The sequence below is a fragment of the Sarcophilus harrisii genome, chromosome 6 (genome assembly GCF_902635505.1).
Source record: "Sarcophilus harrisii chromosome 6, mSarHar1.11, whole genome shotgun sequence".
NCBI classification, from domain to species: Eukaryota; Metazoa; Chordata; class Mammalia; order Dasyuromorphia; family Dasyuridae; genus Sarcophilus; species Sarcophilus harrisii.
In genome coordinates this window covers 30,365,559-30,942,274 of record NC_045431.1, presented here as the reverse complement: position 1 = coordinate 30,942,274, position 576,716 = coordinate 30,365,559, and the positions used below count along the sequence as shown (strand labels likewise).

The window sequence follows — 576,716 nt, the reverse complement described above, 5'->3', positions numbered from 1 at the left end:
GGTTTAAATATCCCCTTAGATAGTGACTAGCTGTGCAGCTCTGGGGAAGCTATTCAAACATCCAAAAGCTCTGCCTTCTTAAAATGGAAGTAATAGCACTTGACTCATAATTGCTATAAAGATCAGATGAATTATTTCCATGAAATGCTTTGCAAATGATGGAGTCCCAAATATGTGTCAGCTGAGCAGATAACTTTGTCCTTAATTTTCCCAAAACAAACAAAAAAATGAGACCATCTACAATCAACTCCATCATCTCTTCTCCTTTCCTGTGACTGACTGACTACACAGTCTCACTGATTTTCATGTCCTTCAGTTTCGTGAGAGGACTAGGTTACAAAGCCTACCATACTTAGCCCTACTCTTTCTGTCCCATTGATTGTGCCTTGCCTTATCCCCTACTCCATCCCATTTTTCTCCATCCATCTCCCTCCTCCCTCCTCCCTTCTCCCTCTTATTCTCAACACACAATCAATCTTAGGCTTTATTATCCTTTGAAAATCCTCCTTGATCTTGCCATCTCCTCCAGATCTCATCTTGCTCACTAGTCATTGATAACTAGAGGGAACATGTTGCCCACATAATCCCTTCTGACATGATCCTTCTACTGAACCTGCAGCGAAAGAGATTATCATTATCAATGACTTCTGAATGACTAGCTGCAATGGACTTTTTGGAGCTGTCCCCCTCCTTGAGAATGTACCAGCCCCTTTTCTGGACCCTCTTTCCTCTTGCCTTCCAATGATTGCTCTTCCTCCTCTTGCCTGTAAAACTCCTAACTACTATTATTCGACTTCCTGCACGCTGCCATCTTCCTCCCACTGAACTGTGGGTACAACACAAGGTGCTCTTCGGGTCTTTTCACCTATCTGCTTATTCACTCTCACTGACATCATCCAATCCCAAAGATTCTATACCAGCAGTATTGAATTCAAATAGAAACAAAGGCTACTAAACCATACAAAGGATCCCTGCCAACTCCATGTTGTCTTAGAAAACCACATATTTATGTCATGTTTATTTTATTAATTTTTCCCAATTATAATTTAATTTTGAAACTCCTAATGGATGATATGAAGTGGGTAAGTGGAATGTTTGAGAGCCCTAATCTAGGCAGACCATATACACACATACTGACAGACACATATGTGTAATATATATATATATATATATATATATATATACGTGTTTGTATGTATACATATGTGTATATATATACATATTACACATATGTCTGTGTATACACATATACACTATATATGTATTATATATGTTTGTGTATATGTGCATATATATATTTATTCTTCAATTCATTTCCAATCTATCCTACTTTTCAGTCATCCATTTCATGTTTGCAAGTTCTACAATGCCCCAAATTGGATTAATCGTTTTTCTACCAGCTTCTCCATTTCTATTGATATCACCACCACCCCATACTCTCTGCTGACTAGTTTTAATCCATGAAGTGATGTTCAATTCTTCCCACTTCTTCAGTGCTTCCAACAAATCAATTACTCTTGATTCCAAAGCCCACCTTAGATCTATACCTTCTCTCTAGTTCCAGTGCTATCCCCCTTTTGACCCTCAATACCTTTCTTCTGGTAAGTCTAGAGTAAGAGACTCCTTATTTGACTTTCTATCCCAAATCTTATCTTTATCCTTTACATAAATTATAAATAATTTTCTTTAAGTAGAGACATCACCATACCATTCTCTTGTTCACAAAATCCCACTGCCTCAAGATTTGTCATGGCAAGAAAACCTACTGTTTATTATTTAGAAGACAAGTCAATAAAATGTTCTTTACACTAGCCTAAGGCCAATGGTCTAATGCCAGGGCAAGGAAACACATCATTAGACCTCTCAAGATGGGCATCCCTATGGGATAAATGAACTTCCTGAGACAAGCCATTTCCTACAGCCTTGCAGACGCTCTGTTGTGGTTTAAGGGAAGGAAAATTAGAGATTTTCTAATCTGATCATCTGCCATTGGCCTTAGCTACATGAAACAGGGTAAACTATCTTCTGGTCTTCCTTGCACAAGAATTAGGAGAAGGGGCTAAACATAAAACTAAGGCATGACTACCAATTTCTATTTAAAATATGTTGTGCTCATATATTGTATCTAGGATATGCTGTGACATATTTAACATGTATAGGACTGCCTGCCATCTCGGGGAGAGGGTGGAGGGAGGGAGGGGAAAAATCTGAACAGAAGTGAGTGCAAGGGATAACGTTGTAAAAAATTACCCAGTCATGGGTTCTGTCAATAAAAAAGTTATAATTATTTTTAAAAATATTTGAAATGTCTAATAAGCAGAAGGTGATACAAAAAAATAAAATAAAATATGTTGTGCTAAAATGGCATTATTCATATCAAAAAGAGAAAATGTATCCCCCCCAAAAGATGTAAGTCCCGTCTCCCCTCCCACCCCAATCTGCATATAATTTATCCTTTCAGTCTTGTTTCACATCAGGTTCCCTTCATGTATAACCAATTGTAACCATGTTGGACTATCAAGTTGTCTTTAGCTCCTAGAGATTTGTGCTGACCCTCGCACATTCCTCTAAAGCATTTCCTCAACTATACCCATCAGAGATCTATTTATTTTTCTTTGAGATTCAGCTCAGCTTCCATTATCCCTAAGGAGTCTTTCTTGCCTGTCCTTCACCCCAGCTAAAAGTATCTTCAAATTCCAATAACTTTCCATAAAGTCTGCTGGCCTTTGTGTGTCATCCACAGTTTCCACAAAGCTTCCTCCACCCCAGAATCCCCATTTAACTTCTTATGACAACCTGCCACATGGAAACTGCAATGGAGAAAATGGCAGTGGAGAAGCCATGTCTGCAGAGCTTTCATTCACCTCCACCACTAGTAGCTTGTATTATACTTGTCTATTGACATATCTCAGCCTTTCCAATAGAGTTTGAGCTTGTAGAAAGCAGAAACCATGTAATTAAAAAAATCATATCCTAGCATAATGCACTATGACTTACATAGCATGGGTGCTTATTCAATATTGTAACTGAATTTTATAGCATATCCTTGAAATTTTTTTTAAAATTGCAGAAATAGTTATTATTGGTTTTAAAATATTTGAATAACAGCCGGAATTGTTTGAAACCATGCAATGATTATGTTGGTTATTTTAAATAATGTAAGCGAGGGTTTTGGGGGGGTTTTGTTGGTTTTCATATCTCTATATTTATGATTGATAGACCTTCAATCTCATCATGTGATCTCACATTTATCTTGTAAAGTGGATGATAATTTAGAATGATTTACCCATATGGCCCCTTTCAGTTCATTGGAGAGACTAGATCAAACTTTATTATATGATGTCACACTAATCTGGGAAATGGATGATGATTTAGAATGGTTTATCCATTTCCCATTCTTTTCAACGGTTCCCTGAAGTGCACCAAGTGACTTATTAGCAAAAACAAAACAAAACAAAAGTAAAAAACCCCACATTCTTTCAGAAGGGGGCCACAGAAGCATAGATAGCAACTTTGGAGGCCAGATTTCTAGTCTTTTGGGGAATAAAGAATGTTTATTGATTTACAGCCATCATTGTGACAGTCTTTCCTCCATTTGGTGGAGTAATAATTTTCACAAACCATGAAATACAATTTAGAAATCACTCTATTGCACTTCTACATATGCCCATTTAATTCCTATCTTAACAGCTGCACTCAGTCTATAAAACATTTATGGCAAGTTTTTTCCCCCTTGAAAGATGATCTATTCTAAACACTACTGTCAGTATTTTCAACTCTCTCTTTAAAAAAAAAAAAGCAACATTAAGCTGACCAAAGTCTCTAAAAAGGAGTTCTGTAGAAAAGGGTGTATTTCACCAAAATTTCTCCTACCCATTTTGCCTCCCAAAGATTTGGTCTTAGATGATTTTTGGTGTTCATATTATATTTTAGAGGGGGAATTGTAACTAAGGCTCCTCTCTTCTGGGAGGTTGTATCAATGAATTTGTTATTCTTGTTCCTTAGACACTTTCTAGCTATGTGACTGGACAAGGAATTTGACCCTTATCTGCCTCAGTTTACTCATCTATTAGGATAATAACAGCATCTACCTCCTAAGATTGTTGCAAGGACAAAATGAGATAATATCTATAAAGCATTTTGTATACCTCAAAATGCTATGTAAATACTAGCTATAATATTATTGCAATGATAATAATTATGTGTAGTTTTGTGCATGAGGAAAAGAGAGAGAGAGGGAGGGAAGGAAGAAGAGAGGGAGGAAGGTAATAGATAATAACTATAAACTCCTATATTTGCTTTCAAAAAATCAAATGCAGAAATGTGGGCTGGGGAAGGTGAGCTAGACAATACAAAATCTGTGGCCTTTTGTGGATTCTTATTGGCTGCCACATAAATGCCATATGGATGTTACAAAAGCTGAAGCCATTTCACGTTGCTTTGGGAAACCCAATATCCAGAATTACAAAAATGATGGTCCCACTGCACTTGATAGGGGCTAGCCCAAAAGCAGAAAATTCTATTTCATTCTAGACATCCCCTTTCAATAAGAACATTGAGAAACTGATCAAATCCAGAAGATAATAATAAGAATGTTGAAGACATTAAAAATTATCCTATATGAAGAACTATTGAAGGAACTGGGTAACTTTAATCTCCAGAAGAGAAGAACTGGACAGGGGAAACAGGTTTGTGATCTTAAAATATTTAAAAGATTGTTTTATGAGAGAAGAATTAGATTTCTTCTTCTTACTTTGAGAGGGAAGGAATGGAAGGAATAGGTAGTGGAGGTAGAGAGGAAAATTTAGATTTGCTTTAAGGAAAAGAAAAATATTCTTAGCAAAGGTGAATAATCTACCTTGTCTGTTAGCAGGTATGCTGCTCCCTTGAGATCTTTAAGCAGAAGTGGAGGATGTTACATGCAGGGGATTCTTATTGAAGAACTAGTGAGAGAAGACAAATTCACATGTGTTTTCCACCTCTAAGATCCTATGATATATCATTTCAATGATTCTTATATCATTGTGGATAACAACTTGATCCCATTCAAAGACCATTTTTGCTCATGTTTCTTCTAGGGTGCAATAGGAGGAAAAGGTTAAATTTAGAGGAGGGATAACAAAAAAGAGACACATCTAGACACAGAAGAGGCTAATGTATATGCATGTGTAGTCATGAGAGTTAATATGGGTTTTCTAGATAATGATTAATATGAAGAATGTGCTTTAGTTTTGCCTCACATTAGGAATGCATTTGTGACATTTTATAGTTTCCTATAAAAGCTTTATTGTCTCTTTTCAAAGTGAACTTGTCACAAGCTCACCACATTTTTACTCTTCCAGTATGATCAAAACAAGGTCTAATGAAAGGGGGAAAAACCTAGTATCCAGAGATGACTCAGAATAGAGTTAGAATGAAAATTTCCATCAGCATTGATGTCATTTCTTCTCCTCAGGGAAATATCCTTTGGAAAATTTAATTTTTTTTTATATTTAACAAAAACTGCTGTCTCTGTGGAGGAGAATAATCTCAAAGTACCAGGGATTTCAAAGAGAGGTTATTCTGTAGAATACAGTCACTTTTGTTAGGTCTTCATTATCTTAAAAAAGAAAATAAAAGCCATATGCATTACCTATGCTTTCAATAAAACAGACGACAGACTAGCCTTAAGCACTAAAGAGAGCATCATTTCTGTTTAGCCAAGCACCATACAGATCTAGGCAACCCAGGTGAAAACATTTTGTCTTATAGAGGACAAACACTCATATTCCATGATGTTCCAGTTTCCAATCACATGGATTCCAAATAGAATCCAATTATGCTTGTATCTAGTGAACCCCTAATAAGCATAAAGAAGGGACGGTCAGTAAGTGAGAGTGAACAGCTTATCAATGATCTTGGTTACAAGAGCACATAAGTGTTGCTCATGTACCTTCATCTTCATACCACCAGGTTATTGTGAGAAAAGCACTATATAGAATATCAGAGACCTCAATAGCCATGTAGCCCATCTTCTGCTGATAAAGAAATCCAGTCCAAAAAAACCGCAGAGAGATAGACAGCCATATTTCAGTTGAATATCTTTAGTGAAGGAAGAACCTGTCATTTCTTAAGGTAACTCATTCCATGTTGGGAAAACTGTTAAGAAATTCTACCTTCAGATGTTTAGAAGAATTGCATGTGTTTAACCTTATCAGATTGCTTGCTGTCTAAGGGAAATGGTTGAGAGAAAGAGAGGAAGAAAAAAACAAGATATTGCAAAGGTGAATGTTGAAAACTATCTTTGCATGTATTTGGAGAAATAAAATAGCATTATTTTTAAAAATAGAAATTCTTCCTTACATCAAACCAAAAGTTTTATCTATAATTTTCACACGATGTTCCTAGTTCTATCCTTTGGGGCCAAGAAAGGCAAATCTACTCCTTTTTCTATGTGCCAGCTCTTCAAAGTGCTTTAAAACAGCTCCAATTCCTTGGTAAGGGTTGTGTTCTCTAAGAGGAACATCCTCTTCCACAAATCACCATGTGACATAATCCCCAGAAGCTTTTCCATTCTGGTTTTCTTTCTCTGTATAAATTCTTGCTTGTTAGTATCTTTCCTAAAATGTGACACCCAAAAATAATCCAAAAATTATATAGAATGACCAATTCCCCGTGGAAAAGAAGTTCATCTTTTGTGTTCTGCTCACTTCCTCTCTCTCAGAGCAGCCTAATATTGTGATATTGCTTTTTTAATTAATAAGTTTAGTTAATAAGTGACAAATAAATATTATTTGATTTACTTATTTGATTATTTTATATACTTATAGGACAGAATAAAAGATCAAGTTCCCTTTGCTATAGATAAGAAACTCTGCTAAAACATGAAATTTACAATAGTTACTGAGCAATAATAATAATACTTTGTCTTTGAATGGTTCATTAGGTATTTTCATAGAATGTAGTGATAGAAAACTGGCCTCAGAGATAGGAAGACCTAGATCCAAGTTCTTCTTCTGACATTGGCTAACTTCAAAACCCCTGAAAAGTTATTTACCTTCTCTGCTCTAGACAGTTTTCTGTAACTAGATTATATAATTTATAATTACATTATGTATAATTATATAATAATATAAATTTCTATATTATGGAATACCAGTAATGATTTTCCTCACTAGAACCTTTATATGAAAGAAATAAAATTCAGTGCCTATAATTCTCACCAAAAAAATACCTGATGAGGTAAATTTGACTGATAGTTTTTTAGTTACACAGCTGAGGAAACTGAGACACAGAGAAATGAAGTACCTTGCTAGGGGTCACTCTACTTGGCAGCTAGAGAAGACTCTGCTAATCCTTAGCCTAATCCTATTTTCACTACCCTAGGCTAGAAGTGCTCTAAATTGTCTTTTGGGAAGCTTCATTACTCTTCCACAATTGTTCTTCCTTGAGGACTTAATAGCAAGTGGCAGAAAACACTGCATCTTAAGTCATGCAATAATGCCTCCTAAATGGAAAGAAAGGCAGCTAGGGAAATGTGTGAGAATGATTAAGAGAAAAGGAACCATTTCCTTAAGGGTTAATAGAACACAGTGAACCTAGGAGAGTTGACTTTATTCCTTACGAAACTATTTTTGACATAACTCACTATGAAAATGAGCTATAAGATCTACTCTATTTTTTCCTCAACCAATGTAGAATGTACATAGTGTCTATATCCACAAGTGGCAATATGGTCAGAAATTTTCACAGCACATCCAGAGTCCAAATGGCAAAGGACCCCAAGTACATTTCCTGCTGGTTGACATGACTTTACAAGCTAAACTTGAAACAAATGGTTGGAAGAATGAGGAAAATGATGGATCAAAAAATGGAGCCAGAGGAGAGAATTTATTCACTCCTCTGGCATGTTATTAAATCAGCTTCAAGAGGAGGAGAGGTAGAATAATTAATTGAAAGCCAAAATTGCTTTCTGCTTTGGTTGTTTCTTCACAGAAGTAATTGAATTTGCTTATGAGGAAAGTCAACTGAAAAGCCTTCTATCCAGACAGGAAATTACATAGAATCGCAATGGATTGTTTGTCCAATCTGCTATTGCTTTTTTCAATGGCTAAGAAGAGCTGTGTCGTTCGGGTCACAATTCATTTTTGCATTGCTTCTGGAGAGGCAAGAGAAAATAAACTTCTATTTGTTTTCTACACTAAAAAGTCTCTAGGAGTTCTCTGGTTGCTATAATCTAATGAGATCACTGCTTGTCAATCCCAAGACTATGTCTTTGCTTACAAGGGAATGTTTAAAATTAACGTCATTAAACTTCGGAGGATAATAAATGCAGCTGTGGGTTTGGTATGTCATAGGCACTTAATAAATACTTTCTCATTCATTTATTCAACATTATTTTCTTTCCCATCAATTTGGACTCTCTCCTTTATTTTCCCTAAGAGACTCCTTGTTGGGATGTTACACAGTTAAGAGGCAGCATAAACTCATTCAGATCACCAGGGAAACATAAGGTACACTTAGTTAGAAAATCACAGACCATTATCTGCTAGAAAGGGCAAAAAGGTTTGATTGTCAGTCCTTACTGCTGAATAGGGTTAGACTCTGGTGAGCAGTGCCCCCTGGTGGCTACACATGAGGGCTTGTTCAGGATCATTTCAAATAGGGTTTTTTTTTAATTGCCTAAAAAAGAAATCCACAAATTTCATCAGAATCTTTCCCAATTTTTTATTTTCTGACAACTTTTTTCTTTTTCTTTCTCATTTCCTAATCCCTTTATTTTCTTTCATTTACCCAAATCTTATGTTAATACCATAATTTAAGCCTAAATCTATATAATCTTGCTTATTGATCATTATGGTTATATTCTTAAGTGTTATATCTATTGTATTTCTGTGTACATTGTTATTATAATTTAATCTAAAATAAACATTATTGATGTAAAAATGTGTACCATACAAGAGGGGAAAATTGAAATTGAATACCCACAAAAGAATTCTTATTCTAGGGGAATCTCCTGGACATATTATAAAGTTTTCCCTTCCTGCTGTTATGAATATTAAGACTCAGGATTGTGAAATGCTGATTAAATTTTATAAAGAAGCAATTCTATCGTATCTAAGACAGGACCACATTCTAGAATACTATGAAGAAAAGAGTTGAAGAAAATAGATAGAAACTAGATGCTCAACTCCTCACCAGAGAAGAGAAAGTGGGTGATATACTCACCTGTAACTCACCATAATACTAACTCACCTGTAACTCACCTTAATACTAACTCACCTGTAACTCACCGTAATACTAACTCACTTGTAAAAGGAGCAGTGATCTGAAGATACAGTGAAACTTGCATATAGAATAAAGTCAACAGCTGCCTACATATAGAAAATAATCAGTCAAAGATCAGTACAAGGACTCAAGTTAAAATACTGAGGAGAGTCTTTCTATTCACCTGGAGAGGGATCATTCAAGTTCTGGAGAGGATATGCCATTGAAATATGATAACAATGATAGGTGAATAAAATGAAGAAACCAGCAACTAATGGGGGCTAACTCTCAACCTGATAAGGGGTACAAAGTGAAGGGAGTCTATGTTGTAGGCTGGAATGCTTGCAAAGTTCAAAAGAACATGCAGAAAGTACTTCTGCTCAGCCCAAAGTAGACCGTGTGAAGGGGATAATCAATATTCTTCCAAATCCCATAGGTGAGGCAGGATAAGCAGTTGGTGCTCTGTAAGGTGTCATGATCCATGACCTTGCAAGCAATACCTGAGCAATGACTGGATATCTGACAGATTTTACTGACACCAGAAGGAAAACAATATCTTTAGCAGTACTTCTTAATCTAAAGTCTAAAATTTTTAGAAATACATATTGTGATAGCTGTATTTCAATATAATTGGTTTTCTTTGCATTTTATTTTATGCCATTAAAAACATTATACTGACAAGGGCTCATAGGCTTCCATAGATTGTCAAAATGAAGCATAAGAGTGAGTTCTTTATGCTCAGAATAAGTGTTGATATTTATGCAGCACATTAGGGCATTTTGGGGACCAACAAGCCTTTAAGTCTCGTGCAGAGAGACTTTTTATATCTAGAAGGAGGTAGTAAGCAACGTCCTGGTTCGATCAACTATTTTACCCAGAAAATATACATACAACCAGGAACCAGAAATCTCCTACAATTGCCTAAATATAGTGATATAGATAGATAGATGGATGGATAGATAGATGCACATACATACACATATGCATATGACAGGACATTGAAAGCAAGCATCTCAAGGAGGTATCAGCCTTGACAGGAACCAAGGAGTTTAAAACCATATTTTATTAATGTCATGGAGGACCACAGCCTGTGAAAATCAGTCACTCAGTAGACATTCTAAGGACCCAGGGACATGGAGAGAAGGCACCATGGAACTAACATGTGGCACTTTTAATGTAAGAACATTGATGAAACAAGTTGTAGACTCATTGATATTTGGCTAGGAGTGACATTTGTCTTGTGCTTTGGAGTCTTCAAAGTCATAGAGGTTCATAAACAGTTTGTCTCATGGTGGAGAGAGTAGCTAAAAAAGATCTAGGTATGACATTGCTTCAGAAAAGCTCTTATTGAAAGAAATGATTGTATGATATTTAGAATTTTTTACCAAGATTTCTGAAAATAGAACAGAATTCTGCTGGGGAGTCTTTGTTTCCAAGAATGCAAAAGATGTTAGACCATTGGAAAGTCATCCCATAGTAAGCAAGTAGTTTTAAGACTGGACAAATTTCCAGTCTACAAAGAAGTTTGAATGCACTACAAAGAAAATACATCTCAATCAGAATTACCTAATGTGGAGATATATCTGTATATACATATCCCCTATACCTATGTATCTAATATATATAAACAAATTTTTTGTAGAAATATATATTTATATACATATATAGAATACCCATATATACATCCACTAGATTCACTATATATAAAAGACATTAGGGATATATGTGTGTGTGCATATATATGTGTGTATATGTGTGTATATATGTGTGTGTGTAAAAGTATATATGTACTTTATATATATAATGTGTGTATCATTTATATATTCATATATGTATGTGTTATGTGAGTATTATATATACATATATGTATGTACACATAAAACCTTTATTAAGTGCTTACTACATTCCAAGCTCTGTGCTAAGTACAAGTTATATAAGTAAAAGCTTCTAAGTAATCCCTGCCCTCAAAGAGCTTATATTCTAAGGAGGAGGAGAACTATCACATAGAAGGGAGCTGGGAAGGGAAGACCAGAATCAAAAGCAAGCACTTTTTTTGCCTTCAGTTTTTGAGGCTTCTTGGAAACTAAGGTCATACATAGAGTGTGGACCAAAGAGACCATCCTCAAATTCAGGAGGCCATAGAAAAACTCAATTCAGCCAGTTACCAAACTTACCAATAGTTCATTAAAAGAAATGGAAAATGGTCTTCCCATATAGTCAAAAGGTACCTTTTGGCATAGTCCATGCAGGCATTTAGGCAAGTGTGTATAATGCTATTATTATTTAAGCCCGGATGTTTGTTTTGCAATTTGCTTTCTTAGTGCATTAGCATCCTTTGCTATCTATGTTAGTTTTCCATGGAAAGCAAGTACATGTACATGCTATATGTTTCTGCATATAATCTATATATCTAGTCTCTACAGAAATCTAATGTGATTTTACATAGGGTGAGATTTTTGCACTTTATTTTATAGATGAACTTCCTGTGAATGTGTTTTTGTAAAAAACAATTTCCTTGGAAGTAATTTGGACAGAATGAAGAGTTGAGTTTCACCGAATGAATGGTTCTCACCCAAGCACATAAATTCACATTAAACTCTTAGAGGCAGAAGACAAAACAAATATCACCAAGCACAGAAGGGAGAGAGCTAAAGGGAGGGAGGTAGCCAGGTGTCTGAGAGCTGAAGAGAGTGACTGGTGATGTAATCTTTGACAAGGAGCTCACACTCAGGGAATGGTGTCAGGGGACTGAACAGCATCTTGGTGATTAAATAGAGAATCCAGCCTTGGGCATTTTGTGAATAGCCTGTGTCTCTTTCTTAACATTTAGGAAATAGTTGACTTCAATGACTTCAGTGAAGATTCAATGATTATTACAAATGAAGTTTATTAATTATCCCATAAACATTACCCTTAAAAAAGAATATTACAAACTCTCGAGCGGTGTTAATAAAATGAGGCTCGTATTGGAAGATGTTTCTAGCTTGTGCAACTCCTACAGCGCTGCAGTCCGTTTTCGTTACAAGCTGTGCATTTCAGGGCTTTGAAAGAGTCTGTAAAGCAGTTCCGAAACACTGACATCTTGCTTCCATGGCACACTGAACAAGGAAGGAAGCCAAAGCCCCCACAGGAAGGACATTCATGTGGATGCTGAACTCTCTGCAAGCACATGGAGAGAAGCAAAAAGCGTTAGAATGGCCGGTGTTTCCAGTCCTTTGGGATACCCACACACACACACACACAAACACACAGATATCAACAGGGATTGGAAAACAATCACATCTTAAAATGGTCTTTGCAACCTGTTCTTACAAACTCTCCACAGTATACCAAGAAGGCGAGACTTCAGCTAACTCCCTCCCAAGCATCATATTGTTTTTCCTTCCTCCCTTTCCAACTCATTTTTTAATAAACAACATCTCTCAGAAGATGAGAAAAGAATGTAAATTATTGGCTGATCATTATATCTGGAAGAGGAATAAGACTGCTCAAAATGGGAAGTGTGGAAAACTTCACACCATTTCTGTGAACATCAATTTCTTCATCTAAAAGATACTGGTAAAATTTGCATTAAGTTGATTTCAAATTTTAGGCGTAGGAACGTGTTTTATAAGCTCTAGACTTCAGATAAATTAAGTTAGAGATGGGCCCCACTTGGAAAAACTCAATATACAAAAATGTGGATTTTAAAAATGGCTATGGAAAAAAGTTAATTGTTTACACTAAAAGAGGATTACTCATTTTAGTAAGAGTCTCTTTTTGGTGAGACTCTGCTCTAATTATCAGGCATCCCAAAATTTGCTTTAGATAGAAAAATTAGGAAGCAGTGGGAAGAAGTAGGGGATGAACTTAAAAAGTACAGTGTTAGATGACACTATCTATTGAAGAATCCTAACTGTAATCATATGACATGTTAGTATAAGCCCTCAATACTTTCTAAGCTTTTTCAAATAGATTGCATCCGTGAGTATTTGTCATAGTCAATATAAAGCAGACATTATCAATCTTATTTTATATGTGTGGAAACTGAATAACGGAAAGGTCAAGAGGGCAAACAGATAGTTAATGCCATTCAGTCCTGTCAGTACAACTGAACAGATGTTTTGCTTCAAAATTGAAGAATAGATATCCAAAATGGTCAATTAATTCTTCCTGGAAACTATTTGATTTATAACACATTAAATCTCTGCAAGGGATCTTAAAAACGTAGTGTAGTTTTGGGCTATTAAAATTTTAAATTTCATTGAGACTTTGGGTACATGGACTCTACAACTTTTTAGGAATACATTTATTATGTAATACAACGTTCACCTGCAACGTGTGACAAAACACATTTATCAAACAAGTGAAGCTCTGTAATCCTCAAAATTACTCAGTCTGACTTACTGATTCGTTGTTGATTAAGTGTCTGTGCTATCTAAGTCACCGTATTGAGGTGCTACAAATCTTACAGATCATCATTTTCTCTTTTTTTCTACCCAAGCAGATAGATGAAAAATAATTATCTGTTTATTTACTGGATGAGTTTCAATTTGAATCAAATTATATGAAAGGGAGAATGAAAATTTCCTACTGTGCTCCAGGCACTGGGTTACATGCTCTACCCATATTAGTTTTTGACTCTCCCAACATTCCTGAAAGGGAAATGCTATTATCCTATTTTACAACTGAAAAAACTGAGGGGAGATGTTAAGTGACTCGCCTAGGATCACACATCCAATCATTGTCTGGACTTGAACTGAGATTTTTCTAACTCCAGTCCCAGAGTTCTAACCATCAAGTCACCAAGCTTCCATGAAGTGGTAAGCAAGAGTTAAGTAATAAGGCAAAAGACTCTTATCTACTAGAGGTGAAATAGCATTCAGAGTCAAGATTTCTGGTATTTCCAATAATAAAACCCCTCGATTGGATCTTCTTTTAACCAGAACACAATGTAAAAATAATAAGAACCCAGTCTGTAACCATGGCAATACTAATAAACTGGACCACTAAGAGTGCCTGTGGCTAATATAGCATCACCGTGCAAGGAAGATAATCCCCATCATAATATGACTTTCCACTCCCCTTTCGAGTGTGTCCTCCTTAACTCTGTAGTGATGATTTTAAACCACTGCTTCAGACTCACTTAATATCTCCCTCTTCTCCCGCCTGATGTTATTGCTTGGTCTGAAGTGATTTCTGGGCTTCCCTTCTTTGGGGTCAGGACTAAATCCTTGCTCCTTTTTCCACGAGAGGGTTGTACCATCTGGCCCTTGTTTACCAGCACGTGGCAGTCCCATTCCCTTCTGGAAGGGAATGGGCAATAGGGATTCTACAATTCCAATTAATCTTTTAAAAGCAAGAAATAGTATCAGTTACTGATGAGAACATTCATAATCTACTCCCAGATGTGCTTGCTTTAGACAACATTATTTATGTAATAAATTCTCAGGGTTCCCCTAAGTACCTCCCTTAGATACTTAATCTTCCAGCTTTTGGTCTAAATTCCTGATAACAGAGCTATAATGAGCAATTTGGATGCCTAGAGCAAGCATCACAAAATCACCAGCTGTATGAAAGATATCCTCAAGTAACCTTTGAAAGATAAACTGAATTGAATAAAGGAAGAAAAAGGAGAAGAGAGACCTCAACAACTCAGACCTAAAGACAGAAAGTTCAGTGGGAGACACAAGAATCCTGGGAAACCAGGAGACTGTGAGGTCAATTGCACAATAGGACTGGATGGAAGACGAATGCACCTGGGACAGGATTACTGAAGAGGAAAAAAGCACGTTACTTAGTAATTTCCTATTTTATTAATTATTTTTATAGCCTACATGATCCGATTTTTGCCTCCTGAAAGAAAACAAATGCCCTCAGCAGCCTCTAAATTTTGATGCTTTAGACTGAGCTTCAATCCAGTTATAGCTCTGTCCACTAGAAACCTCCTGAGGAATTTTATAACAATAATTGACCTCTGATTTACAATATATAATAATATATTATGTATATATGATATTTATAATGTATGTTGTACATTATAATATATAATGTATGTTATATAATAATATAATAATAAATTAACCTCTGACTCATAATATATACTAATGCTTCATTGATATGGAAATATCACAAACATTTGATATTTCTATGTAATAAGACAAGTAATAGACTACATACAATTATTTGAAATATTGCCTCTGGCTATTTATCAAATGTACTTTTTACATGGCAATCCTAGTTGATATGAAATTGAAAATGTATGTAATTAGTTCTGCTGATTAAATGCAATCATAATAACCTTGGTACAGTGGAAAGTGTGAAGGATTTATAGTCAAAAGACCAAGGTTTTGATAAGACCATAGTTTGAAAGTAAAAAGGGACCTTCATGTTCATTTGGTCCAACACCAAAATTTTGGATATGAAAAAAACTAAGGGAGAGTAGAGGTGACTTTTCCAAGTTAAGCAGGTAATAGGTAATTGAAATAGGATTTGAATTCATGTCCCATGATTCCAAGTCCACCAGTTGTTGTTCTGTACTCTTTGAATCCTTGATTTTCTACTTGCTACCATGGTGACCATGATAAGCCATTTCGCCTCTATGAACCACAGCTAATTTGTCCATAAAATGGGAGAGTTGGATTAGATGCACACTAAAGTCTTCTTCAGCTCAATAGTCTTCCTCCTGAGAACCTTTATCAAGTACTTCCTCTTTGTAGAACACGATGTACGTTCTGAAGAAGGCAAGAAGTCTAGCTTGGTCTAGACTTAATCCTCATGTATTTTAGAGAAATTCTAAGTAATCCAAAGTAGATCAAAAGTGTAACAAGGAGTAAGTTCCAGCAGCAATGCTGTGCCATGTAAGGAAGACATCTAAGTTTCTAGTGGTGGTCCAATATTTCCCAGAACTCTCCTCAGAATTCTGCTACGAGAACATCATATTTGAATTTGTGGAGCGACCACTCACATCTTCTCGGGGTTTATCCAACAGAAACATCTTTATCTCTGTAATGAATTCTTAGCATTGAGCTACTTTATAAACCTTTCTCTGGCTTTATCATCTCAGCATAAGGGTCAAGTGTTTAACTACATTGAGCAAAAGATTCTGTGCTATGAAAAACACAGATCAGATATTCTGCAGACAGACTCTGACCTGCTTTCAGGAAGCTCAAAGAAATTAAGTCTATAAATTAGGCATGGATGTGCCATGAGGACGGTAAATGTGGAAATGACTAACCCGATTCCCTCAAAGAATCAGGAATAACATGGAAGGTTTGACTTTTATTAACCAACAAAAGGAAACTCCTTTTAGGTTTCTAGGAAGAAGAACGGGCAAAAAGTCCCAGTCTCACAAGAGAACTGATTGTTTTTCTACATAAATACAATGTTTTTCCTCTGAACCAAGGAACCATCTCCCCTGAAGCTGAGATTACTCAATAGAGTTAAAAAGACATTTTTCATAAGAGTAGCCTACATCACTTTTTGCATGTATCTCAGGGGCACAAGCAGAAGTTGGGCCTTTCACAAAGCAATGTATTCTACTGAAAAGAATACTGCTCCAGAAGCTATTCAACAAGCATTTAGGAAGCATCTGCCATGTAGAAGATATTGTCCTAGTGTCTGAACAAACAAAAGTCAAAAGGAAATAGTCTCTTACTATGTATATGTATGTGTAAGTATTAGAGAGAGAGAGATATACTCACATACAGTGATAGATATATACCTAGATATACATAGACTTTGTATTGTATACATAATACATTCAAATATATACAGACATATATACAACTATGTGTATATATACACAGGTATATATGCACACATTTTTTAGATATAAATATTTCTCCCCCCTTCCTATGAATTAAATTGAACAAATATTTATGAAGCACCTCTTATGTATAAGATAATATATTAAGAACTGGGATTACAAACAATAAAGAAAAATAAAATGACAATAATAAGAGACTGAACCTTTCATCAAGTAACTTATATTCTAATAGAGAACACAATGTGAATTAAGAAAGGAGGCAATTAAAATACCTTTAGATTGTTATTTTTTTAAAAATTTGTTAAAATTTACAATTACCTCGATTTTAGTTAAGAGGTCTTGCAGTTCACCTGACTCATTCATTGACAAAATTTTCTCAGCACCCTATAAACATGAAAAAAGAAAACCCTTATTGTTAGTTTTTCGAAAAGTAAAATGCCACATTGTGAAGTTAAATGCTTATTCTGAATAGGTGGAGGTAGTGTATGTGCGCACATTCAACAGACATTGGTAACTAAAAACAAGGGGAGAGAGGGGGACTGAAATTAAATTAATTGATTAATTAAGGTCACCACTTAACATATACAGTAGGAAGAGCAGATCAGCTTTTTATGATGAATCTACTTGTTCATTAAGTGCCCATTAATCAAAAGTCACAGTATAAGGCTAAGGAAGAAAAAAATAAGTATAGTATCAGTCCTCTTGGAACTTATAAACTAGTTGGGATAAGATAAAAGCATAAAATATAATAATACAAAGTGGTGAGCAAAAAAACGAGCTTTGGATTTGTTTGTACATCATGCCCTATTGTGACTTTTCAGTGCAATTTCCCATATATACTAAAATATAATCAACTATTTTATTAATCAAGTGCTTCCAGTAATTTGCCTCAACCACAAAGAAGCTGGGGGTTTAGAAATTGAAAAATGTAAGGTTTCACAAATGTGTTGGGATTTTTTCATAACAAGAAGCTCAAGGCAATCGTGACTCAACTTAGAATTTTTCATCTAAAGCAAACTTCCTAAAACTAAAGAGTAAAAACAAACAAAACAAAACAATGGAACCTGAGAGACCATATATTGTCTTCCAAGTTTAAAATTGAGTTATACGTTGGAACAGGGTGTATTCAAGCAGGGTAGGATTTCCATTAGAAGGCATTTGCTAGAATGATTTATAACTAACTGGTATCTTGATTTCTTTTCACTTCAGTATATCCTAGATGCTTCATGCCTCCTTAATCATCAGAGAGAAATGGTGAGTTAATGTGTCAGAAATGCAATGAATGAATATGCAATGCAGTAGCAAATGTGTATAAGAAGAAGAAGCAAGCTATTAAAAATTGTTGATGGTTTAGCTGAAGTTTGGTCCTAACATACCTAATGTGTAATAAAGTAAGTCTGAAGGTAATGAAAATATCATGACACAACATTACAAGCAAAAACTCACTAATGACTGATAATATTTTAGTTCTGTTACATTCTATTTCTTTTAAGAGTTAGCAAAAAAAAAATGAAATAGGAAAACCTCTGGGGAACTGGGCAGTTTGAACTAAGGCAGTAATGAAAGAATGTGGCTCGTTACTCTCCTGTAGAAGGAAAGATGCTGAAATGACTACAAATAAAATGAATGCACCAAAGTACCCATAAAACTTTTCCCATTCTTTTCCTCAGTGTCACACTGAACCTGAGCTGGATTTATTCATTCAATCAATATTTATTAAACACTTTCTCTGGAGTTTGACCCTTTGCATAGCATAGTATGGGATACACAAAGATAAATAAAACATGTCTCCTGCCCATAGGGAGTTTATAGGCTAACTGGGAAAATAAGATGTGCACGATAAATATAATTCATGTAAAATAGTATTTTAAACTCATTCATCGAGGTACAAAGATGAGAGTTAGGTTATCTCCATAGACTTTCCCTAATCACCACTCCCCATCAGTAAAGATGTCACATGGGATTTTGTTTCATACCTTTTTTGATTCAATTATGCGTTTTTCTGATATATTTTTAATTTTCTTTACTCATATAATTATACATATAAGAGCAAAACACTTTTTCTATTATAGTTTTTCTAATTCTTACTCATCAAACATGAAAATCATTTGAAATCTTATCAAAAGTTGGTCTTTCTACTTATGATCCAGCAAGATGACTTACACAAAACATGTGCTTAATAAATATTTGTTGAGTTAAGTTTAAAAGAGGAAATAAGTTGAAGAGTGATGAGGAAGGTCCCATGAAAGTGGCTAAAGAATGGATAGATTAATAGGCATAAGCAGAAAAAGAGATTCTTGGGATTTGAGAAGAATCACAAAATGAATAGTTGGAATGGAAATCAGCATCATTCTAATCCAACATATCCATGAAAGGTCATCACTGTAAAAGTCCCAAAATGTGGACCTCTTGAGGAAGCTCATTCAACCTTGGAATAATTAGTTTTTGAAAATATTTCTTCACATAAGCCTTAACTTTCTTCTTTATGAATCAACAATTCATGAAGTTTAAATTCTCCTTATCTATAATTTCTGCCAGTTCTCCTGGCTCTGCTTTTTTAGACCAAGTAAATAAATTCTTACCCCTCCTTCAACATAGCAGCCAAACTAATCTAATCCAATGACCATTTATTGTATTTATGGTACTAATATAACAAACAGAAAAAAAAAACCTGTGCCTTCAAGGAGTTTACATATCACTGGTGGGGTGAAGGGGAGGGAAGGAAGGTGAAATAGATAATTTGATAGATAATTTGATGAGGAAGAGAAGAAATACCAAGAGAATCAGAAAGGCTTCCAGTAGGAAATGACATTATGAGCTGAACCTTGAAGAAAAATAGCAACTCAATGAGGAACTGAGAAGTAAGTATTTTCCATGGATGGGAGACAGACTATGCAAAAACCATTTTGCCTTTCATAATGTTCTTGAGTTCTTCTTTGGTCATAAATGCCTCCTTTCTCCAAAGATCTGATAAGTAAATCATCCCTCTCTCCTTTTTGTTAGAAATGGGACCGCTGAATTAAAGGAACTGCAAGTAAGTCAGCTTGGCTAGAACATAGAATACTTAAGTCAAAGATGATTTTCTGTCCCTTTTGAGTTTTCCTTATCTATATTAAGCATCAGTAATTTTTTCGATGGATTCAAAGGACTTCAAAGTTTCCTGGTCACTCCATTCTGCATAAACTGCAGCTTGTCAACTTCCTAACACATGAAACCTAGAACTGAACACAAACTCTATAAATGATCAAAATAGAGCAAAGTACAATGAAACTTCCTTTGTCGTCTCATTCTGGATGTCATGCTTCACTAATTGAAACCTAAAATTTTATCACATTAACTTTTGGGGAGAGGGGAGAAGAAAATGTTATTTAAATTCTGAACATTTTTCACATGAATTCTTTTCCAGTCATATTTCTTCCATCTTTTATTTATTCAGCTAATTTTTGAGCCCAGATGTAGATCATTACACTTGGTTTTATTAAACTTTGTCAATATTTTAATCAGTGGTAATCTTTGGTTGATGGTCTTTTGGTTGCCAGGATAGACCTCCAAGTATCATCTGCAGAGTTGACAAAAAAACTATATGTTCATTTTGGTCTTTAATAAAAATATGCAAGGGGGCTGGAATAGATCTGTGTGTTCTCATAATGGTTAAATTTATTTTTTAAAAAGGTACATGATTTGGGCATAAAGGATAACACTAGGAACAAAAAGGAGAGAGGGATGATTTACTTATCAGATCTTTGGAGAAAGGAGGCATTTATGACCAAAGAAGAACTCAAGAACATTATGAAAGGCAAAATGGACAACTTTGATTACATTAAATTAAAAAGGTTTTGCCCAGACAAAAGCAACAGAAATAAGATTAAAAGGGAAGTACAAAGCTGGGGGGAAATCTTTACCATGATTTCTGATAAAGGCCTCATTTCTAAAATATGTAAAGAACTGTGTCAAATTTATAAAAATACAAATCAATCCCCAACTGATAAATGGTCAAAGAGTGTGAATAGATAATTTTCAGATGATGAAATTAAAACCATCTATAGTGATATGAAAAATGCTCTAAGTCACTATTGATTAGAGAAATGCAAATTAAAACAACTCATTTACCATCTCACACCTCTCAGATTGGCTAAGATGACATAAAAAGATAATGATAAATGTGGGAGGGGATTTGGGAAAACTGGGACACTGATGCATTGTTGGTGGAATTGTGAAATAATGCAACCATTTCGGAGAGCAACCTGGAACTATGCCCAAAGGACTATAAGATTGTGCCTATCCTTTGACCCAGGAGTGCCATTACTGCATCTGTATCCCAAGGAAATCATAAAGGAAATAAAAAGGACTCACATGTGCAAAAATGTTTTAGCAGTTCTTTTTGTAGCAAAGAATTGGAAAATGAGTAGATGCCATCAATTGGGGAACGGATGAACAAGTTGTGGTATATGAAGATAAGGAACTGTTATTGATCTCTAAAAAATGATGAACAAGCTGATTTTAGAAAGGCCTGGAAAGATTTACACAAATAGGCTGAGTAAACAAGCAGAACCAGGAATACATTGTACATGAAAACAGCAAGAATGTGTGATGATCAACTATGAAAGACTCGATTCTTCTCAGTGGTTCAGTGATCCAAGGCAATTCCAATAGACTTTGGATAGAAAATGCCATCTGCATCCAGAAAAAGAACTAAGGAGACTGAATGTAAATCATCAACACATGCTATATTCATTTCTTTTTCTCTCCCATGCTTTTTCCCTTTTGTACTGATTTTTCTCTCCCAAAATGATTATGCTTAAAATAATAAATTTTTTAAAAAATAATAAAAAAGCATAATTCTGTAAAGTCAAATTTTGGTTTTTTTTTCCATTTCCCATTAATTAGTATTACTGTCTTGTTTGAATAGGTCAAGTTTAATTTCTTGTAATTACATGCAATGTCTTCATCTCATCATTATTCTTTCCTCCAATTTGATCTTGATTTTGACCTTAATCTCATTGATAGCCTCATAGAGCACAAGCGACTGGTTCTAATATAACTCCAATATCAATGAGTCATCATTCATTCCCTGCATATTCACATAAGTAGCTAATTTTGTGATGTGTCTTTCCAAGAATAGCAGTTTCCTACTCTCTTCTTAGAAAAAAAAAAAAAGATATATACTATTGTGAAGTTTCCAAGTAGTCCAGCAAGCCTTTATCATTTTTCCTTTGTTTTCCAACATATTTTTCTCTATCCTCCCTTATATTCATCTTAAAATTGAAATCACTGTGCAGACTTGATTATAGGGATTTGTTAATTTCTTAGAAGGATTTTTTTACCTATTCATTCTCTGAAGCAGATGTTGATGCATAAGTTGCAATTAACATCTTTGTGCCCTTTTTGCTGATGTTCAATATGAGCAGTACAAGACAAGATGAGCAAGTGCCTTGTGAAATTATCATTTTAATTTCCTTTGAGCATAGAATGAAACCAACTCAACCAAGTCTTTTGTTCGATCTCCAAATAGAACCTCTGAGCCATCCTGCCTTTTCACAACTTTGCTGAGTTTTCTGATTTGGTTTATGATGAGAATGTTGGAACCGAGTTGATTAAATTAATATGAAAATGTATTGATTGTTAGGCAAAGATATCATGTTCAAGTCCATGGTCTAAAAATGTGTTTCTTAAAACATACTCTGCCTCCTTTTCTGATGTTTGCCATTGCCAATATGGAAATAGAAGGAATGAAGAATATTTTAAATTTTTCATTTCTGTTCTGTGTTTTCTGCGTTAAATTATTCCTCATCTACTAGCCAACCTACCAATAAGATAATATAGTTAGCACAAAGAGAAGCAGAATGTATGAATTTGCTCATAATTATTTCCCACTCTAATTATGATTTTTTGTCCTTAGTTATTTCCCAGACCCTACACACATGGAGAAGGCAATGTATAAGCATGTTCAGATAGACAAGGAGTCTTTACCTTCTCCCTCTCTGAATTTCACTCTACCATTTATTGGGTGCTGTCTAATGGAGACTTTATCCACTCAAATCATGGTTCTGATGCTATTTAAATAGGTGAAAACAACACATCATCATACTCAAACTTTTTCTTTACAGCTGTACTTTGATCATCCCTATTTCTATTAAGATCACCATTATCTATCCTGTTTATAAAATTGACTTTATTTTTAATTTTCCTTCACCTCCCATATTTAGTTAGTTATATCGTTAGTTGCCAAATTCTTTTGTTCTGATAGAAATAAATGTCTCTTGCAAGTGTCCCCCTCTCTATAGTTATATTGTCATCACACTAATTCAGCCCTTCAGCACCCCTCAACTAGAGCCTTGCAATTGCCCTCCTTTGATCTTCCTGACTCAAGTTTCTCCACCAATTCATCATCCACACAGCTAATCATATTGTTTTCCTAAAACAAGTAACTATTTAACTCACCTATTAAATAAACTCTAAGGACTTCCTATTGTTAGTACTATAAAATATAAAATTCTCCTTTTGTTTATCAAAGCCCTTCACAGCTTGATCCCAATCCACCTTTCCAGACTTAATATGCATTATTCTTCTTCCCAGTTTATGGTCTAGCCAAATTAGCATTCTTGATATCCCTCACATATGACAATATATCCTCCAAAATTTTGTGCTTGACTCCATCAGTTAGAATATGCCTCTGATTCATATTTTCTTCAAAACTTGGTTGAAGTACTATCTTCTACATGTCAATTTTTAAGACAGTGCCTGATATATAAGATAGTTGACAAATACCTTTCCTGATCCTGACCCTCCAAACAGCAAGGACCCTTCACCTTGCAAATAACTTTGTATTTATTTACACATACAAACACAAATGCCTGCACATTTTGGCCAACAGAAATTACGTTTCTCAAAAACAGTTAAAATATATTCTTCATATTATCAATGTCTGGCAAGTGGTAGATGTTTAAAAAATTGTTGTCAATTGATAAAGTGATGCAATCTCCAGGATTGCATCTAAATGTGGTATAGATTATAAGTACATTTATAAATATGCCACAAATACTCAGGCTTTGCACACGTGTTTGTGCATATATGTATGCCTATGTATGCATATTTACATGTTTATACATATGTTGGTTGCTATGTGTTTTATTAGCAAAAGAGTATTCATTCTTCGTATATTTGTGACATATTTTATGAATTAATATTTTCTAGTCAAGATGTTATTCTAGCTAGGTGTCACTGGTGTAATCATTATACTGCATGACAATCATCATTAAAACATTCTAATTAAAAGTGCCAACTTTCCAAAATTAATCTATATTTTTAGGGATGTCTACTTTTATACTTTAAGAATATTTAATAAAAAATTTACAATATTTTTCAAAGCAAAAAATAAAAAAGTTGCCATAGCCAAATGTGGTGATTTCAAATTAATGAAAGTATTACCCAGTTGTTTATATTTTTGTACATTTGAATGCATGATAATCATCATTAAAACATTCCAATTAAGGATGCCAACCTCCCAAAGTCAATCTATATTTTTAGGGATGTCTCCTTTTTTATACTTTAAGAATATTTAATAAAAAAAGTTGACAAAATTTTTCAAAGCAAAAATAATGCCAAATATGATGATCTCAGATTAGTGAGAGATATTGCACAATTAAGAGTTCCCAATTATTCAACAAAATGTCTGCATAGTTTAAACAAAAGTACACTATTCAAATAATATTGTTAAATAAATTAAAGGGTTCATTTACTTTTTATCTTTTTTTGGTACAGTCTTGTAATTCCATCAACGCTGGGAATTCCCAGTGTGGTAATCCCCTCAACTATTGCTCTTCTATAACTTACAATCAGAAAGTTGCCTGGGAACATGCAGAGTAGCTTTTCTATGGTATCAATAGCAGGATATTTTAGAGGTGACTCCAAGGTCAGTCCTTTACCACTAACCCATCCTATCTCTCTCCTTTGAGGTTTATAAAATTTTAATATTCTATATTAACAAAATCAACAAATTCTTGTCTTTCTTTACCAAGGTCCAACTAAATTGTCTCAAAAATACTGTATTGGTTACATATAAAATGAGAATTGAAAAAAGATGTTTGAGCTCAAACTACCCCAATTTTGGCATAATGTATTTTTAAATCCCAGAAATATTCATGATATCCAGACAACCAGACATCAGAAGAGTTAAGTCTCTGTAGCAGATCCATCCTCAAAATGTTGCATGTAAATCAAGATTTTTGTAAATCAAATCATGTTCCCTATTTCATTTCTATTATAATTTGAGGTACATTCTCATGAAAAATCCTTCAAATCAAGAGCTAAGACAAATCATACTTAAATGTGACAGCCTGCAAAAGTGCAAAGAAAGCCGAGTTTGGAGTTGGTGGAGATGAGTTTGAATGTTATCCATAGTCTTTAGTAAAAAAAAAAAAAAAAAAAAAAAATGATCTCAGATACATGACTTAATCAATCAGGGTCTCCAATTCCTCAAGTGTAAAGTTAAGTCTTTAAAAAGCTAACTTACACAAGAATTAGACTAATGATCTCTAAGGACTTCTTTGAGCTCTAATAACTTGATCATAATTCAGAATTTCCCATTTTCTTCAGGTGGAATAGCACTTACTGTAAAGCTTGCTAGTTCAGGCTTCCACTATTCAGAGTTGCCCTTGGACATGGGCAAAATAATCTTGAATAAATAACCACACACTGTACCTTAGCAGAGGTCAACTGATCTGTCACAGAATTGGAGTTGGGAGGGAAGACATCTGGTCCAAGAAAGACCCAGCATCCTCTCCACTGCATTTCCTACAAATGGTCATCCATTTCTTTGTGATTTTCAGTGATGGAGAACCTACAGCCCATAGCTTTTGCAAGTTCTTGCAAGTTCTTTCCCATGGGTTTTTCCCCTAAAACAGAGATAAAATTGCCTCTGGGCAAGTTCTACCCATTATTTCTGGTTCTCCTTTGTGAGCACAAGCAGAACAAGTCTGTCTCTTCCTCTAGGGGAAGCTGCACATAGTTTACAATATGGATTCTTTCCTTCCTCCTCACTTCCCTCCAAGTATGAGGCAAGTATTTGATGGTGGTAAAAGATAACGACTTAAGGAAAAGGGAAGAGGGAGGAAAGGGAAATTAATGGCAGTCTGGACTCAGCAGACTGGGGAGGCAATCAACAAGCATTTATAGGTGTCTACTATGTGCCAGGTAATGTGTCAGAAATGCATACATATACATATGTATGTATATATGTAATATTTGTAATATGTATATTTATATGTTATATTATATATAAATATATGTATATATATAATATATGTTATATATATAACATATATTATATATAAGGACCCAATGAAAAAGTCCCTTCTTTAGATGAGCTTACATTATATATATATATATATATAAAATGTTACATATTATATATTTTTATATATTTATATATATAAAGACCCAAATGAAAAAGTCTCTGTTTTAGATGAGCTTACATTATATATATATATATATATGTATATATATTATATATTTTTATATATTTATATATATATATATATATAAAGACCCAAATGAAAAAGTCCCTGTTTTAGATGAGCTTACACTCTAACAGGACAAAACTACACAGTACATACAATCTAGATAGAGACAGAATGTATATTAGTTAATTTTGGAGGAAGGCAAAGGTAGAATGGCCATCAAGCACCATTTTAAGGGAGAAGGTAGCATTTGCTTTCAGGCTGAACATTTAAGGAGAAGTTGAAGGAATAATTGTACATTTTGTTTTTATTGAGCAACCTGGCCCCAAAACATTTATAGATAAGAGTTCTGGATCACAGACCTTCAAATACTTGAAGAAACATAATCTATCCCCTTAATCTTTTCATCCCCAAGCCAAATATTCCAAATCTCATTCCACCAGTCCCCAAATAACACAGTCTTTGGTTCTCTCACAGCCTTCTGGATGTACTCCGGTCTGTCAGTGTCCTTCCTAAAATGGGTGCCCTGACTACTCATAATGACATTATCGCAGTCCCAATCCCCTGCCCCCAATTAAGTGCATTGTTCTTCCATTAATGCATCTCAAGACCCCAAACACTTTTTTCCACTTAAACTAAGGTTTGCCCAACCTCCTGCATCCTGTACTTGTGAAGCTGATTTTTTTTAACCCAAACATAAGACTTTCACATTTCTCACTATTAAATCTGACATTACTATATTTAACCTGTTATTTTGGTCCATCGAGACTTTCCCAAATCCCAAGTTTATCGTCCAATATGTTGGCTGTCCCAACTTTGTGTCACCTGCAAGTTAATCAGGCCAGGTGTAACTCATTGACTTTCCATCATCTATGCCTAGGCTGACTGAATCCTGCTAAAGATTTAAGCCTAGCAAGGGTGAGCTCTCACTTTCCATTGTCCTGCCCTCATCCCTGGTGCCCAAGGGCTCCGGAGGGGGAGCTGAGGCAGGTGACCCAGCCCAGCCCTCCCTCTCTTCAATCCTGAATTCATTTTCATGTCATGGAGAATGGAGGACAAACAACAGCCATTTATACATTCATTCAAGGCATTTAAGCCAAAGCAAAAGGTCTATGCTTTTATCCAAGGGGCAGCTAAGGAGCTAATGGCCAGAGTGCTCGGGCTGTAGCCAGGAAGACTGAGTCTGAATGCAGCCTCTGATATTTCCTAGCTGTTTGACTTAACCCAGTCATTTAATCTCTGGCTGTCTTGTTGGTCCTCAACTGTAAATGGGTATAACAAAAGCATCACCTCAAAGAAGTTTTTGAAAATTGAATGAGATAATATTGTTAGTACAGTCCTTTCCTGGACATAGTAAATACCATATAAAATGCTAGCTACTATTTCCCAAGTCATTGATTTAAAAATGTTAAATAGTCCAGATCAAAAGTCTAATTTCTGGGAGGAAGAAATTAAAAATATGCAGAATATGTTGCAGAATCAATCCCTCATTATAAAATAAATTTAAATGCCTGAAGGAGTTCATTAAACATTTCAAAATTATAATAATCAACATTTATATGTCACTTTCAAGTTTACAAAGTACTTTCTTCATCCCCAAACTATAAGGTAGGTGTTTTCCTATACCCATTTTACAGATGACAAAAAAATCTCCCTAGAATCAGGGAGATTGGCTAGCCCAAAGTCACATGGCTAATAAGGGGCTAAGGCAATACACAACCCATCTCTTATTACTCAAGGCCTGAGCTTTTTCTGTGATACTGTATTACTGCCGATACATGCAGCTAGTTTTCATATTGGCTTCATAGCTGAGTATCGGGTTGCCTCAATGTATGGTATATATTACTCAGATGCATTTGTGAATGGACCACAAGCTTATAAGGTCCCTGAGAATTCAGCAGTGTGCACGGGACTCATGTGGCAAGACTATCAATAATCCCTAGTGCATAAAATATAGCAGTACAATATCCTTCCTTCTGCAGAGAACCAGGAAGGATGTCACCAAAATGATTTACTGCTACTCCAGCTGCCTTTTTCTAAATGGAGTTTTTATAACAGTTCAAATTAAAGATTTTGTTTTAAAACATATGATACAAACAAAAATTCCATTGGAAAAGTGAATAAAACTAATAAAATAAAAGCAATGTATTCCTTTAAATTTATATATATGTAAATATATATCTTATATATAGTATTATATAGAATATATATATAAAGTATTTTGCTAGCCTTAAGGTTTTATATATATATATGTATATATATATATATATATATGTGTGTGTGTGTGTGTGTGTTATGTAAATATATATGAATAAATGTTATATAAATGATAAATATAAAAATTATCATTTATAGAATATTTAAATTTTTATTTATATATATTATTTTATATTATATTATTGTATTATAATGTATGCTATATAATATGTAATAAGTAGAAATATTTTGTTTATAATTCATAGAATATTTATAATATTTAATTTAAATCTAATGATTTAATTTAAAATTAATAATAATAAATAATATTTATATATAAAAACCTTAAGGCTAGCAAGATACTTTATGTACCTTCATTTATTTTGATCCTTCTAACAACCTCATGAATTAGGAGATATTATTATCACCTCCATTTTATGGACAAAATAATTCAGCCTTAGATAGTTAAAAATGACTTGACTAGGATCATGTATCCATTGTCTAAGGTAAGATTTGAACATATTTGAATATACATATTTCTGATTCCTAGTCCAGCTATCCAATAAGTCACATCACTTAGAGTTAAGTTATTTAGCCTCCAATATTGAGAATCAAATTATCAACACAGACAGTATTAACACAGTTATCTGTTAATGTGTTTTTTCCTTGAGTTTTTTTGTTGTAATATATGAAAATATGTGGGATTACTATAGAATAATCAGATGATTCCTAATTGCCAATAAATGACAATGTGAAATACTAGTAGGATAACCTGTATTTAAGTCTTCCTTTTGAAATATTATGGCTATGTGAGCCAGGGCAATGGCTTCACATTTCAGTATCTGAGGCGATTCTCTAAGACAGTTGGCAATCCCCTTTGAACTGGTAGTTTCCTGATGAGGAGCTTTCCACAGTTAGTGGATGAATGAATGAACTGATTGATTGCTTAATTGACTAATTAACTAAGGAGAGAAAGACAGAGAAAATTACTCAAGGATATGGGTCCTAGTCCAGAGCTATTACTCTCTGCAACCTTCATTAATCTTCAAGCTCCCTTAGACTTGCACAATAGTAAGTGGTAAAGTTAACTGAAATCTAGAAGCAAAGGATTTAAGGAAGCTTTGAAGCCTATAATGCTTTGGAAGGACACAAAAGACTGAATAATAATATTTAAAATATAGAAATTCTTATTATGAATTTCCTGAATTCACTGTGGTCAAAGGAAGGAAGAAGCTAGGATTTGTCCTATGTCAATCCCAATCTCTGATGATCTCTCCTGTGATTTTAGGGACTAGATGGTATAGTGGATAAAATGCAAGGTCTGGAGGAAGGAAGGTCTTACACTTAGTAGCTGTGTGATCCTGAACAGGTCACTTGCCCTGTTTATCTCAGTTTCCTCATTTGTAAAATGAGTGAAGGAAAAATGGCAGGATCTTCTTCAAGAAAACGCCAAAGTGGTTTATGAAGAATTGGACATGGCTCGAACAAATAAACAACAACCCTTAGCCCAGAGGAGGCAAGAAGGAGCCAGAGGATGGAAACAAAAAGTGGGATCTAATTAGAGTAAAATAAAAGATTATCTCCCCCCTTTGTTTCACCCTATGTATGGACAATCAGTCCCTTGATGCAACCCTTTATTTATTTACGGAAAGATAACTGCAGATTCCCTACAGAGTAACTTCTGATGGAATAAATAGATGCTATTTTAAGTCAAACTGTGTGTTATAGGCTGGGGGCACAAAAAGTGGCTTGAGAACATGAGAGAGAAAATCGTTCAGGGATTTTTTTTAAATTAAAATCTTCCCTGTCAGAACTGAGGGTAAGGAGGAGAAAGAACAGGAGGTAAATTAATACGTTTAATAGACAAAAGTTCAAAGATTCCCCTCCCCAAAATGTATGTGAAATCTTCTTTTTGAAAACCATCTGTACATTGTAATTAAGGTATTACACAAAAGCCTATTACTTCCCACAAAAAATAAATAAATTTCCTTGTTGCCAGTTTCTAGATATACTGACAGCCTTGAGCAATATGAGGTAATTATCTTAACGCTGCACTGGATTGAATCAAATAGAAATAACTAAGCTGAGACTAGTACCTTGAAATTACTGAGGGGGCTGGCCTGGTCCGCTGAGAGCATGTTCTGAGACTACCTAACAGCAGATTGGAGTTTCCTTTGCCTTCAATTTCCTATTCTGTTAGGTTATTAAGAGACATTGCAATGGTGAAAGACAAAGGCTCAGAAGCTCCAAAATCAGTGGAGAAAAGCCTTCTGGATCTTAAATGATGACCACCAAGTGTACCTTCAACAGAGAAATTAAAATGAATCATGGATTCTTTCCTTTACAAAACCGAAACTGGAAAAGTCCTTTTGGTCAAATATCAGTGTTCTAATGATAACCAACCTTTATAATAAATAGTCTTCTTAGGTTAATTTATTATTATTATTATATATTTATTTCTTTTAGATCCATACAACACTCCAGCAGTGAGAATACTGTTGTTATTATTATTTATATTATATTATTATATTTTATGTAATAATATAATATATGTTATATATATTATTATTATCACTTTTTAAAAATGAAGACATTAAGGCTCAAAATATTTATGACTTGCAAGGGCCACTTCCTAAAGTGAAGCAGGATTGGAACTCAGAACTTTCTGGCTCCATTTTCAATGTTCTATTCACCATATTAAGCTACTTCCATATAGCAAGGGTGAAGTGAGGTGTGTTGAACAAATAACTTTTTTTTAATAAGTTGAGACCCAAGCCTTAACTTGGCCCAGATCCTGTTGCTGCCACCTTGGAATTCTCCAGAGCAATAACTATCGATCACTTGAAATTGTTTGGGGATTCTGTGGTAGCCACATTACCCCTATAACAACCGCCCTCGAATATTAAGCCCAGACTCATAAATGTTTCATTTAACCTCTGTTTTTGCTGGTTGCCACCAAAAAAAAAGGATCAGAAAAACTGATTTATGTTCATTACTACTTCCTATTACTTTTTCCTCTAAGGTACCAAGCTTCCAATGTGTTATCTTGACTAATAAGTCCTCTAGGAACAAAATTTTATGATTAAAGTAAATCACATTTTTAAAAAAATACCGCATAGACCTTTCAAAGCATAGGATATACTTTGCACATCAAAACTTTGCTGACTATGTACAGCTACATAAAACCAAATGAAATACCTCCTCATTTAATTTGTAACAGGGAAGTTAGTAGAAAAAGTTGAAGGAAAATTGTGTAGTGACGTTTGTCTTAGGTATCTCAGACTTCACTTTTGCTCTCTTTTCTTGAGTTAAGCATCCAGCTTCCAGCCTTCCCTTGACAAAACAGGATAGGTCTTAATATCCATCTTTTCTAGTTCATTTGCATCCTCGGTCTCCTTTTGCTTTTACCTGGCCCTCAGGATTGACCTTTCTAAGGTCTTTCTGCATCTTATCCTTATCTTCTGTTAAAAGGGAAATTCATATCTGTCTCTTTTATCAAGGTTCTCTCCCTCAGGACTCACAGACTCATATAGTTTTAGGTGATCTCAGAAGTCAAAGGTTGAAGCCATAGATGAACCAGAATTCCTTCTACAGTATTGCCAACAAGGGGTTGCCTGGCCTTCGCTTGAAAATTTTTGATGAAGGGAAGTTCACTAACTTATTGAGAGAGCCAATTTCTCTTTTGTCATTTCTATTGGTAGGAAGGACATTTTGGTTTTTTTCCCTTATTTTGAACCAAAATCTACTACTCCTGTGATTTTGCCATGTTTCTCCTAAATAATGAAACAAGCTTTTCTTCTTCCACAACATAATCCCTTCAAATATCCCCTCCATGTCTTTTATTTTTACAGAACAAATGTGCCCCTCACGTCTTCAATTGTCTCCTACAATTGATTCTTAGTAGAAATTGAATTCTTTTCATTCTGTTTGTAATTAGATGACAGAACTTGGAGGAATGAGCTGGAAGCTGCAAGGGGGCAGATTTAAGCTTTCTAACAAATATCAAAGAGTTCAGTAGGATTCTCCAGAATTGAGAAATCCCCCAACTCTTGGGGAATCCCCTAAACTCTTTGATAATTGTTGGTGGATTTCCTAGCTCTGGAGGGAAATCAGGGTTGAACAAATGGTTTCTGAATTCTAGATCTACAGGTTTATCTTTTTTTCTCTCTCTGATGAGAATGTTTTTGGCAGCTCACAATGTCATTAAAAGGATTTTTCTTCATAATGATATTATAGTACAAAGATATTATGGTACAAAAAACAAAGTTTTAACATGGTGTTCCCAGCATGTGAAGACACAGAAAAACTAAAGAAACCTTTTGTAAAGATCTTGTAGGCCTTCTCAGCTTGGCAGGCTCTCTAAAGGAATTGACTGAGGCTTTTACGACTAGAGCCCACCTGCTTCTATTTTCCTGAAAACCATCAATGATGGCACAGTATCAAAGGCAGCAAAGTATGTAGAGTCTTCAAGACATCAAGCTGGGATCAATATAGTTTTAGACACTAAAGTGGAAAACACTCATAATGATCAAGGACAGTACTAGAGGCTATGGTTCTAAAAGAATAGGGTTCCATAACGTAGGTTACTTAAAAATTGTCTGTGAAGCTGATGGCTGGATACCTGAGTTGTTTTTCATTGGATTACTGACTTGGAACTAAGAACTTCTACTTGCAGGAAAATAATGGGATTATAGCATGATAGGAGTATATACTATTAGCTGCAAAAAGTACTCCAAAAACCATATTGTCCAAAATTGTGAATTATGAACATATTTCAATAATTATGAACAAATTATGAACTAATTTGCCAAGTCTCCTGGTATGATGCCATACATTTAAGATCCCTTCTCCAGAATTTATTGAGATGCAAACAAGATAATCTATGTGAGATAATATTCTTACAATGTGAATGAAAGAATGAAAAAAGCATTTAAACAATTACTAGGTATAAAGCACAATGTTAAGTACTAGATATACAAACACAAGGGAAAAAATGACAATCCCTGCCCTTAAGGAGTTTACTTTTTAACAGGGGAAGATCACACATAAAGAATAGCTAGAAATATGTGTGAATCCCTTAAGACTCTGAAGATGGGATAAGAAATGGCATGGGAATTGATATGTTTAGGTCACTCACTCCAAACGTTTTAAAATGAGGATCCCCTAAATCTGAATGAGCCTGAAGTCTATGGAAGGAGCTTGAGTGTCCATCATTTTAACTCTATCAATATCATTCCCTCCTGCTTTCACTACTAAAAAAAATCCCTTGAGTACATACACCAGCACAATCATTTCTAGAAACAGTAACATTTTATGGTACAAGCTTTATAGATTCTACAGGTGAACAAATTATTTCCTCAATTTCATCTATTATATACAAACTTTGAAGGCTTTACCTTCCTCACCTACAAATGTAAATGACCTCTAATGTCTATGGCAGCTTAAAATCTGTTATTCACCTTATTTTCTAATTATTGATTTTAATATGATTAAGTTCACAGATATAGAACTGGAAAAGATATAGGATCTTAAAAATGTAATGCCATCTAATACAATCACCGATTAATGACTTTATAACCCAGATATTCTACTTGTACTAAAAATTATTTTTTGAATTCTCTGACTTCAGCAGAATTTATAGGTTGATGTTACATTACTTCAGAACTGTAGGAGCCCTCTGGTGGTTAAAATAATAAGATATTTCTACATTCCTAATGCTATAATAATTTCCATACTGACCAAAGTTTTCCTTTTGTGAGTTACTGATTTCAAATTCCAGTAAGACTAGGTGCTCATTAAAAGTTTCTATTAACTTTCACCTAGTCATAAAATTATAGATTAACTTTTAGAAATAACTTTTCTTGGATTAAAAAACCTGATCCAAAGAACTTCCTAATTTAAAATAGAAATCTGATCATATACAAATACATTTAGCCCAAAATCAAACACAGTGAAAGTGACTTAGCCATTTACATTTAAATTGGGAAGCAAGGAAATTGGTTCCTTTCACCTTAGTCCATCAATTTAGTGCTCCCTAATATGGAAGTGCTTTATTTTTACACCGACTGATGGATTTATGACCTGTGTTACCTTATTTCCAAAGAGTTGGGATGGCTTAATACTTTTACAATACCCAAATCCCAAGCTATAGCTTAGTGACTAAAATTAACTCATTCTTTATACTTATAAACAGTCAGGTAACTTGCACAGAATCTAAACTCTGGACCATTAGTCAAGGTGTTAACTCCTTTGCATCTATCCTTAACTTCTCAGGTAACCTAAATAAGTCCTGAGGGACCACAAAAGCCAAACATGGAAGTTAAAAAGATCTGAATGGAACTTCCAGAGGCAAAGTCAAGATGTAGGAAACACTCAGCCAAGATCTCCCAAAATTCTCCTCCAAGGTAAAATAAAATCTTAAATCAAATTCTGAAATTGCAGGGAAGTAAAAAAGCTCAAGGTAAGACAATCTTCCCACCCAAATCAATTTAGGGGGTTGGAAAAAGAGGTCTGTGCTATGGAGGTAGAGCCTAACCTGGAGCCTACTTAGATAAAACACCAGTAGTGGGACTGGGTGGTGGCAAAAGTAGCAGCAGTCTCAGAAAGGGTAAGGAGAACTGGCAACTAGCCACAAAGAAATTAGAGGGGACCCTGTGTTAGCAGTGGATAATGGACTTTACAATGCTTGCCAATCCTAGGAGCACCTGGAAGAGCTTTTATAGTATTGTTTCAAAGGGAGGGGGTACTGTATGTGTGTATGTGCATTCATGTACACACATAAACACACATACATCTTGGTAATAGAAAGCTAACTTTTGCAATAGGGAAGTAGGAGGGGAATGATAAAGGAAAGGGGAGAATGATAAAAAGTAGGGCAGCTGAAAGAAGGAAGTAGTCAAAATCAAAACATTTTAGAGAAGGGACAGGATAAAAAGAGAGAGAGAAAGTTAAACAGAAGAAAATAATATGGAGGGAAATGCACAGTTAGTAATCATAACTGTGAAAGCTTATGGGGTGAACTCACCCATAAAATGGAAGCAGATAGCAGAATGAATTGGAAACTGGAATCCAATAATTTGCTATTTACAAGAATCACACTTGAAACACCGAGACACACAAGAGTTAAAATAAGGAACTAGAGCAGAATCTATTAAGCTTTAGGTGGTGGTAGCAATCATGATCTCAGACAAAGTGAAAGCAAAAGTAGATCTAACTTAGAGAGATAAACAGGGAAACTTCATCTAACCAAAAGGCATCCTAGATAATGAAGTAACATCACTATTAAACATATATGCACCAAGTGACATAATATCAAAATTCTTTAAGAAAAAATTAAATTAATTCCAAGAAGAAATTCACAGTAAAACTATATTCTAGTGGGGAACTTGAATTTCTCCTCAAAGTGCTAGGTAAATATAACCATAAAATAAATGAGAAAAAAGTTAAGTAGATGACTAGATTAGAAAAGTTAGATAGACCTCTACAGAAACTGAATGGGAACATAAAGGAATATATATATATATATATATATATATATATATATATATATATATATATATAGAAAGAAAGAGAGAGAGAGAGAGAGAGAGAGAGAGAGAGAGAGCATCTTCACCAAAAAATAAATGACTATTAAATAGGGAATGAAACTCTCACAAATGCAGAAAGTACAAAATATTAAATACAATATTTTCAAATCATAATTCAATAAGAATTACATTCAATAAATGTCTGTAGAAGCATAAATAAAAATTCTTTGGAAACTAAACAATGTAATCTTAAGAAATGTGTAGTTAAAAGAACAAATCATAGAATCATTAAAGTGAATTACAACAATGAGACATTATTTCAAAATTTGTGAGATGAATCCAAACTAGTAGTTAGAGGGAACTTTATAACTCTATTTGTTTAAATCAATAAGAGAGAGACAGGACAGATTAATGAATTAGCCAAGCAATTGTTTTTAATGAGAAAAAGAACACGCTAAAAATGTCCAATTATACACTCAATTGGAAACCTTAAAAATTAAAAGTGAGATTAATAAAACTAAGTTTTTAAAACCTATTGAATTAATGAATAAAACTAGAAGTTGATTTATTTTAAAAATCCATGTTGAGTTAATTTAATTTGAAAGAGACAGAAAGAGACACAGACAGGGGCAGAGAGAAAAGAGACAAACAGATATATAGAGAGAGATACAAACAGACAGATAGAGAAAGAATTATATCACTGGTATTAAAAATGAAAAAGCTGACTATACCATTAACAAAGACGAATTATTAAGAGTTATTTTGCAAGCTGTATGTCAATAAATTTAACAAGTTTAGCTAAATTAAAGGATATTTACAAAAGTATAATTGCCTAGCCCTCTTTGTAGTGGGTAGAAACTGGAAACTGAGTGGATGCCCATCAGTTGGAGAATGGCTGAATAAATTGTGGTATATGAATATTATGGAATATTATTGTTCTGTAAGAAATGACCAACAGGATGATTTCAGAAAGGCCTGGAGAGACTTACACGAACTGATGTTGAGTGAAATGAGCAGGACCAAGAGATCATTATATACTTCAACAACAATACTATATGATGACCAGTTCTGATGGACCCGGCCATCCTCAGCAATGAGATCAACCAAATCATTTCCAATGGAGCAGTAATGAACTGAACCAGCTACGCCCAGAGAAAGAACTCTGGGTGATGACTAAAAACCATTACATTGAATTCCCAATCCCTATATTTATGCCCACCTGCATTTTGGATTTCCTTCACAAGCTAATTGTACAATATTTCAGAGTCTGATTCTTTTTGTACAGCAAAATAACAGTTTGGTCATGTATACTTATTGTGTATCTAATTTATATTTTAATGTATTTAACATCTACTGGTCATCCTGCCATCTGGGGGAGGGGGTGGGGGGTAAGAGGTGAAAAATTGGAACAAGAGGTTTGGCAATTGTTAATGCTGTAAAGTTACCCATGCATATAACCTGTAAATAAAAGGCTATTAAATAAAAAAAAAAGTATAATTGCCTAGATTAGCAGAAGAGGAAATAAAGCAACAGATCAGTAATGATCTTCCTTTTTAAAAAGTGCCAAGACCAGATGCATTTACAAGTGAATGCTACCAAATATTTAAAGATCAACTAATTCAAGTAATATCAAGTAAATTATTTGGAATACAAATTCCTTTTATGAAACAAATATGATACTGATATCTAAAACAGGAAAAATAAAGAGAGAGGAAGAAAAAATTAAACCAATTTCATTAATGAATATAAAAGCAAAAATCACAAATAAATTACTATATAAAAGATTACAACAACATATTACAAACATCATACATTATAACCAACTGGGATTTATGCCAGCATGGCAGAGATGGTTTAACATAAGGAAAACTATTAACATAATTGATTATAACAATAATAAGAGTAACAAAACTCATATGATTTTATCAATTAATGCAAAAAAGGCTTTTGTTAATAATTCTGATTTCTTCTTTAAAAAGCACTTATATATATGCATAACTGGATTTACCTTAATTGACAAAAAGCATTTATCCAAAACCATGAACAAGCATTATTTGTAATGAGGACATGCTAGAAGCCTTCTGAATAAAATCAGGTGTGAAACAAGTATTCCCATAGTCACTAATATTATTTAATATTGGATTTTTGGAAGCCTATATTTTGGAAATCCTACCAATAGCAAAGAGAGAGAGAGAGAAAATAGAGGAATCAGGACAGGAAATGAGGCGCATCGCTTTTGCAGATGATATTTGAAAAATCCTAATGACTGAACTAAGAAAATATTTAAAACAATAATTTTAGCAAAGTAGCAGGACACAAAGTAAATCCATGAAGATAATCAGCAATCCTGTATATCACAAATAAGGCCCCACAAGAAGAAATAAGAAATACTATATTTAAAATAATTATAAATAGTATAAAATATCTAGGTGTATATATTTTAGGAAAACAGGAAAGTACTATAGCAGAGATTGGGCATAGACCAATATCTCACACCATTTAAATATAGATGTATGAATATATATATATATATGTTTTATATATATAGGTAATATATACATTACAAGAAAATTGGGAGAACATGGAATATATTATCACAAATAGCAGTTATAAATTTAAATGGGATTAAGGACATTTATAGCAGCTTGGGGATACTCATGAATTGGAAAATGAGTGAAAAATGATGATAAATGATTGTGATGGAATATTACTATACTATAAGAAATGACAAATTTGATGATCTTTTAAAAAATAGACGAACAAAATAATGAAGAGTTAAATGAGCAGAGCCAAAAGAATATTCTATACAGTAACAAAAATACTGTTTTAAGAACATGTTTGAGCAAATAAGTCATTTTGTCTATTATAAATACCAAATTAACTACAAATGATCTATGGATCAAAATGCTATCTCTATCCAGAGAAAGAACTGATAACAAGAAGTATGTACAGAAAGATTTTACATATGTATTTGTGTCTGTGTATATATATTTGCATGTTATGGTCTTCATCCCTGAGGAGAGGAGAGAGGAAGGAAAGAAAAAAGAAAAAAGAAATTTACACAATAATTTTATTGTATATTTAAAAGGAATAGCAATTTGCACATAATAGATTTGCAGTTCTATATATAATCATCTTTTTAAATTATATTTTGTTGTAAAAATGCTTGTTTTATTCCATAAGTTAAAAAATAAATAAATAAAATTAAAAACACAAACAACCTTGCAATACCAGCACACCTATCAGATTGCTGACTATGACAGAAAAGGAAAATGACAAATGCTAGAGGACTTGTGGAATTATGAATTAATTCAACCATTCTAGAGAAAAAATGGAACCATGTCCAAAGGGTTATAAAATGTACATAATCTTTGACCCTGCAATATCACTACCTAGGTCTATTTCCCAAAGAGATCAAAGAGAAAAGGATTTATTTGTATAAAAACTTGATAGTAGCTCTTTTTGTGGTAGCAAAGAATTGGAAATCAAGGGGATACCTAGCAATTGGGAATGGCTAGACAAATTGAGGTATATTATTGTGATGGAATACTATTGACCATAAGAAATGACCAACTGGATGGTTTCAGAATAAAACCTGGGAAGTATTATATGAATTTATGCAAATTGAAGTGGACAGAACCAGAACATTTGTACACAATAATAGCAATATCTTAAGGAGGATCAACTATAAAAGACTTAGCTACCTTGATCAAGACAATGATAGAAGACAGTTTCAAAGAACCCATGATGAAAAATGCTATATACCTCCAGAGAGACACCTGAACTCTAAATGCATATTCAATTATACTTTTTTAAATTTTATTTTTCCTTGAGCGTGTGCTTTCTTTTGTAACATGTCTTATCTGGAAAATGTTTTGCATAACCTCATATGCATAATAGATATAAAATTACTTGCCATCTCAAGGAGGGGGAGTAATAGATGGGAGGGAGAGAATTTGCAACTTGAAATTTTTAAAAATTAATGTTAAAATTATATAATTGGGAAATTTTTGCCAAAATAAATATTTTTTAATTGAATTATTTTAAATTAATTGAAGGTTATACATTTTAGTAATAAAATTAGAATAAATGATGGAAAGTGTCAAATGCCAAAAGCTAATTTTTACCTATAAAATTGCAACATAGAATCAATTTTTTTCATTTTCTTTTTAGGGCAGGCCTTAGATTTTATTACTATATGGGACTTTTCTCTTGGAGGAATTCTGAATCGATGACAAAAACGTGTAACTTATATTTGACCACAATGTCCAGTAGATAGTAAATGCTTGTTGATTGATTACATGTAATGTCACCATTACCAAAATGTGTGATTTGGTGCTAAAGAGCTAACACATGTAGCAAATATGCTTAGGAAATAAAAGTGAGGGAAGTACAGTAATGACTTTCCTCTGCATAGGGGATAGGGACTAGACCTATGATTTCATTGGTACAGGAATCATCCAGAGGAGGAAACTTCGGGCAGTGTTGTGAGATATTACCTACAACTAAAGAGTCTTAGAAAGTCACACTGAATAACTTGCACAAGCGAATTATACATTCGCATATATCTTTTGTTGTGATATTAGTACTAACAAGGGCAATTATTGTTAGACTAATTCTAATAAAATAGAATAATAATGAAACAATTTTAATTTAATAAAATATACTTATATGCTAAAAACATGTATGGAAAACAGCAATTAAGCGACTGTTCTTAAATATTCATTGGGTATAAGTGCATTCTACTCAAAGCTGTTAGTTAGGTCCTATGGGAAATTATATATGAAGCTAAGGATCTGATTCCTTCCTTCCCTCCTACATGCTGCTGCCAGTGTTGATGGTAATAGCACATTTACGCAGTGTTTTAAGGCTTCGTAGTTAGAAGACAGGTGTTATAACACTTTGGAAGGGTCACAAGGTTAAAATTTAAGAAATGATAAGAAAGTTATTACTTAAAAAACTGATCTTCAATCCATATATGTGTTTTGTCATTAGGACAAAAGTGAGAAGAGGATATTTTGGGTATAAATATAGGACTGAAACAAAATGGAACTTTACAGCTTTCTCTCCCACAACCAGACCACACAGCATGTTTTATTAAGAGCAATTCTACTGATATCTGAGTGATAAAACCTGATTTAATAACTCTCTCTGGTTTGGGAGGTCAGCTAGACTAAATAGATACCCTCATGTGGGTAAATTATGGGAGGACGGAGAGAAATGGGAAGGATATACAGGATATTATTGGTTAAAACTCCACATTGAAACTGACTGACTCATCCATCAAAACTTAATTCTGAATTCAAACCTCAGTTCAAGCGTTCTGATTGCGTGGAGTTTTGCTTCCCTTCGTTTTTCCCATCAAGGCTGTTTACAATGACCTTGAAGATTTCTTCAGTGATTGGTGACATCATTTCACTGAAACAGTGGAACCTGTACTGTGACAGGTAAGTCTATCAGAGTGAAAAGATTGCACATTCCATATGAATGGTGATAGAAAATGGCAACTCAGCCACATTTATTAAGTACCACACCTTTGGAGAGCATTTTCCACAGCATTGAGGATAGTTAAAAAGGAAGTAACAGAGTTAGCACTGGGGGGACTTTATGATTTCTCCCAATCCCTTTTTTTTATAACTGAGGAGCACGAGACCTGAAGAAGTTCTAACATGCCCAAATTTAAACCTGGCAGAGATCCCCCTATTCCAAATCCAATGCTCTTTCCTCACACCCATATGCCAAAGATAATCTGATGTTATGATATTTTATTAGGATTTGAAACAAATATCAAGTTCCATGATCAATCAGTTCAAGTGCCTTCTCAATAAGATGCAGACCTCAGTGATAGAGATTAAATACAATTCGTCATCATGTTTCTCTAAACACATTATTGGGATTCAAATCCAAAGAAATCACTTATCCCTTCAAATACTCCTTCAAACATTCTTTGAGAATGAATTTCAAGAACTGCTTCATGATGAACAATTCAGCCCAGAAGCCTAAAGGAACAAGAAGATATGTAAAGTATTCTGGGATGATAATCAGGCTGATTAAGACCAAACTACTACTTGTCAACCTGCTCTGGAAAAAAACCAGCAGTCAGCCAAAGATTTCATCAGTAAGCCAGAACAGCGAAATATCACTGAATTATGCAACCCAGTTAACCTACAATTTAATTATGTACCAAGAAGGAGAAAAATAAGTAGAAAAACAAAACATAAACCTGAGCAATTGCAGGTTTTTTAAGATTGTTTGAAAAATCCCAGGCCATTGACTGAACTAATGGTCTTCAAAGAAGAATATCCTGTCTTCTTTATTGGGACAACCTATAGACCTGAACATCTGAATTGTATTAAGTACATCACACATTTGCTTTATTAAGATGTTTCATCAGTCTGAGCTAGGAGGAGAGGCAGTCTTTATAGATACAATGTCAACTCCTTAATATGATTTGAAAAACTGGGAACTTACAATTTAAAAATCTTAGTTTTGCAATGGACCAAGCCAAAGGTAGCTTCCTATCTAATTCAGGAATCCTTTTGACAGCATCTTTGAAAGACGATCATTCAGTAATGTAATTTTTAATACTACTATTCATGGTATAGTGGACAGAGTACTGGACTTACAATTAGAAAACCCTGAGTTCAAGTCTAAATTTAACTGCTAGATGTGTGCCCCTGAACAATTCATGTAACTATCCTTTATCTCAGTTTCCTCAACATTAAAAGGGGGATAACAGTAGCACCCATATAACAAGGTTATTGTGACATTAATATTTGTTAAGTGCTTACCATAGTACATATGCTTAATAGGAATTGCCTAACAAATGCTTGTTCCCTCTATATTGAGCTGATCTCTATCTCCCTATCACGTCTACAATTCTTCAAAGATCTATTCTTTGTTGTACCTTTCTTTTGTCCAGTCCCTTAATTCTATTAGTGAAATCCTTACAGAGGATCTCCCCCTTCAAATAAATCCCATTCATTTCATGACCAAGGATCTCTCATTTAGAATTCCCACAGAAAAGTTAATGTACACAGATGAATTAAAGATTTTCTGTTAGCAAGTCCTTCCCTTTTTTCTGCCACCATTCGGACACAGGCAGAAACAGAAATGAGTCACACATGCCCAAGAACTCTTCTGTTTTTCCTTATTTTGTGATTTGCTACAGAAATAGCATTCTTTCCCTACTGCTTCTCTGCCTGTAGCCTCCACATTCTATTGCAGAGTCTGTATTCACAACTTTTCTAGCAGGGTGGAACCTTCCAAAGCTTAGTCTTCTATGGGAGAGAACTCAGTAAGGAGTGGTCACCTTCACATTACAATGATGCACAAGAGTAGCATGAATGACCTTATAATCAACCCAAATCTCTTCCATGGGAAGTGCTGCCAAAGCTACATCTCACTTATTCTGTGCTTGTACAATTTGATTTACTGAACACTGACAATGGGTTTAAAACATTTATCTTTAAATTCCATCTTCTTGGTTTCAACCCAGTGCATTTAATCTATCAAGATTTATTTCAATTCTCACTCCTATTTAACACAATTTCTCTCTCTCCCCACTTTGTGTCATCCACAAATTTAAGTAATATGTCATGTGTGTCCTCATTTAAATTCATTAAAAACTAGTGCATAGGATAGTACCAAGGACAGAGACCAGTATCAAGAGACTAGAGACTTCCTTTGAGTTTGACAAAAGTTAATTAGTTAGTATCTTTCAGATACCCTGTGGGCAGATCCCAAGATTCTGAAATTCTCCATGAGAACTTATAATGTCTCCTTTCATGTTTTCTCTTATATAATAAATTAAACACCCCCGGTTCTTTCTTCTGTTCTTTATGTGAGATGAACTCACATTATTTGGCTTTCTTTGAATACTACCAGCATCAAGGAGGTCATAGATAGCGCAGATAATTCAAAACTTTATTTTTAGCCCTGAGTTTTAAACTATCCCCACTCAACAGACTTTCTAATAAAGAGTGGGAGAAGTCAGGTGATAAGTATTTAAGGACCATGAAAACTGGTTTAGAATCACAAGTTCCAGGAGTCTTCTATGCTGTCATTTGTTTCTTTCATTCTTCCAGTATTCTTGGGAAGGTTAATCACACTTCTGCTAATGAATTTAACCCCACCCCTTACTATGTCTCCTGGGAGTTTACCCATCCATCATTCTTTCTCTCTTTCATCTTCTTTCTCTCCCTATTTCCTGATTCCTTCCACTGTCTACAAGCATAGTCAGTTCTTCCCTATCCTGAAAATAAAAAAGAAAACAAAAAAGATGCAAATCAGCCATGTTTCAAAACTTTCATTATACATCTACCCTTTCCTATGTCAAGCTCCTAGAAAAAAAGAAAAAAGTTGAATACAATCTGCCTCCAATTTTCTATCAAAAGAAATTTGAATTTTAATTCTGCCACTCTATTCAAACTTCTCTCTACAAAGTTATCAATGGCCTCTTAATCATGAAGCTCAGTGTTGTTTTTTTCTTATCCTCTGATGTCTTTACAATTGTTGACCACTTCCTCTTTCTGGAAAATCTAATTTATTATTTAATAGTTTTTTCATTTTGCTTTCTTATATTTTATGTCCTATCTGACCCTCTCTTTTTAATACATTTTTGTTAAATTATTAAGTATGAGTGTCTTCAAAGGCTGTATCATAGATATCTTTTTCTCTCTAATGTTTTTCTTTTCCTTTCATGGTCTTAATCATCTCTATGCAAATAATTACATTCTTCAAACCCTAATTTATCTTCTGAACCCCTTTTCAAAACCACTAGCTATCTGTTTAATAACTCCATTTGGATGTCTCATTAGCATTTCATAATCAGTGTGCCTAAAATAGAATACATTGCCTTTCTTATAAATCTACTTATGTTCCCAAATCCTCCATTTCTCTTGAGAAGAGCGCTATCCTCCTACTTATTGAGGAGTTGTCTTTGATTCTTCTCTTTTCCTCATCCTCCAAGTTCAATGAGTTAGATTTGCATTTTCTTTCTCTATTTCCAATAGATTTCATGTCTGTTCTCTTTCTGTCCACTTATCCTCCCACCAAGATTCTTCAATTCTTCTTGTTCAACAATCTTGTAGTCTCTTTCTTCTTTCTATCTTTTCTCCACAAAACTAGCAAAATAATATTCTCACCATGAAGATGTGATGATGTAACTCCCCAACTTAACTACTATCTTTTCCCTGTATTCTATATTTCATTTTTTGACTCCAAAATTCTCACAATCTGGTTTCCACAATTCCAGCTTTTAAAATCAATTTCTCTTCTAGACTAGGCTCAGGAGACACCGTGATTTTTGAAGTTGGCACTGACCCACAATCCTGTTACCTATAAGCAGGTCTAGGTTATAATTGGGAATGAAGAGGAGTGCGTGTGATTCGTCATAAGGGAGCCCCAGGTTTAGACCCAAGAGGGATATTAGCACTTGCAAATGAAGCAGAGAAGGGGACCCGATCAGAGTTCCAGGGCCAAGAAGAGCATGGCTAACAGAGAACAGTGGTGCTTCATGGGTTAAGACAAAAGTGTCCAAAAGAAATGCCATGACTATACTTCTCCCCAGATACCACCATCTTAGCAGCACCAAAAACTTCCAAACCCCTAGAACTAGTTCTGAAAACCACAGCAAGAAAAAAAAAAAATAAAGTTTGGCATAGTGCTGCCCCATTCAGAGGTAAGCAGAGCTCAACTTTAATAAAAATTTCATAGTAAAAATATAGATAGAAAAAAGAACAAACAATAAAAAAGAACCTAAACATAAAAATATTATTATAGTTACCAAGAAGAACAAGACATAAATTTAGAAGAAAATAATTTGAAAACACCTACAAACCTACAAACCTTTCACCTTCCACCTACAAACCTACAAACACCTCAAAGGAAAATATTGTTTGGGCTCAAGCCCAACAAGAATTCCTGGAAGAATTAATGAAACATATAAGAGGTTAGAGGAAAAATTGAGAGAAGAAAAGAAATCTATACAAGAAAATGATTAAAGAAGAATTAGCAGCTTGGCAAAAGAGACACAAAAATTTACTAAGAAAATATCACCATAAGAATAAAATTCATCAAAAAAAGAACTCCTTCAGAAGCAGAATAAACCAAATGGAAAAAGGCTTAGTTATAAAAATTCACTAAAGAAAAGAATTCCTTAAAAAGAAGAACTGAACAAATAAAAGGGGGATAAAATACTTACCAAACAAAAGAACTCCTTAATAAAATTGACCAAATGAAGAAAGAGGTTCAAAAGATCACTGAAAAATTCACTATTAAAAATTAGAATTAGAAAAGTGGAAGCTAGTGATTCCATGAGACACCGAGAAACAATAAAATAAATTCAAAAGAAGAAAAATAGAAGAAAATGGGGAACACCTCTCAGAAAAAAAAACAATTAATTTGGAAAATATATTGAGGAGAGATAATTTAAATTATTGCATTATTACTACATTATCTAAAATCTATGATTCCAATTTTTTTTAAATCCAGATATCATATTTTAAGAAATTCTTAAGGAAAACTGCCCTGATGTCTTAGATCAAGAGGGAAAAATAAAAATTGAAAAAGGATACACTAAACTACTTCTAGAATAACCCCCCAAAATTTTTTTTCAGGAATATTAGAGCCAAATTCCAGAGATCCCAAATCAATGAGAAAACATTGCAAAAAGTCAGAAGAAAAAATTCAAATATTATGGAACGATAGTCAGAATAAAACAAGATTTTATGGATTCCATGTGAAAGTAGCAGATGGCTACTTTCCAGAAGGCAAATGAGCTCCAGTTACAACCAAGATCATCTTACCCCTAAAAACTTTTGAGAAGTTAATAGTTAATAAAATAGAGGCTGTTCCTGATATAAAGAAAAGAACAGAATAAAAAAGTTTACCTTCAAACACAAGGCTTAAGAAAAGCATAAAAAATATATAGGAAGATGGTACAACTCCTAATAACTTCAACATTATTAGGGAAGTTAAAAGGAGTTTGCAAAAAACAGAGGGCACAAGTGTGAGTTATGAACTGATTATGGGGGGATGATCTCTAAAAGAAAGGATGCAGGTATGAGAAAGAAGGATACACTGGAAGAAGGGGAAAGGGAGAGGTTGAATGGAGCAGATTTTTTCACATAAAGCAAGCAGGGAAGAGTTTTTATAGTAGAGGGGAAGTTGGGGATAGCAGGCAATGCTTGAACTTCATTCTCATCAAAATTTGTTCAAAGAAAGAAGAATACATATACAACTCAGTTGGATATATAAATCTATCTTACCCGACAAGCATATAAGAAGGCAAGTGAGTAAGAGATATGAGGAGAGGGATGATAAGGGAAAAGATAAAATAGCGGAGTCAGTAATCAGAAGCAAGACAGAACTTTTGAGAAGAAACAGGATAACAAGAGAGAGAAGCATAAACAAAAGAAAATGAGATGGAAGTATTATAGCTGCAAATGTGAATGGGATGAGTTAACCCATAAAACAGAAATAGCAGAATATTTTGGAAAGCAGAATCCTGTCGTATACTGTACACAACAGACATACTTGGGACAGAAAGACATGCACAGAGTTGACATGAAGGACTATAGCAGAGTCTATTATGTTTCAACTGAAATGAAGAGAACAAGGATAGCAATAAAAAGGCAAAGAAAAAGCAAAATTACCATCTAATTGACATAAATAATCAGGGAAATTACATTTTGCTAAAATATATCCTGGATAATGAAATAATATTTTTAAAAATTTATAGCAATTTTCTCTAGTAAAGGCCTAATTTCCCAAGTATAAGGATCTTAATCATATATATATCATATATATGTTTTGTGTGTATGTGTGTGTGTGTGTGTGTGTAAAAGATCTGTTCCCCAATTAAAAATGATCAAATAGGCAATTTTCATAAAAATAAATCAAAGCTATTTTTAGTCTTATGAAAAAATTCTCTGAATTGCTATTAACTAGAGAAAGACAAATTAAAACAACCCTGAGGAACCACCTCATAACTGGCAAATGCTGGAGGGAATGAAGGAAAATAGATATAGCAATGAAGTATTTGTGAAATAGTAAAGTTGTCCAACAATTCTGGAGAACAATGTGGAACTATATCCAAAGTCCTATAAAATTATCCATACTTTTTGATCTGGGAAGATCACTAGCAGATCTATATTCCCAAAGGAATCAAAAGAAAGGAAAAGGATCTATATGTACACAAAATGTGAAAGAATTCTAAATTAACAGAATGTTCATCAATTGGGGAATGACTGAACAAGTTTTGGTATATGACTGTAATGGTATCCTTTTGTGTTAAAGGAAATGATGATAGGGGAGGATTTAAGGGGGAAAACATGACATGACATGAGCTACATGAATTGATATGAATCATTGGACACAGTAACAAGGTCATTAATGAGGACCAACTGTGAAATATTTGACTACTCTGATCAATATAGTGATTCAAGATAATTTTAAAAGGATTCCTGATGAAAAAATGTGATCCACCTCTAGATAAAAACTAATAAATTCTGAATACAAATCAAAGTATAATTTTCTTGTTTTATTTTTTGTTGCTTTTAGTTTGTTTTGTTTTGTTTTTTGCAATATGGCTATATTTTATTTTAATATATATTTTAAATGATTTATTTTATATTTTATATATTTAAATGATATATTTTATATTTTGTATTTTAAATAATTGATATTTTAAATGCCCAAATTGGAGATTGAATAAAATTAACAAGTGTGATATTTAAAAAGCATCATGGGCATGTCAGCCATACATACATCAGTATGAATAGGACCACTAATAGGAATAAGTTCTTTATTACCTCTTAACACTCAAATGAGATTAGTTACTTTGACCTAAGGAGAGTTTTGACTAGGGGAGAAGAGAAGTAAATAATTTGGAAGATTGAAAACTTGGGCTGGAGACAGGGCTCAGGACAACATGAAAATCAAACATTCCTGGGGAGAAGAACAGGAGATGATAGAGAAATATTGTAAGAGAAGAGAATGAGAATAACAAACTTTTTAATTTCAAAATTTTAAGTACAATAACCATGTTCCCCAAAAAAGGGAAGAAATGAGAAGGGAATTCTCTTCCCCCTCTTCTTGTACCATATGGTTCTCCATCTCCAGAGTCTCCAGAGCTTAATTCATCATTTTATATTGAAATTCAGATACATTATTAACTAAATAGGCTTTCCTGCTAGCTAAAACTTTCTGGTTTATATAACTATTTTCCTTATAAGAAAATTATTCAAGAATTCTAAATGAAGAAGCAATGTGACAGGTAAACTTAGAAGTCTCCATGTCTCCATCTGGGTCTTTCTCATTTTTTCTTCTGCCCCCTCTTCATCTCTCCATCTATCTGTCTATAAAAGAGACGAAATTATCTAGTAAAAAGGTTCCATGTATGTATATTTTCGTACTTAGAAAACTCAGTATAAATATGAGGTTCCCTTCTACCGCTTTTAATATCTCTACCAAATATCAGCTTCTTTCTCTTCCTAAAAATTATTTTCCACTACATGGTAGGACCCAGTAGAGGGCATCCTTCCATTTCAGATGCATGAATGTTTCAAGAAAAAGTTCCATATAGCTTTTACACTAGATATGAAATAAATATAACTAAAGTTGGAGAGAAAAAAACCCTGTTAATATTATTGAAGCGGTTCTTCTCCATTGAATAGAGGGGCCATTCCCCAATTGATAGATGTTCAACCACTGTGAACAAGCAGTTCTTCAATCCAAGTTATTAATAAGTATATATAAGAATGTTTTCCCAAAGCTTTATAATTAGATAAATGCAAATTAAAACAATTTCACATTCTTCTTTTCACCCATAAGATTGGCAAAGGTAACAAAAAATGGAAAATGACAAATGTTGGAAGGGAAGGAGGGAAACAGGTACATTAAGACATGATTAGTGGAGTTGTGAGTTAATCCAGTCATTTTAGAAAATTATTTGGAATATAATCAAAAAGTCACTAATGTATGTATACCTTTCAACCCAGTGATTTTTCTATTAGGCCTACATCCAGAAGAGATTTTTTAAAAAATCCAGAGATAGAAAATTATGGAAGCTCATCAGCATCAAAGAAAAGGAAACTAAAAATGCACTCAGTAATTGAGAAATGGATTAAGAAATTATGGTAGATGTAGTAATACTGTAGTATGGAAAATGGCTAAAAATTAAAGATGGGTTCAAAGAAACTGGGGGGAAACTGTATGGAATGGTGGAGATGAACAACTTTGAAAGAATTAAACCAAGGCAGAAGTCCTAAAATGAAGTATGCTGCCATAGAGGTAGTATGAATGAATTCAACATGATTCAAAGGTGATGGATCCAAGATGTAAAATGGGACATACATTGGGGATGAGGGGATGAGGGGGTGAGGCAATCGGGGGAAATGACTTGCCCAGAGTCACACAGCTCCTAAACATCAAGTGCTTCAACGCAGGTCTTCCTGATTCCAGGGCTGATGCTCCATCCACTGTGTCACCCAGCTGCCCCCAAGCATTTTTTGCTATGGACAGTGTTGGACTTTGTTCTATTTCATTGTACATTTTTTCTTTTATATTTGGGGTGAGTAGGAAGTTTAGTAAGTAAATGCTTATTCATTAAAAAATAAAATTATTTTTTAAAAAAGGAAATAGAGATGGAGGGGTAACAAACACAAACCAATATGCTTTTGGGGGGTCTGGAGTATTGGTATTCAGGTTAATTGGCTTCTAGAAACAAAGGAGGATTATTAATACTCTGTCCCACCTGAACTTAATAAGTGCAAAGAGGATAATGACAGGCAAAGGGCAATAAAGACATCAACCTGCCTTTTGCTAGGTGGGTCCACCATATTCTCTCTCTTGTCATCCCTCAAACTGAACTTGTACCCTGCTGATTTAGTTCTAAAGTATGAAAAGTGCATGAAAGGAAAAAAAGATTCTTACAATGAGCAGGAAGCCAAGGAAATGTTAAAATCAAGAAGAAACTTTGTCCTGGAATGCTGTGGGTATCAGACTATGTGATAGATTTTCAAGGTTACTGAGGACATCCTATTGTCCTTTCCTCAAATATATATATAAATTGATATACGCATATATGTGTTTGTATATGTACATGTGTGCATGCATTTATATACATGTGTGTAAATACAGGCATAAATATGTATTTATATAAATGTGTATTGTGTATACTATACATATATGTATGCATCAATATATGTATATATACACATATGTTTGTATATAAATATATGTGTACATATGCACAACGTGTGTATATCACTGTGTTGTCTACATGTAGATATGTGAATGTGTACATATATGTGTGTTTGTGTTTATATGTGTGTATGTTTGTGTATGTACATATATGTGTGTGTATAGGACTGTCATAGTCTCCCTCGTATACTTTCTTAGAATAATGACTTTGGTGTTCTTCAAGTGACCTTCCTTGTTAAAATGCAAATAACTTGAAAAGGAATAGACTTTAAACTCTATCAATTATTTACATATTAGTGTAAATGCAGAATCTTTCCTTTAAGCAGATATTGATGAGAAAGGGGAGAGAGAACCTGAAGACACAGAAATAGCAATAGCACGTGAAAAGATAAAAGTGTACAGGAATAATAAAGTTTATCTACGTTGTCCTATTTTCCCTGGGGCTGGCCCTCCCTAAGAAGACTACATCATTTCTTGGGGGGCAAATCCTAAGCTTCAACTTTCCCGTTTTTGAAACTCAGGTTTACAGAAAAAGCAAGCTCTCCTATGGAAAGCTGGTCCAAGATAAAATGGCAGAGCATACAAAAAATACATTCTTGAGTACTTTAAAATTGAGGCATAATCAGGAAAAGTCAAAAGAGCCAGTTGCTAAATACATCAGAAAATCAAATATCCACCTGTTAGTTGACAACTTTTATAAACTTTAATTATATTTCATTATTCCTATTATAGTCTTCATACCCCAAGGTTATTTTAACCATCCATTTTTCTTTTAGATAATTTTAAAATTAACCCAAAAATGTCTATGTAAATGATTAAATAAGCTAATAAGACAAAAATAACAACCCAAAATTTCCAAAAGGATAAATATAAATTTTAATAAATGATAACATAGGTTTATTTTGTCTTTTTCAGGTCCATATCCATTTTTGTACTCAGTATACGTTGGCCATTTTGCTATAGATACAGGGCAACTCAAAAATCTTAGTGTGGTTCTAAGCTTAGCTAAGAACCTCAATAAGACTTTTGGGATGATACCCTGTAAATGTGTGTGTGTGTGTGTGTGTGTGTGTGTGTGTGTGTGCATTATAACTTTGTGTATATGGGGATATGTATATTTCTAATAGGCATGTGTATGCAAATATATTTGTATAAATGTACCTAATTGTGCTCAGTATTGTTCAATCCTCTCCAGGCTGCACTCTGGATTTTTTCTATCATTCCCCAGAAAACTCTTCAAACTGTAAACTTACTCTAGCCCTGAAATTAACACTTTGGAAATAGGGTCCTTTTCTCCCTGCAGATGTTCACTTCATTTGAATGATCATAAAGAATTACATTTAATGACCATCCCTAAACAAACGCTCCTTTATTCCTCTCTTGGTTGCACTTCCAACCTCCTATTTTCAGCTTCCTTTTAGATGGCTTTCCCCCACAAGAATGTAAGCTCCTTGAGGGTTGGAATTGTCTCTTTCTGCTTATATTTGTTTATATTTGCTTATATTCCAGGCTGAAGACAATACCTAACACATAGAAAGTGCCAAAGTCATCACTTGTGAGTTAAATGACTGATTATTATTTCATCATTCCAAATCACTTCAAATTTATTTTTCTGTGTCTTATTAGCCTGAGGGATAAAAGTGGACAAATTAATTGCTCTGTGGATAAAATATAAGAAGAATTAGAAGAAAACTCCATGTTTAGGTGAACCCTATGTGGAGAGTTTATGAAAGGACATGGGCAATAGTAGTACACGTTAGAGGAAATGAATTGTCATTCATATTTGTGATCTCTTCAAAAGATCAAAAAAACTAAATATCAAAATCGTATATTCTTCATATGTATCACTTTATAGCTCAATAATGTTTTATCAGATTGATAAAACATCATTATTTTTCAATGTCTTCAATTATTGGACATCAATCCTGTTTCTATTTCTTTGCTATTTATAAATCAAGGCACCATGACTATTTCTTATAAGGAAAAATCTTAAAGATGTTCTAATTTTATATGTTTCAGACAAGAATGACAATTTTAATAAATAAAATTCAATTAAACAATACTTTTCACAGTGATAGGAAGCAATGTTTTGCTTTTTGTATTATTGTCAGAGATGATTATTTGATTTGTCTACTTTAATCTTACATCAATTTGTTTTCTACTTCAGATATGATTCAAGTTCAAGAAGAGATTTTAAACAAAGGGCAATTGTCAACATCTATCCTCCCAAAATCCATGTTATGGTAATTCTATTTTAAGATCATCTTCTTATGTTCTTCAGGTAGAAACCAAAGCACCAGGGATGAACAATAAAGAAATCATACATGACTTTTAAATAATGCATCTTTTTGCCTTCACTGAAAAACCCTAATTTTAAGATGATTCTGAAAACTCGCTACATGGAATTGTGTCAGACACCAATCTTGTTTTTTTTCCAGAACTCTAATTTCTATTTTCCATTCACCTTTCCAATGGCTAGGAGAATTCTCTACATCTTGCATGAAGTTTTAAGAGAATCCAAATTCCTTTAGAAAGTACTTACCCCAAGATAATGGCCATCGATAAATACAACAGGTAGAGAAGGTGCTTCAGAAACCCTCCTACATCTCTCATCAAGCTCTTTTCCATATTCTCCATTCAGAGCAATATTTTTCTCTTCAAATTTGACTCGATGATTCTGAAAGATTTTCCTAACCAGTTCACACCTTTCAAAAGTCGTCCTTACCACACGAAGGCAAGTTGTATAAATCACTATCCGATCAAATTCTAGCTCAGTTGATGGTTGCTGGAAAGAGGGGAAATATAAATTTTACGTTAATCAGAGAAAGACAATCTATATTTAATATATGTGAGTTTTTAAGCCTATCCAGTTAATTCACCTAAATTCTTATAATCAAATTGGAGTATTGTAATATAGAATACTCATTGCTAGATTTTAGTCTTCGATTCTGTTTCATGGTGCGATGTGATGCTTTTGTCCTATAGATTAGAAGAAATATTACTTTAATACATAATAAATTTTTTTCATCATTGCATGGGAATAGCATGAACACACCAGATGATAATATAAAGGTCAATTTAATTCTAGCAGGACTTAAAATATTTTGTCAAAAGATAATTCTCCATCCCACTGTTAGCAATTTCAACCTAGTTACATTGCCAGCTCAAGATTCTGTATTATGTTGGTTCTTACTGCATAAGGTCTTCATTTGGCTATCAAATGCTTATAAAATGAATCTCTCCTGAATACATAAAAATGCTAGTTTTCCTTTCCTGTTACTGGGCATTATTCCTTTTTGTGATATTTACACACGTATCAACAGGTCTTCAAACAAAATATTGAATTCAGCCAAGCAGGTTAATTGCTAACAGGACTGTCTCCAGTCAATAACGAGTTGTTTAACTGAATTAAACTAGCAGGTTGCTTTGTTTGCCCTGGCTTGTGTATATATAGACATAGCAGCTGATTTTAGCGAATGACATTTTCATTAGAATCCACAGTTTTGAAGAGACACTAGCTTTCTGTTGCATTATTATTCCTGAAACACATCTGACCTTTTCACTGTAGGAAACAGTATTAAATCACCATGGGAAGATATATTAAAAGATCATAGGATCATAGATTGAGAAATGGAAAGGATCTTAAAGGTAATTGAGTCTAAAGTACCCTCCCCTCCCCATTTTACAGATAAGGAACCTGAGGCAGAGGATAGTTTGAATAACTGGCCAAGGATCACACAATTAGAAATTAGACAATCAGAAAATCAGACTCAGTTCCTTCTGACTTGGTCCGGTACTCTTTATACTATGTCCCACTATCCCTTGTACCAGAGTACAAGTTTTAAGTGAATTCCCTGAAGACAAATATTAATTATTATGGGGGGAATCATTAAAATGAAAAATCCCACATCTGCAAAGGCTTTTTCAGTTTTCCAAATGCTTCTATACATTTTTTCCCATTTGATCCTAATAAGAATTCTGTGGAGGGAGGTATCATTATCTCTGATATATAAGAAAAAAAGCATCAAATCTTAGCGTGAGGGTCTTAGAGTCATATAATAGGAACTTTAGACCTGGAGGCATTCAAGGGTCATCTAGTCCAACCTCTTTATTTTATAGAAGTGAAAACTTGCCCAAGAAAACCCAGTCAATAAGTCAAGTGAGTTCAAGAAAACTTGTATTTTAAAGGGGTAACAGAGATTTTTTTCCCAGAATACTGTGTGGTGTTATGGAGAGAGGGCCAAGTCTGGAGTCAGGCAGGTTCATCTCCTTGAATTTAAATTTGGTATCAGATACTTACTAGCTATATGACCCTGGACAAGACATCTAGCTCTATTTGCCTCCGTTTCCTCATCTGTAAAATGAGCTGGAGAGGGAAATGGCAAACCATTGCAATTATCTCTGCCAAAATAAACCTCTAATGGGATCAAGAAGAATCAAACAAAATTAACAACTCAACAACAAAATCAACAGGGAAGGGAAGGAGGCTTTCTCCCTATAGTAATTCTCCACCCAGCAAAGGGAGGGGAATAGAATCCCTAAAAATTGAAGGTTGAACTTGGAATCATGGGAACAGAATTTAAATCCTAACTCTGAGCCTCAAGTTTCCTCATTGTAGCAGGGGAGGGAGGGGAAATCATAATAGATTAGCTCTGCTAGCTGATTTTTCTCAGTTATAAATTTATAATCCCATGGTCTTTTATATATACTTTTAGTATAGGTAGTAGGAATAAAAGATATATTGCCAGAGATTGAAGGAAACAGAAGATAGTAAGGAAATGAAGGCATCAGGTAGAGACATTTTCTGGAACATATTCTAGTTATGTTGTAGTCAGATCTTGATGCAGGGGTTCCACTGTTCTAGATAAATAGAAGAAATAATTCCTATAGAAATATCTAGGAGGGAGAAGGCAATGTTGAATGACATGAAGCTTACAGCTCTCTATAATTGGAGAAAAGAGTTGAAATTATCCTAAAATTCAAGATATGAAGCAGGTAGGCTAAAGGAGTTCATGTCACCTTCTTAGTGAAATTGGAGACCATCCTTCATCCTAAATGGGCCTCTATTTCTGCATCTACAAATGTCCAGGGTTGGTTTGATGGTTTTCAAAGCCCATTCTGTTTCTAGCAATCTGGGAACTTGTGTTGAATAGCAATACTCAGTAGAGCAGTCTCAAGGTAACTTAAGCCAACAAATATGAAGCTGAAATAATCATTAATAACAAAGATCCCAAATCTTGGATTCATAGATATAAAAGGCATTTATTTCTGAACCCAGAGAGTAAAGAAATTTCCCTGGCCAATAGGTCACCATCTCCCTTATGACCTATATAGTATTCATAATTCATAGTATGAGATGGGAGGCACAAAACTCAGGGTTGACGTTCAATTATAATAAAGAGTCAAGTTTGACAATTAACTAATGCTTTTTTTTCTTTCAGTCTTCAACATGCAAAGCATCTTTTTGCTCTTTGTATTATTGTGAATTATAAAGGAGCAGCCTCTCTGAGACGAAGATGGCAATTCTGGGAGCTTCCTGCTCTGCCCTAACTCTTTCTATTTTGGAGACCTTACAATCTGGGAGTAATTTATATGATGTGACTCAGTTACCCCAGAAGGACAGAAGGGAATCTTTCATTCCCAGAAGAGAATGACAAATTGAAATCTCTATTGGAGATCTCTATTGAAGGAGAGAGAAAGTACCATTTTTAGGTGCTGTGTATATGCTGACAATAGAAGGGAAATGGTTGCTCTTGTTACAAGTGGTCCCATAAGCCTCCAAATTATCTTCTGTTGGGAAGCTGGGACTGTGAGACAAGTATAAAATTATAAAAGTTTAAAATGAGCTAGAGATCTTAGGTGCCTTCAGAGATGGCAATAAAATTTAATGCAGAGGACTCTGCCTATGTTATAATCTCATAGATCAGTTGCTTAAGAGCTGGTAAGAAGGAAACAAACCCAATTCATTTGGATGAAATTGGTAAAAACACATCCATGTGTCAGAACGTTTCTTTTAAAATGAGATAATTCGATTCAAGACCTGCTTCTGAGCCATGGTAAGGATGTGACGCTAGACAAACAACTTAATTTTTGGATACTCCAGACCAGAGCTGTCATACACATGGTCTGCCTTTCAGGACCACTTCTTAGATTAGCAGTTCCCCTTCTGGAATGAATTTGATACCTCTGCTCTAGGTGACCCCAAGTTTCAAAAAAGAGTACTGATCTAACTGCTAGAGCCAGTTTCCTCAACCAGGAATCCCCTAGAACAATGAAATGAAGAGAAGGGAAAGGGAAGAAAATAAACATTTATTATGTGCTTACTCTGTTCCTGGCTCTGTTATAAGCATTTTACAAATATTCTCATTTTATGACTGCAGTATATAGAGAATGAGGTACAATTCCACATGCTCCTTCTGAACTTGAAAAAGGACAAACAAAGGGGGTAGCCCCCAGTGCATTGGGTATATTCTTTATGATGGATTTCTGATGGAACTGGAAAAATCTGAGATGAGAAATATGGTTGAGGCTATCATCTATATGGAAGGAATGAAAACCCACAAAAAAAAGAAATCGTGTATCCAGAGAAATATCCAAATATAAGTACATTTATTTGTAGCCTTTTTCCTCCAGCAAATTTACCAAATCATCTGGCGAATTTTCTAAAAATAGCATATAAACAGTTAACTTGTCTCTCTTATCAAAACCTGAATGTTACTATGGCAATAGCTTAATGAGGAGGAGTTATGCCTGAGATCACTCCAAAATGCCAAAAAAAAAAAAAAAAAAAAAAAAAGCTGATTTCTTCCAGATCCAGAGCTAGAAAGCAATAAAAGCAAACTATAAAAGAAATGTTTTGCATAATTTCACATGTGGTTTCTTAATTGTGGATGGGGATAAGGGAAAGAATTAGCACTCAAAAATTTTAAAAACAAATGTGAAAAATGTTTTTGAATGTAACTGGGGGGAAATATTAAATAAATAAATCAAATACTCCAAAAAAGGAAACTATAAGGTTTCTCTCTTTTCTTGATTTTGTAAATGAATACACCCAGGCCCTGTGAGATTCCTTGTCCAAAGCTATATAGGTTAAAAAGCATCAAAGATTAGATTCAAATCCAATTCCTCTGCTTCCAGTAGCAATGTCCTTGCTACTGGACATCAGTGAGGCACAAATTCAGTGCCTTTCCCTCTAGACTATATCATCCTGAACAAGTATAATATCTCAGAAGGGGGAACAGAGAAAAGATAGATTAGTACATAGATGAGAATATATAGAAATGTGGGGTACTGGGGAATCTTGGGGCAGCTTTTCAGCACAGAAAGAGCATGGTATCTGATCATGGGACCTGAATGTAGATGGTCCCTCCAAATCTTATTGGCCACAATAAGATTTTACTTTGGCCACATCAGAGAGTTCAACTCTATGGCTCCCAAGATCCCTTCTAGCCAAAGATATTTTGATTCCCTTCTCCTGGCAAAATTAATTACTATCTAAGCCTGTTGGTCTCTCTGGCTATCTGCTACCCCATGATAGTATGTGTCCATGTCTCCCAAATTATAAACCAGATGTGGATGCTCTGCATCCTCCAATTCCAATGTTCCTCTTCTAAAACCCTGACTTAATACAGAGGCAAGTGCAAAATTTTCCTAACTTAACAGGTAAGTATATTTGGAGCAGGACCTCTGCCTAATCCTTATGAAGAAAGCTCTTCAGAAAATTTCAAAGTCACTCTTTTTGTAGAGGCAATCAAAAGGGCAGTGAGATGGAGCTGTGGAGAGAGCACTGGGCCCAGGTATCAGGGAGCTCTGAATTCAAATCTAGCCTCAGGCAATTTCTAGCTGTGCGATGCTGGACTAGTTATTTACTCTTATTCACTTCAGTTTATTCATCTGTAAAATGAGCTAGAGAAGGAAATGGCAAACTGCTCCAGTATCTTTGAAAAGAAAATCCCAAATGGGGTCACAAGGAATTAGAAGTGAGTGAAAATGAGAGACAGACAGAGAGACAGAGATAAAGAAGATAGATTCAAAGACAAGAGAGACAAAGAGGAGAAAGAAAAAAAAACTAAGATTTGGAGTGAAAGGACTTGAGTTAAGTTCTAAGCCTTGGGTTGAAGTTTTTCTCTGCCACTTACATGAAAATCATCCAGCCTCTATGAATTTCAGTCTCCTCACTTTTCAATGAGACTATCAACAGCAACAATATTTGTACTATCTCTCTTACAAAGTTATTGCAAAGACAAAATGAGATTATGTTCATAAAATATCCTGTAAACATGAATTATTGTCAAGTCGTCCAGCATTCTTGGAAGCCTTTTCTCCATACCCAGGTAGACAGCTATGTTTCTGGGAAGAAGTTTAACTCACTTCTTGTTCAGCTGTGAGTGAGTGCACACCATGGACACAAATTTACCTGCCTGCATGTCTCTGGGAACAAATTGCATTTGTCTCAGCGGTTGCTGTGTGGCAAATTGGAACATATCCAATTAATTTTTGGTGAGATAACTAATATGACTTTAAGAAATTGTCTTGTTTACTAAAATATGCTACCACATATCTAACAATATGTCATAACAACTACTTCTGTTTATAAAACACCTATCTCAAAGGAGCATCTTGACATTTTTTCTTCAGTCTAATTTTAGTAAAGCTCCCATAAGACAGGCACAGTGGTAATATGTTCAACTCTTCTTCATGAATGGATTGAAGTCGATTAGAACTAAAATCATCTGACTTACAAGCCATTGATTCATTAATTGTTTTGGCTGGAAAAGACCTGATAAAAGATCTAGTTTGTTTTATTCTCATTTTATGCATAACTCACAGTCAAGACTCCCCCAAAACTTTTTGACTTATTAATCTGAAAATCAGAGATAACCATATCACAGAAATTCCCAGAAAAAAAAAGATCTAATAAAGGAACCAAGACTAGGGCTCGTGGCTTCAAATGTCCAAAATTGAAGCAGGAAAAAGAACTAGAGCTCCTGATACAAGAAGGCTAATTTGGCCCAATTGTACCACTGAGATTGGGAGCATGATGCTTATTACTGAGCCAAGACTGGGTGGCAATGATTTACTTAAAAGAAATAGAATAGGTCAACTTTCTTTGTAAGCATAGAAACTATGTGATTTTTAGGGAAATTTAGGAGCAACAGCTGAGAAACATGGTACAAAATATTTTTGTCTGAGAACCAATGGAAGAAGCTACAGAAATGGCTCTTCATCACTAAGATATATTACAGACAATGGTGACAAAAAGAAACAAAAAGATGACAAAATTGGAAAACATGTCATAAGTCTGGCAGAGAGTCATGATTTAGTATTGATCAGAACCTTCCATTACCAGACATTAGCTGGAGTTCTCTCTATAAAGAACCACCAAAAAGAAAAAAAAAAATTCTAGACTTTTAATCTTGTTTGGACTGAACTTAGAGCCACATAATGTATTTGATACTTCTAGTTTAGAGAAAGGAAAAATAGAATCTATGGACTTAAATTCTATGGAAATGAGTGCAGGAGAGATGGGAAACACAAGAATGAAATTCTCAATCATCTCCTGTTTTTTCCTCCTTAATATGCATTTTGGTCTTCAGAATTGCCTTAGATTATTGCATTGCTGAGAATCAATAAATCATTCACAGCTGATCATCCTATAATATGGATACAATACCCTCATGGTTCTGCTCACTTCCTTTTACTGTAGTTCATGTATGTCTTTCCAGGTTCTTTTTTAAACAGCCTACTCATCATTTCTTGTAGAACAATAATATAACAATCACATACTACAGCTTGTTGAACCACTCCCCAATTGAGGGGCATCTTCTCAATTTCTGATTCTTTGTCACCACAAAAAGCATTGCTATATTTTTGTACAAATAGGTTCTTTTTCCATTTAAAAAAAAAATCTCTTTGGAATACAGGCCTAGTAAAGGTATTGCTGATTCAAAGAGTATGGACAATTTTATAGCCTTACGGGCATAGTTCCAAATTACTCTCCAGAATGATTAGATCACTTCACAATTCCACTAAAAGAATATTAGTGAATCAATTTTCCTATATCCTTTCCAATATTTAATCATTTAACTTTTTCATCATATTAGTCAATCAGATAAGTGTGATGTGGCATCTCAGAGGTGTTTTAATTTGTATTTCTCTAATCAATAGAGATTTAGAACATTTTTCCTTATTACTATAGATAATTCTAATTTCCTCGTCAGCAAACTGCCTGTTAATATATTTTGAATATTCATTTGACTAGAGAATTACTTGTATTCTTATGAATTTGATTCAGTTCTCTACATATTTGAGAAATGAGGCCTTTAGAGGGAACATTTATGGTAAACGAAAATTTTCCCATCTTTCTGCTTTCCTTCTAATTTTGGTTGAATTTGTTTTGTTTGTGCAAAAAAAATGATTTATTATAATCAAAATGCTTTCTATTGTAATTTTTTTAATTTCTTGGTTAGTCATAAATACTTCCCTTTTTTTCATAGATTTGACAAGTAAACTATTTCTTGCTCTCCTAATTTGTTTATGGTTATCAACCTTTAAATCTAAACCATGTATACATTTTGACCTTATTTTGGTATATGGTATAAGATATTGGTCTTTATCCAATTTCTGCCAAACTGTTTTGTATTTTTTTTGTTAAAATAGTGAGTTTTTACTGCCAAAATTATGGGTCTTTGGTTTATCAAAACTAGATTGTTGTGATCATTCACTACTGTGTATGATACCTAATCTATTCCATTGATCATCTACTCAATTTCTTTGCCAGTACCAAATTGTTTTGGTGATTGCTGTTTATAGCTTCAAATATGATATGGCTACACAATCCTTCTTTCACATTTATTTTCATTAATTGTTTTACTACTCTTTTGTTCTTCCTAATGAATTTTATTACTATTTTTTTCTAATTCTATCAAATATTTTTTGGTTGTTTGATTGGTATGGTATGAAGTAAATCAATTTAGGTAGAATTGTCATTTTTCTTGTATTAGTTCAGTCTATTCATGAGCAATTAATATTTCTCCAAATGTTTATATCTGACTTTATTTATGTGAAAAGTGTTGTGTAGTTGTGTTCATATAATTCCCTGAGTTTGTCTCAGCAAGTAGATTCCCAAGTACTTTATATTCTCTGTTTGTTTTAAATTATGAGATAGATAGGCTTTATTCCACTCATTTTAAAATAATATTTTATTTTTTCCTTCAATCACACATAAAAATTTTAACATATTTTTACAAATTTAGAATTCTAAATTCTATTCCCTTTTCTGTCCCCTCCCCCACCCTGAGACAATAAACAATTTGATATGGATTATACATGTGCCATCATATGAAAATTTCTCATATTAGTCATTTTATGAAAGAAAATTTCAACAAAAGAACCTGAAAATAATATGCTTCCATTTGCATTTAGAGAATATCAGTTCTTTCTCTGGAGTCAGATAGCATTCTTCATCATGAGTCTTTTAGAATTTTCATGGATCACTGTATTTCTAAGAATAGCCAATTAATTCACAGTTCTTCATCATATAATATTACTTGTTACTTTGTGTGATGGTTCCCCTATTCTGCTAACTTCACTCAGCATCAGTTCACATAAGTCTTTGCAGGGGGTTTTTTTCTGAAATCAATCTGTTGATCTTTTATTATAAAACAATAGTATTCTATTGTATTCACATATCACAACTTATTCAGTCATCCCTCAATTGATAGGCACCCTCTCAATTCGCAGTTCTTAGTAATCACAAAAAGAGCTACTATAAATATTTTTGTACAAATAGGTCCTTTTCCCTTTTACCATCTCTTTGGAATAAAAGTTTAATAGTGAGGCTGCTGAATCAATTGCTCTCCAGAATGGTTCCATCAGTTCACAACTCTAACAATTCATTTTTTAAATACCCCTCCAATATTTATTTTCCCTTTTTTGGTCATACTAGCCAATCTAAATTGTTTTAATTTGCAATTCTCTAATCAACAGTAATTTAGGAAATTTTATGACCATATGTACCTTTGATTGCTTTGTCTGAAAGCTACTTGTTTTTTGAGGAATGACTTGTTTTCTTATAAATTTGATTCACTTCTCTATATGCCTGAGAAATGAGACCTTCATCAATGATACTTGATGTAAAAAATAACTTTCCAGTTTTCAGCTTTCCTTATAACTTTGGTAGCATTGGTTTTGTTTATGCAAAATTTGTTAATTTAAATCATCAAAATTATCTGTTTTACATGTAATAATGATCTCTATATCTTGTTTAATCCTAAACTCTTTCCTTATCCACAGATTTGAGAAGTAAACTATTTCATGCTCCCTGATTTGCTTATGATATCTTTTATATGTCCTTTTGGACCTTATCTTGTTATATAGTGTGAAGTATTTGTCCATACCTAGTTTCTGAATAGATTAATTTAGGTAGAATTAACATTTTCTTATATTGATTCAATTTATCTAATTTGCAATTAATATTTTTCCAAATTTTTTTGTGTAAAAAATATTTTGGAACTGTGTTTATATAGTTCCTGGTTTTTGTCTTGGCAGGTAGACTCCCAATCAATATTTTATATCAACTACAATTATTTTAAATGGAATTTTTTCTCTGTTCCTGCTGATTTTGATGATATCATATAGAAATACTGATTATTTATGTGGGATTGTTTTATATCCTAGAAATTTGCTAAAATTGTGAATTATTTTAAAAATATTTGATTTTCTAGGATTTTCTAAGTATCTTATCATAACATCTGCAAAGAATGACAATTTTGTTTCCTCATTCTCTATTCCAATTCCTTCCATTTTTTTCTTGTCTAATTAGCATATGTAGCAGTTCTGGAATAAAATTGAAGAATAGTGGTTATAATGCACACATTGTTTTCCCTGGATTTCTTCTTCTATCTTATTATCATCATAGGTAATGCTTGATGGTGATATTAGATACTACTTATCATTTTGAGGTGATATTAGATACTAATCATTTATGCTCTCTATTGATTTTGATAGAAATGGATGTTGTATTTTGTCAAAAATTTCTTCTGTATCTATTGAGATATTCATAAGATTTTTGTTGGTTTTGTTAGTGATATGGTCAAATATGTTTTGAGTTTTCCTAATATTAAACCAACTTTGCATTCCTCATATAAATCTCACTTGGTCACAATGTACAGCCTTTGTAATATATTTTAATTTCCTTGATAGTATTTTATTTAAAATTCTTGCATCAAGATTAGGTAAATTAATCTATATTTCTGTCTCTGCTTGTACTCAATCTAGTTTATGGATCAGTACCATATTTGTGCTATAAAAGGAATTTGATAGAACTCCTTTGCCTATTTTTTAAAATTAGTTTATATAGCATTGGAATTAATTGTTCTTTAGGTGTTTAGTACAATTAACTTAGGAATCTAGTTGGACATAATTTTTTCTTAATTATTTCACTGAAAGCTTATTTCTTTTTCTAAAATAGGATTATTTAAGTATTCTATCCTGATTTTTTTTTTTTTTTTTGCTGAGACAATTGGGGTTAAGTGACTTGCCCAGGGTCAAACAGCCAGGAAGTGTTAAGTGTCTAAGATCAGATTTAAACTCAGGTCCTCCTGACTTCAGGGCTGGTGTGCTATCCAGTGTACCACCTCGCTGCCCCTGTTTAAATATTCTAATTCCTCTTCTAATAATCAGGGCAATTTATACTTTTGTAAATATCCATTTCATTTAGTTTGTCAGCTTGATTGACATATAATTGAACAAAACAGCTCCTAATAATTGCTTTAATTTTTTCTTCTTTGGTGAAAAATTTGCTCTTTTCATTTTTGATGCTGATCATTTATTTTTCTTTCTCTTTTTCTTAACCATATAAACAATTTTATTTTTTGCATAAAACGATCTACCAGTTTTATTTTTAAATTAGTTTAATAGTTTTCTTACTTTCAATTTCATTACTTTCTTTGATTTTCATGATTAAATTGGGATTTTTTTATTACTTGTTCCATAATTTTTTTAAGTTAGATGCCAAATTCATTGATCTGCTTTGTATAGTGTGTTGAGATATATAAATTTATTAAATATATAATATAAAACTCCCTTTATTCTGTTTTTCTCTGCTTAAATTGTGTTTCTTGTAAACAACTCATTGTAGAATTCTGATTTATAATCTACTCTGCATTTCACTTTTTTATGAGTAAGTTCATCCCATTTACCTTCACAATTATTACTGTGTTTTTCCCTTTCCTACCCTTCCTATTTATCCTCTCTTATTTCCCCTTTCACTCTGTCCCTCCTCACAAGTAATTTGTTTCAGACCACTACTTCTCCCAATCCATACTTCCTTCTATCAATTCCCCTTCTCTTATCTCCCTCTCTTCCTGCTTCCTTAAAAGAGTGAACTAGGAGTGCTACATCCAATTGAGTATATATATATATTATTCACTATTTTAGCCAATTCTGATGAGAGCAATATTCAAATAATGCCTGCCACCCCATGTTACACTGTGCTCTTAATAGGTCTTTCACTGCTCTTCATATGAGAAAACTTACCCCATTCTATTTCTCCCATTTCTTCCCAGGGCACTCCTCTTTTTCATCCCTTAATTGGGGTGAGAGTGGTGTTGGATATCATCCCATCAAAGTCAACTTGCACTCATGCTCTCTGTCTACGTACACTTTAACTGCCTTAATAGTAAAAAAGTTCTTAAGCATTACAAATATCATCTTCCCATGTAGTAACGTTAACAGTTTAACCCTCTTAATATTTTAGTTTTCTCCTTTCTGTATGTCTTTTTATGCTTCTCTTAAGTCTTGTATATGAAAAGTAAATCATTTCTTTAACTCTAATCTTGTTAATAAAAAGCTCACAAGTCCTCTATTTCATTGAATATCCATCCCCCCAAGAAGATTATGCTCAGTTTTGCTGATTAGATGATTGCTGAGTAGATGTAATCCTAGTTCCTTTGCCTTCCAGAGTATTATAATCCAAGCCTTCTGTGTCTTTAACATGGAAGCCAGTTATTCTTACATGATCCTGTGGCTTTACGATATTTGAAGTGTTTCTATCTGTTTTTGAAGTATTTTCTCTTTGATGTGGAAGCGCTGGAATTTGGCTATAATATTACTGGAGTTTTCACTGTGAGATCTTTTTCAAGGGCAATTGCTGGATTCTTTCAATTTCTGGCTTACCCTCTGAATCTAAGATATAAGGGTAGTTTTCCTTGATTGTTTCTTGAAATAGGATGTCTAGGCTTGGTGTTATTTTTTTTTATTACAGTTTTCAGGTAGTCCAATGATTCTTAAATTATCTCCCTTTCATCTATGTTCTAGATCAGTTGTTTTTCCGATAAGATATTTCACATTTTGTTTGATTTTTTTTTCCTTTATTGATGTCTCATGGAGTCCTTAGCTTCCATTTACTTGCTCAATTCTAATTTTTAAGGAATGATTTTATTGAGTGAGCTTTTTTACCACATTTTCCATTTGAAGAATTCTACATCTTAAACATTTCTTTTCTATAGTGAATTTTTGTATGTCCTTCTCCATTTGACTAATTCTATTCTTTAAAAAGTAGTTTTCTTCAGTGAATTTTTGTATATCTTTTTCCATTTTTTGTGATTCCGTTATCAGTCTGTTGATGGTTTTTTCATGATTCTCTTGCATTTCTCTCAATTCTTTTCCCAACTTGTCTTCTACTTCTCTTATTTGATTTTTAAAATCCTTTTTAAAATCTTCCATTGCTTTCTTTCTCTGAGACCAACTCACGGCTTTCTTTGAAGCTTTACATGTAGTTGTTTTGATATTGTTGCCCTCAAAAAAAGAAAAAGAAGAGGAAGAGGAAGAGGGAGAGAACATTGCAAATTATGTGCCAGTGTGCTTTGACCACTAGGATAGTTTTAGTCTGGATCATAAGGATTTAATTAAAATTTAGAAAAAAGAAACATTAATAGCATGAATCCAGTGAAATATGTCTTTATCAAAAAAAAAAAAACAAATGATGGCAGATCTTATTTCCTTTTTGTACAACATTACTAAAAATACAGATCACAGGAATATTGGAAATATAATTTAAATAGATTTTAAAAAGCTTTCAATAAAACATCTAATTCTATTATGGTAGGGAAAAAGATATGGAGTAGACAATAATATAATTAGATGTTTCTAAAAGTGATTAAAGTCTAAATTAAAAGAAAAACTGTCAGTTCTTTCCCAAAGTAGAATGGTCTGCCTCAAGACTATTGGAAGTGATCAGCTAACAAACTCCTTGTCAGGCATCTTATAATATTGATCATTTTCTGGTAAGGTTGGACTAGATATTCACTTGACATGACTTCAGATTCTAAAATTCTATAACACTAAGTGGAGGTAACAAGATTTCTGATCCCAAAAGCCTTTTATTCCAATCCTAAGAAAGTTCAAAGAATTCTCACTTCTTTCAGAAGAGAAACACACTTGGAAGTTCTAACCAGGCAAACTGCATCTCACTGGACCAGGAAAGTTGGGATGAGCCATCAAGTCCATAAATGAAAATACCGCTAATTGCAAAGTCCTCAAACAATGGTGAATGTTAATGTCTTATTGAGTCTCTTACCATTAACAATTGTTCAGACCCACATGTTCTCCTTGGACATAAGAAAAAAAGCTCAATACATTCTTTCATACTCAAATATCTTTTGAGAAAAACATTCTCTCTATTCTATATTTCATAATCAAAGAAACAAATTAATGTATGTGCTTTCTTGTATACTGTAGTTATTTTCATATTCAAATCAATTACTAGATCTGTACCACAAGAGAACTGAATATTCAGCAGTATCTTATGCTAAAATTCCTTTCCCACAGTCTTCTTTGGGTTCACACAAAACTATGGCTATCATTCAATACATCTTAAAATAAATAAAATCAGTAAGAATCAAAACTTTACAATCGAACACTTTCATTTTCCCTGAAATATTATAATGCCAAAATATTACCTACCATGATTTTCATAACAGGAGAGCAAGAGCACAGGAATTGAGAAGATTTGTCAAGATCTGAATGTTAAGAGATATCAGGGAGCAGCACAACCAGATGTTCCAACGAAGGCATTTCCAGCAACTCAGAACAACCGGGGTACTTAATCCATGACATCACAAAGAGTTTACTATGATGTTTGGACTAGTCCATAGCAAGGTGGAGGAAGGAGAGACAGGGAACAAAACAAGTTAGCTTTAGGGTCTGGGAGGGGATAGAACAAGAAGCTATCAGAAAGGAGTGTTAAAAGATGACCATAATTCAAAACAAGTAACTTAAATAAGGAAAGGAAGAAAACCATTCAATTCTAAACAAGTCTGAGGGGACTCAGATCAAAGTAGGATGTAGCTATAAGATTAGGATTAAGAAGAAGACTAATCAGATGATTAGTGATATTTTGCACAGTTAGAGAGGCAAGTCTACCATTAACCATTTATTTAGGCCTATGGCTTCTAAACCTTTTTGATCATATATTCAATCAGAAAAAAACTGAGCAGAATCCCTAAATGTGTGTGTATATATATGTGTGTATATATAGATTGTGTATATATATATATGTGTATATATACGTATATATGTATATATACACACATATATATATACACAATCTATATATACACACATATATATATATACACACACACATATATACATACACACATATATATTTAATTATAACTTTATATATATATATATATATATATATATATATATATATTTAAGCTAGGTTAGGGTGAGATAAAGATGATTTGATTCCATAGTACATAGGAAGCCAAAGGAGTTATGTAAGTAGGGCAAAAAAAATGGGACATTTGAAAAGTACAGGCAAAATAGAAGGTTAAATTCATCAAATGCTAAAAATCTAAAATTTCAAATGACAATTTTGTTCAGCTTAACAACTATTTTCTGAGAACCTTATGCAAAGCCATTGGTTAATAGGCTAGAAGAAAAATAGAAAAGACCAATAGATCCTCCCACAGGTAAATCAATGCTCTCCTCTCTAAAAACAGAGCAGAACTGCCCCAAGGTAGAGGATACCATCTTTACTTTCAGCATAGGATGAATACACACCTGGGCATGGGGCCCAGCAAAATATTTTATAACTTTTGGTTCCCAAATTCTAAGAGTTTCCACCAAGATCAATGATTCTGCCTTATTCTAGACCAGAAGCATGAAACTATCGGCTCTATAAGGCCCATGAAAACATTTGGTCTAGCCCTGCTAAAACAACCACAAGGCATCATGAGTTGAAAGCTAGGTAAAACAACTTCCACTGCTTGAGTTTTTAATTTGATATTTTTTGTATGGCCCCTATATGATGATATAAATACTCAAATGGCCCTTGGCAAAGAAAAAGAAAAAGTTCTCTATCTCTGTGCTGGACAGCCTTGGCCCTTTGTACTTAGATGGGGAACATGGAACTTTCATATGTGAACTCTTTCACTGCACTTTTTTGAAAAGAATATATCATGGAATGTCAAATTTGGCAGGAAAAAACTTACATTTCTAACCCCTATTATTGAATTTTTAAAAATAAGAAGTCACATAAGATATACTTAGAAAAATTTTAAAAAATCACAAATAACAAGAAGATAATTTCTGGGATGGATTTTTTTATGTCAAACAGATCCCTCCTCTCCATTTACTCTGGAAACAAAATGTTCATCCCTTTAAGGTTTGCATTACTTCTTCATACAAAACTGATGTTACAAATTTGAAGAGAACCCAAAGTAACTGACTCTCCCCATGACATATTCACTGCAGTGAAATAACTAAATAAAATGAATCAGGGACATTTTGCAAAGTGAGCATTTTTCACCATACTTATCTCTGTGAAATATTCAACTTTTAATACCAGAAGAAAACTTTTAAGATTTCAAAATTAGCATCAGAAAAATATTTCATCCTTACTGCATCATCTCGTATGTTGGTTTTAAAAGAGTTACTGTTTGCAAGGTATTTTTCTAGGTGCTGCACATACAAAGAAAACATCTCTTTCTTCAAGGAACTTACATGGAGCCTGGCATAGGAAGTACATATAAAGAGAAATGTGTACTTTATAATTCAAGTATAAAATTACGCTAACCACTAGAGGACTCAGGAAAGAATGTCCATAGTAGGTAAATGCAAACTGAATCTTGGAGGAAGCAAAGGATTCTAAGAGACAGATTCTAAATATATTTTAGACAGAGAACAGTTTGTGCAAATGCAAAAAAAAATGGAATACTGAATTCAGGAAACACCAGGTAGACCATTTTGGCTGGAATGTATAATCCATGAAGGAAATTAGTATGCAATAATCCTAGAAAGGTAGGTTGGAGTCATATTGTGAAAGATTTTTGATATCAAGATGTGATAGCTACATTTTGTCTAGAGGTAATAGGTAGCCTTTAAAGTTTGATTGCGCAGGAGAAGACCCTAGATATTTTCCTTAAAATGGAAGAACTCTTAATGCACACTTAAAATATCTTTGGTTTCAAACTGAAAAGTTTTTGTACAAACAAAACTAATGCAGACAAGATTAGAAGGGAAGCAATAAACTGGGAAAATATTTTTACAGTCAAAGGTTCTGATAAAGGCCTATTTCCAAAAATATAAGAAATTAACCCCAATTTATAAAAATCAAACCATTTCTCCAATTGAAAATGGTCAAAAGGATATGAACAGACAACTCAGATGAAGAAATTAAACTATTTCTAGTCATATGAAAAGATGCTCCAAGTCATTATTAATCAGAGAAATCAAATTAAGACCTCAAAGATACCACTACACCTGTCAGATTGGCTAAGATGACAAGGAAAAATAATGATTGTTGGAGGATTGGGAAAACTGGGACATTGATTCATTTTGGTAAATTTGTGAACGAATCCAACCATTTTGGGAAATGTTTGGAACTTCTCAAAAAAGTTAAAACGTTACCCTTATCCAGCATTTACTACGGGATTATTCCCAAAGAGGTTTAAAAAAGAAAGGAAAGGACCTTTGTGCACGAATTTTGTGGCAGCCCTTTTTGTAGTGGCTAGAAACTGGGAAACTGAATGGATTCCATCAGTTGGAGAATCTGAATAAATTGTGGTATAGAAAATTTGGAATATTACTGTTCTGTGAAATGCCAACAGGATGATTTCAGAAAGGCCTGGAGAGACTTACACGAACTGATGCTGGGAAATGAGCAGGACCAGGGATCATTAATCTTCAACAACAATATAGATGAGCCAGTTCGATGGATCAGGCCATCCTCACAAGATCAACCAAATCATTTCTAATGGAGCAGTAATGAACTGAATAGCTACCCAGAAAAAGAACTCTGGGAGATGACTAAAACATTACATTGAATTCCCAATCCCTATATTTATGCCACCTGCATTTTGACTTCCTTCACAAGCTAATTGTACAATAATTCAGAGTCTGATTCTTTTTTGTACAGCAAAATAATTTTTGGTATGTATACTTATTGTGTATCAAGTTATATTTTAATATATTTAACATCTACTGGTCATCCTGCCATTTAGGGGAGGGGGGTAAGAGGTGAAAAATTGGAACAAGAGGTTTGGCAATTGTTAATGCTGTAAAGTTACCCATGTATATATCCTGTAAATAAAAGGCTATTAAATAAAAAAAAATAAAATAAAATAAAATATCTTTGGTTTTCTACATATGAAAATTCCCAACAAGTTAATATACAAAACCTTTTATTGTGCCTGTTTATCATGATAATCTGTATTAGAACAGTCAAGGGTTTAATTGTGGCTAAAAGGAGTGAAACAAATAGGAAGAGAATGGACTTGTAGCAGATATGATTATAATCAGTGGACAGTCAAAAACTCTTTGAAGTGTCCTTCCTTTGTCTGAGTCTACCTCTGGTTAACAATCCAGACTTACCTATAATTTTCAAGCCAGTCTTGTTCCCAAACTCAATCTCACTCTTCCAATTTTTGTATATACTATGACTACTATCTCATGCACCAACCTTTGTTATATATGCTTTGTCTCCAGGCCCCTAAAAAGTATAAAAACTTAGAAGATGTGGTGATGATAAAAGACAGCAAGAAAGAATGTAGATGTAGTAATTATAGAATCTATTATTGTATATAGAATGTACAATAATGTTACAATGTCATGGGAATTTGAAGATATATCAGAGAATGTTTCATTAATTCCCTAAGGAGGAATAGAAGTCACATTATGTGTAAGCACAGATGGATTTTACTATTTACCTTCAAGGGGAATTTTTAGAAAATAAAAGGATTTTCAAAGTTTTAAAGCAAATTAAAAAGTGTAATCAAAATTAAAAAATAATAGTAGACTCCAAAACTTGACTGTTCACATTACTTTCTCTTCTTGCCCAGTTCATTTATGGGAAGAAAAAGACCATATTCTTTAAAATGACAAATTTTTTTGCAAATATTTCCTGTCTCATAAGACATAGGGAATTTAAATCAGCAGTTATTGAGTAAAGGTGAACATGGTCCTAGATTTCTCTGTACAAGGATCTATAGTGTAATTGGAAGACCAAAAACATATAAAAACCCCACAAAGACAAAAGAAAGCAGTATGTTAATTCAACCCTAGAAACTATGGAAGATAAAGACTGGATAAGCACCCTAGCTGAACTTTCTCAGCATTCTCTCTTCAAAGAAACTTCAAATAACTCCTCAAATAATATTTTGGAGTATCAGAGCCAAAATTGGCTAGAGGGAAATAATTTTTATGGCTTAAGAAAACTTAAGAGATTGCTAAGAGAGAGATTTGTGAAGCAAGAGTAGAGAATTATCCATGACTCAAATATGTGGCAGCAGCAAAAGTCACCACCACCGCAGGAATAGCAGCTTCGAGAGCTCTCAGCCCAGAGACAATAAGGCATGAGACAACTCTATTCAAAAAAATTTACAGAGGACTGTTTTCTGGCATTGGATACAGATGGCATTGATGGGTAACTCTGTTGCCATATACAGTCCTGGATCAGAGTTCCAGGGCAGAGGGAAGTGCTGAGAATGAGTCATAAGGGAACAGGATCCCCAGTAACAGTTTCAAGACAAATAGAAGACTAGTGTGTAGCTTCAGGGAACTAGGGGGTCTTCCTATGTAAGGACCAGAATGCAGATCTGGAGAGCAGTTCTGCTGAAACAGTAGCACAAAAAAGTCTGATACTTGAAGTGTCACCTCCCAACCCCCAGGTGAGCAGAGCCCAATTTTGACATAAAGTTGAAAGTCAAGAAATAGGCTGGGGAAATGGGCAAACAACAACAAAAGAACCTGAATATAAAAATCTACTGTAGTAGAAGGAAAAGCCAAGACAAAAACTGAAAAGAAAACCAGAATGGGAAAATAGCAACAAAGAAAAGTACAAAGAAAAAATGCTAATTAGACTCAAGACCAGTAAGAATTGCTAGAAAACTTAAAGAAACGACATAATTAGAGGAAAATTGGGAAAAGAAATGAGTGATATAGGGAAAATATTAAAAAGAGAATTAACAGGTGATAAAATATACACAAAATACTGAGAAAAATAAGCTTAAAAAAACAGAATTGGTCAAATGAAAAAGGAGATACAAAAATTTATTTGAAGAAAAGAACTATTTAAGAAGTAGAACTGACCAAATGGGGAAAAGGTGCAAAAATTCACTGAATAAAATCATTCCTTAAAATTAGATTTGGACAAATAGAAACTAAGGACTTCATGAGACATCAAGAAACAATAAAATAAGTCACAAAACTTTTAAAATAGAACAAAATATGAAATGACTCATCATTAAATATCTCATCATGACTTGGAAAATAGATCAAAGGGGGATAATTTAGGAATACGTGATCTATCTAAGCTATGATAAAAAAAAATGGACATCATATTTCAAGAAACCATCCAGCAAAAGTATCTTAGATTCAGGGTATAAAATAGAAATTGAAAATATTCAGCAATACCCCCTGAATGAGATTCCCAAAATTAAAACTTCCAATTATAGTCAAATTCTAGATCTTCCAGGTCACAGAGAAAATATTTCAAAAACAAGAACAAAAATGTCAAATATTGTAGAGCTTTATTCAGGCTATCACAAGATTTACTGCTTTAAAGCATCAGAAGACTTGTAATATGATATTCTGAAAGGCAAAGGAGCTAGAATTACAACCAAGAATCACTTACTCAGCAAAATAAATGAATGACTATAACCTTTTGCAGGCAGGGATGGAGATGGATACTTAATGAAATAGAGGACTTTCAAGCAATCCTATTGGAAAGACTAGAGCTGAGTATAAAATCTAACATTCAAACAAAAGACTTAAGAACAATGAGATAAATATGAAAGAGTGATCACAAGGTTCTCAATAAAGATAAACAATTTACATTCCTATATGATAAGATGACACATATAACTCCTAAGAATTTTATCATTATTAGATGCCTTAAAAGAAGTTTACATAGAGAACATATATTTGAGTTGATTGTTGGGATGCACTGGGAGAAGGATGAAGGGAGAGAGGAGAATGGGAGAAATTTTCTCATATAAAAAGGTATTTAAGAAAGCACTTTTACAATGAAGAGGAAAATGGGGAAGTAGAAGCAATATAAAAACTTTTGTTGGAATTCAAAGTTCAAAGACAGGAGAATATATATGTATATACACATATACATACACACGCATTGATTTTCATTCAGAGTTCATCGATTCTCTGGAGTTGGATAGCTTTCTAAAAATTTTTTATCAAGTGGCCTTTAGAATTGTCTTGTATTTTATTGATTAGAGTACCCAAGTCTTTCACAGTTGATCATCATTACAACACCATTGTTGCTATGTGCAATGATCTCACTTCACTTTTCATCAGTTTCATAAAGACATTGCCATATTTTTTTCTGAAACTACCTTCCTCATAATTTTATAGCATCTTAGTACTCCATCACAATCCTATGCCATAGCATGTTCAATCATTCCCCAGTTGATGAATATCTCTTTAATTTCCAATTCTTTGCAACCACAAAAAGAGTTTTTACAAATATATTTATACATATAAGTTATCTTTGCTTCTCTGTTTCTTTCTCTCCCTCTCTCTTTTTTCCTTCTTTCCTTCTTTCTTTCTCCAGAGAATCAATGAACTCTCAATAAAAACAAGTATAATTTTTCACTTTATTTTTCTTGCTTTTATTTTAAAATCATCTAACATAGAAGTTTGGCATGTATTTGCATGTAAAATTGATATATTATTTGCCTTCTCAATGGGTGAACGAAGTGGGAGGGAACAACAGAATTTAGAACTCAAAATTTTAAAAAATATATTTTAAAATAAACAATAAAATTTTTAATTGTTTTAAAATCTAATGAAAAAGGATGAACACAAATATGTGGCTACTTAGATGGAAAATAAATAATAAGGATGTGAAATTAGGATGACATGTCAAAATGTTTAATTTAGTCAATTCAGCACCAAAGAAAAGTAATATAATATTAGTGAAAAAGTGAAAATTTTTTTTACTAATTTCTGAGAGTTTCCCCAAATAGAAAAAAATTTATAAAGAGTGAAATTTAGTAGGTTCACATAGATTATATGAAAATAAATGTTGATTATATTCCAAATATGCAAAGAAAATTTCCTCATGGCACTCAAGAGTACAATCATTGACTACTAAAATTAACTTTAAAAATCCAGGAAAATGGTTCTGACTTTCATCATATTCTGCTTTCATTAGATCTCATCTCCATCTGATGGTATAATAATTGGATGAATAAACTAAAGAAGTTTAGCCTAAAGTAGAGAAGGCTCAGGAAGAATATTAGCTGTCTTCAAGTATTTAAAACTTGTGGAGAAAAGTTTAAACTTATTCAGTTTTAATGCAAACAACTGAAACCAGGAGCAATGGGTGGAAATTTAAATGAGATCAAACTGGGTTGATGTCAAGAAATACTTACAGTTAGACCTGTCCGAGCATGTGATATAATACCTCAAGAGCTTAAAGGTTTCCTCTTCTTTAGAAATCTTTATAATATATGTAACTAGTTTCCCTGTATGTTTTTAGAGTCATTCCATTCTATATAGATTGGACTACCTAGCCACTAAGCTTCCTCCCAATTTTCAAATTCTTTGATTCTATCATTTTATGATTCAAGATATATTTATGTGCAGAAAATTATGTTAAACCTTTGTTTAGTCATTCTCATGTGCTTGACATTTAGAAAGGAGATGAGGCAGATAAGGGTAATATAAAATATTTTACAAGTGCAATGAGAGATGCAAAATCAAGTTGTATTTGCATCAAAATAGTCCTTTTGTGGTTTTAGTAAATATTCATTTCAGGATTGTGTCCAATAAACGGTGTTATTTTCTAAAGGAACCAGCCAGTCCCTGTGTTGATGTTGGAAAGAGTGCTTGTATTTGAAGAGGAGTCAGCTATAAATCCTGACTCTACCCTATTTTACATGGTCTTGCCTGTGTCCTTAATTTTGCTAGACTTAAGGTTTCTGGAAAATGATGGTGTTGTCCAAGGTCTCTAAAGTTACTTCCTGCTCTAAATGTGTAATTCTAAGTTCAAGTAATCCTAAGATTGTTGCCTAAAATATTTTTCACCAGAGACACATTCTGCCTCTGTTTACATGGACAGGAAAACAGCAAGTATCTCCAATAACCCTGATGAGGATTTCATTGTCTCTCTTCTGAGATCATCTATAGGCAGTCTATAAAATCAAGGTTAGGATTTTCTTCTAAGTGTGTATTCCAACATTGGCTCTCATATTACAGGACTCTAGTGATACAATTATTATGTTGTCACTTGATTGAGCAAAAGATCCAGAGGAGATATCAGTGTGACAGAACAGGGCAGATCTGGAGAGAATTATTGTCTGGGTGGCTTTTCTTCTGTATCTGTTCTGTTTCTTTGAGTTCTATATATTCCCAAGGAGCACTGCAGGCAAAGAGCTGCAGAAAAAACTGCTGAGAGTTCCATGACAGGAGAATATACCATTTTGGTTGGGAAAGGACAATATTCTATCAAATTTATACATTTTTGAACTCTTCTGGATATACCTCCAATATACCTGTAATCAAGGTCATAAGCTACTGATCAGAATTATTTGATCTCAGCCATCATTCTGGGAAGTCAGATATCAGCAAAATCATATAGCAAAGTGATTTTGGCACAAAATATATCCTACTAAAGTTTACTTACATAGAAAAAGCTTACTGAACAGTATTCCTGTCCATAGCTAAAATGACATAGAATGCAATGTTAACCTGAGTGAGGATGGAGGGTGGATAAGAATAGAAATAAATCTAAATGACCTTTTCAAATCTAACTTTGTGGTCTGCAGTGCTGCTTTCTGTTGAAATGTTAACATCATTGTTTGTCCCCAAGGAAATATATTCAGTGGAAATCTGTCCTTTCTCATTGACCAACATCATATCCCCCAGTAGTGACAATGTGGTTCTACTGATGAAGCCTTTATTTAGTTTCTCCAGAGATGTGTCATCCCAAATGGAAGAAATCAGAACTCTTTTCTGTGATTAATCTGAATTTCAGTTGCCAGGCTAAAAAAGACAAGGCAGCATCACTGCTGCAGAGCATTCAGAGACATTGCATTGAGTGCAATGAATTAAAATACAATGACCAAAAGACTAGTTTTCCCATGTTGCCACCTTAATAAAATGTTGAAATAACAGAATAAAATGTTGTCTTCTGGAGGCAACTGATATGAATAGCCATAGATAAATTAGAGTTTCAGAAAATATTTTTTTTAATTTTCTATGCATTTCATTAATTATTTTATATTTAGCTTTTTTATCTCAATTTAAAAAAAATAATAATAGTTTTAATAAAGGGACAAGTACAAATTAAGCATTTCTAATTATATAATCAACTAAAACTATTAAGTTTAGCTACTTTATAATTGACATTTTATTTCAATAAGATTTTTAACAACAGGCTACATTATGAAACTGATGATCTGAGATGACAGAAATGATAACACTGGCTGTACTTTTGTTCTGGTCAAACTGATCAAATTAACCTGTCAGCTACTGAGCATCTCATTGTAGAAGGAACCTTGATAATCTAGAGGGCTTCTAGAGGGTAATACTTGAAATGACAAAGAACCTCAAAATCTATTCCATATGAAAAGTTAGCTTGGAAGATGGAAAAATCAGCAGGAAAACAAAATGGCAATCAGATCATTTCTCTTACAGTGCTTCTTCCAGAATTCTTTGTTGGGAGATATTTCACATCTATCGTGCACTTTCCTGTTATCATTTGGGTGATCTGGAATTGAACTTCTTTTGTTTTCATTCTGGTAATAAGATAACTTGTTCCAGATTTCTAAAATAACTATGCTTTAGATTCCTATAACTAATGAGCACAATAGTAGTTCCAAAATGGAAGTGTCAAACTTTGATGATTTAAATTGTTTTCTTCCCCCTATGAGAATAGTTGGGTTGAATTCTGTTAAATGACAAAGGATATTATTTAGGAGGCTCTCAACAGCTTACACAGGAGGCTCTATATTGTTCTGGGCTTTGGTACAAATAGCTTTCCATCCAAAAATACTTGAATAACTTCACCATTCATCTATGAAAAATCCCTATTACTTGGTCTCTGTGCTGAACATTCTTCTCCAATCATGACAGTGGTAAACTCTTTTGGCAAGCAAATCACACTTGATTTGTGCCTTCAATTCAAAAGGTTGCCACAAAAAGTAATGATGAAAATTTTTGCAAAATATGGCTCAGAATTAAGACAAGGAAAATGTCAAAGACCTATAAGTTACATGGCATCAATAGTTCTACATATCATAAAAACTTCCTTCAAAAAGAAAGAGTCAGAAGGTAATGGCATTGACCATCACTAAAAATGAAATTTTTTATACTTTAAAGAAAACATATTATTATTATTATTAATGTGGGAATCACTGTTGAATTGGTTATATGGATGCAGTAAACATGTGAACTTATTAAAGATCAAAATCAAATTACAGGAAAGTTTAAAAATTAAAAGAAATCAAAAGAAAAGAAAAATTAAAAGAAAAGAAAAGAATTACAACAAATTCAGGATCTATTAAAATATTCATTCAACAAGCATTCATTAAGTGCTTAGTGTTCAGGCCCTGTGTCCATGTTCCATGCAGAGATAAATCCAAAATACTCCCTCTAGCATAAACTATCACTTTTTTCTAAAGAAACTTAATTGAGGTAAAGCAATATCTAGAGCAAGGAAAGCAAAAAGTTCCAGATATAGATTTTTTTAAAATCAGAAATCAGTTGATCATCTGGTCAAACAGACACATTGCTATCAAGGAAATAGATTAAAATAGATTAGATTACATTAGATTAAAATAGACTAGATTAAAATATAAACTCATTTCAAAACTTTATTTAGGAGAACTATGATTTTATGAGTAATATTATGCCTCCAAATGAAACAAAGAAATAGAAAGAAAATGTTTCTAACAAAATTTGAAATAAAACTTAATTGAGCTTAATCCAGCTTGTTAGATAACAGACTTAAGGAAAATGAAACATTTGCAAACTTTCTATAACAAACTATTTTTTACCAATAACAATGGAATATTAAGACTCTGATATCTCAGTTTATCTTACATTAAATGAAAGGATGAAGAAAAAGCATCAACAGAGATGAAGATAATAAAGACAATTGGACCAGACCAAAATCACATCATTTCAATTTCATTGCTGAATCAACTGCTGATATTATTTATAAGGGAATAATTGGAGAAAATAACAGGTTTTATCTTTTTAAAATGCAATGAAACAAGAATCAATAAATACTGTATCTCTATTTTTCTATTTTGATAAAAATTAGAATGATTTATACATGTTTAGATGAAAATCTGAGAAGGAACAAGCAAGATGTTGCAAATTATTTTTTGTCTTTAAAATCATACAATTGACTGAAAAGTATAAAGATTTGTAAAACATTTTCTTCTTTAGATAAAAATGTATTTTTGAAACTTTTTTTCCAACATGATGACACCCGTACATATGTTATGATCATACAACATTGTCTCAAAAAAGCTAATCAGATAATTTTGTATTCCCTGATTATCAAGCAAGGTATAAAACCCAAGAAGATACATTAAAGGTGCTTGTTACTTCAACGGGGAATTATAATACATAGACTAAATGTAAGAAGAGAATCCCTATATACCATAAGTTCCACCAGATGCTCCTACTTGGGGATGATATTATGCTCATCATATCATAAGAGTCATAGGATACTACTGGTCCCTTTGAGTGAGATCTACAGTCATTCAAAGGACTCCAGCCTACAATCCACAAAAGAAAAACCAAGTGATGAAGAATAATTATTGTCCAGACTATGATATGCAGTTGGAAAGAGAGCCTGTTGAGCTAGTCCATCAGTATATGTAGACTATGAATTGGCCCCAGAACTGAATAGGAGAAAAAGAGAAGACTAGACTACATTTCAAAACTCCACAGCATTTTCAGTGATCCAAACCTTCTATGAGAAAAAAAGCTCTATATTTTCAATACCATTATCATTCCTATGAAGTCATAGGGCTATAAATCAAAACCACAGGTTCTGAAGAGTAAAAAATATTGGGAAATCAAAAGGCAGCAGAAATATATGTTTGTATGTTGGTCTGTGCATTATAAATATTACATATATATCATAAATGTAGATATGCAAGTGCACATATTTATGGTAGGCATAAGTAGGTGGCAGTATAGCATCAATAATTATGCATATAAAGGAAGTGAGATAAAATATATCATGTAAGAGATGTAAGATCAGAAAAGGATATGGGCATAATTAAGTAATGATAATAATACCAATAAGAGAATGTGGGTGGATATATAATAAGAGTAAAGTACAAATGGGCTAATAATTATGTTTGTAACTATGAAATTCCAAAAGGCTAAAAAAAAATCCTCAAAGAAAGGTTTTAAGTGGATCCCTTATAAGGATTTGTGATAGGACATGGCAGAGATAAATCTTTATCAATATTATTGGAAGTATTGTTGATAGAACAAATTTATTAAAGTATTTCAGTAAACTCGGTTTTTATGGCATCATTCCCTGATCAAAAACCTTAATGGCTCCCCATTTCCTATTGTATCAAAACAAAATTCATGTCATGTAATAAATTATAAATAAATTTATAATCATAATCTAAGATCAGCAAATTAACCTAACTATATTTCTCACTACTCCCTAATATTCATCCTCCGTTGATTTAGAAAACTTTCCTTCAGTTGCCTCATAAATATCCATTCTTTCTTCCACATTGCCATCATTTATTTTCCCCTGTAAGGAATTTTTTTTGTATCCAACTAAATTTTTCCTATCCTTCTCAAGAAAGTGTTTTGTTTATAATAGATGTAGTCATACTATTATAATTATTCAAAAAATTAAATTCAACAATCATTTATTAAGCACCTACTATGTACAAGCCTCTGCTCAATCGATTGTAAGTTTTTAGAGGGAAGGATCCATTTTATGTTAAATCTTCCATAACACCTAAAACATTGCTGAATCCTTAGTAGGTGCCGAGAATATACTTGGTGAAACTTGGATGTGGAGGGTTGTGATACTTTCACAAATTAAAGAAAATTTAAAAATAAACACCTGCAGGAAAAAAATAGGATGAATCAGATAAAAAGTAGGAGTGACCTCATTGTTCTCATCATAAATATAGGCATTTGACACATTCTATTTCCAAAAGCAAATATCCTGGCAACAAGTACAACAGTTCACATGCCTCAGGAAGAACTGGGGGAGAAGAAGGGAGAAAAGTTGTGTTTGTCTCCATTTTCTATCTCTTTTCAAAGCTTTTTTTTCTGCCATATTGAAAGGTATTTTCCAGACAGAAACTTCCCAATAGGTTTTGGATGGTTTTGATTCCTACTATGTTTTATTCTTTCTCTTGATCTCCATAAACTAAAATGAGGATCAAAATGGAGAGGAGAAAAATGCAAAAAAGAAAAAAGTACAGTTTTTTTTAAGCATGAGATGATGTTAAATGAGCCTCTTTCCACTCATTTCTGGAATAGTCCTCCATTCAAACAGTTAATCAGTTCTGCAGACTGATTATTCCCAAGTGATTAGAACTTACCCTTCCCATTTTGTCTTAGTCGAAATGATTTCATTGTTGTTACCATGACTACAACTAGAAATAGCTTCCTATTGTGATGCTCTTTTTTCCCCTACACAAACAATTTTAACTTCTCACTTTATAAAAACAGCACAAAAATCATGCTGTGGATGGAAAATCTCTTGAAGGCGCCAAGATTTTTTCATTATGCATTTGGGCTGTTTCTAGAAATTTCATTTTCTCATTTGAAACCTTCAATATGTCACATTAAATAATTTTAAAAGATATCTTCAGAATTTTAAACCTTTGCTTCTATATTATAAATATAATTGAATATTCAAGGGATAGGAATATCCTATTCTTCCATTAAAGTCTTATAATAAAGAGAAAACCTGCATTGTCAAAAACAATGCTACCAACTCACTGCCAGGATAATCAATCAAGTCAATAGATCTATTTATTAATTGCCTGCTGTTCCCAAGGTAAGTTTTATTTTGAGCTGTTTTTCAGGAGTGACTGTGGGATTGTGCTGAGACTTATTCTTTTCAGCCTCCCTGTGATCAGTAACATGCATTTAACAGATTAAAGAAGGACATTTTACAGATTGTGGAAGACAGTATTGTTCTCTGCTAATTAACTAAAGGGAGCTATGCACTGTAATGGAGAGTACACTAAACTAGAGTCAATATACCAGGTATGCCAACAACTATTGCATGAACTTAGGCAAAATATTTAACTTCTCTGGGATTTATTTTTCTATAATATATAATTATGTTATAGATATATATTTTTCTCTCACATATATTTTTCTATATATATATATATATGTTCTATTTTTTCTATAAAATGAATCTGTATAATGAACTCTAATGGTTCCTTCTAACTCTAAAATTCTGTTATTTGCAAAAGGGTTTTAGATTCCCTGACCACCCTTCTTCTGGAGGTATAACATGTTGCCTAAATCAATAAGCATTCATGAAACACCTATATAGAGGTACTAGGTGCTGAGGAAACATCATGGGAAAAGTTCTTGTTATCAAGAAGCTTCCATTCTACAGTCAACTAATAAATGCTAGAACATGGAATGGTAACTGGGGGAAACAACATGCATACAGATGTGGAAGAGCAGAGTGCAGAAAAGATCTCATAAAACTGTAATTCTTAAGCTGAGTCTGAAATGAAGAAGGGAATCCCCCAAAAGTTGAGGGGAGAAGAAGATGCATTTCTGGCACAGAGAGCTGCCTTTGCAAAGACTTGTAGACACAAAATGGAACACTGAAATGGGGAACATCAACCAAGAAGATTGTCTGAATGGAGCATAATGTATGTGAGTGGAAATAATGGGAACCCATCCTGGAAAGAATAGACGGGGCAGATTGTGAAAGATTTAAATACTAAATAAAAGAATTTGTATTTTATACTAGGGGTAATAGGGAGCCACCATATGTTCTTAAGCAGGGAAATGGCAAGCTCAGATTTCTTTGTGAATACCAATGTGGAAAGCAGTCTCAAAATGTAGTAGCTAGAACTGGACACAAACAAAAAAATACAATAAGAGAATACAATTATCTCCATTGATCTGCCACACTATATTTTTACAAAAACACCCTGAATCTAACAGATTTTTTTCTACAGCCACACTTCAGTGTTTATTTATACTAACCATTTATAATTTCCCTCTTTTTCATATAAACTATCTGGCCTTATAAACTGGCTAATCTCTTCCAACATGTGCAGAATGTTGTACTTGTTCTTGCTTTTTGTGTTGAAATAAATCTCTCTGGCAGTTCCAGGACATCCCCTGTCAGACATTAGGCAATGATGGCTAGTCACGAATCAATTAACTGGGAGAAGGGGACATTCATTTGTATAAAGAATTCAATATTTATTTTTTTAGTTTTCTTCTTAAAACATTTTTTCCTCACTGACCTGAAAAGCTGTTCCTCTCATTCCATTTCTTCCCTTCAAAGGATGAAATTTTCAGTATATTCAATCAGGGAGCTGGCCAGATACTTCTTTAACAGAATAATGCTTCTAGCAGATGACTAGGTAATTCAAATTTATAGCTCGCCTATGGGGCAATCTGAAAAAACACATGACCTTAAATGCTGGTTCTCTGATATTAAAGGAACAAATGACATTACTCTCATTGATAAAGCCCAAATAGTAATAAAATTAAAGTATTGTAAAATTGCAAGTAGTTACGAGTCATTTCAGTCCAAAATCTTCTATCCATGTAAGACATTTCAATTTGAACTTAATCCACTTGCTATTTGTTCAAGGGATTTCACAATTTAATTTAACTGAGAAACCAAAATGCTAAATGAAAATTTTAATCCTTAAAAACTATTAACTCTGATCCAGCCCCAATAATTATTACTTAAAATTAGTTTGCACATGTGCACATGCTCACATATACACATATACACAGAAATTAATATTATTTTCTCATTCACAATCAATTTTCAGCTAAACATGGGGTCTCAAAGATAAGGCAATTCTGTGAGCTGGAATTGTTACTGAATGTAAGCAATATTTTTAGTAGAATGGCCATAACCTTATTCCTTGATTTATACCTGATACACTGACTTAAAGGAGTATTATTTAGGAATTAGGGATTGTGGAAGGTGGGGCAGATTGCATTTTAGTGAAGGCCAGTTTTCCTGCCACTAATTAATTTCATTAAGCAAAACTCTTTAAGCCAAAATACATTGAAGGGTCCAGTCAATTATTCAGTAAATTCAGCTGAAACAGCTTAGGTAATTTAGACCAAGGGACTTTCCTGGATTTACCCAAATTGTTTTTTGTCATTACCTCAAATAATTCTACTTGACATTCAAGGCCCTCCACATTGTCAACAAAACAACATCTCCTGTTGTCATCCAGATTGAACTCTTTATTCAGTTAGCCTTGTTTCTCAATCAACCAATCAACATTTTTTAAGCACCTACTATGTGCCCTGAACTTTGCTAAACACTAAAAATACAAAAGGAAGCAAAAGATAGTTCTTGCCCTCAAGAAATTTACAGTCTGTGCTAATTCCCATATTTTTCATGCTATTCCTCCTATCTGAAACACCTTTCCCATCACTCCTCTCTACATTCTACCCATGTATCAGGGCCCAATTAATGTTCCCCTTTTTTTGTTCAAGACTTTTCCTGTCCTCAGTAGCATTTGCTGAGCTCTTCATTATCTGGTGTCTTTTGCACTTACACAGTAACAATTATATACTGTCTCATTGCTATTTAACTATGTGTGAATATTCCTTTTCTCTTTAATTGAATTTTAAGCACTTGAGAGCAAGAACCATATCTTAGACATGATATTCCAAAAATCTTAGTGCAAACCTCTTCAAGTTTAAAAGTATACTAAGACCTTTGGAAGAGCCTACACTTTCTTATAAACTCTAAAGCATGAACCACAGTCTTGTTCTTACCTACCCACTACTTTATCTCTTAAGAATAATATTGTCAACTTTATCCATTGTGTTCAAAAGCCCACCAAGAAGCCTTGCTTGAGAACCACAGTACATTGCTTCTTGATAATTTTGTTACAAAGCCTATTTTAACTGCTTCCCACATATTTTCAAGAGTTTGCAACAGTGACAACGTGTGGGATAAATCAGATTGTGAACTTCACTACACCTATGGAATCATCCTTTAAATGAGTCTCTGTGAATACAAATTGCGGCTCTTTAATGGAGTGGTAGATAATAACATCTGTACTCAAATGGTATTTGTGCTCTCTGTATGCTTTTTAGGAAAGACATTAAAAATACAACTTTTTCCTCATTTTTTTTCCATGCTACTGTGCTTAAAAATAATTTGATAATGGCACTTCCTGGAGTGGGGTTTAGGATTTACTTAAGATACAAGGAATATGATGCTATCTACCTAACAAAATGCACATGGCCAACTCTAAGTATCCTCACCAATTAGAGTTACAAAATAAAAATTAAAATAAAATAAAAACCGAATTAAGATAATACCAGAAATTAAAAATGAACAAAATTCAATTATTTAACTACTGCATTCATAGACTTAGACTCGAGACCTTGCATTCCAGTCAATCCAGAGCAATTTACCTCCTTGAATTTCTCATATTCTCGAAATATGTGCTGATCTCTCAGTGAAGCATCCAAAAAGAAAACAGAGGCAGAGATTAAAAAGGAATGATACAGATGATTCATAAATTAAACAATTAGTCCTTCAATATCTAGAGTTCACCAGATACTATTTGATTATATGCATTTCCAAGTTTTTAAAAGACTTATTGCACACTTTTATTAGCTAGTCCCAATAGAGGATGGAAACAATAAAGGATGCCACTAAATAGACAATAGATATGTGCCAGTATTACATCTTGGATGTAATATTGTACTATGTAATGCTATATATATAGTATTACATATGTAATTACAGTATGTGATACTGTAATAACAGCTGGATATCCTCTTTTCAAAATGAAAATAATATCTTCATTTACTATGACCAAATTTAATCAGGTCTTAAAAAAATACAAAAGAAAACAGACTTTAAGAACAAATTCAAGGTAATGCTATTTATAATATTTTCCTTCATGAATAAAATTTTATTCGAGATGTTGCCCACTGTGGAACAGCCAGTCAATCACTCCCTCAAAATTAAACTTGAATTTGATAAAATTTTAGAAATGTTAGATAAATTCTGAAATAATTTTCTAAAATTCTATGCGACTAAGCTATAAAAGCTAGCCATATCGACTGGCATATGACTAAGTTAAATGTTGTAAAATAGACTTTAATCTACATTTTTTATGACTTGGTGTTAGAATCCTTACAAGGTGTTAAGTCACAAGAATTGGTAGAAACAATGCTTATGTTTATACCTTTGAGAGTTCACACATTAGCTCACACATTGGTTCACAAGTTTGGGAGATTTCAGGATTCAGTATGAGATTCACAAGTTTACATCTCCCACAATCCCACTCTCTCAGAGGAGCAGTCAACCTTTGGGTTCACACCTTTGAGAGATCATATATAAGAAGCTCTTAGAGCTTCAGTGGAGAGACTTGAAGAGATTGAGAAGTGAGAAGTCAGTTGAGGAGATTGACAAGCTAGAGACTGCAGTTGGGCAGAACTGGGGATGCGGAAGAGTAGAACCAAGATTCAAAGAGAGCTGGAGACTGAAGCTGGCAGACAAGCTGCAAGAACTCTTGGAACCAAGGAGGGAGAGAGGCCTCTAAGAAAACCAACCAGGCTATTTTGAAGGAGAGAATAAAGGATTTAAATTTTTAACACCTGGCTGCATTTGAGGTTATTACTTGGAACTGAAACTAAGGCTGCCTCCAGAAGCTCCCCAAGAAACCTACACCCAGAAAACGATCATATTATAGAAAAGAAGAGAACACCTCAACTTGGTATTATTTGACATATGTTAATTCAGCAGCAAGAAAGTAAGGTTCTTGGGTTCAATAAATATTGATTAAGTGGCTACCACTTAAACAGTTTCCATAATTGTTTTTTTTCCTAGGACAGAGTTGACAGTGAGCTTTCAAATCTATGCCAGAAAATCAAAAACACTGTCAGCTTTTACCAACTTGGAAAATGTTCAGATACAATCCTGGCAACAGTTTTTGTATATTATCTGGAACCAATCAAGTATGGCACAAATTTTACCTACAATGGTTTTAGTCACTTGGCAAAAGTGTCTTCGGCAATGATTATCCTTGAAACAGATAAAAAATATAAAATTTACTTCAGTTCTGTGAAACACCCTTCCAATGAATAGATTGAGAAGCCACAATTCTTGCTAAAAATCAAATAATTTTGGGACCTCCTATATGCATTCAATTTTTCTTTTTATGACAAATATTCATCGTCAAATGAAACAAATTTCCTCAATGGATATATATGATGCAAGGTAGATGATGATAGATACATAGATAGATGGATGGATGGATGGGAGGTGAGGAGTGGATGGGGGGTAAATAGATGGACAGATGGGAAGGAAAGAAGGGAATGAGGAGAAGGAGAGGAAAAAGAAAAGGAGAGGGAAAGAGGAAGAGAGAGAGGGAAAGAGAGGAGGAGAGAGAAAGACAGAGAGAGAGAGAGAGAGAGAGAGAGAGAGAGAGAGAGAGAGAGAGAGAGAGAGATCATTTTGTATCCTAAAGCCATCATTGCTCTGACAAAATGTTTACTATTGGTCTTCTGGAATCATGGTTATTATATTGATTATAGTTCTTACAGATTTCAAAGTTGTTTGTTTTAGTTTTATAGTGTATTTGTTGGACAAATTATTCTCTAGGTTCTGTTCATGTAATAATTTGTCGTTTTCTAAGACGCTTCAAAATTGTTCATTTTTATTAAATTAATGTTGTAATATAAATTTTTGCTTTTGTCATGATAATTTCACTCAATATCATTTTATATGTCTTTACATATCTCTTTTAAACCATTTCTCTATATTTCTTATAGCACACTAGTGTTCCATCAGAGTAATACAATACAATTTATTCATTATTTGTTCAAAATTTATTCATTTAAATTTTGGCATTTTGAACATGAAATCTTGTATATAAAAGAGGGACATCTGTCATATCTTTCCTTGTCCCCATTAAACCACTTTTCCTATTAAGAGAGCAGACCAGAATATACTAGAAAAGAACTCTTACTAACTTCCTCGGGATTTATATGGGTTTGATCATCACTTTTTCTCTCCTGGGACAGAAAGGAGAGTTACTGTGAATGACCTTTTTCAGCCCAAGGCATGGCAGTAGCTAGAATGATAAAAGAGTATCAAGAATTCCTACAAGAAAATAGAGCAAACCAGTACTTGCCCACCCAAACTGAGAAGACAGTTAATGAGCAAAATTCACAAAGCCCATCCCACCACTAATGATTTTCCTCTTAAATCATTCCCATTTACCCTGTATATTGTATTGAATAGATGTTGTCCCCTCTATGTGAAAATAGTGATCATGGGGTGGTATCCTTCATTTTTTAAACTCCAGTGTCTCACCTCTGTTCAGTTAAAGGTTAAAATTAACCCCAAATTAGAATAAGGGACAAAGATGGGAAGAAGACCACATGCTTCAAAATAACTCCATTGTTACCAGCTATTAATAATAGTCCCAAAAAGAACAAACATTTTACCCCTTAACAGTTTGCCAAATGCTTATTTAAACATGTTTGTCAGAAAAGTAATGGAACATGGATAAAAGTAAAGACATTGATAATGATTACTTCCTTTTCATTGATATGTTTAATTGATGTAAAAGAAATTACACCCTTAAGAGGCAAAGCATCCCAGAAGTCATGTTACCCAACAAATGCTTGATCTCCTTGCCAAACAAGGAGATGTGGTAGCCAATGGCAACATAGCTTCATAATACAAGCTCATTTGCAAAATATACAAAGAGCAGTGACAAAAGATGATGTCATATAATAAGAAACAGCAGTGAAAAAGAAAACTTAAGATTTGTGAGACCTAGTTGAGTCATATCATCCTAGGAAGCAAAAATGACAGGAAAATAACCACTAGATTGAAATGAAATATCTCCTTGTATTTTAGTAATAGGAATTCCTTTATTTGTTATATTTTATCCCCAGAACTTAGCACAGTGTCTGGCACATGGTAGACATTTAATAAATGTTTGTTGGTTTATTAATTTTTTCTCATTAACAAAATCAGTAGGATCTTATATTCCTTGATACTATAGTCCATGATATACTATATGTAAAAATGAAAATGATATTCAAGAAAATGAAGTCAAAACAAAAAACCTAAGTGCGACCAAAAATGTGAAGAAAATGTTCCTCAGGAGACTAATCCAAGCCTCATTAGGAATCTCAAAACTAATTCAGACCCAGCTGATTTCCTCCATATTTCCCCTTACCTACTGCATTGGAAAGGGGGCATAGAAATTGGGTCCTACACTCAAGTCCTTACTCTCTCAATTATTTGTATTCTACGTTTTCTTGGACAAATTATTTATTCTAATTAATCCTCATTATCTACAAAATAAATTGGTTGGACCAATAGGTCCCTGAGGTACCTTCCAAATATTCTGTTTCTCTTCCTTTTCTTCTCTTTCTCTCCTTCTTCTGTGCAACAACCCATAGTAATGAAACTAGTTCAACACGGCACCAGTTGGGATCAGATTGCCTGCATTTCAATCTCCATTCAAACATTTTTATTTCCTGCATGATTTAAGGGGACAATAAAGAGAGATCCTTGATGCCAGGTTACTTTTGGGAGGGAAAAGTTAATCTCTGGTCCTCAGTTTCATCATCTATGAATAAAGGGTAGTTCAACTACATCTCATCTAAGCTTCCTTCTAGCTTAATAGCAAACAAGTGGCCAAAGTATTTGGGAACCCTACGTATATGTGTTTGAGGATAGTAGCATACTTTGTCATTAATGTAGATGGTTCATAAACATACTCAAAAATAAAGAAAATATTGAAAATTATGAATGATGATGATGCATAATGGGACCGTGATATGCACAAATAACTTCAGAGACAAAGTAATGACAGGTCATTTTTATGAATATGACACTTCTAACAAATGTCACAAATATGGTAACATTGTGAGGTTTTCAGCGGGGCAAATGATGTTGTAATGGTGCATGTTGTAGAAAATTAGCTATGCTGGTAGGAATTAAATGTTTGAGAGAGAACTTTGCATATATATGTGTGGGCAAATGTCTAGTCATTTAAAAAACAGTAAATGATGAGAAGCAAGCTGAAAAGATAGACACACAAATTGGCAGAAGTGGCTGTAATCAGCATAAGTATAAGTAGGGTAGGACACCTGGGAATTTGTTCATGTTACATAAATAGAAGCACTAGTAGCATTTATACTCTCCCAGCAGTATGAAAAACAACTGTATTTTGGACCTAGTTAGCAACAAAGATTAAAGTAGGAAGTTACCAGTAGTTTTGCTTTCTTTCTTCAATCCCCAAATCCAAGGTATCCCAAGTGAATCCCTATAGTCTTTATCTACCAGTTCCTCTCCTTCAGGCAACCTTCCCTCCCAAAAGTATCTTCTTGGTACCCAAGGGTCTTTCCTTATTGCCCCCTTAAGTTGACTTGAAGATATATATTTTTTCTGCTTGTCCTATGTGCAAAAATTCATAGTTATATGAGTAGTTCATTAGTGGGTCCCTCAGATAAAAGGTACTACACATAGAACTAAGTAATCAATGGGGTAGACAAAGAATGATAGTGGGCATAATGATTATCAAGATGATTTAGAAAAGTTGTACAGATAAATATTTGAGGTAGAGAGTTTAAACAGAAAATTATCACAATCCCAAATTATAAAATCACAGCAAAGTAAACTGATCATTTATTTCTACTAATAATATTCCTATTAGGACTAAAGATTTAAAAGAAATAGTGAAAAGAGTTCTTAAAAATAAATAGGATATATGCTTTATTTCTGTTGAACCATATATTCTACTCATTTTTTAAATATTTAGAGTCTTCTTACATAGAAATGAAAATAAGAACTAAAATGGATAAAGCACTAAATATTGAGGGAGTTTTTAAAGTTCATTTATGAGAAATTTACAAAAGGATGTTGTATTCCCAAGAGACTGTATCACAGGATCATTTAGGGAAAAGATTACAACACATTTTCATTGTATATACTAGTTTGAGTGAAAATCTGCCCTCCAAATTAAATATGTTTTCACAATCACCTTATTTTATATATATATATCATTGTCTAAACGTTCCATTTCTTTGGGGTTGTCTACTCTAAAGTTATTTTCTTCTTTGATATTTACTGTAGAGAAAGTCATTATTTATTATTCAGGCAGCAAATATACTGTGATAGTAGGAGTGAGAAATTCATTCCTACATTATTTACATCACATGTTACAAAATTTATGTTTTCTCAAAAGAATGAAATAAGAACTCTCTCATGGGATGCCATGAATTGGGGAATGAATGAAGAACTTGTGGTATAAGATTGTGCTGAAATACTATTGTGCAGGATGCTTTCAGAAACATCTGAGAAGACTTATATGAACCGATACAAAGTGAAGTGAGCAGAAGCAGGAGAGCATTGTACATAGTAACAGCAATTGTATGCTTATAAATTGTGAAGGAATGTAACTTTTCTGATCAATACAATAATCCTAAATAATTCCAAAGGATTTATGTTGAGAAATGTATCCACCTGCACAGAAAGACCTGATGAATCTGAATGCACACTAAAGCATATTTTAACTCCCTTTACTTTTCTTGCATTTTTGCAACATAGTGAACATGGCGATCAGTTTTGTATGATTTCAAATATATAATTGATGTCATATTTCTTGTCTTCATAATCGGTCAGGAAGAAGAGGAAAGAAGAAAAAGAAGTTGGAGCTCAAAAAAGCTTAAATTATATTTAAAATAAATAAATAATACATTTTTTTTAAATATCCCTAATGTAAAACATGAAAAAAGATCTCTTTAGTTTAGATAATTGTGAATTGAGTAAAATTCACACTATGTTTTCCTCCCCATCTCCCCTTTCTGTTTACAAATTGGTGGTTCAAAATGGAATATCATGATTAGATGATTCTTTAAACTATCTATTGCTTCACAATAAATCTCCATATGCCAAGTGATCCCCAGAAACAGAATGGAATGATCTCACCAATACATTGACATAAAAAAGCAATTCCAGAATTACCTACCTTTCCTTCTTGACTATTTATATTGTATGGTTGTGATAAATTCATTTTCCTTCCTTTCTCTCTTTTTAGCACTTTCCTTCTCTCCTTCTTCCCTTCCTTCTACCCTTCTGCCTCTGTCTTCTGTTTCTACATCTGTCTGTGTCTATGTCTCTCTGTCCGGGTGTACATGTCTCTTTTTGTGTGTCTCTCTGTGTCTCACTGTCCTTTTCTCTCTCTCCCATCCTACACTTCCCTTCTCTTTGCTTCCTTTTCTTCCCTTCTTACCTCCCTCCATCCTACTATAAGGGATATGATCTCATCACAGTAAACCCAGGAAATAGCTAATATTGACAGCTATGGTAATCATAAATAGCTGAGAAAACATTAAAGGAAATCCTAATGTTATGTACAAAGTGAAGTAGCATTACCCAGGTCTTCCTGACTTTTCAGTCCAGGACCAACCATTAAGCAACCTACTTGCCAAGATGATTATATAGAAGAAATAAGAATAAAGAACAGACTTATGACTTCATTGGTATAGGAAGTTCCCAGAGAAAAAAATCCCTCAACGAATGCAGATACACATTCTCTATAACTTCTTGTTTTAGAACAGTGATGTCAAACTGTGTCAAGTAAAAGATGAAATGACCGAGGAAACAAAGGTTCAATCTCCCAAGCATATTGATTACTAGGACCCTTCCCCAGCTTAGAGCCAGACCCCAAATGCAGACATAGATAACTGACACAGGGCAATCATTCACAAGATGGTCAGGAAAAGGACATTCTCAAGGTCTCTCTTAAGAACTTTATAATTCACCATATGACATAGGAGACACTGGCACAGGACCACCCAGCATGGTGTGCCCTCATCAAAGAAGGCGCTCTATGAGCAAAGCAGAATTGAAATGGCTCAGAAGAAATGTGCAATTAGAGAAGCACCTGAAATGTTCATAGGGATTATTTGTGCTCGACCTGTGACAGAGCATTCTGAGCTTTATTCCTCTGATCAGCCTCAGTTGGACACACTAAGGTGACTCTAACCTAATGAGGTTATTTTGGGCCTTTTTGAGAAAGAAGGACAATCACCACAGGCAGAGGCAAACTTTTATACATTAAAAAACAACCCAAAAAGACCCATTAACTAAAAGGAAGCAATATAACATTAGGCGATTTGATTTCAAATGAGAGGAAAGATTAGGAATCTTCCAAGTTAGAAAGGAGAGAGAACAGGTGCAATTCTCTGAAATCAGAAAAGAGATGTTCCACTCCCCAAAGAAACATGGAAACGATAACTGATTGATCAGTAGGGAACCAGTCCAGATAAGACAAATAGGCTGTTGAGATGTACAACTGTGAGAAAATACCTTGCATTCATCTTCAGATATGAATGGGTTTCTGGTTAGCATAACCTTGGTTATTGGTTAAATGTCTAAAAAGGTAGCGATGATATAGTTTTCCAACCACCCAAGGCTAGGTTCAAACAAAGCAATAAGCTTTTCTCCCAATCCACAATTAAATGAAGTTTTCTCACAGGAGAGAAATTGGACTACCCATAATTGAATAGAAAGGGAACTGAGCTAGCTCCAGAATGAAGTCACAAGATGGAGTCAGAGTGGCTCATTCAATTCCCACAACTAACCATTTGTTATTCTAATCTCTTCAATTCTCTCAATTTCCTCAAAAACTCAGAAAGAAATAGGATCCAGTCATACATAAGGATCATCATTGACTTAAAAATATACATTTACACATACAACAACACATGTAGCTCTTATTTGTCATCAATTATATGTTAAGTTTTCACTTCAAAACCAATTCTCCATTAACTCATTATTAAAAAATTATCTTTGGAAATTTGGTCAATGTATCTTAATACCAAACTGTACAAATTCATTTCCTCCAGAATTTCTCATGAAGCTATGCCCCAGGGATTTCACTATTAAGAAAGTTTGTGCCTTTATCACACTTTAAGATCCAACTTAAAACAAAATCCCTTTTCTTTTCCTCTCATACTTTGAGGGAGGTCAAAAGATGATTCTGTCCCCAACATTATCTATTAATAAGAAATTTCTGTACTTTCCCTAATTGGAATAGTCATAATTTTATTTCTGACTCTTCAGAGAAATTAAGGGAGTAGCATTAATAAGAAAATTTGATCTCCATGAGAATGCAATGTGATGAAAACTAATCAATATTTCATATCCACAATCACTGAAGCTAAAATAAAAAAAGAATTCCAAAGTCACCTAGTCTCACACTAACATTTTACCTATAAGGAAACTAAGAATCAAAGATATGAGTCTTACAAAGCTTGAAAAACTCAGCTTGGAAGGAAGTCAGAAATAAAATGGTCTAAGATCTTGGATTTGGCTCTGTACATCATTTTACATCATTATCAAAGACTTGCATAAAGGGACAGAAGATATATTTATCAAACATGGTAATGATGCTGACAGGGGGAATAGCTATCATAGAAAATGGCAGAGAATGACATTAGCTCATCTAGAAATCCCAATTGTACTTTCTCATTGAAGCCCATTTTTAAATAGCCTAAAAAAGCACAACCAAATAATAGTTGAGTACAAACCTTTTGGGACTGAGGATTCCCAATAGTCACTCCTGATAGGTTATACTTTCACTTTCTTCCCTTTGCTTTCATGCGAGACTCCTAAATTTTTCTTATAATATCTTGCTGCTGGTAAGCATTCCCCAACCCCAAACAGACACAATTAGTGGAGATACATATCCTCCAAAGGAGACAGAGATGAAACCTTGGGATTTCTGACAAGGCTGATCTAATACTAGAGAGCTGCAATACTTTCATGCAAAAGTGGGTAATGGGGATGTTAGTTATGTATTTCCCAAGAGCACTGTACTTGCCCTGGCATACCAGCTTAAAGACTGCTCTTTAATTTTTCTTGCACACAGACCTGATTTGTATGCTATTTCTGAAGAACACTGAAAAATTAATTCAAGTTCATTTCTTCAATTTGACATTGAATTGATACTTCCCATGTGCAAGTAGTTTTTAAGGATAATAAATACAAATCCCAAACAGTTTCTGTACTCAAGAAGATTCCAATCTCTCAGAAACTTCCCTGTTTCTGGGCATTTCAGAGACTATAGATAATTACTAGTCTCCTTCAGGGCAAAACTAGCATCTAATGTATTTGGCAACCACATTCATACTGATATTTTAATTTCTCTGACATTGAAAACAAAGAAGTGGATGCTATAGCCCTCTCTATTGTTGACACAAATGGTTCTATCTTATCTTGGTGTTTTTGATCTATCTTATATGAAATGAATTCTTTTTATGATGTTCAGGAACATCAAAGACATACAAGAAACTACTGTCTAAGCAAAATTCTGAACATAATATTCAAAAAAGGTTACTTCAATGGTCAAAAAAATAGGGAAGCTTTTTCCACTGGGATAGAGCACAATTTTCTATGTATGCCTTTCCAAAGGCTCAACTTTTAGTCATATTCTTTTATAATTCCACAGAAATGCAACTGGTTGATGTTAGAGATTCTCTTTTAAATTATTTTAATAACAATTTGACTGATCATTATTCCCCACTCATCATATGAATACCCCACCTCACTTACTAATCCTAATTTTCCTCAGAGATAAAAAGATTTCCAAGAAATTATTGAAAACCATAATTGCAGAACTTATGTAAATCTGCATTGGTAAAAGAAGCTTCCATGGAAATTTTCCTTCTACCAAAAGAATCATAGGTCTATTTCTAAAATCTTTTATAGCATTTGTTAACACTGAAAACATACTGCAGTTTACTTGCATCGATCTCTTATCCTTTGGATCACCTGCAAACATCAATTCCTTGGAAGCTAAGGTGTTCCAATATTTTCAACCATCCATCATTACTAGGAAAACTTTAATTTAAAATATATATGTCTTTATTTTAGGGAACAAGTTTGGATAATGAAAAAAAATGGCTCAACCCACACTTTCCCTTCTATTCAAGTCATGTTCATTTACCATGACTGTCCCAAATCTCTTCACCGACGCAATAACTTGGTAGACTGGCCATCTAGGGAATGAATGGGGTACATCTCATTTTAAAGAAGAGGAAATTGAAACTCAGAGCATTGAAGTGAGTCACAGGAGTAGCTAATAGCAATGCCTGCCAGTATTCAAACACAAGACCTTTAGCTTCAAAACCAATGTTCTTTTCACAACATCCAATTATCTACCACCATTTTGATTTGACAGTTATTTCCAGAAACTCTATTAATTAAAACAAGGGCCAGTGGGTCAATTTAGTAATTATGCCAGTGTAAGGGAGAGCAATCAGGCAGGGAGAAACAGGTGCCAATAAAGCTCTTACTGGTTACACCACATTCAGCTGAAAACGGAGGGCATTTTTGTTGGCAGCTGCTCCAACCTTTCATCTGGGATTAATTACTCCCCAGGAGCAGTCTATCTGGCACAACAAAACAATTTTCACTTATCAACTGTAAGTATGAGATTAACAAAAGTCACAATATTACTGGAATGAAACACCAGGCTATAATATATGCTATCAATAGTGAAGTAAATAGGATTTTTTTTTGTTTTTCTCTACTCTCAATAGAAAATGTTTTCCTTTTTTAAAAATGCAAATGGACTAAGGCTTTAGCAGACTTTTTAGTCTTCAAATTCCGTATCTGAGAAATATTTTTCAATGTTTTATGTCTTTACATGTTAATTCTCCCAGTAGAATGCTCTGATCACTTCACACCTCAGCTCTAAAATCTTTAAAAGATTCCTTCTCCTAAGAAATAAAGTTCTCATTCCAAGACCCTGCACAAGCCAACTCCAATCTGTTTTTCCTGCCTTATTTTATCCCGTTCCTTGTCACATATTCTATGTTTCTGTGAAATTGAAATTACTTGCATTCCTTGAATATATTCTGTCCTTTCTAACTTGGCTAGCCTATTTCCCATGCCTAGAATGCTTTCCATCTTACTGGCTAAAATATGGATGATGATATTGGTGGGAAAGATGACATTAACTATGATTAATTTAGTGTTTTAAGATTTTCAAAGTACTTTATATATATTAATTCATTTGATACATACAACAACATGATGAGAAACCAACCTAAAGACTGTGTCACATAGCTAAAAAATGTCTGAAGCAGTGTTCAAACTCAAATCTTCCTGACTACAAGTCCTGTTCTCTATCCACTATGATACCTCCAATGGTTAAGTATATAACTCATCAATGCCTTCCTATAGTGTATGATTCTGTCCAAATGTTTATAGGATTCAACCTATACAAAGGATTCAATCACCATATGGACAGTTATGATAAGTCCAGGATCATCTGAAAAAGCAAAAGTGAGACAGACAAATAAGATAATTTCTCATTATCTTAATGATTTTTCCTTGGTTTTATCTGGTCAAACTCATGCCATTTTCTGTTATAGTCTACCATTTCTCTCACTGTACTGGATCAATGGATTTTTTTGATAAGGGTTAACACGAATTTGACTCCTATAAAGCAAGTCAATTCTTTGTCCCCTGCTTGTTACTCACCTGACCTTTGGAAAGTCACAAAATCTCTAAGCCTCAGTTTATTTCATCTATGGTTATATATTTCTCATTTATGGGATTATATTTTAAAAAATTCTAAAATCTTTCCAAATTCTAAAATCTATTGTTATTTAAATAATATGAATAAACAACAATAGAATAAGATATTTCAGTGACCATAAAGCCAAACCCATATAAAGAAGAGAACCTCAGCATGACATAATATGAGAGAAAGTTTTAATATGGGGGGTAGGAGAAAGAATACAAGAATGTTTGCTGCATGAAATGGAATGGACAGATTTGCATCTAAATTTGAAGAGTGATTTTTTGCTGTTATTGCTGTTTTCTCTAAGGCAGGAGTTATCACTCTCTGCCTCTGTTTGTTCCAGTATTAACAAGAGGAACTGATGACCTTTTGACAACCAAACCAAAAACAGACTCTGTGCTCAGCACTAAAGATATAAAGACATAAAGGAAATAATCCAGGCCTTTAAGGAACTTCCATTCTGCCATGCAATGATAGACAGACAGACAGACAGATAGATAGATAGATAGATAGATATTGATAAGTTACTACTTATCAATCAAATACCAAGTAATCCGGGAGGTAGCTCACTAGTTGATGGGAAGATTAAGGAAGTCTTTGTGTAGAAGATGGTAGATTAAGCAGGATGTTAAAAGAAATGGGAGATTCCAGGAGGAGATAAAGAGAGAAGGCATTTCAGATATGATGTATGGCCAGAATAAGGTACAGATATTGGAGAAAGAGTCTTTTTTTATCCCATAATACTCTTTCTGAATAATCCTCCCAGAGCATTGTTAGAGTTAACTCTGTGTTTCTGGAGCTAACTCCCTACAGTGGTGAATACAGATTTCCATTATTCTATTTGGGATTCAGGGCTCCTACCCAGTTACCTGAGAGCATGGGCAGATTCCTCCTGAATCCCATGGGCCTCTGCTTTTACTTGCTATTTCACTTTATCAAGAACAATGTGTACAAGAGTATTTTGAAATAATCAATAGCATCAGATCATTCCTAGGAAAAGTCTTATCACAGATTTTAACTTAATTTTCTAGAATCCACCCCCTTTCTTATTTATTTTGTCCCAATAATAGCATTAGTTCAAGTTCACTACCAAAAGGATTATAGCAAAGTAATGTTAGATCTTCATGTTAATTGAATCTGAATTTGCAATTCAATTCTTATGCTGATGCAGTAATTGATTTTACCAAATAGACTTCTCTGAAAGAAATTACAGAAATTAATTTATTTTCATGACCTTGGAACAGCTCAAAAAGACAAGATTGTCAATACAAAACCCCTGGCTCTGAATAATCTCTTGTATCGCTTAGAAAAGGACAGCTATAGCTTTCAGTCTTCAAATATAAGCTCACCTACTTAATATGGTTTTTGTGATATTCTTCGTGAAGACAGAGATCAAGTAGACAATTGTTCAAAGTCTCTCTCCAATTCGATGACTCCTAGGATATTACTAAAGCATATTTTGAAACTTTCTGTAACAAGTAAAGAAGGATCATCCAAAAAAGAAAGAAAACTAAATCAGAGATCCCTGACCTCCACTACCTTTTGGTATGTCATGATCTCCTTGACAGTCTTGTCAAAATAACTTTACAAAACAACCACCACAATTTCACAGATGTCAGGTTTAAAACCTCCTCTCAAAAGTCAATGGAATAACTTTATTTGGCACCAGTCGGAGGAATAATTCCAAACCTATAAACCTATCCATATCTTATTCTGGAAGGAGTTAAAAGAAACAGTCTAGATGAAGGTGATTATTTTCCACAGAAGTAAAATTCACTAATAATGGCTTTCAGTTTCACTCATAAAAGCTGCTAATTCAATAGATTAAAGCATATTTTATTTATGACAAGAGCCCAAATTGCAATAGTTGGGCTTGCTTTCATAGTCAGTATCTAATGAGATCTTATTTGTAAAAGCACTTAGCACAACGTCTGGCAGATGGTAGGCACTTAATAAATGTTTGTTCCCTCCCAAGCTCCTACCCCTCACTGACCCTGAAACTCTGAAAACAAAGAAAAATACTAAGCCTCTAGAAACCTTCCCCATCTTTGAAGTAACTGGACACCCCACGTTGTGAAGGTGCTTTTGGTCTCTTCTTGCCTCTGCATCTAAACTTCTAGATATTACCTAGAGGTTCTCAAAGCACACCCTTGGCGGGGAACAGAATCTCAGAACAACAGGTCATAAAAGCAACAGCTGTTATCTCATCATAGTTTTAAGGTTTTACCAAAAACATTGTTCCCTTGTTATATGGAGACAATATCTAAAATATAACCATACACTATGCCCACAGGAAAAAGGTGCAGATGGTCTATTCCCTTACTGCTTCAATAGTGATTAACAAGCTACAGAAAAGACAAAATTACATAAATACTTCATGGAAACTTTTTTGAGACAAAAAGGCACTGATTCTCTTCTGCTCCAGACACTCATAGAGGTCTTAGTCTTGCTCTGTGAACAATCTAGTTCATCAAGAGGCAGAATACTGGTCCGTTTTAATTGAATTTACAAGTACTGGTAGATTTATTAAGTTCCCTCTCAGGGAACATTGGATTCTTTTCCCACAACATAATAAAAATGCAATGCCACATAATCAGGAAATGGCTTGTCATTGTCCACCAGCTCAGTACTGAATCAGCCAGCATCACCATGTTGCTGGTCAGGGTGTCTATGAGCCCCTGATAAAAAGTGATCAAACCAGAAAAATAATCTATACATTCAGTACACTTATTATAGTTACCACCCACTCATTTTTAATGAATTATAACATATATAATAATATAATAAAATATATAATAGTTTTCTCTCTTCTTAAACTATTCTCTCAAAGGCAACCTATGATATTTTCTTAAGTCTGAAGACTACCTTAATCTTCAATCTCTTCAGTCTTTCTACATCTTATGACATTTACCATTTTCCATTTTATCTGAATATTCTCTTTTCCTTTGACTTCTCTGATGCTGCTCCCCTGCTTCTCCTGAGTGTCTAATTATTCCCCTTGAATCCCCTGCTCCATTTCATCCTTTTTCTCTCTCTTCTAAGTGATGGGTGTCCACCAAGTTTTTTTTTTACCTCAGCTCTCTTTGCTCTCCATTTTTTAACTTTGACAAGCTCAGTAAAAGGTATGAACTCTCACTGATACCAGCATCCCACTTTCTCTTTCTTTCTGCTCATGGAAGATTTGATTGTTTTTCCCTCAAATCCCAGTCTATATGCCATCTCCTCTGAATTGAAAAGGTTTTCTTTTCTTTCTTTTCACATTTTCCTAGAATACTTATCCAATTTTCTCTTTTCCTTCTCTCTCTCACTCTCGCTCTTGCTCTTGCTCTGGCTCTTGCTCCCTTGCTCTCATCATGTTACATTCAGCGATGAATTGGATGTAAAATATATTCTATCTCCTTCAAACAAACTATAAATTCCTTGAAAGACTATGCTAATTTTCAGCTTTATATCTTTAGCACTTATAAATTTTAGTTCTTAATTTGTGCTCAATGATTTTATCTATATGAGAGTAGCCTAAGAATAAATGTTACCATTAACACTATTATATGCATTAACACCTTTAATTTGATCAACTCTTACATCCCCCACATTCTGCTGGAAATCTTTCTTTACAGCTTATCTTCCCCACCAATCTGCAGTTAAAAATGTCTATTCCAAATAAATGAAAGCCTATTCATTATATTTCAAACATATTTTATATTTTCCAACCTTTCTGACTTATGTCTTTCCACACCCCCTGAAATGTCATCTCTGCTCCTTCATTCGATACAAATTTTTACTATTCAAGGTCTATTGTTGGGTCCTGGATAATAAGCCATAGGCACCCCCCACTTCCTTGCCATCAGAACTTGGAGAATTAAGTTTTTTTTAAAAGAATGAGAGCCCAGGAAAAAACTTGAAGCTTCGATCTCCCTTTGTGCACTATTGTGTCATAAACTCCAGGTGTATTATCTCGATCCTTGCTAGGATAATCCTCTTCCTTTTGAGTATTGCCTCTCACTTCACTGTCTCCTGTCTTTGACCTTCTTATCTTAGCCCTTATGATATTAAGTTATGATCCCTTCCGGAATTAGGGCTTGTCCATCCCTCCCAGTGTCTTTGCCCCCCTTATCTGCCTTTATTTCCCCTATAAGACTGTATACTCAGGTTATGTATTCTGTTTGCAAACCTTAGTTAAACAAAACCCAAATAAGCTCTCTGCCTCAGTTTATCTGCACCAAATGCTTTGGACAAGAGTCCCATTTGGTCAGCTAGCTTAAAATCTCCACATTAAAGAATTAAAAAAGCAATCTCTACTTGCCTCAGTTTCTCCAGTATTATACTAACTTTACCTTAGCCTTCCCCAAGCTTTCTTAGTCTGCTTCAGCACCGAATGTCATCATCCTCATTTAAATTCATTGCACTTACTGTCTATATTTGTTTTCTGCCCTATTTCTGGACAGAATTTATATTGAACAGACAAAGGAATGCTTCCTTGAAGTCTGGCAGAACTTAATTTAAATTCTAGTTCTGATATTGTATTGTGTGTAAATATGAATAATTAATTTACTTTGCCTCAATGATCCTCGGTTTATTCATCTCTAAAATGGGAATAATAGTGCTTATCTTACCTACCTCATTTGGGGTATGAGGAAAAGGCAGTATAAATATTAAGCCAACATTGGGCTGTTAGGGAATTTTTAATTTCTATACTGGAGCAGTGGTGTCAAACTCAAATAGAAACAGATCTTTATGGGCTATAAATTGACTTAGAAAACCATAAATTAAGTAGATCTATTTTGTGTTGTATTTTTAATTATTTTGTCAGACATTTCACAATTATATTTTCTTCCGATTCAGTCCACGTTTAAGGGTTTTGTTGCCCACTTGGCTTGAGGGCCTTGAGTTTGATAGCTACATACCAGAGTATCCAATTATTAACACTTTGCATACTTAAAGTACCTTGAAAATAGGAGATTGACAAATGAAGGTGGCTTAGCTGTACCAGATCTAAAATTATATTATAGAGCAGCAGTTACCAAAACTATTTGGTATTGGCTAAGGAATAGATTAGTTGATCAGTGGAGGAGGTTAGGTTCAAGGGATAAAATAGTCAACAAATATAGCAACCTAGTCTTTGACAAACCCAAAGACCCCAGCTTTTGGGTTAAGAACTTACTGTTTGATAAAAATTGCTGGGAAAATTGGAAACTAATATGGCAGAAACTAGGCATTGATCCACACTTAACACCGTACACCAAGATAAGGTCAAAATGGGTTCATGACCTAGGCATAAAGAATAAAATTATTAATAAATTAAAGGAACACAGGATAGTTTACCTCTCAGACCTGTGGAAGGGGAAGGACTTTATGAACAAAGCAGAACTAGAGATCATTACTGATCACAAAATAGAAAATTTCGATTATACCAAACTGAAAAGTTTTTGTACAAACAAAACTAATGCAGACAAGATTAGAAGGGAAGCAATAAACTGGGAAAATATTTTTACAGTCAAAGGTTCTGATAAAGGCCTCATTTCCAAAATATATAGAGAATTAACTCTAATTTATAAAAAATCAAGCCATTCTCCAATTGAAAAATGGTCAAAGGATATGAACAGACAATTCTCAGATGAAGAAATTGAAACTATTTCTAGTCATATGAAAAGATGCTCCAAGTCATTATTAATCAGAGAAATGCAAATTAAGACAACTCTAAGATACCACTACACACCTGTCAGATTGGCTAAGATGACAGGAAAAAATAATGATGATTGTTGGAGGGGATGCGGGAAAACTGGGACATTGATGCATTGTTGGTGGAGTTGTGAACGAATCCAACCATTTTGGAGAGTAGTTTGGAACTATGCTCAAAAAGTTATCAAACTGTGCATACCCTTTGATCCAGCAGTGTTACTACTGGGATTATATCCCAAAGAGATTATAAAGAAGGGAAAGGGACCTGTATGTGCACGAATGTTTGTGGCAGCCCTTTTTGTAGAGGCTAGAAACTGGAAACTGAATGGATGCCCATCAGTTGGAGAATGACTGAATAAATTGTGGTACATGAATATTATGGAATATTATTGTTCTGTAAGAAATGACCAACAGGATGATTTCAGAAAGGCCTGGAGAGACTTACACGAACTGATGCTGAGTGAAATGAGCAGGACCAGGAGATCATTATATACTTCAACAACAATACTATATGATGACCAGTTCTGATGGACCTGGCCATCCTCAGCAACGAGATCAACCAAATCATTTCCAATGGAGCAGGAATGAACTGAACCAGCTACGCCCAGAGAAAGAACTCTGGGAGATGACTAAAAACCATTACATTGAATTCCCAATCCTTATATTTATGCCCACCTGCATTTTTTATTTCCTTCACAAGCCAATTGTACAATATTTCAGAGTCTGATTCTTTTTATACAGCAAAATAATGTTTTGGTCATGTATATTTATTGTGTATCTAATTTATATTTTAATGTATTTAACATCTACTGGTCATCCTGCCATCTAGGGAAGGGGGTAGGGGTTAAGAAGTGAAAAATTGGAACAAGAAGTTTGGCAATTGTTAATGCTGTAAAGTTACCCATGCATATAACCTGTAAATAAAAGGCTATTAAATAAAAAAAATTTTTAAAAAGAAAAAGAAAATAGGAGATTGAGCCCAAAGTTGTATGCTTTCTCTCTCATTATAGATCTTCAAGAAATAGCTACATGACCAATAGAATTTAGCATCCTAAAAGAAGGGAATTTTGTGGCAGGAATATGTTGAAATAGATGGATTGCTTCCATCTCTGGGATTTGGGGATAAAATCTGTAGGACAAGTGGAATGTATATTCCTTGACAAAAGTGTAGTTTAGATTTTGTCTTTGAATCTCCAGAGCCTTTCACATAGTAGACTCTCAGCAGAGGATTAATTAAGTTGACCTATTTCAAAAGAGTTGTTGTGAGTCTCAAAAGAAATGATGTGTACAAATTCATAAAGGTAATATTTATAGAGAGTCTTAAAATTCTCACTTTATGTCCCAAAAGGATCAAAAAAAAGGAAAATGACCTTATAATGCTTATGACAAATGCTTGTAACAATTCTTTTCATGATAGCCCCACAATGGAGTGTCTCCTATTGGGGAATGCTTAAATAAATTATAATATGCAGATGTCATGAAGTATTATCATGTCATAAGAAATAAGTAAGCTGACGATTTCAGAAGGTACTCAGAAGACTTCTATAATGTGATGCAAAGTAAGCAGAAATAGGAGAAAAAAATCTGTAATAAAACAAAAACTTCATAGAAAAATACAACTTTGAAAGCTTTTAAAATTCTGGCCAATGAAATAATAAACCACTGATCCAAAGAAACCCTCCAAAGAAAGACATGCACAGTGCATTGAATAGAGCACTGGCCCTGGGGTCAGGAGGACCTAAATTCAAATCTGGCCCCAGACATTAAATACTAGCTGTGTGACCCCAGGTAAGTCACTTAACCCTGATTATCTCACAGGAGAGAGAGAAAAAGAGAGAGAGAGAGAGAGAGAGAGAGAGAGAGAGAGAGAGAGAGATACAGATTCAGAGACAGAGACATAGAGGAAGAGGGAGGAGAAACACAGTTTGAGCATAGTCACTATGAATATTTAGTTTCCTGGACAGCATGTATATGTTAGTTTTTTTTTTTCTTTTGTTCAGAGGAAGGGAGTAGTGAGAATAAAACAGAAAATAAAATATTAAAAAATAATAAAAACTCTAGCAGATTTCTTTAAAAGTGTTTGAACATTTCAGCTAGTTTGATGCAATTTGTAAGTATTTGGCACATATACAAATGGCACCTATATAAAGCCATTATCAAATATGTAAATGAGCCTAATTGCAAATTAATTAATTTCTGCCTAGAAAGGCAAGTCCCACTGAGCCAGTTTATGAATTTGTTTTTTACTTGATAAGAAAGTATATTTTAGCAAATGACACTTTCTCAGCATTAGTCATAACAAAAAGAAAATGTTGCCATATTTGTTAAGTACGAAACTTTCTACTGGACATTCACACACATTCTGCTTCCACCATCACCACCACTTCCCATTTTTTATTCTGTCATCGGATTTTTAGCTACTTTGCATTTTGTATTAATTACCTAGAAACAGTCACTACACTGCTCCATTCTTCAACCCTTTCTTTCCCATGTCACCTCTATAAAAGTTAATTTATCCTATATCCTACCATTGCTGCTAATATCTAGGTAATCTGATAAACAAGCCATGTGAACAATAATGTGTTAGCTCATTAGTATTATAAATTATTTATATATAATATATGTAAATTATAAATTATTTATCCAACAGATATTTAAGTAATTCTTTGTATTTGGGCACTCGAAACATGTGTACATAAGTCATAGTCTCTGTCCTTGGGATAAAGATGATATAAATATAAAACAAACTATAATAGGATTACTGCAATTAGTGCCAAAGGCTCATATAAAGCAATGAGATATCAAATGAAGAGAAATCACTTCCATCTGAGGGGATCAAGAATGGCCTCTGTTTTTGCTCACCTGAGTTACTGACAATACTTTCCCCACTGGTACCAAACATTAATTTTTAAGGTAGTCTCCTATGTTACTCAGAAAAATAAATTTAATGGTGGGGATTTAATGCATCAGGGTGTGTTTTATCCAGTGATATATTTGCAAGCTTGTAATTGATCTTCCAAAACTTCAGTATGGGTGCATCATCCTGCTTTCTTCCCAGCCCAGCCAGAGCCAATATTTTTGTAGCCAGCTGGTATAATCTGCAGAGAAACTGTTCCTCTTTTATGTAAATTTAAAAAAAATTGTTAGGAGGCCAGCTGAGGTTGGGACAGCTGAGACAGTGCTGCTGAAATGCCGCTCGTGTCTAAGACCTCCCCTCCTGCATGCAAATGGCTTCTTTGTCCTTGTTCTTTCTCAAGTGTGAAATGAGTCCTGCTTCACTGACTCCAGAGTGTTTTAGCAGTCAGTTTCTGTTGGGAGGAGAGGGCTGGGTTATGAAAAAAGACAATTCTTTCTACTGATGTTGTTGCTTTTTTGTATCATGAGAATGATGGAGAGGGGTGCGAGGGATAATGGCACATTCTATTTGGCATGGGGTCAGCTTTTCCTCTTACCAAGGGAAAAAACTCTAATCTATTCTTCTACACAGGTAGTACTCTATTTCATGCATAACTAGAATTCTTGTAGTTGTTTTCCATGTCATTTCTTACTAGGACTGGTCTACATGTTAGAAATATTTCTGCTTTAACTTTAAAATGGCCGAAAGTATCTCAGAAACTCTGGGGACTTTAGGAAAGTTGGAAGATAACCTAGACTAGGTAATAGGAAGAATAAAATTAAAGAAATTGAGATGATAAATTTTAGTATTAATAATAATCATAATCATAATAATATCTTTATTAATCCTGGGAACATATGATCATAGAATCACAGGTTTGGAGCCAGAAGAACCCTTTAAGGTCAACATGTCCAACTCACAATAGTCATTTATATGATGTGTTCTATAAGCCTTGAAATACATCCTGTGCAAACATCTGCACCTTAAATTGTACTTAAAAGTCTTATTTTGGGATTTTAAAAAGGGTCATTTCTCATCATTCTATTTTGCTTCCATTTGGATGGTAATCTAGTTGAATGTCATTGTACAATTTTAATTAGAAAAAATCTTTTTTGAGAATGATTGTTGAAAAGGCATGATTACTGCTAATTTATTATACCCAAGTTTAGGCAATCTCTTTAATTCCTGATGCTACAATAAAAAAGGCAAATCTTAATGGATAAGGCTTAAAATCGATGTTGTTGGATTTCAATCCTGGTCTCACTCTTGACAGGAAGAACTGTTTTTCATTTAGCCAAATATGGGATACAAGAGAATACTGAAAATCATAGAAGTTCAACATTGTTGAGAACTTTTTTGGGATTTCTTCACTTTAATTGATTAAATTTACTTATAGAAAAGAGTTTGGAATCCATTCTAATACAAGATATTTTTGAATACTATAAGCAAATTATACATTAGGCTAGTTGGTTAGTTGGTTGGTGTACACATTCACTAGTCCCAGAAATACAAAGAGTAATGATGGTACCCCAAGGTATTGTTATATTAGGGAAGTCAGAAAATTGATGGAAGGAAAAAGGAACAATCCAAGGTAGCAGATGCCAGTTCAGGATCCCAAGATAGGGTGAGATGTTTAAATGATAAAATAAAGAATTACTGGAAACATTTTCAAGCATCTGTGATTTTGTTAATGGGAATCTACTCTACTTTGAGTAGAACCATAAGTCTAGAGCTGAAAGGGGTCCCAGAAGCTAACTGGTCTACCTTTGTTACTTTAAAAAATGAGGAAGCTAAGGTCCACATAAATTAAGTAACATTCAGGAAGTCACACAGGGATTTCTCATAAAAGGTAATCTATTTCGAATTAGATTTGAACCTTAGGAGCCAATGTCATGAGTCACTGTCACCAAAAACATTAAATAATCACCCCCTATAATGATGAATCTCTATTCTTAAATAGAACAGCCCTTGGATGTCAGAAAGACTTTTCTGGAGAAATTTAAAATAAAGAAAACAGCTTTAGAGCCCAAGTGAGAACTAGGAAACAGGTCAGATAAAAAGAGAAAAGCTGGAGAGTTTCAAGGTAAAGGAAAGGAAATCTGAAACTCTGACAAAGTTGATCTGGTTTCCTGAGGTAAATAGTAGATAACCCTCTATGGGAAATCTGTCTGGGCCAACACAAAACCAGATCTTTCCAGTCATTACTCCTGATAACCAGTGAGGAGCTCAATGACCTCAACCACTTGGATTCAGCACATTAACTTGGAAGTAAATGCAGGTCTTAAAATGCAAATGAAGCAATCTAACTGTAAAGGTAAATATCTATCCATTCCTCCAATATTATTAAAAAGAAAACTAAAATAAGAGTTAATTTTTATAAAAAACTTAGAAATCAATAGAACCAAAGCATACTTGCAAGTGTAAATCTCAAATGACCTCTATGTTGAATATTAAATTAAGAATATGCAAGACAATTATAAAAAGTAACAGGATAAATATAATTTGCTAGTGGGAAATAAATTATAAAACTCTATTCCATCACTGCATGGCAGTGTATATTCTGTAGCCCTATTGATTCCATATTTGGATCAGGGAGTTAAAAATTGGCCATATTTAAATTGTACTATATTTGCTCATGTTATATATAACCATTTTTTTCTAATTACAAAGAGGTCACTGACAAAAAAAGTCTCATGGACAAAAATATTTATAATAGCATAAATTTGTAGTAATAAAAGCCTACAAACAAAATAGATGTCCATTGTTTTAAGAATGGTTAAACCAACTGCTACACATAAATGCAATGGACAGTTACTGTGCTACAAGAAATTATTAATCCAGTGAAAATAGAGAAGCATGAAAAGACATCCATGAACTGATGCAAAATACTGTGTGACCTATATATAATCACAATGCATAAGGAACAACCACCACAACATAATCAAAACTGGACATCCAGAATTATAAAGAACAAATTTAGTCCCAAGGAGATATAAGGAGACATCTTGCCCCAGTTCTTTGCAAATGTTTGAGTACATTCCTGGACATGGAATATTGTATCAGAAGGGTTTTAAATGCAGTCTTTTGGTTTTGCTTATTTTTTTCTTCTACCTTCTTTTTTTAAAAATTATTTGTTAAATGATAGGAGTGGTTAATGTAGCAGTCCATAATTTTTTTTTTATTTAATAGCCTTTTATTTACAGGATATATGCATGGGTAACTTTACAGCACTAACAATTGCCAAACCTCTTGTTCCAATTTTTCACCTCTTGCCCCCCCCACCCCCTCCCCTAGATGGCAGGATGACCAGTAGATGTTAAATATATTAAAATATAAATTAGATACACAATAATTATACATGACCAAAATGTTATTTTGCTGTAGAAAAAGAATCAGACTCTGAAATATTGTACAATTAGCTTGTGAAGGAAATCAAAAATGCAGGTGTGCATAAATATAAGGATTGGGAATTCAATGTAATGGTTTTTAGTCATCTCCCAGAGTTCTTTTTCTGGGCATAGATGGTTCAGTTTATTACTGCTCCATTAGAAATGATTTGGTTGATCTCGTTGCTGAGGATGGCCTGGTCCATCAGAACTGGTCATCATATAGTATTGTTGTTGAAGTATATGATGATCTCCTGGTCCTGCTCATTTCACTCAGCATCAGTTCGTGTAAGTCTCTCCAGGCCTTTCTGAAATTATCCTGTTGGTCATTTCTTACAGAACAGTAATATTCCATAATTTTCATATACCACAATTTATTCAACCATTCTCCAACTGATGGGCATCCATTCAGTTTCCAGTTTTTAGCCACTACAAAAAGGGCTGCCACAAACATTCGTGCACATACAGGTCCTTTTCCCTTCTTTATAATCTCTTTGGGATATAATCCCAGTAGTAACAAGCAGTCCATAATTTTTAAAAAATAGTTTAATTGCTGGATTTCAATAGAATTGCTTGTTTGTAATTCTATGTATTTAAAAACATTATTACATGGAGTCCATATGTTTCTCCAGATTCCCAAAAAATAAATGTGACAGGAAAGTTTAAGAAGCCCTATTCCAAGAAATGACTCTCTTGGAAAGAGAAGGAAGGGATCCATAAGGAAATCTAGGTGCTTCAAAAGATCAATAAAAATCTTATTTTTAAAAATATTAGAAAATATCAAAGAGTATTTTATTTTGCTTAAGAGAATAATTTGCTAAAAAAAATTTTAATTATAAAAAGGATAATCTCCTTTATATCAGATGTGACAAACTCTACCAAGCATAGCCTAAACTGAATTAAAATTTAAGCAGGAAATAGTTACCTAATAAATAAAAATACAGTACAATATTAAAAAAAGAGAGAGAGAGAATAATTTGCTGACTTATCTCTTGCTTACCTTTCTTCTGAACTTATCCTTTTTCTACTGTGAACTTTTTAGATAGCCATGAGTGAACTAATTGTAGAAAACCTGATGTGGAAGTAGCCTAGACTAGAAAAATTAAAATTAGATAGATGTCAACTTTATTACCTAAGTGAAATAAAAGGTCTATGGGTGGTTTTCTCATATTTATGAAAATCTCTAACCAAGCCAATTGTGATGATGAATGAGTTCTAAGGTTTAAAAATCCTCAATGGATATGATTTCATTTTTTCATTGCAATAACCCAGAGAGATAGGTGATATTATTTACTCACATTTTACAATTGAGGAAAATGAGACGAACGGCTCAAGTGATTTGCCTAGACTCCCATAACTAGTTAGTGTCTAATGACAGATGTAAATTCAGATCCTCATGATTCTTAGTCCAGTGATCTCTCCACTGCATCATGATTCCTCCATATATATATACATTCAACCTACAAACTAGTGAAGCTTTTAAACCTTAGGTACTGCAAGCATCTTTTATTCCTTACTTACATTGGATGATATGAAATAGCTACAAAGTTAGAAGGGTCATTTTCAAAGCCAGGTAGCCCTGGAGAATCCTTGCCCTTCTTTTATTGGAGGATAAATAGAATGGAAGAAGAAAAGAAGGCATTGTTTTCTTCTTCCCATGGAAAAAAAATGCCAGCAAATTGCTATATTAATAATGCCATCCTAACCTAAGTAATTCCAATTCTCAAATAAATGTTGCTTGCAAAATTCTCCTAAACTTAAAATATTCAGAGGGCCACTTCTTCTATTTGATGTTTTAAAAAAAGAAAAAAATTTCCCCTCAAATGCTATGACTCAATTTTAAGCTACTTGGTGTTTATAGAGCTTTTGTATCCATTCCAAATATACCATTTCAAATGAAACCCCAGAAATTTTGCTAGATTAAGCCATGAGACCACAACAATGTTTGTGAAGACCTGCTGTTACATTGCTTTTTAAAGTTTTTTTGGGAAAAAACAGGTGCTAATTTACTAATTAGAGATAAGCCAGAAGCTGCCACTAAAAATAAATAATCAGAGCCTGAAGTCATTCTTGCAAAATTATTGCATTTGTTCAGGTTTCAGAGCTTAGCATTACTCATTCAAATGACAAATGCTAGCAATGGAGTCAGATTGTCATGAATTTAAAATGCTAGTGGATCAGAGAATAGCTCATCAATTTGACTGGAAACAAGTACTTCTCATCAGGAGGAGATGCAACCCGCCCTAACTCTTCCTAAACTGGAAAATGAATAGTCAAAAAACTCAAAGGACTAGAAGGAGTCCGGATTCATGGCCAGAGCCATTCCTCACAGCATCCAAGGTCTTCCACATTTGTCTTCCATTTACCTTTGCAGAATCATCTCATGCTATACCCTTTCGTATACTTTGTAATCCAAGCAAACTGAATGACAAACTCAATGCTTTGATCCCTTTTTCTCATGCTTTTGCTTAAACCATGTCCCATGACTGGGATAGACCTTCTCCCAAGTTCTCCTCAGCTCTTTATCCAACTGTCAAAGTCTCTACTTCAAGTCAAGTCAACTTCAAGTCAAGGACCAACTCAGATATCATCATCTTCCAGGAAATCTTCGTTGACCCTTCTTTTTCATGAGAAAAAACATTGCTTCTTTCTCAAATTCTAAAGTTTCTAATAGTTTATTATCAAAACCTCTCCTTTGCCCTCCACACTCTTCTACCTTCCTTTAGAATTATGTATAAGTCTTACCCATTCTATAGACTAAAAACTTCATTAAAATGATATCTATGTTGTCTCTTTATATTACCAGTATCTGATCCCTGACATATAAGGTACTTAATAAAAAATTTGTTAAAAGTTTACTTAAATTATAAGCATGTCTGCAAAATCAAGCATACTAGGGCCATAGATAAAAGAAACCTATATACATCATTTCAGTTGTGTAATAATCTGGATCCATTGATACTCTCATCAGACTTAATCTTAAAGATTCTGATTAATTCATCATGGTACAAGTTAATATTCCTTTGACAGATTTTGTATTCCTTAAAAGTGTTGAGTGAAGAATGCTTAAAATAGAGAATTTCAATGAAGAATCCATGTTTGGAGACCCAAGGATTTGAAAGAGAAAATACAAGTGGTAGAAAAATGGAAAGAAAGCAAAATAATTTACAAAGTGATTAAAAGATGATGCTACTATTTAGGATTTATTTTTTCTAAGTTCCACATCTCATGTTTCTGTAATCATTATTCTAGAGAAAGAAGAAGAGATAGTTGCAAATGGGCTTGGTAAATACTTCAGTGTCTCTTCATAAAATTAAAGATGCAAAAACTTTTCAAGCTGTCACTTTGGTCTCTGGAATAGCCTTTTCAATAGCAGTTATGCATTAATAAGTTGCTAATCATATTGTTTTAATAATATAGAATATTTTAACAATAAAGTTACAGTATTTGTGTTCTAAACATTATTTCACTTGATTCTCACAACAACCCTGAGAGAGAAATATTATGATTCTTCCTGTTTTATAGAGGAGAAAACTGAAGCTGAGGGATTAATTAGTTTACCCCAAAAAACACAGCATATAATCTCTGAGGTTTAAAGGGGGGGAAATGAAAATAGAAAGATAAATTTAGGGCTGTAGATAAAGACGTAAAAATTAAGTGGTTCTCCCCCTCCTGTTCCCTATATCATCCAAGAAACTACATCTAACTTGCTAGTCCTTGAATTTCATCTTTTGTTTGTCCTCACAAGGTCTAAGAATGCTTCATCTAATTTTTGAAATGTTTTCATAAGGATATATCAAACTAAGAAAAGGAAAATATCTTATAAATCACTCTTCCTCAGGTACAAAACTGATGAATGGTCTTAAAGTTCCTTACAAGTCTCTGCTAACAATTGTAGTTATTCTTCTAAGACAAAAACAAAAAAATAAGGGAATAAGATTGTAAGAAAATTATATCTTACTTTATTTTGTTCTTAAAGTCTAAATGAACATTATGTGAAGGCAGAAAATATGTAGGGAAATAGTTTATCTTAATCAAAGATTAAAATCCCAATTTTAAGACTTCATAAATTCCCATTTGTAAATTAGTATCATTTACAGAATGAGGTTGTACTAAAAAGGGACGCAATTTTTCCTTTATAGGTTTTACATACCTAAAAATAGTATAAGTACTTAAATTTAGCCAATAGATAATGAATAAAAAGTTTCAAAAATACAAGACAAAAATTACATATGGTAAAAGAGTGTAACACCTCCCTCTCAATGTAACTCCAGTGGGAGGAGAGAAAAAAATCCATATTGAATTTCCTAAATTTATCTATAATGCAAGTAAAAACTAGAAATCATCATCATTCAGGAATGTTGTAGAACTAACTTCTGTATTGAATAAGAGGCTGAACTATATGACATGGAAGGGCACATGATATATAAAGTATGTAAATTAAATTCTATTTAAATTTGAGGGAAATAGTTTCTTGTCTCCTACAAATAGGACACATTATTTTCCCATCTCTAATTCTTCTAAGCCTAATAAAACTTGGGATCTTAGATTTAGAGATAGAAAGCACATCAGTAACCATCTAGTTCAGTATTTGGTTTTTTTTTTCTAGAAAGGGAAACTGAGAACCAAATAGATTAAATGCTTTGCCAAAAGTCACATCATATAGATGATAAGTGCAGAGCCAAATTTTGAATCCAAATCCTTTAACTTTAGCTAGAATAGTCTTTTTACTGCACTATATGAGTTCCCAGGTCTTCATATATAATCATGCCTAAAGTTATTCTGTTTTTCAATATTCACTCAGAGAAGAAAATACTTTTATGATTTTTATAAGAAAAAACATCTTAGAAAAAATATTCAAATACATTTTGCTGAAACCCCCCCCCTTAATACCACCCACTCACAGCACACACAATTGGGGGTCCTGGTGAGACATATAAATTTTTCCAAAAAATCATTTTCTAAAGTGTTAGGAACCAGAGAAAATGGAATTATAATGAATATCAGATTACCACCTTAGTGAGAATGATCAAGACTTCCTTTTCTGAAGTAATGACTTGTATTTTCACCAGCAAACCTTTTATCGAAATAATCCTAACCAAACGAAGGCTCTTTTCCATTTATAAAATGTCCCTTGACATTAAATCATTTTGAACAGAGAATAATCAAGAGATCTGAAAGCTTTTGCATAATACATTCTTATGCTAATATTTAAAATCTCTCATATGTTAGAGAACCTTTTATTTACTGTGAAACTAGTTCTGAGACTGTACCTTCCCACAGGAATAACCTTTTTCAAGTCTTACTCTTGAATTCTTAGAAGTTATATTGATGGATTTTGGGGACCCAAACTGTAATCCTCTTAAGATTGAAATAGAAGAGATGTCACTTTCAACCAAAATATCTTCATAAGACTGTATATAATTTCTTTGGGCCCAATCATTAGCATTTATGATATTTCTATACCTAGAGAAGGGGGTGATCACCAAGCTGCCAGAGCAGCACTAGCAGACCAGAGAATTGGAACGGAGCCCTTTTCTCGCCTAGGGTTCTGACTCTAGCTGAAAATGAATACTTCTGACATGTCTTGTTCCTAGGCTGGGGGAAAACATTATCCAGTTTAGTCAGCACACCCTGGGGAATCCCAGCACTCAAGAGATTTCACAGGAAATTTGTCTTTGAGAAATAGGTCTAATTTACCAAGTGCAGTGACCCTGTCCTCAACTTGGCTGGCTGGGGAGACAGTATCTTAGCTGCTCAAGTGTGCCCTGTGAATCATGAAGTATGTAAGAGAAGTCATGAATAAGAGAGTTTCAATTTAGAGCAGAGGGGAGCAAGTCCAGATGGCAAGCTCAGAGCCAGCTCGTGGGAAAGGAAAGCTCTATTACTTACCTGTAGCACTTTGGTGAGGTTGTTAAAAAGGGCTTGGCCAGCACTAACTTTGTATTTGATGCCTCTGACTGTACCATTTTTGCTTAAAATGTTGACTCGTCTGGTACCAAACCCCTTTTCAGTGGTTGCCCTTGCCAACACAAGCAAGTTGTCTTGGTCATTTTCATGTTCATCCCCCTCCGATCCTAAATGGCCATTGTGCTGCCCTTCCTCGCTTGGTCTGCTGCAGTGATCACAGCTGCTGGCCCACTCAGAATCCAGGGAGTCCGAAGGGGCTCCATCCTCATACACCTCCTTCAGGACTCGCCCACTGTAGGACGAAGCGATACGAAATCGGACTTTCCTCTGCTGCCTGTCCCCTCCAGACTTCATCTCACTCCTAAACATGGTCCCATCTGCCCGAGGTTACATCCCTCTGGTTCCAGTGGTGTTCCACCTGCCAGCGTGTCACGCTTACGACAAGATCCGGGCTTGTTTCAAGGGATGGAAGATCACGTATGGAGTCATCCTGTCAAGGAATGGACAGCGCCTCTCAGCAATGAATAATAAATGCAAGTGTGTGTGCTATGGTTACCTTTAAGCTAAACCCTGCAAAGTGATCCCAGCCATGAAATATTGAAGGGGAAGGCTTGGGCCCTCACAGTGCACACCTGACTAAGAGGACCGGCAGGGAAACAGAAAATAAGTGTAAGAAAGGAAAGTGAATGTAGGAGGTTTGGGGCAAGTCCTGGGAGAAGGAGCTTCTCTCTCAATGTCCTAGAGGGGCCAGAGAGAAGATACTGATTCAGAATGTAGGAGATGTGGCAAGAATCATGTTCTCCATACTACATAATGTAATTTGTCAAAACAAAGTGTTTTTTTCTTTTCCACACTCCTTTTCCAGAATAAAACCTAATTTATAGAATAATCATATCATAAAGTAAAATCATGTAAATTCATTCTCTTAAACTACTATTAATGCAAATGTGTTGTTTTCTTATGAGCGTGTCTTCTTGTTAGTGTAAGCAGAATTCCCAGAAGATAGCATCATGTTCAATCCCAGTAACTAGAGGAATATTCCTTTGGGGGAAAAAATCTTCGCATTCATTAGATTATGCAGAATACTTTTCCTGTTGATGCTATACCAGACCACAAATTGGGGAACACAGTCTCCTCTGACTAAGCACACAGCTTTGGGACACACATGGAGCTATGACAAAGGAAAGGCAACTCCAACTAAGCTGCCCAAAGGGACCACAGATCTCACATTCAGATTGCCTACCCTACCAACTCGTGCATCATCATGTTCTTTAAGCATAGCCTCTTTCCAGGGATGTTAGGATGTAACTCTTCTTAGTCATATTAGAACTAGTCCCTCATTACTTTCTAGCTATCAAGAATGTGAGTGTGGGATAGAGAATTAGGGGCAATAACATTTATCTTCCCCAATTAGTCTTTCCTGGAACAACAGGACTAAGCAAAAAAAAAAAAAAAAAAAGGCATAGGAATGAGCTGTGTAATCATGTTCTGTTATTAATTTGCACTAGAACTCCCTTATTATTCAGAATTCCATCTTTGCTCTAAAAGGAAGCTGCCCTCTCAATGGCACTCACATCTGAGAAAGAGGCTGGCAGGCTGAAGGGACAATTTTGCCCCCAACAATCAAGAAAATTGAACAGCAAACTATGGAGACTGCAGCAAGAGAGAAGGCAGTTACAGATGCCCCAACTTGCCTGGGAGAACAAAGGGCACATAAAACTTCGATTGTCCCTCTCGCTCTCTTTTGTCTTTCCTCTTTCTTCCATCTCTTCCCAGTGAAAAAGCTGGAGGTTGCAACTCTATGGCTTCTCTTCAGGCATTTTTCTAATCTCCTCAAGAACCTTTACTCTCCATTCATTTTCACATATTTGCAACCAGGATTTTCAGTGGCTTCATGTCACGATTTGATTAGACCCAGGAAAAAAATGACCTAATTCTGTCATTTGAGCATAGAAAACCTGGCATCTGGACTCTGAGGTTCAAATATTGTCTCTGTCTGGGAAACTTTTTTTTTCTGAATCTCAAAATCCTCAGCTGTAAAGTGGGGACAATAATACTTATACATCTTTCTTCACAGGGTAGTTTTCATGTCAAGATGTAATTTTGTTCTATTCAGGTTCACAGATAACTTAAAACTACTTGTCAATCTTATGGTGATCCATAAATCCTAAACTAAGAACCCCTGCTTTAACAGACTGTCAGGTCTTTAAAAGATAAGGTCCTAAACATTTTAGGAATCATTACCCATAGAACATAACTCTCACTCATAGAACAACACCTCACACCTTGTAGGCATTGAATCAATGTTTGTTGAATTGAATTGAATTCATGGAGGGGCACCTCAATGAACCATAAAGGTTCTGAGGAAATTTGGTAACTGTCTTTCTCTTGCTTTCTGTGTCATCAGAACTTCAGGGAACCTTTGCAGAAGATCTTACTTCTATCTCCCCCTACTCTGAATCTGTGTCCAAAGGTTAGATGTTAGCTCATCAGGAAACGAGTCTGAAGACCAAAATATATTGAACCCTTTCCCCTTGAGACACTTAGTACTCTAAAAAGAAGAGAAAGGAATGGGGATGAATGAATCTAGCCCGATAAAAAATCAGCATGAAAAAATATTTTTAAAAATGAGCAATAAAATAAATAGTTGTACAATCTAAGTAAATGATAGTATAGAATCTGGAGAAATTCATGGTGGTCTGAAAAAATTTAACACCATGCATTTAATATCATGGAAAATTATAGATTTAATTTAATATCATAAATTTAGAGCTAGAAGTATCTTAGGGTTCCTCAAGTCCATCCCTCTCATTTCACAGATGAGAAAAATGAAGCTGAGAAAGGTTTGATAATTTGCTCATAATTATACAAATATTAAATGTCAAAATTTGAACTTGAATCTTCCTGATTTCAAGCCCAGAAATCAATACATCTACTGTTGGAGAAGCAACAATGCACTATCATGTTACCAAAAATTCTCAATTCCACTGGAGACATAATGAAGAGAAAGAAGCCCATGGTGAAAAGTGTCCAAATCCATTATCTCTGATCCTTTGCCTCTTAAGTTCCATAATCTTCTACCAGCCCTAAGTCTACCAGCCTTTCTGTGCTTTTGAGCTATTTTGATAAGAGCCTCTTTGAAATAATGGATGCTATATAAAATTTGTGAGATTTTTAAGTAATTTAATTTGATAGTGCTTCCAACCTTGATAGTTTTTCAGTCATTCCCAGAACCTGCTTTCTACCTAATTCTCTTTCTGGGTTGAGCTCTCTCTACTCACCATCACTGAGGTAGTCCTCTGTGCCCCAGACAATACTGAACCCCCATGCAGTCACTCTGAAATTTTCCTATACTACTCTGTCTAATCAGACAAGTAAGATATTTTCTCACAAGGACCCAAAATTTCTTCCCTGATTTTCATAATCTCCTTCATTACCCATAAAACTAATTCCTTCATTCTTCTTCTAATGGTTTTCTTGGCTCCAGACTACACTAACCTGCTTCTCCTTGACCCCTTCAGTTGGCCAGAAATTACCAATTTATCCCACTTCCAGATGCTTTAGAGGATCAGAATCTTCTTCAAAAAATGGGTAATGCATCTACCAATACATCTTACACCAATGCATCTACATTTGCTAGTAATCTGGAAGACTTAGTTCAAAATAAAGCATTTTATGATAAATAAATATAACAAAATAACAACAGAACAGGGCTCGCATAAGCCATGAGCCCAGACTCTTAATGAATGTCTATATACCTCATTTCACAGCAAATTATGCTTTATGAATTAAGTCTAATTTATTAATAAGTATATACTCTTTAGGAAAAGTAAATCCATGCATTTGAACAAATCAATGAATATTTAATAAGAGCTTATTATATGCCAGTCACTGTGCCACAGTTATAAAGAAAATTGAAAAAAAAAAAAACATTCCCTGTATTCAAGGAACTCTGATGATGGAGACAGCATAGAAACAAGTTCATACAAACAAGATATAGATAGAATAAATTGTTGGTGATTTCGGAAGAAAGGCACTAGGATTAAGGTGGAGAGACTTCTTGCAGATGGTAGAATATTACATTAGCAATTCTCAGCTTGGAAAGCCAGAAGGCAGAGAAGAAAAAGGAGATGACATTCCAGATTTGAAGTACAGTCAGAGAAAAGTCAGAAGATGGAGTGACTACAACTAAAAAACGCTAGAAAAAGAACAAATTAAAAGCTCCCTAATAAATACCAAATTGGAAATTCTGAAACTCAAAGGAGAGGTTAATAAAATAGAAACTAAGAAAAAAGAAGATAGAGTGTCTTGAGCGAAGAATAGCAAGGAGACCATTGTCACTTATTTGTAGTGATGTGGAAAAGAACAAAGTCTAAAACAATTGGTTTCAAAAGGCAAGAATCATATAGAACATAGAAAGATAAAACTTTTCTAGGACTTGTAGTTGAGGACTGACACATAAATAATGCATGACTAAGGTACATAGGAAAAGCAATTCAAATCTCCAACATTGCAAAGCTGAAGTCAGGATGGTGTTCTTTTACACCTGCTTCCTGCCTAGTGAGGATCATAGGTGATTTCTACCAAGCCTTTCCTCTCAGCTGCATTTCTACTGATCCCTAGTGTGCATTATTTCTCTATTCTATCAAGTCTTCAGCAATTCTCTTATTTTATGGTTGCCTGACTGCGTGTCCAATGGGAAGCTATAGTTAAAAAGCAAGAATCTTATGTGGGATGTAGAAAAACGTAATGTGTTCAGGGATCAGGAAAATATGCATGACCAAGGCACACAAGGAAGAACAAGTCTCTTCCCCAAAGAAAAGGCTATGGCTCTATCAAACAACTCTTAGTCACCTCTATTAGGGAGGGCTGTAGTTAAAAAAGATTCTCTTCTCTTGTGTCTCAGATACCTTCAAGGTCATTTGCTACAGTCTTCCAAGTTACTTCTATCTCTATTAGTAGAAAGCGTCTCTGAAATTCTTTTTCTCTTTTCTCCACTGGCATTTTCATCCAAATGCCATAAAGATTTCTTCAGTTATGTCACCCAACAGTGGTTATGAAGCTCTTCCTCCCACCAGAGTTATGGTAGAAAATATGGAGTTCCAGCCTAAAAGCAGATCTACCTCTTGAACTCGTCCATTTGATTCTTCTCTACACTGATCTCTGATTATTTGACTTGACTTCTCCTAAGGGTCTTAATTTGATTGTTTAAATTATAACACAAATCTGTATTAGATCTTAGATGATTTTATCATACCCCTTTAATTAGATAAATCTTCCCATGTCTATATCTTGTAAAAAAGGTGGAGGTAATTTCACTTATAATGTATGAAGAAACTATTATAACCACCCTTGGTGCCCCAAACTACTCTGTTACGTAAAAATAGTAACATTTTCCTAGCTTAGGAAAGCTGAAAATGATGGTGGCTTCAACTTCTCCTTGAAGTTGGAAAAAAAAGACTATTTTATTCCAAATCAGTATTGAAAAATTGGAGCTAAAAACAAATTCTCCTTTCCCATTCATTGGCCAAGAAAAGAGAACTGACATGATCTGAGTCCAGTAAATAATAAGTCTTTCATGGTTCAGATTATCAATACTGTCTCCTACCTTTAGGTTCTCATTTGTGCTTTATCCTTCAGATGTCTCTAGTAAAGAAAGAAACCTGTTGTGGTTCAGTCATTTCAGTCATGTCCTACTCTTCATGATGTAATTTGAAGTTTTCTTGGCAAAGATCCTTTGACATTTTCTTCCCTTAAAAAAAAAAATATATATATATATATAATACATATATATAAATACATAAAATGTGTGTTTATGTGTATTGGACGTGGGAGTACTGTGATTTCATCTTTATAAGAAATTCCATCAATGTAAAAACAGGGAAGACAACAGTGATTTGTAATCTTAGTTGATTGGGGAACTGACAAATTAAAGTCCATCAATTAAGACATTCAGGAAAAGTCAAGTCATTAGACAGATGAGAAATTGAGGCAAATAGAATTAAATGCCTTGCCCTGAGTCACACACCTAATAAGTGTCTGAGGTTAAGTTTGATGAGTCTTCCTGACTCCAGACTCCAGATGATAAAGTGGATCACACTTTAGGACCCCGCTGTGACTTCAAACACAATCTATGGCTGAAAAACAATTAAAACGGTTGAGATCCATGTGCTAGAGCATCTTCAAACCCAGCTGAGCTTCTCTTCTAACAACAGACAGATGTCAAGTGCCAACGGAGGGTATCTCAGGACCACCAGTTCCCAATCCTGCCCCCAGGAGGGTGGGCTGGCAGACACCAGGGTCCCACCCATGCCACAGTGGGGAACTGGGGAGGGAATTACCAGCAGGAAAAGGAGAAAGGCACTGGGTCTACAGACAAAGAACCCAGGTTCAAGTCCCACCTTAGACACTCCCTCTGTCTCTGACACTGACCTTGAGCAAGTCTCTTAAGCTCCAGTGCAATCAGTTCCCTCCTCTATAAAATAAAAGGCTTGGATTAGTTGGTCCCTAAGATCCTCTCCATGCTAGCTCTATGGTTCTCTGACCTCCAACAGACTATAGGAAATACTACATTCACCAAGGGAACAGGTGGATCCTTCTATTACATTTCAAGTTTCCTTTTGTGCCAAAGAATCCATCAGGAGAAATGGGAATTTCCTTCCCCATAAACTAGAAAGTCCATGAAGATAGGGACTGAATCTCCTTTATACTAAAAAAGACATGACCCCGTTGGGCAGCCAGGCGATGGTCCTATGCTTAGTAATGATAATCATGATAGTTACAAGGCTACAACACTCAAGGCTCTTTCTTCACCTCTAACCACTAAGTAAATTTAGACAATTGCAGGGAACACACAGAGAAGAACAAAAACAAAATGATTAGAGAGGTGGGTACATCATGTGAGAGGAAAGATGAAAATAGCTAAGTCTAGTCTGACTAAGGAATGACTAAGTGAAAACATGATTACAGTCTGCAAATATTTTTAAAGAGTAGATTTCAAAGAAAGAGCTGTAGACTAAGACTCAAAATGCTCAAATAACACTTTGAGTTGCAAAATGAAATCATAGAAAAATCATGTTTCAAGGAAAATTCTTTCAGATTTTGTATATATGTGTAAATATATGTATATATATGAGGTGGGAGTACTATAATTTCATCTTTATAAGAAAATCCATCAATGTAAAAAGGGGAAGACAACAGTTATTTGTAGTCTTAGTTGATTGGACATCTGACAAGTTAAATTACTTGTTCATATTCGCACAGATAATATGTGATAGAAACAAGATTTGAATCCTATGTGTTACCAATTTAACTGGTCCCTTGTTACGCTGAAAACTAACCATCAGTAAATGCAAAGAAATGTATGCTGGAAATTCATTTTACATTATCTAAAAGACAAATTTCTTATGTTAACAGTGGTTTACTAGTTCTGTTTCCTATTGATCTATAGGATTATTATATGCTTATTTTCAGGTTTAAATGAATTCTTTTCTGCAATTCTATATGTGGCATTCTACTTTAATTCATGTATAAATACAAGAAGTATATTTTAGCTTCTTTAATGTTCAAGGCACTGTGAAAGATAAAATCAAGTACAAAAGAAGTATAAAATATAGTCCTAGACTACAAGAATTTATAATCAAGTTGGGGAGAAAAGTAATTACATTAAGAAGACAATATACATTAACACCATATGAACGATACAAACTAAAAGTACACTAGCAATGAGATTCCTTTTTTGTTCCTATAGTAATAAGTCCAATTGTCCTGACCTATGTCTTGTCACTGGACCCAGAGGACTCTGGAGGACAAAATGAGACTGGTCACTTTGCACGGCCTCTTTCACTTAAATCCAATTCACTTGTAAGTCAAGACATCCTCCTTCTGATGTCATTGATCCTCATCCAGAAGGACAAACAATAAGAACAATAATCCTATTTCTCCTCAAGTTCAGCTCTGTGATCTCAACTATGGTTCCCTTATAATCTGCCTTGTTCATTGTTGTTCCAGTCTTCAAAATTTGATAGATTATATTATGTGTTAAAATATATGACGTTTAATGTCATATATTATGTATTTGGGAGTTGTCTTCAATAGTAATAAGGAAGTTCTGAAGAGGAATGAGTGGATAGTGATGGAAATAATGAGTTTTGGTTTGAACAGGAGTTTGAGGTGGATAGGTTGGGAGTTCAGGAGTTGGACAGCGGATAGAGTACTAGACCTCCATTCAGAAAGAATAATCTGGAGTTCAAATCTGGCCTCAGGCACTTACTTAGTAGCTGTGTGACTCTTGGCAAGTCATTCTACCTTGTTTGCCTCAGTTCCTCCATTGTAAAATGAGCTAGAGAAGGAAATAGCCAATCACTCCAGCATCTTGGCTAAGAAAACCCCAAATGGGATCACTGTGACTCAGACACAAATGAACAGCAATAACAACAATTCAGGGATGGAGTTCAGAAGAGAGACTAGAGCCAGCTATGGAGGTATAGAAAAAAAATCTGCATTGAGATAATTAAGCCCATGTGAGCAAATGGTATCAAGTGAGTGAGAACAGAGAGAAAAGAACAGAAGGTCCAAGAGAGAAGCTTGGGAAACATCTACAATTAGTGAGTATGTCATAAAAGAACCAAAAAAAGAGACTGTTTTACATTCTAAACTCCTAGAGGGTATAGATTTTACCATAAACTACACAGCATATTACTATGCAGCCACATGAACACTTAAGAAATATTACATAGCTATGAATTCAAAGATGAGAAACACTGACTCTAATTTCCAAAAGAATCAAAGAAAATAAATCTTCCTGCAAGACCTTAGGTTGGCTATTTTGTTTTGTAATTAGGTAATCTTTCCATTTAGCAGTTTAATTCTTTTTTTTCCATGACATACATAATATTGAATGATCAATATTATTTTATTGATAAAAGCATATCTAATGAGGAATAAATGCTGTGCTACAACTAATCATGAAACAAGCATAAGTCAAATGAATTTAGCTGAGTTTTGGCATTTTAAGTAATAGTGACAAAAACTTAATGAAACCATTCATAGTAAATGTGTGTCACATGTCCCTCCTATTACTACTTTCTGAATATCACCTCCACCCTCTTATTTTTTATCTCAAACACTAAAAATCGATCAGTACAAGTGAATTAGCAGCTTCATTCCAGTGTTTGGCAATGCAATTGTCTTTTTTTCTAACAACACTTGTCATCAGTGTAAGAATAAACTATTAATTACTTCCCAAATGTTGTTCCTAAGGCGTCCAACCTAATGGACAGAAAACATATTAGGATTTTTTAACAATATTGTTGGGGGAGGGTTAAAAAATAATGATATCAATTCCAAGAAAAAGAATAGAAATAGCCTGTGAAACTTCAGGGTCCACAGAACATTCAATCTTTATTTAATGCAAATTTAGTAAATATGTATTAAGTTCTTGTCATATATAAGGCAACATGAAAATATACAGCAACATAGCTCCTTTTATTTGAATTCATTATTTAATTATTCATGACAATTCCAGATTTCTTTTTTTAATTAATTAATTTATTTATTTACAAAGCATAGGCATGGGTAATTTTTCGAACAATGTACCTTGCAAAATCTTTTGTTCCAAATTATGCCCTCCTTCCCCCCCACTCCCTCCTGTAGATGGTAGGTAGTCCAATACATATTAAATATATTGAAATTGAAATACATGTTAAATCACATAAATATATATATATATACACATACTTATACAGTTATCTTGCTGCACAAGAAAAATTAGATCAAGAAGGAAGGAAAAGAAAAATTGAGAAAGAAAAAACGGAAGCAAATAACAATAGAGAATGAGAATACTGTGTTGTGTTCCACACTCTGTTCCCACAGTTCTCTCTCTGGGTGTTCATCACTGAACAAATGAAACTGGTTTGAATACTCTCATTGTTGAAGACAGCCATATCCATCAGAAGACAATTCTAGATTTCAAGAGAGAATTTCTTAAGGGGAAAAGAAAAGAATTAGAGAAAATTTAAAAAGACAGACTTGCAAATGTTGTCTCTGACAAAGGGACTATTCTTGGGTTAAGCAACTAGAGAAAACATTAAAAAGTTTCTTTTTATTAGTTCCCTATTCAATTGAATTTTATTGAAGGCAAAAAATGCTAGAGTAAGTTGTACTGATTACCCTTATTATGCCTTGTGGGAAAGCTAATTCCAACAGTTTGAAGATGATCCAGAAGAGTGTACCAGAGGCCTTGTGAAGTTACTCCAGTTTCAGTGATCTCTAGACATCAGGCCCAATCATTGATAGTTTGTTCTCCGAGGATTTTTCTTCATATATCCCAGGAACAGTGAAATTTTTGAGGATTTTTGTCATCCAAAGATATGTCTGAAATACACACCTTATCAAGAAGGAGGCATTCGGTTACTGCATATCCAAGTTAAAACTTTAAGTTGAACAAAAAAACATCAAGGACCATTCCAAATTTGGATGGATTGAAAAAACTCATGATTTCTAAAGAGAATACTTAGGGGAACACAATTTCCATCTTCTAGTATTTGAAAAGCTATCATTTGCAACAAATATTAATTAATTCTGCTTGACTCCAACAGATAGAACTAAGATAAATGATTAAATATAAAAGAGACAGCATTTAACTCATAGTTGAACTCATGCTCAAATAGAATGTGCTGATGTTTAGGATTCATCATTACTTTTAAGCTTTAAATCAGATTAGATTATCGATTATTGGAAAAGTTATAGGAAGTAGAGTCAAGATGTCTCGGAGGAAGTAGTAATTTGACATTCCCTCTCCATCTCTCTGACAAAGATCCAGAAAATGCACAGGCGGAATTCTGATTGAGAAAGCCAAGAACGGAAAGCGAGTCATTTTTCCAGGGCTGGATGAGCCAGAGATGAAAAGGGAGGTTTATAAACCAGGAACATTCTACCCAAGAGCTGAGGGAAAGGGGAGATGGGACACCAGGGCAAGTACCAAGACAGAAAGAGATCTCAAGAGATCGCAAAACAAGTATTGGGTCTAGGAACAGGTACCATCCAGGTCCAGAGCAGAGGTTGGACAAAAACATTTGTGAAAGCTGACTCTAACTATCTAACAAACAAGGTACAAGTTCTAGGAAGCAAATGGTTATTGTGAAGAAAACAGTTCCTTCAAAAAGAAAATTTGGCAAATGAAAACAAATGATGTCAAAAGACATGAAGAAACAAAATTAAAAGATTGAAAAAGGTAGAAAATATGAAGGATTTTATTTTTTTTAAATCTGCCCTAGAAAAACAGATTGAGGAGAAATAAGTTAATGATCATCATGCTACCTGAAAGCCCTGAACAACAAAAAAGAGCCTAAACATCATATTACAAGAAATAAAAGAAAACTATCTTAGAACTAGGGGGAAAAGTAGAAATTGAGAATCCACTGGTCATATCCTGAAAGAAACCCCAACTTAAAAGTTCCCAGGAATATTATAGCCAAAATTAAAAGCTCTCCAGTGAAGGAAAAAAAATACCACAAGTAGTCACTTCCCACTTCTAATACTATGGTTAAATGAATATTGTTATTGACTTTAGAAAGAATAATATAAACCGTGGTATATGATTAAGATGGAATATTATTGTTCTCATGGGAAATGATGAGCAAGATGCTCTCAGAAAAACCGGGAAAGTCCTCCATTAACTCAGGTAAAATGACATGTACTGTGTACAAAGTAATAGCATTGTTGTGGGAAATGACTGCTCTTCTGAGTAATACAATGATCCATGGCTACTTGGAAGGATTTTTGATGAAAAAATGCTGTCCATACATAGAGAAAGATCTGATTGTATCTAAATTGAGATTGAAGCATTCTATTTTTTAATTTTATTTTTCTTGTGAGTTTTTTTGGGGAAGGGAATCTTATGATTTCTTTCACAACATGACTTTTATGGAAATGTTTGGCTAACTTTACATGTACCTTCTTAATCAAGAGTGAGGTGAGTGGAAGGGAGAAAATCTGCAACTCAAAGTTTTAAAGACAAATGTAAAAAATTGTTTTTCATGTAACTGAAGAAAATAAAAATATTAATAAGAAAGGATCATATTATTCAACTTCCCTGTGACTTAATTCATTCTTATTGGCTTAGCAAGCCAAACTACACATAGTCCCATCATAATTCAACAATATGTTTTGTCTCCCCCTTTTAGAGTATAAATTTCTTGATGGTAACTACTGCTTCAATTTTATATTTGTATCTCTAGCATTTAACAAAATGTTTGATATATAGTAAGATCTAATCAAATGTTTTTTCATTCATTCATTTCATTCCCATTCTGACAATCTGACAAGTTTCCCAAAGTGTTACACTACTTCTTCTCCATTGACAAGCCCACAACATCTTCCAACTAACTACTGTTTGAAAGAGATGAACTTCCTCTGTCTCTCTGCTTTCTCCTTGATTTATTATGGAATATTAGACACCCAGAGATGGGGCACAGAGTGAAAATGGATTGGAAAACACTAATCTAAATAAAGGAAGCTAATTATGTCTCCAAGATGATTGGACAAGTCTGCCTTCTCAATAACTGCCAATAAATTGATACTGAAAGTCAAGTTTATTATATTATATTATTATTATATTGTCATGCTCTTTGACCCAGCAGAACCACTACTAGGTCCGTATTCTAAGAAAATCATAAATGAGGGAAAAGGATCCACATGTGTAAAATGTAGCAGCTCTTTTTGTGGTAGCTAGAAACTGGAAACTGAATGGATGCCCATCAATTGGAAATGGCTGAATAATATATGATATATAAACATAATGGAATATTATTGCACTTTTAAAATTACGGGGTTAGCTGGGTGGTGTAGTGAATAGAGCACCAGCCCTAAAGCCAGGAGGACCTGAGTTCAAACCTGGTCTCAGACATTTAACACTTCCTAGCTGTGTGACCCTGGGCAGGTCACTTAACCCCAATTGCCTCAACAACAACAACAAAAAAATGGTGAACAAGCTGGTTTTAGAAAGGCTCGGAAAGATTTACACAAACTGAGGCTGAGCAAAAGAAGCAGAACCAAGAATACATTGTACACAGTAACAGCATGATTGTGTGATGATCAACTATGAAAGACTTGGTTCTTCTCAGCAGTTCAGTGATCCAAGACAATCCCAATCAACTTTGGACAGAAAATGACATTTGTATACAGAGAGAGAACAATGGAGACTGAATGTAAATCTACACATGCTGTGTTCATTTTTTTCTTTTTCTTCTGTTTTTTTTTTTCTCATGGTTTTTCCTTTTTGTTCTGATTTTTCTTTCCTAACACGATTCATAAAGAAATGTGTGTTTTTAAAGTTAATGTACATGTATAATAAAAAAAGAATTAAAACAATTATTTTTTTAAAAAAACTGTACATATATAACCAGAAATAAAAGAAAACAATAAATAAAAGTCAGTTCTCTAATTTGTAATCAAAGGTTCTGTATTCAATTCTCCTCCTTGCCACTTATTACCAAAATAACTTCTGGCAACTCATTTAGGTGTTCTGGAACCCAATTTCAAAGATCACTTATAAAGGTGTCATGAAGGGATCTCAAAAGCAATTTTCTTTAATCTTCTAATTTTGTAAATGAGAAAACTGAATCCGAAGGAGGTTAAATGATTTGTCAGAACTCACAAAAGGAGGGAATGGCAAAAATGGGATTTAAATATATGCCCTCTCATTCAGCTAGGTGGTGGAGTAGATGGAGTATGGTGTCTGGAGTCAGGAAGATTCATCTTCCTGAGTTCAAATCTGATCTTAGATGCCTATTAGTTGTATGACCCTGGACAAATCACTTAACCCTGTTTGCCTCAATTGCCTTATCTGTCAAATAAGCTGGAGAAGGAAATGGCCAACCACCCCAGTAACTTTGCCAAGAAAACCCCAAATGGGGTCATGAAGAGTCAGACTTGACTGAAAATGATCATCCACTAAGTTTTACTTTACTTCCATTGCACCAGGCTGCTTCCTACATGAAGATATGAGAACAGATCTCTAAATCTATGAACTTATGCTTTGTGCTGGATGAACTCACTATAGATAGAGAATGAAAAAAGGTTCTAACCCAAAGAAACAGGCTTTTGTCCTGTTTCTGTGCTTTTAGTTGTCATTATATTTAATTCCCCATTCTTCAATCAAAAATCCTCCAAAAGTTAACATGGATGTGGAACTATGGGATCATAGATTTAGGACTGGTAAGGATTGAAGTGGCCATGTGATAGCATCCCCTCATTTTATAGCTGAAACTCAGAGATTAAGTGACTTGCCACAGGTCATGTAGGCAGAGGGAGGATTGGGACTCAAGTCCTCAGACTTCAAATCCGGTAACTCCTTTTTCATTTATAGGACAAGTTAAGTTTGAAATCACTGCATCCTGTCATTTGGATAATTGACAATTTCTTTTTAAATTTTTTTTATTATTTGATAGCATATGAGAATAGCAGAATGGAGCTCTGGGACATTCTAACTCTATTATCCTATCAGAGAGTTACCAAGGTAACAAGGGACTGTAGAATCTGTTGTCTGGCAGGAAGGTTAAAACCGGCTGGGAGAGGGAAAATAAAAGAGGTGGGGGAGGGAGGGAGAAGCTATGTCTGTTTATAAGTCCCAGAGGTTTGCCCTTTTGCATGGAAATTATATATTTTCAACTGCAAAAGCACATGAAGATGCTTTTTTCCAGTAGTTCTTCATGGAAATAACAATGTAAAAGAGATCATCCCTTAAATTAAAAAAAAAAATCCAGTTGAATTTTCTCTAATGCCCTTAAGGGCTGGAAAACATCACCCTGAGAATGTTCAGAGTGCTGTCAACTCTGGCAGACTATAAATCATACTCTTCAGGAGGGGGAATATTCCATATCAGTGATTAGGGGACCACTGTACTCCTTCCAACAGGAAGAACCTAGCCAGTCTCCTGCCCTGTCTCCTCAATGATTAGCACCCTTCCCAGAACTACCAAAATTTGCTAGAGGGTTTTGCATGGGGAGACCATCTGGCTAATTGGACTTTCGACCTGCTGGGTTGTCAATGGGGTATTTAAGGACAAAATAACATTTATAGTAGATTAGTCTGCATGCAAGTAAAAATCAATTAACAACATCCATTTAAGAAAAGAAATGAGCACTGGGGGAAATCCAAAAGTTAGTAGTTCTAGTCTCTGACTTTAGGAAGTTTATTGAGGAGATCAGGGGATAGCAAATGTCCCCAAAATGTAAAGCAGTTTTAAATTTTTAAAATGCCTATAATACAGATACTTCCTTTTGATGCTGTACACATGCCAAGGAAACACATACTTAAAGCCTAAAAATCTTATCATACACTCTGTTTGTTCCAGCCAAATAAAAACAGATTTTGTCTGCATTTTTAAAAGTGTAGTACCTATAAACAACTTCAGCATCCATTTAAAAAAACTAAGAATTTTGGGGAGGAAAAGGATAGTGACAGATTGGTTCTCTCTATTTCTTCATTGCCCTGACCTCACTGCCAATGGGATGCAATGAGGGATTGTAGGTGGGGGAGGTGGCTCCCCATATTGCACTGGATTTAGGAATTAAGGGCAGATATTCCAATCACTTTTAGCCCTCAGAACTTCCTGATTCAAGCAATCTATCAGCCTCAACCTCTCAGCATCAGAGATTATAGATTTATGTGTTATCACACTTGGCAAGGCAAAGGTTTGAAATGAAAATTGAATACATAAGTTCTGGAACAATATGGAGGAAACTGTAGCCTGTGGCTTGGGGACCTTTTCAGGTCCTTCTTCCTTCTCCCCTCAGTTTCTTTATCTATAAAAGAAAAAATACTATTGATGTTTTCCACCTCACAGGAATACCATTTGAAAAGTATCTTTTATGCTGTATATGGAAATTCATAGAAATGACCCACCAGTTGGGGAATGGCTGAACAAGTTGTGGTACATGAAGGTAATGGAATATTTTTATTCTATAAAAAATGATGAACAAGCTGACTTTAGAAAGACCTGGAGAGATTTACACAAACTGATGCTGAGTGAAACAAGCAGAACCGGGAATACATTGTACACAGTTACAGCAAGATTGGGCAATGATCAATTATGCAAGATTGGGTTCTTCTCAGAGGTTTGGTGATCCAAGGCAATGTCAATAGACTTTGGATAGAAAACGTCATCTGCATCCAGAAAAAGAACCATGGAGACTGAATATAAATCAACATATGCTGCGTTCACTTCTTTTTTCTGTTTTTTTCTTCTCCCTCCCATAGGTTTTCTCTTTTGTTCTGATTTTTCTCTCCCAACATAATTAATAAACCAATGTGTTAAAAAAGAAGAAAAAAAGAAGACTGGATAGATAAAGGAAGATAAATAAGAAGATAGATACAAGGAAGAATGTGGCTTATAAAGGCTTTTGAATGCCAAGAAAAAAAAAGAAATGACTAAAGAAATGAGTCGATATCAATAAATGAAGGCTAATCAGGAGGATAATGGTTAATATGTGATATACTTATATCACAAATGCACTATTGAAAGGTATCAAGGTTATCAGTATAGTGGCCCTTTCTTTCCAGGAGATTCAGAAGTCCTACAGGTTTATTTTTTTTCCTTTCTCTGTGTCACACCATTTTCTGATGTTTTCTATTTATTTAACACATAAACTTTGCTACTTTCTTTTTTCTGTCCCCTCAAGTACCACATCAGTGGAAACACAGACACAGTAACCATGCTGAGATCTGAACATGGATACGCCTTCATCAAAATAGCTTCAATTATTTGCAGTTTTAAAGTGGTATTTTCATGCTAAATGGAATACTTTCTATACCATGAAATCAATTCTCTGTTTCCACTATGGCAATGGGAAGAAGAATAGTCTTGTTGTATCATCAGCCTTATATCTGATTATTAAGAGGAAAATTCTTCTCAGTGTGGCCATCTCAATGACTGCCCCCCCTTAACTAACAGTCAAGTCCTGCACAATCTGGTCCCAACCAAGAATGTTCTTCCTCCTCAACTGTGACCTACATATGTAGAAATTCCACATGACAGAAATCCAAATGGCTTCAAAAAGCCTTGATTAACTACTGGGTCTGTATCCTAAAGAGATCATAAAATAGGGACAGGGACCCACATGTGCAGAAATGTTTGTGGCAGCCCTTTTTGTAGTGGCAAGGAACTGGAAGCTGAGTGGATGCCCATCAATTGGGGAATGGCTGAGTAAGTTATAATATACTTCTGTTATATTATTGTTGTATAAGAAATGATGAGCAGGCTGATTTTAGAAAAGCTTGGAAAGACTTACATGAACTGGTGCTAAGCGAAGTGAATAGAACCAAGAGAACGTTGTACCCAATAACAATAAGATTATGTGATCATCAGCTGTGATGGATTTGACTCAGCAATTTGGTAATTCAAGGCAGTTCCAATAGATTTGGGATGGGAAATGCTATGCACATCCAGAGAAAACTATGGAAACTGAACATGTACTGAAGCATAGTATTTTTACTTTTTGTTCATTTCTTTCTTTCTCATAATTTTTTCCTCTTGGTCTGATTCTTTCTTCTACAACATGAGAAATATGGAAAGATATTTAAAAGAATTGCATATATTTAACCTATATCAGATTACTTGCTGTCTTGGAGAAGAGGGAGGTAAAGAAGGGTGATAGAAAAATTTGGAACACAAAGTCTTACAAAAATGAATGTGAAAAATCTTTACATATATTGGGAAAATAAAACACTATTGAAAATTTGGGGGAAAAAAGGCTTGAGCAACTATATCATTCCAGTGATCTTTCCATCATTTGAAGTCATTTATAGCACAACATGACTATAATGAAACAATAGCTAGGAATACTGGTGTCTGGGGCAAATTCATTCTCATGAGACAAACGTGGGGAGAGACTTTGGAACTTAGAAGGTCTCATGAGAAAATAATTTCTAGGATATCATCCCATGAAGTATAGAGCAAAAACAAGGAAGGAGTCTGTACCCTAGGACACCGATGCTGGGAGGTCACTGAGGAGGTAGCAAGACTGGGCTGGAAATAGCCCTTTATGAGGTTAAGAAAGTCCTTGGGTCATATTTGACTCTTTGTGACCCCATTTGGTGTTTTTTGGACAAAGTTACTGGAATGGTTTGCCATTTCCTTCTCCAGTTCATTTGAAAGATGAGGAAACTGAGGCAAACAGGGTTAAGTGACTTGCTGGAGTCATACAGCTAAGAACTGTCTGATATCAGATTTGCATCCAGCTCTTCCTAACGCTAGACCCAGGGCTCTCTTCATGCACCGTCTAGCTGCCTAATGTCACTTTAACCCCAATATCACTTCTTTCCCCATATGTCCCCTATGAAAGACATGGTCTAGGAGAGCAACAATGGGCACAGAGGACAATTTACCCTAGTCAAGCGCAATAGAAAAAGCTACCTGTCCTTCAAGAGCGTTTCTCCCATGTCCCTGAAACAAAAATGTGGTGATTCTCTTCACCAAGACTAATTTCCCTGACTTGCACCTTTGATTCCTTCTCATCCTGGTCTTCTGGGAGTTTATCACATCACCCACTCTCATCTCTCTTTAATGCTTAATCTCTCCTTGCCTTTTGGCTCATTCCCTATTTCCTACGAATGTGCTCAGTTCTCCCTCACATTGTCTCTGCCAGCCTTTCACAAGCCTGCCCTGGAGCTCTCTCTTTCACAGTCAAACCCTGGGAAGGGAGCTTTGCACTCATTGATTCTATTGACTCGTTTCCCACTCAGTTCTCAACGAAAACTGGCTCCTGTGCCATCATTACAAGAAAACTGTTTCCAATGATTTTAAATGATGGACTTTTCTGGATCCTCATTCTTCTTGAGTATTTACATTGCTGACTACCTCTTTCTCTTCCTGAATACTCTCTTTCCCTTTACCTTTCACCATACTAGGCTGTTTCTCCTTTTTTTCATTGGTTCATCTTTCATTTCCTATCCCCTACATGTGAGTGTACCCAAAGGTTCTATTCTAGATTGGCCATTTCCCTCTCCCTCTCCCTCACTTTTTCCTCCCCCACCTCTTCCCCATCTCATCAACTACCATGGGTTTAGCCGGTGTCTTTACACAAGATAATTCCCAAAGTCCCCATTTGAATGTGGAATTTTGAATTAGAAATCAGTTCAAATCCCAGCTCTATTGCCTATTCTTTTGTGACCCTAAGTAAATCATTTAATCCCTACAGTTTCCTAATTAAAAAAGAAGACGCTGGGTAAGATAACTTCTGAAGTCCTTTCTAGTTTTAAACCTCTGATCCTAGGCTACCTTTTGTGGGCTGTAGCCCTGCACCACCAACTCCCTCATAGATATTTTTCTTTCAATGTCTCATAATTGTCTTAAACTCAACTTGATAAAAAATAAAACTTATGTTGCACACTAAATATTCCCTGCTCACTAATTCTGTTGAAGTTGCCACCCTGTTTTCAGTCACCTAGCTTCAAAATGTTGGATTCATCCTCAGCTTTTTGCTTTTCCCCCTCACACTCATATTCAACAATTGCCAGGACTTATAAATGCTACCTAAATAATATCTCTTACATATGTTCTGTCCTCCCCATTCTCCTACCTCACATCTAAATCCCAGCACTCATTTCTTCTCTCACAGATGACTAATGTAATTTCTTAATTGACTTCTCTATTTTGTATTTCTCCTAGCATAGGATCCAGTCTCCAGCCTGGTAGCTATAAGCTCCAGATAGCTACCAAAATAATCTCCTGAGAGCCCAAGGATGACTGTGTCCCTCTACAGATCAAAAATCTTTAGTGATTTCTTTTTTGCCTTTATAACAATATCCAGATGCCTTAGCTTGATTTCCCAATCTGATACCAACCTGCAATGACAGACTTACTTAATAATTTATCATAATAATAACATATCCATATAGAAATTGAAATTGGCAAAGAACTTTAAATGTGAACTGATCCTTCCAACAACTCAAGGAGGTAGATAGTATTATTTCCCTCATTTTGTAGTTGAAAAAACTATGGGGAACACAGATTAAGTGACTTGGCTAAAGTCACATACACACACCTATCAAGTGTCTGAGACATGATTAAGCTTGAGTCTTTCTGACTACATGCCATCCACTACATCCATGTCTTTATCCTTTGTGCCTATATTTTTTTCCTTCCCTTCCACTTCTCAGAATCCCTAGCTTCTTTGAAGACTCAGCTCAGTTAGTGGTTTCTCTTCCCAAAACAACTTTGAATTCTGTTCTATTGGTTTATCTTTTGATTTCTGTATCCCCAGTGCTTTGCACATAGTACACACTCAAAAAATGTTTGTCGAATGAATAAGTGAATAGTGCATAATATATCCTTGAAACTAGTGTTTTCTCCTAGGGGTATTGTGTTTGACTAAAACAATTTCTTCTTCTCTGTTCAAATTCATAAACTTGAATAAAGAAGAAGAGATCAATTTGGGATTTAACCATATCCAATACCTGTACCTATTCCCACTTCTTCATCACAGGGCACAGGTGTCTTGGTTCTGGTTTGTTGTTTTTAATGTAATCGGCATTTTATCTACATAGAAATAAAGACCTTGATTTCTGGGAAATAGACAACTCCTCCCAATGAGGATACTTGACCTAAAAACAATTCTCAAACTTTTTGGCTTCAGGACTCCTTTACACTCTTAAAAATGATTGACAACATCAACAAGCATTTTTAATGTGGATTATAATTATAGCTATTTACCAAATTAAAAATTAAAACTGGTAAATATTTAAAGTATCTATTAATTCATTTAAAACAATGAAAATAAACCAATTACATGTTAATCTAAATAAGATTTATTAAAATATTCTTAATTCATCTTTGGGTGTATATAAACTATAGAGATCACACACACACACACACACACACACACAGGCACAATCCCTAACAAGTGCTCCCTGACATTTTAAAGGTAGGTTCACTGTAAGTCATCAGTGAACTGAAAGTTAAAGTCTGCATTATGTTGAATACAATTATGTTCTCTTTTCATAAAAAAGGCTTGATAAACCCATACATCAAGTATGTGAAAATCCAAACGACAAAATGTTGTGTAACTGTGGGATGCCATGGAGCAATGTTCATGATTTTCAGTCAGTCTCTGAGAAAATTTTTAAGATTCCTTCTACAGAATCAGGAATGCATAGCATTTGAAAAATAAAGAAAGTTGTTTGAGTATTTCATAAAACCACATCCCATCCTAAGATACTTTTGTCCAATGTCTCGGAGCAAATTAATATTCTGACTTTCATGTGACTATTTTTCTATCATAAGACATCTATATTTCAAACTGTCTTTCACTGACTAAATTTATATTTTATATTCTTTTATTTATATTCTTTAAGATGTCTACAAGATAGTTATAGGCAATATAATATAATGAGTAAGAAGCATAATAAGAAGTCAAGAAGACCTGTATTCAGATCCCAATAATTGTAAATCTCTGGTTAAGTATTTAACCCCTATGTGACTTAAACAATACCCTAGCACTCTATCTAAAGAGTCGTAAATAAATAGTTATCTGAATTGGTAGAAAGAGTTCCCTACTCTGAAGAAACTAGATCTCATTTAAAAGATGAGATATCTTTAGAATCTTAGCTCTAGAATTGTTGGCTAACTCAGTTATTGAATTATAAAAGTCAGAGATACAAGACCCTTAGAGCTCATCTACCCCAGGTCCTTTATTTTGCAGATGTGAAAAATAAAATTGAAAAAGGTAAAGTGGGGGAGGGGGTTCTGTGCCACACAGATGGTAAATATTAAAGCCAAAATTGGAACTCAGCTCTTCTGCCTTCAGATCTCATGTGTTTTCAATTGCAAACAGAAGGCAGGATTTTCTCTTCCCTTTGGACTTAGGATTCTTAACTTTTGTGTGTATGTCAAAACTCCTTTAACAATTCAGTGAAACCTATGGATGCTTTCTCAGAATAAAATATTTAAAATATAAAATAAAATGTCTAGGATTTCAAGGGGGAAAGGAAAAAGCATTTATTAAGTGCTATTATAGGACTGCACAGTGCTGAGTGAAATCTCATTTGATCAAAGGAAGCAATTTTATCAATGTACAAGTTATGAAAGTATTTTTTGAAAGTGGCCTATGGTTTTCTTTTTCTTTTTATTCTCTTTGGTTTGAGTATCAAAATTATATTTATGTCATAAAAAGAATTTGGTAAGACTTTCTTTTTTATTTTATTAAAAAAAACAGAATAAGGAAAAAGGAAAACAGGAAAGAAATACAAAACAAAATGAAACAAGAGAACATTGTTATCTCTCCTTTCTTTCCTATTCCTTGGGACTCCTTGCTTTCTTCTCCTTAACTTGCCTTGCTATTACTTAACCTCCCCCCACCCATAAATCCATCCCTTGTCTTCCTCCCTCACCCTTTGCTTCCTCATTTGCCCATGCCTCTTCCCTTATTTCTTTATAGATGTTGGAGGGTTATACCCTTCATAGTATATACCCAGTGTTGCCTATTTAACCCATTCCCGATATGAGTAGGTTTTCAGAACTATGATCCCTTCTCCCCTCTCTAATACCTCTGTATCTATTCTTTCTTTTACCTCATTTATATAACATAATTACTCTTTTTACTTTAATTCTTCCTCAATCTTTCTTTTGAGCTACCCTATTGCTGATGTGAATCTTAAGCATGTGCTATACAATTCCCATATAAAAAATAAACAATTTTCCATGTTAAGTTCCTTGAAATATTGGCTCTTCCATAGCCAATAATATCAATATTATTCACTGAATAATTTCTTTTCTATTGAGTTTGGATTTGGTTCAACAAAGTATTATTTTAAAAGTTCACAGATACTAGTGTAAAATGCTTGCTTTAGAAGCTGACAATATTCAAACATTAATAAGTCAGTTTATTAACCTCTAACATCTACCCCAATAACTGTTCTGCCTTAGTTTTGCTGGACACCCACTCTGAAAATTTCCCAAACAACCTTACTTCATTTCGACTCTTTCATAATTATACCATAGATTTTTTTACCTTGAAAAATTAATTGCTATAATCAAGTCTCCACACAACCTCAAGTGGGAGGATGATTTTAGATAAGTCTTTTGTTGCATGAAACGGCAGAGTTAAGCAAAAATGTATGTATTTTGGCAGTTAAGAACAGAAACCAAACTGGAACTCGGGAACCATCTTCTGTGGCATTGACTTTGGGGATATTTAATGACTAACATTCCCCTTGAATAACATATTACCTTTCTGAAAATATAGAACTTCATAAATATTAAATTCCATCATTTTAATGTATTGTGAGTTTCCAATTTTTTATTTCTCTTTTCAAAACAGAAACCCACCAGAGAGAGTTTCCAGTGTTTCCAAAGAGCCTGGGCAGTGGCAAGGAAGCAGAGACAAGAATCTAGACAGTCCCATATAATTACAGTAATGTTGAAGGATAAGAAAAATGAGCTGCTGGTGTCAGACTGACACAGTATGTGTAGGAGAGCCCCAAGAAGATGGATGTGATATTGGGGTCAGCCAACCAGACAATGGATGATATTCCTGCAGCTGTTAGGGCATTGTCTAAGCCCGCATTAGCAACAGCTTGTGGTCTAGCTTAGAAACCAGATCTCCCTCACCCAAAATAAATTAATTAACATCAATCCTTCTGAATTAGAATGTCCAGCCAGTCGGCCTGCTGGGCTTCTGTCAGGTTTTTCTTAAACTTGGGTCTACTCTGTGTTTTTCAATAGCCTACCAAACGGCAGAATAAGCAATTCCTAATATTAAATTCAATTATCCCATGCTAGGAGATTGTAATCAAGCTTCAAGAAAGCTCTGCTGCATTTTGGCTTCATGAACAGCTCCTGAAGCCCAGTTTGCCTTTGTTATAAAGGCATCCACTCCAGAAGAGTTCAATATTCCATCTGGAATTGCCTGTCCTCTAAGTAGATCACTCTGTAGTGCCAGTTGGAGGACACAGATGAAGGATTATCTATTTGGAGCTTCAACAACTTTCATATTTTCCTAAAAGAACTACAAAAAGAGTTTTGTGTGATATGCCCTCATCTGGGAGAATACCAAGGGAAAATAAGACTATCATGCTTGAATTCAGTGGGGTGCTGAAGTCAGTGCCTGTGACTCCTGAAAAACAAATGTTAAATTTTTAGTTTGAGAATTTCCACCTTAGAAATCAACAAATGCTACAAATTGAAGCTTGGTTTATTATTTTGTTGATTGTCTTGACTTATGAAAATAATGGATTAAAATGTTACTACTATAAATTAAACTAAAAAATGCCATGTTTACATTTTTCCAGAGAGACAGATGTCAAATGTTTGCCAGTATGTCCCTGTTTAAAAGCATTCCCTATAGGGTTTTCATTATGACAGTTCTTTAGTGTTCTGAGAGTTCAAAGGGATTTGTGATTCTAGAGAGGTGGTTTTTCCCTCCAAGAATACAGATCTGACTCATACAATCCTTCCCATCCTTTATGACTTCAAACCATGTCTGTCCATAAATTTGCCATGTTTCCCGCAATGTGTAGGGGAACCACTTCATATTCTCATGAGGATACCATGGAACCCAAAGGAGAAGGAGGGGAAGAAAGGGAAGGAAGAGAGAAGGAAAAAGGAGAGGAAGGGAATCCAAGGAAGGAGAGGAAGAGAAAATGAAGAGAACATGATGGGGGAGAAGAAGAAAGGAAGGGGAGGAGGAGAATGTTATCACGAGGAACAAGTGGTCAGATATGACCAGTTCCCAACCAGGAGACAGCAGAGTGCAGCCAGTTTGCCAGGCTTGATACAGCACAGTCCCACAAGTTGGACCTCCATGGGATGAATGATAGCTAAAGACCACTGCTGTGTGAATAAGTGAACCAAGACAAAGGAGCCTGTGCAGAGCAAGTTGAAGATGACTTCAAGCAGTGGAAGAAACGGTTTCCCTCAGAGCAGCAGATGGCTCTGTTGGCTGGCTGCTGTCCTTGGTTCTCAAAAAGGAGCAAATTGACATCACTAGGGCATAGTCAAGTTCCAGGGTCTGACTGTGGCTGATCAGGCCAATGGGAGCTGGGGATGCTCTGCCCCAGGTGGGACACAAACAGTCCCTGTGAATATCTGGAGGAAGCAGATCACCTGGACTGCATGTAGCCCAGAGATGAGCAAGCTTGGTCTTTCTAAGCAATGACCCCTGAAAGTCTGTATATCCCCAAAGTGCTACATCAACAGTGTCAAGCAAAGAGAGACAAAGACCAACTTTAGGAGCTTCTCCCTGGTTTTACGGCATGGAAGGGACTGCACTAGTGCATAAGATGTCACCACCTGCTGTGGTGCTATTAGAGCCAGACTAACTCAGAACCAGTTGGCCCAATTCTCCTGCAGGGAGGCATTAAGGATCATTCCCAAAAACCCCAGGTTGCATCCCTGCTCCCTCCTTGTCTCTCAGATTGAGGGAAAAAAACAAGATTATATCTCAGATGAAAGCCCAGTTTTCCCAAGTATCACCCTTCAATAAAAGTCAAAAATAATAAAGTAACTAATTCAAGGAGCTTACAATCTGCAGAGAAATGCGATGTTTGCAGCATTCTAACGCCACTTTGTCTATGGATTCCAGTTGTCCATTTCCCTCTGTAGTATGTGCCTGATTTTTGCATTTCCACATGACCCTTGTTAATGTTTGCCCTTCTTTCTGAAAGAGAACCAATGATATTAGGAAGGTGTTGTCTTGACTTACAAGTAAAGGTGTGATAAAAATTACCTGTTTGGTATCTATAAATACATAGGGAGCTCTTTAAAAAAATCCATCGACTAGCTCTAATTCAGTAGATAAATCTCAGGGAAATTCCTGACACATAAAGATGTAAATGATTTATCCATGATCACACAGTTAGTAAATGACATTTGTGGGAATCTAAACTCAGGCATTTCTAATTCAAAGTTAAAAGTGCTTTATGGCACACCATTTTGAATAATATAAAATATAAACTGCATAATTTTAATCAGGAGATTTCTACTTAATTATTTCTAGTTGAATGAAATGTCAATATTATCTCCTTTTTTAAAAAAGGTATTTCAACCATCTTAGAAGTTAAGGTGTTCTCTTGCCTTGCTAGTTTTATCATTTCTACTCACAGTGATGCATTTCAAGGGGGGAAAAGAAAGAATGGCTTCAGAGGAAATCTGCTTTCAGAAATCAAAATTGAGCATAAACTCTCCTTTCTCTTTGTTCTGAAGTATGGATATACCACCCTTGACCATTCCAAATTTAAATTTTTTTTAAGTTCTTTAAATTGAAATGTTCCTAGAAAAGGCATTTGGGAAAATAGCAATTGATTGACACAAATAAATGAATGAATGAATGAATAAACATAAATAGATAGATAAATAAATGAGTGAATGAATGAATAAATAAATAAATGAAAATACCAAACAAACAAAACCAAAATAAAACAAAAGCAACAAGAAAAAAAAACCTACTTTATTGCCAGAGTTTTAGGCCCCTATTTTTAACTGCCTTTGGGATATTTTGACTTGGATCTCCTATCACCTAAAACTCAACACCTATATAAAGCAAACACCATCTTTCTCACTATACTTACTATGAGTGCAGAGAGTGTTACCCATTCCCCTAAGTGATATGATGCCTGATCAAGTTCAATTTTAGGTCACAGATCAGTGCAAAAAGTGCTTTGAACTGGAATGATGTATAGTAATCCTTGTTGAAAGACTGAGGAAGTTTAGCCTTACTCCTTAGGACAATGATAAATGCTTCCTTTAGCGGAGTTAAAGGAATTCCCAAGAAAAAGTTGGCTCTTTCCCAAAATTCCTATATTCCTAGAGCCTAAAATTCACAAATATTATGATATAATCAGTTTTTTTGATAGCCAGATATTCCCAGTAAATTGAATTTTGCCTTAATCACAAAGTGGTCAAGAGTTAACTAGATAGAGACAAATATAAATTTTAAGGTAGGCAAAGAACCCAATGTCTACCTAAATTGTTAGGATTTGCCTAATTAAGGACTCAGATTATGGCTGAACTTATAATTTTTCATCTGAAATAAACTCCTTAAAGCCAAAGAGAAAAGAACCACATAGATATTAGGGACTATTATTACATTTTCTTCTTGGCTAAAATGAGCTAATTATTGTAACAGGCTGTTATGGAGGGTTTGTCTCTTGGTGTGTGTTAATTAAATAATTCAATTTAATTTCTCTATTCCCTATAATGAAACTGGTTTGGGGAATTTTGGAATTGAGGTTGAATTTATTCTATTTCCTCTTGAATGAGAAAATGGCATTTATCTATATTTCTTTGTCTCATTTCTGTCTTTTCTCTTAAAATTTTCCATTTCTATAAATGACAGTATTTTGCTTCTCTCAGACAGATATGGCTCTTTAATTTTCTTTCTGGTTCTCGCTGCCTCCCCACCACCTTTTGTGCCACCATATTCAATCAGTCACTAAGTCCTATTGATTCACCCTGACTCCAGTCTCACCCAACTCAAATCTACTCTGCAGAGCTGTCAAATTAGTTTTCCTGCAAAACTGTTTTCATCGCATCAATTCTGTGGCTGAGATTTTTTTTAATCAAGTTCAAATTCTTTATTCTGCCGTACAAGAGTCTACCTGACCCTGCTGCCTAATGGATCACACCACTGAAGATTTTGCAGCTCCCTCCTCCCAACACACCCAACTGGTCTTGTTTGGGAGGCTCGTGTGTCCTTGTCTTGGTCACCTTACATTCTTTTTTTTTTTAATTTAATAGCCTTTTAATTACAGGTTATATGTATGGGTAACTTTACAGCATTAACAATTGCCAAACCTCTTGTTCCAATTTTTCACCTCTTACCCCCCATCCCCTCCCCCAGATGGCAGGATGACCAGTAGATGTTAAATATATTAAAATATAAATTAGATACACAATAAGTATACATGACCAAACCGTTATTTTGCTGTACAAAAAGAATCAGACTCTGAAATATTGTACAATTAGCCTGTGAAGGAAATCAAAAATGCAGGTGGGCATAAATATAGGGATTGGGAATTCAATGTAATGGTTTTCAGTCATCACCCAGAGTTCTTTCTCTGGGTGTAGCTGGTTCAGTTCATTACTGCTCCATTGGAGATGATTTGGTTGATCTCGTTGCTGAGGATGGCCAGGTCCATCAGAACTGGTCATCATATAGTATTGTTGTTGAAGTATATAATGATCTCCTGGTCCTGCTCATTTCACTCAGCATCAGTTCGTGTAAGTCTCTCCAGGCCTTTCTGAAATCATCCTGTTGGTCATTTCTTACAGAACAGTAATATTCCATAATATTCATATACCACAATTTATTCAGCCATTCTCCAACTGATGGGCATCCACTCAGTTTCCAGTTTCTAGCCGCTACAAAGAGGGCTGCCACAAACATTCATGCACATACAGGTCCCTTTCCCTTCTTTATAATCTCTTTGGGATATAAGCCCAGTAGTAACACTGCTGGATCAAAGGGTATGCACAGTTTGATAACTTTTTGAGCATAGTTCCAAACTACTCTCCCAAAATGGTTGGATTCGTTCACAACTCCACCAACAATGCATCAATGTCCCAGTTTTCCCACATCCCCTCCAACAATCATCATTATTTTTTCCTGTCATCTTAGCCAATCTGACAGGGGTCACCTTACATTCTGCTTCAGAATCTCTTCTCTTGCTGTTTCCCCCTCAGTCCTGTTCTTCCTCAGTCCAATCCGAATGTCATGTCCAAGACCCAGATAAAGACTCATCTCTGACCAACTGTCTATGATGGATGCCCGCTTGCCATTAAGTTGAAGGCAGAGAAAGTGAACAAGGAGGAAGCAATTATCAGGCACAAAAGGGGGCACTGGTGGAGAAGCCCCAGGGTCTCCCTCACCTGCTCCTGCTTTTTCCTCAACCTGTCCCACCCTACCTTGTTTATCTACTTGAAACCATGGTAGCTGATTCCCTTGCCTTCCCCATATTTTCTTCCTTGACTGTCTCTTTAGAGATAATTATGATGGGATGGGATGGATAAAGCTCAGGGCTTGGAATCAGGAATAACTGAATTTAAATCCAACTTCAGATTGTAGCTATTATGACTCTGGAGAAGTCACACAATCTCTGTTTACCTCGGATGGTAAAGTAGGGATAATAAGAGCATCTCCCTCATAAGAGTATTGTGAAGATCAAATGCGATACTTGTAAAGTGGAGCACAGAGCTTACGCTCTAGATTGAACAATTCTTAGAATTTAGACATTTTCCTGAACTTCTCCTCTGGTTCCTCCTCCTGGCTGCTCAATCACTGACTGACTAACTGATGCTTGATGGGAGACGTACACTCCCTGGTTAGTTACCAGTCTGTCCACTCATTTATCCATTCACTAAAGTACTTATTAAATATCTATGTGTAAGAGGAGGTGGCAAAGCAGATGGAGTCCTGGAGTCAGGAAGACTTCCTGAATTCAAATAGGGCCAGAGATACTTACTAGTTGAGTGATCCTGGCAAGTCATTGAACTCTGTCTGCCTCAGTTTCCTCACCTGTCAAATGAGTTGGAGAAGAAAAGGACAAACTACTCCAGCATCTTTACCAATAAAATCCCAAATGGTGTCATGAAATGTCAGATGTGACAGAACCACAAAAATGGATAAGGTCCCATTCTAAGGGCACAAAGACAAAAACAAAATATCCTACCTTTGAGGACCTTACAATCTACTAGAGCAATAAATGCACGGGATGTATTCTTCTTTCTGATCCTAAATCTGAAGATAGCCTTCTCCTTGTCCATAAACCCCAGTTTTCCCAGCTCGCTGAGGTTCCTGCTTGAGGTTTGTGCTTCAGTTCTGCCCAGGCTCCGAGGTCCTGGTGAGCCATCCTTGCCAATAGTTTATGCTGAAGAACACTCCACATCTTCCATGATCTTGCCTTCATTTGAAATATTTAAGCACTTACCACTGTTCCCATTATGAACATATGCTACAGTTTTACTCCATTGCCTTTGAGTTGTTCTCCAATAGCTTGATTTATCTTTATCCTCTGTCCCAAAGGGATCACAAGCTCACTAAGGACACGGACTATATCCACTTTTGAATATATTTCCTGCATAATTCCCAATATGGCATCAGATACAGAATGGGCATTTAGTGAGTGATTGAAGGAGAAGAAAAAAAAGAGAAAGAAAAGACAGGAGGGGAGGGAATGTAGGCATTTCTATTCATGTCCTGTTTCCTCATTCCATGAACAAATCCTGTTTTCACAGAGAGTATAAAATGTCACATTTTTTGATTTGAAGCAACAAATCTGGCTAAACTTAATGGAGCAATAAGGAGAAATAAGGCATTTCTTGCCAATAAAATCACTCATGTTGAAATAATACCGGTGTTCTTTGGTCTCTAAGATTTTTTTTTACCTAGAAACACTTTTTTCATACTTTTAATATTTGTTTTTTCTACCTGGAACACTGCTTTTCTGTTCCTATTTCCTTTTTCTACTTTTAAAATATCTCTTTTCATATTGTTTTATCTTCAGATTTTTAATGTGCTGGTACCTGGTAGGACATGAATCAGATTCATTTTTAGGAGGCAGCTTAGCTAAACTTTCATGTTGAGTAAACTGGTGTGGGATCCCTGTAGGAAATGTGTGATCTTTCTGGCCATTGTCTTGTGATAATTTTTGTAGCCATACTCATGAAGAACAAGACACAAAGGCAATAGTTTCAATACTATATGGATAAATGTAGGCAGAAGTCATAAAAATCATGTTTGTAGATTTGGGGACTGGTTCACCAAACCAGAAAATTGTGAGACAGGAAGGCTATGTCAGATTCAAAGACCTGGTTCTCACCTCCTCCTCTTACTTACTGTGGCTTTGTTTTTGTTTTGTTATTTGCTAAAGATGAGTTATAAAAAAAGTAAGGAGGGAATTAATTTATAAGATTTTTGAGGAAATGCCATTATTACTTGGCAATTCTTCAGTAGACAGATAGATAGATCAGAGTATATCTATACATTATAGTATATGTTATTTATGTTATATGTTATATTCTATTATATATTATATTGATATATCCTGATATATAATAAATAGATATATCTATATATTATATTATATGTTTTTATGTTATGTTGTTTATCATATTATATTGATCTATTCTGATATGTGATAGATAGATAGATAGATGATAGAGTATGAATTTTTCCCCCAGTGGTACTGATTACTATCCATCCACACCTTCTAATCTGTGCAGTCTGGACCCATCTCCTTCCATTAAATCTTCTGTCTCAAGAATCATGATTTGGATGCAAACCTAAAGATTCCCTCTGGGTTGCATTAGCTCCCAGTTAGTGGAAGCTCCCCAGGCTAAGTGAAACACGGCTGAGAGGAATACAGCCTTTACCAGGAACTTGTAAAGAAATGACTTTCAGAGAATCAGTGATGTGGGAGGCCAGGGTGCATAAAAGCAAGGTTGATGGGAAGGCAAAGAAGGTTAAAAGGGGCACTAGAGGGAGGCTGCGGTGAGTAACAGGAAAAAAGTAAGATTCTTCCTTCAGGAGCCTTTGGCCCATCTTACAAAAACCAAGGCTCTTTCTCCCTTTCTTCTTCAGCATCAAAGCCGAGAGAAGAGGAAGTTCTGAAATCCCAGCCCATCATTCTAACAGCCAAAATAGCCTATTTGGCATCCCTGCAAGCCCAAATTTTATCCCCTGCCTGCCAGTCCGTGCACACAGCCCCTTAATATCCTTTCTCTTGTCCTCTGTCTCTTGGAAACCCTAGCTCTCTTTAAGACTCAGTTCAATGTCTGTCTCCTACAAGAAGCCTTTCCTTTTCCCATCCCTCCATTTGTTAGTGTTATTACTCAAGAGTTTATAGTGCATTTATTTCCTATGTTTTGTACCTATTTATCTATGTACATGTTTTCCCCAGCAAAATACAAGCAGGGAGTTGTTCATTGTTTTTCCTTGCATCTCCACTGTCTAGCAGCCTGTCTGTTGCATAGCAAACACCGATTTAATGTCAAATTGAAAGTAGGCTCCAACCTCCCAAGAGTTCCCTAGAGTGCCTTAGACCAAGGTTTCTTAAACTTTTTCTACTTATGACTCCTTTTCTCCCGGAAAATGTTTACATTTCTATTCAGGTCCTGTTTCCTCACTCTATGAACAAATCCTGTTTTCACAGAGGTATATAGGTACATAAAATAGATATACAAATCAAACATTCGCTGATAATAAATCATCATTTCAGTTATGAGATCCCATGGGAGTTTAAGAAGCTGGACCTTAGATCTTGGATTTTGGGAAGCAATATTGTGTAATCAATAGGGTGTGACTCGTAGTAGAATCAAGAACTATGTGACCCTGGACAGGCCACTTAAAATCTAAAAAGTTTCCTCATCACCTTGAATAAACAACTTCAAAATTTCCTTCTAATTCTAAATCTATGATCCTGAGATTTGCATATATTAGGCACTCATTAAGTGATTGGAAGGATGAATTAATAAATGAGGCATTTCTCCAATCTATAGTAATCATATATCCCTCTTCCTTTGATAATAGATTTAATTTCAGGAGGGCTCCAATAGAAGTGACGAAAAGAGAATGTTGGAAAATTTAGAAAGAAAATAAAATGTTTTATTATATGAGCCTTATAGTTGAATTTCTGAACTGGAGGGAAGCTACATTTCAGTAAGGCAGGATAGCTTAAAGCACTAATACAAAAAGGGGAAAAACATTACAAACAATTATGTTTTGCTGCAAAAATTAATGACTCCTACAATCCCTAGAGTCCAGTGGTCCTCAAACTTTTGTTCTCAATATCTTTATCCTATTAAAAATGATTGAGGATCTGTCCAAAGAGTTTTTGTTTATGTGGATTATAGTTATAGCTATTGATCACATTAAAAATAAAAACTAATTATGAATTTGTAGACTCTCTGAAAGGATTTCAGAGATTCCCAGCATGCTCTGGCCCAGACTTTGAGAACCACTGTACCTAGACCTTGGGGTGATAGGTTCTGAAAGTTCACTGAAGTGTCTGATTTTAGTCCACATGTATTAATGGCTACCTGAGAGCCATTGTTCTATATCCAAGCAAAACTGACAGAGTCCTTTAAAAACTCCTATTTCAAATGTTTGGTTGAACTAGACCATGTAGATTCTGAAACCTGGGTACGAATAGTGCCGGGGCTGCATGGAAGGTAATTTTGGGGTGATGGAGCTTACAAACACTGATTGAAGAGATGATGTTGACACTATATCCATTTCCCAAATGACTGATTCAGTTGGATTTTGCTACTATTATATAAAAAAACTGATTTCAGATTCATAGAATTTTAGGGAGAAAAGGACCTTAGAGACAACCTCATGCAATTTCACAGATGAGGAAATGATTTTTGAGGTCTTTTTCTCTCTTTGTGTGCACTAATTTAATGATTCAATTTCCCCATTGCCTAAAAGAGGATTTGTGAACGTTGGGAATTAACTGATAATGGGTTGTAATGTATATTTTGGGGGGGATGAGAGAATGCCATAATTGTCTATAACTTTTTCTCTTTCCTTTGAGGTGGGGAGGAAATAGTCAGTTAAGCAGTGATTGAGGAGGAATGTACAAGGACAAGAATATTGATCTTGAAGTCAGATGCCTTGGGTTCAAATCCCACCTTTGATGATGACTAAGTTTGTGACCATGAGACAAGCCATTTAACCTATGTGGACCTTAGCTTCTTAATATGTAGAATGAGGATATTCTACATAGACTGGAACATAGTAAGCACTTCCCAGATGTTTCTTGACTTTTAAGTATTCTGGACTAGTGAAACTGGGTGACTTGAATTAACCCCAATACTCCCACACCAATAACTAGGACTATCATGAGAGAAGACACTGTAGAGATCTGGGCCAATCCGAGCTCACTCTCCTTCCAGAAGGAAGGAGACACATCTGGGACACAGCTGTGGGCCCCTTGGGCAAAGAGTACATAGAGATGACTCTAAGACTGGAAGAGAGCTCCTGAAACTCCTGGGAATCTCTGCACACTGCTTTTGCTTTCCTTTTAAAACCTTGTAGGCCTCTTTTACCTAAGGACTGCTGAATATGTTTTTATTAAAGAGATTAAAGAGCCTAATCTCCAGGCTTTGAGTGGTTCTTTGCATCAGATGTGAAACTATGGCTGGGATAATAGGCAAGTTAATTAATCTCTCAGCCATTCAATTACTTCTCCAAGACTTGAAGTTATAGATGAGAAACACACGATGAACTCACAGGTTTTGCCCAATACTACATACATAGATAGATAGATGGATGGATAGATAGATACATAATCTTTATATGTATATGTATTTATATTTATATTGTAGTTATGTGTATATAGGCATATGATACATGTTTTGCCCTATGAGATTGGGGACATATAGTGCATTTTATATATGTATATGGTAAGTTTTTTTAGTGATCTATTAAAATAAAAGCAAATCTAAATAAATACATGCATACATTGGAATAAAAAAGATGCAGCAACAGCAGGCAGTGGGTTGTAACAAAAAGAAATAGAGAGGAAAAAACCAACACTAATGTTCCATGTCTGATAGGTGACTTGCATAATATGAAATATTCCAATTCCTTCATGTCACTTTTATGCAAATCCGGCACAGCTTGCCCTGTGTACTTATGAGCCTGTGTGCCCGGAGTACCAATAGGCAGACTTGGGCAAACACCCAGACCTGAAAACAAGGAGGATTCAAAAAGACAGCTATTGTACCATGAACTTTCCCAACCTTTTTTTCCGACTTGGATTGGAGATACTCCGTGGGGGCCATGGCTATTCTGTACAGTGTTACCCCACTGACTCTTTGACCTAGAGGCTTCATGTAAATTTTTTGCTCTAAAAGAGTGGATCATTTCTAACTGAAACCAAGCAGCTTAATCTGCCAAAATATAAACTCAATTCTGCTGACCTTCATGGAAACATTCATTTTCAAGTCCTTATTGGTAACTACTATGAGCTAGATATTATATAGGGAGAAGGAATCAGAACAATCAGTCAGGGATAACCCGGTATTAACCACCTAGTAGATTACATGCATTCTCCTAAGAGTTAAGGACACAAAGTCCTTTATTGGGGAACTGAAATCCAAGCTGCAGGTGAAGGAGGGCAGGAAAAGAGCCTGAACCTATGTAGATATATTAAATACCTCAAAAGCAGTGAGGATACGAGCCATGGGGGAAATGGGAATGGTTTCAGTGAGAAAGTACCTCCTATTGAAAAGCAAGATGTTCTGATTAGAACAATAATGAATCTGTAAATTTATTTATTTAGAGCTTTATTTTTTATTTATAAGAAATTTATTTTATAGCTATTCTATTCTAGATTATAAGCATTTAAAATGTATTAATTGGTTCCGATCCAACTGAAATATGTAGTGCAAATTCAAATAATTCGACCACTTCATGCATTCATTATTTGAACTAATTGGGTTGAAGCTTTATATCTTTTCCTTGATCTGCCCTTCCTCAGCCTGATGTCTAGGAATAAACAGTGTGAGGATGTTTAAAGGATTTAGAGATTTCAGAGATTTCATCTGATTCAATTCAACAGACTTCAATTAAAGACCTCCAATGCGGAAAAATATTAAATGCTCTTGGATAGGGTGAGCAAATATAATAAAGATGACAATATTACCTAAACTAATCTATTTATTTAGCACTATACCAATCAGACTCCCAAAAAACTATTTTAATGACCTAGAAAAAAACAACAAAGTTCATATGGAAAAACAAAAGGTCAAGAATTTCAAGGGAATTAATGAAAAAAAAAATCAAATGATGGTGGCTTAGCTGTACCAGATCTAAAACTATATTATAGAGCAGCAGTTACCAAAACTATTTGGTATTGGCTAAGGAATAGATTAGTTGATCAGTGGAATAGATTAGGTTCAAGGGATAAAACAGTCAACAAATATAGCAACCTAGTCTTTGACAAACCCAAAGATCCCAGCTTTTGGGATAAGAACTTACTGTTTGATAAAAATTGCTGGGAAAATTGGAAACTAATATGGCAGAAACTAGGCATTGATCCATACTTAACGCCGTACACCAAGATAAGTTCAAAATGGGTTCATGACCTAGGCATAAAGAATGACATTATTAATAAATTAGAGGAACACAGGATAGTTTACCTCTCAGACCTGTGGAAGGGGAAGGTCTTTATGACCAAAGCAGAACCAGAGATCATTACTGATCACAAAATAGAAAATTTCGATTATACCAAACTGAAAAGTTTTTGTACAAACAAAACTAATGCAGACAAGATTAGAAGGGAAGCAATAAACTGGGAAAATATTTTTACAGTCAAAGGTTCTGATAAAGGCCTCATTTCCAAAATATATAGAGAATTAACTCTAATTTATAAAAAATCAAGCCATTCTCCAATTGAAAAATGGTCAAAGGATATGAACAGACAATTCTCAGATGAAGAAATTGAAATATTTCATTATGAAAAAGATCCCAATCTTATAATAGAAAAAAGAAATTAAAAAACTCTAAGATACCACTACACCCCTGTGTTGGCTAAGATGACAGGAAAAAAAAATGATATTGTTGGAGGGAAAAAACGGGACATTGATGCATTTTGGTGGGTTGGAACAACAACCATTTGGAGAAATGTTTGGAACTACTCAAAAGTTATCAAACTGCATCCCTTTACCCAATTTTACTACTGGGATTATATCCCAAAAGTTATAAAGAAAGGAAAGGGGACCGATGTGCACGAATTTTGTTCAGCCCTTTTTTAGTGGCTAAAACTGGAAACTGAATGGAGTCCATCAGTTGGAAATGGCTGAATAAATTGTATATGAAAATTATGGAATTTACTGTTCTGTAAGAAATAAACAGGATAATTAAAAGGCCTGGAGAGACTTACATGAACTGATGCTAGTGAAATAGGCAGGACCAGGAGATCATTATATACTTCAACAACAATACTAGATGATGACCAGTTCTGATGGATCAGGCCATCCTCAGCAACGAGATCAACCAAATCATTTCTAATGGAGCAGTAATGAACTGAACTAGCTATACCCAGAAAAAGAACTCTGGGAGATGACTAAAAACCATTACATTGAATTCCCAATCCCTATATTTATGCACACCTGCATTTTTGATTTCCTTCACAAGCTAATTGTACAATATTTCAGAGTCTGATTCTTTTTCTACAGCAAAATAACGTTTTGGTCAGGTATACTTATTGTGTATCTAATTTATATTTTAATATATTTAACATCTACTGATCATCCTGCCATCTAGGGGAGGGGGTGGGGGGGGGTAAGAGGTGAAAAATTGGAACAAGAGGTTTGGCAATTGTTAATGCTGTAAAGTTACCCATGTATATATCCTGTAAATAAAAGGCTATTAAATAAAAAAAAAAAGACCTCCAATGCACAAAGAACCACGTACTCATTTTGGTTGTTCCAATGAAAAGTTTCTGGCTAGAATTCAATATAATAAGAAGGGAGCTCTCTAGCTGCCTGCTTCTGACTCTCATAGGATTATGCTACCTTCATGGCTCATCTAGTTAGAGTCTGCCCTCAAGTCAGAAAGGTGCTCCCTATTTACTGTACATCTAGATATCCGCTCTGTTTATGCAATTATTAATTAGTAACTAGCAATCTAGTAACTATTAACTAGGCAAATTTGAATCCATTTTATTGTAGCATATAAATATAATGGTATATTTTATACTATAAGAAATGGCAATAGAGATGGTATCAGAGAAATCTGGGGAAACTTATATGATGCAAAGAGAGGAGAATAATTTCTACGATAACATTGCAAAACAACTTTGAAAGACTTAAGGGCTCTGATCAACTCAATGAGCACTAATGATTCCAAAGTCATCATGAAATAAGACACTTTTTGATAGCCTTTCTGATTATGAATTTTATTATCCTAGAGGATGGTCGACCATATCCCTCACCAGCATCCCTGAAACTCCCTGTTTCTTTCTTCCCATCTCCTTTCTGCTAAAAGACTCTAACATGCATCCCTCCAGCCTCCAGGATAAGTGGACTGGAAGAGATACGTGCCTTATCCTTATCCAGATTCCCAGGATGCTCTGGACTAGACTTTGAGAATCACTGGACTAGACCTTTATTTAGTTAAAGCCCTGAGTTCAAATCCTCTTCCTGGAATTTAGTAGTCTTATAGCTACAAGAAGATCTCTTAAATTCCTCAGTTTTCTCATTTGAAAAGTGAGAATAATAATACATGCACTACCTTTGTCACAGCCATGATGAAAGGGTCAAATGAGATAATGGTTCTGTTTTGTTTGTGGCTTGGGGTGAGGAGTGACAAATTTTAAAGCACCAGATGGATATCAATTATTGGAGAATACGTGGAAAAATAGAAATGGCAAAATAAAGAGAGCTAACAAGTACTGAGAACAAACTTACAGTAATTATAAGCTCATTGCTGTCTTTTTAAAAGTATAATGAAGATCAATCTTCAATGATGAAGATCAATATACTTCATTCAGCTAGGTGATAGGAATGGGGTGCCAGATTTGGAATCAAAAAAATCTGAGTTCAAATTTGGCTTCATGCATGTACTAGCTGTGTGCCTAGGCAAATCATTTACTCTCTGATTGCCTCAGTTTCCCCCTCTGTAAAATGGAGATAATAATCATATCTACCTCCCAGGGTTGTTATAAGGATATATATTCTCATTTGGCACATAATAAACACTATTATAATATATAATGTATATTACATATAATATATATCACATATAATATATATATATATGATATATAATCAATAAATGCTGTTATTAAGAGAAGGCAGTTCTCAAGGAGTCACTAAGGCAGCTGAGGTGTATTCTCAGCCCTATATCCTACACATCACCTTGCTACTTTTGGCTCCCATTTGCCTGTTCCCTCTGATAATTCCCTAATGAAGCTGGTTTTTTTTCTCTGTCATTTTGTTAACGTTGGCTTATTCTGATTATTCACTAAACCAATATTGCATCGCACCCGGGTCCCAGATTAACAGAAACATCTCATCTACTGTCTTATTCACAGCCAGTTTTTTGGAAGCTATTCAAAATCTAGCTAATTCAAAGGTGCATGTGATACCGTCTCCCCTTGTCCACTCTGTCTCAGATCTGCCTGACCACATGATCGCTCTCTGTAGGTCAGTCTGGAATAGCTAACATTGCAATTCTGTAAAGGTATATGTCCTACTTTTACATGTCAGTCAGGAAACGGGAAATATAAAACCCATTAAAAAGATATTAAAAAGTTATTAGGCAGTTTGTTTTAGCAAAACACGCTCACATGCAAATGCCTTTAATTGATGACTTATCCCCAAAATGCATACATTATGATTCTCCCATCTGCCTTCTAAAGAAAGTTGTTAGTGGGATAACTCAGACCTTGTGTCATTGTTTAGCTGAGGATGTCACCTGATTCAATGTCAACAGCAACTTCTGTTCTCTTCTAGGAAGAATAAGGTCCAAGATTAAAAATCTTCTCCCTAGGTGAAATAAAATTTTAAAAAATCATATCTCTCCCCTTTGTACTATTTTAGAATTTATTTTTAAAGATACAGTCCCAAAATATATTTGCTTTTTAATATCACGTCTAATTATACATTTACACTGTGGTATAAATAGAAATGTTTTTAAAAAGCCAAACACTGTTTGTGCATAAATTTACTAACATGTTATAAAATAACATGTTCTAAAAGCAATAATAAGATTGGTGAGAGACTTTACAAACTCACTAATTACCATATGAATTTAAAAGTAAAAATACAAAATGGCAGAATAATATCTAATATTATGGTGTTTATATAAAATTGTACTTTCAAGATGATACTTAAGTACATCTGATAGTAAAAACTAAAACATTTAAGCACTTTGGAGATTATATGATATTGGACCATACCTCAAATTTGTACCAATAAGTAATTTTTTGTTATGGCAACCAGTAGTTACAAGGAAAGTTAATATTTTGAAAGCCTATTTGGACTTTCGTTTTCAGTTTTTAGAAACTATCTAAGCTAGTGTCTCTCAAATATATTTTACAACACAGTATTATCCTTTGCTAGAATATGGTAAGGAAATAGTCTTCCATATACAGATTTGATTTTAAATCTAGTTCTGTACAATTTGCCATACTGCTGTTGAAATCCATGTCCCAGCACATTCTCTGAGAACCACTAATGTAAGTCAATATTTTCAATTTATAGATGAGGAAATTGGGGCCCAGAAAAGTAAATTGATTTGCTCAGTGTTACACAGGGAGTTATCAGTGAACTTGCATTTAAATTCCAAACTTATGAATCTGAATCTAATGCTCATTTTATATTAATCCAAGGTAAAGGCTACCTGAATTCACATTTAAGTGGAAAATCAATAGAACACAATTTGGGGAGGGGGGATGGAGCCAAGATGGCAAAGTAGAGATAGATTTCAGATGAGCTTTTTCAACATCCCCTCCAAATAATTTTTAAATGATACTTCAAATTGAATTCTGAAAGAGCAGAGCCAACAAAAGGTCAGAATGAGACATTCTTCTAGCCCAAGACAACACAGGGGGTTGAAAAGAGAGATTTGTGATCCAAGGATTGAGGCTGACCCAAACCCTGAGTTTGGATTAAACACCAGTGGTGGAATCAAGTGATGATAAAAGAACCAGCAGCAGGTGCAGGAGCTCTCAAGCCAGAGACAACCTGACAATTGCTCAGAAAAGATTACAAGGGGTCTCCTGTGCTAGTATTGGATGCAGGATGAAATGGTCGATCCTCGGTAACTCCATTGTCAATACTGACTTTTGGGACAGTGCCTCAATCCCAGCAATACTATGCTGAAAACAGAGCCCAGCTTTAACATACAATTCAAAATCAAAAAAATATATCAGGAAAATGAACAAACAACAAAAAAGGACCTAATAATAAAAAATTTTTAAATGACAAGGAAAATTAAGACACAAAAATTCAGAATACAATGAAGTCAAAACATCTTGAAGCAAAATCTCAAAGAAAAAAAAAGTGAATTGGACATAAAACCAAAAAGATTTATTGCAAGAGTTAAAAAAAAAATTTCAAAATGAAATAAGAGTGGTAGAGCAAAACTTAAATAAGTAAGTGAAAACAAAGGAAGAAAATTATGAAAAGGCAAATTAAAAGATTTATAAAAGAGGCGCCAAAATTACTGATGAACATAACACCTTAAAAACAGGATTGTTGAAAGGGGGAAAAAAGGAAAAAAAAGGAAAAAAATAGAAGAGTAGGCTAAATATCCCATCAGAAAGAAACTGACCTGGAAAATAAATCAAGGAGAGTTAAGATTTATTGGACTAGATGATCAACACTGATGGACATGGCTCTTGTCAACAATGAGGTGATTCAGAGCAGTTCCAATAGTCTTGTGATAAAGAAAGTCATCTGCACCCAGGGAGAGGACATTGGGATCTGAATGAGGACCACAACATAGTATTTTCACTCTTTTTCTTGTTGTTTGCTTGCATTTTGTCTTCTTTGTCATTTTTTCTTTTTTAATCTGATTTTTCTTGTGCAGCATGATATTTGTGGAGATATGTATAGAGGAATCACACATGTTTAATATATATTGCATCACTTATCGACTAGGGAAGGGGGATGGGAAGAAAGGAGGAGAAAAATTAGAACACAGGGTTTTGCAGAGGTCAATGTCAAAAAGTATTCATGTATATATTTTGAAAATAAAAAAACTATATTAAAAAAAGATTTATTGGACTACTTGAAAGCCATGATTAAAGAAAGAGGCAAGATAATAAAAAATTATCAAGAAATTACCCCATTTTCCTCATTGGGACCTCAACTACCCCAATACCCAAGAATAAGAAGATGAAATGGAACCCACTGATCACCAACTGAAAGAAATCCCAAAATGAAAACTCCCAGGAATATGATAACCAAATTTCAGAATTTCCAGGTGAAATTTATAATACTTCAAGTAGCAAGAAAGAAATCATTCAAAAACTGTGAAACTACAGTCAGGGTTAAACAATATTTAGCAGCCATGATATTAAAGAAGCAGAGGGTTTGGAATATGATATTCTGGAAGACAAGAGAGCTGAGTTTATAGCCAAGAATAACTACCCAACAAAACCAAGTATAATGCTTCAAAGGAAAAAAAAATGGCTATCTAATGAAACATGTGATTTTCAAACTTTCCTGATGGAAAAAAATAGGACTCAATAGAAAATCTGACTTTGAAATACAAGACTCAAAAGAAAAAGTATACATGAAAGAGAAATCATAAAGGATTCAATAATGTCTGTGGAAAGATGATAGATACATGTAACTTCTAAGAATGTATGATTAGGGACATAGGGACATTAGGGACAATGTATGATTAGGGACATGTCCCTAACATCCCTTTTCTATGTCTAAGGGATGTATGATTGAGTAAATTATTTTGAGGTTATTTTTTTTAAATAAGCAAGAAAGATGTGATGGGAGAAAGATGAAGAAAGAGAAAGAATAGGAAAAAATATCTCACATAAAAGAAATATACAAGAAAGCTTTTATAGTAAAGAGGAAAATAATGACAGGAGGCAACACTTGAACCTTACTCAAATCTAAATTTGGTCAAAGGGGGAAATACACTCACATATACATATACTGTATATACACACAAACATCTACATGTATGTATATATGTGTATACATGAGCAATTGGCAATAGAAATATATTTTACCCAAGAGAGAAGTAGAAAAGACAGGAGAAAAAAGGAAATGAGGGAGATGTTTAAAGGGAGAGCAGATAAAAGATGATGTCAGATAAAGCAAAATCAAAAATAGATTTATTTAATTAAAAAGAATAAGCAGGGAAACTATATCTTGCTAAAAGGCAACATGGACAGTGAAGTACCAAATAGAATAAGATCCAAATTTTTAAAGGAAAGATTAAATGAGGTCCAAGAGGAAATGGACAGTAAAACTATATTGGTAGAGGATCTCAACTTTCCTCCCTTAGAGCTAGATAAATTTATCCATAAAAATTAATAAAGTCAAGGAATTTAATAGAATATCAGAAAAGTTAGTTATGATAGGTGTCTAGAGAAAATGAATGGGAAAAGAAAGAAGTATATCTTTTCTTGCTCAGTTAGATGGCACAGTGGATAGAGGGGTAGACCTGGAGTCCAGAAGACTCAACTTCCTGATTTCAAAAGTAGCTTCAGCCCCTTACTAGCGTGTAACCCATGACAACTTAATTAACTCTGTTTGCCTCAGTTCTTCATCTATAAAATGAGTTGGAGAAGGAAATCACTCCAGTGTCTTTGACAAGAAAACAACAAATGAGGTCACGGAGAATCAGACATGACTGAAATGATTAAAAACAAATACCATTTTCTCAGCTGTAAATAACACCTTCACAAAAAAGACTATATGTTAGGGCATAAAAAAACCTCAAAGCCACATGCAAAAAAACATAAATAGTAAATATGCCTTTTTAGGCCATAATGCAATAAATATTACATTTAACAAAGTGATATGAAAGCACAAATTAAAAATTAATCAAAAACTAATATAATTTTAAAGAATGAGTGGGTCAAAAACTATTTTAAATCAGTAATTTCATAAAAGAGAATGACAACAATGAATTTATGGGATTCAGCCGAAGAAATACTTAGGCAATAATTTATATTTCTAAATGTGTATATTAATAAAAGAGAGATAGAACAAATCCATGAAATGGACATGTACTTTAAAAAATCTAGAAAAGGAACAAATTAAAAATCCCCAATCAAATACCAAAATAGAAATCTTGAAAATCAAAGGAAAGGTTAATAAAGTTGAAAGCAAATAATGATAATAATAATAATAAATAGTGTATATATTTTATTTGTTTTAAATCCATAAAATCAAAAACTTATTTTATAGATTAAAAACAAATAATATTTATATATAGTATTTTAAACAAAATTTTGCACCTATCAAAAATGGAAAGAGGGAATATACCACCGAATAAAGATGAAATTAAAGCAATTGTTATGAGTTTTACCCAATTATATGCAAGCAAAACTGAGAATATAAGTGAAATGGATGAATATACTCAAAAATATAACCTTTGCAGCTTAAAGGAAGAGGAAAAAGAATATTTAAATAGCTCTATTTATGAAAAGAAATAAGGTAAGCTATGGATGAACTCCATAACAAAACTTTCCTAGCACCAGATGGATTTATAAGTGAATTCTAACAAATATTTAAGGGAATTCCAGTACTACAGAAAGTATTTGAAAAACAGGCAAAGGGTATCTACCAAATTCCTTTTATGGCACAAATATGATTTTGATCCACAAACCAGAAAGAACAAAAGCACATAAAGAAAACGATACTCCAATTTCTCTAATGTACATTAATACAAAAATGTTAAATAAAATACTAGCAAGGAGAATACAACAATATAGTACAAAGGTAATATACTATGACCAGGTAAGATTTATACTAGAAAAGTAGGGCTCAATATTAGAAAAACTATCAGCTGAACTGACCATATCAATAATAAACAGCAAAAATCATACAATTATGTCAATAGATGCCGAAAAAGCATCTGACAAAATACAATACCCATTCCTTTTATAAACACTAGAAAACAAATAAATAAGGCCATTTTTAAAATAAGTAATACCTGTCTAAAGCCAGGTGCAATCATATCTCTAATAGATAAATAGATACAGTTTCCTCATATATAAATATATAATATAGTGTATTATATTATATTATATATTAAATAAGCATTACATCGTATATATTATTTATAATTACTATATAATATCTTATATTATATACTGTTACATATTACCTATGTGTGTGTGAATATACATATATATATATACACACACTTTTTCTAATTTCTGTCTTGCTATTGAGTTGGATCACTCTATTTCTTGTCTAATTACTATGTATGTGCTCATTATGAAACTGCTATTTGGTAGGAAGGGGATCATACCTTGGATACAAAGCTTGAAACCTTCTTTCCCCATCTGAAATTTAGCTTAATTTAGCTGAAGCTTAAAAATTAATAAGATTTAAGGAAACATAGATATAATTCTAACCTGCTATCCCCGTCTCCCTAAGGAGAGCAGTGGTGGCCAGTCTCTGTCCCTAACCCCCTATGTCTCTTATTGGCAGGAATTCAAGGGTCCCTCAAAAACAAAGATGGAGGAAGAGGTCCTCGAGATCCTGGTCTCCCTGACAGCCCCAGGTCTCCACTTGCCACACTAGCGATAAATTATTCTAGTTCATGTTTATGTTTGCTGCCTGGGCACTGAAATAATGGCCAGGAAACCCTCTGGGAATCCTCCAGCAGCCCTGAGTACCCTAACTGATTTGTGAGCCCAAAACTTTCAAGCTGCTGCCAAAAGCTAAGACCCTGCCAGAGGCTGCATCAGCTCCAGTTGTTCCCAAACAGGATCTAGGTCAGTTTGGGGGAGGCTGATTCATTGCTGGGAAATAAGATGTCTGGGGACCGAGAAATTAGGGAAGCTTAAAAGTAAGATTTCAAAATATTTTGCATGTTTTGGAGCAAAGTGCTCACCTCCTTTCATAGCACTTAATCATGTTTTAAGGATGTCTTGGAAATCATTAAGTGTAATCCCTTTCTGCCCTTACTCTACTGCCTTCAGATCACTGATTTTTTACTATGTGAAATGGACATTAAAAGTGGTCTAATCTAGTACAGACTCGAGGGAAAAAAGTAGCAGAGACTGATCTGTAGAATTCAACCCATTGACTAAAGTGAACACTCATTCTGAAGCAAACATAATAAAATCATAATTACCAGAGATTATAGAAGCAATTAGCCTTAAAAATAAATAGAATTTGGGTGCAGAGAGCTAACATGGGGTCAGGAGTGTGTGATGTTTCTTTACCCAATTCTTATATTAAAATTAAGGTCTAGGACAGGAGAAATGGACCATGTGGAGATGGAAAGGTAGAACTGAGATTCTGCACCTGAGGCTTACTGCCATGGAACTTTAATCAATTCATTTTATTTTCCTGGTCTCGGTTTCCAGTTGTGTCCATTAAAGTCTCTTTCAACTCTTGACTTACGATCCCATTTAACTCCCCTCCCAGAGTGCCTTTCTCTCCATTTCTCCAAAAGGTCCAAAGTCTCAGTTCCAAAAGTCAATCCTTCTCCCAGGGTAGTTGACTCCATGATTAAATTGTCACCTCTCACCTTTTCCAGCAGAATTTAACCTATATGTTTAGATTCCTAATATTGCCTCATGGAGAGCATGAGAGAGAACTTCATGTCTAGAAATTTCACAAAGTCCAAAAGAAGGAATTAATTCACTTCCAAGCTGAAAATATTAATATCTTGTATAAGCTCTACCTACATTTCTAATTGAACCTATTTTGTTCTCCAACCAAACTTGTTACTTTAAGGAAGAAAAAAAGATCATTGAACATCAGGTTTACAGCAGAGAAAAGCAGGAAAATTATCGTTACATTTGGACTCTCCACTTTCAGTCCTTTGGATTGGTGGCTGCTCCAGTCATGAAATTTTGACAATCGAGAGGTTTTTTTTTTCCTTTTTTGAGAGGTAAACCTGGCTTTGATTTATTTCCATGTTGTGTTGTTGTTTCAGATTCATTTTAATGCCCGAAGTGATGAGTTATGACCTGCCACCGCCATTGTAGCAGCAGCAGCCGCAGTAGCAAAAGCTAGCCGCCAGTTAATCCTGTTGTGATTTGTTTTTATTTCAACATGGATGCTGAGCAGCCACTAAGCTAATGCAATTTTCAGGCCCATTAATCCGAAACTGCAAATCAAATAGGAGACAATGCGTCTCCCTGATGAGTCTCCAAAAGCCGGCAATAGCGGCATCTTGAAATCTCTTGAGCTGCCTGCTGATTGACCCCAGATCTCAGGGATCCTAATCTCAGGATGGCTTGACTTTTTAAATGACAGACAAGGAAGGAAGGATGGAACAGAAGAAATGAGGCATTATGCAGGGCCATTTTGAAAAATAAATCAAGTTCCCTGGTTTGTGTCTGAACACACACACACACACACACACACACACACACACACACAGCCCAAGGGATATCATGACAAACCAGAGGATTAGGGTTTCCATCATTTCCCAGTTTTATTTTTCATTCACACATACAAACATCCCTGAGAAAAGTCCCTATGTGGGAATTCTCTCCTGCAACATAGATTTTACTTGGGAAATAAATCCTGGGGCACAAGGCACTTGGAAGTTAAGTAACTTGCTCGGGTTTCACGGCTAATAAGTGTCAGAACAAGAATTTAATCCAGGTCTTCCTGTTTCAAGCACAATACTTCATCAACTACACCGTGTTCCTGTCTCATTAATACAAAGAAGAAAACGTAAATAAAGTATGTCTTTACCATCCATGCAATCAGTTCATTCAATAAATATTAATGGGCAGCAGCTATGTTCCAGGAAATGCTAGGTGCAGGGAATACAAAGCCAAAAATGGAATGATCTCTGCCCTCCAAGAACTTACCTCCTATCAGGGAAAAAGAATCTTCCATTTATACATTCCCTCCTGCTTTAGAATGTAAGCTTCTTGGGGACAGGGGCTGTTTTTGCTTAGGCTTTAGAATATTTCCTGACACATAGTGGTGCTTAATAAATGTCTGAATGATTGATCATAAAGTCAACTCGTGCAAAGCAGCAATAAATCTAAACCTAAAAATCTGGACTGAAAAAGAAGAGATTCCTCCCTCCTGCGCTCTCTTTCTAACTCTCTGGAATGAAACTTTGAACTTGTATGTGTGTGTATGTTTGTTTCTCTGTCTCTTGTGTATCTCTCATGCCTCTCTTTTTTTGTCTCTCTCTAATTTCTCTCTTTCTGTGTCTCTGTTTCTGTCTCTCTGTCTCTGGGTCTCCTCATCTCTTTCTGTTTTTGTGTCTCCTCCCTCTCCCTTTTCCTCTCCTCCCCCCCCCCTCTCCTCCCACCACTTTCTCTATCTCTCCTTCATGGTGAAGAGAGCAAGGAAGCAGATTTCTCCTCCCCCCCTCCTCTGTCCAGCAGTAATGATGGCTTTGAATGCATGCACTGGCTGGGAAATCCTGAGTTGAGCCTCAGGCCTTTGGGGGCTTTTTCTGTTTTTTCTTTTTCTGAGCTTAGATGACAAAACGGCCCCCCTGTGATGGATGTCTCTAGCTTTGGCAGTTCCCTTATTGGTTGAAAAGATCAGAACCTCCTGGGTTCCTCAGTCTCTGCCAGCTACAAAACAGGAGGCTGCTACAGGAGCCCTTTCAAAGCTGACCCCTGGCAAGAGAATCGGGTTTAGCTACAAGGCAGGTCAGCTAAACCTGGAGAGAATGTCAAACAGTGCAGGGCTAAGGCAAAGGTGAAGCCCCCATCCAGCAGCCTCACAACATGTCTGATCTACACGTATACACGTCTGTGCTATTTCCCTGGAAAGTACCCACACAAATGAAATCGCATCTAAACACATGGACATGTAGGTATTTATGAGAGGCCTTTCAACGGGTTCCTATATGTCTGCATTCAATTTAGAGAATGGGGAGAGGAAAGGGCAAGGCAGGGCAAGTTTAGTCAAGGAAACAGGATGGGGGGACAGCATTGAAGTCTGGAAACAGTGTTGAGGTCAGGAAGAGAAACGGATAGCTGTGAGAAAATGATTAAAAAAAAAAAAAGGACATTTTAAAAAAATACAATGTTTGCCTAATTGACGATTTTTTCTGCGGCTACTACTGCATCTATTAGGCTGCGTTTTATTAAAACAAGAAGCATAAAAGCATAAAGAGAAAGAAAGAAAGAAAGAAAGAAAGAAAGAAAGAAAGAAAGAAAGAAAGAAAGAAAGAAAGAAAGAAAGAAAGGAAGGAAGGAAGGAAGGAAGGAAGGAAGGAAGGAAGGAAGGAAGGAAGAAAGAAAGAAAGAAAGAAAGAAAGAAAGAAAGAAAGAAAGAAAGAAAGAAAGAAAGAAAGAAAAAAAAGAGAGGAAGGAAGGAAGAAAGGAAGAAAGAGAAAGAAAGAAAGAAAGAAAGAAAGAAAGAAAGAAAGAAAGAAAGAAAGAAAGAAAGAAAGAAAGAAAGAAAGAAAGAAAAAGAAAAAGAAAGGAAGGAAGGAAGAAAGGAAGAAAGAGAAAGAAAGAAAGAAAGAAAGAAAGAAAGAAAGAAAGAAAGAAAGAAAGAAAGAAAGAAAGAAAGAAAGAAAGAAAGGAAGGAAGGAAGGAAGGAAGGAAGGAAAGAAGGAAGAAAGAAAGAAAGAAAGAAAGAAAGAAAGAAAGAAAGAAGAAGAAGAAGAAGAAGAAGAAGAAGAAGAAGAAGAAGAAGGAAGGAAGGAAGGAAGGAAGGAAGGAAGGAAGGAAGGAAGGAAGGAAGGAAGGAAGGAAGGAAGGAAGGAAGAGAAAGAGAGAAAGAGAGAAAGAAAGAAAGAAAGAAAGAAAGAAAGAAAGAAAGAAAGAAAGAAAGAAAGAAAGAAAGAAAGAAAGAAAGAAAGAAAGAAAAAGAAAGAGAGGAAGGGAGGGAGGAAAGGAGGGAGAGAGGGAAGAAGGAAGGAAGGAAGGAAGAAAAAGGAAGGAAAAGGAAGGAAGGAAGGAAGAAAAAGGAAGGAAGGAAGGAAGTAGGGAAAGAGAGAGGGAGGAAGGAAATAAAACAAAGAATGCCTGTCTCTGCATTATGACCTGCATGTTAATGTGTTTTGATCAGTGTTTTTGAAGGGGTCAGTTTGAAGACTTCTGCAAAAGCAAGCTAGAACTTATGCTTCCATTTGAACTTTAATGGACTGAATCAATAGCTTATGAAAAGAAATTCTCCCAGTGGTTGAAAATGAAAAATTAAGGCTCAGTAGCCTAGACGTTCTCTAAAAGCATGAATCAGTATTCCAGATGAGTTAGAGGAGTGTGTCTGACTTTCAACATAATTACAAATGCAAGGGATTCTGTGACAATATAAATGAGTTTTAAAGTACAATCCAGCTCTGTCCAGAATTTCTTGAAATGCCATTTTAAAAAGCCATAGCTTTGTTTGCAAGAATTTACAGCTGAAATACAACTACTTTAATTGAATTAAAGGGAGCTGACTTTCAGAAGGAGAAAGGATCAGGATTGGGCTGTCTTTTTTTCCACACATTAGCTTTAGAAGATGCTGGAAATGGGAGATTTTTATACCCAGCAGGAAGGATAATTGGCATTTCTTGAAAAATAGGTGGCAAAGAACAATTCCTGGGACATCTCCTGAATATAAATAGAAACAAATAACCAAATGTTCCTTGTTCTAGCGAGTGGCCTATTTATGTGAATTTTCTCAAAGGTCTCAGACTGATTAAAGTCACAGCCATTAATTCTATTGATCTTTAATAAAGGTAAATTTGGGAAGTTTTATAATAAATAAATGTCATAGGAAGCCAGTTTCTGGGCTGGTACCAAGGTTTAACCAATGAATAAAATGACACCAGAATTCAGAAAAACACAGTTCGTCTTTCCTCGTTGCCAGTTGTTGCTAAGGGACTCATTAGGACGCTCTGACGATGCAAACATAGGCCATGTAAAATTTTTAAATTAATGGCTTGTGGGAAAATGGTGAATAAAAATTCCATCAGCTAGTGAAGGATCCTGGTGGATCTTTCTCCCCTATTCACTGTTGATTTCCCAAAGTATTTTATTTTTGCCTCAAGCTTGACTCTTCTAACAAATAATTTGTTTTCATTTGGCTAATTGCTCACGGCTCTTTCAGTCTTCCCCTTTCCTGTCCATATCCCATAAAACTGCCAGAAAGACATTCCCTAAAACGCAAATGGGACCGGGTCACACTATATTCCAAAGCCTTCAATACCTATAGGTTGCCTCTAAGATAAAATAAAACATTCTCCTCGTGGCATTTATTGACTTTCCCAATATGGCTTCCATCTATTTAATCTTATTGTACAATATTCCTGTTCATACAGACTTTATTTCATTCACGATTCCCACATATAATATTTCATTTTTTGCCTTCCTGCCTTTTCATGTATATATGGAATGGACTCCTTCCTCAGTTCCTCAGTTGTTAGTATCCTTTCCCTATTTAAATTACTCAATATTTATCTGTGTTCTTGTTGATCTGTGTATGTGTATCCCTCCTCCAGCATCTGAGTACCTCAAAGTTCTGCAGTTTTGCTTTATATTCTCAGCATTCAGCCAAGTGATGCCTCTTTGGTTGTTGAGCTGATCTGATACCTCTTGACTTTCTGCCCCACCACTTTTACCCTCCCCCCCACTCCAACTTCTCTACATGGATCTTCATAGCAGGAGTTGGAAACCAATCCTGGTTCTCTCCTGACCAACCACTAGGGCTTAGTGCTACTGCCATGGCTCAGACCAGCCTGCAAGTGACTGAGACAGCTCTGAGAGTCTCATCAGTGTGGGCACTCCCTCCAACAACATAGACTGCAAGCCGTCTCTATCTTTTTCATTCCAAGTTCTCAGAAAAGAATTCTTCACAGGGTCTCCAAGAAATGTGCTAAAGAAACATCTCTAGGTCCCATCTCTTCCTGGATTCCATATCATGCAATTTTAGGACATTTGGAAGGTGACAAAATCTTCAGAGTAAAAGATCATAGGAATAGATTCATAGCAGGAAGGAACCTTAAAGATTATGAAATTTAAACTATCTCATTTTGCAGAAAAAAAATATATAACAAAAAGGTTATACAACTTGCTACAGTCACATAGTAAATACCTACAGTAGGGATTTAATTCAAATCTTTCTGACTTTCAGTTCAGTATTCCATCAACTAAATGAACAAATATATAACTTGAGAACATTGAATAAAATCAAGATCAGTCATTGGCAAAATAAGCTTTCAGCACACTAGAATTTTGCTTTTTCCATTCCCTCTTTCTGAGCTGAGCATTTTGGTGCCTTTGCTGCCCTTAAAAGCATACTAGCCAGATCTCTCCTTTACTTCAAAATTATTGTACCTTTCTACTATAAAAAGCATCATTTTCCCCCATCATACATCTTTTAGGTATCTTTTCTTTTTTTTTAAGTGGGGGAGAGGGGACAGAAATCATCATCTCTCTCTGGTCATCTTAGTTTCTTTGCCTTTGAATCATTGCAAAAATCTTCCCAATTGCTTCTTTTTTTCATTAAATTTGTCAATGAATTCATACTAAATATAGATAAATAAGTGATAATGGATTAATATACCATTACCCAACTCATTTAAAAATAATGCAATTATTTTTTAATTTTCAAAATTTTTAAAGTAATGTAATGTTACTTTATGTCAAATAGTAGAATTTTAATTGCTGATGGCAGAGAGGTAGAGGGAAATCTTTTGGGGACCAAATTGCTTCTTGGTAAGTCTCAATTATACCACATAAGGTGAATGCCTATTCCTCCTATTCATACAGTCTTCCCTAAATTAATTAATCAATAAGCATTTATTAAGTGTTTACTGTGCATGAAGCATTATGGTGTTTCATAGGTTCCAGGATTACAGAAGCAAGAGATATAGAACTTTCATTGAAAGAGCTTACTTTCTAAGGATTACTCAAACATTTATCAAGTTCCTACTATGCAAGAAAAGTAAAAAACAAGGGTCTTATAGTCTAATGGAGGACACAGCTACACACAAACAAGATAAGTATAGAAATATGTTTGTATATATACATGTATGAATGTATGTATATGTGTGTATATATATATATATATATGATAAATGGAAAATAATCATTGCAATCAGAAAAGACTTCCTATAGAAAGTAGAATTTTAACTGGGATTTGAAGAAAGTCAGAAAACAGAGATGAAGAAGAACACTCTAGTCATGGGAGATGGCCAGTGAAAATGCTTGGATTTGGAAATCCAAGAAACTGTCCAAAAAATTTTAAGGATGCCTGTGTCACTGGATTATAGAAACCTGAGAGCTGAGGTAATTTCAGATGTCAAAAGACTAAAAATATGGAGGTGAAAAAACAGGGTGGAAGTGGAAAGGATGGGATGGTGGAATGGAAGGAGAGAAGTCAGGTTGTAAGTGCTTTGAATGCCTGAAAATTTCATTTTTGATCCTGGAGTGGATAGGAAGCCACTGAAGCTTATTGAGCAGGTGGAAGGAATTGTGGTTAGGTATTTGCTTTAGGGAAATCACTTTGACAGCTGAGTGGAGGATGTTCTGGAGTGGAAAGAGACCAACCAGTAGGCTATCACTCCAAGAGATGGTATCAAATTTAAATCACCATGTTGGATACGACAGTGATGAGAAAAACTGAGGATTCTGGGAAGACATCTAGGTTTCAAGCATGATTAACTAGAAGGATAATGGTGCTCTCAACAATAACAGGGAAATTAGGAAGAGGGGAAGCTTTTGGAGGAAAATAAACTCAGTGTTGAAAGTGTGCAAATTGAGAAGTCTAAAGAGAATCCAATCGGAGGCATTCAAAGGGATTAATGAAGCCAGTAAATAACAGAGTGAAACATGTCTTCTTATTTCTAGTCTATCACAATATTTCCCCCCTCATAGTCACCTGTGATTCCCCCACAACATTCTATCTAACTCTTTGCTTGCAATTTATCTTTAATAAATATATGATGATCAAAAAAAATCCCTGAAAACTTTGAAAGCTCCTCAATGAAGTCATGTATCTCAGAGAATTTCTCATGGCAGCACACGAGACTCTTGAACAGAAATACTCATAACACTGGGCAAGATTACATAAGATACAATGGAGGGGGGAAATTGATTTTGCTAACACAGCTAGCGTATGGTCATGACATATTTATAGTAGAGATGAGCTAATTTGGAAAATGTCTTGTCTTGTCACATCACCAAGGATTATGAGACACTAAAAAAAAACCCTGATTTGCTAGCATCTGTGGAATAACACTCATAATTCACATTTTTCTGATTTGCACATTTCTATCTTAAAAAGTAAAAAAAATTAAAATAAAAAATTTAAGTTTGATTTGCACCAAAAATATTTAGACCAACATTTTGAAATTTGGTTCAACCAATGCTTGGTTCTCAAATAAGAAGTACAGAAATCCTTTTGAGGACATAAAAGAACATATGTCCAAAAACTGTCTTGCGGATTTAAAAAAGAAGATATGTATATTTTAGTTTTCTAAAATAGGGCAATACATTTATACCCATTTTTGAAATAATATTCTTGAGGATTTGTTTTTTTTTATTTTCACTTACATAATTTGACTCATCACCCACATCTACTAAGTTTTCAAATCCTATTAATTTTACTTCCACAATCTCATATCTATCCCCTCTTTTCTGTTCTTACTGCTACCATCTAATATACTCAATTTCTAGTTTCCTGAATTATTCAATAGGTTCCTAAATGACTACAAGATCCATCTATCTCTCAGTCAAATGATAATATTTGTAAATATTTGTTAAATTTGTAAAATGGACAATATTTAGTAGGCACTTAATAAATGTGTGTATCCTTCTCTACCCCAGCCAAATGCAGGAGCTTGTTGTATCTGGGAGGCAGGAAGGGGAAATAACTAGGAGTATCTGATGTCACTGAGCATTTCTTTCCTTTGCCTAATTGCTCAAATAGATGTGTGATCTAATTTACTTGGATGCTTTCTCCAATGGGGCAGGTAATTCCCATGCAGGTTTTCTCATAAGATCACCATGCAGGGTCCATCCAAGGAACGGGTGCTTCCTTCACTTTACTCAGGAATTGCAGGGACACCAGTGGAATATTCAGGTTGTCCACTTGTCAACCACTGGACTTGCCCAGCCCACATCCTGTCCTTATACAACCCATAAAACAAAAAAAAATGTAAACTATTCCCCAGAATGAGCCTTTTTTTACTAGGGGAAAATGTGCTTGGTTTTAAGACAATGAACAATTTATCTACAGGATGACCCCGTGGGGACACACACACACATCATTCCCATGACTACCCAGGGGATCAATATAAAAAAGGAATCCTTAGGGTCTAAACCACACACTGCCCTGATATACATATAAAACTTCACCAGAATTCTGGCTCAGTCAGGGCAATCTTGCCATGAACTACAGAACCATATTTTCTCCAAGGAAGCTATAATCTTTCTTATTTCGTTCACTTTTCCTCCTAATTAGGGGAAAGGGAATAGAAAGTGCCTCGTATCTGCCAGGCACAGTGCTATGTTCTTTTTACAATTATTATCTCATTTGATGCTCACAAAACCCTGCAATGCAGGTATTCTTATCATCCTTCTTTTATGGTTGCAAAAATTCAGTGACCTGCCCGGCATCACACAGTAAGTATCTTTCTGACCCCAAGCCAAACACTTTACCACTTTACCATCTTAGCTGATCTTTTCAAAAGCAACAAAGCAACCTGTCAATGCTTCTCTATAGCTGTTACCTAACACAATTTCCCACAAATATCCCAAGTAGAACAGTTCAGATCAGATTTCTGAGTGAACAGACTTTGCTTATAGATGCTATTATTTCTTAATTTGCTTCAGCTACAGAGGCTGGTCTATTCCCTCACTCACGTTTCCCTGGACCTCAGTTTCCCCATTGGCAAAAGATAATTGAACTAGATGATTGCTAAGGTTCCTCCTAGCTCTAAATCCTTTGAAACTTCTGAAATTCTCAGAGTTAGAAGGATAAATAATGCAAATTTCTAATCTGCATTCACAAGCCAGCAGGAGAGAACTAGAAGGCTAATTCTGAAAGGATAAGGGAATATGTTGGAAAAATACAGGATAGAGAAGCATTAAGTTCACCTACTTTCCTATGTCTGTGACTTTGCAGATGCTACTATCTTCACCTAGAGGGTTTTCATCTATGGTAAAGATATGTGGCAGATGGTAACTGCCTGTTCATACCCTTCTCCTCATTCTCTCAGATCAAGCCCTAATCCTTCTTGAACTCTTTCTTGATTTTTCCCATCTTCAATGATCTCAGAAGAATCAGACTATTAGGAAGAGTCTTTGATATCATCTAGTTATTACATCATAAGAATTTTGAATTACAAATAACTCTTTCCAGTCCCATAAGTCAATGTCTTCATTTTCCAGATGAAGAAGCTGAGGACCCAAAAGATAAAGTAACTTGTTCTAGTTATATAGGAAGGAAATAAGAAAACTGACATTCAAATGCAGGTTTTCTAACTCCAAATCTAGTCCTGTTTCCATTTATACAAGATAAAGCTTCTCCCTTTCTTTACAGATGAGAAAACTGAGATTCAAAGGGATAATGAAATGTGACTGGTCCATAATTAGAAAGCAGCTAAACCTAAGCTGGAATACAGACTTCCTAACACCCTCTTCTCCCTTTCCCTAACACCATGTTGCTTGTTCTCTGTACTCTTTTAATCTTGTCTGCACCATTCTGTTTAGCACCTAAATATCTCGTTTTTGTTCACTATTGTTTCATCCACGTTGTTCTATTCTGATTGATAACATCTGACTTCACTATTTCTGTCATGAGCACATAGTCTCCCATGTTCAAAACGTTGATGTCAGAAGGAAACTGTTCCTTCTCCATCTAATATCCAATCACCGAGTCCTGTTGAATTACTTTCACAATATCTTTAACATTCTTCCCTCCTTTCTATTATTCTCTTTCACTCTACAAAAAAAAGTCAAATCCTGATCTGTATCTTGCCATTAGACTAGAAGGCTCTGAAAACTCTGCACAGCCCACTCTCATTTTAGTCCAATTCATTTGCACATCTTGGTCTCACCTCCCTGATGTCATGGTCCTTTTTGAAAATGAAGGACAAACAATAATAAACTGTTATTACCATTCACTTGACCTACTTTAGTAGCCACCTAAAAGATCTTCCAAACCCTACTTCCTGAAGCCTCCAATCCATCTTTCATATAGCTATCAGACTAATATTTATTATGCACAATTTGGGATCCATTATTTCTCTGCCCAATAATTCTAATGGTTCCCCATTGATAAGTAAATTAAGTTCCAATTCCTTTTGCCTGGCATTCAAAATCCAAAACTTTGGTGTAACTGTAGCATTCTAAGTTTATCTTATGATACGTCTCTCTGTCTACTAATGACTCCAGAAAAGTCAGTCTACTTTATAACTGCCCTCTGTTCCCATCCCACAAAATATCCTATGCTTTCCAACTTGGAAGCATTTATTTACACTGTATCTCATCGCTAGAACTTCCCTTCTTATTCCACCCAAAAGGAACAACCTTTAATCATAGATTTCATGGCATACTTTTTTTTTCCTTTCTTGAATGCAATTATTTTTGTTTATTATTCAGCAAGCCTATAAATGTCTAAAATGGTGTAAACAATAATCATCCATCTTAGAGAGCAAGACTTCAAAGCTTTACCTTTCATCTCTGGAATTTCTGCCCTAGGAAAGCTCCCAGTGCCTTGAGTATTGCCTGCCTCAAATGTTTTACTACAGTTAGGAGGTTCCACTCATTTTTACCTTTACTTCCTGCCTCACCTTGCTAAAATTTTGTATTTGTCTCCTTGGAACATAGTATACAATAAGAGCTTAATAAATGGTTTTTCATTAATTCATTTATTAATAAATGGCCCAAAAGACATCACCAAAATATGTATGCTCAGAAAGGGAAGTGGGCTTGTCATGTAGTAAAAAAAAAAAAAAAAAAAAAAAAAGATAGATTCCCCATCATCCCCGACCATGGGATATTCTGGTTCTCTGGAGCAATTCAATGGCTTCCAGTAAGTGAGGCAGATTTTCTATAGACAATTTATATAAATACATGCATAATAAACATGAAGAATGGAAAAGCATGAAGTGGTTGCAGTATTGTCAGAAGAGAGAAAACCAGTAACACAAATAAATAACATTTCAGATTCACCCAGGAATTTAAGGTGAGGTTAAAATCTTTCACCACTATAGAAATTTAAGATGCTTTTGAGCGGGAGCCATTGACTTAGCTGGGGTAAATGGAATGTCCATAAAAGACTAGGATCTGTGATGTGAAGACTTACTGAGCCCTTCCTATGGATGCTTTTATCCATCTTTTGTGGCTCCAAGAAGCTGTAGCACATACAGCAGCCACACTCTGGTAAAAACAACTCAGCAGATGGACTAAACTAGTTGAGGGTAAGTAAGTTAGGAGGGTATCTACTCCAAGCATGTAAAGACTTTGCCTAGTGAAACGGGCAGGTGAGAATAATTTGTCCTAATAGCTATGAAGGCAGCTGAAGCAGACGCTGTGGAGGGATTAGAACTTGATCAGATATCAAAAAGCCCAAAGTCATCCCACCTCACTTAAGTCCAAGTCATGAGAAAGTCAAGACATTATCCATCATCCATTATTTTATCCCAGCATCACGATGTCATTTGTCCCCCTCAAAAACAAGGATGAACAATTGGACCTCTCTAAACTTCATGTCTTCCTGCCCAAACCATTGCCCTAATATAGTAAGTATCTAATATAAGGTTGCTAATTTTGTTGAACTATACAATAACTCTTTGAAGAAAACAATGTTAATCATATAGTGGTCAAAAAGCCAAATACAGAATTGCAGAGTAGCAAGGAAAAATAAGGTTTTCTTAAATGAGCAATACAAAGAAATAAAGCAATAGAATGGGAGGACAAGAAATGTCTTCAAGAAAATTAGAATTATTAATGGGAAATTTCATGCAAAAGAATAGGCATGATAAAAGCCAAAGAGATTTAAGAAGAGGTAGCAAGAATATACCAGAGAAGTATGCAAGAAAGATCTTAACATAACTAATAACCATGATAATGTGATTACTGATTTAGTCAGATATCCTGGAGAATGAAGTCAAGTGGTTCTTAAGAAGCACTATTAATAAGAGGATGAGGAGAAAGGGGGAGAAATTGGAACACAAGGTTTTGCAAGGGTTGATGGTGAAAAATTATCCTTGCTTTTGTTTGAGAATAAAAATCTTCAGTAAAAAAAAGTAAATTAAAAAAACAAAAAAGAAAGAAAAGTGCTGACAATAAAGGTAGTGGAGGTGATGGGATTCCAGTTGAGCTATTTAAAATCCTAAAAAATGATTCTGTTAAAATGTTGCACTAAATATGTCAGAAAATTTAGAAAACACAGTGGATCAGTTTATGTCCTAATCATAAAAAAGGGTAATGTCAAAGAATGTTCAAATTACTGAACAATCACACTCATTTCACATTTTTCTTCACAATCTTCACATTTTGCTTAAGATTTTACAAGCAAGTACAACAGACTTGTGATGGAAAGCGCCATTCACAATTAGAGAAAGAAATATGAAGACTAAATGTGGATCAAAGAATAGTATTTTCACCTTTATTTTTATTGTTGTTGTTTGTTTGCTTGATTTTTTTTCTTTCTTGTTTGTTTTTTCTTTTCCTTTTTGATCAGATTTATCTTGTGCAGCATGACAAATATGGAACTATGTTTAGAAGAATTCCATGTGTTTAACCTATATTAGATTGCTTGCTGTCTAGGGAAGGGAGAGAGAAAAATTTGGAACACACAGTTTTACAAAAGTCACTGTTGAGAACTAATTTTTGCATGTATTTGGAAAAATAAAAAAACTATTAAAAATAAAAAATAATTTAAAGAAGTTCTGCAAGTTATGCTTCAACAATATATGACCTGATAATTAACAGAAGAGCAGGTTAATATTTCAGAGTCAGAAGAACTAGGGACCAAATGCTATTAGCAGGATTATGGAGAAAACAAGAAAGGTCCCAAAAAATTTTCTTCTTCCTTGATTACACCAAAGCCTTTAACTACAAAATGTGATAAATCCTCAAAGAAATAGAAAGACCAAATCATCTAACCTGTCTCCTGAGGAACCTATATGAGGCTAAGAATAAAATTAGAACCTAACATGGAACAAGTGATTGATTTAAGATTGGAAAAGAGATACCATAAGGTTGGCTATTGTTACCTTACTAACTCATATCCAGAGTACCTTCTGCAAAATGTCAGACTTAATGAATCAAAAGCTGGAATTACTGTTGACAAGAAATATCAACAATCGCAGTTATATAGATGATACATCAGTGAGAGAAAGTGAAGAGGAATTGAGAAGCTTCTTGATGAAGGTAAAAGAGGAGAATGTAAAAGCAAAACTGGCCTGAAGCTTAACATTAAAAAGACTAAATCTTGCCACTTTCTGGCAAATAGAGGAAGAAGAAATACAAGCAGTATCAGATTTTGTATTCTTGAGCTCAAAGGTCACTGCAGACAGCAATTGCAGCCATGGAATTAAAAGATGCTTGTTTCTTGGAAGGAAAGCTATGCTAAATCTGGAGAGTATTTACTAAAAAGCAGAGAACATCATCTTGCTGACAAAGATGCATACAGTAAAAGCAGTGGGTTTTCTAATAGCAATGTATGGTTATGAGAGTCAGAGAATAAGGAAAACAAGAACTGCAGAATGGATGCTTTTGAAGATTTTTGAGACCCTTGGACAACAGAGATAAAATAAGTCAAAACTTTATATAAATTAATTTGGGATATTTACTGGAAGGTCAGATATTGAAGCTGAAGATTAAATACTTGGGTCACATAATGAGAAGATGGGACTCATTAAAAATGTGTTGATTGAAGAAAAAAGGGAAAGCAGAGGATGAGACAGGCAGATAATGTCATGGAAATAACAAACATGAACTCGGACAGATTTCAAGAGCTATTGGAGTATAGAAGGATCTGGTGTGATAAGCCCGTCGGTAAGTATTTATTAAGTCCCTACTTTGTACCAAGCTCTGAGGAAACCAACAAAAGCTCCACAGAAGCTCCATAACTAATGGAGGATAGAACACAAAAAGCAACCATAAAAAACAAAATACATACAGAATGAATTTAGACCCTATTGATAAATTCAGGCCCTTCATGAGAGATGGAATCTTAAGCTCACTCGAAAAATTCGTTTAAAAAATTCCTGGGTCTCAGTTTCCTTATCTCTAAAATTAAGAGTGAACCTGAATGGCCTATGGAGTCCCTTCTAACTCAAGATCTAAGCTTCTATCATCTTATGATCTTTCAATGAAGGATAATTGATACACCAAAGGGAACAGCTGTTAATAGCAAGAAGTCCAATAACAATGCTTTATTTTCTGCACTTGCAATTAACATTTAAATGTAGCACAGTTTCATTACAGACTCAAGTCTGTGTTCATGGTCAAGTTTACACTGAAGCCTGTGCCAATATTTCTTAAATTTAGGGCAGTTACTATCAAAGAAAATAAAACAAATAAAATATTTCAGCCTGTAACTATGAAAACATTATTTTAATCCAAAGCAATTTTTAAAATATATTTCATCTCTTGCAACGTGATTCACTCTTTAGTGGTTGATCTGTATAAACAGTTGATTTAATTGTTACTATCAAAGAAAATAAAACAAATAAAATATCTCGGCCTGTAACTATGAAAACATTATTTTAATCCAAAGCAATTTTTAAAAATATATTTCAGCTCTTACAACGTGATTCACTCTTTAGTGGTTGATCTGTAATGACCCATCTTTATTAATTACACAGAATACCTATTTCCTACCAACAACTAGTAACCAGCTGCAGAGTTTCAGTGTTTTTATCATAAAGTGTCAGATCCACCACTGATTCCATAATTCAAAGAAATGGTTGCGTGGCTCCCAGAGTTCTATAATGAAATGTCTTCATTACATTTTTTATTACTCCAGAGCCTGGCATGTTTTTAAACTCATGGTATGATGGCCTGCTCTAGGACACACTTCAATTGCCACAAAAAAGAGAATTCTTACTCTGCTGCGGCTGCTCCATCTATAGAAAGCATGTCTCACTTCAGGAGCCTCAATAATTTAATAAACAGAACAAAACTGACTCTAACTCATTCAACTCAACTCCGAGTCTTTCCTTCACATCTCCAGTAATGGGACTCATGATGATAGCCCATCATAGGGATCTCAGGGGCAAACCCAAAGGCATCCCAGGACAAAGAGACCAAAATATACCTGTCCCAAAAAAAGCACAGAATTCAGAATTCAGTTAAATCTGGGGCAGGGGAGGCAGACAAAATGGAGAGGCTTGTGCTGGAACACACAAGGGAAGGGGAGAGACAAAAAGAAATGAAAGGGAACCAGCCTAGGGAAGAACTCACCTGTCATAGTAACTGCTAGGGTGTAGGGAGGGAGCCAGAAGCATTACGGAATTCTGTAATCTTTTATTCCAACCATTCTTTCCATAGTGATGGTAAGCTCAAAATTTCTATAGTCAACATGTGTGATGATTACCCTCTGAGTTCTATCACCTGAAGCAAACTCATTTGTCTTCTTCCTACATGTGACCAGCCAGCACTTAATTTTTCTAAAGTTAACTATATCTATCCATTCATCTATACATCATCTATCTATCTATCTATCTATCCATACATACATCCATCTATCCATCTATCTATTCCAGAAGTGAAATGAGTGCTAGATTAAAATAATACTTATTCAAATTCTGTTATCATTTGTGGGTCCTTTGGCTTGTGCTTTAATCTCCTTGGACCTGGGTTTCTCATCTGTAAAATGAAAGGGTACTCAAAGAGATCTTTCAGCCCCAAATATAGGGCCCTATAAATCACTTTTGTAACCTTTAACAAATCAATCTTTGGACATTTATTAAGCATCCTCTATGTTCTAGGCACTGTGCTATTCCCTGAAGATACACAAAAAAGAGACAAGTGCCCTGACTTCAAGGAGCTTACAGTTTACTAGGAGAAATGCAATGCAAATAAAATAGATTAATTCAGTAATGCAAAATAAATTCTGGATTATTTTCATCCACATATTTTCTCTGCTATATCTGTCCTGCTTTTATGTTATGCATTCAGGGGACTGTGTTTAATTATTTTTTCTTATTATATACAATTAATCACACTATTCATGTTCAATAACTAATCTGTATTATGATGAACTCAATTCTCCAGATATGCAAGTAAGAAAGCGGTCTCATATTGTTTTGTTCAAGAACCTGATTTGAGTAGAGAATCTGGGAAGGAGATGTAAAAAGAACATTCTGTTTCCTGCAGCCACGGAAAGAATTCTGTTTTGCCCTAGCAAAAGAGAAGCATCAAGCAAGTCAGCAAAAAAAAAAAAAAAAAAAATCATAATAATAGTAAGGAAGCCACTTTTTATGACCTTGAACTTTGATTTGAAAAGATCACTTCTCATATTTAAGGTTTTAAGGTTAGGGCATAAGGGAAGGAGAACAAATCTTTATTAAGCATCTGCTATGTGCCAAACAGTGTCTAAATGCTTTACAAATATTATCTCAACTCATTATAGCAGTCTTGAAAAGTAGATGCTGTGGTGATCTTTTTTTTTACAGTTGAAGAAACAGAGGTTGTCATAAAACTGTTACCTGTCTGAGACTGAATTTTAACTTCAATATTCCTAACTTTAGACCCAACACTCTATTCACTGTGCCAACAAGTGACTTGTGCCTATAAATGAAGTTACAAAATTTTTGGTATATCCTTGGAGAATCATACCCCATTAATTTCTTCTTTCTTATCCCTATGATGTTAAAACAACAACAATAAACATGTTATACATTAAAGTTTTCTTTATGAAAAATTAAACATTTTATTTTATTTCTTAGGTAAATATGCATAATAACTCTAGAAATTATTCCCTTCCATATTTCATATTACTAGGAGGCATGGGGAAGAAGTCTAGGGGTACAATGATCAAAAATGGTTTGGATCTTGGAAAAAAATGCAACTACCAGGAAATGGAATGTATTAAATGTATAAAATTCATTTGTTCTCCCTCTGTGTCTTATCAGTGTTTTGTTTGCTCTACAAATACAGGTGGCAAAGAAATATAACAGAAGAAGAGTTATTTGGATTTATCACAATACTCTACCATGGAGTAGCTATGGTTGAAACTAGTAAAGAAACCTGGATGGTTCCAGAGTCAAACACTTTTATTATCTACTGATAAGAAGCTTATGTAGCCTTTTTTGTTTGTTTAATGTGACAATTAATTCCACATCAAATCTATAATCACGTTCTATTTTTTTAATTTGAAGAACTGTTACTGTCCTCCACACTCCCAAATATACCCATTATAGTCAATGATTTAGAGAACACTTTCCTGCCTATTTGTCCATCTCTTTGCATCTGTTTTTTCTATTTTTATTTATTATTTTTATTTTCTATTTATGTATTTTTCTATTTCTATTTATTTTATTTCTATTTTTATTTTTCTATTTCTTGAAGGAAGGAATTGTTTCCTTTTCAAGTCTTTGTACATCTAATACCTAGCATAGTACCTAAAACATAGTTGATTCTCAGTAAGTGCTTGGATTTGATGAAAACACAGAGAAAGCTATTTTAGTGTGTTTGGGGAATAAGGGTGATAGACTCATTACTACAATGAGAGAACACTGTCCTTATGGATGTGCTGGAAAATATTTAAAATTGCCAAACACAACAAAAATAACCTGCATGTGAAACTTAAGTTTAATCTGTTTCATTAACTTTTTCTCCGATCCTTTCTTAAGTCTTGACAATCGATAAAACAATAAATTAAGCCCTAATCTGTAGTTTTTGCCAATTTCTTGGGTATGAATGCTCAAGCTGATCATTTATTGCTAATTGTTATTAGTTCTCCTGAGCAATCGGAACTGACTCCAGCCTACTCTTGGAAAATATGGTTACACTGATCCATTTGGATTCATGAAAGGGAATTGGAAAGTAGCATATACTTGTTTTTATACAGATATTTGAAAATTTTCTCTGACAGTTTTGTATAGGAACACATACTGTAGAGTATTAGAACATCTCCAAATATAGTAACACATATAGTCATACATATGTATGTACGTATGTATATAATATATATGTGTGGGTGTATGTGTGTGTGTGTGTGTGTGTGTGTGTGTGTGTGTGTATAGATATAAATATTTGTACAGGGCATATTGAAGAGTTCCTTGAACAGCTGGGAATGTTTCTAGGAAGATGAAACTTTGTTTGGGACTCAACTTGTACATTTTTATGCAAAGTATGGGAAACCCCCTCCCATTTAATCACAAAATCTAGATTTACTGGCATACCAGATATAAAAATCTAGACTGACTCATCCAAAGAAAAAAGTATTTAAGAATTTGGTTCAGAATCTTTAGATATTAAATCCTAGTGCTTTATGTGGTAAACTTAGACCCAGCTGTCATTCCTGCCCCATGAAGGTCAATACTGATCATTTATTTACTAGATGTAAATAAAATAAATTCAGTATTTGAATTTGAGAAATAAACTCAACTGTGGTTCTCACAGCTACAGCAAGTAGACTGTCTAAATATTATGGCTACAAAGATGTCATCTAAGTTAGATTAAAGAAATGCAAAGAATTTCACATAGACTCTAATGTTAATTTTCATGCAACCCCTTCTAAGATAAAGAGTATATAGGTATTAATAATGCCATTAACTTGTAGGAGAATCAAGCCATAGAAAAATTGTTCAAAGCCTTCAGACTCCCATAATTCTCTGCCTTCTAAAAAAATAAATTATATTATAAAAGTCTCTGCATTTATCAACTTGGTTTAGACCTTGACACAACATTGTAAACCCATGTCATTGTACTTTAAATACCATTAAAATCAATGTCTCCAGGATTCTGACATCAATAAAATTTAAATACAAACAATTAGTAATTGAAGTTAAGTTTTTGACCTACAATATTCACAAAGCACTTTTTACATTATTATAATTATTATATTTATTATTTATTACAATATTATATTTTCTCCCTATTACTCATATGCAGAAACTGAGGTTCAGAAAAGCTAAATGAATTGCAAATTTTTTTTCACAACACCACCATTCCAAAAAGAATTTACATTTTTAACAGATATTGTGCACAAAATCTTCTGCACTAACAAAATATCTACCTCCCTCATCCCACCTCTACCCCTTGAATTAGTATTGATTTTAAAATTCATAGTTTCTCTTCTCTTTGGCAGTTCTTTCAATCTAGAAATTCTTTGGGGTTTCTGTACTGTAATAGACACTCAGTCTTTACAATTAGGAGTCTAGTTGTTTTTGAATATTTTGTTGGGTTAACTTTTTTTTTAGCAATACATTATCAGGAGTGTTTATTCTTTCATTGGAAAATCATAGTGGTTTTATGGGAGAGACAAAGAAAGAGGCAGGGAAAGGAGGAAGGGAGGGATGAAGGAAGGAAGATAGGAATAGACAGGGGGCAGAGAGAGGAAGAGGGAAAGAGAGAAGGAGAGAAAGAGAGATAGAGATAAAAATAAAGAAAGAAAGAGAGACAGGAAGACAGAGATGGAGAGACAGAGAGAAAGAAAGAGAGAGACAGGAAAGATGGCATTGGGCTATATCTTGAAGTTAAGCATTTTAAGGGGAAAACAGAAGGAAAAATCCATTTCAGACGTGAAAAATAGCCAATGCAAAGCACAGAGGAAAAGAAATGTAATTTGGAGAACAGCAAGTCCCATCAAGTTTGTTGGATTATAGTGTGCTTTAAAGGGGATACTTATTAAATAAATTTAGAAGTATGGGCTGGAATCAAACTGTGAAGGAATTCAAATGGGAAGTTGAATTTGAATTTTATCTTAGGAGAAATAATGATTCATTGAATATTCTTTATTGGAGGAGATGAAATGGTCCAAACTGTGCTTTAACAGCTGTGCAGAAGATGCTGTGGAGAGGTAAGAGAATAAAGCCAGAGAATTCAATGTGAAGGCGATATTTTGGATATTAGGTGGTGAGCGAGGGAGTTGCCGGTGAGTAGCAAAAGGGGATGGACATGATGCAGTCAATTAAAACGTTTAAATTGGAGCACAATCAAACCCAAGCCACATTCATAAGGTGTGGTAATACTGGTGTGGACCAAATGTGGACCAAAAGATAATATAAAATTGTGGACCAAAGATAATACAAAGCTTTAGCATTTTGAGGGAAAAGGGAACTTCAAGGCCATTTTGTCCAAAACTTTCATAACAAAACTGAGGTCCAGAGAATTTTCATTACCTACCAATAGGTCAGAGAGGCAATAATGAAAGATCTAAGCTCAAAGTAGGCTCTCTGATTGTAGACCCAACTCTTTCCACAGGACCTATCTCTTCCACCATAGTAGATTACAGCCCTTCTGTGCTTTAGTACATGGTTTTAATGAGTTTTTCTGCACACACACACATACACACAATTAACTGATGGCTAACCTTTTGGAAAGTATTCCTTTCACTTTATTCCCATAATCATCATCCTAGTTGTAATATTAATCTAATACTAACTTATTGCCCTGAATCTAATCTTTCTGTTCTTCAGTTTCTCTTCCCTGAATTGATATTCCTAAAACACAATCATGTTACTGCTTTGCTCAATAAGTACCAATGGCTCCCTATTGCCTCTAATTGAAAATTCCCCTGTTTGGTATTTAAAGCCTTTCAGAACGTGACTTCTGTCTCCTTTTGCAGTCTTCTTGCATGTCCCTCTTCTTCATGCATTTTATCCAGCCAAGTTTATCTGCTTTCTGTTCTTTAGACACAGAACATCCACCTCGATGCCTATCCTTGAATTATTAATATTTTTCTAGATTCATAGAATTTTTTACTAAAATGAAACAAAATTAATGATGAATAATTATCCATTTCCAGGTTCTACATTTGACACAAATACATTGACAAATAAGTGTTTTGATGGTAAATCTGCATCCATATTTGAAAAGATAAATGAAGTTCATGTGCAAAACTATATAAACTAAGTAAAATTAATGACAAATAGCCCTTACTATAGATCAAGGCTAGAATCAGGAAAAAAAGCAAATCAACAAATCCATGTCAGATCAGCGGAGGAAGAGGACATAGCAGTGGTTCCCCAGTTGTTGTACTGGAAAGATCCAATACTAACCTATGTCAGTGATGTTTCACCAATTTTCTTCTCTTCCCAGAGGGTTTCTGGCAGTGATTGGTAGGGAAACAATGTGATAGGATACTTCTCCCAGATCTATAATTTGGGATCTTTGAGTAAGTGATAGGCAGGGGATTGGGAAGAAAAATAAAGAGGTTGTATTCTTACCTTTATTACTAACTTGGTCTATTTGTTGGACTTTTTTCCAAAGAACAAAAAAAAAGAAAAAAGTCAATTGTTAGGATATAGGAATAGGGCTTAATAGAATTCTCTCATGGAGAATTACTCTGGAAAACACTCAAACTCCCTTCTACCTTTTAGAAACACTATTATCCTGCAAGCTTAAGCTCGTGTCACTTTCCATGTGAAGAATATCCTGAGCCTCCAAGTCATTAATGTCTTGTCCTCCCCTATCTCTATATTCATCCCTTTTCATTGCTTCATATTCATGACTTTATACCGTACAATAATATTATTTTACATTGGGGAGTCTTATTTATATATGTGTATGTGTGTTTATATTTGTGTAAACACAGACATATATATATATACACATTCACCATATGTCTATGTTTATGAAGATATATAGACATTTTGATTGAATTAGTTTCCTCTATAGTTCTATGTATTTTATTATATGTATTTAAAAACATTATTTTGCATAGGAGTCCAAAGATTTCACTAGAATGTCAAGGGGTCCATAACACAAAAAAAGGTTAAGAAATCCTGAGTCACATTCAACAATACACTTTGTTTAGCCATTTATGAAACTATGGATATCTACTTTATTATCTTTGCTTATACAATCTACTTCCACCTCCTAATGGCTATTGTTCTTAGAAAATGTTTTTTTTTTTCCCCTTTCCTCTTATAAAACACATTCTGATTAATCTTTAGTACTTTAAAAGCTAAAATTCATATAAAATCACCAGAAAAGTCCTAACAATATTTCTCTCTCATATAACATGAAGCATAAGTTAGCAAAAATAAAATAATCCACCCAGTATAGTGCCTGATACTGTTAGATGTTTTTTCAGCTTGAGAGATCTAGGCTAGTAATTTACAAGGCTTATAATGAATAAATTTATACTAAAAATGTTGCACTCCTTTACTCCAGATTTTTAAAAATCCACAAATCTTTGTTTCTTTACCACAATACAAAAATCAGCTATTTGATTTATGTTTTCTTACATCCCTAAAACTAATATCAGCTGAACTCAGTGCAGAGATAAGACCCTGGGGGCCAGTGGGCAATGCACTGTACATCAGAAGGGCACATTCAAAAAACCTAAAAGTCACCAACAAATAAAGGAAGCCAACGATAGTGAATTTATCGCCAGACTAGATTCTAATCGAATCAGGAGAGAAATGTTATCTGGACAAACACTGAGCCTTTTCAGTAGAGGAATAAATAATCACAAAAATAGAACTCGCTCTGCCTCAGATTATTCACGTTTCATATTTGGCTGCAGAAAACAGGACTCAAAGTTGGGGTCCCCTTCGTGATCAGTCCTGTTTGTTTGCCTGGGCCCCTCGACGTCCCAGGCTGCTTTTGCATGTTTGATGTGGCAGGCCTGGGCTCAGTGAATCCAATCTGTTTTTCAAACCTTTTAAGACTTCTTTTATTCATCATCAGTTTTTCAACTCTAATTTTTAAGCATGTTTTCCAGTGGAATACAGTCCTACAAGTCATTTAATGAGGGGGTTAATTAAATGACCTCTAAGATGACTTCCAGATCCAAATCTGCATGTGTATCTGCAGACAACCTGGTTAAAACTTAGCTGTAGTACATGCAATCCTCCACAGGAGGGTATAAATCTCAGGTAGTCTGGGCTGTGATAGTGCTTTGGGGGGAAAACAACCTTTTGGTTCAATAGCTAAGATCTTTGTCCTACATAATCTGAATTCCAAAATTGTAACCATATAGAATAACTGCAGATCTATCCCTACGTGCAAAACAATTAGACAAAAGTCTGCAATACATGAAATAAAGAGGCTTTTTTGTGTCCAGTTTGAGCCTTTAAAAGCCTTCTTCCATTTCATCCTAGCCTGAATTTAGATTCATTCCCTTGAATCGGGTGACAAAGATGTTTAGCACAGTCTCTGGCACACAGCAGCTGCTTAATAAATATTTATTGATTATTCTCTCCAAAAGATTTTACTGCTCCATTTTATATGTGAATTGAGCTTGCAAGATGCAGTTATCAAATGCTCAGAAATTCAGACTTTCAGATGCGACTGTTATTTCTTTGGAATAAGATAATTGGATGCTAACCATATGGACCACACAAATGGCTTTCGCTTAGACTTTGAGTGATCTTTCCAGGTCAACGTTATAACTGTCTTCTTTCCCATGTCTTTAAAAAGAGGCTCACAGATCTATTTTTGGACTCAGCCCAGCTTAACAGTGTTGAAAAGCTCCCCAGACAATATCCAGACCAAAATACAAAGCCTGAGCAGTCACTAGTTCAATTCTGAATGCCTTATCAAGGCTCAAGAGGACTTCCAACCATTTCTATTCAGTAGCAGAAAGGAAGTCATACATGAACTGATGCTGAGTGAAATGAGCAGAACCAGAAGATCATCGTACACGGCAGCAACAAGATTATATGATGATCAATCCTGGTGCATGTGGCTCTTAACAGTGACATGGTTCAGGGCAGTTCCAATGATTTTGTGATGAAGAAAGCCTTCTGAACCCAGAGAGAGAACTGTGGGAACTGAGTGTGGATCCTAACATAGCATTTTCACTTCTTTTGTTGTTCTTTGCTTGAATTTTATTTTCTTTTTTATTTCCTTTTCCTTTTTGAGCTGATTTTTCTTGTGCAGCAAGATAATTATATAAATATGTATGCATAGATTGGATTTAACATTTTTACCATGTTTAACATGTATTGGACTACTTGTCATCTAGGGGAGAAGATGGGAGGAAGAGGGGAAATTAGAAAACAAGGTTTTGCAAGAAAAATTATCCTTGCATATGTTTTAAAAATAAAAAGCTTTAAGGAAAAAAAAGAAAGGAAGTCAAAAGGAAATACACAAAATAAGGTAACAGAACATTTAAAGAAAATGTGTTGTGGGGATCAAACCCAACAACTTGAGCATTAACAACTAATCACCCATAGCAAATGAACCAAATCAAAGAAAATAAACTTGCAGCGTCGTGCTTACTCATATAAGAACAATCAGAGCTTCCAGGGTCCAGGACACCCTGGAGCATCAACTATACAGGATAGTACACCAGCATCATTTGGCAGTCTTTGTAGTAGAGAAAGGCCACAAAAATAAAGAATACAGATAGCACTATACTTAGAGGCAAGACAGAGCTACATTTGGATCCCTACCCTAGCTGGTCAAATGGAAGCCTAGCAGATAAAGCCTTCAGCCGAAGGCCATGAAGATAAGTTCCCATCTGATATCAGACATTTATTAGAAATAATAAGCCTTGGAAACTCGCTCAACTTCGGATTATCTCCATTTTCTCATCTGTAAAATAGTGATAATAATAGCACTTACTTCCCAGAGTTGTTGTAAAGATGAAGTGGAAATAATAATTATAAAGTGTCTGGCACATAGTAAGGGCTTTCTAAATGTTGATGATGATGATATTGATGATGATGACGAAGACCAAGGGCAAATCACTTAAGCTCTCTGAAACATGGGTTTTCATTTGTAAAGTGGTGAATAAGGAGCACTGATATCACAGAGTTGAATAAAGATCAAATAATGTTTGTTAAATACTTTCCAAACCTCAAAGCGGATGCATCTACCCTTAAGAACAGCCCTTGGATCTTAGCTTCCTCAGTAAATTCAACATACTAGTCTCAATAGCTTTTTAACACTAACTGCCAAGAACTGAATTTTAGAGAACACTTTAAAGTTTACAAAGCCCTTTCCAAACATCTTATCTGAATTTCACAATTACTTTAGTGAGGTAAGTGCTCTTATTATAAGTGCTATGATCCTATTTTGTAGATGAAGAAATTCAGAAAGTTAAGTCACACATTGAATTTTAACCCAAGTCTTTCGGACTTCAACAGCCACTCGCTCGCTTCTACGTGTTGGATTTTCCTTGGATGTAACATATCTATGTCAGTCCATTCCTGGATCTTCCTTCCCAGAAACACTGAACTGGTCTCCTGCTTTTTTTCCAGATGGATTTTCTCATTCTTAATAGGCCTTGATAGCAGGGAAATGTTTTAGAACAAGCAGAAACTCAGCATAGGAGAAAAGCTACCAAAAAACTATCTCTAGAGCTGTCTCTGTCTCCACTACCATCCCCCATATACATTCTGAAAATATCTCTTTCTATCACCTTTATCCAAAGCATCACAAAGCATAACTAGTAGGTATGATGGCCAATATTTGAGAAGCAATTTTTTGGAACAAAAAAAATTGAATAAAATGGAAAATATTGAGAATGAATAACAACTTTCCATTCTAATTGTGTATCTAATGGTTTATTCCCATAATATCTCACTCTGCTCATTTAAGTAGAGTCAAAGAATTTAATAGGCTTGGTTCTTAAGGCTTACAATAAATTACAAATGTCCTCTCTTTCCCTTAGCTGAAATTGGTTGAAAACTATCTGGATCACTTTCTGTTCTGTGTCAAATAAAAAAATGTCTAAATGCTTCCTATAGAGTCGTGCCTCGAATGCCAACATGAGAAATACCATTTACCTTTACAATTTTCACTGAGCCAAGATAATAGCCAAGTTCTCTGGTTCCAGTCACTGTGAGCAGTCAGCTGGGACTGTACCCTTTTGTCACAATTTTTGAATTTTTCCAAATATGGAAAATTTCTCTCTCAATCTAAACTGTTGAAGGGCTGGCCATCATTTTTCAAGTGAATGAAGGTCTTACTAGCTGGAGTTCAGGATCATTCATAGCTCCCATGGCTTGACTAAATCACTCTGGTACATTTTAGAAAAGTCGAGCTCTTCCCTTGAATTTAACTACAAAATATAAGAAACCAAAACAAAACAAATGCAAGTGATCCTGAGAAAGAGAGAGAAAAGTTTTCTCACAGGTTGTCAGAGCAGAAAAGATTGTGTACATCAACCCATACCTAAATTAAAAGTTCCTCTATCACTGCTCATCTATTCTTCAATCATGAAAATTCATAATTCCCTGAAGTGACACATTTAACTTTGAGATCAGTCTAATTGTTATGATTTTTCTTACATTGAGCTAACACCTTCCTCTGCAATTTCTACCTACTTCTTCATTCTGGACCCAATCATAAAGTGAATAGCTCTCCCACATAATTACCCTTCAAATATTTGAAAATAGTGACCACATCCCTATTCAAGGCTTTTCTTTTCTGGGCTAAATACTCTCCAATAATTCAACCAATTCTTTTATAACAATTTTAAGTTCTCTCAACATCTTAATCAGTCCTCTGGATTTTGCCTGTTTTTCAATGTACACACTAATATGTGACCTTCAGAACTGAACACAGTGTCCTGAATAAGCTCTTCACTCCTTTTGGTCACTTTATCTCTGTTAATTTAACATGTTAACTTTTTGAGAACCCCTCTCACAAACCTAAATTATTCCAGCACACTCTCCATTAAGTTACCAAAGTGACCTTAAACTGCAAGTAAAACCATGTCAACTCACCCCTATTCAATAAAACACAGTGACTGGCACATTGTAAGCATTTAAGAAATGCTTTTTTACTTGACTTTACTGGGATGAGGATTAATTATTCAGCAGAATTGCTGGCCATATTCTGGTCCTACTCTGTGAAAGAAGCAAAAACAAGAGAGATCCTTCCTTACCTTGGCAATCATGTGCTTGATCCAACCCCAAAGGGTAGAGGAATCTGTTGGCTGAGCTACAATGGCCATATTCTGTCCTGATAATTATTTTACCTTCTCTGACCTTGAACTCCCTTCCTTTCAAAATTTTCACCAATCAAGCCCATGTTAAATCTCTAGCACTTGCCTCGGTTACCCTTTCTGACCAAGATTCAGCAATCCAAGCTCACCGAATGGAACATCAGACTTCTCAAGAGAAAAATTGATATATCCTCTATGACATTCCCAAGAACCCTCATATCCATCTCATACCCGTGTAGGTGATTTTTTAACCCCAATGTAGAACTTTGTATTTATCTTTATTGTATTTATGTTCTCTCTTTTGTACTTTTCCATAGTCTTTAAAATATGGGCAACAGACTGCTTCCACAATTTCAGGCATTCTTTGTATCATCAAATATTAATTTCATATTCCTAATAAATGGTCTTGATTTCATTATATTTATAATGAAAACATCTTACACATGATAAATTTATAAGAAGTGACTTCAAAAAGTTACTTCATGGTGGCTTAGCTGTACCAGATCTAAAATTATATTATAGAGCAGCAGTTACCAAAACCATTTGGTATTGGCTAAGGAATAGATTAGTTGATCAGTGAAATAGATTAGGTTCAAGGGATAAAACAGTCAACAACTATAGCAACCTAGTCTTTGACAAACCCAAAGACCCCAGCTTTTGGGATAAGAACTTACTGTTTGACAAAAATTGCTGGGAAAATTGGAAACTAATATGGCAGAAACTAGGCATTGATCCATACTTAACGCCATACACCAAGATAAGGTCAAAATGGGTTCATGACCTAGGCATAAAGAATGACATTATTAATAAATTAGAGGAACACAGGATAGTTTACCTCTCAGACGTGTGGAAGGAGAAGGCCTTTATGACCAAAGCAGAACTGGAGATCATTACTGATCACAAAATAGAAAATTTCGATTATACCAAACTGAAAAGTTTTTGTACAAACAAAACTAATGCAGACAAGATTAGAAGGGAAGCAATAAACTGGGAAAATATTTTTACAGTCAAAGGTTCTGATAAAGGCCTCATTTCCAAAATATATAGAGAATTGACTCTAATTTATAAAAAATCAAGCCATTCTCCATTTGAAAAATGATCAAAGGATATGAACAGACAATTCTCAGATGAAGAAATTGAAACTATTTCTAGTCATATGAAAAGATGCTCCAAGTCATTATTAATCAGAGAAATGCAAATTAAGACAACTCTAAGATACCACTACACACCTGTCAGATTGGCTAAGATGACAGGAAAAAATAATGATGATTGTTGGAGGGGATGCGGGAAAACTGGGACATTGATGCATTGTTGGTGGAGTTGTGAACGAATCCAACCATTCTGGAGAGTAGTTTGGAACTATGCTCAAAAAGTTATCAAACTGTGCATACCCTTTGATCCAGCAGTGTTACTACTGGGCTTATATCCCAAAGAGATTATAAAGAAGGGAAAGGGACCTGTATGTGCACGAATGTTTGTGGCAGCCCTTTTTGTAGTGGCTAGAAACTGGAAACTGAATGGATGTCCATCAGTTGGAGAATGGCTGAATAAATTGTGGTATATGAATATTATGGAATATTATTGTTCTGTAAGAAATGACCAACAGGATGATTTCAGAAAGGCCTGGAGAGACTTACACGAACTGATGCTGAGTGAAATGAGCAGGACCAGGAGATCATTATATACTTCAACAACAATACTAGATGATGACCAGTTCTGATGGACCTGGCCATCCTCAGCAACGAGATCAACCAAATCATTTCCAATGGAGCAGGAATGAACTGAACCAGCTACGCCCAGAGAAAGAACTCTGGGAGATGACTAAAAACCATTACATTGAATTCCCAATCCCTATATTTATGCCCACCTGCATTTTTGATTTCCTTCACAAGCTAAATGTACAATATTTCAGAGTCTGATTCTTTTTGTACAGGAAAATGATGGTTTGGTCATGTATACTTATTGTGTATCTAATTTATATTTTAATATATTTAACATCTACTGGTCATCCTGCCATCTGGGGGAGGGGGTGGGGGGTAAGAGGTGAAAAATTGGAACAAGAGGTTTGGCAATTGTTAATGCTGTAAAGTTACCCATGCATATAACCTGTAAATAAAAGGCTATTAAATAAATAAATAAATAAAAGTTACTGCATGATCCTAGGAAGGAATTTTTTAACTTGATGGACTTTTCTAGGTTAATAATTCTCAGTCTTTCTGAGCCAGATATTTTGTTGAAGAGATTAGCTATGTTGCCTCCAAATGGGATGAAAGGAGGAAGCCTATGGTTTTCCTAAAATGGTTCTGCTGCCATCAGTGAGTCATTAAATAGCAGGAAGTACCTACAATGTGCCAGGCACTGCCTGTGTATGTTTACAGCAGTCTTTCCTCTCTATTATTCTCCTATTACCCCTGTTCTTGCCTAATCCGTGGACTTCCAGGGTTTGAGCTTTTGGACCATGCTGCTGCTTGTGCTATAGATTACTGGTTTCAGTTGCTATTTGAATCACGGCCCCTGTATTTTAAAGATTTCTCAGGTCTTTGCCACTCTTGGCTCAAAAGGAAATCAGTTAATTACCCACTAATCCAATGCACAGAATATAACAATCACTCACTGGCCTGGTAGGTCTCAGACTCACAAAATATTTTCCTCACTCACCAGACATGTCCATTTGTTGAAGTGGGTTAGAGGAAGGATTTAGGAAGTAGCTGCATATTACTCAGTGGATGTGGATGTGACTTCCAAAGATAGAGAAGGAATATAAGAAACATCAATAAATTAAAAGTAGTCATAATCTATGTAGAAGAGTAGAATCCAGAGGAGATGACTAAAGACAACTCACCTAATGCAAAAAGAAATAAAGAAATATGTGGAAATTGATCTTTCTGTGGTCTCCATGACATGACCCCTCAACTTGAAGGATCTGTACCAGGAACAAACAATCCTTTTGTTTAATGAAGAGTAGACCCAAACAAGTTTATACTAGCAAAGTAACCCAAAGGCTCTGTGATTAGGTGCTAGAACTACTATGCTATTCAGAGCATGAGAGAAGGAGACAAAGCAGATCTCAGTTCTCATATTGCTTCTATCACACACTGGGTATACGGCCATGGATGAATTATTTTCCTATCTTCATGTATGAAATTAGAATATTAATACTTTACCTGTTTTACAAGATAGCTGTGCCATAAGGGAAACATTTAGCAAACTTTAAAGTTGTCTCTAAAAATAAATTATGATTGTGATGTTATTTTGCAGAGCATCCCATGGTTGGCTATATCACACCAGTTACATATATCAAAAAACAATAAAGTTATAAAGATTACGAACTAAAGGTTTAACCTGTCAATCTTACCATCTTTTCTATCTTCTCAATATCCTTCTCATGTCTCTCTTCCACATTTATATAACCATTGCCCTAGCTAAGAACTTCATGACCTTTGTCTAGATTATTACAATAGATTTCTAACCAGTTGCCCTTCTTCAATCCTTTCCCCACAAAACCCATCCTCCACAAGGTAGTCTTGGGAAAACAGAAATCTAACTATATCATACATCCAACCACATCTGCTTAATGATTATCTGAAGCATGAAATCTGAACTGATTAATTTGGCATTTAAAGTTCTTCCTAGCCCCTTCCTACCTTTCAGTGTGTATGTTTATACATATACATATATATATATATATATATATATATATATATCTACAAGTATTATATAAGTATGTTTATATGTGTATGCATTTATCTATATATAGAGAGAGAGATATATATATATACACACACACACAATACCTACTTATCTCTGTGTTCTATATACATACATGTGTATATACATGTTGGCTCCCTCATAAGAATGTAGTTCCCTGAGGACAGGAACTGTTTTTGTCTTTATTTGTATCTCCAGTGTTAACTCAGTATCTGATCCATAATAAGCACTTAGTAAATGCTTATTTATTATGCATCAATAAACTAAGTAATCCAAAATTGATTAACTATCTTAGAGGATTTTATGTATATGCATACATTGCATACATATGCATGCATACATCCTCCATTTCCTGCAATTCTAAATATTCTAAACATTCTAAAATATAATGGAGTTCCACTGGATGATTGATAACAGGAAGCATCCTACCTGGGAATTAGGAATCATGATGCTGGAAAGCCAGGGCCCTGTCTCTGAGCAGCTAAAAACCTAGAAGGATCCACTCAAGGCTCAGTGGAGAAAGAAGTCCAAGAGTGGAGCCCAAAGAGAAATGAAGACAAACATTAGGAGGAACAATAAATTACAGAGTGTAGGATTCAAATATCTATAGATTATCTATTTGATCACAGACAATAGGGGGGGATGGGATTGATCTCTATTTGATCACAAACAGTAGGGGGGAGTAGGATTGATCATATGTCTTCAGTAAAATCCTAACATCCCAGAAGCGATATTTGCTGTTTATCGGTCTTAGTAGTATAGTCTCTACATTGCCAAGTTAGGGTCAAATCAAACCAATTAAACTTTAACCTGGTCTGATTTCTTTGCAGTTGTGCAGACTCAGTCCTGAGCTCTGCTTAATCTAAATCCCTGAGGCAGGAAGTCTCTTGAAACACATTGATTTAGTTCAGGGTCAAAATCAAAGCTTAACTGAGCAACAGTAGGTAGCTCTTAAGTACAGCAAAGAGTAGCAAAAATAATTCCTCTCAATGTGACTTAAACATTCAGTGACACACATTTATTCCTACATTGGTTTGAGCCCTGTGCTTGATGTCCATTTGATTGAGGACCAAAAAAATTTTCCAATTTTTATTTTTATTTTATATATTTATATTATTTTATTATATATATATATATACGTTATTTTATATATTTTATTCTAAACAAATAATCTATAGCAGAGAATTGCAGTTCTCCAGACACAGGGTTAAGACCCAACTCTCAACACCAATCTCCATCTGTATCACTATGTGGCACAACTTGGACTTCCCTATCCAAAGTTCTATTTTCCAAACGCTCTTCTTCCAAGTCAACTTTCTCACCAGCATCTTCCAGGACCAGAGACAGGCTATCTCCTCTCCGCAAATAATGGCATCTGGTGTCTTTTTCCTTCACTAAGGGAATTGATCCCAGGTGCTAGAATTCCTAATTCTGGATCTATAGAGAATTATAATTAATATTCAGCTTAGTTCTCTGTCTTTTGACAGAGAATGAGAACAACAGGAAGGAAAATTTTCATAATAAAACAAAGGTCCCTCAACCAAATCAAAAGAATGTCTGGTAATAAAATTCTATTCTGCTTCGTGGGCTTTCTAATGGACTTGGTTACTTTTTCATTTATTAGAGTCCTTCACATATTTATATCAGGAAGTGAAAATGACATTTAAGGAATTAATTGAGTGCAGGGTGAGGAGTGTGCCTTCTTCATTCGATACATTTAGAAGTCTAAATATAAATTAAAATGTCTGTCAAAGCATGTTTCAGAATTTTTATAAGGCTATAATTATACATATATTTAATAACCCCATTAGGCAGAATGCTTCAGAAAACATTGAAGGCTTAGATTATTATGATTATCATGATAATTAGGTCTTTCATCAGGAGAAGTTATAAATAATTCATTCTAATTAAGTAACTGATAGAAACAGTGAATCAATCATCAGTGTCAGAGGCCAATAAGCTTTGGACTGTAGTAAATTATCATGGAGGGTATGTTCTGAGGAATAGACTATAATCAATGAAAATGTTTTTAAAGGTTACTGCTATAGCTAAAACAAAAAAGAAAAAAAAAGAAACTTTAAAAATATATATATAAAAGCTCCTTAAGATGCCCTTTCTGTTTTTTGACTTTTAGCAAAAAGCAGCATTTGTCCCAGATGTGTGACTCATTCTACTGCAACTTTATTTGAAGATGAGGAGAAAGGGATCAGAATTATAAAGTGTTAAAAATTGATGTGATCACAGTAATAAATTTATTTTTTTTAATAATTATAACTTTTTATTGACAGAACCCATGCCTGGATAATTTTTTACAACATTATCCCTTGCACTCACACAGTAATAAATTTAACTACTGTGTTGTCTTGTTCTAGGAAAACTAAGCTGTGAACCATCAGAAAGAAAAATACAAAGTTAACCATATTCCAGGGCTATATGTATCTAATAATAACAATAACAGTAATAATAACAATAACTTTTATATAGCACTTATGTGTCAGATGTATTATACACTTTATATAATTATTATTTCATTTTATCCCCTCAAAAACTCTGCAAAGTGCTTCTATTACCTATGTTTAACAGATAAGAAAATTAAGACAACTGAGGACTATGTGATTTACTTGAGGTCATACAATTAGTATTTGAGGCTGGTATTTGAACTCAGAACTTGCTGACTTTAGGTCTGGTTCCCTATCTACCATGCTCCCTAGCATCCCATGTTAGCAGTCTATCATAGATACCTACCACTCAATGCAGAAACACCATATTAGGTTTTTTGGTCACTAACAATGACCTCAAAAATAATAATAATAACTTTGTAATGAGGTCTAACACATATTCTCTTAACAAGTAAGCCAGTTGTAATATTAACAATGTATAACAGAGAAAGCTTTGTGGTCTTTTTCACAACTGAAAAATATATATATATACACTCTATTTGAAACTCAGCACCGTGTACCAGAACACAACAATTTGAAAGAAATTTTATCAATCTCTCCAGCATAATTAATAAGCACAGTAGGTGCTTAATAACTGGTTGCTGAATTAAAATGAAATGTTTTAATAAAATCTATGGACTTGACTGGGAAGACTTGGATGGGAACTGGGTAGATCCCTAAAAGATCCCACAAAGATGACCAAAAGAGCCTCCTCTTTTAGCATATCTGACAAGAGATCATTCAGCCTTTTCTTGAAAACTTTCGGTAATAGCAAACTCACTACCGCCTAAGGAAATTCGCTCTACTGGACTGGCCAATGTTTAAGTGCTAAAAACTGTAAAGTTCATGCTTTAAATCAATTGAGAACTCAATATGAGTCAAGAGTGTGAGAATAGTCACTGAAGAAATGTAATCTCGATTCTTATTAATTACTATATAGGGTTATGAAAAAGGGAAGCTGGAAATCTTTCTTATTCAGACAATATCTAGAATATGCTGGGCTGACTAGAACAACATTTTAGGAGGAAAAAGTGATTAACTACTGAATATTTAGATAAGAATAACAAAGATGAGGAGGTAGGACTCTCTTCAGTAAGAACAAATTGAAGGAATTGGGAATGTTTAACCCAAAGAAAATAGGGTGGACATTGTGGCTCTCTAAATAATTTGAAAAATTATGAAAGATACTTGATAATTTGTGGATGAGGAGTTAGACTTATTCAAGCTGGTCCCAAGAAGTAAAACTAGATTCAACTAATGGATGTTAGAGAAACAAATTTCATCAGTTAACTTAGAATTCTTCAGAAATAGAATGGATGATTTCATAAAGGATTGTCACTCCATAGTCAAGCAATAGCTGGATGACATTAGTTTCCAGAAATATTACAGAAAAAAATCAGGTTTTAGGTAAGAAATGAACTCTGAGGTCAGTTACATCTCTAAGCTCCATCTTTAAGAAGGAAATGAGAAGTAATATGGCAGAATAGACCAAGACTTGGCTGCAATATCAGAAAGACTTGAATTCAAATACTGCCTGTGACAAATTCTGGCTAAGTCATTTAACATCTCAGCACTCCACCACCTCTCCTAAGAAGATAAATTGGAGAGAAAGTGCTTATCTACATTGGTAGAAAAAAATTTTTTTTTTTTTTTCTCACTGGGAGCTTTCTCACTGGGAGCTATTGAAATCACAGATCCAGTAATAGAGAAAAAATAATTGGGTAAGATGCAAGACTGCTTTTTATCAAATGATGATCTTCTTCCTTTGAAGTATCTCTCTGTGTTCACTGTAGACAAATTTCTGCTGTATCATAAAAATGGTAGAGGAAATGAAGAATGCCACAAAACATTATTTAAAAATTATCCTCATTCCCATAAGGACAGCCCCAAACTCTGGCTGAAACCATCGTGCAGCAATAATATGTACCAGATAAATTAGCAAACTGAAATTTATCCCTTTGCCCTGATAGATCTTGTGCCTATAAACATAGTCAAACTATTCTTTGCATCATCTTCACCCTCAGAAAAATATAATAAAAGGATGCTGTCCTAAACTGTGCCTCTGAGAGATAATTGATTGCAGTACCAAAGCACAGCTGAAGATGGAACTCTTTATTCTTCTTTATTGCCTACACAAATTGGAAAAGGCAATAGATGTCTGTGTATCTTAATATTCCCCATATTTGCATTTTAGCACTGCATTTTTGAATCTTGGAAGCTGCCTTTCTATTTTTCACTGGAAGCAAATATGGACTCTTAAAAAATAAAACAAGATTCAGTTTGCTGGTTGACTTTTTGCTTGATCATTTTCAAAAGAAATGTTTTCATCTGCTAAGATTAAGCAGAAATGCCCTAAATAAAAACAAGACTCCTTTCTATCTTTATTTTAAATATATCAAAAAGTAGTTTGTTCTCATAGATACTTGACTAAATTACCATTTTAAAGTAGTAGCTCTTTGAAAAAAAAAAGACTCAAGAAGCTTAATTGCTTTGGGAAACGCTTCAAAAATTTGGGGAGATAAAAAAACTAGACTTCATAAGTTCAAGTATAGATTGAACCTACAGTTTGATTTATGCCCCATAAATATGTATATATTTACTGTAGATATTTTGTTTAATGATATTTGAAAAACATTGTGAGAGCAGACAAATAACCACATGGGAAATATTAGAGTTGTCTTTAAACTAACCAAGGGGTATGTGTGTAGGTATCCCTACTGCAGGTAAGCAGAAACCTGCTTTGGGTGTTCTAGAAAAGGTGGAAAGAAAGTGGAAAGAGAATGAAACTTGGAGATAGGAAGAAATGCAGGATCAGATATTATGTGTGACCCTGAAAAAGTTATTTGAACTGTCTGTGCTTAAGAAGAAAGAAAAAGAAGAAGAAAGGAAGGAAGGAAGGAAGGAAAGAAGGAAGGAAGGAAGGAGAAGGAGGAGAACGAGAAGGAGAAGGAGAAGGAGAAGAAGAAGAAGGAAGTAGAAGGAAATAGAAGAAGAAAAAGAAGAAGGAAGTAGAAGAAGAAAAAGAAGAAGGAAGTAGAAGAAGAAAAAGAAGGAAGTAGAAGAAGAAGAAGGAAGTAGAAGAAAAAAGAAGTAGAAGAAGAAGGAAGTAGAAGAAGAAGGAAGTAGAAGAAGAAAAAAAGAAGTAGAAGAAGAAGGAAGTAGAAGAAGAAGGAAGAAGAAGAAGAAGGAAGTAGAAGAAGAAGAAGATGAAGAAGAAGAAGAAGGAAGAGGAAGAAGCAAGTAGAAGAAGAAAAAAGAAGGAAAAAGAAGAAAAAGAAGGAAGAAGGAAGAAGAAGAGGAAGAAGGAAATAGAAGAAGAAAAAGAAGTAGAAGAAGAAGAGAAAGAAGGAAGAAGAAGATGAAGAAGTAAAAGAAGAAGAAGAAGAAGAAGAAGAAGAAGAAGAAGAAGAAGAAGAAGAAGAAGAAGAAGAAGAAGAAGAAGAAGAAGAAGAAGAAGAAGAAGAAAAAAAGAAAGAAAGAAAGAAAGAAAGAAAGAAAGAAAGAAAGAAAGAAAGAAAGAAGAAATAATGTATGATTTCTTTCCAGCCCTAAGTGCATGAGTCTATCCTCCTTAAGAGTCAACAGTATTGTTTTGTTTTATATATCTTCCACCAAAATTTTCCATTTCTGTTTTAAATGTGGCCAGAGCTAACCTTATGATGCTTTGTCAGTAAACTAAATTAATTCCACATTCTCTGTGTTCCTCCACCCAGCAGGGAATGGATCAAATGTGAAACAAGAACATTGGCCCACAGGTAACAAAAAAAGTCATTTCCAAATCCATTATGATTTTTCCAGAAGTCTGAATTTAGGCTAAAAACTCCCAGAAGAAGGGCAGTGTGGTTTATGTATTTCAGGCAGCTTAGGATCTCAATGTTCTGTACAACAACTAGTTCTGTGAGTCTTGAATAAATGTCTTTGCCTTTAATTATTGCTCTTATAACTGTTGGCAACACTCTAAAAATATATGGATATGATCTAAGGAAAACTTGGTATTTGAAGGGAAAATAACATTGGAAATATGGAGATACCAAAATGCACTATTTCTTCCACCAAAATTCTAAAATATCTAGTCATAAGATGCTGGTCCTCCTGACCATGAGGCAACTAGGTGGTGCAGGAGGTAAAGTTCCAGACCCGGAATGGAGAAGACCCATCTTCCTGAGTTCAAATCTGGCCCTGGACACTTACTGGCTTTGTGATCCTAGGCAAGTCACTTCACCTCATTTGCTTAGTTATCTCTTCTATAAAATGAACTAGAGAAGGAAATGGCAGGTCACTTAGGATTTTTGCCAAGAAAACCCCAAAAGGGGTCAGGAAGAATTGGACATGACTGAAATAACTGAACAACATCTTTACATCTCTAGTAGTACGGGTTCTTATTGCTGGCTTGGAGAGATAGATGATTAAAAACTGATTTCTGCAGACTAAAATTAATGGTGATTACATTGCTGATAAGCTAGTGCGTTTACCCTGTATCGTTTACAGGTGTACAAATTTAAATGACAAGTCAGCAAGCAGAGTTTGTTTGAGAGTTGACTTCCTTTTAAAGGTCTGAGCCCTTTATGTGTATTTTCTCACATTTCAGTCTTTTCTCACGGTTCCCTGTATCATCACATCACCTTGTATGTAGGAGGCAGGTCTGAAGAGGTCAATCTCTTCCCCTAAGGGTCTTTGTATTTCTTACATGACCAGATTTACTGTGGACATATATCCCTATACACACAGATACAGAGTATAGTTGGATTTATTGTGTGATTTCCATGCTTTGGTTAAACAGAAAAAGAACATCGAGGTATATTGATATTCCTTCCTCATCAGCTTAATAACCACTTCTACTGCTATTATCCTGTCAGAGAAGCCAGAGAATGTTACGATCAAAGAGCTACGTGACCTCAGAGCCTCCTATTCCCACTTGGCTCATTTCTTTTATCCCATCGATCCCTGGTGACACGTACCTACAAAGGTTAAGGCTGAAAAGCACCTTTAAGACCTCCTGGTTCAACTCGCCCATTTTCTAAATGAGGAGAGTGAACCCATCCTAGCAAAGTCGTGGTAGCCACAGGGACTAAGCCTATGGATAGAAAGGGTAGGCACTGGCCTGAATTTGCAAGGCAGAGTTACTTTAAAATACTCCCATCCCCAAATTCCCACTGTTAGCTCCAGTCCTTTCCATTTTATGCAAAAACAAAACAAACACTTAAAAATAAAAGCGGTACTCTATAGTGGCTCTAACAATTTGTGTGTGGCCCAATATTTCCATTTCTCATCTAAACATAAGAAAGTTAAGGCTCAATCTAACGCTCCCAACTACTTACTGGGTTTGATAAACTAGGTTTTCAAAAGATCTGACCATTGTATTTCAAAAGAATTGGTTTCATTTTTAGCCCATATAATTTATCTTCTGCATTTAGAAGCATTATTCTGAGAAGGGGTCACTGGACTTTACCAGTCTGCCAAAGAAGTACATCATACACAAAAAAGTTAATGGCTTCTGGGTTAGTTGGACTTCTGAGTTCTTTTCCAGTATTCATATTTCATGATTCTAGTTTATCAATCAACTATAAATTATGGACATAATTTATATTGTCCATAATTATGGACATTTGGACACAAGGATATTGTACTGAAAGTGGGCTTGCCACCCAAGTCAAATTAGGCCTGTTTTACAATTTATTCTAAGCTCACAGCCTTTATATTAGTATTAGCTTCTTATTATTTTTTAGCCATTGAATTCAACATTTATTAAGCATCTAATATATGTAAGAGACTTTTAAAGCACTAAGGGTCCAAAGTGGCAAAAAGAATAATCCTTGCCCTTAATACCTCGGGATATAGAACAATAATGTTAGATAGGAACTCTAATACTAATTATTTAATGAGTTAAGTTCAACAGAAACACTCTATCAGAGATTCAAGGAAAAATCACTTCCAACCAGCAGGATCAAATAAAACTCTGTGCAGCAGATAATCTCTAAATTGAAGGTTGAAGGAAGTAAAGGATGTCCATAAATAAAAAAGAGGAAAGTCTATAAGACTTCCTTCCTTCCTAAGGCAGGATTTGATTGTGGACAGTTACATTATAGTTTAAGTATTATGCATCATGCTAGAGGGAAAGGTAGGAGACTAGATAAACAGGAGACAAGCTTCACAAGATTTTAAAAGCCAAGAATTCTGTATTTCATTGGATGATCAATGACAGTAAGCTGAGTTTACTAAAATTCCTTTAGGTGGGAAGTAAATGCCATAGGATGATCAATATCTCAAGATGTTCCATTCATTAGCATCTATCAAGTGCTTCAGGAGGAAAAAGGGAAATCCAATAAATGCTTATTTAATAAGAGATAAATCAATTAACTCTAGGAATATATTCTAACTTATCCAAAAATCAGCACTAGCTAGAAGAAAAAAAATCAAGGAAGACCTATAAAAAAATCAATTGCTCCAAAGAGAAAGACTCACTTCCCAAGGTGCTGCTAAGCCTATCAGCCAGACCAAAAATATGTCATGGAAGAATTTTAGACCTCTTGCCCCAGGACTGAGCTATTCTAATAAGGGAACTTCCCTAAATAGAGCTAGAACCAGATGTGATTGTGTACTTTAACCCTGGATGTTTTCCAATCCCCTTCCAAGGCTTTCTCTACAATCTGTAATTAAATCAACAGTGTCATTGGTTCTAGAAAGGGCATGTCAGTTGACTTCCCTTCTGTCTTTTTTGCCACCTCTGTGATCTCCCAAATCAACTCATCCTTTTCAAGCCTCTCCAATTCCCCACTAAAAGGGAAGTTTGAGATTTGGGATTTGAGTCTCCGGTGCCATAAACTAGCAAGGGCTTAATAAATGAACTGTTACTCATTCGTTCATTCCTTCAATGAAAAGCAGTAAATAGTGCCCAATATGCATTTAACTTTTTCTCTCTTCTGCTTTGTATCAGGTTTTCATAAGATTTGTGTTATGAAGTTTCTCATTCACAATGATTAAAATCAGGCTAGTTTCTGTGCTTACCTTCAATTGTCAAGAAAACTCACATGTAGAGTAGTCCATTCACAATTGTATCATATCAATGTGATATTTCTGTTACCCTTTGACATCCTGTCCACTCCATGTCCCAGCACTAAACATTTCTGGCACACAGAGACACAATATGAAAAAATATATATTTATAAGATATAGCCATGAACATCTCATCACCCATGTTGCCTCCTTCTCTCATTATGAAATTTCTCCCAGATTTTGAGGAAGTACCCAAAGCCAGAAATGCTTCTTTCCTTCCCCTATTCTGCTTCTGACTCTCCAACTTTGCCTTCTGAATACCTTTTCCCTGTCCCCTCTCACTTTATAGCTTCCATTCTTGGGTTGTTTTCTCCCATTAGAATTTCAGCTTTTTGAGCTTAGCCTAATGCCTGGCACATAGCAAACATTTAATAAATGCTCATTGACTGATTATAGAACTCTTTCAGAATATATTTACTTTAGGCAAGTGTTTATGTTTCTTTGATCCAATGGCACACAGAACAGCAGGAGATGGTAGATGCAACTACCCAAGAAGAGAGAGGGTGAGGAATTGGAAAGTGCAGGGGTGCATAAGGTTGAAGCAAAAATTTTTAACTGAATCAAATTTTACCACCTATTGATTTCTAAATACCGACTCTCAGAGTAGGTAGGTTGAGTTAAACAGATCAAATGAACAAGTTCCAGTAAGTCTGTCACCAGCAATGATCTGTGAATGACAACTGGCATAAAGATATTAAAACAGACATGTATGATTAAAAAAGAAAGTGGAAAAGAGTCATGAAGGAGATGCACAAGTACAAGGGCGTATCAATTATCATTGGAGCGAGTACCCACAACAACAAAGAGACTGATTGAATGGATGATTGGAGTGAATTTTAAAAATTAGGCAAAAGTCAGAGTAATGAGTATTTACTGCTTTGAAGTCTTCTGCTGAATGTGCTTTTATTCTTACCAATCCTCTAAGACAGTGGTTCTCAAAGTCTGGTCCAGAGCATCCTGGGAATCTCTGAAATCCTTTCAGAGAGTCTACAAATTCATAATTAGTTTTTATTTTTAATGTGATCAATATCTGACCTATAAACCAAATAAACAAAAACTCTTTGGACAGATCCTCAATCATTTTTAATAGGATAAAGATATTGAGAACAAAAGTTTAGGACCACTGCAAGATCAAAATCTTCCTGTGTAAAGGTCCTTTTTACCTTCTTTATCATTTTTTGTATAGCTGTTGAGGTTGGGTCACAATGCATTGAACTTGCTGCACTTCTCTAAGCTGTCACCATATTAGTAACCTTTCTATCTTTCCCAATGTTGGATATTTTTAAAGTAAAAGACAATACACTTTTTTAAAGTAATAATTTAGAAGAGCTATTTACTGACAAGCAGCAAGTGAATGACTAGAATTAAGGTTCTGCTAAATGCAGACTTGTGCCTCTCCTTTCCTGCAGTGTAGGAAATGAAACAACAGCTCTGAAATGAGTTAATGAAATGCCTAAGAGAACACTGTCTGGACCCAGTGCATTAGAGATGTCTCCCTGAGAGCAGAATGGAAACCAACAAAACCAAGATCAGTTTTGTTTTTGAGACTTTCCTCTCAAATATCAGTTGTTGTTTTAAAAAAAGATAAAGTTGATGATTTGCAAAGCAAGTGTGTAAGTCTCCTTGACAAATCGAATTTCCAAGTGGTTATCATGAACATGTTTGCCTTTGAGTAATCAAGATGCCCCTATGATAAATGGGGTTCAATGGGGTTCAAATGATTCCATGTGCATATATATATGTATGTCTATCAGTCTATCAGTTGATACATCTATCCATCCATCCATCTATCCATCCATCCAAACATCCATTCCTTCCATCAATCGATTTATTAAATTCTAGTATATGGTTAACTTCTTAAGGGCAAGGACTATTTTTTCAGTTTCTGCTTTCTATTCCAAGTACCTTGGAATCAAAGTTTAAGCAACTGACCAGTTCAATTCCCCTCTTTATCCAAGTAGATGTTCTCTGGGTCCAATTGAGGAGCAATTTTTATCTGCTCTTCCTAACACACACATATATGTGTGTGTGGCAAATATTTTGATAACTCTGTATATTTTACTTTATTCATGTAAAACATTATTAGGAGACCATAGGTTTATCAGATCGGTGAAGAGATATATGTCACAAGAGGATCAGAACCTTGCTCTAATCCTTCCTTTCTTTCTTTCTTTTTTCCTTTTTCTCTTTCTTCCTTTCTTTCTTTGTTTCTTTCTTTCTTTCTTTAATTCAGCAGCTGAGAAAGCCAGGTCAGAGAGAGGAGCTATCTAGTAGTAAAGCTAGAACTGGCACCTGGATCTCTGACAGCCTGTTCAATGTGCTTCCCATGACATCATGCTGCCTTTCATATTTATAAACATGCCTTGATATTCATGCAAGTCTATTCTCCATACAGCAGAACAATTGAGCCCCACATATGCATTTGCTACAATGTCATCCTCAGGATCTATACCACAGTATTCCGTCACGGATGAGTTTTAATACTTTGTGATATTTTTATTGCTAATGCCAAATATAAAATCAGTTTATTTATATAAAATATTTTATATATAATATATAAATATATTATAAATATTTTATATAAAATAAAACAGGTTAATATTGAATTTATGATGCAATAGATTGTGTTATAATAAATTGCAATAGAACATGAAGATTTACTTTACTAATATATAGTTGTTGAAGGATAAATGGAGATATTGACAACAAAAATAGCATTTAAGTGCCCACCATGTGTAAGATATGGCATTAGGTGCTTGGGATAGAAAGCCACAACTGAAAAAATAGTCCTTGCCCTCAAGAAGTTAACCATATACTAGAATTTAATAGATGGATTGATGGAAGGAATGGATGTTTGGATGGTTGGATGGATGATAGCTGGATAGATGGATAGATAGATCAACTGATAGATTGATAGACACACACACACATATATATGCACATGTACACATATATTTTATATATAATATATAAGTATATATTATAAATATTTTATATAAAATAAAACATTAATATTGAATTTTATGATGCAATAAATTGTGTTATAATAAGATTCCAATAGAATATGAAGATTTACTTTACTAATTAGGAATGGTGTATATATATATACACTATGATTTAAGGTCTACCCTTGGCCAAAGCCCTATCATGATACCTCATTGTTAAGAGATCCTGCATTCTTAAACACTATTCCAAAGGATCCTGTGCCCTCTTGAGTCTATCAAGCTTCAAAATTCAACAAACCAGCAATGAACTGTGGATCTCTTGGCTAAGGACCCATGTAACTATGCTTGATGATATCGTCACTAAAAGGTCAGCTATTAGGAAATGAATTTGTGGCTCCAGCAATCATAACCCATAATCTACAAAAGCATTTCAGGTTTTGTTATATGCTAGTGCAGAGTTCCCAGACCCAAGAAATCACTAATCCTTGACATACTAAATGCTTTGTGTAATGGAACTGCTTAAATAAATAACTTTTGTGGTGACACCGGTTTCATATAAATCCAGGAGAAATTCTACCCAATAAGCTTTCAGGGTTGTTGTTCTGTGGTTTGGTTTGGGTTTGTTGTGTTTTTCTCTTATCAAACTACCAAAAGGAAAGGTAGCATACATGGGGATGTGCTAGAGACAGCTTATACTGGCTTTCAAGAGCCTATTATTAAATTTTGTGTGTGAATATTTACACAAATATAAATTTGTGAAGGCTACAGATCAAAGCTTAATTTATTGTTTTGTTGATTGTCTAAACTTAAGAAATAATGAAGTTTTAATAATTCAGATTAAATTTTAAAAGGTGACCAACTTGCTTTTTTTTTTTAAATTAAAAAACTGGTCATTAGTTATCCAAGGCAAGAAACTTTGGATGGAAAACACCATACACATCCAGAGAAAGAATTGTGGAGACAGAATATAAATCAATAAATGTTGTGTTCACTTTTTTCTGTTTTTTTTTTCCCCATGGTTTTTTCCCTTTTTTCTGATTTTTCTTTCCCAACAATTCATATAGAAATGTGCAAAAAATGAATGTACAATAGCAACAACAAGATTATACAATGATCAATCCTGATGGACTTGGCTCTTTTCAACAATGAGATGATTCAAACCAGTTCCAATTGTTCATTGATGAAGAGAGCCATCAACACCCAGAGAAAGGCTGTGGGAACTGAGTGTGGTTCACAACATAGTATTTTCATTCTTTTTGTTGTTTGCTTACATTCTATTTTGCTTCACTTTTTCTCTTGCAATTAGCACAATAATTGTATTAATATGTATGCATATATTGGATTTAACATCTATTTCTACATATTTAATATATATCAGACTACTTGTCATCTAGGGGAGGGCGTGGGGAAAGGGGGGAAATCAGAAAGCAGGGTTATACAAGGGCTAATGTTGAAAAATTGCCCAGGCATATATTTTGAAAAATAAAAAGCTTTTTAAAAAAATGAATGTACATGTCTAACAAAAAGAAAATGTTGTTTTACATGTAAGTGGGAAAAACAAAAATTTTAAAAATGAGAAAACTGAATGTTGAAAATTATCTTTGCGTGTATTTGGAAAAATAACATACAATCGGGGGGAAAAAAGACCTGGTCATCAAATATTTATCAGCACATCCCTGTAGCATAACATGGTAGGTGGAATGCTAGAAGGAAGCAGGAAAATCAGGATTCATATTTTATCTGAGACTCACTGGATTCATAAGCATGGGATACATATTGAGCTTCAGTCATTTTCAGTTTTCCTGTCAGTAAAATGAAGGAATTGGACCAGGATGATCTCTAAAGTCCCTTTGAGGTCTACATATATAATTCTAGAAAGTTAGAAAGGAAGAATATTTCCACAGAACTCCATCTCACCCCTCACTCCCCTCACTTAATGGTCTGACTTCTGTCTCAGAAGGATCTCAATCCCTTACCTAGCAGTTTCTCAGTGAGTTCACAAGAAGAGAAATTTGAGTGTACACTTTGTTGAAACCTCAGAGAAGTGTACCCCAGGGTACATAAATAGTAAAGTTCCCTGGAATTATAAATTGGACTCACAGTCTTTGTTTTAACACCTCCATTAATTATTTGTTTCATTGGTTCAACATACATATGGTTTTCATCTTTTCTGTGGGTTTCTGTGGGGTTTTATTTATATGTACAATTTATCAAAATAGCTTTTTAACCATTATAGCATGAGCTTCCCTTCAATTTATGCATGCTATAATCTAACCTCAAAGAAGTAATTCTGGTTTTGTATTCTAAGTCACCACTAATTAGGGATATGGGGAGGGGGAAAGGAATAATCAATTGGCTATAAATCTTATTGTGGGTTCTTTACTGTAGCTGTAAAAGAGGTAGGAAAAAAAGAGAGAAAATCAATGCTCTTATTTAAGCTTGGCAGTAGAATGGGACAATAATTTGTGTGGTCTCTGTTTTGGTTTCCTCCTTCCCCTCCCCATTTTAAAGTATCCTAATGCATTCAGAGTTTGTGATAAACAGCCTTGTAAAATACACTTTACTTCCTGGACAGCTAGGGGATAGATCTTTTCAGGAAAATATAAGTTCAGATCCTGCTTGAGATTCTTATTATTGTGTGACTCCAGACAACCTCAGTTTCTTTTTCTGTAAAATTTGGATAATAATAGCATCGATCACACAAAATCCTTGTGAGAATCAAATAAGATTATGTACACAAAATAATTTGCAAACCTTAAGAGTTTAATAAATGCTTATTGATTGACAGTCTGAGGGAAACTTATAGAGGCTGAATCCATGCTGAGTCTACAGTTCCAGGAGGTCTCAGCACCCAGCACCTGCCTCCTAAGGTAAATTAGAGCCACACAAAAGCTCCCTTCCTGTACATATTATAGCACAGTGAATTGTTCCAAAAACTTTTAACAATGACTGTGGGCTGATTTGGATAAATTCTAAGGAATATCAGTCCTAATATCTTGGGTTGAGACAGTGCAAGACAACTGGGAATTTCCTGGTAAGATGATGCCTACTTATCATAGCCTTCTCTGGAATGAAAGCAGGAAGCTCCCGGGGTCTTAATATTTAGTGGGGATATCAGTAAGGATTTGGAACACAGGCCAATCTAAAAGCACCATGAAGACAGATTCCTGGGTACTGTCTCTAAATCTTAGCTCAAGTCAGCCAGAGGAAGGGAAGGGTTAAAAGGGGAGGGAGGGTGGATGGGTTCAGAATCTCTCTCCCCAAAATAAATAAATAAATAAAGCCCCTTGATCTAGCAAAGAGATTCCCGAGTAAAGCAATATACCAGGTCCCTACTGGGAGTTCCCAAACTCCCAGCTCCTGAAGCAATAGTTATTACAGTCTCCCCCTCTTCAACCCTTTTTACTTTGAAAGGTAATACATACTAAATCTATATTTGAATCCCAGTCGTATTATTTTTGACATCTATAACCTTGAGAAAACGGCATTCTCTGGAGCTTAGTTTTCTCATCCATAAAAGAAGAGAAATGATATAACCTGGAAGATCTCTGAATTCATCCAAATTCATATTATAAACTAAAACAATCCTAGCTTTGAAGCCAGGGAAGAATTCTGTGAACTATAGATTGTGTCTATTAAAAACTGTCCAGAGGCTACATCTGAAAACTCCTTAAGTTTGTACCAGTTTAAAAGAAAAATTCATTCATCAGCTCTCTTTGAAATATAGCTTTAGTTAAGGTGGCCAGCAAGAGTGCTAGATGGTTCCAGTAAATCATACATTGAACACAGCCTAGGGTATAGGACAATAATTAACCAGCATAATTAATTTAGGGTTCAGAGACAAGATAATCATTAGCATTTTCACTAACAATCAGGAATCATGAATTGTGGATTGCTATTCTTTCCTTGGGGGTTCTTTTTTTTTAATTTGGGCAATTACGAATTGGAAAGTGTCAGCTTCAATCAAGCACAGAGCCAGAAGGTTCACTTATTGGTCATATAAATGCCACGAAAGCTTTTTCAAGGTGCTCTTTCTATAGAGATTTCTCTTGCTATGGATCTATCCAATATTGCCAGGGTTTAAAGCTTAACAGGAAGAAGGCCTTTTTTTAAAATCAAACTGCAATTGAAATGTGTGGTTCTATATAGATCAAAAGCATTTTTAAATAATGAATTTAAGAAGTTTGCCATAATAGAAATAAAATAATTATATAGCAATCACAGCTGACAATTCCAGTAATAGAAAACAGCCCACGGAAATTAGAATAATGATAGAAGTTCATTAAATTAGTTAGAACCACTAAGTTAGAAATGAGGCCTTTAATAGCTAGGAGATATGTTATTCTGCAGATAAATTATCTTTATTTAGAGGTAGCTAAATGATGCTTAAATGTAAGGACTCTGGTTAGGAATGTTTGAATTCAAATCTAGCTGCTGATACTTACTAGCTATATGACCTTAGAGAAGTTACAATTTTCCTCAGTTTCCTCATCTGTAAAATGAGAATAAGATAACCACCTACCTCCCAGGATTGTTATTAAAAAATAAAAAATAATTAAGCCTTTTTTTTCCAATGAAATCACAAATTGTTGAACTGAATTAGTCAATATTCTGTCAGGAATCTCGTTTTTTTCAGTGAAGATTGAAAACAACTAGTGATTATTGTATTCAGAAATTCTTATATTTTAAGAAAATGATCACATATTCATAGACTTTTTCTTCTAAAAATGAAAGACCTTTGGGCTTTTTTTACACTTTCTTCCTAAATCTTTCTCTAACTCCCTAGTTATCTATTTTTGTAACTTTTATAGAAATATTTAAAATTTCCTTTTAGTTCCACTAAATATTATGAAAATAGTAAAAAAATATATATTTTTCTAGTCAAAAGTCCTTCCCAAATTTTTTCCTGTAGCTACTATATAAAAAAGTCAACAAGCAGAGTTAAAGTATCAGACCTAATGGATAAGTGTTGATAGCCAAAAGGAAAACAAGAAATGTCTCTTCGATAGCTAAGACTGCTGTCTTCACATCAGAAGGACTGAGAGTTATGGGCCACCTGGGACCAGTATCCTTTTCCCTAATTATAGAATTAGAACATTGCTCAGGGACTGAACCCCTTTGATTACTCCAGAGGGGGATCTGATCAAAGAAGTGACTGAATAGTTTAAGAAGATTTAAACTGACTTGTGTCCAAATAGACAGAATTGAAGTTAACATGAAATTGCAATCTTTTCCTTGTTGGTATGTCCTATAAAGGTTTCCTTATGGAGAGCTGTTCAAGAGCATGAAGAACTATGCCAGTCTGGACATTTCTCTCTGTCAGCTAGAAATGTTTAGATTTAGAATAAATGTTAAATTAATTTTTTAAATGATTTCTGGGAGACATGCCTTAAATGAGCTAAATGCAGTTTTATATTTTTCTTCAACACTTTGCATTGAATCTGCTGCCGATTCTGGCACATTTTTTCAGTTGTGAAAGACTCCAGTCATTATCGGGCCATCTGCGTACAAAAAGAAAGGTTGCTCAGAGGTCCAACATGCCGTGCTTTTCTTGGCATCCTGTTTGTCCTTTTGAAGTCTGGGCATGAAGATGGTCATCTGTGGTTCCAGGAAGCCGTGCTCAGCAGCCACAGCTCAGGAGAACCAAATGGCAGACACATTAAACCTGGTGAGGTAGGGGATGTGTACCCCAAGAGCATGAATATTACCAGGAATGAGTGGATGAGAACAATTTGTTCCAATGGTCATGAAGGTGAAGTGCTTGGAATTTAATCAGACATCAAAGACACCAAGGTCATCCCAGACCATCACCAGCCATATCTGGACTCTTGGCTTGTCACTGGACTGTTTTTTGTTGGCTTGGAGTTTTGAGTGGATTTACCTTTCCAATGATCAGAGAGATTGCAGAGATAGGTAGATAGATAGGTAGATGGATAGATAGATAATGTGTGTATGTATATATATATATATATATATATATATATATATATACATACAAATACAATATATATAGGTGTAGGATAAAGTAATTCGTAGAAATTCCTAGCAATTTACGCTACCTGAATATATAAAAACACAGCAAAGCCACCTGTTGAGACAGAGTCACAGATGATGTACCTTTTCTTTATTAGAGAGGATCAGCCTGTTTGGGATCACCAGCTTCTTTTTTTCTGACTCGCCCATTTCTTCAAACTTTACTCTGGTGGCCCACCATAGTATGGAATAGAGTTTCATGATTTTTCCAAATTCTTTTAAGATGTATGGGGTTTCAAGGGCTGACAAGAGGAAGGGAATTAATATGTGTAAAGATAACATGGAAGAGGAAGTTTACAAAGCTCTGAGTCTCACCAAGTCTTGCTGAAAAGACCCTGCTGGTTACCAGAATACGGAGGCACCTATCTGGTATGGTTCAAGTTCCCATTTGGCTCTCCTGCTACACCCTGACTTACCTTTTTGGTAATTTTATCTCTTTTGGGGTGATCTGACAAGAGCATCTCAGGTTTGAAGGTAACCTAAAAGGTTACCTATTCCAATTTCTCACTGAATAAATTATTCTTACTCAACATCTCTAATACTTCATGATCCTTCATAAGCTTTCCCCTCTTCTCTCCATATTTTAATATATTTACCATTTTTCATATTAGAAAATATAGTAACCTTTGCCCTTTCCCCTAAGATCTTCACATAGAGTCCTAAACCAGTACCCTTCGATCTCTTCAGGTTTTCTCTTGATGCATTATCCTATTCTCTTTCATTTTCAAATGCTTCCTTTTTTAAAAAAAACAGATTTCTTCTGATCTTCTTGTTTATTCAGGTCTCCTACAATCTAAAATAATAAAACAAAATTTTAAACGAATTTCCTTGATTTTGCTCCTCCCCCTTCACATTCAAAACAAATTCAGTAAGCTTCTGTGTTGGCTGTGGCCACTGTCTGCCTGTCCATTCACTTCTCAACACTTTGCTCTCAGATCCTACTCTGGTCTACAAACATTTTATCCAAAGTTCCCAAAGACCTCATCACTTCCAGATCCAGTCTCCTTTCCTCAGTCTTCTCATCTGTTCATATCATTTGACACTATTGGTCAGTCTCTCTAAATTTATTCTCTTGTCCCATGGTTTACACAACATTAGTCTTTCTTGCTTTTCCTCCCATTGTTCTCCCTTATGCCTTAGTCTCTGACTGGCATTGGAATTTTTCATCAATATATGGTTGTCTTGTAAGGATCTCTTCCCCTCAGGGGTCTCTTACCTTCTATCTCTACACTTTCTTGGTTTATTGATCATCTAAATACAAAACTCTCAAATGTCCATCTCCGGTCTTTACCTCTCCCCTTAGCTCTAGTCTTGAATTTCCAAATGGACATCCTTTATATTTAATATGTCTAAAACTGAATTTATTTTTTCTCCCAAACGTCCAATCTTCCTCTTGATTTCTTGATTTCTTTAAGGACTATCATTTCCCTAGTAATCCAGATGTACGGCTCTGAGTCATCTTTGACTTTTTCTCTGCCTGTTAATTATATCTGATTGGATGTTGCTGAGGTGGTATGATATAATGGCTTAAGTGCTGGATTTCATGTCAGGAAGTCCTGGATTTCAATCCTACTGCATACACTGTGATCCTAAGCAAATCACTTAATCTCTTGAAGCAGCAGTTTCCTTATCTGTAAGATGAGAAAATCAGATGAAGTTAATTCTAACTTGGCAATTGTGAATTATTCAAATGAAAGCTACCTCTTGTCTTTCTACTTCCCCTTCTAGAAATGCAGCTGAAACCCTTATTATTTCACTTTTTAGATCATAGTCTTTAGAGGTAAAATATAAACTCATTACTTTGGCATTCAAGATCCTTCCTGTTGTGTAGTTTTCAATCTTATTAAACTATCCTCCTTTTGCCTTTCTTTTCCCTTTAAACAGGATTACATTCAAAATACAACCTTCCTTCTTTCATCTTTATTTATATATATTCACTTGAGCTTCTAAAGTAAACTCCTGCTCCATCTTCTCTTGAAATCTTGCCCTATAAATATTTCTAAAAATAATGAATTGTATTTATTTAAAAGCCTTGCCTCCCATATAATACACACACATACATACATACACATACACACTAAATTATAAGTTCCTCAAGGTCAGAGACTCTATCATTCTCTACCTTTGCATGCATAGCATAAACTAATAATGCACAGAGATGGGTGGAATTGGGTCGCTGTTTCCACATACATTTTGTACACCTCCAGATGCTTCCTTAAGAAGGAGCCCATTCAGATCCTCTTAATTAATAAGCCAAAAATCCCAAACTTCTACCTATTTTCTTTAGTTCTCCCTTTGATGCTAAGCATATGTGAAAGAAAATTATGATTTTCCTATTAATGGATATTATATATGTGGTAAATATAATAATAATAATTTCGATTTTTTTCAGAGCCACCATTTTCCCAGCAGATTCTGACTTGGGAATCAGTCTCACAATGAAATTTGAAATGATCCTCTCCTCTCCTGTGTATGTTAAGTGAATAAAAGATGGGAAAAGCTGTTCCCATCACAGAACACTGGTCCTATCCCTCCACCACTACCACCACCAAATAACTACTCCAGGATTGGAGAACACCCATATTATCCTGCACTTGTGGCTTGTCATGGGAAACCACTCGGACCCTAAAATGATTATATTGTAGTCTACAATATAATCCCTTCCCTTCCCACTTATGATTTATATATGAAATCTCTACCTACTGCAACAGGGAAGATCTCCTTCTGGCTTGCAAACCACCTTTCTTACTCTGAAAGTAATTCATTAAACTGCTAATTGATCTCCAAAAATCTGTCTTTAGGTGTGCTGTTCACAGTTTAGAGACTAATACAATAAATTCTGTTAACACATAATAAAATGAATTGCTTCCTCAAAAAAAAAAAAAAACCTTCAAATAATTAAAAACTACTATCATGACCCTTCTAATTCTCCTTCTGATCCTACCAAAAATTTTCAGTTACTTCAGTTGACCTTTATATGTCATGGCTTTGATACCCACCTACTAATCTTCTTCCAAACCCATTCCATATGTTCTCTAAAATAAATCCCTTGGAGCTAAACACTATCTTAGTATCGGTCTGATCAAAGCAATCTAGTGAGATTATTAGATGTCGTATTGAGATCAGAGTCACCATTTTTGCCATCTAAATTGCATGTTGACTCATTGAACTTTATGTTTTGTTTTGTGTTTCACATGCAACTATTTCTAGATATATCTTCCCAAACGTATTCTTCAGCCTAGAACTCTATTTTATCTATGACCTCCAACTTTCTTCCTTTGTGTGGGGCTTGGGTTTTTCCGTCTCTTCTTTCTCTCTCTTTTTCCCTGATCTTTGTGCTACATACTTTATTCCAGTTGCTGAGATCAAATGCAGCAGCATTCATTTCTATATTTGAGGTGAGAGACAAAATCTGCTTTATGTTTCTCCTTAAAATCAGAGGCAGTATGGGAGAAGATCCAGGGATTCAGTGGTATTGAGATCAGAAGACCTGAGTGCTACTTCTAGCAACTGTTGGCCATTAACTATGCACTTAGAGAAGTCCTTTCACCACTGCAAGATTCATAACCTGAAGCTTAGAGCTAGGTCTCAATGGAACAGGTTCACCTTTGTTGGCAGTGCCCCCAGCTCCACCATCATAATTCATTTCCTTCCTGTTCTAAATCTATGATATACTACTCATTTAACTCCTATCCAGAATTTTTCTTGAGAACCTCAAAATATATCATGTCTCTTGAGATATGAAGAAAGGTATCACCTGGATAAATAGAAGATGCTCTGGACAGAAACTGGAAAGTTAAGAAGAAAAAGGGGTTTAGGGATAAAAACTTAAAGATATCTAAAATGTACCCTCTTACTAGTTCTCTATTCCAGGCTAGTCATTCCCATTTGACAAGATCAGGGCTGTATTCTTTATAGAAGGCACCCTTTCCTACCCCCAATTCTGTTTTAGAGATGGGGAAAGAACCCAGAAAGTTTGAATTGTCTGAGATCATGCAGTTACTAATTGATCATTAAAACTCATTTTTCCATTATTTTATATAAAGATATGTTGGCTGAAAATGATTTGATTTTTGATATAGAAAAACTGTATAACCTTGGATATCTTCTATAAATCATTTCAAATCATCCAGATGTATGTAATGATGTCACTAAGTTGTTACTAATTGTTTCTGGGAGCAACTGATCTCAAACCCAGCAAAGCTGTCCATGATGAATAATCATTGTAAATCCTCTTGCAGTTCGCTGCCAAAGTTACTGTTGAATGCCATTGCTTAATCAAGACAGAAATTTTATTTCCTTAGCCTTAGGCCTTTTCTTAATTCCATCCCTAAATATGCTGGACTTTGGGAAGAGATTCTGAAATTTTCCTCTTGAAGAAACAAAAAACACTCAAGTAATCAATGGTATGGCATTGCCAATGGGTACAGAATGAAGTCCAACAAGCACTTCAATGATAATTGAGATGAATTGAATTCTAGGGATTCATCATTTGAACCATGGTTTTTAATTTTAAAATACTCATTAAGACTTACATGAGCTTATAAAGAATTAAATAAACTGAACTAGGACAAAAATAGAAAAATTTTTAACAATGTAAATGGAAAGAATAAAAAAATATTGTGGATGTTAATGACTTTTGAGAAGAAATGAAAAATGCATTCCCTTTCTTTGCAGCAGCGGGTACCTTTGGGTGGGAAACATTATATATGTTGTCAGATGTGTTTGTGATTTTACTGAACTCTTTTTCCACCTCATTTCTCTTTTTCTTCTTTATTAAAAGAAATGACTGTCTGGGGAGTTAAAGAAGGAACAAATATATTCAGAAATGAAAGTGATATAAAATTTATAACTTTTTAAAATGTCCTTTAAGGGGAACAGCAATTTTTTAAATCTGCATTTTAAATCTGTATTCTATTACCTTTATCTTTTAAACATTTTTAAAAGATGGATATTTGACTATTCTTTGCTAAAATATACTTTTGTATCAAAATCCAGCTTATAATTCTTTGAATCACAGTAATAAATGATCTGATATTTAAAATGTATTTCCTTCATTTACAAGTGAAAGTCATATACATTTCTTTTCTTAAGCTCATTTGGGCTATTCATATATGAACTAAGTTAGTAATATCATCCTAATTTGTATTATATTTGCATAATTCATACTTTTCTTCAAATTACTTCTACATTTTGCAGTTGGGTCTTATAAAGAATTCAGGGTAGTTGTCATCATTTCCCTTTTTACAGAGAAAAAAACAAAATAAACAAACTAAGTCCTAGATAGATGAAGTGTCTTATTCAAGGTAATATACATAGGTGGTTAAAGGCAGACCTTGAATTCAACTCCTCTTTCCTGATTTTCATCCAGTTCTCTTTCCAGCACAATCAACATGCATTTAGTAAATCCTATTCTCTGCTCAGCACCAAGAATAGAAAAACATAAATGAAACTGTCCATGATCTCAGATAGTTTATATGCTACTGAATATAAGATTATGGTATCTAACACCTATTTTGAAACTTCTAAACTCATTTATTGTTGAGAATTTTTCTATACATAAGGCAAAAAAACTAATAATTAGGCATAAGAACTTTTAGTTGAAACTATTATTCTTCCATGTTATATGATAAAGAATAACATTTGGCATTATTAGGGTCACAAATAAATTATATTTATTCCTTAAGAGTTCCTTTCCTAACTAGAGTCACATTCTCAAATTATTTTAGATCTAATCCATTCTATGTTTACAGATAATGACCAAAAGAGTTAAATTACTGGAGAATAAACTCATCTTTCACAATACTACAAATGAGAAATGATGAAGACTCGAAATAAAGTGATGGCTCTGAGGGAGCTGGAGGAAGTAGATGAGAAACGTTGTGCAGCTGAAAACTGACAATACTTAGCAACTTACTGGATATATAGAATATATAGGTTGGGGAACAGGGATAGCAGTTTTGTCCTTCAAAGAAATAGGGAAATTAGGAGGAAAACTATTTGCTGTATCCTGCAAACAACACTCCATCTCAAACCTCCATGCTTTACACAGACATTCACCATTACCAGAAGGTTCTCCTTATTCATTTCTGTAAACTTCTTAATATCACTAGTTATCTTCAAAGCTTAACTTAGGTATTCCTTTTATTTGAGACTTTTCCTGGTTCTCTTTAATTGTTAGCATTCTACCTCTCTGCCCTGAAATTATTTTGTATTTACAATGCTTTGCAGTGGCTTGAAATTATTTTGTATTTACAATTGCTTTTGCAATGGCTTTGCATTTGCTCCATTGTAAATAATATCCCTTTCTCCTCTGACTGTTCTTGCCTTGATGTATATGGCATCTAGAGACTGATTGCCAAGAGGCAGGATCAAGAGAAAAATGGAAACAGAAACAGAAGACAATTGGCCACCTTGGAGAGATCCCATGAACAAGGTCACTAAACAAGATCCCACATAACAAGGTCACAGGGATAAGTGACATATTGCCTACTGCTAAAAATGGAAATTAAAGGCTTCCATATACAAGAGGAGCCAGTTGTAAAGAATTAAATAGACCAAATTGTCCCTTCCCTACAACCTCTGGGTTCTGAACAAATTATATCTTGGGTTTTGCCTGGGACAAAAGTAATTTTTTATTGTTTTCATGTCAAGAATAAAGCATTGCACCCAGTTAAGATTTGTGTGTTACTACAGCAAACAGTGCCAGTGCATCAACATCAGTGTGAGAATATGACCAGAGTTCAGTGAAATATAAGGTGTCCCAAAAGTCTCAATATAATGTTAAACTATAAAACATAAAAGCTAAAACTATATAGCAAGTTCACAGACGATGGAGGGTAAGGACCACTAAAATGGGAGTTCCACAAAGTAATAAATCAAGTCCTGGATTGTGGTATCTACCAATTTCCAAGATATAAATAATCACACTGAAAATTTAACAAATGGCTCTAAAAATGGACCGTAGCACAATGCTGAATCCCCTAGAAGAAGGGGCTTAAAGGCAGGGACTCTTTTGATTTCCTCTCTATATCCTCATCAACCAACCCAGTGCTTTGCATATAACAAAAACTAAATAAATATTAGAAGAACTTAATGGAATAGAAATGTTCTAGGACTAGTTTGGAGCAGAATAAGAATTGGATATTAGGTCTATTGAACTCAAAGGCAGAGTTCTTTCCACCATACTTAAATGTCTCCCTCTAATTCAAAGTGCCTCAAGAAATGACTCATCTATTTATTTGACATGTTAAGGTCTAAAACTATTTTTCTCTCTATAATCCTCTGGGGCAGAAAATATAATTATTATTATATCCATTTTGAAAGAAGAAACTGAAGGTAAGAGGGATCAAATAGCCCTCCCAGAGACATGGAGTGAGTACTAGAGCCAATTATTCAGTCAGTAAACCTCTATTAAGTACCTACAATGTGCCAGATTCTCCAGATATTTGCAGTCCAATAGAGGAGACAAGTTGCAAACAACTACATTCAGAAAAGTATGTTACAAGATAAATTGGAAACAGAGGGAAGGTACTAAAATTAAAGATTGGGTAAAGAATTGCTGTAGAAAGTGAAATTTTAACTAGGGCTTGAACCCTTATAGTACAATGGAAAGAACCATGCATTTGGAATCAGAGGATTGGAGTTCCAATCTTTACTTTGACATATGTTCTATAAGACCTACTGCATGTTATTTAACCTCTCTGAGCCTCAGTTTCATCTTCTGTACAATTTACTATGGGATACTAAGATCACTTCCAGTTCAAAATCTATGATCCTACCTGCAATCTATGGTTTCTAACTCCCAAGATCACTGATAGGTCATGAAATGCAGATAATTTAAGAAAAGCTGAATATAATAACAAAGAACTCCTTGGGCTGGATGGAGTGATAACGAGCAATAGTCTACACACTTCAACCACCATGGCACTAGCCAAGACAAAAGCCCTTTCACCAGCCTGGTGGGGCTTCCCTAAAGCTTTTCCTCAGAATGTCAAGATTTGGTGGGCAAAGTCATAAGCCATTCGAAGATAATATAGAAATTAAGCAGATACATGGGTAGTCCATTATAGAAAAGGAAACAGGCTCCTGAATTAGAAAATAATCTAGCCTTTTAAAGCATTAGGACAAATAATTGATGATTAGTTCTATAGCTAGCTCTTACACAGCTCCTTTCAGGGGGTTAGAAGTTCCATTATTAAGCCTGCAGTCATTCTGTTTTTCTTAGGTTCCATATCAATGGATGGCTGTCTGAGTGAATACAAAAGAAAATGAGATAGGCTTTTCTAGACTTTTTTCTGTGCTCCATTTAAAGCTCAGAAAATCAATATGATTATTTCACAACAATATTCTTTATGTTATGTGTCACTATATACCTGAATGTTCAATCAATAAATAAACATCTATTAAGCGTCTACAATGTGCCTGATCAAAAAAAATGGTGATCCACTAGGGAAGGAAATGGCTTTGCCAAGAAAACTCCAAGAAGGAAGCAATCTATTGAGGCAGGAAGAGTTGGGGTGCCGTGGACACAAAAAGGGACAAAAGACACTCATGATCCAATGGATGTTCAATAAATCTTTGCAAACGTTAAAAAATAGGACTGGATTCTTTTCTTTTTAAATGCCTCAGTTTTAACACTCAGTCAAGCCTCTAATTGTTACAGATTACTTCAAACTTGGAATCATAAAGTGATGGTTTTTCCAAGTAGGAGCACTGGACTTGAACTCAGGAACATATAGGTTGAAATCCCACCTGTGGCACTTCAACGGAGCCTATGTTTTTCAAATCTAAAAGTGAAGATAATATCTCACAAATGGGTCATGCGACTAACATTAGATGGCATACATAAAGAACAACAAACATTAAGTATTGAATTTAGCAAACATCATCTGCTGTATAAATGCTATGTAATGTCACATATTATTATAAAGTTGGACAAGACCTCAAGGACTCCTCTTTTTTAGTTCCTTGCCTTAAGAGGTTATTTTTTGAATCAAGTCTGTGAGATTGCATTGATATAGAGAATTCTCAAAGAAGAAATTTTCTTTCCTAGTGCATTTTTCCAGCTGTTCTAAAATTTATAGTCTTAGAGAGTTCACTGGGCCATTGGGAGGTTAACTGACTCACCCAGGGTCTCCTACTAACCATGGATGCTCCAAAGGGTTCTGTCCTGGACCCTCTTCTCAGACTTGGTGACCTCATCAGCTTCCGCTGATTTAATTATCTCGATGTTATGTTTTCTAGAGTCTACATCCCTAACATAACATAAACATAAAATTAACATAAAACATAAACATAACAACATAAAATAGTCTTTTCCCAAGATCCCAATACTCTGTCCTTTTAGTCCAGGAGGTAACGTCTCCTTCATGGAATGTTTTTCATCCCCCTTGGCAGCCAGGTACCATAAAATCAGTCACTTGTATCTATCCCATGCCTCTGATATTAGTCCCAGGTTTGAGATCAACTTTCAATTTTCTCACAAGAAGCATCCTGTAGTAATTAGAAAAGAAGTTAAATTGGGAAGCTTTGGTTTTAACCCATTTTAAAATTCTGTATAAATGTTAGCTCATATTTCCCTCTGTGACTTTGGGCAAATCACTTTTCTGGATCTGTGATTCTAAAGTGAGAGGACTGGACTCCATGGTCTCTTCTAGCTCTGAACTCTTTGTTTCTAAGACTGTCATACTAACAGAATCTGCCCTGCCCCCCCCCCAAAGGGTTTCTTATTTTCCTCACCTCCTGAGACCCAAAAGATTCTTCTGCCTAATAGCTTTCTGCATTAGATCAATGGTGACAAACTCATTCCAATTAAGCTGTCTTTGGTGAAGAAATGTAAGCTAAAAGTCCTAACTTCTTCTTAAATAGTAACTAGAAAAGTGGAGAATTATTCCCCTGCCCAAGGCCTCAGTTTTTCTTCATCATCATCATCAAAATAATACCTAATATGTACATAGCATTCTAAGGTTTATAAAGTTCTTTACATATCTTATTTTTCCTCTGATCCTTGGGAGACAGGTATCATTATCTCCTTCATACAGAATAGGAAAATAAGACTGAGTCCTGGATCACACAGTTTCTAAGCAGACATTAAACAGACTCATTTTCCAGAAAACAAGTTCAATGCTTTGTCCATTCTATCACCTATATATATATATATATATGTATGGGGCATGAGATACAACATAGATGTCTCTATAGTTATTATGGATTTTTATTTCATTAATAAAATAAGAATTTGAAATAGTATAAGGCTGTGGTCTTTCACATTTAATTTAAGGGTTAGAGATGCAACCTTAAAGGGGCTGTATGTACTACTTTAAAAAAAGAATGAATCAGTACACCATCACCAGGGATCAATGGCACCCACCCAAGAAATGGTAAATTAGAAATATCATTTCCTTATTCTTGGATGTTATATCTTTCTTAATGCAGTCCAAAGTTACATTATCATTTTCTTGGCTACCATATCATAATTTTAATTTATCTTGGCCTTAGATGTCCTGAAAACTCCATTACTTCTTCAGACAAACTACTATCTTGTCCTTTCTCCCCTCCATCTCCTACTAGAAGAGTTATTTTTTAATTAAGTTTTCATCTTTGTGGCCCAATGTTTTAACCAGTGAAAATCTTTTGAGGTCTTGATGGTTTCATTTAGTATTTTAACCATCCCGCCCAGCTTTGGTTCATGTTCAAGTTTGAAAATATGCTCTCTATACCTATATTCAAGCCAATGATGAAGATGGTAAATAACACAGGCTAAGTACAGCTTTCAGGGGCATTCCATGAGAGACCTAATTCCTAGGATATGTTGATTTATTAGTGATAGTTCTTTGTATCCTGTCATTAACCCAGTTTTGAGTTTATTTATATTATATATGCATGTGTATGTTTATATATATATATGCTATTTATTTATGCTATATATATATATATATATATATATATATATGCTATTTTTTGGCAGGGAGGAATGATAAGTTTTGGTATATATATGGTGTATGTATTTTGATGATGAATTTTGGTACATATATATGGGAGGAATGATGAGTTTTGATATATATATGTATATATACATATATATGTATACACACTATATATATATATATATATATATAAATACCAAAACTCATCATTCCTCCCTGCCAAAAAATAGCATACTCATTAAATAGGCTGACTAAAATCATAGTAAACTACAACATTCCTCTGATTTATCAGTTGAAAAACTTGGTCACTAAAGGAAAATAGACTTTCATCAGGTACAATCTGTTCTCAAGTCATGTTGGTTCTTTGTTATCACTGCTTCCTTTTGAAGATATTTACTAAACGTTTATCCCTTTTATAATACATTCTAGAATTTTTCCAGGAATCAGTAAATCTCATGATCATAATATATTTTACAGAGAAATCTGACCTTCTCTAATTCTGTGACTTCAGTCATTCTGCAAGATATTTCAAAGACCACTGAGAGTAACTCATCTATAACATCTTCCAATATCTGAAGATGGACTAGGAGACTTGGATTAAACCATGACAGCTAGATGTTCCTATTTTGGATATCAATTCCTAATTACCTATGGTAATTTCATCTATTATAGTCCACAAATGTTTCTCCTTAGCAGAGAAAATAAATAAGACCCAAGTTCTGTCTTTTTTCTCATCAATCATTGTGATCCTCCCTAACCTTCTTTTCAAAGAATTCTTAGCTTTCTTCAGATCACATCTCAGCCACCACTTTCTGCAGGATTACTTCTCTAATCTCCCCAGATTTTAGAACTCTTCCCACACCCCCAAACTAATTTTTATTTGTTCCATAGACTCATTTGTTGTTTTCTCTCATATGTAAATCCCTTGAGGGCCAGGACTGTTTTAAGTTTGTCTTTGTATTCCCAAAAGCTAGCATAGTACATGGCATCCAGTAGTCACTCAGTGCTGTTGAAATGAATTTTCCATTGAATTGAATTTTCATAGCCTCTTTTTTTCCCCTTATAGAATTTCTCTTCATGTTATCATCATTTTATTTCTGATTTCTCCCTTCTTCAAGGATTGACTTCCTATACAGACTCTTAGTCAATGGTTTCTTATTCTCTTGAGACATTTAAAATCTATTCTTTCAAAATCAAGGATGGCTGGCAAGGCTATTCCCAGCTTCATTCTCTTCCCCTATAATTAATTCTAAAATAAGGGATTTCTTCTAAGGTTCTTATCATAGCAACCTGAACAACCAGTTCCTCCACCTTGGTGAGAATCAGATTCAGAACAGAGTTTTGATTTCTCTGTCTTTTGAAAGAGGAAATAATCATAACTAAGGTCAGAAATGATAAACTGCTCTGCTTCTGGCAGAGGCGATGTGAACACAAGTTCTCTCTCAGGAGAATTGAATTTCTCCCACGCTGCCCCTGTGCCAGCCTTATCATCTGTTTCTCCAACAGTTTTCTCATTTATCTTCTCTTTCTGTTCAGATATTCTGTAGAAATGACAACAGTCCTTCTGCCTCTGTTGATCTTTGCCCAAACGACCTCCATTATATTTCCTAGATTTCTCCACATTCATCTATCTTATTAGCATGCAATGCAATCCATCTCCTATCTGTTCCTTTCCTGTTTGCTTTGGATGAGAGATATATTTCCAGAGAGACACTTTTAGTCATCGTTCCTGTAACACTAAACCTCAGAGAGACTTTCTAGTTCGCTTTTATCTCCTTGTGTTAAGACCTTTATTTCACTTGTTCTCTGCATAGATTTTTGTACACTAAATTCTCTAACAGTAACTTCTGGAGGCTGCAGAGCTCTGCTCAGAGCCAGAAGATTTAAACAAGCAGTCCTTTCTTTAAATCAGAGCCCAATACTCTTCAGGCAGAAGGTGCTCTGGAGCTGTTTGAAAGGAAGTCCAAAGAATACAAACAAATAAAGGTATTAGATAAGAAGGTTTAAAAAGCCATCATCCGGGAAGTTTCCTGGGATCTCAGGAGCTCCCTGCCTAGGTCTCAAAAACTACTTTCATAGTAATCTTCCCTGAAGGGTCCACAGCTAGGTCCACATTGATTCCCTTTGGTCAGAATCAGGCCCAATTGCCTCCAGCTTTGGACCACAACTTATTTATTTCCAGCAGTCCCAACCAGTGCTGGAAAGGAGAGGAGCTAACTTGGACCTCACGTGTCTGGCCAGCTCCTGGACCCCTGGACACACCTTGGAGAAAAGAGCAGGTAAGACTACTATTCTTGGGTTGACAAATAGCTGCCTCTGCCCTTCTCTGTAAGGAAGGACATTCCCCACTACTCTTTTCTTCTTCCTCTCAGCCTTACTGCATGGCCTTTCACAGCACTGCTAACGTAGGAAAAATATATAGCAAGTTCCAAGCCTGCGCACTGGGGATACACAAAGCCGCAGATGGTCTTTCTCGTTCCTTGGAATATGAGAAGCTGCTTCCTCTACAGCATCTAATTCCCTCCTCTTTGGAAACACTTCAGATTTATTTCTTAGCTTCAAGTGTTAAGAGTTTTCCCATCTTCCTCCTTCCTACAATGGGTTTTTTTTTCACTCTCTAGTATCCCGTTACAGGAAGAGATTCACCTCTGAATTCTCAAATGTTCCTTTATTTTCCTACTTAGGGTGGAGAGAATTCTTTGACATCTTTCATTCTTCTAGAAAGAAGATCAGATTGTACTTAGAACATCATTGGCAGTCACTTGACTATAGAAGAGACATAAAAATTGGAGAATAATACAAGTGATGGTAAAATTGCCCTCATTCTTCCTGTTTATTGGAAATGGGGTCCTTGGCCCTTGTGTCTCTTGGTAGTAGCTCCCCTGACAACTGTTGTGGCAATCAGCTTTGGGTGATTATAGCTGGAGAGTTGACATTCTCCCCATCTCTTGTGAGCCCCATTAAAAGACTCTAAAAGTTCTTAACACTTTAGCTTCCTGGTTTTTTCCCTTCCCTCATTAACCTCCTATCTTATCTTACCAATATGGTTTTCTTTTTCTGTCTTACCAAGTCTCTGAATTTTTTTTTCTCCTCCTCCTCCTTCTTCAGTCCTTCACTATTTCTTTTTCTGTCTTCCCAAGTCTGAATTTTTCTCTTCCCCCTCCTCCTTCAGTCCTTTTACTATCACCTTTACCCTCCTTCTGCTCCTCCATCTGAATGAATCATCCTCCAGATTAAGATCGACTTCAGTTTCTCCTCAATTTTTTTTCAAATTCAATCTCTGATTTTCCCCACAAAGCCAAATCATCTACAGAATTCCTTTCTTTTCTTATTTAGCTCCTGCCAGCCATTTCCACCACTCTGTTCTTTCTCTTATTTAAATGTCTTCCTTGGCATACTAAATCCCCATTTGCTGTCTCCTATTAATAATGGATTAAAAGAAGTTATAGAAACCTTAACAATTCTTATTTTATATCCATTTATCATCATTCTGTTTTCAGTCTAAATTCTCTTACCAAATTTTCTTTATCCTTTCCTCCCTCTTTGCACAGCACTTAATTTTCCACCATCTTTTATAAGTTCTTACCAAACTAGTCAGGCAACAAGTATGTCTACGTATCAGATACTCTGCTAACTAGGGATGCAGAGAAAAGCAAAATACATGATCACTGCCTAGGACAGGCAGAGTTGCCCTTGGCAATTACAGCACTGTATTTGGCAGAAATCAAAATGTGCTAGCTAAGGTGATTACAACATAAGCATTTTATTTTTTTTGGCTGAGGCAGTTAGGGTTAAGTGACTTGCCCAGGATCACACAGTCAAGAAGTGTTAAGTGTCTGAGACTAGATTTGAACTCTGGTCCTCCTAACTTCCAGACTGATGCTCTATCCACTATGCCACCTAGCTGCCCCCCAATTTAATTTTCTTTAATGTTATTATGTACTCATAATAGCCAGTGTCTCCCATTCTACTATTAAAAAAAGTATTCATAATTTACAATTATGACATTTTTATGTACATGAGTCCTTCACCTCCTGCACTTTACTTCTGCACCATGATTTCTTATTTTTTCTGCCATTTCCTTCTATATTCACATTTGCAATGAAAAAATAACATATATATTCATTGAATTTGGAAAACTATATCAAGTTCTTTGCAAAATTTCCCTGCCTCCATCATTAGTAAGAAAATTGGATAAATAGGCTGTAATTCTCTTCATGGTGGTTATTTTCAAATGTCTATAATGCAATATGAAATGACTATCTCATTAGATTATTCCATGTTAGCTTAATAGACAACTCTGGACTCATTTGTTTGTAGCTCAAGAGATCTTATGAGCAATCTTTGCAATTAGACTCAACTTCTTTGTCTTCTAGTTTTATTTAGCATTAGAATGTCAAGGTTGATATGATTGTTTCTCCAAGAACCTACATACCTGTTGATCATTGAATGAGACATCACATTTAAAGTAACAATGAAATTAATGCCATACCTCATTTCTAAAATAAATAGAGAATTGATTCAAATTCATAAAAATACAAGCCATTCTCCAATTGATGAATGGCCAAATATGAAGATGATTTTAAGATAAAGAAATTAAAACATCTCTAATATAAAAAATGATCTTAATCACTATTGATCAGAAAATTGCAAATTAAGATGATTCTTAGGTACTACTACACATCTCTCAGATTAGTGAAGATGACAAGAGAACATAATGATAAATGTTGGAGGGAATATGGGAAAACTGGAACACTGATGCATTATTGATGAACCTGTGAGTAGATCCAAACCATTCTGGAGAGCAATATGAAATTATGCCCAAAAAGTTATCAAACTGCACATACCCTTTCCTCCAGCAGTGTCTCTACTGGGCTTGTATCCCAGAGAGATCTTAAAGGAGGGAAAGGGACCCACATGTGCAAGAATGTTTGTGGCGGCCCTATTTGTAGTGGCCAGAAACTGGAAACTGAGTGGATGCCCATCAATTGGAGAATGACTTAAGTTATGGATTATGAATGTTATAGGATATTATTGTTCAGTAAAAAAATGACCAGCAGGATGATTTCAGAGAGTCCTGGAGAGACTTACAGGAACTGATGCTGAGTGAAATGAGCAGAACCAGGAGATCATTATACACAGCAACAACAAGATTATACTATGATCAATTCTGATGGATGTGGCTCTTCTCAACAGTGAGATGATTCAGGCCAGTTCCAGTGGTCTTGTGATAGAGCCATCTGCACCCAGAGAGAGGACTGGGGGCTGAATGTGAGTCACAACATAATATTGTCACCTTTAAAAAATAAATTAATACCGTAGATGATCCTAAAAACTGTTATATTTAGTACTATCTTCTTCTGTGGTTCTCCACCACCTCTCCTTCAGCAGACAGAAAACATTATTTCAAAGGTTTCTTCTTTTCATATTGTCATAACTTAAACAATTCAACATCACATGATCAAACTAAGGTAGATTAACCTCTCCATTTAGCTGGACTAGCCCTTAAAAAGCAAGTTTAGTCTGTTGTCAAGTTGTGCTTGAAGTATTTCCAGCTTATTGTACCCATCCTTAGACTAGCCTGGGAAATTCTGGGTCATGTCAATGCCATGATGAAACATTGGAGACAATTTTGTGGATGTGAAAGAACACCCTTAAACATGTTATGAAAAGCAGTGCTACTTTTGCTGATTGGAAAAGAATATATTAAAATTCATTACTCACTTTCCACAGAACTGAGATTTTTAAAAACATGTTTCTAACTAAGAGAAATTATAATATTTTGACAAAGTGAGATGATTAGTACTTGAAATCCGGTTATTTAAATTTTATCATGAAGTTCTAATTCATTAACATTAGCTATAGTGGAAGATATTTCAGGTGTCAAATAAGCTGATCTAATTCTCTGTTACATAAAGAAGAAACAGACAACTTATGGTAAAACATCATTTAAATGCATATTACAAACATTTCACTAAATGTACGTAACATACATTTAAATGTACACGAGTCCTGTGAATACTAATGTATCCTATCTATTAGTCATCAATTCTTTTAAAGAAAGGAGATCATGTTACCCATGCATATATCCTGTAAATAAAAGGCTATTAAATAAAAAAATAAAATAATAAAAAAAATAATTGAAATAAAGGAAAAAAAAGAGATCACTGTGTGTCTAACCCAGTATTTCTGACCTTAAAGCCTTGTGATTTGTGAACATTATTAACAAATTCATTTCATGCTATTATCTGAAGAATATTAGACTTGCATTATATCCTAGAGCCATGAGTAGGACATGACAAAGAGTTTTGTAGATTAAACATTAGCTGCTAAGGTATATTAGGACTTGATATAGAGACCCTTTTGAGCCTGAAATAAGGAAGATCTGAGCTCCAGTCCAGCTTCAGACAATTACCAGATGTGTGATGTGGGAAAGTCACTTAATGTCTATTTGCTTTAATCTATTAAAGAAGGAAATGACATCCCCCCAGTACCTTTGCCAAGGAAGTCTCATAGACAGCATTAGAGTGCTACGGTCCATAGGGTCATGAAGCACTGGCCATGACTGAATAACAACAAAATTGTGGTGGTAAGGACCAATCGGCAGCAGTGTCGTCCCCAGCAATGGAGAAGTCCAGAGAATGAGGTTTTAGGAGAGGTAGATCGGACACCCATGCGAGTTGATTCTAGTTTATCAAATAGAGTCTGAGAAGAGGGACAGAGGAAAAATTTAGCCAGGAACAAGAAAGTACAATTCTTAGATATACAACTGATCAATATTATGAGACCAAGCCCAAAGACTTTTAACTAAGCACTAAGTTTCAGCATCAAACACTTAAGTTTCTATTTAAGTGGAATCAGGTGCTTGGGGAGAAAGAAATTTTAATTAACATGAGTCCTTGCTGAGTTTATAGGTAGGAAGGGGTTAAAACACCAACAGATGACCTCTCATACATGGTAAGTGTTTCACTACAAAGAACCTTGAGAATTCTGGGGGCAAAGATTGTTACTCCAGGGAAGGATCAAAAGAAGCTTATTTAGTGACACAGATTTTGAGTTAGGCTTTAGAGAATTCCACAGGAGGAATATTGCAGGCACAATAGAAGCAAAAGAGGAAACATAGCACATAACCATAAGCAAAGTATTGGCTGGCGTATAAACTGGAAAGAGAAGAATTAAAATGTGGAAATGGAAGAGTAAACAATGGCTGAGAGAAGGCCTAAAGAAGTTTGAGCTTACTCAGTAAGCAATAGGGAGATCCTGAAGATTTTTTTGATGCTCAAGAGAAATCACATAACCAGATCTCTACATAAGATTAAGTATAATTATATTATAGCCCAGCCTGGGATCAGGAAGATATGATTTCAAATTCAGTCTTCAGACATTTACTAGCTGAGTTACTCTAGGTAAGTCACTTAAATTCTGTTTGCCTCAGTTTCTTCAACTATAAAAGGAAATAATATATACTCTACCCCAAGGTTGTTGTGAGGAGCAAATGAAATATTTGTCAAGTGCCTAGCACATAGTACATGATTAATAAATATTTCACTCTCCACCCCCATCCACTATAAAATGAAAGATCTACACTGGATGATTTCTAAAGTCCTTCCTAGCTCTAAATCAGTGCCACAAAGCTATTTATATTAAGAAATGAATCTGAAAAAATTTATTTTTAAATAAAAAAATTAATCTGGATTGCCACCATCTGATGGAATCCTTAACCCATAGCTACTTTAAAAATCCATTTCACACTTAGGTCAAACCCAAAGAACAAAAAGATACTCCTGAGCCATTTCCTTATCACAGAAAACCCAAGTGAGTTAAAATGAATCTTAGATTCTTCTAATTTAGCTTCCCACCCAAGGCAGCAATCTCAATATCACCACAGATCACCTAGCCTTGGTTAAGCATTGTTTATTGTTCCTTTACTGAATGGCAGCAATTGTTAGAAATGTCTTTATTATACTGAATTAAAATCACTTTTCCTGAGACTTCCACCAGTTCTAGTTTCCAGCTCTTCTGAAATAATCCTAAACAGATCTGTTCCCTCTTCCAGATGACAGGCTCTTAAGTGTTGGAAGAGTCCAGCATCTTCTCTGGGTACACACTCTTTTGTGGGTGTCCTTAAAAAAATACTTCTCAGCAATATAATACTCAGCAGGGAATGAATCAGGAGAGCACACGGCTGGATAGTTTTTTGAGGGGAACAATAAATAAGGATGATTTAGGAGCCCTATGATGATTGAATTATACATGTTTCTCAGTGAAAATTGCAGAGTTGGCGGATAATCTTTATAAAGTCTACATAATTAATTAGGACCACTTTAGTTTTTTTCCCAAGTATTCATAAGTATACTTATGAATCATTTTACTATTAAGATTTTCAAGACAAAGAGGCACTGAAAATCCTGAGTGTCTTCCAAAAGAAGAAATTGTATCTTGCATTTCAATTACTTCAGTAGTTGAAATAGGGGAAATGGTTTGATGTTGTGGAAAGGGGATCTGGACTCAATCGAGAGGATTAGTGGCTAAAGTGCTGGAGTTTGAGTCAGGAAGACCAAGATTCAAATACCATATTAGACATTTACTCTGGGTTAACCCTTCCGTGTATCCTTCATGTCTCCATCCATCCCTAAGCAGAAGAAAACCAGTCTAAAGGCACTCCTGAGCTTTCTAGTATTTTGGGATCCCAGGAGCAACACTCAAGTAGTTAACTGTTATTCTTGGTCTCTCTACATGACTTGATTGCCCCTTTTCCCAGTCATACATAACCTCCAAATGTTATTTTCATCACTTAGTCTCACAGATTTAAAGTGTGAAGGGACCTTAATTAAAGGTCTACAAGTCCAACAACCTCATATTTCAAATGGAGAAAGTATGGTCCAGAAAGTTCATATAAGTCATGAGTTACAGAAGAGAGAATAGAATAGAATGACGTTCAACATGCTCATGATCTGCCATCTTCCTCCCTTCACTCTGTGATTATGACTAGGATGGAGTGATCAGGGTTTAACCCAAGAGTACTGAAATCTAGAGGGAACCTATAGAACTTTCCTCATTCAATAGGCAGAAACAATGGCACCTCATTAACAAGAATAATTAGTTAAATCAAGAAGTTCCCAGCTATACCCCAGGGAAGAACTCTGGGAGATGACTATGAACCACTATAGAGAATTCCAAATCCCTCTATTTTTGTCCACCTGCATTTTTGATTTCGTTCACAGGCTAATTGGACACTATTTCAAAGTCTGATTCTTTTTATATAGCAAAATAACTGTATGGACATGTATACATATATTGTATTTAACTTATACTTTAACATATTTAACATGTATTGGTCAACCTGCCATCTGGGGGAGGGGATGGGGGGAAGGAGGGGAAAAATTGGAACAAAAGGATTTGCAATTGTCAATGCTGAAAAATTACCCATGCATAAATCTTGTAAATAAAAAGCTACAATAAAAAAATCAAGAAGTTCCCATATGGTGCTACCTCCCAGCTGCAATTTCTCAGGTGGGCTTTCCACTGCAGGAAGGGGTATGCCAGTAAATATTTAACAACAAACTCTCCCCACAAAAACTTGTAAACATAACAGCCTTTAAGTTTAAACTGCATCTTTAACAGTTTCTCCATCATTTTAAGTCATCAATCAATAAAATAATACATAAAGTCCTGATTTGTAGCATTTCCCAATTTCCAAGATATAAATGCTCACCTCCAGGAAGTCTTTCTCTGTCTATTCTCTGTACTGCTTCCCTTTGTTGTTTATGTCTAATTTACCTGTATATAATTTATATATTTTCTTTGCATACTGTCTCCCTCATTTGATTGTAAATTCCTTGAGAACAGGGACTGTTTTTGCATCTTCAGGACCTATAACGTTGCAAGCACTTAAGAAACATTCACCGATTGACTGCCACTAAGAATTTAACAACAGGCTCTTTCAAGTCTAAGCTGGAACCAGTGTATCCCTCCTAGTGCAACCTCCTGACTTTGTAGTCAAGACCCAGAAAGGTTAAGCAGTTTCCCCAAAGTCATGCCAGCAGTACATAAGTTTCAGAGGGAGGCTATGAACACAGGTCCTCTGATTGCAAAAAATAGTGTTCTTTCCTCTTCGCCAGACTGAAGCAATAGTCTGGGGTCCCCCAGGCAGGACTTGTTATCAGAGGGAATTGGACAAAAGGTTCTTGTCTAAAAGGACATCTTCCCAACCATTCCAACTCCTTTCCTTTCATGTATTCCTTTATACTGCCAGCTGCCTTTTTATCTGTATATTTTAATCCCTAAATAGTTTGAAAGAGCCTTGATAATAGCAGATTTCACAACCTCCCACTAGACCTAGAATAGGGCTTTGTACCTAATAAATGTCCCTAAGTATTTATAGATTGATTGAGGTATCGAAGGGGGAGATGGAAGAGAAAAGAAGATTAAATCTCTGGTCTAAATACATGTGGAAATGCTGAAAGATGTCCTTGACTCCATTCACCCTGCCCCATTCTGGTTACTTCATCCAGGAAAGATAAATAAAATATTGAAATAAAAGATTTGTCCTTCCTGAAGTTGGATATGACTAAATTGGCAGAAAAAAATTCTGCATTTCAGAAGCATTTGAAAAACATTCAGAAACATTGGAAAATACCATGTAGCTTGTAAAATGCTGTTAAAAGTCATGAATAGATGATATTTTGCTGTGCATAAATTAGACTTGTAAGAGCTAAAGAGGTGAAGCTCTTACAATTGGAGAAAAGAAATCTGGTGGAAGGGAAGAAAATAGTTATATGAGGGAGTTAAACTGCAGTAAACTGGCAACATCATCTCTATCTTTTTCTATGTATAATTCTACATATCTAGCAAGAACCTTCCACTCCCATCTCATTCTTTTATTTTTCACAAAGCAGCTCTCTGGAGGAAAGTTACAAACTCATATTTTAACTAAGAAGTTTTTTTAAATTGAATAATCAAAAAAAGAGCCATCTACAATCACATTGAGGACTGTGGGAACAGAGTATGGATCACAACATTGTATTTTCACTCTTTTTGTTTTTGTTTGCTTGGTTTTTTTCTTTCTCATTTTTTTTATCTGATTTTTCCTATGTAGCATGATAAATGTTGAAATATGTATGGAAGAATTGCATATTTTTAGCATATATTGGATTATTTGCCATCTAGGAAGGGAGTGGAGGAAAGAGAGAGAAAATTTGGAACACAAGGTTTTGCAAGGACAGTGTTGAAAAATTATCCATGCATATGTTTTGCAAATAAAAAGCTTTAATAAAAAAGGAAGAAAAAATTGAATAATCAAAATCTTAACACTTAAGTGAGAGCAGAATGTAAGGATCTTCATAAACATGAAATATTTTCAGTTGTCCATTTAGTATCTAATGTTTATGTGACATTACACTATTCAAATTTCCCAGAGACTAATATGCCTATAAAAAACACAATTAAAGCAATACTGTTTGCATTGTTAAAGGTGAACTCACATGGTGGTGAAAAGCAATACAAGGACACCATCAAAGTCTCTTAACAATTTTAGAATTGATTCATGACATGGCCCTCATCAGAGAAAGTCCTTGCTCTGTGAGCAAAATAGAATTAAAGTAGCTCAAAAGAAAAATGAGATATGCAAAGTAAGAGAATCCATCCCAAATGTTCACATGAACAATTTTTGCCTAAACTGTGGCAGAGCATTCTGGGATCATATTGGTTGGATCAGCCACATTGTAATTCGACTTAAAACAGTGATATTATTTTAGTCCTCTTCAAAAATGAAAAACACAACCCTATGTATATAAAGAAAGAGCACATATTTACATACAGTATTTCGATTTAAGAAGGTCTTTCCTAATAATCCTATGAGAAAGGTAAAAAAAAGTTATTCTTGCTTCCAATTTGTGATTTCATTATTCAACTCCAAAATGGAAATTTATTCTTCCATCATTTCCTTCCCCAATTCAGATCTACAACTTATAGTAGCAGAGAGCCAACTGAGACACTGAGCTGAGAAGTCTCAGCCATCATTACACAACGGAGGTAGGAATTGAATCCTGATTCCAAGATAGAGAGTTGGAATCCTAGCTGTTTCTTACTAACTTCAAATTTAGCATTTTTTTCCATTGTGCTCCCCTGCTTTTGTCATAAATGTCCCCCATAAAATATGACATTCACAACTGAGCACAATGACCCAAGAAATGTTCGGTTGTTGTTCAATTATTTAATTGTGTCTGACTCTTCATAACCTCATACTGTTTATGGGATGTTCTTGGCAGGGTAGAATAGTTTGCCATTTCCTTCTCCAATAGATTAAAACAAACAGATGTTAAGCATTTTACCTATTAACTTAAGCTAATAAGTGTCTGAGGCCAGATTTGAACTCAGCTTTTTCTAACTCCAGGCCCACTGTTCTATCTAATGAGTCACCTAGCTTCCTCCTAGGACATAGTAAACATATAAATTTTTTTTTTAAAATTCAACTGGAAGTAACCTTAAAGGTCATTTAGTCTAGCTCCTTTCCTATCAAAAGAGCCTTCTTTAAATTATCTGAAACAAGTTGTAATTCAACCTCAAATATAATATCTCCAGAGACAAAGGACCTCCAAAAATAGCCTGTTTCACTTTTACACTCAAAATCTGCCTTGCTATGATACCTAAACACTTATTCTAAAATTCTACCCTCTGGGACTAGGTAGAATGAATCTATTATTCCTTCCTAAAATACTCCTTTTTTTAAGTATCTGAAGAAAACGTATGGGTCTATTATTTCTCTTCTTTCGCTAATCTTTCTTAGTCAATGTAATCATTCTTCACAGGACATAATTTTGAGGACTCCCACCATTCTGGGTCGATAAATCAATAAACTTCTGAGAAACAATGTGGTAACCATGGAAAGGATGCTGCATTTAGAATTCTGACTCTATCAAGGTCATACAGCTAGGAAGTGACAAAGTCAAAGCCATTTATTCAACATCCCTAAGTCTTAGCTTCCTCATTTCTAAAATAAAAAGGCTGGATAAAGGGAACTCTAAGGTCTCCCTTTCCCCTTTATCCCCATTGCGGCTTTATTCTGTGATCCTGTAAGGGTCATGCTCATGATTCTCAAGGTGATATGACAAATTTGGGGACAGAAATTCATTTTGGAATTTAGAAGCCTAAGGTTTCAAGATTGGAGTTACCCCAAAAGCCATCTACTTCACTTCCACTTCAGAATTTATGGAACTGAGACCCAGACATTAGGGGGCTTGCCCTGGATCACACAGTCAGAAACAGATAGAATTCAAATTCTGACTCTAAATCCAATATTCTTTTTATTGTCACACTGCCCTTGTCATCAATCTCCCCTACAAAATATGGTAATCGTAAATGAACACACAAAATGCCCCAGGTGATGTCAAGAAGTGCCCCATTCATTTCATGTGCCACGCCTCCATAAACAAAGCTTTCACTGACATTTTTTGGGCATAATATCATTGGTTTATGTAAAACTTAAGAAAGTAAACCGAGTGCTCAATTTTGTTAATATTTTCTAACATTATTGAGGAGAGCATCTTTATGATATTCTTATACTATAAACAGATGATGGTAATCTTAAACTCGTCTCTATCATGTAGATTATAATTATTTAAGGGCAAGCTCTGATTTTTTTATGCCTTTGTACCCAATAAAGTGCCTGGAAGCAATTAATGTTGGATGAATGAATGATTTCAAGTTGAGTACATTGGTGCAACCTGAATTTAACTATATGGATATTCTTTCCACTAAAACAGATCACAAGCCCTGTATACATCCTCTTCATGATTTCCTCATTGCTTCCTAGAAGCAGCAATATGGCCCAGAGCATTGACTCTGGAATCAGGAAAAATTAAATTCAAATCTGGCTTCAGATATTTACTAACAGTATGATCTTGGGCAGGACAGTTTCCTCAACTATAAAATGGGGATCACAATAGCAGCTACTTCAGCGGGTTATTGTGAGAATCAAATGAGATATTTATAAAATTAATTAAGCAAAATGCCTAATATATTGGGAGGTGCTAAAAATATTTCTTCCTTTCTCCTTCCCCCATAAAATTATCTAAAAAACTGGACCTTTCATCTCTTTTTTTCATTTCTTTTTTTATTTCTTTAGCAATATACCATTCAAGCTTTCTATCTGCTGTTGTTCATCTTTAGTATATAAATCATTAGCCTCCTTTTTCAGTTATAGACTTCCTCAATGATAGTTTTTTCAAGTAAAAACATATCATTCATGGCAATACGTGCTACTTCATTTCCACCATTCTTTGGGTGATTTCTAATTGTATTTTTCTGAGATCATGGCGTTCTATGATCAGATTTATGTAAGGAATGTAAGGGGCCTTGTAGTAATAAGTCTGTGATAATTTCCATTCATTTGGATTTAATTCATATTTGAGATTTTTTGCAAATTGATTACCAAGTAACTTTAAAACAATTTCTCTTCTAACACAGACTTTTTCAATATGTGAAAACAAAAATCCTTGACATGGTTATTTCTCTTTACAACCATAATTCAATCAGAACTAAAAATAAACTTGCAACTTGGCAGAAACATGATATAGTAAAAAGCACTCTGGACTTGGAATCATGAGAGAGTAGGTCTGAATGTGATGCTTATGAGATATATAAATATTGGACAAGTCATTTAAACTATCTGAGTAAGTTTCCTTATCTTTAAAAGGGGGGATAATCACATGACTTCATTCACAGAATTTTTATATTGGAAGACTTTGCATGTAAAGCTGCTTTCATGTGATATGATTTAGTGCGCCTAAGTCTTTAACAGATAAGAAGATTAAAATTTAGAAATGTCACATTCTAGCAAAGTGGTGCTCAAACCAAATCTTTTTACTCCAAATCTATTTTTCATGTTCAGCTATTCTTTTTTCCAATATTTTTAAGTATCAATAATTTTCATATAGTTTAATCAAGTAGAGTTAGGAAATTCCAAATGTACTGATTGCAGAATGATTGCTAATGAAAGGAAATTATTAAAAAACTGATGCTGTTGCATTTTATGTCTATTTGTCATCCTACTTCTAGTCCCATCCACAAAATGACCCTAGAAAACATTTGCTTTGGATTTCATGCTTACACTTACAAAGTCAATTTAGTCTCAAAGGCTCTTCACTATGCTATGAGATACTACCTCTAATATTATTCTAGGGGCCTCCTCTGGAGTGTTCTGCAAATAAAACTTGCGCTCCAGTCTAACCATTGTTGTCTTTGTCTAATGTTCTCTCGACTTGTCAGGGACAGCAACTATTTGCTGCTGAAGTAGTTTCTGGGCACCTTGAAACTCCTTGTTCTCCTTTCTATCATCTAAATTTCTCTCAAAAAGTGACTTTTTTTCCATTTCTTTCTCTTGTGCACCCTAACCCCTTTTTTTGTGGAGACAGCAGCTATTTAAATAGGTAGTTCAAAACAGGGATAATTATTATTGTTCAGTAAACTTCATGACACAGTATCAGAGTGGTTCATCATTTCCTTCATTTTAAATTCAGCAAATGTGCTTTTTCTCCTTTCTTTCAGTTAGGTCTTGAGTCTAACCTTTGCTAAAACTAGTTGATATGACTGTACATAGAGTGCTATTTCTAAATAGAGTAGTTTCCTCTCTATTACAATATACTGTTTCAAATTTGGAATGAGCCTCAGATTTCATCTTCCTTTAGCATTCACATGTCTATTCTCTTTTGAATTTTTGGTGAATAATGAATAAATTATATATAGACACAAGTCCTTGAGTATTCTAAAAATCCTCTTTTACTTCAACCTTTGTCTTCCTGATCTGTTTCTTAACCATTTTTTCCTGTGCCCACTTTCCCAAATTAGTGAATAGCAAAACATTCTTATTTGATTTGGAGGATCTTGTCTCATTTTTCATTGGACTCTCTACTTTTTCCTTTATAACAGAATAAAACTCAGTTATCTTCAAGGTATTCTTTCTATTATTAACACTTCAAAATAAGATGACAAAATTTCCCTTAAGATTTTATGTTCCCTTTGGATTCATATTCAACTCATTGATTGACTTCTGGAAAGAAAGCCTATGAATCATTACTGCATTTAGCTATGACTTCTTTACAGCAACTGATGTTACTGATGGTGAGAGCGTCAAATGTGACTATAGTTCCTGCTTCCCTGAGCTCCAATTGCCAGCTAATTAACCATTTCATTATTTTAAATTATACACTGGTAATGCTAAGAATTAAATTTATATTTGTAAATTATCTGAGAACTTAATGATTGCAAATACCCTATCACTTAGGGACATTTATGGTTTTTAATTTGTCTCCTATACTTAAATTGTTTTATATGATTAGAAATCCCTATGTGAAAATTGTAATCGTTTTTATTTTTTAACTTCAGTTTTTATTGATAATTGATCAGAGCCTTTCTAGTCAATTTGAGTCATCAACAAGCATTGTAAGCACTTATTACACACCAGGCACTGAACTAAAAAGTATTATACCTATAAAGGATGGCAAACACACAGTTCCAGTCCTTGAGCAATTTGCAATTTAATAAATCAAACAACATGTAAATAGCCTGATACATACAAGGCATATACAGGATAAATGGAAGAAATCCTGAGAGAAGGAAATTTTGAAGCAAAAGAGATGGAGAAAGTCCTCCTGAAGTAGGTGGGATGACAATAGGGACTCAAAGGAAATCAAGGAAATTATGAGTTATAGGAGGAGGAAATTCTAGACATAAAGGGCAGCCTAGTATGAAGGTATGGAAATGGAAGACAAACCGTTGTATTTTATACAAAAATTGACTGCAGTGCATTAGGACTTAAAAATATTAATATCTTAAAATATAATAAAATAATAAATAATAAAAACTTAAAAATAATAAAATTATTATTGACTACAATGCAATAAAATTATATTCAATAAGGGAGTTACTTTTAAAGAAAGAACAAAACTTAACTGGAGACTAAAAAACTTAATCCTAAGGAATTAATGGGTCAAAAAAACAAATCAAAGAAAGCACCAATGATAACAATAAAACAACATATCAAAATTTGAGGTACACAGTCAAAGCAGTCCTTAATGAGGATGGGGAGTAGTGGTGGAATTATACAGCTAACTATTTTCATCAACAAAATGTATCTTTAAAAAAAACTAGAAAATCAATAAAATCCAAAGCCCCAATTAAGCAACAAAATAAAAATCCTGAAAACCAAACAAGAGATTAATAAAATTGAAAGGTTAATAGCGTTTAATTAAAAAATAAAGATAGGGGCCTTTTAAATAAGATTTTAAATTATTCTACAAAATAGTAAAAATCATGACAATTTGGGATCAGTTAATAAAATGAAACTCAGTGAGTAGAAAAGATTGGGCATATAATATACAATGACAAACTTAATAGCCAGTAAAATCAAAGACCCTAGGCTACATTATAAAGATTCACAATTTGAGAAAAACTTCTGGAAAAACTTGGCAGCAGTTTTGTTTATTCAGAAATAATGTATGCCAAGAAAAGCTCCAAAAAGATATATGACTTAAATATAAATAAATGTGACCTAAAAATAAAGGAGGAACTTACTTATTTTATCTATGGTGAGAGTTGGGTTCATGACCCAAAAAGATAATCAATTTTGATTATATAAAATTATTGAAGTGTTTGCACAAACATTCAGATTTTATGTAGGCAAGATTAGAAAGGTGGAGAGGGAGTTATAGGGAGGATCTTTATTGTAAGTGTCACCGATAAAGATCTTATTTCTAAGATATTTAAGGAATTAATTCAATTTTATAAGAATAAGAACCATTTGTTGGTTGTCAAAGAATATGTACAATTAATTCTCAAAGAAAGAAATCCAAGCTATCAAGAGACATATTTTTAAAGATACTCCAAATAGCTAATTAGAAAAGTAGAAATTAAAACAACTTTAAGAATCTACCAAATATCTACCAGATGGGAAAGTTGATTAAAAGAGAAAATAATAAATAATTATATGGGATGATCATTTGAAATGATAAGGAAAAATAGCACATAGACACATTGATGGTACAGCTATAAATTGGTCCAGGCATTCTAGAAATTAATTTGTAACTATACCAAAAAAAGTTTGAAATAGTGCATAGTCTTTGACCCACAAATACCACTATTTGGCCTGTACCTCTCAAAGAGATCAAAGAAAGAGGAAAAATGTACCATATGTACAAAATTATTTATGACAGCTTCTTGTATGGTAGCAAAGAGCTAGCAACTAAAGAATGTCCAAATGGAGCATGATTGAACTAATTATGGACTATAAATGTAACTTTATATTAGTGTATTATATGAAATGGTCAAAGGGATGGAATCAGAGAAACCTGGAAAGACACACATGAATTCACGTAAAATGAAAACACCATTGTAAAAACAAACAATTTTGAAAGACAGATGAGGAAGCTAAGACTTGAAAAATTAGCCTACTTGAGCATGGGTCACACAATTAGCATATGCAGGATTCAAAATTTCATTTAGAGTTCATCTTAACTCTCTTTCCAGACTCGGTCTTATTCCTTCAATCTTTCCACTATTCCATACTGCTACTCTATCCATATTTACCTTCTGTCCAATTTTATTACTGATACCCAAAGGAGAAAAAAGATAGAAGCAAAATACAATTTGAATAAATTCCTATTTTTTGCATTAAAAACAACAAAAACATTATACCATGGCCAAGCAGCAAGACTTTACTTGTTATTTTAGTTCTGAATAAAAAGTCTTTTGTGTTGTGGTTGGCCTTTTTCACTAGAAATTCTTGGGGGGTTAATTCAGCTCTGATTTTTCATGGTCTAGAGTTTCCCCTGCCAAGTCCCCAAATAGCTTCCCTCCCATACGGTGACTGGGAAGGAAAAGGAGACGATTCTGAAAATCAGAGAGAAAAGGTTTGTGACACAGTGTTGAAGATTAAAAATTGCAAGGTACTCACAACCTAATAAAAAATCTATATAATATTTGTCCTGAGTTTAGTGTTGTCAATAAATATAGCCAACAATTTGTTATAGAAGATAATTGCTTCTCACCATATTTTTGGGTTTTTTTAGGGGGCTGCCCTTTATTGCTTTACTTTTGGTGCTCTTTGCACTTCTATCCACCTATGTTGTTTCTTGTTTTGCCAACTTACTACTGCATCCTCTGATTCTGATTTTGTCCTTATTTTGGGGAGCGTGGTCTCTGACAAAGGCCATAAATCTAGTCGGTCACAAATTCAAACTTGAGAGCCCTATTCCCTTTCCCAAATAACTACACACCTCTCGATGCTCTGTACAATCCCAGCCTTGTTGGGGATGTAAAGCAATTTAAAGTGTTGACTATCCTACAATGTAGTAGCTTGAGAAGTGGCTAATAACATCTCACAGAGCAAATGAAGGAATCCAAGTACCCACATCCATGATTTCCAGCTGTAATGAATACTTCCCAAAAAAAAGAAAGAAAGATACAGCTTTAGTGTCCTAGATCATACCTATGGCTAGCTCTAGCCCCAGAATACTTCACTCTGGCCATCTATGGTCTTGCCATTCCCTCTGCTGCTGATTCACTTCAGGACCAAACTCCAGGAACTATTCTGTGGGAAAGCTAAGATGCTGAGCTTGGGACGTCCAGCCTGAGTTGATGTTATTTGATGAGAGCCCCCCGTATTTAAATGGCCTCGGAGCTAATCAGGCTGTACCTTAGTCCTGTAGTCATCCAATCACTTTCTCTTATTATCTCTATTCTCCATTGTTTTCCCCCTTTTGCTCTGGGAACAATTAAATAAATCAAGACTGGATAATAGGGATTGGATTGGGTTTACATTTGTATCCAAGAGAGAGAAACAGAGAAACAGACAGAGACACAGAGAGAGAGAAATGTCATTTATAGCTGGAGAAGATCGTTTCTGCAGAAAAAAAAAGGGGAGATGGAAAAGTGAGGAGTTCTAGGGAGGGAGGAGCTGGGGAGGTAAATGATTAAAGGGAAAGTCTGGAAATTCAGGAGTTACATTTTCTTCATTCCATCTAATTATTTAACCATGTACTTATTTCCTTCAGAACACTAAAGTACAGAAATCAAAGGAATAATGGTTTTAAATTTTACAGAGGTTGGAATGTTAGTTTAACAAACATCAAGATCTTTTTTTTTCCCTCCTGTTTGCTTTTCCTTCATCCTTCAGAAGCAATTTCTCCATTATCCTCCTCCTTGCCTTCCTGTGTGCTGGGCACTTGAAGTCTCTGCCAGCAGAGCCCAGAGTCTTGAAATTAGAAAGTCTCCAAGTCTGGGGACTTGCCATAGTGAGATATAATATATCTCACACAATATAATGGTGTCCTAGGAGAAATTCAGATCAGCTCATTTAAAGATGGCTCATTACCGGGAGAAGGTTTTAGGCATATAAATTAGACAGGCAGTAGATACATACACACATATATAACATATAATCATATATGTGTGAATATATTCACACACAATAACTCTTGAAGACGAGTAAAATGTGCAAGGGCTGCTGAGGTCCCAGATGTTTTAAATCTAAAGTGAGCAGACACAGCCAGGGAGAACAATTAAATTAATGGATCTTGTTTGTGAATCTTGCCTTTGATTGTCTCAGGCCTACAGAAGTAAACTATCCTTATAAAGAACTTAATAGCTTTCCCTGGTCATTAATAAAACAAAAGAATAAATTGGCAGCTAAAGGGCACATGGAGGGAGAACTCAACTTGTAGTCTGGAAGACCTACATTCTAATTGTTTTTCACTCACATACTAACTGTGTGAGCTTCAGCAATTCACTCAACCCCTGTCTTCCTCAGTTTTCTTGAAGGTAAAATAGGGATTATAATAGCACCTGTCTCCCAGAGTAACTGAGAGAATACAGCACCATAAACCTTAATGCACTATACAAATGTAATCTATTATTATTATACTTAAACTGGAAAAGAACAGTGTAAAACTGGGTTGGTCTTCGTTGAAGATTTTTGAGACTTCATAATGGACTTTGGCTATAAGTATTAACTACATTATTATTAAATAGATAGGGTAATTATATAGTCAATGATTATATATTTGTGACTACATATGGATCCACACTTATACATTTTGTATTTATGTGATATTTATAGCTTGTGTCCCATTCAATGTTGTGGGTAAAATGTTGGATAAATCATGTAGGTTCTATAATAATAATAATAACAACATATATAAAGCATCTACTATGTGTCAAGCTCTCTGTTAAGTGCTTTATAGATATTATCTCATTTTACCCTCAATACTAGAAAGTAGGTGCTATCATTAAACTATTTTACAGTTGAAGAAATCGAGACAAACAGATTAAATGATTTGTCCAAAATCATAGTTAATGTCTAAGGCTACATTTAAACCCGTTTCCCTGACTCTAGACTTGGCCCCCAATCCACTTTGCCACCCAGCTGCCTAAGCCTTTGACGTCAAAAGGAATTGTTAATTTTTTTCAGTGAGCAACATGTTTTATTGGTGAATGAGCTTCTTACATATTTCCAAGGATGGATTCAGTTCTCTGCTTCCTCGATTATTATGCAAGATCTCAATGACTTTGTAGTAAGACTGCAGATCAGATGCAGAAATATATACAAGCAGTGCTAGGTATACTGAAGGATATCCTATTGTCTCAAAATAGAATCTCTTTTTTTATACTTTTGCAAAGTGTAAGTTGGTTTAAAATTTAAGATTAGTTAAATTTCAGGGTTTGTTTTAGTTTGTTGGATGAATAAAAATAACATTATGAATGAATGTTTTGCTTAATCCCTAGGTCCCACCCTAATGAATTGTAAGCACATTTATTGATGTGGGTACAGCTTCCTAGGGAAGATGTAGCAGCGGCTCGGAAGCCACCTGGCTTGGGGAGTGACATAGCTGGAAATGATCTATTTCTTCCCCGAGATTATCCTGTCCCAGTTTACTCCATCTGACCAGGATGCTATGGTTACAAATATTTCTGGCTGCCAGATAACAGCCTGTTGGACAGTGATAACAGAGTTTCTGAGACTAATGAGCAACAATAATGAAATACTTAAAGTTGATGCAGGCCCCAAACAAAATTATTCATCCACCATGCTACCTAATGACATTTCAAGCCTAAAAACGCACCTCCTGGAAGGTTCCCCACTCCCAGCCCCAGCTCTGCCCAGAGAATTACAATTATTGCACCTGCACACAAAGTCAGAAGCAGACCACTCCTCAAGTCCATCTCTAAGTCACTGAAGCACCTGGTTTCTCTAACTTTTCTCTATAAATTTATCTTTCTACTGCTGTTTTTTTTTCTTTTGAAACTTAGCCTGCTTTAATTGGTATTACAATTATAATAAACTTTGCCCTTTGACTTGGAGATGGGTCAAAACCTGCATTTTTTTTGAGATACTTCGAGATGCTGCTCTGGGTCCCCTTTCAATCCCAACATTATGACAGAAGGATTACTTGAAATCCATCTAAGTTGTAACATTTAATTATCACAGAATTAAAGATGGAGAGCAGGAAGAAAGACCATCTAAGAGACTACTGACCCCTTCATTTTCCAGAAAAAGGTTAAGGGTTTTGCCCAGGGTTACATAAACTAGGAAATATCTAAGTTAGAAGTAAAATATGTTTCTTCCTGGCTCTTACTCAAGTTCCCTCTCTCCACTATATCAGAATGACTTTAAATTCAATCAGCATTTTTTCAGCATTTTCAAAATTAAAGGTATTCTGCTACATGCTAGAGATAGTTACAAAGTCCTTGTCATTAAGGAGCTTGTGTGCTACTCAAAAAGTTCACATTCTACTGTATGTATATGATGTTGGACTATATATATATATATATATATATATATATATATATATATATATATAATGTATGCATATATGTATCACATTGTTTGACTTGGTAAAAAAAAAAATTAGTTAACTTCCCAAGTATGAAATTTGCATTTGTAAAATAAAAGCCATGGTATCTATCCAATTGATATTGCAGTAACAGTTTATTCACTTCTCACTATTGGCATTTCATAAATGAATTTTCCAAAAGAAATTTGGTTTCACTTATAAGGATTTTTTTTAAAAAGCTCTCTGAATGTTTTAGAAGAAATATTTTTAATTTATTCTAAGATTCCATGCTTCTTCAATAGCATAGCAAACACAGTTTAGCAGTTTCCTGAATGAATTAAGGCTTAATTAAGAGTTTGCACCTATATCAAAAGTTCCCAGGTTGTTGAGCCTTTGAAGTTCTTCTATCTGCTTATTAGATTATTTTTGTCCCATCATACACTTTCAGGCTGTCAACTCTCACTTCTTACTAGTGTCCAGTCTCTTGTTAGTTCTATTCCCCAATCTTCTAAATTGCTGCCAGCCACAAAACCAGATAATCATGTTCATTATAATTATGTCTCACATATGAATAAATAGGTTCAAAGTGAGAGCCACTCCTATAAATCAAGTGATGAGTGTCAGTTCTGGCTGCTAAAAAGAAAAAATCTTTATTTTACTGACTTTCAGGTCCTTAAGCTGGATTTTACTTGGTTAATGCTTCCAAATCCTTATTTTCTTGAAAAATATTATCTTGTATACTGTTGTGTCACTTTCAAAACTCAATAATAAAGAGCTTACAACATAAATATCTCCATGCATATATGCAGCAAACATGTAGAGAAGAAAAATTAAAACATCAAAAATAATGTTCAGTGGAGGATATAATTGCTAAACATCCTTATTCAAAAAGGGAAAACCCTCTCATTGTACAGAAAAGTAAATTGAGACATAGAGAGGCTGTGATTTGACTGATACCTGGTTTAAGACAAAGCCAGAGCTGACACTGGTCTAAGCTACCAACTGGTCTCATCTCTCAATGGCTTCACCATTTAGCAAAGAAGCAAGTTTCTTTTAGGTCGCAAAAGTTCAAGGGTGTAAACAGCTCTGAAGATAGCAGCAGGATATCTCATGACAAAGGCTTGGTCCCAGCTCTTGGAAACTAAAAGTCAAGATAGGGAGTGTACAGTTGTATAACTACTAGCATATGTGCTCCAAAAAAAACCCTTGCCCCCATCCAAATATAAACTTGGAAAGTGTGTTACAAATGCATTTTGGGGCCCTACCATTCTGGAAAATAATGTGGAATTATACATTTAAAATTAACTAAAATGCCCACACCTTTTGACCCAAATATCTTACTGTAAGATACATAACCTAAGGAATTCAGAAATGGAGGTAATATAAAAATAAAAGAAAAATATTTTTCAAACAGAATTTCATTTTGATTCATTTTTTTTTATTTTTCTAAAAATTAACATATCCTGAACTTATATTACATATGGATATATAAATTTGTGGTATATTATTTGTGCTAATAAAAGAATATCTCTCCACTTTCTGCCCCTTCTGTTTTCTCCTAGCATTTTCAAGAACTATACAATCTTAGAATTTAAAAATATCTTAGAGCATAGATTCTTAATCTTTCTTGTGTCATAGATCTCTTTGATAGATCCTATAATATCCTGGTATATGGACATCATCTTAGAATAATGTTTTTAAATGAATAAAATAAAATATGAGACTACAAAGAAAATCAATTATATTAAAATATATGTTTAAGTTTATGGAGCCTACCTTATGAACTTTTATTTTATGGGTTATTAATAATAATCTCCCACCCAAGGATGGAGAGATTCCTCCATACTTCCATCAGTGGAGAATTCACTACTTCTCAACACATCCCATTTTATTGATGTACAAACAGAAAGTTCTCCATTTCATTCAACAAACATGTATAGCTCTACTACTATATGTAGAACTCTGACAGGAAATAAAATTCTTTACAATCAAAGGCTAAATCAAAATCTACTCCTCAGTAAATTTCACCAATTGATCCTAGCTCTACTGCATAAGTAATACTGATCAGGTATATTCCTTTCTCATATGAGAAGAGAGAGATGATCATTTTCTTTTTTGATACTGCAATGTATATGTGATCTCAACACTAGAAAATGTAACCCATGTATATCTTCTCATTCTTTCAGACTCTTGCCCATGTTTTATTCTAAAATCTCCTCAGGGAATTCATCCAATTTGCAGGCGATTGTCTCTGGGTCACTTAACATTAAATGGGGCATATGAAGTGTCCATCTGGTATCCCTGCCTCTCTTTTACACAACCACTAAACCTGTTTCTGATTATATATCTCTCATGCTATCACCCACATGACTTTTTGTGCATAATTCGTCCTTGGTATTATGCTGTATTCTATTTATACCCACTATGGATCTCCCCATCATTCTTTGGATGATTTCTGATTTCAGTTACTCAGAGATAATAATATTCTCCTGTTTTCAATCCTGAAGCATCATTGGAAGATTATTGATATTTAAAAGATAACTCTTTGTTTCATGAAGAAGTCTGGATCATTGAAAATACTACTAAACTTATCAAATGAAAAAAATCTAACTTCTTCTATTGAATTCTAGGCCTTATTTCATTGCTTCTCTGCAGCATTTTTCCAGGATAAATACACATTTTGATGAATGAAGTCTATGTTGATATATCAGTTTATTCAATTGCAAGCAGGCATTTCTTATCTACTTAGTTTCACAAGTTAGGATAGTCAGATGGAAGTCATCTGAGTGATTATAGATATAAATATTCTAGGATTTGATGTAATCAAAACTGTCATAATTTAGAATGTAAACTCCTTGGAGAAAAGGATCATCTTTTTTTTGTATTTATATCTCCAGTACTCAATGCCTAGAACATGGTAAGCACTAAATAAATTATTTTTTCATTCATTTTTTATTCCTATAAATGCATCACATAATGTAGACTGCCATGTCAGCTGTTCTCATGTATTCCCCAGAGTCTTTTCCTTCAGCAACCTAAAGTAGGTTTGGGCTCTTCCATCTTCCCTCTTGAGCAGTAAATCAGAAGTGCCCAAAGAAGTAGCTGGCCCTACAGTGACTTCAAGCCTGAATACAACATGAAGATAATTTGTTAAGAACTGAAAAGCTCTCCTCTTTCCAACTTTCACCATTCTATTCTGCCAAAGGACAAGGTATTCTTCTTGACTAATGAGGAGAGCTGGAAGTCTCCATCAGGAAATATATTTTATTTAAATAAATGCATCAATTATTTACATATTAGGCCATGCCCCTTCTACTTGGATGTTGTTGGACATCCTCCATGGCAATGGAAAGCATATTTAGCTATGGTAGTTCTTCCTGTTTTATATTTTTCTTGATACTCACAATTTGAGGATCATTGAATAAAGTTATATCTTTTGTGGAGGCAAGTAATCTTGTGTGATTTTAACAAATATAAGAAAGATATGGAAAATCTTTAAGATGGATATCAATTTTCATTAAATAAACAATAAGCATAGTGAGATTTTGTATTCTCATCCTTCAGTTAATAATGTGACTATATAATTTTGATCTTCAAAAGAATATAATTTTAAGATGCTAGTCTTTTTTCCATTTTCCCCTTAATATGTATATAAATTTCATGTTGATTTGTAGAGATGAGAAAGTACACAAGATCAATATCTATTGATATTCTCTCATTTGCTTTTTTAAAAATAGTAATAATATCTGTAATTCTTTCAGCCATTTATTATCTTCCCCTCTTTGAAATATCTCGTAAATATATCATGTAATACCCTCAAAACTGTCTTTTTTTTTTTCTGATGTAGTTAGGGTTAAGTGACTTGCCCCAAGTCACACAGCTAGAAAGTATTAAATGTCTGAGATCAGATTTGAACTCGGGTCTTCCTGACTTCGGGGCCTGTGCTCTATTCACTGTACCATCTAGCTATCCTAAAACTTTAATAAGAAAGCAATTTACTCAATGACTTCTCAAGTCTCTTTCAGCTTGTTTTTGTCCAGGTGATCTTTCCATGTTTATTTTCTTTAGTGTTATTTCTACTTCTTCATTTAGCACATTGAAGTCTTTAGAATCCAAATTGTGGACTCCTCTGTGTTGCCGAAGAGAACTGTAGATGAAATTTTGATGGCTCTTTTCCATTTTTCATCTATTTATGTTCTTTGGCAATGTATCATTAAGTGATCTTGTGATGATTTGACCCAATTTCCTTGTCCTAAATTTTCTTTTATTTACTTTTTCCTCTACTTGCTTCTTGCTTTTTGATGAGGCAATACTGCTCACAATCTTCCCGTGTTCATCTATAAAGTTTGTTTGGGGGGTAAGGAGATTGTACAAATTTATATTGTAAACAAACCTGAGCTACTATCCACATCTACTTGACAATAAGATCAACTTCTTGCTCAATGAGTCTTTTGGACTCTTTAGTGTGTTGGTTGTTTTTACCTTGGTTAAACTTTCTTAGGAAGCAGTTATTATTGCTATTGTTCATTTGTTTCAGTCATGTCTGATTCCTGATCCCATTTGAGTTTTTCTTGGAAAAGATACTGAAGTAGTTTGCCTTTTTTTTTTTTCCTAGCTCATTTTACCAAAGAGGGCTAAGTGTCTTGGCTTTCTTGCTGGACACAGCAAGGTGGGGGAGGCAGAACCTCCACAGGGTCATTGGCACGAGGCTGATTCCTCTGAGTGCCCTTTCCTGCCTGCCTCAGGGAGGAATTCCATTGATGCTCTAGTAGTCCTAGCTCCTGAGCACCTCACCAGAGAGCTAGAAATCTTGCCCTGTATCACCCCATCCCACTGCCAAGGAGAGCAGAGTAGCCTTCAGCATCAACTTTCTGCTTCCCATCCTGGCAGAAATCAAAACTCCCTTAGAAAAGAAGCTAGGGATGTCTGTTCTGCCTCCCTTTAAGGCACACAATAACACCCACTTGTACATATGGGGACGGTCCTTACACCACATGGACCTAAAAAATGCGGGGACTCATCCCATATTCAAGTTAACAATATGTTCCTACGACATAACTAGAATTCACAAGTGAGCAAGAAGGAAAATATAAAGAAACTCCTTGGATGAATTGCCATTCTCTTTTCTTTTTACTTCCTCCGTATTCTCCCTTACTATTTTCTCTCATTGTTATACCAAAAACAGCAATAAAAAGGAGAAGCAGGGATTCCCGGAGGGCAGAAAACATCTTATTTGTGTTAAAATCAACATTTGCTATTTTTTCCCCTATGCAGGTTCTTTGGTAGTAGTGTTATTGGGGTTTTTGTTTGATTTTTTTATATAAACACATCACTATCTGCATAATAGTGAAAATTGTGCCAAGAAAATATGATTTTCCTTCTTGTTCAAAGAGCCCATATATTGGGAGCAAGAAGATTATTACAAGGGAATGTGAAATTTATTTAAGAATTCTTAGAGCTTAAATTGCTTCAAAGAAAAGGTAAGTAACAGTACAGTGGGGAAATCATTAAATCTAGAATCCGAGGACCCAGTTTCCAATCCTTTGTCTGATATTTATTACTTACCTGATCTTGGACCAGTTGACTTAATCTCTCATTTTTCTCAGTAAAAAAGAAAGGTTTGGACCAAAAGGGCCTCTCAAGTCCCTCTTTGTGTTCTAAAACCATAATCCCATCACAGAGTTCTCAATATTTTCATAGGACAGGTCCTTTCATCCTCAACACCTCAAAATGCTTAATATACACAAAATAGCTATAAAATCCCACATAAAAATGACTTCTGTTAAAATCACAAAACATCAGTGATGTGAAAAGACCTTAAAGTCACTTAGTCTTAATATCCCATTTTATAGGTTAGAAAACTGAAGAACCCATTACCATTCAATAATAACTAATGTTGGCTTTAGCAATAAGAGAAGAAAAAGAGGGCCAGCTAGGTAGTACAGTAGACAGAGCACCAGCCCTGGAAGTCAGGAGGACCTGAGTTCAAATTTGACTTCAGATACATTTCCTGGTTGTGTGACCATAGGCAAGTCACTTAAACCTAATTGCCTCAGCAAGAAGGAAGGAAGGAGATATTTAAAGAATTAGAGTAAGTAAACCAAATTGTCATTCTCTGCAGATGATATGAGGGTATATTTAGAGAATCCTAAAGAATTGACCAAAAAACTACTAGGAAAAATTCACAACTTTAGCAAAGTTGCAAGATACAAAAGAAATCCACATCAATCATCAACATTTCTATATGATACTAACAAAGTCTAGCAGCAAGAGATACAAAGAGAAATCCTATCTAAAATAACTATAGATAATACAAAATATTTGGGAGTCTACCTGCCAAGATAAAGTTAGAAAATACTACAAAACAAAATACTATCCACACAAAGAAGTCAGATTCAATCAACTGGAAGAATAGCAAGTGCTCATGGATAGGCAGAGCTAATATAGTAAAAATTCAGTGCCGAGAAATTATCTTACAGAACTAGAAAAAATAATAACAAAGTTCATCTGGAAGAGCAAAAGGTCAAGATTTTTGAGGAAATTAATGAAAAAATGCAAATGAAAGTAGCCTAGCTATATACCTAATATACCTAAAACTATATTATAAAGCAGTAGTCGCCAAAACCATTTAGTATTCCTAAGAAATAGAGTAGTCAATTAGTGGAATAGGTCAGGTTCACAAGACATAGTAGTCAATGATTATAGTAATCTAATGTTTGATAAACCCAAAGACCTTAGCTTCTGGCATAAGAACTCACTTTTTGACAAAATTGCATAGAAAATTAAAAATGAATATAGCAGAAACTAGGTATTGATCCACACCTGACACCTTATACCAAGATAAGTTTGAAATGGGTTCATGATTTAGACATAAAGAGTGATACTAGAAGCAGATTAGAAAAACAAAGAATAGTTTACCTTTCAGATCTGTGGAGAAGGAAGAAATTAGTGGCCAAAGAAGAACTAGAGTATGTAATAGAATTCAAAATGGATATTTTTGATTATATTAAGTTTAAATGTTTCTGTTCAAACAAAACCAAACCAGACAAGATTAGAAGAGAATCAGTAAACTGGGGGGTGGGGGGTGGGGGGAAATTTTACATTGAAGAGTTCTGATAAAGGCTTAATTTCTAAAATATAGAGAATTGACTCAAATTTATAAGATTTCAAGCCATTTTCTAATTGATAAGTGGTGTAAGGGTATATATAACAGGTAATTTTCAGAAAAAGAAATTAAAACCATTTCTAGTCATATGAAAAAATGCTCTAAATGATTACTGATCAGAGAAATTCAAATTAAGACATCTCTAAGGTACCACTACACACCTCTCAGATTAGCTAAGATGACAGGAAAAGATAATGACAAATGTTGGAGATGTGGGAAAACTGGGACACTAATACATCATTGGTGAAGTTATTAATTAATCCAACCATTCTGGAGAACAATATGGAACCATGTCCAAAGGGTTATCAAACAGCGGTGTTTCTACTGGGTCTGTATCCCAAAGAGATCTTAAAGAAGGGAAAGGGACCCACATGTGCTAAAATATTTGTAGCAGCCCTTTCCATAGTGGCAAGGAACTGGAAACTGAGTGGCTGCCCATCAGCTAGGGAATGGCTGAATAAGTTATAGTTTATGAATGTTACGGAATATTATTGTTCTTTAAGAAACATGCAGCAAGATAATTTTAGAAAGGCCTGGAGAGACTTACATGAACTGATATTAAGTGAAATGAATAGAAGCAGGAGATCACTGTACACAGCAACAAGATTACAGGATGATCAATTCTGATGGATGTGGCTCTTTTCAACCACAAGATGATTCTGGTCAGTTCCAATGGTGAGAGCCATCTGCAACCAGAGAGAGAATGGTGGGAACTGAGTGTGGATAACAACCTTGTATTGTCACCTTTTTTTGTTGTTTACTTGATTTATTTTTTTTTTCATTCTCAATTTTTCTTCCTTTTTGATCCAATTTTTCTTGTGCAACATGATAATTGTGGAAATTTGTATAGAAGAATTGCAAAAAGGAAAGAAAGAGGAAAGGAAGGAAGGAAGGGAAGGAGGGAAGAAGGGAAGGAAGGAAGGGAAGGAGGGAAGAAGGGAAGGAAGGAAGGAAGGGAAGGAGGGAAGAAGGGAAGGAAGGAAGGAAGAAGGGAAGGAAGGAAGGAAGAAGGGAAGGAAGGAAGGAAGAAGAGAAGGATGGAAGGAAGAAGGGAAGGAAGGAAGGAAGAAGGGAAGGAAGGAAGGAAGAAGGGAAGGAAGGAAGGAAGAAGGGAAGGAAGGAAGAAGGGAAGACTGAAGTACAGAAGGTGATCTGGTCACAATCATGCAAGCATAAGAAGCAAAATTAAACTCAAGTACAAGTCTTCTGACTTAATCTAGTACTCCTTCTATTATACCATATAGAGCTGAAATGATAGATTTCAAGAACATTTGTACACGGCATGCTCCAAGTCACTCCACAAATAAATAAGATAAATGGTATAGCAAGACGGGTTCATTTCATGGTTCTATCATTTATAAAACTTGTCCATTGTCCAATGATTTATAGTTTAATTGAAAGACCTCAGTCTTTGGAATCAAAGAACGTGGGTTCAGTTTCTGCCTTTGACATTTCTTGCATGATATTAAGCAAATTTCTTAACTTTGTCAAGCTTCAGTATCCTCATCTATTAAAGGAACTAGATAGTCTCTATATTCTCTTCTACTTATATTCTTCTACTATATCCTTTTCCTACTCATATCTCTCTGTACATTCAATTCACATGTATCCTTAGTATTGTTCTCAGGAGCACAGATTTTTGAGGGGTAACAGAAGTCAGAATTATATTTTTAAAAATGAATAAATGTAGAAACAAGATAGTACACTAATGCAACTTTGTTGTTTGAACAGCAGGGACTGTTCTAAGACACAGGATAACAATCTATTCCTGGTGAGTTGTACTGAGTTTCCCAGAGAACAGAAAATTGCTTGGCACAAATATATTTTCATAATGACAATTGTAATAAAAATAGAAAATTACACTAACTTCCTTTATATTTCATTCTAACTTTCAAAACTAATGTCATATTTTTTAGCCATTTCCTTTTGTTTCTAAATACTAAAAGGAAAACTGAATCTCAGTAGTTCATCATTGTTCTTGGGGGTGTTTCAAGGGTCAGAGAATAGTGGATAAGCATGTCTTATAAAGGTTTGTTCCTTTCATCTTTCAATCCAAAAGTTCTTAAATGTTTTCTGTTATGAGCCCCTGTTGGGTTGACAATTTCTTGGATGTTCTTTCAACTATTTTATCCCACTGTCAGTCAAGAATATTTATGAAGCTTTTTTGCCAACCATTATACTGATTGTTATGAAGGACTTTAAAAGATTGAAACATTTTAACACACTTAAACACACCCTAGGTTGCTGCAGCCATGCCTGCAAAACAGTGTTTCTTTGTCTTTCCAATGCTTCCTTGCTCTTTTTTCCCCATAAATAACCATAATTTTTACTTTCTTTCTTATCAAACTACTTTTTCTCCATCTTATATTCACTATTTTCATTTTTAATCATTATTATTCCTGCAATCTTTTGTAGCTTCTTTTTATGAAGATTTTGACATGTCCACAGACTTTGTAAATGGAACAACAATGCTAAAAGCAATCAATAACCTTAATTTGGTGTCTTAACTCAGTAAGGGAAGGAGTTTTTAACCTGAAATATCAAACAGGAGAACAAAAGGGGAATGACTTAGACATCTTCACCTGAATGAGATGATCAGAATCTCATTCCTTCCCACAAAAGTAGAAAAGGGATTATTGGGGCAAATTCTGGGAGTCTCACTACCTTCACTCATCCCAGAACCAGTTCAAGACAGGGACACTTAGGCCGTTTCAGTAAACATGGCTGCTCAGGAAGGTGGAAGAGAGCCAGATATTTCTTAGGGAATCATGGGATTTCCCACTTATTGTCCTAAGCAGTGAACTCCAACAAGTAGCATTACGTTGAGTAAAGAAGGTCCTTGATATGGGCGAGGATGTGTCCCTTCAACAGAAAGGACAAAAAATGGCTCTCTTGATGGAAGAATGGTCAAAAACCAAAAAACCAGCTAGTGTCTGAGGTCACACCTGGACCTGGTCCTCCCCACTCTGAGATTTGGTCTCCAGTCTCTGAGCCACCTAGCTGCCCATAAAAAACCACTATTTAGTCACCTCAAATTTGTAGCATTTCTGATTAGGAAACCCACGTGATTCTGAGCGGATCCTTGATTATATCAGTGTTCCACTTTGGGGAAATATATCCCTACCTTTAAGAGTATGAAACTAAATTTAATCATCACATGTCAATTATAGAAAGGCTGTGATAGTTGATGTGCAGAACATAGGAAATAACTACATTGTACCAGGGACTGGGGAGACACTGAATGTCATTAGCATTTTAAGAGAGATGTAAGGTGGTATGGGGAATAAGGACCAGGGTCCAAATGAGAAAATTGGTGAGAGTGAAGTCATTACACTGCAGCAGAGTTAAGATAGGCCGTCTGTGTTCCATGGATAGAAGGCAGAAACTGGTACACAAAGCAAATAACAAAAAATTAGTCTATGTAAAGTGGGGGCTAAGAACAACCAAAAAATAAGAGTCAGGTATTCTGAGCCTGGAACTAAATGACCACTGGCTGTGACTCGGGATGCTACTTGTGCTGGACACAGCTTTTTTGTTTCTTGAAGGAAAAACACTATCCGATGAGGGGATCCCCATGAAACATAGGATTGCTCATAAATTCAGAGGTCCGGTAGAGTTTGGGAGTTGTCGAGTCCAACTCCCTCATTTCACAGAAAAGGAAACTGGTCTAAAGAGTTAATTGACACACCCAGAGTCTCACAGTTGATAAACATTTGAAGTAGAAGCTGAATCCAGGGCTTTACTGACTTCAAGCCCAGAGTTCTCACTGTATGTACCACTGCCTCTGACTAATATGTCTTCTCACTAATACTCTGATCTCTAGTCTAACAATTCTTCTATTCTAACAATTCATCAGGCTCTTTTTGCTTTTTTTGCCTCCCTGTCTAGCCAGATTCAACAGAATCATTTCTACTATCCCATAATTTTTTTACTGTGCCCTTTTTAACTCATTGGTGATCCTTCTGAATGTCTCCCATAATCTACTTTCCCTACTCCCAGACCATGAGGAAATCATAGCGATGAGTAGGTTTACTATAAACCCATGCTACATTTACTAACTTTTTCCCCATCTCCCATTGAACAACTATCTCTTTTTTCACATTTCCTCCCTAACCCCCAAACATTGCTAATTCCTTCTCTAGTTGTTGATTTGTCCTTCTAAAATAAACCCTAGAAACTTCTCTTCCTTCCAAAATGTCTCTACTATTCTGTTTTTTAGACTAGAAAAGAAATAAAATGACATCAAAGAAACATTGGGTGGTTGTCTTTGTGTCTCTAGCATCTTGCACAGTGGTCTTCCTGAGATCATAGATTTAGAGCTCTTCTGGGCCTTGGAAATCATCTACCTATCACCTCATTTTACATAGGCAGAAATTGAAGCTTAGAAAGTTTGAGAAGTTTTGCAGATTGGATCTCATTCTTATGAAAATAGTAAATCTGAGTTCAAATCCAACCTTAAATATTTGCTAGCTGTGTAGCCAAAAGTATGTCAAATAACTTCTCAGAATCAGTTTCCTCGTCTGTAAAATGGATATAATACTATTTGCACTACCTACCACTTTCCAAATTTAATTGTTCTTTCAAAATATGATAGGCCCTTAAATTAATATTTCACTTAGGAGTAAATGAACTAGTAATTATTAAGAATACACTTCACTGAAGGCAGCAATTGAAAATATTAAACTTATTGATGCCTAAAATCAAATCTTAATGGGAAAAACACATTTGAATCAATTAGCACCTATGTTATACCATTTTTAACATATAATTTTAGAACTACAAATGCATCAAAAATATTTCTGAAAATGTTCTAATATAAACCTATATGATTTTTAAAATACATTTTATTAAACTAGATAAAGTAAAGTTTTACCAGTGTCAGTCAACATCATTCAATTCCAACTGTATATTACAACTTACATTGTGAATCCTATTCAGCATCTAGTTTGGTTCAGAATGTTCAAGAAACAATGGCACAAACCTTAGCATTTTCCTAAACACAAAAAGATAAGCAGATATCAAATAAGTAGAAGATAATAAAAAGAAACAAGTTGTTGTTGTATGAAATTGCAATTAAAGAGTTAGGCAAAACTCAAGAAAGTACAGGTCCCAATGCTCACACTTTTCTATTCTAAATTATAGATTGTCAGCACAAATGTTCTCTAATAGCAGGGTACACATAGAAACCTCCATTCTAAATAAGAAAAATGCTATTTTATACTGCAAAGGAAATGTTACCAATTCATGCTAATGAACAGGGGACACATCAAATTATCAAATTGTGTGGACTGGAGCCACAGGGCTAACATTGACAGCTCAAATGAAGGAAAACTGTCAACATTATAATCTTAAAAGCTTATTTCTTGTGTGAACAAATATTATTTCTTCTAACAAACAATGCTTATCATTTTTTTGGTAAAGTAGTCAATAGTAACTAATTAGAATCTAGACTCTTAGCATGATCTATTGAAAAAGAGTACTGAACCAAGAATCAGAAGGTCTGAGTTCAAATTCCAAACTAACATTGATTATTTAATATTGGACAAGTAGTCATATATTTCTGTGTCATCACTCACCATGTCTGAGGATTTCATGGCCAAGTTGTCAGCCCATGGATGACACGCCTTTTTGTATGCAACCTGACTGGTCTTTACCTGTAAGCAAATGAGAGAACATATGCACAATGTTTTGTAAATGTGACCTATTATTATATTGAAAGTCTTTTTCACACAGTAGAATATGCCCTTTACTTATGCTCTGGACCCTCCCCTACCACCATGAGGTATCACAATAAGAATATATAATAATTCACAGGGGGATGTAGATGAGGTACCATTTTATTGCAAAAGTTAGAATTTACTGATTTAAATTCTAATCAAATTAGAATTAAATTCTTTAAATATACAGCTATTCAAATTGCATATAGCTGCAATGATCAATTCTGCTGAATGTGAATCTTTTCAACAATGAGGTAGGTGATTCAGGCCAGTCGCAATGAACAAAGAGACCCAAAGAGAACACTGTAGGGACTGTGTGGATCACAATATAGTATTTTCCCTTGTTTGTTGTTATTTCCTTGCATTTTGTTTTTTCTCATTTTTTTTCCTTTTTGATCTGATTTTTCTTGTGCATCATGATAAATGTGGAAGTATGTATAGAAGAACTACATGTGTTTAACATATATTGGATTACTTGCTGTCCAAGAGAAAGGGTGAAGTGAAGGGAGGGAGAAAACAATTTGGAGCACAAGGTTTTGCAAGGGTGAATATTAAAAACCATCTGTGTATATGTTTTGAAAATAAAAAGCCAAAAAAAATGCATATAGCAGAGGAAGTTACCAATTCCAAGTTTGTTCATTTGTTTATTTTTTGGTTTTGTGTGTTCCTAGGCTCAGCATGGTAATTAGAAGTTTCATAATCCAAATATCTTGATACTAAATTATTTCTCCCTGATCTAGAGCAAATGCAATAGAAAGACACAGAGATGCTTCTACTCTCCATCACAGGATCAATGGGGACATGCACTACTTACTCATCAGAGTGGTGCATATTGCTGGCTTCACAAAGTGAATAGTAGCAATTTTTCACATGGTTAGTCAAGTGACAGAAATATATTTCAGGAAATTAGTTGAACGGAAACTCTAGCTCTGCTTCTACTACTAACCCTTATTTCTTTATTTAAAAAACAGATTGTATTGATATATTTTTTCTTTATATCACCTAAAATCCCCCTTATATTCCTTCCCTTTCTCCTTTCCATAAAGTCAACCTTTGAAATAAGGAAATTTTTAAGAAAAAAAAATTATGTCAATGATAGTCAATTTTTGAAAACATCTAAGGTCATTAATAATTCTAAACCTATGAATTCTGATCTCAACAAGGAAAAGAGAGAGGTATATTTTCTTATATCTTCCTTGGAGCCAAGTTAATGCTTTATAAATTTACAATATTCAGTGTTGATTCTTTGTGGCAGTTTTTATTTTAAATTTACATTGTTTCAGCAATGACTAAATTGCTGTTTTAGCAATGAAGAAATTCATAATTGTTTTTAATTACTAATTAATTGCTTCCCTGATGATGATATAGTACTTTCATGCTTCTCCATACCCACCGTACTGATTATTTCTTAGAGCACAGTAGCATTCCACCACATTCATGTACCACAGTTATTTAGCCATTGTTCATTGATATAAACCATCTTCCCCTTTTTAACCCTGCTGTGCTGTCTTTGTCCAGGATCTTGCTGCGCATAAATGTTGACTAAGAGAAGCAGCATCACACCTGTGTATGAAGGAAAGCAGACAGAGATTATATTTCCTTAACTCCTCAGGGAACCATTCAAGGGTTAAGTTGATATTTCTTTGTGCTATAGGAAAAACATTTACCCCACTCAGGTTCCATCAAGTTTTGTTGTTATTATTACCTTAAATGGTAATGAAAGAGTCCTTAAAATTTAATTGGTTTGGGGAAAAAAGCCTCAGATCACTGAAGAAGCTTCCTAAGGGCTGAGAAACAGATGTCAGACCTGGCACAAACCTCTGACCAACAAGTAATAATGACAAATGCAGAGAGGGGGAAGTTGGGCTTAATTGAATCAATACTGTATTCTTGCTGGATATCCTTTCCATCTTGTTGTTAAAGTAAATCTCCTTTTGTTAACTGCCATGTGGTCTGCCAGTGTCTTATGTTTCTCCAATTACAAACTGAACAATTCAGAATGACCTGAGTCAGACCTGGCCAGCAGGGGCTTTTGTAGCTTCCCTCCTTGCCCCACCAATATGGAGAAACAGAGGAGTCAGCTTCTTATCCTAAAAATATTCATATGCACATCCACAAACTCTGTGTTTTATCAGTTAGAAAAAAATTAAAATGAAATAAAAAACTGAAATAGTAGCTTGTCAAATGGTTGGCCCTCAAAAGCTCCTAGGCAAAAAGATTCTAATAGTGATATTTTGATACTCTCAGAATTTAAAAGTCCATCCTCTGCTATTAAGTCCCCTTTCAAGATCCTTTCATTGCCCAATTATACTCCCAGAGCAACAGGGCTCATATAGCCCACTACCCCTTTCCTATCTTTTTTTTTTTTTTTTTTTTGTAAATAAACATTAGGAGATATCCACAAATTGTATTTTATGGAGCTTCAGTAATTCTAAAATTTAGAAGCACTTGAGACAACTAACTCTTCCACATTGTAGCATATTTAATTTTCATGTAACTAGGAAAAAACCATATCTGAGCAAGAAAGGTCATCAGGAGCATCTTTTTCACTTCTCTTATGCTTTATAGGAGTTATATTCTAAGAACTTGTATGAAAAAGGTCCATCTCTAATAGGATTTGCCTTAATTATCCTAATCTTGCCTTACTCTGTGAAAGGTCCACTTATAACTCAATTGTGGGGTGCAGCCTCTGCCAGTCTCCTCAGTAACATATTAAGAGGAACAAATTAGCCTGGCTAATGGCAGCTTTAGGACCCTCTCCCCAAAGAGCCTCAGCTACTAGAAAGCACAAAGTCCTGTGGAGATGGAAGGGATAAACCTCATATTGAACATACAGAGTACAAATGAGTCTTTTCCCCAGTCCCTAAGAGTTCCTTGTCAGATATACATCATCTAATGGTGAGATGATGGCTCACTTTTGAGATAATCTAATCCAACTCCTTCATTTTACAGATGGGGACATTGAGAATCAGGTGAAGTGACTTGTCACACAGCTAAATACTGAAGCTGAAATTGGACACCATCTGGTATCTCCTCTCATTACATTGAATGGATATATCACACTAATGTCTTTAATTAATAGGCTTGCAAAAGAGGGAATGGTTTTCAGTGAGTCAAAAAGCATATTTCTAGTCAGGGAAGGAATATGAGTTCATGATGAATACTGCCTATTCTACTGAAAAGCAGAACTTTGTGACCTAATTGTTAGCATATATAAATAGCAGAAAATTATATCACAGTATTTAGCAAGGGCTCAAAATTACGAATTTAATATCTGCATAAACACCAATATGGGATAAAAATCAGCTAATGGTCAAAGCTGGGGAAAATGGAAGAAGAGTAGATAAAACACTACTCTGTCTTTGGCAAGGTTCTGCCTTCTGAAGAGAAGAAAACAATTTCAAAAGAATAACAAAAGAATAACAAAGAGCAAAGAGATTTTATGAAACCATTCTAACAAAACAATCTGAAATGAATGGGAACAAAATAAAAACACTTTATTCCTCTTAAATGATACTCATGCTTGGGATTCTTCAAAAATTTTGAGCAAGCGCTAAAAACTACTCTAACATAATTTTTCCCAAAGATATACAAAATGAGAAAAATATAATAAAAGCTTTTAAATGAAACTATTAATATTGGCTAGTTTGATATTGGAATATTTCATTTTAAAATCATAAGATATTACTTGATTTGCACACCAAAGATTATTTCTTATATATGTACAATGTTTTTCATAAAGTGCATTTGTAGGAAATTATCCAAATTATAAATATCACAGTCTCACCTGTTTTTCATTGAGAAGCCATCTTCTATCTCTCTATATCCCCCATTGTATCTTATTGCTAGACACATATCCAAGAAAAAAATCCCAGAAAGACAGGTCATGCTAAAGGAAGGACATCTCCCCAAGTAAAGTGTCAGTGATTTCACTTTTGCTTCCATCAAAAATAAAAAACCTTGAGTAGAAATATCCCCCCATTCTGTTATTGTGGAGGATTTGTGGGAGGATGTGGACCAGAATCATTGACAAGTTCAACCATTGGACAGAGCACCTACCTTGATTAGGTGACAGATTCACTGAAGTAATGAAATAGCCTGCTAGGCAAGGGATAGACTGTTGTTAGTCCTTCATTCTCACCTTCAAAGGGAATCAATGACATCAGAAGGGTGACATCTTGACTTGAGTGTAGACAGTGAGGAGACAAAAGTAGAATGACACTATATTCCCAAATAACTGTGATGTAAGGGAAGGAGGTATAAGAGTATAAAAGATTAAACCAGAAAAAAAAAATGATTTTGAGAGATTTATAGAGAAATAAATTATTCCCTTTATTCCCAGAAGATTGGAAAATGATAAAAACAGAAAATACTCAATACTGAATAGATTATGAGAAGACACGTATACTAATAAATAATTGCTGGAAGCATGAATTGATTCAACCAATATAAATTATAATTCTGTACATATCCTAATAAAGTGACTGAACTTTCCATACTCTTTGTATCACCAGGAACTGTTTCATTTTTAAATGTATATACCCAACACCTAGCACAGTGTGTTGCATATAGTAGGAGCTTAATAAATGCTTGTTAAAATGAAATGAATACAATTAATGGGCACATACCTAATGAAGATCAAAGGCAAGAGAGCAATAAAAATAAAATATTTGCAGTACAAACTTTTGTAGCCAAAAATAATAGAAACAAAGTGACTGCCCATTGATTGGATAGTGAATAAAAATTGTGGTACATGAATGTAATGCAAAATTACTGTGGCATAATAAAGGATGAATATGAATAACTCAAAGAAATTTGGGGAGACTTGTATAATGTTATACAAAGCAAAATAAGGAGAACTAAGAGAAGGATATATAAACAAGATATAAAGGAAATACAAATACATATGATAATGAAAAGGAATACACAATAATGTTTTTAAAAATCCTTTTAAAAGATAGCAGAATTCAGAATAACAAAATAAGCAATTAGTCAAAGGATTGATGATAAAGTATGACTGCTTCCTCTAAGTTGATCTGTAATGCTCTAAAGGGATGAAATGAAGCACAATCTGCCATATCATCAATGTATCTGTTTATTTTGCTTAATTTTACTTGCTGTAAGAGCATTCAATTGTAGTATAGGAAAAACTGGCATTGAAAAAGAAGTATAAATATTTCAGAGTCTGATTCTTTTTGTACAGCAAAATAACGGTTTGGTCATGTATACTTATTGTGTATCTAATTTATATTTTAATATATTTAACATCTACTGGTCATCCTGCCATCTGGGGGAGGGGATGGGGGGTAAGAGGTGAAAAATTGGAACAAGAGGTTTGGCAATTGTTAATGCTATAAAGTTACCCATGCATATAATCTGTAAATAAAAGGCTATTAAATAAATAAATATTTAAAAAAAAGAAAAAGAAGTATATAAGATATTTATATAAATAAATTCTAAAATACTCATACAAAAAATGTGGGGTAGAATCATTTTCACTTGAAGGAGGAGAGAAATGGAAAGTTGTTCATGGACAAGTTGGCACTTGCGTTACTCACTGAAATAAGCAAATAACTCCAACAAATCAAATTGATTTGAAGAGTTTCAGAAGTAGAAAAAGGGATGGATGTCTTTTTAAAAATTATTGTTCCTTGACACTTTTAATTTATCCATCTACCATGTATTTCTCTGTTCCCTTTCACCGTTATGCTTCTTGGAAAAGTTGTTTACTATACTTTTTCCACTGTTCATCTTTTCCTCCATTTCTTATCATCCTATATCTAGCCCTACCATTGTACTGAAATTTTTCTATTAAAAGTTATTGAGGACTTCCTGATTGCTAAATCAAATGGCTTTTAAAAGTCCTCATCTTCTTTGATTCCTATTCAACATTGAACACTAACATTGTTTTTTTTACTGAATACTTTCATCTCCCTTGTTAGCAATGAAGATGAAAGTATCCAGAAAATTAAGAAAATCATCCTATCTCCATATCTCCTCTCTGTGTCCTTTTCCTCATCCTAACCCTTTGACTTGGATCTTCTCATAAATTTCAACTTTTTTTTTCTTTCTCTCTCCACTAACCTTATTGTTCTTTTGCTCCTATGACTTCATTAACCACTTCTAGACAAATGAATCCCTAATCTATATCTGTGATATAATTTTTGACTTCCAGATCTACAATTCTACTTAGATGCCCTGCCAGTACCTTAAACTCAACCTGTTCAAAACCAAGTTTATCATCTTTCTCCTTATACCTATTGCTCTTTCTGACTGTTTCTCCTTTTTGTGAATCCATTCTCCAGTGATCAAAAATTTAAGTCATCTTTGATTGTTTTCTCTCCCTTATTTTTTATATTCAACCATCTCACCAACATATGTTTTAATTTTTATTAAATCCTGTTGATTGTACTTCTACAAGAGCTCTTGTGACCATTCCCTCCTTTATGTATCAACTGCATTAATAGATTTCCTTCTTATCACCCACCTGGATAAAAGTTTCTTAATAGGTCATTCTGATTTTATTCTCTTCACCCTTCAAATTTCTCCTGTGTATTTATATATACATAAATCATACGCAGTGATTCCTTATTATATCTCAAAGAAATTTCAAACTCCTCTAATTTTCAAGTCCCTAGACAATCTGACATAATCTTGTCTTTCCAGTCTAATTACATATTACTATTCTCTAAGCATCCTATACTTAAACCAAACTGAATTATTCTGTCTCCTGAACTGACATTGAACCCTCTTTCCTTTTCTCCTTCACTCATACTGTTCCTTTGAATATTTTCTCTTCCTCATCTTCACCTGTATCTACTCTTCATACATAGCTCGTTCAAATATCTTCTCCCTTATTAAGCCTTCCCTGATCATCTACCAGTAAAAATCTTCCTGCCCATACTTCACATAGCACTTTGCTTTACATCTCTTACTCAAAAACATTGTGTTTTATTTTAGCTTTGAGTTTATGCCTTATTCTTTCATCATACTGTAAGTTCTTTGGGAACAAATACCATGTCTTATCTAAATTTTGCATCTCTTCCATCATACTCAACACAATAGGCTCTTAATAAGTGATTAGGGCTTTTTGTATATTGAGGGAAATATTAATAATTTCCAAGAACTAAAAGAATGAAATCAAGAGATTTGTTCCCTCTAAATTAGCTTTTATTATCAACTAACTGTAAATAGTCATCCAAATGGGATTTGGGGTTTTAATGCATTGTTCCAGAAAGGCAGCTAGGGGTATAGTGGAAAGAGAACTACAATGTTAGTGAGGATATTTGATATGTATAGTAGACATCACCACTGCACAATTAAGGACAGAGACAAATTGCTTCATTTCTCCTGGTCTCAATTTCCTGAAAAACAAAATACAGTGTTTCTACAGATTAAATTAATAAAGTCTATCAAAAACAAGTAGATGAATGGAAGGAAGAAAAAGAAATGGGGCATCTAAGATATAAATTATTGGGATAAGAATCTTGCTTTTCATATTAAAAAGAACAAAAACTTTTGTAACATGGTAGCCAAAAATCATTTATCATGTTCAATGAGAAAAAAGTTATATGAGTCCATGTAACTAATAAGCATGTCTAATTTAAGAGTCATTTTTAAAGTAGGGAGAAAAGTCCATTTGGAATGGCAGCATCTTTATAAATTCAATTTTAAAAATATTAAGCAAGTACTATATACAAGGTACTATGTTAGGTTAGTAAGAGTATTAAAATGACAAATGATTCTGTCTCTGTTTTTAATGAACTTCCCACCTGATAGAAAGGATAAGATGTATACACAGATAATTAGAACAGTAGTAAAAGAATAATGAAAGTCAAAGAATAGCACAAGAGATGTAAGGAGGAGGGATAACTTCTAGCTAGAAGATTATGGAAGTCTTCATGGGATAATCCTGTTCTAATCAGCCCTCTCTCAGTCCATAAATTTTTGCTGGAAACAGGATACAACATGATGAGATATCATGATGTTGGATCTGTCAACACTCTAAGAACCAATGAGTAAAAACACAAAAGATTCAGTCAACAATCTTAAGAACAGGTTAAACTTGTTTTATTTATTTTTTTAATACATTGTTAACTGTTTTTCAAAATTATTTATTTTCTTTTTATCGTATATGTTTTATGAATTTAAAGGAAATCAATGTTCCCCTTCCCACCAGAAAATGGTAAAAACCACTATTGAGCTAAAAGAGTCTATTCAGAAGGCAAAAACATATACAAAACTATTTTGGAAAAGACTTAAGATAAACCCAGACCTAAATAAACAATCCTAGAAAGATAAGGAGTGAACAGGATCAAAGTATCAGGGTTTCCTAAATTGGACAGCCTGAAATACTTCAGCTTTATAATAAGCCCCTTGTTCATGGATTGGCTGGCTCCTGGCCACCTGGAATCTGAAGATGTTCCACCAGTTTCAGCAATTCCGTAAGCTTGTGGAGCCAAGACCGTCATTACGGTGGCAAGGAGATTAAGAAATGAATGTTCCCATTACCCATAAAACTTTTCACAGACACATACAAAATATGAGCAAGTTGTCTATAATTTCAGTATTTTGGTGGGATTGATTAAAATATCTATGAAATTCTCGTGTTACACATGCTCCTTCCCTTCAACACAGTGTTCAGCCAGATCAACAAATCATCAAACATTTATTAATGCTTTTTACATGTCAGGAGTTGTGTTAAATGCTGAGAATACCAGAAAAAAACCTAAAAAGACAATGTCTGCCATCAAGGGATTTACCTACTCGTGGAAGAAGGCAAAGTAAAAGAGAACAGGGCAGCAAGAGGAGGGAGAAAGTACCTGCAGGAGAGCATGGTGAAGAAAGTCCAGGAAATGAGGAATAGGTCCAGGAGAAATGGGAGCAGGGCTACATAAGGCATTTACATTACAAAAGACTCTGGGAGGAATTGACAAATCAGAATAAGGGGTTATAGAGATGAGTTCCAGTCTGAAAAGGCTATTTAGTCATGATAAAGGAAGTTCACAAAATTAGGAATAAAACTCAAGAGAAAGGGATAAATTTAATGAAGATTAAAAGAGGTTGAAAAAAATCCTACTTAGTTGTTGATTCCAAATCATTATCAAATATTAAAAATCAAAATATATATTGGAACAATTCATAGTAGATGTACAAATAACAGCTGTGGTTTTCCTAAAATTGTCACCTTATCAAATTGTGCGCTGTTCATTCATGACATAGAACTCATTTCATCAAAAGACATTCCATTCATTTTTTTTTTCTTTATGTGGAAAGTCTTTCTTCATATTGAGCCAAAACCTTCTTCTTTGGAAAATTCTGTTGTGAGAAAAAAAAATGAACAAGTTATTCCACTGGTCTCTTGCATCTAAAGGATATTTAGAAAAGCATAAAAGGGAGTAGGGAATAATTTCAGAAAGTATAAAAGTGAATCAATAATTTAAAATAAATAAAAGTGAAGGATAGTTGAGTTTTTTGAAGTGAATCAATACTAATGATCTGCATTTGATGTAGCTGAGCAAAAAAGAAAGTGGAAAAAGTTCTAAATATTGAGATATCCTCAGATCTACTGCTCTGCACCTTCTTATTTAAACAAGGTGAGGTTTTAGCTGCTTTTTCACTTAGTCCATAAAGGTAGTGCCCAGTGGAACATGTACTGAGAAGACAGTTGTCTTTTACGAACAGGATAAATCATTCTAACTCAGCATCATAGTGCCTGGTGAACCCTGGGGATCAAGGAAGCAGCTTTAGGGCTGCATTCTCTTGATTCCTTTACTGACAGAACCAAATATTTTGCTTCGCCCTTCTTGAATTGAATTGAATGTGAAATCCTTCACAACTTCTTGATTGGAGATATTGCTTCAACCTTAGGGGATCAGCAGACAGTCTAGAGTCCTAGCAAGGAGTCTTATGACGAACAGCACGTCTTCTAATTTGACTTTTAAGTAGTAGGGGCTTTAAGGGAGTCTTCAGGAATTTGTATATCTGACCTTATTTCTCCCTTCTCTTCTGAGCAGCCTCAAAAATAGTAGTCTCTTAGCTCAGTTCCCTATTTTTCTTCTCTCTCAGTTGATCAAGAAAATGAAGTAGATGGTCATCCTGCCATCTAGGGGAGGGGGTGGGGGGCTAAGAGGTGAAAAATTGGAACAAGAGGTTTGGCCATTGTTAATGCTGTAAAGTTACCCGTGCATATATCCTGTAAATAAAAGGCTATTAAATAAAAAAAAAAAAAAAAGAAGTAGATTCTCATTTTTTTTCTTTTTCTTTCTCTCTTTTTTTATGTCTCTATTTCTCCCCCAACAATGAATCATCTCTTGATGTTTCTGTTTCTGTCTCAGACTCTCCATTTCTCTGTCTCTCTTTGTCTGTGTGTGTGTCCCTCAGACTTTTCATCTGTCTGTCTGTCTCCCCATCTCTGTGTGTCTCTTTCATTCTCTCTTTCTGTCTCTCTGTTGTGTTTTCCTTCATGTGAAAACTGTGTGTATTTTCCTAGGCTTCATAAAAACAAAAGCATTAATAAATGATGATGCTTCCATGAGTTCATGTAATGGATTATCACAAGAGGAAAAGTCATTTTTATCCTTCAACATTATGCTTTGTACTGGACAAAATAAATTATTATAGAATAGTAAAATAAAATAAACTATAAAATATTAAAATTTGCTAAATGATTCTTCAAATTTTTCTATTTTACTTTTTCATTTTAAACATCTTTTCTATGTAGAGAACTTGATATAATTATAGTCATACCATAATGACTAGTATACTAGGTCATTTAAAATTATTTCAGATACACTCATATAAAAGCAAAATATATCTATTTATGCACACACAAAAATAAAGAATCCTAATAACCGATACATTGTAAATTGCCCATAACCACTCTCTGATCTTGATCACAATAAAAGCTTCTCTGTAAATTTTCTTAATAAATTCCTAGCTGACTAACTAGTGACATATTTAGATTAAAAGATCTTTCAGATGCCTTATCTTTATAGCCTATCTCAAAAGAAAAATAAAAGCAAACCATGCTTGCTCAGGAATAGCTTTGATTTAACAGCATTTTGCAATTAATAGGTTTTGATCATTTGCTTTTTGATAATGATGCAACATAATTAATGCTTCAGTTGAAATAATATTTACTCAGAAATTACTCCGAAATCATAGAAAAGCTTCCAAACATTATATTGTTCTGATAAAGACAGCAAAATGGCTTACTTACTTTGAACATTCTTTTTTGAAAACTGCATTCTACTTATATTCCATTTATAGAGGTAATGCATTAAAGAAAAAAAAAATCAGAGGCACAAAATGTCCATCTGGACTATCTCAGATAAGTTAGCACCATTGGCACAAAGCCTTAAAATTGATAAAGTAACTATTCTCTAGGTTCATACAGCTGTCCTAATGAAATAGTACATTTTGTGTTTGAAGGAAGAAAACCAGTAAATATTTTAGTAATCTGCTGGTGAGAGAGCATTTTATTGTGTTCTGTTTTATTTTTCAAATAATGCTGGGTTTGTTAGGGTATTTTTCCCCATAAAGTGAAAAAAAGTTATTTTCATTTGTTTTTTCAAAATCTTCTGTAAATCTCTCATGGAGGTATTATTTTAATATGAGAAAAAAATTTTATTACATACTCTAAATTGAGAGAATTGTTAGACTTTCATTCAGTTGGTTTGAAATCATAATGAGATTTAAGTGCCTATTGCAGAAAAAAAATATTTTAATAATTTTAATAAAAACTCTGCATTTTGGGGCACAAGTCTGCCAGAAACAATTTTTATTAAGTTATCGTTATCCTAAAACCATGCATTTCTTTCTTAGAGAAAAATCCAAACTGACACAGTTTCCACCTGTTCTTGGTTATCTCTCTCCCCAAGATTATTTGTTGTAATATTTATGGGAATTTTTAACAAAGAAAAGTTTCACAATGCAAAATGCAGTTTAAGGTTAACATGCTAGAATAACTACTTAATCTTCTACTATAACTACTTAAATCCTTCCTTGGCCCGTTCTTGCAAGAGTTGAAAGGCTATCTTTTCAGTTATCAATATCTTAACACCTTGTAAATGCAATGTCCTTAAACTGGTCCTAATCACCTTTGGGAGTAGACACGGCAATAGTCTTAACTAGCTACAGTGACCTTGGACTCTGAATTTGGCTTGTATCTTTAATCCCTACACCCATGACCTTAGTCTTTCTTCTTTATACTTTTTCATATTTTCTTAAAAGAAAAATTTAGTAAGGAATTTTAGACTAGAAAATATAGTCTGCCTTAATATTTTCAGGTAAAATTAAAAAGATTTTTAATGTTTCTGTAGTGTGCTTTCTAGAGCCCCCCAATTGGGGTGCCAAAATATACTGTCCAGACTAGCTCTCTGGAGGATCAGTCCTTGGTCTTAGTGGAGGAGGGATGAAGTCTATTGGAAACTCTCATCCAACAGAAAATGTTGTGCATTGTGTGTTACATTTTTTCTACAAGTTATTATATTTATATATTATATATTATACCAATATAATATATCTAGCAGCCAAACTGTCACTTCCCAAGCATCCCCATGCTATACTATTTGCACTCTAACCTCCTCTTGTACAAGTACTGAAGGTTCAATCCCTGTGACTGGTCTCTAATGGTCAGTATTCACCTTATCTTGCTCCAATCTCATATCTATCATCCCACTTTTTGCCCTCTAACCCCACTCCTCTCTTCCAACTCTTGTTCTAAGGACAGTAATCAAATTGATGCAATTGTTCCTAATAAGAGGTATGGTTACAATAATCATTCATCCTGACTTTCCTATCCAAAACACTATTCCATGGCTATTTATATGTTGAGAGAATTGTTATAAACTGTTACAATAATAACTAATTATTAAAATATGATTCAAGCTTTTCTCATAGCTTCTGTTTAGAATCCCAGCTCCTGGTCAAGTTATTCCTTCTCCAAAGGGCAAGATTAATTGATGAGATTATTCCCAGATTTCTCTCTAGGTGAACCCTGAAGGGGAATCCCTGAAGGAAGGAATTCCTGTCTTTGATTTCTTTCATTAGAGTTTAGAATGTCTCACTTCATGAAGGAGGAAAAAAACAGCCTGTGAGATCTGGAAGGAAGCCCCTCTCCTCATTAAATGTTTAGGTTGATTTTCATTTGTCAGAGAATCCTCTTTCAGAAAGTATTTAAGAAATTTTAAGATATCTCAGGATCTTCTTTGGTGTCTTAAGTTACCAAGAGAAAATTAATTATTATTTATTCATTTCCAGCAACCTAATTAATAAAGTGAATATTAATTACTCAGAAGCTTTGTGTCTTATGGTTTTTCATTGATTTCAAAGTGTTGTAATCCTCTATTAAATTGTAAACTACTTGAGGGTAGTGACTGTCTTGCTTATTTGTATTTGTTTCCATCATTTAACACAGTTCTTAGAACATAGGAAAAATTATTTTAAATGCTTTTTTATTCATTTATTCATTTGAACTGATAAACTAGTTCTAGAAAATTGACAGCAGTTAAAGAGGATAAGCAAATTAAATTTCAGTTCCTTCCTTTCTTACTGGTCTCTCTCATACGTTTGGGAAGAGGCAGCTTTATTGAATTGAAATGACATTCTCTCAATTTAAAAAAAAGACTATTGTAAATATAAATTTTTCAGTAGGAAAAGAAGCAAGATGCTTGTAATGATAATGGAAGGAACTTAGGCATTGAAAATGCGAGATGATGATATCTGTCTTGCTCAGCAAAGTATATATTTTCTACCTCCATATCTTTAAGGGAATTATTGTATTGGATTTCACCCAGAATCAGTGAACCAAAGCTCCTTCATTACAAGATAGTAAAAAATAGCTTCTGAATTTAAAGTGGATAGAAAAATCAAGGTCTTCAATTCTAATTTCTGAAGTCATTAGTAGAGTTAGTAATTCTCATATCCCAGTATAAGGGTAAATCCACATGTATATGAATGGAGAAGACTGATAAGTGACTACAAGGATTCTGCAATTCTGGTCTTTTTGAATGGACTAGTTGTACCAACTGCTTCCCTTATCAGCAGAATTATACTAAGGGACCGATTTGGATTATTTTAGGAATAAGTGGGCAAAGGTAAAAGAATAAAATCTTTTCCTAATGTATGCTTCTTGTAAAGATAGAATTTCTAAGTAGAGTAAACACAAAGTAGAATTTTTCTGAGGAGCTTTGAGGGAAGCCGAATGGGATAATAATTAGAGCTGGTTTGGAAACCAGAGAGAATTCAAGTCTTGCCTTTGACACTTGCCAGTTGTATAAATCCTAGGGCAATACTTACCCTCTCAGTGTCCTAGTCTATGATAGTCTCTGACTAAAAGTCAGACTATATGACAGGCAGTTGCCAACCTAAATGGTAGAAGGAGTTTATTTATTCAGGAGTTTCCTATACCAGTGGAATCACTGGTTGAGTCTTTAACCATTGGAGGAGGTAGTAAGACTGGTGTTAGGGAGTACTGCAATAACATATGCTTAATTTCCCTTTGTCGATTCCCAACAGGCCACTTATTATAGTCTCAATCTCCTTTATTGGCAAAATGTTGACCATAGGATAATTTCAAATAGCATTTGGAGAGAATTTTCCTTGCAAAAAAAGCAAATTCTTCTTGAAACCAGGGATTATGTCCTGAAGAATATAAAAGCTATTTCCATTACAACTATTATGCTGCAAATAAAATGTCATAACATCCCCAAATACTGTTACATATGAGAATTTTAAGGGAATTTATTATTGTATTCCTCTAAGCATAGTCAATATAATAACAATGTTATTTATTTCATAAGGTGCCTCCTAGTACTCTACTTCACAAAAAAAAAATCAACGTTAATTATTTTGATAGATTATTTTTGTTTCTATATGGAAATTACTGAATAACAAAGATCCATAAGTATAGATACTCACCTTTAGGTATTTGGGGAATAGACTGGGTGACCTATTAAAAGTTCCTTTTAATACTGGCAGTTTTTAAGATTTAAATACTCAAAAGACATCCTGATCTTGATCACTGCTCTGGAATGACAGAAAATTTAAAAGAAAAATGTAGTTATAAACAATCAGCAAGAGGATTTCAGAGAAGTCTGGAGAGACTTACATGAACTGATGCTGAGTGAAATGAGAGAACCAGGACTTCACTGTACATGGCAACAAGATTATGTGATGATCGATTCTGATGGATGCGGCTCTCTTCAAACAATGAGATGATTCAAGCCAGTTCCAATCGTCTTATGATGGAAAGCATTGCTCCCAGAGAGAAGACTGTGGGAACTGAGGGTGGATCATAACATAGTATTTTCACTCTTATTGTTTGCTTGCATTTTATTTTGCTTCTCTTTTTTTACTGGTTTGATTTGATTTTTCTTGTGCAGCAAGATAACTGTATAAATATGTATGCATATATTGGATTAAACATATGTTTTTACCATGTTTAACATATATTGGACCACTTGCCACTTAGGGGAGAGCGTGGGGAAAGGGGAGAAAATGGGAAAACAAGGCTTTGCAAGAGCTAATGTTGAAGAATTGTCCATGTGTATGTTTAAAAAATAAAAAGCTTTAATAAAAAAATTATTTAATTAACAAAACGTACTTATGCTGCATTCTTTAATAGGCCACTGAGAGATCACATTACTTGATGGTTAGAGAGTCTCTGAAAACAGAAAGTAGCTAAAATAGATCCTGAATGCCAAATATTAAGGAGCAAAATTTCTGGAGAATTACAAAGTCCAGAATGAACTGAAGAACCTATGTGTATTTGGGTTCATTGATTATACTTCAAATTCCTTTAGAGACTATTACAACTGGCTTCCCTAAGTTGAATTAAATCATTACTTTTATTTGTATCAAAACTTCCATCTCTTATAGTCCAAGGATATCATACCTAAGAATCCACTGAATTCTGGTTAAGGAACAATCTCACTCAAACTCTACTTTCCTATCTCGACTTTTTTTCCCCTTTGCAAAGTATAGCAATATCCTAGCATATAACAGAGTAATTTTGGTCTTTTTTTTTCAGTGCCAGGGATGGCATGGCAGTGTTGATTGGAATAGATGAATAATCAAAAGTAATTGTAACTAGTGAATGGGGCAGTGGATAGGGTATATCTGTGTCTAAGCCAGCTGTGATGAAACCCATTTTTGCTTAATGTTAATTCTTTTTTTCAATAAGCTGTTTTGTATCATAGAAAATGTTTGTAGCTACATACAAAAATGTGAAGAGATTCATTGCCTTCAAAAATCTGTCATGTTAAAATAAGAGACTATTTTGTGAGCTACAAGAGGAATGAATATTGGCAGGATTAGAATAAAAAAACTGGTTCACAGAATCATAGAATTTCAGAACTGGAAGGGAGATATCTTGATGGTCAGCTAATTTAGCTAATATCCAAAAAAAATTCTAAATTATCTTTCAAGTGGTTCTCTAGCTTTTACTTAAAAATCTACTAACATCAATAGGCTGATTAGGGGGTTAAGTCCCCCTAAGCAGTCTATTCAACTTTTGACAGCTTTAATTGCCAAGTTGCTGTGGTGATGATGGTTTAATTCAAACCTAAAATACAAACCTAATTACTCCAACTTCTACCTAATGTTCTTGGTTTTGCCCCAAAACCAAAGCAAACTATTGTGATCTTTCTTCCAATATGACAGTCTATGTAATTTTTTAAGATAACCATGATATCTGCCTGAATCTTTTCTTCTCCAAGCTAAATCTCCATTCCTTTCAATGTATTTCATATATTATGAACTCAAGTCCCTTCACCCACATGTATTGCTCTCATCTACTTGATCAACGTCTTTCCTAAAATGCAACAGCCAGAACTGAACCCACAGTTCTCCAAATCCGGTCTGATCAGGGTGTAGAGTACAGAGAGACACACTATCACCTCCTTATTCCTAGAAGTTGTGCTTTTTAAATGCAGCCCGAGATTGCATTAGCTTTTTGGAACTTTTGTATTCCCACACTGACTCAGATTAAGTTTACATTATATGAATATCCCAGATATTTTTCAAACTGCTATTTGTCTACGTGTCTCCCTGTTAATCCACTGGATCAGAACCAGCCTCTGACCTGCGAGGGTCCAGAGCACACAAAGCAGGCTAGACACAGGAGAATCAGGACACAGACAGAAGCTTAATTAATTTCAGAGGGAGTAACTCCTATTTGGAGGAATATCTTCCTGATAGCAGCAGATGACTAAAAAGAGTCTTCTGAACTACTCATTTGAGGTATCTCATTAATTTTTAATGTCTTTGCAAGATCTGTAGGTTTCATTTTTGTGAACACAAAGGAAACAACACTCTTCTGTGATGGAGAAATGAAATATGTGAACATCATAGATACAGAGGAGACTGAGATGTGCTATCTTGTATCAGACTTTGTATACAAAGAGAAAATTCAACTACTGCTATAAATGTCTAGCAAACTTATTTCCCGTGGCTTTTAGCCAGAACTATGTGGGCACAATAAGTACTGTAATCAACCCAGTTTTTCTCTTTGTTCACCCCAATCCGTAAAATCCATGATAGAAGAGACTGCACAAAATGAATATATGACCTTTCACCATCTCTCTGTTGTCTCATTTTTGATACATGATTTATTTTCTTTTATGGAAGAAAATCTCCTTTTGGAATTCATTTGCTAGGTAACTGCTGCCAAACAGATCTACCACAAAGCAAAAAATACAAAGGTAAAAACCTAGGCTTTATTATGCTTAAACACAGGTTCAAAAGGGATAGAAAAAATGACTCCTAAATCAATAGTAAGCTTCTAATAGGCTTCTTACAGCAAAAGATTACATCAGAAAGATGGAGAACTAATTCTTTTACATATTTCACCCTTATATATCCTCTTAGGCCATAAAAGTTTAAAAAAGATTAATAATTTCATGTTTCCTTTAACATCATAAGAGTTGAACAAACAGTTAATTAGAGTCATAGTCTCATATATTCTCTCTAAGGAAACAACAATAGTTACACAGTTTTTATAGATAAACTAAGGCAAGTTACAGATTAAACTGTTTTTAGTGAATTTAGAATGGGCTGATGGAAGGAAATTTTTGCATCCCAAGAGACAAATTTCAGACAATTCAATAATCTCCTAACTAGGGAGGAAGACTATCATCCCCTCACCCCATAATAAAAAATTAACTCAAGAAAGTAAAAATCAAAATAATTCTTGTAACTCCTTTTCTGATCATATGTGTGAGCATAAATAGTGTACTGAAAGCTTTAATATAGTTTTCAGCTTTAATGTATATATATATATATATATATATATATATATATATATTTATATAGAGAGAGAGATCTCTAATATAGACCTATACCTTTATGTGTGTGTAGACATATGTTTCCTCTATACTATCAGCATGAAGTCATTCTGGTGATACATTATAAATGCTTTATTTTTGTGTGATAAAATGTCTTTCCATTACCTTTCAAGTTATTTCAAGTCTTTCTGAGGTGATCATGTTTCATGATTCATAATCATATGGCATCCACAATCCCCTATTGGTGAAAAAGAAGGGTTTATGGCAGCTGGAATTTGGGGATTGATGAAAGCATTCTAAAATTTTACAAGTACTTCAGTTTATGAATTACACAAGATAATATGATTGCTATATTATATACTGGAAGAGCCCTCGGTGACCATAGGATGGCGGTACATTCAGAATTGGAATCTACTTCCATTTCATCATTTTTATAGATGAGTCAAAGTTCTTTGCAAAAGCCAGAGGAAGGATCCCAGATGTCTCCAACTCCTTCATTATCTTGATTATATGTAATTATTCCCCCTCAATTTGAGTACTGTGAACCTTCTAACTGCAGTTTAATATGTACCCTGCCTTAGTTTACCTATAGGGTCTGTTTAAATAGATTTTTGTGCTTACATGATATAGGAGATTATAATTCTACTCAACCAAGTTTGTCAGATTTTTATGATATTGAAAGAAATAATGGGATTGTAAATATATCTCTCTACCTTTATAGTCTAATAAATATACAAGATACCAATATGTAAAGTATACCTCTACCACTTTAATATACTTTTATCCATCCACCAAACATAACAACAGACACTAAAATTGCAGGAAAAGTATAGAAAGAGTTAGCAGAGTTAAGGACAAATACAAGTAATACAGTTCCAACAGTATTAAATTTTCTCCATGCCAGAGCATTCCAGGTCAAGGAAAACAACTGTTACCTTCGGGCAACATCAATACATTTAATTTTTTTTTCTGACTCAAATGTCCAGACAGTTGAATGTCCTGATCACCAGGAAATAGAACAGAGCTCAGGGGGACCAGATCAAATTACTTTTAGATGATTCCTAGATCCTTGAGCAAAATGTTTGGATTCTCTAGATAAAAATAAATTGTTTCTTAAACCTTGCTTGATGAATTTTCTTGGGTATTTGTCAGAGTTATCGAAAGTTACCTTATTGGAATTTTGAGAATCATTTAGTACCTAGAGTATTTAACAAACTTTATAAGTCTAAGAAATGTACTCAAGTATTATTGCTACTGATAAAGACAATACAAATCTCAACATTCCTATAAAAGGAGTTTTCATTTTTCTGTGTAACCATCCATATGCAACACATATTCATATATTTTCAATTAAGCAGATATGTATATGCATTCAAATACTCAAATGGATCTGTGATTTCATCAAAGTAGATATTTCCTCCAAAGATACTGCACATAATCTCTTTATCCCTTGCGCCTTTCTGTTCATGTCTTCTCTATGTATTCCCCACAAAGATGAGAGACCAGTCTATCCCAACAGCAAGGATCTTCCCTCTGTCTCTTGACATCAAAAATTGACCAACAGAGCATAAAGAATCTGGAAAATTCCAAGGCAAAAAGATATTTATCCCTAATTAATACTACATATTTTGGATACTTGCCAATGCTGTCAAGAAGTCAAAGACCTGGAAGAAAAGTTAGAAGTCATGGGTTTTTTTCCCCCTCTCCTCAATTTACAGAGAAGAAACTGAGAACCAGACACAAAAGTCATAAAGGAGAAATTAGGATTTTAACCCAGGTCCTCTGACTAATATAGTGTGCTCCCTATTTTGACACTTGGTTACCAATTTTAAAACTATGTTGATATGTGAGTAAATCACTAATTTACTTTCAATAAGAGATCATTCTCCAAAGTGAAAAAGAGAGCTTACATTAGCTTTGTTTCACATTGTAAGGGAAGAAGTATATGTCAAGCTTGATTTATTTAGGGCTTACTATTTTTTGTTTATTTATTTTTTTGTTTTGCTTTGGTTTTTGACACAATGATAGATAGAAAATGGGAGGAACAAAGCCCCAAACTATTTTCTTTGAAAACTTTTAATGAAAATGACATCTAATTTCTTCCATGCTAATCTTAAACATTTCATCCTTTATCAAAGATTCACAGAAACTCAGAATAGGAAGGAATCTCAAAGACCAGTTGATCTAACCATATCTAAAAAGGAACCCCCTTTGCAATATCCCTCCCAAGTTATCATTTATAGTTGCGTGACCCTGGGCAAGGCACTTAACCCCAATTGTCTCAGCAAAAATAAATAAATAAATAGAAAATAAAGTTATTATTCACCCTTTGTTTGCAAATACATCGTAAGGGAGAAGCTACTAACTCCTGGAGCAGCATGTTCTATTCTTGAATAGATTTCATTGTTAGAAGTCCTTTAGTGATACAAAAATCTACTTCTTGGCAACTTTCACTCAAAGTTCCTACTGCTACCTTCTGACGTCATTAGTTCCATTTTCATATGATATCCTTTCACATTTAACACTTAGGAAATTTTAGGAATTTTAGTAGAGTGGATAGATAGAACTTTAGCCCTGAAGTTCAAATCCAGTCTCAGATAATTTCTAGCTGTGTAATTCTGGAAAAGTCCCTTCATCTCTGTGGGCTTGAGTTTTCCCAGATGTAAAACAGGTATCATAATAGTACCTACTTCACAGGAGCAAATGAGATAATCATTGTAAAGCCTTTAAAACAATGTTTGGCACATAATAGGAGCTTAATAAGTGCTTATGAAAATGGTGAGCAATATCTCATAATTATAAATCAGCCCAAAGTGGTAGAAAGAAAAAACGTTTTCAGAATGTTAAGTATAAGGTTTGAATACATCATTTTGTTCTCTGAGCATTTAAGGATGAAACTTAAAGGACAATAAACATACAAAACCATGTCAATGTTTCTATTATTTCAATGTTTTCTATGGCAATGGAGCCATCATATCAGAGTCTAACATCTCAATCACAGAGTTCTAATAAAGAAGTAGAAAGTAGAAGTAGAAAGCGAGTATATAGAGAAAAGGATCATATTTGAGATGAAATGATTTTAAGTGATCAGTTCTCAAGATATTTAAAATGTAAGATATAAAATTAGAAAAAAAATCATGAATGGCTTTACTACCAAAAAAAGCAGCTGAAAGGATATCAACAACTATACTCTGTATATTATTTTTCATGTTTATAAAAAAGTTATGAAAATTATCTATATACATATCCTGTATATACCTAAGGAAAATATAAGAAGAAAATAACTAGGCTTTTGCAAATTATATTCAACAGAGCAAGTCTTTATATACAATTACCTGAAGGTTTTAGAGAATGCAATATCTCTCTGGTTTATTATTTATTTACCATAAAAAAGCATTTGATTCAGCAGAGCAATATTAGGTTCCTCTCCTTTAAGAAGAGGTCTTACATACATGGTAAGACATATGACTACTACCTACAGTGATCTTACAGTGAAACAAGAGAGAACTCTTTTGAATGATCTTTGAATATGAAAATCAAACAAAGAATAAAATGTGGAGGTGTATGTTTACTAATGTGGTTATCAAAAGTATAAGGAACTCCAGGACAGGGATCAAATGCAAGAGAATTCCTTCTTAATGGTAAGGATGTTCAGTTACTCCTGTTTCTGAATTACTTTGCTGGTTGCATCAAAGCCTGAAACATAAAAGCAATTTACAATTAATCAAAAAATTTCTGCTTAAAAATCCATGCAGAAAATAAATCCATAAAGAATACCTATTATTCAGATCATGATATGTGGTTGGACAGTTCACCGACTCTTGTTGATCAGTACATAATTATGAAAGATGCTACATGTGGACAATAATGTAGATTGACTTTAGAAGGAAGAAAGAGGGCTGAATTTCATTTTAGAAGCTGTGCAGAACTTTCAATTACCCCTAGCTATTTGTTAAACAAACAAAATAAAATCATCTCCTCTACATCAGTATCCTTCAGGTGATGCTATATAGCAGTGAATCATGGAGCCACACAGGTTCCAAAGAATTGAAATTGTTTATGGCTCAATTAGACAAGCATATGGTGAACATAAACTGCAGTATTTTGCTAATAATGCAATGTGGATAAGAATAAACAAAAAGTGACACAAATTTGTGACAAGAAAAATGTGTAGGATGTTAGCATGAAACCCAATTAAGCCAGTTCTTTCTATAATTGTGTAGCACTAAAAGAATCAGTATTTAAGACTACCTTGAAGAATCAAGCTATGTCTATTGATATGGTGCATTTTTTATCCATATAAAGAAAATAAAAATAGTAAGATGAAAATTTTTATTTCAGAGTAAAATATCAGTACCTATATATAATTAATTATATTGAAAGTGCATTTGTACACATAGAGAAAAACATTATTATCAAATATATTTTCTTCTGTAGGAATTGATTTTTGCACACTTTTTGGTCACACATTTACTACAAATAGGTTATTTATGTTATTTATGAAACATGTATTTATGGTTGTGTTATGGCACTTTGTAGTATCAAAGTATGGTATATTTTGGCTAAAGGATTATCTATATTTTCAACCATAGGTGCTATAATTCTTGATTTGCCACTTGGACCATGTCCATTAACATGTTTTTTATAATTTTTTAATATTTTTAACATGTTATCCAGCTGTTTAGATGTGATGAGAATCACATCTAAAAACTGTAGAAAACTGTTTTCATTAAAAAAAAAGACCTTGCCATTTGGAAGTTGTTCAATCATTTTTCAGTCATATCTAACTTTTCATGAGCCCATTTGGGGATTTCTTGGCAAGGATACTGGAGTGGTTTGCCATTTCTTTCTCCAATTCATTTTACATATGAGGAAGTAAGGCACTTAACTTAGGGTTAAATGACTTTCCTGGGGTCACACAACTAGTAAGTGAAGGAGACCAGATTTGAGCTCAGAAAGATGACATCAGTCCTGGCACTCTATCCATTGTGTCACATAGCTGGCTCTCGCCATTTCGGAAAAAACTATCCTATTTTATATATTTTTTTCAAAACAGTATATCCAGGTCTAGGTTGTTTTCTTCTGGAATCTGAACATCCAGATGAAAGATCTTTATAATAATTATAGACATATTTTATTTTACAGGTATGAAGTCAAAATCACTTTCTCTGGAAATTTCATAACCTCAGTTTCATGCAGTGGGCCATGTTTCTTCATTACTTTTGGAATATCTCTATAATTCTGACAAAGAGTACCAATTTTGCTGCACCTTTGTTTTGCAAGTCCCAAGGAAAGGCTGAGAGTTGTAATCGCCATGAATCACGTTGTAGCTTCTATTAACAGTGCTTTCATGAGCGTCAACATAACATCTAGAGATGAACTGTATCATTGCTTCCAGTATCACATTTTCCTAAGGAAGGGAATACATGGAACAAATATTTGTTATCATCAGTGACTACTGCCTCCAAAATTGTAATCAAATTTATTCAGTGTATTTGCCACGTGTTGAATAAATTTACAGTGTCTTGAAAGGCAGAAATGATCATCAACATTACATATATATCACTAAAAGGATACTATAGTTGGGTACCAGACAAAACTTGTCCAGAGATAGATTTTGCTTACTACTAGTTTTTAGGTCAAGGTGAAGACATTATTGTATCCAAGAATTGATGATTTGGCAAAGATTTATTAAACAAAAGAATCCCTCCCAGGATATATTCCACATACTTTTTATGGGTAGCTTTCTTCCATCAATTATATCATAAGTGCCAATTAGAACAATGAAGTTTTGTAATTCATCTAATGTAATGGACCAGTTAGAATCACGTTACTCATTGACTCTCAGCATTTAAACATTTCTATATATTTCTAAGCATCAGATCACTATCTGATATTCAAAAAGAAGAAATATATTTTTGACAATATGAGTTACAGAATGTGAGGAAGGACTAGACCAAAGTCTAAGAATATTCAGTTGTATTTCTGTATTTTTGAGAAGGAGTAGCCCATTGCCAAGAACCATTTTTATCTTTCAGACATTGCGGATGTTCATTTTTTCTCTCATGAATTTGAGAACCACACTGCTCATTATCTTTTAAATTGTCAGCTCTAGAAAGAACTTCACTGATGGACTTGTCATTAAACAGAATCAGATGAGGAATGTTCCTCTGCCTCACTCATTGGAATTGTACCATTTACATTACCAAGGCTACTGTAAAAGTTCTCACAGGATATATCAGACAGGATATTTCTTATTCAAATGAGATAATATTTGTAAAATGCAGTATTATTACATAGTAGCCATTATATAAATGTTTATTCCCTTCTAGTCCTCATTTCTTCTAAAATCACTTCATCAGAGAATCAGATATTTTGTCAGTAAAGATAAAGCTAAAACTCTATTATTAAAAAAACCAAACTATAAATTTTTAAAATGTGGAAAGCTAAAAAATTTTTTAGTAAAATAGTGGAAGTTACATGCAAATATACAATTGTATTATATACAATAAATACACTATTCAAAAAGTTTTGTAAACATTTGACAAATTATACTAATGTTCCAAAGGAAAAATAACTAATATGGGCAAATAAATGACCCAAAAGAAATAAATGTCAGAATATTTCCTCTTATTTATAATATATAACATATAATGCATATGTATATATAATATTTTAGAATATGTCATTTGATCCTTATATGTAGAAATACATTTTTTTATTTTTTTGTTATTTGAAAAGCCTTTAGAATGCTAAGGAAGTTCTTAACAAAGATATAGAAAAAGTCATTAAGAGGGCAACTAGTTGGTGTAATGGATAGAGCACCAGCACTGAAGTCAGGAGCACCTGAGTGTACTTAACACTTAATACTTCTTAGCTGTGTGACCTTGGGCAAGTCATTTAACCCCAATTGCCTCAGCAAAAAAAAAAAAAGAAAAAAAAACATTAAGTATGAAATATAAATACCTAAGCCTTTTTGAATGACCAAGTATCTAAAAATAAAATTGCATCAATTTACATACCTATTTCTTTTAATTTTGAAAGTTAAAAGTGAACAAAAATTGGAAAAAATTATTAATAGAGGTCACAAACTATTTTCCTTATAATTTTCTTCAGTAATGATGGTGAAGCCAGCATATTTGGATTCTAAAGATTCATTCCTGGTGTGTTATATGTAGAAAAAGAAATAATAATAAGAGAAACAATTATTTGAAAAAGAAAAGGAAATTTGACCATATTAAGAAAGTTAAATTTTTAATCCTATTAACAAGTGGGAGAAAACTTACTCTACTATTTTAAAATTATAAAACTGAAGGATAATCCAAAAAGTGACTCAAATTTAGCTGATGGGCATCTTAATAAAAGAAAAAATGGGAAATTAATTGAGTAAGTTATTGACTTCATTGATAAAGTAGCTTTCCTAATGGAAGTTTAAAATAACTCCCTTTGCTATAGAGTTACTGAAAAGGGAAGGTAGATAGTGGAAAGAAAATGCTATATAGTATTTTCTTTATTTTTTATACTTTTAATTTGTAGAATGGATAATAAATAAATAGGAGTGTTAAAGGAATTTTTTAAAATCATTTTTTAAAAATATCATTTGAAAACTCCGTGGAGACTAAAAAGGCAGTTCACTTTCAGAGAAGACTACTTAATTAGGGATGACTGAGGAGAAGTGTGAGGGAGATGTGCCATCAATGGTCAGTTAATGAGGCTAACACGAAAATCCTCTTGGGACCAAGTTATCAGAAGCTAACAGAGAAGTGATTATGGATTGATTAAAGTATCAGGATTTTCAAAAGCAAGTAGTGTGAGTTAAAGAAAAAAGTGGTGTGTGTATTTGATTTTTAGGAGAAGAATTTTTAAAGAGTAAACAATAAAAGTTTCATCATTAAGGGGTCAACAATAATAATCTTTACTTACATACTTTTACACTTCACTAATATACTTTAATTTCAGCATGGTATTTGGCAGAGGAAGATAAACAATATAGTAAATAGATGAGTTCAAGACAAAGCTAAATTCAGATCCTGCTTCATACATTTACTAGATCCTTGATAAATTATTTAATCTCTCTTAGCCTCAATCTCCTCAACTGCAAAATAGGGATAATAATAGTACCAACCTCACAGGAGGCTGTGAGGATTAAATGAGAGAAGCAACATATAGAGATATATAGATATCCATCCATCCATGTGTGTTTATGTGTGTGTCTATGTTGCTTATCTTAACATAGGAGGAAGTACATTCCAGACACATGGGACAGCACATCATATTTTATATTGAATATATATCCTCTTCTTGCCTCAACTTCATGGTTTTTCTCCTTTAAAATGTAGTTAAACCTTGAAAACGTGGACAGTCTTTTGCCCTTCTATGTGTATTTAGCACTTTTCACAGTACCTGATCCATAGTAAATATTTCGTGTTTATTCACTTAAAATACACATAGCTCCACATTAAATCTTTCCTGTCCCCTCCCTCAAATACTACCTTATATACAATATCTTTGTTAGTATGGGATGTCACAAAAACCTTAATGCAATTTTTAATTTAAAGATTCTAATAGCTCAAAAATACACAAATTTTTGGAACATCTTATGTTTGCCTTTATTTACTTTATATTAATGACATACACATTTTTATATATTTGTTTTCTCCCTTATTAGAATTTTTGTTGCTGCTGAGTCATTTCAGTCACATCCAATTCTTCCTGACCCCATTTGGGGGATTTCTTGGTTTGTCATTTCCTTCTCCAGCTCATTTTAAAGATGAGGAACTAAAGCAAAGAGGATTAATTGACTTGCCTAGAGTTATACAGCTAGTAAGTATCTGAAGCTGGATTTGAACTCTTGAAGATGAGTCTTCCTGATTCCAAGACTGTGCAATATGGCACCACCTAGCTGCCCTTATTAGAATATAAGCTCTTTATTAGGAGGAATTGTTTTGTTCTTTGGACTATATCTCCAATATTTAACATTAGAAAGCGCCTAATAAATACTTGATTGATTGATCATCCAACTATGTCTCTTTCCTTTAAAATGCTGTTCCTGCTCATGACTAACTCAGTTTCCTTCAAAACTCAGCTCAAATCCTATTTTCTTTTGGAGACTTGCCTTAATTCCCTCCTCCTGCTAATCTCTTAACTTTTACCTTCTAACTAGTCTTTGTATATCTTGTACATAAATAAGTACCTATAGTTTAATTCTTCCATTAGAATATAAGGTTCTTAAGGGCAAAGAGAATGGTTTTGCCTTCTTTATATTCCTAGAATTTAACATATTGCCTGATACATAATAAGCACTTTTAAAATGCTTGTTGAGTGATATATGTTTTGTAATTTTGCTGGATACAACTAATAATTATTTTTGCAATGTTTCAGAAACAGATCAGATCAAATTCCGCAATATAATTACATGCCAATCATTTATAATGAAATTAAACTCATTGAAATAAATGAGAATGATTGATATGAGAAGAAAATGCCTGTAGAACCTAGAGTTCTTTACCAGAATGCCGTGCACTTCGTGTCCTGTGATTGTGGCACTCAATAATAATATAGATGGTGACACAGCAAAGGAAAAAAATAAAACTGCATCATCAGGATGTTTTAACTGAACTATGATCCATTCTGCTAAAAACTAAATAAGAAAATGTAACTGAATTGCTCACAAACCCTTACTTTTGTTGTTGACTGAATATAAAAACCTGACTCAATTATTTCCATCCTCCTTAGGCTTAATTATGTATACAGCACTCTTGTTTCACAAGACCTCAAAAATATTGCACATAATAGGCAACAAGCTACTTTCCAGATCAATTTTCCTATAGGGATATCTCACTATTGCTACAGAATAGTACTCATTGGCTGTGGACTCTAAGAAGACCTGAAAAGGCTTTTTAAAAAAGCCAAATCTCTACCCCAGGAACTTGAAACTGCCCCTAGTAAGCAGTCTTCCCTAGAACACTAATAAATCTCTTTTCCTTTCTGTTTGACTACTTACTTTATAACTGACTTCCAGAAGGAAAACTTGAGCTGATACCATCAAAGAAAAAACATCCCAACCCCTCAAGGGTACCCCTAGAGCCCTGACAGGATGATATAGCCAGCCTTGCACTGAAAAAAAAAATGAACTCAGAAACATTTATTCATATGTTCTTGCATTTACTCTTACTACATTTTCTATATCTCAAACTACACTTTAAAATTCTTATGAGTAGGAACTGGGTCTTCTATATCCAACACTAGTATCCAGCACATTGCTGGCTAAGTAACAAGTGCATAATAATTTGATTAAGACGTGAAAATTTAATAAACCATTATTTTGGATGTTAGGGTAGGCTAGAAAAGAGCTGCATTATCTGTTTTGCTAGCTTTGTTTATAAAATTAACAGTTTAATTCTTAAGTGCCTACTTCACTTAGTAAAATGTAGGTCTAGCTGAATCATCAGCAACAAAAGGAGTTATCAATCTCCTTGTGAAAGCATGGAATATGTATCCCCTAATTTCATTGCTTCTACTTAGCTTACTTACTTACCTTAGGCTCAATGTCTACCAACTTTTGTCTATCTGAACTCTAGACAAATACAACTTTTTAAAATATAAAATAAAATTGTTCTTGTTCAAGAGTTTCAATCACATCTGACTTGTAATGACCTCATTTGGGGCTTTGTTAATGGAGATAAAAGATGGTTTGCCATTTCTCCAGATCATTTTATAGATAAAGAACTGAGGCAAGCAGGGTTAAGTGACTTGCACAGAGTCACACAGATTGTAAGCATCTGGAGGCTGGATTTGAACTTACAGAAATGAGTGTTCCTGACTTCAGGTCAGACACGATCCGCCAGCCACCTAGTGGTCACAATAAAATTACTTCTTAATATTTTGACTGTTCTTGCATTCTCTTCTTTAGGGATAAGCCTTATGTGTTTTATGGATTTTTCTCAAGGTTCAGGCAAAATTTGGGGAAAAAATCTTAAGTAATTAATGCTCACTTCTTCTAGGAGATATTGTTTTTGAGATATTTCTAGGTCAGTGATACCAAAAATCATTATGATTTTGCAATAAATCTTTTAAATGTCCCACCGAATTATACAACACTATCCAGAATATGCATAGCCTGAATACCATTGGTATATTTTCTTATTTGATAGTGAAAGCTATAATTTATCTTCATTTCAAGATTTATATTACCAGTATTTCCTTGGATTCTGGCCTTGCATGTTTTCTAAATCCAAAAATTAGAATCAGAGTTTCTAGCTTTGTTAATAACATTTGTTTTTACTCTTCTGCGCAAAATTCCTTCCTTTTTTTTTTTCTTTCTTTACTCCCACTCTTGTAATATTTCATTGTTATTCTCATGGTTTCCTGAGGTAAACCTTAAGGCAACAAAACATAGTAAGTAAAAATACTCAGGTTCTTTTCTCATTTTCAATACTAACTTATTGTGTCACCTCTGGCAAATAGCAATAACTTTTCTGTGTATCATATTACCCTTTCCATACATCACCATAGTAAAACATTGTATTGCTTCAAAAATGAAGGCAATATTCAGTAAATGCTAAGAGTACACAATAAAAAAGGTTAGTGGGAAAATGAATATACATTGAAAATATAACTAGAAAACTATTTTTTCTGCAGTATTCCAGATACATGTATGCGTAAGACCTAGAAGCAATTTTTAAGTTTAGCTCCTTCAGTTAACTATAAGATAAAGAAGAAAATCTTAACTCTGGGAGATGACTATGAACCACTACATAGAATTCCTAATCCCTCTATTTTTGTCCACCTGCATTTTTGATTTCCTTCACAGGCTAATTGTACACTATTTCAAAGTCCGATTCTTTTTGTACAGCATTGTATTTAATTTATACTTTAACATATTTAACATGTATTAGTCAACCTGCCATCTGGGGGAAAGGATGGGGGGAAGGAGGGGAAAAATTGGAACAAAAGGTTTGGCAATTGTCAATGCTGTAAAATTACCCATGCATATAACTTGTAAATAAAAAACTATAAAAATAAAAATTTTTTTTTAAATTTTATATAAGAAGAAAATTTTAGCTAGTGATTGGATTTTCTCATATAGTTTCCATATGTCAGGGCGTCTCAAACCCAGAATATCAAAATAGACAAGCATATATTAATCTAGCGTATATCCATAACTACTGGAAGGTAAGAAAATGTGATATAGTGGATAGAGGGCTGGATATGCACTGAGTTCTGGGCAAGTCACTTTAATGTTTGAATCTCAATTTCCTCTTAAAGCAAGGGAGCTGGGCTTGATGATCTCTGATGATCTCTTGGCTCTCTTCCAGCACTAAACCTAGAAGCTAAGATCCTATAGAATATGTGCACTGCTCAAGAGCATTTTAAGTTTTAGTAGGTTCCTCTTCACTCTCCCCTGAACCAAGGTCAGTTAAAAGATGTATATGAATTAGGAGAGTCTTGATCTGCTACTACGTCAGCTCCAGGAACGTGGAGATCTCTGGGAAGGAACTCCTAGTTAGAATGAGTGAAAAAGCAATAAGTGCTTAATCTATTATAGGTGCCAAAGACTGAGGAGTCTTATATTCTCAGGATTACAAAATAGTTTTTTTTTTTTTTTGTTTTAGTTTGGTTTTTTTCTGTCTCTTCATTGATACTTCACTTGAATCTTCCTAGCTCCTTAAGGTGGATGTTCTCCTTCTATCTGGAGCAATCTCATTCACTTCTATAATCTGCCACCATAGACATGTTCAACCTTAATTTCTCAACTAAATTCTGGATGTATCCTTGGAAGATTACAGGATATATCCCCCTAAGGGTTTCTCTAGTACTCCAACTCAAGTCTATACTGGAACTTAATAACTTTCTCCTAAAAAGGAGCCTTCATATTCTTGTATTGTTAAAGACCTTAGTTTTTATAGGTTTCAAGCCTACCTCCTCCTCTCCATTCTTATTTCTATCATCCTAATCCAGGCTATTATTTCTAAATACAATAATCTGTTTATCAGCCTTTTCACCTCCATTCTTCCTGCTCCTCCCTTTTCTTCCCATTGATTCCTTCCCCATTCCTCCTAAATTTAATTTTAAAGAATGCCTTCTGGGACCCACAGGGGTTAGGATACTACACTAGATTGTCTCCATAAGTGAGTATCTAATAAGGAGATTTCTTACAGTCTTTGTCTCCTTAAATCCCCCACCTTAGACCCCCAGGGATGATTTTACTTAGTGCTCAGATCTTGGAACTTGCCCCAAAAAGGGGAGGAGAACAATGCTGGGAGTTTTTATTCAGTATTCAGTCTGAATCAAGTATTGGGAGGGGTAGTTTATTCCTACAAACATTACAACATTAGAGATTCACAGCATTGAATTAAGAGTACCTAGATAGGATTCAGCAACTTAATTTAAAACTAAACTACTGTAATAATTTGTCAGGAGAATGATATTTAAACCTCATCAGAACATAAAACAATTTGCAAAACTGCTAATTCACTTCTGTTCAGCACTTTCCAGATATTAATGATGGGGGGAAATGGTACATCTACTGATAAAATGGCAAGACTTGGACGATGCTTTGGTCAGCAAGTCCCCTCTGACGCAGAAGCTTCTCCAGGTACCATCTTGAGCTGATTCAAGGTTTTTAAAATTCTCAAATTCACAAGGTCCCCCTCCCAGCCTGGTATACTTGTTGTACTTGTCCATTTTGGTATACGTGTTCATCTAAGATACAATAAACAAACAAACAAACAAAAAAAAAAATAGCCCAAACCCAGGTTCAAGCCTGCCCAGATAGGATATGTCCTCGATCCTGGATCGTGACCTTCTGATTATCTCATTTTTTCTGGTTCCCAGATCCACCATATCATTCTTCATTATTTCCATCTTACTCGGTCTTGTGTGTAGCATCCTTCTTTTCTCCACTTTGCCCTTGACCTTCGAACTTTAACTCTGAGATCAATAATCAAATCAACTTTGTGAGTCACTCCCAGAAAGATTATCTCAATCATTTGCCCTCTGATCCGAATCACTGACCCCCTGACTTCCATCTAGAGTACTTCCACTTGGCTACCACACATTTAAGGCTTTCCACACACATTATTTATAGTATAAAGAGTATGGAAGTATCTGATAGTGAATCTGTAAGGCAGGTTGGTTTTACATAAAACTGTAAGTTACTTGAAGAATACATTGAATTATTTCATGTTTCTTCCCTGGTCCCTTCACCATAAAATTGTAACTATGGCTTTCTAGTGCCAGGAGGAGCAGGCTTTCCATCCAGGTCACTTTGTGATAGAAAGCTGTCCAAAATAAAAAAGAGTAACTATGAACTGCCTAGGGAAACATCATGGGTAGGGAACCAGAAAAGGAAACCAGAGTCAGCTCAGGGCAGAGCTGCAGGATGTCAGACAGGAAGATGGGAGACATGAAAAGCAGACAAGGGCCTTAGTCACTCAGACTGAGCGAATTATTCATTTGAGTCCCCCCTGCCTGTTCCTTGTACCCCAATCTGCTAGCTTTCTTAAGGCTGGAAACGTTACCTGTATTCTGATCTTCATTTATATATGTGTATATATATATATATATATACACATATATAAATGATGATCAGAATATACATATATATATAAATAAATGTTACCTGTATTCTGATCTTTATATATATAAATATATATACATATACATACATACATATATATAGTTTACATGCAGATTATCTAAGTACTAATCTAAAGAGCTGGACCTATCTTTTGGGTCCCTTCACCAGCTGTAAATAGAATCTAACTACCTTGTTGTTGTGTTGTTGTTGTTAAGTCATGTCTGACTCTGTGTAACCCCATTTGGGGTTTTCTTGGCAAAAATAGTGGTGTGGTTGGCCATTTCCTTCTGATTTTTTTTTTATAGATGAGGAAACTGAGGCAAACAGGATTAAGTGACTTGCCCAGGGTCATACTGTTAGTAAATCTGACGCTAGATTTAAATTCAGGTCTCAATCCAATGTTAAGAGATTCCAGAATTCCATTTTACCTTAGAGTTTTAGTCCTTTATTTCTAAGAAGAGAAATTCCCTTCTACAATTAGCCTCATCCCAATAGGAACAGTATGCCCTATTTAATTTTGAAACAGTCATGGTGTCCTCCCAGAAATTTAAGGATATGACCCTTAGAAACCCTTCCCAATTACTTAAATTATGAACCCGATGATCTTTAAAATGTAATGTCTCAGAGGCAGCTAAATGGCCAAGTTGATAGAGCACTGGCTTAGGTTTAGGAGAATCTGAGTTCAAATCAGACACTTGATGACACTAGCTGTATGACTCTGGGCAAGTCACTTCATTCTAATTGCCTCCCCTGCCCCCCAAGTTTAATTCCTCTTTTTTAAGATTGAGTCTCCCTTTCTTGCAATGATCAATCATAAGCTCAATTCTGTTGCTCATCAGCACATAAGCTCTGGCCTGCTCCATTTCCTGGGCATTTCCTTGGGCTTTCCCAGGGGCTCACTGTGTGGGTTCATGTGGCTTCCTAATCAGCTTTAGCCCTGTTGCAGTTCAGAACTCCACCCCTGAGGAGCTGGAATTATGGGTGTGTGACTCTGTGATCTCTGCCACAGTAGAGCTATTTACATTAATGAGATAAGAGACCCAAAGCATTGAAGTATCAAAAGCTGGAGAGTCTTGTGATAGCATAAGACCATCCAGTTCTCAGTTAATGGAGAAAGCTACATCCCAGAAGTCTGAAGTGGAAAACTTGCCCCATATCCTCATGGCCCTGATCTGGTCCAAGATTTCCAGATCTGACCTCTCATACATCTAACCTAAAAAGTTGCTTAAGATAGGGGTCTATGACCAAAGAAAGTATAGACAGATGCTTATAAAAGCCGATGAAGAAATAAACCAGAATTTGTAAAAATGGAAAACAAATTTCCCAGGGAGAAAAATCTCTATTTGACAAAAAACAAACAAATGACCAAAAAGCTATTTGGAAAATTGGAAAGCAGTCTAGCAGAAATTGGGCCTAGACCAATACTTTAAATCACTTCACAAAATATTCTAAATGTATATATAACCTTAATGTTAAATAAAGATCATACTATAAAACAAATTAGAAGAGAAATATTATGTGCTTCTAACAATTATGAGTAGATGTCTTCTTTATAACAAGAGACAGAGGCAATTACAAAAGATAACTTTGAATACTTGAAATTGAAAAGTTTCTGCACAGAGAATATTGTGCAATTAGGATAAGAAAGGAAGTGGGTGAATGGGGAAAAATAATCTTTGCATCAAATTTCTCTAAGGGTTTACAATCCAAGATATATTGACAATAAATATATATGACTAATAAATTCATATGATTATATATAATTATAATATTAATATCCTAATACATGAATATTGAAGGATATAAACAAACACTTCTCAAAAAAACACACAAGAAATGTTTCAAATCATCAAAATGAGGGAATGAAAATCAAAACAATGCTGAAGTTTTACCTCATGCCATGAAAATTGGCAACTATGGCAACAATTGATGATGGAAGGATTGCAGAAAGATAGGCACACTAATTCACTGTTGTAAAATGGTTGTGAAATAGCACAACAATTTGTTAAACAAATTTGGAGTTATACAAGTAAAGTGACTAAAATCTCAGAACCCTTTGAACCAAAGCTTCCATTATACCCCAAGGAACTATCAGTCCAAAGAAATTCTCTATATAATCCAAAGCACTCATAGCAAAAAATTTTTTGTGATAGCTAATAATTGAAACAAAATAGAGATCCCTCAATTGAGGAATGGCTAAATAAATTATGGTACAGGAATGTAATGGAATATTACTCTACTATAAGAAAGATGTATGATTAAAATGGAGAAGCATAGAAAGATCTGTATGAACTGATGTAGTGTGAAATAATCAGAAATAAGAAAATATACACGGTAACTACAACAATGTAAAAACAAAAAACAAATATAACAAATATACATCAAAAAATAAAAAAACACATATAACAAAATTATAAAGATCAAGCATTAGATGAAGAAATATAAAACCCAAAACTTACCCTTTCGGGGAGGCAAGAGGTCCACAACTCCACATTGCCCATCTTTTTTGACTTTCAATATACCACTAAGTTAAGCTAACAATTATTTCCTCTAAAACATACTATTCATCATATGAAATGGCTTTCTGGGAAGAAGAATACTTGGGATAACCAAGGTGATGTAACAGTAAATATCCATTAAAACTTATATTTAAAATAAAATTTAAAAACCAGTGGAAAACTTGGCTGCCAATTTAGAAATGTTAAAGTCATAGAATAAAATTTGGAGCATGCTATAGTGGAGTCTATTTTCTTTGTTATATAAGACCAGACTTATTAGCCATGCTAAGTAACATTGCCCCATTTTGACAATTATTTCCCATTGATAGACAATGTTATGAAATCATATCATGCAAGTCTGAAGCAGCAACTCCCATCCCAATTGCTATTTAATCCTACATGTTCCAGCTTTCTACTTCAGCAAGGAACACTAGGTGACCAGAAAAAAAAATACCATTTGACTTGAAGGGAAGTGTCTCAAAAAAGAGTTGATTTTAGTGAAAGGAAAAATAGTTTGATTTTAAACAAAGATTGCCTCAGGCCTTGATATCATTCCTTACTCTGAACTACATTTCTGCCTATTGATAGCCAATTTTCAAAGCCCAGCTCAAATGTTATCTTTTTCATCAAGTCTTCCTTTTTTTTTTTCTCTTGCCTTTTCTTCCCCTAATCAAAACTGATCTCTCTTTCCTTTAAGTTAGGAGATACAAGCTGGGAGAAAAGAAATAATTCAGAAAGTACTATTAATGATCATTTCTGACTAGAGGAGAGGAAGCAGTACATATTTCATTTTTGTTTTCAATCCCAAGTATTTTGCATACAGCTAGTGCTTAATAAATGTTTGGCTTTTTTCCCCCCTAAAAAGAACATGAGGCCAGTTTGTTCCACAAGTATTTACCAGTTTACAATAGCAAAGTATGAGTATATTTATTTCTCCACAACCCCACTAGTATTCAATGTTTATTTTGTCCCCAAATTCTGGGATGAGTGGTTTTGAATATATTTTTTTCTTTGGTTAAAGTAGTTTTGAATATAATAAAATATATTCAGCAGGAGATCTTGCATTGGGTCTTGGTTATTCTCTGAAATTTGACCCCAGGTTTGTGGCAAAATGTGCATGTTTGGCAAATTTCCCCACAGGACCTGGGAGAGGAGGTACCTCCTGTCCAGGTATGCATAATATCTGTCAATGCAATCAGTAAGGAGCTGGAGTTTGCAAGACTACATCCAAGCCCAGTTTATCCCCTTTCTGTTTATAGAGCTGAGACCCTTGTGCATCTAGAGGCTGACTCTCTCTCACCTGGAGGAAGCTGCTTAGCTCTCTCTCCACTGGTCCAAGATGGGCCACCAGTAGCCAGCAGTCAGGGAAAGCTTGAGGTAGGGCCTGCTCCCACTGCACATTCTGACTGACCTGTAGTTACAGGAGGGAGGTCAGGAAAGGTGGGCAGCTCCTCCAGACCCCAGGCTGGCACTCCCCCACTTCAGCTGGCAAAGCCTTCCTCCAAGGCATCCTTTCTGCAAAGTCTCCTTGGGGCTTCCTGCTTCTTACCCTCAAAATGTTTATTTAAACTGAATTAAAAAGGAAGAGGCTCAGGAACACTCACTTCCTGTTGTCACTCTGCTCCACGGTGGTCTGCTTTTTCCTTCTCTCTATCAAGTGCAACATGATTCCTGATTTAGGTAAGGGTGAAAGCTCTGGATGCAGAAATGGAAGCCCTGCTTCATCTTACTTAGTTGTACGGGCAGCAGTATCAGAATATGATGATTTTGTAATTATTGCTTGTAATAAATTCATTATTAATATTAACTAGGAACAATAGTAATGATCAAACCTAGCATTTATATAGTGCTCTATGGATTTGCAAAATCCTTTACAAATATTCTATCACTCAACCCTGGGAGTTGAGTTTTTAGTTTTATTTGATAGTTAATAAAATTGAAGTAGGCAAAGTACATAGACTTACCCAAGAACACACAGCTAGGAACTGTCTGTGACCCTATTTGATCTTAAGCTTTCCTTGCTCTAGGATGAATACTCTTATTTACTGTGCCACATTACTGTTTCATAAGATGATATAGGAAACCAATTATTTTGAAATAAGTTAATAAAATATATATTTTTTTAAATTATCCTTGTTCTAGAGAAACTAAAATCATAGAGAAAATAGATTAGTTCTACAATCAATTAGGAGAAAGAAAAAGAATTATGTGGAAGGGACAAAGTTTCAGAGTACCAGGACATCAAGGAATCCCTGACCTTCATCTCCCTTCAGTGGACAAGTTTGTATAGATTGATTATCCCTTCACCATCTGCTCTCCTCTCGTTCCCTAGACAGGTCAGAAATTCAAAGTTTCTGGGACAACAGGAGAGGAAATGTTATGGGAAAAAATGAACAAATATTTCTATTATAAAAATGATACCAGGTAATGATTTAATTTAAACTTTAATTGTCCGGATTCTGTCTGTCTCTTTGGACATTTATTGTGTTTTTCCTATTGTTTCTATGTAATTAATTTACCCCTGAATCGTAGTTTCCAGTGACTGTGACATTGTGGAGGTTTTGGTGGAACTGATTAAAATTAGGCATGATGTGTCTATAAAAATGGCTGATTCCCATCTCCATCTCTCCCCCCCCCCCATATGTCTCTCTGTCTCTTTCTCTCTTGTACATATAAACAAACACACTCTCACCTCCTGCTAATGTATTTAAGGCTTATTTTTACCCAAAAGAATTGTAAATTTTTTGAGTATGAAAAGAAAATACTTAATAGCTAAACATTATAATCTATAAAATATTATTCTCAATTTCATTGGTTCTTAAGGTGATCAAAGATAATTACAAGGATTTTCTAAAAATATATAGTTTATTTCACTCCACATATGTGTACATACACAAAAACCCCCTTGTATATAATGTGTACATATGCACATGTATTATGTAACACCTAATATTTTATCATGTGTGACACATATATGTGTATACACGTAAATATGTGCATGCCTACAATATGTGTAATAATGTGAGATATGTGACGTGTATCCATAATGTGTAATATGTACACATTTATTCTATGACTCAACTCTTCTTTCTAGTTTGTGGAACAATAGGGCCATATTTGTTTTAATAGATTATAAATTTTATGAAGAAGGGAAATGTGTTACTGGTTCTCTCCACCACAGCAAGACAAAGTTCAGTATCTAATACATGCTTAACAAATATTTATCAAATAGAACTACTAAATTCTCAAAAGACTGAGTAGATGAAAGTAAAGATAATCAGTAGTCAAGAATTGTGAAGTTTCTTAGTAAAGGAAATTGCATTTCATTTAATTAGTCTACCTTGAATTCAATTAACCACCCAATCTCATTTACAATAAAACTCCTAGTCTTCTAGAATGAAAGGTGGTATTGTTCTTTTTGTTATTCAGGCAGTTCAACTTTCCATGACTCCATTTGGGTTTTTTTGAGGCAAAGATACTATTGTATTTTGCCATTTCCTTCTCTAGCTCATTTAACAGAGGAAACTGAGGCAAACAGGGTTGAGTGACTTGCCTAGGCTTACATAACCGATATCTGAGTTCAAAACTGAAGTCAGAAAGAGGAATACCCTGATTGAGGGCAGGCATTCTACCCCCCATGCCACCTTCCTGTCCAAGTCGTATTTTCTGGCTTTACAAAATGACGAATGTATTTCCCCCTTTTCTCTCTCAACATTGTCTTCTAGTACCAGTAATTTTATTATATTATTCCTAAAATATTGACATTATTTATCTATTTTATAATATTTGTTTCTGTTTTGCTGACCTTTATTGTTTTGTTTTTTTTTTTATTGTTACCTTTATTGTTTTATTTTCAGCATCTGGACAATCATTTCCCATGAAATTATACTTTTCTCTTTAATAAGCCAAGAGGAAATTATCATGGCAAAGTAGTGGTAGTTTTTTTTTTTGGGGGGGGGGGGAGTTAAAAATGTATCAGTGTCTTATTTTACTTCTTTAAAGATTGAGGTTTTTAAGAATTTCAAGGGAATTAATGAAAAAAAAAATCAAATGAAGGTGGCTTAGCTGTACCAGATCTAAAATTATATTATAGAGCAGCAGTTACCAAAACCATTTGGTACTGGCTAAAGAACAGATTAGTTGATCAGTGGAATAGATTAGGTTCAAGGGACAAAACAGTCAACCACTATAGCAACCTAGTCTTTGACAAACCCAAAGATCCCAGCTTTTGGGATAAGAACTTACTGTTTGATAAAAATTGCTGGGAAAATTGGAAACTAATATGGCAAAAACTAGGCATTGATCCATACTTAACGCCGTACACCAAGGTAAGGTCAAAATGGGTTCATGACCTAGGCATAAAGAATGAAATTATTAATAAATTAGAGGAATACAGGATAGTTTACCTCTCAGACCTGTGGAAGGGGAAGGACTTTATGACCAAAGAAGAACTAGAGATCACTACTGACTACAAAATTGAAAATTTTAATTATATCAAATTGAAAAGTTTTTGTACAAACAAAACTAATGCTGGCAAGATTAGAAGGAAGCAATAAACTGGGAAAACATTTTTACAGTCAAAGGTTCTGAAAAAGGCCTCATTTCCAAAATATATAGAGAATTGACTCTAATTATAAAAATCGCCATTCTCCAATTGAAAAATGGTCAAAGGATATGAACAGACAATTTAATGAAGAAATTGAAACTATTTCTAATATGAAAAGATGCCCAAGTCATTATTAATCAGAGAAATGCAAATTAAGACAACTCTAAGATACCATACACACCTTCAGTTTAAGATGACAGGAAAAATAATGATGATTGTTGGGGATGTGGGAAAACTGGGACATTGATTCATTGTTGGGGAGTTGTGAAACAATCCAACCATTTTGGAAGTAGTTTGAAACATCTCAAAAAGTTATCAAACTGGCATACCCTTTGATCCAGCAGGTTTACTTGGGATTAATCCCAAAGAGATTAAAAGAAGGAAAGGGACCGTAGTACAATGTTTTGGCAGGCCTTTTGTAGGGTGGAAACTGAAACTAATGGATGTCCATCAGTTGGAGAATGGCTGAATAAATTGTGGTATATGAAAATTTGGAATATTACTTTTGTGAAATGACCAACGGATGATTTGAAAGGCCTGGAGAGCTTCAGGAACGATGCTGAGGAAATGAGCAGGCCCAGGAGATCATTATATCTTCAAAAAATACTAGATGATGACCAGTTCTGATGGATCAGGCCATCCTCAAAACAGACAACCAAATCATTTTAATGGAGCAGTAATAATTATATACCCAGAAAAGAACCTGGATACTAAAACCATTACATTAATTCCCCGTCCCCAATTTATACACCCATTTTTTGATTTCCTTCCAAGTAATTGTAAATAATTCGATATTCTTTTTGTACAAAAATAACTTTTATGTATACTTATTTGTATTAAGTTATATTTTAATATTTAACATCACTGGTCATCCGCATTTTGGGGAGGGGGGGTAAAGGTGAAAATTGGAACAAGAGGTTTGGCAATTGTTAATGCTGTAAAGTTACCCATGTATATATCCTGTAAATAAAATAAAATAAATAAATAAATATAAAAAAAAAGACTGTTTTTTGTTTTTTTTTTGAATATGGAAAACCAGCTTTCTGTTTCCTTATAAACACTACCAGCGGGGACAGTTCTGGGTACACAACAGGAGCTTAATAACTATTTGGCCTCCCGACTGAATATCACAAGTGTGTCAGGGCGAGAGGAGTAAAACGCAGCCTTCTGAAGGAAGCCCCCGGGAAGAACCAATCTGCAGCCAACACAGCGCTTCTCCGGCCAGGCCCTGCCATCAGATTTTGGGTCACCCAAACAACCCACAAGACAGGAGCTCCAAGAAAAAAAAACAATCTGGATTTGAGTCAGTTCTGTGTGAGTTGCGGCAAGGAGGCAAAGCGCGGCTCAGAAATAAAAGATTCGCTGCAATCTATCCCTTAGTGGACATTCGGCCTCTCAGTGGCCCATCTCCGGTGGAACCTTAGCATCTCACTTAAAAACAAGAGGGCGTTTTCCTTTCCTCTGGGTATCCAAAACCAGAAGGGCCTAGGTCAGGGCTCTGACTGGCGAGTCAGCATCTCGGGCCAGGCGGAATCGTTCACACGCACAGAGATGAAGCAAAGTAAAAGCAGCAGCTTTGTTTTTAGCGCTCCCTGCCCGCGCCGGGCCCCAGGGAGCATCGGGCCCTCGGGCCCCCTCCCCCCCCTCCCCGGCCCGCGGCCCCTCCCCCCCGGCCCGCGGGCCCCCCCCGGGAACTTGTTGCCCGGCGGGGGCAGCTGCCCCGCGGCGCGGGCAGCCGGAGGACGGGCTTCCCTCCTCTGCGGCGCGGTGGGCGCCTTGGCGGTGGAAACCGCTCCGCGCGCGCTGCCTCCTTCTGCAGGCCGGCCCGGAGGCCCGAGCCCCTTCCTCGCCCGCCGCCCCCACGCAGCCCGCCCGCAGACCCCGGCGGAGCCCGGGCCCGGGGGCCGGTTCCATCCGCGCGGAAAGCGGGGGGGGGGGAGGAGCTGCGAGGTCTGAAGCGAAGGGCGGAGGGCTTCTCTCCCCGCTGTGCAATGGGCTGACAGAGCGGGGCTGGGCCGGCTGGGTGGGCGGGGCACGGCGCCCCCCCGCGCGGCGCGCATTGGCTGCCTCCGCCCCCCCCCGGACGGTGGTACGGTCCTCGGCGAGGTGGGCGGCTCTGGGGCGGCCGGGCTGGGAGCCGCCGGGAGCTGCTGGGGCTGCGGCCGGCCCTGCCCCCTCCCCTTCCTTTCGGGCTGCAGCAGCCCGAGCGCAGCGTGCGGGCGCCGAGGCTCGCCGGGCTCCGGAGCCAGCCCGTGCCGCCGCCGCCGCTCCCGCGCCCGCTCCGCCCGCCCCAGCCGCCGCCGCCGGGGCCGGGGGCCCGCGGGGGAGACCGCGCGGAGTCCTCGGCAGCCGGGGCGGCGGCCTCGGAGCAGTGACAGGTGCAGAGCCCGGGCCGGCTCGGAGCGGGGCGGCGCGTCCGCGGGACCCACCTGCCGCCGCCGCGATGCCCACCATGCGGAGGACCGTGTCCGAGATCCGCTCCCGGGCCGAGGGTGAGTGCCCGCCGCGCCGCCGGGGGCGGTCGGGGCGCGCCGGGCGCAGATGCCCTCGGAGCTGGCGGCGGGGGCCGGGCGGGGGCGGGGGCGCGGGTGCTGGGGGGGGGTGCGGATGCTCCTCGGAAAGTGCCCTTCTCCCGCGCCCGCCACACCATCACCTCTCCCCGCTCGTTATTTCCTCTTTCCTCCCTCTCCCAGCCCGGCTCCTCCCTCACCTCCATTTCCCCCCTCCCCATCGCTTCTTTCCCCGCTCCCCATCACCTGTTTCCCCCTCCTGTTTTCTCCCTCCCCATCACCTGTTTACCTTCTTCCCCTCACCTGTTTCCCCTCCCCACCATCTGTTTACCTTCTCCCCATCACCTATTGCCCCACTCCCCATCACCTGTTTACCTTCTCCCCCTCACCTGTTCCTCCTCCCCACCATCTCTGTTCACCTTTTCCCCCTCACCTGTTTTCTCCCTCCCCATCACCTGTTTACCTTTTCCCCCCTCACCTGTTTTCTCCCTCCCCATCACCTGTCCCCCTTTCCCCATCACCCTATTTCCCCACTCCCCGTCACCTGTTTTTACCTTCTTCCCCTCACCTGTTTCCCCTCCCCACCATCTCTGTTCACCTTCTCCCCATCACCTGTTTTCTCCCCCCATCACCTGTTTACCTTCTCCCCCTCACCTGTTCCCCCCCCACCATCTCTGTTCACCTTCTCCCCATCACCTGTTTTCTCCCTCCCCATCACCTGTTTACCTTCTCCCCCTCACCTGTTCCCCCTCCCCACCATCTCTGTTCACCTTCTCCCCATCACCTGTTTTCTCCCTCCCCATCACCTGTTTACCTTCTCCCCCTCACCTGTTCCCCTCCCCCATCTCTGTTCACCTTCTCCCCATCACCTGTTTTCTCCCTCCCCATCACCTGTTTACCTTCTCCCCCTCACCTGTTCCCCCTCCCCACCATCTCTGTTCACCTTCTCCCCATCCCCTCTGTTTTCCCCCTCCTTATCACCTCTTCTCCTCCATCCTCCTTTGGGTCAGAGAAATTGGCCGCGCCTTCTCTGCTCATTTTTCCCCCTCTTTCGTGGTTCTCCTTTGGCCACGACCCCAATGCTCTTGTGGTTTTCCAGGGCGAGAGCCCTAGGGCTACCCCTGCAGCGCGACCATTGTGCCCCTGTTGTCCCCCAGCCTCCCTTTCCCAGCCCCAAAGCCTCTGCACCATCGCCCAGCAGCGTGCCCCTTTGCCCGCACTCGGAAGTCTGGAGGCCGCAGCCCCCTTACCCTCAGCAGCCCCCTTACCCCCAGCAGCCCCGTTTCTGCAGCTGCCGGGGAGCCGCGCCTTTGCGGCCGCAGCTGCCAGCAGCCCCTTTCCCTTTCCCAGAGGCTGCCGGCTGGCTCTGCTGTCAGAGAACCCCAGACCGTTCGCTTTTGCTCCTTAGGCATGGTTTTGGTTTGTCCTTTCTCTGAAACCTCAGCCCGGGCCTGCTGACCGGTCCCTTCTGCAGGGAGGAAGTTCCTTTCTCGCTGACCCAGGGCCAGCTGTTGAATTTTTACTATCCACACTTGTTAGCGTCGAGCAACAGGAGATACACACGGCCGTACCTTTGGAGCAAAACCTAGCTTTGTGTATACCGCATTTTTTGTCTCGGGATGTGACAGATTCACGTTTGTAGGTGTTTACTATCACAGGGCAGGATGCAATTAAAGAAATTCTCAGTGCCATTAAATTAGTCTTATTTTTTTAGTGTGAAACATGGTGAAGCGATAGTTAAAAAGGAAGTGGTCAAAATAAATAGCAAGAAATACGTAAGAATACACAGATATAGCACTTTAAAGAGCAGTCTTTACAAAAACCCCATGGTGGTTAATGCAATTATTGTTACCTCCAATTTACAAATGAGGAAAATGAGATGTAGATATGTGAGGTCTTGGCCACTTTCACACAGCTGACTAGCAAATATCTGGGCTGCTTTTCAGACCAACTTGTTGGGTCTTCTGACCCTAAATCTAGGTTTCTTTTGACTCTACAAATTTGTCTCCTAAAGTGGAACTGATTGACAGATAAGAGAAGTCAGGAGTTGGAGCTCATATTCCTAGTTCCATATTAATTAGTCATATGTTCACTCAGATACTTCTGCTAATAGCATTTTATTAGAATGTATTTCTATATTTAGTTACTAATTATTTACTAGTTAGATTAAATATTATAGAAATCCCTCTTCTAAAGCACATTTCTTTTGAAAAAATGTGTTTTCATTGCATAATGTCATAAACTGACAGGGTTTCTGTATATTTCTCAAAAGTGTTTCCTAGATCACAAAGGAAAGAACTAGAATCTTTCAACATAAAAATGTACCCATCTTTGGATTTTTACATGACCTGCGTTTCAGCAGTATTCATTTTTCCTCTCCCTCTCAGAGAGCCATTCCTTGTTACAGTAAATAAATAAACAAAATCAATGACTATATTGGATAAAAAAATCTGACATTATATGCAGTGTTCCATATTGCCTCTATCAAAGAAGCTAGGAAGAAGTACTTTGTCTTATGTCTTTTTTGAAAACACTCTTGGTTAGTACAATTTCACCATATTCAGGATTTGATTGTTTTATTATTGTTGTTCTTTGCATTTACAACATAATAATTTTATATGCTGTTTTCCTCGTTCTGCTTATTTCATTTTGCATCAGTTCATGTCTTCCCACGTTTCTCTATACTTTTCATATTTATAATTTTTAGAAGGCAGTGATATTCTATTATATTCACGTAACAAAACTTTGTTAGCTCTTTTCCATCAATGTATTACTTCCCCCCCCAATTCTTTGATACTACACAAAATAATGCTAATAAATATTTTGATATTTACAAGGCCTTGCTTTTTATCATTAATCTTATTGGGCTCTCTGCCTAGCAGTTGGATCTAGGATGAGGATAGATAAGTGATAAGGGCTGAAGGAGTATTGATTCCAGTAACATGAACTGTTAGGTAACTTATATATGGGAAGAAGAAGGTGAGAAAGAGACCAGAAAATGCTGGGAACATAAAAGCAATGTCTGCAGGATTTGAGGAGGTAAAATTTAATTACAGGTTAATAGAGTTGGAAAGGACAATAATAATATTACTAATTTGCTAATTAGTATACTTCAATTTAGTTATTATTGAATTGTTATTTATTAATTGGTACCAAAGTGTCAGATTTTAAGGTAAATACCTACAAAATGTTACTTTAAATCTTCAGTTCCAGTTTAATTCTTAATATCTGTGAACCACATTGAATATCAAAGTGCCACATGGGATTGGAAGCACAGCCTGAGATCAGTTAGGTAAAGTGAGTTAGGTAAATTTACAGAGTAAAGTTTAAAAAAATGAATGGATTAATTGATAGGAGGGTGCTGCTGTCTCTGAAGATCAGATTTGAGAGTGCCTTTTTCCATGTAAAAAGAAGGGAAGATGGTAAGATGTCCATATAAACCTTGGTTTTCTGATAGATGGCCAGCTGGTGTAAATGAAGATAGTTTGGAAGTCATTCCAGTGGTTCGTCCATGGGAGATAATGTTCAGACCAAGAACAATGACAGTTGGGTATGAAGAAAGAGGGAGAGAAAACATGAAAAAAATGACAATTTGAAACAGATTGACTCATCTGTATTTTTCCTCTTCTACAAAGAAGTTCAAGATTTTAAGCCTGATGTCTTGGTGATTAAAATTTCACCATATTCAGGATTTGATTATTTTATTATTATTGTCAGATACAGGCAACCTGGCAAGGACAATGATTTCAGGTTTTTAGCTAGAGGTGGTTGATCAAATTCTGAAGGCCCCTGGAAATCAGAATCAAAGATCTGAACATCATTAGCCTAAAAAAAAAAAAAAAAAAGAGCTAAAATCATTAAAAACAGATGAGTTATTTGAGGAGAGAGAGTATAGGAGGAAGGAGAATGAGATTGAAGATTAATGCCAAAGTAGAACAGAATAAAGAATGAAATCTGGAGAAGATAGCTCTTAAGTTATTGGAGAGCCAATTATTTAAGAATTCTATCAATCAATATTCATTTAAAAAAAAAAGTTGAATATAATCCCTTTCCTCAAGGAATTCACAATCTAATGGGGAGACGATTTGCAAACAAATATAAATCACCAATCTGTATACAGGATAAATAAAAAGTAATTAACAGAGGGAAGGCTCTAGAATTAAAATGGTTTGAGAAAGGCTTCCTGCCAGAGATGGGATTTTAGTTGAGACTTGAAGGAAGCCAAGGAGGTTAGTAGGCAGAATTAAGGAGGGAGAGTCTTTCAGGTATGGGAGATGGCCAGAGAAAATGCCTGGAGTCAAGAAAGGGATTGTCTTGTTTGTGGAAGGGCCAGGAGACCAGTGTCCCAGAATCAAACTGTCTGGGGGGAAGTGTAAGAAGTGTAGAAGGTCGCAGCATTTTGGGGCTAGAAAGAACTTTCAAGTCAGCTCACCCCAGAAATAAGAAAGAAATAAACCCAGAAAGGTGAGTTGATTTGTCCAAGTTTACATAGTGACAGGGTTGAAAACCAGTTTTCTCCCTACTATGGTGACCTGCCACACAATGGAAAACATAATTTATACAGTCTAAGGGAGCAAGGTTTCAGAATAAGAGTTTACAGACCAAGATGTCAAGAGTATCACATTTCATTGTACCAATAAGAAGTTATATAAACCATTCCATGTTTTCAAAAAGGACTATTCTTTAAGCCTTCCAATTTGCTGTGTTCTGTTTTTAAATAGCCTGATAGCTGGGAAATCTAAAAGTTTTAATATTTAATGAACATGGTATTGTATTCTTGTGTTCTAATGTGCCATCAAGGTGATTGTTTTCCTGATATAACTAAGTTATATTCCTTAAACTACACGTAAGTCAAAGTTGTCTGTCAAATTGCCTTGAGTTTTTAAAAGATTGGCCAGACACTAAAAGAGACACAAGGTTCTAGCATTCTAAAAATGTTCATGACAGTATCATACATTACACATGTTCCAAACACAGGAAAATTCAACAGGCACACGCTGAATGAATAGTATATTTGCCCAGTGTTAGAGTGCTGAAATACAAACAACTCTTTATGTGGAAATATATTTCAAGTATATTTGTCCTAAGTGTAGTAATCATTTCCCAAATTGTTTCTGTTTCTCAGTGATAAAGAGAAGGGGAAGGGAGTGAGGAGGAAGCTTACTGTGCATCAGATACTACTCCAGGCATTTAAAAAATTATCTCATTTGATCCTCACAACAACCTTGTGGGCTAGATGGTATGATCCTCATTTGACAGTTGAGGAAACTAAGACAGATAAAGGTTAAATGACTTGGTCAGGATCACACAACTAATGTGTTCCTGAAGCCAAATTTGCACCACCTTGTTGCCCCTCATAAAGCAAATATAAAGCATGAAATAGCCTTATTTGTTAGCCTTTTTAGGGTAAGATATGAAAAACAGCAACGAATAATCTAATGGTCAAGGGCAGTTATTTGTAATAGTTCAGGAATAAAGTGGGTAGAATTTTATATGTATATAAAATATATGTGTATGTATATACATATACTATGTAAAATGTGTATATTATTTCGTGTGTATATATATATATATGAAATGTGTGTATATGTGGAAGAAAATGGATTGTATTGCAGGTGAAAAGGGAGGTAATTAGTATCTACATAGGCCCTCTATATGCTAAGCATTTTGCAAATACTATCTTCTTTGACCCATTGAGGTAGGTACTATTATTATTGCCATTTTACAGTTGGGGAAACCGAGGCAAATAGGTTGAGTGACTTGCCTAGGGTCACACATATAGTAAGAATTCAGGCCTGGTGCTCTTTCCAGTGAACTACTTAGCTTCATTGAGAAGGGATGGGAATTAAAGTCAACTCTCATTGTGTTCTTTTTACCTAATCGTGTTCTTTTAAACAAATAGAGAAGTTAGGAAAGAGTATGCAAGTTAGAAATTCACCTTAGCAATACATAAGACTACAGAATAAAATTGAGTCATTGTACCTAACTTGGCTTTGGAAAGATCAGTTGCAAGAGAAGCAAATTCATAGAGATTTCCTAATCCAGAGTCCATTTCCAATTTTGTCATTTCACAAGAGCAGCCTAAGCAGAGTGATTTCTCAGAGTTTGCTTAAAGGAAGGTCTTTTTTTTTTTTTTTTTTTTTTCTTTTAGTTTATAAAATGTTAGCAGGCTGGGGATGTGTTATCATTGTTAATAAAATATGATGTATGCTAGAACAGAACATGTCTATACCTAGAATGCAAGTTCTAACTAGTTACTTCATAAAATATATTGGGCAAAACAACAAAGCTATTATTAGAGAGTCTTTGAAAAACGTTAAGGTTGTAGATCAGTGTAAACGATAACTAGAGACTTGTTTAAAACATACATACTCTCTTCCTGGCTGTGTGATCCTGGGCAAGTCATTAACCCCAATTGCCTAAGCAAACAAAACAAAACATATATATCCTTAAGAAATTAGTTGGGGGGCTCAGTGGCTAGAGCATCAGTCCTGGAGTCAGGAATACCTGCGTTCAACTGTGGCTTAAAAACTTAGTAGTTATAGGATCCTAACCCCAATTGCCTCCAAAAAAGAAAGGAAGAAAGAAAAAAAGACATTGTAAATCAGTAATTATTATTCCTTCATTGAAACTTCTTTGTAAAATATCAAGTGATATATAAATCTTAGCAATTATTTGTAATCTTACTAAGTAAATAGAATTTATAAAATGGAGGTGGGGAAAGGAAGGAAGAAAGAAAGAGGAAAAAAAAAATTTGTTGGTATACCAGAACTAATTCCTTATCATATAGTAAACCCATTCTTTTTCTTGTTGTATTAGGTAATACTGGCTACTTGGATAAATCCAAATAGTTATTTTTTAATTCGCCAATTATGCCTATTCCTAATTACTAATATATTAATCTCATTGTCTATTTTGCCTAGAACAGATTCGAGTGAAAATTATCTGGGATCTGAATAAGTCCAATTAAGAAAACATTTAAGTGCCTTCCTATTATATCCCAGGAAATTGTGTATGTTCTAGGTTCACCTTTAGGTTGTAAATTCCTTGAGGGCAAGATTCTGTGCTCCCCATTAGAAGGTGACCTTGTGGACAGGGGCTATTGCTGCATCTTTTCTAATTTCCAGTGCTTGGCACATAGTAGATGCTTAATAAATTGATGGCTCATAAAGGTAGAATTTAGTCAATTAAGTAGAATTGTCAAGACCACTAGCATTTATTTTGCTTACTTTGTGCCAGTCTTTATGCTAAGCCCTACTGATACAGAAAGAAAAGATGGGAGGCAAAATAGCTCGCCCTCCCAAGGAGTTCACACTCTAATGAGATGGAGATATGTCTTGACTTCAAATCCTGAGAATTTGATAGAAGTGGAGACGGAGAGAAGAGTGAGTTCTGGATGACAGTAAGTATGATATCAAGGAAAAGGTGATTAGTGAAGAGGCAAGAGCAAAGTTAAGTATTAGAAGAAATTGGAGGAAAGAAAAATCATTTCTATGTGGGTATATCAAGTTGGTTTTGTGGCTCAAGGGGAATGCTAGTTAGGTCTTGAAGAGGGAAAAACTTTAACGGAGACTGGAGGGAGTCCATACATCTATGGGAGAGAGCTTGACAAGTAAACAGAAGGAGTATCAGGACTGGGAACTACACCCAGCTCATAGTAGGTGCTTATTAAGCATTTAGTGAAATTGAATGTTCCACTTTGGATGGAATATGAATATGTAAAATAGAACAGTAAGAAGTGAGGTTTAAAACTAGGTTGGAAGATCAACAAGGTCTTCTGGGCTGGGATAAGAAATCCCGACTTTATTTTGCAGGCAATGATTTGTTAATGAAGATTTTTGAATAATGATCCATGTCTATATAAAACTTTTAAAGGTTTGTAAAAGAATACAGACTAAAGATGTGCTCAGAGCAGTAAGTTATGCAAATACTCAGGTATTTCTATAAAAACCAAAATTGGAGGAGAAACTCAAACTGCTGTTCTAGGCAGTCCAGGCTGGAAGAGATATTACCCAAATTTGGGGGATGCCCCTCCAGGGAAATCTCCAAGAAGAAGCTACATAGTAGGAAGTTGGAAATGCAGTTTGATAGCTTTGAGGAGTCCGGTTCTCAGTAGAATGGAAGTTTACTGAAGGCAAGGACCTTTTTGTTTTGATCTTTGTAGCTCTGTTGCCTATGATAGCCCCTTAATAAATGAATTTTTAATTGATTGGATTGTGGGGATGCTTTGAAATATTCATTGTGTTTCCATAAGTGCAGGTTCTAGGGGGACTAGTTATTTCAACATTAGTGCTCAGAAATCTAAATGATGTCCTTTGGCATGTACTTACATGTTAGGGCTCAAACAAGATCCCAGTGCTCTTCAACATGTTAAAAATATTTTAAAGTAATTCCATTTCTCAAAGTGAGTTTATTAAGTATGGCTTTGCAAATGTGCTTCTCTGTTGGCAAGGGATTTTGCCCTTTAACTTTGTTCTTTAGAACAAAGCCCAGACATGCATATACTCTTATAAAGTTTCATACCATAGAACTAATGCTTAGGTAGTGTAACCATTGGTGTGATCTTTATAGGACTACATGTAAATTTATAATATCTGTTGACGCCTGTTGTAGTTGAATTACATTAAAAAGACTTAAAATAGATTTCATAAACATTACTTCTTTCCCAAAATAGCCATCTTGTCCTATTTTTTATGTAAAGAGTACAAAATTTTCAGATCAGAAACAAAATGTCTGTATCATTGTTAGAGATTTTCAAGTATTATACTTCTACCTGTCAAAATCAATGTCATTTTAAAGATGATAAATATTTTTAAAAGTTAAGTTCCTAAATTATATATACAAGTAACTGAATAAAAGGAAGTCTATTTAAATGCAACATTCAGAACTGTTGACTTATGTTATTTTTTTAAATAAGTGTCTATGATATCAATTGGTTTTGATCATTTTTTTAGCTTACTACTAAAGGGTGTCAAGATGCAACCTAAATTCAACTTATTGAGTTTATCGTTTTCTATAAAAAAATGGTATTGGTAAAGGTTTTCAAAGGGGATATAACCTTTGTAATTTTTAAAAAACTCCAATGAAACTTGGTATATGGATTGAAACTAAAGGAAAATGTCAAGAGAAAATGTCAGTCTGTGGTCTTAAAAGAAAATGAAAATAGTAACCCATAACATTTTACACTAGTTTGAGATTGCATATATACAAATCATTATTTGTAAAAATCCTACATCCTATTTAAGCCATCATTTATCTTTCTTTCTGTTGACCTTTAGGTGGCTAATAATTTTGATTTTGTAAATTCATGACATTCCAACCTTAACTTATCAACAGTAACCAGTTTGTGATCATTGAAAATACTATTTCATCTCCCAAGTGCAATCCATAATCATTCTCTTCCTTGACCTCAATTTTAGATTTACTCAATTTTCATCTGCTGTTCATATCTAAGATACTTTAAGGTGTAAGTTGATTGGATGCTTTGTTTAATGAAAGTCTATAAGGCTGCTTCTTATTCTGGAGGGTCAGATGCTTAAAAAAATTACAAGCTTAGTAAAGAATGGGTATAGTGGAATTATTCTCTACATCCTTCAATCAGTTGTGTGACCATTAAGAAGTAACCTATTGTTGAAAATCATAAAAGAAAATCTACTTATTGTCATCGCATATTTCCATATTCCCATATTCCCTTTTTATAGTCTCTTGATATAACTAGATGGACCAGATAGATAAACAGACCATTATAAAGTTGTTATAAAGAAAGAAAATTAGAGTATATCAATAGTTGCTGATACCTTTATAGCCATTTTTTTTTCCAAGTAGAAGCATCATATATAATCATTTTTGTGCTTTAACAATTATTTGTCTCTTAGAGATTTTGAAATGCATTTAAAATGTATTATCTCAAACACAAATATAAAACTAGATTTCACCTGGTATATATTTTTGTCAGTGCTACATAAAATGTCGAGGTGTTAGGAGTCGCCAATCAAAGTGGTTCTACTATTGTCAGCAAGAATGGATTGCTTTAGAAATACTAGAAACAGAAATACTGTTTCATTCCAAATCTATGTGTTAGCCTTGCAGTTTCTTCTGTATATATTCCCAGGGTTATCTGTCTTAGTTAGATCTCTTTTAAATCAAGGTCGTTTCCTGTTTATCAAATGAGATAATACTTTTCAAAAGTATTTACCGCAGTGTCTGGCACAGAATAAGCACTATATAAATGCTTATTTCCTTTCCTCCTTCCCCTTTCCTCATCTGCCTTTTATGAAGCAGTACTATTCCAACCAGCTCATTTGTAATGTTTACCAAATGGGTTAGTATTCTGTCCCAGTAGATTGTTTGGCTATCATGTCTCTCTGCCAGCCAACAATAAATAATAACTAAAGGCTCTCTGGCTGAGGTGGTTTCCGAACTCTTTCAGTCTTATTATTTTAGCAACTGTTTTGTGTCACTTAAAATTCCCTAAGAAAAAATGATATTCAATTGTTTTACTTCTTTCATTTCCTCTTTTTCATTATTAACTTGTTTAAACAGAGCTGCTTAGAGTTGTTGTAAGAGCATCCAGTATCTAATTTCTCCTAATTTTTCACCTTCTGTGACCTTTTTTCTAATTGATTATCAGACTCTATGCATAAATGGGATTATGAAGTAACTTATGTATGATTATTCCCTGTTCATAATTGAAAGATTATTGAATTGAATTGAAAGAAGTGAAAGATATAATAATAGAGTTAACTTTGTTTGATAGCCCTCTCATTTTTTTATATCAAGCGATGGAAACAGGTGCCCACCAGAGCTTTGTCACTATCATGGAGGATGTCTAAAGCAGAGCCCAAGTGGCAGGATTCTTTATAGATAATGACCTCTTTTAGATATTCCTCCTTGTGGATATTATCTGTCTTCACCAAGCTTAGACAGAGAATGGAGCCTCTTAAATGAGATCCCTAATCATAAAGAACTTCAGCCTAATTATTCACAAAAAAGTAAAGTATTCCTCTGTCCAAACTACACTATTAAGATGACTTTGTAAATCATAGAATTGGTACATAAGTGTGTATATTTTGGGCAGATCTGTTTGTGCTTATGAGAATGAAGTGGATGTAAAACTGAGCATGATGTTGGCAATGGACTGACTGGCTTTTGAGGAATTAAGATCCATCTTTTTAATATCAGTATTTTCCTGGTCATACCATGTGGCCATGAATCATGGGACATGATAATCTCTTAAGAATTAAAGTTGAAAGTTACCCAGATGGCAAAATAGAGGAACACATTAAGTTGCAGAGGCTGCAACACATTCCTAACAAAGAATTACCCAGGAAGAGCAATATAAAGGTTCTATCAGCCAGTTATATATTGAAAGGACACTGGGCAGCTTTCATGCTTTCTTGGGATTTTCATATTTCATGCTATCTAGAGAAAGAACCTCTGGCATCTGAATGGACTTTTGTAGAAAATTTATGGAAAGAGAGAAACACAAGTCATATAAGGTAAGAAGAAATGATTATATTCTAGTCTATAGCCCTGGATGGAACGTATTCATACACAATATCACAGATGAATCAAAGAAAGGTTACTATGTCCAGTTGCCTCATTTTTTGATCTTAGATTACCTTTTCCAACATAATTTTTATCTTCTCTTATGCTTGATTTTTTTTCATTGAAATTGCTGATTATCAAAGTATATATTCATGTAGTTTAGAGGCTTTTGTAAAATTCTTCACATAATTTCTGTTTCATTTTTTTGTGGTGGATTTAAGCCACAGATTATCTTCAAGATGACCTGTTTGCTTATTTCTGGGAATACAATAACATGAGATAAGAGAACATTCACATGTTTGTATATATGAGTGTGCTAGAGACAGCTTGTGAAACAGGCTTTTGAGAGCTGGTTATAAATTTTCAATGTGAGCATTATACTTCAGAGACCAACAAAAGCTACAAGTCAAGGTTTAATTTATTGGTTTTTTGATTGTCTAAAATAATGACAGTGATGCAGATTAAACTTGAAAATGTATTATGTGTACTTTTCCCCTCTGGAGAGCCAATGGTTAAACATTTACCAATACATCCCTGTTTCTGACACATTTACAACAATCATTATCTAGTGTTGGGGTCCAGCTCCAGTGTTCAATACTGGCCCTCTACAATCTCGAAATGATTGCTTTTTGGTCAGAGATTGAGTACATCCAGTGAGAACCATTAAAAATATAGTTTCCTGGAAAGTTGAAGAACTTTAAGGAGGCTTCAGAGAGAAAATGTAGAAGAATAAAATTGTCCTTATCCCTCAACCAGACCACATAGAATGTCCATTATAGGAAAAATATCATTAGAGAAAAATAAAGTCCCTTATGACATGCTTTTCAAATTTGCTGATGAAGGACACAAAAGTGGTTTCCTACAGAACTAGTATCCAAACAAGATGGAATTTAAAATAATGGAATAAAAACACTTATCCAGTACAGGTACTGGTTGGAGAGGTTTGGCTAGGAAGCACTTCATGGAGGAGAGGCTTAGGGATCCTAGTACACTGAAAGCTCAGTATGAGCCAACAATGTGACATGATAATCTAAATTCTATTGACGCTGGATTGAGAGCATTGTGGCATCCAAAATAAGAAGGGTGATAATCCCGCTCTATCTGCTCTTCCCTTGTCAGATCACATTGGAAGTATTCCGTTTTAAGTGTCATATTTTAGTAAGGATATTGAAAAGCTGTACCTATTACAAAAAGAAAAGAAAAAAACAAAAAAACCAAAAACCAAAAAACCTTTTGTCCAAATAAGGGAAACTAAGTCATATAAAGATCAAGTTGTAAAGACTCTTTTCAGGAGAGGAGAGTGGTTGCACAACCAATCAGATAGCAAGCCTATTAATTCTCCAGTAATAATTCTTGCATTTAACTCTCCTCCCTTCATACTGCCACGGTGTAGTTGAGGGTCCATTACTTCTGTGGGCTATTATAATTGCCTCCTCATTAAATCCCTGGCTTCAGTCTCTCCAATCCATCTTTTACATGATTGCCAAGATAATTTCCCTAATGTACAGGCCTGATTATTCCCCGGCCATTATTAAAAATTTTCAGTGTCTTGCTATTGCCTACATGCATGAAATAAAAATTTCTGAGACTTACATTTAAGGGCCTCCTTAATCTGATTTTAACCAATTTTCCAATCTTATTTCTTAATATTTCGCTTTATGCGCATTACAATTCAGTTAAATCGTCCTGCTAGATATTGCCCTGTTAACCTGTCATTTCCTCTCTCTTTGCATTCATGCAAGTGTCTCTTGGGACTCAAATGGACCTCCTTTCATTCTCATTCGTTAAATACATTTCCTTCAAAGCTTAGCTCATAGGTAATGAATCCTCCATGAAACTTCCCCCATCCCCTAAACTATAAAACATTCCCCATTCGTTCCTTCCTCATATTAGAGTTCTTTATCAAGATTTTACCTTTGCACCCGTGAGATCATGTACTTTACTTTTATCTATATACCTGCCATATTCTTTTCATTCTCTAGAACATGTAAGCCCCTCAAAGACTTGTCTTTTCTTAATTCTTTAAAGCAGCACAGTGTCTTACACGTAGACTTAATTGTTATTGTTGCATTGGGTTGAGATACTTGAATGGCGGTCATATGGAAAAGTAATTAGATTTGTTTTTCTAAATCTCCAGTGGGGGTGTGGGTAGCAGAACAAAGAATTGTATATAGAGGTTGTAAAAAGACCAATTTTGCCTTTCTTTTTCTAAAAAAAAGTTTCCTGATGATTAGAGTTGTCTAAAATTGGAATGAGTTCAATGCTATAGAGAGTATTCCTGTCAGGTCAAGGGTTAGAATATTACTTCTGCAAGAATACACCTCTGAAATTTATAACTTTACAAACAATGTCACAGGTCAACATTGCTGGAAATAGTTTTAAAAGGTGTTAGGAAAATCCTTTCTTGAACACATTTTTAAAATTTAATGACCTCCTTTGCCTAATGTTATTCAACATATTTATCTTTGTCCATAATTCTGGAATATAGAATTTATTATAGAAGCTGGTCTTTGGTTGAATCTCAACTGAAAAATTAGCAAAGCCTGGAGAAGAAAAAAAAACTCTTAATTTCTCTAGGTATGAAAATGAATTTCCCTAAGGACTCAATTGCCAGATTCCCTACAGATTTCAGCTTCAGAGTCTGCCAACGATATTTCAGTCTATAGTTGATTTTTTTTGTTTGTTTCTTTCTTTGTTTTAGAGAGGTAGCTTGGTGTCTTGGATAGAAATCCTTAAACTTAGAGTGAGAAAGACCTGAATTTAAGTCCTAACTTTAACATATACTTGTATAATCCTGGTACATCTCAGTGCCCCTAGAAACTTTCTGAAATATGTTATAGATCTGCATTATTATAAGGAGTTATCTGAGTGCGATTCCTATACCAATGTGTATCACAGATCTAGACACCTCTATCCTTCCCCATGATGGTTATTAATGTCTCTAGTCCAAGACAAAAATGATTAGTTTTCTTTAGAAATAGATATTAGGGAATATTTCCCCTTATGTTCATCCTAGTTTGTAGGTGTCTATTCACTTTATACTGGATGCTATGTAGCCTAGGTATAAGAATTCCAAAAGTGAAATAAAGACCCTTGTCCCTAAGAACTTTGAATCAAATAAAAAAGTACTTATTCATAAGTAATAATCATAATACCAGTTAAAACAATCTAACTGTGAAGGAGAGATCCAAGCAAAGTGTTTATGAGGATTTGTAAAGAAACTATGCCCTTAGGGTCTGGGAATTCATGTTTCTGATTATTTATGAAATAGACCAATTCAGTGTTTCAGGTAAAACTAATATTGTACTGGTTCTTTGTTGTATTATTTAATTACTTCCTTATAAAGGGAGCACAGAAGTGACTTTGAAGATAGGAACTTCAACCAGTTGTAAAGGAAACAAAATTTGAAAAAGGTCAACTTTATACAGTCCAAAATGGGGAGAATGGGACAAAGAACAGGAATTGAAATATCCCAGAGTAGTGAGATAAGTTGAAATGGTCCTTCTTATATGACTTTAGATCTATCATGTTCTTTCTGATTTTCTATTTGACATTTGTCCGTTTTCTATTGAATGTCAATCAATAGAAAATCAATGTGTTTTATGAGAAACTGGACTACTTCTGAATTTAGCTTTCTAAAATGCAGGTGGGATGATGTCAGTTTTCATTTCTACCATCATCCCCATCTTCTAAATAAATTTTACTGACTCCCTCTTTCTTCCAGAATTGAATTTGATCTTCTCTATTTGGCTTTTAAACCCTGGTTCCTTCCTATATTTTCAGTTTTCTTGTTCTTTACTCCTTTCCACACACTCTGTGATCCAATTATGCAAGCTTATTTGTATAGAATCTTCCATCTTTCAACTGTGCATTTTCCCCACTTTTTAGTCTTTTTTATTTTAGTTTTTTTTTTCCATTTTTTACTCTTTTCTTTTAGTCCCCTATACTTAAATATTCTTCCTTTTTACTCATCTCTACTTCCTCAATTCCCTGGATTCCTTCAAGGCTCTATTAAAATCCCATCTTCTGTAAGAGCTTCCCCTTTTACGATTCTCTTCCTTGTATTCTGTGTGTGGAGTGCATATGTGTAGATATGTGTTAATATACACACATATAGATTTTATATATTCATAGGGTTTTTACATGTTGTCTCTCCTCTTACAATATGGGCCCCTTGAGTGCCTGTGTTCTTACCTTTCTTTCTATCCCCCAGCACAGTAACTGGAACACAGTAGGTGATTAAGAAATGTTCCTTAATTGTTCAAACTCTTGTTCTTTGTTTTTCTTTAGCTTTTCTTTAGTCTGATTCTTAAACAATTTAATTCAATAAGGATTTATTGAGCACTTGTATATTGAATATAGTATATTTTTTAAGGATACTTCTGCTGTGATTATAGTTGTACCTGCTTCTCTCTATCCTCTTCCCAGTCTTTCCTATGTACATCATTCCTAATTATAGAAAACCTGGGTACATCTCTTCAAGGAGTAGAAATTCGATTTTTACAAAACTATTCTATGTAGCTATTCAGGAGTGTATCAAGTATATATCAAGTGTATAAGTATCAAGAGATGCTTACAAGGATAAAATTTGAATATCTTCAATCAGACTGGGAAAGTTTTGTGGAACAGAGATTTTTAAAAATTAAGATATGTTTGGGAAATAGTATTTTCCCCAATGAATTTGTGTGATAAGTAACTGCTGCCAAATTAATCTGTTACAATGCAGAAATTATAAAGTTAAAAATCTAGCATTTATTATGCTTAAACCCAGCTTCAGGATTCAGAAAGATAACTGAATAAAATAAGCCTTTAACAAAGTTTTTTAATAGACAAAAATTACAGAGTGGGAAATATTTTTGGCATGCGCCAATCTTATACATCGCATACAATCTCATAATCTCATACATCCCCTAAGAATACTGACCTGATTTAAGCAGATGTTATCAGAGAAACTAAGTCAAGTTACAGATTAAACTACATTTAGAGGCAATTGAGGGGAAGGAGATACAAAAAATAACCAAAGTTTAGGAGCTAAGATAGGAAGGACTAAAAAAAATAGTTTTTTGTTGTTGTTCAGTTGTTCCAGTTGTATCTGATTCTTTGTGATCCCATTTTGGGGTTTTCTTGGTAAAGATATTAGAGTGGTTTGCCCTTTCCTTCTCCATTGCATTTTACAGATGAAGAAACTGGGATAAATAGAGTTAAGTGACTTGCTGAAGATCACAGTGTCTGAGACCAGATTTTGAATTCAGAACTTCAGGCCTGACACTTTATCCTGAGCCACCTCGTTGCCTACAAATAGTTAACTAGTTAACATTTTAGTTAATAAATAGTTAACTAAATCACCTTGGGAAACTCCCTTGTGGTTTCTTATCTGGGGAATGTCAAGTCTTCCCTTATACCATCATCCCATAAATCAAATTTTAGCCAAGTGAGGTTAATATTAACTGAAAACAGGCTTCAGTTAGCCAAATGTTTGGGGAGAAATGGTAGAATAAAATTTAATAAAAGGAAAATGAAAATTTCTTATTAAAGATGTTTTTAAAATCTCACCTCATTTCTGTTTCACAGTAATACACTGAAGGAAAAAAGGCCCTTTTCTTACTTGAAACTTATCTCAGTTATACCCTTAAAATTAAAGATGTTTTTAAAATTTCACCTCATTTCTGTTTCACAGTAATACACTGAAGGAAAAAGGCCCTTTTCTTACTTGAACCTTATCTCAGTTATACCCTTAAAATCCCTGGGTTCCTTATTCTAATTGATTATGGGATTGATTTATTCAGAATTACAAGTAAAACCAATACTGTCATATTTGGGCAGATCCTTAATAGTTTATAGGATCTCATCCAATTTAATTCCATTCAGACAAGTATTTATGAAACATTTATTGTGAAATAAGCACTGAGAACATAAAGACCGAAATGAAGCCCTCTCTGCCCTCAAGGAGCTTACATTCTGCTGAGAGATATAACAATAAATAGATTTTATACCTGGCCAATGAAAATCAAGTTGGCAGGGAACACCAACCACCAGAGCAATCAGGAAGGTTCTTCTTGTAAGAGGAGGCTTCTCAGTTGGTAACTTGAAGAAATTTAGCTAGTACTCTAAGATTGTTGATGTAAAGATTCTTTTTACTTGGGATTACTTAAATTCTTTGTTAGCCTTAAACTCCTTAAAAATGTCATGAATTTGATGGCAGGCTGTATAAACCCTGAATCTTAAATCTTTGTACCTCACCCACCACCCATCATTCATTCTTCTTCTTTTAACCTTTCTGTATCAAGTGTGGGTTTTCCTGTTCTTTTTTTATGTCCATCATCACAAACTGAAAAGAGTGACAGAGCTTTTCCTACTTTGCAGAGTATAACTTCTAATTCTGTATGGATATTTCTATTCCAATCAATCTGGGTGGACCATTTTTACAATGTTGACTGAAAGACAGCATCTCAGAGATATATCCACTCATAACTTATGTCATTTCCTTTGATCCTAGAGATTGTTATCACTGTACAGTTTCTTGATTTGATAGTTTTACATTGCATTATATAAGATAGTTTGGATGTCATTTTGTGATACCATCGTTTTATCACTATTAGAAAAAGTTGGATATGCAACATTTTAGCTTATTTTTGTTTACAGATTATGTCTCTACTTTTTTGCTGCTACTGTCTTCTCCTGCCCCTAAATCACAATTTTAAAACTTATTCTAATTATTTTCACGGTTTTCTCATGATTGATACTTTTTGTTCAAAAATAAAAGTGTGCTTTAAAAAAAATCTGCTTAAAAAAAATCTGCAAAGTCTCCAGACTTCATAAGGATTCTAAGGAGCAGGTGACAGCCGAGGAACTAACAGGTATATAAGCTGCCTGATTCACTCATTGAAAATAATGTATTTAGAGACTTGTGTTTTTATGAAATGATAAGTAGTCATCATGTAAGACAAGACTGATTGGAGACTACTGTTTTATACTAAGTGCAGAAGAAAAAAAAAACACTCTTGTTCAGAAAATTTCTTATAATCACTAGATTATTTGTGAACCTTTCTCTAGATTTTTATCCTTGTTTTTCTAAAAATGCCTTTGTTCTTCAATGCAAGCCATTTAAGAATGGTACTAAAACTAAAGGGAATACTTAACTGGTAAAACATTAGATCAATTCAATGATTTTTTTTTTTCTACAAAGAAATCTAAGCAGTGGGGATTTAAAGTCAGATTGGTTTTCTGGTGGTGGTTCTTTATCTGTTTAAAAAGTGGAAATATGCTAATATGGTATCAGAAAACTGAATTGAGGTCAGAGAATTGGATCTGGATTCAGAGGGTTGGATGATTTGTATTCACATTCTGATTCTGCTGCTTAATAGGGATTGAATGACGGTAGACATGTCTTCACTTGACTTCAGTTCCTTCATAGATAGAATGAGAATTGGACTCGATATTCTTTAATTCTTATATCCCACAGGATACTGAAATGTTTCCTGAATATAATAATATTTAGCTCAGGTTCTTTGTACCATTACATTTAAGATTTTAATTTTTAGATATTTGTAAATATTGAAACTAATAACATGAGTCATCAGCTAATTAATCAGTTCCAAAAACTTTCAAATATAAAGTTCAAAATAAATTGTACACATAAAACAATACCAAGTGGTAATCAGGCTTGTAGCGTAGCCCGCCAAAGCCCTTTCAATTCAACATGTAGCTAAATTATAAAGGCATCATTTTATTTTATTTTATTTTATTTTTTTTTTTTACCTGTTAAGATTATGATTTTATTATTATCATTACTATTATTTTTTTTTTTTTTTGTGTGATGTGTGAATGCTTTTTTTTTTTTTTTTTTTTTTTTTTTTTTTTTTTTTTTTTTTTTTTTTATTTAATAGCCTTTAATTTACAGGATATATATACATGGGTAACTTTACAGCATTAACAATAAAGGCATCATTTTATAACATTATTTTGATAAGTAATAATAATATTAATAATGTGTTTGAAATTCTGGTCAGTAATGTGTCTGCTCATAATCTAGGAATGAAAATAAGGTTTGAATTCTTTACTACCTTACAGTCATTTTTTATCTTTATGCCATAGCTGAAACATTGACATGCATCTGTATTTAGAGTTGGAATAAATTTGTCATTATAAATGATAAAGGGAGCATCCCTTCCAAATGGAATTAGCATTTTATTAAGGCCATACTATGTTCCAGCCAGTACTGTGCTGTGCATTTTCTAAATATTATTTCATTTAATCCTCACAACAATCCTGTGTTATTATCATCCCTTTTAGAGTTGAGGAAGAACTATAGTTGCACATTCAATAAATATCTGAGGCAGGATTTGAATGCAAGCCTTCCTAACTTCCATCTAAGAGCCACCTAGCTACCTTTAATTCTTCAGGTTATTAGAGATTTGAATATTCCTTTGCAAAATGGAAGGAGGTCTTCTCTAGAAAAACAGAGCAGAAAATGAGACCAAGAGGAATCCTCCCCAAGTCTGAGAAAAATGTGTCACTGAGGAGAAAGCAAAGGAAAAAAAAGGCTGCTGAATTCTTGGACCTAAACCATGAATATGAGGATCTTTCTGAAGACGGTGAAATGGGTCCTTTTGAGAAAGAAACAGCTGCTCGTACTCCAGAGAATAATGATAGGGATAGGTAAGGGCTCTCAGTTAAAGATCCAAGAAGGGCTAGAAAGTAAGAGAGTGTAAGAGTTCCCTGCTGAGGGCTATCGGTGCAACTTTTGTTGGTATAATTGTAACACTAGAAATCTGGGGCATATATCCAGGATGTTGTCAAACTACAGCAACCCCCGTGAACACAAAAGATGCCCCCAGAAGGCTTCCTTAAAGAGTGTGAAGTGGAAGTGAGAGAAGGGGAGCGGAGGGGAAGGGCCCCTCCCCCAGTTCCTGTGCTTACTATGTTGTCTCCTCCTGTTCAGAGAGCAGCCTTGTGGGGTGAGCTCCCTCAGAAGGCAGATGTTTGAAGACAGCTGGATGGACATCCTCCTTCCATTTAACCTACATCTTCTGAATGACTCATTGTAATAGAGGGTGTAGGTGTGTGTGGGAACATCCCCATTAGGGATGCGTTACTCTCTTTCAATTTACAGTAACAAAACCCCAAAGTCAAGGTGTTCAGGAAGAAAATAAGTAGTCTTGATCAAATATCCATAATTTATCTACACAGTTAAGTATAGATTATTATTTGGAAAAAAATATTTTTTTAATTTTTTGGTTTTGTCCTCTGAACTGGTCTAGGTGTTAAATAGCACTGGAAATTGATAGATAGGTGTGACATGCTTTTAACTTAATTTAAAGCTAGCATTTTTGGGTTTGGAAACTGTGTAATTATCTACAGTCTTTTCCTGTTTTTAATGGGTCATACAAAAAGAAGGCAGTCAAGTGGGATAGTGGATAGAGTCAAGCCTGGATACAACTTGATTAAGGAAGATCCATGTTCAAATTCAAACTCAGATATTTTCCAGCTATGTGACCCTTGGCAAGTCACTTAACCTGATTGCCTCCAAAAACATAAAAATAAACAGGTGAAATGAAAGGATGTCACTGTGGGGTGGGGTAGTTCTATAGGAACAGTCTGGGTCACAGAGAGGAAGAAGGTAAAGGAAGCTGGTGGATTGGATTTCCTTCCATTAATTAGAAGCTTGTCCAATTAAATTCAATAATTTATTGACTTTTCACTAGTGTAAGGCACCTTGCTTGATGCTGGGTTGTGAGAAGAAGAAAAAGGTCCATAACCATCCCTGATCTATATTCAATCACTCTCTCACTTTCCATCTGTCCTTATCCATTAGGTTTTTGTCTCTGGTGGTCTCCCATGTCTGAAATACACACCCTCAAAAAATCTCTAATTTACTTGAAAACAGCTTTACAAGTAGAGGAAAGAGTCATATTGAGTAAATAAAGCTGAGCCCAAAATTCTTTTGTCATTAATCAGTTAACCACTTGGGCTCAATTTTTGGTGGTCTCAGTTAAATTCCACAAAAAGAAAAAAACTTCAATTCATTATGACTGTTTTTTTAGTGACTACATTGAACCAATAGAAAAAAAATTCAATTTTTTCTTGACAAAACCAAACTCACAGCTTTTTTTTTTTTCTCCTTTTATAGCCAAACTTCCAAAAATTAGTCATCCATACTCAATGCCTCCATTTCTTCTGATCTCTCAATTTGGCTTCCACCTCTACGAAATGGCTGTAATTTCTCTTTCCAAGACCACCAACTGACTTTTTTAAACTTATAAGTCCAATGACTTTTTCTTAATTCTCATCCTGTTGACCTTTTTCTATGTTTTGACATCTGCCCCCTTCTGGAATATGAGTCTATCCTAGTTTGACTCTTCTTTGCTAGATTAGGATCCATTTGCCATCCCTCAAACACGAGCAAAGACTGAATGAAACTTTCTGCCCTCTCTTAACTCCCTCCTTGAGGGTCTCATTTATTTCCATGTTTCAGCAGTCTCTACACAGACAACACACATTTATTCAAAGTCTAGAATATAGATCTGGAGAAGAGATTTAAAAATAGTCAATCCATCCCTTTTATAATATAAATGAGTGTTTAAAAAGTAAAGAGACTTTTCATTTGATGAAATTTTTATTTGGTCTATTTAAGTTTTATATTGCCTCCATTTTCTAATGGATACTTCTCACAGCTCCATGAACAAATCACTTTCCAATTGTCCTTTTATGACCTTAAATCTCAGCCTTTGTTTTATTTGAATATCTTTTGTTATTAATAATTTTCAACATTCTTTCACATGGTTGTTAATAGTTGAGAGTTCTCTGGCCACTTATTTATTGAGGTATGGCTTTTCATCTTATATAGTTAGTGGTCTACTTAGGTATCAGTTACACATATTTGATACAAAGATTTTTTTTCCCAGATAACTTCTTTTTTTTTTTTTTTTTAGTTCCATTGATTTTATCGTGTTATTCTCAGTTCTGTGTTTTATAATTTCCTTTATGCATTCATGTCTTAACAAACCATACTTTATGTACAGAACAGCACATGATCTTATTTTCATGAAATTTTTTGTGATATGGCCTTTAATATTCAAGTCAGTACTCCATTTTGAATTTATATGAAATAACAGTAGCTAAATATGATTTCTTTTTAAACACTAAAGTGACTTTTCCCAAGTCACATTGGTAATTAGTAGCAGTGCTTGGAGCTCAATTCAGGTTTTTTGATTCTAAAGGCAAGCTATTTCCATGGTGCCCCACTGGATATGGTGTCTAAAAATGTTCTGCTGGATAAACCTATTTGTTACTCTATATGAAAAATATCAACAATTTCTTTATTCAGCTAAGTTACTTAACATAAAATAGCTTTAAACTGTTGTCCTCATTTCATATCTATAAAAGTTCTACACGCACAAATGCACCCACACCCACACACAATTTCCCAACCTTCCTTTGACACTAATAGACATGGCAAATGATTTTTACATGTCTATTCATGTGAATCTATCTAAAATTAAACGTGTGAAAATAAACACCAGGATTTTTTTTTAAACCATCTTAAGAGGAAAAAACAATAATTTGACACTTCCTGCTTAGGTGCTGAGTAAATGCCAAGCCCAACCAAAAGCTGATCTGAAGTACTAATTTGTCTCAGATACTTGGTGTAAAGTTCAACAAGAATTTAATGACTCCTTTCACAAACATGAATATCTAAAAAAAAAAAAAAAAAAAAAGATGCCTAGGAACATTAAAGATGTGGTGAAAGAAAGGCTGACATGAGGCCTAAAAAACAAAAGTTTGTTGCAAAGCAAAAGAATCACAGAAGTTTTCATCAAGAAGTTGTATTTTAGTGAGTTGGGACTTAAGAGCAGAAGTATTTAAAAGAAAGGCAGAGAAGTTTAGAGCCCAGAACAGATTATATTAAAAGGGCACAGCAAGAAATAAAATTTCATTTGTTTGGATTTCTCCGGTTCATGATCCTCAACATACTTTACTTTATAAGGAGCCACTGATGTTTCCTGAAATCTGTACTTATAGTCACTTCCTATACCATATTCAACAGGTTTCTTTCTAAGCATGAAGAGTAATTAAAGTACAAGATCAAAATTCTGGGATAACATTGATGAGGAAAAACTATACTGTATATGTTAGAGCTCTTTCCTTTTATTCAGTTGAAAAACAAATATAAGAGTTTTGGAGTGTTTTGTTTTTCATAAGAGTAGTGATATAAAATCATTATGGACCTAGGTAAAATGAGGAAAACAATATGAATTTTATTTTCTATGAAAATTATTTTCAAAAAATTCCATATAGTATATTAGTTGAGTTAGTTTGGAAGATTGAATCATCTATACAGACTAGAAACTGGCTTTTAAAGTATGAGTAAGAATCCAGTTTAACACACATTTATTAAGTGTCTACCATTTGCTCCTCTCTGTGCTAAGCCTTGAGGATCCAAATAAGAAAAAGAAAGCTGGTCCCCCAAGGAGCTTATCATCTAAGAGAGGATTATAATACATAAGGAGAAGCTGAAAAGAGGGACCAACAGCAAGTTCCTGTCTCAGCAGAATGATGTTCCTGAAAAACAAATTGATAAAAAATGAAGTTATCTGGAAAATTCCCAGCTCTTAGAAAGGAAAAATTTGAGAACAGTGTGTTGCTTAAGCCTCAATCTATTGGGAAAAGCATTTGAGCAAGCACAGGTATTGAGTAAAAAATGCTGAGTCAATCTCCCTAGTAATGAGATTCCAAGTGATTAGCTTATCTTTACAGAGGCAAAGCTGTTCCTGGAATTGAAACCAAGAACACGCATGGAAAATGAAGCATTTACAATAAAGGAACATACTGTGTATAGCCAGAGAAAGAAATGTTAAGTAAAAGCATGCATCGAATTACTTTATATATAGATGTATGTGCATCTATATAGAGATAGATATGCATGTATTTGTGTTCAGGGTTATCCATCTTTAGAGTAGGGGGGGGAATGGAAGAAAAAAAGAAATTTACATGATAAATGTATTATATATTTAGAAGGAATAGCAAGTTGTATACAACAGATTTGTACTTTCATGTGCAGTCTTTTTATTATTTTACTATGTTATGGAAATGTTTGTTTTATTTCATAAATTAAAAAGAAAATTAAGAATAAAAAATGAAATATTACCTGGAGAGATCTAAGGAACAAAATGAGATGATTCTCATCAGGACTAATGATCGAAGAGAAGACCATGGAAAAACAATGCACAACCAATGAAGGATGCTTTCTGTTGTCCCTAGAACTTCCCAGCCTGGGATTGAGTATTTCTGACACTGTTATCACAGAACTGGGCTATAGCCTCTCAGTCATCTTGTTTCCTCAACATTTTCATGTACCTAACACAAGGTTGTTTTTTTTATAAATTTATATATATACTTTTACAAATATGTGTGTGTCTGTGTATCTTATTGAATGATTGATCTTCCATCCATGTCCCTGCAAAGGGATTCAGTCAGTAAAATTCACTTGATGAGTTCAGCTTGTAAAGCTTGCAGGGCCATGAGCCTTGGGAATATTTAGTAAGAACTTCTGATTCCCATGGACATATTCCTTGTTAAAAGGACAGACACTCTTGATTAGATCTCATGTTGGTTTAACTTGTTCCTTGGTGACTCCTAAAAGATGGAATTCTCTGATGAACGATTGTCTCCACAGTGCTTCAGGTAGTCCAGGGAGAGTCTTGGAAGATTTTTTCTAGTCATCAGTGCTTTGTTACGGCTCCCTTCTGTTCAATGCCATGTTGTTTTGATCTAAAGGAATAAACTCTAGTTCTGGTGCAGTTCAATCACGTCCTTCCTGGAGCCAGAACAATCACCTGCCAAGATAAAATCCCCCCCACACCAAGGGTGATAACCTTGAGGAGTAGAATCATGGGAGTGACATCGGCCTGCCTGTTTTCTCCACACAGGAACCTGCAAGGGCAAGCCCAGGGGAAAGAACTGGGTTTGGGAAAGCGTGTCTGAGACCCCTGGATCTTGGGATGGAACTGGATCCCTGAACAGATTTGGAAGCATCCCTCAGACCCCTCTCAAAGCCTCAGAACCAAACCTCTTACTAGAAGCCCTGTTTTCTTGCAGCTCATGGCTGCCCACCTTCACTTTATCTCCCAAGGCAGATATTGGAGTCTTTGGACTGACAATAATATTCTTTCTCCTCTCCTATTTATCCCCCCTTTTTTTCCTTTCCTTATCTCAGGACTGATCTTCCTTGGGTATATGTATGGGAGGGAGGTATCTGGAGGAAGAAGGGACATGGCTAGCTGACTGTGTGGGGGCTTGATAACTAAGACAAACTTTGCTTCTATTTTTTAATTTTGCCTAAAGGATTGGCATTTAACTCCTCTCTGCCAAATTAAACTATGGTTTGCCCATAGCTTTGGGTCTTTGAAATGGAGCAGGAAGGAGAGAGAGAAATAATAATACCTTAGAAAAACGCAGATGTGTTTCACCAGACTGTCTACTGGAAAACAAAAGGAAGGATTTTAGGTCTCTACCTCAAACCAGGTCCAAGCTTCTCAGCCTTGGAGAGTTGGAAACTTCTTACAGTCCCTCTCTATTTTTGTCCAGTCCACAGCTCTGGACTCCCCTACAACTAAATGAAGCATTCAAACCCACCAAATGTGACATCTTATGGTCCTGAAATTTTGACTGTTAACCCTTTTTCTTTCCCTGCTAACCCCTATTCTTTCCCTGCTTCCTTTCTGAACAGTGCCAAGGTCATGGCTAGCCTGCTAAACTGCTAGAAATCTAAGCTATTTTGTTAATTTTGTATGGTTCTATTGGAGGGGATGTGAGAAAACTGGGACACTAATGCATTGTTGGTGGAATTGTGAATTGATCTAACCATTTTGTTGAGCAGTTTGGAGCTATGCCCAAAGGGCTATAAAACTGTGCAAACCCTTTGATCCAGCAGTGGCTCTACTGGGTCTGTAAACCAAAAGTCAAACCACTCATTCACAGAGATTTTTGTTATTCTAAGACTTCTTAACTAATTCTAATTGTGGCAGTCAAAAAGAGAAACCGGGTTACTTCTTAAATTGTTGCTGCTTAAAAGACAATCAGTGGTCATTTGCATCATAAGAGAATTGTTGGGCAGCGGAACAGCCAGCTCAGAGAAGTCTTATGGGGCCTCCCATTTTGGTTCTCCAGCTACCTTAGGTTAGTGCAGTGTAACTATGTTCCTGAAAAGTCATGTGTAAAACTGAATTTTCACAATCTGAGTCATGTTTTAAGTGTACGAGTAGAACTCTCTTTTTCAGGATGCTTGTAGTCATTCCTTTTAATGAAGCTTCAAAATGAAAAAATCCTTTTGAGTAAACTAAATGCTTTCTTTTTTTAACTTGAGTTGATTTTTTTTTTCCTGGAATCTATTATTGCAAAGCATGCCTAAAGAAGCAGACATATCTACCATCCCGAAAATTTTGTTCACTTCTCTCTTTCTGATTTAAAAGAAACCATCCCCAAACTTCTGAATTGTTCAAGTTAGTAGAATAGTGATTTTTTGTTCCAGAAACAGAACAGGATTGTTGTATCAGGTGACTTCAGTTTATTTAGATTTTTCCCTACAAAAATGAACTATTAAACTATTACTAGACTTTTGTTATTTGTCCTTCCTTCTCAAAGAGGACCAGTGACATTACAAGGATGTCCTGACTTGTGAGTGAATTGGATTTAAATGAGACAGAGCTACAAAGTCATCAGCCTTACTCTTCCCTCCAGAGTCATGAGTAGAAGTCATCATAAAAGTCAAACTGATTATTGATGGCCTGGGATGCAATGGGTGAACTTGGCTTTTCTAAATTAAGGTCTTTTCCCAATCCCAATTTATATGAGGTAACAGCGTAAGGCTTTTAAAATTGACCTGTAATCAGCCCTTATTAATGTATATGTGTATATACATATAGAGATATGTATATACACATATGAGAACATATATGTAATGTGTATACATGTATATGTATAGATGGCATGTGTTTCCTATGTGTATGTACATACACATTAGACAGGTAGCTTAGACTACTTGTGGAGGAAAGCCTAGAGGAGGAATCGGAGAACCTGACTTCCAAGCCATCCACTTCCTAGTTGTATTTTTGTGGGCAAATAAATCATTTAACTACTGAAGATTGCTTATTTGTGAAATGGTAATAACTAATACTTGAATTACCTACCTCCTAGTGCTACTGTAGATAAAGACCTAAGTTAAGTTTATGCCATGGAAGTTTATTAAAGTTTAGTCTAATCATTGCAGAGCTCTACAGTCCAATCTTCTTTTATTTATTTACTTGTTTTTCTTTTCAGGCCTTGCAATGAAAACAAACCATTGGAGTGACACATATTGACTGGTATTGGAAATTTCATTTTTCCTCTAGCTAGTGCAGAGGTGACCTAGAGAGCCAAAAACTGTGCTCAGCTTTTAAACTATATTTTGCAAATGCAAAATGGAAATCTTGACATTTTAAGCTTCCATTTTCATTGTGTTTTACAGCAGCTGTGCTTATCTCATTTTGTACCCCCTCTGTTCTGAACAGCTGCTGTCAAGTTTACGACTGAACATATCAAAAACCCTCTCTGTTCCAACAATGTCAGATTAGAGCATTTCTTAATTCCTTTAGTAGCCTGTGTCTGTCTCTATGTTAATTATATAATCATTAAATATGGACTGTTACATCATTTAAAACAGTGAAAAGAACTCTAAATTTGAAAACTATTTACTTAGTTCTGTTTTTTTGTTTTAAAGAATAGAACAAATCTATTGGATCAGAGGACTCTTGAATCAATTTAAGTTTTTTCCCCAAATGATAACAAGTTTTTAGCCTTTATCTATAAGCAGCCCTCAGAATCACTGGTATAGTACTAATGTCAAACTTAACTGCTAAGTAAAGTTGTCTCTGCAAAATTTTGATAGTGACTAAAAAAAAAAAAGGTAAGAATCTTGGGACCCTTGTCTGTTGCAAGTTTAGCCAGGCATTTGCTAGTTTAATGCTATCACTTGAGGGAATATAAACAATTCATGTGGAAAGGGGAACTATTGAATTAGTTCTTAAATGTGATAGATGATAAAAATACATCCCAAGATTCTATGACATCTTTTTACTTTTTTTTTTTTTTTTTTTTTTAAAGCATTGTCAAAGTGCCAGAAGGTTGTTTGTGAAAATACTGAACAGTTCTGTAGTAAGTCTTGGCAACATAATGATTCTTTCTGTCTTTTTCTCTTCCCTCTCCTACTCTCTCAGCCTCCTCCATCCCCACTCACCCCTGCATTTTAATTGCATAACTCTCAGTGTAACATACAAAACTGAAATAGTATATATTTGTTTTATCTTGTCTTACCAAATTGTATTACTAAACTTGTTTATGGTTTGATATTTCTTGGTTAGAATGTTAATAGAATGGCAGCCCAGTAAGTAAAAATAGGAATTCTGTGTGTGCCCAGTGTGATCCTTTTAAAGGGATTTTTTGCTGAGAGAGAAAGTGTGTCTCTTGTAGAAGATTGTGGATTGTAAGTTGACTAGGGAGCTCCTTAAGGCCATTTTTGCCTTTCTTTGCATCCCCATTGCTTGGGGCAGTGCTTGGCAAGGAAAATATTTAGTAAATATTTGTTGATTGATTGAAACATCCTGCATTCCAGAGCTTTGTTTTGCCAAGGGTGGGGACAGATTATACAAAGAAAGGTCACTTGTTGACAATACCTACTGTTAACTTGTTTTGTCTCCCTGTCTCCCTCCCTCTCTCCCTTCCTCCCTCTCTCCCTTCCTTCCTCCTTTCCTTCTTCCTTCCCCCTTTCCCTCCCTCCCTCTCTCCCTCCCTCCCTCCCTTCCTTTCTCCCTCCCTCTCCCTCCCTCCCTTCCTCCCTTCCTCCCTTCCTCCCTTCCTCCCTTCCTCCCTTCCTCCCTTCCCTCCTTCTTTCCTGAATCCTTTTCCTTCCTTTCTTCCTTCCATTTTCAGTTAAGAGTATCATTATCTGGGGAGAGGGGAGTGGTATACAGTATTGCAAGACCAGAGGTTTTAGAACTGGAAAGACTTTTAGAGGCCATCAAAGTCCAGCTTCCGTATTTTACCCTCTTAGAACCAGCATCCCTGAGAGGGTAAGGGCTCAGTCTCACTCCCAGAAAGTGCCCAAGAGATTTGTCTTCTGGTCTTCCTGACTCCACTCTGGGTGGCTTGTCTACCACACCACTTGACTGCCTTAATTATCATTGTAGAAATTTGAGACCGAGACAGATGAGACTGTAAAATGGTACAAGATTTTTTATGTAGTCCAAGAAAGGCCCCAGATGATTTGGAGACAGAGGACCTGGATTCAGTTCTTCCCCTGCCACTTAATAATGCTCTGATCTTGGACAAGTCACAGCCCCATTTTTCCCATTTATAAATTCCATTCCCCATCCATAAAGGCTTTAGAACTGAGTAATCTCCAGATTCCCACGAAGCTTTATATCTATGAACGGCAACCCTGTTGTTTTTTTTAAATGGAATTCTCATTAATTGGGAAAAGATCTGTTATCATGGAAAATGATAGATTTATACAAGTGGAGAGGAAGTGTGGGACAATGGACATGGTGCTGAACTTAGAATGGGGATCCCCACAGGCTTCAGATCCTCCTGCTGACAGCCATTGGACCCGGCTCAGTAAGATAATCTTTGAGAAACTCTCTGTAGACTCCATATTACAGAAAATGATGGAGAGTAGTAGTAGACCGCTTAGCTAAATCACTGTACTTTCAGGTGTGGTGGGCAGCTTACTGGATTTCCTTGGAGGAAGATTTTCCTTCAGTCTTGCATTTACTGGCCATTGGAACCCATGGTAAGACAGTCGACCTCTGAGCGTTGGTTTGCTCATATGTAAATAAAATAGCAATAATAATAACTGTACTTCCTACCTCGTAAGGTCACTTGGTGAGGATTAACTGAGATAACAAATATAGAACATTTTACAAGTTTTATGATACCATATAATGTGAGCTGTTAGTATTGAGTTTCCAAACCAGGTGTTCCCCTGCTGATGAAATCACAGGTCCCTGATGTATTGTACAATTAAGTACTGTTTCCTAAATAAGAATTGAATCCTGTTTTAGAATAGTTTTCTCTGTGGTTGTCTGCACAGAAGCAGCTAGGTTTTGAGTTCAGTAAATCCTACTAACATTTTACCATTTATTCTTTGCCAGGGAGCAGCAGGCCACAGACTGTAGTCTCTGTACATTGGACTATGTTGCTCTTTTTCTCCTTGTACATTCACTCATTATTACAAAGTACTATTCCACCTTGTAGTCAAAGGTTCTATGGTGTTCATTTTTTAGATCAAATAGCCATTGTGAAGAACTTGGCCAGACCTTAGATGAATTCCACTTCTGATTTATCCTACAAAAATGGATTAATTTTTATTTCTCTATCTTTTCCTTTAACCAGTAGAGAGTTCAGCAGTCTGTATAAAAAAACCTTTCCTTTTTCTTAATTTCCTGTTATCATCCAGTCCCCAAAGCTTGGAAACTAAGTGCCATCCTTGACTCTCAAAAACCATTATCAGTCAGTGCACGGCTCCTTCCTAACCCTCATCTCTCCTGGATTATTGTACCTCAAGTCTCTCCCTAATCTAGTTCATCCTCTTATTTGCCAGAGTCGTCTCGACTGCACTGACTCCTAAGGATCTATAGTGTCAGACGTAAAATCCTATTTATCTTGTAAAGGCCTTTAATTTGGTCCTCTCCTACTTTCCCATTATTCCTGTACTTGACTGTACCTTTTATTCTGATAGACACTGACCTCCTTGCTTTTATACTTCAGGAGATAATTCCTTCAGCTCCCAATTTTCTGCATTTTCACTGGCTTTCCTGGTGCTTTGAATACTCTTCCTCCTTATCACTACTTCCTTTAAATCTCAGCTAAAGTCCCCCCTTTTGTGAGAAGTCTTTCCCAGTCCTCCTTAATGCAAGTGCCTTCCCTCCATTGATGATCTCCATTTTTCCTATCCACATCTTGTTGTGTATAATTCTTTGACTGTTGCCTTCCTCATTAGACTGTAACCTCTTTGACAGAAAGGACTGTTTTTTGCCCTTTTTTTGAATCCCTAGGTCTTACAAAGAGCTATTTTTTGACCACAAAGAGCTATTTTTGCTATTATTGCCACAATGCCTGGCACGTAATTAGGACTTATAAATGCTCATTGACTTGAATTCAAAATACCATAGGATCGCAGTGCTGAAAAAAGACCTTAAAATGATCTAAACTAGCTGATTTCTTTCATATGTGCAAGCTAAATCTCAGAAAGTTAAATGACTGTAGCTTGTTAGTGAAAGAACAGGAATGAAAACATAGCTCTCCCCACTTGCAGTGACTGCTGCCCCAGCTTCTACTTGTGTCCACCAGAAAAAAAAATGACTAGTTTTAGAATACAACCGTTGGTAAGAAAAAGTTTTAAAAGCTTATGATAAATAATAACTGGTTTTCCAGAGGACTGATTATGAAATATGATACCCACTCTATGACAAAGAATAAATAGATTCAAAATGCAGAATGAGAAATACATTTCTGGGTGTGGTCAATATGGGAATTTTTGTCTGACAATCCCTGGCAAGGGTTTTATTTTTCATTATTATTTTTTATTTGGGGAGGAGCTGGGAATGGAAGGAAGAATGGGAATAGTAGTAGGATTGTTCTTTGTCCCTCCAAAAAAGAAAAAAGATGATTGAAACTATTTTTTAAATGTGCAGGAGAACATATACAATATTAGAAACACAAACAGGCTAGCTTTGAAATTTACTTGTTGATAGTAATAGTACATAGATAGTATCATAGTATTAGTATTGAAGTAATACATAGAGACATAAGCAATCTTTTTTTTTTCCATATTTTACATTATATGAGAAAATGGGCATTTTATTTGGTGTTTTGTAGGTTCAGAATTGGAAAATAAAATAAACTTTTTTAAAAAAGTAAATAATTGATTTAACCTCAGAGCTTGGGTTTTGTTTCTTAGCTTTCTAATGTATGTATTTTAATTATTATATGTTACATATATATTTATATTAATATCTTATTTCCCTTCTAAACAACAGATTTCGTGAGGACAGTGATAGTGTCTGATCTTAATTTATATATCTATCATTTACTAGCATGCAAGTGGCACTTAAAATGGAAGTTGCTAATTGTATATATTTTATTTGAATTGTCTATGTTTAAAATGTTAGTATCTTTATATAATTATTTATTGCAAATTTAACTATTTTTCAATGCATAGAGAACAAGAGATTTGTACACCCAATTAGTGCTGTGTATGTTTCTTTAAGAACCATACATAATATAAAAAATTTAATAAGTAACCACAAAACTGTTGCCTTCCGATTTTTTTTGTTGTTTTCTGTGCATTTAAAAATGTTTTCTTGTTTCCCTTTGTATTTTGACATTTCTGTCAAACTACCTACTAATTTACTTTCTCTTGTCACAAATACTTCCTGCAAAATAAATGTGTACTTTAGTGATGGGCGAGAATGCATATTTCATTCTTTATCTCTAACCACTGCTTTTATCCCTAGTTTTTTTGAAGTCCTTCTTGTTTTATGCTTTGATCAGAATTCTAAAGTCTTTAAAAGTTCCTTTACTTCATGTTATGTGTTTTGCAGTCATAGCATAAATTATTCTCTTGGTCTTTCTTACTTCATTCTGAATCAGTTCATGTATTTTTCCAATCTTCAACACCAGTCCAAATTGTATTAAGTCATTGGAATTTCCAGTGAAAAGATAGGAATCATACATTTGTGGTTAGTGATGTAAATGTAAGAATTTAAATTCTGAGATGACCTTTTGTGGCAGTAGTTTTTGACCTGAAGTGCCTAAATTTAGACATGGGATGAGTTTACATGGAGGAAGATAAATACAATCATAATAATATGATTAATAATAATAATAGATGCAATAAATACAATAATAATAATAAATTCAAAAATAAATACATCACAAAGTAAACCTACTTATAGTAGATTTCCTTTGTGATTGTATTTATCTTAAAACATTCTGAGAAGAAATCCGTAGGCTTGTCCACATATTTAAAGGGTACAGTGACATACAAAAAAAGACTAAAGACATCTCTGTTATGGAAAATCAAGGCTACTTCCCTTTTTAAGAAATAATATCTTGGTTATTTTGAATCCTTAATTGCAAAGAGGCCAGCTGCAATTCCTCTATTTAGGAGTTAGTTCAGAAAAGATTATGATGTTGAACAGAGTATTTTTGTTAGAAACAAATGAAAGCCCCAGAAGTTACAGGGGAAACGACAAAAATGCATTTGTGCTATTTGGAATATCCTTCTTTTCCAGGAATTTTCTTGATTGCTCCTACTTCCACTTTGTCTCCTCGCCTCACGTTACTTCTCACTCCTTCACTCAGTAGCCAAATTGATCTTCCCAAAGGGCAGGTGCAGCCATATTATTCTCTTCTTCATTAGTCTGCAGTGACTCCCCATTACCTCCAGGATAAAATGTCAATTCCTCTGACTTTGAAAATGGACTCTCCGACCTTGACCATCTCTTCATATCTCCAGCTTTCATGTTCTCTTGATCTGTGCCTTTTTACTTCATGGCTGGAATACCTGTTCTTTTCCCTGACTTTCTGAAAACAAAACAAATACAAGAAAAAGCCTTTCACAGCTCCTCCCCAGCTCCCCAACACAGGATGAGGGGCTTCCTTCTGAAATCACTTCCCATTTACTTTATTCCTATTCTGTACTTTGCTGTTTCCATGTTGTTTCTCACATTGACCAGAATTTTGTCTTTTATTTTCTTTGTATACTCAGAGCTCAGAGCAGTATCTGGCACATTTGAGTTCCTTAATAAATAATTATTAACTGTGGATACAAGTTTAGCATTCCCTAGTTCAGCAAACTTTCCACTGCTTTAATTAACATGGTGGACATGGCCCTGTCTGGGGGAGCCCAGATCCCTGAGTTAGCTTTTCTGAGAAGTGACCATCACACAGTAAACTTGAATGACTTGAATACATGTTACCAACCTGTTGCCTGAATTACCACTTTCTCCCTCTTTTCAAAGCAATGTGTCAAAGGGAATCAATTGGCAGGGGAATAGGATAGAAATTTGACTCTAAACATATTTTCAGAATTCTTGCAACAAACAAATCCTGTGTTACATATTTATCAGATTTTGTAACATGTCATATACACATACATATAATTAATTTATATAATATGTAATATCTATTATATAATATAATTTCAGCATATAATTTAAAAATTCAATGGATATATTGATTATGGACTTCCTTTTCAGTCAGTTTTTAAACCAAATTTATATTAATGCATGGATTTTTTTTTCCAAAATAGCCATTTAACTACTCACATGCTACCCATTCAAAACTAAAATTAGTGTTACCAAGGACAGTTAGATGGCTCAGTGTATAGAACATTGTTTCTGAACTCAGAAGAACCCGAGTTCAGGTCCACTTAAAACTTAACTGTGTGACTTTAGAGAAGTCACTTAACTCCGGTTACCTTGCCAATAAATAAATAAAATAAAATTAGTATTATCACTACATCTTCTAGAGTGGAAAAATCCTAATCTTTTGAATTTCATATCCTTATCAGAAACTAGGAAAAAAAACTTGTTTTTAACTTCTGATTCATTTTTTTTTGTGCTCTCGAAACTAATTTCTGCTATAGATATTCTTTATTTATATTTAAAATCTATTTTTAGCAATGCAGCAAAGCATTGTCCAAGTAGAATCTTCTGAATCTTTCAATTTGGTTTAGGTAAACTATAGTCAGGTGTCCCATGAAACTAACTCTTAATTCTTTGGGATTTTAAGTAGGAAAGAGATGGCCAAAGGAAACAGGATGAGGAGGAGGATGATTTAAAAACGTGAATTTTTTTTCCTGCTCCGAATAACCAAAACCTACTTTACTCTCTCTCCTCAATACCCAAAATGGATTTATTCATAAAATGTTTGTTCAAACCTGATATTGTTTCCTCTGTTACCTCTTTCCCTACTTCAACTTGCCATCTTGGCAAAACAAGTCTTATTATCTCTCTCTGGCCACTTCATTCCCTCCTTCCCTACCTTACCAACCATCTTTGGTCCTGGAGTATCTGAATACAATGTTTCAATTTCTGCTCCTATTGCCCCACAGTCCTCCATCCCTGTAACTTGTGGATTAGTGCCCAGCCACTTTTCCCCTTTGTATACCTTGCCTCCTATTAAATTTTCAATTCCTTGAAGGAAAGAACTCTCTTTTGCATTCATAATTGCATCATCAGTGCTTAGTACAGTACTTGGGGCATCATCCTTAAAAGATGTTTTTTTATTCTTCATTTGTTCATTCCCTAAATCTTAGGCTAGAGAGTCCTGTGAGAAGAGAGAAACAAGGGAATATTCTATTAAATCAATCAAACATATGTTCAATGTGTCTACTATTGAAGATCTACATAGAAAAACATGTCATTTGAAATTTAAATTTTAAAGAAAACTGAAACAAATCTTTGATCATTTTTGAAGACTCCAAAAGCATGTTTTTGATAAATAATGCATAATGAAGTATTTCTTAGTTATTAAAATTTTTCTCTTTTTTTTTTTTTTTGAAGGCTATGAAAAGACAGATGATGTTTCAGAGAAAACCTCTCTGGCTGATCAGGAAGAAATAAGAACTATATTTCTCAATCAACCTCAGCTGACCAAGTTCTGCAACAACCATGTGAGGTAAAAACTTCCTAACAATTATTGTAGTGTAATCTTTCAGCATCACAAAATCTATAGCAGTGTAATTAAACTCAGAAGAGTTTACTACTCTACTACTACAAAAGAGCTACTAGTTGTTATACATAAGGATCCTTGCAGATGATTTAGTGACTTAGAAAACCTTATATTAAAACTGTTTATGTTTTGTGGTATTTTTACTTATTTTGTTAAATATTTCCCAATTCCACTTTAATCTGACTAAGTTCATACTTGAGAATGGTGTGAGCCTCATGGGCTGTGCATTTGACACCTCTTGTCATAGAGAATAGAAAAAGCACTGACTGGAGTCTGAAAGTCCAACTTTGGTAATTATTGGACATGTTTGACCCTTGTCAAATCACTTTGTCTCTATAGAGATGATAATAATTATACTTTTACCTCAAAAACTCAAATGAAATAATATAAATGAAGTACTTCATAAGCTTCACTAGCTTTTATTCAATACTTTTTTTAAAATTAATTCTAACAACAATAATAGTATCTTCAATTATGTAAAGAAAGAAAATCCCCCCTAAGTGGACTTTAGCTATGAAATTCAATATTTGAGTCCAATGTGTACAAGAATGGAGACATGGCTTAGATTTCTGATTCTTTTAGGGTAGAAAGATGAAAATGCATCAGGTGGGGGTTAGGTCTTCTGGGAAAATTATATGCTGGAAGGTAAATGTCAAAAATCTGTGGCAAAGGAGATAATATTTGCAAAGTGCCTAGCACAGTAATGATTATTCTCTTCCCTCCCCCACTTCACATTGTTTCTGTTGAGATTTGGGGGGTATTTGACATGAGCTTTATCAACTGATTTTTGAATATCTTTTTGGGAGTACTTTTTATAAATGTTTTAATAATCTTTGTACATTCTAACCAGAAATCTGTAGGATATTTTGAGCTCTCATTGTAATTATTGTTCTATGATTTATGTTGTGGTTTTCTTCTAAGGAGGGTATATTTTTTTAAAAGTGAAAGTGTATATAGTTGTGAGATGATTGCATTTAATCCCCAGTAATCAAAAGCTATTTAATTATTCCAGGTAATTTGAGTGATGCTAACAGTTTAAAGGATCTAACAAAATACTGATGTCTTCTTACTGGGACTCTGATTAGCACACTGATTAAGATGGATGATATATTAAGCTTTCTTAATAATTCATACACACACTTACACATATATACATGCATATACATGTGTATAATATACAGACATATAATAAACATATATGTTATATACATAAATATATCTACAGATATATAATATACACACATACCATACACATATGTATACATACATGTATACATATATATGCACCCTGAAATGCTACTTTAATATTGTTTGCTTAGAAAATGTTTGGCCACCTTAAGGAGAAAGAAACAAAAGAACAGAATTTTATGGCGATCCAAAAGATGAATTTTAGCTACAAGTATCATTTCTGATCTTTTCTTTTCCACTAGAGCTGTCATCAAATAAAGAAATAATTGTTTGATTCAGTTTTTATTTCTTTTTCCTTTCTCTAATGATTAAGATGTTCAAGAGAAAGTGATATACCCAAGATAGGAGGTAATAGAAACCAGGAAGAGGAATAATCCATTAACTGTATGGGCCCCTCAGTAATTGAAAGTTGGTTATAAAAAAAAAGAAAAGAAAGAAAGTTTGAGAGTTGAACCACTGGTTAGTAGAATGTAATAAGTTACAGATAAATGAATTTTGATGTGATGAGTTTTGTCATTATGACAGACGATTTTCAAATGTGGCCTGTTACTAGTTTGTGCTTTTTATTCTCTGCAGCAAGTTTATAGCAATGTTTATGTCTCAGTGAGTTTCCCAGGTATCACCTTCCTAACTAGTCATTCTTCCACCTGCTTAGCAAAAGAAACATATGGCTGTATCCAGCCAGACTAGAAGTAGACTTGTGGCTGAAATTGCACTAGTAAAAAGTTCATCCGACACAAAGTACAGATGCTATTACTCTTGATGCTGTCTTATAAATGCCATTTTTTAAAATAGTTTCACTTTCTGAGCATGTGTTCCAACTCTAGAAATGTTAAAAATCATTTACCTTCTGCCCAAATCTTAGCAAAGACGTTATTTCACATCAAAGAATCCTGTACTACCCTTTTACCCTTTGACTAAAAATATTGAAGGAGGTTTAGGGGAAAAGAAAAAGAACTTTTGTGTCCTAAAACATTGATAGCAACTTTCCTTGTGGTTTCAAAGAACTGGAAATTCCCTTCAATTGCAGAATGGCTGTATAAGTTGTGGTATATAATAGTGATGGAGTACTACTGTGCTTTAAGAAATGATGAACTCAACGATCTTGGGGAAACATGAATAGATTTACACAAAATAATGAAGAACAAAATGAGCAGAACCCCAGGGAATGTTGTATACAATAGTAGTAGCATGTTTTAAGAATGACTTTGAGTGAATAAGCTATTTTGGCTATTATCAATAACTAAATGAGCTACAAAAGACATTTGAAAGAAAATATTATCTACATCCAGAGAAAGAACTGATAAATAGAAGTATCTATAGGGTGGTTTTACATATAATGTCTGTGTGTATCACATATTTATCCCTAATGATAAGCATCTCTAGAGTGTGGGTAACTATTATCTAGGGAGGGGAATGAAAAAAAAAAAGGAAAAAGGTTATTTGATAACTTCATTATATCTTTAAAAGGAATATGAAGTTGTACATAATATATTTGCAGTTTCATGTACAGTCTTTTTTTTTTTTTTCTATTCTACTATACTATGTATATGCTTATTTTCTTTCTTAAGTTCAGAATAAAATAAATAAATAAAAATAATAGTAAGGCAGTTTCCCAAAACCTGCATGACTGGGCTTTAATCTATCTTTACCATCATTTATATGGTTTCCCATACAGACACTATATAATCTAGTCCATCTATCCTTCTTACCTTTTTTCATATACAGAATTCTATTTCCCCTCTCTATATTTTTGCACTGGCCACTCCTTATCTCTGAAATATACTCCCATCTCTGTTCTAGAGTGCCAAGTTTTCTCCAGGGACTATTTTCTACATGAAACTTTCTCTAATCCTCAAAATTACTAATACCTTCCCCACTGAGAAGTTACCTATTGTATGTATTTCCCTATCTCTCCCCCAAAATCTCCTTAAGGACTGGGATTTTTTTGCTTTTGTCTTTAGTTTAACAATAATGCATTGTGATGGATTAAAAACAGAGGCCACTGTCAATAACTCTCTGATGAAACAGAAAACGGCCAAAGACATATACAAAAGGTTTTGCCCAGAAAACAGAATCCATGTTGGCTTTGAGACTCCACTTGCCACATAGATGGAGCTCCCTCCTAGAAGAGACTATTTTGTACTTCATTTACCTTCATGGTCTTCTGGAATGCTTTCCCAATGTTGAATAAAATGCACATTTTCTTGATGCCGTGTTTTTTGGAGAATAATGTGGAAGTCATGAATTAACTTGTATTTTTGAGGCCTTTTTCTCCTGATTTGTATTTTACAGCACAGCCAAGTACAACATCATTACATTCCTGCCAAGATTTCTGTACTCCCAGTTCAGAAGAGCTGCAAATTCCTTTTTCCTTTTCATTGCATTGCTTCAGGTAAGTACATTCATGAAAAAAACAAACAATTAGCATTTAAGGTCATATGTTGAGGTACTAACAAATGTTTTTGATAAGCTTTGGACTTGGTTTATCAACTCTTGTGAAATTTTCAAAGGTGAAGATAAGCTATTTTGCAGACTCACACCAGCCTTTTGTCACAGTTTGTACCTATTTCCCTGGCCCTCCTCTCTAAGGCTATATAATTTTTCCCATTTCATTTTATATGTCTTCAAATTTTAACTTTAAGATCATTAATATAACAGCAGGCTTTGGCTTTGTCCCGTTAGAATTGCCACCAGAAATGTTATGTTTACTGTGTTTATATGTGCGTTTTTATTGTCTTTTTTGCATAGTCAAATATCTGAAGTGTTTATTAATTCTTTAAAAAGTGGCAAGCACTGTGCTAAGTGTCATGGATACAGAGAAAAACAAAATTATTCCCTTCCCACCCCAAGAGGAGTTAAGCTTATTTGCAGACTCACCAGAAATATTTTATTTACTGTGTTTTTATTGTCTCTTTTCCATAATCACATATCTGAGCAGTTTTTATTAATTCTTTAATAAATGCAATGGATATAGAGAAAACCAAAATTATCTCCTTCCCCATTCCAAGAGAAGTGGGGACTATATGTAAGGAGGAATATAATATAATATGATAGGGAGAAAAAATACAGCAACCCATGTACATATAAAATATGTACATGATAAATTTGAAGTAATCTGAGAAGGAACATAGGAGAATTAAATACTGAGAAAGTCTTCTTGCAAAAGATGAGATGAGCTAAAACTTGAGGGAAGACAGGAGGTGGAATTGAGGAGAAAAAGCAAATGCTTGGAGCTGGGAGCTGGATTATTCTATGTATACAGTTAGTGTCCATGTGTACAGAATCTATGAGGTGACCAAAGAATAAGACTAAAAAGATGGAAAGGGGATGGGTCATAGAGGGATTTAAAATCAAACAGATGTTGTTTGATCCTGGAGATCCTAGGGAACCACTGCAGTTTATGGAGACTGAACTATGCTTGGGAGGTGAGGAAAGACTTGTGGCAGGGAAACCAAACAGCCAGCTATTGCCCTGGCCCAGGTATATGGTAATGAGGGCTTTCACCTGGGTGACAGCAGAGACTGGAGCATCTTTAAGAGAATTGCCGAACTGGAATAAATAGGATTTGGCAACAGATTGATGAGAAGAGAATGAGAGAGAAGGGGAAGCCTCAAGGAGGACATCCAGGGTGACTTGGAGGATGGTAGGACCCTGAATAGCATTGAGAAATTAGGAAGAAGGAAGAGTTTTGGGGGAACAATGATTTCGATTTATAAATAAGTATAGTGTAGCTCATACACATAAAGACTATAATTAAATCCAAGTGAGCTGCTGAGATCATCTAATGAGATAGGATAGAGGGAGGAATACCAGACTAGTGTCCTGAATGAACATCCATTAAGGAAAGGATGAGAAAGAATTGTTAGACAGGTAAAAGGGGTCCATTTGGTGAAAATACATAGATAAGTTCACATAGAATTAGAAAGGATGATCAACATACTCCCATCCAGCCTTCTCATTTTAAAGATGGGGAAACTGAGGCTCAGAAAGCAGGTATGACTCACCAAAGTCACACACGTAGCACAACTTAAATTCTGACTCGGTTCCTCAGGTCCCAAATTCAGTGTTTTGGCCAATGTACCATGACTATTAGAGGTGTTCGTTTGTGTATTAAAATATATATACTGTTTAGAAGAATTGCACATATTTAACTTATATTGGATTACTTGCTGTCTGAGGGGGAAAAATGGAGAAGGAGGGAGAAAAATATAAAACACAAAAAGTTATTATTAAAAAAACAAACCAAAAAACATATATGCAACTTGAAGGCTCTTAGTCAAGGACATTCCCCTGTGATGGCTAATTAGCTATAAATGAGAATCTCTTAAGGGGATTTACATAAGACAGGTAATTTAGTTTCCCGTACCCATTTAAAATGTGATGGCAGTCTCCAACTGTTATCTTTATGAGAATGTTGTGGGAACAGATTCTTAAAGTGTTATTTCGAGCTATCTTGTTCCCTGCTATCTTGCCATAGGTATTGGCTCTTAACTACCATTGGCTGTGGAGCTTGAAGAAGTTCCTGCCTAGAATGGCTCACAGTATGAATCCAGGTGATGGTGTCCTGTTAACAGATTGAAAAAGCAGGGCCCAAACTTCCTCTTCTGCTCCCTTAGGTTTTGTTTATGGAGGATTATGAGATGATGTCCTTTTTTGAAATACTCCTTAGAGAGTCTTGGTTAATGCTTGATTTTCAGCGGTATAATTATCAGCTCCTTGAGCCCAAGGGTAATTTAGAGCTCCTGATGAGGTGTTTTCTTCTCACATGTTCATTCTCTCTGGATGATACTTTTGTGTTAATAGTTTTATGGCAGTAACCAAAATTTGGATTCATTTCTTGAAAATTCAGGGCTTGGACTCAAAGATTTCAGTATCCTTAGGATGTCATGAATATTGTGCTTGGTTTGTTTTTGGTTTTTTGGGGGTTTTTTTTGAGGCCATTCTATGATAATAAGAATGAAAAAATGAATATATGCCCACATATTTTATATATGTGTGTGTGTATGTATACATATATTACAGAGGATGGGTGAGCTCTCTTAAAATACATATTAAAAATACTTAAAAATACATATTAGACTTAAAAAGACTTAAAAATACACATTAGACTATTTAAAAATGAACTTTTTACTGAATAATATAATAGTATTGATTAGGGAGCTTTATTGACTGTGTATGTGTATGTTTTAACTGAACTTGTGTTCACTAATATAGATCTGTGATTCTTCTGCAATGTGTAGTTTTAGAGAATTCCCTAATATGGAGAAATTAAGGGATATATAAACAATTATATGTCAGAGGTGGAACTTCCCGAGTCCCCAAGTTGGCTAGCTCTTTATGAACTAGAGTCAAGTTGCCCCTTTTATTCTCAACATGAATTCTTAAGCCATTGATTTAAGAGATATAAAATTCTGTGCTTTTTTGGAAGTTATACATGTTGTAATAAGTTTGAAATGTGCTATTTATTTGGGATGAAATCTGAGAATATAAAATGTTAAAATGTTCAAGTGTGATGGAGCAGGTACCAAATATTCCAAACATAAAATTATACATTGAGTTCAGTCATTGAAAATACTACAAGTTAAACTTGTATCATGGACCTAGTCATTTGTTAAATTGGTAATAGATGATCAAGGATGGGAAAAGATGCAAGAATCTTTTTCATGACAGTAGTGTTTGTAGAATAATTTAGGTCATTCTTATTAAGTTTCCAAAGGACTTGAGTCAGAGTGGTTCTTTTTATTTAAAAGTGACTTTTATGATTTCTGGTACTAATTGATTTTTCTTCATTTTGAAAAAAACTTCCTTAGCTTTTCTAGTCCATCTTCCTCACAACAGAAATGAAAGTATTGATGAAGAATAGGATCATATTTCACTTTCAGTCTTAAAATTAGAGAGATGAATTTTCACATTGTTTCAGAGTTCTGCCATGTGTAATTCCATTTCATTTATAATTTGCTTACATTTATATTACTTGCTAATGTATTATATTGGTGGTGTGTGAATAGATAACTTTTCAACTAATTTTCAGAGGAAAATTTAGTCAGATGATGATTGATAACTGCTGAGAGCGAGTGAGATGTCTAGAAAAAAGATTGGACTGTCATTGACAGAAAGATAACTAAACTGTTAGTTCTCTGTTATCACACAGATAACTAATTAGGTAGTCCATAAACAAGCATTTATTAATTGCCCTAAATGCCAGGCACTGTGCTTTCCCATAAAACCTGTTAATAAGCTACCTCCTCTATTTGTTAGTTTGAACAAATTGAGACAACTGGTTCAAATATTTGAAAATGGGGGACAATGGTGTTCCCTAACGTAGGAGACACTATAAAATTTTGTTATGAAAATATTACAAAACTCAGTTCGATTCTCATTGCATTTTTTTTCCTCTTCTGTTTGAATAGCAAATACCTGATGTGTCACCAACAGGTCGCTATACAACGCTGGTTCCTCTCTTATTTATCTTAACAGTGGCAGCTATCAAGGAGATCATTGAAGATATTGTAAGTCAATATTTTTCTAAGCAAATATACAACTTAATTGTAATTTTGTTTTCTAGACTTGAAGGAAAATAGTATTGGGCCATATAACACTTTGTCACAGGATGTCTGAAATGTCTGATTAGGTTAAAAATACAGAAACTGTGCCCCCATAGCAGAAAAGTATTATTGTAGAATTAATATCATAAAAAGTTTCAGTATCCACCTATGGTTTTTATAATCTGGCAGATAAATAACTCAATAAATGAAATGCAATAATTGACCTTGAGGGAATTCAATATCCAGGTATTATATTCCATCAGTGGAGCTAATAACCATTAAATTACCTTCCCATTAAGTAGCTTTGGTCCATTTTTTTCTTTTCATTACTTTCAAACTGTCCTTTTCCTTCTTAAGTTTCTTTGACCCTTTTTATTTCAGTTCAGTAGTTCTAAGTTTTCTTTTTCTTCCTTTTTGAAAAGCCAGTTTGCTATTTTTGCAGCTGCAATGGAAAGAAAAGAAAGTCAAGGTTAGAAGTATTTTTTTTCTTCTTTTTCAACCTCATTTTAGAAATCTTACTTGAGGCACTCAAGATTCCATTTGTCATGTATTCTTGGAATTTTTTTTTTTTTTGCCTCACTGAATTGATTCTCAAGTTATTGAGCTTTCATCAAGCTGGGAGACAAAAAAATGAGTTTCAGGGAAAAATTCTGAGACATCTATTCCTTGAGTTGTTTTATATGGATATTATTTTTCTAAGAGAGAATTAATATTTCTCTTCAAGACCAATCTGGGCAATCACTCAGAGGACTGAGATGAGCTATAGAATCTCAATTCAGTTTGTTTTCATGAATTTTAATAGGTTAACTAATGTTTTAAATCATCAGTTTTGGTCTCAGACATCTAGAAAGTCTGGGAATGTGTGTATGTGCATGCATGTACTCTCAAAGATCCATAGCCTTCCTGTTTGAAAATGAAGTAACTAGTATTAATCATCCACTAAAAAGAAGGAAGTCACTTTGTCCATACACTGCATACAAATTTAATTCTAGGACCACTTATTTTTTACATATTACCTATTTTTAATATTTATTAATTACCTATTTTTACCACTTATTTTTTATATATTACCTATTTTTAATACTTATTAATTACCTAGAAGTTCCTTTTGGCAGAGATTGGCCCTGTTCACAATTCTGCTATAGTCTTTTATTTTTAAAGAATTTCTTTCTGCCACTTAAGATTCCCAATCTATCTGCTGTGATTTTCCTTGCTCTTTGGCCTGAGAAAATCTAGTACCTATTAGACTAAATTTTGAGATATTTGATTGAATTAATTGATTAATTTTTATCAATAAATGCTTGTCTTATTTTTTGCAATATATTTGCTGAAAATAGAAATAGCTGAACATGTGTTAAATGGACAAAGAAGTTTCACCAGACATACTTAATTAATGCTTGTTATATGAAACATATGAAAACATCTTAATCAAAGATTAACACAATGAAATGCATTATTAAGTATAAAATATTGGTGATTAGCTAAATTGCAAGTAATTACAGGGCAATTGGACCAAAGCAGTTAGCTTGGAATGGTAAGAGGGGGCTTAAACTTAGTTCACTCTACTATAGAAAAAAAGTATTTTGTTTGTTTTTTTTTTTCCCCTGAGATATCAGAGCTGTGTTTACTTATTTACTGGAGAGGATAAATATAATTTAGGAGGATATACTATCCTTAGTGTTTTTTTTCCCCCTTTTTCCAGTTTTCTCATGAATTGGTACATTGTTTGCTCATAAGCAGAATAAAGTTATAAACAAGCTTTAGGATAATAGGTGAAGCTATAGGACAACTTGAAGTTTTAAATTCTTAAACTTTCAGTTTTTTGTCCCATTTTGGGGCAAAGGATATCTTTTTAATTTTTTCTCTTACTGGTGAGATTCAGGTAAATTCACAAAATACACTATAAACAAAGTGGAGATAGACTTCCTTGTTCAAATCTGATCTCAGACATTTACTTGCTGTGTGACCCTGGGCAAGTCACTTAACCCTGTTTGCCTCGGTTTTCTTATCTATAAAATTAACTGGAGAAAAAATGACAAAACTGCTCTGGTGTCTTTGCCAAGAAAACTCCAAATGCCATCCTGAAGAATAGGACATGACTGAACAACAACATCACAAACATATTTTAGAGCCTAATATATCTTTTGGATGCCTCAAATCCAGATCTCTTTTCTCATTCCCTCTGCTCCTTCCATTCTTCATTAAAAATCATGAGTAGACACCCATGATTCCAGAGAAGCAATGATGAAGTTGCTGCCCAACATTGGACCCAGGTGGGGCAAAAAGAGATGTGTAAATTTGTACATGAACAATGGAGGAATTTGTTTTGATAATCTTCTTAAGAAAATTTGCTGAAAATGTTATTTTGGGGGGGAAACATGAGGAGGAGAAAAAATTGATTTTTGCTCATTTGAAAATGGAATTAAATTAAAATATAGATGATGAAATTCTGAAAATAATTCCTAGCTCTGTTATGTGCAAATAATAATTCTGTCCTTAGCGGGAAAATATATGCATGTTTAATATATGTGTGTTTAACAAATGCATTTCATCTTTAGAACCAATTTTATCTAGATATGATAAGAATCATAATCACCAAATTTATCACATTTGAAACTGCTTATTAGCATGTCAACTGTTGATTCTCTGAAAATAGAATATTGGTACACTGTCTTATCATCAGGTTCATCCTGGTGGGCTCACTTATTTATGAGGCAGTGTTAATGTCTCCTTTTCCTGAGTCACACAAATAAAACCAATTTCAGGTTGGTTATTTTTGTGTGTTATACTATAAAAGAACTTCAGAATTTACAAAATCCTCTCATTGGAAAGCCCTCCTTTTTTTTCCAATTAGAAAATATCTATAAATATGTATAAAAATTTCTAATAATTAGAAAGAATGAAATGGGTTTTGGCCCCCATCACATTGCCCTAATCTGTGTCAGTATCTTGTTATAGTAAGCTAAATCTGACTTTGGGTTTTAGATTACAAAAGATTTCTGCATTGCAATTGCATTTTTCCACAATTTTAATGTATAACTGTTGCACTATGCTTTAGTACAATGTCCTAATATAAGTCAGTATAATGTCCAACCAGTGCTTCTAGTAGTTCCTAAGCTTTTTTGTATATTGTGGACCCTTTGGCCATTAAGTATTTTTTTAATTTCATAATTTAATAAAATACTAAATTTCAGGTAGATCCAACCGAAAATAAAGATTTTTTTTTTCCCCCATCCAACATGATGGATTAGAAAATAAAAACAACTGTTCTGGTGAGATTATGTAAAAATCAAATCTTCATTGTTCACTTTGTGCTTAACTTGACTATTTTCTAACATGCATTTTTTTTCTTCTGTACTTTCCTTTCCCATTCTAGTCTATATAATCTATGCCTTCCATATGAGTATCATATCAAACTCCCATCCATCAATAAGTCATTCTTTTCATTAAGTGTGAAATAATTTTAATATAGGTGTCTTTTAACAGTGATTTGTATCTAAAGAAATATGAAACAGGATGGAAAAGCCAAATTTTATGAACTATGTATAACTAGAAAGACCCATTGAGTACTTAATAATAAATTGTAGAAGTTTACTAATTTCTCTAAAGAGAAATAATATGTTTATAATCAGTGTAGTTAAATAATGTTTTCTATGAAAGAAAATTTAAAAATTCTCTTTGATACAATCTATTACTGTTGACTTACTTTATATAACCTTTCACTTAGCATAAAACAGTTTTTCATTCAGAGTTTTCCTAGCTTAGTAAACATACTTCTGATGGCCAAATATTTGTTTTACCTAAAAAGTATCTTAGAAACTTAGAGTCATCAAGTCACTTCCTTCTTTGCATCAGGAACATGCTCCGTATTAGGTCCATCCCACTCAACAATTTTGAATATCTTTTTTTCAATAGGAAACTCATTCAAACAAACCTGCCTATTTTATTTTCAACCTGGTTGCATTGTTAGAAAAACTCTTCTTATTATTTGAATTAATTTGTGCAGTCCCCATTTTCTAGAGCCATGTGGATCATCTACTTTTTCCATGTGACAGTCTGTAAGTATTTGAAGGCAGCTGGTTTGGCACTCTACTGCCTTCTTTCCTTTCCACTACATTTTTTTGTATTTTCTTCTATTTTCAAAGTCAAATAATCTCAGCTTCCTCCATCAGGTCCTTTACGGGATATTTTTCATGATTCTCATTCACTTTCCTGGTTAGCTTCACAAGAATATGTTCCAGTTTATAGAAGTATACTACATGGATTATTTATTTTTTCAGTTTTGACCTTCTTGCCTGCATGCCCATTCTTGGTTTTCCCTTATATTGCCTATATTCCCTCATCTTCTTATGATTTATCTATGTATATGTTAATTTAATTAGATATCAAAGTTGAGAAATAGAAGGAAAAAAATTAAAAACAAATTAAATGGGGGAAAAACCTCTTATTTGGGGGTTGAATATTTTTGGTAGTGGGCTACAGCTATTACTTTTAATAATGGCACATCTGCTTTTGTTTTTATATTTCAGAAACGGCACAAGGCTGATAATGCAGTGAATAAGAAACAGACACAAGGTAAGAATGATTGCTTCTCATTTTATAGGTTTCTAACATATTTGGAGGAGGAATGATAACGATTGAATATAATTCAATTTCAGGGACTATGTATCTCTTAGGCTTTTGTTTCAGTTCTAAAATCTGAGTTTCAGTATTTGTCAGCCTGACATTTAAATTCACATTAGAATGATTTACAATAGTAATATATTTGGAAGATAATGTTTTTAATATAGTTAAATGCCTCAAAGCAGTGTTATTCTAAGTACCATTCATAAATTCAATAGTTCTTTTGACATTATTGAATGCTATAAAATATATCTGTGGTCCTCAGGGTTTCTTCAAAAAATGTAGTCGAGATAGTAGACTAAAGTTTAGTTATGACAGGTGGAAGATGCTTGAAGAGCACTGAGTACAACTTTGAGCTAGTCATAGAATCTATCAATTATCAAATTTTTCTTCAGAAGTGTAAAGCCAGATTGTATTATATCTCAGAATGCCCTTAGAAACCTTCTCCCACAGAGAAGCTGTTAGCTTCTTTGACATTATCTATTAATTTTTTAATATTTCCTTAAATAAAACTCAATTAGAAGGTAAATCTGTTAACAAAACCCCTTGTTGTTATACCAACTGATTTTTACCAAATCCTCATTTCATAGAAGGTGGCATTTGAGTTTTGGAGGAAACTAGGGATTCTGAGAAGGTGAAGAAGTATGTGTATTCCAGGCAGAAAGTGATAGTAAGCCAGAAGATGAAATATTGTGGGACAAAAAGCAAGAGTATTTTGTAGGTTTTCCTTTATGAAATAAGAGTGTTGGACCTGGAAACAGGAATGAGCAGAGTTCAAAGGAAATCATTCAACTGCTGTCTACCTCGATTTCCTCATTTGTAACATGGGTAGAATAACAACAGCCAATTTGTTTTGTTGTAGTTTTGGGAGGATCAACTAAGATAATAATTGTCAGGCACATTGGAAATATTAAAGTACATTATTGCTATATAATGATCCAACTGTGATTGACTTAGCTATTCTCAATACAGTGATCCAAGACAATGCCAAAGCACTCTTAATGAAAAAATGCTATACTTCCAGACAAAGAACTGATGGAGTCTGAATGCAGATCACAGCATTTTTTTAAACTTTTTTTTTCTTTTTTTGTCTGTTTTCTTTTGTAATCTGACTAATATAAAATATGTTTTACATAACTGCATGCACGTGTATCATTATTTACCTTTTCAATGTGTTGTAAGGAGTGTTGTAAGTTGTAAGGATGGAGAGAGAATTTGGAGTTCAGAATTTTAAAAAATGAATGTTAAAAATTGTTATACGTAATTGGGGAAAAAAATGAAAATTTCCTCTTAAGAAAAAAAGAAAGCTTTGAAGCATAATATAATTTTGATGATGATGATGGTGTTTTACATATGCTCTCTTCTATAGGTAGCTACCATGGACAGAAAAGTGTCCAGTTGCTGTTATAGCCCTCTTATCAAAGTCTACCTAGCCCCCTTTCTCTCACAGTTGCCTATCACCTTAGTCTGGCACTTATAGCAGCTACTATTTCTTAAATATATTCATTGATTCTCATTCTCAAAGCATTTCAGATAAAATTATTCTGCTTGGCTATTACAGGTATTTCTTTTATCTTTCTTGATCCATACATCACTGAATTGACAGAATTACTGTTTTTCAAAAGAAAAAAAACACTGGAATATATTTAGCATGCTTCTGATAGTACCATTTCTAACGTTAGAAATTGATATCTCCACAAGAAGCTTAGCTGATCATAAACCAGGGCATATAGGAAACAATTGTTTCAGAAGTAAATGTGAGGGTAAGGAGCTTGGAGCTATAGAAGTTTAAACAACAGGTTTTTTGCTATGAGTTTCATATCTGAGGAATTATTGCTTTCACACTAAGACTTTGCAATTATATTGTGAGAGAAAAGAATCTCTTTTTTGACCCAGTTTATGCATATTAGTCACATTTTTGGGTTTAGCAATTTGGCAGCTTGAGGGAAGATAAGAAAAATGTTTGAGGAGGACACTGTTTGCTTTCAAATCTAGCATATTGAGTTATTTAACAGCAATCTGTTGTCATTAGAGCTGAATGAGGTCCCAATTTGCTTTGTTGAATTGGAGAGGAAAGGGAACTATTGTTTTGTTTTGTTTTTTAATAGACAATTAAGCATCAAACTTGTCATTTTCAAAAGACTTCTCAAGAGATCACTTTACCTTCCCAAGGACATCTTTTTATAAGGAACTTTATTAACCATTAACTTTGTTAACAGATTGAAGAAGAAACACTTTTATCCTTTAATTTGCTTAGGGAAATTGAAATATTTTTCTCCTTTCTCTTTCTTGGTTAACCGCAACTTTGGAATCCTAGAACTTCCCTTTCCTTCATTCTTTAGCCTGCTATATGAGGATCAGCCCACGTCCATTAGCTCATTCTCACTGAGGAAGCTGTCCTTGGTACAGAAAACTGCTTACCCCAGAGATTCATATCTTTCCACAGGAGAGTCCCTTCTTTAGTGTGAGACTAAATATGTGTCTTGATATCCCTGCATGCTTACAGAACCAGACTTTTTAACAATTTTATTTTTTATTATCATTTATTTAATTACAAACAAGCAGAAACACATCTACATATAAAGAACAAGAAAGGGTATTTAAAAAAACTCTTTTTGCTTTGTTCCAAAAGTGTATGTTAGGTTTAACACAACTGTAATAAGATTGCCCAGTTTATTTAAACATTATTTTGTTTCCTTATGTATATTTTTTCCCCTTTTTTTTTTTTTTTTTTTGCAATGTTGTCATTACTCCATCCTGCAAAAAGTAGCTTGCCTTTGAAATAAATATGTGTTGTCAAGCAAAACACCTCAACACATTGGCCATATTTGAAAATACATGTCGCATTATGCAGTTACATTTATCAGAAATGAAGTGATTAACTTCTAGGTCCTTCCTTTTCCCAAGTTGAAAAATAATCCTTTTTATCAACTGTCAGCTCATGGAAGCCTGAACTTGCAAATTCAAGTGACAGTTGCTTCTGTCTGCTTAACCCTGGACAAGATCCACTTACTGAAACTTTGTAGAAAAATTGTTGACTACTCAATGACCATAAAGTAAGATTAAAAGAGGACAAAGATTCTCCCTCAGACTTATAAGACAAAGTTTTAGGAGGAAAATGGCAGATATTCCATTTTCTTGTCTCATAGCTTTTGAATCTTATGATACAAAATAATTTTTAACACTTGCAAATAAGTGAATAGAACTATTTTATTGCATAAAGTTGTTCCATTAACTAATCCTTAATATATGTTTTTTAAATCAATCATTTCCATTAAATTGGGAGAGCTGGTCAGATTCCTTTCTGCTTTTCTTTCTTTTTACTTTCTTTGAGAATATTAACCATCTATTAAAAAAATGTCTCTTTGATCTTGATCTCCTCTGAGTTCTTGAGGTTCTTAGCCTGCTACTCCCCTTTTCATTTATCTACCCCATCCCCCTATTTGGCTGTGGTTTCTCCATCTGCCCAGACACCCAATCGCCAACTTGCCCAAGAGCTATTTAAAGTTGTTATTTCCATGACTCAGGGAGTCAAAAGTTGAGGGAAGATAAGGGGTACTTTCTGACACATACTAGATTATTGTGTTTATAAAACACTGAAGAACTCAAAGATTTACCTGAATTAGAATAGTTGGGAATATATACTTTTTGAATTGCTTCATTGATTAGCTCTAGTTATATCTGTAAAGAATGTAGACCCTGTTAATGATTGAAAAAGTCTGATTATTTTCTTTTCCCTTTTCAATATTGATATGCCTTCATTATTGAGAATAAGCCAAAAGAGAATTTTGAAAGGTGAGATTAAATATAGTAATTAGACTAATGGGATGCATTAATATAAACATTTCAAAAAAAAGCCCTAGTTTCATGGTGCTTGATTTTATGTTGCTGTTTGAATTTCATATCTATAAGTATCTGGTCAGAAAATTAAGGAAATAAAGGGAAAAAAGACAGAACATTGGCTTTGAGTCCAAATCCTGCATTCTGTTTACAGGGCCACAGTGCATATTTAATACAAGCTAAAATAGGTTACATATGATTATTTATTTGACTATTTATGATTTATTGACTACCTTGCTTTATGCTTATTTATCAAATCAGATAACTCTTTCTCTTCTCACCTTCAATGTTAAGGTCAAACTTGATAGTCTGGTAGAAATCCATAACCCATTTTTTCCTCTCTTCTTCAGAAAAATCCAAACAAATGGCATCACCATGTTTCTCAAATAGCAGAAAGGCAGTTTTAGCTTCAAAATTAATATTGTGATTTTTTTCCCTTCTAATTACCTCATTCTCCCAACCGTGAATGCTCATTTTATGAGCACATTTAATGAGTACCAGTTATATCAATGACAAAATTAGACAATTTGAGTGAGAAAGGGGATGCAGGTCCAGATTTCAAAAAGATAAGCCAGCTACACAAATGTCTTTTTCTATAGTATATTGTAATTAAACTTCATTAAAAAAGGGATAAACTAATGGTTATGAGAATAGAGAGGAAAGAAAGATTATACTAAACTGAGGAGGATAGAGAGAAGGCATCTTTGATTAGTTGTTATCTGAACTTGGCTTTTAAAGGTCAGTGAGATTTAAATGGGTAACAATGTGTGTGGGAGGTGGAATAGGGTTAGTAGGGACAAGGGAAATGAAGCAATGGGACATGTCACCCTATGGAGTGCAGCTTTTTCTCTGCCAGTTCTTCCCAGAATTGGAACTGCCTTCTGCTTATTCTGGGACCCAGCATGTCTTCTCTGCTTACTGAGTTTCTCCTGCTAGCCAGTTTAAGTTGTGAGAGACTATACAGCCATTTTCTCCTCTCCTAAAGATAGTCTTACATTGATTTATTTATTTTAAGCATTTGCACAACTGTGGGAACCCTATCCTGGGGAGATCATTATAAATTAGGGGATAAGCTTACAATGTGTAAATTTACAATGGATTTAAAAATGAATGCTGGCCCTATAAATTAGTACTCTTTCTTTTTGGCTTTCTCATTTTTTTTGGCAAGGTCTTATACTTGATTAGAGATTATTTGTAGCTTGTTTGAATGATGAATTCAGTGGGAGATACTAGTTTATGACTCAAATTTCAACCATTAGCTTTCCCCAGCTTTAGTTGCCTGGAATCCAATCTATAGGGCAGGGACTTCTTTCCTGTCACCTCTCAGGGGCTTAGAGATATTTTTCTATCTCTTTCTCCCCTCCCATTTTTCCAACTTAGTTCCCTTAGAAATAATTTGTTCTCTTGTGTGAAGTCATGGGCCCCCTGACCTTACACTGCCTTAGATTATCTGAAAAGATGCATAATGAATATTTAGAATAATCTATAAATCTAATCTCATCAGAGTAGTCACTGTTGGATTGATGTTAACTGGAAGTCCCTGGTGGAGTTTTATCAATTTTGAGAAAAGCAAAAAAAAAGTTCATGCTTATTTGTAAGTGGAAAAAGTTAACAGGAATGGGGGAATATATAATACAGAGTATTAAGTTTCAAAAAGATCTTGATGAGCTAGAACACTGTGTGAAATCTAATAAGATAAAAGTACAAATTAGAGTTATGTACTTAGTTCAAACAATCAGATGGACAAAGAAGAAGGAGATGAGGATGTCTTTCTAGAAAGTGATTTATCTGAAAAAAAAAAATCTGTTTTTTATTATACCACTAGCTCAGGATGTGACAGCCAAGAAAACAAGTGCAATTAGAGGTACAATGAGAAAGTCAAGGTCCCTATAATTAGCCATAGTCAGACCACTTCTGGAGTATTGTGTTTGGTTCTGAGAACTGCTTTCAGATGGACAGTGATAAGCAGGACTGTGTCCAGGAGAGAGCATCCAAGATGTTGAAGACCTCATGTTTGTTGGTTTGTTTATTTATTTATTTATATGAAGATTGGTTGAAGGGTCTAAAATATACGTGCACACACACATATAAGTAAAAAGATTGGTTGAAGGGTCTAGGAATACAATTTGTCAAATTAAGACATAATCCTTTTCCTTAGGTACAAAAGAAGAGGGAGCTGTTCTTAGTGTCCCTTTATAGAATTGGTAGCAGTGGATAAAAAGATGCTAATTTAAGCTTAAGTGAGTAAACATTTCCTAACAATCAGAATGGTCCTAAAGAGCCCTGGGTGTGGTTGAGAGTGGATTCTATCTCATTGGAAATTTTCAAGTAAAAGCAACTTTTGACCATCTTTTGAATATATTTGAATTAGACTAATCTCAGAGATCCTTTCCAACTCTGAGATTTGGGGGATTATGGAGATCATGATTTCCAAATCCTGGAAGATTTTTCTCTGATACTAGTCTTTGGTTGTTAAATTGAATTTGCATATTTTATGGACTATTTCTCTGTGCTAAGGAAAGGTTCTTATTTTTAGAGGTTGTCTCTTCCACTGCTGATTAACATTTGAACTCATGAATGAGTCTGTCAAGTATAAACTCCTTGAGAGTAGAAATACTTTGGGTTTTTTGGCCTTAGGGTATTCCCAGCCTCTAAACACAGTGATTTGTATGCAGTAATCACTGTTTGTTAAATTGAATTGAATTGACTTCTCCTATACTATTCCCAACAAAAGGTCTCTTTGACACTCATGAATTCATCCAGTTCTGATTCTGTTCCCCCTGTGACCTCATTCAGTATTTTTTTGGCAAAGATACTAAAATGGTTTATCATTTCTTTCTGCAGCTTATTTAACAGATGAGGAAACTGAGGCAAACAAAGTGACTTGGCCAGTTCACACAACCAGTAAACCACAAATCTGAGATCAGATTTGAATTCAAATCTGAGTTTTCTTGAGTCCAGACCTGGCACTCTATCCTCTATACAATGTAAATATTAAAAAAAGCTTTTTAAAATTGTCCACAAAAAGTGGCTTTCATTCCAAAATAGCTTCAAGGCTTTAATCTTCTAGACACTGTTCTTTGTTGTTATTTGCCATTCATTCATTGTCATCCTTAGTTATTTATTTCTTTTCTCATTTTTTATACCCTAACCTGACTCTAACCCTAACCCGACTCTAACCCTAACCCGACTCTAACCCTAACCCGCCTCCCGACTTTATAAAGTACACTTGATAGTATAACTTTTTTATAAATGTATATATATATAGAGAGAGAGTATACTTTGAAATCTAAGTTCATTTGAGAGATCCTTTTCTATTTCAGAGTAAGAGTTCTTACTATGAAATCATAAAGTTGTATGTTGTCTTTTTTTATTTAAACAAATAACCATCTTTTAATATAACAGGTGATCCCATGTATTTTGTAAACACTTAAAAACAGTACTCTGAGAAGAAGTGCATAGATGGAGTATGCAGCCAAAAAAAAATGCTTTAGATCCCCAGCAGAGACTTGTGCTTTTTCCTTATCTTCAAGATCATTTATTGTCAGTGTTGTACTTGAGAATCTCCCAGCTTTCTTGGGTTATCTTCTATTTTATTAGTTTCTGATGCTGGGATTAGGCCTATCATTTCTCTGAACTTATCTCCAAAATTTTTTTTTTAAGTGCTTAGTTTTTTTTTTAAAGCTTTTTATTTTCAAAACATTTTTCACCATTGACCCTTACAAAACCTTGTGTTCCAAGTTTTCCTCCTCTTTCCCCAACCCCTCTCTTAGATAACAAGTAATCCAATATATTTTAAACATTAAAATCTATATTAAATTCAATATATGTATGTATATTCATGCAATAATCTTGCTGTACATGTAAAATCAGATCAAAAACAGAAAAAAAGCTCTCCAAATTATTTTAACAAATAGTGAATATTGTGGCATGAGAAGATAATTATGGGTGTGAAGACTTAATATATCCATATCTGAGTAAATGAAAAAGTATATGTAAAAGTACTTAATAAACTTAAAATATATAAATGGCAGCTATTTTTATTATTTCTACATGATTTCCTTTATTGGAATTCAGAAAACAAATCAGAATTAAGAAGACTTAGTCATTTCCCTTAAAAAGTTCCCAGTCTAAAACCATCAATAATAAACATGTAATAGATGTGTGTAACAATATACAGGTTGTCTCATAAATCAGTACAGTTTCAATTTGATGTAATTAATTTAAATCTTAATACTTTAAGTTTTAACAACTTAAAACTTCACTAAGCTCTCAAGGACATTCTATATAACTGTATAGGACACAGGACATAGCTTTCAACTTTCTCTTCATTGCTTAATTGAAAGAAATGTTTTCATTGAAGGGAAGTAATGACAGAAGCAGAGAATATAATGTGTGGACAGTCGAAGGCCACAGAATGATAGGACAAGATGATAATAAAGAGAATTACAGGAAAATAAGGTCAAATTTTAGATAGCAAAAAAAAAAGTCATAGAATGAAGGAGATAACCTCTGGACCAGATTTGATGGAAGAAAAGTGTTTACAAAATACATGAAATTACCAGTTAAATCAAAAGATAGTTATTTGTTTTTTAAAAAAAGAACTTTAATGACTTTATGTTAAGAACTCCTACCCTAATAAGAACGATAGAAATAGAAAAGAATCTCTCAAATGAGCTCAGCTTTTTTAGGTTGAGTAAATGCTGGGCTTTTGACTCTGGATCCTCCATTATTTTCACTGCCCCAAATTGTATCTTTGTTTTTATAAGAGCTTCTTTCCATGTTGACAATTGCAAAATCACATACCAGCTCATCCACCTGGCACATGGCGTAATCATCGTATCGAAATTGGTCTGAACAAAAAGTACAGCACAGACAGGAGGAATGATTCTAGCTGCACTTTCTGTTTGTCAGTCCTTTATATAAACGGCTTAATTTTGTGTGTAATCTGTGTTTTTAGTATGAAAGCCACAGGGAGGCAGGCAGAGTGGAAGGCACCTGTGGGCCGGGGATGTACTCAGAAGCATACAACTGTAGATCCACACCTGGAGCCCCAGGAACTAACTAGTCCAGCAGCCCAACCCACCTCCTCCCATCCCCACTCCCACTACTTACAGATGCAGAAATGGAGGCTTTGGGAGATTGGGACTTACCTAGATTGCACTAGGGTCAGAGATAAGATTAGAAACCAGTTCCTTTAATTCAAAGCCAGGACTCTTTCTGCTGTACCACCCTCTCTTCCTTAATATATATTTCAATTTTAAAAGATTGGGCTCCCCTTAACCTAAAAAACTCGCCCATCTACAACGCAGTATAGGATCTTTAATAGGTGTTATAGTCAAACAGCCTCTCCAAACCTAGTTATGCTAGTTTTTCAAGTAGAGAAACAGTATTTTACTAACTCTATAATCAGCTTTTCCAGCTTGATTATACTTTCCAGATCTTTCACCACACTGGAATGATATTCTAGAATTCAGCATCGTCTCTGTCCCACCTTGAAGAGTTGCATTTAAGACGTGTCTTTCAGCACATAGAAATGTTCATTGATATGTAGTTTAAAAAAATCAAATTATTTGCAAAAAATTATTAAAAATTATACAGGAAAAAAAACCTGCCAGATTTTTTTAAAAGTTTATGTAATACAGTAAGAGGGTATAAAACTAAAGATATTGATTAGTGAAAACAGAAGCTTAGAACCCTAAAACTCAAAGCCATGACAACATTATTCATGTAGAGAAAAAAAGCACCAAAGCCCTACAGAGGCTAAGAATTCATAATACAAAATATGTTATGAATTTTAGATCTTTTTTTCCCTTTTATTTTAAATTCATTTATAATTAACCAAAACCTGTTATTTAGCAAGACTCTAACCTCATCTGCAGCTAATTTGAAGGGTTAGCTCTAGTACAATTCATGTATTCGTGTTTATGAGAATTATGACTCAACTTTTTCAGGAAAACAGTTAAAGGGAATGGAGAAGCTGTTTATAAACTATCTCAAAGAGTTTCAGACTATGTGTATTTGTATTAATTTCTGCCCAATATGCTGGAGGGTATCCATAAATAATTCACCTGTAGTTTGGATGTTTCTCTCTCCCAATGCTACTAACCATAAAAAATTAAAGAATTTAGACTTGTGATTCCAAAATGAATTTGGCAAAATTCATCTGTTAAATACCAGTTCTCATTTTGGAACAATTTATTAGTATTTTCTTTAAATTAGAATTTTGTTCAGCAAGGACATCAAAATTATAATTTTAAATAATACAGGCTCTTAGAACAAAATATACTGCATGATATCATTCATGCCCATTATTGAAGCTGCTTTTCATTGATTTTTGGATAAGTAATTATCTGGTAATTGATAACCTATCAATTCACATAGGCTCAACCACCTATAGCTATATGATTAAAGTAAAATTTGGGATGATTTCTTTAAATGTACTTAAAATTTATTTATGGTTATGTCCAGGTAATTTATCTTCTCTAAACATGACTTCCTCAACTGTGAAATGATCTCAAAGGATTTGAAAGTCCCTTTCAGTTCTAAATCTACTATAAGATTGTGTAATAAACCGTTAATATGGAATAGTTGCAGTTTTATCCCATTTTCTTATATTGTAATATCAATTGGCTAGACTTTTAAAAATATCTATATGAGGTAACTTCTAAATTGTAATTACACAATTGTTCCATTCTTTTTTTGCTAGTGGTCTTTAATAATTTAAAAATTCAAGGATCTGTGATTTGACCTGGTTATAGTCTCTCAATAGGCAATTTTTGAGTGTTACTGTGCTCAAAAAATTTCAGTTTTTGTTGTTCAGTTGAGTCTGCCTCTTGGTGGCCTCTTTTGGAGTTTTCTTGGCCTAAATTCTATAGTGGCTTGTCATTTTACAAATGAGTAAACTGAGGCTAACAGAATTAAGTGTCTTGTCTGGGGTCATACAACTATTCTGAATCCAAATTTAAACTTGGGAAAATATTTCTTCCTGACTTTAGGCCTAACATTCTGCACTCTGCTGCCATGTACCTGCCAAAATTCATTATCTTACAGCAAATTTGGTGATGAATCTCTTCAGATAGCTAGATGGAGAGCAGATATACAACCCATCAGCTAGCTTGTATTTATGTGTAAATTTATAAATATGTAGACATAATATTTATAGATTTATTTTAAAAATCTACATTGCTTTTTTTTTTTCCTAGAAAATAATTACTATCTTATGAGAAGTTTGCTTTTGATGATGGGACATCTTATCAAGTTATCTTGTGATTTTTTTTTCTTTTCAGTTCTGAGAAATGGTGCTTGGGAAATTGTTCACTGGGAAAAGGTAAGTGCTATTTTTATTTTGTTCCATTAGATAACTACTTTGAGATAATGCTGTTATATTATCTTATTCATAATACTATTAATTAGCTAATGTAAGAAATTATGTAGTATTACACTGATATTGGAATGGAACTTAATAGTGATCATATATGTAAATATTGTGGTATATGTATGTACCATTATAGTTCTATATGTATTCAACGTAGTGGTATGGATACTCAAATAGTAATGAACTTTTAAGGTTCTACAGTATACTAGAATGCATATTATTATTAAAATAATTTTTAAAAATTTCTCTTTATACTATGGTATACTTTTGGTAGTTTTCAGAGGTTTTAATTAACCATGAATAATTTTATTTAAATTTTTTTATGTTTAATCATTTACTGTCCAAATAAAAGAGTTTTAAAGTTAATATAAAGTTTAAAAAAATGAATGTTTATAATTTGTATGTGATACTTTAAGTTGCATAAGTTACAAAATTCCCAGTCTCATAAAATATCTACTCTTTAAATATTACTACTACTTTTCTTTGGAATAAATTTTTTCCCTCAATCAATTAGATAATTAGCTCTTAAATTGTATCATTCAGCAGTTAGTGAAAAGAGCAATAGTTTACCATATAGTAGTGCTTAAACATTCAGCCTATCATGTTTTCTCATTTGAAATGCCAGGAATGATATGGTCTTTCTCTATTTCGGATGTATAATCATCTTCCAACATCTAGTAATAGATCACCATAGGAAGGAACCCTGTTGATAAGGAGTCCTGGCAGTGGACTCTGATTCCTGGGCTGAAAAGGAATATTTCCTAGAGAACAGAAGTTGTTTTGTTTTGTTTTGTTTTTAGCACAGAATCTTTGGTAATCTAGTGTCCCCTATCTGATTGGAACCATGTATCTGAATTAATTGTTTCAAATGACTAAAACCAATCCTTTCTCCCTGCTTGCAAATTATTGGGCATTGATTATGTTAGCAGGAATTTTAATTAAATAATGATAAATAGAGCTTTATGTATTCCACTTTATATTAAATTTACAAATGAATATATATACTTTAAGAGAGAAATGGAAGAATGGTTGGAAATTCAGGGCATTATACTAGAATTTGAACCAATAAATCAGAGAGAGAAAAAGATGAAGTTCCTGGCAAGGTATTAATTCTAACTAACTAAAATCTCATAAAATGAGGGAAAACACATAGTTTTGATGTAATACTTAAAACCCTTTATTTGTATCACTGGAGACTCCTGGTGGTGGTTTCTTTTGTTAGTTTGAGATAATTATTACACTGAGAAAGATCTTGAGATATCTCAGACTTTTTTTTCCCCTTTAAGTACTTATTGTAATAATTTTTTTCTTAAAAAATCCAAGTACAGATTTTATTTGTACCAGTGGATTCATTTGTTATTTGATACTATCTAAATAATCTGAGAGCACAAGTTTTAATTTTCTAGCAATATCTTGCTATAAAAATATTCAAATATATCTCCAAGTTTATATTTTTATGCCATTCTACCAACTCAGGAAAAAAATTAATAAGAATAAAGTCACAGGAAGAACATTTGCTATTCATCTTTAATTTTAATACTAGTCATAGTATGAGTCCCATCTTTCATCTGCTTGATAGTTTAATAAAATTCTGTGGAGGAAAAAAGATAATTTGTCATACTTAATAAAACCTAGCAGGAGAGTTTTCAAAACCATAGAGTTTTCCTATATGGTTAAATTCTTCTGTTGATGATATTGTAAGACACTCAGGAATTTGAATCAGATCTGTTAAATGTATCCTTTGTAATATTTAAAAAAAAAAAAAAAGAATATTGAGCTATTTCCCAAAGACATTATAACAAAAAATTCTAAAAAATTGAGCTGAAGACAAATTTTTAACACTCCTACACGTGATTGACAATTGCTTTATATGAACACGTAAGCTTGGTTTTGATTTAGGAAGTTTTTCAGGAGCAAAATATGAATCAAATATAATAAGTCACTTTCTGGTTAGCCCAATTCTGTCTCAAAAGATACCCAAAGGAGGGAAACTTCTGTAAAGACATTATGTTATAAAACCAGATAAAGGGGACAGTGCAGAATAAGGGGCTTGGGGCTTTGAGTTGTCCAGGAAAAGAATTATTTAGAATTCAGTATAGTCACTACATCAGTAATAACAATAAAGTATACTTATTTTTTTTTTAAAAAGGTCAATATTTAAGACAAATCTGGTCTTTTAGTATTTTATTCTTTCCCATCTTATAAATAAACCAAAGCAGAAAGGTTATAATTTGACTATCACCCCAATATTAGCACAAAATCAGATACTTTGATATGTGTACTAAATTGAAGACAAACTGGATAATATGGTTGTGTTTGAAGTCTTTAACTTGCTATTGAGAAATGTGCTTTTTTTCAGGACAAGTGCTTCTTGCTGTGATTTCCCTCCCACCCCCCATCACTGTTATTCATCATTAACTATACTCAATCACTCCTCTTCTTCCTAGAGCGTGAAGTGCTGCAATCTGTTATAATTGCCTGAGGTTGCCTGGGCTTTCTTTTTAGTGCTAATGAGGAGATGGTGGAGAGGAAGTTCCACATCAGTTCCTCTTTTTGGGACTGAAAAGAATTTTGGAACACTCTTGAAAATCCATTCATTAAAGGAAGAGTCACCGAGGGCAGTTCTTAAGGAAAATGATGTTCTACAGTTTCTAACAAGCTGTAAATAGCCAAATGTAGAATAATCAAATTTAGAAAAGATTTTCAGGCTAAATAAATATAAATCTGAATTACCTTTGATTTTCATTAAAGCAAATGTGCAAAGCAATAGCCTAACCAGAGATGAAAAGTAAAATCCCTTCGTGGATGGAGTGATTGTATCACTATTTTGGTTACCTGGCTAGGTCTGCATGTAGTTAGTTCACTTACAGTCATTGCTAAAATTAAATTCATTTAAAGTAGAGAGCTGCAGGTGAAGGGATGATGACTTTTGACATCTCATGTCTCTTCCCATCCTATTGAGAATCCGTGAGACTACAGGAACAGTAGTTCTTTTGTGGGCTACTCTAAGGACTATTGTCCATCAGAATGACTATTCTTTAGTGTATCATTTCTCTTGAGATGGGCACAAATATATGTCTATCTATATGCATATAGATGCATTATATATATATCTCACTTGGAAAAAGTGCTTACACTGTTAGCAGCCATTATCATAAAATATTTGCCTATTGCCTGGAAGGCACTGAGGTTGTACGATGAAAAATGACACATTTTCTTTTGTAAAGGAACTTATTCTATCTAGAGAATGGTGAAAAGTTGAATTCCCTTCTTTACATTTTTATTTATTCTACCAAGATAAACAGGGATTGATTAGATTAGCGAGGGGCTCCTATAAAATGCTCCTTCTGGTGCTATTTCTTTTCAGTTTTGTTGGGACTTTCCCAAAGAATAGTCTTGAGATTCCATTTTAGAATTTTCTCATAGTTTGAGATGGATATGCCAAAGTGATAAATGATGAGTAAGTAGATGTCACTAACTTCATTCTATTAAGGATAAATTAGAGAAACATCCCAAAGTGATAAGAATAGACTGTGGCTCTTGGTGACAGCCTATGTGTTGTATTCCATCATTTCCAGCTATTTTCTTGGTATATCATCTTGTGAAATGTGGTGCTTATTAGGGATTTTACACCTCAACCTCAATGGGATTTGTATTCATGACTACACTTAATTACAGATTATTAACCAATTCCCAGTTTTCTTTCAGGTAAATGTTGGAGATATAGTTGTAATAAAAGGCAAAGAGTATATACCTGCTGACACTGTACTTCTATCATCAAGGTAGAGATACCTACTGATGCTCAAACAGTGTAGAGGCTGGTTTCTCTACCCTGCATTGAATCTGTGATTGCTCCAAGGAAATAAAGAATAAACAGAAGAATTTTTAAACCTCTTTAATGATTGTAACTTAAGGATTCAAAAATGTTTGCAAAGTCAAATCACTCTGATACTTATCATATAGAATAAATGATAGGTTCTAAACTTAAATTGCAAGGTTGGAATTACATGAAGAAGCTACTTTAGGAGCAGTGGTGCTCCCAGGACTTCTGCGTGTATTTTTAGCCTCATTCAAGTTTCCTATCATTTATTTTAGGTAATACATGGATTTTCTTATTTTAATCATACCTTAGGTTCTTATTTATTCTTAATCAGTTCCTTAATGATGTGTTCATTTTTTTTTTTCACATTTTCTTGATGTTTACAGTGGGATGATACAGAAAAAAGTAACTTAAATTTTTCTGTTTTGCACTATTACCATTTAAAATGGTTTATTCCCACATACACAACTGAAAATGCATTTTTCTTTTGTGTTCTTCATGTTAGAATAGTGAATCAAAATAATTTTGTATTATTTTGTCATTTGTTTAAGATATCCATGTATTACAATTGGAATTCTAAATATCAAATCATTTATTCTTTGTACAATATAAACTTTAAGTGATTTTGAATATAAAACCCACAAAACTAAACATGACAATCAATTTTAAGTAATTTAATATTTTAGAGGTTGTTTATCATCATTTCCTTGGACAGTTTTATTTATAAAATCCACATTTGTAATGTGGAAAGTGCACTTTTTTCAAAATCTATTTAATCAGGTCATTACTTAGAATGATTGGATTTGTGATGAATTAATGAAAAATAATTGTGCTGTAAAAAAATTTTCAAGACATTTAAAGGAACAAATCTAAAACAATTCATTTATCCTCTGACTGGATAAAGTGTTCATGAATAATTTCAGTATCATTTTGAGAGCTTTAAAAAAAAGTCACATTTAACTTTATATCTCAAAGGGAAGATATTTTATTTCTTAATTCTTAATCTGTTTTTGAAAGTGATATTTTGCCTCACAGATAATCTAAATCAGTAATGGCATTCAAGTAGTTTAAATAGTTTCTGAATTTACACAGTTATACTAGGTATTCTAAGTAGCCAATATCCCCAGATCAGAAAGACCAGTCAGTGTTCAAGCCCTGCCTTTTCCTTATATCGGTCATATGAGCTGGAGCAAGTTACTTTATCTTTTAGTCCTTCAGGTTCAGGTATCTACAGGGTAGTAAAAGGACAGAATTTTTTTTCACTCAAGCATGGTGATAACAAAAATGAATTACTTATTTTTTTTACTTGTTAACTATTTTCTTAAGTTAATTTTGAATGCTGTGTTGTAATTTTATGCCTGTTTTGAAACAGGATTGTAACATGGGTGTTCATTTGTTTGTTAATAGAGTACACTTGTCTTTAAACTCTCCGAGACTCTGTCCATCTATCTTATTAATACATAAATACAGTTACTGAATTGTAAATCATTTTAGAATTTGTTTTTGTCAAACTTTTTTAATCTCCTTATAATTCTAGAGTTCATTATTTTTGTTATGGGTTTTTTTTTCCTCTTTTACTCTAATAAAAGAAGTGTTATTGAAGAATCAGAAATAATTGACTTTCTTCTTGTTTTTAATTATTTTCACATAATTAACTCAAGTAATGAACATTGCTATTCATTAATTAATTGCAAGCCACAACTTTGTCAGATTAATACTGATAACGGCATCTTCCTATATTTGTAGAATCCTTTGTTCTTTTTTCAAAAAGTTTTCTCAAGTTATCTTGTTTTTTATAACAACCTGCAAGGTGCAGATTACAGGTGTTATCACTTCTATTTCAAAAAGAAAGGCTCTGAAAGCAGGAGAAATTTAACCGATTTGGCCAATGTAATGACATGGTTATAGTATGAACCAGCTCCCTTCTAAATAATAAAAAATGATAATGATACACTTTAGAATTTAAGGAATTTTATATTCCAGATTTTTTAGCTAAGAATTACTTTATACAGTATTTCTTTTGTGAGATTTTTATGAGTTTTTCTGGGTTATAGTTTTGTTTTTAATAAAGAGAACTAGAAACCGTGCCACAGAAATCTTTTCTTTTAAACAGAAGAATATACTGATGTTGTTTTCACATTATATTAAAGAGCAGTGATATTTCATAGATTATCTGATAAATGCCTTTTTTGTAGCTTGGACCTAAATTGTCTTTTACCAAACCAAAATCTTAACCCAATGAGAAGAAAACTCTAGCAGCAGTGCTCAGAGACTTGAAGCAAGCTCTTGCTTTGGCTTTTTTATTGCATTACTTAAAAATTGATTCATTGGCCCAAAGAGTTATTTTCCTAAGTCATTTTGCCAAGCGCTCTTAGGTGGAACTGGTTCTAGCAGTTGCGGGGGGAAAAGCCTTACACATTTTATTTTTTACCTTCTCAGAGTCTCTGTATATAACCTTGATAATTAATTTCTTACACTGAATTATGCATGAAAAGATATTAAAATATTATTTCTAGGAAAATGTTTTGAGTAATTACTTGTTGAATAGATAGTATAAAATTCAAGTTTTTTTAAAGAGACTTTTGAATAACTGTTGGAAGTCATAACTTTGTGTACTGGAGAATATTACTGAGAGAATAAAAATTGACTTACATGAATATTTGTTAAAACTGAGAAGTAGATTTGCAAGTATATTATAAAATTGAGTGATTTTATTTTTTGTCCTAGCTTTTTTGGACCTGATTAAAATAGATTTTGAAAAATTTGCCGTTAGACATTTTTATTAACATGTATTGTTTCATATAATAATTTCAAATTTTCTGTCTCTTTTGTCCATTTATGTTTTTTTTTCCCTGTTACTCATTTTTTTTCTGTTCTAATAATTTCAAACTGGGATGTGTAGGTGGCAGTAGGGGAAATAGTGAGAGTGACCAATGGGGAACACCTCCCAGCAGATCTCATCAGTCTTTCTTCAAGGTTAGAATGAACAAATTGCCTAGGAAATGTGTATGTGGGTCCTCACATCAACTTAGAAGAGACTGACCCAATGTCATTGGGGAACATTGCACTTTGAAACTCAAAAAAAGATTTGCTTTTTAAATTTTTTTAGAAATGGGCACTTTGCAGATGTTTTAAAGGCATTTAATGAACATAATTGAAGATGTTGGGTCACTTTTTGGACCCTTCATTGTGCATATAAAACTCCTCTTGGTTTCAATAGGAGTCTCAAGCACAACAGTCAAAGTAGATAAAATATTAATAAGAATACATACTAAACTTGATTCTTGCTTCTTTAGGATTACTGACTCAAAACTACAGTAAAAGTTTGCATTTTACTTGTCAACTTTTTAAAAGAAGAAATCAGTGCTTCTTTGTTTTATTTTTTACCACTTGAAAATTTTGATAAATTATTCCTAAAGTAATTACTCCGAAATTTAGGATTTTATGAGATTTGTGGAGGACCCCCTGCACAAAACTAAATGTTGTACATTTTGTACTGCATGCATTGGAATTATTATCAACACGTTCCTAATAACCAAGTGCACGTTCCTGTGATATATTTCAACTATATCTTTGTGTCTGTCCTGTGACTGCATCTTGTTTCATTTTTCCACTTACTAATCAAAAAGCCTGCTTTGCCTTTCTGACTGTAGTCTGTGTTTTGGATGTCCTCATAATTTGCTAAAATATTTATTATCTAGCATGATTCTTTATCTGAAACATCTTTGCTGCCTTTTCTGAGTGCTGTCTTTTGAAAACTGCTTCAGTAATGGGCTGTCTTCAGTGATTAATGAAAATATATTGTATTTTGACTGTGCATTGGATTTGATGTAGTTCAAACAAAAGTTGTCTGTTTAATTTCCTCAAAACAAATGGTTATTTGAGAAAAAGAGAGAGAGAGAATACATAAGGGAGAAGAAAGAGAATGACCAAAATAGTATTAGGACAGTCTTCTCAGATGAATGTCAAGGTGGCTTTGGGCAGTCAAGAAAATGTTCATGCTTTCCTGCCACAATATGGCATCCACGTTGATCAATTTAACATTTGGTATCTTTCCATCCTTTCATATTGTTAATCTGTGTTTGTGTGATTCTATAATGAACTATATATTTAACACTATTACATAATGAAATAAATAACAAATTGACTGATAGTTATTAAAAAAAAACCATAAAAATCTAAATTACGATTAGTGATGGTGATAAAAAATATATAATGATAAAGTGAAAAGATATACATAATTAAATCTCCTGGGGAAAATAAGTGGTCACATGAATAAATTTAAAAGATTGTGAAATTATTTCATTGCCTTTAAAATTACTACATGAAATAAATGTTCATAACATTCAATTAACACCTGTCATTTTTGATTCATATCTTGAAGACATAAAAAGTTAAATTTCCACCATTAATTCTTATTTGTGAAATCGGAAATTGATAGGGGCATTCAAGGTATGCCTAATTTGCCAGACTATGTGGTTAACTATATATTAACTTCTTTTTGGAAGTTGTTAACACAGTAAAATAGTTCATCTAGTTTTGAGATTTTTAGTAACTAAAATGTATTTAATGAATATAATTAGAAAATCAAGCTCATTCCTCAACCAAGTGTTAAATAGATCAATGTGATTTTTGAATGCTTCCTCTTTTCAGTTGTGGGCATGAATAAGTAGATCTTCCATGTTTGTGCATATTATAGAAAAAACTAATTATATATAAAAAAAATTTAACTACAAAACTAATTTTAACTCCCTGTCCTTCCTTCCACCTCCAATTTTTGAAAATGAGACTTTTTCCAGGATAAAATAATAAACCTTGCAAAATGGCAAAAGTAATAAGACAGGAAGCATATATATGACCACTTTTATTGAGAATGGTGTCCATTCATCTGACCTAAGTCGACTCTTTTGGACACAAATTTCCTTCATCCCTTAAAAAAGCATTCTAAAAGTATAAAGAAAATAGCCTAGAATGTTCTAATCAATTATGAGAATTCAAATTGTGAACATGAATCAAACATGATAAACCCTGACATAGAGTTAATTCCTTATATATTAATATCTGGGCTGATATTATGCATGGTGAGCTTACTGGACTATAGTATGACAGGCACTTTAATTCAGTTAGACCCATCTTTAAGATAAATACTGATTGATGCAACCAAATTGCTTATGAGACAGAAAGACTAGTTCATTAGTTTCTCATATAGAAACAGAAACTCAGTCCTAAGGCTTGGTATTCAAATTGAATTGATCTATGTAAAAGGGAATTTTTATATTTTACTTCTGTGTCCTAGAGGGAAGCAAAGATTTGAGTCTTCATGAGTTTGAGCATTATATAACTGCTTATTATTCCTATGATTTTTTTTTTTTGGTTAAATCTTTGTGATTTCTTAATTTTAAATAACAGTGAACCGCAGGCCATGTGTTACATTGAAACGTCCAACTTAGATGGAGAAACTAACCTGAAAATACGACAGGTAAAATCTCATTTATTTTCTTCATATTGATTGTTATTCTAGCAAGTGATATTAAAAATTTATTTTTTCCCATGTCTCTTCAACTTAAATATTCATTGAGTATATGTGCTGGGTACTTTGTTAATTGATGGAAGTAATGCTAAAATTACATTAGACTGAGTTTCTGCTGTCATACGTGTATGTTCATGGACACATACGTACCTGTGTGTTGGTGAGATCTAGGAGAGAAAAGAGAACACATCAGTCAGTAAATAAATAAGAATTTATTAAGCACTTACCATGGGGCCAAGAACTTTGGTAAGCACTGAGAATAAAAAGAAAAAAGCTACATATGGAGACAAATAAGCTATGCATGGAGATTTTTATGTACTTTTGAGGGAATGTTGGCATTTTGTCAAAACTAATTTTACTGGCCTGAACATTAGTGTACGCTTAAATAATCTTAGAAATTACAGTTTCACATCTCGGCTAGTTGGCTAACAGCAATATGCTTTTGATGATATTGTACGGCTGCCAGTATGGAATTGCCAGAGTCTTTAAAGAATTAAAAGTTAAAGTCACCCTGGACATGAGTAGACTGTAGAACATGCCAGTGAAGAATTGCATGAAAGAAGGCGTCCAAAGGATGTCATCGGAGATATATGAATGGAAAAGCAGGTGGGCCTGAGATCAAGAGATCGCAGATGGGACAGTTCTTGTATTTCATGGACATTCATTAAACATCAGGTAATCTAAAGCAAGGTCCCACGTGTTGTAAGTCCCTCTGAGAGTTCATTTAGTGGAGAACATAGCATGTACCTTTATTAGTATATATATTTGTATACTAATCACAATGCAAAATGAAATAGGATAAATATATAAAAGAGGAAGAAACTAAGCATTTACTAGATATTACTTTGACAGTGGGGAAAATTATTAATGAGTAGAGGAATTGACATACTGAAAAAGATAGTTGGGATCCAAAAACATTCTTGTTAAGATATAACAGGAGTTCTTGACCTGAGGGCTACATGAATTTGGATAGGAAAAAACAACATCTTTCAATATGATTAATTTCCTCGTTAGTCCTTAGTATTGAATCATCTGCATTTAAGTATATAATGTTTAGATTATTCTGAGATAGGAAATCCATAGATTTGGCCAAAAGTTTAAAAACAGAGCTCTAGAGCACTGCAGTGAGTATAATTTAATGAAAATATGATATAATTAATATGATGTAATGTAATGAAAATTCTAACTGAAGTAAGAATAAATGCAAAGTCTCATACTAAGGTTCAAAAATTCAACTTCCCAAATATAGGATGTGATAAGATAGCAGTTTATCTGAAGAATCTTTGGAGATTTAAATGGAGTACTGCTTCAGTCATCAGTGTGGTAAAATAGTCACAAAATGATGGTTAATGCAGTCTTGGCCCATGTGAAGAAAGTCATTAGCTTCTGGTTGGTAATCATCCCTCTGCGCTCTACCCTACTCAGACCATATTTTGATTATTGGGTTAGGCTTTGAGTACTTTGCTTTAAAAAAGGATATTCGTGGTCTGCCACATAATAGGCATTTAATAAAATGCTTATTGATTATTGACTGGAAAGCATTCAGAGGAAGGAAACAAGGTGAAGGACCTTGAGAATTTGTTTTATAAGGATCAATTGAAGGGATAGATTGAGAATGTTTAAAGAAGAGAAAAAAAAGACTAGATTGAGGAAGGAGAGGGATAGGAGACTCATCATCAAATATGTTAAAACTTTTATGGGGAAGAAAAATTAGACTTTCTCCATTTGACCCCAGAAAGTATCACCAGGAGTAGTGAATACAAGTTGGAGATGCAAATATAATATGGTATCAGGAAAAAAGCTTCATGGAAAGCATAAGTAAAAGAAGAATGGCTAGCTTTGCTAAATTGTGGGTTTCCTTCCATTGGAATTCTTCCTAAAGAGTCTGAATGGTTACTTGTTATATTATAAAGGTGGTTCATTGTGGTTAAAGGATGGATGAGAAGGTTTCTAACGTGCCTTCCAACTCTAAATTCAGTGATTCCCCAAATCAGGTAATGATTTATGGATAATTTGATATTTTAATTGGATCTTAGTAATTGAGTAGAATCTTAACATGAATCCAATAAGGTCACTGAACAGCTTTCTTGGCATAGGAAACAATGTAAATAAAGGCCCCAAAGTAAGATATAATATGAAGTTTATCTTAAGAATTAGTTTGACTGATACATGGGGAGTAGCATGAAGAAAAATGAAGGAAATAAAATTTCAGGAAATTTATTCTCTTGGGTTTTAGCTTAGTTGTGTGTGAGTTAGTTAATTGAAGAGCTAATAGAATTAACTTGCCTCCAGAGTTTTAGGTAGAAAGTGGAATTTTGGCAAATGACAATGTGCACATTATTATTATAAATTAGTCATACTTTTTCCTGCACAAATAAGTGACTCCATCTCCTCATGAATTCTCCTGTTATTAAAATACTAGAATATATTTAGAATAGTCAGTCATCATCATTTTATAATTGTGTACAATTTAACAAAGTGCTTTACATATGGTATCTCTAATTATGCACAGTATTGTAATACATAGTATTGTGTTATTACATGTCTGGTGTGTAGTTTGCAATTAATAAATGTATTATGGTCAGTGAAATGACAAAAGTCAGTTCCTGTTTGTTCACTAACATCAAGATTTAAATTAAGCTTATTTCCAAAGATGCTGTAAAATAATTCACTAATTTTAGAAAATTTTCTTTTTATTCCTTTTCTAACCTACACTAATCTTCCTCTCTGAGCCAGCACCTCCACTGATCCCCTACATGTAAAACATCTGGAAATTGTAGTGGTGCAGATTTGGAGACAGGAAGCATAGTTTAAATACTATTTCAGATAATTGGTTCCCTAGGGTCTAAGTGAGCTGTGAAATTTGTATCTTGGATGCTAGTATTTTAATGAAACTGGAACAGCACTAAACACCTGGGTTCAAATTGGTAGAAAGTGGGGAGAATCAAGAGAACAGTAAGTCAGACTTGCTTCTGGGTATAAAAAGAGCAGTGGTAGTTTGGGAACTAATTAGTCTGAGAGAAGGTGTCTACTTTCTTGTAGAAATTAACCCTGAAGAGAGAATTGGAATAGGGCATCATACTTATAATACCCTAACTTCTCATTCCAGATGCTGTCAATTTTGCATGCTACCTTATACTTTCCATTAAATATTATGTCATAATTCAAGTGAGCTTGGGTATTCCTCCCAATCAATACTTTTACTTGGTTCAAAAGGAAATTGAAGAAAAAGTCTTGACTTTTTATCCTCTTAAAAAGATTAGGATGAATCCTGAGGGTTATATGTGTGTCAGTTTATATGATCAAAATATAATTACCTTTTTCTCTTTATAAAACAGGGTTTGCCAGCAACATCAGATATTAAGGATATTGACAGTTTAATGAGAATTTCTGGCAGAATTGAGTGTGAGAGTCCAAATCGGCATCTTTATGATTTTGTTGGCAATATTAGACTTGATGGACATGGGTATGTATGATCTAAACTCAAAACTATTTGCTATACAAAATAAATTACAATAAACAAAACAAAAAAAAAAACTTAAATGTATTCCCACTGGATTGTATTATATGTGTGAAACTCTTCCTAGAAATTTAGTTAGTTATTAATATTAACTTGTTAATTTCCTTTGAAGATTATTGTGAAAATATATTGCTGATGGTGTGGTTTTTTTTAAATAGCTATTATGTAGGTGAACTGAAGAATAGAGTATCCCATCTGACAGTTTTATATCCTCAGAGATCTGGCCATTTTCAAGTCAAGCAGAACCAATGGGATACTTTGTGACTGTCATACTTATGACAAAGCATAATCTGATTTTTATCCTTCTGGAAATTTTCAGAGCCGCAGAGTATCCTCAGGAGATTTTGACTTGCCTATGTGTGGCAGGGTTATTGTAATGGTACAATGCAAAATGATGGGCTCTCAGACTATCCTTTCCTTATTATATATGGGGCTATTCTGAGAAGCTGGAGTAACTGCCAAGCAAGAGGTTTCAAATGACTCCAAATAAATTTCCTGGATAGATACCATTGATTATGAATGTGCCATGTAGCTATAATTCTGAGGTACAAATAAATGAATAACGGGGGAAGCATTTATTAAGCTCTTACTGTATGCAAAGCAGTGTTACAAATGAACATTGTAAGATCATCCCTGTTCTTAAACAACTCAGCTGTTACAGGGAAAAAAAATACGGGAGGTTTCAGCTGAAAGTTCTGTAAAAAGCCCTGCAGATCATATAATATTGCTTTAATGTCATTTGACTATATAATTTAGAGAAATACCTATGTTCTATTAAATGGATAAGCAATGAATTTGACTATGTTTCTGCCTCTTTAATGTCATTTGACTACATATAATTTACAGAAATATATATATTCTATTAAAAGGAGGATAAGCAATAAATTTGACTATATATGTTTCTGCCTGTTTACTGTCATTTGACTATAATTTAGAGAAATATTTATGTTCTATTAAATGGATAAGCAATGAATTTTACTACATATGTTTCTGCCTCTTTAATGTCATTTGACTATATATAATTTAGAGAAATATATATGTTCTATTAAGTGGATAAACAATGATTTTGACTATATATGTTTCTGATGTTGAACTGTTTGACAAGGCAAAAAAAATATTAGTTGTAAGAGCACTTTATGCCAATCTTGAGTAGCTGTAATTGGTCAGGAGGTTGGGGCTTTGGCTATGGCAGAAGCAGTTACCATATTGGATCTCCACCTGGATTGTTCTTCTGGGATGGCAGGCAGTGAGAGCACTGGGAGTCACATCCATACTTTCCTAGAGTTCCCATATCTTTCTGTAGTGGTTGGATGGCATTTGGCTTTGATGGTAAGTTTGATGGCCATTGGGCTCCTCCAGAGGAATTGCTCCTTTGACTGAGGGGAGAATGCAGGATGGAGTTCTGGATATTTGTCGTGCACTCTGGAGACACTGAGCAAAGCCCTTGGGATGAGCCTTTCTTGAAACAATGGTGGACTTGGAAGGATGCTTAGTGGATGCGCCAATTCCAAGCTTCCACAACATCACTTCAGAATATGAACTCCAGACTCTGGATCTGCCTTTCTAAGCCAACGACACTAGCCTTCATTTTTTCCAGTGTCATCAAGTTGTAGTTAGAGCCACCCACCAGCTAGTATTTGAACACACAAGTTCAGCACATGGCACTCTAAGGAATATATCTGCCAATACTTTCCATTCTTGACTCATGTTTATAGTTGAACATGAGATCATTTTGATTTGCCATGAATTTCATCTTCATTTGAGAGCATAACATTGATTCTCTGTGGTTTTGAAATAATTTAAAGATAATTTCCAAAATTTCATGCAGTGTTTCTCGCTAATATATAAAAGTATTCCCCATACACGGAATCGCAAGTGTGCTTGTCTGGCTGATACCCATAACCTCCTAGCAGTTTCTATATGTTTTTATGCAACTGAGACCAAACCACTCTATTATGACGAACTACTCAGTATAAAATGTATACTCATAGAATACATTTAAGGTGTTTTATTCCACATGGAAAAATTGAACCAAAATTTCTGATTCATGGATTTCCATGACATTTTTAACTTTTTAAAGTATTTTCACAATAAAAAAGAACTATTGATGTATTTTGCTTTTAGGGGAAGAGAATAAGAGAACAAGCATTTTAAAGCACTTATTATATGCCAGGTATTGTATTAAGTGTTTTATAAATGTTTTCTCCTTTTATATCATCTTAATTCCCAAGTATAGCCCTTCCTTTCTATAATAAATTTTAAAAAAGGAAAAGAAAAACCCAGCTCAACAAAGTTAACCAATACATTAGTCAAATCTGACAGTGTGTGCAATGTTCTCCAGCCATAATCCTCCACCTCTAGAAAGAAGGGGGAGGATGTATATCATTTCTGTCATCTTTGGGTACCAACTTAGTTATAATTACAAAATTTAATTTTTTCATAGAAATTTATAATGTAAACAGGACATATTCTTAATTGATGGATGAAGAAACAATAGTTCTGAACAATTAATTGACTTGTCTTAAGAATTCTACAGCTAGTGATAGGATCAGAATTAAGGTCGCTTAATATTATCAGATTATAATATATAGAGAGATAATATATATACAAATTATTATATATGTATATATGTACATACATATATGTATTTGTACATATATATAGACAGATGTCTTGATCCTCACACTAAATCTATGAAACAAGTATCACCATCCCCATTTTTATAGATGAGGAAACTAATTTAAAGAATTTATCTAGCTACAGTGAGTATGGAAGGTTAGGTTTGAAATTTGCTCTTCCTTGACCTAAAATCAATTTTATTTTTGCTTTACCACTTGTCCATACTATCTCATTTGTATGGAGCTATTGTATAAATTGATAGTGGTAACTCTCTAGTTTTATTTCCTTTTTTCTCCAATTTTTTAATCACTAATATTTTGGCATTGAATTGACATTGACCATAAATGTGACTATTATAATCCTGTTTTGGGATAAAAATGGCAGCAAGTACATCTGAGTGTAACTCTTTTGTGCTTTAAGTCTAACAAGTTCAAAAATCTTCAAAATTATTTGGAGTGGGAGGAACTTAATGTTAGCCAGGTATAAGTCTAATTTGCACATCCAATTAGGCAGGAGCACAGAGAAAGAAGGGTGTTTTCCCCTAAAAGAATGTTCTTTTGTACAAAGCATCTAGCTGTTCCTATTATCACTAATGTAAATATTTGGGATAATTTCCTAAGATGTTACTTGTTTTTATGATGTTAGGTAGCTTTGTTTTGTTGGAGTCATTCCATCTGTCACTTCTTCCCTATTTAAAGTAGTTGTGAACATTATTGAATCAAGAAAGATGGTATTAGAAGTCCATGCTGAATTATCTCTTTCTTCATGTGACTGAAATATAGGCTTACAAGAAAAGAAATTCTCATTGCTTATCCATTTAATAAAGCATATATATTTCTCTAAATTATCTATTAGCTTATGATGTCTTGAGTATCAATTCCTTTTCGGCTGCTGGTTAGCACTTAGCATAGTGCCTGTCATATAATGGGGGTTTAATAAATATTTGACTATATTTGATTAAAAAGTTCTATATTCTCAAGAGAATTAATCCTTGTTTGTTCAAAAATAGATTTTTTCCTATCCTTTCCTCTTCCAAACCCACTATTCTTTTTTATTGTATTTTTTTAAAATTGGGGTTCACATTATGTTTTTAGAAGATAATTGTTTAAATTGTTAAAAATTGTTAAGAATCTTTAACCCTTTGCTTTCTTATACTAAATCTTCCCTTTTTTGTTACCTCTCAGAAGAATCTTGTAATGTTTAAGGTTGTGTGCTTCCCAGTTCTATTCTTAGTCCCCCAGAATACATATCAAATATTCAGTTGAACACTTGCCTCATTATTGCAAAACTGGTCTTTTGGGTAATAGATTGTATTAACAGCTTTAGCTTGTCTTACCTCACAATTTAGAAATGCTTTCAAATCACTGTCACAAGACCATTTTGAATAAATCAACTCTCCAAAGGATACATATTATTAAATAAGTAAATAGAAGATATATAGATATATAGACATATATATATGTATTTCTAGTTAGTTATTTCAGGGTGCCCCAAAGTGGGCAAATTTTATCAATATGTAGGATTGAAAATAGAAATAAGGAGGAGGAAAAGGTGGTATTGACTAACATGGGATGACTAATGCATATTTTATAGATATGAAGTTTTTATATCTAGTATTTCTCAAAAGCTAAAAGGAAGATTTTGAAACATTACAATTTTCATTTGGGAGGAAAAAATGAAGATATCTACCAAGATATCTTAAAAGTCAAAGTAGATTAGACTCATTCAACAGAAGGCATAAATTTGCAAGAGTTCAGAATATTCCATGTCAGTTAAATATCAGTTTGTATAGTGGTGGGAGGGATGATTTAATAATGGAAAAAGGCAAGCTGAAGTCTTCCTTCCATATTCTTTCTTATGTATTCTCATGTAGGAATGATGGTAATTCCTAAAATTCTCAGGGTAAACAAAATAAATTTCACTTTGGAAATCAATTATGACATCAGGAACATAGAAACCATTAATTATTTTAAGAAGGAATTCAGCATTTTTGAAGATTAACAAAATGTTGCTTGAGTTTTAGAAAGAATAGACCTTATTATTAATATAAATATTTTTCATTACAGAACTGTTCCCCTGGGAGCTGATCAAATTCTTCTTCGAGGAGCTCAATTGAGAAATACACAATGGGTTCATGGAATAGTGGTCTATACTGGCCATGATACCAAGCTTATGCAAGTAGGTTTCTTTTGGCTTGTGAAAATGTTTGGTGTACTATTTTGCTTGCTTTTCATTGATTTTTTTTTTTTCCATTGTTTGTTTTTTAAATGACTTTTTTATTTAAAAAAATACAAATGAGTAAAGAAAAAGAAATTACCATGTGCAAAGCAGACCATAAGAGAAGATACATATAAAACAAATTTCCATTGAAAAAAAATCTACATAATATTTCAAAATAGTCCAGTTTTTCTTTGCTTCCTTTTTGCTTTTCTTTTGTTCTCTTTTGTTTGTGCAGTTTTTACTTTATTTTTTCCCCCTCTCCATTTCCCTCCCCCTTACTAAAGAAGACTACAATTAAATGTGGATATATATAAACATCTGTAAGACCATACTTTGCTTATTTCCACCTGAAATTGTATAGCATATTTTTTCATAGGTCCAAGTCTTTCCCTGCTTTTCTAAATCAAACAGCTCATCTTTTCCTCCATCACAGCAGCATCAATCAATTGCATGCTATCTGAGAGATGTAGGAAAAGTTTGGGAAAAATTTTTATACATAATTTATTGGAGAGATTTATCTCTAAAAGTTTTCCCCCAAATTTTCTGCATTTCTTTAATTCTTGCCTATATATGTTTTATTTATACAAGAAGGTATTTATTAAAAATAATATTATCCTTTTTTTACATTTCAACAAAGTTTTCCCTTTCCCTTATATAGTTTAAGCTCTGATACTGCTTAATGAACTTCCTTTTCCTTTTTATTTTTCCTGGTTTCTTTGAGGTTTCCAACCCTTTGTTTTTTGAAATAAACTTTATTATCTTTTCCTAACTTAGTAATTAACTTTTAGTAATTTAATTGAAATGATATTGAAAAAATGGATTAGTTAGGTAAAATTGTCATTGTAAAAAAAATATGACTTATCCACTTTATGAACTATTATACACATAGACACACCAGATACATTTTGAGAACTCATTTTGGTTATTTGTATTCTTTTTCCCTTCAGAATTCAACAAGTCCACCACTGAAGCTCTCCAATGTGGAACGGATTACAAATATACAAATTCTGATTTTATTTTGTATCCTGATTGCCATGTCTCTAATCTGTTCCATTGGTTCGGCTATTTGGAACCGAAGGCATTCTGGAAGGGACTGGTATCTCAATCTCAATTGTAAGTCTTAAAATAATTATGTCAAAAAATTATCCTATGGGACAAGGATAATTTTGGTACTCATGTTTGCATGGTTCCAAACACCTGTCTTTGAAAACAATGAAAAGGACTGTTTGCTGCTTCTAAATTAATGCTTCTGAAACAGAGGAGTCACCTTATAAGAATATTAATATTCATAGTATCCAAATGGAATTCAATAGGCCATGAACCATGTTATATCATACACTTTTTCAGATACAGATAATTATGTACTCATAACATTATGTTGCATTTTTTATCTTAAATTTTATTTAGGACTTTTTCAGTGAATGACTATGGATAAAACATCCAAGCATTGTAGACTCTTGCAAATATACTGAGAAGGTATTCACTGTCTCTCGGTCTCTATCTCTGAGGCAATAGAGAACTGATTTTGGATTAGGAAAACCTAGATCTCAAGACTTACCTTGGGAATATACTGACTTTGATCCCACTATTCCTGGAAAACAAGTTTGATATAAAAAGCAAGGAAAAGCTGATTTTTATATTTTCTGTAATTATAAAATTACTAAAAATAAAATTTGTAATCAATTTATTTTCATAATCTTCATTTTTAAATGAAAATTTTATAACAAGATATTTCAATAAATATACACAAGGATATACAACAAATGAAAATTTCTTTAAAAAATTTTTTTTAAATAGGAAATTGCACAGTTTCATTTAGTAATGAAAGAAGAAAATGTCCAGTTACATTTAGTAATGAAAGCAGAGCTCAAGTAAGTTTGTATTTATGGCAATTACAATAATCGTTTTGGAGCTTCAAAGTGTTTTACAAGCTTAAAAACATTAAAAGTGAAAGTACTTTAATTTTCAACTCATGAGAGCAAATGAGTTCTGTACCATTAGTCAAGTTTTCCTGCTGGGAAGTGTCATTAAATAGGAGCATTTATATTCTTTACTATTATAGATTGAATAGGCATTTCTAGTAAATGCTTTGTAATTCCTTTTGAGATGTACCTACCCAATAAATAATTCTCACTCTAGAAAATATAAAAAGTCACAAAATCTTTTCTTCTGATTTTCTTTGTATGCTTTATAACATTTATTCGAGATGCATGCCTTCCAAAGCTAGCCTTAAAGTAATTGATGTGCTATCTTTGTCATTTGTTATCTCTATTTCCTATAATAATAGTGCTTGTGCTGCTATCATTTTGTCCTTATATTTAATTAGGGGAAGGAGTTCAGGTATGTTGAGTTTTTAGTGATGGAGCAATATTTACATGAAATCTGTATATGTATATGTGTATTTTCACAGAAATATAAATATATAGATCTATGGAAATCACCTGCATGGAGGGGATAATTGAGGCTTTAAGGTCATTGGAGTACAAGAGCTTACAGGGTCATAACATTCTGACGTAGAACAGACTTCAGCAGCCATATTTTCTGGCTGCATTTTACAGAGTAGGAAAACAAGGCTCTTGGAGATGAAAAGATCTTGACTAAGTTTACACAATAATAATTGTAATCATCCCAAGTGAGATTTGAACTCAGCTCAGCTGACTCTAGAGCCAGTGTTCACCACTGGGAAAGTTGGACAAAAAAAGAGCCTGGTACATTCCCATGAAAAATACTCAGATTTCAGAGGGAGAAAGAAAAATAAGAACATGGAAAAAGAAATAGAACAGGAGAGGGCAGAAAGGCAGGAAAATCCCACATATTCAGTGTAAATTTGTGGTGGGATATAGAGGGATTATTTTTCATTTTGATTATTGATGAAGAGGAACATTATTTATTTAAATTTGAATGAAATGTATACTATAGAGAGGTTTATTAAAGAAGCTACTGATAAGACATTGTGTAAGATAACCCTTGCCCATATGAAATGTATACATTATTGTCCAAGGACTTCCTGATTAATAATGAAGTTTGAAATCCTTGACAGTCAAGGACTTCCATGTCATTGGAGTTGTCAAAGGACTGACAAGAATATGAACTTTGATACTGAAGCACATTTCTTAGTTAAGAAAAAGGGACTGCTATCGGCCCAACGTGTATTAAAAATTGATATTTATCTCATATATTAGAGGACCAGATTTTTCCTATTAAAGTTATATTTTTTTTTAATGTCACCAAAAATAACTTTTCCCTCCCTTTTTTAACAGATGGTGGAGCTAACAATTTTGGGCTGAATTTCTTGACTTTTATCATCCTCTTCAACAACCTCATTCCAATCAGCTTGTTGGTTACTTTAGAAGTTGTTAAATTTACCCAGGCTTACTTCATAAATTGGGTAAATAGTATTAATTATTGTGATTTATACCAATATTGTACATTGGGTTATATATCAAAATATTTGTTGCTTGCATTTTTTTCTTATATTGAGAGTTTTTGTTATGAAATATACATTCAGTTTTTGAGATCTTAAGAGAAATTTTGAAAAATAAATGGATTTTTATACATGTAAATATACATGTGAAGGAAAAAATTTCATGCAATTTCTTAAAATTAGAAAATTTTAAATTCATCTTAACATTAATATGTTTGTTGTATATAATCATCTGCTGTACTTAACATTTAATGAGAATCAAAAGTATAATGTGTTGAAAATTGAAGAATATAGAATCATATAGTTTATATTTAAATTGCTTCTATTTAAGATGTATTTTTATTAATTGTTCTTTTCACTTTTCTTGTCAAATAATGAGTGGTTCTTTTCCATTTTAAAATCTGAACTTTTAAAATAATGCATTAAAATCTGGATTAAAGGGCAATGAGCTTAGAATTATTTCTACAACAAAAAGACACCATTTGTGAAATTGAAACTCAGATTCTAGATACATTTTTGCTGATTACTAGCTCTATAACCATGGGAAAATCATTAAATTTTATTTCCCTGGACCTCAGTTTTTTCCATATGGAGATAAGGAGGTCAGAATGACCTCTTAAGTTTCTCTCCACCTTAAGATTCCAGTGATACTTGTTTGAAGCCAGTTTGCATTAGTTGGCTTTGTATTGATCCATGGCTGCAAAATGTGGGACTAATTCTCACTTAGAGAGACCTTCTTTGGCCTATGAATATAGTGCTGTTGATAAATGATTGTCAATTAATTGATTGATTAAAATTACATCCCCTACTGCTGGGAAGCCCTCAGACTTCCCCTCAGTGATAACTCCTTTAAGAGTAGCCTTTTTATTATCACATGTTTGGACAAGAACATTATTGTTCCCTACTTTTAAGATTAATTTACTATAGCCAGTGCCTTACTAGAAAAAAACATTAGAGCAGTTATTTGTGAAAGATTTGACCTTGAAAAGCCCAATTCGGCATTTTACCTCGCCCCTTTTCATACACCTTTTATATTTAGGCATACCTAGTATATTGTATAAACTAAAATAGTTCATTCTTCTGCAGTAGCTAAATTGCAGGAGTTTAGATAAATGTTTTCATTTGTTGTTCTACATAATCTAAATTTTTTGAATTTAGGAATTAAAATAAAATCGTGGACATTGCTAGAATTTTTATGTTGGTAAAATTCATTGTTTTCTAATAATGGTTTTGTTTTTTCTAACACTTAAGACTAGTGACTATAGATATCATTTTCCTTAAGACTCTTGAGAGTTTTATTTCTTACCCAGTGGTGTTCTTTCATTTTCATATTTCTTTTCTCTGTGGCTTTTTAATTAACATTTGCCCTGAGAGAAGGTGACATTTCTTACCCTCCAAGGCTAAAGTCTTCAGTATTGGTTAATAAACTGAATCCAATGAAAATAAATTATGCCTTTCTTCTTGATAAATCAATTTTTTGGTTGCTTACCATATAGAAACCATAGTTTCTTAATTAAAAAGCAGGATATAAGATTAAATTAATTTTTTTCTGCCTTCATGTTTGCTACATGATAATATTACTTAGGCTTTTAAAATACTACTGATAATGATATGCTGATAAAGAACCACAGATACTTCACCTATTCATGTCATTCTACTACTGCTATTAATAATTGACATTTACATACTCTCTTATGGTTTATGCATCCTAGTAACAATTTGGCTGGAGTATAGAACACTTGAAGATAAAACATATGAAATAAGACCAGGAAGATAGTGAATACATATGGCAAAGGACCTTAAGCTTCAAATTGAGAAGTTTATTCTATAGATGTTAATAATAAAAATAAAATTTATAAAGCACTTTACCAATATTATCTCAACTGATCTTATTTATAGCCTTGAAAAGGAGTTGCTGTTATCCTTTCTATTTTATAGATAAGCTTTTCTTTTTAGCTAAGGAGTGACATGATCAGATCTGTGTCATAGAAATCTTAGTTTTATAGTTATATAGAAAACGTATTAGCGTCTGAAGTTACAAGTATAGATGAAAAGACTGTAGTGAATTAAATAGAATTAGGAAAATATAAAGGAAAAGTGGTTTGGGTGCTAAAGATAATCAATTCTGTTTTGAACATAACTCACATTTGTAAATAAAATTATATTCAAAATGGACTTAGGTTTCAACCTTCATAGGAACAAGAATATGAAGACAGAAAAATATAGAATTATTTCATAAAGCAATCTTTTTTGCTAACACTTGGCTTCATAAAACTGGATTACTTGAAGTGGGCCGTCTAAACTTGTACAAATTTAGAAATCATATTGGATATGTATTTTTCTTTATTTTAAATTGATATTGGAAAATCAGTATATTATAAATTAATTGATATACACTAATTCATCAAAAAAGGCAAGCTTTAAAAGCAAAACAAGTACACTAATTTTGCAGGAGTAGAAATGTAAATATACAAGATATATTTATTTTGTCAAAATATTCCAGTAAAATTTCACTAAATCATGATTATTAGCCACAATATGGTAAAATAATGTGATGTCTGATTTATAGAATATTTTAAAAGATTTATTTTGAGCATTTATTTTTGAGTAGCCATACGACCTATAACAGTGAAACAGTTCTTACTATTAATAGCTCAAACTAGGCTAAGTCAATCATGATGAATTGGAAAGAGGATTGCACTAGGTGTCAAAAAACTGAAACTGTACTCTTGATTTTTGCTTCTAACTAGTTGTTCAACCTAAATTGAAACTGCTTAATCTCCAGCTATAGAAGAATGAATTGTATGGAGCAAGCTTAGCCAAATCACTGAATCTTCATCAATTACATGAAATGTTTTGGACAAAATTATCTTTGATTTTGTAGGCTCTAAAACTTTGTGATTCTGATGCATTAAGACCAAGTATCCCCTTAGCTCTCTCTTCTCCTATTTCAGAATCCTAAATATATTAAGACTAAGTTGTTTTAAAAATTGTGATAAAGGTAGTGATATTATTATTGAATGTTTTTCCGAAAATGTCTCTGTCCACAACATTACCTGGTTGTCCTGTTTCCTCACCTAGGAGTTTCCTATATCAGTGAAATCTCTGGTCCACTCCCTGCCCCATCCCTAAATAATGTCTATCTGTCAGTCTTTCTCTGCCTTTCTTTTTAAAGAGCAGACAATATCCCCATTAGCCTTCTTAAGAGCAGGGAATGATTTTTGCCTTTCTTTGTATTCCTAGTTTTTACCTGTGTCACAAGAGCTCAATAAATGTTATTGACTGACTGAAAATGCCTGGTTTATAAGTGTACATTCACTTTTTTGATGTTTAGGATCTAGATATGCATTATGAACCGACAGACACTTCTGCTATGGCTCGGACATCCAATCTCAATGAAGAACTTGGCCAGGTAAGTGAAATACGTCTGGATGGGAGTCAGATTTCTGGCCAACCTGGGGAATCCTCGACAGATCATTTAACCAAGAGAAGGATGTCACTGTAGGAGGAGAGTTCTCTAAAGAAATTTATGCTCTGTATGGGACTACCTGCCATGTAGGGGAAGGGGTGGAGGGAAGGAGGGGAAAAGTTGAAACAAAAGATTTTGCAAGGGTCAATGTTGAAAAATTACCCATGCATATAAAAAGCTATAATAATAAAAAAAAAGAAATGTATGCTCTTAAGAGAAAATTATTAAGTAGGCAAAGGGATTTTACTACTAATATTTATTATTTATAAATAATCCCTACCTCTTAATAATTGTATGGTCTTAGGTAGGTCATTGACATTCTCAGCAACCTAATAAATGTCAACGTTGTACTAGACAATCTCTCAGGTTCCTTTTAACTCCAAATCTGTGATTCTTTGAATAAAATCCAATGATCTTATGATTGTTATTAGATTTTTTTAATATAAATGGAAAAATTCATATATAGTGTTATATCTCCTCCATTAGATTATGAGCTCCTTGAGGGCAGGATTTATTTTTTTCTCTCTCTCTATCCCTAGTGCTTAGCACAGTGTCTAGAACATAGTAGGCACTTAATAAATGCTTACTAAGTGAGTGATGTTACTTGAAATCTTATAATGATCAATATAAAGCAATCTCTTAGATCAGTAGTTGCTTCCTACTTAGATTTAAAACTCTAACACTCTAAGGTTTGTTCATGGCAGTATAAAAGGAGGAACTGTTCCTGTGTGCTATTAACATTTACCAACTTTATGTTTAATGATACTTCTATTTGTTTGATGAAATCTATTATTCTTTGACATCACTTCTGTAAGTACTACACATTTTTAGTTCATTATTTGCCACCTTGGGAGACCCTGATAAGCACTTTAGTTCTTTGTGAACAATAAGCAATACTATTTTTTTACATATTTTTTTCATTCATTACTATAAATGGTACAGTCTGAGCTGCTTCCATTATTTATTCCATATATTTATTTTCATTCGGTAATTGTGTGAAGCTTGCTATAGAGTATATTGAAATGTAATTGAGCTACTCTGAGATAAGTAGAAGCAAGTCAGTTTCTTGATTGCTGGTAAATCATTGTAATATAGTAAAATTACTATATTAAACTAAACTATACTAAAAAATATTGTAAATTTTATTGAGTTGCTAGTAAAAAACAAAACAGGAAGTAAATTAGGTTTCTCTCTTCATACTTATCATTTAATGGACAAGACTGAAAGTGACCTTTGCAATGTTCATGTGAATTTTTAAACATTCATTTAGGTCAAATACATATTTTCTGATAAAACTGGTACCCTGACTTGCAACGTGATGCAGTTTAAGAAATGTACAATTGCCGGAATTGCTTATGGGTAAGTTGTTTTTCTTTTGTTATTTTGTCCCAGTAAAAGAATGTTCCGCATACATTCAATTTAAATTCTCAGCTTAACTTAGCTTGTTTATTTTCTCTCTAAGCATAGATTGAAGGTGAATTTTCCTTTAATTGGTATTATTATTAATAATAAGCTCACCCAGTATTTGTTTTCCCAGTTGAAAGTCACTTTAATTGGATTATCTGTTGTCTGTTTTCCTTTTCTGCACAGCTACATTCCCTTTTTAATCTTAGAATTTGGGCTCTCAGATCCTCCCCAGTGCTGTCTACTAAGATTTTCTGAAGACCACAGCTCATCTTCTGAAGTAGTAGTAGGCTTCCAAGTATCTTGTTGTAAGAGCAGAGAATATCTTGCATTTATTATCAGCTACAATTTGAACAGTTTTCAGATTTAAATGATTTTATTGTCCCATTGAAAAGAATACCTTCCTGTCTTGTCCCTTCTGTGTTTTCACTCAAGATTAAATCTTGATCAGGTTTTAAATGGCCTTCAGGACCTTTCAATGGTCCTAGGGGGAGGGATTTTATTCCTTTTTTCCAAGTATGTTTGTTTGTCTAAACTGTAAGAAATACTGCTTTTTTGATAAATGCAGAGTAATACCAAAGAATTAATTATACAAATACAAAAAATATACAAATTATATAAATAATACAAAATTATACAAAAATTCCTTTGCCAGAAAGAAAGGAGGAATATTGTATTTTCTCATTATGGTCCAGCTTTTAATTAGACCATTCATAGAATTTTCCTAATTCCTATTGTTATTTACTGTGTTTAAAAGAAAATAAACTCCCTAGACATTTATATTCTCATATTCACACATGATCACACTCATTCAGTCTTTTCCCCTAATATGCACATGTGTACATGGAAATACACAGATAGCAATGAATCAATATTTAATATTATTATTATATTTAATATATATTATATAACGTTATATGTATTATATATAATATTGATTACAATATATCAATATTATTATAATAATCAATATTTAATATTATATAATAAGTTCATTTAAAGGAACAAAATAGAAATATAAGTATCTTTCCTTTGTATTTGAACAATTAACCCTACAAAAATGTCACTAATATTTATTTTCCTGCTGCATATACAAGCTCTGAGTTTGGATTTGGAGCAAAGTTGCCCTTTGAAATACTAACCCTTGTCTGATTCTCTAAAGATCTAGTTAGCATCCTTACATTTCTGGGAGTAAATTTAACTTGATAGTAAAATGTGGTTATTGTCAAATACATTTCTGTGGAGGTTTTATCAGGATCATCATCTTGCTATGCAATTAAACTTGAAGATAGGTTCTTGGTTCTGTTAATACTTGTGGCACAACCTAAATATATTCAGCATTATAGCAACAGGAATAGCTAAAGTGCTCCTTGCAGGCCCTGTAGAGCTGAGTAAAGATGTAAGAGATAGCAAAATGTCACTGACATAACGTTGCATTTTGCCAAGTCTGTGTACCCCAATTATATGTTTAGAACCAACTACTTCCTATTGATTTCCTCTTGGAGCTTTATGAATATGGAAACATTCCCAACATCTTTAATAAGTATGAAAATTGCTTTTACCTAGGCAAAGATCAATTTCAGCTAGGAGTAAAAGGATCTGAAACCCTATGAAAAATGTAGTTTTGTCATTTGAAATATCAGGAAAATTATTTTAATATATTTATTATATTTTAAAATATATTGCTACATTTCTTTGGATTGTCCTATAATTCAAAATTTCTAACAATTCAGATAAACCTCTTCAGAAATTAAATTATTAAAATCTGAATGGAGTTGATGTGTTCCTAAATTTTATCATCCTTGATATGGTGAGATTCAGTAGTCAAATAGTATATCTGGAAATAAATTATACTATGTTACAACTAGAGAATTGTTTCTTTAGGTATTATTGTAGCTGACTTGCTTCACCAAAATTACCACTTTAGAGGTATCAACTCCATACAAATAACATTTCAAAATTAACTAAAGTGTATTTACATTTTTTCATGGTAATGATTATAATTTTTTTCACTTCATGCTTTATAAAGTTAATGAAATAATTTAATCATAATTAGAAAAATCTGAAATTTGTTAAATAAAAGTGTCTATTAAGAGTATTAGATAATCATATACTTTTAACATACTATTAATATTTAATAGCTAAAATATTTTTAATATTGACATATCAAATTTAAATATGAGGTTTTTTTAAATACAGTAAAAATATTGCATATATATATGTGTGTGTTTCAAAAAAACATAAGCAATTTTAAAAATTCTCTTCAGATACATAATTAGCTGGCAGATAAGGCTATTATTTTGACAAATTGGAGTGGATACTTTACCAGTTTAATTCTGTATTCACAAACTGACTACAACATATCATATTTTCTAGCCTTATTTCAGGTCACTTCCTGTTGAAAAAAAAACAAACTCTATTTTCCAGCCAAAGAGGGTAACAGATATTCTCCAAACTTAATATTTCCATCTTATCTCTCTTTGTTTTCCATACAAAGTGTTCCTATTGCCTGAATGGTAGAATATACTCCTTATTCAATTCCACATGACAATATTCTCCTAATTTTAAACCATCTTCACCAGGAAGACTTCCCTGACTGAAACTGTTCTTTCTTCCCATCTCCAAATTTGCCCAGAACCTTTTATTCTCTGTCACCCTATACTCTTTATGTGTCTAACATATGAAATATTATATTCCCACAATGAACTAGAAACCTGTCGAGAGTAGATATTGTCATTTTTTAATTGTTTACATAGTCATACCTTGCCAAGTAGAATGTGATCTAAGAAATATTATATTAAATATAATTGAAATAGGGTTTCAAGTCAGACTGAGGAATGCCTTCAATTTATTCCTGCTTAGCATTTGACATCTTTTCCTGAAAACCTTAAGGTTTTTTGACCTGAGGAAAGCTCAGACTGATGTGTTGGAGAAGGGAAGTCCAGTCAAGAAGCCAAATGCAATAATAAGAGCAAGATTAGTGAGATGATTTGTTTTCTTATATCTTTGAGGAGTAATAAATAAGGTCATGAACCACAAAGAACACACTGGTACATGATGGGGAGATCAGTAAGGTGTGTGATACCAAACTAAACTACACACTGAGATAACTGATTTTAAAAAAAAGAATTTTTTAGTAAAGTGAAATGTCTTCATGTGCACGACTTATTTTTCCTCATTTCAGTAACATTTTGTGAACTGTTAAAAATTCTGATGCTTTTTAGTATTTAAAAGGTTTAAAATTTCAAGACAAGCCCTTATAGAATGATTAATTCTGCTTTTGGTGCCAGCCTCACTCTTTGGGTAATTACCACTAAGTATATTGAGGTCCTATTTCTGAGTGCGTGGGCCCATTCTTCTTCAAGTCAGAATAAATGAGATGTATTTTGCAAATGACCTACTTGCTAATGCATTTTCCACAAAAATGAAATTACTAACAGCACATATTTAATTGTTCTCTAATATTTTTCTTATAACTGTGATGTGCAAGTTAAAATAAAGGTTAAAATAATACAATCACATTAGTATGTATGTACTTTTGTCACTACATTCAAATATTATTAAGCATGCTTATCTAAATATTGACTCTGTTTCAATTTGAATTTCCTAGGATGTTTTCAGAGCTCCTGGCCATTTTCCATTTGTGACAGTTACCTGCTTAACAGGAGGAACATGTTAACACATTCTCTTAGCTCTGGGCATATCTGCATTGGCTGAACTGCGCAGAACAGGATGCTTTTAATTTTTATCAATAAAGAACCTGCAGTTCTGGGCTTTTAGAGGACAGTCTTTAATGATAAAAGAATCTGGATCTTGCTAATCTCTTGCAACTACTTAAAAGTGAAGCAACCGGGGATATTTCTTGAGTGCCTGCTATATATTCTAGTCTTAGTGATGTATGGAATACAAAAAATCAGGTGTCTTCCTTCAAAGAATTTACAGTCTGGTTAAGGAGATAAGACAAGACACATGCATGTGAAAAGACAAAGTATAAGCTCCCCAAAACAGTAGTACATGATTGTCAAGGGAAGGATGCAGTTAAGTATTTGTTTAGTGATAAGGAGAAACTGGATTTGTCTGAGAAGGCTTCTTGAAGGAGTTGGATTTTGAAGAGTTGTATTCTGAAGTTTATGTAGCTTTTAGATTTTAGATTATGTAGCTTAGATTCTAAATCTAAGGATTTAGAAAGGAAAGAAAAAGGGAAAAGGATAGATGGTGCAAGTGGGAAGAAAAATAACATGAGCCAAGATAGAGAAATAGAAAGAAAAAGCCACAAATTATGGTCATAGTGGGTATCTCAAAGAAGAAGACTGCACGATAGCTATGTACTGGCATAAATGCAGTTTTAGGAGTTGGAATCTCATTCAAATGGGCTGCCAGGAAAGATTTTTGAGCAAGTAAATGACTAAATCAGTGATTTAGGGAAATTAATTTGGCAGTTTTGTGTATTTTAGCTTTGAGGAGGAAGAGAAACTTGAGGAAAGAAGTTTAATTAAAGGTCCTCAGAGTATCCCTGGCATGAGGGAGTAAGGAGATAAATTAGGGTGGTGGTAATGGGAAAGAGAAGGAAGATCAGCAGAATCTGTAGACTGAATATGAGTACTGAGGAAACGAACTGAGATCTTTTGCCTAAGACTGGGAGAATCAATGAGAGAGAAGTAATGGTAAGCTTAATTTTGGATATGTTGAATTTGAAGTGGCAGCAGGATATCTAAATGGAAAATTTTAATGGCAGTGGGGGATAGAGAGTTGGATAATGAGATCAGGATGATATAATAGAGAGAGGATAATTAAATAAAATTAATATAATAACATTCTTTTTTAAATATAATTGCTTTTTATTATCAAAATATATGCAAATACAGTTTTCGACTTTCATTCTTGCAAAACCTTGTGTAACAAATTTTTCTCCTTTCCTTCCCCCCACTTCCTTCCCTAGATGACAAATAATCCAATATATGTTAAATGTGCAATTTTTCGAAACATGCTTCCATATTTATTATGCTGCACGAGAAAAAGCAGATCAAAAAGGAAAAAATATGAGAAAGAAAACAAAAAGCAAGCAAACAGCAACTAAAAAAATGAAATTGCCATGGTCCTTTCTCTGGATACCAATGGCTCTCTCCATAACAAGTCTCTTGGAATTGTCCTGAATCACCTCATTACTGAAAAGAGCCACGTCCATCACAATTGATCATCATATGATCTTACTCTTGCCTTGTACAAGGATCTTTTGGTTCTATTCAGTTCACTATTCTAGGACCAACTCCCTCCATTGTGGCACAGTGATGGAAAGTGACATCAGATTCACTGGCCCATTTTTAAAAAATACTTTTCCCTTCTTGAATCCTAAACTTTTGCCATTTTTTTGTTTGTTTTTGTTTTTTGGTGCCCTGGGATTGTATTTATCTAAGCTTGATCGCTGAACTTCTTGAGGGTAGTTAGCTGTTAACCTATTACTTCTAGAGTTATCTTGGGTTTCATTTCCCTAGAAGCCATTTTTTTTCCCTCCAGTGCCAAAATGAAACTTGAGGAGCTGACTTTTATCCATTGGCTATTACATTTTTGTTCCATCAAAGCCAAATATCAGTCCTCTCTCTTTTAGCATTGTTGCCAATATGGGCTTTTAAAAAACATGGGTTCCTTTCTTCCTTCCTCCCTTCCTTTTATCCCTCCCGTCCATTTACCTACTCCTTCCAAATCCATATCCATTTCTTTGTTAACTCTGAATCTAGGGCAGAAAATCACATTTTATCCCTGTGACAGCTCAGACCTTCCCAACCTGTGACTCACCAGCCCCAGTCTTGGCGCCTAACAGGAATTACAAACACGCCTTACCATGTCTGACCAGAATTTTGTTCCTAAGAGTTTCCCATCCATTCTGCTGTTCTCAACCCTAATAGCTGACTTCCAGGAAATAAAATTTTCTTTAGGTCATGAGGTTTTTTTTAACCTTTTGGACTCTGCTCTCCTAAACACTAGGTTGCTTGTCAGACTATCTAACCTTCCTTTCCTTTTCAATCATGAATTCTGAGAAAAAGCTATCATTTCCCATACAGATCCCATCATTTCTACCCTGGCCTTCTATTTCTCTGTGGAAGAAAATAAGTCTTTTTGTCTGTTGATCTAGATTTGCTCACCTAAGTCAAGGAGTGGCCAGGAATAGAAGGAACATCAAGATTGGGAGGGTGTGGAACCGTGGCTTTTAAATAAAATGAGTTTATTGAAAGTATGCTGGGCAAATTGAAATGGTTGAATAAAAAGAAAAAGAAAAAAGGACATGGACCATAAACATCAGTAAAGGTCCATTAGAAACTAGCTAGCAGGAATTTGTAATGAGCCAGTTAAGCATGACTTGGTGACTTGGTTTTAGGTTTTTAGCAGCAATAGAGAAAGTGAATAGTAAGCAATAATTCAGAACTTTGGATTGATCCAGTAAGGAGACAGAAGAGCAAAGGGTATTTGTAGGAGCAGAATTTAAATGGCAATATTTAGGGAATGTGCTAATAGACTCCAAATGGGGCAGGATGAATGATGACAGCTGGTTAAGTTTGTATTGAAGGGGAAAGGTAAGATAATCATGGAAAAGGAAGTCACTAAGATAGGGATCTTGGGAGATGAGAACATGATAAGGAGCTTCTTAGCTAATGTGGGGAAGAGTTCAAGAATTTAGAAATCCAAGAAATGCTGGAGTCGTCAAGGTTCATATGGTTAAATGGAAAGCAGGAAAATTGCCCAGATGTTAAAGATATGGGAGGTAGAGCTGCATCCCAGCATCTACTTCTTAAAGAACCAAGTCCCTTTCCTCCAGACTCATCTAAAATACCATTAAGCAAAATCAAATGAGATTTTGAACCAGAATCATTGCCTTATATTTTCTTTGATTCAAACTATTTTAAATTTGTATTCCTAAAAACTGATACATTTGTTTTTTAAATTCTATGGCATCTCCCCACTTTTCATGTCATGGGATGAAAAATATTGAGTCATGTTTAATCACAAAAATTAAATTTTTGATATTACAGAGACTGTATCTTCATGCTATATACTCTGTTCAAAAGTAAATATTTGCTGAAGAAATTAATCAAATAGTTAACTTTTATTATATCAGGCTTCACTAGTACATATTATCTATGAGAATAATTGAGGTATTTTGGACACATTAAGTATTTGAGGCTAAAGGTTTTCTGTAGTAAATTACTGCTACAGTGGAAATATTTGGACTGGTAATTTGGTTTCAAATGTTAATTTATGACAAAATAGAACTGTATTAATATCATTGCTTTATGCTAGAAATGAGTGGTTAATTTATCCTCGCTCTAGGGTCTTGAAAATACTTCCTCAAAAAAGAATGAGGAAATGATAATGCATGTTTATGCCTCATTGATGTATCTTTGCTTTATCTTGACTGCATTATTTATATGATTGACATTAGCTATCAACAAATTTAGAAATCCAACTCTTTGCATTTGTCCATATAAATTTGTATAGATTTTCATGTGTATGTATTTATGTGTATAGTTTATAGAAATTACTTGTATTTTAAATATATATAAATTTATGTATATTTTAAATATATATAAACAACTTCTTGGTTGTCAACAACTACACTTATTAACCCTGCATGTTTAAGACTTTACCAATTAGTTATTATATTTCATCTTGATTTATTTGTTATTATTAACAACCATTCTTTTGAAATTTACTAAACATTCTCTTCTTTAACTTTAATAGTCATCTCAAAACTTCTATTCATGCTCTCCCTTTTTTTTTTAGCCTTTCTGTGATTATTTTCCCTCTTTTTCTATTCTTCCTTTTGCTCTCTATGAAGCCATTTCCCTGAGCCTGAGGATTATGGGTACTCTGCTGAAGATTGGTAAGCCCTAAAAATCTTTCAGACTTTTCAGTTTTTATTTCTTTAAAAGGTTTACATCCTATCATTTTATTTCCCCCCCCCCTCTCTCTTTCCTCTCTCTTCTTCTCCCTTTCCCTGTCCCTCTCTTCCTCTCTCAAAGTTAGAATAATAGTAGATAAATTTTAATTCTATGTGATGGACCCTTTCTCTCTCTCTCTCTCTCTCTCTCTCTCTCTTTCTCTCTCTCTCTCTTTCCACCTGCCAATATCATTAATAAAACAATCATTATCAGTGCTTAGCCTATAGAAAAAGGTTAGCATCTGGTAAGTTTCTACTAAATCTAATGAAATGTGTAATTTTTTAAATAGACATTAACATATTAGTTTAAATGAATGGATCCATGTTTCTGTTTGTGATATACACCCAAAAAAGCTGTTAGGGGGAGAGGAGTTGATGAGAATTATATTTTGTAGGTTTTACCTGAATGCTTATAATTTTCAGAGCATTTTCTGCCACTACCCCCTGACTTTAGTTCTTAAATTGATTTTAACTTGTCTTTACAATGCTTCTGTGGGCTACATGTAGAATCAGAGCAGCGAGTTTCCTTGAACACCGTAGAAGGGAATAAATTGTGTGTGAGACTGCAATAAATGACATGTTTCTGATATATCAGCCTGTGAAGATATCTTTAAATTTTGTTCACAAAAATGCAACCATCTGGGAAAAAAATATTTTCCTCTGGTAAGAATGAAACTAAAGTGACCCTACAAGCACTTAATGACAGCCATACTTCATGTGTCAGCTAATGATTCAGCATGTTCAAGTTCATTGCTGCCAGTTTGCTAAATGTTGACACCTCCATCCAGAGTGACTCATTATGTTATTTTTAAAACTCTAGACTACCTCAGCAATTGTGGATGAGTCAATGTAATGATAGTTAAATCCATGGATCCTTATTTGCATACTTCAGCACTTATGAGATTCCAATTAAAATTTCCAGATTTCTTGTATTAATTTTTAAAAATTGTCTTTCTTTTCCTAACAATAATTACTATAATTATAGCTAAGATTTTTATAGTGCTTAGCATTTGCAAAGTTCTTTCCAACATCTTATTTGATCTTCACAACATATTCTTAAGGCAACAATAGGGCTATAATTAAGTTGTTACTAATCAAGTTTATAAATGCTTAATTGACAGAAATTTCTTTATGTGTTTAGTTATTCCTGGTAAAAGCCAGAGTAGTTTGATGGCACAGTAGAGAACCTAGAGTCAAAAGACCTGATTGGAAATCTGACCATAGGGAATTACTAACTGTACAAATTTTTCTGCCTCAGTCTCATCATCAGCAAAATGGGTATAATCATAATACCTATCTCCGAGGCTTGTTGTGAGGATCAAATGACATATTTGTAAAGCTCTTTGCAGACTTTAAAAACTATTTAGGTGTGACCTATTCTTCTTCATCATCAGACATTCTTAGCTTGAATACTGAATAATAACATCATCAGTTAAATATTAGAATTGCTTAAATTACTTAAAAAGGAAAATATTTACCCAATTACTTTCATAACATCTGGAAAGAATTGAAGAAATATTGAATAATTTAGTCTAGCCCAAAGCTTCTTAAAACGTGGGTCATGATCCCATATGGGGGTCACGTAACTAAATCTGAGAGTCATGAAAAATTTGACAACAGTAAAAGATCAAATACTCCACAAAAATTTTGTTCCTCACATAAAAATAAACAAGCACATCCATCTCATTAGTATGCAAATTTGCTGTCATCTTTAATGAATGGCAAAATTTTATATATATATATATCAAAGAATTATCTTAAAATAAATTTCTTTATGATTTATTTTTAGTAAATGTTAGATTTGTATACCTATTTTCTATACCTTTATACCTGAGATCACATATAAATTTCTTGGGCAAAAAGGGATTGTGAGTGGGAAAAGTTTATAAAGCTCTGGTCTAGCCCACAATTTACTCTTTTTCATACTCTTAAAGAAAACTTTGTGAAAACTCCTACACTTTCTTATTAAACTTTTAGATTTATTAGATTTAGACTTTTTCAGTTTTAAAAAATATTGATACTTTTTAATAGTCACTATTTCCCCTTAATTACTCACAAAAATAGTCCACTAAATTGATAGTAATCATGAAATTGTTTAGTAATAGGTACAAATTGTGCTATAGAGGATAAACCCTAAATACCAAATTTTTTACTATCTTCATATTAATAAACCTTAAATTCTCAGAAATATACAAACATACAGAATCTAAGAGTTGAAAGTGACTTTCTAATCAGTCCATACTTGGCCAAGACACCCCCAAATGAATGGTCATTCAGGCTCTGAATGAATGTTTTTCTAGCCTTCTCCCTAAGTTAGCCTAATCACAATTTTAAATAGCTCTGATTATAAGGATGCGTTTTTATTCATAAACTTTAATCTCTTCTCATTTTACTGTCAGTACTGGATCTACCCTCAGAGGTCAAACAAAATTATTCTAAGCTCATCTCTACAACAGCCTTTCAGATATTTGAAAACTGCTATTATCTTCTCACACCTTCATTCTGTCCGACAGAAGCAGGTCTTCTATTTTCCAAGCCAAACGTAGCTAGTTTACCATCTAAGTCACTCTCTGCCCTCCTATTTATTAATGGTCTTCCTAAAATATGGAGTCTAGAACTAACATTGTATTTCAGATATGTGCTGATGAGTGCGGGCTACAGAACTGAACCTCCCTTGTTTAGGATGCTTTACCTCTTAAACATAACCTCAAGGGCATTGTCTTTTTTTGGCTTGTCATATTCCTCTGCCAACATTTAGTGACCTTGTTCTCTACTAAAATTTCCAGATCATTTTCACAGGAACTGTTTTCCAACTCTGTCTCCCCATCTTGCACTTTTCGATTTTTTTTTAACCCAGATGTAGAATCTTAAATTTGTCTCCATTAAATTTTATTTTATTTCTTAATCTGAACCTTCCTTTTGAATTCTAATTTTGATGTATCCATCAAACTAGCTCTCACTCCCAGCTTTGTCATTTATAAATTTGACAAATACACCTTCTATTAATTTATTATATACTTAAATAATGCTAAATTGCACAGGATCAGTAATATATAACCAAAGGCAGTCCACAAGAGTCCACTCTCAGTTGATTAATCTATTAATGATTAATATTTTTGGTTTGACCATTTAGTCAATTCTAATATCTTGCACAAAAATCCTGTCCTTTTTGTGCTTTTCTTTTTATCACAAAAGTAACTTAAAAAAAATGAAAAAGAAAACTTGTCATTTCTCATTCTGGGATTTGACATACCTGATACTCTCTATATAAATTTCCTACTCTTTTTGCAATCTTCAGTTATTTGTTCTTGCTTATAATAATCCTAAATGAAAGTGAATTGGTGTTTCCTTTTTAAGTTTTTTTTTTTATATAGTTTCCTTCCTTTTTACTATTTTCAAGTTTTCATTCTTATGAATTTCCTGTCTCTCTTGAGATAACAAGTTCCCTTTCAAATATCAGGTCATTGGATATTGCCCTTCCCCTCTTTCAATCCTTTAAAATCTAAGATCCATATCAGATTATTTCCAATTTTTCTTTCCTTTTCTTACCCAATGCCTGGGATAGAGTGATCACTTGACCCCAAGTTTTCTTCATTTCTAATATCAGCTACCAATTTCTCCTGGCTGGGCAGAATAGCCGTTCCTCTGAAGGCCAGCAGGATCATTAAGGCTTGTTACAATCATGTCACTGATTAATTGGATATTCTGCTTTTGTCTTGAAGACTGTAAACGGTCAGATCATTGATGACCCCATTACCCAGTATGTCATGCTTTCACAAGAGCCCTTGGATATTGCACAAAATCTTCATCCAATTCCTGCCACTACCAGATGGTCTGGTTCCCATTATAATATCTGTTTGGCTTCTGATCCTGATCTTCATCATCTCAGTGATCTTTATCAGCTGCAAATCTCCAAGGCTGGGAAGGTCTCTGTGCTTCAGAGATGGAACCAACTTGCATTGGCTAATGCAACGGAAGCTTCCTCATGTAGGCATTCCCCACACCATTGAAATTACTCTTTCAGTTTCTCAGATCTCACTTGTAATGACCAACGTCATTTGGAAAATTTCACAGAATATACTGGTTAAAGACACTTGCATATGTCTAATATACATTATTTATACTCAGAATCTACTAGTCTTCCTATAAGAAGGTCTCACTACTGATTCATTATTAAAAGAACATGCACCTGAAAATTATGGTCCTAAAGATATTGTTGGCATTGTACTAAGCTTCATCAGTAGTCACTGATATTCACTCTTATGGAAACTTATTGGAGAAATCTGAAGAAAGATTTAACTGACTTTTAAGGAGAATATCTGTGGCCATAGAATAGACCCAAATTACCTGGATTTAACAAGGATCACACTTATGACGTTGATATATGGCCAATGAGAGTTATAATAGTAAGGTTTTAAGTCATATATGTCTATTTATGCATATATATAGAAAAGAGACAAATTACAGTAAAAAATGTCCCTTTATTCAGCCCTCTTTCCCTATCCCTTTATTTATATCTTTAATCTGTGCTCTAAGTTCTCTAGATTAGTGATTCTCAGTCTGTTATCCACAAAGTTTCACCAGTTGATCTGAAAAATGTTCTTTTTGTTGTACTAATACTTATGAATTATTGTCTATGTTCTTTTAAAATTTTATTACAATAATGGCATTTCCAAATCCATAAACAGTGATTCGATGTTATACTGATTTTTTTTTTATATAAATGACATTGAAAAGCATGCACAATCAGTCTGAATTTTGTGTGTAGGGGGCAATTGTTTCTAATGAAGAATTTATTTGAGATATTCATTTTTTTAAAAAAAGATCATCTCCATGATAGCATTTTTTCCCATTAATTCTGGTGAGACATGCTGACGATCCGTAAACCAAAAAAGTTTCAGAACCACGTTTCAGGGTGCATATCCGGGTCTTACAAGTAAATGGCCTGTTGACTCCTAGAAAAGAACATAGCATTAGGAAATGACTCTGCTAGGTGCCTTTTGTGGGAAATTATTTTTACGCTTGTTTACTAATGCACACAGCATGTGCACGGCACTTGTTGGACCCCTAGTGGTCATTGCAGTGGCCTGCACGCGTGGGTTAGCCTTGATTAACTTTTTTTGTCTGTTTTTTCTCATTTTGGATGTTTCAAAATCTTACCTGTTTAGGATTTGGTAATATTATCATATTTTATCTTACTAAGTTTTTGGAAATTAGAAATCATTTTATTTCTGCTTATAAGTAAGACTTCTCCCTTTCATTTCTAAAACTACTTTAACTTTTTAGAAATCCATCAAGAAAAATTAAAATAAATAATGTAACCTTCCAAATAGATTGCCTTGAGTTTTATGACCAGTTCTTTAGTATCTGTGCATTTTCAGCAGCACAATAAAAGAGCCTTTTCTCTTGTGTTTCTCATATTCACATTTGAAGCTCATTTTTCATTTCATGCTATAATAATGGCACTTTTTCATCTGATTGTGTTTAGTAGCTTGGATCACTAGTTTTCTGTTCATATATAGGAATTACAGTATGAAAAACTAACAATGAGTTTTTAATACTAGTTTGTTAGATATCATAAATACAAATGATTATTAGTCTTCAAAAAATTCACTTTGGGAGGTTGAGGCTTTTATTCCAGTCATGCTGCCATGACTCAAAACATTTTCAGAATTTTCTTTGAGAATTATCTTCAGAGACATCTTTGGAATTATACAAGAATATCTGTCCCATTCTCATATAATCTTAACTTCTTTTTGGCCAAAATAAATATTGGTTAGTGAGATGATTTAATACGTACTAGTCTTGACCAAATGGCTTTTGATGATAAAAATACATAAATAATCATTTTTAAAGGACAAATGTTTGCCAAAATAGAGGATTTTACAAAGGTTATACTTCAGATCATAAACTATTCGAGGTATCACTCACTGACATGTATAAAATCTAAATTATTGGGTTTAAACTGTCAGATTATGTATAGTTATCCTTCATTTAGATAACATACATACATATATACATAGATATGAGTATATTTATATATATTTGCATATATATATATTCATATAGTTGACATAAATGATGTATCCTCAAATACTACTGTTCTGCATTGTTGCAGAAGATAGGGTTAAAAAGTGTAGCTGTGATTTCATGGTTATGTTATATGAAGTCCTACTTTTTAAAGGAAAGGATGCTGCTTTATAAGGTCGTATATGAGTATTAGAGACAGGGATAGATATTAGATTTCTTTGGTATAGGGAACTCTTAGATGATGAAATTCCCTCCATCAATACAGATTAACACTTTGTCTGTAACTTTTGATCATAGAAAATTGCTTAGGTACTTTAATTGACCTGTGCAATAAGTGTGAATTAAAGTGTATTGTTTATCATAAATAAATGGTAATCATTTCTGTGTTTATATGTGTATAGATAGAAAGTTATATAGACACAGATACATTTAAAATAAAATGCACATTTATCCAGCTTTCTTTTCTCTTCTCCTCAGGGATGCAATTTTGTGTTCTTTGTCAAGTAGAAGTACCCAAGTAAATATTTACATAATATATAGAAAGTAATTTTTATAGGTGGAAGAACTAAGCTAAGGGGTCCAAGAAGGGTTTCCTGTAGGAGATAATGTTTGAAGTGAACTTTGAAAGAAACTAGGGATTATAGGAAGTAGAAATGAGGAGAAAGGTCTGAGAAGTGAACTTCCCCTGCTCCCAGTCACTATACTCAGCCATTCTTGTTCCTCATAATAAAACACAGCACATAATTATTTGACATCTGTTAGAAACATGAAATGTGAGTTTTTTATTAAAATGAACTCTATTTTGGTGACTGATTAAAAATCATCTCATGATAGTTATGGAAGAGGGATTAGAGCTACTTATACCTATATATTTATTTTTTACAAAAGACTTAATTAGGACAATCTTTTTTATTTTTAAAATAATTTTAGTGCAAACATTTTAAAGTTTTAATAATATTTTACTTTTCCAAATACATGCAAAGATAATTTTCAGCATTCACCTTGGCAAAATCTTGCTTTTCACATTTTTTTCCCTCTCCTCCTCCCCCTCCCTAAGACAGCTAGCAATCCAATATAGGTTAAACATGCAATACTATTTAGAAGTATATATTTATATACTTATTTATATATATACATATATTTAGAATATTTCTATATTCATCATATTGCACAAGAAAAATCAGATCAAAAAGGAAAAAGCATGAGAAAGGAAAATAAAGCAAGCAAACAAACAACACAAGGTGAAAATACTATTCTGTGATCTACATTCAGTCTCCATGGTTCTCTCTCGGGATGTGGATGGTTCTCTCTGTTATGAGTCTGTTGAACTTGACCTGAATCACCTCAATGGACCAAAGTTCAGAGTGATCAATCTAGTCTCAGTGGAAGAAGTTTCCAATCATTACAATTATTTAAGGGTGGAGTGGGTGGTGTGGGGATATAGTGTAATGGATCCCTTCTCATTTTCAGTCTTTAAAAGCTGGATGAGCACTTCACAGTATTGGATGTCTGTATATAGCATTTTACTTGGTTGGCTGTATAGACACTGGATTAACAGAAGCCACCTCTGAGCTCCTATTCCAATTCTAATATCTTATCCTAATTTATATGTCAAGTGGTGTTTTGTTTTTCCAATTACAATCCAGACTTTTATTGCACCAAGAAATCTGTTGGTACTGAAAGAAAATGTTAACCACCATATATTATAATGTCTGAACCCTTCTATCAATTTCTGATATGCAAAATGCAATGCTCTAAAATGTTTTTCAATGATAGGATGCCAGCTTAATATATTTAACTGGGAATTTTATTTTATAGTTCAATTGCAATCTGACCCCAGTCTCCTTGCCAACATAAAACACTTTATTTTTTCAATATCCCTATTCTCACAATGATTCTTTATCACTGGTAATCTGGGTGACTGCAGTCTGACAAACCTCCCTCAGAATTACAAAGAGAATTCAAAAACAATGGAAAGATGCAATCTACTATACTATTAGCTATTGCCTGCTATTAGTAAGCTGTATCATCTGGTCAATGTATGAATGAATATGTGGAGAGAAAAAGATGAAAATACTAGAAAGGAAACAGCTGGAATGGTAAAATGATATGCCAAAGGCATGTCTGAAAATGTTTTGTCTTTTTTAGTATAGCAGCAGTTCTCATCTTCTTTAAAATCAGGGACTTCAGAATTTCTAGGTAGCAAATTCACCATATATTCTATTATAGAACGATATTCAAATTGTTTTCCCTAGTAATGGCTGGGATTTAAATTCACATAATCTCTTGACTTGGTTATTTACATTTCCTCTGCCTGCTCTTTTACTACATAGGATGATAGAATCTCAATGTTGGAATGGACCTAAAAGTCATGTAGGTAATCACTCTCCTGTATCCATTTTTGAGCAGAATCCCTGACAAATGGCCACTTAGCCTCTGCTTAAAAGCACAAGGTAGCTCATTCTCCTTTAGAGCATTTTTAGCCATCACAATAGGTTTCCTTGTATTGAGTTGAATTTGCCTGCCATTTATTAGATTTTGTTCAAAAAGATTAAGTCTCATTCTGCTTTCACAAGACAACTCTTTAAATATTAAATGATGGCTATCATTTCCTTCTTATCCCCTACTTTCACTGGGCTAAACAATTACCAGTTTGTGATGCAGTATTGAGTCATGTGCTTATCTCAATTGCCCTTTTGGAACCTTTTCAGCTTGTTAATAATATCCTTCTTCAAATGTGGTACCCATAATGGAACACAGTACTCCAAGAAGAATATAATGCTGTTATCTTCTTTTTTTTTCATACACTAGACTAGATCTAGCTACATCTTCTGACTTTATGCACTTAATTTTTTTTTTTTACTTTTTTATTATAGCTTTTTATTTACAAGATATATGCATGGGTAATTTTTCAGCATTGATAATTGCAAAACCTTTTGTTCCAATTTTTCCCCTCCTTCTCCCTCCTCCTTCCCCCAAATGGCAGGTAGACCAATACATGTTAAATATGTTAAAGTATATGTTAAATACAATATATGTATACATAGCCATATTGCCATAGTTATATTTATCTTTATTAAACTTCATCCTTTTAGATTTCTAAATCTCTTTTGGAATCCAGTGGTATATTTTGAAATTTTAATAATTATGTTGCCTATATTATCATCCTAGCCATGGATAAAAAATGTTGAACAGAGTAATACACACCCTTAAAGCATTCTACTAGAAATTTCATCCATTTTCTTCCTGATCTATGAAACATTTTTTGTGACAAATAGTAGAAATGATAACTAACATTCACATAATACTGTAAAATTTGCAAAACCCTTTATTTTACGTCATTTATACATTATCTCATTTAATATTCATAATAACTCTCTAAGGGAGATTTTACTGTTGTTATTTAATCATTTCAGTTGTGTCCAATGCTTCATGATCTCATTTAAGGTTTCTTGGAAAAGAAACTGGAATGGTTTGCCATTTCCTTCTCCAGCTTATTTTATAGATAAGAAAAATGAGGGAAATAGGATTTAGTGCCCACGGTTACACAGCTGGTAAATGTCTTAGGGCAGACTTGAACTCAGGAAGAGGAATTTTCATGGCTATAGATCCATCATCCTATCCATTGTAGTACTACCTGTATTATTACAGATACAGAAACTGAGGCTCAGATGACTTAAATAATTTCCTGGTGGTCATATATTTGTCAAAGTATCAAATATTTGAACCCAGATATTTTCCCCTACAAGTCCAGCACTTTTATCTACTGTACCACACTGTATTTCTGTAGCCAGTGTTGAACCCATTCTGTGATCTTAATTCTTCCTGCTCTCCTCTCAACATAGGTTTTAATTAAAATCCTTTTTATTGTCTTTAGCAATTATGATAAACCTCCACTTATATTCTGCTTTATCTTTCATGAGGCCATATTTATAGAATTATGAAACCCTTGGAATCTATTCTGAATTATGTGCCTTCCCTTCCATCTCTTGTACATATCTTTTTTTGGTTGTTTGTTTTGTACGTATCTTTTTAAAATCTTAACTTGTCAGTGAATTTCCTGTACAGCTACATTGATTTTTTTTTTCTTTTCTTTTTTTTTTAAGCAAAGGCAACTTCATACTTTCTTCATCAAAATAATTTGGACAACATAGTCCAGAATTTTGTTCTTAACATCTTCTGTTTCTCTTGAATTGATTTTTCCTTTTAGACTCTCAGATCATAGGATTATATATAGCTTTTCTCTGAACTCTGAAATACTCTCTCTGAATATCTGAAATATGGCTCAGTCTCTGTCTGGGTTTCTCTGCTTCATCACATTTTCCTAAGATTCTTGTAACTTCATCTTCAGCAACCAATTCCTCCTTTCAAGGTTCAAGATTCAAGGTATATGTTTATTTCTCAACTTCTGACTTCTAAGAGATGAAATCATCATCAAGGCAAGTAAGAATTTGCTGAACGTTTGTTATATATTCTTAGCTTCCACATGGTCCAAATCTCCTTTTTAAATTCAATTGAATCTTTATCCAAGTTTTGAGATCTGATTATAGCCACTTAACCTTCATTTCCTCCATCTGGTAGATTGATCTCTATGGAGTGCTCTGATAGTATTATTGTTTCTATTTTTCCTTCTTTTTAGTCTTACTCAAATGTCCTCCATCTCATTTACCCTCCTGCTTATGGCTCATGAATTCCTGCATATATCTAAATCTTCTCACAATTTTATGATGCTTTGCTAAATATTCTTTCCATTCCTTTTATAACAAGATGCCATATTTCACCATGTCCCATTGGTATTTGTAAGGTTGTAATTAATTAATAATTAAGATCCCTGGTCCTCTTTGTACATTTTCTTAGGATTAGTATCTGACCATATGAAACCAGGAAAATCATTTACGCCCTTCTTCCTTATAATTTTTCCCCTCTGGATTTTTCTGTATTTCTTCTGTTTATTTCTATGACATAAATGCTACTCTATAGGGCATATGGTTTAGTAGTGGTAGTGTTAGGAATAAGGGAAAAATTTATAGTTTTACAAAGGGTAGCACGTATCTTAAAGGATAAATTGCATAGTTTTTATTACAAAGAATTAAAAAGTTTGGTATAGACAGATTCAATCAATTGAAATTATAAAGGAAACAATTCACTGGGAAAAATACATTGACGTGATTCTCAAGGAATAAGTTCAAACTACAAACACCCAATATGATAGAAAAAAAGAAAAAGGAGTTGTTGGAGAAGTTGTGTTAAAACAGGTACACTAAGGAACTACTAGTGAGGTTTGATTTAGTCTAGCATTTCTGGAAAGCAATTTGAAACTATATTTTCAAATTCACTATACTATATATATGTGTGTGTGTGTATGTATATATGTATTATTTATATCTTTTGGACCACTAATACCACTTCTAGCTATACCTTCACAATATTAAAGAAAGAGGGAAGAGACTCAAATGTACAAAATATTTGTAACGACTATATTTGTTGTAAACAAAAATTAGAAGGGAAGACTTAACAATTAGGATGTTATTTATTATGTAAGGGAATACTATTGAATAGTAAATAATGATAAAAGGGACAGGTTTGTGGAAATCTGGGAAATAGTGTATGAACTAATGCAGCATAAAGGGAGTAGAATCAGAATATGAAATTTGATCAACGAAAAAGATGAATCAATGAAAAATTTTTGTTCATTAGTTAGACATCTTTATTTCAAGAATTTTGATTTTTCTTTTTCAATTTCAGGGAGAGCAGAATTAGTGAAATAGGGAAAAAAATTAAAGAAGTCAAATGTTCTTGCTGATAGTTTCTAGATTAAAATTAATTTGATTTTGGAGTCACATTGATGTTTTCAGGAAAAGGTCTATTCTAGATTTTTATTCCTCTCATTTGAAGAGAAGAGATAAATTGACTGTTTTTAAAGTTCAGTAAACTATATGCTTATATGATTTGCCATTCTTCATTCAATCTTTTTCCCTTTGAATAACAAAATTTAATTTTGTCTCTGTTGTATGTAGATATGTATAAAAACAGATCATCTTCACAATTTTCCATATCATTTGATTTGTATACAACACATATTTGAGAGGCAGCATGGCTAGTGAAAAGAGCTCCAGGCCAGTAGACCTGGGTTTAAGTCTCACTTCTTACAGAAATATACTGGATATATAACCTAGGCTAGTTATTCATCTCTCAGGCAGGGCTCTAAAACTAAGTTAATAAACATGTGATAAATAGATGTCTCTATTCTAATAAAATTAAAGGTCCTGTTATTAAAAAAAAAATAGCTAACATGGGAAAAGTTCCCATAATAATTTTTTTTTCCTTTTGCTTCTAAGCAACTTGCTCACTTCATTCAGGCAAAATCACATATAAAACTTAACCATTTACTCAAACCTTTGGATTGCAGCTTCTATGGAGGCTTTCCTCTCTTTTCTTTCTTTTTTCTTCTCTCCTACCAAAGGAACTAACTCCAAAGCCCTGATCCAGCCACTAGTTTCCAGTGTGACATTAGACAAATCATCCACATGCCTCTCAGTATCTGAAAAGGCTCAATTTTCTCTAAAGTCTTTAAGTTTTAAACTTTGTGATTTTATACAAGATTAGATGTACTATATACTATTAAAGAGTGACAGATGTTTAGACTGTGAAGAAATAAGGAAATTGCCACCGTAGGATCCTTGTAGACTGTATCAATAAATAATATGAAGTGAAAAATATTGATGCTCCTTGTCCTTCTAATAAATATATTTGGGATAGAATAAAGACTCTCTATGATTTCTCACAGTTTATTAAGACAAGTAGGAACCAGTCCTGGTTTTCAGAGGGTCTCATAGTGGTTCTCAAGTATTAAGAATTTATACAATTTCAAATAGGGCAAATGAACGTCAGAAATGAAGGATGTTCATGGCTAATCCCTCCCTGAGCACAGAAAAATAGAACAATTTATGATTATAAAGCAAGAAAAGGAAAACAAGTTTACTTGCTCTCTCACATTAATCCTAATTAGAGGATGATTTGCAAAGGTGTAGGCTCTAACCTTAAATTTAGTGCTAGGTTGATTTTTGGCATATTCTTTCTGTATGACAGTAGACCAATCTCCCAATTGTCAGAGTACCCAGGATGCAAATAACCCTCTAAAAAAATAAATTACACTCCATCAGTGGAGTAAAAACACAGGTGTGAACCAATGTAAATTATAAATAAAAATGTACATATGTATGTATACATTTGTGCATAAGGAAGCTCTAAGAAAATCAGCATCATAAAGCCATTCTGTATTTAAGCACCTATATTTCTTTCCTGATAATTAAAAATTGCTCAGTGTTATATTTCATGTTGCTAAGGCATAATTTCACATCTGTAATATCAGCTACTAGAGTACTTTTCATTTCCATTAGATTACAAAAATTAATCATGTTCTAGTACATTGAATATATTGGGTTCTAATGTACTTTTTCCTGCTGCAAATAACTTTTTGTAAGTCAACATAATATTTTCATTAAAAATACAAATATACTTACCTTATTAAATATTTGTTTTTTGTGTATAGAAATTTATTTGATTGTCTTGGGATCAGTGAGTGACAAATAGATCTATGCTCATGCTAATGAACCAATTTTTCTCTCTTCTTCCTCCCTTCACTCCCAAATTAGGCAGGGCTCACAGCCTGGAGAAGAAAAAATATTTAATGATTCATCATTACTGGAAAATCTCCAAAGTAATCATGTAAGTGCCATGGAAACATTTTTTAAAACTTTTATGAGAAATGATGAAAGAGGTCTTCTGAAGCATAAACTAACTTTCTCTGTATATTTCTTTTTAAATAATGAATCCGTGGGAATATCTTAATTTCTCATTTGTTTATATATTTAACAAATCTTAAAACAACTTAGTGAATCAGTAATAATCTGGTAAGGAATGTTTAATTTTTAGTAGGTTGGTGTAGTGTGATCAACAACCAAAATGGTGTTTTTTCAAAATGCTTTCCTATGAATTAATTGTGGAACTCTTTTATTCCTGCTAAATAATAAATACTATTTTGACAGAATGGAAGGAAGAATTGGAAGGAATCTAGACAGACATTTATTCCAAACCAAACCTGAAACAGAATCCCCTCTCTAGCATCCTGGATCAAGAAATTATCCATCTTTTGCCAAAAGTCTTCAAATGATGAAAAACCCATTATTTCCTAAGGCAGCTATTTTGTTTTTAGATAAACTAGAATATTTTTCTTGACATCAAGACTTCTTTGATCTCTTTGAAATCATCTCTACAATTTCCACTCATTGTTTCTGTTTTTGCCTATGCGCCAACCAAACAAGTGTTTCCTATTCATAGCATCTGAAGTACCATAGTCTGTCCTTTAAGCTAACCATCCTCCACGTTCTTCAGTCGATCCTTGTGGACCTGAGGGATTTAGTGACCCTCCTCCATCTTTTGTCCTTCTCAAACTCTGGTGCCCAGAACTGAACAAAGTACATGGGTGGAAAGGGGTCATGAGGGAAAAAAGTTTGAGAGGTTTACTGAAGTAAGATTTATAAGCAGAGTCAGGACACATTCCCCATGGAATTTCTACTGGAAATATCCTCCTAAATTGATATTAGTTCATGTCTGAACACTTTAGATAAAATGTTTCCGCCAGTTCCAACTGTACCATTTTCCAGTGCACATCTCTCCATCTTAATCATAAATAATCATAGAATTTTAGAGCAACATGTCCACAAAAATATCATGTGAAATTTTGTTAAAAGCTATGACAAAATCCAGGTACTATGTGTTTATAGAACTTATCATTTTAGTATTCCCCTTTAATTTCCCCTGCTATAATACAAGCTTTATGAAGTCAAGGATTATGTCTTATTCTTCAACATATTTCCTATAGCTATTATACCACAGCCACTCAAACTTTTTCAACTCATGACCCTTTTCTGCCCAAGAACTTTTTATGTCCTCTTGGATATGTAGATATATAAAATAGGTATACAGATCAAATACTGATAAAAATCATACTGTGATAACAAATCATAATTTCAAAGTCTCAACATTCAGTTACAAGACCCATATGGAATCAAGAACCATAGTTTAAAAATCTGGGCATTATGCTATAATAAAGTATCTTATATGCAATAAAAATTTGGTTAATATTTGTTGAATTACCCAGTTCTGTAACTAAAACCTTCTAGACAACAGAACATTTGCCTCTTTAATTTTCACTTATAAATTGATGGTGGTGGTATCCTAACCTAAAGACTTAAGATAGTAATGTTCCTATCACTGGTTAGAACACTTAAATGATTTTTAATATATTATTTATTTTATTTATTTGCTTTTTTCTCTCTAGCCAACTGCACCAATTATATGTGAATTTCTTACAATGATGGCCGTCTGTCATACAGCAGTACCAGAAAGAGAAGGTGATAAGATTATTTACCAAGCAGCATCTCCAGGTAACAATTAAGTGATGGTTGGAACTTTCACTATAGAAAATGATTCTGTTTGCAAATAAAATCTCATTTCCTAGGATTTAGGATTATCATTTATTTTCTTAAAGTGAACTGTTACCATTTGTGAAAGTAAAATAAATCACTGCCCATTAGAATCTATTTTGTGCAGACTAAAATTCTCTCATTGGAAGCTTTGACTCCATTAAAACAATTGATAATATAAAACACATAATTTTTACTTCCATTTTTATAGTTCTCAAAAGAATGAATTTAATACTAAAATGAAAAATATTTTCTGATACACAGCAATGTGCATAATATTTATTCCTTCTTTATGAATAACTAGACTTAAGGTTAAAGTAATAAACTGTCAGTGTGAGGAAACTTTCAGGAAAGAAAGTTCTGTTTTCCCAGGAGTCATCAGGTCTTATGTACTTCTTTTCCACTGTGGAGCTATTAAGCAAATAATTTTTATTGTACGCTTAGTTCAGTGAGAACAGACTAGATCATTTCAAAAGATTTTAAAGGTAGTTTGTTGATGTTCTTTCTATTATAGTGATTTAGTAGTCATTGAGAACTTAAAAACAAATGAGTAACTCAAGATTTAGTAGAACTGTAAGCTTGAAACTGGTTACATTGCCAATTTTATAAACACAAAATTCTGAGAAAGCAAACAATCTGGAGAATAGTATGTTCTATATAGACATAGTGGGTGAGTTGTGAAACTCCATAAAATAAATTAATGTCCTATAAAATGTTGTCACATTTCCTAGTTTCCAGGCTAAATAGTTGTAATGCATTTATCATACTGCTTAGATACATAGCACTTAATAAATGCTTTTTCCTTTCCCTTAATATTATATTTTTGTTCTGATGTTGCCATTTTAGTCAATATATTCATTGACCAAGCTTCAGTTTTAAAGCTGCTGGGCCAAAAAATTGGACTTTTGGTGCCCAAAGTAACAAATCTGCATTAAATCATTAAAATGTCAGAGCTAGAAAAGATCTCTCAGATCCACTAGTCCAATTTTCTCATTTTACATACAAGGAAGCTGAGGTTAGAAACAGCCCAAAGCCACATGGTCAGTAGCAAAGCCAAGGTAGCAAGCCTACATCTTATGACTCTCAGAACAATGCCCTTCAATTATGGACATTTTACTATAAGATAGCATCAATTAACAGAAACTGAGGTTGGGTGCATTAGTATATCCAGCCCACATTTCCAATTTAATTCAATAAACATTTATTAAACACCTATTGTATTTAGTAGTACAGTTCTATAGCCCCAGAAATAGACAATTCTTTTTTGCCAAAGATTGTTATGTGCAATATTCCGTAGTTATTCAGTTGAGGAGAAATAGTTTATATAGATTTACAAGAACAAAAATTGACCTAAAAAGGACTTTTCGCTTCATATTTGGTTAATTTAAAAAAATATTTAATTAGAACTTTTTATATTAACATGGTCAATCCATGTGTATTGATTTTAATGTATTATATTAATTAAATAAATAAATGTAATGAGCTACTATATTAATTTAATATAATGTATTTTAAAAATATATTTATTTCATATTATTATTTTGGTTTTTCCCCAAATTTATGATTTCATTGAGATCAAAAGTTTCCCATATATAAAATTCTTCCATTGATATAAACAGTTCTGTTTTTTCAGTTGGTTTCAGTTTGTCAAGTATTGAGAAACTGTCCATTCTCCAGTGCTTCCATGGAAATCCCTAATATCAATGATTTCTTAAAACAGATGAAGGAGCCCTGGTCTTGTCCATTACCCAACATATTATCTTATTTTTTTATTTTGTGATAGTATTTTGTTTTTCCAAAGATAGTTTTCAACCTTTACCTTTGCAAAACTTTGTGTTCGACATTTTTCTTTCTCCCTCCTCCCTTCCCAAGACAGCAAGCAATCTGATTTAGGTTAAACATGTACAATTCTTCTAAACTTATTTCCATATTCATTATGCTGCACTAGAAAAATCAAATCAAAAGTGGGAAAAAACCACAAGAAAGAAAGAAACAAACAACACCAAAAAAAGGCAGAAATGGTATGCTTAAATCCACATTCAGTCTCCATAGTTCTCTGTGGATGGCTCTTTCTATCACAAGTCTATTGGAATTGCCTTGAATCACCTCATTGTTGAAAAGAATCTTCTACTTATTATAGCTAATATTTTGACAGCGTTTTAAGGCTTGCAAGATGCTTTACATATATTACCTCATTTGATCCTGAAAACAGCTCTGTGGAGGAGGTGCTATAAAACTGAACCAGAAAGAAATTAGGTGACTTCCATAGTGTCACACACCTAGTATCTGAAACCAGGGAACTTAGGTTGCCTTGCTTCTAGGTCTAATATTCTATCCATCATTTACCCAGAGGCCTTCTATCAACTTTAGATTGCCTGTGACAATGAAACAAACCCTAGTCAACAACAAAGTTCCTGAGCTATTTCAGAAACTGGACTTACCCACTGTTTTCTAGCCATTATGTGTTACAAACCTAAATTTTCCTTTAAGACCAGTTAGCCCTTAATATGTTAAACGACATTATTTCTCCAGTGCTTCCATGGAAATCCCTAATATCAATGATTTCTTAAAACAGATGAAGGAGCCCTGGTCAGAGCTGCCAAACAGCTGAATTTTGTTTTCACTGGAAGAACACCTGATTCAGTCATTATAGATTCTGTAAGTTCTTATTTTAAAAAATGTATTTCAAAAAAGAGCACATTAATACATAATTATAGTTTCAATACTAAATTTTGTACAAAAACCAAGAAAGATAACTGCTCGCTACTATTGAGATTTTTATTGTTTCTTTTTTTTTTCCTCCTCTTAGCTTGGACAGGAAGAAAGATATGAATTACTCAATGTCTTGGAGTTTACCAGGTAAATCATCTAGTCCATTGATTTATTTTTTCATTATTTTTTAAAATCACTTATGAATGGGATTTATCAATGCTTATTTTTAGTTAAATGTTTTAATAATGGTTATGTCCATTTTATGTTTTATTGAATTTGATTGGACTTATTCTAAAACATTTAAATTTTCATTTCTAAAAGTTTAGCAATCATTACTTTGGGAGATAGTCAAGTCATAGGCAACCCATTTCAAAGTGTACCAGAATAGGGATTGGGATAAATCTTTTTTGAAAGTTTTTCCATTCTGCAGCCCTAGTAGATCTAGAGATCATTGGCCAATTAACAGAAGATAAACAACTAGAAAATTAATTAATTGTTTCTGTTCATATTTTTCTAGGGTATTTTTTTTCATTTCCTTATATACTGATCAGTAAAACTTCTGTGACTTATTTCTTCATTCATATATTTATCTGTATAGTTAAGTAAATAGATCTCCTGAAATGATTTCCTTTGTTCTAAGACAACTATACCTAGATAGTTATGTTTTCTCAAAAGGAGATAAATACTTCTTTTTTGATTACTTTTTTTTACATTCAAATTCTTTGACATTTTAGGAAACAAATTATTCTAAACATAAACACCAAAAGTGATCATTTCTACATATACAGCAGAAGAGAAAAAGATGATTCTCTAGAAAACCAGGATTCTCCATTTCATAGATTTTGCTTTTTCTAAAAATTCAGCACATTAACTTTCAAAACTGTCCAAATTATTTGTGCTTCCTTTTTTTTCTGTACATTTAAAAAACATGAGTGGTACTCTTTTATTCTAGTATTACTATTACTAACTTCTTCCTCCACCCAACTCGACTTCTCCATAGATAAACCAAGAGGGGAAAAAAATCCTCTGTAATAAATTATTAAAGTTAAGCAAAAGTACTCCACACAGTGGCCATGTCCAGAACCATGTATCTATCAGATAGGTACATTATTCATAGATCCTGTGAAAATAAAGTTGGTAGTTGCATTGATCAGAGTTCTTGAGTCTTACAACTGAATTGTGTTTTTTTTTTCCCTCCACAACTTCATTTTCCTTGTATAAATTGTTCTCTTGGTTCTTCTCATTTTTGCTTCAGTTTGTATTATTCAGGATTCTCTCAAAGTCTCTCTTTGGTCATTTCTTATGGCATGATAATATTCCATTACATTCATATGCCACAATTTGATAATCCATTCTCCAATTGTCTAAGAGGTAAACAAGTCCTCTTAGATTCTAGTTCTTTTTCCCTCCTATTAGTTGCTTTCTGAAGTATCAGAAAGTTTATTCCACTTAGGACTATTTCCTCCCCAGGAGCATTCTTTGTTTTAATCTTTCCCATTTCATTTGTTTGGCTGTTGCGTTTTATGGTTCTTTTCGCCAAACTTATGTATTTGGATCCAGTTTTCCTCTGTCTATTTGAGATATAAATCAGATTTTCATTTCAGAGTAAGATTCATCTTCTGTTAACTTCCTCCATAATTTCTTTCATTTTTATTTTTCTTTTCCTCCTGTACCCCAAATATGAGAAATTTTATAGCTTTTTCCAGCTTGCTCAGGTAAATTTGCATTTCAAAGTTTCTCTGCTCTTCCATCTATCTTTCAAAATTCCTACTGTTTGGTCTTTTTCTACTCAACTTAAGCACTAAATACTTGAAATTCAGTCTTCTATTCCATTAAAGGTCCATATTTCTCCCCTCTGTAATCATTTGCAGCTTTGGTGGTAATTTATTCTTAATTGTAACTTCACCTCTTTTCCCTTTTGGAACATTTTATTCCAAGTTCTCCTCATTTTTAGTAGAAGCTGCCAGGTCTTATGTGATCCTGACTGTAATTCCTTGACATTTGAACTGCTTTTTTTCTGGATACCTGCAATATTTTTCCTTTGACATGGGAATTCTAAATTTTGGCAATGACATTCCTGGGACTTCCTTCTGGAATTCTCTTCAGCAGATGATTAGTAGATTCCTTCAATTTTCATATTGCCCTTGGGTTCTAATAGGCAATTTTCCTTTATGGTTTCTTGAAATATTTTTTAAATCATGGTTTTCAGAGATCCCAATGATTCTTTAATTATCTTGACTTGATCTCTTTTCAGATCATTTGTGCTTTTAACTCAGATATCCTATTTTTAAATTTTTTCCAGTTTTTTGATTTTGTCCTAGAGTCACTGATTTCTATCTGATCTATTCTAGTTTTCAGGGATTCCATTTCTTTGGTAAGGTTTTACTATTTTTCCTCCTAAGTTACCAATTCTATTTTGAATTCTTTTTATTTTTAGCTTCATTCTCCTATAGTCCTCATAGAAAAAAAGCCATCTTTCCCTCCAAATTGCTGTTTATTGTTGAGTAATTAGATGGATGTCTTGATTCCCAATAATTTTTGAAACTTATTGGTGCTTTACTCTTCTCTGTAGCTTTAGTTCCTAAAGTAAGGTCATGTTCCACTTCCTGTTGCACTTTTGGACAGAATGCTCAATCCTGCTTTATTTTATCATAGCTCCCTCAGGTTCTCGCTGACCTCCAACTTTGCAGATGAGGCCCCTGGATCTTTGAAATTCAGAATACTCCTCTCTGAAATCTCAGGACAGAATTTGTGAGAGCTCAAGAGTCCCTGAACCTGGGCTGTCCTTGTCAGAGAGCCTGAGTATTATAGTCTGAAATTTCCTGATTTTGTTCTGGTCAGTCCCAGGCTTTTCTGAGGGAGCTTTCACTGCCTCCTGACAATACTTGTCCCTTGCCCTGAAAGGTAGCTTGCAGTATTCTGGAGCTGGAAGAGCCCCTTTCCTATTATCCATGAGCTTATGGTTGACCACCTGTGCAGTTATGGAATAGAGAAGTCACTTATTATATTTTCTTAATGTATTTCTTACTCATTATTCCTCCTGGTTCAAACTTTAGGTTTTAGGTCAAACTTTAGGATCTGAATATCCTGCAAAATTTCATTTAAGGCAAAAATACTTCTGATTATGTTCTTAATGATGATGATGACAGTAGCTCACATTTATATAATTTACAAAGAACCGTCCTCACAATCCTATAAAAACCTAAATGCAGTGCTGATACCTTGCCTTCAAAAAAGCCATTATTATTCCTTCTGAGAAAAAACCACAACAGAAAAGCAAGATGCTTTTCATTTTTCATATACCACTATAAAATAAAATAGCTAAAATAATGGATTTTTAACTTAATTTTAAATTCAGTCCTCAGTGTATGAAGTTGACTGCTCTCCCTAACAACCACAAGAAGCTCATCAAGAGAGCGGGGGACAAGGAAGGAAGGGAATATCATAGGTGCACTTGGATCATAAAAGAACCTTTTTCTAGTCACGAAAAAGAACATGTAGATTTCCAAATGAAGGCCTAGGATGTTTTTGATGATGCTATTCTGTCCTCGGTATAATCTGCCATCTTTTCATCGATGCATTGAAACATTTTGTGCATTTGGCAGGCCGTTTTCATTAAACTGTGCTTATCTGTATCATCAACCACAGTGATGAAATGTTTGTTCTTGATAGCTCAGATTTATTTATGTAAATTAGATTTTTTCATGATACTAGCGGGCTGCCTCCAGTCACTGAAGAAGGATCGTTTTATATATCCAAATTCTTGTTTTAAGGGTCAGTAGTTAATTTAATCAGTGTTTTTATTAAAAATTAAAGATAGATCGATTATATTTCCTTTTTAGCCACATTTTCTTTATACATTCAATTCATCTACGATATTACATATTTATTTAAGATAAATATACCAAATGAAAACACTGGAGCAGAACCTATCACAGGAGTTCCCCAGGAGTAGCATTTGGGGAGGTGCATTAACTCTTTCAGGTCACTAGAGGACCGTTTTCTAAATTATTCCTCCTAGATAGTAAATTGTGCCCTGGTGCCTTGAAAAATTTAATGTTGCTTCAAAAATACCTAACTTTACTCCTGGGGAATAGTTTGTTTGTCCGGAAGGATGTGGCCCATTATTGGTTCGAATTTATTTCTGCACTGTGAGTATTAAAGTCTTTGTTGCATGGCAAACATTTCTATGCACATTCTGGTAAAAGTGCACATTACAGAAAGCCTCTTTTCTTTCAGCACCCGAAAAAGAATGTCAGTGATTGTCCGCACTCCATCTGGGAAGTTACGGCTCTACTGCAAAGGAGCAGTAAGGTTCTATTTTGCATTGTTAGAGTTTTGATTTATGAGCGTTTATAAATGCATATTCTAGGCAAAAGGGAAAATTTCCACGATGGAAATGTAACACAGATGTTTAGCATGAAGTCGCTGACATCAACCCCTGTTGATGTTTTGTGGTAACATTATCCAGCCTCTTTTAGTGAAATGTGGGGCTCCCTCTGCATGCTTTGAAGAATTTGTGCTAGGTTATTTTTACAATTCAGTTTTAATACATAAATATTAATGCTTATATTGTAAAAGTCTGTTAGGAAACATTTAAATTTAAAATTTTTGCATTATAACTCTGATGGCCAAAATTAATGTGATGTTGAGTGTTTTTTTTTTTTTTCAGGCCATCAAAATGAAAAGACTATTTTAATCATAACTATAATCTAAGTAGTTTAAGTTGTAGTTAGAAAAAAATCTTCATATAATTATAACTTTATTTTTACTGATTTGGCTATAGTAGATTTGGGGTTTCTGGGTTGCTTTATAGTATCTTGTCAAGTTGGATTTAAATATATTCAGAAACAATGTCTTATGGATTTTGCTGTTATACCTTTTCACTCAGTTTAAGGATTTGTGATTTCATGAATGTGGGTATTCCTTCCACTATGCAGATAGCAACTCTTTTCACAAATAGGACAGCATTCATAATTTAGAGGTCTAAAACAAAATTTAATTACCTGATGGCCAACTCTCTCAGCAGCTCTGCATTTGGGGACCAGGCCTCAGACAAACATTCTCACTGAACCCTGACTTTAAAAAATTTTGAGGATGAATATGATGGTATTCTACTAATTTATACTTTGGAAACATGAGAACACTCATCTAGTATAGAAATTCAGAATAACAAAGGTTCTTCTTAATGCATATGGGAAAATTGGGAAGATACAGTTCCAGGCCTCTATCTAAAAACACAAGAAAATTATACTACTAGTCAATTATTATTTTTAAATTATTTCTCCAAAGATTCCATGTTATAGTTGACAAATATCTGAAACTGATGAAAATGGGAATCCAAAATTTTGCTTTGAAATATACTTAGTTTAAAGTCGAGGTTTTTCACCTTCTTATTTTGTCTGTTGGTGATTTAGGAATTATATTAGATTAATCCATTTTTATATATTATTCTGGAACTTTATCTTGATTTTGTCACATTTTTCATATGACATTTAGTTGATTTGGTCTGATAATTATTTTGATTTCTTCTGCCAAAATTTTTCAAATTAAATCTTGTTATAAAAACAGAGAACAAGTCAGTCAGTCAACAAACATTGATTAAAAATTTACTATGTGCCAAGCACTGCACTAGGTGCTAGCTATACAAAGCCTTTAATATATCATATATAAATTTTTAAAAACAAGATAAGTCTTTGCTGGGTCATTCTTTAGTGGTCAGAGGTCTATAAGGTTCCTTTTACAAAAACAAACAATGTAAATCACTCTTCCTAAAACACATTTTTAGTTAAAGTTTTGAAACTGCCTAGATCTAAAAACCCATATTTGCGTATTAAGATCCTGAGGAAAGAACAAGAAATTGGGCTCACATCCCTAGCAAGGTTGGTGATTTTAAATTATTCACTTTAATGTCAGCTTCCTATCTTCTTTTTCTTACTCCTTTTATGAAGTTGAATGTGCTATGGCCAATAGTGTGAGGAAAAAGTCTTATTTTTAAAAAATTGGGAAGAAGTGAGAAAAACTATACAAAACATGAACAAAGATGGAACAGTCTGTAGAATCCCAGTCACTTTCTCTTGTATAGAGAAAAAGAGGCCTTGTATAGGCCATCTCCTTGGCAAAAGTGGATGCAGATAGGATAAGATCATCTTCTGTCCTGTGGCAAGAAATAGTTACACCTTAGAGTATCATTCATGAACAAGGACAGAAAGGAGACAAAGCTGGGGTGTTTAGGGCAGAATTGACTTCAGAGGTTCCTCATTCTAAACCCCATATTCTGAGCACTCTGCCACTAGATGACTCCACAATGACTTTTTCTTTCTTTCAAACACAACTCCACATTTATGTAGCACAAGAAAAATCAGATCAAAAGGGGAAAAAATGAGAAAGAGAAAAACAAGGCAGAAAATAACAACAAAATGAAAATGCTTTCTTATGATCCACATTCAGTCCTCACAGTGTTTTTTCTGGATGTGGATGGTCTCTCCATCCCAAGTCTCTTGGAATTGGCTTGGATCACATTGTTGAAAAGAGCCATGTCCATCAGAATTGATAACATAGTCTTGTTGTCATATACAATGTTCTCCTCGTTCTGCTCACTTCACTCAGCATCAGTTCATGTCAGTCTCTCCAGACCTCAATGAAAATTATCATGCTAGTTTTTTCTTACAGAACAATAATATTCCTTAACATTCATAGAGCATAACTTGTTCAACCATTCCCCAATTGATGGGCATCCACTCAGTATCCAGTTTCTGGCCACTACAAAAAGGGCTGCCACAAACATTTCTGCACATGTGGATCCTTTTCCCTTTTTTCTGATTTCTTTGGAATATATACCCAGTAGGGACACTGCTAGATCAAAGGGTTTGCACAATTTTATATAGTCCTTTGATCATAGTTCCAAATGGCTCTCCAGAATGGTTGGATGTATTTATAACTCCACCAATTAAGTATCAGTGTCCCTGTTTTCCCACATCCCCTCCAACATTTGTCATTATCTTTTCCTGTCACCTTAGGCAGTCTGAGAAATGTGAAGTGCATGCTGTAATCAATAGTGATTTAGAGCATTTTTTATATGATTAGAAATGGCTTTAATTTCTTCATCTGAAAATTGCATAATGAAAGGACACAATGGCTTATTTCAAATTTCTCTTCAAGTTTCCTACAGGACCTTCTCTTCCCACCCTCCCAGCCAAAGTCCTCACCTTATGCTTTAATGAAAAAAATTAAACTCCTGTTTTCCCTTTTCTGCTCCTAGTCATCTCACATCCCCTTGACACAATCCTCCCATCATTTCTTCCTTTACTTCAACTTCTGATGAAGAGGTGACCTTTCTCCTCTTCAAAGTCAACCCCTCTATATTCCCTTGATCTTATAGCCTCCTATTTTCCCTAACAGATAGCTACTACCATCCCTTCTATAATTTTGAATCTTTCCTCTTTTATTTGTTTCTTTTCTGCCACCTATAACCCACTCAAACTACCCCCATATCTCTGCTCACTCTCTTCACTGAGAAAAACAAATTGCAATTACAATATTACCCCTTGCATTCTGGTTTCCAACTTTACCATACAACTGAAACTACTTTTCCAAAGTTTTTTTGCCATTTTTCAAAATTGCAAAAATTTCAATTTTAATAGTCTCTTCTCAATCCTCATACTTCTTAACCTCTCCATGGTGTTTAGTCACCTTCTCTCTTTCTTGATACTCTTTCCTCTATGTTATTATGTCACTACTCTTTCCCAGTTCTTCCCCTTCATGTCTTACCCTCCTCAGTGTTCTTTGCTGATTTGTCATCTCTGTCATTCCCCTACCTAAGGATATTCCCCAAGGCTCTGACCTCATGGACCTCCTCTCTCTTCACTCGCTCATATTTCATGAGCTCATCAGCTCCCGTGGGTTCAATTACCATCCCTATACAGATGACTTGCAGATCTATATAGCCAGCTGTAGTTTCTCTCCTAAATTCTAGTCCCACTTCATCAACCACTATTGGACATTTTAAACTGGATGTCTCCTAAGCATTTCAGCATGTCCAAAATGGAACTCATTACTGTCCCGTCCCCCATTCCTCCCCACAAAAACCCCACAACTTACTTCTTGAAGATTGGTAGTGATGTTAAGAACTCATAAAAGAATGTTATAAGTTTGGTCTTCCTTCTGCTGGTCTGTCCCCACTACAGTCTGTCCTCCCCATGGTCACCATGGTGGCCACTGATGCTTTCCTGATGTTTAAGTCTGATCTATAAAGTCTAGTTGACTTGTACCTTGTGGATCAAATATAAATCCTGGGTGGGTATTTAAATGTTTTAACAACCTCCCCCCTCTCTACCTTTCCAATAATCTTTCATTGATCCCTTCACAAATTTTGGGACCCAATCAAACTGGCCTCCTCACTACTTCATACCCAGAACACCCCCATCCAACCATCCATCTCTGTACCTTTGTTGTTCCTCACCTATAACCTCCTCCCTCTTGATTTTCGCCTTTTGTAATCCCAGGTTTCTCTTCAAGGCAAAGTAAAAACATTTACTTAGATAGTATTTACAAGGGCCACTTTTAAATGTTATGTTGTTCAATCCTTCAAGATTTAAGTACAATTCTTTTTTTTATTATTTTTTACTTTTTTCCTGAGGCAGTTGGGATTACGTGACTTGCCCAGGGTTAAACAGCTAGGAAATGTTAAGTGTCTGAGGTCGGATTTGAGCTCCTTTGACTTCAGGGCTGGTGCTCTATTCACTGCATCACCTAGCTGCCCTACGTACCCCAATTCTTTTTGGAGCTTTTTCTGATCCACAGCCCTCCCAGCTCCCAGTGCACACCCTCCAACAAACATGCATACATTTTTATCAAATCCACATATATTATCCATATATATATATACATAATACACACACACATTTTATATATACATATACATGTGTCTTCTCCATTCAGTATAAGACCTTTCAGAACAATATTTTTCTTCTCTTTATATCCCCAGCAATTAGTACAATGCTTAGCATATTATGAACCCTAAATGCATGTTTGTTGATTGATTATTAGACTTTATCTTCTCAAATCAAATATCATTGATATTTTTATATTTTTTAATATTTTTAAAGGTTCAGTGAAGAGAGTGTAGAAAAACCTCTCATCTCTAAAACTTTTTAACTGTGTGATCATGGACAAATCACTTAATATCTCCAACCTAGGCAGCTCACTAAAATTATCTATTAAGGTATAGATGCATTAATGGTGGGAGTTCCTACATTCATGAAATTAATATATTATCATAAATATTTTTTTAAATATTAGAAAAAATATTGTTCTTTCCCCATAACTATGTATTTAATGTATCATATTATAATTTAATAATTATTATGTTTACCAATATTCTGAAAGTGAAGAGTCACCTGAAAATTAATTTAATTTAGAGACAATGTCTTGTATATAAAATATTTGGACGTATTGTAGACTATTCTCCTTAGTTTTCCTACCTATCAGTTTATTCCTTAGTAAAACTTAAATTTTATGGAAGAGATTCCTTCATTTTTTTTAAAAGCTCTTTGCCAATTTCTTTTAAAATATTAATTGCCTCCAGAAAAAGGAAATTAATAAACTATAACTTTTATTCTTGGGAGGCAGCCATGACAGGAAATCGTCATTACCCATTTCCCTTGTCTCTTCTTTGTACCATTGAGAAATGAAAAGAAATTGATAATTGAGACCTTGAGTATTCCATATGGGTTGAGGTCACAAGGTTCCCTTTCTCTCAAGGGCTGTAAATCTAACTCTATTAGTCAGCTTTCAAATCTCACCTCTGAGGCTGGAGCCCCAAATGGGCAGTACCTTCTGAGAAAGTAATTTCAGGTAATGATTTATTTGGTCTTGGTCTAATATAAAGTCCATGTAAAAAAGACCATTTGCTGAAATTCTTAAAAACAATCAACTCTAGCAAAAGAATAACTAGAGGAATATGACTTGGATTATGAAAAAAGATCTTAAATAAAAGCCACTACTGCTATCTTGGGAATGCACCAACAGTATCCGGAACTCTGCTATTTGATATTCTGGATTGGTGGAGCCCTCCTGGAATGGAGAAATAAAGTTCAGATCATCAGAATATGGGCCCTTGAGAATTAGTGTGATTGAGAGGCAAATCAGAAAGGTTAAAAACAATGGTCCTGACATTCTCATGCCTTTAGAGGAAAGGAAAATACTTAGGCATTAAAAGTTAATTCTCAGAAATGTGTTTATTTTGAGGACTGCTTTGCTAGTTATTGCTTTACTAACATCAGATCAAGTAGAACTGGCGCACTTAATTAAGTAAATAATAATTTTCTCCTGTTTTATATTGCAGGACACTGTAATTTATGATCGTCTGGCTGAAAGTTCAAAATATAAGGAAATTACTTTAAAACATTTAGAGCAATTTGCTACAGAAGGTAAGTAATAAAGTGTGATTTTTAAATGCAGGATAATAATTCTGTTAATTTTTAATGAGTAAGGGTTTTGTTTTTTTTTTTTTTGTTTTTTTTTTTTTTAGTGTTATTGTCAGATTCCTAAAAATAAGTCTCAATTATGGGTGATAATATAATACTGGCAAAGAGCAATTATACCAACTCAGTATTCTCACTTATTCAACTTAAGCCACAATTTACTAATAATTTTTTTCCTCTGTTTTTTTTAGAGGGGGAGAAGAGGGAAAAGAAAATTACTACATATATATTATCATTAACATCAGCATATTTGCATTTAAAAATTTTAAACTTATTTTTTAAAAGATGAAAGTTAAGGAAAGTTTGCATGAAGAAATAATTAATACATTCTACAGAGATGAAATGAGTATCTTAATGCAAATTTAGCAGGAAGGGGTTGTAATCTCCTACATTTGCCACATTGGCTGCTAGAGGGAAGAAGCTGAGGAGTATGTATCTCAGGACAGGTTCCTTATCCCAGCCCTGGTATTGAGAAGGAAGGGAGATTCAATTGTTGGGGTACAGGCTTCCTGATCCCAGCCGTTGTATTTTCTGTTTCCCAAGCCATGTCTTGGGAAGTAGGGGTGACTACCATTCTGGCCTCTGTCCACTAAACTGACGTGTGTAGGAAACAGTACCCCAAGAGCAAACTTAGCACAAGAAAAAACGTAAAGGAAGCCATTCATTTTATACATATTTAAATATGTCCCTAAAATAAATGGTTTTATTATATCGTGTATTAAATGCATATGTATTATATTGGACATAATATATAACTGTGCAATTGTACATAATATATATGTATATATAGTACATAATTGTACACATGTGCATATATACATAAATGTGTAATATTGTACATATATATATATTATGCCATAATATATGTTAAATATAATATATGTAATATACAACATATAATATTACTGTATTATACGGGGCACTCAGGGAGTGTGGAAGCAAATCCATTGGGGGTTCTAGTGTCAGTAAATCACATAAAGTTTTACCAGGGCTATTATTCAATACTGATCAATTATTGGTCAATGGTCAATGGACCAAAAATGGTCATTCAGGGTGCAAAGCCTAGACTTGGTGAAGTCTTGGTTTGTGATTTGGTGCTAACTCCTGGAGGAACACCAGAGGAACTGTCGGGTTCATTTATATTCAGATTCTGACTTTTCCTGGTAATTCTGGGGCTGTAGCTCCCCCAGCATTTTTGTTTGGCAGGGTCAAAAGGTTATTTGGTTCCTTCTAGCAATTAATGCACACCAGCAAAATTATGGCTCAAAGTAACTATTAGTAGCATTTGCTAAGTAATCTGTAAAGCAAATTCACATAAAATTTCTCATTTAATACAACTACTTTAAAAATATTGAAGTATCTGACGATTCCTTTTGACAAATGAGAAAACTGAGGCTCATGGGCCTTGAATAACTTGCTCAAACTAGTGGCTAAGCTGAGTCTTCTCACTTCACTAACGCTACCTGTTTCATAATACCAAACTGCCTTTCTTTCCTAAGAAAGACTAAAAATCCTGGAATTGTTTAACATGAAACGATAACCTATCATTGTAGTCCCTGTGATAAGGGCCAGCAAAAAAAAGGATGGTAAACAACTATTAACCATTTCTAGGGAGAAAGAACAAGAAAAAGCAAATTATGATACAGCAGGAGGGAATGAGATTTCTTAGTGAAGATTGTTAATAACAAATTAAGACTGGTAACCAGCTATAAATGTGAAATCTCTTTTTTTTTTTTTAAAGAACTTTATGACTAATAATATTATTCAATAAAATGTTTATATTTAAGTCATTTAAATTTAGGGTCTCAAATTCAGCTTTTATAATATAAGAGTATTATAAATAATTTCCAAGAAAGCCACATTTTGATCAGTGTTCTCTGTTGACTTTTTCAGGGTTAAGAACTTTGTGTTTTGCTGTGGCTGAGATTTCAGAGAGCGACTTTCAAGAATGGCGTTCAGTATATGAGCGAGCTTCAAGTGCTATACAAAACAGGTTGCTCAAACTGGAGGAGAGTTATGAGCTGATTGAAAAGGTAAGTGGCAATTTGTATCAGGAAATTTTTGTTTTTGTTTAAAAGGGAAACATCACAACTTTTCTGGGATAATAGACCATTTTTGCTTATGATAGATAGAGGCTTCACAAATCTAGGTAGAAAATTAATTTCTTGCCTGATAGAATATTATCTAAAAGCTATCTTAAATCACCTGTGTATTAAATGGCCATCCTCCTAGGCTAAAATTTCCATTCTAACCTTGCCTTCATCTCTTCTCTACCATTTCAATCAATCCTTAGATAATACATTAAGAGGAAATCTCATTAAATGTAATTTAAGTGATTTTTCTTTTACTTTTTATAACATGACAACAACTTCCCAAATTTCCTGAATTCAGGACCTTGTCAACTGACTTTCCTATTACTTTACTGTTCTTATCCACATTTTTATCAAAGTTTGGGCCCCACTCACTGGAAGGCGAACATCACACCACAGTACTTCTCACACTCTCCCTGTTTTACCTATGAATAATTATGAGTACATTTTATTTGTTTGGTGTGTCTCTCTTCATTAAAAATAACCTGTAAAATCTGCCAGGGCCACCAACCCTACCAGTCAGTGGTATTATTCACTCTTCCCAATTTTCATTCTCTTGTGTTGTTGCCTAATGACTGTGTATATGACATCATCACCACTGGTTTTCTGCAGATATACTTTAAAAATATAGTTCTAAACCAGAACTTCTCCCTTGCTCTAAATATTGTCTTCCTCCTTTTCCCCACCCTCCTTGACCGTTTCAAAAATATTCCTTATATTTGAAACTCTATACCCCCAAGGAAAATACAGCAGATGCTCCAAGTTTTTCTGGATAAAAGTACAATGGCCTAGTTAGAAAAACTGGGGTTCTTATACTACCTCTAACACACACATTCTAATGTGACCTCAGGAAAGGCTCTTAATAATAATAATAGCTGATTTAAATAATGCTTTCTCTGTGCTTAATATTTTGCCAGTATAATCTTATTTGATCCTTACAATATTCTTGAGATTCCCTGTTTTAGAAATAAGGTACTACCATTATTCCCATTTTACAAATGGCTACACCAAGGCAAACAGGGGTAAGTGATTTACTGAGAGTCATACAGCTAAAAGTGTCTTAGGTCAGATTTGAACTCAGATCTCCTGACTCCAGAACTGGATCTCTATCCACTGACCCACCTAATTGCCTTTCCGTGGCCCTGGATAACTCTGAAAGATCACAAGTTGTGGAGAAGGCACCTGGAGCATTGGTAGGAGCCCCCCTCTGTCAATCAAATGAGAGGGCACAGCCCACACGTGAAAAATTCTCACTGCATATTCTGTGTACAATAAGGGGTGTGTGTGTGGGAAATTTCAAATAGAGATATATACTGAAAGTTTCAATCACTGAATTGAGTGTATAAGATTTCAGCTATAGATATACATTCAATCTACTGACTGAAACTATATGTGTATATGTTAAATTTTAGATATAGACATATATTTATAGTTTCAGTCACTGGATTCTGTATGTGTGTAAAATTTCATATATAGTTTCAGTAGCTGGATTTAGTGTGTATATGCAAAATAGAGAGATATATTTATTGTTTCAGTCATTGGATCCTGTGTGTGTGTGTGTGTGTGTGTGTGTGTGAAGTTCATATTTTTTAAAGAAACTTTTATGTTTGTGAAATTTCCTTCATTATAAAAGTCAGGAACAATAGAAGTGTTTTAAAAGTACTGACTTGTTCATCCTGCCTCCCTTTCTCTGAAACTCAAAGAACACAGAGCCCTTTTCCCAGCAGCAATGAAACACGGTGCTATTATTACTTCAGCATTTTAAGGATCAATGATTTTTATGATATTGGTGTTTTAAAAATTATTTATGATTATAGTCATTATTACTCCCTTTCACTAAACTCTTCAATTAAAAAGAAAACTCATCACAACATGCATAATCTAATCCAGAAGTGTCAAACATGCATTAATGTATAATTGGGAAATGCTTACAAAATTAATAAAAAGTACAGCAAAGCATAGGCAACATCAGCATTAATTAATTGATTCATTGATTGATTAGTGTTCATAAGTGTGTTTTCGTGACACGGTAGATACCAGGATTGGGTTCAAATCCAGCTTCTGACACTTAGTAGCTGTTTGACTCCGGGCTGTCACTTAACCTCTTAGCTGCAATTTCCTCATCCATAAAATGAACTGGAGAGGGTAATGGCAAATCTCTTGAGTATTTTTGCCCAAAAGACCCCAAACGGGATCACTGAGAGTCAGACAAGATTGAAAAATGACTGATCAATAAAAGCAACATTATGGTTTAGTAACCCCCAGTTTCTATTTGATTTTGACACCACTGGTCTAGAAAAAGAGATTCCATATTGACCATGTGTCTCCTTTTGAATTTTAAGTCTACCAGCTCTTTGGCCATTGTCATTGTTGTTTCTTCCTTGTTCTCCAAGACAACCATTTGACACTGGGGAAGTGATGCCATGATATGCAAGTAAATTGGATTTCAGTGAGGGAGAGCTGGACAAGGTCACCTGCTCACCTTCCCCTCCAGAGCCAGCTGGGTAGCATTAATTCTCTTGGTTATCATTGCAATGAATATGTTGATCCCTGATTTCTACTAATTTCTCTCTGTATATTCATGGTGGTTTTTCCAAATTTTCTCTAAATTTCCTAAATTTCTCTATTTCTATTCAGTTCTAAATTTCTAAAATTTCTCTCTAATTTCTCTCTAAAATTCCAATTAAATATTCCTTAGAGTGCATTAATATTCTATGACATTCATATAATGTCATATATATATATATATATATATATATTTAAAGATACGTATGTGTATGTATCTATCTCTGATATATATCTATATCTAGATAGATAGATAGATATAGACCCACCATTAGGTGGGTCATCCCTTTAGTTTCTAGTTTGGGGCTATTAAACAGCTATAAATTTTTTGTAGATATGTAGGTCCTTTTTCTCTTTCTTTGATCTCTTTGACATATAGTATGTATTTCTGAGTGAAAGAAAGAGTACACAGTTTAGTGACTTGTAAGACATAGTTCCAAATTGTCTTTCAGAATCAATTCCCAGCTCCACATTGGTCTTAATATTTCTTCCATCTCTATGTAACTCAGCCCAACTTCAGAGAGAGAGAATTCTTTGTGAGTTACTGTGACTAAAACAATTATCACCAGAAATTCTTCTAGCTTAGATAGGCTTGTCCTTTCATAATTGACATTTGTTACTGTCAGTGAGCTTTTCTATTTCAGTAAAATCTATGTAAAGAGCTTGTTTTCTTCTTATGTAGCACTTGAAGATCACAACATTTGAATCATTTGTAAATCATTTCAATATAACTTTGGCCTAAAATTATATGTGTGGATGTCTCTTTATTTATATACAAATCTCGATATATGTAAGATTAGTGAAAGTTTCATGTTTACCTAGAAAAGAATGTTAATCAACTTCCAGTTGAATAATTTTTTAGGGAACCCCAGGAGTATTGAAAATAACAATTTATGAAAGGATCGAAATTAGTGGATATGATAGTTCAACTTCAGATATTTTGAGGAATAAAAATTTATGGCTAAAACAGTCGTTTTAGAAGTCCCTTCTTCCTCTTAAAATGTTCAACATATTGGCCAGCAGATGGTAGTGGTGAGACATTTAGATACCCACAATAAACTTCAAGATCTCTTAAAATATATGCTTGAAACAGCGGGGTCCCAATTAATACAAATAATGAATCCCATGAAGTAGCCACATTATTCAAATTCACACTGCATCTTTCTCTTGGGCTGGAACCAATTATTACATTTTACATAAATTATAACTTTGAGTAGGGTGAATTTGAATACACATGACCACTTTCCTAGATTAAATATTTTCATGGGATGAAGCAGTCACACTAATAAGGGTCTAGCACTAAACCTGACTTATGAATAAAGAAGCTTCCTTATCACCTTTGCCTCTTATTTCAACTAATAAAAATGGGAAACTGCCTTCTAATTCTTCCTTTCGATATGACATAGGGTCATAGGGTACAAGAAGACTCCTACTCTCCGAATTTTAGAAGTGAAAAGGTGTTTAGAAATTATCTCATTTTAATTCCCTTGTTACATAAATGAGGAAACTATGGCCCAGAGAGGTTAAGTGATTAACTTAAAGTCAGTCAGCTAATTAGTGTCAGAGTTGAAATTAAAAAAACATCTATGGCTTAGTCAATTGCTCTTTCCACTTTACCATAGAAAGGACATTTTGAGGGGGCCAAATGAAGAAGAATACTCAGCACTTGCCCTAATCTTGGAGACATTCTGCAGTTACTACATGCTATTCTTCATTTTGGACAATTAAGAGTTAACTTAAGCATCAGATAAGTTTTCATTGTGTTCTGTAAACAGTTGAGAATAATGAAACAGGATTGAAATGGTAGCTTGATATAATTAAAACTTTCACAAGTTTCTTTGTTCACCAGTTATGAACTATAGTGGACATTGATTTTATCAAGACTTTGGAAATCTGCGTAAGTTTGAGTTTTGTCATTTTAGCTTCAAGACATCCCTTGAAACTTGCTTAACTACTTAGTCAACTGTCCATGGCATATAAGTGACTATTAGTTATTTAGCTAGTTTAGATCTTTGTGACACATATTGTACTAAAATTCTCACATTTAAAATATTAACTTAAAATATTAGACACCAAATGACATCTTTCTTACATTACTCAATCCTTGTGGGATCTTTTAAAAAATCATCATGATTTAAATATTTGACTTGATAACAAAAGAAGAAAATATCATCTCTAGTTAAAGACCAAATGTTTCCTAATTATATAAGTAGAGAAAAAAGATTTTATAAATAAATCTTTGAAGGAACATTGTGTTTTGGCTCAGAAATTAGATTTTAATCTCTCTGTGTATAGTGATAACTTTACACTTTATGTGGTTTCAATTCCATTTTGCTTCTGGCATGTGATTTAGGTAAAAATTTTCTTTTTTCTTTTTTAATTTTATGAAATGAGTGGAAGAAATGCATAGTAGTTTAATGCTGCAAATTCTACTGGCCGATTTTTAATTGAGACTAGCTGGTCATTTTTTTGTTTTTTTGCTCATTTGTTTTTAAATGTTATCAAAGCATTTCTATATTTTGAAGCAGTCATTCGCTATCCAAGCTGAAAAATTACCTAATTAAGGAAACTGGGCATTTATTAAGGATTGGAAATTCATTTTTTGGTGAACAGAATCATTAAATTTTAGGACTGAGGCTTCAGAGATCACGTAATCCAAACCCTCCTTTTAGAAATGAGAAAACTAGCCCTTCCTCTCCCCCTGAGAAATGAAGCAATTTGTTCAAGATCACCCAAGTAGCTAGGGGAAAGCTGTCTACCACCCAGTTCTAACTCCTTAACCAATGCTTTTTCCCCAGAAAAATACTGCTTGTCCCCTTTATTCTGTGTCATCATTGGCTTTACTACAGAATGCTAAAGTTTTGGGCTCCCACAATATAATTAAGATGAACTTTTAAGGAAGTATTAGATAGAGATATGCCTGACAATGTCAGTTTGCAAAACCAAGTTCTAATATCTTATTGCTACGTCTTAAGTTACTTAAATTCAGGACAAAGGATCAAACTTAGTTTGAAAAGCCCCTAAATTGTTGAAGAGCAAGATTATTATTATTAAGGGGAGGTTGGAGAGGACTAGAATTACCATCAGATCCTTCCTAGTTACCTTGACCCAATTTGAGAAGGAAAACGTCAGCATGACAATGTGGTATTGTGGACATAACAACACTTTGAGGCTGTTTTAGTCACTACTTGAGAGAATTTACAGTTGTCTCATTCTTTCAAAGGAGAAAATTCGCTCTCACTTTCTCTCTTAACCCTCTTCTCTGCAAATTATCAACATAATTTATTTCATTAACATAAATTTATTAGAATCAGAGTTTTTTAATATTTATTGGATCTGGTCACTGGTCAACATTACATTACATAAAAGGATTTCATTTGCAGGTCTTCCCCTCCCCGCCCCCCCCCCCCATTGGACATGAAAAAGAATAGATAAACTGAAAAGTGATATATTTGCTTCATTGTACCCAGAAATGCTTCATTCAGCTCAGGAATGCTTTCACTCTCTTATTTATTCTATTGCTTGCACAGCAACTTGATTATTGACTTCAAAGGCACTTAATTAATTTTGGTTCAGTTTTAATATAAGTAAAATGGGAATAAATGCATCTAACCCCTTATTTCCTCACAAGGTTTCTCTGTTAATTCATGGCATAAATTATTTGACCTATTCAGAGGTTATTTTATCACTGCACACATGTACATATATGTATATGTATATTTTTAATCTGTGTATAAATATGTATTATATAAAGGTTAAAGTATATGTGTAGTATATATATAGTATATAATGAAGGTGTTTGTATTCTGCTAGAAACCAAAAAGTTCTTCATATTTGTTTTCTAAAAGAAAGTTAAACATAAAAATGCCATTATACACAGTAGTCCTGGTGTCCCTGCAGAGTAACTAATATTAGTTCTCACATTTGTGAATGTGAGCTTTGTGTGAGTTATAGAGGAGATAAAATAAGATATAATCCCTAATAGTCCATGGTCTACATCAGTGGCATCAAACTCAAATAGAAATTGAAGCCACTAAACTTTTATTCTATGTCCCCTAAGGGCTTCTTCCTTCTTATTCAATACGTGCCTTATTTCCCTGTCTGATAGTTGAAGGAAGGGACCATCTTATCTGACTCAGATTTTCCTCTTTCCCCATTCTCAGAACACAGTGCCATGCACACAGAACAACCCTTAACAGACATTTGCCCAATTAAAATTTCTAGAGGAAACAAAAGCTCAAAAAAATCAATTTTGTTTTGTTTTAACAATTCAGAGTTGCCGTGTATATCAGCATAGTTACATTGGTCCTAGAGAAATGCTACTGGGCTTCAAAATAGATCAAATCATGGGAAGGTAAGAATTTGCAGAAGCTCAGTAAGTACTTGTAAAATTACAACTGGATCCCCTCAACTGAGTGGAATCCTGGCTTCAGTGATTCTCACGGTGTTACAGAAATACCATGGACATTTGGGAGAGATTTACTTTCTCTGCCCTTCTTTTCCCCCCCAAAAAAACTAGGGCAAGTTTATGTGTTACCCTCCCTGAATAATTCCATGGTTACTTAGCATCATATGGAATGCAATGTGCATTATGGACTGGGATTGGTTTGATTGAGTCTATCAGAGAGATCTGAATGAGGTGCTCATGTTGAGTTACCGGTCATAATATGACCTAATTTTCCTTTCTCTAGCAGTGGTTCTCAAACTTTTGTTTTCAGTATCTTTATCCTATTAAAAATGATTGAGGATCTCTCCAAAGAGTTTTTGTTTATCTGGGTTATATTTATAGACATTTACCATATTGGAAATAAAAACTATTTTTGAATTTGTAGACTCTCTAAAAGGGTTTCAGAGATCCCCAGGATTCTCTAGATCATACTTTGAGAACCACTGCTCTAAATTAATACAGGTCTCTATAATCTGTCACTTCTTCAGGTACTTCTTGGGGACCCAAGATCAGGCAAAAAGACTTGAAAAAACTCTTGAATAATTTTTTTTGGTGAACTTTCACTAGCAGTCCCTCTTTTCCAAAGTCTCTTGCCCCATGATTGTATTTCTGGAATTTCCCTACCAAGCTTCCACCTTGGATCCCTCTCCCAGTGAGTTCTGTGCCTTCACTCCTGCACACGCTGTTGAATGAGGTTGAAGTAAATTACAGGATTGAGCTGACTGGGTCAGCTACAAATTGATATTTCCTAACCCAGCTGGGCCCTGACTCGCCTGCCCCAGGGCTGTCTGTTGAACAGTTAACACCATTCCACTCACGCACCATGGCGGCTCTTCCTAACCTTTCATCTTAAGTCTCCCTCTCCTCCTCCTCCATCCTCTCACCAGAGAACCTCATTTCACATTTTAGTGAAAAACCTTCCTTTTCTCCCTTCTTCATTTCTCATCATGGAGACACCCACCACTACCTTGTCTTAAGTCCTGAGGTGATCTCTCTATTCACAAGGGATCCCATCCCATCTCCTCCAGCAGATTCCTCTTTCCACGTCTTCTCACTTATCTTCTATTTCCATATAGCATCATGTGTATCCCTTAGGATGATATTTGAGTTTCTTAATATACTTCATGAGCTTTGGGAAAAGGAGGATGGCATTCACTTTTAGCATTTAGATGTTCACTGACAAGTGATAAGATTAAAATTTTTGGTCAATGTTTCTTCTAACAGTAAAATTATGAAATAATACAAGAAATAAATTATTTGGGGTTGACGTATTTTTAAAAATGAATCCATTGATGAATCTTTTTTTAATTTAAAATGATTATGTACTGAAAGAAATATATTAAGAAGAAACTTCTCAGCTGTTTTTTTTTAATACTTTGATGTGAAAAATCAGTACATCAATTGACAAATATTTATTAGGCACTTATTATAGGCTAGATGCTGTGATGAGCATTTAGAATAACAAGATAGCATGAACTAGACTCTACCATTAAGGAACTTAGAACTATCTTGGAACATGTACTTATAAGGGCAAAAACAAAGCAGATCCAAAACAGTTGGGATGAAAGTTAGGAAGAAGGCATTAAATGCTGGAGAGGTCAGAAAAGGCTTCAGGTAAAAGGCAGCAGATGAGCTGAGTCACAAAGAAATTCTAAGAGGTAGAAATGAGGAGGAAGGGAAGTATAGCCATGGTGGACAGCAAGAGCAAAGGATTGGACATAGAAGAAAAGTGCTCTAATTGATGAACATGAAGACCACTTTGGCTGAGGGAAGTACTCGTATTTCTAGTAAAGTTGTTCACTTGTTTTAAGCCATGTCTGACTCTTCATGATCCCATATGGTGTTTTCTTGGCAAAGAGACTGGAGTAGTTGGCCATTTCCTTCTCTAGTCCAATTTACAGATGAGGAAACTGAGACAAAACAGGGCTAAATGCCTTACCCAGAGGGCACATTTAGGAAGAGCCTCAGGCCAGATTTGAATTCTGGAAGATGAATATTCCTTAGGATAGGGTTAGGTTGTAAAGGAATTTAATTCACAGAGAGGAGTTGACCTCTGGGATAATAGGAAGGCTCTGGAGATGGGTGAGAAGGAGAAAGACATGGCTTAACCCATATTTTAGGAAAATCACTTAGCTGTCTGGAATGATTTTTGGAATATAAAGATAATAGAATAGTATAGTCAGAGTGATTATAGGCAGGAAGGTCAATGAGGAAGTTGTGAAGAGTCAAGAGATGATACCTGAAAGGATGCTGGTCCCCTGAATAAAAATAGGAAAATTGGTGGAAGAGAGATAACCAAGTTCTGTTTGGGAATGGAATTTTAAGGTGTCTGTGGGACATTAGGAAGAAAGGACGAGTATCCTATAGAAGTAAAACTTATTCACCCAGAGAGACTCAAGTTTTGTTGTAAATTAACTAACTTGGAAAGTAATCTATGTACATTAGCAGGGCTAGCTGAGCAGGAAAAGAAAGAAAAATGGAAGAACTTTTAGAACAGGTTCACTTTTTGACTGAGCCGTGGTTCGTGAATATAGGAAGGAGACATGATTTTCTCCCGATGTGAGAACACTCTCCATCAATGCAGATCCCAACCTTGCTGTGACTTTGGGAAACGCCAGGGATTTGCCACCGATGTATTGACGCTGACTGACTTGCCCAAGATCACATAGCTAGTGACAGCAGTGGGAATGAACCCAGGTTTTCCTGGCTTTGAGCCAGCTTGCTTTCCAGTCTAGCGTGCTGCCTCTTTCAGCTAAAAATAAGTAACATTTCCTTTCATGTTATTTACATTACTGTTCTATAAAGTGTGTCTGTGTTTTCTGAGACTAAGTACCTCCTTGATGTGGCACAAAATAGATCAACCTTGTTCGGCTAGAGATGGGGGAATCGAGTGCTTTAAACACGGGCAGAGTCTTGGGTTAGTAGATTCCATGTGAGATATAAAACCTAATGAAAAACAGGACTTTTTCTTGAGTGTATGTGACAGCCAAGCTCACCCTGCCTTCTATATTAACAACAGAATGCTTTTTTTTTTTCCAGATAAAACATAACCGTTATTCTCCTCAGGGACTACAAATATCACTTCTTATTTGTACTAAAACTAGATGAAAACTGGTTTGAAATAGGAGATGCATGGAGAGGCTTAGCACTATAAACTTGTAGTAATTTACTGCTTCATTTCAATTGACAGTTAGGAGTATTTCCAGCTTGATCAGAAGGAAGCAATAAGGCTTCTAACAGTTGGGGAAGCTTAACAAAAAGACAACTGAGGACATAGATGCATTTGAGCAATACTTGATCCCAAGCCCAACAACTACTGCTGCTGTTATGCTACATCTGCTCAGCTAATGAAACTGGCTAGAAATTAGAAATTCTCCTTCAAAAAAATTTTTTTATTTATAAAACCATATGCATGGGTAATATTTCAGCACTGACCCTTGCAAAACCTTCTGTTCCAACTTTTCCCCTCCTTCCACCCACCTTCTCCCCTAGATGGCAGGTAGTCCCATACATGTTAAATATTTAAAATATATGTTAAATCCAATATATATATATATATATATATATATATATATATATATATATATATACAGTTATCTTGCTGTATAAGAAAAATTGGATCTAGAAAGAAAGAAAAAAACCTGAGAAGGAAAACAAAATTTCTGCTTCAAAATTAAAGAGAAACCACCTATCTTATATGTCTGTCTGTCTATAAAGTCAGGGGCAGAGGGGTATCATAAATCTTCAATTCTGTTCAACAGGTACTTTTTTTGGGATCTATCTTGTACCAGTATAATTATACAGATAATTATATGTGTTCAAATTCATAGTATTGAAAGTGAGATTTATACAAAAATTGAATTCAGCACAATGGAAATATGCAGGACAAATTCAAATAATGTAACCACTTCAAAGAATTCATCATTCACACCAATCACTAACCCAATCGTACTTATTAAACTGGGGATTCAAAGGCAAATACAATAAATAAAATGTCTCCCTTCCCTCAAGGAGCTTACGTTCTACTAATATGAAAACACTTCAGGTTAATACTGATTTAAGGAGAAAAGCTTCCTGATGGACTTCTTTTTTTCTTTTGGCTTCTTGTGATATTTTTAGAATGTGTATCTGGAAAGTGAGACTAGGAGGTCAATCAAAAGGGATGAGACAAGTAGAATATAGGTAATAAAAATCAAGGTCTACAAATTTTCAAGATTAGGTAATTGGCAGAAGTCCAGATGAGTAGTAATAATAACTGACATTTATATGATGCTTTAAAGTTAGCAAACCACTTTATGTATTTTCCTGCATTTGAAACTCAAAACAACTCCATGAGGTAGGTATTACCTCATTGTGCAAATAAGAAAACTTATGATCAGAGATGCTTTGCTTAGCACATTCAGCTAATGAGTGTCAGAGGTAGGTCCGGTTCTTCTTAACTCTTAAGGTCTCCATTTTATTTACTGTGTCATGTTGCCACTATAAAAGATAAGTTATATACTTTATGTGTATGTATTTATATGTAATGTATTTATGTATATGTATTTATTTGTAATAAATATACATTAGTTACATATATATTACATGTTTTAAGATTTGAAAAGTACAATATTAATATAATCTTTATGAGGTAGATAGTGCAAGTAATAATTATTTTTATTTTACAAATCAGATAATTGAAAAATGAGAAAAGTAAAAAACATAATTTACCCAATATCATTGCCCAATGATAGCTGGGACTAGAACTGAAGTCAACTCAATCTAAATCTTTCCTTCGTATACTCTGCTGCCTTCCAAAGAAGGCATAATAATACCACATATTTCCATAAAACTTTACAAATCATTTCCCTTACAGCAAGCACTGGGGAAGGTAGTATAGATATTATTAAGATAGAATGCAAAAGACTCAGTTGGGTCATTTGTAAAATGAGGTGGTTGAATCTTTCAGGTTGCTTCCAGCCCTGAATCTGTAATCCTCTATCTTTCTTAAGCTTCCTTGGTTAATTGGTGCTGAAACTGAGTAGAGACTGCACATCAGGAAGTCAGGGAGCAGTTGTCATATATCTAGACAAAGGTATTCAGATAATTTGGGGTTTGGGATCAGAAACTAAGACACTAGAGAAGAGACAGGAACAGAAATAGTCACAGTGAATGTCATCATTGCACCCTTCAACAAGACTGGATGATTACTTAAAGAATGATTAAATTAGATTAGATTGCTGGTGCTGTTTTTATATATTCCCTATGGCTAGAGTCCAGTTGATTCCAGAGTGTGGGATGAGTGAGGTTGATTCTACAGATGGGAAGAAAGGAGCTAAATGTTCACATCCTATACAATTAGAAAGATGGAGCATGAACAAAAGGAAAATCCACACAACAAAGAATTTTATAAGAGTCTTGATTTTGAAGAATTAGATGTAATTAACTCTACAGTGATATCATTTGGGTCCTTTGAGAACAAAAGACAGCAGCCAACCAATATTAGCCAGATTGGACTGCTACCACCTTCTAAACAAAACTCAAAACTTTCCCCTTCTTGCCACACAGTTCACTGTACTAGGAATTGCCTCTCTAATTAACAGTGCTCTTTTTTATACTTCTACCAGTCAGTCTTCTCCCATCCTCCTAGGTCCAGGTCAGATCCTCCAGGGTAACTTTTCCCTCCTTCCAAGTCTTATGGCACTTTGCACCTCTTCTATGAATTTCTGTTGCTCTCTTCTATAATATAGTTGGGTGCAGAATTACTTTATGTCTTACAAAATTATATGGTCCTTAGAGAAAGAGATAAGCCCTGATTATTCTTTGTATCTTCTGCAGCATATTCATTTGAATTACAGAATCACTGACAAATCTATTCCATTTTTACCTATTAATTATATGGATTTTTTTCATTTCTTAACCACATCCTATTTCCCAATATTTTTGACAATCTTTCCTTAGGTTCATGTTCCTTTTGAAATAACCAAGTATCAATATATATAGATCTTCACTCAGAAGATCTTGTCAATTTTTTATATAGTCTCTATTTTTCCATCCAGGACAGCTAAGTGGTGCAACGAATAGAGCATAGGACTTGGAATCAAGAACACTTACCTTTCTGAGTTCAAATCTTACTAGCTGTGTGTCCCTGGCCAAGTCACTTAACCCCATTTCCCTCAGTTTCCTCATCTGTAAAATGAACTGGAGAAGAAAATGGCAAACCACTTTAGTTTCTTTGCTAAGAAAGTCCCAGATTAGATCACAAAGAATCTGACATGACTAAAACTACTCAACATCATTTCATCTACTGCATTATAGATATTAACACATCATCATGGGCATTTATTAAATGACCATATGTAACAGATAACTAAGATTAAAAAGGCAAAAAATGAAACTGGTCTTTCTCTAGAGATTAGAGAGAATCTATATATCTGTAAGTAATATAAGATATAAAGCAAATTTAGTATTTAGAAATAAAAAAATTCTTGTTTTGTTCACATATATTTGAAATAAAGGGAAACATGTTAAGCATTCCTTCTCTGTGGTTTAAGGATCATCACAGCAAATGTCATGTTGTAATTTAAAGAAGTGACTATGCCTTAGTCATTTTGGTATATTTTACTTTTTCATTTGCAGGCATGTGTCAAATTGATCTTTTTCAGTCTAGAATAACTTTTCCACTTCAAAAAGTTACTAATCTGGAAAGAAGTTATTTGAGAATCTATCTAATGAAACATATATTGTTATTTTTCAAACAATTTACAAATTTGTCATATGATATTCTGCTATATAAACATTAAACACTCAGCATGCAGTTATTTTTATTAAAGTAGAAAAGAATAATTTACATTAATATGTCCTTTTCAAAATCTGCATAAATTATCTGAATATTTTAAAAAGGTAATTAAATTAGTTGGGGACTTTCTGAACCAATAAATATTTTTAAGTGAATTTAATAAGATAGATAAAAATCTTTTATTTCTGAACTTAGAACCTTTATAATAATTGATGCTGTGGCATTTTGAGAAAAAAAAATGAGTCTGGTTTGAGTTTTATATGTTTTTTTAATTATTATTATTCCATGAATACTATTGAGATTTTCACGTGTTTCTCCACTCCCCGAATAGTAATTCCCCTGGTGCCCATTAGTAGCCATCTGTGTAAGGTAATACGTATTTTGAATGGAATTGATTAAGGCATAAATGCACTGGTGGTATGATCAGGGAAAGGAGGCAAAGTTCAAATCTTGTCTCTAATGCCCATTATGGAATTGTAAACAATAGATTGAAATGTGACTTTCTAGATTCAACACAGCCTATTGTGAAAAAACTCATCTTAAAATAAGCAATACTCAAAAGATACAACTAAATTTAGTGAGCATTTTACTAGAGAAACTCATGAAGTTAACCAAAGAATCAGTATTTATTAAGCACCTACTATGTGATACCCACAAAGGGCAGATGGCCCTCTAATTACATTCTAATGACAGAAAACAATAATATGTATAAGGAAGCTAAAAAGCAAGGGATCAGTGGGAGGAAAAAAGGTATCCAGGTGTTAGGAGAAAAGGTCATGACATAGTCCAACATCCAGGTTGTAAATGAAGAAATGACAGGTCCTCTCCATAAATGAAACATTTGGGGTTCATGGTCCCTTTCTCCAAATTAGAGGAGCAGGGGAAAAAGAAGAATTCAGGATGCAGGATGATGATCCAAAGTAGACATGTGTTTTGCTAAACTATTTGTTAAAAAGGATTTTGTTTTGTTTTTAGCATGGTAATATTTAAGAGAAAGGGGATTATTAATGCTTGTTAATTGAAAATTTAATAAATAAATATTTATTTTAAAATATATTTTGTATTAAATATTAAAATCTATATTTAAAAATAAAAATAAATAAATTAAATAAAAAAGGAAAGAATGAAATAAACATATACAATTTTAAAATACATCCTAATACTACTTGGGGAGTTCATGTATTCTTTGTCACTTCCAGAGATAGGATTATTAGAAGGCTATATGTGAGTCTGCTGCGTTCTTCTAGTCCAACCCCTTCATTGTACAGAAGTGGAAACTGAGGCCCAAATGGATAAATAATTTGCTTAAAGTCACACAAAGTAGCAGCAAAGCTGAGATTTAAATCCAAGTCTCCCAATTTCAAATCTAGTCTTTGAATAACAGCTAGGTATTCTATTGAAAGGGTGCTGACCTTGAAGTCAAAAAGTTGTGAATTCAAATTCTGCCTTGTGTACTTCATAATTGGCAAGTCATTTTTCCTCTTTTAGTCTCAGTTTCCTAATCTATAAAATGAACATAATAATAGCACCTACTGTACAATATTGTTGTAAGGTAAACCTTAAAATGCCATAAAGCTAGTTACTATAATTCATAATAATCCCAGCATTAGTATTGTTACTTGTGTTCCTTCTTTACATGGAGTTTTTAACAAACCATGTTCTTGAACATTTTCTATTTTAATCTGAATCTTTGATTATTTATTCTTACAACCTCTTGTCAATAATATATGGCTCTCTGTAGAGCTCTAATGATATTTTTATTTATATATGTATGTCTCTGTGTGTGTTTCTTTTGTGTATATCTTTCTTCTCTTGCATCAGATTATAAATTCTTTTGAAAACAGGGGATATCTGCCATTTTGTTGTTTTGGAAAGAGAAGAACTAAATTTGATCCCCAGCTCTCATGTTAGTTGAATCTGGGCAAGTCATTTAACATGTTTGACTCAAATGGTAACAAAAATTACACAGCCTACCTCACTGGGTTGTTGTAAGGTGGCTGCTTTGTGAATTTTTAAGTGACATAGAAATGTATATTATTAATATTGAATGAATTGCGATTGGGCACTGAATGTAGTTGGGAATTTCCAGAAAAATAGAGGTGTTTAGGTTGTGATTACTTATATGTACTAAAGTGAGGAAGGAAGGAAGCAAGGAAGAGGAGGGAGAGAAGAAGGAAAGGAAGAAGAAAAGAAAAGGGGAGAGAGGGAAGGAAGGAAAAAGAAGGAAGAGGATTAAGGAAGGGAGGGAAGAAGAGAGGAAGGACAGAAGGAGAAAAGGAGGAAGGGAAAAAAGAAAAGTAAGAAGGAAGGAAGGAAGACTGGAAAGAAGAAAGACAGGAAGGAAGAAAAGAAGGAAGGAACAAATGGACAAACACTGCTTTTAGCAATGGCTATGGGAGCAAGCCGGTGCTGCTATTTGCAGGACTCTTGACCACAGGGTCCTTCTCTGTCTCTTCTAGAGAATGAGGGGAGGTGGTAGCTGAGAGTGGTGTTCAGGGTTTGACACACCTGGGACATTCTTCCTCTGTTTCTCTCACAGGGCATCTTAGTGTTTCAATTACACTTGCCTGCTTATGGTACAGGTGGCCGTTGGACAGCAGCTGGCGTTGGACATGACCCCCTTCTTCATTAGCTCCCCTTAATTCCTTCAAGGGATGACTGGGAACTATACTGTTTGGGGATAGAGATGAGCATTTTCCTGACACCAGATTAAGGAAAAAGTTGTTCCTTGAGTTCTCACATGAGGGACACTGAATATTATAATGGATTGGCCCACACCATCCATCATGTTTACAATCCACTTCTTCCTCATCTCTACCTTATTTTAAGATTTAACTAAAGTCTCATCTCCTTCCCTCTTCACCCTTCCCAACCTTTCCCTCTTTTCCTTCCAATGAAATTTTATTTTCTTATCTGCATATGTCCTAAGAGAATGTAAACTACTTGAGGACAGGTTTCGTTTCATTTTTGTTTATATCTCCGTTACCTAGCACCGTGCCTTTCACAGAGGGGCTAGTTAATGTTTGCTTATTGAATTTAATCAACGTCCAAATGGATGTTTCTTCCAGTGGTCTCTGTTTAAGTTGAAGGCATAATTTTAAATCAGTAGCCTACTAAGAACGTAACTGGGGACAGAGGAGCAGAGGGAAGAGTGAATCCCATATTGTAGTTGAAAGAACACTAGGTCCAAATTCAAAACACATGTGTTTGAATCCAGTTTTGATATAAGTCATTACCTGAAGGAATCTGGACAAATCATTTCACTTCTCTCTGCCCTGATTTCACTTATTAAACAAGGCAGTTGACTAGATGCCCTTGGAAGCCCCTTGCAGACCCTAAATCCATGAACCTATATCTCCCAGGGAAACTTATGACTATGAACATCAATCTTTATGACTTTGGGTGGATGTTATCTCTGGTGATTTAATAGCAGGGAACTGGTGATGGAGGAAAGGATGTTCCTCCATGTGCACATTTCATGATCATCTTGAGACAGATGCAAGCAAACTACTACGATCCCCCGAGCCTCTGACCTATCCCCTTCCAGGTGTGTGGGGACGTGTGAGAAATACACATTGATTTCCATTCAGAGACTAATGCTGTCGATTTGTGGTCACTGCTGATATTTGTTCCTCATCGAGTCTTAATGCATTATCCCTGTAGCCTTCCTGGTGTTTGCAAAAACCTACAATTGGGTAACATCTGCAAACACTCTCACTTCCTCGCTGCGAGTCCACACAGCTGCTCAGTAATCTCCCACCCCGGCATCTGTTTCTGTTCCCCAACAGCTACTGACCCTACTTTCACCGGTTTCCAGCTCCATCCTTTCTCCTATCTGAACTCCCTCCATAGTACAGGGGGAATTGGAAGGGAAACCAAAGTCGAGTCCCATTGTAGGACTTGTAAAGAAGGATAAATATATTTGGCGCCTTTTACAGAGACTCCTCCCAAGTCAGTAAATTATCTTTTGGCCACCGAGTCAGTTTTCATTGTTAACATTCAGGGGATATAAGTGAATTTTGCAACTATGCTCCACTCACCTGAACTTGTTGAATTTGTTTTTTCCCCTAGAATCTTCAGCTACTGGGAGCCACAGCCATTGAGGACAGATTACAAGATCAGGTACCCGAGACTATAGAAACGCTAATGAAAGCTGACATCAAAATCTGGATCCTCACAGGAGATAAACAAGAAACTGCCATTAACATTGGTAATTAATACCATTCAAGCTTTGAATCTCAGTTTTTTTTCTTTTTAATAAAAGGTGGGAGAAGAAAGAGAATTTGAAGGAGGGAATTATCTATATTTCTAGCTTTTAAAAATGGTGTAACTATTCTATATTCTACTTCATATATGCATTATATATAGAGATATACATGTGTATATCTATATCTATATCTATATATACTACTCTGTATTCAGTTGGCTTGGGGAGACTATTTAATATATTTTCTTCCTTTCTCATCTCCACTTGCCATCACCCCTTCCATAATTTACACAGGAGCTAGTCAGCCACCTTCTCGTGCTTAGTTATTAATGACAAGATTGTTTGTGGCAATTCTGTACTACTTGTGATTGATTCTCATTTATGTGACTCCATTGTGTTTTGAGGGCAAGAGAAATATTTTTAAAAGATTGCTCTATTTTAATCCATATTTCAGAGAAATCTTTAATGTCACATTCTTCAATTTTTTTTTACAAAGAATCCTGCATAAAGAATAAATACTAATTAAAGGAAGAAAAGAAAACTAAATGATGAAAGAAGGCCTCGGTCTCTAGTAATACACTAACATTCAGGAAATCATAACTTTCTTTTTAAATGAAATCTGAAAGTGCTTTGAATATACTTGAGCCTCTAATCAATATCTAACCTCTGACTTCTCTGTAATTAAGTATGGCATTACATATTGATTTGAACAAATAACCTTTTCCAGAGGTGACTGCACCTTGGCAAATACATTCAGAAAGTATAAGATGACATTTTTAGAAGGCTAACATTGTACACCATACAAATGAGAATGATAAGTTTGTATTCCTTTGAAAAGTGAAAGCACCTGGCTCATGATACTCTGTAAACAAAAGATTCGCATAGATTCATAGTAACTAATATATTTGTATCCATAAAATTGATCAGAAATTGATTTCCAGCATTCTCAGAAATAAACCTAAAAAATGATATGTTTTTGTTTGATGATTAAAGATTATCATCAATAGTAAATAGAAAAAATAATTGCAATTAATTGAAAGGAAATGACTTAGACCACAAGAGTTAGAAAATACTATACTTGGAAAATGAAAATATACTATGTACTGTAATAAATATAACAGTATTATATATTTATATGCACATATAATGATGTAATATTAAGTACAACTATAATTAGGAAGAAATTAGAGCTATGTAGAGAAAAGTTTCAGTGGGGTTAAGCCCATAAGGAAAAGACAAGGATTTGTTCAGGATGTGCAGTTCCTTTAGGGAACCTTGTGTGTATAAAAAGTAAAATGGCGATTTCTGGAGATTTTTGTCATAATTATTATAAGAAAGTACAGTTGAAAATAATGAGAAAGCTTCCTTGAATGCCATCAGTGAAACTATAGTCTATATTTGTTTGAAAATCATTGTTTTCTCCTTTCCTTTTGACTGCTAAATCAAAATTACATTAGCCTGCCTTAATAAGATGGTTTAGTCAATTTTTTAAAGAGCTTACTGAATAGTCAACTTATTCCAAAGAGGCTATACTTAAAAAAAATAAGAAAACTAATCATCTGGTCCATCTCCAGCAATCCCAGCCAATCTGTACCTAAGTTATTTGATGGATGATTGTCTTGAGTATTTCCAGAAAAGACTCAGCGACTTCCCTTTGGTAATCTCCTTAGGAAGATAGCAACCGTTACGAGCAGGGAATGATCCTATGTCTAAGCTAAATCCTAACTTTAGCAATCGAAGCCCTTCTTTTCCCGACTCCCATCCACTGAAGGTGGAGAAAAGCTGACTACCACCTCTTGGATAAAATAGATTTTAAGACTATGACTTTACCAGCCCTCAGCCTTCTCACCTTCCCAGTAAAATGCCTGAGTTGCTCAGAGATTCTGAATCATTTTAATTTGTTTCCTTTGAACCTTAGGAATCATGTCAAAATCTCACTATAGTTGGATTTAGTTATAAAATTATGCCATCTGTTAGATATCAAGTATCATTACATCCCAGTCACCTAATCTGCAATGTTTTGGGTTATAGGGCATTCTTGCAAACTCTTGAAGAAGAACATGGGTATGATCGTCATAAATGAAGGGTCTCTGGATGTAAGTAAAAATTACAAATCCACCAATGTGATAGATAACCTTGCAAACTGTTTTGTTTTACTCTTAATCTAGGCTATCTGAATGGCTACAAAATATTTTCCTTTAGGAAGGGGAAAACTAGCTTATTACCCATTGCACTCCTTTAATGTAATGTACACTGTTTTGAACCTCAGTAATGTAAATGGATTCAATCTTTGCTTCTTTGACAGCCAAAAGAAATTGCTAGATGATTTGCTTAATGTTGTGCGACAGGAAAGCTGCATAATAAAAGCATTATGCCAGAGGGTTGCTGAGTGAACAGCACTAGTCGGTATCTATTAGGACAAAATACTATGGAATATTCTGTATCTGTTTCAGCTTTGAGTGCCAATATAGGGTTTGCTGTTTGTAAACGTTCATGAAATCAACTGAGAAGGAAAATGTATGTCTGCATTATTCCTTATTAATGATTTAACCCCCTCCCCAGCATTAACATTGTCCTATATGCTCTCACATATTTCTTTATACTGCCCTAGGTGTCTCATTCAGCCATGAAAATAAATATTAGCCCATGTTGTAATATTTATAAATACTAGCTCCAGACCAAACAGTGTGATTCCTAATTTAGTATTTGGCCCAGAGCTCAGGACAATGTTCTTCAACATTTCAGTGAAGAATGTTGTCCTAAGTTTTAAACCCACCCTGAATCTGAAACCTCAATATTTGGTCCAGAGCCAGTATTTATGAATACTAGCATGGGGGCTAATATTTATTTTCACAATTGAAATTTAAGCATTATAAAATAATATGTGAGAGAGTGGAGAGAAATTTGGTCATTTGGGAGAGGTTATGGGGAGAAAATGAAGGAAAGATGGAAATGTCTTATAAAGAATTATACCCCAGGAGATAGTCAAGTGATATGAACAGTTTTCATAAACAGCATTACCAGTTATCAGTAACTACTTAAAAACACACTCCAAATCATTAATAAGAGATATTAAAATTAAAACAACTCAGTCATTTTATCAGGTAGTCATCAAGTTCACAAATGGAAAAGGTCATTTTTCTAAGGGAACTATGGGTAGACATGCATAGTGTCAAAGAGCTGTGAGTTGTCCCAAAGTATTTTAGCTTTTCATAATGTAACATTGACATAATTTGAGCCAGTGATTATCCTCTGTTATTTTCTCCATTTTCAGTTGATTAGTCAATAATATACCATGCTAAATACTGGAGACAGAGCCAGGTGACATTCTACTGGAATTCTACTCCCATTAATCATCGGGTCTGATAACTTATCTACTTCTGAATTCATTATTTTCCTACCTACCCCTCCATCTTTTCCACAAGTACATTATGAAAGACTGTTAAATGCTTTGCTGAAATTAAGCATATCTCCTATATTCTCCTAATACCTTATCTATTCTGTTTCTTTAATATATCAATCTAGTATCACTTTTCAAAAAGGTAATATGGTTTATGTGGTATGATTTGTTCTCAGTAAGCTTATGCTATCTTTCAGTAATCATTGCTTTCCTTTCCATATATTTACAAATCAGTCATTTAAATCTAAATCAAATTTTCTAACCTACAGTAGGATAATTGCAATACTGTTTGCCCATTTCCAAGGCTGAAAGACTTTTTTTTTTTTTTTTTATTTAATAGCCTTTTATTTACAGGATATATACATGGGTAACTTTACAGCATTAACAATTGCCAAACCTCTTGTTCCAATTTTTCACCTCTTACCCCTCCCCAACCCCCTCCCCTAGATGGCAGGATGACCAGTAGATGTTAAATATATTAAAATATAACTTAGATACACAATAAGTATACATGACCAAAACATTATTTTGCTGTACAAAAAGAATCAGACTCTGAAATATTGTACAGTTAGCTTGTGAAGGAAATCAAAAATGCATGTGTATATAAATATAGGGATTGGGAATTCAATGTAATGGTTTTTAGTCATCTCCCAGAGTTCTTTTTCTGGGCATAGCTAGTTCAGTTCATTACTGCTCCATTAGAAATGATTTGGTTGATCTCGTTGCTGAGGATGGCCTGGTCCATCAGAACTGGTCATCATCTAGTATTGTTGTTGAAGTATATAATGATCTCCTGGTCCTGCTCATTTCACTCAGCATCAGTTCGTGTAAGTCTCTCCAGGCCTTTCTGAAATCATCCTGTTGGTCATTTCTTACAGAACAGTAATATTCCATAATTTTCATATACCACAATTTATTCAGCCATTCTCCAACTGATGGACATCCATTCAGTTTCCAGTTTCTAGCCACTACAAAAGGGCTGCCACAAACATTCGTGCACATACAGGTCCCTTTCCTTCTTTATAATCTCTTTGGGATATAATCCCAGTAGTAACACTGCTGGATCAAAGGGTATGCACAGTTTGATAACTTTTGAGCATAGTTCCAAACTACTCTCCAAAATGGTTGGATTCGTTCACAACTCCACCAACAATGCATCAATGTCCCAGTTTTCCGATCCCTCCAACAATCATCATTATTTTTTCCTGTCATCTTAGCCAATCTGACAGGTGTGTAGTGGTATCTTAGAGTTGTCTTAATTTGCATTTCTCTGATTAATAATGACTTGGAGCATCTTTTCATATGACTAGAAATAGTTTCAATTTCTTCATCTGAGAATTGTCTGTTCATATCCTTTGACCATTTTTCAATTGGAGAATGGCTTGATTTTTTATAAATTAGAGTTAATTCTCTATATATTTTGGAAATGAGGCCTTTATCAGAACCTTTGACTGTAAAAATATTTTCCCAGTTTATTGCTTCCCTTCTAATCTTGTCTGCATTAGTTTTGTTTGTGCAAAAACTTTTCAGTTTGGTATAATCGAAATTTTCTATTTTGTGATCAGTAATGATCTCTAGTTCTGCTTTGGTCATAAAGACCTTCCCCTTCCACAGGTCTGAGAGGTAAACTATCCTATGTTCCTCTAATTTATTAATAATTTCATTCTTTATGCCTAGGTCATGAATCCATTTTGACCTTATCTTGGTGTACGGCGTTAAGTATGGATCAATGCCTAGTTTCTGCCATATTAGTTTCCAATTTTCCCAGCAATTTTTATCAAACAGTAAGTTCTTATCCCAAAAGCTGGGATCTGGCTGAAAGACTTCTAACATATTCACTGCACTTGGAGCATCTTTTTAGCCCCCATTAGGCTCCTTGATTGTTCCTTGTTCTCCAAAAGAACCAGAATGCCATCACTCTGTAGAGTCACATTAGTGGGTCCAGCTGTGGCTGATGAGACTGATATGAGCTCGGAGTGCTCTGCTCCAGGTTGGACACAAATAGTCCCTATGAACATTTCAGGGGCTTCTCTAAATTTGTGCATCTCGTGTTTCTTCTGGTGACTTAATTTCGGCTTTGCTCATAGAGCACCTTCTCTGATAAGGATACCACTCTAAGTGGTCCTAAGCCATGTCAGTAAATCAATTCTAAGATTCTTAAGAGAGACCTTGAGTATCTTTGTATTGCTTTTTCTGACCACCCTGTGCCTCTTGTCCACTCCTTATTGTTACAAAGATAAAATGATATAATTTCTTTTGTCTCATAGTTTGTAGTCTATTTCATACAAATATATTTGAAGGAAATTCAAGCTAGAGAAAATAAACAAGTCAGGAAGAGCATCAGGGAAATAGGGGAACAGATCAAAGAACATTTCACAGAGAAAGATGGGACCTAAACTGAACTTTGAAGAAAGTCAGGGATTCTGAAAGGAGATGTACATCTTGGGCAGAGGTAGAAGGTAGAATTTAGGGAAATACTTCATGAACATGAGAAAAAGGAATAATAGGAAATAGTTACCTAGGTTGAAGTTGGAGGGAATGGAGATGGTGGAAAAATATCAGGCTGAGAAGTTTGTATGTCCTGGAGGCAGTAAGAAGCCAAGGAAGGTGTTGGAGGAGGGGGGTGATGTGGTCAGACCTTTCATTTCAAAGCTCTCTGACAGTTTCCAATATTATGGACTCTGGAGGACTGTGAGATGTAGTTGATCTGGCCCATTAGTTTACAGAAAGCAGCCAGGTGCCCTCATATCTGCTTTTCATTTAGCTTTCATTTACAATTCCTCTCTCCCATTTTAGCTCTCTTTCTTAGTCATAAGTGCTAGGATAAAACTTTGGTCTCTGTTTATCATAAAGCTACTGGAATTTTTTGATCAGGGAATTGCCGTGTTCAGAGTCTTGTTAGAAAGAGATTAATCAGAGTACAGTGTGAGGATGCTTTGGAATAAAGAGGGAAGACCAGGGAGAAAACTATCGTCATTTTCTACACTAGAGAATATTGTGAGTGGTGAGGTGGTAGTGGGGATCAAAATGTGAGAGAGAATTAGAATCAGCAAACTTTGATGGATTGAATATAGGAAGACGAGAAGGGGACTGAGAGAGTGTCTGAGTTTGAATGTCAAGAATTGATGACATTCTGATGAAAAAGGCATTTCATCATTTCCTATTTGTAAAATCTGTCAATAATAGGAGTTACATATGGTATAAAAATGGATGTGCTTGAAAAAAAATCAAAGCAAATCATCTCAAATTTAAATAATGAAAAGAAAAATTATTTTTGCAGATGAGTTCAGTTTTGCTTGTTTAGGCTATTTTATAAATTATTTAGGGTATAATATTTTTTCCAACTACTTCTACATGAAGAATGTTCATGAATCTTTGACATAGCAAACAACACCAGTAGACTCTAGAGAGGGAAACTCTAGGTAAAGAAGCAGGTGCTAAACTATGGCTTTCCAATCCATCTGGACAGCTTCAAGATACAAACCCTTAGTGCTTCATCTCATAGGAATTAGTCTAAATCCCTCAGCCTGGCATTCAAGGCCTTTTACAAACTAGCACCACTATTTAATATTTCTAGCTATGTCCTCCCTGACACAGATGTTGTGTATCAGCCAGAGTCAAATATGACCTATTTTTTCATGACCTAAATTCATACTTTTGCCTCTATGGAATGCTCTTCCCTATCCTCTCCACCAATCTCTCCCATCCACGTCTCCATAAAATTCCCTTTCACATTGACCAACACTCATCTCTTTCTCCGAGTTCCTGTGACTCATAAGAGTCTGAAAAAAAATTAGTTTGGTCATTCTTTACACACATGTTAATATTAGACTTGTTACCCCAACTACACCATAGACCTCTAAAGGGCAAGTGTCATGCCAGGTATCTTTTAGATCCCTGGTGTGAGGAGCAGGACTGAGCCCCGAGGATTTAAAGGAAAAATCCACTACTTTTAACATGATAGTTTCTATCTGCTTTCAATTAAAAATAGGAATAGGAGATAGAGATCAAACTGGAGATTTCATTAGTCCCAGAAGCTCCTAGATAAAGAAAGTCCTTATTCCACTACAAACTGGCAACATCTTCACAACTTAAAGTTATGGTTTTCTTGAGCACTGAGAGAGGTTGCAGGATTTAAATACCAATTTTCCTTATTCTACCCACTGTGTCACATTGACATTCACACTAAAGAGATATTTTTGAAAAGTTTGACATGTCAGGTAAGCACTATAACAGATTCAAGAAAGAACAGCCAAACAAACATTGAAATTTGTGACAATTGTTTCTCTCTCCAAGTATGACTTTCTACTTTAGTCTTCCAGGAGAGTAATTCAAAATTTACAAACATTGAGACTTTAAATCAAAGTAACTAATTTTTCTATCTGCTTCCTCTGAAGGAAACATGAATAGAAATACCAAGAACACATATATTTTCAAACTTCTCATGATTTGGGATACTTTGTGATGATTATACCTTTCATATAAAATAATACCTTTCTTTAATTTTTAAATATAATTATAGATCCTTTTTAAAATTTTGATAGTAACCTATCCTGTCTGAATTTCCAAAACTGAAATGATGGGCAATCTTCTACCCCCTATAAGGGGCAAGAACAGAAACCCAGGCAAGCGCTGTGGATGAACAGTTGCTTTCATTTGTTCAATCTTAGGCTGCCATGGATTCCAGCCCCCACTATTTGAGGAAGGGTTTTCTTCCAGGGAGTTAAGTGGTGACTTTACAAAGCTCACTGTTTGGGGTCAGGCGCACAGTGGTACACTCATTTGTTTCTCAGCAGGAAGGGAAACATCACTTTGCATAGATTCGTCAGATCTCATATCATAAAATCCATGGCTGAAATTTCAAGCAGGTTGCTAGACTTGTTAGGATTCCGATCGCTGAGGCATTTGTCTTCGTTACTGTGGCAAAAAGAAAGCATCCTGTCTGTTCAGGTTTTACTGAAATAATCATAATGTAAGATGAATTCTATTAACACATGGTTAGAATAATTGACATGTAAGTAATTTATTGCTTTGAGAGTATGACAGAAAATAATTAATGCTTTCCTATACTAATAAACAACAAAACAAAATTAATTTTTCCCATAAGTGAAATGTATAGGACAACTCAGATACTATAAGGTGAAATCCTATCGTTTACATTTTAAATATTATGTCAGCAATTAGAAAAAAAATACACTCCCAATGATCTGAAGTTGTTTGATATAATGATAATATGTATGACTTAGGTATATGGTAATGACCTTTCATCATTATTTTTCTAAGTTAACAGAGTTTTGTAAATTCTGATTATACTTCCCATAAATGGTACTTAATTCCTCTGAAATGTTTTCTGTAAAATCGCTTTGTACTTAATCACAAAATTAAAAGACTGAATGTTTCTCTAAGTGATAAACTTTAAAAGAAGAGGAAGAAATCCTATTTAGAATTCTTTCCGTTTTAAAAATAAAGTATTTCATATGTGCAGCTGTGGAGTAAGACCAAAAGAAAAAAATGTCCATATGTTTGTTAAAATATTGCTAATTATTCAATTTTCAAGTCCAAATTAGCACAGAAATCAGAAATACTTATGTATGGTTTTACAATCCATTTGTATGCTTATATTTGAACATGAGTTTTAGTAGGGGAGTTCACAAAATTATGAACAAAATAATCATATTCCTGCCAGCTTCAGTCAGTTGACAAGTTGTTCTCCTTCCCTTCCCTTTCCCCCCATTCCAGTTATAGAATGGGCAGTATTATCTCTGGAGCAGACAGGGCTTTCACTGGCCCCTGCAATATTCTGGTGAAGCTATCTATGTCCCTCTTCTCATAATTTTTTTTTTATCATTGGGGAGAAATGTTAAATTTCATTGAGTAGTTCATCAAAATAAAGGTATAATTTATTCTTCCATATAGAAGTTCATGAATCTACTGAAATCTCTTTTCTTGGGGGTCCATGGTTAAAACCATTATTCTAAATGGATACGAAGCTTTCTTTTTTCTTCTGATAGCTTCCTTGCTCATTTCTATGTTTGGCTTTAATAGTTCTATTTTAAAAGGAAGACCTAGTCTCTTCTTGCAGTTTCTATTGGGTCCTGAACAGAAATGTTGACAATAGCAACAAAAGAATTTCTTTCCGCTTTCTTGTGATTTTTTTTTTTTTTTTTTGCCTCCTTGCTGACATGAATAATACGATGACAAATTATGGCTTTTGTGAAAATAACAAGGATTGCCTATGCATATTTTCACATCATTGATATTCTTATTGTGGCTTGGTGGATTGTGAGTGATTTTTTTTTTCACAATTCCTCATTTTGAGGGCAGGAATCACTGACATGGAGCCGTAAGACAAATTTCGTGAGAAGCACAGCATGATATAGTGGGGAAAGAACTGGGCATCCAATTAGAAGAAGCCCCACCCTTGATACTTGCTAGCAGTGTGACCATAATAATAAAGTCACTTCATTTTTCTGAGTCCTCATCCATTAATTGGAGTTACTAATAAATTTTTAAAAATTCACATTTAGAGAGTACTTTATTTAATTGCTTAATACTTTACTACCTAGCTCAAAATGTTGTGAAGGTAACATAAACTTTAAAGTCCTATTTAAATGTTAATTGCCCTAAATGCCTGAAAACTGCAAAGATGAGAGAAATCATAGAATAATGGGCAGAGAACTTGCCCCTACACCAGGTTCATCCCATCTGATACATCCTGGCTTTGTGACTCTCAGGGCTTTAGACCAGTTTTTAATTTTTTTTACCCACAACCCCTTTCTACCTGAGAAATATTTATACAATTCTGTATATATATATATATATATATATATATATATATGTAAAATAAGTATACAGATCAAACATTAAGAAATTTATCTTAAAATATTTCTTAGACATACATATAATTTTGCCATTTATTAAAGATGGAAGCTGGTTTGCATAGTAACAAAATGAATGTGCTTGTTTATTTTTACATCAAGAAGAATATTTGATACCTTTTACTCTTGCCTAATTTTCCTCACCAGCATTTAGTTATACAACCCCATATAAGGTCATAAACCATAGTTTAAAAAAGCTTTTAATCTAGGCAGTGCTCTTAGGACTATGGGGAAAAAAAATGCCTACTTGCATTGAAGAGGGAATTTCCTTACCTGAGAGTCCTCTATATCAAAGAAATCACAAGTCCAGTCACCCTCCCTAACCCATGTAAAGATGGGGAATGACAATCCCTTAATCCCAATTCTACTGTACAAAATGACATCTGTATCTAAATCTCCCCTTCATAACAGGCCACATAGTTCACACCATTAGCATGATTCCTCTCATCTGTAAAGTTAAGTGTTTCCAGATTTTTTAACTTTTCTTCATATAATAGTTTTAGGTCTCCTCAGTTACATAGGGACGATTATCTGGACATGTTCCAACTCAGAAGTGTTCCTTTTACAATCTAAAGTCCAGAGTGAAACAGGTCTCCTGATCTGGCCTTGCCAATGAAAAACAAAATGAGACTATTAACTTCCCTTTTTTGGAAATATATTTCTATTGATATAACCCAAGATTATTCATTTGGGGATCATTCTTAGAACTCATCCCCTTCCTATTGCAGTTTCAAATGCTTCTTCTAAGCTAATCATTCCACAAATATATAAAATTTATCAAATTTGAATTTAAATAGCAATTTAAGAATTCATTGTTCTGAACTCTCTTTAATCTACATGGCAACACAATGAGAAGAGATTTTCTTTCTTAAGAGCACAAGATCTCTTTCAAGAAGAGCTAAGATTATACAATGATAAGGGTTATAACTATCATATTCTCTCTGTCCCTAATATCATAAACAGCTTTGATGCTTCCTGTACTGATGACAGGGCCAATCTGCCCCAAGAAGTTTGCCCATTATGAAGCTGGGTTTATTTTATTTAAGATTCTTTTCAGAGGAAACTATTACCTTTGCTTTGAATGAACTGTTAAGTTTACAAAAGCTTGGGCTCCTCTGAGATCATGGCCTAGACTAGAATGTTGTCACTTTTTCAATTACAAAGGGCATAAATACAACAGGTATTATATTATTCAAAATTTCAGTTTCCATTGAGGGAATCCTAGTTTGCAAACCTGGGGTCATCATTAATTCTTCTCACTTCTTTACCTTTATACAATCATTTGTTAAGTCTCATAGATTAAGCCCTCACCTTTTTTAAATTCATTTGGCCACTACTTAGTTCAGGCCTTCATATGCTCATATGCCTATAAGTAATAAATTGTCTAACTCATGATCCTGTGAGTACTTAGGTTCCTTCACCATATTATCTCACCTATGGTGTCCTTACAAAACATTCGTTGAATGAAATAATTTTAATTTCATTAACCTAAACTAATAGCTATCATATGTTGATAGCTGTATTTACCCTTCTGTTTTTATAGTCTGGGATGCTTTCCAAGCAAATAATATGCTCATATCAACTTATTTTCTAGAAATACTTTTAATATCTCTCTTTTATTGGACAGTGATCTAAGGTGATTTGTAGGGTGTGACATCATTGTTTGCATCTTGAGTTCCTCTGCTTTCCAGAATATGTTATTTCATTCCTTTCTGCAGTTTCCTGTGATTTAATAATGTATTTCTTGCCCTTTTTATTTGAAAATCTTTCTCTTGATTGCTTGTAGATTTTATTGTTTGCCATTGGAATTTTTCAATTTCACTGCTATGTGTGTTGGAATTTGCAACATGGGATTTGGGATTTTTTTAGAGTTTGGGTTTTTTTTTGCTTCTTCTATGATCCCACTATGAATTCTTTCAACTTGTACTTTGTTTTCTATATTCTAAAGATCTGGGCAGTTTTCTTATATGTTTAGATTGTTGTTGGTTTTATTTGCAAAGTTCTTCTGAGAAACCTACAATGCTTAAATTTTCTCTGTGCAGCTGTTTTCAATATCAGTATGTTTTGTTTTTATAGAGATCATGGGTCTCAGGCAGCTAGGAGATGCAGTGGATAGAATACTGGATCTGGAATTAGATAGAATTGAATTCAAATCCAACCTTAGCCATTTAGTAGCTGTATGATCCTAGGCAAATCATTTAATCACTATCTGCCTCGGTTTCTTCAACTGGAAAATGAGTATAATAATAATAATACCAATCTTACAAAAGGTAAAATGTTATTATTTATCATATTATTTATTATTTTTACATATAGTAGGTACTATCTATCTATATATACATATGTGTCTGTATGTGGGTACTTATTCTTTTCCTTTTCTCTTTCAATAGCTTTTTGCTTCTGTTTCTCCAAATTGCCCTTCACTTCAGTATATACATTGTGTGTCTATATATATATATGTGTGTGTGTGTGTGTGTGTGTTTTATACATATGTATGGATATACATTACATATAATATATATGTGTTATATGTGTGTTTTTATACATATATGTGTATTTTTTCAGTCATCAGTTTTCTCTTTCATTTATTTGGAGAGACTCACTTCCATAGATTCAAGTTTTTCTATTCTGTTATACATGTCATTAATTCTGCTTTCATGATTCTTATTTCTCCCTTGAACCATTTGGGAACATCATGTTGTTGTTCCAAGCTGTTGGGGAGAAATTCTCTGCCTCATCAGATACTGCTTCACTTTCCTTTGTCTTAGAATATTTACTCTAGAGATGTTTGAATTTGATTAGATGTTTGATGGCCATCTTCCCTTCTGCTTTTAATATCTCCCCAGTGAATTTATTTTTTCATCCTTATGGCTTTTCACTGAGATTTCTTCCTCCTGTGATCTTTGATTTTTTTTTTTCTATTACCCCATTTCATATTTTCTGATTCCTGCCATGTTGTTGATGGCAGATTCCTGAAAAAATGCTGGACCTTAAATTGTCTCCAACCTTCCTCATGGATTGGTCCATTCACATTTTATGGGCCTCAGATCCTGACCCATGTGATTTCTAAGGGATCAGAACCAGCCTCAGCCAGAGACTAAATATCCTTTCCTCCGTGCCTTTTGTAACCACACACATACTCTAGCAGAGGAACCATGTCTCACTTTGCTCTGTCATTTAGTTCTGGCCACGTGATTTTGTAGGGAGTTGCTACTTCCATTTTCCAGTATCTCCTCTCCCTTAAAAGGGATTAGAAAGGGTTCGAGTCTACTGTTTTTGCCGAAAGTCTGGGAGGGAGGACAGGGACCCAATGTATTGAGACTGCAGCAACAGTAAGAAAATTTTGAACATCTAAGTCTTTAGCATGTAGAAGTTCCAACAGTCTTCAAGGATCTCAAGAAAAACGGTTCTCGAGAATTCTTGTTTTCATCTACTAATCATGTAGATCCACTATCAATGTCTCTACTTTCTACCTTCTGCTCATCTCATCTGCAGTTGAAATCTCCCTTTCTTAGCCAGAGAGCTTTGTATGTCAAAGCTGTATCTCTCACTAATGTCCCTTGCCACCCTATCATGACAAATAAAACCTTTTTTAACCACTATTTAATGAGTCCACACAAACTGTGTGTAGCAAATGTTCCTGCTCAGTAAGTGAATTTGTGGCCCTAAACCAACTTCAGTTTGTTATATTGCTTTTTTCTCCTCCCTTAATAAACACAATTCTCCTTCTGGAACAAAGAAATTCCCTTTATCTGAATTTGATACCACCAGAACCATGTATGAAATAAAATGCTATCCCTCTGCATGAGTCTGCTCAGAATATAATTGTGAAGTTGTCATCTACACCCTATGAAGCTCAATACGTATGTATTATTCAGTCAAGTTTAACTGTCTGGGGAACCAGCCACTGCTGAATGACTTCTGAATAGAATCCAGAATAAGCAAGTTATTGACTTGATTCCAGAAAGAAAAATTGGGCTACTTGAGGTTTTGTTTTGATATGCCCCTTAAGTCTCTTACTATAAATTTTATGCTGCTTTGAAAAGTCATTTCGGCATGTTTAAAACACTGCATTTTCTTCACTAGAGTTACTGACGGTTTGCTACTATGGATTTTTCTCTTTTTACAAGCAAAATGGTGTAGGTTCTCATGCATTGAAAATTTTACTTAAGACCTTATTTTAGCTTCCAGGGTGCTTGAGGTATCAACCCCAGGAGCAAAAGCGCTTTTTAAAAAATACTTTTTGTGAGAACAAAATTAAATGTGACATTTTCTTTGGAGCTGAAATTACCAAAAAAAAAAAAAAAAAAAAAAAAAAAAGGTGATGTGTTGTTTTTTTCAGATATAAAAGTCTGGTTAGCCATTTGTGTTGGTAGGAAGAGTGTTAAAATTGCTTGTATATTGTTTGGCACATAAGTTACTAAAAGTAGACCTCAGGGAGGAATGCCAACTTTGCTACAATGGAAAGAAACGGATTAGAAAAAAATTAATGTTATAAAAGAATGAAAACAATATATCACAAATCATATGTTCCCATTCTTTACTGATTTAAGGCTGTGTCAACATTATAACAAAACAATTGATTGAAAAATATTGAAGTCATACTTTAATCCTTCAGTACTTCAAGTTTATTAACAGGAGTGTTTGTTTCCCTTGTGCCTTTAGCAATCCCAATATACCCAAATAATTTACCGTGGGGGACCAAGCCCCCCAGTTAGTTTGTGCAATGTTGCAGAGGCTGCTGGTAGCCCTGTGATAGAGCACTGGGTTTGGGGTCAGCAAACCTGTGTCCAGCTTAGCCTCTGACACTTAGTAGCTGTGTGACCTTGAGCAAGTGGTTGATCTCTGTCCACTCCAGTCTCCTCAAATCTAAAGTGATGATAGTAATAGCACTTTCTGTCATAAGGATCAAATGAGATATTTGTTAAGTGCTTTGTAAAAACCTTAGGGAAAAAACTAGGCCCCCAGATATTATATAAATATATATAATTATATATTATATAAATTATATAAATGTTCATTCCCTTGGCCTTTCCTACTAGTATTAAATCCTTAACACCTCCATACTCACCAGTAGTCTTGTGGCACAGAAGAAATTTATAAGAAAAATAAGTACCTCAATGGTAAATTTTGGAGTCCCCTGTACTTACGAGTTTTGAAGTAGTTCCTTAAGAAGAATCTTAAGCTGTAATTATTTTACACGTTAACTAGGTAGTTCATGATTATATGTTTGGATAATGGTCAACATGACTGTTAGTCAAGGTGGCTTTTCTGTCAGTAATCAAAGGCAAATGAGGAGTTGATAACAAGGAAATAAGCTTGAGTTTAGATTTATTTACCACTCTAAACTTGCAGGGATTTCTTATTTCATAGAATTGCAGAAGTTTAGAGTTAGGAGGGACTTCAGCAACCATCGAGCCTAGCCCATGTCCCCAAAAGGATTTCATTTGTGGCAAAATCCAAAAATGACCATCCAGCCTTTGTTTTGATTAAAGACTTCCAACAAAAGGGAGGATACAGCTCCCTGAGGCAGTCTGTTCCACTTTTGGACAATTCTGATGATTAGGATTCTTTTCCTTTTATGAAGTCTAAATTTGCTTTTGTGACTCTTGCCATCAAATGGAATAAATATAATCCTTCTGCCAAGTACTTGGGGACTCCTAAATTTCCTTGCCTTATAAAACCTTCTCAATTTCTTCTACCAGTCTTCTTATGGGCAGACTTTGAGGCCCTTAAATATTCTGGTTGCTATCCTATGGAAATTCTACAACCTATAACATCCTTCTTAAACTGTGGTACCCAGAACAAAATACAATACTCCAGATTTAGTCTGACCAGAATATAATATAAAAAGGATGATTGTTTTCTTATTCCAAGAAGCTGTCTGTCTTAATATCATGTAATTACATTATCCTATTTGGTGGAAGCTAAAATAAGGTCTTAAGCTATTATAGTTGCTTATACCACTAACTATTGGACCTTACAATCCACCAAAACCTCAGGGTTTTTTTCCCCAGACAAATTACTATCCAGCTTTTCCCAACTTGTGAAGTAAAATGTTTTAACTCAAATATAAGACTTCACATCTATTCTTAATAAATTTCAGCTTATTTAAATTGGCTCCATGTTTAATATGTTATTATTTTGGGGGTTCATTTCTTCCTTCATCCAAATGCACACACACTAGTCTCTTGTCCCAAATTTCTCCATTTTAAGGTCCTATTGCTGAATCAATGAATGCCAATTCTTGCAATATTGAGAAATGAGGCAAGGATTGGGGGAAGAAAATGAGTGTTTCTTACAGAGTTTGCTACTTTGGAGTGCTTTTGGGCTACCTCAGGCAAAGAGAAGCCTAATTTTCCCCTTAAGCCTCTCTACCACACACATAACTAAAAAGAGTTGATTATTGCAACTGGATGATGTTGATGGGATACTAAGGATGAAATATGATGGCAGTCTCTGCAGTAGGATAGGAGGGAAATCTTGAGTGGATTCCAAAAGAGGCAGCCCATGGGCAGATAATGGGTTCTGTCTCAACTTGGAGGCTAGCAGGATATGGATTGAATGCATGAAGGCTTTGGCATTCTTCATTTTTATAACATAAGTATTTTGTTGGACTTCTTTCTTTCTCATATGGCTTCACCTATAATTGCTCAACTTCTGACACAAAATTCCTCTTGAAGAGTTGTAATTGTTGTTGGTGAATCTGTGGGGACTAGAGAAAATACGTAGTGTTCTCTCTTATTGCTTAAGTGACCAAATCCATCATGGTATCATTCGCAGACCCTATTTTCTTCTGTTTGTCAGTTCAGTTCTGCATGTCCTTTATTTTCACAATATTTCAAAGAAGAGATCATTGAAGATGGCTCAGTAATCCCATCTGCCAATTCTCTCGGTGACTTGCCATATAGTTGTGAGTTGAATGCAAGGTCAGCTAAATACTTTACTTAAAATATTAGATTAGATTAGAATACTATCTCCTTAAACACATTTGATGTTAATTCTAGACATATTTGTTTCCTTCTTCGATTACAAAGGTTAATATTCTTAGTAGAGAAACCAAACAAAAACTAATTAGGTAATTCCACCTCCTCTCTTTGATCAATTATCATCATTCTGTCATCCATATTCTAAGGAGCTGTACTTTCCCCTACTTTTTTCCCAATATAACTAAAAAAAAATTAGGCACTTTATTTTCATTAGATATCCTAGTCTAAAAATACTGTAGAAATACTACAATACAGTCAATACTGTGTTATCAATTTGAATTAATATTCCATAATCTACCTTTCCTTCTACATATCTTTCATATATATATATCGTTTTAAAATCTAAATTGGAGTTCTCTGTGACAATTGTATCATCCTTTCAGACTTCTGTTTTTCTTCTTCATAAAGTTGTTGTTATGTTGTTATGTTGCAAGTTATGTTGCAAGAATTCCATTCTTGAAACCTGCTCATATCTCTTGGGCTCACTTTCCTATTAGAATCTTCTTCTCTGGGCACCTAAAATGAGTGTTTTTTCTGAGCATTTTGAAAGCTGTTTTCCCCAAATCTAGTAATATACGAGTCATTCATAGAATGCCCAGTTTCACCCTCCTTTTTCTTTCATAAACTCTGTAAGGGAGAGCTTACTTCTTCCCAAAGTTCCCATAATTTCTACCCCAGTTACCAAATCTCCCCTAATTGTGAGAATTATATCCAGAATAGAATTCTCTCAGCTTAGTTCTTACCCTTTAAAAAAGGATGGAACTATTATTAAAGTGAGTCACAGTTATTAGCTGCTGTGCTTTGGCAGGGATAGAATTCCTGTAGGTATCAGGATAATTGAAACAATACCATCTTCTCTGTGTGGGAGATTTGGGTTCTCTTCTATAAATTTCTCATTTATTTTCTCTTGATTCTTGGGTAGCCTGTTGTGGTAGAGTAGCCAGAGTGGATTGGGTACCAAGCTTGGAGTAAGGAAATCTCATCTTCCAGAATTTGAATATGGCTTCAGTGGGGTGATCCAAGCAAGTCACTTCACCCTACTTGACTCGGTTTCCTCATCTATAAAATGATCTGTAGAAGGAAAAGACAGACCACTTTAGTATCTTTGCAAAAAAACAAAAAAAAAACCTAATTGAACAACACACACAAAAACCTGTTGATTTGTTCTAAGGACCATCATTTCTGTTTTTCCTTGCTTCTCTCCTCTGGTTCCAGGATTTCCTCAAGTATAGCTTCTAGATATACAGAATCTACCAAAATTCTTAGCTTCTCACTCCCTTAAATCCTCTACCTTTTTAACCTTTCCCATTTCTTTTGAATATGATATCCCTACCCCAAACCATATTCCAGTCACGGTTCTCATCCCGTCAAGCCTCAATAATATAAATCAAATTTACCTCCTTGTACGAGTCTCTAGTTCTGCTTACTCTTGCATCTGTATATAGACATTTGAAGACCTTGTTTCTTGTTTTGGTTTGTTTTGGCTATTGATTGATTACTGGTTCAGATTTTTTTATCTTCAGGATGTCTTAACTGCTATTCTTCCTCCATTGTACCCACTCTTATTAGCCTCACCTACTTGATAAACCAATGTAAACCAGTGTTTCTTGATCTGGAATCATGAATTTGGCTTCTAAAGAATATATTTTTGACAACTGTATTTCATTTTAATTGATTCATTTCATAATCCTATGTATTTTATTTCATGCATTTAAAAACATTATTCTGAGAAGGGTTTATATACTCCACGAGATTGCCAAAAGGGTCCATGACAGAAAAAATATTAAGAACCCCTGATGTGGACAGTTTCTTTCTCCCCATTTATTTTTCAGTTTAAAACTGTTTTCTTGGTAGTAGCAGTTTTGGCCTAGCCCCTACTATTGCCTTTCTTAAGCTTTAAACTGAATAATTTATTCACCTTCAGGGGCCTGTGCTGCTATACACTGAGAACAGCTTCTTCCAGGAAAATGTAACTCAATGGGATATATGCCAGCATAAATCCTGAGAAAATGTTTCCTTCTGCACTTGAGTCATTCTATCACCAGTGAAAAAAAGTTAACACAAAGCTCAAATTTTAGGCATTTAGGGGATTATGTGAAATAATCACCATGAAGGCTTTTGTAAAACCTTTACACACAGTAATGCTTAAATCATTTCATGGTGTTCACATCACTTTGCTCTCTCTTTTCTTTCCTTTACTTTTCTTGCTTTCTTGCTTTTTGTTCTGCCCCCTGTTCTCCCTCCTCAATGAAAATTAAATGGGAATAGAGCGTACATTAATATATGATATAACACAACAACTAGTTTTTAAGTCCCTGCTGTATGTAAAGCACTATGGTAAAGCTGTAGTGAAGGAGTTTAGATAAAACATGATCCCTACCCTCAGGGAGCTTACAATGAATTTATTGGGATAACAGTTTACACAAGCAGCTTTTCTATTATGTGACACAATCTATTGTATTACACAATAATTGGCAAGGGCGAAATACTCTCCTAATCAAATGGATTTGAGAATTCATCTTAAGTGATGTCTTTCCTTCTAGTTTATTCTCTGTCCAGTTGCCTCTGCCTGGTGGCCAAATGGATGTTCCTAGTACACCTGTCTGGCCATGCTTAGTAAGCCTCATGGTTCCCCACTGCATTAAGGAAAAAATGCAAGTTCTTCTGTTTGGCCATTGAAGCATTTCACAATCATCGCAACCTCATCTTGCTTATCTCCTAAAATAAAAAAAAACCAAATTTACATACATATATATATGCACATGCATATGCATAAATACATGCTTTTTCTTTTAAGACACTAGAAGCCAAGGAAAATATTTGTTCACTAATTATGCATTCACTCCCCCTCCATCCAACTCCAACTGTGTTCCAGCCACACTGGTCTACCTGCTGTTCTTGTCCATGTCCATACTTTTACACACATTATCCCCTAGCTTTTGATACTCTCCCTCTTCACCCTTCTTTTTCTCCTACTTGTAATCCTTGCACCTTTTGAAGCTGGGCTCAGTTACCACTCTAAATGCCTTTCCTAATTCCTTCAGCAGTTAGCAGGTCCTCCAACCACTGATTTTTTTTTCAGTTATATATATAAATTTGCATCACATATATATTATATATGTGTATAATATATATATATACATGTATGTTTGTACCACATATATATGTATGTGTAATATATATGTATGTGTGTCATATGTATCTATAAATATGTTATTTATCCCAGGAGAATATAAGCTCCATATGGTAAAGGATTGTATTGTGTTTTTATTTCCCAGGGCCAGACATTATGCTTGACACTTATTGAGTGCTGGTTAATTGATATTCCCCGTAATGGCAAAAATCACCCCCCTTCCCTGCCATTCATCCTGTGCTATATATACCTCCCCCATAAGTTTGCTCTAGTGGGGCAACGATTGCACTGGCTACCTTCACTTTTTCTTGATAGAGACACTACCCATAGGACATGCAGGCTGCTTATTAGGAGGAAATAGAGATTTACAGTGTCAGAAGCTGCAGAGAATAAAGGAAGAATTGATAAGAAGGCTTTGTGTGTGGCCATTAGAAGATCCTGCAGCTTCAGAAAAGTAGTGGGAACCTCAGTTCTAAGGATTCAGACCCTGAGAAGGTAAAGAGGAAGCAAAAATATTAGGGATTTAAATAAGGATTACTTTGCTGGGATGATAGTAGACACTAGTTACTAGTGCAGAGCTTCAGGTCCCATCATTACTATGCTTTGCACCTTGGAAGATGGCCTGATCTGCAACAGTCCCTGCTCAGAACAGACATTTTGCCAGGTTCTGTGAACATACTTATTTGAGGCCACAGATTCCCTCAGAAAAACCTTTTCTTGTCTGACTCCTTTGTTCTGCTTGATATTACAAAAGGCAATAACCACAGGAGAGATAGAGCCTTTCTCCCAACTAAACTAGAATTTGAGTGCTTGAAACACAGCAAAGGGACTTTTGGTTTTTAAATAATAAGACATTCTAGGTGTCTTTATTCTGTTTCTCTCTCTTAGACCAAGGGTATTGTCAAAGAGTGGTCAGGTCCTCAAAGTCAAAAGTATTTTCATCTTTTATTTGTAGGATGGCAAATGTTGACTGACATGACCTAAATAAACAAATACTCTTGGGCAGATAGTGTTGTAAGCATATATATATATAATTGTCTAGGGGTCCCGGGACCCCAAAGGTTAAGAATCGCTGGTATAACATAAGGAGGATCAGATCTGGTGTTTGTTGTTGTACTTCCCTTTGATCCTGGCTTTGCGGCCTACTCCATCCTAATATAGGATCACAAAGGGACCTGGGAGGGGATTGAGTGTCGCAAGCCCTGACTTGAAGGATTCTGAGACGTAGTAACCCAGTGAGTGGGTTTTTAAACCAGCATTGCACCCTAGAGATTCGTGTTTCCAAAGTCAACCTCTTTGGGTCTGAGTTTCTTCATCTGTAAAATGCCAAAGTTAAACTAAATGACTTTTGAACCTCAAAGTCTTTGATCTTATGATCTTTCACAATTTATTTTTATTAAATGCTCCCATTTAAAAAACATCAAAGTAATCCTGGCTTTGAAGCATCTCTGACCCTTTTTTTCCATTGTGTCAACTCTTCTCTACCCTTGCTTTTGGTGGGAGGAAAAAAAAAATCACTTTATATTTCATATATTCTACTTATATGTGTTTTTAAAAGTTCTATGTTAGTGTAACTTGGGAAGTTAGCGATTCCAGGTCTCTTCAGCATATAAAGCTCAGTAATTTTTCATTTGATACTGTTTGAGACAGTTACCAAGGGGACCGTCATATCGTAAGTACAATTTTCACCTTCTAGACAGCCAGTCATGTCTTCCTTAGTTTTCTTTCTTCTCTACCACTTCAAATGAGAATCAAACTGTAGTAGTTTGAGTTTCTAGTTCCTAGACACTGTGCTTAAAAACACCTAAAATATCCATGAAACTGTGGAATTAGTAACACTCTAGAAAAATAAGCAATGTCCAATAGTTTATACAAATTGCTATTATGGGAGCCATAACTCTTTGTTTAAGAACATGTTAACATTTTTCATATTTGTTTTTGGCTATAAGATATTGTAAAGAACACTTTTGGAATGTTCTGCTAATTTGTAATAACTTTGGAGTGTGAATATTTGGAGATTATAATCATGGAGGAGAGAGAGAGAGAAACGTTACTTGATCATAAATTTGCAAATACCACATGTCTTAAATGATGATTAGGTGGTGGCAAAGACCACCAAAGGGCTAATAAAATATGCAAGTTAGATTAAATTTGTTTTATTTCTTCTCTTGCTTTGAAATTTCTGATAATCTTAAATGTGGAGTAATAGGTCAAATCTGAAAAACCCTTAAATTTATAGAGTTAAATGTAAAATTCTAGGCTTGAGTTCAGAAAATCAATTTCACAAGTATGGAACAAATGAAGGTATAGCTAAATGATAGTTTGGGTTTTTTTTGTTTTGTTTTTTGTGAAAAAGATTTAGGAGTTTTAATGGACTGTGATCTCAACATGATTCATCAATGCAACGTGGCAACCCAAAAAGCTCATGAATTCCTAGTGTCCATCAGATGGAAGGGGAAAAAAATAGTGTCACTATTCTCCCCTTGTCAGATCACACATAAATGATTGGGCTTTCTTCCAGGGACCAGTTTAAAAGAAATATTAAGCCATGACAAGAATATACAGTAATTTAAATACATTAACACAGTACTATGTTGATCATTTCATTATTTTGGGAAGAAGTATAACCTACAGACAAGAGAAAGGATATAAAAACATTATCAGCTCTTCTCAGTACTTTTTGGAGGGGTCACCTTAAGGATACCATTTAAACAAGGATACAGTAATCTAGCATATTGTACATATTACTTTAAGATATTTTTTATCTTTTTGTTTTTGTTGAAGTCAAAACAGCTGAAAACAAGGCAAGTTTAGTGGTCAAAGCATCCCATCTTAAACTTTGTATTTATAATCTTGACTATTTCATATTTCTTCTCTTCCTTGTTCATATTCACTTCTATCTTTTTTCTAACTACCTTTTTGTCTTTTCTTTTTTAAGATTTTCTTTGGGCATATTCTTGAGTAAGATTATCCTAGTACCTTTGCATAGAAATCTCTGTGTTTTTCACAGAATTAATAGACCAGAAGTATTGACTTAAAAGTGAGGTATGCTCTACAAGATTACAGATTAGAACTCTGAGGTGGCCTTTGGCTTTCTTGGCCCTTCCAGTCTCTTGTCACATCCAACTTTGCCAAGCCCAGTTTTGCCAAAAATAAAATGACATCTTCATGCTATAACTGATTCCACCCAATTCAGGGCTTTCATTTTATTTCATTATAAAATTATGTCAGATTTCATTGGCAAAGGTTTCTTCTGTGATGATTGTATTCCCAAAAAGCTTCCTTGTAAAATGACATGTAAAATAATGGAAAAAATAATGATTGGAGCCTGTCAGGCCCATAGCAAGACACAGAACTAATGCTCAGTTGGATCATTGTACAAGAATTTCTTACTGGAGATTGTGCAAGAAACAGAGAAAGACTTAAAAGACCAATTCCCATGTTGGACCACCAAGAGACAAAAGCAGAAGCCAGGGATTGTGATAGACTGTAGGGTATCCAACTGTGGAGAAGACAGAACTAAAAAAATTTTTTCCTTTGACTTAGAAAATCTGGATTTTGGCTATACCATTCTTAGGTTTTTTAATACAGGGTTTCTTTCAGGAAGTAGCCAATGGATTCTTCTCATTTTTACTTTGTCTCGAGGTTCTAATAGATTACTTTTATATTTTTATGACTTTTTCATATACAGAACCCAGGCTTTTTTGTTTGGTCATGATTTTCAGGGAATTTGATGATTCTTAAATTTTATTTCCTGTTTTGATATCCTATTTTTCAATCTTTTTACTTTTTTTTCTCCCAAATATTGCTTCTTGTTTCATTGGGCCATTGTGTTCTATTTGTTCCATTAAAAAAAAAATAATCCAACTACTTGGTTACGTTTATTTCTTGGACTTAATGTATAATATTTCTTCATTAAATTCATTTTTTCTGTTTATATCTTCAGCTTTTATAATTCCCCTTTATCGTAGTTGAAGAGGTAATTTGGTATGGGTAATTTAGAAAACTTCTCTCCAATCAAGGAATTTCTGGATTCCACTCTTACTTCTAACACAAACTATGACTATGACAAATGGTTAAATTAGAGTGGTAAAGAAAATACCTTTTATAGCTATAGATGAGTGTAATTTTTGACAAAATATGGGATAAAGATGGTAACAAAAGACAAAACAAGTAATGTTTATAATATAAAATTGAAAACTTTAGTCCAAAGAAAATAAGTGTAGTTAAAAGTAAAAGAAAAAAGTTTTATTTACTTTGAGTATTTTTTGGTGGTGGTGGGGGAGAATTGCAGATAGAAATAGTAGCCAACAAAAGAAATAAAGAATCTTTCTCTGCATTTAGAAGTTATTGACACTTTACTAAAAAGTAATCTCAGACATTTTAATAATTCCAAAGGCAAAGGTGTAACCTTTGGGCAAATCTATTAAAAGAATTCCATTTCAATGAACTTAAGCTTCAGAGGTATAAAAAAAATATGTATGACTAACAAAGCCTAGAATTAAATTATGTGTTTATACATATGCTTATTTACATATGTGATTAAATATAGACATATATGTATATATACACATATACATAGGTATATATGTCTGTGTGCCTATTTAAATATATATATATATATATAATATGCATCATATAAGGATAAGAGCATGGAAACATTTTTCATTAGTCTATGAAAAGGAAAAAAAGCTATTGTATGGATGACAGAATTGTTAGCATAGGAAATCAATAAAACAACACAAAAGTTGATTTCTATGCAGTGTGATCATATGTTAATGATAAAGAGCACCTGTGTTTCACCAAGAATTAGAAATAATTTCCACAAAGCAAAAAGATTAGAATGCACAAGGCTGAGTTCTTTGACAGCAAGAACTGTCTTTTGCCTTTCTCTGTATCCCCAGAAGAATCTGGCATGTACTAAGGGCTTAAAAAAGATTATTGTCTAGCTGACTTGTGGGAAATAGTCATGGTAGTATTACAGAAAACAGTCTCCTTTCTAGAACTTTAATATTTCTCTGGATGTTTGAAGATCACAATCTATTTAGACTTTCTCATCATGTAGAATTATTGGCCTGATAACATGTAAATGAACAGCTCAAGTTTTTAATTCATTGATTAGGGATACCACATACCCTCCCTCTGGATGGCTAAGTCTCCCTCAACAACTTTCTACCTATGCCCAGTAGGGAACCATCCTGATCTCTCATAGTGCAGAAACTGTTCTAATTGTAACAGCAGATGCTATTTTCCACTCTCAAGAAGATATGTAAAAGGGAGGAAGGGGCAAGGGGAGGAGAAAAGGGAAAAATAAATAATGGTTTCATTCTTTAGTTCTATATGTTCTCGTATTCATTCTCTATTTCATTTTAGCTTATTTTTGAAATTTCACTTTCACAAGCTGTTGAATTCAAATGTTTAAACTTCTCTCCCTTCAAGAGACAAAAATAAAATAGAGCAACATATACTAATAAACCTACCCCTGACTCCAGGAGATAAGCTTCAATGCAATATGGTCATAAAGTATGTCCTCAAGACTTAGAGAGAAGTAATAAATTTACATAAACAAAATAAATTTAAATGCAGATTAAAAAAATAAGAAAAACATAATTGACAATGCATAGGCAACAAAACTAATTCCAAGAAAAACTAAATTTAGATTTTTTTTTTCACATTTGTGTGTGTGTTTCTGCATATCACCCTAGGTGGGCTGACAGGAGAATCCAGTTTAGAAAGAGGTCTTTTTTTTACTCACCTTTTAAAAAAATGTTATTCTTCTCTGTTATATCTTCTGACACCTTTTGATTTCTGAAGATCTGTGATAATCATCAAAAAGGCCAGGCACATTTATTCCATAAATAAGAGGTCTTTAACAAATCAAAAGGTGTCAGAGAATGTCTTAAAAGAGAGGAAAAAAATATTTGGAAGAGAGAATCTTCTTTTTTCTTAGCTGTATCCCTCAGGCTAATTAATTGAGGGCATTCACACACAAATTTATGACTTACCTGGTTTTTATTTTAGCTTCATGGCTCATCCTTGATAATAATTGCAATTTTTCTGTGGCTCGTGAGTAATTTAGTTTATTTGAAAAAAAAAAATAAGGAGAGATTTGAGTGAGCAAAATCTCCTAATTTGTAGGACTTGAAAAAATGGCTTCCATGTAATGGGCATTGTAGCAGAAGTTTGTGGTTGAAAGTATAGCAGTCATCAATAAATAAGGATTCTTTTTTTTTCATCCCAGGATTGATAAGCATTGGAAATCCACCTTAAAAGACATTGAGTCCAACCACTTCAATTTATAGATAATGTATATGAACTCAGAGCCCTCCAGAAGATATTATTTGTCCTTTGTTCTCAGAGAGGACCATGACATTAGGGAGGGGATGTCATGACATGGAAGTGAGTACATATAAGTAAGGGTGGACTGTGCCGAGTCACCAGCCATCTTATTCCAAATGGAAAGATATGGATTAGGGTGATTGGAGATGATCCCCCCCAGAAGATAAAAGACAGAAAGAAAAACCCTGTATATGCAAAAATACCTAAAGCAGGAACTTTTTATAGTGACAAGAAGCTAAAAGCAAAGTAGCCCACCCAGTGATGAATGGCCAAATTTATTATGAAGATAGGCATGTAATCAAATATCACTGAGCTATAAGAAATAATAAATAAGAAGAATAAAGAGGAATAAGAGAAAACATGAGAATTATTGCAAAGTAAAGAAAGCAGAACAATATACATAGTTACTACAACAATATAAATGAAAAAGACAAAGTAATCTAAAACTGATTTTCCTAGTAACCAAGGGTGGTCCCTCAAAATATAAGATAGACCTTTTTCCTTTCTTTGAAGAAGTAGATAACTCTGTAGAATGTTCATGTATTGGTTAAATTTGCTGAACTGCCTTCTTTTCCCTTCTCTTTCTTTTTTATTCTTTATTATAAAGAATGGTTAAAATAAGCAATAAATTCGAAAATGTAATTTTAAGAAGAAAAAAATAATCCAGATCATTGAAAGCTTTTTAAAAAATAAAAGATACTACTCTATTTGTTCAATAGTGAATAGAACCAGCTACACCTAGCAAAAGAACTCTGGGAAATGAGTGAACCACTACATAGCATTTCCAATTCCTCTGTTTTTGTCCACTTGCATTTTTGATTTTCTTCTCAGGTTAATTGTACACTATTTCAAAGTCCGATTCTTCTTGTGCAGCAAAATAACTGTATAGACATGAAATAACTGTGGACATGTATACATATACTTTAATATATTTAACATGTATTGATCTACCTGCCATCTGAGGGAGAGGGTGGGGGGAAGGAGGGGAAAAGTTGGAACAGAAAATTTTGCAAGGGTCAGTGCTGAAAAATTACCCATGCATATGTCTTGTAAATAAAAAGCTATAATAAAAAAAAAAATAAAAGGTACTAAGCAAATGTAAGTTGTTACTTTTGTAATAAAAAAAAAGTTTGATGTGATCAGAAACAATAATTAGTGTTTATGTGTTGTTATAGGCAACAAGAGAAACTCTCAGCCATCATTGTACTACCCTTGGTGATGCTCTCAGAAAGGAAAATGACTTTGCTCTAATAATTGATGGCAAAACTCTGAAGTATGCCTTAACTTTTGGAGTGAGACAGTACTTCCTGGATTTAGCTTTGTCCTGCAAGGCTGTTATCTGTTGCAGGTAAGTTTGTTGTTCTTAATATGAAAAGCCTTCCAGTGAACTGTGAATTTCACATCTTCTGTATAAAGGTCTTTCATATGAGTTTGTTCAGGAGCTACTCACAAAGCACTTTTACTTAAACTTCACTAATCTAAAAACTATTTCTGTACATAAATTACTAGTTTTGAATTTTTTTCAAAAAGTTTTACAAAAGTGTTATGAATTTGTTTAATTTTAGATGCATTTTAATTTTAGAATTCTACATTTCATTGCCTCCTATTCTTTATTGACTATTTTGGTATCTTCACTAGTCCACATTTCTAATATGGATTAGTAAAATTTTAAATACTTACTTGAATCATTTAGAATATAAGCAGATAAAACTATCGCAAAGATACTTGGTCTCCATTAAAGCTTAATTTAGATGTCCCATGATGGATGTCCTGGAGAAGATGTTGGGTTCTTGAAAGATTAGCCAGCAGAACGTAATGCAAATTCTGGCAGGAAAGCCTATAAGAATAAACAGAGATGGACTCTATATTATCTGAAGGTTAGCCTTTCTAAGTTCATCTATAACTTAGCCACACAGGGATGATGTATCTTTTTGGCTTTAATACTTTCAGAGATAATTTACTAAGTTTTTCAGGGATTGTGAAATTGTTGTTTATCTCTAAAATATTAAAGTGCTCATTCTTTGTATTGTATTTACATATTTTCAAGAGATAGTCTGATAGATGAAGTAATCAGCAAATTAAACTGGTCTCTTTCTTCTCCTTAGCATGGTAACCTTTTTAAAAATCTCATACATTCCTTATTTTCTACCTATAACCCTGATAAATGAATATGATAATAAAGCATTTTGCCAATATTATAGCATTGAGTGTGAAGGGCAATATACTGTACAATATGCTTTCATGGCCTTTCAGATATCACTGGTGAGAGATTTTTTTAGTGTTCCTCATTTACTGTTTAAACTAATATAATAATAAGGTTCATAAATGATCAATCAAGTATACATAAATATTGATTTAATTTTAAAGCCATTTGCTTACTTTTTGGAAGTACACATCTTCTAGAATCTAAACTGATAATCTGTATCAAGAAATTATACTTTTAAAATATAAAAAATTATAATATAGTTTAAATATTAGGGAAGCAACTTTCTTTTGCAAAAATAATCACACAGCCAAACTTTTTTTGATGGGATTTCTCAGTAAACTGCCCCTTCTCCCCCTTCACAGTGTTAAACCACAGAATTAAACAATAGCAGAGCAGGGAGGGAAACTAGGAGGTAGAGTCAAGGGAGGGAAAAAATATGTTCTTGACTCATGAAATTGCCTCCAGAGATCCCATGCTGGAGTAGTCACAAGGCACATGGGCCTCAGAAAACTTTAAGGCACCGAGCCCTTAGGAGAGGATCACATTCTATTATACACGTGCAGATCAGGACTGAAGCTGAGATTATTAAGATGTGTGTGGGCCCTCTTCCTCCCGTGCTCTTGTTTTATACACGTTTGTGGACCTTGGAGGTCCCAGTGCAGGCCCTGAGTTGTGCTCTCCTTTGTTTGTTTTAATGTAAAATATCTTTTCTCAGCATTTTTCTTCTAATTGTCTTAATTCCTAGTCTCCCCTTTCCCATAAGGAATCTTGTCCCGCTTCCTGCTTGGTGCTGTCTGTGGCTTCAGGCCCACCATTACATCAGGGCCATTAGCTGATTTACATCCCTGCTCCCCACTGGCACTAGGGGCATTGGCACAGGGCCACTTGGCATCCAGACCACTGGCGTAGGGCATCTCCTTGGCACCTGGCTCCGCCGAGCCCCGAGCACTGCGTCAATGGGGAAACTCTTGCCCCTTAAGAAAGTCGCTGGGGCGGAACAGTTTATCATTCTCTGTGAGAAAAGGAAAGCGTCCCTCATCCTTTCTCAGGTTCTTGAAATCCCCTTCTATCGAGGGACTCCATCCTATCCGACGAGTCTTTTCTGCATTGAGTCTCCAGATCAGCATCGTACAATATTTCAAAACAGTCACTGTGGACAGAGCGGTTTCCAGAGCCTATTTATATTCAGCCTTGGCTTTGTGGTCTTGTCTCTGAGACTTAGTATGCTTAAAGGCACCGTCCATACCTAAGCTGAATTCACAATCTGATCCTCCTCTCTCCCTCAAGACTCATGTCTTAGTTACAGTGAAAGAAGGAAAAACAGCTGCCTTATAGTGCATAAAGTGGCTCTGAGGCTTCGTTCCATCTTCAGAATTAAATCCATTCCCATCTTCCCTGACACATCAGCACAAGCAAGGAAGAAAATTTGGAAACGTTCGCCTGATAAAAGTGGTGTTTAAAGACTTTAGAGTTTCGTGTCCTTAAAGACTTAGAACAAACATTGATTTTACTAGTCATTATACTTCTTTTCGAACACCTCAGAGTTCTTGTCTGTACATTGTAACTATTATAATTTTAAAATATTAGTGTGGGATTCAATATAGTGATTATTACAATTATTACTCAAACAAAGGAAGGATTTTAAAGCCCTAAACTCCTCAATAAGAAGCCAGAGATTTGAGGAAATGCACAAAATAACAAGCCCCATGAAATCATTTATTTCTTTCTAGATACTTTTTTCTTTTTTCCCCTAAATAAAATTTTAACTGATATATTTTATTTCAGTGATGTTGAAATGTTAACTGATATATTTTATTTCAACCTCACTGAAATTTCTTCATGAATATTTGTCATATTCCTCTTAACTAATTGTCCAGCTTACTGAGAGCAGACAGTAAAATTTCTCTCTGCTACATATCAGTGGTATCAAGTACAGTATACTATGCAGACTTGGTGCTTATGTTTATTGAATTGAATCCCATTTATTACTTTTTAGAGACTTCTTTTCCTTTTTCCCCTAAAATTTTAACTGATATATTTTATTTCAACATCACTGAAATTTTTTCATGCATATTTGTCGTATTTCCCCTAACTAAATGGCCAGCTTACTGAGGACAGACAGTAAGTCTTCTCTCAGTTATAGATCACTGGTACCAAGTACAGTATATTATGCAAAGTCCAGTTAAATCCAATTGAATCCAATTAAAATTCACTCAATTTTAATAGGGGAAGTCTGTCATTTAATGAAGATTTGACCTTTTCATTGCTAGGACTAGCCCCAAAGCTCAGGGTGTTGTCAAAGGTCAAAGTCACTTATCAATCAAGTCACTTAATCCTGCTTACCTCAGTTTCCTCCTCTGTAAAATGAGCTGGAGAAAAAATGGCAGATCACTCCAATATCTCTGCCAAGAAAACCCCAAATGGGATCATAGTCATATGCACCTGAAAAATGACTGAGCAACAAAAAGCTCTGTGTACAAAAGCTGCATTTCTATATCTTGCTCCTCAAAATGAGATCCTTATATTTAATCATTTTTTAATTCCCTTCCATCTCTAACTTGCCACCCTTCATCATCTTTAGACCAGAGTACTATGTGTCTTAACTGAGCATCCGTTTTATTTAGGTGCTCTTTTTTCAGGGAGTTGGTTTCTCTCCTTCTTGGGTCAGTTTGATTTCAATAACCATTTGTAATGCTTCTTTGAACGCTCCCCGCTTGAAAGGGTGGGAATAAAATGGTGAAAATTGTCTACGTTAAATAGCTCGTGGCTTCCAAGGTCCTCATCAGTCCTGGTAGGCCAGCCTTGAAAATTATTTTACATTTTTTCCTACAGTTGTCAGTTTAGTTTAAACATACTTTGAAACTTATGTTCTGTGACAGTTGGTTGAAAATTGGCTTACAGCCTCCAGCTTTTAGACTGTCTGGCAATCACTGTTCTTCTACATAATTTATGTATCCATGTCTTCTCAAAAAGAGAAGTTAAATTGAAGTAAGCATTTTTCCCTACTTGCGACATTGCTAATCAAAGTTTAATCCCCTTCCAGGCTATTTTTTTTTCCCTTCACTCTGTAAAGAGACTCAATTTTAGTAACTGCTGTCACTTGGGAGTGACATACCAATCAGAACCTTTCACCCTGGTTTACTAAAGGGGTCCTGCAAGCAGAAAAGAAATCTGGAGAACCACTTTGTATATTTTCTGCTATGATGCGATAAGCACCTTAAATAAAGGTTCCGATTAAGTGCAGTTTTGGGAACCCCTAGCATTCTCGTTCTAAGAACGGGTTCCTCTAAAAATATTCCATTAAAGGAGAGTCATGAAGCATAAATATAGCTAATAAATGTTCAGCAGACGCTTCATTTCCAGAAAATCGGCAAACACTCTCAATGCCAAGCAGATGTTTGGCTTGGGAAAGACTTCCAAACTCCTAATGAATCCCAAACTCATACTTGCTTCCCAGAAAAGTAGGAATAAAGTTGAAAAAGTTAAGCAGGTATTTCCCTCATAGACACATGTGACTAAGCCCAGATAAGTTTATTAGCTATATTAAATGGCCAGATTTTGCTTCAATAGCAGTCAGCTGTTCCTGCTCCATTGGATTCATTAGGTATTCCAACTCCATTGATAAATTCTATGGCTATCTTACAAGTAATACCCAATAAGATGATTTGCTACAAATGATGTGTGTGTGTGTGTGTGAAATTAGGTTTTTAAATCATTTCCACTGGCTGATATAAAAAGTTAAATCTTAGCCAACACCAGTACAACCACCTGTGTTATTTTGATAGAATACAAGATGAAAGTGTTAGTCCCTTCCCCAACATCCAGCATTATAAAGGAGTGCTTTAGGTATTGTTCTTGGTGTGAGTTAAATATTATTAGCTCCTGTATACCCCACTGAACTACCCAATATTGATCTCCTCTTTCTTCATGCTTCCTAATTTTCCCAATCTGTTCCTTATATCCTGACTTGATTTCCCTCTTCTCTTATGTTGACACAACACATAGACATTTCAGTAAAGTTTCTGTCCTCCAGCCTCCAATCATTTTCCTGTAATTAAATAATATTTACTTATTGAATAATAATAATTGTGAAATAATTCTTGACCTAATCCTGCTAATTCCCAACCCTGGATCATCCCCACCATCTACCTTCATATCTAGCTCCCTAGCTCACTCTAGCTAGAAGAAGTAGCAAATATACACCATGTACAATGATCATATTATCGAAAAACTCTCCTCAGAGAGTCCAAACCAGGTTGAGGATACCCCAACCACAAACCCATCAGTGAGTTGGGGAGAGATGCACCCCAAACATGGGAAGTCTTTACCAAGCAGAATGGGCGGAAGAAAGCAGTTTATTCCAAAAGCCATGGAGCCATGCTGAGGCAAGTACTGGGGGTGTTTTGAGCTGAGCTGGACATTGAAAACCAAGGATTGTCCATTGCATCCTGGAACATCACCCATCATTTATTTTTGTCTTGCTTTTGAACTTCTGTGACTCTGGAAGAGAATGAGGCAGGCGACTTTATGCATTACTTAAATTCAAGTCAAGATATTACTCTGGGATGACATTGGTCCTCTTCAAAAATGAAGGGTGAAAATCAGCTTCTGGACAAAGACACAAAACCATGCAATATGCTCCAAAATCATTCTGTCCCACCCCAGAGGGCTCTCACATAGCAAAGATGCTATTCAGTTCTGATAATGTATTTTGTAGCAACTTTCCAAATCTTTTCCTTAACTTGACCTTCCTTCCTACTTGACTAAGAAGTTTGTTCATTGTTCATATTTTCAGCATCTCTAACACCTACCTGTCCTTTCTTATCTGCAACAGTGCGCATGGGACAGCTTTCCTCTTCACTATAATCCTTGTGTGCTGAATCTCCTACCTTCTAGGATTTTGTGCTATTCATTTTCTCGTTTCCTCCTTCAAAGTCTTCATTTTTTATAGCACAGTAATATTTGATTACTTGTTTGGCTATTTTCAAACTGAGGGACATCTATTTTGTTTCAAGCCCAAGTGCTGCTATGAATATTTTGATATATTGTATATGAGACTTGCTTTTTTAGTCATTGTCCTCAACTCATTGTCTCAGTTCATCACTTTTTGTAACTCCCTTACACTAGTTCATTTATTTCCTCTCAATCTCTTTCTCACCTGTAAGTATGATTATCCAGAAAAATTATGTTCTTCATCCTTATTCTGTATACACAGACACACAGAGATGTAGAGACAGGGACACATTTTTTTTTTATTTGATTTTTTTGCGCATCAAGATAATTGTATAAGTTTGTACGCATATATTGGATTAAATATATTTTTACCATGTTTAACGTGGATTACTTGCCATCTAGGGGGTGAGGGGAAAAATTGGAACACAAGGTTTTGCAAAGTTGAAAGTTTATCCATGCATATCTTTTGAAAATTAAAAAGCTTTAATAAAAAAGAAGTAGAGACATTGTGAATATGTATGTACACACATGCATGCTCTGTCTTTAATGATCTCAACCACAATCATGGCTCCATCCATCACTTCTGTGCATATGAATCCATAAGCACAAGTCAGCAGCCCCAGTTTCTCTGTTGGGTGCCTGTCCCACATTTTCAACTGCCAATCGGAAACCTTCTCTTGGATATTCCACCAGGAGTTTCTGGGGTGGTTGGAAGAGAGTACTCAGATGGTTGGCCCCCATTTTTTCAGTGAAGTTTTTAGCAGTCTCATTTATTTTGAAAGAGAAGGAATTAAGCTCCTTGAAGACAAGAAGCTTTATCATTTTTTTACTTGTATACGTGCAGATCTTATACATTGCTGGTGTTAAATATAACTTTTTTAAAAAATTTATTGATATTTTTGTTTTAATGTTATATATATTCCCAAAGCATTCCTCCTGAATCACCACTTCAGAGACCTATCCCTTAAAACAAAGGAAAAAAATGAGGGAAAACAAAAACCATCAAGCAAGGCTGACATTACATTGGTGTTTATTCTGTGTTCATGGTACCTAGTGCATGGTCCCTGGCTTCTGAATAGGGAAGAAGTATTCTTCTGCTTGAGCATCAGCATTTTTCAGCATTCCGCTCCCACTTTTCTTCCCATTACATTGCTGTAGTCACTGTGTATATGTTTTCTTGGTTCTGCTTTTTTCACTTTACATCAGTTGATGTTTCCCCGTGCTTTTTTCTGTTCTTTGAGTCTTTATTTTTATAGCACAGTGATACTTGTTTAGCTTTTTCCAAGTGATGAACATCTATTTGTTTCAAGCCAAGTGCTGCTAGGAATATTTTGGTATATTGTATATGGGACTTGCTTTTTCTCATTGTCTTCCTTGGGACTGGCACATAGTAAGTACTATGTTAATGTTAGCTATTATTATTGCATATAAATCAATAACTAAGCTTGCTTCCTGTGTACCAGACAATATGCTAAGTGCCGAGGATACAAAAAAAAGCAGTCACCTCCCTCAAGGAGTAATAAGGGAAGTAAGATGCAAATAAAAATATTTCAAGCAACCTTTATACAGGATAAAGGGGAAATAATTCAGAGAGGGAAAAGGCTTCCAAGTAAAAGATATTATTTTAGTTGGAACTTAAAGGGAGCCAGGGAGATCAGAAACCAGAATTAAAGAGGAAGAACATTTGAGAGCCAGAGAAAATGCAGAGTCAAAAGATTTTCTTGTAAGTGGAAAAGCCAGAAGGCCAAAATCACCAGATCAAAGAGTATGTGCCAAAAAGTAAGGTCCACAAAGGCCAGTAGGATACCAGAGGGCTAAGCTGTGAAGGGATTTCAATGCCAACCAGAGCTTTTTTTATTTGATCCTAGAGGGAATAGAGAGCTACAGGAGTTGTAGCTTCTTGAATAGGAGGTTCACATGGTAGAAAATATGTTTTAGAAAAATCATCTTGATGATTCAGTAGAGGATACATCAAAATTGTTAAGTTCTTTGGGTGGCTGAAGAGTTCTGAAAGGAACAGTAAACAGTACTTCTTAAAGATTCTCTAGATACTTAGTCTGCTAATGAAAATCACCATGTCTTAAAAAGATATTTTCCTTCCATGATTTAAAAAATATTTTATAGAGTTGCTGTGGCCAAAAATGTTACTGCCTCATAGCCAAACTTCTGGTAATGAACTTCTAATGGCATATCGGATAGAAAACTTGGAATCATAAAACTCTAGGGATCTCACATTCAACTCTTAGCAGCAGTGTAATTCTTGGTAAATCTCTCAATTTCTCCAAGTCTCAGTTTCCTCATTTGCAAGATCACCTTAATAATAATACTTTGCTAAAAGAAATATTGTAAAGACCATTTGAGACAATGTATGTAAAAATGTTTTGTAAAACCATAATATGCGACGTAAGTATTAGTGATTATTTTTATCAGTAGTAGTGATAGACATTGTCTTGAACGGCAAACATTCAATCCATCACTGGGCCTGTGCTCTAATATATCTCTGCTTTTGTAGGATCTGCTGGAACTTTCAATGTAAGCATAAATTTTAGAAATTCAAAGTAACCCCCTTTCTAAAACATAATTCACCAGAATGAGATTTTGATAAGGGAAATTAGCCATACTTTCCAAATATCACCCCGTGCTCAAGCATTTTCAAAGTTCACTTTCAATATGTTCAGTCTCATGACTTTGTTGCATATTGGTCCAGATTGGTATGTACATTTGTAACAATACAAAGAAAGTATGGCACACTTCTTTCCAGTAAACTCCTTTACAAGAAAAGGGATAGGTTAATGCTTATGTTTTCTCAAAAAATTAATCTATTGACATTTATTTAGCGGTTTCCTTCCAGCCACACTCTTGAGACAACACTTCATGAACGTTCTAACTTATATACCTACCGGCCTTTACTGATTTGTCATTCTCCTTAGATGCCTTTTACTATGTTATTTTCTGTCAATCAGCAATATATGTGAAAATATTTTGAAAACCCTAAAGCATTATAAAAATGTGTAAGCTAATTTTTTTAATCACCCTCTTCTGAAAATGTCTCCTTTTAGCTCCCATGATACAAGCTCAGACATCATCTCATCCAACTCCACCTAAGTTTACATAGGAAGAATCTTAAACTCAGAAAATTAATGTGAATTTCTCGTGGTTACATGGGAAATAATTAGTGAACAGGAATTTGAAATGAAGTGTTTTGACTCTATTTCCAATACTTTAATACTTTGTTCTACTTCCTCTAATCCTGTTTCTGTTCCAATTTGCCCAATCAATCCTTTTCCCTCTTGTTTGTAAGCTTATTTTCATTTTATAAAATCTTAATATTGGATATAATTCAGAAATTATCTGTTCCTACCTTCTACCCAATGAATTAATCCCCATAGCCATATTCCTACTAAATGGTGGAGAAAGAAGTGTTTAAACTTATATTTATATCCCTACATTTACACACACACACACACACACACACACACACACACACACACTTACCCCACCCAGCCACATTAGTGTTTTTCCACTTATAAAGCACATTTGCCAAGGACATTCCTATGTGAATGTAAAAATTTAGTTTAAAAACAACATTCTGTCCATTATAATGGAAAGAAGGCTAGTCTTTCTAAAGTACAGTATAAAGAAGCAGAATAAGATAATGGGAGCATTGGCAGATCGAAATTCTGAGTTCTGGATTCTGACTAGTATTTGTGTGACTTTGGATAACTCACAAAACTACCTCAGCTTTTTCATCTGTTAAAAAAAAAAAAAAGAGGGAGTTGGACTAGATAATCTCCAAAATTCCCACTGACTTTAAATTAATATATTATAAACTATATTATCACCAATTAGCTGACATTCAAAAGCACTTTATATATGTCCACTCATTTTATCTACAAGGTCTCCTACTAGCTAGGAAAAAAAAGTATTTGAAATTAAACATCACTTTTGTGCCTTGAACACACTTACATAGGACTTTCTTTCCCAGAATTCCTAAAGAAATAATAGTCCATCATAATTGTAGACTCAATTTGTGTATTATAAGAGATTTTAAATAATTGTGATAACACATTTCATTAACAAATCTTAGCTTTGGAGGATATGAAGAAAAGGTATTTATTACCCTAACCATGTAATTATAGTCTTATTAGTCAATATTTGTGTGAATTCTACTTACTATAGATTATGTAGAACAACCTTTGAGAAGTAGGAGATTCTAGCTTTCCTTTTTATTCTAACAATCCATTTACAATAATTGAGACTTGCACCAATATGTAACTCTGGCACTTGGAGCAACTCACATTAAGAAAGACATTGAAATGTCTTTTAAGAGTTTTTAGATTACATCATAAATTCAGATAGCAATTAAAATTGCCCCCTTTTATATTAAAATCAAGGAAGATTTGAAAAAACTCCTGGATTAAAATTCATTATTACATTAAGAATCTCTTCCTCTCATTTTGTGAATTTCCTCATGTAGTCAGCCAAATAGAACTCACTGAGGAATATTCTGATAGTCACAAGGGGAAATCTAAGGAAGTTTATCAGAAAAGGAAATAATGGCCCTACATTAGATCTGCTGATCTCAGAACAACCAGGGTGGTTCTCACTCTGTAAGCTCATAGACATTTTTCATACCTGAGGATAGTGAAATAAAGTCAGGTCCCCTTGATGTCTTCTTATGGAAATCTCAAGGTCTTCATCCTTCAAAAGCAGACCTTGCGGTACATTTAATGATCACATTTCATCAGTAAAAGCATTTGAAGTGTGCCAAATAATCCATCTCACACGTTGTAAAGTTACCCCGGGAGCATCATGTTATTGAGCCAGTGTTTTTGAAATGTTAAGAATCCTATGATACTCCTTACCAAACAGAATTTTTAAAATTCTCTTCTTGTACCCATTTTGGTTTTTACAAACCCTTTAAATTATTCTTCAAAAAGGGCTTTCTTTTTATATTTACCTGATGCTCTTTATTGTATTTTTTTTTAATATTCCATACAGTAAAGGTGATTCATTTTAACTGATCCCATCAAAGCTATTTTGTACAAAATTGTATTAGGTGGTTCACCCTGTATAACTTTTTTTTTTTTTCTACCAGTGAACTGATATTTTCCGGTGCTTCTGCATAGCACTAGAAGAACAGTGGAAGTTGCTGCACAGAAAATAAGAAAAATAATGAATAACATGTGCAGGAACTGCAGCCAAAATAATATCTGAAAAACATATTGCCCTTTTTGTACTTTCAAGTTGTATTGCAAAAGACCACCCTCTGTTTGTGGAACCATGGGGAAAGAAAATGGACTTTAAAAGTGCAAGCTGAATGGGAAGTCATGCCTACAGAGGCTCTTAATGGTATTCCCAATGAAAAAAAAGAACCGAGATGGCGGCTCAGAATTGTGAATCATTTACATTCTTACTCAGAGCATGAACATAGATCTTTCCTGGAAAACACATACACAGATTTTATGATGGTTTGGAAGTATACATTTAGTCAGGAATGAATATGTGGTAAAATATCAAATTTTAAGGGTTTTGTTTTCCGTTTCCTTCCTTTTGATTGAATTTTGTTTGGGAAGTGAAAATCTGAAGGAGCTTGAAAAGGTAACTTAAAATGTAATAAACCTGCTCCAGGACAAGGTCCCAGGAGCAAACAAAGATTTTGAAGAGAGGGGGAGAGAGAGAGATTGATGATCCCAACAAAAGTTGGGAATGAGACCTCAAAGAGAAAAAAAAGAAAAGAACGAAAAATATTCATGGAAGTCTGAATTGTAAGGGTATAAACACCCTACTTATTCACTTTGTGAAGTCATTTCAGTCTTGTCTGACTCATGATGACCCTATTGGAGATTTTCTCAGCAGAATTACTACATTGGGTACCATTTCTTCTCCAGTTCATTTTCTAGATATGGAGATTGAGGTCAAAAGGATTAAATGTCTTGCCCAGCATCACATAGCTAGTAAGTGTCCAAGGCCAGATTTGAACTTGGGAAGATGAGTCTTCCACTATACCACCTACCTGCCCTTCTTTCTGTGTATAATCAGTATAAAACACAAAGCTGAGCAGATGGATGTGAAAGTCTGAAATCTTTAACAAGGTATAGGATAAGGAGAAAAATGAATAAGCAAGAAATAGGACAGAATGACAGAAATGATGAAGAGATTTGACAATCATTAGAATAAACTTCAGTAAATATTTCTTAAGTGCAAGGCACTGTGCTAAGTCTGGGGATACAAAAAGGGGTAAAAATAATAGAAATAAAACCACCACTGCCCTCAAGGGATTTACAGTCAGATGCAGGAGACAATTTACAAACAAGCTACATAGAAGTTAAATGGGAAATATTTAAAAGAAGGAAAGAGGAGTTGAGAAAAGCTTCCTGTAAATAAATGATGGGATTTTAGTTAAGATTTAAAGGAAGCCAGGGAAGTCACTACTCAAAGTGGGAGAGGGAGAGTAGTCCTAGAATGGGGGACAGTCAGAGAAAATGCCCAGATCGTAGGAAGGAAACCAATAATCATTTTATATAAGAGCAGTCCAAGACTTGACCAGTTTGTCACTCGTCCAAAGTTTTGGTGACAGAAAAGTATTCTGACTTAGACTTTGCTTTCCCTTCTCCGGCACACATGTCTTGCAAACAAGCTGGGTGAGAATCTGATCAAGTACTGGCCCAATTCTCAACAGAGAATTTAAATCTTTATTTTCAGAACTTTGGTTCTGTGATAAGTAGCGGTCTACTCAATCTCATTCTTTTACCTCTAGTTATCTAACAACTCATCTTTTAAAGAACCATTAGACATCGCATGCTGCAGCTAAACTGGACTAGTTATTCTCCAAACTGGTCTTAGTCCTTCCTGATTTTATGCCTTTAATCTTTGTCATCCCCTATACCAAGAATGTAAATTCTCTATTTTTGAATATCAAATCTCTCCCATTCCACTGCAGGAAGACAATACTGTTGGCAAAGCTGTGACTCAGACCCCCGAAATTCTGCAAAATAACTGGATTTAGGCTAAAACAATCTTGTAACCCAGAGGTCTATAAAGGCATATGCTTCCAGGGAAGTCAGAAGAAAAGGGAGTGAGGGATATGGAATAGATCATGTAGAACATGATATTCATAGCAGCCCCTTTTATGATGACAAAGAACTGGAGTGAGCCAGAGGCAATTCATGAATTAGGGAATGACCAAAGAAATTATAATTCATGGATATCATGGGACATTATTATACTCTAAGAAATATGAAGAATTAAGAGAAACATGAATAATACAGAATACTGGAACAGAGCTAGAAAAAATACATAAGTACAATATAATTATAAAGAACACAAATATGAAACTGAATCATGTACAACTATAATGACCAAGCTCAGTGTCTAGAAAAGAATTGAAAAAATGTATCTCTCTTTCCTCTTAGCCAAAGTGAGTGGGGGCCTGTGGAAGTAGAATATTGCTAAACTTCCTCCCCCTTTTTTTAAACCTTATTTCCGAGAGAAGCTCACTAAATAAAGGAAGGAGGAGAATATTCAAAAATGAATATGATTTAAAAATAAAAGCCATCAATGAAAGTAAGGTTTTTCTTTTTAAATAAAAATCACATATGTCCCATTCTACTCAGCTCAAAGGCCGCCTTTTCTTTTAAACCTTTCTTGATATCTCCCACCAGAAGTGATCTCTTTACATAATCCTGATATCCCTTTTTACCTTCTCTATGGTTTTATCACATTCTATTTTGTAATTGTGTTATATTTTGGTGGATCTCTGTAGTGGCTACTATACAGCCAGCATCACTCATCACCTTGCTTCTAAGTTTGCACATAATAAAACAAGTTTTACCTCTTCCCTGAAACTTCCTTTTAATATTTAGTCTTCCACCCAAACTTCTTGGCCTGCCCTTCTCTGAAGCCCCAAGTTCAAATTGCTCTCTTATTTTGTTAGTTTTAGCTAAATTGCAAATATTTTGAGGCTGTTTGTTCTTTCCATTTCTCACAAAAATGAAATATAAGTTTATTCTCAATAAATATGTCACTTTGTAGGTTTTTCATACTTTAAAAAGAACTAGATTTGGGGAGCTTTTTAGTTACTTGAATGCCAAACAAGCCATCTCATCTTAGTTCCTTCCCCAGACTCATACCTGCTGTCCCCTACCCAGTGGCAGTCACGGGGCCGTTTGTATATATATTTACAAGTTAGTTTTCTGTGTTGGGTTAGCATGGATTGTCTGCCAAGACTGTTCGCTTCTGGTATGATTAGAAACTGATTTCTTGGGCCAATATAGATGATCTCCAATCTAGGACCAACTTGATATCCAGAAATACTGGTGACCTAGTAGTCTTGTAACTACTTCCTGCAGGGGTCCTCAAACTTTTTAAATAGGGAGCCAGTTCACTGTCCCTCAGACTGTTGGAGGGCCGGACTATAGTAAAAACAAAAACTTTGTTTTGTGGGTCTTTAAATGAAGAAACTTCATAGCCCTGGGTGAGGGGGATAATCGTCCTCAGCTGCCACATCTGGCCCGTGAGTCGTAGTTTGAAGACCCCTGTAAGGGGAAACTATATCACTGGAGAGAGAGAATTGGGTCTGGGGTCCACAAGACCCAACTTCTTCTACTCTGGTCTCCAATGTTTATCAGCTATGTGACCTGGACAAGTCATTTAACCATTTCCCTCAGTTTCTTCAACTATATAATAACAATAATAATTGGGTTGTTGTGAGGATCAAATGAGATTTTATAAAGTATTTTAGCACAGGAACTGGAACACAGTAAATGGATGATAAACTTCTCCTTTTCTTCCAGTCATTATAGTACAAGATAGAAATTAGCCCATATGGGGTTGGCTATTTCTTAAAATTGTTAGTATAGTTTATCACATTTTCCTCAATGTTGTCTTTCAGGTTATAGAAATAATTTCATAATTTTTTAGCTCTTCAGCAAGATGGCATATATTATAATTTGAAAATATTCTAACACTCAAGTAGAAAGAAAATTTGATAGGGAATTTCAAATGTTCATGCTGATCCATGATAATTCAGTCTTTGCTTTTTAGCTCACTTCTTTGGAGTCACCTTTGACATCAGCCAAAGTGTTGCAATGTGCTGGTGATAACTTGATGTGCAGTTAGAGAACCTGGCTCTCCAAATTGGCTCTGCTACCTCTTTCCCTGGGGGCCTTAGGCATTGCATTTTCCTCCCTAGTTCTCTGTTTCTTTCTGAATATGTGAGATGGTTGGATTAGGTCATTCAGGCTCCTCCCGGTTCAAAGTCAAGGATATCTGGTCCCTACAGAGTATTTGACCTTATGCCCTGGATTTTCATATTTACAGTTGTCATGTTACAAAATGAAGCAAATTAAGTAAAAGGAATGAAAAATATGTTGGGGAAAATATAGGGTGAAAGAATTTATCAGTCTATTATATATGCTCACGATCTCACTCATTCCCTTATTCTTTTCATGTCTATGTCATATTTGGACCACACATTCACACACACACCAGATTTTAAAATTCAAAATAGTGATGGTAATCCAGAAGTCACTCAGGATTTTTTTATCAACACCTTAGTTCAACATAGTAGTGAGGCAAAAGCTTACATAAAATATCATCTCCATCTTCTTGAAGTTTCATGGTACTCCTAAACTATATTCAATATTAAGTGAGAATAAAATAGAATACATATTGGAGTGCAGCTAATCTGACACCAGCTAAAAATGCTTGATAAATTAGTTTCATATCTGAGCATCTCTACAGTGAATGAATGTCTGCATAATACAAAAGTTACTGAAGAATGAGGAGCAAAGTAAAAAATCCACAATCATCATCATCATCATCACTAATTTTATATAAGATATTAAGATTTTCCAAACCGTTCTGAGTGTTGTGCCATTTAAAGGTGGAAACAAAAGCATTACTTCAAACATTTTGTCATAATTATGGAAATTTTGGAATTAGTACCAGTCGTCAGTCCAACTTAATATGGCTGGCAACTTGGCATTTTTAAAATAAAATAAAATAAATTCCATTCCTAGATATCCTGAGACAACCACAAATCAACAGCCTACCAAATACAGTTAGTTACAAACTCAAGACCAATTGTTGTACTCACAATGTTAAAAAAAAAAAATGGTGTTTCCTTTTCTCAGTTATGTCTATATATGATGCTGAATTACATTTTTCTGAATTCATTTCGAATATAAAAAGTAATAAAAGAAGTATTTTTTATTCAAAAAATGTTATTGTTCTGTTAACTCCTGAATTCTTTGACTTTTGTTTTTCATACTACTTTGTGTATGTTACCTGTTGTGTAACATTTGATCACCATCTAACTTTTTTCTGAGTCTATTAGTCATTTCTTCTCTCCTTTTCTTTTCCATGAAATCCCTTAATATCTAATGGGCTTGTCATTTCAAAATTAAGTAAGCTCCTGCACTTCCTATGAACCCTCTTATGATTGTCTTGGGTGTTATTTCTATGCTGAAATAGCCTTAATACATTTTATAAGACTTGATGAATGATTTAATTTCAAATCAGGCCCAAAGTTAAAACAGAATGATGTCTCATAACAATATTTAATTCTTCTGCCTCCAACATAAGTTTCTAGCAAAGATTTTGATTTTTTTTTTCAAAATTTGTCACCAGAAGCTTTGGGAAATAATGCGAATGAGTAGCTCCTGGTTTTTTAATTTACATGGAATTTTTCAAGTTTTTCATTGTATTTAAGAATAGGTGAAAGAGCCAAAAGCTCCCTTACCTTAAACAAAATATAGAGTAAGTTCTTTTCTGTATATTATAGATTTCCTTAGACCAGATCATAAAATTCAAGAGTATTTTATTTTATGTGTGTCCATAATTAAAATTTGTAAAATTTGAATAGGATTCTACAATTCTAACCTTTGTTGTCAGATTCAGTGGAGCCACCTACCATGTCTAGAAGTGAAAATTATTTCTATATATCAAAATTGAAGCTTTAGCATTATTGCCTCTTCTACAAGTTCATGCAGAATTCTTTTAGGACTTTGAAACTTAGCCACCCAAAGAACCAAAGCTCTAAATTTGGATCTACCCTGTGACAGTTCACTTATGAAAGGGGGATGTGTTTCAAAACGTTGAATTTTCCATTTAAAAATTTTTTTCACTAAAAAAGAGTCAATTTTATAAAAAGTTTAGAGCCCAATGCATTCATCAGCCACTTAGATATAATTTGTCCTTGACCTTGTTTAGAGCAGGTGCTTATTATCTTTTTTCAAAGGCCTCAGTTAATTTTCACTTTCAATTTAAGGGTATCACCTCTTCAAAAATCTGAAGTTGTGGAGATGGTTAAAAAACAAGTGAAAGTCATAACACTGGCAATTGGTGATGGAGCAAATGATGTTAGCATGATACAGACAGCACATGTCGGCGTCGGGATAAGTGGCAACGAAGGGCTGCAAGCAGCTAATTCTTCTGACTACTCCATTGCACAGGTAAGATACTATCGCAGCAAAGGGAGACCCTTGTTCAATATGTTCACTTCTAGGACCGGGGCCGATTAAGAATATTTATATTGTTGTTTCAGTTCAAATATCTGAAGAACCTACTGATGGTTCATGGAGCCTGGAACTACAACCGAGTATCCAAATGCATCCTCTACTGCTTCTACAAGAATATAGTGCTCTATATTATTGAGGTAAGTCTGGAAAGTGGACTGGCACAGTGGGAATGGAGCCGGTGAATATTCAAAATCCAGCTCTGAAATCTAATTTTGTGTGACATGAGGCAAGTCACTGTATCTCATCAGGTTCCAGTTTCACTGAAATCTATAAAAATGAAGGGAAATGACTAGAATCAGAGCTTTTTAAACTTTTCCCACTCACAACCTGTTTTTGCCTGAGAAGTTTTTACATTACCCTGAGTATATAGGCATATAAAGTAGGTATATAAAGCAAATATTTACTGAGAAGAAATCATAATTTCACAACCCCCACATTCAGTTTTGAGATCCCATCTGGTGTTAAAACCCACAGTTTAAGAAGCCAGTGACTAGATGATCTCAAAAAAGTAACTTTCAGTTCTAAATTTATGATCCTTAATTCTTGTAACTTTTTATTGGAAAATCTACTTCCAAATTTTGAAAAGAAATAAAAACCAAATGTACGACCATCTTAATTGTATTAAAAATAAACTTTAAATTTTTTTTTTTATCCTTAAAAAGAAATGGTTTAAATTGTTAGAAATCTAACATGCCTCTAGCAAATGCAAAAATCCTTCAGGGTTCTTGTGAGGATAAAATGAGATCTTATTCATAAAAAGCATTTATCATAGTGTTTGAGACATAGGTAATATATAAATGCATATCTCCTTTTGTTAAGAATGAAAATTGGATTTTTTTAACCAGTAGAGGACATAATGGTCCTATGTAGATATTTATCCATGATATGCAAACAAAAATACGTAACTATATAACTTCCTTCTCACTCTCCAGCTCTGTATGACACCACCATATGCCCTCCATAGCTCTGGGTAAATCTTCCATCTTCTACTCCTATAATATTCAGTCAGATTTTTTTACCTCCTCATAAATCACCTAAGAGCTTTCCTAGAGCCATTCATGCTTCTAGGTCCAAGACCTGTGCAAATATATATTTCTACACTTTAGAGGGAAAGATGAAAAAAGGAAATAAAATATGAAAATACAATTTGAGACTTTATACAAAGCCAGTGAATGTCCCTATAGAGATAACCAACGAAAAGGTGCATGAATTATCCAACTGTTTCCACTTCAAGGAAAGCTAGGAAAATGCATTGGTTTAAGCTATGGTAGCAGGGACAAAGGAGAATGTGCTCTATTTGAAGTTAAGAAAAGTTGGATTAAACTCCTGCTGCAAACACCCTAAGCAAGCCACCTAACTAACTTCTGCCTGCCTCAGTTTCTTCCTTAAAAAAGAAAAAAATGTTAGAATTGAAGACTTCCAGAGCCCATTCCAATTTTAAGTCTGTGATACAATTATCTTAAGATCCCATATCCTGATCAGAAGTGATCTGTATGAAAATGTTAAGTGAACTTGCTGTAAAATGTAAAACCAGTGAAACTCAGACATGGTTGAAAAACACAATTATCATTTATTTAATGGCCAGTAAATGCAAACATATGGAGTAAATAAACCAAATGATTAACTGGTAAGGTAATTTATATATAAGCTAATTTATTCACTGTTCTTCCCTATGATGTATTGACCTATATTTGGAAATTAACATAATTAACCTTTCTTGCAACGCCTTCATAGTACATACAGTACACCAGTAAATCAACTGTTGAAGTAGTTTGTTGATAAACGCTACATTTAGATTTTTTTTTTAATTGTTGAGGTGGATTACATTATTTCATCATTCCTCCACTAGATGATAATTTTACATTAAAAAAAATTTTTTTTCACTAAAAAAAGGGTCAAATTTACACAAAGTTTAGAACCCAGTGCATTCCTCAGCCACTTAGATATAATATATCCTTGACCTTCTTTAGAGCAGATGCTTATTATCTTTTTTCAAAAGCCTGAATTAATTTTTACTTTCAATTTAAGTATCTATTGCCTCTTCCAAAATCTCCTCCATGTCTTCCCATATTATTAAGTTTCTTATTCATGGACCATCTTCAGAGGTCCACCTAACAATCTAAAGAACGTTCATCCTCTAATTCTTTTAGCATTTCAAGAAAACAAACTACATATATATATATATATATATATATATATATATATATATATATATATATATATATATATAAAACATGCCGACTTGTTTTAATACGCTGTACCTAATTCTCTGTATAACTACTTTGCTTCCTTTGCTAGTCATAAGTGCCTTAATGAGTACTTCTGTGGCAGTCTTTATGGTTCATTGTTGGGAACCTGCTGCAAGTTATATTTATAGCACTACATCTTTCCATTGTCTTCTAGGTCACTTACCGTTTTTATTCTTCTGAGATCACAGTATTTTAAGTTTCATAGCTGTGTAAATATTTTGGTATTAAGAGATGGGCTTTCATAACATCAAGCCATTTAGGAGCATTGGAAAGGCCACAGTGTTTTATGAAAATTTTGGTTTGTTTCTAATTGCATCATGCAAGCAAGCATACAACCCACCTAGTTACTTCATCATACATATTTATATACCTTAGATAGTTATTATTCATGGGCAGTGGGCTGAGGTCAAAGCCATAGAGGAGGAGGAGGAGGAGATTGAACTGAATTACACTAATATATAACTTAATGCTTTAAAACTGACTCGATTCCCTATTTTCCTTTTTTTTCCCCTCTTTCCCTTATCCCAAACTTTTAAACAATTATCTCCTAGTGGATTTCTGTTATTAAACTCCTTGTAGAGATCATGGGTTAAAAATGGGTGGAGTGTAATAATTGCCAACAATAAATCAGTTTACAAAAATATAATTTCACAAAATAAGCTTGAGAATCAAGGCTGGTTCTTTTATATTAATCTAGATTATTTGACATTAAACAATTAAATGACTCCAATTTGGAGGCTAATAGAGAGAAAGTGAAATATTTTTTAACCTAAATGAATGATAACTAGATTTGAATAGCCTGTTGTATACTCCAGAGGTTATGTGATTCAAAGCTAGTTAGTCTTCAATTTTACTTGGCTTTGAATTTGAAAGTTCATTACGAGAGATTTAATACTTTAATACTTATCAAATTCTTTACACTCTAAAAAGGAAACAGGTTATAAACCTTAGGGAAATCTCGTTTTAAGGTATTTTTCTTTTAGAACTTCATGGAAATGTATTTTAAAGAAATGTAATTCAGCTATCTTGGAAACAAGTTGACCTTTTAAATCAATTCCCAGATACCCAACTTTTGCCAGCTAAAACAAGTTCTGCAGATGTTAATGGCTCATGTCAATACTGTGAATGAATAGACAGAAAATACATCATTGAATGTCCCCAGTGAGGACAACTGCCAGTCTTGAATCTTTCCTTTCAGTTTTTTGTGCTGATCAGCCGTGGGAGCTGAGAACTCATTGACTATTTGTAAGCTGCTGTTTAATATGCAGAAATGCTACATCAGGAACTTGTCTGTGGGGCTTTTGCTGCCACGCCTCTGCTGTGCCTTGGAATTTAGAAAATAATGCCGAGGTCTGAAGTTTCTTTGCTAATGAAGAAATTGTCTTGAGCAGAAGGGATAACTTCCAAGATTAGTTCTGTAACTACTTTTTCTTACATCCTTTCCATCTTCCTTCTTTTTGGTGGAAGAGATATTAGTGAGAAGATATGGAAGGACAGGTAGTTTATTATGATAATCTGTTCTTTAAATTGCAATCAGCTATCCAGTCCTTGTTTTTCCATATGGGTCTCGACAGAAAGTAGCTGCAAATAATAACTACCCACCAGCACTCATAGGTTCATTCAAGTTATTGGCTCACAGTATAGAATCCCTCAGTCGTAATGTTCTCATTCTAAATCCCTTGGTTTTGGTTCAGTTCAAGAAAAAGAGTTAATGTTTTTTATGTGAAGTTGGATATTCTTTTAGTCATTCCTTAATCTGTGTTCATATTTTGATCATAAAAATACCCTGAATAGCATAATATCAAGAATAACAAAAAAGATGATTTTTCAGAGTGGAAATATTACTTACAATGAAGAAAAAGAATTTTTACTGATGAAAACTGTCTTTCTAATTTAAAGATAGTTAATAACAATGGTGTAATATGGAAATTTTTGCTTATTTATCATTTTGTATTTTTACTTACTAAATTCCAAAATGATGTTCGGGATAAAAATACTGAAGGGCCTTTTTAGAAAGAAGTGAATTCATTTCACAGTAACTTTTAGAAGGTAAAATAATAAAAGTAAGAATGTGTTGGCCCTGCCAATTTAAGTATCTCAACACTTCTAACCACAAGGCACTTGATGATGATGCATTTTAAATTGTGATTAAAATGTAGTGTGAGTTGAGATGTGCTAGTTTAATTTGAAAGTTGAAACTTATTTTGAAGTTTAAAATTATTAAAGTAACAATATTAATCTGTGCATAACTAGTTTGTTTTATTGAGGTTTTCCCCATTTTTGGTTTATATTACCTTTTTGAACCATACTGATATTTTTGTATAAACAAGAAGCTGCTGTGAACATTTTCAAAATTTTCTTTCTCCTCTCCTCCCCCCCCAAAAAAATTGATTGCTGCATATTTCTCTTGCAGTATTAAAGATATCAGATGTACTTGTAAAGAAAAACCTTACGTTAAATTAATGTCCATTTAGTGAATTTGGTATGCAAAAACATCAGTCCTCTTCACACTGCAAGAGCTTGGAAAGATTCTCCACAGTCTATTGAGACTATAATTGAAAGTTTGTTTTTGTAAAGTCCTTGTATGTATTTCCATGATGCTCTAAGAACTCTGAAAGAGCTTCTTAGTATGTATTAATACAATAGGCTGTAGTGGCTTTGAAGGGGGACCATTACTGTCACAGTGGGTATCACAAATATGTATTTACATAATCCACATTTCCAAAAGGCCAAACTCACTACACAATAGGCAGCATTAAAGTCTGTCTCATCAATTTGCCTATACTTATGCAAAAAAAAAAAATGTGTTTTTTTTTAAAGCACAATTCTGAGGAATAATCTTAGCTCAGATGGATTCGCCAAGCTATTGCATGAGCAAATTCTCCCAGTCCCATTATGAGCAGAGATTTTAGCCAAATCAATGACACTCACAGTTACAATCTCAGCTTTGAAAGTGCTTGCTTTTAGGGGGGTGTCCATTTATGTCATAGTCCCATCGTAATTTAGACTTATTTTGTGTGTGTTCTGGCGACTTTGTTATCCTTTCCATCTCACGAGGGCAACATTTCTTTTTATACATGTTCACTCATTCCCTTACATGATAAAAAGGAGGAAGACCAGCTTGTGCACAGAAGTTCTTTATGGGGGCCAGCCTGGGCACATATTGATAAATGGTGAATTTGTAGCAATTCATGCTTCCCTAATGAGGTTAAATGAAACGTGAATTGTAGCAAAGTCTCTGCAATACTGATTCTCAAATTCACTTGACCAGCGTGTCAGGCCGGCTTTATTTTAACAGGTTTAGATTTTGTTTTTTATGTAATCTTATTGCTGGGCCAACCTCTGCTGTTTCAGCTAAAGTCGATTTTAAATTATATAGATCATCTATTTTCACTGTTATAAGAAAGTGTTTACAAGCATAGAACACTATTCGACTCTTTTCTGCTTAAAAAAAAAAAATCACTTTCATTTTACTATGAATATTTTCCATTTGACTTAAATATTTTGAAAAAATTTAATTTGTTTTCTGATTTATATATTGGCATCCCCAAGTCAGTGATCCAAGTTAAAAGATAATTGCAAATATCAATCAATGTTGCTGGAAAAACATTATGTTTTTGACCTTTTCTTTCCAAGTATAAAATTTTAAAGAAAGAAAAAAAAGGTCAAGAACTAAGGTTTTAATTTTTTGTCCTAATTTGTAATTTTCTAAAGTTTGTGTTAAAGTGTAAAAGTTTGGAGAAGTGTCTAATTTCATCACTACAAAAAGTGTGGGGCATGTCATTAAAATAAATTAACACAAGGTACCTGAAGTACCTCAAAATCTCTTATGAATTTATATAAATAAATATTTAGATGCCCATGTATTTCTACATACACTTTAGAGTTATAGAAAAAAGTTTTTATTTTATTAAAATTCATTTTTAAAAGTCAATATTGAGGTTATTAGTAGAAAATTATTTCTCACACATCTGTACTCAACATACTATAATAAATGTAGGCATCAGAACTATTTAGGTTAAACAAATGTTGACCTGAATAACAAAAGCATCCATTTCAGCAGAAACAAAATGAAAATAAGAATACTGCTTTAAAATCTAGTTCAGAAGAACAGCAAAATTTTAAATATAAGTTCAGTGCCCTTGTGTAGGATATCTTAAGTGTCTAACAAACTGACAAAATTATATTTTTATCTTTTAATTGTCTTTTTCAGATCTGGTTTGCCTTTGTAAATGGCTTTTCCGGACAAATTCTCTTTGAACGCTGGTGTATAGGCCTTTACAACGTGGTAAGCTTGATATGTAGGCTGGTTACAGTGCCCATCATCTTGTGATAAATATTTCTTCATTGGGATTCTTAATATGATGCTTAAAACTTTTAAAACTTATGTTTTGTCTGGCTTAGATGTTTACAGCGATGCCTCCTCTCACTCTTGGAATATTTGAAAGATCTTGTCGAAAAGAGAATATGCTGAAGTATCCAGAATTATACAAAACGTCTCAGAAGGCGTTGGATTTCAACACAAAGGTAGGGGGGAAATCAGCCGAGCCTATGATTGTTTCTTTTATGACAATTTCTAAATTCTTATTTGGTATATGTCTTCAAAGAATGAGATTTCTCTTAGTCATAAATAAAAATAAGCTGCCTTTCATGATCATAAGTCTCCTATATATATACATGTGTGCATATATATATATATATATATATATATATGTGTGTATTTATATGTACATACCTATGCACATATATAGTGTCTGTGTATAAGTATATATATATACATAGGTGTTTATATATATATAATATATATCATATCATATATGCACTTATGTATTATATGTATCTATACTCACCACATATATTGATAGATATATATAGATATAGATACATTTATATATATTATAATAAATATATATGTATTGTATATACAAACACACACACACACACACACACACAAGATAATACATTGATAGGCTTTTTTTTAAAACTACAATTGCTACTAAACAGTGTTCAGCTTTTACTAGCTGATAATGAAGCTGTCTTGGGCAGTCAGAAGTGATTGTCCCCTTGGCCCTTCTGGTCTTATGTATTTGAAATGTTGTGTGGAAATGGATTACTGACCTCTGTGGAAAAGTGAAGCAAAGGACAATGAGGGCTGTCATTAAGTTTGTAGGGGGAGGAGCTTTTATATCATTCTCCATTAATTTGGAGGCCATACAGAATTAGAGTGTTTTAACTTAAATTTCAGGTTCTATTTATGGTTTTAAATATTTTTCTGTGAGGAAGAACAAAAAGATCGTGGCACTCAACGTTGCCGAGCCACAAAAGGAGATGTTAAATTGGACGGGGGACGTGTACTGGACCTGAGATTTCATTGATATAGGCAACTCTTGTATGAGGAAATTAATTCTGCCTATGCAGGTCGTTCATCACTTTCCCTTCAACTTACAGCCCCAGAGTATTGCCCAGATCACTGAGAGATCAGTTCCTCGCTCAGAGTCACGCAGCCAATGAGGAGCCAAACTCATTCCTTCCTGGCTTCAAAACCATCATTTTATCCCCTGTGCTACTGGTGTCTCTCTATTAAATTAGCGTATGTGGGATATTATAATCTACAGTTGGGAATTTATATCCTACTTCACATTAGAAGCACAGGCTTTTGCTATTTATGCAAATATCAAAGTTCTTGGAGTGCTGGTTATTTGCCTAGTTCTATCCTAAGTACTGTTCTCATCCCCCCAAATTATAGGCTTTGTGGCTTTCTCTCTTGTTCTCATCTTCAGTGTTTTATATTCACCATTCTCTTTATGCACGCATCTGTAGGTTCCATATAAGTGGGGGGCAAAATACATACTGTAATGGGAAAAAAAATCATTCCTTATTGAAATTTTAATATTTATGAGTTTTGTCATTTCAAATATACTGAGTTCTATGAAATAATACAAAGTTATTTCATATGTAATTTAATATACTTTTAATTCATCCCTTGATTTCATAGATATATGTGTGTGAATTTTAGCATGATCTTCGTGACTAGAGAGACCTACCAATATAAATAGTGTCTCTCTTCCTACCAACCTTCAGTATTGTCTAATTTATGGGGCTCTCTGAAAAATAGATGGCCTGAAGTTTCTAATATCACAATTAACAGTGCCAGGGGCTTATGAGAAAAAGAATCGTGGTTTACATGGTACTAGAGAAGGATGAGATGCAGCATTTTTTACTTTTTTTATTTTTCCAAGTATTTTTTTTTCAATTACCCATAAAAACTTGTAACATTTGTTGTGTGTGTTTTTTTTTTAATTATGAGTTCCTCCCAACTTTCACTCTGCCCTTCCCTCCCTCATCATTGAAAAGCAAAGCAATTTAATATAGGTTATAGATTCAGCACATGTAAACATTTCATGGATGCATTTTATATCCAACTACCTGATTATCTGCTGTATTTTCCCTATTTCCATAATTACTTGCTTCAAAGAAAAAATTCTGACTTTCTTTTGGTCATGACATGTAAATATTAGAAATATTTCTACATTCTAATTTCTTCTACTAACAAAATTGAATTGACTTCATATAGTAAAGAAAAGCTAAAACCATCAGATTATTTGTAGATATTCCATCTATCAGGTTGCTCACTAAATAAAAAATTATACCAACTTGCCAAACATTTGGTTGTGAGTGGTTAGTTTTCTTTTTTTTAAGGGAATGAAATCCATCATGTCTTTTTTATGCTTCACAGAATTACTTAGCACTGTATTTGCAAAACTGTTATAATATTTTATAAGAAATATAAAAACTGAATTGACTTAATTAATTTTATATATTTATCTTTAAGTACTAGGAAAGAATCTAGAATTTTTAAAGCCAGATACTTCGAGTTTAGGAGACACATTTGTGAGGATATTCTTTTTCTTCTCTTAGATTAAAAATAACTTTGATATTTGTAAATCCTCCCAAAAAGGGCAAATCATCTGAAATCATTTATGCTGCTGAAACATTTCAGTAACAGAAATGTTTTATTTTTTTAGACTTTGCTACCCACTTTTATCTCATTTATTTTGTAGGATATTAAATTTTCTATTAATTTTAGCGAAAATTCCGTGCTTAAATTCCATCTAAGCATTTGAAAATTCGGAGACAAATGACTACAAAATACATAGTTGTATAAACAGCAGTTGATGTGGGTCCCGAGTGTGGGAGCATTGTTGCCTTGAATGATGATGCATGCGTTTGTTATGGTAAAAAGGGTCACAGGTTATGAGGTCATGACAGAGGTTAAAGGATTAGCATGTGACAATAAGTATCGGTCAGGAAAATGGAAAAGTAGAACTAATTTTTCTTGCACCCACCTGTGCTTTCTGTCAAATAAAACTTGTGGTAATGACATAGCGAGGAGAAGAGACAAAGGTTAATGAGTAACACAAGTTCAAATGTGTAATGTATTGGAGCGTAAATTGGATCATACAATCCAGTAGAGTTGAGTAAGCTAACAAAGGATGTTGAGATCACAGTGGAAAATTTTGGAAGGCAGGCAACTTAATTTCTCTTGTTTGAACAGCTTAAAACTATTAATACATGCCAATTTTATACAACAAAAGTTACATTTGCAAGTAGCACTTTTAAATGAGAAAAGTTAATTACCGTTCAGAAGGCTACAAGAGTTCCAAATCGGTTTTCTATAACTTTCTTTCACACATCCATTCCAAAGAAAGCACCAGTGGTAGTTGTGTGATGGTGTTTAGAATGCAATTGCTTTAAGTAGGTTATTTGACTTTTATGAATGTTTATATCTATGACATGCAGATCCCACTTAACATTTGACAGGTGTAAAGAAAAAATTTAGAAAGTCTTTTGAATCAGATTTTACAACTTTATAGTGAATTTTTTAGTTCAGAATTTTACATTTTATGTTTTTTTTTTCAACTCAGAGCATTATATGTTTGTTACAGGAGACTTTAACCTTGCATGGGCAGATTAAATGAATCCCAAAGATATAAACAGTTCTCTTGTAAATATGGAAATAATTCCCATCTAAAGAATTTGGGCTGTTTAAATTTTAAATTTTACTTTTCTTTATCAGATAAGTATTAAACTTGGTATATTCTTTCAAGATTTTCCAAAAAAGAGAAAAAAAATTAAAAGTGAAACTGAATAAACACTTTTGGAAACATAAAAATAAATAAATGACCCATGAAGGGCTAAGAGGCAAAAAGTGTCTGTCAGTTCTATTAGTTCACAGTGGTGGCCTGACAGAAACACATTTTGTGAATCTAGCCCACAGATAAAAAAAGAAAGGTCAGAGTTCATAGAGCTAGTTTATCGCAAATGGTTCTCATGGATTTTTGTTTTCCCTTAGGTTTTCTGGGTTCATTGTTTAAATGGCCTCTTCCACTCAGTTATTCTGTTTTGGTTTCCACTAAAAGCCCTCCAGTATGGTAAGTAGAAGGGATATGAATGTTAAGAGATGCCTTTTTACTTTAAAAAAAAAATAACTCTATGTCAATATGTGTTAAAATTACTGGAGTATCTTGTTTTACTGTATTTTTCTTGACCTGAAGTAATGTATATATTTTTAAATTGCATATACATTAAAATTTCTTATTATTCTTTTGACTTCAAAGGGATTTTAATATATGCAAAAGCTCAGCTTTTCATGTTTTTGAAACTTAAAGAGAGTTAAATGAATTTCACTTCTTTTAATTCAAAAGGTTTTAATGCTGTGTCTATATGATGTATGGGTGAATGCTTATTTGCATTCCATTTGTTCTTTATCTACAAGACTTTTGTGAAGTCTAAACATTAAGAAAATATATGTCGTTGTTTTGTTCCTGCCGCATTAATGTATTCCATGAATAAGATTTCTTTTATTTGAAATTATTGGGTCATCCTTTGGTTTAAGACCTTTTGCTGCCTTTTTTTTTTTTTTTTTAAGGACATGATTTTATTTTGTCTTTGTTGATAGAATTGTAGTACATTTCCTTTACCCGTAAAAGTAAATACATAGGATTTTCTGAATGGAGCTCTCCAGAAATGCAATAGTTTATCCTGGCATCTCTGTAACAGACTATGTTGGGAATCTTGGAAGGGATGCTAATTTATCAGAGCCTTTGTTTATATTGAGTAAATAAATATGCATATTATATACTGCAAAACTGCGGATTCAGAAATGCAATATTAACATAACCTTCATCTTCTGTTAAACATTATCTGCTTACCAAGTTACCTGTAGATTATTTGATTAATCTGATCTGTCTCTGAATCTATTCCAAAGTTGCAAAGAAGGAGTTTTGAATTACTGATTGTTTTCACTGTATTTGTGCTTCCCTCAAATAATGTGAGTACATAGATCTGCTTATATAAAGTCATGGTCTTCATAGTGTCCCTGTTGGTGGCTTGAAAATATTTCTTTCTGCTCCCTTATATTGATTTTAATATTTAGAATTTAGAAAAATCAAATAAGAGAGATGAAAAATCTCTTTTTGTCTATAGTTTTCTACTTCTTAATCAACTTTGCTGCTTAACGTTAAATTATTTTTTCTTTAGTAAACTTCGAAGGCTTCCCTTCTCTCCAGAAAATAGGAGTAGGAAATAGGAATGTGAAATAGACAATGACTGTGGGGGAAAAAAATCAAATAACATACACATCTGAATTTGTTTTTTGCTCCCAGACTCCATTCAATCTAGAAAGTTTTCAAAATTGTATGTCTCTTCTTTATAGAGGGTTTAGTTAGAAAGGAGGGTCAGACAATCAACCAGTGATTAATATTCTCCTGTCACTTCTGTTTCTCTTATGATCCATACTGTTGTATGGATAAATGGAAGGAGTGTATGCAGATTACAGTTGAAAAAGTGACTAAAGGAGCTATTTCATTATGATCCTAAAGGCAAAAAGGAACCAGATTTCTTAGATACTTCACCTAGAAGTGATGAACTTAAACATATATAATAATACCGTGAAGGTGAATTCCAGTTGGTGTTACAGAATGCATTTCAGAGGATGGAGAGTCAGAAAAGTTCTTTAAAGGCTCCTCCAAACCACATAACTTGCCAGTTGGCAATTTTGTTTTGAGAAAGTTTGCTCAAAGAAGGACAAAGTTGGTGAGAAATATGGATGGGGATCAACAAAAGAAGTCAACAAGGCAGAAGCCTCATGAATGTAATACTTGAATATTTTTTCCAGAAAATCATCAGAACTAACTTTTCTCATTGTTTAATGAAAAGTATTTGTTGTATCAAAACACAATTTTGACTTTCACAGCAAGCTTTCATTAAGCAACTTCTCTAAAGCTAGATGCAAGGGATTCAGAGAGAAAAATAAAATAGCTCCTGTCCTTTGGGAGTTTACATTAGATTGATTTTTTTTTAAGATGAGAATCAGAAGCCACTGAAAATGAAAAGCCAAAGCAAATGAAAAATGAAAGCATCCAAAAAAATTAAATGTAATTGATTAACAGGAAATAATGCAATATAGACAAAGCATCGTCTGGATGAGACAACATTGAGAAAAACACCAAATTAGAAGTGGAGTGCTTTTGTCTCCAGATTCTGTTAGGGACTTGGAGCTTGTGCTCCCCAACTTTCCTGGAAAGGAAATCAGGGCTGAGGGGGAACACTTCTAAGGAGATGGTCATACTGCTGTGACTCGCGAGTTTCTAAGGGTAATTCTAGCATGGGGAAGCTATACCTCCACGACACACAACAAATCAGCCAAAAAAGTACCATTGACTTTTAGTCATGAAATGTTTGCTACCCAAAATGCAAAGGCAAATATGCCCAAAACAGCCCATCCATAAACATAGATTCCAAACTCTCCCCAGTGTACCCAGTGTCAGCCCAGGAGAGTAGACAGCAATTTTCCAAAGCTTAGGAAACCTTTTTGGCCAGTGACCAAACACTGAAGGTCTTTAAAGTTCTTGGCCATGTTCAACAATATTCTGGCCAAAAGTCACCTGTCCAGCTCTGTCATTTCTCCTCTAGCTGGACTCCAAAATCACCATTCAGTTCTTTCAGCAAAGGCCTGAATCTCCAAAGGTTTTCATATATATTTTCTTTCTGGGATGGGCTCTCAGGGGTCTTAAACCAAAATGGCAATAATGGTCAGCACAGAGAAAACTCTTATGGCCTCCACTCTGTCAGACCCTAGGTGGAAGTAAAGCATACTGCAGACAAAGATTTCCTTCTCCCAGACAGCTCCCCTCTCAACAACAGACTCCAAACCTGGCTTCCACCATTTCTCCATTAGGGAGAAGAGATAGGATCTAAATTCTCCTCTCAACGCTCAGACTGTCCTTCTTTGAGACATCCACTCAGTGAGACTCAATTCCTTTTAAGGAGCAAATTAATTCAAATTAATTCTAAATTCTACCCTCACCTAAACATGACAGATTTCAGGGTGTGATGGGCAGTATTCTTTCCCCTAATGGATTCCTGCCTCAAAGCAAAATTTCTATATCTGAAGTGACATGCTTGTATTATTATAGTTTGAAAAATCAAAAATCATCTTTCTGTGAAACATGGCATAATCAGACAATATACAATTATCCTATTCCCTTGAAAAGTTATGAGAATTTCCTAAGTGTCAGCTTCAAAATAATAGTTTCAGTTATGATAATAGTTCCAAAAATAGAAAACAAAAAACTTTGAATATCTCTGACTTAAGTGAGTACTTTTCCCCCTCAGAACTTATTTTTCCTAAATTATTGTCATTGTTTTTGTCTCTTTCAAAAAGCAAAATGTCCAAATAAAATAGGCACATAATAGGAGAAAAGGGTAAGATGAGAGAATACGTAATTATTACAATTTGAATCCAACTTGATTGGACAGGCTATCAACAGTGGAAAAATAGCAAAATTAAATATATTGAGTCTTAGAGAAGGAGAAACAGTCAACAAAACAAGGAAGCTAAGAGATTCCAGAATCCAGTTCATCAAAGCAATATATATATAGTCTCTTCACCAAGTAGAGGGACATGACAGTCAAAATCTCTTGAAAATTAAAGTTCATTTATAAAACATTATGGAAGCTATAGATGGACTTAGATCATTATATTCTCACAAAATAATAAAAACACTTTTGAGAAAATAAATCCTTCAGAAACCTTGGCATAAGGTCCCACCAGAGCACGTGCCCTCATCACTATAACCTAAACCATTCTAGCTGTTCTCTTAACCTCTTCCTATTCATCTTTCATATCAATCCAAGTTAATGCATAGGAATTTCTGCTTGGGTCAAAAATATGACCACTTTGAGCTCATTAAATCCATTGAGTACACTTATCTCTTCAATCTCAGTGATCATTTAAGTCTGCTTTTTCATTGGTGTACATAATTTAATGGGTCCATAAGCATAGTAGCAATAAATTCAAATCTGGAGGTTGGAAATGGTGAGTTAATTAGACATTGCCCCATTTCCCTAATTTATTATTTACCAAATTACATCTATCTACCTCTTGTTGAGTATAATGAGATATTTATTGTAAAGTCCATAAGCATAATAACTATACCTTATCTAAAGTTTCTCTCCCAGTGGGTAAGAAGTGTCTTCCTGTAGGGAGCATATACTAAGTAATTATAATTTTCTTCTATTAGGTATATATGTTTTAAGGAATAGAAAAGAATTGAAAAAAGTTAAAATGCTTTTAAAATTTTTTTCTTTTCCTTCAGGTACTGTATTTGGAAATGGAAAAACTTCTGATTATCTATTGTTGGGAAACATTGTTTATACTGTGAGTCTGAACATTTTAGTTTTTGTTTTACAAGTAAAGATATTTCCTTATTTCTTATTCACCTAATGTTTTCTTTTTAAATATATAAATTTGTGAGTTTTGCTTAGGTCTTCAAGTCATTGGGATTTTTAAAAATAAAATTGCTTTATTTTGAGTTTTAATAAATTGGCATTCCTTTAAGCAAAAAACAAACATCTTAGAGTTCCTTATGATTTGTGTAGTACTTTAAGATTTTTATACCACTTGATTGATTGCAAAGGGCTTTTTTCTCCTTTAAGCAAGGTGTCAAATGAAAAAGAATATTGATTATAAATAAGGCCCCAAAGACCTGGGTTTGCATGAAAGCTCTTCTGCCTACTGCCTTTGTGACCTCAAGAAGCCACTTAGCCTTATTAGGCCCATTTCATCTACAAAACATGTCTTTCAAGTTCCTTCCAATTCTAACTCTGATTTTTTGAGACTTTTTGAGGAGAAAGTTTTACTCATTTCTTTGCCCAAAGTCCTATGACTAGTAGCAAAGTGGTAACATTTGAGGTTTGAACACAGATTTCTCCCCATTTCAAGTCTAATACCTTTATCACTATATCAAACTGCCTTTTAAATACAAAATAATAATGTGAATTATCTGGTGCTGAATTTTTAGGCCTTTAGAAAAAATTTACCCTTCTTTTGGCTTCCCAAAAGTCTTATTTCATACCTAATTGTGCTGGAGGTGAACTTCGATAACTAAAATGGTGCCCAAAAAGTCTTAGCGGGTGTTTTAACTAGCATGACATTGGGTCTGAGTCTGGACATATAACACATGATGTATCTTATATCCATGAAGAAACCTAGGTAAATTCAGAGAGTTTGCTCTGATACAACAAATTTGGTCATTTTCTCATGTTTGAAATTAAGGGGTAGATTAAGTAAGCTCTAGGAATCTATCTATCCAACTTTAAAATCTATAAGATGAGCAACAAATCACCAGCAGTTTCTATGATGAGCTGAATAATAACTAGCATTTTTTAAATCTTTGATTATATCATTTAGAAAACAGTCATGGCAATAAAATGAAATAACCAATTTATCTTTTTGTTTTAGTTTGTAGTGATCACTGTGTGTTTAAAAGCTGGATTGGAAACATCATATTGGACTTTGGTAAGGACGTTTTACCTTAAGACAAAAAACTATGTGCTACCTTATGGTGTGTGTTGATAGCTATCATTTTTCCTTTTCATTTCTAATTATGCAATTTCCCAAAACATAAGATCTTTTTTAATTTTAAAAAGCTTTTTATTTTCAAAATATTTGCATAGATAATTTTCAGTATTCACCCTTGCAAAACTTTGTGTTCCAAATTTGTTTCTTCCTCCCTTAAACAGCAAGTAATCCAATATATGTTAAACGTGCAATTTTTCTATACGTTTCCACAATTATTATGCTGCACAAGAAAAAAATCAGATCAAAAAGGGGAAAAATGAGAAAGAAAAAAAAAAAGCAAACAAACAAGAACCAAAAAAATGAAAATACTATGTTGTGATCCACACTCAGTCCCCACAGTCCTTTCTCTGGGTACAGATGGCTCTCTGTCTATTGGAACTGGCCTGAATCAAGGCATTCTAATATTAAAGAGTGAAGAATAATTATGGTTACATACATATAACAGAAATGTCCATCATGCTTCATTCAACAAACATTTATTCAACATGAACTATTTGCTAGTAGCTAAGTTTGACATCAAGTTTAGATAAAAGTTAAGAAATATTCCAAATATGTGAATTTTTCAGATAATAGAGACTTAAACACTATGGACCCAAATTTTTAAAAACAGTTCTCATTTGTTTTATATATATATATAATGCACTGTCTTTTTAAAAGGATTATATTTGAAAAGAATCTTTTCTAGATCAGTCTTTGTGATTGAATCAGTGGACATTTTGAACTTTGATAACTACACCATATATATATATATATATACCCTCAGGGGTATTAAAAATATTTGTAAGATTATTTGCTGAAATATCCTAAATTCTTGTACCAGTAAAGTTTCTTCTTGCTTTTTAATAATTTTTCTTTTTGTCCTCTTCATTAGCTATCATTTCTGAAATACATTGAGCTTTTAATATCTCTACCCTGCTGCATGATTTTATATGCAGTTTTATTGATAAAGACCTAAAGATAGGCCCTTCCCTTATCAGTGAGTAAATCTCTTGCAATTTGTTCATGACTATTTTCTTTAATGCACAGAGGTCCCTTCTATTTACATTAGAGTTCATAGCTGGCTGACATGAAACTTCTAAAAATCTGACCTCCAGTCAGATATACATAACTGTCATTTCCAGAAAAGATACTGACTTGCACTAATAGACAGTTTCTTATATCAATGAAATCACAGCTATATCGGATAACTCTCTTCATTTATGAAAACTTCAAAATTACCTTAAAATCATCTCCTGCAATATCTCTTAATTAATTTTAAAAATTTGTATCTATTTTAAAACACAATATGGATTAAATTGGTCATACACTTTGAAAAAGCATACTGATAATAATGAAAATAATTGTGGCTAGATGCCAACATCTGTCTCAGAGGATGATAAAGTAAAAAAATTATGCAGAGAGCTTGGTGAATATATTCACCTGATACTCAATGAATTAAGTAGAAATGTAGGCTTAGAAAAAGAAAGTTAAAAATATGTTAGAAACTAGAATTCAGAATTAAGAAATGGAAGAAACCAAAGACCAATACCACAAGTTTTTGTCCTGAGTCAGAAGTTAGATGTGGCAAGCACTGAACATTACAAAAATGATATTGACTGGTGGAGTCATTTCCAAGCCATGACATGTCTATATGCAGTCAAGCCAGTCAAATTATTAGAGCAAAAGTCAAATTTAAGACCAAATTTGAAAAAAAAAAATGACTAGAGCCAGTAAATCCTTGGTTCTATAATCTCCTTCATGTGTAGTCCCACATGTAGTATAAACCCTCCCAGACTATTCATTCTGTGTCGCTTATCTACATCATACCATCAGCGCCCAGAGGAAGCCCATTCATGGGCTAAAATCTTAGAATCTAGGTCTTTAATATCACATAAGTAATAAAGCAGCACACGGGCTACAAGACATCTGTTACTACTGGTCGCACTACCTGACTGACCATATTAGTTACTTCATGGACAATAACTTGAATGTTACCTTTTGTGTACAGGCCATCACTGGCAATATGCTATAGCCATTTGTTTCCTCCATTTTCCTATCATACATCTATTATTTTGATTCTGCAGAGACTGGTATTCCATTATTTGTATCCATATAGAATCACTGGAATACAGGTACTAAAAATAGGAGGTTTTGTTTTGTAGAAGAAAGAAAACAAACCATAAAAAGTGACACAATTTTGAAAGTGTTATGAGATCAGTTTTTAAGATTCCTGAAAGAAGGAGAAATTCCAAAAAGTAAAAGTCATAGATGGAATTATTAAGAATATAATGAAATTGAGAATCTTCAAATAACTACCTATTTTCATCCCTGTCAAGTGTTTGTGAGAATGATCCATAATGATGTTAATGTTAAAACAGCAGGCTTTTACAATTTTACAGTGTTTTCTACAATAAATTATAGCTTTACAATCACACAATTGATTGGAAGGGTCGAAGAATATAGGATCTCCCAAGACTATATTTGGATTTTTTTTAAGTATTTGACTCAGCAAAGAAAAAGTTAGCCTTAAATGTTTTCCTCCAACAAGATGTCTTCCATCTTGTCAAGACCTTACCAAATTAATCGGCAAATAAAAATAGAGCGGTGATTTTTTTTCAGTGGTTCTCTGGTTATTGTTATCAAATGGAGGACAGAGGGAGAGATTTGCTTACTAAAAATCTTTTCCACCTCTATGGAGGATGTCTTACAAACCAGCCAAATGGAGGAGTTCTTTATAGGTTGTGATGCCCTTCTGATGCTCCTGTTTGAAGATGACATTATATTGACTTCATTCAGCTTCAAAATATTTGACTAAGCAGAGCCTGCTTAGTTAGTAGTACGCTAAACCCTCAAAAGAAACCCATCTTAGAATCACATTAAAAAAAAGTCCACATACACAAAGAATTACTGTTCTTTAGACAATGACATGCAGTTGACATGGATCCTCTAGGAACATTGAGAATGCCTTTGTGATACCAATAGGAAGTTACATTTTCCTTTCCATAATTGATGTGTTTTTTCCCCTTGGATAGTTTTTCAAATTGCAGTAACTTAAAAACTATTTTTCTTTAAAATAAAGCTTTTTCAAGTCAGTCAGTGACCAGAATAGTAAGCATTCAGGTTCAGATGTCTGCAGCAGTCATTCCCAATTTCTAAAAGCATATCTCATTGCTAGGATTTTTTTGGATTTCACTACTGAAGGGCCTTTATTTAAAGTAATGAATAGTTCTAGTGATGTATATGTGTATTAGTTTCTATCATTGGAATTTTTTATTTGTGCAAGACATTCTAAAAAGAACATTTCCATAAAGCATTATTCCTATAATAGATGTTATGTATATAATCTCCTATTTAGAATTATATATTTAAAATTACAGTGAAATTCAAAAGAATAAGCCAGAACTGCAAATTAAACCAACTCTGAGGTTTCACTAGACATCCAACAAATTATCAAAGAGGGCAAATGATGAAAACGTTTGATCATGAAGAGGTTGCATGAGTCAAGTCAAATCAATTTGGGTAACTTCTTGGTTACTTTTGAAGAAGTGATTATTTTTCTTTGTTATAGGCATTAGATCTGTGGAGAAAGGAAGAAAGAGACTCTATTTTGAAATAAAAGTAATATATTTTTTAAAAACATACCAATAATATATTTTTTAAAAGTCAGGAAAGACAATTACTATAATAATAACGGATGAATACCTCAATATATAACCATGCTGACCCTCAGAAAGAAGCTATATATATGTATTTATTATAATTTATGATAATGCCCCTAACATCACTCACACTAATATTCTTGCCTTCAGAATGTGTCTAAAAGTCTGACACCAGGAAATAGCAGCAGTGAAAATAGGTAGCAAATTTTGTCATTGTGCTTATGTGTTCATATTCATAAAAATAGCTGACAAAAAGTCTCATGATTATTATCCATAATTTTTTAAAATCTTGGCATTTCACAAAAATATTTGGTTTTCACAAGTCTCATATTTTATTACAAGCAAACCAATCTTTATATTTGACTATTTAAAAATAATAAAAGTAGGAAGCTCTACTTAAATAAGCAATGACTTTAGAAAAGAGAAATATCAACATATAATCAACATATATTAAGCATCTACTACATACGAAGCACTGTGTTAAAGTACTGGGACTTGCAAAAATAGACAAAGACAGTCCCTATTCTCAAGGGGCTTACAATCCATTAAGGAAGGCAACATGTAAGTAAATATATAGAAAGCAAACTATAAACAGGATAAATAGGAAATAATGAACAGAAGAAGAATACTGGAATAAAGAGGGATTGGGGAAAGCTTTCTGTAGAAAGTAGGATTTGAGTTGGGACTTAAAAGAAGCTGGGGAGTTTCTCTTTTTAAGTAGTTTAGTAACAAAGAGTAGAAGAAATCAAATTAATTGGCAAAGATAGAAGGACCAAGTTTTGTTTTTTTTCAGGATAACAGAGACATAGTCATGTTGGTAGGCAGCAGAAAATGAGCCACCGGAGAGTGATAGATTGAAAACAAGTGAAAAAGTAAGTGTGACAGGAGAAAAAAATAAGTGATAGAATGGGGAGAAGACATGTATCATTTACGAATTTGTTGGACTTTCTTCCTTATTTTAAACATTACCTAGCATTGGCTTTTGGGTACTTCCTAAGATCAGTGATTTTTATCTATGTGAATATTATTTCAATTGATGTAGCTGAAAATTCCTTCAGCTTTAGTAACTGGTTTCCATGAGTTGCTGTGGACACAGTTCATTACTTGGTGGTCAGCCCTCTGGTAAAGAACCTTTTCTTTCGGTAATTTTCAGTCACTGAGGAGTCTTTCCAGCTTTATGTAGGCTCTGCCAAAACTTATACTCCAGTAATACACTCTTCAAGAACTTAGTAACTTCTATACCATTCATCCTGTGAAGCATTGGAATAGAAATCTAATCTAGAGGTTGTCATATATAAATGAGAAATTGCATTTATATGTGCTTTTTTTTTTTCTCTGTATGGAGTTCCTTTGATCAAGAGTTTTGAATTTTTAGTCAAATTTGGCAAAGACATTACCACTTAACCTCTCATAGTAGGGTAATTTGTATCTCAACTTATAATTTTCCAAAGCCATAGAAATATAAATGTTAAATGATATCTTTGTTATAGTTGAAACAATAATTGAATCCATCAAGTTACTATTAGATTCTTAGATAAGCATCTTTATACAGTCCATTCTCAAATATCCATGATAATTAATACAAGGAGTAGAATGGATAATTGAGAACAGCAAATAATCCAAAAGAATTATCGTTGGTTTGGTCATTTAAAATTGAATATGAATTATGCCCAACTGGAAATTCACAATGCTACAAAACAAACAGAGGCTCACATGTAATGTCTTCCCACTATACTTTTTTTTTTTCTTATAGCAACCTCATGTTACAAGCAATACAAATATAACTCTCCTCATTTTATTGATGAATATATCAAAAGGACCTGCCCAAGATCTCAAGGCAGGTAACAGAAATAGTATTCAGAGGGATATTCTCAGACTGAAGTTCAATGCTCTTTCCAATCTCTAAAGCTTCACTTTCAACAAACTAACTGAGGGAGAATAAAGAAATCTTGAGTGTCCCTATTCTTTCCCTCCTTCCCAAACATCCACTCTGCTACATGTTGAACATAGGCTGCACCATCAGCTCTCAGCCCAAGCACCTTATTTCATTTCTCAAACCTCTTAGCTTTCCAGCTTTTCCTAACACAGACAAAATAACTGCAGGTTTTGTTTTTAATAGTTTTTTTTTCTTTCCTATCATGTAAGACTGCAGACTACAAATGGAAATTTGCCTTTGTGGGGAGTGAAAATATTAACAAGGATTCTAAATCAACAAGAAGTTAGAGGAAAAATTATTTAAATAGGTTGAACTGATGTTCTATTTTACAAGTTTGTATGGAACCCAAAGTAGTCAGACTGGCAATTTAGCTGCAGTTAGCAATGTGTGCTTTATTATGGTGGGGGGAGTACTGAGAATACAAAAATACAGGTATCTCAGATTTTTGTAATTGTAGAAGATCTTAGGCTTCTTGAAATCGAACCCATTTTACAAGTGAAAGAAATGGAACCCCAGTGAAATATATTGGAAATTATAAAGAAATATATGTTTACATTTGAGTCATTATTACTGTTTTATTATAGCCAAGGATCAATTAAGAAAGTTTTTATTGAGCATCTGCTATGGACCACACTGTGTCTAGGTACTAGGGATTCAGAGACCAAAAACTAAACAGCCTTTGCTTTCAAATAACCTTAGATTTTCTTGAATGCACAGCCAGGGTATAGCAAATTAGATACCCAATCTCCCATCACCTAAATTTTAGTCAGCTCTGTGCTGCCTTTCAAAAAAGAAACCGAAAACATGGTTCACAGACCACCAAGATATTATTATTCTCTAGTCAAGTTCTCCAGTATCTTGTACAAAGCTGTTGAAGTGGAAGAGAAAGCTTTTAAAGCTATTTCAGTTTAAACTTTTTTAATCTGCCCAAGGGAAAGCGTAAGCCAGATACCCAGCCAACTAAATGTTGAGAACAAATGAATATAGTGCATACAGAATCCCTAAATGCAAGATACAGAATGAAAACAGTATGATTTCAGTGCTATCGGTTAATCAGTGACACACTTCTTTGAAAAGGTGTTTTGAATAAAACTTCAAAAGCAGTGACATGAATCCATCTAAAGATGAAATCCCATGTAATGGAATATTATTGTTGTATAAGAAATGATCAACAAGATGATTTCAGAAAGGCCTGGAGAGACTTACAGATACGGATGCTAAGTGAAATGAGCAGGACCAGGAGATCATTGTACCCAGTAATAACAAGATTATGTGATCATCAACTGTGATGGACGCCGTTCTTTTAAACAATGAAGTGATTTAGGCTAATTCTAATAAATTTGTGATGGAGAGAACCATCTGCATCCAGAGAGAGGGCCATGGGGATTGAATCTGGATCACAACATAGTATTTTCACCTTTTTGTTGTTATTTGTCTGGGGTTTTTATTCCTTTCTCTTTTTTTTCCTTTTTGATCTGATTTTTCTTGTCCAGCATAATAAATGTGGAAATATGTTTAGAAGAACTGCACATGTTTAACCTATATTACTTGCTGTCTAAGGTAGAGGGATAGGGGGAAGGGAGGGAGAAAAATTTGGAACACATGGTTTTGTAAAGGTGGATACTAATAATTATATTTGCATGTGTTTTGAAAAATAAAAAACTAATATTAAAAAATAAAGATGAAATTCCATTTCAGAGTAGAGAACTGCAGAAGAAGGATGATGTATGCAAAGCAAGAAAAGGAGCAATTTGCTTGAACAGATCTGACAATTTATCTTAAATATTAAGAAATAAGGCTGACACAATGTATGAGTGAATTAATATGTTATTGGATGGATCCTATAAAAGGAGTTGGTTCTTATGTGTATGAGGGACACTTAAGGAGGATCAAAAGGAGTATCTCCAAAAGAAATATAGAGAAGAATGCACAAGAACTTAATAATAAATTGAAATAAAACTGCAGATTCCAAAGTTAAAAGCGGGTAGGGTGTGATCTCATTTGAATATATTACAGAAATGACTTCTGAGTACACACAGTAGGGCTCTCTTTATTCTGTAACATTTTTGATTAATCCAGCTGAGACTTCTTCTCTAGAAGTTAGTGGTTTCTGTGAAATGACATTTTTCCTTTGGCTCCCATTTACTATGCACACACAAGTTTCTCATTTACTTCATAACTCTAGAACTGTATATATTGTGACTGGGGTGGGGGGAAACTGGAATGGAGAATGGCATTTAGTGAGAGACTGAATAGCCATATAATCCTTAGGGGGGGGAGAAAGCTTATTTTCAATATATCGAAAATAATCCCTTTGGGATAAAATCAGGAGCTACATGGGATTTATAAAAGTCACATCTGCATGTTTTTCTTGAAATAATAATCCAACACTTTTTTTAAAAGTGTATTAATTTCAACACCCTCTTTTTTTCCCTTCCTCCTCCCCCTCTTCCCATACAGTTCAGCCATATAGCAATTTGGGGCAGCATTGCACTCTGGGTGGTGTTTTTTGGAATCTACTCATCTCTGTGGCCTGCAGTTCCTATGGCACCTGATATGTCGGGAGAGGTAATATATGCTAAACATTCTTGTCCATAATTGATGACCTGCCGCTTTTATTTTACGTCTGAAATATTCATATTTTAGCATCATTTTTCATTGGTCTGACCTGCTTTTTAATTCTGTAATTGTAAGTGATAAATTTTGTGAGAACACTTATTTTTGCAAGTTTCCCATGTTCTACTTATCCTCTCCTAATCATTTGAGGAACAATAAAAGGTAGTTTGTGAGGAACTGGAAACATCGTATATGCATTTATCTGTTTGCTTACACAAATCATACAATAAAATGTACAGTTAAAACCAATTATACATCTTGAATCTGAAATTGGAGGAATGTTGAAGATATACATTTATACTTACTAAATACAATAATTTGTGCTGTCACTTTTTTCCTAGAAAAAAGGCATTCACTGGTCTATTAAATGTAGTTTTTATAATGGTTTTAATGATATCAGTTTGGTTTTCATTATGAAAAATTCGGCCATTTGACATTTCAGCCTTATCATAGTCCATTTTCAATCCTGTCTTTCAGTGTCTTGTTACTGGGCTAGGAATTGAGTTATTAGGTGTTCGGGAGGGAGTGTCAGAAGATCTCTTTTCTTTCAGAAGAAGTTCCAACAGGACGATGGCTTATGATTTCAGTTGCAGGAAATTTGACATAAAATGTATGAAAGAAAATGTGGAAAACATTTCAGGATTTCCTGTGACCTCACAGTAACTTGCAAATCCACGTAACGTGAGCTGTGTTACCGTGCTTTCTGTTGCTGCAGTAACGGGAAACCTTTCCAGTGGTTTTGCTGTATTTGTTGCCCATAAGTACTGCCCTGAGTACCTTTCACTTTTGACAGTCTGGTTTATAGATCATTTTCATGAAATTTTATCTGACAGGATTCTGCTTTTTATAAATTAGCAGAAAGCAGTTACTTAAAAAAAAAAAAAACTCTTGTGGTTAAGTTTATTAGGGAGAAGGTTTTGATATAGTTACAATGAAACCAGACATATCAAGAAACATTCACTTCCACCTAAAGCGAAAGTTTTTTTTGAAGCATGTAACTATTCAAACTTTAGGACAAAGGTTCTTAACCTTTTCTTTTTTCTTTTCTTTCTTTCTTTTTTTTTTTTTTTTTTTTTTGGATTGTGGAACCCTTTGCAATCTAGTGAAACCTATCATTCCTTTTCCAGAATAGTGTTTTAAATGCATATGTGGATTTACAAAGAAAACCATTTTAAAATGTCATCAAATTTTAAATATTAACTATATAATTTTTTAAATTCTCAGACCTCAAGGTCAAAAACCCCTGCAGAAGTTGACAAGTCTATATTTTAAGAAAACGAGAATAAGGATTTTCCCTCTTAACCCTTTTTGCCTCTTGCATTAATTAAATCAGACTATGTTCCTCTAGTAACATCCTTTAGAAAGTTCAAACCTATTCTTTATTTTTTACCCAATACACTTTAAAAAATGATTTTTACTTAATATCGACCTACCTTCTCTTCTTCTTCCTCCATGACAGTCATCTTGTCTGAGTTCTTGTTCTCTTATTCTTTTTTTTTTTTTATTTTTAATAATAAATAAATAAGGAATAGCATGAAATGAATTTTAAATGATTTAGGCACCCAGGACAATTGAATTGCATTCAATGTTTATTGAGCGTTAATTACTCTTCAAGCACATGCAAGGCATAGGTTTAATAAAACAAATCCAGGATCATAGAACCCTAGAATGAAAGCTGGAAGGGACTGTTTAATGCTTCCATTTTGCAGATAATATGGTTAAGTGACTTACTTAGATTCATATGGGGAGTTAACAAAAGAGGAAAAATTAGAACCAATTTCTCCTAACTCCATATCTTTTCACTGCATCTTGTCATTTGCTAGCAAAACTGGAAATAATGTGGAAATTCTATTAGAGGGTGATTTCTATTCTGGTATTAAGTAGGAAAGCCAGGATCTGGTCCCAGGTTCTTCCAGCTCTGCTATACCATGCTGTCTCTCAAAACAAAAGACAGTGGCCTTTTAAGGGTTTAAATCTCTGCCCTGAGATGGCCTTAATGTAGCTGGGATTGTAGGTCCATCAAAGTAGGAGATTGTTATTGGGCCCTTCCCCTAGGATCATTAGGGGGCTTAATCAGACCCTAGGAAACACCTCTGCTCAGGCTGGATTCAGAGGACCCCATAGAACTGTGGACCCCTGCCTTTCAGGGAATTTTCTGATTAACAGGACTGGGGGGAGATGTATTGGATTGGTATCCAGTGGGGAAGCAGTAGTTTGGACCCTCCTCAGGATGTGGGAAGGAAAGATCATTGCCATCTATGGTTCACTACCTGCCCAGTAATGGTGTGGACTCTGTTTATCCCCACCTCTTCCATACATAGCCATTGGAATAAATTTGCTGTTTTTGACTTTTTTCGGAATCTTATTTTTGTTGGGGAAAATGGGAGTATACTTATATGAGAGTTGTGCTAAAAAAAAAAAAAAATCCATACCTCTACCTATTTACAGTGTCTCCTCCCCTCAAGTGTATCCCACATTTTAGAAAATGTGAGTTTTATCTTATCTCTTGAGCCCTGTGATATCACTATTTATAATTCATGATGCAATGAATATTACATCTTATTTTAGTCAGTTGCTATGTGTTGCTAAATGCTAACAAGACTTTATTTTCTTTTGTTATTTTATTAATCCTTATTTTTTTGTGTGTGTAGTCTTTAAATAGCTGGGACAGGTCTAGAAAGAGTAAGGAATGGGAGGTAATGCAAAATGAGCTCGATTAACATGCCATTATGCAAATCACTTTACACTCAAGAAAGAATATCTCAAATCCTCTAGTTAATGTCTTCTGTGTGTTGATTCCCAGCCTGTAGGATAATAGGTGTTATAATAAATCAGCACCTGCTCTATACCTCACTGTGTTTGGGAATTGCCTGGAGCATTGATTTGTTCCTGAGGTTACCCAGCTAGTAACAGGAGGAACCCAAATTGTCCTAATTCTGAGCCAAACTCTCTACCACCACAACAGGGCTTCTTAAATTTTTCCACTCGTGACCTCTTTTTGCTGGAGAAATTATTACATGACCCTGAGCATCTAGATATACAAATCAAACAGTCACTGATGAAAAATCATAATTTCACAATCCCGTATTCAGTGACACAACCTCACATTGGGTCACAACCCACAGTTTAAGATCCTTTCTCCATATCACATCAGCCCTCTGCTTGTATATGACAACTGTTATTTTTTTTATTGACGTTAAAAACAAGTAATATTAAAAAAAATAGATGTTCTACTATTATATTTTACACATGCCAAATTTTATTGGGATTACAAATGAAGTATTTGTATATACATATGAATACCTATACACTACACATAACAAATTGTTCTACCACCTTAAGGGAAAAAAACACAGGCTATTCATCTGTTAATATTTATAGCAATACTGTATTGTTTGGAGGAAATTGTATTCATCAGCATTATTTGAAATTGTAATGTTGAATGAAATATAAACCCTCATACTCAGTGTTTGACATATTGTACATCATATCTCTAATAAAACATGGCAGCCCGCAAACAGAAGTGCCTTTGGCTAGTTTCCCTTCCAGTTGGCTAATTTTTCCCTACTACCACCTTTGGAGGCGAGGGAAGGAAGGAAATAATTTGGGGTGGGAGGAGGCTTCTTCCTATAACTATACCTCTAGGACCATAATCCTTTCCTCAGGGCTGGGCTTGAAAATAGTTGCTCTGAAAACAGATCTGATGGTTTTCATATTCCAGCCTTTCCTTGTACCAATAATATAGGGTGGCTTCTAAACAAAAATAAAACCTATCATGATCTTAGCATAAATACAATTCTAATATTCAGATTATGGAAATTAATCATCTCACTTTACTTTCCCTTTGTCAGACATCTCCTGGCACACACTGTGCACACTTTGGGGCACCAGATTTTATGAGAGAGATTGAAAAACTAGAGTTCTTCCAGTTTTTTCATGCATCTGTAAACCATCTTATATAATGCTTGGTTGGAAAGACCAAAGATAGCCCAAAAAAAATAAGTCTAGAGGGGAAAGGTAATATAGTAGCCATCTTTAAATATTTGAAAATAGTTGCCATGATAATAAATTCAGTCTGGGTTACTCTAGAGCATGGTATTAAACCTGGGCTCTATGAGCTTATTTTTAAATTATATTTTGACAATTATTTCCACATAATTGACCTCTTTTGTAAACTTAGATGTGCAATTTTATGCTTTTTTAAAATATTATTCTGAGGACTCCATCAAACTGCCAAAGGAGTCCATGATGCAGAAAAAGGCTAAGATGCTTGCTTCAGAGGGAAGGACAGAGAAACAATGGCCAATGGGTGGAAAGGAAGGCAAAGTGTAATGTATAAGTAAGAACCTTTTAAAAGAATGTTCTAGTGCATAAGATAGTGAGTTTCCTATCATTCAGAAGTATTCATTTAGAGACTGTGTTTATTGACAGTCAGTCAGAATGATGTAGAAGGAATTCTTGCATTAAGTGGAAGTTCGAATTATCTTAATCGACTTTTTAAGTTATATAGATTACTTTGCTATAGTGCAGGAAAATCTCAAAGCATAAATTAGGTAAAATATAGATATAGCTCATACTACTTAATTCAGTTCAATGCAGATTCAAACATAATTCAGGCCTTTAGAGTCCCTTGCATTTTTCTTCCTACTATTCTTATTTTCAGCCCTAAGATTGAAAGTAATTTTTACTCATTATCCTTGATCATGGAGGGCAAGATCCTTTCTGGCTGATGTCTTTTTCCAGATTGAAACTTCTTTCCCTTTGAATAGCCAGACTCCTTTTCACTGCTCTCCACAGCCCCCATGTTTTGTTCACAAAATTACTCATAATTAGCCTCTCCTTTTTCTAGATACTCAACCCCTAGTCAGAGTTACCCCAAACTGAAAGCCTTATTTTATTTCTTTTATGACCCGTCCATTTCCCGAAAAACTGTCTTGCCATCATTGTTCTTACTGGGTCAGAGTCCCAGAATGCCCTGTCTCCCAATCTGCATTTGAACTTCTTCAACCCTTGACTCACCTCTGTGATCCATTTCTTTTCAGCACCATGATCAACAAGAATTCCATCATCTCTTAAAAAAAAAAAAAAAAAAAAAAAAAGTTTCAATTTTTAAAAACCTCAATTATACAGCATAATTCATAGACTGTCTTTATAAAAGATTAAGATTATTATTATTAAACTTATTTAGCACTTACCACTTTAGATCTTTAAAAGCTAATAAAATATAAATGATTTCCTCCTTCTCTCATCCCATCCAGATACAAAGATAACACACTTATTTGTGTCTGGATATCCACCTTTTCTATGTTCAAGACTCCTCTACCTGTTACCTGGGTTTTCTGTCACACTTGTCCCTCCATTGTTTCTTCTAATCATTGTATACTTCCCCTCCCACTCCTAATACTTTAGTGACCACCACATTCTCCCCTCACACTCTCTGCTTTATTTTTCCTTTGCTTTTCTTGTCATTCTCCCAAACATCTTAGTTTTAGAGAAGTAAAGATGAAAGAAACTGGCCCTTCAGAGATGTTGCCAGCCATTCAGGCAGGTATAACCAAAACTGAAGGTTCTTTGCCATTATAAAAGGTATGTTTCCCTGTTGGAGATTGGGCATCCTTCTGGATACTTAAGGACTCCAGAAGACCATTTCCAGATAGTCAAAATGGTTTTTTGTTTTTATTGTTATTTTCTTGAATATTTTGATTACTTTGGTCTCAACCATTCCTTGGTACTTAGCCCACATATGAATTTGGAAGGAAGGGAGTCTTTGACACAATCCCCACTTAGGAAACACATTCCTTAAAGTTACTTGCTTTTAAATTTCTTCTTTGGGGAACCTCCATGTAAAACTGTTCTCAGTTCTTTACTTCAGAAAAATGAACAATTATATAAGAACCATAAATAATTGCAATATTTAACTTTTTAAAAGGAATCATCGTGACATCAGTGAAACTTAGTAACAATAAGAAAATCATTTAGGGCAGAAAAATAATAAAGGAAAAATAGCACGGCATGCTTAGCAACCCCTTTAAATATGCAGTTGTCGTCTTTTTCTCTGGCAAATATGGTTGTGATTTAAGAGGAGACCCCCCTTTTTTTTTTCAGACCTGACTTGTATTTTTTCACACCAGTAGAACAATTTATGGGGCAAGGTAGGCCTTAGGGAAAAGCATAATGGTATATAAACAGATGCCGGCCTGCTTTCCTGATTTGTCTGAATGATATTGCCAGGCTTTTGAATTTTGAGATTGAGTCTTAAAAATATTTTAGTTGATGTGATTAGCAAACAGATTAAAAAATTTGAAAATACCATGGTATTCTCAGAACTATTTCATATCAGGATTAATACCAGAAGCTCGCTATCCGCAAAACTTTTAAATTTATTGTGGTATTACAGGCATGCACTGTAAAGTTCTCCAGAGCGCCATCTGTTTCTGCTCTGTCTGGCCTAAGGGATCTATAAAACTACTGAAGGAAATTGAAGTTAAGGAACGAGCATGTGTTTTACAGAATTTCAGATCACTTGATTGAGGTTTGTAGAGTCTCTCTGAAAAACAATAAAACTCTTTGTTGAACTCTTTAGTGTCACCCCTATAGGAAAGGTATTAATAAACTATATTAGCAGTATTATTTTCTTAAATTTTGCTGCTGTCCATATTGTCCAACATAATAAATTACTTTTCATGTGAGGAATTTCCTAGTTAAAATATCCCTTCTCACATATTGGCATTTATAATTTAGATAGCAGCGAATAATTTATTGGTCATAAAATTAGTCCTTTTGAGGGATGGGGGTGGAAGAAGGTCCTGATATGATGGAATTTCATCCAGGGTTATCATGCTCAGACCAGAAACCTTAAGAGAGCAACTCTCATAAACCCTGTCAGATATTCTCCAGTGAACCAAGGGTTGTGAGGCAGTCTAATAAAAATATGTTCCTTGATGTTGGTCCTTGCGTCCCTAATATTTGTGACTACTTTGAGTTACTCAGGTAGCCCCATCCCTATGGACCTCTGGAATCCATTTTGTAGTAATAACCCTGTAGTCCAGCAAGAGTGCTAAGTAGAATGGAGGAAATGGGTGTCATCTATTACCATAAATCAGAATTTTAGGTCACAATGGAAAAGGGAAATCAGCAAGCAATTTCTTCCTCGACTTGGCAAGAAAGGTGGCGGTGCTTTGTGAATACATCAAGTCTTCCACCCTATTCTACAATTTTCCCTTTAGCTATTTCACAAGAATCCTCACTACTCTCAGTAATGATGGCATATTTATTGTAAAGATGGATATATTAAAAATAAGAAAAAAAGATTCTTTGTCTTAGCTAAAGTCACATAGCAAGTCAGTTTTAAATAGGATGGTAAAGATTGGTCTTGATCACGGGGAAAATATAGGACAGGTGGGACCCATTAGAGTTGGTAAATCAGATAGATGGTTGCTCTTTTGAAGAATGATTTCTCCATCACTGCAAGAGTAAAAATCCTTCCCCACAAAATGGTAATTTGTTTTCGGAGATCTCTAAGCCCTACCAAAATGTACAGAGAAGAATCAGCAATGTCATCATGACCTTGGCTTCGATAAATCAAGTATTATTTTAGCTGTGTGGAACCAAGTAGCAATAATAATAACTTACCTCTATGGGATAAGAAGCTCTTTCCTTAATAACCCAATGAAAGAAAGTCATGCAAGTATTCCCATATTTCAGAATAGGAAATTGAGACTTTAAAAATTTGTAACTTGCTCAAGTTGAAGAAACTTAGTCTGGAATTTGAATCCAGATCTCCTGATTCTGAGTGACATTTTTTCTTCTGAACCCTCTTGACCCGATATTCTAGTTTGAGATCATAAAGCAAGTCAAGTACATCCTACCTATTAGTCAGTGACTACCTTTCTTTTTTTTGTCAAATCAAGCTGTCTTTATCATTCAAAAAACCGAGCTATTTTATGAAGTGTTTTACTTACCAAAAGAAATTGGGTTGCTTTTAATTCAGAACAATTTTATTTGCCTTTTTTTGTTCTCAGTAGAATTACCTACATGAAAACATGTCCAACAGTCTTCATTTCTAATATATAGATTAGTTATTTTTACCATCCCATTTTACAGACTAGTAAATTTTCACTCAAATAATACCTACTATAGAGTTTTATCTAGATGTCACAATGGATAGATAGAGTGCAGGTCCTGAAGTCAGATAGACTCATCTTCACGAGATCAAATCTGGCCTCAGAAACTTATTAGCTGTGTGATTCTGGGCAAGTCGCTTAACTCTGTTTGCCTCAGTTTGCTCATCTTAAAATGAGCTAGAGAAGGAAATAGCAAACCATTCCAATATCTTTGCCAAGGATACCCTACGTAGTATCACAACGAATCAGACACAACTGAATTGATTCCACAAGAACAAAATAGAGTCTTATACATTTTACAGAGTTTAGAAGTTGTATAGAGATAAAACAACAAACACACCACAAAATGATAAAAATGTGTTATACTCCTAATGTACTGTGTAAGTTTTTAGTATGTAAATTTTTACCATCTATTTATAATGATATTAGAGTCATGATTTAAAATCTTCATTTAACCTAATACCATGGGATATAAACAAATTCATCTTTCCTATGAATAATTTGTTAAATGTATCAAATAGTTTAGCACAATATTATAGTGTAATGGAAAATTTATTTCTTCTGGCAAAATATTCTATTTCATATTTTTTTCATTAACTTATTCACAGATTTTATAGTTTTTCTTTGTCATGGTTATGTGTATTTCTTTGCTAGTTCTTGTGTTAATGGGACCTAATCTTGATAACATAAAAGGAACATTTTATTTCTGGATGTTCATATTCTATTGGTATCATGCATCCCTTGTTACTTCTGCGAAAGCTGTTTGCTGTAACACAGGAGAATAGATACTAAGATTTGAAATATAAAAAAGATTTCACTATTTAGAGGAGATTATTCAATTTTTTCCCTAGGTTCTCTTTTTCTTTCTTGCACTATCCACATTTTAATCATTTCATTGATAAGTGTTGATTGATTGATTAATCTCATATCTTAACCAGATGTGAGAGAGGAAGAGAAAAAACAGTGATTTAGTTTCAGAAACCATTTTCTCAATATTGAAAATAACCAATAATCCTGGGAATTGATTGTGTGTTCATTTGTGCCAACAATAGTGCAAAAGAAAGAGGTGTCTGTATTTGGAACCTGGAGATGGGGGTTCAAATTTGCTCTGAGCTTTCTGGCTTCAAGGATTTAAGCAAGGCAATAAATGTATAATTCTGTGCAATGCACAAATGGTGCAATTCCTCACCTATAAAACAGGATCTACAAAAATAGCAAGCAATCTAAATAAAATACATTACTAGTACTCTGAATGGATTCTGACTTATATTTGCAAGCATATTTTTGATCCAGGCAATCCAAGTAGAGATTTCCTTCATCTTTGGATCAAGATGTAATGGTAACCAAATTTGTAACTAAATAAATGTGTATGTTGACACCTCTTAGCAAGAGCAATTATTCAGCCCTTTCCTCACTGTTTTATGAGTAGTCCAAAGTTCCTGCCTTTCTGATAGACTGTCTAAGACTCTAGTTAAGTGATGAATTCAGACTATCTTAGCACATCATCCAAATTTCTTCGCAACTGAACTTTTTCTGAGAAAATCATTCTGCTTCTAAAAAGTGAGCTCTGGATTGTGACCAGGCTTCTAGTAAAGTAAGGAGAGAATCAGGTCGCTTGGGGATATGGTAAAACAGAATTCTATGAGAAAAGTGACTATATTATAAATATCCTCTGACCTAGCCCGTGCTAGACCTTTTACTCCGAGCAGGTCAGTGACAAAGATCCCACATAAAATAGATTTCTAACAGCGCTCCTTGAAGTAACAGAAAACAGGAAGGTGAAAGGAAAATTGTCAGGATGGAAATGGCTAAATAAATTGTGGCATTTGGAATGTAATGGAATTTTTGAATCATAAGAGAAGACTGGGGAAATGATACAAATTTATACAGAATAAAATAAAGAGAATAAAGATTATGATGAGGAAGAGAAAACAACATTAAGATATCAGTACTCAGATCCATTTAATGACCATCCTGACTTCCAGTCTTGGAACATACTTCTCTCCTCTTGGTAGAGAGATGGTGAACTACAGGTGTGGAATGAGGCTGTCAGATATGGTCAGTGGTGGCAGTTTCTTTTAGCTAAATTGCTAAGGAACAGCTCTATTAGCAAATTGCATGGGAAAGGAAAACAATGTTATCAAAAACATAGATAAGACTTTTTATTTTTTTTGGAAGGTAGATCATGAAAGGAATAAACAGGAAGGTTTTTTTTAATGCAAAAGGATGTGAGTGAAGTTCACCCATTATGTTGCAATAGCCATTACAACTTCAGATTAAAATTACTCTGAAATATTGAATTCTAATCCTGATTCTAATTTTGTGAAATATCCCTGTGTAAACAGATCTAGACCAGGCCCTGCTGTGATAATGTCTGCTCATAATCTCCATTCCTCAGAATAGACATTAACCTTAATTGCATGGATGCCAATGACATTGTCAATTGTAGAAAATGGAAATAGGAAGGAAATAAATTTTACATCTCAATGGGAAAGAAGGTTCCACATACAAAATTGTTTTTTTTTAAATTAGATAACATACAGAGGACTTTGTAAATCTTAAAGTGCTATGTAAATGCTAGCTATTAATAATAATAATAAAATGTTCATTGATCTTTTTGTTTTCAGGTCACTTATACTTCCCAGTGCATTTCCTTCTCTCTTTTCCTCCTAAAGAGGCACCCCTTGTAACAAAAAATAAAGAAGAAGAAAAAAATTGGGGCATAACTAACTAATGCTTGATGGGGGTGGGAAGGGGCAGATTCTGATATTATCTGTAATGTTCCAAACCCATAGTTTCTCATTTGTACAAATATACAAGCACCCACATATACACATATGTAGGCATGTATATGGAGGGAGTTGGCTTCTTATTTCTTTTCTTTGGAACTATTTTTGGTTTTTCACAGCATTCAATTTTATGTACTTAATTGCTGTTCTCTTTATTTTGTTGGATTTTATTTTCCAGGTTTTGCTTTAGAATTTTCTATAAATTGTAGAAAGATGCTTTGGTAGAAGTTTCCCCACTTGGAAATTCTCAATACTAATGAAATCATATATCCACAATTACATACCTCAACTTGTTTCAGCCATTTCTCAATTGATGAGGATCCCTGCAATTTATAATTTTTTTGCCATGACAAAGAGACTTGCTATAATAATTATAATATATATATATAATAATTTGTACATTTTCCTCCATCTAATTTTACTTACTATTTTCCTCCTTAGCATCTCTTTTTACCGTGATCTTCTCTCCTTACCATCCTATTTCTTGTTTTTCTCATCTGTTTTTTTCCCCCACCCACCATCCTAAATCTTAATCTAGAAGAGAAAGGGGAAAAAATGAAATTTACATGAAAACTTCATTATATATTTAAAAAGGAATCATAGATTACACATAAGTTTTTAGTTTCATTGGAATCATTTTGCAATAAATGCTTGTTTTATTCCACAACTTAAAAATAAATTGGAAAAAAAAATCCTAGGTCTGATCTATGTCCCTTAACCTTTTGTTTTCTAATTTTGTCACATATCTCAATTCTTATAGCATAACAATATCCCATCACAGTCTGTTTTCTCTGTTACAAAGGAGGGTAACAGTGACAATGGGAAATGATTGTAGTATAATTTTAAAAAACAGAAACCAGAAGACTTAATAAAACTTAATAAAATAATAATTAAAACAGTGACTTTAGAGAGGTCATCATATCATTTAGTCTTTCCCTACAATCCTTCCTAGATTGCCATCAGGTCTGTATTTATTGTCACTCACCAAAATTTCTATTATTTGGACCTATGTTTGAAACCACTTCTGCAAGGTTCTCCTTAATGGTAATGTTAAATTATCATCAGAACATTAGCATTTAATAAAAGACACATTTCAATAAAGTGTAAAAAAAACAAGATTTAGTCATTGTATATTAGCTTTCTTGCTGAAAAGCTACAGTTGGGTATAGTTGTAATATTTCATTTGTTTTCCTTAATTATGATGAAAAGCTATTTTCATTGTTCAAGGTAGCTTGCTTTGTGCAGAAAAGTGATACATGATGGATGAGGGAAAGCTGGTTCTTTTGAACAGTGATATGGCAAATAACCATAGATTCAGGAGTAGCTAAACAAGTTATGATACATGATTGTGGTGAAATATTATTATGCTATAAGAATTGATATATGTGATAAAATTAAAAAACAGAGGGATAGGGGATATAGATTAGACCTATGATTTCTTTTTTTTTTTAAGTTATGGAATAAAGTAAGCATTTATTGCAAGATGATTGCAATGAAACTGCAAATCTATCATGTACAATAGTAAAAGCAACTCACAGAATTGCTAAATCTAGCATTATATATAACACCCATCTCCTGTTTTCTTCAGTATGTCATCCAAGAAGAAGGATTTCTTCATCTGCTCCTTGAAACCAGAATTTGTCATTACAACTAATTTTAATTCAGCTATTTAAGGAAGGGTGTATTTCCTTAAATTTACATTGTTTTGTCTTTCACTTTCAAAGAGTACCAAAATGACATCACTACATTAGAATCAAATTACTATGTGTCCATTTCTTGAATCTTAGAGAGAAAAGAAGCCATAGAATAAATTACTATAGCCCCTCCATTCTCAAAGTGAGCACTGAACAAAGCATTTCACAAAATAATCAGATTTTATTAACACGTTATTAATTTTAAGGCAGCTAAGAAATAACTTTTTGCATCTTCCCTTTCACAGGACTCTCACTTCCCTTGTATTGATTATGCCAATGTCCCTTAGAGATGAGATGGGAAATATTAGCCCCATTTTAATAAGGAGCAAACTACAGGCAGTTAAATAAATCACCAGGTTGCATGGATGGTTAATGACAAAGTTGGAACTACACCCAGTTCTTCCTACCACATAAGCCTCAGAATGACTGCTGTGATTTGTCTCTTACCAAAAGCATCTAATAATCCAATATTATTTAATAATCTGATCCCTGATGGCTTTGAGACAAGATTAAGAATAAAGCTGGAATGCAATAAAGTATCTTCAGTAGAACTTGCATGATAATATTGCAGCTATCCAACTTTAAAGTGTCAACTTTAAATATAATCAAGAGGAATAAATGGGTAGAACTTGAAGAATTCATTTTAGATGATTATGCTTCAGTTTAATAGAAGAAGCCTTTAAGATTAATCAGCTCCTAAAAGCAAGGGGAGAAAAACCTTGAAACTTAAGAATGGGCTTCTTAAAACATGTCTAAAAGAGAAGCACAGAAAGTGGTAAGATAATATAATGAAGAAATTAAAGATTTGGCAGACCACAGAAAAAGTACAAATTACTCTGTGAATCAAAACACCCAATACAGATCATCACTTCAGGAATAATTGCTTGAGGGAAATAGACACAAAACAATTAGCAATTAGTTTTGTGGTAGATGCCTTGTTCAGACATAATAGTCTTCCATACTTTTTAGAATCTGACTTCTAACAAAACTCATTTCAGTTCCCCAGTTTTCCAACTTGGAGTACGCAGGCCCAGAATATTAGGCTTCTGATACACTGAGGGCATTTTCTGTAAGTAATATGGGAGAAGAATGGATATTTCCTATCCTGTCCTGTCTTCCTCCTCCATCTCCATCCTATCCCTAATGCCTGGAAGGTGCTTCCATTTATACTTTGCCCGTTTCTTTCTTTTTAAAGTTTCTCCCTTCATTAAAGAACCAGTGTATCTTCTGACAGTGTCCAATCCCCTCTGTACTTCACCAATTAAAAGCTGTTTTTTTTTTCCTTTCAACAAGTAATTTTTCTGCATTTAGTGCATAGAGAACCAGACTTAAAGTTAGGAAATTCTGAGTTCAAATCTAGGTTTGGATTGTGCAACCTGAGCAAGTCACTTAGTTTCTGTTTGCCTCAGTTTCCTCAACTGTAAAATTAGGTTGATAATAGCACCTACCAGGGTTCTTAGGAGGATCAAATGAGATTATATTTGTAAAACACTTAATATCATGCCTTGCCTATGGGGAGCAATTGATAAATCTTTTTTATCTAATACCTTGAAGTTAATAAGTACTTAATAAATGCTTACTGAATTGATATACATATTTCATTTCAAACTAACCCCTTTTGACTAGATTTAAACTGTTGGTAGAGTTTGAACTATTCCAACCATTCTGGAGAGCAATTTGGAACTCTGCCCTAAGAGCTATAAAACTGTGTACATACCCTTTGACCAAGCAATATCATTACTAAAAAAACATTTAACAAAAGGAGGAAGGACCTGTTGGTACAAAAGCTATTTAGAGCAGCCCTTTTTGTAGTGGCTAAGAATTGGAAATTAAAAGTTGGGGAATGGCTAAACAAACTGTGGTATATGATTGTAATGGAATATAACTATGCTATAAGAAATGTCGAGCAGAATGATTTCAGAAAAACCTGGAGAAACTTACATGAACTGATACATAGTGAAGTGAACAGAGCCAAGAGGACGTTATACACAGTAACAGCAATAATAATCAATTGTGAATGACTTAGCTATTCTCAGCAATACCATGATCCAAGACAATCCCAAAGGGCTAATAATGAAGCGAGCTATCTGCTTCTAGAGAAAGAACTGATATCGTTTGAATACAGGCTGTTTTTCGCTTTCATTTTTTTTCTTTTATTTGGGTCTTCTTGCACAAAATGACTAATGTGGAAATGGTTTATTTAATTGCAATTACATAACCTATAGCTGATTGCGTACAAAATTTTAAATAAAATATTTAAAAATTTAAAAATAAAATAATAGCTAACAATAGCTACTATATGTGTATACATATATATATATATATATATATATATATATATATATATATATATATATATATATATTTGTGTGTGTATATATATATTTATATACACACACACACACACACACACACACACATAGTGCCTATTGTTTGCCAGGCATGGTATTAAGTACTTTGTAGTTATCTTATTTAATCCTCACAACAATCCTCTCTAACTTCAGGGAGGTAGGTGCTAATATTGTCCCCATTTTGCAGAACAGGAAACTGAGGCAAAAGGAGACATTAAAGAATGCAAAATGCATCCATCATAAATCTTATGGTTGTTTTTTTAAAAGTGCTAGAAAATAGCTCAGTAGGCCATGAATTTATATATCCCAAGGATCTGTTAATGCCCATTGTGTATGTACTATATACACAAACAGGATACGTAGAATATCATTTCACTTTATTCTCCCCTGGTCAAACGGCATTTGGACCATTATGGTTATTTAGGAAGACCACATTTTTAAGAAAGACACTGACCTCTTTCTTCCTCCTATCTAACATAAGTTATCTTTCTCTTCATTGGAAAAATAGGCTATCATTAGCTCTGTCTCCTTAATTCTCTACTTCATATAGCTTCCACATTATCCCCCATTTCCTCTCCTTTTCTTGAGTCTCAGAGGAAGGAGTAGCCCTTCTTGCAAATACAAATCCCTCTTCTTTTACCTTTGACCTATTTTTTCCCTTCCTTATATCCTCAGCACTTACATGCATAGCACAGTGTCTGGCACATAGTAGGTGCTTAATAAATGCTTATTTAGTGAATGGGTGACATATATATTATACATGTTATAACATTATAATTATATTATATAATAAATGTGTATCCAACTATGTGCAAAATCCAGCCCTCTTCGTACTTTATCTATTTCTATTGATTTCCTTGCCAACACTTTAAACCTGGCAAATTATCCCAAACTCTTTTTCTCTCCCTCACACCTGGTATCTAATCAACTTACAAGTTCTGTCAAGTCTCCCTCTGCAGTATATCTCATATCAGGCCCTTCCTCTTTACTCATACAGCCAGCTCACACTCTCATCACCTCTTTTCTGGATTACTGCAAGAGCATCTTAATTGGTCTCTCTGCTCCTAATCTCTCCTTGCTGAATTCCATCCCCACACAGCTGTTAAATGAATAGTCTTAATACCTAAGTCTGACATACCATTCAAGCTCTGCTCCGCGAAAATTGAAAAGGAAGCAAAATTTGGTTTGATCCCCTCAACCTTCTCTTTCTAGACTTCTCTTATAAATCCTAGTGACTTTTCTCCCAGAAAAAAAAAATGTTATTTTGATTTCATGCACAACCCCACATTCAGATTTCTTATTCAGGTCCATTCTCCCTAGAATAATCTCCATTCCAAAATCGCCTCTTCTCCCCAAATTTTTCCCACACAAATGTAAACTATAACCCCCTAATCCTTTACTATTATACTGCTATGGAGTAGTATTAGGTTTTGTTTCTTTGTTTGGGGGTAATTTACACTAATAGTGGAATTACTGTCATAGAATTATTTAATTTCTCTGATATGTGTGGAATAGATATTTTTGACATAAGGCCATTCCCAGGATCTTTTGCCTTCTTTCTGTCCAGCTTCCAAACCTCCATGCATTTCAGGAGAATAAAGGTCAATGATTTGATACCATACTTCTAATAAGTAAAATTTAGCAAAAATGGTTCTTGTCCACAAAATGTTTGAAAAATCGAAGTCAAAAAACAGATAAAGATTTAATGTGTTTTGCAGTAATTGAATACCAAGGATGTTGATATTAAAAGGAACCTTAAAGATATTCTTATTCAAGTCCCTCAGTTTACAAAGGAGGAAACTGAGATGCATGATGATAAAGTCGTATAGCGTTGGACCTGGAAGACCCGAGTTCAGATACTAAACTTATGATTCTGGATGAGTCATTTAATTGTTGTCTGCCAAAGTTTCCTTATATGTAAAATGGCAATAGCATTTCTCTTTCTCAGAATTTTGGCCAGGATAAAATGAGATAAAATTTCTAAAGCACTTTGCAAATTTCAACTACTACATAAAGATACTTATTATTATCATTACTATTATTCCATTGTCACAGAAGGATGTTAGAACAGTCTTGGCTAGAACTAAGGTCTCCTGACTCTTAGACCAAAGATAAATAAATGCATTAGGCAGGTGGGTAGTGCTGTAGATTGTGGAATTAGGAGGACCCGAGTTCAGTTGGAGCCTCATAAACTTTACTAGATGTGACACTTAAGCAAATCACTTAACCCCAGTTGCCTCCCAATAAAGAAGTGAATGAATGAACAAACCAATGAATGAATGAAAAGATGAATGTATTCATGAAACTGAAGGTTCCTGTTTTGATGGGATTAGAGTGAAGATTACTTACCTAATGTTTCATTTGGGAAGATGAGAAATGCTCAGAGCTATTTGGCTAATATTTTATTTAAGATTTTAGCATCAATATTCATTATGGAGATTGGTCTATAGTTTTCTTTCTCTGTTTTCAACCTACCCAGTTTAGGTATCAGTACCATGTCTGTGTCATAGAAGGAATTTGGTAGGACTTCTTCATTCCCTATTTTATCAAATAATTTATATAGCATTGGGGCCAATTGTTCTTTAAATGTTTGGTAGAATTCACATGTAAATCCATCTGGTCCTGGGGATTTTTTCTTAGGGAGTTGTTTAATTGCCTGTTCTATTTCTTTTTCTGAAATGGGACTATTCAAGCAATTTACTTCCTCCTCTGTTAGTCTGGGAAGTCTATATTTTTGGAGGTAGTCATCCATTTCACTTAGGTTATCAAATTTATTGGCGTAAAATTGAGCAAAATAACTCCTTATTATTTCTCTAATTTCCTCTTCATTGGTGGAAAGTTCTCCCTTTTCATTTTTAAGACTACTAATTTCATTTTCCTCCCTCCTTTTTCTAATCAGATTTACCAAAGGCTTATCTATTTTATTGGTTTTTTCATAGAACCAACTCTTAGTTTTATTTATTAGTTCAATAGTTTTTTTAGTTTCAATATTATTAATTTCTCCTTTTAATTTTAGAATTTCAAGTTTAGTAATTGATTGGGGGTTTTTAATTTGGTCTTTTTGTAGCTTTTTAAGTTGCAAGCCCAATTCATTGACCTTCTCTTTCTCTATTTTGTTCAAATAAGCCTCTAAGGATATAAAGTTTCCCCTTATTACCGCTTTGGCTGCATCCCACAAATTTTGGTATGATGTCTCACCGTTGTCATTATCTTGAGTGAAGTTATTAATTGTGTCTATAATTTGCTTTTTCACCCAATCATTCTTTAAGATGAGATTATTTAGTTTCCAATTACTTTTTGATTTATTTACACCTAACTTTTTGTTGAATGTAGTTTTTATTGCATTGTGATCTGAAAAGAAAGCATTTACTATTTCTGCCTTCCTGCATTTAATTTTGAGGTCTTTAGGTCCTAATATATGGTCAATTTTTGTGTAGGTTCCATGAGCTGCTGAGAAGAAAGTATACTCCTTTCTATCACCATTCAGGTTTCTCCAGAGATCTATCATACCTAGTCTTTCTAATATTCTATTTACTTCTTTAATTTCTTTCTTATTTGTTTTGTGATTTGATTTAGCTCAGAGCTATTTGGAAAAAGAAAAAGATAATTCAAAGGAACTGTGGCAAGAAGGTGCCCAGCACGTCAGAGAGTAAGATGACAAAGGCAAATGAAAGTTGTCCCAAACAATCTGGAGTCAGCTTTGGAAAGGGCTAATAATGTGGATTTCAGAAATCATTTGTCTTAGAGAAGGAACGTGAATCGGTACATGTGTGGGTTTGAATCCTCTCTCCAATGTTTACAGGCTAAATGACCATGGTCAGTTTTTCCTACGTCTTTGAAGCTGTTTCCTCATTCATCAAAATAGGTATCGTAATTCCAGGAGTCTTGGGAATCAGATGAAATAATGTAATGAGATCATGCACTTGAAACTTGAACATGTTTATATATGTGTTAGCTAGTATGATTATCATCTCTGAAGCTCTGCCAGCCTATAGACTTCATTGATAATAGCCTTAAAATAAGTCACAACCTTAAAGAATGGTCAAAAAAAAAAAAAAACTTTTTATGTCTAATACCAACCAAGGATTCATAGAAAGGAAGAACAGGGTTATTTCAACATTGACATCTTTTGGCTTTCTCAATCATACCATCTCAATTATCTAGAAAAATCTTTCTCTTTACTAATATTCTGATCATCATCACTTTCTTTTTTTTTATTATAGCTTTTTATTTACAAGTTACATGCATAGGTAATTTTATAGATTGACAATTGCCAAACCTTTTATTCCAATTTTTCCCCTCCTTCACCTCACCCCCTCAGCCCGATGGCAGGTTGATCAATACATGTTAAATATGTTAAAGTATAAATTAAATACAATATAAGCATACACGTCCTAACAGTTATTTTGCTGTACAAAAAGAGTCAGAGTTTGAGGTTTGAAGTAATGTACTACATCATCACTTTCTAAAAAGAAAGAAAAAGTAAAAACAGGTGACTGTCTCACCTGTTCAAATTATTTCATTATACTGTTCTTGATATAGGAAGGCATAAAGGAATGATTGCCAGAAAAAAAGAATATTCTCTTCAGTCTAGGGTTTTAGAAAAGCTTTTACTACCATTGAAGGATCTCTTGTGATCTATGGCTAAGAGCAAAAAATGCTGAGCAAGCACCAAATCTTATAGTTCTTCAGGCTTATCAATCAAGCTAAGGTCATTCCCCAAATGTATTCTCTCTTTCTCTCCCCCCCCCCCCCCGCCCCCTCTCTCTCTCTCTCTCTCTTTCTCTCCCCCTCTCTCTCTACCTCTCTCTCTACCTCTACCAAAACAGATTTATTCCTTCTTCCACACAAAAGCCCTTCAACTACCTGGAAAAGCCGTGATATTGTCCTTAGCTCTTCTCTTCTGCAAACCAAACATGCCCTTTTCTTCTCACTAATTTTCCCATGGCATAATTTCAGATGCCTAGATGTATAAAGTCATATTTATTACTATTAAATATCAATTGATTATATTCACCTCGACATTCTACCATGTCAAAATCTTTTGGAATGTTAACAGTCATCTACTGTGTTTGTTCTCTCCCTCAAGTTTGTATCATCTGCAACTATGATGTGGGCAAACTAAGTTTATGGGATCTGACCAGTGCTTTCTCAGAATTCTTTGAAATACCCTATTCAATGAGTTCTAGTCCACCCAATTATATCATGTTCTAGCTCATTTATCATCATTTCCACAAGAAAAGCAAGCAAGAAGACCAAAATCTTTTCTAGTGTAGATAAAATCTAGCTAGAACATTGGTTGTCCTGCTGTAATAACCCTATACAGAGAGAGACAAACAGAGACAGAGGGAAAGAGACAGAGACAGAAAGAGAGGGGGGGGGGGGAGAGGGGGGGAGAGAGGGAGAAAGGGGGGGGGAAGGGGGAGGGAGAAAAAGAGGGAATTAGGGAGGACGTAAGAGGGAAGGTAGGAAAGAGAGAAGAAAAGAGGGAAGGAGGCAGGCAATTAGGATTCTTTGTCAGGATCCATTCTTGATAAAGCCATTTTGTTGTTGTTTAGTCATTTTTCTTCATGACCCTGTTTGGGATTTTCTAGGCAAAAAGACTGGAATGGTTTGCCATTTCCTTCTTCAGATCATTTTACAAAGGAGGAAACTGAGGTAGTAGGGTTAAAGTGACTTGCTGAGGGTTTCAAAGCTTTGAAGGGACTGGGGCCGGATTCGAACTCAAATATTTCTGGCTCCAGCACTGAAGAAGCCATGCTCGGTTTTTTGATGAGAATGAGAATAACGACATTGATAACAATCAACATTTATATCATGCTTCCCATGTGCTAGGTTACAGTACCAGGCACTTTATACTCACTGTTTCCCATTCTAGATATTTCTTTAATAAATCCTTTATCCTCTAATAAATAGTCCCCAATTTTGCTAGGATTTTAAGTCAATAGCTAGTCTAATCAATGTCAAGTCAATGTTTGTCCTCCATTTAATTCTACTGTTACTCTGATCTTTCAAATATCACTAACGGGGAACCAACCATCAATTCTGCCCATTTTTTCAGTAGCCAGGGATTAAATTCATCAAATCCTGGTAGTATAAACTCATCAAAGGCAGGTAGGAGTTCATTAATCTTTCTTTCTTGAATGTCACCTCTTTTTAGCTTATTATAGTAGGTGACTATTGGATAACTTGATGACTGTTACTATTTTCTTTTAAATTTCATGACTGTGTGTCAAAAATAAATGGCAAATTTTAGGAAAAGGATCCTGTCCTTCACATTTTTCTTATTTTCATATGCAACAAAATCATGGTGTAACTTATGAGAGATCTGAATTGCATGAGGTTATGTTTGACTTGGAAGGCAGCTGGACATAATGTATAGAGTCCTGGACTTGGGGTCTGGTAAGACAAGTTAAATCAGACTCTTAATACTTAGGTAGGGAAGTCATAAACTCTTCTTGCCTCAGTTTCTTCAGCTGTAAAATGGAGTAAACAACAGCACCTGTGTTTCTCAGAGCTTTTGAGATGATCATAATGTAAATCACTTTCCTGTTGTTTTTTAGTTTATCTCCTTTGAGGGATAGTTTGAAATAAAACTGAAGGTTGTAGAATAAATGAAGAGGATTTGGCTGCTCTAGAGCAGTCAGTAGAGATAAGAAGTGGGGAGGGGGGGGAAGGAGAGGAAGAGAGATTGTTCTTCTCTTGTCCAAGTAAGTGCCCTTGAACGATTCTGAAAAACTTGCTCTTGCTTCCCCAATCCTAGAGATTTGGTTCCCTTTAATGGGTCAAGATCGCCAGTAGGCAAAAGCCATGGACTGAGAAAGCCTTTTCTCACCCAGTTCACACGGAATAATTCTTTGACGTAACTTGAGTTTTGAGAGACTGTTCATTTATTTTTGAGGTTCCATTTGTGTAATTTTGAGTCCTTGTCACTCCACGGAGACAAGAGGTTATTTGTTTTCCCCGCCGGGCTCGTTGGGCCTCCAGTTTACCAGGCTTTGCAAGCCTGATTTTCTGATTCTTTCTGAAGTCCCCCGGGAGCCACTTTTGTGGCAGATTCCATTTGGTTTCACAAGGCCTCCAGGCCGAGTGGGGGCAGGGGCAAACTTGGCATAGACCACAAATCTCACACATTAGGAACAATTTGTAAACTTCGAGCGGAGGGAGCCAGAGTCCATCCCCAGAACAGGCTGCTCCTGTTACTGCCATTGTCTGGGAGGGATTGCTTTGCCATTTCCCAGATGACCTGCCTGTGTGTGGAGAGATGTGAAAAGTTAGAGACAAAAATGGTTTCTACAGAGTGAGGGGGAGCTTTCTTGTGCAGAAAGGAAGGAAATACCTCTGTGGGATTTTATTTTTTTCCAAAAAATACAAAGAGGCTCTCTGTCTTTAATGCGAATGTCAGCTTTAAATCTTTTAGGTTTGGATTAACTCTGCAAAAGAAAAAAAAATCTGACAGGCTTTCAAATATGATGCAGAAAAAACTTTTTTTCCCTCAATTCTTGTTGTTCATTTGTAAAGCCAAAGGCTGGGGAGGCTGTGAATAGTGGGCGCCAGTTGTTCCTTCATTCATCGTTAGCATTACAATGGTCAGAATTAACATCCTAAAACGTACATCACCACTTTCACCAGCAGACATTGAGTACAAGGTGGCAAAAGCAGAAAATAAACTTTCCCTGCCTTCCCCAGGAAAATAAAAACGTTAGAACCAAAGCCAGGAAAACCTGAGATTTTAGTTTAAAATACCTAGAATTATTTTGCTTTTTTTTTTAATATGAAAAAAAAAATGGCTTTTCTACAGTTATTATCTTACTATAAAACTTCCTAGGAAACACACTACGGGCACCAGCAAACACCCCCCCCCCCCGCCCCCATCCTTGATAGACATTTCCTATTACACAGTTAGTGTTGGTTTTAACAATTGAGAATGTCAGCTAACATGTCCAAGATCATGTTTTGCTTATAAAATAAAGTGACTTTTATGTGAATATTTTTCTTCCCGTTTGGTTTCAGAGGTATATGGGTGTTGTTCTGTGAAACCCACGAGTTATTGTTTAATTTTATTTGCAGAATTTGTTTGTTTTAGAGACCAGTTTGTAATGGTTTTGACTTTATTTTGAAAAGGAGTGTTTTCAGGGCTACTCTGCTTGGTGCAGACAGAATCTGTGCCCCCAGAGCTGCTTATGTGTGTGCTGAGTCTGATACGTAGGCAATGAAAAATACAACTTAGAACAAACTGGGTTGCTTAGCTCCAGTTACACATCACTATCAGTAGAAACTCTGAAAAGCAATTAGACCTCTCATAAGAGAGGTGATTTTTTTGTTTCTGAATATTAGTTTTCCAAGTATAAAAAGATAAATGATGACATGTCTGATGGTAGAGCAACAGCCCCCGTAAAAGGTAAATTCTTAGGAACTTTCCCTCACTTATCTGCAATATAAAAGGTTTCTTTTTCTTTTTTCATTCCTAAAAGTTGTTACTTTTTTGAAAAAAGTATAACCATATTTTTCTTAAATGGTTTCCATTAAAATCTACAAATTTTGCTTTCTAGAAGTAGAGTCTAAGAAATAAATTAAGAATTTTCTGGTGCCATTGCATGGCACTGTTAATTTTAACTTAATTAAATTACAGAGTAGTATAATTGCAGCCAACTAATGGTAATTTATTAATAGAATCATTTTCTTTGCAACTATGATATTTCTGATATAGATATTTGGCATGTGATACAAAGGCGGGTTGTTTATTTTAATACAATTTGTTCTCATTTTACATGCAAGTTATTTGCTTTGGCATTGGCTCAGCCATAACAGGTGTGTTGAAGCAAATTATATAATTAATTTGAATAGAAGACAACTGATTTCTCTCCAGAATCAGTCAAAAAGTGACCCAACGCTTATTGTGAGTGATATCTCTATTTTCCCTGCACTGTAGGAAATTATGATATCATAGAATCATGACATTACATAATTTAGCAGAATGTTATAGGGTTGAAATTTTGAAATCAAGTCTTATTTATTTTTGGTAGAGTTTATTTTTATTCGATAATTACATGAAAAGGTATTGGAAATGTGCAAGATTTTCTGTCGAGGGTTTGGAAGACTTCTTTTTTTACATTTTCGAGTTTAAGGAAAATATTATTCAGACCCAGTCTGGGTTTTATTTGGACTTTTGCTTGAAAAGAATGGAGCATGATATTCCAAGCCATTAAAAAGGCATATAGGAATGTCAAGATTTATTATCTCCCTCTAATGTTCGTGATCAACACAGAGAGAAAACTCTATTAAAAGAAATTCGTGTGACAGAATTTTAATACTATTAGACTGTTGTAGAAAAGAAAGCTACTCTGAAGATTTAATAAAATAAAATTTTTACAAATTCAGTTTTTTAAATTAAAAGATTTTACATAATTATGTTAATGACTGTCATTCCAAAATGGTAACCTGAATTATTTTTATTTTATTATAAACTCAATAAAATTCAAAACTTTTTGAATTATTTTTAAAGTGTATTTATTTGTTTTTATTTATTCAGGCAGCCATGCTCTTTAGTTCTGGAGTCTTCTGGATGGGACTGTTATTTATTCCTGTGACATCTTTGCTTCTTGACATTGTATACAAAGTGTAAGTTTATCTGTCTTTGATGTATAAGATTATAGGCAGGAGCCTCCCTTCTTTTGATTGACATATTTCTCTAATTGGGAGGTCATCTTGAGAACTTATTTTTTGCCACTTTACAAGGTTTAATAGTAATATGAGATTAGGAAAAAGAAAATTAAAAAAAGAAAGGGTCAATTGAACGGCTGATCGAAGGCCACACAGTTGAAAAACTGAACCAAAACAGAAAGTCCATATTAACGTTGGGGAGCATTGCACCGAGAAGGAGAATTACTTGGAAGTTTTACTTAAACCATCCCAGATAAAAAGGAGATTGATGTAAGAATTTTGTTCCCTTTGAATGTGTAAGGTTTTTGATGACAGTATATAGAAGAGTAGATGGAAAATTTGTCTGAATCTTTGTTGATTTATCTTTATTATAAGAATGTTTTAGCATGTTAGATACTCCCACAATATAAAATTTTCACCCGGCACTGACTTCATACATTTATTTAATATTTATCAATGTTTTTATGTTAAGCCAAAAATATTTTCCTGTAAGCAGCTAGCATGATTATTTTAAGATTTAAAGGGGGCCCAGCTGAGATTAATGTTCTTGTAATTGTTTGTTCTGGGGTGATCATTGTACTTATAAATTATTAGTATGGCATTAAAATGAATAACTAGCTCTTATATTTTGACATTTGCAAGGAAATTTTCATATGAAATTTATTTTTTGTTTTTGTTTTTTATTAAACAGAATCAAGAGGGCCACTTTTAAAACACTGGTAGATGAAGTTCAGGAGTTAGAGGCAAAATCCCAAGATCCAGGGGCTGTTGTACATGGAAAAAGGTAAAATAAAATAAATAAGTAAATTTTTTAAATATGCTTTTTATTTACACATTGACTTGTAATTTTTTGGTGCCTAATATCATAGAAAAGTATTATGCAATGTAATCATGGCACTAAGCTTGAAAGATAACCTATATATGTATGTATGAATGTATGTATGTATGTAAACAAAATTAGTATTTAGCATAAGTATTGAAGAGCAATACAAACCTGCTACATATTTATTTTAATTGGAACTCAGCATCAGGAACACTTGATTTTGAGTAAACCATTGGACCTTGCATTGTCCCTGGAAATTCTCTGAAACCCAGAATTTCAGTGTTTGTGCTGAAGGACCTTTTCTCAGGAGAAGTTCCCAGAATCAGTGAAATACCAAGTCCTCCCCCTCTCCCCCCCAAAAAAAGTTATAATTAATTTAAATTAATTAGTTTGGTTTGGCACAATAAGTTTTAGACAATTTTTTAAGGCACTTAATTTCTTGAAGCTCTTGGTAACTCCAAAGACCCTAAAATTTCATAGAAGATGCTGACCACACCGGCAGAACAAGTTTCCTATCATATAATAAAAGCATGGGTCCAGGCTCTAGCCTAATCCTTTATAGATTTCAGAATGACATTCCCATCACCCACACACTCTCCAGTTCTTTGGTCCTGGGAAAGTCACTTATCTCTTGGTACTTCTTTGCTGGTGGGTACTCTGTCTCTTAGAATTGAGAATAAAATTATTTATTCAAAAATAAATTGTGGCAGATTTTGGTAATAATGATGGATCTCTCCTCCATTAAGTAAGTTTTTCCATTTTAAAACTGACATGTGAATGCTACTTAATTTAGGATCTTGTCATATAATAGTTGTTTAGAGAAACTGGAATATTTATGTGTCAACTAAGTAAAGGTATGAGAGAGGGAAAAGAAATTTGGCAATATTCTCTTAGGAGCCATATTGCCTGTCTCCCAAAAAGAGAGACCCAAATTTCCACTAAAAAGGAATGAAAATTGATTAAATCAATGACTAAAGGCTTCCCTACCAAAAAGGAGTATCCAGATCTGTAGCTTCTCCTGCCACTGTGATGGTGGCAAACCTGAACAACAACCTGTTCTTTCTGAAGAAAACGAAGCAGAAAGAGAAAGGTGGAGGATAGGTGGAAGGAGGTAGGAACTAAAGAAGGGGGAGGGTCAGATGACAAAAAGAAATTGGAAGAAGTCACTGGAACTAGCTATTATATTAAAGAGGGTAACTTGGTAATGTGATCTCAAAGGCAATATCAATCATCTTTTAAAAATAATTGCTCATAAAAATAGTGCCAAAGATGGAATTGAGCAAATGTCCCATTTTCCAAAATGGAAATTTCTTTACAATGTACTACTGATATGCTATTCAAATAAAGAGAATTCCACATACTACAATAAACTTTATATGGACAGCAGATCATTAAACTAAATAGTATGTGGAAGTCTCAGAGAGAAAAATAAATCAATCAGTTGGCATTAATATGGGTTCATGAAGAATAAGTTATACCAAACAACTTTTTTAAAGGACTTACTAGGCTAGCATATTAAGGGGATTCCATAATAGATATCTTGTTTTCATTAAGGCATCTGCCAAAATATCCTTTTAAACAAGATATGTGGATGGGATGGAAACACAATTAAAGGGTTTCAAAACTGGTTGAATAGTAACATTTTAAAAATACTGATTAACTGATTGATGTCAACCTGGCAGGAAGTCTCTAATTGCATGCCATAGGAATCAATCTTTGGCTGATCCTTTTTAGTGATTTTAATAATGACTTAGAAAAGGACTTGGTAAAAATAAACTTTAAGTACTGCATAAGTTTGAGTCATTTATTATAAAGATAAAAAGGCATGCTGTGTCAACTGTACAGGTGATGGAAAAATAGGAAGAATAAATGATATGAAAGATGATTAAATCTAGATTTAATCATCTTTCATATCATTTATTCTTCCTATTTTTCTAGATTTAAAAGGAGCTTGACAGGCTGGAAGGTTGGGCTTTTATAAAAAGATGGCATTTAAGAAGTATGAGGCTCAACTGAGTAATTATAAACATGCTTGAAACCTGAATTCACAAAAGCTTATATTTAAAACGAAACAAAACTTGGCAATACTAAACAGCTACAAACTAAGTAGGAGATAATGACGTGATGGATTTATTTACACTAGTAGATATAGAATATCAGGTTATTGAATATAATAGCAGCACTGGTCAGACTCATCTACTGTATTATGTCACTTCTAAAAACTATATTTTAAGAGGAATATTGACAAACTAGAACATTTACATCCAGAAGTTGAGAAATTAGAATGATGAAGCACCTGGAAATTAGGTGATATGCAACTGTTAAATGAACCTTAAGAGATTTTCCCTAAGAAGAAGACGGGAGGAACAAAAGATGATAAATATCTTCAAGAATTTTTAAAACTGTCATATCAAAAAGAATGGAAATATGTTTTGTGTTCTTAACAGAGGGCAGAAATTATAAGGACACATTTCAATCTCTCCCAGTTAGAGCTATCCAACAATGGAGTGAGTTTCTTGAAAAACTGAGCTATCCACCACTCCTTGTATTCAGTGTCTAAATAACTACCAATTCAGGGGTGCCAGTCAGGTGATTCCTGTGTTAGATAGATGATGAGAGCAGGTAATCTCATTTCCCTGCCTTTCTGTGGTAACATTTCAAAATGCACTTGTCATTTTCACACTCAGTCAGATTTTGCTTTAAATTTTCAGTCTGTCTAAAACTTTAAGCTAATTCATTTTTACTTCCAAACATTAATGACTTTAATCAAGGCAGAACATTAATGAAAACAAACCAATGAAATATAAATGGAAATCAGATTTCTGAGTTTGCCGGGTTTTTAGTCTTCATTGAAGACATCAACTAGAGTTTATTTTAAAAACTTTTAAGTAACCTAAGCTAGAATGGAATTATCCAAAGAAATTTTTACAGAAAGAATTTTTCAAGAGGATTTTGAATTTGTTACTTGCTTTGCCTCATAATGACATTGGAACTGTCCCCCAAATCCCACTTTAAATTTTATTGGGTTTTTTCCCTTAATATCAAAAGTGTGTCGACAAAAACAGGATATTCTCTGTCTATCTCATAAGTTCCAGACCCAGCAGAGATATAATTTCAAGTGATAGCTAAGTGAAAATAGATCTGCGGGACTAAGGCTAGTTAAATCTGAGCATTATTTCACCGAGAGTTAATACCCACACACTCCTGGCTATTCCTGCACCAACTCTCTACTGCCATCTGGGTCTAGTTTAAGCCAACTGGATATCATCACAGAACTAATTGTGGACGGCAAGAGATAATACGATTCCAGAATTTGGTGTAAAAGAGATATAGACATGGTCATTACTTATATGTTGGAGGTCAGTTTTAATAAGATAAACAAAATAACTTGCCAACTGAACATAATTTTTAAAAAAGTTTGCCAATAGACTGAATAACAAAATATGAGTTAGTATATGATTAATTGTATTGTATTACCTAATTACCTAAGTAAAAAAGTATTGCTTTTCAAATAATATGTCTATACCCTCACTTTCATTTAAAATTGCTCTATCTTCATGATTGTTGCAGCTGAATTTTTTTCCAAGGGTAGAACTGAATTTCTAATTGAATTTCATAATTCTGCATGATGCGATCTAACCACAATAGTGCATAGGACTCTAGGATACAGTACAAAAATCTAACATAGCCTAATGCTGAGAAAAGGGATAAATGTGATAGGACGTAGATTTATGATGATGTAAGTAGAGAAAACTTTTCTTCATTTTCCGTGTTGGGTTTTTGCAGCAAAAACACAGAATTTTTATTTGTTCCTTTTTTATGTATCACATATTTTCAGTAGAGTAGAAGTTATTACTTTACAGTAAATATTGGTAACCATAAATATCCATGGCACTGAAGAGCATTTTTTAAATATAACAGAGTCCCTGTTGAAAGGCGTATAAATTCTAAGTTGAAAGGTTCACTATAGGTGAAATACTAGCGAAATACCATTCCTCATCATATAATGTTTACTATGCTCCCTCCTGTGCATGGCATTTATATTTATATGCTGTGGTAAAGAATTAACTATTAAATCGAGACAGAACAGAAAGATGTTTGATATTTTACAAAGTATCATTTCTGTGTATGTATGTGTACACACATATGTTCTAGCTAATGTTCAACAATATGTTTATGTTCCCCATTAGCCCGAGGAGTTGCTTATAAACCAAAACGCACTCTTAAAGGGTAAAAGCACCTGCTATTTTGTGATTGCATCTCTTCTGATTGAACTGGTAAATTAAATTGCAGAAAGCCAGGGAAAAGGAACAGGTTGGGTGTTTTGTTTTCATTGAACATTACACAGCCCTTCAGGCTAACATTTAACATTACTCAGCTAATGTGGAACATTACCTCGTTATAAACAGTTGGTTAGATGCCGTCTTCTGCCATGAAGCTACAAACCTGCACAAATAAAAATGACTGTTCTCCTATTTAGAAATCTATAATATGGAAGTTAATTTTCACATATACCTTCTAAACACATTTATGTTTTCACATTAGGACATTATATACTTAGGGAAAACGCTATGAAACCTGCCAGAAGTGTTTTTGATAAGGAAGTTGTAGCGTGATATATTTGAAAGTTCCCTGCCTTATTATTGTCTAGTCATTTCGGCATAGAACACCAGAGGCTTCCCACCACCCCCATTGCCAGTGGTTCTGCTAATAAAATTAGACCACCTGCTGCTAAAGCTGCCTATTTCCTCAAAGCAGTTACATATTTTAGGATCCCACAGGGTCCTCGAGTCTGTAATGTTATATCATTTAAAGAGTAGTTGTAGTCAGAAAAGTGACTAGGTTAAAATGGCACCTTCCTCTTCGCGGTATCTGTTTATTCCATTGAAAAACACAAATTTTACTACTCTTTGCAAAATTAATATGGTTCTGCATGGTCTGCTTCTTACAGTGAGGTAGTTATTCCCAATGAGAATGTGAAATTTTCTATTCATTTAAACTATGAAAAACGTTAACATGGCACTTTTGAAATGTTTTTTGTTATTATTTTTCAAAAATGTTTGAATCTTCAGGGCCCCACTTGAGATTTTTTTTGGCAAAGATACTAAAGTGGTTTGTCATTTTCTTCTCCAATATGATTAAGAGACTTTTGTATCATCCTATGGACATTTTCTTTTTATTGGTTGCAATTGATAATATGCCTAATTATAAAATGTGCATTCTCCAGGAGCTTCAAGTTTCAGTATTCGTGATATAAATATAATTTATTTTGATTTCTAAAAGAATAGAGGCAAAATATAACACTAGTTTATTATAATTGAAGCCTCTAGAACTTCATTGTGGTGTGGTAATAGCATTGGGTCCCAATGATGATAAGAGTCATTGAGAGGTTCTATTTAGTTGGAAAGGCTTCAAGTATGGCTGCAGCAAAAGACTATATCCACTGTGTTTAAGTTTGGTGAGATTCATCACCCCAAGATTGGCCACCTGGTAATAAACATTTTGTGTTTGCATCTATTCAGCAAATAGATAAGAATGCAAAATGGCTTTTAACTCTGTTTCTTTACACTTCTATAATTAGTCGTTTATCTTTTTATTTTTAATTTGCCATTGTTCTGCAAAATCTGTGAAAAACACATTGCTGAAAGAACTGAACCATATCTATTTTGAAATTCTCTGTAAATTCATGGCAAACAAAATCAGAAAACCTAAAGACGTTGCAGTTAGATGGAAAGTTGCTTAAGCATTTTGCTTGGAGAGACAAATAATGAAGTTGGAGAAATGGTGCACTTAAGGAACAATGAGATCCATTGACTACTTAGTGAAATTAAGTAGTTAAATTACACCAAATATCGAAAGATAAACCTCTATAAATATAATTTATATTTATTATACATATATAAAATAAATATAATAATAAATAAATATAAGTATAATATTCTCTTTACCTCTCATTCTGTTAAATGACTATGAAGATGAGGATCTGAATTAGAAAAATGTAAACTTGCCTATTCCTTTCTAATGTTTTCATCAAGGATATTCTGGATGCATGCATAAATAATTTTCTCTGCTATAGAGTTTTCACAAAGAAATGTGGGCCACAATTACACAGGAGGAGAAGGCTTCAAAAAAAAAAAAAAACCAAACAAAAAACAGGGATTTCTGCTGGTAGAGGAGCTACCTATATCACTGAAATCATAGATTACCTAAAACATCTACAGGAATAAACTTCTATAATGTGCCATTTTAATGCCTGAATAGACATGATACATCCTTCTCTTGAGGAACCTGGAGTCTAATAGGAGAATAAGTGGGAAAGAAAATAAATATACTCCATAAAAATGCATTTAAATTAAACACAAAGAACCATGGCTAATTTAAGGAGAAGGGTTGGAATCATCTGAGGAGATCAAAGAAAAGAAGTAACTTTATTTAAAAGCCTCTAAAATAGAAAATAATTGTTTTATCTAGTAAAATGTTATCCCTATAATTTTCAGTCAGTTCTAGCAAAGAATGGAAACTGTATAGCCATTTGGAATTTCTTGAAAAAACTTTTGATTCCCTCATTCCCTCTTTTTTTTTTCATTCTGATTCTTATTTTTCATATCTACCGGTGAGAGCCAGCTTTCATTTTCAAATATGGTAAGGTTGGCTCCATTTTAAAGACAGGGCATGTTGATGATCTTAGTCATCAAAATAATGTGCTTTTCAATTCAAGAAATATTATTCCTTGAGGCATGCTTTTAATAATTACGTGATTAATTACACAGATTTACTTTTGTCAGAAAGACTGCTATGAACATTTTATTGAAAAATAAATATTGCCCTTTGCTGTGTTATATTGTATAATTATTTCTAAAAAATAGTTGGAAAAATAAAATGATAAACACATTTTCTGTTACTGTATCTCAGTAGTGTTTGAATTATTCTGACTAGAGAGCTATATGCAATATTTACATAGTGTTAATTTCCCTTTCTTACAGAAATATAATATCCTTGAGGGATTTTTTATTTCTCAAAACATAATTTTGTACCCTAAATGGTGACATGAAAAAAAATGTTTATAATAAGGGTTTTTTGCCCCTAGCCAACACGATATATTTGGAAGATGCTTTATTGTAGAATCCATTTTGAATCAATTAACAGTGTCTGAATTCTTCATCTTTAGGTAATATGCAGGTACCGTTATTGTTTTTTTTTTTTATTTATAAAATGAATTGATTAAACTAACTGACCTCCAAAATCCTTCCCAAATCTTAAGGTTGTGATTTGACGGTATGCCAATAAACCTAATATAGCTTAAAACTCATATAAAACAGTTTCACCCTTTTTCCTCTCTTAAGAAGATAATATCCACAGTAGAAAATACTTTGTGGTTTTGTGGTGTTAGAATATTGAATGAATAAATGCCATACGAGGATCAAACGTTTGGTTACCATTTTATTATCTCTTAGTAAGCTCAGGCTTTACAAGGGACTTTGTTGTACCTGAAATAGTACAAGTTAATTTAAGAATTCTTTGCAGGCAAGATATCTTGAACCAGAAACACTGAAAATCATCTCATTTTTTAATCTCCAGAACCAGAAACACTGAAAATCTTTTCATTTTTTTAATCTCCCTCATTTTTGTCTCCATTCACCTAACTTAAGTAAGTACAGGAAGTTAAAAAAGAAAAGTTTATTGGGTGCAGTATTCTTCTTCAAATATGGTTACAGCTCAAGATGGAATATATAATATAAAGTGGAATTGCATGAATCATCTTTTTTTTTTAATTGCAAAATCAGTAGATTATAAATTTCTTAAAGAGATATTTTGTTTATATTTTGTATACTTATTCTGCTGGCCCCTAGGCTAAGCTCATATATCATGTGCATATTTCATTATTATATAATTGTGTGCTTCATATGTTTGTGCTTTTCTTGGTAGCCTAACAGAAAGAGCACAACTTTTGAAGAATGTCTTTAAGAAAAACCATGTGAACTTGTACCGTTCTGAATCTTTGCAACAAAATCTGCTCCGTAAGTGTTTATTTTTAATTAGTGTTTTTCCTTTTAAAAAATGTATACCTTAGCATGATTCTTTGATAGGAATAAATATTGTTGAAATAAGGTTTTTATGGTGTTGGGCAAAATAAAAACCATTGCATGATAGAAAATAGCATGTGTGTCACTGAAAAGTAAAACATATAATTAACATATCAGAAGAAAATTCCTGTAGTCCAACAGTCTAAATTTATCTGTATAATATAGCTACAAAAAATAAGACATCAACAAAGCAAACAATAAAATGTTATATTTCCTGGTCCTTTGCCACATTTCAAAAAGGTTCCAGTGGTAGAATATGATGGAATATCGTAAAGTACTTTGGATAATGAACACTTTATGAGATTTTATTAACTCTTTTATGATGGATCATTTTTACTTGATCTGTTTTGCAAAAAGTGGAATTCTTGCTTTAAAATATAATCTATTTTTCTTTTTTTCATTACAAATATCCATAAATATGCAAACTCGTACAAAATTGGTTTGGTACTTCTACCTGTTAATATTATAAGCATCTAAAAAATAAGCACTACTATTGAAAAATCTTAACTGTATCATCAAACCTAAAGTAAATTTCTCATTCATATCATTAATGTTTAAAGGGTTGGGGGTTTTTTGGACTAAGATTATTATTTGCATATCTGGTTTATTTTTTATTTATTTTACTATAACTTTTTAAATTACATTTTAAAATATAGGAAACTTTTGACAAAAATAGGGAATGTATTCTAGAGAGCTCTGAGAATAAGGAAATCGAGAGACACTGCTCTTCATGTTAATCCTGCTCTTGGATTTCCCTAATCATATTGACCAAAGAGCACATTTTCAGCGGCAGAACCATGGAGAGAGAAGCAGTGGGAGGTATCCCGAGGAGAAGGACCTGTTTGTCTATACCACCACAAAACATGATAAATGCAAAGTATCATCTAAGCTATATCATTGGAACCCATAACCCATGGATGTTCAAACCGTCAAGTGACAGGGATTCGCCATAGTCAAGTTCCAGATGCTTAATCAAAATAAATAATTTCTCCTTTCTTTTGTAGATGGCTATGCTTTCTCTCAAGATGAAAATGGAATAGTTTCACAGTCGGAAGTCATTCGAGCTTATGATACCACAAAACAAAGACTGGATGAGTGGTGAAAGGGACTTGACTGAAGAAGTGGGCTCGAATACTTACTTTCCTGAGACAACCTACTAGGGCTTTACTGGAATCCGCTAAATCATTCCAGTCCAGGAAGTTACAAAAAAGATCCGTGCTGATGTCATTGCGTGAAGTTCAGATCCATCTCTTCTGTAGACAGAAGCACTGTGCAACTCTACTGGAACAACATCTCTTTCAAAGTTTTCTAAACAAGTATTTGCTTCTCTCTTTGTAAACAGAAGTTGAAAATGTCTCCTGCCAGATTGCTCACTTAAAATGAGGTTTTTTTCAGTGTTGTTCTTACTCCATAGCTAGGGATAAAGCTAGTGCTGAGATTGCTGAATATACCAGACGATGACAGATCTCTGCTGTTTATGAAAAAACTGTGAAATGGCATTATGTCAAAGAGGGACTGGACTGTTGGTAACAAGACTCAGATTCGAAATGAGCTGATAACCAGCATTTTTAAGGGGCGGACTCATCTTTCCGAGTAAAATTTCTAAGCAAGGCAACAATGGTTGTGAGTGTCAAAACCGTCCTAATAAATGTTTGCCAAAGAAGTTCAATAAATGTATTTCTCTTTCAGTAGCCATTTGCACAGAAATGTCAAAGAAAAATTTCCTTCTCGTCATTTTGTCCGAACTGCATGCTTGACTTTTTATCCGTAAGATGATCAGTTTGCAAAAATGAGTCAAATTCAGGTTTCGTCTATGGCATTTGCTACTAAAATCTGTAACGTTTTGCACCTTCAGCCTTACGAATGCTTCTTTCTTCCTTGTCTCGTTTATCTGTCGGTGTCAGAGAGGTACATTTTCACGTGGCAACTCTCTTAGTTATGATGGTAATTTTTTAATGTTGTGTTTCTATCTATTAGCCAGCTCTAGTGGATTTCCATCTTTTTCTATGATGTTTCTCTGCTCTAAATTTTGTGGCCTGACGTGGTATTGTAAAGTCCTAAGAGGAGCCTTTTTTTTTTCCACTTGAGAAAAATACATTTACATATTTATATAAGATTTCCAAAGTTTCTGTTCAAATCTTTGAAATACCACATCAGATAAATGCATTTGCTTTTATAACGTCCTTTGGTTTTACTTTCCAATTCCCCCTGGAGGTTACCGCTGTCTTATATAGACAAACCATGTGTAATCTATATTTAAGAATGAGTAATTAGTTTGCTGTTCAGTTGTCAGAAGTAGCTACTACATTTCATTTAACTAAAATGAATCATATGTTAATGGAAAAAACACATTTTTTAAGATGCAAAAAAAATGCTCATTTTACCCAAGGCCAGAGTTGAGAAATGAGGAGCACGCCTCAATATAGATGGTTGTATCGATATGCTTGTTAAATGAATGTTTAGTTCATTTGACACTTCTGAACTATTAAAAATGCCTATTTTGCTATGAAAAGCAAGTGACAATATGCTTGACGAAGCATAAGCAAATTTGTATTCCCATTTTAAACATATTGCTTTTATTTTAGATAAAGAGAACTCCAATTTCCAGATACTTATAGTAGATTGAAACACATGTTGCCTTTTAGTGAGTAGCAGATTTGCCTTTCAGTGGACAAGAGATGCCTAAGACATGAAACTTGCTTCTTTTTTTGTTTTTTTTTTCTTTTTAAAAAAATTTGTATGTAAAACATTTCCATATTACTCATTCTGTAAGTCTTTGTTTTTAAGAAAGGATTGTTTACTAAATCAACCCTTGAGTTTAACAATTTCACAGTCATCATTCTAAATTCAGATTTAAAATAATTGGGTCATATCTCAAGGGCATCTAAAGTCCCTTTCAGTTTTGAACTTCTCTGGTTCTATGACAAAAGAATCATTTCACTCACTGTATCCACAGCTACTCTCTACTTCTTTGTCAAGTAAATTCCCCTTCCTTTCTCCTTTCCCTACAGAAAGATATCACATGTTCAATTTAACTTTAGTTCAGGGCACTTCCAGCCCATATTCAGAGATAACAGTTTTAAGGAATCATGACCTAGAAAGATTATTGAAGAGTTGAGTATTGAAGAATAGAGCTATTTTCTGAATTATGTCATTTCTAAAGTTTAAAATATATAATGCCCAAATATTTATCCCTTCTTTTAAATGTCTTTAGTCATCCCTTCCCTAGTTCATATATTTTTATATACTTACCCAAGTGAAGATTTTTGAGAAAGAACCACAAATATTCAAAAAGAAGTAAATATATCCCATCTACCAAAAAAAAGAGATCTTTTCAAAAAATCATCTTCTACTTCTATTTCCTGCCCCTCTTCTTACTCTAAACACCTTACCTTCCAAAAGTTATCAATGAGATAGAATTGAATTTCCTGGCCTAAAGGTAATACTTATATTATTGATCCATGGTTTATTTTGGTGAAATTTATTAACATTAGTGAGATATTCTATTTAAATGATTCTCTTTAAATTCACAAAATTAATTAATTTATCATGACTCAGTTTCCCCCAGCACTTGCATTACAGTCTGGCATAGAAGTCAGGGTGCTAGATTTTAAGTGAAGGCAGCTATTCTAATTCTGCCACTGACACTTAGTATGGCCAAGGTAATTTACCCCTCTGAACCTCATTTGTCTCATCTGGAAAATGAAGACTATAATCCTTGCAGTTCCTTTTTCATAGGTTAATGGGATCTTATGAAATGAGAATATTTTATAAACTTGAAAGCATTCTATAAATTTTCATTCTCAATAATATCCACATTTCTATCCCATAAAGAACATTTTAACCAAAAAGAAAAAAGTCATGGCTTTGTTTTCATGATATCAAACCTTAGTAAAACTTAAAATATATATTTAATCATAGGATCTTTGCATTATTAAAGCAAATCACAGCTACTCTAAGATTCCTTGTTACCTTCTTCATAAGAAAAAAAAAGTTTTCACAGGATTAGTAGAGCTGAGGTACACTGATTCTACCTTCTCTTTGTAGCCTATTCTGAGTTAGAAGTCTGTTTTGGACATCAGACATCCCAAGTCGGTTTTTACTCTTAGGCACTAAGGAAACTTGTTGCTTCACAAGAACTACCACTTATAAATTTTTCATGTGCAAATCTCAACCTATCTAGCTGTATCAGGGTTTTGATTGTATATTTGCACCAAGAAGTTGCTATTTTCTGAAAAATGTTAACAGCCCAATGGTGTTTCTCAGGAAGTTAGTGTAAAAAAAAGAAAGAAAAAAGAAATGATTCAGATATTTTAGGGAAGAAAAAAAAAAAACTTTAGGCCATCTTTGCCTATTGCTAATCAGGTCAGATGCACTATACCGGGTTTCCCGCTCACTAGAGTTAGTTTCATACATTTTGTTTCTGCTTATTAATCTAAGCCAATGATTTCTGCTCATTTCAAGTGAGAACAATGAGTGGTCAGTTATTGAATAATAAATTTTATTGTGAAATGTTAAATTATAATTTCTGAATCCAGTATTTTCCAAATTCAGTATAGAATGCACTGAATAATTTGTGAAATTCTGCATAATGTGCAGTGCTGAATAACAGCTTTGCATTTAAAATCCCCTTTCACAAACAATGCCTCTATAACATTGGATTTCTTATAACCGGTTATGACATGCTTGTAACCATGTCATAATTATTGTTAGCTAAGTAATCCTCGGTGATTTTTGCATATATTGTGGAATTGCTTTTTTGCTCATTTAAGAAGTCATTTTGTCAATAAAGTAGTTGACTTAGGAATGATCATTTTCTAAAAAGTTGTTCCTCCATATAACTGTTAAATACACATGCCCCCACACACAAACACATATACACGGACCAGATTTGTTTGGTTTTCTTTGTAAAGTATATAACACCACCCATGATTAGGGGCCTAATAAATGAGATGATAATGATAATGAAAATTTCTATTATATGATGAAAGGTTACCATATTGTGAATTTTTCTCATTTAAATAACTAAACTTCCTTTATGAAACTTCTACTTTGTCACATTTTAATTAATCTTGGACAGCTATAAAATGGAAAGTATGTGAAATTGTAAAGGAAAGGAAATGATTTTTCCCTTTTAAAATCTCGATTCGCAGCTATGCTTCTGATGAGTAGTTTATGGTTTGTCTGCATGAATTAATATTCTAAAGTGGCCTAAGCAAATGCATGACTTTTCCTATAAATCTTGATATTTCCTTCTGCTTTCCAAAGTCATATCATAGTATATCCAAGAATTAATGTTCATCAGTAGATAAATGCATTGGTCCTCAGTTCAGCCTTTTAAGATGAGATTATTCTTTTCAAACAAATTTCAGGAGATTTGACTAAATCATTTATTTGAATTGATTGACAGAATTTTGCGTTTTGAAGTTTTTTGGCAAATAAACCTCTTAAGGAGGAAATATGGTAGCATTCTGAAGATTGGATTTTCATACCTGCTTATTCCTAATTCTGACTTTCTTTAAGTGAATCTCTTGTTGTAAAATGTGACCAGAATATATAAAAAGATTACATGTGTGTCGTTGTTCTAGAATAGAAGCCATAAATACAGTGAGCAGTGGATTTTTTTCCTATCTGGAGCTTCATTTTTGACTTAAGTATTTCAGTGTATATTAAGTGAACGTGCTGCATTGAAAGCAGCAACCAGGCAAAGCTACAGTTTGCCTTAAAGGGATTGTGGGATTGTCTGATTGCACCTCACTGTTAGTGCAGAAGCTGTTGTGGAACCTTCACAGTTGCATGAGTGGAGAATTGTTTTGACTCTGTGTTTATGGTAGTTTTCTCAGGTTTGTTTTAACTTGACATTAAATGCACTGTGTTTTATAAATAGTTATTAAAATTTAGTAATGTTCAGTTCTGTGCAGTGTTACATGTCACTGGCATTTTGTGAATGTGCATGTTTTGACTGCAAATTTTAAATGCATCGTCTTTTAATTGTTATTAAAATGAAATAAAATATGCCATTACATAAAAAAGTCTTGATGTTTTCAATGCCGATCAGAAAGTTTTCAAAATAGTTGTTTAAGTGAGTTTCTTTAAACCCAAATGATGTATGAAAGTTAAAACATCATTTTTTTTTTTTTTTTTGTAAAAAGTTTTTGTTTTGTTTTGTAAAAAGTTGTTTTTTTTTTGGAAACCACAAAACATCTCCTCCTTTTAAACTGAGGAAATGGAACATAATGACAATTGAGAATGCTCTTTTTCTGATTTGGGATGAGGTATTTACTTGCATGGAAAAAAGAAAGAGAAAATTGTTTTTATTATTGTTAGTTAATATTCAATGCTACTCCATCCTCTTTGGCTTTGTTTTCACCAAAACCAATTTTATTCTAAGCATCCCTATTAGCTATCACAGAGCTCTATAAAAGACAAGTCCATTCATGTTAAGTAAATATTTTTTTGAAGCACTCATTTTATTTACCTATTCTCTATTTCTCTGAGTTTGTGTATGTGTGTGTATCTGCCTCTGCAAGAGACGGATAGGAAAACAAATAGTGACAAGTATTAAAACTAAAGCAAACTTGGACAGAAGGATAAGAATTAGATCAGAGTAAAACTAGAAATTAATTTGGGGAAGGATCATATATCTGGCAAATGTTTCTGGGTTTGAAAAAAAGGATGAATCATAGAAAAGAGCCTTACCTTTTTCTTTGTAGAAAAAGCTGAACTTCTCATTTGATAAATTGAATTAGACTAAGTGAACATGGGCATAGTTGAGAAAATGGAACTTGGAAACTTTAGATTGTATCAAAGTAAAGGAGTTGGTATGATTTTGAGTTATATAATATCCAATTTCACTCTATTCTTTTCCTACCCATTATATGTATCAATAGATTTTAAAAATAGAAATGGGAGTTATAGAGAAAATGTTTACTCTTGAAGTATACCTAAAATATTAGCAGATTTAAATACATACTTGAAACATTGTACTTGTCCTACTTTAAGATACATCTTGTAATAGAAAATGGAATTTTGAAATCTTTTGCCCACAACCGTGATTTACTTCTCTAGCTACTCTTGACATTTCTGACATCATATTTCTCTTTTAAATAACAAATCACCTCATTTTAATTAAAAGAACAAAACATCATTAATTTGGGTAAATTGGAAAAGTTGTTAGAAGAAATGGAAAATACTGAATATCAAATATTTATGAAATTTTAGTTTATTACTTTCAAGAATATACAATATCTAGAGTTTCAAAAGAATTCTTGTCAGGCCTGGTAATTAATTGCAATTAGCAACAATTATGTGCAGATAAACAGCAGGAGAATAGTTTCTTTTTGTTAGATTTGTCATATCCCCATAGCCTTTTTTCACTATTAGCTCTCTAAGCAAATGCATACAGTAGGATAATAAATCTCAGTCCAGGTCAGCCATGACGTATACCTAATTAGTGAAGCTCAAATTACTATGGTGTTATGATGCTTATTCATATGTGAGTGTACACAACCACACACTCAAATATGGTTTTGTTATTTATACTTCAGATCATAGGAATATATATATGTATATGGACACATACACATGCACACAGACCCATAGGTATAAACGTTAGAAAGGGCCTTGGAGGTAATCTAGCACTACCCACTTATTTTACTGGTTAAGAAATTGAGGACCAGAGAGTCAGCTTATTTGTCCAGGTAATAACAATGCTGGCAAGTGTTCAACCCCCAAATCCATCATTTTCTATTTCCAAACTTTCAAAAGTAGATTAAACATTCTTGGGTACATTTTAATTGAGTTTAATTCCACCTTCATCTATGGAAATTCCTTTAAAATAGAAATGATTTCCTACAAATTTTGAATTTTAGATATGTTATTAATTAAAAAGAAATTTCCCTAGCAGAAGAAGAAAAAAAAAAGGTGAGGGAAATCTCCAAGAACGTTATCCATTTGGACAATTTAAAAGGTAGTCCCCAGCACTAATGGGATTATCTACACAATAAAACAGATTATCCCCCAAATCAATTAAATCATTTATATTTGTCTTCAGAATGCATCATTTGGATAGTTTTATAATAATACCTATAATTTATGTAGCACTTTTAGTCTTGCAAAATACTTTATATTTTTGTTTACAAATGAGGAAACTAAGGCAAAGTTGTGTCTTGCCCAAGGAGTCTGAGATTAAATTTAAACTTTAGATTCTCTATCCACTGTCTCACCTACCTATCTAGCAAATCTGCCTAATTATCTTTTCTTAAACTAATAATGCCATTGCCAAGTACATATTGGTGTAGTGTATGTTTGTGGGCTTAAGGAGAAACTAGTCAGTTATTTAAAATAGTTTGTCAATTTGTTGCTATTCAGTCATTTTTCAGTCACGTCCTATTCTTCTGACTCCATTTGGAGTTTCTCTGGCAAAATATAATAATGGAGCATTTTGCCGTTTTCTTTTTCAGCTCATTTTATAGATTTAAAAAAAAAAAAAACTGAGGCAAACACTGTTAAGTGACTTGCCCAGGATCAACAAACACTGGTACCAGATTTCAGCTCGGGAATATACTCATTTGACTCCAGGTCTGACAATCTATCCACATCACCACCTCGATTCTCCAATCTGTCGATAGCCAAGAGTTAATTATATCTGAAGAATCAAAGCAATTTTCTCTATTTTATCAAGGAAATTTACTGTTTTTATTAGCATCATATGAATTGATAATAACTTTTCCTTCTAATAGATCACCTGAAAAATAGGTCAACCAAAGTTTTTCCCTCCGTGAGGAAATAAGGTCAGATATGGACCGATTTTTAAAGAAAGGATTTACATAATCCAAAAAATGGTTCAATGCTAATGAACAGTTAGGAGTTCAACTACAAGAATAACCAAGTGTAATTTATACCTCCTCATCTAGTTATGTAGTCTTTTGGTAGAGAAAATCACCTTGCCTCTTATTCTATTGCATATAATTAGGCTGCAGACTACTGAGAGACACAGAGGTATCCCCTTTTTTCATCATGGAGCAATTGCTTGAAATCCATTAAATGTCATAGAACCCCATTATTCTGTTTGTCTGAAAGGATAACGTTCCTGGACATCACCAAAACACTAACACTGGATGGACTGTGTGAGCATTGCTTGTTTTATAGACTTTGGATATTAAGTCACTTTATCTCTACACTTTACATCTCCCTAATGTTTGATCTGTACAAATAAATCCACCATATAGAGGGTAGCGTATTATAAAAGTATACCACGTATTGGATTTTAATTGAATGATAAAATTATTCTGAAATTGTCATTATAAGTGGGATGGGAAATTTGGCCCTAGGACAGCTGCTTAAGAATTAGGACAGGCTGTGTCCCCTTTCAAGAACTTTGTTTATTCATCTATGAGATAAAGGAATTGCCCTAGATCTCCCTGAAGGTTCCTTTTCTCTCCAGATCTAATAATAAACTCATACAAGGTATGTATTTTCTATTGATGTTTCTTATGCAACTTAATCATTCTGGAATGCTTTTAGTAAGAATAGCCTTCTTATTCTTAAAGCTATCTTTTAAAGTTTCCATTATCATCAATGCTGAAGAGGGTGAGTATGTTGGAAGTTAATGACCACTCTAAAGTGGAAACAGCTCTTAGAACGACTTTAAAAATTGAGGTTTTTTTAAGATTTATAATAAATTAGCTTCAGAAACCTTATTAAATTTGTCACAACAAGAAGTTTGTTTTAAACAAGTTTCCCACTGAATTTATTACAGAAATAAAAAGAGAAGGGGTGGTACAATTTTAATAAGTTTTTTTTAAACTTTCAAGTATTTATAGCCAATAAGTTTGGTTGGTTAGAATGTACTGTTGACAATACTAAAGTTGTAAGATCTATGAGTCTGTTAGCTGTGCCCTCTTTTAAAGGCTCACACTAATCTTAAAGCCATAGCAAAGGTGTATACTTCTCACCTGAGTATACACCAAGATTTAGATCAGTCAGCAAGTGAACAGGTTTCCTGAGAAAAGGAACTGTTTTATATTTACCTATATCCTCTGCAGTAGCTACTGGAAAAACCTCAATATATATGTTTGACTAGTAGTAAAGTAACTATTGTATGCAAGAAACTCCATAGGTAAAAATAATTACAGTCTTTATCAATAATACAGGTTATTATCACTAATACAAGTTTCAACTGTCCAATTTTTAAATTATGGGGGGGGGAACCTATAGAAACTAAGTTGCTCTTGGATATCATAAGAGTCTATCTCTGAGTAAGTGACTGGAAATAAGAGAAAGGAAGATATACACAAGATTTTTGCTAACTTTCTTCACCTTTTTTTAGGTGCACAGTGACTACCATATACTAAGTATTGAATATATGCTTATTGCTGCCTACCTTTTCTGATTAGAGAGGAGAAATTACTTTTTAAAGCAAATTAAATTCAATATTCGATATCACCAAGTTTCTAAATTTAGTAAGTGTGTCTCTTTTACTGATTTTCAAGTGGTTTCTGTCACCTACAGAATGAAGTTCTTTGATAAAAAGTTTTCACAAAAGAAAATCAAATGTATACTGCATCTAACAACAGTATGGGTAATATATATTCTTTAGCTCAAAGACCTCTCCATCTTATCTAATTGGCACAGAATAACAACATAGGGAATTTTAACCACAGCTTTTATTAACATAAAAATTCATTGTGATTACTAAATAATTAGTATTGTCAATGTGTAAATACATTAAATTACAAATATCTTCACATTTTTACATAATTAATTTTACAAATAAAACTTTAAGATTCAATTGTCCCACTTTCATTTATATACTAAATGTCACTGAACAAAAGTTCACAATAAATATTCCTTAGAGGGAAATTTTAGTTAGGATTTGCCTGACCATGAAAATTACTAATTAAATTTTTTCATATGTTTTGTCTTCTGAAAAGTATGTATTCCAACTTGTATGACTATTAATACAGTAATTATATTGACACGCTTAAATATTGTCCAAGATGCTCGGGGTGCTCTTAGTTTATTAAGAAGTGATTAGTGTTTTTAAAAATGAATTTCTGATAACTATAAACAGGTACTTCCTTTTTTATTATAATTAAATTAATCATTCAGGCATCTTCTGAAAAGTATGTATTTCAACTTGTATGACTATTAATACAATAATTATATTGACACACTTAAATACTGTCCAAGATGCTCAGGGTGTTCTTAGTTTATTAAGAAGTGATTAGGGTTTTTAAAAATGAATTTCTGATAACTATAAAGAGGTACTTCCTTTTTATTATAATTAAATTAATCATTCAGGCTTACAAGAGTAACTTCTAATATCTTCTATACAAATAATGTTTTGCGTTGAGGGGTGAAATGTTTTCACCGGAATATTGGATTAAAGTTCTAATTGCTGTAATTATGAGTAAAGATATCAAATTAAAGTGTAAAGGTCACCTTGAAAAACCCCAATAACCTACAATATTCATTTTGTGGGATCTAAAAGAGGAGAAGGCGTTAATTCTAGTACTTCTCCATGATGATTTGCTGCTGCTGCTGCTGCTGCTGCTGCTGCTGCTGCTCTAGAACATCATGAACATGACTCAGACGCAGTCCATCTGTCCTTGGTTCTGCTGCATTATTCATGTCAACTGGGACTGAAGTCCGAGCAGCTCTTCCCGGGAAGCGCGGGCTCCTGCTGGATGGGATAAGCAAAGTATTGGGGGGACACCAGGAAGCCGGAGGGCTGCGCCAGGTGGATGGGGTGAGCCGTCTGTAAGCAGCCCGACGTGTAAGGCGGGGGAGGTGAGGGCACCAGGCAGCCGGACTCGGCTCTGGCAAAGGAGAATCTCCGCACCGAGCCTCCGTTGGAGCTGGAGCTGGTCGCGGTGCTGGACTGCCTGGAGGGCGCTCGCAGGGTGCCCGAGGTCAGGATCATGGGGAGGGTCTCGTTCTGGTAGCTTCGGAGGGAGAAGCGAATGGGCTGCTGGGAGGTCTGTTTAGGTCTTAAGCAGGTGCAACAGTAAATGGCTACTAAGGAGCCCAGGATAATGAAGGCGATGAAGATGGAACCGACGATCAGGAATGGCACATAGACTGGTTCTAAAAGGAAAAGAAAATCCCTTATTAAAGACTTCTAGTTCTACTTTAAAAGATCATGTTCTGGCTGCTCATTGGCTGGAGTTCAAGGTAGGGGAGACCCAGAGGTCTTGCGATTCCATTTCCCAGAGCGCTTTCTTGACAACCTCTGATGCACAGAGATTCCAAGTGTAATGTAATGACCAAAGAGACGGGGCCCTCATTTAGGAGAAAACCAACCTCTGGCCACATCTTTATATTATCCTTGCTTGGAAATTGTTGTAGCTGAAAAATCCCTGGCCTTCATTAGAGCGATGGGGGTAGGGAGCAGAATTTCATTTGGACGGATTTTATGGTGTCAAAAATCCAAAATGGTTTGAGATTAAACTTCCCTCCCGTCCCAGGAGCCCCCGCTTACAGCTGAAAGTCTGGGGCCTAGTCATGTGCATCCAGAAGTTGGAAGACACTCCAGAAAAGCCCACACAAAGCCAATGCAGTCCCCATTTCCTAGTTCTCTTGGAGACCTAGTCATGTCTTCTACAGCATCTTATCCATGGTAACCTAGGAAGGTCTAATGTTTTTTCCAAGGCATTGAGGCCCCTAAACTTCCTCAACGTATCTCTAGGAGGCCCGCTGGGCCATAGACTGACCATGCTGGGCTGCAGCTGCCTTCAGCCCTATTTTCTGCCTGACAATCTCTTTCATAAGCAAGGCCAAATAACATCTTAATCTGCACCCATCCGGGCAGGTATATGGGAGGTGGATTTGCCTCCTGGCCAGCTCTCATCAGTCAGTCCCTGAGTGGGCCAGGCCTTCACCCAAAAAGTGCCACTTAAGAAAGGGTAAGCAGCAGCAAAACGGGCAGAAGGGGTATGGGGAGGAAGCCGCAGGGAGAAGGCCCCTTCTTTTTTAGGTAGAAGTATTTGTGCTTCTGTTGACTTCAAAGAAAATATGGGACAGAGAATGGGAGCCTGAGAGAGACAGAGACAAGGGGAAATGAGAGAGACAGAGATGGAGACAGGGAGACAGAAAGAGAGACAGAGGGAGATACACACACACACACACACACACACAGAGACAGAGGGAGATGCACAGAAAGAGACAGAGGACAGAGACAGAAACAGATGGAAACAGAGACAAACAAAAGAGATAGAAACAGAGACAAGGAAAGAGAGACAGGGAGAGACAGAAACAGACATATGGAGAAAGAAAGAGAGATAGAGATGGAAATAGAGATACACAGAGAAGAAGAGACAGAGAGAGACAAGAGATTGCTAGGCTGTTAGTAGCAAGAATAGTATAAACTGAGCAACTAAACAGAAATGATTTAAGCACCTTGAACCCCAGGAAGGAACCAGGTTCTCAAAGGATGAGGAGGAAGGAATGGTTGGGAGATTTATACTCTCTTTTTCTATAACAACAATAATAATGTCACACGGGTGTAGCTTTTTAAAGTTTGTCAGGTGGTTTACATATAATGTAAATCGATTCATTAACAAAAGGACCTGTTCTCGAGGTGTGACCAGGCGACTCCCAAGAAGCATCTAAAATAACCTTCCCCCCAAAGACTTCCCGAATGCGACCCCCAAACACAAGTGGGGAGGGGGGGGGAGAATCAGATCCTAAAAGAAAGCTGATCCCAGAGGTCTCCGTGCCTTGGCTTTCCGACAGCAATCACCCTCCTGGGGCGAGGGCGTCACTGAATGCGTCCCCCGGGAAGCCCCTCTGGGCTAATCCACCTGTTCGGTCCAAACCTGCCCCGCTCTCCCCTCCAGCTTCGCGCTTAGAGTGTTTCCCCAAAGCTGAGGCTCAGGTGGGAAACGCCAAGGCCCTTCTCGCTAAGGTATAAGGTTCCCCGGCCGGGCTGTGATTTATTCAGCTCTGAAGGGAGCGGAAACTCGAGCCGTGTTTTCCGAGGCGAGAATAAAGGGGAGGGGGCTGCCCACCGGGGCTTTTAAAGTCGCCACGCCGGTGGCGGTGATTTGCGCCCTTCTCGTTGGGCTGGGAGGAGGGGGCCGGTAATTTGATGCAGAGAAAGGAAAGGGTGGGGGAGGGGTGCAGGAAAAGTTTAAAAGAAAAAGTGACTCGGGCTTCGCCCCCAGTGTCGGGCTGTTGATTAACTGGCGTCGGGAGTAAAGTTTCACACTCCATCAGCGCTCACTGACGTCTTCCAGCTCGGGGCCGCCGGGGGGCCCGACCCTTCCCCCCCTGCGTTTCCTCCCCCTCCCCCCCCTCACTAGTTTGCGCGGAAAACTCGGAGAATCCACGCACGTGGAGGCCAGCGCAGCTATTAACACAGAGACAGAAAGTCAGAGACAGAGACACAGAGACAGAGACAGAAAATTAGAGACAGAGCAGAGAGACAGAGACAGAAAATCAGAGACAAGGAAAGAGAGACAGAGACAGAAAATCAGAGACAGAGACACAGAGACAGAAAATCAGAGACAGAGCAGAGAGACAGAGACACAGAGACAGAGACAGAGCAGAGACACAGAGACACAGAGACAGAAAGTCAGAGACAGAGACACAGAGACAGAAAATCAGACCGGGAAAGAGAGACAGAGACAGAAAATCAGAGACAGAGACACAGAGACAGAGACAGAGCAGAGAGACAGACAGAGACAGAGACACAAAATCAGAGACAGAGCAGAGAGACAGACAGAGACAGAGACACAAAATCAGAGACAGAGCAGAGAGACAGAGACAGAGCAGAGAGACAGAGACACAGAGACAGAGACAGAGCAGAGAGACAGACAGAGACAGAGACACAAAATCAGAGACAGAGCAGAGAGACAGAGACAGAGCAGAGAGACAGAGACACAGAGACAGAAAATCAGACAGAGCAGAGAGACAGAGACACAGAGACAGAGACAGAGCAGAGAGACAGACAGAGACAGAGACACAAAATCAGAGACAGAGCAGAGAGAGACAGAGACAGAGACACAAAATCAGAGACAGAGCAGAGAGACAGAGACAGAGACAGAGACACAAAATCAGAGACAGAGCAGAGAGACAGAGACAGAGACAGACAGAGACAGGGAAAGAGAGAGAGACCCCTGAGGATGTGCCGGGCTCTGTGCTGAGCGCTGGGAAATCAGAAAAGCTGGTCTCTCGGGCAGCGCTGGCGCGGCCGACCCACCCCCGGACTCGCACCCATCTAGCGAGCGGGCTGCGCGCCTCCTCGCCTCGCAGCCCCGAGCGGGATGGGAAGGCGCGGAGCCGGCTCACGGGCGTCCCGGCTGCCGCCGCCGGGTCTGCCCCGGGGGGATGTGAGGGGAGCCGGGAAAGCAGCCCTCCTCCCTCTCCCCGGGTCCGCGGGCTCCCCCTGGGCAGAGGGGCACGATTGCGGCCGGGGGCGGGCGGGCCCGGGGCGGGCGGGCGCGGGGGCGGCCACTTACGCGCGGTGATCCCCGGGTGCTCCAGCTCGCCGCGGTCGTTGGTGCAGCCGCCCTGCTCCAGCCTGGCGTCGGCGGCCGCGCAGCAGTAGCGCAGGGCGCAGGAGCCGCAGCAGATGGTGGCGTCCAGCGTGTCGAAGTCCTCGGGGCACTGGAAGCCCTCGTGGTAGTTGCCGCGCGCGTCCACCCAGCCGTGGCAGTACTCTCCGTCCTGCTGCGCGCCGGCGGGGCCCCAGCGCAGCCCGCCCAGCAGCAGGCAGAGCGCCAGCAGCGCCCCCATGGCCCTTGCCGAGGCCGGGGGGAGAGGCGCGGGCGGGAGGCGGGGGGCAGGACCGGAGCTTGCTTCCCCCGCAGCAAGTTGTGGCAGCCGGGCTGGGCCCCGCCGCAGACACTGCTCCCCCGAGATCAGCGCGAGCCGGGCCGGCGGCCGCGATGGCCGGGTGCTCCCCGCGGTCCCGGGGTCAGCCTGGAGCATCAGGCGGAAGGGAGCGGGGGAGCGCGGCCGGCCGAGGGCAGGGGGGGCTCGGAGCCGAGCGCCTACGGGCGGCGCCCGCGGCGGGATCCCCCGGACTGCGGCCCGCGCCGGAGGGGGCCGCTGGGGCCGCCGCCGCTGCTGCTGCTTCGGGGAGCGCGGCTCCTGGGGCTGCCGCTGCTGCTGCTGCTGCTGCTTCGGGGAGCGCGGCTCCTGGGGCTGCTGCTGCTGCTGCTGCTGCTGCTTCGGGGAGCGCGGCTCCTGGGGCTGCTGCTGCTGCTGCTGCTGCGGCCGAGGCTTTTTACCCGGCTCATAGTTCTCCGGCCCGGGGGGCGCTGCCGACCCCCGCCGCCGCCCCCTTCCCCTCTCCCCACTCCCCGCGGGAACGCGGCCGTCTCAGCGCGCGCCTCTCCGCCGCAGCCCGGGGGGCCCGGGGCCAGCAGGCTGGGAACGGGCGGCGGGCGGGGAGGCCGCTGCTGCGCGCCTCGCGGGGGCTCATCCCCACCGCGCCCGCCGGGGAAGAGGGGCCGCTCCGCACCGCGCCGAGAACCGGCCGCTGACAGCGCTCCCGGCCCGGAGCCCTTTAATAGCAGAGGAGAGGGAGGAGGGGAGAGAGGTGGATGAAAAGGGCGGGGGGGAGGGGGGGAGGAGGGGGAGTATAAAAAAATCCGCTGTCCCGGGTCGCGGTGCGGGAGCAAATCCGGCGGCGGCGGCGGCGGCGGCGGCGGCTCCCGGGTGATCCCTCAGTCTCCCCTTCTCCCGCTCCCTCCGCCGGGGTGCCCCTTCCCGCGCGCTTTCCCCACCGTCACTGTCCTAAAGTCCCGAAGCTCGCCCCTCTGGGGTCCGGAGGCGAAGCCCTCGGGGGAGACCGTCCCAAAGCGAGCAGGGGCTGCCCTGGCCCGAGCGGCTCCGGGGCGCACAGGTCCCGGCGCCGGGTCCTGGTTCTATCTTTGACACTCGGGGTCTGGGCTGAACGAGCCCGGGATCCCTTTCGGGGGTCGCATCGGACCTTGCCGCTCCTGTTCTCGTTCTCCCCGCGCGATCCAAAGTGGCTGCGACGCTTTGCTGCTCAGTTTCTCCCAAGGAGCGCGAAATAAAGAAAAAAATAAAGAAATAAAAGGAAAAAAAAAAAAAAAAAACAACCTCTGTCGGATCGCGGCCGGATGAATAATCACCAGTAACCTAGACGGGCCAAGCGCTGCCTGCTAAGTCTCAGAGGCCGCGGCTTCTTGGTTCACGCTTGGGGAAAAAAATAATAATAATAAAAGGCACAAAATGAATGATAATTGAGCAGGTTGAACTTCTGTTCAGGCAAAGGAACACATTTATTTAAAGGATGGGTCCCCTGTGGACTCTCTGAAGGGTCCTGCTGCCTTAGTATTCTAAGTGCTTTATGCAAGCGCTGTTACATGAAACCGGGACTAAACTCTCGAAATTTATTTTTACTGCATCTTAAACTTCCCCTCATCAGTTATTGGCGTGTATGAATATGGACGGCGGATCTCAGCCTGACAATTTGTCAAACGCCCTCGGTGCCTGTTTCTCTAATGAGACGCCGGCAGGTTGAGCAAGAACAACAGAAATAAAGTATGTTGTGTTCGAGCAATAAAGTACCGCGTTCGACGCTGTTTGTCAGAACCTGAACTCCTCGGGTGGCAGTTGATTCTACTAGGATGTGATTCTTTGTTTCACTTTTTTGGTTACACAAACTTTGAAAGATAAACAGAGAAAAGACGATTTCTTTAAACTAAGTCATGGATTCATGGCACACAAATTCAAGAGGCACTTTTTGGAGTCTGAATTCTAGGCTTTTGACAATTTCTTATTCTTTTTTAAGAAAATAGTTGTTAGCCAATATTTTGCATTTTATTTTTTTATTATAATATTTTGCATTTTAGAGAGGAATGGAAAAAAAATAACATTTTAGCTTTCTGAATAGTTTATTAATTGAGCTAATATGTTAGATTTTTAAAAAACATCTAAAGGTAGGGTTAGCGTGGATAAACCAAATAAAACGAGGCTTTTCATTGAACGTTGTAGTTTCCTCTGCTCCGTCCACAATGACGTGATTTAAACTTCTGAATATTTGTTGCACCAGCATTGTTTATAATTCTCTGTGCATGTGTTTTTTTAATTGACAGTCAAGTCAGCTTTCTTTGTAGGACCTAAAAAGTGGGGTTGTTTGTTTGTTTTTAAGTTAGGGTAGGCTTTTCAGAAGTGTTTTGGAATACACCAGTTGTCACATAGTTCTCTACATATGGCCATTGGAGGGAAGTTCATTAGGAGGGATAGCAAAAATAAACAATTAGAGTGATCATGAAAAAAGAAACACAGAATATCACATTCGTGTTTATTACTAACAACCTTCCTGAACTCATGTTTTATGAAATTATTGATAATGTTTGGAGAAATAGCCTTACTTCTTTCTCGTTAATTAGCTGTCCGACCCTTTTTGTTAAGATTATTCAACAGCAAAACACACATACACATACATACACACACACACCCATTCTCTTTTAGACTTTGTTGGACTTTTTTTAGGCTTTTAGGCAAAAGGTTTAAGACTTGCTTTGTTTTCACTATCCATTGCCTACTTTTCCAGAATGATTTAAAAATCCTGGGGATTGGGTTTCCATGATACTAAGAGTAGCAATTTCTTGATAGTACCTGGTATTTTCAGAGTTGTTTTTATAATAAACTATAGGAGTACACGTCATTGTTTTCCCTTAGGCACATTTGTGTTTTCTTGACGAAGTAACCCAAAACAGTGTGAAATCTTCCCTTACCAGGCAAGGCCATTTGGTATAAGGAGAAGTGAAGAAAGGCTTGAGGGCTCAATTCTCCATCTTCTGAGCTGCCATCATTCTTATTTTAGTTGCAAGTAGAGATGGGATTCAGTCTCATAGTGATCTGAAGGTAAGAAAGGGGAAGTAGGGAAATCAATAAGTATTTAAATATTAAGCACTTGCTATGTGCTGGGCACAGAGCTGAACACTATTAATGGGGAAGGAAAAAAAAAAAAACACTCTGCCTTCACAGAAATCATATACTAGTTGGAAAGACAGTATGTAAATCATGAGGTATGGACAGAGCAGAGAGAAGATAATCTCAGAAGGGCCGGCACTAATAACTGGAGGGGTGCCGGGTGGAGAGACCAAGAATAGTCTCCTCCAGAAGGGAGGATTTGAACAGAATCTTAAAGGATTTCAGAGACCTTATGAGATGGAATGAAGGAAGAAGCAAATTCCAGGCATGGGGGATTTCTAAGGCAAGACTATGGAAGACAGAGTGTCCTGAGAGATAGTAGATAGCCAGTGGGACTGCATCATACTATGCTTAGAGGGAAATAAAATATAAGAAGACCAGAAAAGTAGGAAGAGGTCAGGTAAAGAAGAGCTCCAATTGCCATCAGACTTTCTATTTCATCCTGGCAGTAAAAGGGAGCCACAAGAGTTTAGTGAGTGTAGAGTGAGTAGAGAGGGGGGTGACATAATCAGATCCATGATTTAGGAAAATCACTTTGTCAGTGGAATGGAAGATGGATGGGAGTAGGGTGACATTTGAGGCAAGAAGACCATTCAGAAAGTTATTCTACTGACTCCTCCCCCACCCAAGATTTTAGCCCTCTACACAGCCCGGTGGAGTAGTCTGGCTGGATGTCTTTACCTTCCAGGTTGAGCATCTCAAGAATATAAGTTCTTCATGGGCAGGATTCTTACATGTTTATCTTTGCATCATTGTGGGTAACACGATGCTCATCATATAGCAGGTTGTTTTATTTATATTGAATAGCCAGAGGATTCTGGAATTCTGGAAAATTTTTTATTTTGGTATTCTGGAAAATTTCTGGAAAAAAAATCTGGAAATTTTCGAGCCGTGGTGATCCAGGATATAGGTTTTGACTTTGGATATCAATGACCTTGGCTAACTTTCTCCCTTCCTTCCCCCATCCCCAACAATCTTTTTTAAAATCCAGAACTTCCTTTGACCATTAGATATCAAAACTATTGCCTAGATCCAAAATAAATTAGCCAACCCCTTATTACCTCTTCAATGGAATCTTTTCCCTCAAGTCAAACATTGATCTTTGGTCTAAACCAGTGACTTCCAGGATAAAGGGAGGAGGGAGGAGTGGTAAAAAAAAAAAAAAAAAAAAAAAATCTAAATTTGGAGTTACAGAATGTGTAACTTTGCCCCTTCCTATATCTAGGTGTCCTTGGGAAATTTTTCTAATTTCTCTGGCTCTTATTTTCCTTTTTCCAAGAATAAGGGTGTTATAGTGGATAAATTCTGAAGTCTCTTCCAACCTTACAGCCAAGATCCTATGATTTAATGAGCTGTTTCCAGCAACCCAGTTCATCAACATACCTGCAGCTGATTCTATTAAAGAATTGCCTAGAGTATGGAGAGATTAACCAACTTCCCATTGGTTGCACAGTGAGTTAAATATCCCGGACAACACTTAAATCTATGCCTTCCTTACTTCAAGGGGAACCATCTATCTGTCCTATCACCCTGATATTCTTGCTCCTATTCTGTTACTCCAAGCCTCAAAACATATGGATTGTGGAGAATACACTTCACCCAGATTTGGTTAACTGTGAAAATAATGCACAGTAGCCAAATTCTCATTTCACTTCATATTGCATAGATCAAGAAGAAATGAACATCCAGAAGGCTAGACTTGGAACTCGGAGAACTAAATTTGAATCCCAAATCAAATGTGTCTCAGTTTTATAGCCACAAAAAAGGCACTGAACATCTCTGATCTCATTTCTCCATCTGTAAATTGGAAATCATACTTGTACCACCTACCTCCCAATGGATATCAAGCAGAGTGTTAGGAAAATGAGTTATTACCAAAATAGCCATGTGTGTGCTATGCTGGGTTGTTGCAAAACTACGGAAACATCCACTTTGGTGGTTTTGTCCCAGAAAAGAAAAAGATGTGCCAGTTTATCTGGGCTTTGTTGCAAGAGATCTTTTGGATGCTCTTCCCTTGCGTGCTTTAACATCACAATTGTTGTTCTTCTCAGTGTGTGTTTTGGCACTGTGGAGACATTTATCTGTGAATTTTGTATTCACAGTAAAGAGAGTTTTGTACTGAAACCAAAAATGTCTACGTTGGTCTGTTCAAGTTCAAGTAGCTTGGAAAATTTTTCCCAGCAGTATAAATTTTAACTCAAATTTGCCCTACCATATATCCTTGACTTTATGGCACTCACAGATTTATGTACAGGGTTTTTTTTTCCAAGCACTATTTTCTTTACCTACAAAACTAATAATATAACATTAACATTTGTAAATCACTTTGATGTTAGTCTTACCATAATTTGGTGTCCCAGGTACCACTGGCATAATTTTGCCTAGTCTACAGATTAGGAAACTGAGGCTCATGGAAGTTTTTAAAGTAGACCTAGATGGACTAGACCTTTTAAACTAGACCTAGTTGGACTAGATGACCACTGGTAAGGATGCTATAGTGAAGGTATGAATTGAACTCCCTGGACATAGAGGCCCCTTCCAACTCTAAAATTCTGTGATTCTGTGACTCCGCCATGATCACAACCAGCCAGCATCAGAAACCACGTCTATCTGACTCGAAGTTCAGTGCTCTGGCAACTATAGTCATAGTAATGATGTGACAAGTAACGTAATCATAAGAAATCACCTCTGAAAATGACTACAGGAAATTTTCAATGACCTTCAGAATGGAAGGTAGAACCTTCTGCTTGATCTCTGAGTGGCCCATTCTGGGCGACAGGAAAGTGGCCAAAGAGTAAGAACCATTGACTCCAAACTACCTTCTCAGATGAGCTGGTTTGGGTCCCATTCCTGATATTCCTGCTTTGGGTAAGGGGATGGTAACTTTGTCTCACCTGGATCACATCACAAAAGATCCTGATGAATAAGAAGAGTAAGGAAGGGCTTTGACGTAGTTCTCTCGATGAATAGATTGCTTATTGATCATCAGGAGTTGAATGTGCACTCCCACTGAGAATACAGAGTCTACCCAACATTTAACATGCCTGAGCCCAACATCTAAGGAACCATCTCCATTCTCTCTCACTCCATAGATACCCTCAATTTTCCATAGGTATGGGAATGACCGAGGGTAATGGGAGCATTAGTAGTTAGAAAAAGCACTCTTTTATCTGACCCAAAGGAACATGGTTAACAAACCAAGAAACTTTTAGTCATGGTTGAACCAAACTACTCCAGTATCTTTGCCAATAAACTCTCCCCAAAAAAGCCAAATGGAGTCACAAAGAGTTGGCTAGGACTAAAAATGACAGAGCAACAAAACAAGTTGAACAGCACCAAAGAAAGCTTTTCTCAGACACCACAGATATTCTCCTCCCAGTTATATCCTCAATTTTTGAGTTCTAGATCTATCATTCTCTCTCTTCACTCCAACCTTCCCATTGCTTTCCACTTTACTGTCCTCTGGGTCTCACTGTTTGACTACATTTTCTTTTTCATTCTCCTTTTTTGCTTTTCTCACTAAGGCAAACAACCAAGATTTAAAAAAAAGCCAAAAAGAAATACAACCCAATGGATGTCTGTCTTATTCTACTACCATAGAATTGAAGTTCCTAAAGGTATGTATTACTTGAATCATGAACCCAAGACTAGCATTAGCTTTTGTGGGGCCTGAAGCAAATCTCCCATTTTTCTAATGGTGGGATTAGTAAAAACTGTAAGTGGAAATGTTTGTACCAGGGGCAAGTCCTTCAAATCTGCTGAGAAGGAGCAAGTAGGGGAAGAATTGCAGAAAACATACAATCTGATAGAATTATCTTGCTGACTAGGTCCTAAATTCAGGTGATTCTGATATGTCCTCCAAATTTCAGAGCCGTAGAACAAGTCCCATTCTCCACACACACACACTATTTATGTCCCTGAGAATCAGGTTTAAGGGGGAAAAAAATCATTAAGATGTGTTCTTGCCGCTATGAGCTAAACTGAAGGAGGAAAGAAGGCACAGGAAGATAACAAAGCGCATTGGAGTGAGGAACCCATCACGTGCTTTGTCTTGTTAACAGTCAGAGGAAATAAGCTAAACAAATCATCTAGAAGTTAAAAATGCCTTAGACTCTTTTTTTGCCCTTTCTCTCCCAGACACTCTTCCTGAGTCATTGCCCAAAACTCACAGGTAGTGATGATTCTAATTCAATACACTGTAAGCAACTGCAGCTGTTTCTTGTGAGTTCTTTTTGGGTTCTTTTATTCCTGTTTATAGAAACATAGAGTTTTAGGACTGGCAAGTTTCTCAAGGATCAACTAATACTTACCCAAAGCATGATGCCCTTTTAGCGATATCCCTGACAAATGCTTGTCCTCCAGCCTCCCCTAAAAACCTCCACTGGCAAGGAAGTCTCCATATTATGAAGCAGACAATTTTTGGACAGCTCTAAGTTATCGGGAAATTTTTCCTTATACCTAGAGAAATCTGTCTCCTTATAACCTGCACCCACTGGGCTTAGTTCTGCCCTCTGGGGCCAACCAAAAACAACCAAAATAAAAATAAACATGTCCACTGTCTTTTCCATAAGACAGCCTTCAAATACTTGAAGACAGCGATCATCTCTCCTCTAAGCATTTTTTTGTTTCAGACTAAACATCCCCAGTTCCTTCAATCCTCAGAAATCTTTGTTTCTAGTGTCTTCAAGTGTTCTATTCACTGTCCTCTGGCCACACTCCAGCTTATCAGTGTCCCTTTTAGCCAAAGTGCCAGATTCCCATAAGGCCAGGACGTGATAAATCCCGAGCCCGACCCCAAACACAAGTTGGTGTTTAAGACATTTTCCAATAGTCTGTGATTCCATAACATCTGCGAGATATAATCTATGGAGGCAGAACTCTCGACATTCTTCCAGAGAATGAACAATATAGTGACACTTCCATGAGTAAATAGAAATGAAAGTAATCTGCTTCTCCTTCTAGCTGAGATGTCCGTGACAAGTTCAGAGATTCCCCATAACCTTACTCCTTTAGATGAGGAAGTTCCTTTTGACAGCTGCCAGAGAAGAAATACAAAAGGAAGCCAGACCTTACTCGTGGAAATCCCCAAGGAGCTGGAATTCTCTAGGATTTGGGGTAGCACAGAAAATGAGCCGATGGAATAATCATCGGCCACTCCTGTGCTACAGTTTGTACTCCAGGAGAAAGTACAGGGTACGTTGTACATTTTTTAATTTTTGAGGAGGGCAAGGGAGGTATGAAGGATACTTTATTCCCTACCCTTCTTCCCTGCTCTTTATTGTCTTCAAAAGACTGTTTTAGGGGCAGCTAGATAGAGCATCAGCCCTGAAGTTTGGAAGACCCGAGTTCAAATTTGATCTCAGACACCATGACTCTAGGCAAGTCACTTAACCCCAATTGCCTCAGGGGGAAAAAAAGACTGTTTTAAACTGAAAATTTAGCTCCGTGTGATGGACTTGCCTGTAATGACTGACCTAGTGGATTACTTGAGCTCAAGAGTTCTAAGCTTTAATGAATTAAGCCAATTGTGTATCTGCAATGTCACTAATATGATGAGACCAGGACAGACTGGCCCAGATCTGAAATAAAGCAAATCAAAGCTCCCATAACTATCACTAGCGGGCTCAGGCTATTAGTGGTCCAGCCTCGGTGAGATAGGGAGCTGTTGTTGTTGTTAGATGGTTTCAATCATGTCCAACTCTTCATGATCATTTTTGGGATTTTCTTGGCAGAGATATTTGTTATTTTCTTCTCCAGCCCCATTTTACAAATGAGGAAACTGAGGCAAACAGGTTCAGTGACTTACCCAGGGTCACACATCTAGTGAGTGTCTGAGGCTGATTTTAAATTCATCTCTTTCTGACTCCATGCCCAGTGCTTGATCCTCTGAGCTACTTTGCTATCTTGAGATAAATAGCAAACAAAACCAAAACAACTAATGGTTTCCATCTAAATCTTATTAAGTAGTTTAGAATAAAATAACTCTATAAAACAGGGTTTTTTTTAAAGTTGAGACTTTGTGCGTTTATTTATGCTACTCATCATAAAATGACATTTAGTTAAAACATGGTGCTAATTAGAGAAAGGACACAAGTTCAATCCCCTGTAGACCAGCTGATTTTGGCTCAAATTTATAAAAGCACATCTGGGCAAGAAAATACTATCTGTATAAATCCAGTCTCAACAACCCAGTCAACTCATGGTTGAGTATGATGACTGAACCATCATTGTCTTTATTTATTTTTTTAAGTACAAAACATTGTCATAGATGAACGAATGAATGAATGAATGGACAGATTTTAAATACTTACTAAGTACAAAAGACACAGATAGAAAACTCAAGTCCCCTCTCTCCCAGAGCTCATATTTTCATGGAGGCAACAAGACACAGAGGTTTTGGGTCAGACAAGTCCCATGGTTCTCGGAAGGTCTGACAGAATGGAAAGTAAGGCAGCTTCGTGGATGTCCTTTCCGCCGGGGAGCACTTGCAGAACCATTTGACAGCACCAAGGACTTTGGGTGATAAAAACTGTATTTCTTGGCTCCCTGATGACTGAGCCTGCCCAGGAGGCAGGATCTTCAGCACCTACAGGAGCAGTTTCCAGGTTACAGGACAGCCTCATCCTCATCATTTAGACGTATGCTTGTGAGGGAAGGAACTCTCTGGAGGGGCTTATTCATTTGTGATCTAACCCATTTTGTACTTTTACACAAAACTACACACTCACACACATTCTGCACAACGCTTCAATTCCAGCTTCCGAGTGAAGAAAAGGGGAAGGGGACTTTTTTTGGCTCCCTCCTTTCATCTTCTACTCAATCTGGTAGGATGGGTAAGGAGAGACTTACCCTTCTGGAATAAATCCTTGGGGCACTCTACCCACTTGCCACCATTACAGAAACTAGACTTATTAGCAGGATTTTTTTCATGGCACAAGGCAAAGACTCAATGATTCCAAAAGCTGCTGGATTTAAAGTCAGTTATTTGGTCATATTCAACTCCTTGTGACCCCCATTTGGGGTTTTCTTGGCAGAGATACTGCAATGGTTCACCATTTCTTTCACCAGCTCATTTCACCAGCTTTTGGAGGCACACAAAGTTAAGTGAACTGCGCAGGATCACACAGCTAGGAAGTGTCAGAGGCCAGATTTGAACTCATGAAGACGGATCCTCCTGACTCTAGATCCAGAGTTCTGTGCACTATGACACCACTTAGCTGCCCTTTAAGTCAGAGAATCCAGGTTCAGCTGTTAGTTGTGCTACTTAATACCTGTGTGATCTTGGACAAATCTTAGCATCTCTGGGACTCAGTTTCCTCATCTGGAAAGTGCAGAGGTTGTATTATATGGCCTCCAAGATCTCTTTCAACTCTAAATTTAAGATCCCATAATCCCCTAAATTCCAGATAGCTATGTTTCACTTCCATAGAACTAAGCTGTCTAGCAAACTTACCTACCTTAAGCATTGCTAAAAACCCAGTAAAGAAGCAAAAAAAAAAGTTTTTACACAGCTGAAAAAGATATCACAAATTCAGGGCACCAAAGTTTTACTTATACATGAATCCATCTGGTTCTAATTCAGATCCTATTTATTCTTATTTTACACATCATTCTAACAAATTTGGTTATCCTCAGAAAAGCAGCAGCAAATTAAAATAGAAAAGAGGGACTTCTTACAGGTAAACATTAGTATTCAAAATTAATTATCCCTAACATCTTCCATGCTGCTGAAAATTCATTTTTATAAATCCTTCACTACTGTACAAATGTGACAAATCCAATAGTAGGTAAAATTACAATTGCATCTTGACCATCTGGAACCCTCTGGTAATGACTTATACTGGAGAGATGAGTTGTAAAAAGAAAAAAAAAAAAGGAAACAGACCAACAATGGAAAAGACAGAGAAAGTATTAAAAACAGACCCAAGAATTTCTTATTGCATCACTATATGAGGACATCACTGCATTAAATCCCAGTTTAAGAACAGATATGCAGCTAGAAGACTTGGTGGATAGAGCACTGGGTCTGCAATCAGGAAGATTTCAGTTTAAATTCAGCACCAGACATTCATTAGCTCTGTGATCCTGGTCAAGTCATTTAACCTCCTCTATTTGCCTTAATCCACTGGAGAAGGAAATGGCAGAGCATGTCGGTATCTCTGCCAAGAAAAACCCATATGGAGTCGTGAAGTCACACTGAACAACTGAACAATAAGAACAGATATACTCATCGCTACATCTGGACTATAAAGAAGAGGTTCAATTATATCTTAAGATATAATTGCCTGTTTAAGAAGGCAGGGAAGCATCTAGTACATTCAGGAAGATTTCCATTCAAAACAGTTATAATAAAAAAGTGATTGGTGCTTAAAAAGGGAAACCTTTGTGTGCAATTAATTTAGGGCATGTATGATGTTAACTACAATTAATTTTTATATGCTCATATTTACATTACCTAAAGGAAATACTATCCAAATAAGCCAACCTATGAAATAAAATTTCTCGAAAGAATTATAGAAGTCATCAGTCTTGTGGTCATTATTCATTTTCACATTACATAATTTAAGCCACTTGAATGAAAATATTAGAACATATTTTTTGACAAGGTAGCTAGACGACAGAAGTTAGATTACAACATGGAAAAATAATAACAAGTTCCTACATAAAGGCCTTTTTTTTTTTTTTTTTTTTTTTTAGAAAACCTTCATTTAAAAGCATAGCACTTGCTTGACATTTGGTTTTGTTTTTCCATTAGGTGTAATTTTATGATCACCTTTCTTGGAAGCCATGAATTATTTTATTTGGATTCCATTCTCCTCCCCACCCTCTCCCTTAGATGTTCACTTCTCCCTCCAGAAAAGAAAGACAGAAAGACAGAGAGAAACAGAGACAGAAAGACAGAGAGAAGCAGAGACAGAGAGAGACGGAGAGAAAAAGAGAAGGAAAGAAAGAAAGAAGGAAAGAAAGAAAGAAAAAGAGAGAGGGAGGGAGAAAGGGAAGAAGGGAGGGAGGAAGAAAAAGAAAGAAAGAAAGATAGAAAGAAAGAAGGAAAGAAAGAAGAGAAGGAGAGAGGAAGGAAGGAAGGAAGGAAGGAAGGAAGGAAGGAAGGAAGGAAGGAAGGAAGAAAGAAAGAAAGAAAGAAAGAAAGAAAGAAAGAAAGAAAGAAAGAAAGAAAGAAAGAAAGAAAAAAGAAAGAAAGAAAAAAAAGAAAGAAAGAAAAGAAAGAAGAGGAGGAGGGAGGAGGAAGGGAGAAAGAAGAGAAGGAGGAAGGAAGGAAGAAAGAAAGAGAGAAAGAAAGAAAGAAGAAAAGGAGGGAGGAAGGAAGGAAGAAAGAAAGAGAAAGAAAGAAAGAAAAAAGAACGAAAAAGAAAGAAGAGAAGGAGGGGGGAGGGAGGAAGAAAGGAAGGAAGGACGGATGGAAGGAAGGAAGGAAGGAAGGGAGGGAGGGAGGTCACACATTAAGTGTCTGAGGCCAGTTTTGAATTCCAAAAGATGAATCTTCCTGACTCCAAGCTTAGCATTCTATCCACTATCACCTAGCTGTGACAGAGATTACAAACTTTATATTAATATTTATAAACAGCGAATGAGTATTTTTTAATAATTGATTTCACAACAAAAAATAATTCCTTACTACATGGTTATATTCTTGCAATGTCAAGAGAATCAATAGAAAAAGAACACATCCTGTCAATCAATTGGTTGTTTATCTATATGACGGCAAACAATTACAGAGACGGGTTTCTTCTCCTTATTGATGTGTTTCCTAACTGAACGTATCTAACATATTTGAGATGTCTACATACAAGCCTAAGATTAAATACATTGATGAGCTTATCCCCAGGAGACGTTAAGGGGGCCCTCTAGAAGTTCACAAGTAAGTTGATAGAGTTCCCTAAACCTAAAAATTTCCCCATCACAGAAACAGTCACATCCCATTAAGTGTCAAACACACCTCAGAGCAGGGCTGACAGGCTGAAAACCGTTTTTGTTTCATAAATTTAAAAAGTTCAGATTTCAAGGAACACGGTGTACTTAAGCTTTCGTCTTTAGGAAAAGTAGGTTTTTGACCATTAAAATGGAGTTTTATTGAAATGATATATTTTTAAGTGTGTGTAAGTTTTCTCCTGGGTTTCTATTCCTTTACTCACATTAATGTTTTGTGCAATGTTGGGATTAATGCTTAATTTTAGCTGTCTAAATGAGATCTGCTGACTTCCCCTTATAGGAGTCACTTAACTACCAGGACCAAATGGATCACCAATCAAGAGGGACTCTGCCCAGGAATGAGATTTCAATACATGACAATTCCCTCCCTGCACACGCTCACAGACATGCTCACACACAAAACACACGCACTCCATTGGTCATCAGTTCCCCAAGTTCATCACTGGAGCACAA

General features: G+C 34.6%; 3 protein-coding genes across 4 annotated transcripts; 1 reads left to right on the top strand and 2 right to left on the bottom strand.

Moving 5' to 3' along the window:
• Nucleotides 1-12,113: 12,113 nt before the first annotated feature.
• Nucleotides 12,114-116,917, bottom strand: GRXCR1 (glutaredoxin and cysteine rich domain containing 1). Its single transcript, XM_003773290.2, has 4 exons — nt 116,528-116,917; nt 53,923-54,165; nt 17,312-17,377; nt 12,114-12,405 (listed from the first exon to the last, which is right to left on the bottom strand). Exons 1-4 carry the CDS (start codon nt 116,912-116,914, stop codon nt 12,226-12,228), a joined length of 876 nt encoding a protein of 291 aa, XP_003773338.1. The 5' UTR covers nt 116,915-116,917; the 3' UTR covers nt 12,114-12,225.
• Nucleotides 116,918-300,498: 183,581 nt separating this feature from the next.
• Nucleotides 300,499-553,263, top strand: ATP8A1 (ATPase phospholipid transporting 8A1). 2 transcript variants are annotated; one of them, XM_031943440.1, is made up of 37 exons: nt 300,499-301,434; nt 337,602-337,716; nt 341,254-341,353; nt 345,372-345,470; nt 350,036-350,081; nt 361,259-361,299; nt 368,070-368,143; nt 370,577-370,646; nt 374,036-374,163; nt 378,903-379,014; nt 380,004-380,169; nt 382,317-382,444; nt 385,815-385,892; nt 387,220-387,308; nt 395,185-395,229; nt 408,972-409,044; nt 410,660-410,765; nt 413,380-413,462; nt 413,614-413,663; nt 417,756-417,825; nt 423,862-423,946; nt 425,894-426,033; nt 443,952-444,090; nt 446,119-446,183; nt 472,002-472,174; nt 489,258-489,441; nt 489,534-489,644; nt 495,970-496,044; nt 496,161-496,283; nt 500,110-500,188; nt 504,416-504,477; nt 505,561-505,617; nt 513,715-513,822; nt 538,360-538,448; nt 539,182-539,274; nt 547,240-547,331; nt 548,402-553,263. In XM_031943440.1, exons 1-37 carry the CDS (start codon nt 301,386-301,388, stop codon nt 548,497-548,499), a joined length of 3,495 nt encoding a protein of 1,164 aa, XP_031799300.1. In that variant the 5' UTR covers nt 300,499-301,385; the 3' UTR covers nt 548,500-553,263. The 2 variants fall into 2 exon arrangements, with proteins under 2 accessions (XP_031799300.1, XP_031799299.1); XM_031943439.1 differs by lacking the exon at nt 368,070-368,143 and adding an exon at nt 365,056-365,129.
• A 4,783-nt stretch (nt 553,264-558,046) lies between these two features.
• On the bottom strand, nt 558,047-563,553 carry SHISA3 (shisa family member 3). The gene is given in 4 exon segments (XM_031941750.1): nt 558,047-559,487; nt 562,862-563,141; nt 563,143-563,258; nt 563,261-563,553. Coding segments are annotated over 4 exon segments (924 nt in total). The 5' UTR covers nt 563,334-563,553; the 3' UTR covers nt 558,047-559,032.
• Between the last annotated feature and the right edge of the window lie 13,163 nt (nt 563,554-576,716).

Coding starts and splice junctions, on each gene's coding strand:
- GRXCR1 (XM_003773290.2), bottom strand. CDS start 116,914: ATGTTTAGGAGTGAGATGAAGTCTGGAGGGGACAGGCAGCAGAGGAAA. Junction 54,166..116,527: donor ACCTCACCAAAGTGCTACAG/GTAAGTAATAGA, acceptor CCCTCTTTCCAG/CAACCATCAACTGAGCTAGA. Junction 12,406..17,311: donor ACCTCTTAACTAAAATCGAG/GTAATTGTAAAT, acceptor ATGTGCTTGCAG/AGAGTTCAGCATCCACATGA.
- ATP8A1 (XM_031943440.1), top strand. CDS start 301,386: ATGCCCACCATGCGGAGGACCGTGTCCGAGATCCGCTCCCGGGCCGAG. Junction 301,435..337,601: donor GATCCGCTCCCGGGCCGAGG/GTGAGTGCCCGC, acceptor TTTTTTTTGAAG/GCTATGAAAAGACAGATGAT. Junction 538,449..539,181: donor CTTGACATTGTATACAAAGT/GTAAGTTTATCT, acceptor TTTATTAAACAG/AATCAAGAGGGCCACTTTTA.